At 47.2% G+C, this 488,137-nt stretch overlaps 1 protein-coding gene, 1 long non-coding RNA gene and 1 pseudogene across 5 annotated transcripts; 1 reads left to right on the forward strand and 2 right to left on the reverse strand.

Moving 5' to 3' along the window:
* Positions 1–28,556: 28,556 nt before the first annotated feature.
* On the reverse strand, positions 28,557–267,207 carry DopEcR (G-protein coupled receptor DopEcR). 4 transcript variants are annotated; one of them, XM_075677577.1, is made up of 5 exons: positions 266,794–267,207; positions 116,328–116,395; positions 73,249–73,373; positions 64,622–64,984; positions 28,557–29,345 (listed from the first exon to the last, which is right to left on the reverse strand). In XM_075677577.1, the coding sequence occupies exons 2-5, from the start codon at positions 116,361–116,363 to the stop codon at positions 28,763–28,765; spliced, it is 1,107 nt and encodes a 368-aa protein (XP_075533692.1). In that variant the 5' UTR covers positions 116,364–116,395; positions 266,794–267,207; the 3' UTR covers positions 28,557–28,762. The 4 variants fall into 4 exon arrangements, with proteins under 4 accessions (XP_075533692.1, XP_075533693.1, XP_075533694.1 ...); XM_075677578.1 differs by lacking the exon at positions 73,249–73,373; XM_075677579.1 differs by lacking the exons at positions 73,249–73,373; positions 266,794–267,207 and adding an exon at positions 258,310–258,459.
* LOC142566703 (uncharacterized) lies at positions 106,570–112,532 on the forward strand. Its single transcript, XR_012825108.1, has 3 exons — positions 106,570–107,064; positions 108,851–109,013; positions 112,389–112,532. It is a non-coding gene; the product is annotated as an uncharacterized LOC142566703 (long non-coding RNA).
* On the reverse strand, positions 143,347–144,537 carry LOC142566616 (uncharacterized; annotated as a pseudogene).
* Positions 267,208–488,137: the final 220,930 nt, after the last annotated feature.

Below are 488,137 nucleotides of genomic sequence, written 5' to 3' on the forward strand. Positions count from 1 at the left end.
TTCCGAGCCATTCCTTCTTGCCCTCGACTCCGAGAGTATAAAAGCAGCTGCCCCCGGACGCCAAGAGAGAAGCTTCGATTTATTCAGTCGAGTAACCTGGTCTCCCGTTTCTCCACTTCGGTCGACCTGACGGGCCGGTCTTTTGCGATGCTAGAATAAACAAGTTGTTGTTAGCAGTCGACTCATCCTTTGCCAGGACCTTCGGATGCTTCTATCTGTGCCCCAGGCCTCCAGGATAACGCTACCCTTGGGGCTTGCGACCCATTTGCAACAGCACGCGTCTTCACATTAGGCGTGCCATGCACTTATTATTTGCGGTACCATGGCGGCTTTTCACATGCACTTCGTGGGGTAGTTATGTTTACAGCATCGACTACATCCAACCTTTGCGGTATTAGCCACCACCACCACTGAAAGCCTTGGCGGCGGTGTGGAACATCTTTCGTGCTGCTGCGCCACCTCTGCTTAAACTTTTTAGTTGAGCGCAACAGGTTAAAAAACCTGCACATGCTAACTGAAGGCATCTATGCTGCAGGTATCGAGACAATGGCTTTATAATGAACGAGAAAGAAAGAAACCGAGGGGCTCACATTTCATTAGTCATGTCATGAGAAGCAAAAAAAAAACAATTACACCATGGCCATCATAGGGGGAATTTGTTGTAGATTTCAATTGATTTAAAGAAACCAGAAACAAATGGAGGTAATGGTGGATGAAGAAAGAAATTGCTGCAGGTCGGATACGAACATGCGTCTTCACATTAGGCGTACGATGCACTCAAAATTTGCGGTACCGCGGCGCCCTTTTCACATCCACTTTGTGGGGTAGTTATGATTGCAGCATCGATGACATCCAACCTTAGCGGTATTAGCCAGAAGCCCCACTCCCAGCCTGGGCGGCGGGTGTGGAAGATCTCTCCTGCTGCTGGTGCCACCTCTGCTTAGACCTTTAGGTTGAACATAACTGGTTAACAAACGTACACACGCAAACTGAAGGCATCTAGGCTGCAGGTATTGAGACAATGGCTTTATAATGAACGAGAAAGAAAGAAACCGAGGGGCTCACATTTCATTAGTCATGTCATGAGAAGCAAAAAAAAAAAAACAATTACACCATGGCCATCATAGGGGGAATTTGTTGTAGATTTCAATTGATTTAAAGAAACCAGAAACAAATGGAGGTAATGGTGGATGAAGAAAGAAATTGCTGCAGGTCGGATACGAACATGCGTCTTCACATTAGGCGTACGATGCACTCAAAATTTGCGGTACCGCGGCGCCCTTTTCACATCCACTTTGCGGCGTAGTTATGTTTACAGCATCGGTGACATCCAACCTTTGGGGTATTAGCTAGCACCAGCCCTCCCAGCCTGGGCGGTGGGTGTGGAAGATCTCTCCTGCTGCTGGTGCCACCTCTGCTTAGACCTTTTGGTTGAACGCAACTGGTTAACAAAACTACACACGCTAAGTGAAGGCATCTACGCTGCAGGTATCGAGACAATGGCTTTATAATGAACGAGAAAGAAAGAAAGCGAGGGGCTCACATTTTATTAGCCATGTCATAAGAAACAAACAAACGATGACACCAAGGACATTATAAGGGGAATTCCTTGTAAGTTTCAATTTATATAAACGAACGAAAAACAATGGAGATAAAGGCCGATGAAAAAACAACTTGCTATAGGTCGGATACGAACACGCGTCTTCGCATTAGGCGTGCGACACACTCATTATTTGTGGTACCGCGGCGCTCTTTTCACATCCACTTCGTGGGGTAGCTATGTTTACAACATCGACTACATCCAACCTTTGAGGTATTAGCCAGCACCACCTCTCACAGCCGTGGCGGCGGGTGTGGAACATCTTTCGTGCTGCTGGCACCACCTCTGCTTGAACTTTTTCGTTGAACGCAACTGTTTAAGAAACCCACACGTGCTAACTGAAGGCATCTATGCTGCAGGAATCGAGCCGATGGCTTTATAATGAACGAGAAAAAAGCAAACCAAGTCGTCCAGTTTTAATTAGTGTTGTCATAACAATCCAACTATGACACCAAGAACATTATAGGGGACGTTCCTTGCAGTTTTCAATTGATTTAAAGAAACGAGGAACAGATGGCGGTAAAGGAGGATGAAGGAACAACTTGCTGCAGGTCGGACACGCGTCTTTGCATCAGGCGTGCGATGCACTTATTATTTGCGGTACCGAGGCGCCCTTTTCACATTTACTTTCTGGGTTATTTATGTTTACAGCATCAACTACATCTAACTTTTGAGGTATTAGCCTACACCACCACTCACATCCTTTGCGGCGTGTGTGGAACATCTTTCCTGCTATTGGCGCCACCTCTGCTTGAACATTTTGGTTGAATGCAAATGGTCAACAAACTCACACTTGCTAACTGATGGCAGCTATGCTGCAAGAATCGAGAAATTCGCTGAGTAATGAAAGAGGAAAAAAGAAACTGAGGGGCCCAGTTTTAGTTAATCATGTCATAAGAAGCCAACAAACTAAGACACCAAGAACAGAAACGCCACTATTTTATACAGGGAGCGCGATCACAGTTTCTCACTGCGCCCTCTACGTCCCTCGTCGTTGTCGCGCCTTCACTTCAGATCCTGAATGAGCACTGCGTGTGCATGTTTTAAAGGGTGGAATGTTAAGTGGGAAGAAATTCAAAGCCTCTCAGCCCAGCTCACATCTCTTGGATTCGTTCCAAAGCCCTTCGCGACCGCTTTCGTCTCGCTCTTGGCTAGCGTGTCGATGGTTGACTGTCATTCTTTATTTCGTGCGCGGTTGTCTCAGTTATTTCTAAATAATATAATTATTCCAGACACTTCAGTAACTCAACTTGTGACTAAGTTTTTGTTCTGATATCATATCTGTAATGAAACCAATTAATTATTACTATACTGTTTTCGTCGATGTTTTCTGATTTGAGTTTCGTCCGCGGTCGTCTGAGTGATTTCTAATTATTTCTAATTATTCCAGACATATCAGTAACTCAACTTGTGACTAACCTAGCGCTCTGACATCATATCTAGAAGAAACCCATAAATGTTGTACTGCACTATTTGTCTATTTTTTGTAGCTTGATTTTAAATTTCCTCCCCAGGCCGTCTAATGAGGTGAACTAGAAGTGCCACGCAAGAAACAATGCTCGTGCCGCTAAATACAACTGGCCGCAGCTTAGATACGCTCTCACATTTTCGCATAACGCTTGCGATACTAGTACCCATCGAGCTAACGCGGCGCTCTTTTCCCGTCCATTTTGTGGGGTACTTATGCTTCCTGTATCCCCAACCACTCCCCGCTTTGGCGGCGGATTACCTTCACCAGTACTTTAAATTTTTTGGTAAAGGCAACTGGTCAATAAATTCATACATGCTACCTGAACGCATCAGTGCTGCAGGGTTCGAGACCCTCACTATGTAATGAACGAGAAGAAAGGAAACCGAGGGGCCCAAATTTTATTAGTCATGTCATGAAAAGCCAACAATCAATGACACCAAGGGCAGCATAGGGGAAATAACTTGTAGTTTTGAATTGAAACACTGAAACGATAAATAAATAGAAATGAAAGTGGATGAACGAATCACCGCCCAAGCACTCCGTACAGTTGATCAAACAGCGAAGCTGAAACGTGTGGCCCTGATGTTTATCACTGGGTTAACGAACCGCCACGGTTCATTAAGCGACGGCTCGGCAGGCTGCCGGATCCTCGGCACGCAGTTGCTGCTTGCGCTCGGCTGCTCGAGCCTGTTCTTGTGCCCGGGCCGCAGCATGGGCACGACGTAGACGAGCTCGTTCCCGGTTCTGCTCACGGCGTTGCTCATCGAAAGGTGCCTGCTCTTAAGGAGTGCGTATGACCGTTGGCCGGCCATTTCGGAGCCGGAGAGAAACTGCTGCGCGCGCGCTCCACTGCGGCGAAGAGCAACGACGTCATTACTGGCGCAGCTAATCCAGCACCACCCAGATAGGACAAGGCATTTTCACCCGGATCAATGACGTCATGTTACCTGGCCCGACTGCTAAACAATCTAATTGGGATGCTCCCGAATAGGCAACAGTCATTTTGATGTCATAGCCTTTATCACGCAAGCCTTGCCAACGGAAATTTCAGGCCAGGTAGCGTGACGTCATGGATTGGAGTGAACAGGCTGGTGCAAGCTAGAAGGTATCGGCTAATCGCGCGCCTTGCTTTCCCTCTTTTGTTTTTTCGCGAATGCAAACAGGGCTGCGCCGGAAGAGTTTTCGGTTCCCAGGCGACCGGCAGACAGACGAATCGGCTCGCCAAGCACAGCTTTCTGCAAAACATCTGGCCGCAGGTGGGATGCAAACCCACGTTTTGGCATTACGCGTGCACGCTCTTACGATTTGAGCTACCGCCAAGACTTGGTCACATCAACTTTGTGCAAGATTTATATTTGCAGTATCTACTACAACTAACCCTGGGAGTGTCAGCCAGCGCTGCCGCTCTCAGCGTTGACAGCGCATGTGGAACATCCTTCCTCGCACAGGCCTCGCATGCACGTAAAATTTTTGGGTGAACCAAACTGGTGAATAAACCCACACATGCAACCTGAAGGCTTCAACGTGGCATGATTCGACAACCCCGCTATGTAATGAACGAGAAGAAGGGAAACCGAGGAGCCTAATTTTCATTAATCATATCATAAGAAGCCAGTAAAGAATGACACCACGGACTGCTCAGGGGAAATTACTTGTACTTTTTAATTGAAATTACGGAGCGAGAAATAAACTGAAATGAAAGGGGATGAGAAAAAATGGTAGGCAACACTTATCTTTGACCTACGTTTGTCTTTGTGGCACTCGCACCTCGGCATTGGTGTTTAGATTCACTTTAGGTGAACGCTACGCACGGACCGAACTGGGAGTCAACTGCCTTCCATTTATTAGCTGGTTAAATATCATGCCACCTCCTTGTGTGTGAAGTCATTAGTGACGTCAGTGCTTCCACTTTCTACTTCCGGGTTTGTGGAAATTTACCAAAGCTGTGTTCACGTGGCGGCATTCTAGTATCTACGATTCTGTGCTTTGGTTTGCGGTAATCAGTGATTTACAATCATTCCTGATTATTCGAGACGCTTCAGTAACTCAACTTGTAACTAAATTTATGCTCTCATATCAAGTCTATAACGAAACCCATGAATTCTATAGTGTGATATTTTTCTTGATTTATTTTGGGTTTCATTCCCTGTCGTCTCAGTAATTTCTGATTAATTCTACTCATTCCAGACACTTCAGTAACTCAACTTGTAACGAAACTTATGCGTTGGTATAATATCTATAACGAATGCCATGAATTTGGTACTGTACTATTTTTTTTCTTTTTTTTTATTTATTTCGAATTCCGTCCACGGTCGTCTCTATGATTTCTAATTAATTATGATCATGCCTGAAACTTCAATAACTCAACTTGTAACTAAACTTATCCTCTTATATCATATCTATAATAAAACCCATGAATTTTCTACTGTTTTATTTTTTTCTACTATTGCTGTTTTATTTTGGATTTAGTCATCAGTCGTCTCAGTGATTTCTGATCAATTCTAATTATGCTAGACACTTCAGTAACTCAACTTGTAACTAAACTTATGCTCTGATACCATATCTATAACGAAACCCATGAATTTGGTAGTGCACTATTTTTTTTCATTTTTTCTGATCCATGTTGAATTCCGCCTCCCCTCGTCTGAATGATTTCTAATCAATTCTAATTGTGCCATACATTTCAGTAACTGAACTTACGGCTGAAGTTCTGATATTATATTTGTGATGAAATGCATACATATTGTGCTGCACTAATTCTAACTTATTATTATTTATTTTGAGTTTCGTCCCCGCTCGTCTCAGGAGGTAAACAGGAAGTGCTGCGCAAGAAGCTAGAGTGCCGCTCGATGCTCGTGCTACTGAATAGAACTGGCCGCAGGTTAGATAAGATCCCACGTTCTCGCATTACGCATGCGATGCTCTTACCAACTGAGCTACCGCGGCGCCGATTTTCGATCCATTTTCTGGGGTATTATGTTTAGAGTCTCACCTGGGAATAGCCCTGCGAGTGTAAGCCATCGCCACCACTCACACTCTTGACATTGGATGTGGAACGTTCTTCCTGCCGTAGGCGTCACCTGCATGTAAACTTTTTGGGTGAACGCAACTGGTCAATAAAACCATGCAGACTATCTGAAGGAATCAACGCTGCCGGATCCTTGATCCTCGCCATGTAGTGAACGAGAAAAAGGAAACTGAGCTGTCTAATTTGCTCATGTCACAAGACAGCAAGAAACAATCACACGAAGGACGGCATAGGGGAAATTACTTAGTCTTTGTAATTGAACTCCCGAAATGTTGAATAGGTGGATATGAAAGGTTATGAAACAATTGGCCGCACTTGGGATGCGAACGCAAGTCTTCGCGAAGGCTGTGAGTGATGGCGCTAGCTAACATTCCCAAGGACAGTTCTAGTAGGAAAAATTAAACACCCCGGAAAGTGGATTGGAAAATGGCAGCGGGTTACCTCAGTTGGTAAAGCATCGCACGCGTTATTAGCAGACGTGGGTTCGTATCCCGTGTGCGGCTAGTTGATTTTTCATTTAATGTTATGCCCAGTTATTTATCGTTTATTTTATTCGACTAAAAACTGCAAGTAATTAACCGTATGCTTACCTTGGTGTCATTGTTTGTTGGCTTTTTATGATTGTTCACATGCAGCAGGTCCCATTGTATGCTAATGCATTTTTCTCAAACATTCGCCCTGGCAAGAAGAAATATCCCGGGTGCGCAGTCCTTTTTTCTCGACAAGTCGGGAGGTGCAGCAAAGAAGGCAGAGCATTAACGAAAGGTACTTGCCGTCAATGTGGCGCTCCAATTTTTCAGACAATTCGTGAGCGGTACATCAATTTTCCCAGTATTTGGCGTGGACTCACGGAAATGCGCATTGCAGTTTTTTTTATTGCTCTGCGTTGTTCACATGTGCACATCTATTTTAGTGACTGAATGATTGACATTCCCTATTATTATAAATAAACCCTAAGACACAGCGCATAATGTTCACTGCACTTTTGCGAACGTCTGCCGATAAATAGGGGTGTTCTGTGCTAAGTTATAACACATGTAATTATTCATTTGTTTCGTAATGTCGTCAGAATCATACGATAGTGTAAACGCCTTGCCACGCACCAGTGCTGCGAATAAAAGTTGGCTTGAAAGGCATTATAGTAAAGGACGTCTACAAGGTCGATTGAAACCAGAACGACCACGTTTCGCCATGCTCGATTATCACGCTCGATTCCACTCCAGTATTCTTTGCATGGAGCTCTAGAATGGATGCAAAGCCGACGCTTTGCTTTAGGTCGCAGATAACTGCTAAATAAGTGCACTTACTGCCAGAAGAGGCGCGCCACCGTGCCTCGCACTATGCCGGAACACACGTGACAGTCGTTCGGCTGCTGATAAAGGTGAGTGCAGTATGATAGCTATGCAGACAAGTTGTTGACCCAGAACCATTTATTATTCATATGCTTCACATCGTTGTCAGGGTCGCGGAACACACATGATTCACATTGAGAGCAGTTTCAGAGACATGCAAGGTGCACAAACATGACATGTACTTTGCTCATTTGGCCGCCGGACATCATAATAAATGGTTTTATATGCGCTATACAAGACATTTTCTCGTGATTCTTTAGTCCAGGTCACATCAACCCTGAAACGCAAAAACGAGCGCCTATGTCCCAAGGCCAGGCAGAAGCTTGCAAAGGCTGTACTTATGCAATGGCTGCCGGCATCTCGAGCAAAGCTCCCTTTCCTGAAACGGTTGGCACCTGAGGTCGCACAGCTTGGAGGCGCCTGTCCAGCCGTCGTCATGGCGTCACAGAGAGAACCTGGGTCGACGCACACCCGTGGACGCGCACAAGTAATATAAACAATATCGGATGTACCACCGACGTACACCGTGAAATATCGAAACAAAAAAGGGGCAGGAAATCACAAGGTATGCCATTGACCGGCGGTCGGTTCTACTTTCAAGCAAGTGTTCAAATTAAAAAAAAAACGAACGATGCGATTGTATCAATTTTAAAGCGACTTCGTTTCCGTCGTTCAGAAACAATTACGACACCCTTATACCCTTGTTACACGGGCGACCTGAACTGCGGTTAAACTTAACGGCGGCTACTCACTTAACCAAGTTACCCCCAATGACAGTCCGCCTGAGTTACAAGGGCATTGATATTTATGGTTGACGGTCGCCATGAATAAGGCATGCCATTAGTTTCAATTTTCACTGGAATTACAACACAGTGCGGCACATAATTAATAAATCAAGTTTCAAGATTAACGCTTGTTTTGACGCCACATCAGTACAGCGTGGACAGCGAGGCGGCCGTTAGAGACGGCACGCTTGACAACTCGTCCTCTTTGCAATCGAAGCGACCGACGCGACCGGCACTTCTGCTCAGAACGCTGAGGGAGATGCATCGACACATAATTAAGGCAGGCACTCGTACACATAATTCGTCGTGCACGTTTCTAAACTGCCTTACGCACATAATTCAAATCTTGTGGGAAGTTATCAGTATTACTCGCTCATATTGTCAAGATTCAGCTGCTCTTCTTCCTTTTTGTACGGTCCTTTTTCGGCGGGAGGATTGCCGTCGCGCGTCGCATCATCTCGGCGGACAGAGCGCGTATTCCACCTATTGCCGCGGCCACGTTGTCTTCCCAAATGATTATCGTGGCCTCCGTAGACGCGAGCGCTGTGCTGTGCCTTTCCCGCTTTCTGCCGTCTTGCGCTGCCCCTCCACGGAGTGAGCGCGGGCTGTCTCAAAGGGCCTGCGAAGGACGCGCACTGCACGCCACCTCGAGCGTTCGGGAAGCGCCGGCCGAGGCCGCCAAGCAGTCAGCCGCGGTTAGTGACCGCACCGCCGTTTTGCCTGCTGTGTAACTTCGCTAACCACGTTTTGCGATATCCACGGCCACAGTAACCGCGATTCAGGCCGCCCGTGTAACAACCCAAATAAAACGGTGGCCTTCGACAACAGCAGCTTATTTTCAGCCATATCTGGTGGACATCCATTGTAGCATACGTCATGAGAAGGAAGATGACACAAGAAAGACCCTTGAAATCTTTCTTCACTGTGTGGGACGCCAGGAAGGAGAATAAAAACAAATCCTTCAAAGAAAGACAGGCTGGTGGCTGACACGTAAATCAACACCTCGTTTGATACAGAACAAGGGAGTGCTGATAAGCACACTAAAAGCCAGATAACAAGAAAAACTAGCACCAAATACAAGTAGCACGTAAGATAAATGTTGCAAAAAAAAGTATAAAGCACGCACGAGGAAGGATGCGCATAAAATAAAATGCTATTCCAGGAGACCGCTATTCCTTCATCAGATGCTTGGGGTAATAAAATGCATCTAACATAACAAAGGGCGTCTTATTGCATGCGCTACAGCAAACTGCTTTAATACACGTGATTCCATCTCATGACTTTTGTAACACATGGTACGACAGTGGAAAGCTAGAATTTGCTCACGACGCTATGTTCATCTTCCTTAACTAAGAGAAATGGTCAGTGTAGTTAATGGAGCTACCTTCACTACAGCCAACGCGTGCGTCAGCACTCTGGCCGTTTCCCTTAGACACCAGGTGTATCGTCGACAAGCGCTGTGCATCAGCAAGCTCGCAATGTCGCCCTGGCCATTCACTCCCGATGAAACCTCCGCGCTCTGCATGACTGGCTTGTTTTCCACCACGTATCGCTTATTTAGAGCGAAGCTGTGTAAGGTTAGGGTTTCATGTGTTGTTCGTGCGCCAACAATAGAAAAGGCGAGCATGGGCTGATCCCCTAGATACAGGGCCGACCTGCGGCGCAGGCGAAGCAGCCTGCGAGCACTCCGCCCCTAATATTAATAACAGTAATAATAATAAATGAAATAAATAAATCAAGATGCATTGTTTCGAGCCGATGGAAATACTGGAATCGTTCTGCACACCACATGGACTCAAGTGCAGGAGGCGTTGCCATATACGCAAAGGACAAAATGTACGCATACAACTCTTGACTCGCAAGAACGAATGAATGTGTTGTCTAGTGGCACAGACTCTTGCTGCAAGAGGACAAGGCCAGCGACTGTGGGGATGTCTGTGCCGTCCAAACGAAAAATGGAATTGTGATATCTAGGCACACCCCAGTGTGACATCGAGAATGACCATGCACTTTGCCGTGATGACACTGTCCCTGTGATCGTCGTTGAAGACTTAAATGTGGCAAAACCAAACAAGAAATGGTACACTGAGTTTGTGCTAGAAGAGTTTGGTTTCTAGTGCCGCACCAATCCAAGCCACTCAACTACTCAACAACGGTCGTGTATAGACTGCGTTTGGCCATGAATCTGTCTAGGATTGCAACCGACCCAATCTGCGTCTGTCACAGTAATCAAAAGCTGTCGTCCTACCATTACCAAATGATTAAAATTAATACATGCACCCTTGTCTAACCCTATTTGATGTGCTACCGCTTCGCTGGTCATTCACCTTCACATAGTGGCAAGGCTCCTCATTTTTTTTTATTTCCGTATTGCCCAAATTTTTTCACTGGCACGTAATTGTGAACCACTGTTAACTTGCTTCGAAAGACTTGCGCACTGTGTACCGACGATGTTGGAACAAATCAGCAAACAGCTGCCTTTTAACAGAATTCACAGCGAAATATTCACGAAATAAAGTAAATGCAGCGCCGCCGCTGTGCAGCGCCGTGTTTATCTCCTCCTCTTTCTGGTCCTGTCGTCTAGCGCTGTTTGAATTTTATTGTCACCATGGAACACCAACTCGCCCGATCCGCTTCCCTTCTGCAGTTAACTTCTACAAGCTGCACGCCACCAAGGTTAAGAAAAAAAATCAAGATTCTTAGGAGGATGTAGAAAGGAAAAGTTGGCATACACGCGGCCATTGTGGCAAATCTAGAAAGCGATATCTTACAACGGCAACAACATAACCGCGATATCCTCCCGCTGAGTTAACCAGGGTATGAGCCTTTGGTGGTGGAGAGTAAATTCATGAAAAATTTGACAAGACCTGAAACATCGGGACTACTCGAAGTATTTAGTACTTCATATATTTCTGAAGCATAGCAACCTCCAATGTTTCTCTGCGCGCGTCAACGTAAGGAATGCCCCATTATAAGCAACCTTATATTCAAGCAAACAGTTAAGCTCTTTGTTTACAACTTGGCCATAGAAAAACTGCTAGGTAACCTATAAAACTAAGATACGCTTTGAAAATGTTTATCAACACTGAGCATCGTACCTAAGAGTAGGCCTATAAGTGGACGGAAAATGGTGGACAGTTTGAGCATGCAGCGATGTTACTCTACCTATTCGGTTTTCAACCCGTATCGTTTGCCGAAGAAAAAAATGTCAAGAGCTAGTGAGGGGTAACATGCTCGACCTAAGAGATTAAAGTGGCATGTTCTACATACTTGAGTCGACAGGCGTTGTCAGCATTCAGCTACTACAGTGCTTCTGGCCTTTCATGAGCCGCCTTACAGTCGCAAAGTCTCCATTCAGAACTCAAGATAAAAAGGGTTCTCACCTAACTGCTTCTAGGGTCTGACATAACGTTAGGAAGAGTTCCATTAAGCATGTGTATCCTGGTACATTCTGCACATGCCATTTACTCGAAGAGATCGGCAACAAAGCAGTAGAAAATGGACAGTAAGCTACCCTGTTAAAAACAATAGGGAGCGACGCACACGAGAAAGAAAAGCTGTATCATTGTGAAATTATGAAGGAAAGCTGTTTTTATAGGCCAAACACACGAAGAAAGTGACACGGCAAGTGCACGCCCAGCGCGCACTTCTGCTCGCCCCACTTCTGCGGCGCTTGTGTGGGTGCCATGTCTGTCATGGTGGCGCGACTTCGTGCAGATAGTAAGTACTTTGAACATGGCCTCCTACGTTACAGAATGTGTACCTAACTGCGTTTCAGGTGCGTTCGGAACATAATGGACACGAAACTAGAGCGCTTGTCGGGAAAAAGACAGATAGACGCGCAGTCAGGGTCAGATGTATATATACCTTTTTCAGTTCTACTACACTGTATCGGAGACTGTGGACCATCGCACTGTTACAACAGGAAAACCATCAGGCTCAAAGCATACGCAGAAGTTCTTCACGCGTTGGTTAACTTTGCACGCTCCCTCGCCGAGCAGCTAACGGATATGTCGAGTGCCACCCTATGACGCAACGGTGACGTCAATAACTGTGTCCCACAAACAGAGGATTTTAATAAGCTTAACGGTCAAGCAGACCACCGCCAGATGAGCACCAGTCGAGGTAGGGTGCCCGCAGTAGTCAAAACCACTCAGTCACTTCTAGCTGGTGGTTCTTGGTAGAGACAGACTCATACAAGTGGATTCCCGAGAAACATTTTCAAAATGCCACAAGAGTATATTTGTTACCTTATTACTATTAGGTGCGTTTTGACTGCTTGTCTGCCTCGCTGAGAAACATCTAGCTTCCTCGAATGGCAGGTGCGCATTTACTCAGTATTTTACTGCAGGCGTCATGGTGCCGCAGGAAAGAGTGATACATGCTTTCGACAACGCATCATCCGCAGCGGCCGATGCGAGGATGCATATAACAGAGAATAATGAAATGAATGCCCCAGTGTAAAGAGCATGTGAGGTACGGCACCTGTAAATGAAGAAATAAATAATCCCATAACTGCGACGTTTTGGGGCCTCGCAGACTTGAAGTCAGCCACAGCGCAAAGCATGCGCTTATCCATAGCGCCAGTTTGAAAAAATGCATATTCAAAATTTACGGCGAATTGCATTTCTGATTCAGCTGGATATTTCTTTTTGTTTTCACGCATCGTAGGAATAAAGTTCCTGGAATGCAATGACAACAGGGGCGCTATCACGTAAAACTACTCCAATATATTTTTATTCCAATCTCCTGACGTCAAATTTGCGCAACCGACGACGCAATCATCGGGCGGTCACCCGCAGAACAGACCAATCTGAATAGACCAATCAAATGCTCTCCTCGTTCACAGGTCACATTTGTTTGCTTGAAAAACGAATAACGTTGCTTGCACTGAGCGGCTTGTCTTATCTAATTGGCTGACAAGAGGAGAGGAGCACGCTCAAGTCGAGAGGGAATCGATGGGGCCGAGTCACTGCACTGAATATCGATAACCGGATGAAGAGGGTGGTGCCGGCGTCTGCGATTGGTGCGCCTTTCCTTACTTAGCTTGCGGTGGCTGGTGGAAAATCGCGGCGGCATGCAACGCAAGCTTAAGAATGGCGCTAAAACGGATCCTCCGCAAAGAATAGTTGGCAGAACGAGGTCGTAAACGTGCCGAAATGCTCGAAAACGTTACACGGCCACGCAAAAAGCTTTACCACACGCAAATAAACCCATGCTCTCCGGGCAGGTGTGAGTAGCCAGTGCATGAGCGATAGGCGGCAGCCATCTTTTACGCCTTCCGGAATGGGGCAGCCTGCGGATATTCAGAAGAAAATTCACTTTTGTTGGGCATATTTTTTTTGTTCGTTCAAATGATGCATAATCAGTGTGGACACGTAATATCAGATGGGGAGCTATCGCGGTTTTCGTGACGTCGCGTGACAGACAGGTGAAGTGGGGGTGGTCCAATAAAGTTTTTGACCAATCGCGGAGGGGTGATTGCATAATTGGAATAAAAAAGTTTGGAATAATTTGACGTTATAGCGCCCCAGGCCTCGTAAACTTGTGAAAGTTTATTATCAATCTTTTGTTAATCTATCCAGCAGCGCTTATATTGTGGCCAGCAAAAATTGTTTAACGTTCCCTTCGTCCCATTTTAATCACTTCTCTACTTCCTCGGTGCATCGAATAGTTGCCAGCTCATTGAGACTCGTAAGCCACCATTCCCTGCCCGCTGATAAGGCGGACGCGCTCTCACTACTGACGAAGGAATGATAGGGGAATTGTTACATCACCCTGATATCCATCACTCGTGTTTGCGTGCTTCACCCATGCGGCGCGTCTCGCAGCATGTCAATGAGGAAGACCACGTGTCTATGCTTCATACTGAAGCTGTTGCTGCTAACTTTCCTACAGCTGATTCATCTTTAAGTTATTCTGTAGTAATGTTTAGCACCACCAGGCTTCAAGTACAACAATTCTGCCGTTTTCAGAATAGCCAGAAACAATATTGATCACGATAGCAAAAATACCGCATTTATAGAATGTTGCTGTACAAGTATATTCCTAATTTGGCGACATACGTATGCTAAGCAATTGTTACTCCTTTCCTTGGAAACGACATCTGAAATTTACTAACGCGAAAGTCTTCACTCAGGGGAAATGTGCCAGGCACAGCACACGCAGTTCCGCCTCAGAAAAATCACAAATTATGACAAATCAGACAAATTATGCCACAATCCGCGTACTACACCAATAGCTCCCGTTCCAGCGTGGAGCCAGATTTTCCTCTTGTTACATCATCCTGGAAAACCGTGATCGGTTAGCAAGTGGACCCAAGCTAGTCCACCCTATGTTCTATTCATTTTGCTAAATGATTTCACTCAGCTTGTGAATTGCTAAACAAGACAGTGAACTTCAGAGGCACGCTTTTTGAATGAAACAGAAGCCCGAAACTCATCAATAGAGACGTGTTAATTACCAAATTTCTGCCTTTGCAGGTTGCAACTTGCCTTCATGTTTAGAGACCAAACAGGCCTGCAGCGTATGAGGGCTCCAGCATTTCGGTCACGCCGCAATCACGCTATTTCTGAATGAAAAAAAAAGAGACTGGAACCTCTGCTACCCACACACAATGCCGTGCACTCTCTGCAGCATTGAAATACACAGGTGAATGTGCCAGATCTCATACAATTTGCTTGAGGTCGCGAGAATGTTTCAGGTGTAAGCGGAAGTGCAACCCTGTTTCAATTGTTCAAAAACAACAGGAAGTTCGATTGGAATTCAACAATGCGGACTCATCGGATGTTTCTGGCCGTGTTCGGAAAAGTAAGCAACGTTCTTCTATTGGTTGACGGCCCGTCAAGCTCGATATAGCTTTTACTCTCGGCCCTTTCATCCTTTCATCTTAGTTGCACAATGCAGTAAGCTGTGTACCGCAAAGGCTTACAAAATTTAGAATCTAACTGAGGGTCCTACTAGCTGCACAATTCCATGCCCGACAAGTGGAGATGAGCCTTCGTTACAGAAGAAATATCATTGCCCTTTAAAATGGGGCAGTATAAATTGACACATAGAAACTCTTTTATGTGCGGGTTACGCAGCACTACACTGCAATGCAGGGTGTTAAGTTACTCTCTCATGGCATTATAATTGTGCTTCCTGCAGCAGTCGGTGCCTCCAAGCTTAACCTTTTTCTATTTTTGCAATCCGCGTGACAGTCGTCTTAGCACCAGAGACGCACGATGTAGCCATCAAAGCACATCCAAGAGCCCCAAAAGAAAACAGGATTGCCGGGCAAAAGCAGTCCTTACATTTTACAAGCACATGGATGACGCTATTGGCTACTACTGATGGAAAGAACTCATAAACAGGATGAAGAAGGTGCTTTTTCTTCCTTGAACCTGTAAGTTCGTTCAGGGTGGACGTTGTGGCAAATTTATATGACAGGTACTAAAACAAATCGTTTCGCTCTTTGAGGGTACGGTGGGCGACTATATATTGCACGCCGCCCGCTCGTAGATCCTTGTACCTTGCAAGGTTGGTTACAATTCTGAGGCATGACACGACTTGGCGTTTGATATGACGGCGCATTGGGTTAAAAACAGCTTCTATGACTTGTCGTCATAGCGAAACAAGCGCTGCAGTGTTCCTCGAAGGAAAACTCATTATATGCCAACAACCAAAGTACGCTTACGTTAGCGGTAAACATTGCACACTTCCACGTGCTATGGAAAAATTCGTTAGGCGACTCAAAATGAAGTGGACGACAGTGCGGAACGCCTTTTCACTGACACCGTCAAGGTCTACGTCTTATCACTGGCCATCGACTCTCCGTCGACCAAATTAGTCGAATGTAACCTGGTCTACGGGGAGTCGTGCTGTGATGCCACCGACAATTTGCACCGTGAGTCTCAATATGAACTAATGACTGGAGCAAACTAGATAGAGTCCGAAAGACAGCTTTTTGGTTGAACGTTTTGAAGCTTTGGAATGTCTTTATTACCCAAAACAACGTGTTACCTTCTGGTATTCGTTTCACTTCCTGAAACATTAGGGCTCCCGAATGCTTTTAGTTTATCTAAGTTTTGCAAGGTTACTGAAACGAACTTTTTCAGGGCGAACTCGATGGCGTCAAGGCCCCCCGAAATCGACAACATGTGAGTGCAACGCCGATAAAGACGGTGCCTTTCTCGACAGCTGTCTTTCGTAAAGTTGTGTATCACATAGCTCTTCTCAACCTCCATTGTACGTCCGTTGTTCGGACCTCGTTTGTACACACAGTTTACTGTTGGTGTCACAACCAGAGAAGTGAACATTGTAGGCGTACAAAGTTCCAAGAAAAAAACGAGACGATTGTGGCTGCAGCGAGTGTCACAGTCTTGAATGTCCTTTGCTCTCACAGTGCAGGATATACAGATATCACCCGCACAGCAATTTCCCAGACATGCCACACGCATTCAAAAACAGTCAATTAAAAATGGAAATCATCATCATCATCAGCCTACTTTATGTCCACTGCATAAAATACACCATTCTATTCACTTGCAATACTAATACACCTTCATAAGGTGCTATGCTCATACCGGGCTTTTTTTTTTTTTTGCTACACTGTCCCGGGATAACACACACATACAGACATACACACACACACGTGGTTTGCGCAAGAAGAAGGTTTTGCAACATTTTAGCCCCTGTTGCGAACGAGAACCAGAGGATTATGTTTAAAACACCAAGTTTTCGATGACGGCGAGTCAGGTAGCAAAAATCTATGCAGAGATCCAGCGGAAATGCGACATTCTCGCTGCCTTGTTCACATGTAAACCCTGGAAAACGCGGCTCGCTCGGCCTCACCGAAACGCTGACCTGTCGCCTGCTCCCTCACTTCAAGGAGCAGGAACAAGGTTCAAGACTAACTCCCACTCGTGACCCCGCAGCTTTCTTTAGAATGTCACATACGCATATATTGTGCAAGTCCCGAAAGAATAAAACAAAGGCCTTCAGCTCTCCAGGTAAACTCAAAAGTGTGGCATCGAATGTATAATATACGTATTATTTAGCATGCATATTATTATAATAGTGCCCTCACTGCCCGAAAATTGCACCGCAAAGGCTCCTTTCATAAGTTTTACTTGCATATAAGAAGCTCTTGCTCTCATTGTTGTTTAGGGAAAAAAAACGGTCCACTAGAATGTCCTCACAAGGTGAAGCACCACTCACACAACCGATGCAACGCCTAAACGCAGGAGAGAAAGCAATTACCCACCGGCAGTTGAAGTCCGTAGTGTCCAAATAAGGGGAACCAACAAACGATTTAGGCTCTGTTAATTTTACTCCATTCCGGTTTGAAGAAATGAAACAAGTAAGGGTCTCTCAACAAACCGCCTCGGAGCAGTGATCTCGGTCTCCGTCACCTTCTGCAGTGTCAAACTGAAAGCAGACAAGGCACAGCGCAAGTTTTCATGCTCATGCTACCGTTTTGAAGCATTTTGTTCCAACCAGCATGATGTAGATGAGAAATGTCAACGCAAAAGTTCTGGTGAACCCAGTGTTAGTGCGCGCTAAGTCTAACGGCAAGATCGAAACGGTAGCGTCATTCCTTATCATGCATGTTTTGTTGCCCCTGTCTAGGCTTTTTCGTTTATTCCTTAAGACTGTTCATCTGAAACCACTGGCCCGTTAGCCTCACAGCATGGACTTTGAGGAAATGAAAGAAAAGCATTCCTTCCTTGACTTTCAAGCCTCTTAACTACGCAAATGGGCCGGGTGGAATGATGTGCGCGAATCCCTCTTACTACCCGTGCATACACGAGCTGCCCATCACGCAGTGGCCACAAAGGGCACCTGTTGAGGCCGCCTCATTCAGTGACAAAAGAAGCATGCTAGTGAGAAGCGAATGAGCGTCGCCATTACTTGCGCTGCGGGCGAGCTCCTGCTATAAAGCACTGGCAAGAGCCTACGCGAAGCAGTTCACAAAACACGTGCTTTGACGTCCTAATGTTAGCCATGGCAATGCCTATAGGAAGCGAGCGTTGCAACCACCATTATTCGCGTGACGATTGCCTATGGTCCGTGAAATTTCGCCCCCTCCCGCATCACCGCTCCCCTTCATGATCTTCATTCTCCTAGCAAGTACGTGCTCCAGATTTCATAATGTCATTCAGCGCACTCCACGCTTTGAACCTATGGCATTTGCTTTTTATTTTATTAGCGCCTGCCTATTGTCGGCTAACAATGTGCCTCTAATGAGCCTCTTTGGGGCATGCTCTAAACGCGCTGAGCAGCATGACCGGAGACTGATTGGTTGCGCTGAGGTGCCGAGACACATATATGTGCTAAATTGTAGTTTATAAGCTCTTCTTCCATCGCCTACTTGGTTCAGATAAAAATGATTCATAGTAGGGTGAACTAGGAAAAGACGGGAATAATGAAACCTGCGGGACTACTTGGACCTAATTTTCTATAATGCTTTTGTAATGCCTTGTATATTATCACAGCTCCGGCTGGCAAATGAAACAGTTGCCGATCACAAAATATGTCTGTCAGTCCCGTGTGGCACGATGTGATCATGCACTTCCCTTAGACGCTCGAATGTAGTAAACAAGGGCACCTCTGAGTGCGCCGAAGTACCTGCAACACGTGCGTGAACATTCCAGTAATCGAGAACTACGAACCACTGAGATGACATCACTGGACCTGGAGAGGAAGAACGCAGATCATAAAATGTAAGGAGCGCTCCACACTGCACAAGTATGGAGGTGTGGGCAAGTGTCTAATAAACAGAAGTGTGTGCTTTGGCGAATAAAAGGTACACCTTCTGTTCCAGCCGAAAATTTAACGAGATTGTCCGCCAGTCATACAGCAATATCCACGTCTCGCTCAAACGGGCTTTTGGCTTCATGCAGTATACTTCCCTCAATTTGCGCACGGGTGTGATAGCTGTGATGATTGTGTCACAACTCGATGTGTTGCATTGAATGCAAAAGATAGCCGCCCCGAGGTGAAAGAAAGTTCATTTCCCAAGATGTCGGGTATGCTCCGTGCCAGCTAATTCTGATGCTACGCTGTTTTTTGGTTATATTCTATATACCTTAGGTAGGTAAATGCAACGGTAGCAACTTAGTGACGCTGCTTTTAGTCATTTGGTGATTTACAATTCCTGATAGTGTATATGGGTAAATAACAGAAAACATAATATCTTTGTTATTTTCGACAATGTTTTAAATATCATATTACCCCAGTGTCACGAGCAAGGGCGACACGGAATCGCATGCAACACCCGAGCGACGTGCTGCGCGTTCGGAAGAGCGGCCAAGCCTGGAAAACAGCGTGACCCTCGTTGGCCGAGGAATAATGCATGCTGATACACGTGAACAGGAGCGCCTCTAACGCTCAACATTACGAAAACGTGGATAGCGTATTAGACCGAATCTGCATCCAGTATTGATTCACCTTGAACCACTACTATCGAGGCTCTACGCTTTTACGCAGCGAAATGAATTACAGCCTGCTAGTCCATCCGCTCGCACTTAACTTGCCCGCCTGACAGGGCTATAGGAGCGAACGACGCCCCTCGTCGTGAACCGCGCTGACACCGCCGCGGTACACTTCCACTCGGTTCTAGCTACAACGTCAACGAAATACTTTCGAGAAAGTGTAAACAGAGTGAACAGTGAGGAGACGAAGGCGAGAGAGTAAACGCTGACGCGTGTGTCCCTTGCATTGGAATGTGCAAGTACTTGCTTGCTTGAGGCAACGTGAGCAGCGATGTCGTTGTTATATTCTTCTCTTGCATGAACGCCAACTCGTCCGGTGCCAGCACAGGAGCGGCTAGTAGCGATACTGAGGTTTCTTTGTGGCTCGCAGCTGCCAACATGGTTCCCTTTGAGTCGCTTCTCGTTCACTGTAGCGCAGAGCATTGGGCAGGACGGAAAGCAGACGGCACACTATTATGTCGTCCTGTCGGCCTTCATAAGCTGTACGCTACAGCAATCACGCGTCCGGCGCTGTCTCAGATGGAACTGTTCTGGACCATTCTTGATTGACAGTCACTCGCTTCACCTCGATAGCCCCCCCCCCCCCCACCCCTGGGGCCTTATAACGTAAAACTGTTATCAATGTGCTTTTATTCCAATTTCGTCAAGTCAAATTTACGTAACCACTGACGCGAGCATCGGGTGATCACCCACAGCTTGTTTCAAAAGCTCCATCAAACGTGCTTCTCACTTATCTAATGTCACTTTCTTTTGCTTACAATGTCAATACCATTGCCTACATTGACAAGTTTTTCTTATCTAATTGGCTTAGAAGAGGCGAAGAGCACGCTCAAGTGGAGAGAGTTCCCATGGGCCGAGCTAGCACCGTGAAAATATATAACCGGATGAAGAGCGTGATGCCGGCATCTGCGATTGGTCCGCTTCCCTTACTTAGCTTGCGGTGGCTGGTGAAAATTCGCTCCGGCGTGCAACGGAAGGTTACAAATGTTGTTAAAACGGATCCTCATCGCAGTTGGCAGAGCGATATCGTAGACGTGCGGAAAGGTGTTGATAACCTTATACTACCCCGCAAAACGCTTTATTATTCGCGAATAAATGCATGCTTCCCGGCAGCTCCGAGCGGCCAGTGCCACAACGATCGGCGGGCAGCCATCTTCTATTCCTTCTGGAACGGGGCAGTCTCGGGCTATTCATAAAAACTTTCAGTTTTCTTCGGCATATTAATGTGTCTTTGACGCGTACACGTCACTCTGACGTGTGAGTTTTCGTGGTTTTGTGGGCGTAACCAGAAAACCTTTGACAAATAGCAATTCGTCAAACGACGCCCTTTTTCGCTAATGGTGAAAAAGGCGTCGAATCAGAAATTATTATTTTTCTTTCGTTCACTCTAATCATGCATAAACAGTATGCACATATCATATCAGGTGGGGCGTTTTCGCGCTTTTGGTGATGTCGTGTGACAGACAGGCGTAGTGGGTGGCGGTTCGAAAATTTTTTTTTACCTATCGTGGAGTGCTGATGGCACAATTGGAATAGAACAGTTTGGAAACGCTATAGCGCCTCTGCTTTGTTAACGCTCAATCAATAGTTAGTCCAATGATTGTTGAGGTGTATGACTAAACAGACATCGAACGGAAACAGTTCGTGATGAATTGTCTCTCATTGCCTCGATCTCACTGCAAATATATTACACACTTTGTTTATAGTTATACACCTCATTATTTGCCCATACTTTTACCATCATTTAAGTGCCAAATACTGCATGTGTAGTCCGGGTGTACAATTTTACTGTTACTGTAATAAATACCACACAAGAGAAAAATGTACCAGAGTTAAATGGAACATTTTTTAGAGACGGCTCCGAAAATAAGGGGCTGACTGCATTTTTTTCATGCATACTTCTACATATTCCATGATCGTCATTTTTGCAGCGTGACGTGAGGTTCTGTCAATGGAATTGAACGGTTCACAAACTGGTACCCGAAAACCATGAATATTGGCGAAATATCACCTCTCCTTGCTTCTGTTAACCTAAAAACCTATGGTAGCGTGAAATATTGTATTAATAATGTGCCTTATGCTGAAATATCTACAATTTAGCCTGCATGACTATGGTGCCTAAAAGTGCTGGCCTTTGCAGACACGTTCCGTAAAGATGCCTTCTTCCAGTCTGTACGATGTCCTAAGAGTCCGGTAAGTTCGTAATTACCACTTAATTAGTCGCACTTATTTTTTTCTTCGCGCAATCTAGCCAGACTTCGTAAACACGGTGAGCACAGTGCTTTTTCTGTAAACAACAAAAGCTAGACTGGAGCCCTAGTACTATGCGCAACGCTGGTCGGGTGTGTTCGATCGCGCAATCAAATTAAGAGTCTAACGTACTCAGAACATAGCACAGCGTTAGTCATTTTTCGCAAGTGATATTGTGGGGCGATGTACGAACTAGTGCGTTTTTTTTTCCTTGTTTAGTGATCGTTGCTTACAATTGCGCCGTGCGTTAAAAACTCCGGTCCATGTTGGTGCCCAGACGATTGCTCCAAGACCAATAAGAAGCTGCGAAATGTAGGGCTCCCCTTCGTGGTGGCGCGTGGCCCACATTGGTATGTTTCTTCTTAAATATTCAGTGCGGCAACTTTTATGTATTTTTGACTGTGGAATATATAAAATCGAGTAAACTACGTATTTCTCCAGCTCATTACACAGAACAACGTAGTTGCGAAAGAATACATTGACTAATCGCATGTGTTGTGGGAAAAAGCAGCGAATGCGTGTCAAATAAACCAAACAGCTCGTAAGCCATTCATTAGGTTTCTTTCTTTATCAAAAAATTTTCTTTCTCAAAATTGAAATTGGCCCAACAGGAAGGACCACGCGAAAGTGTTCCTTTTTTTCTCACAGGAACTCACGCTATTGTCGTGCTCGTATATCTCTACTGTAACTGCTCCATGTGCCACAGGAATGGTTTTCGCGAAAACCCATCGAAAAACGTACGGTAGGAGATTTAGATGCACCATTTGACAGTTAGAAATCAATGTACTGTCTATTCTGCCAGCCTACTCTACTGCATGTAAGTGAGAGCCACGTTTCTTGGAGACAGTCATATTATATTTATAAAGTAAAAAAGTCCGCGTGATGTATGTTAGCACGGGTGTGCAAATATTCGAAACATTTAAATAACGAATAGAATATTCTCCCACTCGGACCTCGCACCGAGTAGTCACTGTTAGAAAATTCGAATATTTTTTCGAATATTTTTCGAATACTTCACGCCGTTGACTGTGCAAAATCAAACATGATAATGAAGCAAAAATCTCGCGAATTGCATCCCCTCCACAGTGGACATAAGCGTATACAATACTCGCGGACAAATCTCTGCGGCTGTGAAGGGAAAGCTGCGGAGGCAAAGCACGCACAAGTGAGGGCGTTTCTGAAAAGAGCCCCGCGTTTTAATGCACGTTATTTTAGGCTGGGGAAGCGAAAACATAAACACCTTATTAGAGACAGTTTAATAAGACAGAACACACCACTGAGTGCAATGGTTTCCTTATTTTTGCGGCTTTTACCGTCCGCGTCTGGGGAAACGCGAAACCGGGGCACGTGGAAGCTGCGTCGATTCAGCGTCTGTTCCGAGCAACAAAAGCGCTGTCAAACGCTGCCAAACTACTTGGCGCTGTAACACGTGTGCAGCAGCCACGCGCCCGTACCTTTCCCTACCGAAACTTGTGCGCGAGTATAGAGCACCGCTTCGGTCCTCAGGGAGCCACACTTTTACTGCTAAACACCATTAACCCGCAATAACATTTTTAGACCTGGCAGTCAGCAGTGCGTATTTTGCGGTACTATTTAGACGAGCATCCGTCTGTGCCCTGTCGTCCAATTAAACCTGAATATGTTTCATCGCAACATCGTTGACACAACATTGGCGCCATCTGCCTCCATCATTGGAACTAAGTGCATTTTTTTCGCTCTGCCATTTCCGTACACGACACGCATTCCTAGTGTGGTCATACAAATCTACACAGATAGTGATTATCCCACAAGGCTGCCTTTATAAACTTTATGTGCTAATGCATGACCACGTAAAATCCACGAGACTGCTGGAAAGCTGCTCACTTGTCCGCAAACTTTCTTTTGTGCTTTGAATAAAACGTGCTTATAATGCGCACTACAATGGCAGATACTTTTAAATGTTGTGAATACCAAGAGGTTAATGATAAGAAGGGTCTACATAAAACGAAAAAACACGCTATATTTGATTTGCGCTTTGTTAATTGCTGGCTGACCATTACGTGCACCGCTTCAATCTCCTTCTGAGCGCGTGAGAGAGTCGTGCGCATTCTCGTGGGAAGCATTCATAAAAGAGGCTCGTGAGGACATACCGCTTAGACCGCGCGTATGTTTACTTCCGGCTAATTGCTTAGTTACGGAGCCGACGGCGCTGCCGCCGCTTGGGTCTAATCAGTAAAATCAGTCTGAGCGTTTGCGAATGTCCAACCTTGAGCGCAGGACACTTCGTTTGGCCACTGCAGAATCACTTAAGTTCCGATCCCGCCGCACCAAGTGCCAATTTTTCAGCTGTACCGATAGTGCCTTCTTTCAAGTGGTCACTGTTCAACCCCATGACCACCAATACATATCTAAATGCACATTTGGAAGAATGCTTTTCAATGGCACCCGCAGCTTACAAAAAATAATCTTTGTGCAGGAATTCTTCGCGAATAAACCTCTCTGATGAAACAAAACAACTATCAAAAATGAAACTTTGCACCCTGCCAGGCTCCCACTCAAACTTTTAAAATGCCTCAGTTACCTAAGCAGAACACCGTCGACCAATGCCAAAATTTTATATACACACAAATGCAACAGTGGCGATCGGAACTATGACGTCAACAGACATGGTAAATATTACTGCCGTTCGCATACGCTCAAATATTACTCAATGTTAAAACACAGGGTGACGATATGAAGGAATTTCCAATTCGTTTAAAACATATTTGCGCCAATCTAAAAGTTACCTGTATTGCAGAGTTTGTCTTTGTTTCTTGTGACCTACTAGTGATCCACAGACTCACTCCTTCATTTTCTTTGACAAACAATAGGGGAACGTCATCATTCTGTTCGTGTTCTGAACGGCCGCTGACCGTCTTCCACACTGCATGTAGGCAGGCCGAGAAGTCACTTCGTTACGAGATTGGTGTGCGCCAGTACAGTAGTGTGGATGTAGAAAAGCTAAAAAGCCTCCTTTTAGTGAAGCACAAATCTTTCTGCAGGCTGCCCTTGAGTTCATTTAGTGGGTGTCAAGAGTTGAAGGGAGCCGAGTAGTTTGCGTCCCCATGCGTGCTGCCTCACTGTTGCCGAATGTGTAGTTTTTAGGTTCTTACACGTAGCAGTAACGACTTTAAAACAACCTTACTTTTTTCTTGCAACAAGAAAACAGTGTCTTTTAATAAAGCCTTCTTATTTTTTTCTTATGATTTACTTTGTTACGCAGCCTTCCAGTAGTTGGTAGTGAAAATGCCTCGCTATGACAGGCTAACAGTGATCACAAAAGCCAGAACGACTTCGTTTGAAATGAAGTGAAACCAAAAACATATTTACGATCAATTTAGGAAGTACCTATGGCAGAGTAAAGATGGCGTCTCCTAATAAACTTTGCAGTCTTCCTTCCTCCTCTCAACGAATGCAGCCATCGCAGTCACAGTGCAAGCAGCACCGTGTCATTGACCACTGAAAGCGCCGATTCTGCGTCGACTAGGAAGTTATCGAATGCTATGGCTTCAGGCGCGTGGCAACGACGCCGGACCAAGGGTGGCGGGGCCCGTCGCTAAACGCGGCGAGGGCCTGAACAGGACGAGCGCAACGCGCAGGGCCAGAACGACATTGTGGGGCGCCCCGATGTCACCGCGACGCAACAGCGGATTTCTGCTAAAGCGGAGACCGGATAGTGGCTGGAAGAAGTGTTTCGAAAGGCAGCCTCGATTCAGGTCTAAACAGAGAAACCAGTGCTGTAGTCTCGTCGCCAGGAGTTAGACGCAAGGCAGTGTGCCAATCGCGATGTTCAGACGGAACATACATCACATCAGCGATTGATCCATTTAGGCGTTGGGCCGTTCTTTAAAGGCTAGTACGCAATTGGACGCTTAACCTTTCTGAAATAAGACTAAAGTATGTCTTTGCAGCAGCGAAGCGTGTCAGCAAGAATCTGGCGGCTAGCGGTGCGATGTAAAATTATGCCTAGCATAAGCAACTCGGTGACTTCCGCTGCGCAGCTGCTCGGACTCCGTTTGTCATGCATAGCTGTTGGAATCACCTGGACTAATCTATTCCAGAACTCGATAGGGCGAAAGAGCCGAGGAGAAAAAGCCAACACGGCATACGCGAACACACTAAGGTGGCCAGCAGTGGGAACGCAGTCGCCCGAGAGAGGATGACGTTCAGCAGCTGCTGGAGATTCTAGGGATATGAGGAGGAAAATGCTAAGCGTGCAGGTACTTCTCGTAAGGGCCTATCACGCCGTGGCTGGCGAAGAATGCGGCGGAGAGCGATAAAATAGAGTAAAAATGTTTCGACATCCAGGGGGTACCAGGAGACAAACAGTCGGCGTCCTGGTGTTATATGCTAGACAGTGTAAGTGAGTTCTTAGAAATGTAGGGTCCAGTGACTCAGGCAACCTCTGATGTTTTCGGAATCGCAAGCCAAAAAAAAGCTTTGTGATCGGGTGGACCGAGTAAGCTGGGAATATCCAGACGAGTGCAGACACATGCGTTGCGCAATTGAAAACTGCGTTCGGCTGTGGAAAGGGTCCAGCTATAGGATACGCACCAACTCGCTCCTTGTTACGGTGACACTGGGTTAAAACGGCGCCATTTTCGTAGCCACAAACAACAATGCGGATAGTGGTTTAGCAGACGCGTCAAAATTGTGGAAAACCAACGTAGAGGCGCTATAACGTAAAGCTATTCCAAACTTTTCCATTCCAATTCTGCAATCAGCCTACCAAGATTGGTCAAAAACGTTTTTGGACCACCCCCACTTCACCTGTCTGTCACGCAACGTCAGGAAAACCGCGATAGCTGGCCATCTGATATGACGTGCACACAACGATTATGCGTAATTTGACCGAGCAAATCAAAAATTGTTATTTCTGATTCCACGCCTTTTTGCCATAAGCCCTCGGCTATTGGTCAAAAGTTTTCGGGCCGCCCCCACTTCACCTGCCTCTCACGCGACGTCACAAAACCGCAAAAACATACCACGTCAAAGTGACGCGTACACGTTAAAGATGCATTATTATGCCGAACAAAACTGAATTTTCTACTGAATAGGCGCAGGCTGCCCCGTTCCGAAAGGAATAAAAGATGCCTGCCGCCGATCGCTCCGGCACGGCCTACTCGCTCTTGCTGGAGAGCATGGGTGTATTTGCGTGTAATAAAACTTTGTGCGTGGCCGTGTAACGTCTTCCAGAAATTTCGGCACGTTTACGACCTCGTTCTGCCAACTCTTCTTTGCTGAGGATCTGTTTTAGCGTCATTCTTAAGCTTCCGTTGTATGACGCCGCGATAGTCGACGAGCCACCGCAAGCTAAATAAGAGAAAGCGGACCAATCGCAGGCGCCGGCACCACACTCTTCATCCCGCTATCGATATTTAGTGCAGTGGCTCGGCCCCATCGAATCCCTCTCCACTTGAGCATGCTCCTCGCCTCTTGTGAGCCAATTAGATAAGACAAGCCGCTCACTGCAGGCAATGTTATTCGTTTTTCAAGCAAACAAAAGTGACCTCCTATGAACACGGGGAGCATTTGATTGGTCGGTTCAAACAACCCTGCGGGTGACCTCCCGATGTTTGCGTAAGCGGTTACGCAAATTTGACGTCAGGAGATTGGAATAAAAACATATTGGAATAGTTTTGCGCTACACGGCCCCAGTAGTGATACAGGTGATATTAGGCCCTTTCTCTGGCGCTCTGATCGAGCGCCAGAGAAAGCGAATCAGCCTCGTCTGTACGTGTGCTATGCTTTAGAAGCGAGGTTTCGCCCATGCGACGACAGTTAATGTATGACAAACGACGGCGTCCAGCAGGCGAGTCTCCCGGAAGTCAATGTCACGATGCTGGGAGCGTTGCGAGGAGGAACGCACGGTTTCGAGTCTAGGCTATCCTCAATCTTTACTGTCGCATTATGCTTTGTTGGCAGTTTCTGAATGAACCTTTATTTATCGTTGAACAATGTAGCAATATGTGAGCGACCTGTTTGTCAGACACCGATGCGCTATTCTGCTTATTATTACTGAAGCCAGCAGCTTAGGTTATGTAGAAAAAGAAAGCCTGGTACCGACGGAGATGCGCACGTTGTCTGACGATACTGAACGCGGGAATCCTCCCCAACGGCGGAGCGCGTGTGCTTTCTGCAATGCACGCACGTTTCGGCAGGCAACGGGACATCGCGAATAGAGCTTTTGCTCGCTTATCTATGCAGGCGCAGCAAGGACCATCGTCTATAGGTAAACCCACAACCCCAAATTTTGTGTCTATATCTGGCCATCAATGTCTGGTGAATCACTTAACAAATTGTCTCCGATAATAAATACCGCCCTTTTGGTCTTTCCTCAAGCCCTGTTTTTCTTCAGCGGGGTGTTTTCAAATACTAAAGAACAGCTCAAACCATCATTCAAATCAGCCTAGCAACTTACACTTTTGCCTCAAGCTTCTACGGTGCTTCTCGACACTTCTGAAGTGGCAGCATCAGAAGGAATCATGAGTGCAAATATGTAGGCATTCCTTGATCTTTCGGATGGGACAAACGGCGCAATGCGCAATTATTTCTCAAAAGTTGGAGAATGTGACTGTCTGGTGAGACACAATTTAATCTTTTTCCAAGTACCTGTAGCAGCAACCTTTCCGGGGCGGAATAAAACAGATGTGCTAACAAGAGCTAACGCCGAGTGAGCGGCAGATGTTGAGTCATCTTTTTCTATCGCATTTTGCGAAGTACTCCAATAACACGAAAGGTGACACCGAAGAAGACGCGCGCAAATGCGACTCTGCGCCCCCTAGACCACGAGTTGCTGCGGCGCCTTGTGGCGGCAGCACACGGACACGAACAGCAGCTGCACGCCGAGCCGGAATTTCGGGCTCATGGCCACGTAGATGAGCGGCTTCCACAAGCAGTCCAGGACGCCCAGCCAGAGAAGGCCGAAATGTAACGCGTGAAACCTGAGTTTGACGCCACCAAGTTTTTCGTAGACCTGTAGGCCTATCCACGGCATCCACGAGACCCAAAAGAGCACAATGATGACGAAGGACATGACGTGGTCGGGATTTGACAGGTGCTCGCCAATGGCGGTGGCGTACTCTTTTTCCTCCTTGCTGAGGCACCGGCGCATTTTGCGCATCGTGTTGAAGATGAAGTAGTAGGTGTACACGACGGTGAGTACGCTGGGAAGCAGGACCAGCAGCGCCAGTGTGAGTGTGTACGGAAGGATGCTGGAAAGGTCCAGCATGCAGATGTACGCATCCCGGTAGAAGTGTCCGCTAGAGAAGCCGAACAGCGGCGGGCAGTACATGAACATGGACGTCATCCACGTGAACAGCATCCAGCACTGGCACCGTGTCCGCGTCTGGATGGCGTCGTACCTGGGAAATCGAAACAAGCATCTTTCAACAATAAGCACTTTGAACAGCTCGGAAAACAATTGTTGCGCGGAAAGCAGCGCGCAGAGGCTGTCAACAGAATGCATGTACTGAGCAGAGAAAATCCCAGTACCTTGATTGTCAGCGAATACGAAGCGTTGCTTGCATAGCGTTGAATAGAACTAGCTAGCTGAGCTGTGGACCATAATGAGAGCAGCATTTGCAACTCTATGGATCAATTTTGTTTTGTATTCTCATTGCCTAATTAGTCTACAAATTTAACCAATTCGACACATGTTACGTTTTGCAAAAGCTTGCAAAGTTTACAGCTCTCGCGAGAATTTCCGATTCAGTAACCCTTTAATATGCTATAACTTCTGCTGTGTCATAAAGAAAGCCCGCGAAATACGTAAATACAAGTTGCGCGCCGCGATCGCTGTTCGCTCAAAGCTACAAATGAGCAGCAACCGCAACCCTTTCTAGCGGCGATGTAGGGCTGCATCAAACGCCGTTGCCATTTTCAACGGCATTCACGGGCCGCACAATCGCATGGTTGCATTTCTCCGGCTACCTCTCTCACACAGAATTATTGCCCAATATATAGACAGGTCGATGTTGCTCGATTTAAAAATTCCTAGAATGCTATAGAACTTTCGAATTGAAATTTTATTCCGAAATCTAATATGCATTTCGAACATTTATTCCTCTGTCTTTTTTATATGCAGTTGGACAAAACATGCTGCGATTTGCTTCGTGCAATTGGATGCGTCATGTGTAGCGCGTAAGAAAATTTTACACGCTGGCTCAGGCCAGCAGGACACCCTGTCGCAATAGCTTTGTGCATACAAATCTATACGCATCCTAGGCTGACGAGAGGCGGATCTTTGTTCTTTCTTTACCCTTTGCCTCCTGAGACCATCTGTAGGCAGACGCTTTGCAGCGAGCAGTCAGTGCAACTGGAACGCCACACGGGGCCAGGAATTTGCTTTGGTCAATGGGTGTCTGTGCGGTTTATGTTGCCACTGGCACTCTTGCTTACAACTGCCTGAGTTACAACGGCGCTTTCGCAAAAAAATAAAAAAATAGAAAGTTACAGAAATACGAATAGCCTCGTCATTGTTTGTAAAAAGTATGGCGTCGTCGTACGGAAGGCGAAGTAATGACAACGCTAGGAAGGTTGCGCGTGAAGTCCTCGAACAGTGGCACAGGCTACACGTGGGCGCGATGCAAGGTAAATGCTGGTTGGCAGCACCCTACCCGGCCATGTGATGAGGAGCATCGATGGTGCACGAGAGCGACGGGAAAGTCGGCGCCCAGGGATAGCTGGGGCCGTATAACGTAAAACTGAGCCGTATAACGTAAAACTATTCCAATATGTTTTTATTCCAATATCGTGACGTCAAACTTGAGTAACCTCCGACGCAAGTACCGGGCGGTCACCCACAGGGTTGTCTGAAGAGACCAATTAAACGCTCTCCTCGTTCATAGGAGGTCAGTTTTGCTTGCCTGAAAAACGAATAACATTGCCTGTACCGAGCGGCTTGTCTTGTCTAATTGGCTCACAAGAGGCGTGGAGCATGCTCAAGTGGAGAAGGATTCGATGGGGCCGAGCCACTGCACTGAATATCGATACCCGCATGAAGAGGGTGGTGCCGGCGTCTGCGATCGGTCCGCTTTCTCTTACTTAGCTTGCGATGGCTCGTCGACAATCGGGGCGGCATGCAACAGAAGCTTAAGAATGACGCTAAAACGGATCTTCAGTAAAGAAGAGTTGGCAGAACGAGGTCGTAAAAGTGCCAAAAGTTCTCGAAAACGTTACATGGTCACGCAAAAAGTTTTATTACACGCAAGTAAACCCATGCTCTCTGGCAGGGGCGAGTAGCCAGTGCTGGAGCGACCGGCGGCAGCCATCTTTCATTCCTTTAGGAACGGGGCAGCCTGCGGCTATCCAGAAGAAAATTCACCTGTGTTCGGCATATTAACGCATCTTTAACGCGTACGCGACACTTTGACACGGTAAATTTTTGCGGTTATGTGACGTCGCGTTAGAGGCAGGTGAAATGGCTGCAGCGAACGCCACCTAGACTATGAAGGCCCACGCATTCCTCCTCTGCCGCGGTCTGACGTCACTTCACCCTGCCCGAGGAGCCAACGCCACCTGTAGAGAAATGCGAGCCTCCGCGGTTAGGCGATCCGCGTCAGATGGCGCTAGTTGCAACGTTAACGGTTTGTTTATATTTTATGGCGAATGGACGTGCTTTTCGGGGCCCCGTGGCGGCGACGAAATCATAACTTTTTGTGCACGCTTTGAGCTCGCTTCTGTTTTTGATTTGCTGATTTTTTGCCTTTAAATAGTAATTGGGTGGTTTTCTTTTTCTTTCGTTTGTTTGTCTCTCGTATTTCGGGTGCGCGGGTGTGCTTCGTGTACATTTGGTTTTGCAGGATGGTTAGAGCGTCCTTGCGTGCAACGTGCCCCAACACGTGCAGCCGGGTGGGACGTTGAGTATTTGCAGTCTTTGAATGGTAGCTTGGAGGTGGCAAGACACATAGCTATTAGTGGTTTTACTGAGCGTGTTTTGGTATGAAAGTGAGAGCGTGGCCGCGTGATTGAGCGCGTGCGAGAGCGTGCCATACCTTCGGTCTCCGCGGCATTGATTGCTTTTGAAACAGTGGTGACAGTTGCTTTGCGACATTTTGAGGATTTGGAGCCTGTGCGTATCGGTTTTTGCTAAAAGGCACGCGCTCTGCATTGATATAGTATTATAGTATTTGCATAAGTAGTAGCATTATTATAGTATTGTAGTATTTGCAAAAAGCCGTGCAATACATGGCGAGAAAGACGGGAAACCAAGCAGTGCGCGGGGGGTCCCTCAAGGCAGATGAGGAGACGGATGAGAACGGAGAGGGTATCGAATCGACCGGCGCACAATGTGATGTCGATACTAGACTGCAGAAAATGGAGGCTTTCCAGGAAGAGCTTCTCAAACATGTGCAAGAGCTCAAAAATGAGCTAACCAGGGAGCGTGATGCATGGAAGGTAGTTGAAAAGAGACTTGAAGCAGCCGAGGAAAAGCTGAACAGGGCCGCCATTGTAAACGAGTATGTGCGTGACAAGATAGAACGAAGAACCCCAAAGCGATAGGCGAGGGAGTGTCAGCGAAGTACGTGGAATGCACGCACCATGACGAAGGCTTAGCTGGAAAGAGCGGCACCTACCTAGAGGCTGCCACGCGGAAAAAGCAGGAGCCCAGGGGACAATGCCCCTTGTCGAGTCCCAATCACGCAGAAAAGGACAAAGGGAAGCAGGACGAGGTAGCAGAGAGTGAAAGGGTAATTATCGCCCGCGACTCAAACCTGATTGGGTGCACAAAAGCAATTGTGGAAAGGGTGAAGGGCGACAAAAGATTGGCGGTAGGGACATTTCCAGGACGGACACTGAGTTCTGTCATGGAGCGAGCAAAAGAAAAGCTCGCAGAAAATGCCCAAGTGCACAACCTTGTCATAGTAGCAGGTAAGCTAAATGACGTCCTAAACAGGAAAGGCACTGGACTAGCCCAGCGCTTGGCGAAAGGGGTGGACGACTTGCGCGAGCTATCCCCTCTGGTGCAGATCGTGGTGTGCACGGTGCCTGTACGTGACAGTCAGCTACAAAGAGCCGTAGTGGCTCCTAATGAGGCAATATGGAAAATGAGCCGCGAGAAAGGCTTCGAGATTGTTGAAGTAAACAGGGAAGTGAGAAGTTGTGATGGCTTTAAACGAGACGAGATCCCCTTCAATTGCAGCCTGGCACGAGAAATGGCCGGCGACTTGGTGGTCGCGCTGTTGCTTTTTCATTGGGCCCGCGGGCACTGATGAGGCCAGAGTAGATAGCAATGAAGAAGGTCCCCTAGGGGAACCTCAGAAGAGCATCGCCGTCGATAACAGAAAAAGGAGGAAAGCAAGAAAAAGAGCTCGCCATGCAATAGGCTACATAAACATGCAGGGCGGCAGAAGAAAGGAAAAGTGGGCAGAGATTGAGGAGCAGTTACCTAGAGAACAAATACGGGTGTATGCGGTTACAGAAACGCACCTTAGAGACTCAGAAGAGCCGCCAGTTATTGAAAATTATGTTTGGGAAGGGTGCAACACAACTAAGTCGGAAAGAAAGGGAGGAGGAGTCGGAATGCTCATCCATCAGGGAGCCAAATGGAAAAGAGTAAATTCAAAATTTCAAAAGCATCTTTGGTTATCAGGTACAATGAGTGGGGAAAAAACTTGGCTGGGGTTACGTATTTGTGGGCAGGAAATAATTGCACAGAGAAGAACAAAGGGTTAGTGGAATGCATAAGCGCTGATATTAAGGGTTTCGGGAATGGTGCTGAAATTGTCCTATTAGGTGACATGAATGCCCATGTACAGGATTTAGGTGGCTATACTGACAACAACGGGAAGTCAATGCTAGACCTTTGTGAGCAACATAACCTCGTTATCGTGAATACAGGACCTAAGTGTGAAGGACAGATCACGTGGGAATTGGGAAACCGGCAATCAACCATTGATTACTGTCTGATGACAGAAGCAATTCATGATAAGTTGAGAGAAATGGTCATTGATGAGGAAGGGTATAGCAACATAGGTAGTGACAATAAACGCATCATTTTGAAAATGGGATATGTAGTTGGGAAAGAGAGCAAGGAGCAAAATATGGCCAGTCCACATTTGAACGCTGAACAAATAGCAAATATAGTCACTAGAGTCGAGGAAGAACTTGGCAAATGGCCAAGTAAAGAGTGGGAATATGGTGCGCTTCTAAGTGTAATAACGACAGAAATACGGAAAGAGAAAGAACATGTTAGTTGGAAAGGAAGAAAGAAACCGAAAAGCCGGTGGAACAGGGAGATATGAGAAGCGATCGCCGAACGACAGAAAGCATATCGAGAGCACAGGCAGGCAAAGAATGCGCAGTTGCCGCACGTTGAAGTAACCAGTAAATCGGAAATATACTGGCAGAAAAAGTCTATGGTTCAAATACTGGCGCAAGCAAAATTAAAAGGTGAAAGTGAAAGTTGGTAGTCAGAAATACGCGAGAAAAAGAAGGCCGCACCTACAACATTTTCGAACCACATAATACTATTACGCAGGAAGTCAACAACAATATATCCTAGACGAAGATGAAAACAGACTGGAAGGAGAAGCGGCAATAAATTACATCCGAAAAATTACAGCCGAATCTTTCCAAGCCTATGACGAGGTTGAATTCGTAGAAAAAAGGAGCATGAAAAAGAGCCAAGTGGAAAAGGAGCTGGGGCTGAGAAATTGAAACTGGAAGAAAGCGGAAGAAAAAATTCCTAAGCGCACAGCCACGAGGCTAGAAGAGGTTCCCGTTAGGCTGATTAATGAACTAGGACCAAAAAGTAAGGAAGTTCAGGTGAAAGCAGTGGAAAAAAGTTTAAAAGATAGGCGAATACCAGACAGTTGGCGACAAAGTAGAATGAATTTAATTTATAAAGGTAAGGGGGAGAAAGATAGAATTCACTCGTATAGACCGTTGCCCATTACATCGGTAATATACAGGGTAGCAATGCAGGCAATCAAACTAAAGCTTCATGCATGGGCAGAGAATAATGGCATTTTGGCAGAACTTCAGAATGGCTTCAGAATAGGTAGGCGTTTAGATGATAACTTATTTGTTCTTACTAAGTGTATTGAAATATCAAAAGTAGAAAGCAGACCGTTATATGTGGCCTTTTTAGACATTACAGGAGCCTATGACAACGTAGACCGCAACATTTTGTGGGATATTCTGGAAGGGAAAGGCTTAGGTGACGATTGTCTGCAGCTTTTGAGAGAGACTTACCTAGAAAATACCGTTTGCGTTGAATGGGAACGGATGAGGAGCGAGGATAAAGTTCATATCAACAAGGGACTGAGGCAGTGGCACCCTTCATCACCGCTGCTGTTTACGATGTACATGGTGAGGATGGAAAGGGCGCTAGAAGGAAGTAATATCGGCTTTAATCTCTCATACAAACAGGCGGGTACAGTAATAGAGCAGCAGCTCCCAGGTTTATTTTATGCTGACGACATTGTGTTGCTAGCTAGCAAGCCAAGTGATTTGCAACGCCTGGCTTCATGGGGCCCGCGGGCACTGATGAGGCCAGAGTAGATAGTAATGGGTTAGAAATTTAGTGGTAGAAAATCGGGTGTTATGTTATTCAATGAAAACAGTGAACAGACAGTGGAGATACAGGGCCAGGAAATACCACGGGTAACAGAATATAAATATCTTGGTATATGGGTAAACGAAGGCAAGAGATATATGGAAACACATGAAAAAATAACAGCGAAGGGGAAGAGAAATGCAGCCATAATGAAGCACCGAGCGCTATGGGGATACATTAGGTACGATGTCATCCGAGGTATGTGGAAAGGTGTGATGGTTCCAGGACTTATTTTCGGAAATGCGGTTGTTTGCTTTAAATCAGGGGTACAATCAGGAATCGACAGGAACCAAAAGTCAGTGAGTCGCCTCGCATTGGGCGCTCACGGGAAGACTACAAATGAAGCTGTGCAGGGTGATATGGGCTGGACTAGTTCTGAAGTCAGGGAAGCTCGCCGTAAAATTGAGTATGAACGGCTGAGGAGTATGGAAGAAAGTAAATGAGCTGGGAGACTGTTCAGGTATCTGTACAGGAAAAACATTGATTCAAAGTGGAGGAAAAAAACTAGGAAGCTTACCAGCAAGTATGCGGCTTGTAAGGTGGGCAACACAGCAACAAAGAAGATCACGGGGAAAGTCAGAGAGGCTGAAAGAATCTCATGGGTGGCGGTAATGGAAAAGAAACCTGCCATGAGTAACTACTTAAGAGGAAAAAACGAAATCAGGAAAGAAACAATTTACGATAACTCAAGGGGAAGCTCATTACTTTTCGAAGCGAGATCGGGATACCTTAGAACACGCAGCTATAATGCGAGATATAAGACGCAAGAAGAAGCATTTGCTTGCTGCGGTAAAGCTAGGGAGACTATGGAGCATGTTTTATTAGAATTCCACTGCTCTCGCTGAACCCTTGGGTTCAGCGAGAGCACTGGAAAAGTAATTATGTCCGCAATAGGCATTAGTAAGAGCCGATTAGAGGATTGGTGGAAGAAAAGTAGGGAAACGACAAAAAACGGAGACGTAGAAAAGTACAGTTCGAAATAGGGGATCAGAAAATTTGGGTGGGGTAGTTCATAGTGTTTTTTTTTCTTTTTTATTGTTTAACCCAAGCAGGATATTAGGCAGTATAATAGCAAGGGCTTGGTGGCGCAACCCACCGCCCCGTTCCAAAGGGGACGCTCATAACATGCATCCATCCATCCATCCATCCATCCATCCACGGCATGCTTAGGCACGCTCGTGGCTGCTTCGTCTCCACGTTTCTGAGCTGAGGCACAGGTGCCATTCTTCGCTGCTGCTGTTCATCTTGTGCCAAACATCGCTGTTTTTCGTGATGGTGTACCACCGATGCAGAAGAATGGGACTTTGCTGTGTACCGAATTGCAAATGAAATTACGACAATGAGCTAAAAGTACGACTGTTTGAGTTCCTCTGCGACCCTCAGCGGAGATAAAAATGGCAGGGTACTGTGCAGCGCGACGACATCGACGTCGCAATGCTTAAGAATCAAGTGGCAAGTGTTAGTTTTTGCGTTGGTCACCTGTAAATATTTGTTTGCAGGAGATGACAAAGTTTCTTTGTGTATTATTTATATATAACTCTTTGCAAACTTCTGGTACATAGAAGGCTTTGTCGACATGTGAGGCGAGAGCTTGTGAGCACGCTTTTCGACATGTAGCCTAAGAAAGTACTTGCTAATTTACCTGTTTTATATGAACGTAGCTGCCTCTCATATCGGTATTTCTTGCCTACTAGAGCCACGAATTTTACCTGAGCAAGCATAAGCGGCATTGCAGCATTTTCTATTTCCTGTGCCCGCAGGCATCAGCGCAATTTTCTTTTTCCAAGTGCAGTGCTTTGCTGCAGCCCCTTTAGCTACAGAATTTGCTGCGATAGGACGCCACCCTTTTACGTAGTGGCACGTGAATTGACCTATTGTATTTTTTCCATGTGCTTTTCGTTGCTACTTTTATTACAGGTGCACATATTGACCACAATTCACATTTCAACCAAGTGGATTTTATCTGTATTTTGTGCAGGTATGCGAACGTCACTTGAAAGAAGAATATCTCCGCACGACGACAAAATATACAGATCGTGACGGTCGCACCATCGAAGTTAAAATGAATCTGACGCAACTCACGCACGATGCTCTGCCAACAATTTTTCCGGACAGCCCTGGCTACCTCCTGGACACTCACCAGTCGAGAGAGGAACCGCAAATGAAGAAAAAACGCAGGGAAGATGAACTACTTCAGAAAGCGATTGAAGAGTCCATGCTGGCCCACGAGAAAGAGCTACACGAAAACAAGTTGACCTGCCTTGACGACATCAAGCCTCGCCTACACCTGCTACAATCAAAGAAATATCGGTCCCCTGTGAATTCATACAACCACGTGATCTTTGCTCACATCGAGGCAGCAATGGAAGCCCCGAAGCTTCTCTCTTCTGTGGTCATATCATCAGATATGTCTGTGGGCGTGTTTTTGGGAGGTGCGCGCCTCACTTCCGGCGAACGGCCTACAATTCCAGAAGAAATTCACGACCTCTGTGTGCTGGTGCAACTCCTGGACAGCGTGGAAGATTATTGTCGTAGAAGTGAACTTGGACAGTATGACAAAGTGAATGGTGTGTTAAAGCTTGTGGTTTCTTTCCTCAATGGCATTCCAGTGGAGACCTGCTGGATGATAACAGAGTGAGAGAAATAATGTTTCTCAGTGAACAGTGCCAGCTCCTGATGAAAAGGAGCAAAAGGTATTCCGCTGAACTATTAGTTCTGTCAAGTGTATTTTACACTATTTCACCCCATGGGTATAACTTTTGGCGAAGCAGTGGTAACATAGCATTTCCTCACACTTCGACAATCAAATGTGTATGTGCCGCTCATGATGTGAGTCCTTTGAAGTAACAAAATGAAAAAGGGTTCCTAAGGTACATGACAAGACGGGCCAGCCTATTGAAGCAGCGTGAAAAAAATGTCACGTTAATGCTTGATGAAATACACTTGCAACAATTATTTGACTATAAGGCAGGCAGATTAACAGGAGCTTCTGTTAACAGCACTGAACCAGCTAAAACAGCCGATGTTTTTATGGTTCAGAGCTTATTGTCATCATTCACAGATGTAATACATATGTTACCAGTGTCGAAAATCACAGCGGAAGAACTACATAAGGTCCTCAAAAAAGTAATAATCTGTCTTGAAGATGCTAACCTTCACGTCGTGGCAGTAATAACAGATAATAATTCAATTAACAGAAAGGTAATCTCACTGTTTGCAGGAGGCAACAACCTCGAAATTGTGTATCCTCATGCGGAAAATCCGCAGAAACCTTTATTTCATATTGTCGACACAGTACATTTACTGAAATGCATTCGAAATAACTGAGTTAACCAGAAAAATTCTGACAAATGCCTGTATTACCCTCATTTTGACTCTTATGACGAGCGGAACAAAAGGTTGGAGGGTGCATCATTCACTACGCTACGAAAACTGCATGACGCTGAACAAAATAGGATCATGAAAGTTGCTCATGGGCTGACCTACAAGGCACGCAACCCAAGCAACCTAGAGCACCAAAATGTTGAGTTCGCTCTCAAGATTTTTAACACCTTTGTGTCTTCTACTTTAAGAATTCAAGGTGAAACTTTACATTTAGACCTGGCTGACGGGACAGCAAATTTCATTGATTTAATTGTAAAATGGTGGAGCATCGTGAATGTGAAAACTCCTCAGAAAGGCTGCAGGCTGAAGGATGTCTGGCAACAGCCAGTGCGCAACATCACCAGCGAACAGCTGCAGTACCTGGACAAGTTTGTTAGCTGGCTTGATGCCTGGAAGGACAGGTGCGTGCAAATAGGCGCTCTGAAAAAAGAGACCCCCACTGCTTTACGGCTAACTACATATGCCCTGATCGAGGTGACTAGGTATTGTTTGGAGGAACTTGGCTTTAGATACGTACTCCTCGGCAAATTCCAAACCGACTCACTTGAGGCTCGCTTTGGAAGGTATAGGCGGGTATGTGGTTCGCATTATAACGTATCGATAACACAAGTATTGGAGACTGAGGGAAAGATACGCCTGCAAAACACATTGATTCTGTCAGACATGCCTGAATCATCCAATCAGGATGAATCTGAGCCTAATGCTGAGGAGATAGTCAAGAAGTATGACGTCCGCTTGACCTGTACTGAATTAAACAAGCCCCGGCAGGACATGGCAGCACTGGTCTACATTGGCGGTACTGTGCAAATGTAGCTCTTAAGCGGAAACCATGCGATGATTGCTGCGATTTATTGACTGTCACGGAACGAGGGCTAGAAGAAAGTGACTACGTGCTGATTGAGAGCATCACTCGAGGTGGAATGAAGTTCCCACAGCCAGCTGCTATTCACGCAGTCCTCTGGGCGAAGGTTGTTTTCGACTGTGTCACTAGCAAAGAGCATTAGCACCTGTTTCCTGCTGAAACTAACCCGCGAGCGATGCTACTTGAGGTGCCTATGTATTTGCTGAGCGATAGCTAAGAATTTGACGCCTGTGGAGTTGGCCACACTCCAGATTCCATAATGAAAAATCTTTTGCGTTCAGCAATAAACATCCTGCTTAAGAACTATGCTGCTTTGAGAAATGACGTACTAAACAAAAAGAAATCGGATGGAACGAAGAAAAAGTTACTTACTCTGAAATGATGTCTTTGTATTTGTGTATTTGTATATAAGCATTGGTATTTGTTTGTGCTTATGTTTTGTTTGTATATATAAGCTGACATGTATTCAATCATTCAGTCCGGCAATAAAATCTTTCTTGTTCTGAATATATTTGCCCGTTGGTATCACTCTGCTTAAAAATGTAGATAGTGTATACATTTGAAAAATAGTGATAACAAACTCCTCCTAGCTGCAGTATTTATGTTTCGTAAATTGGTGCACCCTCGGGCAACGAGAAACAGCAAATCATAACGCATATTCCGCCCGGTAAACTCACCTGTTCAGTGACCTCAAGCAGGACAAAAGATTACAAAACTGACAGTTGAAAGAAATGCGTGACGTTCGTAGCATTTGACGACAACCACCAGCTGTCATGTTCTCCACACCGGCAACAAAAGAAAGAAAAAAAACACGACAGCACGCACTACAAATATATGTGCGAAATATAAGGTCAAAACAAAACGCAAATTTAGCGCGCCATGCCCCTTAAAACATGTAGGGTATTGCTTTACCCCCCATGGCCACCTTATTGACTTCTCTTATGTTCATTAAAGCTACTTCTAAGTTTTCTTCACGTCGGAAAAAATAATTATGCGTAGCTAAAGCGGCCGCAAAGTCATATGCTAAACGATCGCGAAGGGCTGCGTACGGGCTCAGTTTGCTGACGTCACGGAGGAGTGCACAGGCCTTCTTAGTCTAGGTGGCGTTGGTGCAGCCCGAAAACTACAATAGCCGAGGGCTAATGGCAAAAAGGCGTGGAATCAGAAATAACTATTTTTGTTTTGTTCGGTCAAATTATGGATAATCGGTGTCTACATGTCATATCAGTTGGGGAGTTCGTGACTTCTTGTGACAGACTGGTGAAGTGGGGGTGATCGAAAAAGATTTTTGACCAATCGCGGTGGGCTGATTGCAGAATTGGAATAGAACAGTTTGGAATAGTTCTACGTTATAGCGCCCCTGGACTGTTTGTTCTGCTCAGAAGCACACTCAGCAGCAACGCTAGTGTAAGTGGGCGTGTCCACAACGCCATGCCACCAGCGGAAACACTGTTGTCCACCGAGCCGTTTGTGCGTACGGCTTCGTGGCGGAACGCATTTTCGCGTCTCAAAAGACGCTCCGCGTTCAACCGGCGCACGCGTCATCGATGGAGGGACAGCACGGCGGCACGCCTTGAGCGCCCGTGCAATTGTTATCGCAGTAGAACAACGATAGGCTCATCGCACGTCTGGTGTGCTTCTTCGAAGCAGACGGGCTTCTGCGGAATCAAAGCTGCCTCCTCATGATTTGAATACACGTCCAAACTGACAATCTACAGCAAGCAATCCCATCACGTCCAGAGTCTAGATGTCTGATTAACCTCTCACGTCGAAAAAGACAGGAGATATCAGCGATTCCGTCCGCTCTCGACTCATTCTGTATAGGGTTCGTGCGTGCGGCCTTGACTCATTCTGTGGACCGCACCGTGTCAGTAAAGCGGCAGTCGCTCGCTAAAACTTTCGCAGCAGCTGTAATAGTCAGAGCTGTGACGCCTATGCCACGGTTTCCAGTGGATTCCGACCAAGGTGCGTTCAGGCCAGAGGGACAGAGCGAGTCGTTAACTTAAGGCGTTTATTCTCCTTACATACACCAACGGCAACAAAAAAATTAACTGACGATTACGATGCTCCCTCATGCGAAATTTGAGCGCAGCTCTAACGTGTTTTCATTTTGCGGAGTCAATATTTTGCATCATGATTATATAGACACACGGTTTATATTGGGAAGAGAAGGCTGTGAGTAGCGTGGCTGGCGCGGACAATCTGTGTCGTACGGCACGTTGCAAATGGAACGAAGAGTGGCGCAACTGCCTCGCTAATCGGGAGATCGCGAGAGGCGTTGGTGACGCGTGGGCGTGATTCACAGCAGCCGCCGTAGATAGACCTCGTCTCATGCCGCGCTTTGTTCCCATACGTCTTACCCACACTACTCTGGCGCCATCTCATAGGTATCGTCGCCGCAGAGCCCGTTTTGCGCGGCCCTACGCTTTTCTTCTCACGCTTTCGCCATACCCTCCGCTTTCCGCCTCAGGGTTCCGCCACACCATCCTCGTCCGCTTTCCAATTTGGGTTCTCTTTGGTATTGCCATCTTTTATCACCCGCTGTGCTCTGAATTCGCTCTTCCATCCTTCGCTATGCTCATTCGCTCAGTTACAAGGAACGCCTGCCGACGCTCAACGCCGGAACAAGCGCCCAAGGGCTGCGCTCTCAAAACCACACCGACTGAGCATTCCGGACGGCTGAGTTGAAAACCACACAATGAGGGAAACATACCGGAGGCTGATAAAGGTTCAGTTCACCTAGCATGGATGCAGGCTCGGGCCCTGCGGCTGTCACTCGCTCACGAAGGCGGGGCTCTGCAGGGGGACGGCGCGCGGTGTCCCATCGGCTGAGTTGGGTTTCGGTCAGTCGCAAACTCGTCAGAGCGAAGACGAAAATGCTTCCGGGGAACGGCGTTTCTATCTGCCATGGTTGCTTAGTGGCTACGGTGCTGGGATGCCAAGCACGAGGTCGCGGGATCGACGACCGGCCACGGCGGCCGCATCTCGATGGGGGTGAAATGGGAAAACACCCGTGGCACCTAAATCTACGTTTGTGTTAAAGAACCCCTGGTGATTCAAATTATTCCGGAGTCTCACACTGCGGCGTGCCTCCTAATCAAATCATGGTTTTGGAAGGTAAAACCACAGCATTTATTTTTTATTGACTGAGTTTTTTCCGAGTGTTGCAGAGGGATCCTCCCCGGTGCCTCGGCCGCAACGTCACATCAAGGCTCGACAGGCAGCGGCGAACGATGCCTCTGAACCCTCCGCGAGCGCACGCGTGATCACGTGACAACCGCGCGCGCCCACTCTGAAGATATCGGAATGCGCCTGTATTACCGCATCCCCTCCCATTTGAGCCGCGAAGAGGCCGCCGTCTCCTGAGGCTTTTCCTAGAGGGACATGTTGCTCCGTCATCAACACGGTTGAGTACATGTCCGTGAGGGAGCAGCTCAAACACACACCACCGTTGGCGCCGTGAAGGTCGTCGCGAGCCAGGCCGGAACAATGACTGACGGTGCAGAGGAGCGTAATAGTTTGTAAGGGTGACAAGAAGGCCGCTGTTTTCGGGTCACCTCGGTTCTACGTGGCGTCGCCTGCTTAGTCGGACGTGCTGGGTCCGTGGTGCTAAAAGAGGCGCTAAGACGCGTCTATTCATGCTCATTCCGACGTACATTTCTCTCTCGTTCCTCTTCTGCTGCTCTCGGGGTTTTCGGCAAGGAAGACCAGCAAAGACCCGCCCTGGACGGTGGCTTACGACTTGTTGCGCAGCAGGATTCCACTCTGCTCTTTCGGTTGAAATATTCTTGGCAACGGTGCTAGGTGCGTGATTGCAGATTTCTCAACTCATTCCCTGGGTTATGTTACTGTCTCAGGAATTCTTCTTTCCCGCGAACATTTCGGAGCTGAAGGTCTCTTACTGCTTTTTGTTTTTTTTTCTTGATTCGTTGTGGCTGCTAAAGCGTTCCTTTCTATCGCCGCCTGTTGCTTGGAATGTGTTGCTGGCGTGGTGGATACAAACGTGCAGGCTGTAAACAGCCAGCACCGCATTCCAAGTCACAGGAAGCGACAGAAAGGAAAACTCAAAAGCCACAACGAGGCAAGAAAGAAAACAAAAGAATTCACGCAGAAATTTCTCTGGTAGTTTCCCAAATATGCGTGAGCACTGTGCCACTTGCTAACCTCGACGCAGCCCGGTGTGTTTATCAATGTTATGAAACTTGGTCCAACCAACATAAACTCCATCGCTGCGGCGAGAACTGCTGCGGACGGCGGCGCCAGGTGAATTGATGAGGCCAGAAAACTACGGCAGGTGGCGGCGCCAGGTCCTCTGAAGACGTTCTGATCATTATCAGCTGTGATCGCTCTTTAGCTCCTATCGCTCCTATCTTCATAGCGATCTGTGATGGGGAGGCAGTGCGGCAGGTGCTAATACGTTCGTGCGCACTGTATTCTCGCGGCTTAGATCTCGGTGAAGCGAGCGACAGCACGAAGGTCTATTCGCTCGCTGCTGCGGGCCCTATCTTGAAAGCGATCGTCTTACGTGACGGACAGACGGACGTTTTTGGTGGCACGAGCATCGAGTGACTCTATTGTTTCTTGGCAGCATTTCCGGTTCAACTCCTCAGACGAGCGGGGACGCAACTCGAAATAAATCAGAATGAAATAGAAAAAAATAGTACAATACAAAATTCATGGATTTTATTGTAGATATAATAAAATATCAGTTTAGTGACTAGTTCAGTTACTCAAGTTACTCATGAATTAATTAGAAATCACTTATTAACGCATACCAAAGCACAGAATTATAGACTTTGGAGATCCGTCCCATGAGCAAGACTTTGGCTAAATTCCTGGAAGCTCGGGAGTAGAAAGCAGAAGAAATGACGTCACTAATGACGTCGCACACACAAGTGGCGTGATATTTAACCACTTCATTAATGGAAAACGGTTGCCAGACATAGACTAAATATATCCCTAATAGAGCGGATGTGACGTCACGCCCTCCTCTTGAGCTTCTGATCTCCCTGCGCACAGCTGCTCGCTCGTTCGCAGCAGCTGCGCACGCGCGCTTGTTGCATGCTATGACGCCAACACGGGAGAGGGCGCGACAGGTGCAGTTCGTGCCCCGCGAGGTGACGCGCCCTGTCCTTTCTCCTCGCCCTCCCTCGTTGCCGCATATCGTGCCAGGGGAAAGACGTTCGCTCTCCAAACAAAAAGAACACCAACGCCGATGTGCGAGGGCCACTAAGAGACACCTAAGTAAAAGATTAGGGTCGCCTATTATTTTGCCTCCTTGGGTAGGCATAGAAATGCTACGCATTTCAAAAGCAGTAGAAGAGCTTTCGGTCCGAAATGGCAGCGGGGAAGAATTGCCAGAAGCGCAGTACAACCCTGCGATCGAGTTGCGAGCACTACATCCACGCAGCTACCTCTGTGGCCGCGAAGCAGACTTCAACCAAAAGAGCGGAACCGAAGGACCCTGCTGTGCAAGAACTTCAAGACACCATCCAGGGCGGGACGGCGCGCCTTTGCTATTATTCCGTGGCGAAAACCCCGAGAGCAACAGAAGAGCAACGACAGAGAAATCTCCGTCAGGATGAGCATGAAGAGACGCGTCTTAGCACCCCTTTTACTACCACGGACCCAACACGTCCGATAAAGCAGGCGACGCCACGTAGAACTGAGGTGACCCGACGACAGCGGCCTTCTTGGCTCTATTACAAACTATTAAGCTCCTCTGCACCCTCATTCATTGTTCGGCCTGGCTCGCGACGACCTCCAACGCGGCAAGGGCAGTGTGTGTCTCGAGCTGCTCCTATATCTTTTCATTCCTGGCACAAGACTACCTTTGTCAAGGCTGTCAACCCCAGTTATTAGGTCGTCCACGTAAACATGCTTGCGCAGGATACCCGCAGTCTCAGCACATTGTTCCGGCAGGCTTTCAAGATGATGTCGCAACGTTGCAGCCAAGAGAAATGGGCTCGACGTGACACTGAACGGCACGCGAGTCACCCGATAGGTAACCACAGCAAGAAGTTCTTCCCCTTTCATTGGCGTCATAGCGTACCAGAGGAACTGCACAGCGTTGCGATCGCCCTCTGATAGGGATATTTGGAGAAATTCCTTTTCAATATCCGCAAGCATGGCAATGTTGTAAGTGAGGAAATTCATCAGAAGTTCAATGACCTCTGGGTTTAGGTTTGGGCCACTGTCCAAAACATTGTTCAGTGAGGGGTGATTTTCGGCACTTGATGACGCATCGAATACTACCCTCAGTTTTGTCGTCTGGCTTTCGTGACGAACAACTGTTTGATGAGGCATATAGTACACCGAACCTTCCTACGTGCAGTAATCCTTGCTGGCTGGCTCTACGTAGCCCTTTTCTATGTAGTCTCTTAGACAGGCGTCGTATTCCCTAATCAACCAATCTCATTTCAAGAGGCGCGTTGTCTGTGCTTTAAAACGCCTTGCTGCGTACTCGTAGCTGTCGCCAAGCTCGTAAACCATCCAATTACAAGGGAACGACATCTTATAGCGGCCATTCTCAATGTTGACGGCTTCTTTATAGTGCTGAAGGACCGCGTCCTGGTGACGAACTGGCTCATGTTCCTTGATACCTATGTGCTCGATCTTCCAGAAAGGCTTTAGCTGCACAAATGCTTCATCAGGTCGCACATTACACTCCACAGTTCAAAGCGATTCCGAAATAAGCCCCACTGTAAAGCTGCCAAAGCTAGAAATCAACCAATTATGGAGTCTTTTTTGTGCGCTCGAAGTGAACGGACGTCTGTCATTTTTCCATAAGTTAAAGTTCTCCTCTCTTATTCCACAACATTTCGGTGCCAGAACCCAGGAATAGGGACGTCAAAAGATGGATATCGACAGAATTAAGCGAAGAAGGGCCGTGAAGCGACCGATACAGCTGCGGCATCTATTAGAGATTGTGGAGCAATGCGTTCAATAATAGTTCGCTCATCCGGGGGAGGTTGTTGCATATCCTGCATTCTGGAGCCAAAGCTCCCCCGCGCTGGGGGCCGCCGACGATGGGGCGAGGAGGACTCCCCCACCTAAAACGGCACTGCTGAGGTCGCTACGGCAGAAGCGCTGGACACTTGACACCCCTCAAACTGCGTGTAAATTACTTGCGGGCACGTTGAACGAACAGCGACCGACAGTGCGGTGATGCCTTTCAGGTTTCGAGCAGCTTGGTTGTAAATGTTCGGACCACGGCCCTTCTTCGCTTGATTCTGTCGATATCCATCTTCTGACGTCCCTATTCCCGGGTTCCGGCACCAAAAGGTTTGCTTAATTCTGGCGGTCTTCTACATGCGGCCTTTCAAGCGGTCATCCCCCCAGGTGCACCAAGGTGTCGTTTCCTTGAAATTCAACGGAGAGCTTCGAGAGTGGCAAGAGTTCTGGAGTCAGTTTGAGTCGACTATCAACGCTAACCAGAACCTTTCAAACGTAGACATATTCAAGTACCTCAACAGCTACTTGACAAGAAAGGCGGCGGCTGCGGTAGCAGGGCTTGACTTGTCGGAAGGCAACTACGAAGTTGCTCTCTCGCTATTAAAGGAGAGGTTCGGCAGAAAGGAAGTAATTATAGAAGACCACATGTCACGGCTACTTAACATCAAGCCATTGCAAGACTAACGGAATCTCGGTCAACTGCTCAACTGCGCAGCCTCGTCGACGAAGTAGAGACAGGTGCACGCAGCCTCACTTCTCTAGGCGTGAGTGTCGGCAATTATGGGACTTTGTTACTGACCGTAATAAAGAAAGCGGTGCCTGCCGGCCTTCGTTAGGAATACCAACGAAAAAACGAGGCTACGAAAGTGGGAAGTGAGCTGGAGGTGCTCCTGCGTTTTTTTAGAAAAGAGGTTGCGACGCAGGAGACCATACAGCGAGCCGAAGCACCGACAGACAACAGTGCCGAAATGGTAAAGGAAAGGTGCAACAGCAACATTAAAGCGGCGAACATGCCTACTGTAGCGGCACTGCACACCACGATCAAGGACAGCACATGATGTCTAGTTTGTAATTCGAACGGCCATGAGACCGACAACTGTAACGCAAACATATCTGTGGTGGATAAGAGAGACGTGCTAAAGCGTGACAATCGGTGTTTCCGGTGCACAACATGGGGGCACGTGCCAAGAGAATGCCGTAAAGCTAAGTGGCTCAGGTGTGCGCATTGCAACGGAAGACACTTAACGACAATGTGCGACAATGCATCTTCGTCACCGTTGATTGAGCAAGCACGGTGTTGAAGCCCTCCTTAGGCACGGGAGATAACTTGATGTGCACTGAAGAGTAGCAGTTCCTCCTACAGACAGCGCGAGCGCGAGCTTGGACAGAGGGTCCACATGAACGTACACCTGTCAGGCTTCTCCTCGATGGAGGCTCTCCGCTAACCTTCATCCATCGCAACCTATCCGAAAAGCTGCAGTTAAAGGTGCTTGGGGAAGAGGAGCTTAAAGTATTTTCCTTTGGTGACCAATCAGCCCTGCGGGAAAGCGAATTGTGGTGGAGAGGACCCCGTTGGCTTCTGGAGGATGACACGCACTGGCCAACGACAAGTGAGCCGAGCTCGAAGGTTGGGGAGTGCCAAATGGAAGAGCGAAAGGCGACGGTGATGCCCATAGTGTCATCCTCATCCATGGCAATCCTCAATGTTGAGAATTAACGATCGGCCCATTACGAGCTGAAGTAATCGGCGCCGAAAGATACTGGTTGGCTAACGCTCAAGGAGATGCGCTCAGTGACATTTCAAACGTGAAGAATCGAAGACCACTGCACAAGAGCTCTCCTGTTCTGCCTTTCAATCCGTACTTCGACAAAGAGGGCCTCATGCCAGTTGGTCGACGCTTGCAATTCAGTGATAACAACGAAGAGACTAAGCATCTCATCGTTCTCCCTGGCAATCACCCCCTCACGTCACTGTTCATACGGAAAAAAAAATATTTGAGAATGCTGCACGTGGGCGTACGCAATACTCTAGCACAGCTGCGAAAATCATATTGGATTATCATAGGACGTCAGGCCGTAAAGAAATTTATCAAGCAGTGCCTCGTCTGTCTCAAACAAAGTTGCCCTCCAGCTACGGAACCAGTAGCACCCCTTCCAGCTGACAGAGTGACAAAAGGAAAGCCGTTCGACATCGTTGGCATTGATTTTGCAGGGCTCTTGATTTGTCAACAGTCACGCGACAGCAAAAAAATTCTACATAGCTATTTTCACCTGTGCTGGGACACGTGCCGTCCACCTTGAGCTCGTACGTGACCTGTCGGCTACAGCCTTCCTCTTGGCCTTTAAACGCTTTGTGGCACGCCGTGGAATCTACTCGACGGTGTATTCGGACAACGCGCTCACATTCAAGCGCGCAGCCAGGGATCTAACGGCCATGTTCAGGCTGTTGCAAGCCGAGGAATTGCAGTCATATTTCGCCGGAAACTAGGACAGATGCAAGTTTATTGTTGAACGGGCAGCTTGATGGGGCGGATTCTGGGACCGGATGGCGCGATCTGTGAAAGTAGCATTGCGAAAGGTGTTAGGTCGGAGCAGCTTGAGTTCCGAAGAACTGCCCACCGTTGTTTATGATTTGGAGGACGTGATGAACTAACGCCCTTTGACTTTCATATATGATGATGCTCAAGAGCCAGAACCACTGTCACTGGCGCACTTCCTTGTCGGAAGAAAGTTGACGACCCTTCCTCCACACCTGCTGCCGGACGAAATTCCTGGCGCTGGCATGCATCTCTCTCGACGCTGGAAGTACCAGACTTCCATGGCCGATGGCTTATGGAGGCGGTGGCGGAAAGAGTACTTACTGCAGCTCAGGTCGGCCCATATGTGCCGACCAACAACATGACTGATCTGAAGAAAGATGCCTTGGCGCTCCTGGGGGAAGACCGCTTGAAACGAGAAATGTGGAAGACCGCCAGAATTAAGAAAACATTTTCGTGCCGGAACCCGGGAATAGGGACGTCAAAAGATGGATATCGACAGAATCAAGCGAAGAAGGGCCGTGGTGCGAACATCTACAACCAAGCTGCTCAACGAAGATTCCATCATGGACGGCAGCGCAGCAATCGGTGAGGTGGAAGAAAAAATAAATCTTCTTTCTCTTAAAGTAGATCGCGAGATAGAAAAAGGCGTTGAAGATGAAGCTTTTGAAGAGGAATTTGCATGCTCCGAAATGTAGAGAGAAAATATCAGCGTGGCGAAAACAAAGGTACAATGCATGCGACGCGACTTAAGCTGCACAAATGCTTCATTAGATTGCACAATAAACTCCTCAGGTCAAAGAGAATCTAGCGCAAACGATTCGCAAATACGTCCCACCGTAAAGCTGCCAAAGCTCGAAATCACAAATTCTGCAGTCTTCTTGATGCGCTCGAAGCGAACGGACATCTGTTATTTTTCCACAACTTATCCGTCTCTTATTCCACAACAGCTCCCACACGGACTCAACCCCTGTTGATGACGGAGCAGCATGTCCCTCTCGGAAAAGCCTCAGGTGACGGCGGCCTCTTCGCAGCTCAAAGGAGGGGAGGTGCGGTAATGCACGTGCATTCAGACATCTTCAGTGTATCCCGTGATGATCACACTCGCGCAGGGTTGAGTGGCACCTTTCGCCGCTGCCTGTCGAGCCTTGCTGCGACATTGCGGCCGAGGCACCCTTTTACCTCCCCTTATGTCGCACCGGGGAGAATCCGTCGGGAGAAACGTGGTTCCCCCGAAGATTTTTGTCTTTGCGCTCACGACGCCGCAACTGGACGCAAGTTAACTAAGCCGCTAAGACCACCGCACGCCGTCTCCCAGCAGCGTCCAGCCTTCGTGAGCCACTGACGGCACCATGACCAGAGCACGGATCCACCTTTGTGTATTTCCCCGATTGTGAGATTTTCGCCTCAATCGTGCTGAACGCTCCGCCGCTGTGGTTTTGCCCGTTGTTTCCATTGTTGGTGCAACTGAGGTCAATAACGCCTTACGTTAATGACTAACCTCCTCCCTTTGGCTTGAAACCACCGTGGTCGCAACTCACTGCAAACCAAGGGTTAGGAGTCACAGCGCTGACTGTTATGGCTCCGGCGAAGGTGCTAGAGAGCGCCTGCCGCTCCGCTGGGGCTGTGTTATCTAGAGGAGGGTCAGGTGCGCACGCGCGAGCTTGAGTAAAACCCCTAAACTGCAACAGCAGCATTCTCTCACAGTGAAGGCCAGCGTCTTATTTTCGGTTGCCTGCTTCCTCTTCAAATATTTCCGTCTACTCATACGGGGACAAGGGCGCAGCGTTTACAAGGCTGTTTGTTTGTTGGGGAAGAGAGGTACCGTCGCATCAAAAAATTATGATTAACCGGAATTGGAAAAAAATTTATTAAAATAGTTAAACGTTAGCTATAATTATGCGATAGTAAAGAAACAACGGTGTGAATTATATAGATAAGTTCCAACTTTTTCTCGGTGTGATGTACGCAACTTTCTTTCTGTATGACATAGTAATGCGTGTTGGGTAAAGTGAACCACATATACATGGACATACTTTAAGACTCTCAGTAGCCCACTGTCTCAGTGAGCGAGATTTCTTTAGTTGAAATTTTCAGCTTTATGGGACCTTTTATTTGCAGCTGATTGGCCACAAGTTTAGGCTAATCTTTTTTTTTATTTGAGACTGCTCCAGATTTTACTATTAAACATATTTGATTCAAATAATGTCGATGGATATTGTTTATTTTCTGTGTTTTGTGTAAAACAGCTACATTTCTCTGTTTCCAGCGCCCTGTAGGACAACATCCAAGCACCTAGCTCTCCAACTTGACTGCAGCATGACATTTGAGCTGACCTTCGAAATTAAGGCATATGTCCCCCTTTTTTTTCAGTTTAGTTTTCTTGCGATAGCAGTTATATGGACACTGGAGGCACATTTCTGCCGTTGCGGTCGCCGTCTACGTAATATTTTGAATCAAATCCAACGGCGATAATACCGTGGCCATGGGCCCTACGCTGTGTTTTCGGCTGAAAGCGTGGCAAGGGAGCAGACGATCGTAGCTCAATCTCGCCCGTGCGAAAGGGAGGAAAGCGGGGAAGAAGCGCGCCGTCTCCTGTCGCGCGCGAGGCACCCACCGTTCCGAGGCACCGTGGGGAGGGAAGATGGCGGCGTCCTACCCCGGGTGCAACTGCGTCCGTGGCGGATACGCGGTGTCGCTTGGCCTTATCTTGAGAGCGATCTGCCTTGGGGGAATCTAAGTGCGAGGACGGCTCCCACCTTCGAGCGTGCTGTGTGCTCTCGGCACTCAGTTTGCGTTGAAGCGACAGCACGAATCTCACTTCGCTCGCGACTGCAGCCGCGCTTCCTAACGCCAGCGTTTTGACAGCGAATCGCCACACTCATCGAGTGTGATGTGTTCATGTTTGCTGTGCGCGCTGACATCATGCTAGTTAATTTAGTTAGCAAGCGAATGTTTAGAAGTTGATATGGCCGGAAGAAGTACTATCCTTACATCGTATAGTTGCCTGTCAATTCGCTATCACAATCGATGCTTCGCCTTTCAAGCGAAAGTACAACTTTTTCTAAGTAAGGAGGCAATTGCTGTCTTAAAGGCCTCATTTATTGTTTTCAGGTTTGATTGCTCGTTTCGAAGTTCCCGCCTCGGCATTAAGCAACTCTGAGGCCAAAACTTCAAATGATGTCCCGAGCAGAATGACTCACAGTCGGCTAGTAGATCTGGGCGATTTGTTTTTCCTGTTGATTTTAAGCGCTGATATATAAGGAGGGAAAATAGGACTGGCAGAACTTTCCAAATTAATCAACAAGCTTAAGACAGCTGACATGAGGAAGTATAATATGGACAGAATTGAACATGCTCTCAGGAAAGGAGGAAGCCTAAAAGCAGTGAAGAAGAAACTAGGAATAGGCAAGAATCAGATGTATGCGGTAAGAGACAAAGCCGGCAATATCATTACTAATATGGATGAGATAGCTGAAGCGGCTGAGGAGTTCTATAGAGATTTATACAGTACCAGTGGCACCCACGACGATAATGGAAGAGAGAATAGTCTAGAGGAATTTGAAATCCCACAAGTAACGCCGGAAGAAGTAAAAAAAGCCTTGGGAGCTATGCAAAGGGGGAAGGCAGCTGGGGAAGATGAGGTAAGAGCAGATTTGTTGAAGGATGTTGGGCAGATTGCTCTAGAAAAACTGGCCACCCTGTACACGCAATGCCTCATGACTTCGAGCGTACCGGAATCTTGGAATATCGCTAACATATTCCTAATCCATAAGAAAGGGGACGCCAAAGACTTGAAAAATTATAGACCGTTCAGCTTACTGTCCGTTGCCTACAAAGTATTTAATAAGGTAATCGCAACTAGAATCAGGAACACCTTAGACTTCTGTCAACCAAAGGACGAAGCAGGATTCCGCAAAGGCTACTCAACAATAGACCATATCCACACTATCAATCAGGTGATACAGAAATGTGCAGAATATAACCAACCCTTAAATATAGCTTTCATTGATTACGAGAAAGCGTTTGATTCTGTCGAAACCACAGCAGTCATGGAGGCATTACGGAATCAGGGTGTAGACGAGCCGTATGTAAAAATGCTGAAAGATATCTATAGCCGGTTAAGAGACAAAGCCGGCAATATCATTACTAATATGGATGAGATAGTTCAAGTGGCTGAGGAGTTCTATAGAGATTTATACAGTACCAGTGGCACCCACGACGATAATGGAAGAGAAAATAGTCTAGAGGAATTCGAAATCCCGAAGGTAACGCCGGAAGAAGTAAAGAAAGCCTTAGGAGATATGCAAAGGGGGAAGGCAGCTGGGGAGGATCGGGTAACAGCAGATTTGTTGAAGGATGGTGGACAGATTGTTCCAGAGAAACTGGCCACCCTGTATACGCAATGCCTCATGACCTCGAGCGTACCGGAATCTTGGAAGAACGCTAACATAATCCTAATCCATAAGAAAGGGGACGCCAAAGACTTGAAAAATTATAGACCGATCAGCTTACTGTCTGTTGCCTACAAAGTATTTACTAAGGTAATTCCAAATAGAATCAGGAACACCTTAGACTTCTGTCAACCAAAGGACCAGGCAGGATTCCGTAAAGGCTACTCAACAATAGACCATATTCACACTATCAATCAAGTGATAGAGAAATGTGCAGAATATAACCAACCCTTATATATAGCTTTCATTAATTACGAGAAAGCGTTTGATTCAGTCGAAACCTCAGCAGTCATGGAGGCATTACGGAATCAGGGTGTAGATGAGCCATATGTAAAAATACTGGAAGATATCTACAGCGGCTCCACAGCCACCGTAGTCCTCCATAAAGCAAGCAACAAAATCCCAATAAAGAAAGGCGTCAGGCAGGGAGATACGATATCTCCAATGCTATTCACAGCGTGTTTACAGGAGGTATTCAGAGACCTGGATTGGGAAGAATTGAGGAAAAAAGTTAATGGAGAATACCTTAGTAACTTGCGATTCGCTGATGATATTGCCTTGCTTAGTAACTCAGGGGACCAATTGCAATGCATGCTCACTGACCTGGAGAGGCAAAGCAGAAGAGTGGGTCTAAAAATTAATATGCAGAAAACTAAAGTAATGCTTAACAGTCTCGGGAGAGAACAGCAATTTACAATAGGCAGCGAGGCACTGGAAGTCGTAAGGGAAACATCTACTTAGGGCAGGTAGTGACGGCGGATCCTGATCATGAGATGGAAATAATCAGAAGAATAACAATGGGCTGGAGTGCGTTTGGCAGGCATTCCCAAATCATGAACAGCAGGTTGCCGTTATCCCTCAAGAGAAAAGTATATAATAGCTGTGTCTTACTAGTACTCACCTATGGGGCAGAAACCTGAAGGCTTACGAAAAGGGTTCTACTCAAATTGAGGACGACACAACGAGCTATGGAAAGAAGAATCATAGGTGTAACGTTAAGGGATAAGAAAAGAGCAGATTGGGTGAGGGAACAAACGCGAGTTAATGACATCTTAGTTGATATCAAGAAAATAATAATAATATTTGGGGTTTTACGTGCCAAAACCACTTTCTGATTATGAGGCACGCCGTAGTGGAGGTCTCCGGAAATTTTGACCACCTGGGGTTCTTTAACGTGCACCTAAATCTAAGCACACGGGTGTTTTCGCATTTCGCCCCCATCGAAATGAGGCCGCCGTGGCCGGGATTCGATCCCGCGACCTCGTGCTCAGCAGCCCAACACCATAGCCACTGAGCAACCACGGCGGGTTGAAATCAAGAAAAAGAAATGGGCATGGGCAGGACATGTAATGAGGAGGGAAGATAACCGATGGTCATTAAGGGTTACGGATTGGATCCCAAGGGAAGGGAGGCGTAGCAGGGGGCGGCAGAAAGTTAGGTGGGCGGATGAGATTAGGAAGTTTGCAGGGACGGCATGGCCACAATTAGTACATGACCGGGGTTGTTGGAGAAATATGGGAGAGGCCTTTGCCCTGCAGTGGGCGTAACCAGGCTGATGATGATGATGATGATCTATAGCGGCTCCACAGCCACAGTAGTCCTCCATAAAGAAAGCAACAAAATCCCAATAAAGAAATGCGCCAGGCAGGGAGCTACGATCTCTCCAACGCTATTCACAACGCGTTTACAGGAGGTATTCAGAGACCTGGATTGGGAAGAATTGGGGATAAGAGTTAATGGAGAATACCTTAGTAACTTGCGAGTTGCCGATGATATTGCCTTGCTTAGTAACTCCGGGGACCAACTACAATGCATGCTCACTGACCTGGAGAGGCAAAGCAGAAGGGTGGGTCTAAAAATTAATCTGCAGAAAACTAAAGTAATGTTTAACAGTCTCGGAAGAGAACAGCAGTTTACGATAGGTAGCGAGGTACTGGAAGTGGTAAGGGATTACATCTACTTAGGACAGGAAGTGAGCGCGGATACGGATCAAGAGTGAAATAATTAGAAGAATAAGAATGGGCTGGGGTGCGTTTGGCAGGCGTTCTCAGATCACGAACAGCAGGTTGCCATTACCCCTCAAGAGAAAAGTGTATAACAGCTAAGTCTTACCAGTACTCATGTAAGGGGCAGAAACCTGGAGGCTTACGAAAAGGGTTCTACTTAAATTGAGAACGAGGCAACGAGCTATGAAAAGAAGAATGATGGGTGTAACGTTAAGGGATAAGAAAAGAGCAGATTGGGTGAGGGAAGAAACACGAGTTAATGGCATCTTAGTTGATATCAAGAAAAATATATGGGCATGGGCAGGACATGTAATGAGGAAGGAAAATAACCGATGGTCATTAAGGGTTACGGACTGGATTCCAAGGGAAGGGAAGCGTAGCAGGGGGCGGCAGAAAGTTAGGTGGGCGGATGAGATTAGGAAGTTAGCAGGGACAACATGGTCAGACTTTGTACATGACCGGGGAGAAGTAAGGAAGAGTCCTTTGCCCTGCAGTTGACGTAACCCGGATGATGATGATGATTATGATGATGATGATGATGATGATGATGTAGGGAGGGAACTTGACGGCTGTGAGCTGCTGTGCAAACTACGTGGCGTTGTCGGTGCTACATCACTGTTGGCAATTACAGTGGTTTCAACATTCCTTTCTATCAACCACCATATTGTCAGCGTATACCCTTTTCCAAGCATGATTACAATGACCATTGTCATGTGTGCCTCTTTTGTGCGACTACTCCATGCATACAGATCACTCATTAAGCCGGAAACGGAACTCGCATGCACCATCTCGGATCCACATATTGAACACAACATTAATCAACGGGAAATTATTTGCCGGGAAGCAGTCGGGTTTATCTTTTCCAATTACCGTATAACTGACTCACCAACAACTATCATGCATCTTCATGGTATAGACATAACAACTACGGCAGAAAATTTTAAGGATTAAATTTCTTTTTCTCCTAAAAAATAGTACACTCTCTATCCATCCTGCCCCATATGCCCGCTCATTAACCACAAGACAAACCAGACATCACCACTCTGAATCCTTATCTCCCTATCAAATAAGAACTAACGCATAGAAATTTTCATTTTCCCCGTACTAGTAAACAACGAAACACACTACCATTATCGTTGTTAAACAGCACTGACTCAATTGACCTGAGTAATTTTTATCTGTTAATTTCGCAGCAGAGATGTAAGCGTTTTCTTTGTTTTCTTCTGAATAAATGTATGATTATTTTTTTTTAATTTTACCACTCCTCTTTCGGCCAGCATGGTTCTGCAGTATTTTGTAAATAAATAAAATAAATAAATCAAACCAAGCGCTGTCTATAAACTAGTTTGAAAAATTAATCAGAGGTGTCTAGTAAAGTTCACGGAATCCCAATTTTTATTTCGCAGGAAAAATTCATTGTACACTAAACGAAATATCTCTTCAATTCCCTGGGTCACGTGCTTTCTTTTAGGAGATTTTAGCTTTCGACTATCGGCTGGTCGCATCCTTCGCTTTTTCTAATCTAGTATCTGCAGAAGCTATAAACTACCTTAACATTTGCTCAGACCTTAACAGTTCATGACTAATTATCAACCCACACGTACCACCTCTACATATTCCTGACTTGAGTATATTAAGAGAAGCCAACAAACAAAGAAACCATGCAAAACACAGGGGAAATTACTTGTACTTGCTAACTGAGTTAAAGAAAATGATAAATTAATGCCAATGAAAATGGATGAAAAAACAACTTGGCGCAGGTGGGGAACGATCCCACGTCTTCACAATAAGCATGAGATACTCTAACCAATTGAGCTAACGCGGCGCGGTTTCACTATCAACTTTCTTGGTTATTTATGTGCTAATACTAGAACTATCCTGGGGGGTGTTAGTCAGCGCCACCACTCACAAATCTTGGCGGCGGATGTGGAACATCCTTTGTCCCGCAGGCGTCACGAGTACGTGATCTTTCTGGGTGAAGGCAACTGTTGAATGAACCCCACACATGCTACCTGAAGGCATCAATGCTGCCGGATTCGAGAGAATCGTTACGTACGAACGAGAAGAAAGGGGGTTAACCGAGGGGCCCGATTTTTATAATTCGTATCATGAGACGGCCAACAAAGACACCGATTGAAACAGGAAAAATTGCTTGTACTTTCGATTTGAATTAGATAAAATGATGGATTAATGGCAATGAAAGTGGATGAAAAAACAACTTGCCGCAGGTGGGGAACGATCCCCCGCGTGATGCTGTAACTAATTGAGCTACCGCGGCGCGGTTTCACCATCCACTTTCTTGGGTATTTATATGCTACTACTAGAACTAACCTTGGGAGTGTTAGCCAGCGCCACCACTCACAAACTTTGGCGGCAGATGTGGAACATCCTCTCTCATGCAGGCGTCACGAGTACATGATCTTTCTGGGTGAAGGCAACTGTTCAATGAACCCCACACATGTTACCTGAAGGCATCAATGCTGCCGGATTCGAGAGCATCGTTATGTAAGAACGAGAAGAAAGGGGGTAAACCGAGGGGCCCAATTTTTGTTAATCGTATCATGAAACGCCAACAAAGAGATCAATGAAAACATAAGGGAAATTACTTCTACTTGCGAATTCAATTAAAGAAAATGATAAATTAATAGCAATGAAAATGAATGAAAAACAACTTGCCACAGGTGGGGAACGATCCCACGCGTGATGCTGTAACTAATTGAGCTTCTGCGGTGCGGTTTCACCATCCACTTTCTTGGGTATTTATATGCTACTACTAGAACTAACCTCGGGAGTGTTAGCCAGCGCCACCACTTACAAACTTTGGCGGTAGATGTGGAACATACTTTGTCCCGCAGGCGTCACAAGTACGTGATCTTTCTGGGTGAAGGCAACTGTTCAATGAACCCCACACATGCTACCTGAAGGCATCAATGCTGCCGGATTCGAGAGCATCGTTATGTAAGAACGAGAAGAAAGGGGGTAAACCGAGGGGCCCAATTTTTATTAATCGTATCATGAAACGCCAACAAAGAGATCAATGAAAACATAAGGGAAATTACTTCTACTTGCGAATTCAATTAAAGAAAATGATAAATTAATAGCAATGAAAATGAATGAAAAACAACTTGCCACAGGTGGGGAACGATCCCACGCGTGATGCTGTAACTAATTGAGCTTCTGCGGTGCGGTTTCACCATCCACTTTCTTGGGTATTTATATGCTACTACTAGAACTAACCTCGGGAGTGTTAGCCAGCGCCACCACTTACAAACTTTGGCGGTAGATGTGGAACATACTTTGTCCCGCAGGCGTCACGAGTACGTGATCTTTCTGGGTGAAGGCAACTGTACAATGAACCCCACACATGCTACCTGAAGGCATCAATGTTGCCAGATTCGAGAGCATCGTTATGTAAGAACGAGAAGAAAGGGAGTTAACCGAGGGGCCCCACTTTTATTAATCGTACCATGAGACGCCAACAAAGACACCGATGAAAACATAGGGAAAATTGCTTGTACTTGCGATTTGAATTAGAGAAAATGATGAATTAATGGCAATGAAAGTGGATGAAAAAACAACTTGCCCCATGTGGGGAACAATCCCACGTCTTCGCATTACGCGAAAATAACACAAACCGCTGACAGAAGCGAGTGTATACATCCGATGCCAGAGCATGTAGCAGCCCTTTAAATGTACACGCTCAGCTTATTTAACTCGACCATACCATATCTAATTAAAACTATCCCAACACGATACTCGAACATCAGCAAATGTAGCAAAGATAACACTATACGTATTAGCAGCGATTCAAGTGGTCAAGTAGAACATTGTTTGTGAGCTTCTGTACTGAACACGTCGTTCAATCATTCTTCAGAGCAATAATTAGCGAATACGCCACCTTTTTCTTTCTTCAACTTTCTGATACTCGACCGCAATACCTTAGAACAATGAGGTAGAATTTCCATGCTAAAGCGGTTATTGTCACCTGGCACTGATGGTATCAATTCTAAGTTTCTCCAACACCCGTAGCTCCGCCATACTTACCTTTAATTTTACTAGACCACTTAACAAGATTATTTTACCCCATGACACAATAAACGGTAAGGTGGTTCCGTTTATTATATCAGCATGCTTGCATGATCTATCCAATCACAGGCTCTTTCACTAACCTCGATACCTTGCCAAATTTTTGAACACTTCATTTTCACTCGCCTTGCAAATTTCCTGGAATCAAACAATTTTCTAGTTGCTCTAAACGCCTGTTCAGAATTTCGTTTTGTAAACCACAGCCCTTCAAATTTCCTAATGACTAGCATGCGTTTTCGAACTATGATAATGCAACGTGATAATGCAACTTAGAGAAAAGCGTAAGGCAGGGAGATACGATCTCTCTAATGCTACTCTTAGCGTGTTTACCGGAGGTATTCAGAGACCTTAATTGGGAAGAATTGGGGATAAGAGTTAATGGAGAATACCTTAGTAACTTGCGATTCGCTGCTGATATTGTATTGGTTATTAACTCAGGGGACCAATTGCAATGCATGCTCACTGACCTGGAGAGGCAAAGCAGAAAGGTGCGTCTAAAAATTGATCTGCAGAAAACTAAAGTAATGTTTAACAGTCTCGGAAGAGAACGGCAGTATACGGTAGGTAGCGAGGCACTGGAAGTGGTAAGGGAATACATCTACTTAGGACAGGTAGTGACCGCGGATTCGGATCATGAGACTGAAATAATCAGAAGAATAAGAATGGGCTGGGATGCGTTTGGCAGGCATTCTCAGATCATGAACTGTAGGTTGCCATTATCCCTCAAGAGAAAAGTGTATAACCGCTGTGCCTTACCAGTGCTCACGTACGGGGCAGAAACCTGGTGGCTTACGAAAAGGCATCTACTTAAATTGAGGACGAGGCAACGAGCTATGAAAAGAATAATGATGGCTGTAACGTTAAGGGATAAGAAAAGAGCAGATTGGGTGAGGGAACAAAAGCGAGTTAATGACATCTTAGTTGAAATCAAGAAAAATAAATGGGGGGCATGGGCAGGACATGTAAGGTGGAGGGAAGATAACCGATGGTCATTAAGGGTTACGGAGTGGATTCCAAGGGAAGGGAAGCGTAGCAGGGGTCGGCAGAAAGTTAGGTGGGCGGATGAGATTAAGAAGTTCGCAGGGACAACATGGCCACAATTAGTACATGACCGGGGTAGTTGGAGAAGTATGGGAGAGGCCTTTGCCCTGCAGTGGGCGTAACCATGCTGATGATGCTGATGATGAACGCAATGTACTGTATTTTTAGAGTTATCTAAAGCCTTTTTTTTTTAAATAATTCACCATTTACGTACCTATAAGGTCAGCCTTCTGTACATTGACTATTTATTATTCAGATGCATCTGTAACCCTCTGTCTAATTATACTCATTATGAAAACGACTCACCCGAGATACTAGTAGGCGTAACTCTGTGTTATCGCTTTTACGTTTCCTCTTCTACATTACCGACATGCCTAATGAAATCGCAGTTCTTTTTGCCTATTTGCCTATGACTGCGCAATTAACCGGAGCCGATGAGTCCGATGTGGTTACATCAGAATCAGATCTAGATATTGTTACTGCCTGGCTGATGCTATCCCGCTGAAACATGAATTTAACATCAAAAATGTAATGTCGTGAAAATCTGACGCAGTCAAGTATTTTTCGTAATTGCCATATTAACCACCACTCACTTGAATCAGTATCATGCACATTATAATCAGTAAAGTGCACATTATAAATAATTCCTCAACAAAACGACATATTGAACACAATACGTTCATAGCTAATCGCATGCTGGTTTACACGAATTGCCATATTCCTCTAGTATGCCGTTATCTATTTGGCCCTGACGGGAATGTATAGAGAAGCAGTTACGCTTTCTCCTGTTTAGCTCTGTTTACGGTAGTTCCTTTGCACTGCCTTCCTAATCTACACGTAGTCTGGTAAAGTTTCTCCTTGACGTCTTCCAAGGTGATAATCGGCGTTGACGAAGGATGAGGCATGTTGGAGGTAACAAAACTTGGAGATATATTAAAGCGAAAATATTTACACCGTAAAATTCAGAGTTTCCAGAACACTCATGAAAAACACGCATAAATAGCGCCTTACTCTTTCCCAAGGCTACGACAACTGCTGCTACATACGACCGACCGAGTCTCACTGTTCGACCACGAAGTGGTTGCGACCCAGACTAGCCTTGCATCGCACGGTGTCTTACTAATCTATCAGTTTAGCTATTACAGCCTCGACTGAAAAAATGGGTTCCAGACATACTGTAAATACACTTCAGTAAACACTAAAAAAGGGGAGGTCGCAACTGCTCGCCCGCCTCAACATTCCACTAACCAATGCAGTTATAGCTGAAGTTAAACCACCTAATGAATCGTGCCTAATCTCGTTAGCAGAGTTGTGAGACTTTAGGCAAGCGTTTTTCACTCTTTGCTATTATGGCTCTCTCTTTTTATCTCACGCTGCATGTGTGCCTCTAATTTCTGCGCAATTTGTCCGCAGACGTGCTCTCACCAGAAGTTACACGCGCATCGGCAATTAACTACGCTGTCCTCTATCAGCTTTCGACGACTGCGCTGTTGTTGAATTGGAGAATATTTGGCACCGTCTCTGCGCAGGTCATATACCGCGTAAAAGGTGCTTGCCATTGCGGGTCCTTTGTTGGATGCATTTAAACCTGACAAAAGGCCGTGTGACATCATCGCCCCATATCTTTGGTGATGGTATCAAGGCTCCCACATTTAGTAGGTAGTTACCCCCCCCCCCCAATCGAGCGCTTCATGCACAGTCAATTGCCATGCTGAGAAAGAGCCGAAAAACTGCTTGTATAGTTGGTGCACCAGGCTGCCTATTCTGCATGCTTGAGAGATGAACGGGTTAACAGATCTGTTTTGTATTACGCTTTCTTTTGTTATCATTATGTGCTGATCGCCTCACTTTAAAATGCATTATGTTCTTGCATTGCACCCTTCTGTTAAGCAAATTTCACTTATATTGGATTATTATGCAGGTTTTCTCTTTTCTGTGTATATTCCCTCAATTTATTTTTTCTATCATGCGCTTATTGTTGCAATCAAACTTGTATTACGCATATTTACACTGTACCATGCATTAATATGTCGTTATTATTCAGGCGCCCTTTTTAATATTCAAACTCCTCTACAACGAACACTTCCACAGCGAAATGACTTCCATAACGGAGGTTCTATTCTGTCCTGGTCAAATTTATATCTTTTACCTGTATTACGAATGCCTCTACAACGAAGACCACTATAACGAGTTTACCTGTACAACGAAGGAATATAAGGCAGACTTGTTGCTTAACAACGAGTGCCACGTAATGCTGTCACCAGTACCCTTCACAGGCGTCACCACGGTGGGGTCCGCGCTAGCGCTAACGGCGTCTTTAGTGACGCGCTTGACGAGCGGCCGGATGTCACAAGTCCTGTTGCACTGCTCCAGAAATTGCTTAAGTCGTACTCTGCTTGTTGGGACACACCAGCAGGAGCAATGACTGACCAGTATGTCGCAGTTGAAGACGTGATGATGTAATCGTAACTGACGACTGGGGGTGTGTTCAAATGTATTTTATGCGGCAGGACGCAAATGTCTACGAAGGCAACTGACATGAAGACCCTGCAAACGAACCGAGAATTTTTACGGCAAGGTAGGCGTGGTTGCTTTCAACGATCTGCAGTTTACTCGGCGTAGCGCCGCAGAGCATGCTGGGAGACTCGGTGCAATAAGTTTGGCTGCAGTCGCACATTCTTACAAAGTGTGCACACAAACAAATTAGCGACTTATTCCCCTAAGTTGCCCTTGAATTCATGTGAAATAAAGTTTTTTTTCTCATTGCTGCTGCTGTACGTGCTTAGCCTCCTCGGTTATGAGCGGCGGAGTGCACGACCTAAAAAGCGAAGGAATTGGGAGGTCCCGAGCCCTTCCTTATCAAGGTGCTTATTTGTAGTTATGTGTACATATTAGTCCCTCCGCTCTGCAATGTTTGACTGTAAGTTTTGACGGCACTATAAATAAATAAATAATCATAAAAAATCAGCAGTTTCACCCAGAAAGGCGAAGCATCGATTGCAATAGAAAATTGGTGGACAGCTATGCGAAGTGAGAATAGCAGTTTTATCGGCCGTGTAAACTTGTAAATATAGGCACACTAACTAAATTAACAAGCATGGCGTCACGCGCGCACAAGCAAACTTAAACACATCAGACTAGATGACAGAGGAAAAACGCTGGCGTGAGGAAACGCGGCAGCAGCAGCGAGCGAAGTGACATTCCTGGCTGCCTATCACTGCAACGCAAATTTAGTGCCGAGAAGACATAGCACGCACAAAGCTACAAGCCGCTGAAGCACCTGGACTCCGCCCCAAACGCAGATTGCTCTTAAAATACGGTCGCTCGACCACGCGCAGCCGACACATCCATAGTCGCAGCCAGAGTAGACCACCCCCTCTATCCCCTCGCCCGGAGCCTCGCAAGCTTGGGTGTCTCGCATACGACGATAGACGGCACGCTTTCGTTTCCTTCGCGCGGGCGAGATCAACCCGCAATCGTGGGCTCCCCTCGCACGTCTTCACTCGCACATACAGCGTCGGGCACGCGGCGACGGTGTTATAGCCCTTGTACTTTATAGGGAACCTCACGGCGACTACAGAAATGGGATTAGAGTGTCCGTATAATTGCTATCGCAATAATTAAGCCTGAAACCAGGTAAAGTAAGCGCCGCAGTTTCATTTTCATCATGCACACGTAGGTAGAAACCAATGATAGGCACCTTGAACAACCAATAATGTAGGACCAAAGTTGGAAGGACAAGGTTAAAGTGGTACCTGAGCGGCTTGCGTATGGCCAGGTATCTGTCTACAGAGAGCCACATGAAGCTGTAGATGGAGACGCTCCAGAGCGTCAGGGCCACGTAGCCACTAAGGCGGCACACGAAGTCCCCGTAGACCCAGTCCTGGACGATGGCCGGGTACACCGATAGCGGCACCACAAGCACACCGCACAGCAGGTCTGCCACGGCCAGCGAGAGCAGGTAGTAGTCCAGCACCTGGCGCGTGCTGTGCAACAGGGTGGCGATCACGAGCACGTTGGCCGCCACCACGCTCACACAGATCACCAGTAGCACGAGCGCCTCGGCCAGCCGTGCCGCGCTGGGCAGCGGGTCGTCGGAGTCCGCCGGGAGCATCACCCTGCACCGGTGCCCAGCCACGCTTACCGCACTGCCTTTCGCCAGCGAGGCTGGCAATAATTAAGAAATGCCACAGAGAATTCTCACAATTGTCATTCCTCAGCATTCTTTCTGCTACTTGGGTTGTGCATACTGATTTAGACAGCTTATGCATGTCTACCCACCGCTATCAATCATCGACTATTGCACTGTTATAACGACTACACGTGTTAACTTGACCAATGATGCATTTCGTTTACAGATGGCGCCACGGAACGGACAGATTCTGCTGGGGTACTGGCCAAACAATGCTTGCATATTGAATGAGTCTATGAGTCTCCTGTTCTGTCACACTGGGGAGTGAGGCTATATCTTGTGAACAATATGAATGTTCTGTACACTGCAGAATGATGGTGATATGTTGGCAATGCGCTGTGCTTCTGCTTGTACTCCCTCGCAGCATGAAATTGCGCGTGGCAATATTTCCATCATCCCAGGTGTTTGCGCCGACGAAGGCTCGCACGCCAGCCTAAACATTTGGAAACCAGGCTTTTCGTACGTGCGTCCGTCACTCCCCTTGTGTGCAACGAATGTGTTTTCTTTACGTTAACAGAATTTTCGAAAAATCTCTGGTGGCGCATAGCACAAATTGAATTGAACTGGATTACTCTAAAAGGCGAACGTCACTGGACATAAAAATGCATAATTGGCTACGTAACATAATTTCACGAATCAATATTTTAACTAATTACATTAGCTCAGATATTACATTATGAGAAATGAAGCCAGTGATTTGACAGAGTACATCCACTCGGAACGAATTTCGAAACTCGCAACACTTTTCAGATAAGCGCTGTCCAACTTGCGGTGAACATTCCGTGTTGTTTCACGTAGGATTTTTTTTTTCTTTTACGAAACGCATTTTTATCCACTGAAGCTTCAAAATTACTGGAACAACAAAGCATTGCGTCGCAAACTTTGAGAACGTATTTTAAAAACTGGTGTCTTCATGACAATTTACTGCAAGTGGATATGACTTGCGTCTACACCGGCTACACTTCACGGGCTACAATCCGTAAGTTGCACTATGTGCCATAAAGTAATTAGCCTAAACATTAATTAGCAAAATTGGAGTAAACTATTTAATTTGATTTCTTGCGAAAATAATGGCCGCCTCCTGGAGTAATCAAGCTCAAGAAGAAGAAAATTGGTGCATATTAACGGGCGATTTCTAAAATATATGTGAACTACAAAAAAGCGCCTTAAGAAACTAGGCACTGCATTACTGCGCAATATATGTGAGTCATTGCTTTAAGCTCGAGTTTGTGAACGTATACGTGGGGTTAACTGATGGAAAGTTTCCTGCTAAACATCTCTCATTGCGTGTAACGCATTGATTAGATGTTGAGTGCGCTGTTGTCTGATACTCTATTTTGAGCGCTGACCGGATCTGAGAACATTGCGTCGGAGGCCGACATGGCTGAAACATGACGTCGACTTTTTGGTTTTGTTGCTAATTGTGATTATTTTTAAATAATTTTTTTCTTGGATTTGACAAGCCGCTGGTAATGATATGTCACACATGGACTATAAGGCGCATTTCTTCATTCCAATGTATGAAATAGCCTGATTTATGCAAATTTAGGAGAACACGTGCGGTCGCTATATTGCACGGAGAGGTCAGACGGTATTCTACCCATCAACCGCCGGTTATACTCGATTAATCTCCGGAAGAGATTGGTGTAAAGGCCGGTCTGTGAGACATAAAAGCCACAGCAGCTCAAATGAACTACACTTGTGCGGCACTTGACCAAGTTAGCATAATTTACCTTCTCGTTCTATCTGTGCAGGTTCTTTTCCTACTCTAAACTCCCTTTACGTGCCACCAGCTTCGTTGAGCCTGCAGGACGTGCAGTCTTCGGAACCCCGCCCCCTGCAGGCGTCTGAGACATCACGTCAGAGATAAACACTGGGCGTACTCCGAGGGTACCGGAATGTGCCATTTGGGCGATTGGCACGCGCTAAAATACCTGGTCGATCAATACAGGGCTTAGGAACGCACCACGGTGATTAGACATAGGAAAGGCCAGTTAAAAAACACAGCAAAGCACAATCGAAGGCAGTGATGCATTGCTACAAATATTGCCTAACTACCTCGGCACTGTTCAGTCATCGAATGCCGGCTTTCCTATTGATGCATTGACGGTGTTGGTCATGAAAAAATGCCAACTCATTGCCCCTCGCCTTTCCTACGCTCTAAAGATATTTCAGCTCACTCATAAGAGGATGTTTTTTCAGCGACAGACAAAAAATAAAATCAGCAGACTTCAGCGACTTCTGTGTAACTAGAGCCGGCCTAGACAACACTCGTGACGCCGATATTAGCTAAATTAATTGCTCGGTTGATATTCTATGTACTTTGATTTAGAGTTAACCATGTTTTCAAGTCTGCTGTATTCCCTTGTGTGCTTAAAGCACGAAAACATCGCCTGCGCAACACAAGCGACCGTTCTTTTAATGTTCATCCCACATGCTCTCGGCACACCCTAAAGTCCTTTGGTGTAAACCCCTTTCCTTTGCGATGAAGAATCCCTTACCAAAAGAAGCCTTGCCCCTGCCACACGCTACTATGTGTTTGGCTAAAGGTACGTTCAACGTTGTCACCCTTCAACTTTTCTTACAGATAGGTTAGTCAGAACCAACGGTGTTTCTATGTACGTCCGACGTATTTCCTTGCTCTGTTGCTTGTTTCCCGTTGGTATACTTCCGGGCCCGCTCAACAGGTAAATACACGCCGTCCTCGATTCAGCGCTTGTTGTGCGTGTATGCCGGTGCAGCGTGCCTGAGTCGGCGCTGGCAGCGCAGACAGCGGGCTCATCCCTGCTGCCACCGCATCCTGTTACGCGGCGTGGATAAGGCCGCTTTCACAGCAATAAAGCGTGTTCCGTTCCTTCGACTGGATAATATGACAACGCGTGTTCCTCTAAAATAGACCAATGATGCAATGGCGCATTGCTCCACTAAGGCGTTGGGCGCGCATGCGTCCGTGTTGGAGAATTTCGCAATTACGAAGAGGTCAAGACGCCGATCCACCGATTCAGAGAAACGTTGACAGAAGCATAGAAGCGCAGATCTTCTCCCAACAGTTGGCTCCACCACAGACCGCTCTTCAAGTCACTTTTAGTTCGCAGACGAGTGCGGGTGACGTACAGATTGCTTTTTCTCTGAAAGCAGTTCATTATCGACGCTTCCTAGGGAGACTTTTTTCAAACATGCCACCACGCAGCCTCTAATAAGAACGTACACATTGGTACCGCGAGTTGTGGCGCCGTATGAGACTTCGAAGTTCTGCATACGCGTGAAAAGCATTTGTGTCCGTGTGCTGCTAGCTCGATGCGGTTACGTAAAGCAGCGAATTCTGCCTCGATGGGTTACGGCGCAGACTCGACGAACAGCACACGTGCTCCCTTCGATGGCATCCGCTGCCGACGTGCCTGAGGGCTCGGTTTCCTGCCGAAACGGGTCTCCAATGCGTCATAGACGGGGGTCTGGTGTGAATCGTGGGAAGCGCACGAGAGCTCGTATTTACATACACTTAAATTACAGGTGGCATTCATTGGTTATTTATTTATTTATTCATTCATTTATTTATTTAGTGCCCACAGGCGCCAAACAGCGTTACAGTGCGGGAGAAGATTTTACAAACACTTAGGAGCGTTCTCTCTGGGTGCAAGACCACCAACAATTTAATTACACTTACACTCGGTAACTCGTTAATACAGCCAGTTTCGCATTTCAAATACGTTGGAGCTATTTTTGATAGTGATTTACATTGGAGAGAACTAATTAACAGCGTATCCAAGAAATTAGTCATTGGTTGCCACACGTTCTTTAAGGCGAGATATTTTCCGTACGATGTACGACGCTCCCTCTACTATGCTTTCTGTCATTCAAATATCAGTTACTGTTGTGAATCTTGGGGGCAGACATATAAAACCTACTTATTGCCTCTACTTCGTCTGCATTGACCGCGACAACTACTAATTCGGGTCATTTCGGTATCATCGTTTTTCATGATAATCGTGCACTATCCTCTTGGTGCTTGCGCATATATAAAACTTCGCTCTTGATCAACACTATAATAAACACTAATTCTACCCTTCCGTTAAGCCTCTCCTTCGTTTCACCTTCTCGTAGTACAAGGCAAGCATCCAATTGCAATTTTAACCAGCCTAAATATAACAATGTATATGGTGAACGCCTGATCGAGTTCAGTGGAGTCAAAATATAGAACGTACTACCGTTAGAGGTTAAAGCAGCGAGACATATCAAAATGACCACTAAACTGCATTACAAGTGTAATGAAACTCTGTCTGAAACTCTTGTTATGTGAATTTTCTTTTTGTGTCATATTTTTCTCTTGGATTCTATGTGTGTATTTGGTAAACATTTTCTATTACAGCTGTATAATATGGTGTTGTAGACATCTAAATTGTTCTTCAGCCCTTCACACTCTGCGGCTGAATTGCTTGTAATTTTTCTATTGGAACGGCCACTAGCCTTTGCAGCTATCGGTCAAAACAGTGTTTTGTACATAATTCGTGTTTTATTGAATAAAGGTTCACATAAAAAAAGAGTTTTCCTACACAATGTGTGAGCAAGATAAGAAAATAACAACAAAAGTTCGACAAAACTTACAGCCGTTGCAAAACACGTTAAGTTACATATGGACAATACAATAGAAATGTCAAAGAAACGGGAAAGTGTCACTTCAAGAGGTAAAAAAAAAAATGCATCATTTCACACAGTCTTGGCCACGCCAGCAGGCAACTTGTTTCATTCTTGTATAGTTTTTTTATTTTAAAAAATGTTTTCATAAGCAGTTTTGTCTTGCACGGAACTTCTAGTAACTTTAGTTCATTATCCACGCGTTGTGACCGGCAATGAGGCAGCATTACATTCTTGTCCCTTCGTATACTGATTATACCGTAGTATTGGAATGAAAAGGCTTCAGACGCAGCTTTCTACGTCGTCCTTCTAAGGCATCCAGTTTAAATTCCTCCTTAGCACTCGCAGCGTTGAACTTAACTGTGTGTCGACCTTACAGGTACCGCACACCTAGATTCTGCACCCTCTCAAGTTTACCAATGTTATGTTCCGTCGGAGGGTCTTACACTGCACAGGCGTAGTCGAGGACGGACCCAGCGTACGTTTTGTATAGCCGCTCTTGTGAAGACTGGCTGAATGCTCTGGAGTTCCTACGAAGAAAACATAGCATTTTACCTGCCTTAGCAGTTACGTAGTTAACCTGTTTCTGCATTGAGAATTCTGGGGTGTACCAAGAACTCAGGTATTTACAATGTGTTACTTTAGCTATTGCATTGTTGTTCAAGGCCTAAGTGAAATGTGAGGAGTTCTTCTTTCGAGTGAATGTCATGTTGACTGTTTTGGTTAGGTTTAGCTGCATGCACCACGTTGTGCACCACTCACTAATTAGATTGAGGTGTTGCTGAACCGGGCTGGCATCATCCATGCCACTAGACACCCTGCAAAGCACGCAGTCATCGGCAAACAGCCCTAACTGCGATGTCAGACTTTCGCCAATATCACTTATGTAGAATGAATAAAGCCTTTATTTTAAGGAAGGGGATGGCTCTAGGCCGCTGTTGGGGGATTAGGAGGGAAAGGAATGTGGGTTCCCGGATTGTTGGCTGAAGCACATCTTCATCTCAGTCTTTGATCTTCCCCTTTATGCAAACTCAGGTCCATGTTCAGTGCTCTATTAACCGCAATAAGAAACGGCATGGGCTGGTCGACTACTTCTACACTACTCGAAACAAGCCACTTTGTCTGCCATATTTAGCAATGGCTTTCTGTGTTTAAGGGTTATTTTGTATTCCAATTCCTATGGAGAATAAAAACAGCAAAGGCCCATGTCTATTACGAACACGCATACCATCGCAAGTCGGCGGTTTTGTTAGCATTGTGATAAAATCTACAATTACTGTGCTGAGTACCTGGGTTAGATACCAATACACTATAGTTTTCTTAGTTCTTTTTTTTTGTTTTTTGACTGCTGCATTTTTTCCAAACGGGCCACGCGTATACTTGGGTTTATTGTCCCATTATTCTATGAGCTGCAGTGCTCGTGTAAGAAGAGCGGCATAAACGTAGTGCATAAAGAGCGCAATAGGCGTTCTCACACGCGTGATCGGGGAGGTCAGGTCAGGCCGTGGGGACGCGCACCTTGCTGGCATTGGCCGTTGCCGCATATAAGCGGCGAAAACGTTTTCGCAACGTCAGAGAGGCTGTTGATGAGAAAACAACTAAGACGAAAATTAAGGCACGACCTGGAATTGAACCTGGGACTGCAATATGGCAAGTCCGAGGTGCCACCGCTAAGCCCCCGCCAACATTTCTTTTATTGCACGCAATTACGAGAGATGTTATCGGGAAATTATTTAGATTTTAGACACAGGAGACAAAAAACAAACAAACTCATATGCTACGCTGTCCAATGAAAGTTCTCAAGCAAGGAGAAGCGTCCAGAACGCAAATCCTCTCGGCAACGGCATCAAAGGTTTCAACCACACTACGCACTTGAGCGACCCCTTCTCAAAAGACCGGCCTTGTCGAGCGAGGTGGCTCGGCATGTCTGTCAATTATGCGGCTTCTCCATACTGAATAGAGTCGTAATAACAAAAACGAATCATATGGTGTATTACTGAGTGTTTTTTTTTTCAAAGGAAAGAACAAGATACCCTAGGACATGAGAGGAAGTTCTTTTCTGCTAGTTCTTTGTAAAATGTCCCAAAAACTAACATGCCTCGCGAGAAAGAACAGTGTTCTATTGTCTCAGGTTGGTTGCGAAGGCTGCAATTTGAATTCTAGGGCACATATACTCCTTTTTCAGGAAGTCATGTAGTAATTGGCAAGGAGGAAATGTGCAGATGAAAGAGAAATGTTTTCGCTACTGGCGTTATACACATTCTGCGCACACGGCAAAGAACTTGTTGACTAAATCGAAACAAACACAGCTTTTCATAGATGGGTTAAGGGAGGAGGTTATGTTGAAGTTGTACATTTAGGGACATTCGATCGACGCTAAACAAATATTGAGTGAATCTGGCTTATAACAATGAAATTGTGTCGACAAGATCTATTAGGAAGCCTATTATTTATTAGTGGCAATTCATGAGCCACATTTCTCGTTACAAAAAGAAAAGGTAGGTGTGAAGGAAGACGTGCTCTATTAACCGCAATATGAAGCGGTTGACGGACGTATTTCAAGATACAATAATAGCATGACAAGTTGTCGCACAAACAAATGCACAAGACTTCCCTTATCACGTGGAAGAAAAAGGCAGTCCCTTTTCATGGCTTCCGTCGATGAACGACAAATAAAACATATTCTATGCATGTCAATGCTATGTAAAACGGAAAAAAATTACGTAATTTTCCCTTTCGCATGGTCAGTGCCAAGCAATTACCTAACGCTACCTGCATTACGCCGTTTTAAAATGAGCGACGCTTGCTCCAGGCCAGTGTTGCCCAGTCGGCGTCGCGCCCCTTTTGCCGCCGGTCGGACGCGAAGCGCCGCCGAGAGGAATGCGCCACGGAAGCGTCGAGTGAAACCATTGAGCGACGAAGGCCAATGTGACGCTATAAGAAAATATGCGGTTTTACATGCCAATACCAGGATGTGATAATGAGGAACGTCACAGTGATGGACTCCGCAAATTTGGACCACCTGGGGTTTTTTAACGTGCATCTAAGCACATGGGTGTTTTCGCCCCCACTGAAATGCCGTGGGCGGGTTTCGATCCCGCAGCCTCGTGCTTAGCAGCCAAACACCATAGCGACTAAGCAACCACGGCGGGTAATAATATGACGCTATGGAGGCGACGTAGCTTTAGACACTTGGTATGTTTCCAGTGTGCAACAAAGGAAAACACATGGTAGTGCTTCATTATACTGAAACTTAAAGACGCTAAAAAGCCCCTGTGCATGGTCAATGCCATGTAAAGAATGCAATTAAGCAGCGCTAACTGGATTTCACTTTAAAATGTCTACGATGGCTTCGTACTATAATGTGCTGCAGTAGTAAAAGTTAATTGTCATATAAATTGCGTTACTACCAAGTATAATATAGCTTTTCAAAGCACCAACATTTTATATACAGCCACACTTTGTTTCGTCAAGATGCCTTTTGCTGAAGAACGGCACAACAAGTCACCCCTTCAGACCCACAAAGGATTTCATATGTCTGCCTTTCCATACCCTTACCAAAACGCAGACACTCCTTTGTCGTCCCGCGCGGTAGATGCTCTCGTGTTGCGCGTGGTGCGGAGCGTCGGCGAAATGCCGCGAAGGCGACGGAGAAGACAAAAGGGCCGCAACGCTGCTGGCGTCTGGCGAAGAGAATTGAAAGAAGGAAACAGGAAATAACGAAGGAAAACACTCGGCCAATAGCCAAATTACGCGCGAAGGGGAAGGAAAAGAGAAAACAAATGCTGGCAGAAGCTCCTGCAGCAGCACTGAACCGAGCCCACTGCGACGTGCAGGTATACGTATACGCTGATGTTGTCGCATTTGTTTCCACGTCAAATGATATACGTATCTTATATAAAAAAAATTTACAGTCGCATTTTAATCATATTGAAATGTGGCTTTAAGGACTACAAATGTCGCTAAATGTGAACGACAGAAGAGTGCAATCATTTTCCCCCTTAATTTTCCCTGTCCGAATAGCACAGACACACGGTCAGGAGATAGTTCCGCAGGTACAATCATTATAATATCTGGTAATGATTTACACAGAAAACCTTAATTGGTGGACATACATTAAGTACATCGCATCTAAAGGAGCACGTGCTCTCGGACGAAGGGTCAGCAGCAGTGGTTTCGGAATGCGCAGGGACACTCTCCTGATGGGTCACTGTTTCTGTCCACCCAAATTTACAGTTTGGTTACGTGTTATTTTCTGGATGTCCCACTCATAACTTACGGCCTCTCGTATTTTCCAAGATGAATCATTACATTTAGGTCTCGACCTTCCAAAATTTGTAGTGAATAACATTCTTTATCACGAAGCTCACTTGAGGCGGAACCGCATGGCGTGATTTCAGGCGCGATTGACGCGCGGGTGGTGGGACGCGCGCGTCAGTTTGACGCGTGCCCAGCATGATCCGTCACGAAATCGCGCAGCCGCGTGCTGCTGCTCGGGGTAGTAAAAAAACGTGTCGCGCGGCGCGTCCACCAATCAGAGTTCAGCTAAGTTACGTGGCATTTGGTCACGTGGTATTTTGGTTCTTTTTTTGCCACCACATGGCCCTGCTCTATGCGCATCTTGACGGAACCTCCTTGGCGGAATTTTTTTTTTCTCAGCAGAACTGGCGCGCGCGTCAAGGAAAACGTGTGCTACCGTGATTTCGTTCGCTCATCGTGTTGGTTCGCGCATCGTCTTCACCTAAAATGAACAAATCAACCTTCAACGAGGCCCTAATAACTAAAGTGGAGAAGCGTCGCGTCTCATCGCTAATACTGCCAAGACAATTTGCTAATAATATTACCAGTGTATGGTGCTCGCTCTCTTCTCAACCAGGCAGGCCGCACCCACATGTACCTCCTGGCCCGCATTTTTTCTTGCTTCAGTATCAGCATCCCCCTTAATAGTAGAAATCGCCTCTTCTGCTCGGTAGTAAGCGGCCGACCATCCTTTTTATATGTGAAGTTGTAAACAACCAGCGGCTTCTCAGCATGCGGAAGGTACATAGTCGCAGTTTCGCACACAATATTGCTGCTTGAAATTAAGCTTGATAAATACACTTCGGAAAGAAATGTCGCTGTCTAATTACACTCAGATTATTTTTATTGTAGTGTTCTGTAAGTTTAAGGGCATATTATATATGCGGTAACAGAGACAATACATGTCGTTGAGAGTTATGTTGTCTGGCAACCCGGAAAACGCGGCGCGAAAGCGCCGCTCCTTCTTTTCGTACGGGTGCTCGCGCGTCGGCGGCAACGCGGGCGTTTGCCGCCCATCGCATTTTTCGCTCGCGAAAAACGCGCCATGCGGTTCCAGCTTTACCTTCTCTTCAAACTCGATTTTGGATACTAAGAGTTGAAACACTATTGAACATCTATGCATGTCCACAAAAACGCTCCTACTATATATTCTTTTGAGAGCCGATTGCATTTTTTGAGAAACAACGGTCTCGACTACATTGTCCCCAGGTGATTTCTTGTGCAGAACCTATTAGAACCATTACCGTGATGTGGTTTTCCCAAATTTACTTACTGCCGCATGAAGCGTTCAATTCAATAATATATTTCCTGAAAACACTAAGCTTCGCCTATAAGACACCTAAAAGGTTTCTTAGATGACAAGCTTGAGAACCTACAAACATAAAAATTACGCCAGAACGTATCTCACGATGACTTTCGAGGCTATTGCGAATAGCAATGGTGCAACGCCGCGGCCCTCGAGCCGGGTAGCCGTACCTGCCCGGTGTCAGGGCGTGGACAGCCGACGTTCCCCTGCAAATCTACGTACCGTGAGCGCAGCGCCGCGTGACAGTGCACGCGATGGTCGACTATTGAGTGAAGACATATGCTACCGAACCACATCGCGTGTGCACGGACGGTTGGGCTAGGGCACGGAGTAAGACATATAGGAGGTGAAACTCCCGTCAGCGCGAGCGAGCGCGGGCGACCAGATAAAGTCACAATTGTTGCATGCGCCGACGCTACCGTATACAGTGGCGGCAGCATGCGGCGCGTCGTAGAAGCCGCAGCGGAAAAAAAAAAAAAGCAGCGCCCGGCAGGCGGCTCGGCGGCTCCGGCAGCTCCGGCCACTCCGTGGTAGAAGTCAGGCACGCGCGGCCGAACGGGAGCACCACGCTCAACCGGTTGCCCTGGCAACTGAAACGGCGGTAATTTCTTCCCATGCCGCCAGGTGCCGCCAGCATGAAAACATATCTAAAGCCCCTCAATCTCCCAAAGTAGCGCCATTCACTTCCCTCCTCCTCCGCTCGGCGCGGCCTCGACGGTGGCGCCGCCGGTGGTGGGCCTGCCGTAGCAGACGACAGATAACACGCTACGGGAGGAAATTTGCAGAAAAGTTCGTGCGAGCCCTGCGGAGCAGTTTTTTCAATCGAGATGTTTCTTCGTCAGTCGGTAACTGGCCTTTAGAATTTCGTGTTGGAATTGCGGAAGAAATAGAGAAAAGGACCATTATTCAAGGCGTATTTAAGGCGTAAAGCGCGTGACGTTGAGAGTTCGCGCGTTGCTGAAACACGACGCAAGCACGCGGTGTATTCAAACACGCGCGTAATTATCAAAATTTCAGGTGTTGTCAGCGCAGAAGTATGTGTACGTGGTTTCGTAGGTTCATTTACGTACCTGCAGGATACTTTTGTTTGGCCGGTCCGTGAAAGATTCCGGCTGTGTGCGGTCAGCAATGCCTGGCAACAGGGCCGTTTTTTTCATTGCGGGGTGCTTTGGTAATCGTGACGATATACAGTTTTTTTTACAAGTACAGCTCTTGGAGGGCACATGTAATGGCTAACGGAGGCCTCTGAAGAGCACGTGACATTACAATAATGCAGGCGTCGCAGGGAGTGTTCGCATACAAAATTGGCTGTCCGCGATCTTATACCCTCTTGGCATGCACACGCTTCGGCGAGCTCCATCCAGCCCTGGTTCTAGCTTTGGTGTTCCCGTTGCCGCTTTGGTGCCCTGGAGGCGCCGTCAATAATACGAAATAATGAGAAGTTGTTACAACTAGCAAATAAAATTTATTGGAGAAATACAATCGCGCGAGGCACCAACTTCTAAAGCAGCGCTAGCGCGCCCGCGCGGGTATTATGAAACGCCAACGAGGAATTTACCGGCCCACGTACGACTCTACGATCAAAGTGCACGTTAAACATCCCCAGGCGAGCTAGATAAAGTTATCCGGAGCCATCCACTAGGACCTCCATCCTAGCTTTAGTGGCTTGGGAACGTTAAAAACGTCAACCACCACAAACCAAATCAATACATGCGGGTGTACATTAGAAGCTGAAAGACTGCATCGTAAGTCATATTGAGCCTTGCAAAAGCGTCGAGAATGTGCTAACTTCTGGTGGAGCTCAAAACACACCCTGAATAATGTCGCTTTTATGTCACAGGCCAGCTGCAGATGCGTGCATTTCACCGCAAGACGAAACTACATGAAACAATGAGAGCACATTCGAAAAAAAAAAGTCGAACAACGCGCTAAAAACAACGCAGAGCATGAACAGACACTTTTTCGAAGCGGTAGGCTGTGAGTAGGCGTGGCCCTTACTTCACTAAGCCGTGCGCTCTTTGCCACTTCCTCGAAGTCAGCCCGCCCGATCCTGCGAATCCACACTTCTTTTTGCCTTGCGCCCGCCGGACAGCAAACCAAAAAGCTTTTTACCCTCACTGTGTCTGTTGCGGTAACCGAAGGCGCAGCAGCATGGCACCGCAATTAAGTTCTCGGCCCTACACATTCTATTACCCTAACGCACTCCGTCAGTCCGCCTGCCGTACTTTCGTCGCGCAGGCCCAACAATGGAGGTCGGCGCGCGCTGGAAAGAAAAAATATACAAAAGCGCGGCGCCTGCTCCGCACTGGAAAGAAAAAATATACAAAAGCGCGGCGCCTGCTTGCACGTGACACAGATTGGCCAATGGGGGAGCGGAGGAGGCTGGGGCGACATGAAGCGTGGAGGAGGAGGCGCCAGGGTGAGCGCGGTGGCGGAAAGATCTAAGAATGGCGCTACTTTTGAAAAATTGAGGGGCTTTAAACATATCCGCGGGCTTGTGACCTTTACTGGTCGCCGCAAACAGCGGAGTTTCCACTCCTAAATATTTCTTGCTCCGTGGGCTAGGGCAATGGAGCCTTCTCTTATATATGCTCACGCGTATTGTTTTGTTGTGTGTGCCGTATAACCTGAACGAGATAAAGGCAATGTCTGTGCTCCACGCTCTCCTCACTGTGTGTTGAGCCCCTGGGCTCACGAACCCTTTTCGATGTTAAATACAGTGCTTATGTATACGGCTACTTTCACTTGACACGTCTTTACATTTAAATATAGTTAGCGAAAAATACAAACGGCCTCGTTCCCCTCGACAACGAAAGTTATGTCTCAGTTGCTGTGATTTCTCGGACCTTTCCTTACGGAGCTCCTCTGTTCCAAAAGCCTTTAAGTGCCCCTGTGTCGTCAGGGGTATTACCGTTTTAATGGGGCACGAAACGAAAGTATTAGGTCAATCTAGATTGAAAGGTATTTGTAAAAAAAAATTGGTGATTCGTAGCGAGAACGTAGCTTTCGTAGCCGAGAAAATTACAAAAACGTAAAAGCGGAGTGGCGCTCCTTGCTGTGGATTATGGAACCTGTCGCGTGATGTCAGCACTGGCTCATCCAAAAGTGCCCGGAATGGGAGTCACATGGAGATTACGTCAACTCGCCCTTTCTGGCGCGGGTGGTTCAGCTTGAGGCGCCGCAGCTGCACTTCTAGAGTGTACACAACGTGGTTATATATTGGCATTTCGAAAGCTACAAGATACTTCTAGACGAAAAAGCTATCGATCTAGCTCGACCTTACATTTTCTTTTGTCGTCCCTTTAGGCAAAGTTATTGAAAAAGTTACTGCCGTTCGCTAACGAGAATATCGGAATACATTTAGCATTCATTCCTCCTCTCAATTTGGGGTTCGCGAGGTGTGCACAACTTTTTAGAGCGCCGCCCTTAGTTGCCCGTTCCTGCAGCGGCCGTCGTAACCGAGCTGACGAGCACAGCGACAGTCGAGAGCGAACACGCCGCGCGACAGGGGATGAAAAAAGAAAGCGTCGAGAGCGAAGAAAGCGTGAGGAGGAAAGCGGAGGAGGAGGGTGTGGTGAAAGCGTAACAACAATATGCCGATCACAAGCGCTGTGGAAATCGATGTAAGCGAAGCTTTGTATGCTGTATGCTTTAATTGACGATAAGCAGCGGTGGTGTTGGCGGCGAATGTCTCATTTCTTCAGCGTTTAGTCTGATAAGAGGGTTGTGAGGACATCCGTCGCGGTTACTTCGTGACTTTGGTGTTGCGCTGCTAAGCACGAGGCCGCGGGACCAAATTCCGGCCCCGGCGGCCGCATTTCGATGCGGGCCAAATGCAAGAACACCCGTGTACTTAGATTTAGGTGCACGTTAAGGAACCCCAGATGGTCAAATTTATTCCGGAGGCCCCCACTACCGCTCTCGTCTTAATCAGATCGTGGTCTTCCTACGCAAATAAAACCCCATAATTTAGTTTGAGAGTGGTGAGTTGATGTTAAACGTTTCCTTGCGAGCACCACTGCTGTTTGTATGCGTAGTCGACAGAACACACAGGGAGGCGTGTTTGAGTCATTGTTGTGCGCCATTGTTTCTAATCTCTGAGAGGGTTGAGGATGGCATGAGAGGACTCACATGGCATCGTGGCATGAGTTTTAAACTTTAATAGAGGGCCCTATAACGTAAAACTATTCAAATATGTTTTTATTCCAATCTCCTGACGTCAAATTTGCTTAACCGCCGACGCAAGGATCGGGAGGTCACCCGCAGCGTTGTCTGAACAGACCAAACGCTCTCCTCCTTTATAGGAGGTCACTTTTGTTTGCTTTAAAAACGAATAACATTGCGTGCACTGAGTTCCTTGCCTTATCTAATTGGCTGACAAGAGGCGCGGAGCATGCTCAAGTGGAAAGGGATTCGATGGGGCCGAGCCAGTGCACTGAAGATCGATAACCCGATCAAGAGGGTGGTGCCGGCGTCTGCGGTTGGTCCGCTTTGCCTTATACTTAGCTTGCGGTGACTCGTCCAAAATCGCGGCGGCATGCACCGGAAACTTAAAAATGACGCTGAAACGGATCCTTAGCAAAGAAGATTTGGCTGAACGAGGTCGTAAACGTGCTGAAAGTGCTCGATAACGTTACACGGCCACGCAAAAAGCTTTATTATACGCAATAAAACCCATGCTCTCCGGCAGGTGCGAGTCACCAGTGCCTGAGTGGTCGGTGGCAGCCATCTTTTATTGCTTTCGGAACGGGGCAACCTGCGGCTATTCAGAAAAAAAGACAGTTTTGTTCGGCATATTAATGCATCTTTATCGCGTACAAGTCACTTTGAAGAGTGAGTTTTTGTGGTTTTGTGACGTCGCGTGACAGGCAAGTGAAGTGGGTGCAGCCCGAAAACTTTTGACTAATAGCCCAGGGCTAATGGCGAAAAGGAGTCGAATCAGAGCTAACAATTTTTCTTTTGTTCGACCAAATTATGCATGATCAGTGTGTACACGTCATATCAGATGGGAAGCTATCACGGTTTTTGTGAAGTCGCGCGACCGACAGGTTAAGTGGGGGTGGTCAAAAAAAGTTTTGACCAATCGTGGAAGGCTGATTGCAGAATTGGAATAGAAAAGTTTGGGTGCTATGCAGGATGCACCGAGTTTGGCGAAACTCGGGATTTTCACGAGCTCTGGCAACACCCCAAGTTGAAAGCACAAATGGTACCGAGACGCAGTTTATCTTTCGACAAGGCTCCAGTTTCATTGGTTTATCTAGATTCACTCTGGGTGGCTATCATTCCTTGGGCGTTGCCTTCTGGGCGGTCGACAAACTGGGGCTCACGTGATCATACCGTCGGTGCACGGTCGTGCTTTCTTTCACAGGTTTGTCGTTCCACCGAGTGCATTACATGCACAAGCGAGTTATAAAACAAATGCATTTAGTACAATATTATTAGTTAGCTTAACGTGGTTTAAAAGCATTTTAACGCTTACAAGATGTACACTGAATGTGCATTAGACTAATATGTAATTTAGTACGCTTCGCATTATACCACGAGGGAACGCTATGGTGGCGTCATCACATACATTCACTGGGCGAGCATGACTAAACATCGAAGAGGCCCAGTGCAAACAAACTCGTACGACGAGCTTGCAGTGCGCGACCTAGTGATCAGGCTCGACGTTGACCACCATTTTTTTTATAGTTCTGTTCCTCCGTGAGCAATCTTTCCATGGACCCCGAAAGACTGCCAATAGCTTCGGCGATTTTACAGATCGCAACGCGCACCTACTGTTCACGGCGCGATCCTGAACAAACAACTTATCCGGTGCTGCGTCTGTGAGTGCGCTGAGTTCCTCCACTCTGCGTGACTGCAAGCGTCACGAATATTACATAGTGTGTGCAAAAGGAAGACAGCCTATATAGCTACGATGCGACAAGGAGGTGGTGCCGACGATGGATCTCGCAACCAACACAGTGAAGGAGACATCGACAAACTGCAGATAAGTATAGTTCTACTGCTTCATATTTAGCATAATAATAGTGCACGGATTAAGTCACTTTCGTAGTAACGAACTGAATGTCCAGCAGTTTAAAAAAGGCATTGAGAACCAATGAGTGTTCGTGCTTTTACATGCAAGTGGGCCCGCGAAAATATGGAAAAGATGAAGGTAACCTTCACTAACTTGGTGAGAAAACAGAAATTCATGAGTGACATTCAGCCCGCAGAATCTATGGAAGAGTCTCTTTATCCAGGTGACATATCAATAGCAGGTACTGATATAAAGCACAAACTTATACAAAAATTTCATGGGTTGAACAGCACATGGGAGGCATTACCGAATCGTGATCGCCACCTTACCGATATCCTTGAAGAATGTTTAGAATCATTGCATTCTACCGGTTATGCAATATGGGACATAAACCTGGAGGTTAACAAAGAAACTTGAGAAGTCGAGGACTGTGAAGAAAGCGAAGTAACAAAAATTGTTGGAGATAGCATTAAGGCAGGAAGACAGTGGCGTAGTAACCGTGGCAACTGATATGCCAGTTGAGATTAACAAAAAAAATGGAATCGGCGGGCAGGCCATGCACGTCTTCAATCACTTGTTGTCAATTCATAGCAGGTGATTACATAAGCGTGACAGAATGGATGTCAAGGGGAGAGAACTTCAGCCGAGGATGGTAGAAAATTGCGTAATGGGACAAAAATATGATGTTTGTACGCATAGGATGCAATAAGCTCGCATAAGACGCGATTGTAGGGAGCGGAATTGGTTTTGCAGTTAACAAAAATAGGTTCGTGGTGCTGACAGTAGAGACTCGTGAAGGTGCGAGGACACCTCAGGTGCTGGTAGACTAACAAACATGATTTGGCTCTGAAAAAAACAACCCCAGTTATGAAAAATAAAACGTTGTCCCGACACATTGTTTTATTATGCATACCCCAAAGGCTTCCACATATTGCGTTTCGCCTGCGACACGCGGTTTTGCCGGCGCGACTGCGGCGGGGCGGCAGACATTTTGGCCCGTTCGGCGTCGCCGCAACGCTCCCCGCCAGGCGTTTCCAGGCGTTTCCAGGCATGTTCCGATGCCACGTGTCTTCATGTGCGTGTGTGAGTGTATGTGCCATTGTGCCCGAACCAGGCGATGCGACAGCAGGGGTCACCCTCTCCTTCCAGTCATTGTGCCCGAACCAGGCGATGCGACAGCAGGGGGTCACCCTCTCCTTCCAGTCATTGTGCCCGAACCAGGCGATGCGACAGCAGGGGGTCACCCTCTCCTTCCAGTCTTTGTGCCCGACCGGCGGCAGTGTGCGTCACCTTAGCCCATTGTACAATCACGTGCTCGTCTATTGAGGGGTTCCTTCTTGCCCTCAACTGCGAGAGTATAAAAACAGCTGCCCCCGGACGCCAAAGGGAGGGCTCCGATTTCTTCTGTTGAGTAAAGTGCTCTCCCGTCTCTCTACTTCGGTCAACCTGACCGCCAACTCTTTGCGATGTTAAAATAAACAAGTTGTTTTGTTGTTACCAGTCGACTCATGCTTTGCCGGGACCTTCGGATGCTTCCAGTTGTACCCCAGGCCGCCAGGCCAACGCTACCCTTGGGGCTTGCGACCCAGGTACAACCACGGGCGTCAGCGCCGAGTTCCCAACAAATCGTACCAGCGGGTACGACCACAACAACTCGTACCAGCGGTGCGATTCAAACAACTGGTTGGCAGCGGTGAGATCACCTCCGACTTCAAACAACTGTCTGCCAGCGGTGAGATCGCGACAACGGAGGACAGCGGCGAAGAGATGCAGTTGACTGTATGCTGAGCAGCTCAACAACGATCCGGGAGCAGTGCAACGAGCCCTGTGTGATGACTGGTTGCCTGCAGCGGAACGACTGCGCTGGACTCTTGGCTGCGAGGTTTGGTGAGTGCGGGACTTTCTTCTTCTGAGCTTTGCCAGGCTTTTGTTAGTGTCAGAAACAGAGCTGGTAATTGTGGTTGTCGTCGCTGCCGGGTTAGTTTGCGGCAAGACAATAGTAAGCAGTAGAGAAAGCAGCATTCAGAGCAGCCATGGATTTGAAGTCGTTGCGCAAACCGAAATTGGTGGAGCTTGCAAGAGAGTTGGGTCTGGATGTCTCAGACAAACTAAGAAAACCTGAACTGCTAAAGGCTATTCTTGAGTTAGAAGCTGAGGATGACGAGCTGTCGGAATGCCTTGAGACCATTGAAGAGAGGGAGACTGCAAAAAGACAGGAGCGCGAACTTAAAGAGCAAAAAGAAAAAGAAGAGCGCGAACTTAAAGAACAGAAAGAAAAAGAAGAGCGTGAACGTAAAGAACAGAAAGAAAAAGAAGAGCGTGAACGTAAAGAACAGAAAGAGCGAGAGCAACAAGAGCGTGACCGTCAACACGCTTTGGAAATGAAGCGTCTTGAGGTAGAGATGGAACGCGCTCGTAATGGAAGTCAGGCACACGGTGCAGGGGAACGCGTATTGTTCAAAATGACTGACCTGATGCGGCCGTTTAAGCTTGGAGAGGACATTGGTTTGTTCCTGGTTAACTTTGAGCGAACGTGCGAGAAGCAGGGGTTCTCTCGGGAAACGTGGCCACAGCGCTTGCTCACTTTGTTACCCGGCGAGGCGGCCGACGTAGTCGCTCGCTTGAATAGAGAGGAGGCAGAGGATTTCGACAAAGTGAAATCGAGTCTGCTAAAAAAGTACCGGCTGTCTGCGGAGGCGTTCCGTCGGAAGTTTCGGGAAAATGAGAAAGGCAGAAGTGAGTCATATACAGAGTTTGCGTATAGGCTTATGTCAAACATGCAGGAGTGGCTCAAAGAAGAGAAAGCGTTCGGTGACCACGATAAAGTTCTGCAGTGTTTTGGGCTAGAACAGTTTTATAGTCGGTTACCGGAGAACGTACGATACTGGGTCTTGGATAGGCCAGACGTTTGTACGGTGGCTAAAGCCGCTGAGCTAGCCGAGGAGTTTGTGACGCGTCGGGCTCGCGGAGCTAAGGACGGTCAAAAGGGTGAATTTGGCTCGAAGTTTGAGAGGCCGAAGTTCACACCCATGAGAGCAAAGGGGAACACGCGTAGTGCGGATGCGAGTGGAAGCAGTGTGACCGAACCTAAGGAAACGGCGGCAGCCGAAGCCGAACGCAGAAAGCGGTTCGAGATGAGGCAAGCGCGCGTTTGTTATACGTGCCAGAAGCCGGGTCACTTTTCGGCGCAGTGTCCGGAAACAACACCAAAAGTTGTGTTTTTTTCAATAGGCAGCACTGGCGAGAACATGAAGCTTCTCGAGCCTTACATGCGAGACCTCCTCGTGAACGGGAAAGAGTGCCGAGTGCTTCGCGATTCCGCAGCTACGATGGATGTAGTTCACCCGTCTTACGTAGAACCCCATATGTTCACGGGCGAGTGCGCATGGATCAAGCAAGCTGTGGAAGCTCATAGCGTGTGTCTGCCGGTAGCAAAAGTGCTTATTGAAGGACCTTTCGGAGCGCTTGAGACGGAGGCCGCAGTGTCATCTATGCTGCCACCTCAGTACCCGTACCTATTTTCAAACAGGTCCGATCACCTCCTGCGCGAGAAGGGGCTTTTGTTTGGTGAAGCTAGTGTTCAGGCCTTAACCAGATCGAAGGTTCGGGAGCTCGCTGCAAAGGCGGTAGTTGCGGGGCCGATGTTATCAAACAACGAAAAAGGGTCAGAGGCGCAGCAAGCCGATATTCAGAGCACGCCCGAACTGAATAAAATTGAGCCTGTAGCGTTGAAGGCGCCAGATACTGGAGAGGAAATGCCCGACACGGGAAAGTTAGAAGAGCTATCTACTGATTTGCTCATCGCGCCTACGTCAGACGGACTTGATAGGTTGCTAAAAGTCAGCCGGTCGGCTTTGATAGCCGAGCAAAAGAAGGATGGTAGCCTAGAAAACATACGCTGCAATGTCAAAGAAGGTATCGCCAGGAAAACTGCGCGTTTTGTGGAAAGAGGTGGAGTCCTGTACCGGAAGTATCTAGACCGCAGAGGAGTGGAGTTCGATCAGCTGATCGTGCCTCAATGCTATCGTCAGGATCTGTTGCGCTTGACGCATGGGGGTTCGTGGTCCGGACACCTAGGAGTTAAGAAAACTAAGGACCGTCTCTTGCAAGAGTACTATTGGCCAGGGTGTTTTCGGGATGCAGACCACTTCGTGAGGTCATGTGACACCTGTCAGCGGGTGGGCAAACCAGGGGACAAATCGAGGGCGCCGTTGAAATTGGTACCTATCATTACGGAGCCTTTTAGACGGCTCGTTATTGATACAGTGGGACCTCTGCCGGTAACAGCCACGGGGTACAGACACATTTTGACTGTGATCTGCCCAGCGACAAAGTTCCCCGAAGCAGTGCCGCTTAAAGAACTCAGCGCAGTTGAGATAGTCAATGCACTACTGTCCATATTTGCGCGAGTTGGTTTGCCTGCGGAAATCCAATCAGATCAGGGCACAGTGTTTACTAGCGCTTTGACGACAACTTTTCTCGAAAGGTGTGGGGTAAAGCTGCTACACAGCTCAGTGTACCACCCACAGTCGAATTCCGTTGAGAAGCTCCACTCCGTCATGAAGCGAGTGTTGAGAGCCTTGTGTTTTGAACATCAAACTGACTGGGAGCTGTGTCTGCCTGGGGTGATGTTTGCGTTAAGAACCGCGCCGCATGCAGCTACGGGGTTTTCGCCAGCTGAACTGGTGTACGGTCGCTCGCTTCGGTCTCCGCTTCGCATGCTTCGAGAATCGTGGGAAGGTAGGGGCGACGACCCAGTCGTGGTGGAGTACGTACTTAAGCTCCTCGAACGCTTAAGAAGGGCACAGGAGTTGTCAGGTGAAGCAATGACAAAGGCCCAGCAGAGGGCCAAGGTTTATTATGATCGGACAGCCAGGGCCCGTCGTTTTGAGGTGGGCGATGAGGTCATGATATTGCGCACATCGCTAAACAACAAACTAGACGTGCAGTGGGAGGGCCCAGCACGAATTGTTCAGAAACTGTCGGACGTTAACTACGTGGTAACTTTGCCAGGAAAGCGGAAAGCACAGCAAGTTTACCACTGTAATCTGCTCAAACCTTATAGACAAAGGGAAGCAGTGGTGTGCATGATGGTAAACGTTCCTGAAGAGCTTCCGGTCGAGCTTCCGGGACTAGGCTCAGTGACGAACAGGGAAGACACCGGTCAAGTCATTAGTGACCTTATCAGTAAAGCACCGCTGTCGCCCGAGCAGAAAACCGAACTACACCGGCTATTACAAGAGTTTCAAGGTCTGTTCTCTGAGAGGCCTGGTAGGACTTCTGTACTTACTCATGATATAGAACTTACCTCCCCAGAGCCAGTACGATCCAAGGCGTATCGGGTGTCACCCCGCCAGAGCGATATTATGGAGGCTGAGGTAAAGAAAATGCTACAGCTCGGTGTTATTGAGGCAGGTGAGAGTGATTATACCTCCCCTTTGATTTTAGTTGAGGTACCGGGCAAGGAACCTCGTCCTTGCGTCGACTACCGCAGGCTTAATTCCATCACTAAGGATCAAATTTATCCGATCCCTAACATCGAGGAGCGCCTTGAGAAAGTTAGTAGCGCTCAGTTTATTTCCACCCTAGATCTTGTCAGGGGTTATTGGCAGGTTCCACTTACAGAAGAGGCTAGTAGGTATGCGGCGTTCATTTCACCAATGGGAACATTCCGTCCTAAAGTATTGAGTTTTGGTTTGAGGAACGCGCCATACTGTTTTTCAAGCCTCATGGATAAAGTGTTGCGGGGACAGCAAGAATTCGCTTTACCGTATCTAGACGACGTAGCGATATTCTCCGCATCCTGGTCTGAGCATATGGCACACTTGCGGGCAGTGCTAACCCGCCTGCGCGAAGCGGGCTTGACAGTAAAGGCTCCTAAGTGCCAGTTAGCACAGGCCGAGGTTGTCTACCTCGGTCACGTGATTGGTCAGGGTCGTCGCCGCCCCTCTGAAATAAAGGTGGCCGCTGTGCGAGACTTCCCGCAACCGCGCACGAAGACCGATATTCGGTCGTTCTTAGGTGTCGCCGGCTACTATCAGAGGTACATCCCCAGGTACTCTGATATCGCGGCTCCCCTGACGGATGCTCTAAGAAAAACAGAGCCTCAAACAGTCGTCTGGGACGAGACAAAGGAAAGAGCTTTTAGCGCCCTAAAGAGTGCCCTAACAAGCCAGCCTGTGCTACGATCGCCAGACTATACAAAAGGGTTCATTGTTCAGTGCGATGCTAGTGAGCGAGGCATGGGCGTTGTACTGTGCCAACGGGAAAAGGGAGAAGTAGAACACCCCGTCCTGTATGCTAGTCGTAAGCTGACCAGTCGTGAGCAGGCGTATAGCGCCACCGAGAAAGAGTGTGCATGTCTCGTGTGGGCCGTTCAGAAATTGTCATGCTATCTAGCCGGCTCGAGGTTTATCATTGAGACGGATCACTGCCCTCTCCAATGGCTGCAGACCATCTCTCCCAAAAATGGCCGCCTCCTGCGCTGGAGCCTCGCTTTACAACAATATTCCTTTGAGGTGCGTTACAAAAGGGGGAGTCTCAACGGTAACGCCGATGGCTTAAGTCGAAGCCCCTAACGTAGGAATCAGCCTCAAAATTGTTGGTTACTGATGTTTTTCTTCCTGAGGCAGGATTTTTTTTAACATATTGCTTTTGTTTAGTGTTTCAAAGTGATGATATGCTTTCTAGTGCAATTTTCCAATTTGTGGACGCGTTCTGAGTGATGCTAGACTATTGTAAGGAACTAGGCAGTGGTATAAAAAGGGGAAAGAGCCTGGCAGGGCTTAGTGAGGGTTGTGCCGTGCTTGCTGACTGAGCGGTTGAGTTTCAGCGTAGTTCTAACGCTTGCCGGGAACGAGAACAAAAATGTGAACTCTCCCGAAGTCACTTTGCAGTGTCCCGTGCGAACCTGAACGAGAGAACGAGGCCTTCTCTGTGCGCTGCGCTCAAGAAACGTCGAGGGACGCCCGACTTCGGTTATGAGCATCATCGAGCGACATCCCTCCGGACATCGGATGCAGTCCCCTGTCCATCGGGATCTCCTTCCCCCGGCGGGGCGGTCTGTTGCGTTTCGCCTGCGACACGCGGTTTTGCCGGCGCGACTGCGGCGGGGCGGCAGACATTTTGGCCCGTTCGGCGTCGCCGCAACGCTCCCCGCCAGGCGTTTCCAGGCATGTTCCGATGCCACGTGTCTTCATGTGCGTGTGTGAGTGTATGTGCCATTGTGCCCGAACCAGGCGATGCGACAGCAGGGGTCACCCTCTCCTTTCAGTCATTGTGCCCGAACCAGGCGATGCGACAGCAGGGGGTCACCCTCTCCTTCCAGTCATTGTGCCCGAACCAGGCGATGCGACAGCAGGGGGTCACCCTCTCCTTCCAGTCTTTGTGCCCGACCGGCGGCAGTGTGCGTCACCTTAGCCCATTGTACAATCACGTGCTCGTCTATTGAGGGGTTCCTTCTTGCCCTCAACTGCGAGAGTATAAAAACAGCTGCCCCCGGACGCCAAAGGGAGGGCTCCGATTTCTTCTGTTGAGTAAAGTGCTCTCCCGTCTCTCTACTTCGGTCAACCTGACCGCCAACTCTTTGCGATGTTAAAATAAACAAGTTGTTTTGTTGTTACCAGTCGACTCATGCTTTGCCGGGACCTTCGGATGCTTCCAGTTGTACCCCAGGCCGCCAGGCCAACGCTACCCTTGGGGCTTGCGACCCAGGTACAACCACGGGCGTCAGCGCCGAGTTCCCAACAAATCGTACCAGCGGGTACGACCACAACAACTCGTACCAGCGGTGCGATTCAAACACACAGTTAAGGGCACTTAGTACCCATAGTGCAATGGGCATTTTTCTTTGTAAATAATGGTTTATATGCGGTTGATTCATTCCAAAATGCCACTTTTTTTGCTCTCGTTCGCTCTTCTAGACCCAGTGCAATGGCATCTCTTCATCACAAGCACTGCGCACTCAGTCGTTCCAACAAATTCCTCAGTTCGAAGTCTCATTTCATAACTGCATACAAGAGCCCTCACCTGCCAAAATGCGATTGCTGCGGTGTCGTTACGATATCCATCTGCGATCGCTGCTGGCTCCAGCAGATGCAATCCGCAAGCACCTTGGACTGCACAACACACTCAAATACTGCGTACATGCGCTCAGAGGCACTTTCACTGGACAAGCGATGACAAGCGATGATTTGTGTAGCTGGGAAGCACGCACTTCTTCGCAAATGCATCGCTGAGGCTTCGCGCACAAAGATAAACTGGTACATTTTCACCGAACTGCGTCACTACGGACACTACGGACCGCGATTTTGCAGCTATAGCCGCTGCTGCCGTATCTGTGACTAGTGTGTCGTTTTTATGTGGTAAAGCGGGGGCCTTAAAGCGCCTGCAATGAAGAGCCGTACCGCGGCGCTGCGTTTCTATTCCCCTAATAGAGAAAGAGTGGTGATGACTGACTTTATTGAGAATAGCACTGTAGCGCCCTTACGCGACTTCTCACCGTATCAACTGCCTCGTGCGTGCCTCGTCGTGCGAACCAACGTTTATAAACGTTGGTGCGAACAATGCCTCCTTTACTAGATGTCCGCCGCGTTGCTCGCTTTCCCATTGTAGCGGCGGTTCCCTTAGTTAAAGTTAGTGTGGCATAAATTCCGTGAGGCAGCTGTCGTTGCCTTTTCAACTTCCGGCGGATGTGGCAGCGGCGGCTGAAACCATGCGCCGGCGCGTTATATGCGCGGGCATAGAGTTAGTAGAACAACTCTACAGGAAAAGCTGGGTCGGAAAAGTGGGAACCTCTAGGGCGCCGCCCTGTTGCTACTGGTCGATGTGGCCAGCGCAATTACTATTGAAAGAGCTGAAAACAAGTACAGGTCACCTTATGCTTTGTCATCTAAAAACGCATACCTAATGGTTTTATGAAGGTGATGCGTTAATATTAAGTTTACAGAAAGCGATCTTTACGTCCGTGACTTATGTAAATCACGATGTACGCATTCATGGAATAAAGGAGGACGCGAAATTCGGTTTCGAATCTGTTTTTTCGATGCGTAGTAGTTTCGTACAGTCCAGGTTTGACATGCAATCAAGTTGGTTCTTTATTCTATGTGCGATCGCGCGTCGACATCGGACGCTATGGCACACTCGTGCCTTATGCGCCACCGAAGCCCCGAAGTGCTCTGGCATATACCTTCCCATATAAGTAAACGAATGTATCTCCTTGTTGAGAATATCCCGCGGGTAGGCAGCTCTTGTGGTGCATCATAATCGTTTCAGAAGCGTCACAGTAGAGCATTTTTCTACATGCGGAGCGGTGTTTTTATGTGCAGGTCTCCCTTCAGTAGGAAATTGCTGGACAGGCGGACCAACGCACCGGAATTGTACTAGCGAATCCACAAGCAACTCGAAGAATCAGTTTAATTGTTGCGCTTTGAACAATCATGCTTCTACAAAGGCCACAGCAGAAAAACAGCCTGATGCCGAGTATTTCTGTGCCACGAAGTAATCATGAGGCGAGTGCCTAATGCGGACGAAATCGAGTGCATCGAGACTTAGAACGACAGAAAGCTGAGCTAGTTGGTAAGAATTCATTATGCAATACAGAGGTGAGGCGTGCAGACAGGACACAAGACTAGAGAAGTGGGCGGCGCTCGTGTTGTTTGCTTGTAAATACTCTACTCTTGTGTCCTGTCTGCACGCCTCACCTCCGTTTTGCATAACGAGTGCATCAACCCACATATTAATAGCGTACGCGTTTTATTAACTGTGCAATATTTTCAACACTCCCTTGCAAGTCATTTCATGTGGAATATATTTTCTTGTCACAAATTTCTGCAGCGAATCTATTTGCATGATCGACTGCGGGCCTGTGGGACCGTTCACTTGCACTTGATGCTGAGTCTTTTACATGTATCCATAAACTGCAGATATGCACATCAGATCCCTGCGAGCATTTTCAAAATTCAATTATTTTAAACAACAGGCACATATGCAATACTGACATAATCTCAAGTACCACTAACCAGCTGGAACACATTTTTGTTGAGCATACTTGCAGGTGAAATAAGTAGATCATGTAGACAGCTCCAGCTCATTTTCCTTAAATCAGTGTGCACAAGGGGTATGCGAAAATAATTTTTTTCTCGCGCACCGGTTATTTTGCTGTATAAGCAAGAGAGACCACCACGTTAGTGTAATGTATCTTGTACATCACACTAATATGTGCTTTAATTTACCAAGTGAGATGAGTTACTTTTATGGCTCATTCAGTCATATCACACTGCAAGCTGCATTCATAAATCTTCAAATGGATTTTGCAAATGTTTAATGAAACATGTTTCCCTGTTATGCAGATATGCAATGGCAAGCCCTTCCGTGTGTTCGAAAGGTAAAATTTAAGCCTTAAATTAAAGAAGACATTGCTAGTCAGAAACAAGCAAAAATGGTGAATGCAAATCATCAGAAGGCCAAGGTACAGAAATTATGAGAAGTGTCGAATGATCTTAAGGAAAAAGTCGTATTTCAATATGCAAGACTCTTTAGTGTAGGTAAAGCAAGTCAATATAGGTAGAATACTCTGCAAAATTATGCGAGTGAGGGGATGTCAAACAATGGGTCAGGAAATGCGTTGTTTTTCTGCGAAACAAAAGCTGATTGCCATTATAAGTCACTTTAGCATCATGAGACTGCTGCTTGATAAATTCAGAAATAAACCAAAACACAAGACACGCAAAAATAAAAAAGGAATTAATTGATGCTCTCTCCACACTGGCATAAATAAAAACAAACACATCACATCTAATGTGGACATATCAGACGCCTTGTGAAACACTAAAAGAAAAATTCAGTTTCGAGCTATGGCACTTGCCGCATAGATGTGGGGGGCCTTGCACCAATAGTGATAGTTACCACTGCATTTAGAAATTGAAAGCATTCATGCAGACAAGGATGCTTCTTTATATTTTTGGCTACCACTTCAAATGCCTCCACAAAGTGTTACAATGCTGCACGCAGCCATACTAAGGATCTCGCAGCAACACCTGCAGGTAAAAAGCAGAAGCAGTCAAAGTGCTGGTGTGTACTGGACACTGTTTGAAAACATTTAGCCAAGAAGAGTGCAAGAAGCAGACAGAACAACTGCACTTATTTACATAATTCTCCATTTGAAGGGCCTTTTTGCTTAGACAATGCCTACGCCTAGCCACAGTAGCTCCCTCATGCAGACTCCACAAGCCAAGAGGCCATGGAGGTAAATGCAGGCAAGAGGCCAGAAGCAGTAGCACCGGTATTGACATTCATCTAATTTCTTTCTTTTTCTTACATTTAGGCAGCCAGCACACCTCGAACCGCCACCTTGACTGCGGGTGTGTCACCCTAGTCGCCACGGAAACATTTGAGGGAAAGCGACAGGCAGTGTGAACAGCCACTTCTCTATGTAAACGATACTCTTTCTCTCGGATGACTCCTACGCCTCGCCACGCAAGCACACTTGTGCACAAAGATGCCGCGGAGGCACGTGCAGGTCAGAAGCAAGAAGCAGTGGCACTGGTGTCGACATTCACCCAATTTCTTTTTCTTACACTGAGGCAGCCAGCACACCTCGAACAGCCACCTTGACTGCGGGTGTGTCAGTAGATTCCTGTTGTACATATGCTCATAATAAACTTCAGTAAACTTGAACTTGATAATAAACTTGAAGGCAAATGGGACATTGATGCACTGTTTTTTTAATATTTATTGTACACATAAAATATATGTTATACTTAGCAGTGTTACAGAGCGTATTTTGAAGCTTCCCCCTACGTTTTGCACCTTTAATTACGTATGTGTTGTGTGGCCCTCAATGCAGTTCATGTTGTAGCAGCTGCTTTGTCTGTGTATCGCACATTGGCTTAAGCTCGTGATATCCACATACTTCTCTCACATATACAAAATAGAGTTCTATGTAGTCCTCAGTGTTACTACAAAAAATGAAAGTAAACAATCCGATCGTGGAATTGTGTTTGTTACAGTGATTCCTATCACAGTTACTGACAAGTTGACAACTTGAACTGGTCAATCCGTCCATAGCTTCCTCTATTTTTCAAAAATAAAGGAGGCTATGATCCGTCATGGCAAGGAATTGTATGTATACATAAAAAAGGGGGGTATGTGTGTGTGTGTTTGTAGTGGGGGTATAGGATTAGGGCGGTACGAAAAAAATGTACCAATACCGTCCTCTAGACCCATTCCGTTAAGGCACCGTAACAAAGCGTATTATGCATAAAGTTCATACAACCAACTCTTATATTACTACACACGCCAGACGACGCGAGCTACATTTGCCATGAAGCATTCGCGACCGCACCGGATGCCCTCCATATTATTCTCGATAATCGTGCTCACTGCACCGAGGCAAACGAAAGATCATGGGCGCATGTGCCTTTAATGTATGTCGACCTTGCGAGGCACCGCTGCGCGTGCCAGGGGACCTGTCTGTGCGAACACTCCCTGGCACACACCTGCCTCGGCGGCCCCAACCTACGTACCTTTCTGCTTCGAGCTTTGATCCCCCCACTGTCCCTTGGGTGCCCTGTTGTTGCTGCGCTGCCTGCTTTTTATAATCTCAGGTGCACTCCTGAGACTTCCGTTGGTCGGTTACATGTGCCCTACAGCTGGATCAGTACTTATAATAATAAAAATACCCGATCTATCGTCGCGACGATAGATCGCGAAAGCGGCTTTTGCAACATACCGCGCCCGTGCGAAGGGAATTACGGAACGCCAACGAGGAATCTGAACACAGCTTTGAGCTCGTAACCTCGTCGAGTGACACTCCTGCAACAGGCGTGACCGCTGAAAACCGCATACCGCCGGAAACTTCAACAGGATCATCCCTCGGTTGCATAACTGCCACCTGTACGGCCAACATAGACCACACCGTCCCGCAACATAGAATAAAGAACCAACTTATAAAGTCCAAACACACGGCTGCACGCACACATCACGACGCTACAAGCGAGACGCCATGCTGCTACGCTGCTACGGTTGCCGGATTAAAACTGACTACTGTCACCAAGTCTAGCAAGCGTCTCAGGAGCTGGCAACCTCGGCGCGTAGCAACATGGCGGCGCTCTTGCGGTTCCCGATTTCAATGCATGGGCCCTATGGGTAGCTTGTCCTCTAGATCAGTATAGTAACTCTATGGTGCAAACTGCCTCACGAACCGCTTCAATGTGTCCGCTTCTAAGCTTTCGCCTCACTGTCGCCACTCGCGGCAAGAAGTGCAAAATTTCTAGCATTCTAGCATTCAATTTCTAGCATTCAAAACGAGAAACAGACACTTAAAGAAAAGAAAGTTTTCGTTATTTAATTTGTTGTATGTTAACGTATTCGTTTGAACGAAAGTCTAGGTGCAAGAATGTGCCGCATGTACCTTGTTCGCATTCGTACCCTGTTCGAAAGAGGAGGCACGCCCTTGACGCGCCCGGGAAAGGCGTGCAAGCAGCTCACGGCAAGTGTGCAGACAAACAGCGGGACAGTCACGGTATCGCTAAGTTACGATAATCCGTTGATAACAATACGCGCCGCTGGCGCGTTTCGTTGTGGAGCCGTCTGCGCTTGAAACGTGGAAGCAGCGTGCCGCGCCGGGTGCGCTCATGTTGTCATACGCGGCTTTTTGTCTACAATATTTTTTTGCCTGCAGCCTTTGCACGTCTCACGCTGTCTCCGTTCACTGACTGCCGTCCAGCAAACTCGGGTAAAACTCGGGTGAACGAGAAACTCGGCGCATCCTGCATAGGCAGGTTGCGAACGTAGTTCGCGCGCCTACAAGGGCGCTCCTCGCGGCGGCGAGCGCGGAACCGGCAGGATACGACCGGCCCGCTTGCGTTCGGAAAGCCTGTCTGCGCACTGTTGCGCGCGTAGCTGTTGCCTTTTCTGAGCAATGCCGAAGTGCAACCCGAGCTGCTGAGAAGTGGGCTGCAACAGCACGTACACCAACTCACGAGGAACAAAGTTTTACAGGTTTCCAAGCCGACCGTATGAAGCAGAACGGCGTCAACACTGGATAGCGCTCGTCCGACGGCATAAGCTGTTTTATGTTCCGGCGTTATGCCAAGTGCGTTATAACGCTGAATTCTTAGCTTTTCCAGCCATGATGGCAGCAACGGGACACCTGCAGTCAGTGGCGTAGCTAGGTCGTCAGGCACCCGAGGCCCATAGGTCTTCTGTCACCCCCCTCCCCCTGGTTTATTCGAGGAAGGCGAGGATATCAACAATTTCCGTGTGTCTTCAGACGTATATGACACCCCCCCCCCCCCACTGGCCCCTTGCACCCGGGGCCCACGGCGCCTCCCCCCTCCCGTTGCTACGCCACTGCCTGCAGTGCGCACCAGGATATGCAGCAAACAAAGTAGTTTGTTCCCACACTGTACCGCAGTAAAGCTGTGGAACTCTTCCCAATCCTCTCCCATTCAAACAGCGCTAGGGCTTGCTGAGAGATTTGAGGAGGGGTTGCAGCCGGCTGAGCTGGCATACACCCTTCTGCGCCCAGCATATCAACTAAGGGGCAGTTGAGATCACCAAAATTTTTGACAACGTGGTTTATTGGAACCTCCTTTGCACGCACTGAAAAATCGCAACACAAAAGTATCGCACTTCCAGTAACTTGGGCGAATATATTTTCCCAGTGTAGTCTAACACAACTGGTAAGTTCATCCCCTTTTTTCTGTTTTGGGGAGAGCAACGTTAGAATACCTCTGGTAGGTCTTACGAGTCGTTCGTACGCCCCACGTCCTTGGATGAGATGTTTTGCATTTGTATTTGCCGTCCTGTATGTACAGGGAAACTACCGCGGCGTCCTTGCACTTCCCTGCGATGCCAGCACGGCAATCGCAGCTCCCCGCTAGGATTTGTCTGCTGTCGCCGATCTTCAAGAATCAATGTCGCCTATAATTTCATGCGTCCACACCGTAGATAACGAAGTAACTTACGCTGAGCTTCACGCATCTCACTGGTGCATTATTTTTCGTTTGCGGAATAAACCTAGCAGTCACTTCCGATCAGTGCGAGTTCAACACTTTCCTCACGTCGTACCCACTTCAAATATACGACTTCCTTTCTCTAAATTCTTTTCACGAAAAAAGCTCTGAATATCTTGTAATCCCCGAAACCCGGTTAAAATTAATATCGGCACGCTGTTTCGCGCCATCGCTACCGTTTGACAGGGCGCCAAACACGCAGCGCGAGCTGCTGACGCCGTGAGTAATCCTACCACATTCGTGCAACTATTCGTCAGATGGCGCTAGGGGTCGGAAAGAGAGGGCGCCGCCTAGCACTTGCAACGTGCCCATAGCACCCTTGGAATGTTTTTACGTTATAGCGCCCAGAATTATGGGCTGTATGTAATTAAATTAGTTATAATCATTGTATGTATACATTGTATACATACGTAGCAACCGGCTCTCGCTGTGATTTGTCTCTCGCTTCTGTGCAATTCAGTTACCTCGCCTGGCCTGCACGTATGGGTCATTGCCCCCTGCTCTTCCTTGGGATGTGAGGTGGCTGCCCGACAGGGGCGCCACTACTGCCACACGACAAACCTGTTCTAAAGCCATCATAAAGCCAGCGACTCTTCGTGCTCTACCTGTCAAGAGGTGTATTACTTGCCTCCGCTAAACCGAGCTCCCAACAAGTGGTGACACAGGACATTTACGTTTTTTTTTAACGAACACTGCCACGGACGACGCTGCTCCTATTCCTGCTGACAGAAAAGACGCCACGATTAGGTCTCCTGTCATCGCCGCCGACCTTCAGCTTCCCAGCTTTCGGCACAAGAATCCTTGAGTCTGGTTCACTTAAGTAGAGGCCCGTTTCGAACTCTGGCGCATCACCTCACAGACTGCCAGGTACCTGCACGTCGTCGCCGCGCTACCCTCCGACATTGCCGATGCCATAGACGACTTGCTATCGGGTACGCCTTCGGCCGCAGCATACGACGACCTAAAACGCACGGTCCTGCAGCGCCTCGAGTCATCGCAACAGAGTAGGCTTCAATAGCTAACTCGGCGACCAACGACCGTCACAACGTCCGTCGCAAATGACACTCAGCTTCCAACTTTGCGCGAGCTGTTTTTGCAGCGCTTCCCACAGTCCGCACGCATGGTGCTCACGGTTTCCGACGAGACGAGTCTCGATCGGTTAGCTGCACTCGCTGACCGCATATGCGACTGCTCGTCTGCGTCACAGCTACCTATCGCCGCTGCGAGAGCCAGGAGACCGACTCTCGCGCCTGGAGGAAACAGTCGACCGTTTTACCAGTGCACTGGAGAAGCTGACGACGGGTGGCAACATTAGCGAGCAGCTTCGGCGGAACAATTCGCCTTCACAGTCTCGCAGCGCACCCAGCGACTTGCCGCGCCATTGGTACCACCGTCGCTTTCGCGAACAAGCGAGTCGCAGCACGCAGCCCTGTTCGTGGACGGGAAACGCACGGGCCAGTCGCTAATGGCGGCATGCGACAACGGCCCTCGCGCAAGCTGCCTATTCTTCGTAGTCGACCGCATCACCAGCGTCCGCCTCCTCACCGACACCGGAGCCGAGCTTTCTATGTTCCCGCCATGGCCGCAGACCGCCAACGCGGCAAGTCCACACCCACGCTCCACGCGGTGAATAACACTGCCATCGCGACGTACGGGTTTCGGTCAATAACGCTAGACATCGGACTCCGGCGCTTGCGCTGGTGGTTGTTTGTGATCGCCCACGTCAGCTTTGCCATATTGGGAACGGACTTCATCAGCCATTTCAACCCAGGTGTGAGTGTTCGCGATCAGCGCCTAAGGGATAACTTCACAACCCTCGCAGCACTTGGCCTGCAGTCCAACCTCACCTCATCTGGCATCCGTACGTTTCGGCCGGTCTCAACGTACGACAAGGTACTTGCTCAGCATCCGAAACTCATGAAGCCCCGAAACGATGCGCTGCCCGTGAAACACAAGGTGACGCGTCATATCACCACGACCGGCCTACCTGTCACCGTGCGGTCAAGAAGGCTCGCTGGACGGAGGTCGGAAGTCGCCCGCGTGAGTTGGAAAACATGGTTCAGCTAGGCGTTATTCGTCCTTCCTCCAGCAATTGGTCTTCTCCTCTCCACCTGGTTCCAAAGCAGGACAGTGGCGACTGGCGGCCTTGCGGTGATTACCCAACTTTGAATGCCTCACTACGACGGATCAATATCCCCTTCCCCACACATGACTTCGGCGCTCACCCCGCAGGAACCGAAATATATCGGTTCCTGCGGTTTAATGAGCCCATACCGCCAAATTCCTGTCCAATGCAGCGACATTCCGAAGACAGAAATCTATACTCCGTTTGGCCTGTTGGAGTTTCTCCGTATGCCTTACAGTTTGAAGAATGCGGCACAAACTTTTCAAAGGTCCATGGAATTGAATTGAATTATGGGGTTTTACGAGCCAAAACCACTTTCTGATTGAGGCACGCCGTAGTGGAGGACTCCGGAAATTTCGACCACCTGGGGTTCTTTAACGTACACCTAAATCTAAATACACGGGTGTTTTCGCATTTCGCCCCCATCGAAATGGGGCCGCCGCAGCCGGGATTCGATCACGCGACCTCGTACTCAGCAGCGTAACACCACAGCCACTGAGCAACCACGCCGGGTCAAGGTCTATGGACGAGGTTATGCGCGGACTCGCGTTCATTTTCGTCTACCTTGACAACATTCTCGTTGCAAGTCGCACAGACAAAGAGCATCTTCGCCTTCTATTTGAGTAATTGGATGAACACGGCCTTATCACAAAGCCTCAGAAATGCATTTTCGGTGTTCAAGCCTTGGATTTTCTCGGCCATCGCAGTTCACCCCAAGGCATCAAGCCACTGGAATCACGTGTTCGTGCAATCGAGGACTTCCCCTCTCCAACCTCCTTCCGAAAGTTGCACGAGTTTCTGGGGCTCATAAATTTTCATAGGCGCTTCATACCATCATGAACGCAAATTCTTCAGCCGCTTACCGACCTGCTGCATCATTACTCTAAAGAACCGCCTACCTTCCACTGGTCCTCGGAACACGAACACTCCTTCCAGGAAGCCAAACCGTGGTTGGCTACTGCAGTGTTGCTGATTCATCCGTTGCCCGACGCCCCAACTGGCCTTCCGGTAGACGCGTCGACCACGGCAGCAGGTGCAGTACTACAGCAGCACGATGGCACAGACTGGAGGCCGCTGGGTTTCTTCTCAAAGCGCCTAAAACCCACAGAATCTCGCTACAGCACCCTCGAGAGGGAGATGTTGGCCATCTATTGCACCGTAAAGCATTTAGGTTTTTTTCTTTCTTGAAGGCTATAGCTTTTACATTCCGACCGACCACAAGCTCTTAATCTTCGTTTTCAAGTATAAAAGTTTCTCGTATTAAGAACGTGAGCTTCGGCAATTTTCCTTTGTGTACAAATTTTCTAGGAACATCCGCCATTTCTCTGAGTCGGAAAAGTAGGCAGCTGATGGACTGTCGCGGATTGCTAGCCTCCGCCCAGCAAAACGACCCCAACTGCGGGAAAAAGGCTCGTCGCTCCAGCTTGCGGAGGTGCCGCTTCCCTACACAACGACATTGGTCACGTGCGACACATCGCAGGCTCGCTCGTTCGTGTCCCACTGTTGAATGGTTCTGAGTCATCAAGAAGAAACGTCACTTCTGGCGTCCCTCAGGGCTAAGTTCTGGGTGCATTTTTGCGTCTTTTAACTATTAATGGAATCAGTGATACGAACATAGAGCCGCGCGAGGACTTCCCAGCCGCGCTCTACTGCAGACCCCTCGTCTCCTCCTAAGGCGTTTAACGATCAACTTCAGTCATATAATGAGCTCCCCAAGCGCTTCTATTGAGGACGTGGGAAATTCTCTCTTCCAAACAAGGAACTTAACACGGCGCAGTCAGTCACCCTTCGCTTGCTACGGACGAACTCGTACTCCAATTCTTGGCGTATGAGCCGGATCGACCCGGACTACGACGGATCAATCAATTTGTTCGTTTCAATTTGTCGGTTTGTCCGCAGACGCGGGTGAAAGTGCGTTCGAACTAAAGCAAAAAGTTATCGATACATTTACTGAAAAGCTTAGCATCACCTGCGAATTAATTGGAAGAATTCACCGAGTTGGAAAACCTGGAAAGCAAAGGCCAGTAACAATATTCTTCCAAAACTGCAATGAAAAACAGGAAATTATGAAAAACGCTTACAAACTTAATGAAACGGACTTATCGGTTCAACACGATTACTCAAGCGAGACACTTCGCAAATGAAAGCTTCTTTGGGCTAGTGCCAAACGGGAGAGAAAAGGTGGAAGAAAAATAATGCCCATAAATGATAAGCTGAAAGTGTGCAGTGAAATTTACTCTTGGGACGACGCCACGTGTGCGAGAGTCAAACTGCCCCGCCGTCGGTGCAGTTCAGGCAGTGAGTGACGTCAGGCTTCCAGCGATAAGGAGCTACGCCTACTGAACCTTAATGCCAGTAGTATAGCTAATAAAAGCGACCAACTTGAAGCTCTAATCTTAGATTATAATCCGCATGTTGTAGCAACCGCCGAAACTTGGCTCAATGATGAAATAAATGACGATGACGTTTTTCCTCCGTTGTATAACGCGTTTCATTTCGATAGACAATCGAGGGGTGGTGGTGTAGCTGTGTTGGTGAAGCAGGGTTTCCAAGCTTTTGTTTTACTGCATCTTATTCATCGCGAGAGCATCTCTTTAAAGCTGTGCTGCTGGGGCCGGTTTTGCTTTTATTTGCGGTTTACCGACCACCTGATTCACCACAAACGTTTTTTCCCGACTTGGCTGATCACATGTCTAAGTACATTAATGATAAAATAATTCTTCCTGGCGATTTCAGCCGGCCTGGATTGGATTTGAATCGTCCTGTTTCTGGTTCTGCCCCTGGCACGCATTACACTTTCGATATTATGTTACAACATAACCTTCAACAGGTAGTTACACAACCCACGCGTGTCCACACTGTAAAAAATTTCCGTCATGATACGGAGGATTTCCGTCATTACACGGAGAACTGCAGTTAAAAATACGGAAACTATGTCATATTTCAAAAATACGGCAAAATCTGCCGTTAATATACAGAAAGTGCTCTCCGTTTTAAGCTTTACGGACATTTTCACTGTAATCATAGAACGGCTATACACTGTTTTGGACGAAACAAACAGAATTCCGTATTTTTGTTATGCGAATATCCGTATTATTGTGAGAAAATTTAAGCTGTCTCAATGAGCGCTCGTACTCATAAAGTTTCAGCTAACAATATTTTATTGAACACGCGAACTGTACGCAATATGAGGATGCGTACAAAATGTGAGAGCTAGCCTTCTACCAAAAGCTGCAATAACAGATCGTATAAATATACGCATCTTCTGTTGCGGTCGCAGTTTGCCGCGCATATGGGCCTTGCAACGCTGATCCTATGCGCAAATATATGCGTGTTCTCGCAATGTTCTCAAATTAAGCGCTTTGTAGTTAATAACACAGCATATATGTTTAAGTGAATGAAGAGCCGTGGACATACGTGCATACGTAAACAAGCTTGCAGCATTCAGGTGCTGGTGCACTGGGAATAACATTGGTGCTCTATACGCCAAAAATTGTGCGCACTCTAAATGAGTACCGAAACGCAGGGAGTGGTATAATGACCGTAGCTGCGTTTACATTTTGCAACAAATGGTCTCGAAAGGGACTGGCGGCCTATAGATCCGAGTACAACGGTCGGATGAAATTTTCGAATGCGGCAAGCAATTAGCCCAAGTGTCAAAGCGCATTGCTGAACTGCAATGTAGTTGGTTTAACTCATTCCCATAATATTTACAAAATATCTCGTCTCTGACAATAACTGCCCATTCATTGACACAAATCGATTACGCATAATCTTCACTGTTCAGGTGTTCATTCTTGCGATAAGCTGTAATCGCAAACATTTGGCGCTTCATCTTGAAACAAGACCGGTAAGCGCGCTCGTTCTTGTACGGTAGAATAAAGAACGCGAACATGCACCGACATGTGTGTAAACTACTGGAATGTGACTGAAGATGAAGGACCTATTACCGTGCTAGTACTGTGTGTACTGTCAAAAAGAAGAAAAAAATAATACGGAAAGAAAGAATGCCCAGTGCCGAGATGTAACGATTCAAGCTTTATTTCTTTTTGACCTAGAATGCAACACCATTAGTTCCATGTGCTTTATATATGGGTAATGTTATGGCACAACTCATTATTTATCCGTTCATTACATGTACCAACGAGCCCAAATTATCACTATACTAGAGCTTATGGACGCATCGCAGTGCATTGCTTTGCACTTCATTGCAGCACAGGGGTTTGCTATCCCCAGTAGCGAACGCTTTGGTTGACCTCCCTGCCTTTCTGCTTCTTGCATTCTCTCTCCCTTTGTATAAAACGCACTAACTTGTGGGAGAGAAAGCGTTCTCTCCTTTTAGAATTCAATTAATTGTCAAGCAATTATATTGCAGTTCCAGTAACTAGAGCACAAATGCGAAAACGAAACCGATTCTGTTCTGTTCTCAGCGCTCACAGAGTGCAGCACCAGGGGGCAGGGCGCGCTGCGCGTCCGTTAGGAGTGGCAGACGGAGCTGCACATGTGTAGTCAGCCGGAATTTTTGGTGTCGTGTTGTAAAAGTTGTTAATTTGCCGTAAATATCTCTTGATTTGTACTCAAGAGTGGAGCAAGACCCCAAGGAAGAGAGATTGACGCATTGGGAGCGAAGAACAGAAACGATGGATGGTTACGCTGCTTGGGTCTCGGCACGTTCGAATTGGCAAAGTTCCGAATTTGTCGCTGTGTTGTGTACGCTTGTGCGCTCGTCATTTGCCGTCATCGCGCGGAGATATTCGCGCTGGATGTCTTTCACTTCGTGTACAAAACTCTGCACGCTGCGGCATCGAAGAAGTTGTCCTGTGTTTGGGTGCACGTATGCGCTTGGACACGGATAGCCTGCTTGCTCTCAACGAGTGTTCAAGAGTCTACGCGCGCTCGTAACTTGCTGATGAGGTAAGCCCATTTTAATCTTATTTGGTTTTTATAACGTAGGTGTTAAAATGATGTGTGGTAAGCCGGTGTCGCGAACAGAAATATTGTTTCGAAAGACCACTATGCAACGTGTTAAGGCAAAAATGACGCATGAATGGGGAAAGGGATCACCCTATCTTTTCAGATCAATTCCAGTCGTATCGCAATCGGCTCGATCGCAATTTCCGTGAGGTACTTGTAACCTTTTGCTCACTCGCGTTAAAAGCGTAGAATAAAACTGCGTTCAGTTGCGCACTTGTATTGACGCTTGTATTGGCTTGAGAGCATACTGTATCCGGTACAAGAACTTCTGTTAAAATACGGAAATAAAGGTTCGAGACAATAGCAGTCGCTCACTACCTGTGATCGTTACTTTCTTGCTTGGGTGCACGTTTTAATTGTGACCAGAAAAAAAAGTTCTTTGCTCTGGCTGCTCTGCTGTGTTTCCTTGGTGCAACTTTTTGCGGTGCAGCAAGACGTGTTGCTTCGAATGATATCTGGGCAGTCAAGGCATTCGTGTCAGTAAGCAAGCAGTAAACCGGGTATCAGTGCGAAAAAAAATGGGACATACAAGAGAAGCGAATGGTATCATCATAGACTCTTTTATTTTACGAATAATTCAGTTGTATTACTAAAGCGGAGAGTGGATATGCATGAAAATCAGATTGTATTGATACTCAGAAAAAACAAGGTAACTTATCATTACTAATCAATCCTTTTCTTTTACTGAAAGGCCAGTTGCTGTTGTGCTGGAGCTGAGAAGAGGTCTGCTGCCTGCAATGGGTCCATCTCTCTCAAGTTATCGCAGTATTGTAGAGTGGATTTTTTTTTCTCTTAGCTATTTGCCACCTGAATCATGACCATCTACTTAGCTGTGTATATGATCACTGTTAGTGACATTGGAGTGCTTGTGGACAAGCACTCCTTTATGATTGCCACGCATATGACAGAGCGCAGCTGTGGCAGTATGCGAAGGTGTTAATCTATAAGCCAAATTAGGTTCTTTGAGGTAATATGTTAATATATTGATGACATTGGATTGTGGTCTAGCAGCCAAAAATGCTAAACAAGGAGAAGTAATTTTAATTAACACGTGGTAAGGTGTGCAAGCAAGTCAAGCTGTTACACATGAAATGGGACATTTGCAGATGTCTTCTACAATGCTGCAGTCCTGAATAGCCTCAGAGTTAAGTGATACCACTATAATTTCTCTGTGAAGCATGCAGCACAGTTTAGCATTGCGGGAGGCTGGCATCAACAGGCATCTACTTACTGTGAAGTTCAAATGAGGTGTTACTGTTAGGGTGACTATATATAATTTGTGGTTTAATTCTAATCTTGTATGAGGCAGACATAGTTTACCCACTTGGTTAAACAATAGAGATGTAATATATATGTATGCAAGTATTACCCATTCATTTATGCCATTTGGACAATGGCAGAAATGCATGAGTAATACTTGTGTACATAGACATTGCATCACTATTGTTTAACCAAGGGTGCCCCTGCATGCTAAATTTTACAGGGCTATTATTAGTTAATGTCAACTTTTGTTGTAACATTAAGGCACCTTTTATATTATTACAGATTACCACCATTGTGTACCATCATAGAGTGACATTTACACTAAATGTATTTGACTTTGCTATAAAACCCTGCACAGTGGTGCATCATGAAATCTTTTTCTATAGTTTCTGGGCTCAGAATGCACTTCACGCTATATTCTTGTTTGCAACAAGACTATAATGCAGGTTTCTCTCCTTATATTTTGTGGCACTTCAAACTGCGGCGAGCTAAACCACTGGGCAGCAATACTGGAATCGCTACTGCCTGTGGAGCTGTCTTCAAACACACACAAGGAATACATAATTGCCTTTTTAGTGCAAAACAACGGACACAAGAAAGACGACCAGAACAAGGCGCCACTCTCAACTTACATCACTTTATTGCGTCCCTCCATTGTAGACAGCAGAATCTAGAAGAACATGCGCTGTGAACACCATGTGCAGGAACCACCAACATCTGATCACAAGAGCACACTCATGTGACAGAATAAAAAAAACCATATTGAGCACTGTACAAGGTTAAAGAAAGCACACTAATACACTGTGACCCCAATGACTGTATGAAAAAAGCTTCCGATAACTCTCGGGCGGTGGTATCATAGCACTTTTTCAAAATCGTAGTATCACAAAACATGGGTTTGCACTTCCATATTTTACAATGTTGAGCCAAATGGGAACCTGTGCCTGTTGGTATGGATCGCTTATGTTCGAAATGTTTCGTGATAGTACGATTTTGAAAAAGAGCCGTGATACCACCACTTGAGAGTTATCGGAAGCTTTCTTCATAGTCATTGGGGTCACAGTGCATTAGTGTGCCTTCTTTAACCTTGTGCAGTGCTCAATATGGTTTTTTTGGATCCCGTCGCATGAGTGCGCTCTTGTGATCGGTTGTTGATGGTTCCTGCACATGGTGCTCACTGCGCATGTTCTTTTAGATTCTACCGTCTATAAAGGAGTGACGCAATAAAGTGATGTCAGTTGAGAGTAGCGCCTTGTGCTGGGGGGTCCTTTCTTGTGCCCATTGTTTTGCGCTTAACAAAGTATTTATGGATTCACACCAACTAGCCCGCCAACACATTGTGTTTCGGGCACTTCTGAAGTACTGTCTGTCCAATAACCTTGGTGGCATGGAAGTGCCGTCCACTTCAATGCGTTGCTTTCTGTTTCATTGTGGCATCACATCACATTATAATCATAATGTGTATGTACTTTTTCCAAGAGACCCATATTCGTATCCTTGTGTTATATTTGCTGTCGCATTATTTATGTGCAAATGACCAGTGCTCCAAGTTTCATTGTATCGCAAAGTAAACTACTGGTACCTAAACAGTTCTGCATATCAGAAAACCAAAGCCGAACTGCCGAACAGTACCAAGCAGCAGCCTTAGTGCAGTGTCAAGTAGTCAGATTTTATTGGTCATGCGGAGGCGCACAGCGTACCTCTTTATTACTTGCTGAGCAATTAAGCTGTGTGAAAAGTGAGTATTTATGTAGCTTCAACCACATGCTATTGGCCATTGCTCCTGCCCTCAGCAAATGTGGAAGGTTATCATGGCATTTCTTTTTCTAACTCTTTTTCCTTATTACAGTGGGATTACTGCATGTGTAAGTAGGAAACGGATCACATACCATAAACGATTGACAATTAACTTTTAATTTACACTGGGCTACAGCATACAGCAAGCATACTGTATGCTCATACGGTGTCACATATATTTAAATTTTAGTGTAGCTTTCCATTGTATGCTTCTGTTGTTGCATTCTGTCAGAGGAATGGTAATATTTCGCATGTCTAGCAACTAGACTTTCTATATACATTAGTAAAAACGTGCGAACTGTGTTTTTAATGATTTGATATAATGCGTAGAAAAATAAAGCCATACAATCAATGCACAGTGATGTGACTTTCTCTGCACATGTTGCAGGTTCAAAAAAGTATGGTGGAAGCTGTTGCTAAGGTTCCGACCAGAAAAGACAGCCAGTATAAAATGGTCCACACCAGTGATCTCTACTACAGGGGATGGACACCACATCGAGCACCCTCGACTGAAGCCAACCTTGTCCCGGAAGTTGGTGCTTCACAACTTTGCGGCAGCACTTCGTTCGCACGGGTGTGTGGCATTTCTTCCCCTAACATGCCTGCCTAATGTGCCATAAACTACCCAAGCAGTGTTTCGAGGTGTCCAAAATTTTTCCATTGCAGTGTCTACAGTGTCGCTAACATAAGTGGCATGCAATGGAAACACTGGCAAATGAGAAAAAAACTTGATGTAAGAGAACACAATCGTATACGGGCTCAGATTGTCATAAAAGCGCTTACTAGAAATGTAGAGACCTCCTAAAATGTGAAAAACCACAAAGTTTTTCGGCAGCAATATTATCTGATCGCACACAACTAGTTAGTCCACCATATGCCCTGCTTCCAAGACAAGCGCCTGCATGACACCGCATTTCCACTGGCTTCACCTGCATCCGGTGCGGTGTGCTGCATCCAGCTAAACATATTAGAAATCAGTGGTGCACAGTGTTTTCTGTCCCCTTTCTCGACGCCTACTGAACACATGGTAAACTGTTTCCAAAGCAGAAAAACAGAGGGAAAGGGCTCTGAACACGTTGCATTTTAATGTGGCTGGTACTGGATAACGCAAGTACTGTGGCATAGTAGATTTGCACCAGGCAACCTGGGCGCCCAAAAAGGCTGCTGTTTACTTGCAAATGGCCAACGTATTGTGAGCATGTTGAAGTTCTTTTTTTATTCTCATCGCTTATTTAGCTAGTGGAGACAGCTTTCACAACTGGAGCATGAAACACTTCACAAAACCAGCTTCAATATATCATGTCTGCATCACAATTTCATGGCTGCATGAGTGAACCCTCTGGTTAACATGTAAGAGTGTTCATGATGTTTGCCATGCATTATCCACTTTATTTACAGGTCAACCCTATCTTGAGATGTAAGCTGATGTTGCGTTTAGAGAAATTATGGCCGAGAGCCAGCTTTTGAGAATACAGATTGAGCTTGACAGATTAAACGCCAGAACAAGTCGTCGAGGATTTCAGATCAAGAATCTTCAAAGGCCAGTTTATTTAGTGGTGTTAATATTCTGCTCAAAGTTGTTGATTGTTACGTTCATATGGTGCCCAAGCATTGCGATAACAAGTTCACTTGGAGTACATAGCGAGGGTGTATTCGACGTTAAGCTGCTGGCTTTTTTCTGTATTTTCAAAAAATGGTTTCTTGTTCAGTTCGAATTTTGAAATTTTGCATTGTTTATTAGGTGTTGTGTCCTGTTTCTTTTTCCTGCAGCTTCTTAGTTAAACATCTGAATAGTGCACACAACTTGACCTTTTGCTTGATTTTCCAGATTACACGCCCTCGATGCAAAACTGCTTGTACCGTACTGGAAGAATAACTTGAAGCAGCCATAGCCACCAATAACACGCAAGAGATGGTTATGAAAATTGTAATATTGTTTTTTGATCTACAGGGTGTCTTAACTATCGTGCACCAAGATTAAGAAATATGTAAATGCGATGTAACTAGACAAAATGAAGGTAATGTTGTTTGCCATCGCTTGGAGATACTCGGACCATTTTTTGCATTCTACCTAATTACATAATTCTTAAGCAGTCAATAAACATATCAAATAATTAAATGAAAACTGTCAATGAAAAGTTGTAGAGCAATATGAAAGCCTCCCGATACACTTTTCTGTTGCTGTTGCCCATTGTGTGCTACATAAAAGTGTTTTTCCAAGGAATAAGCCTGCGAATACACGTAAGGTGTCTTGAGTGGCCAGTCACGTGTCCATTTTGTGGTGCAAAGCCACGAATGCAACTTAAATGGGTTCTTTTAAGAAAAAGGTTCAGCTCAGAAAATTATCCTTCTTTATGCAGCCTGTGGAGAACAAGGTTTCTTAGACATGGCCATGGCCCTCAAGGAAGATGCCGAGGCCACGGGCAGTTCCTCCAGTGATCGTGAAAAGGTCCCCTGAGGCACAAGTCTAATTGGGCACCCCCACCTTTCTCCTGCAGCTTTTCCGTCTACTTAGCTAACCAGGTGGGTCAAAGATGGCAAAGGGAAAAAAGAATCAACAGCTTCAAACATAGAACTTGCTCAAGCGCAAGCATTTCGTTCCAATGCCATAATTTTAAATCACCCCAAATAATTCTTGTGTTTGATAGTCTATGCACATCGAGTGACAGTGCTTCTTGATGCTTGCTTATTGCTGACATCATTCTTATGCTGCATAATTCACCTGTTTAAATTCCCTATTTCTCCCGTTCAAGCAACTTTACATGCATAATAAGAAACCTTGCAGATGAGTTCCAGAAACTTGCTGATGAGATTAGAGGGCGGCGTGCACCCCAGGCTTAGATATGCATTCAGGAGCTTCGTATCTTGCAAATGTTAGAAATACTCCTGCTAAGCAAGTTCTAGGTGTCATACAAGGTTATTTGTGAATACGAATTTGCCTAAATTTAGAAAACAGTGAATCTAAAACATGTCAAGCGATATCGCTGACAATACACACACATTCCAACTGAACTAAATACAAATAAATATAGCACCAAATGCAGAATCATTGGCATTATGCCATTTTTTCAGTGGAATAAAATCTGTCCTGCGTTGAAAATCTGGAATCCTTTATAATCCAGACTAAATACCTCATGACGGTTGTGACGTAAAATATGCATGTATTTATTCCTCGTTTTTTTTTTACTTTAAGACCCGATAATGCTTAAACAGCAGTGAAAGAACTGAGATCACAGTACTTAATACTTTATATTGGTCCAGAAATCCGTTTCTCTGCCGATCGCAGCATTTGACAGTAACAATTTTTGACAGAATGTGAGACAGAAGGCACATAACACTTAGGGTGGTGCTGTTCACTTTGATTGTTTGAGAACGAAACCCATAATGTACATGCTATGGCCCTATGTGTCATTACCTTTGAGCAACAAAAAGTAGGGGGTTTGCGTTTTGCAAAACTGCATGGAGGTTTTTACTGTGTGCAATTAAAATTAGAAACGTTCACAGCTGATACCAAATGCATTCTCCACAGCTTTAGGTTATACAGGTGCACTACTTTACACAGAACACACTCTTTTACCGCGTCACTGCCCACACTTTTAGGCAAAGTTACACCCACTGGAGTGCCCCTTCTGCCACACAACGATAATCGTCATCTGCCTTGATGCGTTTCCTTTCTTTAACGCTGCAAGCCCTGTACTTTCCAGTAACGAACGGCATGCGCGTCATCAGCATGATAGCATTCCCGACAGGAACGTAGCGGGCGTGGCGTTTTCAAGAAAGGAAACGCATCACGGCAGATAACGATTATTGTTGTGTGGCAGAAGGGGCACCCCAAAGGGTGTAACTGTCTAAGAGTGCAGGTGGTGATTCAGATTCTTCAAAGGTGTTTCATTGTATGGGATGGCACATCGCTCTTCACTTATTTGCAGAATATTGCATTCCAATTGTCTCATATGAGATAAATCCATTAGAGAGCTTTAACTTGCCCTAAATTTATTACAGCTGTGTACTGGTAAACTGGCAGCAGCTTACAGTGCTTGTGGAAAAACAATTGTAACTGCCACATTATATGTAACTGTTAGTGCACAGGCATCGGCAGCAGCAATGGTTAGGGTACACTTGTTTCTTCTATTCTGGGGTATGCATCCTCCACCAGAAAGTAGTTTTTTTCGTCTTCCTCTTCTACCACATTGGAATGTGAAATGGGGTGTAATTTGTAGGGTATACTCTTGCATAAACTTCATGAGCATTTATTGCTACGACTGTAAAAGCATGGTGCCTGTTTACAGCATCCGTCGGGAACAATCTGTGAATCTTTAACGAACAGTAAGGATAATGAATAACTGAATAATTTTTAGTAATTTTCAACAAATTTAGCACTCTTTGCTTTCCACTGTGGTGTTTTTCAAACTCTAATGTTGACACAAGGTTTGACTGCAGGATGTCATTTTGTATGAAAAAGTGCACTTGTGCGCATAACACCTCATCGTCAACATTCTGCTGCACAGAATGTCATTAGCTTTCGTATGCATTGGTCACTATCGGCTGCTCCTTTGTAGTTGGAATGTAGCATTTATGTAAAGCACATTTGATGTTCTAACAAAAAGCATTGTGCCCTCTTTTCCCCTAATTCTCCTACTTGATGCCTAGCATTATAATAGCATGGTTGACACCATGAGAGTCAATGTGGTGTATAATTGTGCCTGGTGGGGTGGGGGTGTACATTAACTTAAGCAACTTTTCCAGACGACTTGGATCAGTATTGTGGAATGCTGGTTTTTTTTCAATCACTGTTACCAAGTTTCACTTTGGTTGTGGCAACAAGTATAATGTAGTTTGCTAGCACTCCTGCCAACACATAAAATGTGCAGGCATCTGTGTTGAAAAAAGGACCAGCTTATGGTTTGCCAGGAGCTAAGGTCCATTTAGACCATTAATTTTTGAGCTTACACCGGTGGAAATAACTGGTGAATGAAAGCACACCCAGGAGAACTGACAATATTCTGTTTCATTATAATAATGCTGAAGCTTGGAACTGCATTTGAACTGACTTGTTTAAAGAATGACCCATTTCCTTGTTCAAGTAAGACAAAGATTCCACAGAAAGACAGAAACTTGAAGCCGTCAACAGCAGCATGAATATAAACAGCGCTCGACGTTTTGCAATCTTGCACCTGGTTATCATATTGTCCATCCCATTTTTTTCCACAGGCTGCTCTTTACTGTTTTATGGTCATACCCAGTTTAATTTTAATGTCCCTATTTTTTATTATTTGGTTGATACATCTTTGCTTCATCGGCTTTCAACAAAATATATATTCATAATGTGCCTTCATTTACCATTTACAGTGATCTTAACTAGATGCATCTTGATACAAAATTTATTTTCCTTAATTCTTCGTTTTCCTTTTCCAAAAGTGCAAACTGTTTATCTTGATACCTATTTTGTCTTCTAGGAAGATTAGGTCTACTGGATTAATGACTGCTTACATGTGTACAACGTTTTCTGTTTTGGTCACCCCTACTCTTAGCAAGTACTGACAGCAGTGCACATGCCCGCTCCATCACAATCACCATTGCTAAGCACACCCTTCCTTCCTTTATTTTAACACTTAGGCTTCTCTTGACCTATTATATGCACCAGTTTCTTCTCCCCCAATGAGGCTAGGGGCCAGTGAGCTATGCACAATCCAAAACAACAAAGCCAAGCAAAACATTTGCTACCCTAATGACAAGCACCTATGTTGAAATGTTGGCTACAGCAACATCCCTTGTTGGTCTACTTACATGTTTTTCTAACACAGAAGTTACTGCTTTGTCGTGTTCTGTGGTTATACTTTTCTGCCGCTTTCTTTTGGATGGATATTCACGAATACTATTTGTTTCTCCTAACAGCAGCAAGTTTATCCTTGCAAGCGTTTGGGGTCAAGAACAACTTTCACCAGGAAGAAGTGCAAGACGAGTGATTGAAGAAAATAAAGTTGCTTCTGTGATCTAAGAACTTGAGGACTGAAATGTTGCACCTTTTTGTATATATGCTATGCAGTGCATTCATATCACAAGGTGCAAAGTGTTTTATCTCTGCAGCCATGTCAGTGTGTTGGCAAGACAGTTTTCTCAATGGTGACCTGCTGCTTTGGCTATGAGCTGCCTTCATGAGATTTGCATTAAAGGATATGTACTATCGTGGACAAAAGTACCCTGGAAGTGCGAGCGTTGACCAAATTGCATTTCTGTTCAAGACCGCTGAAAACAGTGGGTCACGTATGCACATTCCGAACGTAGATGGTAGCAGGGCTGATCCCAGCAAATAGTGCACCATAAAATTCGGTCGACTCTCGCACGTCCTGGGCAATTTTGTCCCTGATGGCACATTCTTCGAACAATGGATATGCTCTGCAAGATGAAATGCGAGAAGCACCTGTACTTTAACGGATATAGTACAGATTTAGCATACGGAGTCTTTCGTTTTCTGAATACGGCAAGCATCTGTATTTTAACGGTTATAGTACAAATTCAGCATACAGTTTGTTCCGTTTTCTGAATACGAGAAGCACCGTACCTTAACGGTTATAGTACACATTCGGAATACAGAGTCTTCCGTTTTCTAGATACAGAAGCACTCGTATCTTGTATTACGGTCTCTCTTTTACAGTTGTCCGTTCTACGGAAATGACCGTTCTTAATTTACGGAAGAGTGTTCGGTCACAAATTACCAGCAAATTTTCTGTAAAGTAAGGCAAATTTTTTTTATAGTGCAGGGTACTTGTGCTTCCATAGTTGACCTGGTGTTTAGCAGCCGATCGATTGAAAATTTTCGTGCCTCGGTGGAAAACGGCCTTTCCGATCACTATATGGTGTATTTTTCATGCAACATCCAAAATCCCTCCACCTACAAAGCCTGTCTGTGTAAGAGACTTTTCGCCTGGAAGGGACGAAAGCGTGCTTGATTACCTTGATCTATGCCTGAGCGATTTTAAAGGAAATGATATGCATATACTATGGGATAAGTTTAAAGAAATCTCCACGTACTACATAAAACATTTTATTCCCAATAGAACGAAGAAAACGCGCAATAGAAATCCCTGGATCACGCGTAGGGTCTTGCATTTAAAACGAAAACTAAAGCGATTAAAGCGTACACGTGTCTGCCGAAAGGCTATAGCAACTGCACAACTTGCAATGCGTCAAGCTGTGAGCCAATCAAAACGTCATTACTTTGAACACACGCTGCCGAGCTTTATTCAAAACGCTCCGCAGAAGTTTTGGAGATACTTGTCCAAGAAAAACAAGCCTATCGACCAAATTATGCAAAATGACGTTCTTCTCACCGATAAAGGAAGCATTGCTGAACACTTTAATGCATAATTTACAGTGTTTTCTTTAGAAATCCAACTCCCAAATACGACAAACAGCTCCATCATGTCCTCCCGAACCAAGCATTGTATCTTCTGCAGGCGTGCTATCCATGTTGTTAAATTTGAAAACAAAAGTGTCTCCTGGTCCTGACGGGATTCCAAATATGTTCTTGCAGCGTTATAGTGAAATGATATGCAAATTTCTTGTCATAATTTTCCGTGCAAGCCTACCAACTAGCCGTGTTCCTTCGGATTGGAGAGTTGCGCGGATTTTACCAATACTTAAGAAAGGTACAGCATCATCTGTTACAAATTTTCGTCCAATATCGCTTACATCTTCTTCTTGTAAACTTCTTGAGCACATTGTAGCCACTTACATAACTACCTTTCTAAGTGACAGAGACATTCTATCTCCGTTTCAACACGGATTTAGAAAGGGACTTTCAACAGTAACCCAACTAACATCTGTAGTTCATAGTTTTGCTGATACACTAAACGGGTCCGGGCAGATTGACGTTATTTTTCTAGATTTTAAGAAAGCGTTTGACCTTGTTGCACATGACAAACTAATACATAAGCTTGAATCTACTGGGCTTCCTTCTTTCATAATTAACTGGGTGTCTGCTTGCCTTTTTAACCGCACACAGTTCGTCAGTATTGATTCTCATTTTTCCAGCCACCTTCCAGTCACTTCTCGCGTACCGCAGGTAAGTGTGCTGAGACCATCACTCTTCCTAATATACATAAATGAGATTGTTGATATGATCAATGAACCAGTGCAGATTGGGCTTTTCGCCAACGACTGTGTATTGTTTAATGATATTAGGTCTTCTGAAGAGCAAGTCATCCTTAACTCTAACCTTCGGAACATTCATTCTTGGTGCAATCGATGAGACATGTAGCTTAACAATAACAAAACAGTGTTCATGAAAGTTACCGATAAAAAAAGTCGCCTATCATTTTCATATAACCTTCCATGACACGCGCTCGAGGAAGTTAATGAATACACTTACATAGGTGTTACTTTAATCAATAATCTTAGTTGGAATAAACATGTATCAAACATATGCACGTCAGCTTTTAAGAAACTTTGCCTGCTCCTCAGGCACAAATTAAAAACTGCCCTTACTAGCGCAAAGCTCTTAGCCTACACCTCCATCATTAGACCTAAATTCGAGTACGCATGCACAGTCTGGGACCTTTACACAAAACATAACATTGAGGCGTTGGAAATGATCCAGATAAACCTGTTCGATTTATCTTTAACAAATACCTCTCTATTGACTCCCCCACCACTCTCATGGCACAACATAACATACAGACACTGGAAATACGAAGAAAAATTCAAAGATTGAAGTTACTTTTTTTAATCAAAAATAATAAACTCTCCATGAGTCTTGCTCCATTTATTAAGTCCACCACAACACGCCTAAATAGAAATCATCACGCGGAATCCCTAACACCGTACAACGCTAGATTCAATGTTTTTAAGTACTCTTTCTTTCCGCGCACAATAACGCAATGGAATTCACTCCTGACTGATCAGTACTAACCAGTACTGATGCCTTTGGCAAAATTACTTATTGACAGTTGCAGAGTTATTGTTTTCTGTTCCTGCTATGTGTCATTGTTTATATATTCTTTACTGCAATGATTTTTGCTGTGCTTTTTTGCAGTTGTTATTGTCATTCTCTTTTTGTTTCGCCCCTCCTGCTAGGACCCATCTAGGGTCTGCAGTATGCTGTAAATAAATAAATAAAATAAAATTGTGCACAGTGTAGTGGACATGCGAACTTGGGACGTATGTTGTGGGGATGCGCGATGCATGCCTTCTATCTGGAGGACAAGAACAAGTGGGACGGCGTCCTTAGGAGCACCGAGCTACAACACGAACTCTGGGCTGTCCAGAACGCCCGCGAAGCGGCGAAGAACCCAGGGCTCCCCCTCCCGACGTGGGAGGGCCCTCTACGCCTTGACGAACAGTCAGGTGTCCTTCAGGATCCTTTTCAGAAATAAAGTTTCACCACCACCGCCAGTGAGTGCATCTTGTCACATCTGAGATTGTACGCTGATGATTGCGCTTTGTGCAAGCCTACTAGTTCTGAAGACTATTACCGAATTTTACAGTGTGATCTCAGCATGAGTTGGAATCCAGCTAAGACAGTTTTCATGTCACTTAGCAAGAAAAAAAAACCATAAAAAAAACCATCCGCCTTCTGGACGTCTTGCCGACTTGCTGTGCGATGCGTTGCAAATCAGGCAACGCCGCAAAAAAAAAAAAAAAGAAGAGCAACGAATGCCACGGCATTTTCCTTCGCTCTATGGCAAGGCTGAGAAAGTTGCCTGACTACGGCCACCGTAGGCGGAGAGGGCCGGTGCGCAGAGCAAACTCAGTTTCAAGCTGCTGTCGCAGTAAATAGAGTTGCGAGGAAGCCGAAATGGCTAAACTAATTACCTAGTTAGGAAAGCAGCAACTTACGTCATTCATGTGGAGTCCTCCAGGGACGGGGCGCATTTACGCAACTGAAGTGATGCCATTAATTCCACCTGCAATATACGCAAAACAAAAGCGTGGCTCAAATGCAGATCTCTGAGCCGAGTTAACGAATGTGCAGGTAGCAGAAATGCGAGTTTTAAGGGCCAACAGTTAGAGATGCCGCCATTTCCTTTAGCACCAGCAGCGGCTAAGCAAGGCACGGTTGCGATGCCCGCCGACTGCAGTGCAAAGCAGTGAGGTGACACACTGAGGCAAACTAACTTCGAGCGCTACTGCTGAAGTACTTATGTCGAACAATCAAGCAGCACTGACGCGACTTTTTTTAATGAATCAAGAGAGCGAAAGCGAAGTTTGAGCCCGGCTCAATAAATGTAGTAGGCTGGTTCATTGGGTGCCCGAAAAAAAAAGGTACGTTTAAAATTATCGAAGAGGAACGCTTGTGGTATTGGTGTATAGAGTGCCAACGGAATAACATTTTGGGGTACCGAATACGCAAAAACTTAAATCACTCTGATGTTCGGCTCTTCCTGGAATTGTGGTGGGCAGGGAAGCTCTGTATGAGGAGGTCATCCAATGCACATTTCGATTCGACGGCGTACGCTTGCACCGTAACGCATCATTTCGTTTTATTTATTTATTTATTTATTTATTGGTAGAGCCCAGTACTTGGTCAACTTATACAGTCGGTGGAACATTATTTTGGCAGCACGTTCTTCTGGCCCGTTGTGATCCAAATGACAGCCATGACCCACCACGCACGAGATAATTTTATGGTAGCTCCATATAAAAGCAAGCGCATGAAGTAGAAATGATTGCTACACTGATGAATTCCCGAAGGAGAGTCATCTCTGCCGATGTCGAATGCTCCGTCACATTAGCCTTTAGTCAATACGTACCAGTTAAAACAGCGGCACAATGCGCAATGAATGCTCAAACTTTCGGCGACGGCGCCAACCCAACCTGCAGAGACTTTATGAAACTCCTGCTCGAAAAGGCTGCTGGGCTCTCTAACAATTTGTCCTCGAAATGCAGAGTTTTCAGCGTAGCTTGAAATTTTTATATGACTCCAAGTAAGCCCTGGGAAACCACAGAATACTTACAAATTATGCCAAACCGTTACCACTGAACCTGAGGACATACGATATGCCTCAAACCAATACCTCTGTTTTTTTCCTAAACTACTTCAGCATACATTTCGAAATAGAGGCCGATCGTTTTCGCGTATAACTTTCGTTTATAGCCAGCGCCATAAAAATGGGAGCCTCAGATCGCCAAAGTACTGCGTTCGTCGGAGGCCGATTATCTGTCGCCGAAGACTGAAAGTGGTCACGGCTGCACACGCATTGGCGCTAGTAAGTACACTGGAATGCGTCCACACCGAATATGCTGCAACTGAGACGGCTGTCGTCGAGGTTGAAACAAGGCTGCCACCCTCAAGACCACTTTGCAAACTGAGATGCACCATTCTGAGCAAGAATCGCAGCGGTGAAGGCGTATAATGGCACGCAAGACTTGCTTATGGATCTCCAAGTTATTTATATTACCCTGGTCGCATACGCCAGTCACACGGGGAATATTGCGATCTATACGAAGTGGGGTCACATTTCTGGATCGCGAATGGCTCCGTTGCACAAGCGGTGGAAGGGAGCCAATCGCGGTCGAGAAATCTCATCCCGATCGGGTTCAATCGCGATCGAAAGTGCACCGTGTCACCGAGGTAGAACACTGAGTCTGCAGTAATTTTTTTTCAGCATGAGTGATGTAAAACAAAGAAAGCTGGATATCACGCTCAAGTGCACTATCAAAACCTATTCGATCCGAGTGTAAAACTTCCATCAACGTAAAGTAAAAACAGAACAAATACTAACACATCGACATCGATCAAACTGCGCAAGTAAACTAAACAATAACGTCTATTGCGAGATCACAGAGCATGGCGCTGATATGACACAAGAAAATGATACAAGTAAATTTGATACCACAAGTGATCATGGAGAGCACATAAAGATGTTCTGACTTTAGACAAAATTGTTAAGTCTTCCAGAAGCACATTACACGCCATGATAGTTACGCGCAAGTCATCAAGCTGACATGTACTCAAACTCCTAGTGAAAACAAATTTTAGAGACAGGATTAAAGCACTTGCACGAAACAATGTACACAAATTGCAGCACATAACAGGTCCCCCCTCCCCCGGGGCAAGAGGGTCATGAATAAGATTCATGAAAAAAAAAAAAGTCGATTAGAAGGCACCCGAGCGTTAGCCACTGATGTGAAACAACAAAAAGGGGCAGTTTCGGCCTAAAGGCGAATCATTTATTGGGAAAACGAACTGTCAGTCAGATATACAAATTAAGGTCAGTAGTCTTATCGGCCATACAAACTGCAGTAAACATTCGCATAGTCCCGGCGGCCCGTCTCGCCACTCTGGGGATCTGCCGTTTGAGCGAGAGTGTCTGCCAATGCAGCCTCCTCACATCCGACGCCTATGCATTGGGCGACACTTCAGTATCAGTTCCGTCTCGTTCGGAAAGGCTGCCTCGATGCCTGAGGCAGGCAGACGAGACCGTGAGCTGTTTGGTATACCTCCGTCCATACGCGACTAGTTAAGTCCCGGTAAGCGCTGAAAGTTTTTCTTTCACTGATTTTTGTTTTTGTTTTCTCACACTACATTTAGGTGCTGTTCAAATTCGCCAAAAATATATCGTGTGTCTAGCCGCATTCATGGCCGCATGCGTACGGCAGACTCCGAAACCACGCCGTTAGAACCATCGAGAAGTACTACGTCGTGCCAGCTGCCGCGATGAGAAACCCGTATACCGTGGATAATTCAAGCATGCTTTCAGGCATGTAGGATAGTCTGGGCTGGAATTCTCCGACATAAGGTGGCCTGAGAGCCCGCAGGGTTATCTGACTGAGTAGATTGGATGACTGATTGCCACAGTAAGAAGTTCGAATCCTCGCGTTCTTTTTTCCCCTCACGGTGGGGAACTCTAACTCCCCTCCCCCAGTACACTATATTTCCAGGCTTGGAGCGGCGCCTGACACCTGCAAAAACGCCGACAGCAAGTGGGGCTATACTATACAGATGCAACCAAATCAGGAAGACCCACTAAGCTTCAACAAGACACTCCCTCCCTAGAATAGAAGTTGGCCTCTATGGTGCAGTATTCGGCCACTCCCTCCCCCAAATGACTCGTTTAATTACCCAATGGCCCTGAGTCCACAGCAGCTGCGGAGCATTTGACCAAGGCTGCGGTCAGACCTGTAAAGCCACAGAGAGCGCTAAGAATCTCTGGACCCGGACAGGCCGCCAATGGAAACTGACCCTTGCAACGTTTAGCACCCGAACCCTCTCGAGTGAAGCTAGCCTAGCAGGACTCTTACAGAAACTATCAGGCATTGGTTGGGATATCATTGGCCTTAGTGAGGTTAGAACTGGCAAGGCCTATACAGGGCTGACAAATGGCCACGTCCTCTGCTATAGAGGACGTGGACGTCCTCTGTATACGAACTGTCTCTCGACTTCAAAGGTCCCAAAGAACTGGAAGAATGCAAACATTGAAAGGGAGACGTCAAAGAATGGAAAAATTATAGCCCCATTAGCTTACTTCCAATATTATATAAAATATTCACAAAGATAATATCCAATAGAACAAAGGCAAGACTGGACATTAGTGAACCATGAGCAGAGGCAATTTCAGGAAGGGATACTCTACAATGGATCACCTCCACGGCATCAATCAGGTAATCGAGAAATCCGCACCGTACAATCAGCCTCTCTATATGGCTTTCATAGACTACAAAAAGGTATTTGATTCAGTCGAGATACCAGCAGTTATACAGGCATTACGTAATCAAGGAGTGCAGAGCGCTTACGTAATTATCTTGGAAAGTATCTCCAGAGATTCCACAGTTGCCTTAATCCTACACAAGAAATGTAGGAAGATACCTATAAATAAAGGGGTCAGACAACGAGACACAATTTCTCTAATGCTTTTCAATGCGTGTTTGGAAGAAGTATTTAAGCTATTAAACTGGGAAGGCTTGGGATTAATGATCAACTGTGAATATCTCAGCTACCTTCGGTTTGCAGATGAGAGTGTCCTGTTCAGCAACACTGGAGACGAGTTACAACAAATGATTGAGGACCTTAACAGGGAGTATAAGAGTGGGGCTGAAGATTAATATGCAGAAGACAAAGATAATGATCAAGAGCCGGGCAAGGGGACAATATTTCAGGATCGCCAGTCAGCCCCTAGAGTTTGTGAAGGAGTACGTTCACCAAGGTCCATTACTCACAGGCGACCCTCATCATGCGAAGTAAATTTACAGAAGAATAAAAATGGGTTGGAGAGCATTCAGCAGGCATTGTGAGATCCCGACTGGAATCTTACCATTATCATTAAAAATAAAAGTGTACAATCAACGCACTCTCCCGGTGCTAACGTATAGGGCAGAAACTTGGAGACTGACAAAGAAGCTCGAAAACAAGTTAAGGAGCGAGAAAAGAGCGATGGAATTAAGAATGTTAGGTATTACGTTAAGAGACAGGAAGAGAGTGGTGTGCATCAGAGAGCAAACAGGGATAGCCGTTATTTTAATTGATATTAAGAAATGGAGCTGGGCAGGTCATGTAATGCGTAAGTTTGATAACCCGTGGACCATAAGGGTTACAGAATGGGATGGGTGCCAAGAGAAGGGAAGCGCCGTCGAGGACGGCAGAAGACTAGTTGGAGTAATGAAACGAAAAAATTCGCAGGCGCTAGCTGCAATCGGTTGGCGCAGGACAGGGATAATTGGAGAGCGCAGGGAGAAGCCTTCGTCCTGCAGTGGACACAATATAGGCTTCATCATGATTCGCTTACTAACTAAATAAACACGCATGGTGTCACGCATGCACAAGCAAGCATAAACAGATTTCACTCGATGACCGCGGACACCCACTGTAAGGACGCTGACGTAATGAGCCGCAGCAGCGGCGAGCGAACGCTTTCTGCTCCCTCTAGCTTCAACGCGTCTTCGAAACTTTAGATTGCACGACATGCAACAATAGGCTCGCAAGAACATAGCGCACACGAAGCCTTTGTGCCCATTTTCAAGATAAAAGCTGAACACATAATGTCGGCTCACAGGCCCGCATAAAGCACATCGGTCTATCAGTGGAATGGCGAATTATAATTAAGGTATTCCTTGATATACATTGCATTTTTAATTTAGCCATTCGATGTGTGCCGCTGGTGGTGCGGTCGTTCTCGGCCCATCCTTCAGGATGTCCCACTGTGATACCAGAGGTACAAAGTTCCTAAAAGCTGCTTTATACGTGTCTCAAATTTCCGTACTATACACCTGTCATCATCATTCATCGAATGACAAGCATCATACTGTCACGTAGTAGTGACGCAGATATGACACGATAGTGACGGTCTAGGACACAGTAAGAAAACTGTGAATAGTGAAACTAACTTCATTGGGCGAACTTCTGTCCGGAAAAAGAGGCTAAACTGAAAAGCTCAACAAAAGCGGCGAACACAGTTGCCGATCGTCGAAAGCCTCATCTGCGGAGCAAGCACGTCGACTTTTATACATCACTTGTCGAAAGTTCTAGAGTAATCGCCGGTGCCCGCGTGCCTTCCAGAAGGTACTACACAATTCACATTCACTTTCAATTCACAATTCACACAATTCACAAGGTTCAGTGACAAGAGCCCACGGATAGAACCATCCATAACATTCTAGAAACTTCCGGTACATGCAGGTGCGTCCTGCACTGAGCGATAATGTTTGACATTTGTTAGTCGGTGAAAAGCGGTCACCCAAGAAAGATAAACAACTACCCGTGTCAATATAGTGGCTTTTTGTACTTTTGTTTTCGTAATATACTGAACGTAATATACTGCACGTGGTTTGGGCGTGTAACCGGCGCAGCTATGCCATTGCGTTACACAGAATTTTTTCTGCTTACGCAGGTTATCAGTGGCTTTGCCGATGCACCGCTTCTCGTCGACCACAAAGGGATCGCTCTACTACCAGCATCAACCATTCCCGACAGCGGTGAACTTCTATTCAACGTTTTCATCGACGGAAAATGTGCTCCAGCTGAGTTTGACAAGCGTCCACTGCCATCCTACGAACATTGGGAGCCGCATCGACATGTATGCAGCCTACAAGAATGCGGAACCGTTATCAGTGGCTTTGCCGATGCACCGCTTCTCGTCGACCACAAAGGGATCGCTCTGCTACCAGCATCAACCATTCCCGACAGCGGTGAACTTCTATTCAACGTTTTCATCGACGGAACATGTGCTCCAGCTGAGTTTGACAAGCGTCCACTGCCATCCTACGAACATTGGGAGCCGCATCGACATGTATGCAGCCTACAAGAATGCGGAACCGTTATCAGTGGCTTTGCCGATGCACCGCTTCTCGTTGACCACAAAGGAATCGTTCTGCTACCAGTATCATCCATTCCCGACAGCGGTGAACTTCTATTCAACGTGTTCATCGACGGAAAATGTGCTCCATCTGAGTTTGACAAGTGTCCACTGCCATCCTACGAACATTGGCAGTCGCATCGACACGTGTGCAGCCTACAAGAAGGCGGAACCGTCAGTGTCAACTTGGGGCGTGTAACCGCCGCAGCTATGCCGTTGCGTTACATGGAATTTTTTCTCCTTACGCAGGTTGGTGATTGTTTTAAGGATTCGTGTCACATTGATCTGCATGTTTTGCCGGTTCCGCCCCAGATTGTGTTTGCAAGCGCTCAGTCGCGATGTGTCAAGCGTTCTGAGCGGCGACGCTTTGTCCTATTGCGTAGCTTTGCTTTTTATTTTCTCTTGTTACTTTTGTGTGGGGACGTCGAGTTGAATCCAGACCCAGTATGCAAGGTACATTAGACATGCTTCTTGAAGGACAGAATGAAATTAAATCGAAATTAGAAGCTATTGAAGCAAAGCAGGAGGAGGGTATGACTGCATTACATGACCTAAAGAAGCAAATCGAGAGCTTAGAAGAAACTATCGAACAGTTTCAGGGTATTAAATCGACCTTAACCACATGCAGGAAACAATGCGAAGACAGCCAAACTGTGGTGAAGAACTTATTGAAGAAAGTCGATGATCTGGAAAACAGAAGTCGACGTTCTAATTTGCTATTTTACGGAATTTCTGATACAGAGACTCATGAGCTTCCCGAGACGTCTAAAAGACACGTCATGGAAATAGTGTCTGACCTTGGTGTACGCACCATGCACATTGAAGTAGCGCACAGACTGGGGAAACACCATGAAGGAAGGAAACGACCTATCATTGCTAAATTAGATTTTTTGAAAGAAAAACAAAGCGTCTTAGCCAACGCGAAGAAGCTGAAAGGGAAAACTGTTAGTATCTCGGAAGATTTCTCTGAGGCTATACGTCGCAAAAGCAAATACCTGTGGGATTTTTCGAAGCTGCATAAGAGTGAAGGCACTCGTGTAAAACTGAAGTATGATGTTCTGCACGTAAATGATACAAAATATGTGTATGACGAAGGTCTAGGGCAAGTTGTTGAGAGTGCATGATACAAGCCGGTATCAGTATCTAACATTTCTTTTTTGGTTGTGAACTGCTGAAGCATCAGAAATAAGGCGGAAAATTTGGAAAACCTACTGCGCATGACAGAGCCCTCCGTGGTTCTGGGCACAGAATCATGGCTCCATTCTGATATCGGAGATAGTGAAGTTTTTCCAGCTGATTACACATGCTACAGGAAAGAAAGGAACAGTCACGGAGGGGGTGTCTTTATATTAGTTCATCATACTATATCTTGCTCCCGTCTTGAAGTGCCAGTTGGGTCATGCGAAGCTGTCTGGTGCCGGATTAGGTTGCCAAACGGGAAATGTTTATCTGTTTGCTCCTTCTATAGGCCTTCTGGAAGCTCGTTTGATATAATGCGAGAATTGTACAAAACAGTAGAAATGATACAAGCAGAGTGCCTTGTGATAGGAGGAGACTTCAACTTACCAGAGCTCTGTTTTAATCAACAATCTAGCTCGTGCGGAGCTGCCTCTGGTGCAGGAAAAGAATTCGTAAACATCATGCATGACTTCGCATTGACCCAGATGGTGACCCAAGCAACTCGACTGACCAATATATTAGATTTAGTACTGACAAATCGGCCAGCTTGGGTTTCGTCCACTTTAGTCCTGCCAGGAATCAGTGATCATGAATCAGTTTTTTGTCAAATGCAGGTGTCTTATGAAAAACCAAAATCGAATGCAGCAAGAAAGATATATAATTACTCGAAAGCTAATACTACAGAAATAGATGTAGCATTAGAAGCTTACTTTCCGCTTTACGAGGCCTTGTCAGAAACTTGCAGTGTTAATGATCTGTGGCTTAGTTTCAGAAACAAAATGTTAGATTTACAGGAAAGGTTTGTTCCTTCATGGGTGCAGTCGCCAAGGCGTTGGAACAATAAGCCATGGTTCAATGCTGATTTACGACGCCTTCATAACAAACGCCAAAGAGCGTTTAAAAGATATAAGAAGAATCGAAACCCCTTGACGAAAACAAACTTAGAGGCGGCTAACAATGCTCTACAGATGGCTGTTGCAAAAGCTAAAAAGGGCTTCCTTGACTCCTTCTCGTCAAGGTTCCAAAAGAACCCAAAGGAATTTTGGCTATACGGCAAACGCAATGGTAAAGATAATGTAGGCATTCCAACCATAGCGCACAATGGCCACATGAAAAAGCAAACTCCTTCAATGATTTTTTTCAGTTCGGTATTTCGGCCCAGCACAACTTGTGACATTCCTTGTCAGCCAATTCAACCCATAGAAATAGATGAAAGGGGAATTACTGCATTACTTGAACGACTAGATGTGTCCAAAGCTGCACGCCCTGATGGTTTGTCCAATGGCCTTTTAAAGTTGTGTGCCGAATCTGTATCTCCTTTTCTAGCTCTCCTATTCAAGAAATCTTTGCTCACTAGTTCTCTTCCTGCAGATTGGAAGATTGCCTGCGTGGTCCCTATTCATAAGACAGGGCCTCGGGAATTGGTCTCTAATTACCGTCCTATATCCTTAATAAGTCATGTCTGTAAAACTCTAGAGCACATCCTATATACGAACATACTGAATCATCTCAATCCCTTATTAAATCCAAATCAGCACGGCTTCCGGCAAGGGACATCCTGTGTTACAAAACTAACCGAGTTTGTTCATGAGGTATGCGCAGCTATGGATCGTTGTAACATCATCAGCCTGGTTATGCCCACTGCAGGGCAAAGGCCTCTCCCATACTTCAACTATCCCGGTCATGTGCTAATTGTGGCCATGTTGTCCCTGCAAACTTCTTAATCTCATCCGCCCACCTAACTTTCTGCCGCCCTCTGCTACGCTTTCCTTCCCTTGGAATCCATTCCGTAACTCTTAATGACCATCGGTTATCTTCCCTCCTCATTACGTGTCCTGCCCATTTCTTTTTCTTGATTTCAACTAAGATATCATTAACTCGCGCTTGTTCCCTCACCCAATCTGCTCTTTTCTTATCCCTTAACGTTACACCTATCATTCTTCTTTCCATAGCTCGTTTCGTCGTCCTCAATTTAAGTATTTGTGTTCATATTGGAGGTTGTGGCCAAGTACTGCACCAGGGTGGCCAATCCTGCTCTGGTGAGGGAGTGCGTTACCGGTTCTGGTCACCGGGATCAGGCCACACTCCAGGCCTGTTTATGCAATTTTATCGACACGCGGATTTTTTTTTAATCTGGTGGAAAATTGCGCGGCACCGGTATTCGAACCACGGACCTCTTGCACGCGAGGCGGGTGTTCTACCTCTACGCCACCGCTGCAGCGTTGTAGCATCATTGACTGCATATTCATTGATTTTAAAAAGGCTTTTGACGTAGTAGATCATAGTCTCTTAGTCCACAAGTTGCGCTGTTTAAATGTGAATGAGAAGGTTGTTGAATGTATTAGGGAATATTTAAGTTTAAGGTGTCAGTATGCCACAATAAACGGAGCCAAATCAAATGTAACTTCCGTCACGTCAGGCGTCCCACAAGGGTCAGTTTTGGGACCGTTGCTTTTTCTTGCGTTCATTAATGACATATCAGAGAATATTACTTCCCACATGCGACTCTTCGCTGATGACTGTGTAGTCTACAGATTAGTGAGCAATTCCCAGGATTCGCTTGCTTTACACGAAGACCTAAATACATTGCACCGGAGGTGCGAACAGTGGCACATGAATATAAGTTTGCAAAAAACAGTGCACGTGTGTTTCACGCGGAAAAAGAATGTACCTAATTACGTCTATAACATAAACGGCCACTTATTGGAAACTGTTCTCGAATATAAGTATTTAGGTGTGTACATCACCTCAAAACTACGTTGGCATCGACATGTTGATTATGTTGCTGGGAAAGCTTGCAAAATGTTGGGCGTTTTGCGCCGTAGCACGAGAATGTTTCCGCAAGACTCTAGGGATTTACTATTTAAAACGTATATTAGGTCCGCGTTAGAATATGCTTGTACTGTATGGGACCCGCCGACAAAGACCGACAGACAAAAATTAGAAAGAATCCAGAACTTAGCGGCCCGCTATGTTTCTCGGAATTATAGTAGATACATTAGTGGGTCTGGCATAAAACAGGAATTAGAATGGGAACCTCTTGAAGTAAGAAGAAAGCTAAGGCTTAAATTTTTTCATAACATATATTACGATAAGATTGCTATTCCTAGGGAGAAGTACATTTTTCATCCACACTACAGATCCGAGCGGGTTGCTCATAACCATAAAGTGCGTGAATTCAGGTCAAGAACCGATATGCTCAAGATGTTTTTTCCTTACACTGTTCGACAATGGAATGCTTTATCTTCATTTCTTGTTAATATTACTGACAATGAAGTGTTTGCATTTTCATTGTGACTGCCCTTGTAATGTTTCTTTTTTCTTTTGTACAACCCCCCCCCCCCCCCCCCCACTGTAATGCCACTGTCGCGCTGTGGGTAAATAAATAAATAAATAAATAAACTGTAGACAGTACTGCATATGCCTCCACCGTAAACATACTGGTTTCGGTGTGCAGAAAATCGGATTGAGAGAAAGTTGGTCTCAGTGCTACATAAGACATGCCAGAATGAGACCGTGATGCGTCAGTGTAATACACCGGGCATGAGTATATCGCCTGAAATACCACAAAATTAATCTTGATAAGCGTCTCAGGAGAACGCTTAGTGACCTGAATTAACAATGGGTCACAATCAACCCGCTGCCACGGCCGTAAGCGCTTCGCTGGAGGCATCAGACGATGTTCCAGATGAGATACACTCATTTCTTCACTCAGCTTCCTAACACGAAGTGAGAAGGGCTCTCTCATTAAACGTCGATAATAAAACAGCGTGGCACACGTTGTGTCATTCACAGTTTTCTAACAAGGTTGTTCAGGGTTCGAATGCACTTTGAGAAAATATGTAAAACTGGAATATGTCCTGCGCAGATTCAGAGACCACTCATTAGACTCTACGTAAAGGTTGGGTAAAAGACATGTTCGGAAGGCACCGTTTTCGAGGTGGATGCCTTAAATTGTCAACAGGATCCACCATATTCAGTGAACTCGGTGATAGCAGACTCATACAATATGGTGCCGTAGGCTAAACGTGTACACATAAGGATCTTGTACAGGTTCGGAGGCACTTTTTGTTTCTACCCCATGTTGTGGGCGACAATACCTTAAGAACCTTCATTGTCGTTTATGCATTTGCCCTAAGGTATTTGATATGGGCAATAAAGTTTTCATGAAGTATAATATCAAAAAAGTTGTGTGTTTTAGTAACGGTTATGTGTCGTCCGTGTAGTTCGATAACTCGCTCTAGGAGGAGGCTTCTATTCCTTGTAAAAAGAACAGAAACACTTTTTGTTGGGTTTAACTTTAAAGCCATGTTGTTCTGCCGAACTTGACGCTTTATTGAGACTAAGCTGCGCTTGTCGTTCACACATGGTGTGGTTCCAGGATTTGTAGCCACTCTCTACATCGATCGTCCACGTACACAGAATAAAAATTGCTGGATGTAAGGATGTTCGCAGTGAGTTCATCTTAACGATAAAAAACGTGCAGCTGAGCATGCCTCCCTGTGGTACTCCCGTTTCTTGTGCGAATCGACGCGATAGCCCACCGCCCATGTTGAAACGGAAAGTACGATTATGCAAGTAGATTTCTATAGCGCGTATCATGTTCCTGTGGATGCCAGTCACCGACAGCTCTCGTAGGATTCCGTAAAGCCACGTTGTGTCGCACGCCTTTTCCATATCGAGAAATGCGGATAGTAAACACTTAAGTATAAACGCATCACGAATATTTGCTTCGATGCGCACGAGGTGGTCGGTTGTAGATCGCCCCTCTCTAAAGACACATAGACATGGACCAATAATTTTGTTTGACTCAAGGAAGTGGAAAATGCGGCAGTGTGCCATTTTATCAGAGAGTTTGGGCAGCCTGAGTGAGGGCTATTGGGCGCTGACTTGTTACTATTGAGGGATCTTTACCATGTTCTAAAATCGGAACGGCACTGGCTCATTTCCATTTAAATTGGAAGTACCCGAAAGCCCATATAGCATTGAAAAGGACCAGTAGTGTCATTTTAGTGTCATTGTCAAGGCTTTTAATCATGTCACCCATGGTTCTGTGACGACCCGGTACAGAGCTATGACGTGTAAGTCAAGGAAGCTCTCAGCTGAGGGATGTTCAAAGGACGGTTATAAGGTTAGTTCTGTGTGCGTTTGCAGTCAATTGCTTTGCGTTCTGCTACTTCTTTATTCATGTTTTAGGAATGCCTCGGAATAATTCTTGGAAAAGGATATGCGCTCGAAGGTTTCGCCAAGAGCGTCAGCGTGGTCTTCAAAGCTATTCGCTTCATAATTCACAAAGGACAACGGATCGATTTTTTGTCCCTTTAGCCTTCTCAGCACGTTCCATACATTCATTTCCTGAGTGTATCAAATTATACCGGAAATAAACATCTCCCAGCTTGCCCTCCTTGCCTGTCTTCGCGTCCTGCGAAGTATCTTGTGATGCATGAGGTACCCAATGTTCGGGGAATGCACTTCTCAGCACCGTCAATGATAAAGGCGGTGAAATATGATACAACATGATCTATAATGAAATTAGTTATGAAGTTTTGTTCTAAGTAGGTGGATTTCCTTAATAGAATTCCAATCAGCCGAAGCTGGTTTCCAGCGAGGGACATACGGAGGGGAGCCATGTTAATTGGGTTACTAGGTTTCGACTTACTGGGAAGCGGTCACTTCGAAATGAATTTCTGCATGCATGCCATTCTAAGTAAGGAAAAATAGAAACAGCGCCAATTGACAGGTATATCGATGAATATGAGTCATGATGAAGGTTGTAATAGCTTAGCACCATTTTATTGAAGAGGCACGCCCCAGAGCTTACAAGCAAGTTTTCTACGAGTCAGCCTCTTGCGTCGCATTGCGAGTCTCCGGACAACTTTTTGTGAGTGCTATATTAATCCCCCCACAGGTACGTAGGGTTCCAGAATCTGATGGAACAAGTTATAAAAGTAAGTTTTACCGAGACGATAATTGGGGTGTATATATATAGAGTATTGTGTATAATACTAGGAATATAACCAGGAAAATGTCATGAACAATTTCAATGATATAGCAGAAGTAGCAGAAGTTTATACTGACCTCTACAGTACACACAGCAGCCACGCAACCTTTAGTGGAAGTACTAGTGGGCAGGATACAAAGGACCCTTCTATCACTAATGATGAATTTAGAAGGACCTTGCAAGACATATCTCCGGAAGAAGCGACAAAAGACGGAATAACAGTCGATTTAATCAAAGATGCAAGAGGTATTAAATTGAAAAGCTTGCGGCACTTTATACGCTATGCTTAATTATTTTAAGCGCACTGGAGAGCTCGAAGAATGTCGACATTATGCTAATGCATAAGAAGGGAGACGTTAAAGAATTCAATAATTATAAGCCTGTTAGCTTGCTTTCAGTATTGTATAAAATACTCTAACCGATAATTTCCAATGGAATCAGGGCAATACTTGGCTTCAATAAACCAAAAAAGTAGGCTGGCTTCAGGAAGGGATACTCTATAATGAATCACATTCATGTCATCAATCAGGTAATTGAGAAATTTGCGGATTAAGATCAACCTTTCTATACGTGTTTCATAGACTATGAAAAACGAGAATAAAGGGGGTTAATCGAGTGGCCCGATTTTTTTAACTCTCATGAGAAGCTAACAAACAAAGACACCATGATAACATAGGGGAAATTACTTGTACTTGCTGATTGAATTAAAGAAAATGATAAATTAATGGCAATGAAATCGGATGAAAAAACAACTTGCCACAGGTGTGGAACGATCCCACGTCTTCGCATTACGCGTGCGATGCTCTACCCAATTGAGCTTCCATGGCGCGGTTACCCCATCCACTTTCTCGGGTGTTTACATGTTACTACTAGAACTCGCCTTGGGAGTGATAGCCAACGCCACCACTCGCAAACCTTAGCGGCGGATGTGGAGCATCCTTTCTGCCACAGGCGTCACGCGTACGTGATCTTTCTGGGTGAAGGCAACTGGTCAAAAAACCCGCACATGCCACCTGAAGGCACCAATGTTGCCGGATTCGAGACCCTCGTTATGTAAGAACGAGAAGAAAGGGTATTAACGGAGGGGCCCAATATTTATTAATCATATCATGAAAAGCCTACAAACAAACACACCAAGGAAAACATAGCGGAAATCACTTGTACTTACTAATTGAATTAAAGAAAATGATAAATTAATGGCAATAAAAGTGGATGCAAAAACCACTTGCCCAGGTTGCCAAGATATCTTAGGTTGCCAACTAACACTCGCAATATTAGTAACACATAAATACCCAAGAAGGTGGATGGGGAAAACGCGCCGCGGTAGCTCGACTGGTTAGAGCATCGCACGTGTAATGCGAAAACATGGGATGGTTCCCCATCTGCGGCAAGTTGTTTTTTCATCCACGTTCATTGCTATTAATTTATCATTTTCTTGAAGGCAATTAGTAACTACAAGTAATTTCCCCTATGTTTCCCTTGCTGTTTTTGTTGGCTTCTCATGACAGACTATGAAAAGGCATTTGATTTAGTAGAGATACGAGCAGTCAAACACGCACTGCGTAATTAAGTACAGGAGGCATAAATGAATATAGTGGGAAATATCGGCAAAGATTCTCCAGCTATCTTGGTTCTCCACAAGTAGAAAATTAGCTATCGTGAAAGGGGATAGGCAAGGAGACACATTCTCTCCAATTCATGCTTAGAAGTATTCAAGCCATTAGACTGCGAATGTTTAGGAGTGAGGATCAACGCCAAATACCTTGGCAATCTGCGGTTTGCAGATTACATTGTCCTGGTCAGCAATACTGGAGATGAATTGCACCAAATGATTGAGGACCGGCACAGAGAAAGTGAAAGGGTGTGGTTGAAGATCAATTTGCAGGATATAAAACTAATGTTCAATAGCCACCCGTCATGGTTGTTTAGTAGCTATGGTGTTAAGCTGCTAAGCACGAGGCCGCAGGATCGTCCTGCAGTGGACATAAAAATAGATTAATGAAGATGATGATATGGAACATACAGCGACAATTTACTAAAACAACTTGCCGGAATTGATACTGAATCAAGCGCCATCATGTCGACAAGCTACACAATTGTCTGCGACTATTGTTACGCCGCCGGACGAGCCACCAGCGTGGTCACGATCGTTTCGGAAGATGGTGCATTGACGAAAGAAGTTTGTTTTTGTCGCTTTCAGGTGTGTCCCTTGAACACATAGCAACTTTGGATTATGCTTGTGTAGGAGTTCTCCAATGTCATCGAGGTCATGAAGGAGTCCTCGGCTGTAGTATTTGTGCCTCCATAACGCGAAAATTGTTCGTGCTGTGTGTTTAAGAGGCGATGATCAGCTTACGGGGCACATTCCAGGCGCCGTGACGCCAGGTTTGTCTTCCTCTTTTTGCAGCGGTCGAGAAAATACCACCACTCATTAGGCGTTGACTGCGCCGTCCATGTGGGAGTTCATCGCCTCTTGTAGAGCGCTGGACACGTGCATTTGTGCGCGATGTGTTCACATTCTTAGCCTCGCCTCGAGCCCTGGTGCGCACCAACCCGGAGGTAGATGGGCGCTCCATCACGGACAACGAAGCAGCGCTACTGTCGCCAAGGGTGGCCCAGCCACACACTATGTGAGCGGGCCGATGTACACTGCGGCATTGCCCCCTTACGGGCCGCATCAGCTCACCATGGAAAACCGAAACACGCTTTCACGACTCTTGAAACCCTATATGTTTTCTTTTATCTTCAATTTTTAATGTGATTATGTGTTTCTCTCTTTCCACGTGGGGCAAGTTCGACAGTGTGCTTCGTGTACCTCATCGCATTTGGAACAGTGGGGCGTGCCACTACAGTTGTCGGAGGCGTGTTTGTGTTAGCGACATTTCGCACAAGTGCGTCGGCCTCGGCAGCTTTGCGAACCGTGTCTATATCGGTGATACCTGAAACCTCTTCGGGGATTCGGAATGTAAGTTCTGACTCGAATGTTGGTGTATCCTTTTGCTAGGGTGTCCAGTAGCACACTCTACGCAGAGGTGGGGATCAAATGTTTAGTTGTAATATCCCGGTTATTCCGCTTGATCTTTATCTTTTGTACTTAAATGACATTATCTTCTTTCCAGCCCTCCAGGAGTTCATACTTGCTCAGGCTCAAGAGATTGTCATCGGAGATAATACCTTTACCAGTGTTAAGTAATCGATATGAGGTCACATTGACTGGCACGTTACCAAATCCTACGAGCTTTAACAGTTTACTGCATTGTTGAGTCTTACGAATCAGTGAGACATTTAGCCACAGTGAAAGGAGAATTCTCCTGATGGTCTTTTCAGGATGTGGACTATGCATAAAATGGAAGGGCGGGAAAGTTTGTTTGCGCTGCCTGAACAGTTGGAAACTTTCTTCGGTGCGTCCTCTTTTGCAAATAGAATGATCAAAAATTAAAGGTAACGACATCACAGCCGCATAGAATTGATTTGATTTCGGCAGCTACGCCAGCTGCCCACCACCGAACCAAACAAGGGAGAGCTACGAGACCTAAAGGAGGTGCCGACACCCCCCCCCCCCCCAGCTATACGTAGCTACTATAATCTAATGTAAAAATTGCAGCAGATCCAACAAGTTGGATGTATAGCAAAGCTTTGTGTGTGTGCACAAAGAGTCTAAACATGACTACACGCACACACTACGTACGAACGCGAGCGCACACAAATTATACGGAGCCTTTTGTTAAGCGGAGCTGCCGAGTGCTAGCGAGTACGATGGACGCCTTGAACGCATCATGGTTCCAGAGGCTGCAAGCGCGTACGCAGACAGTGCAATTGGAATTCACTCTATCCGCAAGAAAAGTTTACTTCCTCGTTATCGTGCAGCCGCGAATGCGCGAAGGTGAGCTTTCTGCTTGTTTTCCCCTCATGCCGGCTGCCGCGGTTATGATGATTATTATTATTTATTAGCATCCCCTTTGAAACGAGACGGTCACAAACAGCCATCTAGCCGGCTTGATTTACTAAGGTATGCGTTTTTAATTGTAGCATTTTTGTATACACCTCCATAATCATTCTTATTTTTTCTAAAAACTTTTCCACCATGTTTTGCTACTTATGACTGTAACGCATTCGGTCGTATCAATTTCTTCCCTGCTTTTTTTACGCCAATGCTCGACTGCCAATCTCGACTGCTGAACTTTTGATGCGTTCGTCCACTTTAGATCCAAACGCTTCTGAAAGGTGTACGTTACCTCCAGGTCTCATTGGGTGAATTCGTTCGGATCCAATTATGATGCGCTGAGTGATCTCCGGATTTCTGCTGCAGCATACACATGCCTCATGTTGCGAATATTTGCTCCGGTGTGGTTTTATCCTTCGACAATCAGCTCGAGCCTCAAATAGCAAGGCCTTTACCTCGTCGTAGAGATTCTCCCAAGGTTCTAAGTTCTTTAATCTCATTCTTCTAAAGCAATATGGTCTTTTTTATTTCCGTTGATTGCATCCTGTTCGCAGTCTATGCTTCCCTCACTTTCTAGCTGATGGCTGCTGGTTGTCCATTTACACTTTGAATTAATCTGCACTTCGTAGCCAACATTGTTGACCTCCATTCTGTATCCACGATATTCAAGTACTCCCACTTGTGCATGTCAGCCGGCCATTTATTTTGATTCAAGTTCCATATTCTTTGTTCAAAACTAATTTTGCTCTGCGCGTCTATGAGTTCAAAACAAGGCCCAACCCATGTCACCCTGCACTGCCTCATTTATGGTTTTACCGTCGGCACCCAAAGCAAACCGGCGCACCGACCCTTGGACAGCCTCCAACCACAACGAGATATGCGATTCACAGAATGGCATTTGCGAATGTAAGCGCTGGCACCATTACTCATTTGCAGATTCCGCGCACCACCTCATATTTATTGTGGCCCCAAAGTACTCCATGTTCCGTTATTAGTGCATTCCGCTGTCCCTTTATTTTCACGTTATCTTGGTGCATGCTTAAGTGTTTGCTTCGTTTATGTATACGCCGATGTATTTACATTGCTTGACTATGGGTATGACTTGCTGTTGAATGGACACCAGGCTATTACTCGTGTCTTCAGTAAACATCATAATTTCCGATTTCTCTGTGCTAAACTTCAGGCCTAGATTTGTCGCTGCATTGCCACACATATTCGCAACTGTCTGTCTCTTTTATTGTCTGCTATAAGCACTATGTCGTCCGCATAAACAGTCAAAGGAGGTTCTGTTGCACCATTTGTCCATTACGCATGTAGGATAAATCAAACCCTAATTCGCTATTTTCTAGTCGTCTTTCTATGACTTTAACATAAAGCCTCAACAACAATGGACACAGAGGACATACTTGTTTCAGTCATTGGTGCTTGAAGGAAGCCACTATTTTTGTATTCTGCCTAATTGCACAATCGGTTAAGAATGTTTACCAACTTCTATTCAGTTTAGGACACCTGTCGTGGTGACCGAGTGGTTGGCGGTGTGTGGGAGACCCCGGTGTGTGGGAGACCCCGGCGCGCCTCATAATCATATCCTGGTTCTGTACATAGAGCCCTACAATTAAATTTTTTGTAATACTTTTTTCAGCAATTTTTTTTCTAGTGCATCCAAGCTTTGTTCCTTCCTGCACACGAAAGTATACAACGGCCCACTGCCTGAAGCCGTCAAGCTGTAGCTTTTTTTTCCATCACATCCGTCATCAAGTAGTAAAAGTTTCTTCTGTGGTCTAATCGATCATATAGAAAAGCTGGCAGCAGTGCCATGGCATTAACAAAACAGAGGTGCCTTGGGTAATCATCGGCTTCAATCGCGCTTTTTCTCTATAAATATCATATTAAAATGAAACAATAACTAGAATAGTGACTAATCTGGAGAATAAAAATTATCGTAATATTTTTAGCGTCTCCTAGAGCAAATGTGTCACCGTAAAAACAACCTCTTCACCTCTTCAGAATAACCTTTATTAATGAATTGGACTTTACTCGCTGATAAACAATGTCAAAGGAATATCGAAAATTCTATCTTGCTCGCCTATACTATCACCACAGGTCGCGTATTTTTGGTCGCCGTAGTCCCGTATCAACGAGAGTAAAAGAAGTTTATGCACGATAATGTCGCTTAAAGGACAGAGAGATTTCTTTTACACGGTTAACATCACTGTGTTTATTACACTGCGTTGACTAGCCCATTTATTTTAATTATTTTTCACCTGGGCCCGCAATCGCAAAACTTGCTTACGCTAAAAGCGTTCGCGCCAGCCAGTAGTGATGCAGGACATGTTATTAGCGAAGGCGATCAGCCAATGATAAACACAACGCACGAAGCAAAAGCTTTGTGAATTCAGGCCCTGGTTCGTGCTTATTCTATTTGTTCGAGTGAATATTAGTATTCCTTAGATCTTCAAGAGAACAAATGCAACCCCTGTGGAAGAAAATACAATATAATAAACGCGTTCATTCGGTGCTTACAGTGGCCCTGCCATATGATAACCTAAAAAGGATACGAAAGGCATACATGCATCGTGGACATTCTTGCGGTCTTCGAGAAAGTTTTCCTGCCGCTGGGTCGCCGGTTCGATCCTCTACCCCAGAGCGCTCACACCGATGAGGCGGAATGCAAAAACGCTCGTGCTCTAAGCTTTAGGCACACGTTGAAATATGATTGAAGATCCGGATCCACCAACCGGTTTCACACTCTACGGCATCTCTCACCGCCAAGCCTTGGCCGCTAAAGAGACGGTAGATCGTTCACCCACATAAGCCTAGTGTCATCCATGTAGTGCACTGCTTTCGTTGGCGCTAACTCCTCAAGTTTCTTATGGAAAAACTTGCGGTTTCAAGCCTGCATTCATAAGATCATGACTCTTCTCTGTGCGAGCGTTGGTAAGTGTGTATGTACATGCTTCCGCGCAACGACAGCTGCAACATCGTTGGTTTTGGGACATCGAGAAGGGGGCCACATCACGGCAGAACAGATTACCGAAATTGATTGAAATATATTTGATTGTTGACGAGAAAGATCTCGTAGCAAAGAAAACAACAAAAACAAGAAAGGTCGTCAGCGTCCGTAAAAGGGTTTTAAGGCGCACCACGTGCACCACTTCAGATCGTGCGCGGCGCCGCTGTGAATGCGAAATGCCGTCTGGCACGACCTCATAGCCCAGAGCGCCAATACCTCGGGTGACCTTGTAGGGTCCGAAATAGCGTCGGAGTAGTTTCTCACTGATTCCTTGTCGGCTTATCGGGGTCCATAGCAAAACACGGTCGCCGGGCTGGTACTCGACGAAGCGTCGTCGGAGGTTGTAGTGTCGGCTGTCGGTCCTCTGCTGGTTCTTGATCCGCAGCCAGGCGAGCTGTCGGGCTTTTTCGGCGCGCTGGAGATAGGTAGCGACGTCAAGATTTTCCTCGTCAGTCACGTCCGGCAGCATGGCGTCAAGCGTCGTCGTCGGGTTCTTGCCGTAAACCAGCTTAAATGGCGTGATCTGTATTGTTTCTTGCACCGCCGTGTTGTAAGCGAATGTTACGTACGGCAGGACCGCATCCGACGTCTTGTGCTCGACGTCGACGTACATTGCAAACATGTCGGCGAGGGTCTTGTTCAGGCGCTCCGTAAGACCATTCGTCTGCGGGTGGTAGGCAGTTGTCCTCCTGTGAGTTGTCTGGCTGTATTGCAGAATGGATTGCGTGAGCTCTGCTGTAAAAGCCGTTCCTCTGTCCGTGATGAGGACTTCTGGAGCACCATCTCGCAGCAGGATGTTCTCGACGAAAAATTTTGCCACTGCGGCTGCGCTGCTTTTCGGTAGAGCTTTAGTTTCAGCGAAGCGGGTGAGATAGTCCTTCGCACGACGATCCACTTATTTCCGGAAGTTGATATCGGAAACGGTCCCAACAAGTCCATCCCTCTCTGCTGAAAAGGTCGGTAAGGAGGCTTAATCGGCTGTAGTAATCCAGCTGGCCTTGTCGGTGGTGTCTTGCGTCGCCGACAGTCTCGGCATGTCCTGACATAACGGGCGACATCGGCGGTTAGGTGCGGCTAGTACTAATACCTTTCTTGTATCCTCGATAGCGTCCGGGAGAAACCGAGGTGCCCAGCGGTCGGATCGTCATGTAGGGCGTGCAGTACTTCTGGACGGAGCGCCGACGGAACAACAAGAAGGTAGTTGGCGCGGACTGGTGAGAAGTTCTTCTTCACGAGTAGATTGTTTTCAAGCGGGAAGGAAGATATTCCGCGCTTAAATGCCCTGGGGACAACGTCGGTGTGCCCTTACAAATATTCGACGAGGCCTTTTAGCTCCGGGTCTGCCCGTTGCTGTTCGGCGAAGTCTTCCGCGCTTATTATTCCATAGAAGGCGTCGTCATCCTCGTCATCTTGCGGCGGCGGGTCAATGGGGGCGCGTGATAGGCAATCGGCATCTGAGTGTTTTCGTCCGGACTTGTATATTACAGTGGTGTCGTATTCTTGTAGTCTGAGGTACCACCGTGCCAGCCGTCCTGAAGGATCCTTTAAATTCGCCAGCCAACACAAGGTGTGATGCTCGCTGACGACTTTGAATGGCCTGTCATAAAGGTAAGGGCGAAATTTCGCTGTAGCCCAAACGATTGCGAGGCATTCCTTTTCGGTTGTAGAATAATTGCCTTCCGCTTTTGACAACGACCGGCTAGCGTAAGCTATCACGTGTTCATGTCCGTCTTTTCTCTGGACTAGGACGGCACCGATGCCTGGGATACTGGCGTCAGTGTGGATTTCGGTATCGGCGTGCTCGTCGAAGTGCGCAAGTACGGGCGGTGACTGCATGCGTCGTTTGAGTTCTTGAAATGCGTCGGCCTGCGGCGTTTCCCACTTGAACTCGACGTTACATTTAGTTAGCTGTGTCAGCGGCTCAGCGCTGCGTGAAAAGTCCTTGACAAGTCGCCTGTAGTAGGCACACATGCAAGAAATCTACGCACTGCCTTCTTGTCGATGGGCTGCGGGAACATTGCGATGGCAGCTGTCTTCTGCGGGTCGGGGCGGACTCCAGACTTGCTGATAACGTGGCCTAGGAACAGAAGCTCATCGTAAGCGAAGCGGCAGTTTTGTGGCTTCAGAGTGAGCCCTGATGACCTGATGGCCTCAAGTACTGTTGCAAGCCGCCTAAGGTGATCGTCGAAATTTCCGACGTCATCCAAGTAAACGAGACAGGTCTGCCACTTCAATCCTGCTAAAGCCATGTCCATCACGCGCTGGAACGTTGCAAGCGCCAAGCACAGTCCAAATGGCATAACCTTTAACTTGTAGAGGCCGTCTGGGGTGATGAAGGCGGTCTTTTCGCGATCTCTTTCGTCGACTTCTATTTGCCAATAGCCAGGCTTGAGGTCCATCGACGAGAAGTATTTAGAGTTGCAGAGCCGATCTAATGCGTTGTCTATCCGTGGGAGGGGGTGTACGTCCTTCTTCGTGATCTTGTTCAGATGACGATAATCGACGCAGAAACGTAGGGTTCCGTCCGTTTTCTTTACGAGGACAACAGGCGATGCCCACGGGCTTTTCGACGGCTGGATGATGTCGTCACGCAGCATTTCGTCGACGTGTTCTCTTATAGCTTCACGTTTTCGCGGCGAAACTCGGTAAGGGCTCTGGCGGAGTGGTCGAGCGCACTCCTCGGTGATTATGCGATGCTTGGCGACTGGTGTTTGTCGAATCCTCGATGACGTCAAAAAGCAGCCTTTGTATCGTCGGAGCAGACTTCTGAGCTGCTGTTGCTTAATTACGGAGAGATTTGGATTAATGTCGTAGTCTGGTTCGGGAACCATGGTCGTCGGGGTAGATGCGGCGGAATCCGAGAGGACAAACGCATTATTTGTTTCCAGAATTTCCTCGATGTACGCGATCGTCGTGCCCTTGTTGATGTGCTTGAACTTCTGGCTGAAGTTTGTCAGCAACGCTTCAGTTTTCCCTCCATGCAGTCGAGCGATCCCTCTTGCGACGCAAATTTCACGGTCTAGCAGTAGACCTTGGTCGCCTTCGATGACGCCTTCTACGTCAGCGGGTGTTTCGGTGCCGACAGAAATAACAATGCTGGAGCGAGGCGGGATACTCACTATCTTCGAGCACACTCAAGGTGTGGTGACTACGAGGCCTCTCCGGCAGTATCGCTTTATCTTCCGACAGCATTATTGACTTCGACTTCAGGTCGATGATTGCGCCGTGTTGGTTCAGGAAGTCCTTGCCGAGAATGACGTCTCGTGATCACTGTTGGAGAATAACGAAGGTGGCAGGGTAAGTCCGGTCATGAATAGTCATTCTTGCCGTGCACATTCCAGTCGGCGTGATGAGGTGTCCTCCGGCGGTCCGAATTTGAGGGCCTTCCCATGCGGTCTTAACTTCCTTCAACTGGGCGGCGATGTGTCCAATCATGACGGAGTAATCAGCCCCTGTGTCCACTAAGGCGGTAACTGCGTGACCGTCGAGAAGCACGTCGAGGTCGGTGATTCTTTGTCTGGCATTGCAGTTAGGTCTTGGCGTCGGATCGCGGCTGCGTCGTGCTGAACTGAAGCTGGAACGTCGCGGGGTCAAGTCGTCTTTCATCGGTGCAGTCTTGGCTTCCTGAATTCGTCGGGACGGCGGCGTGTCGTTATGTCATCGAGATGGTCTCTTCGTCGTCTTCGTCGGCGGCGGAGGATCTTCGTCAGTTCGACGAACAGCAACCGCACCTCCATCGGTTGCTGCTTTTAGTTTTCCGGATACGAGCTCGCAGAGCGGCCCCGGGCTGGGCCGGTGTATGGTCGGCACTGCGGCGACAGGTAGCCGCCTGGTGACGGCGAACGGCACGGTCGTCGAGGGCTCCACTGAGTGGCGGCCAGGTAGACGGCGATATCGCGAGGACGTTCGCCGATCTGTGGTCGCGGCGCGTTTATGGCGAACCCTCGGAGTCCCATCTCCCTGTATGGGCATCAGCGGTAGATGTGCCCGGCTTCTCCACAGTGATAGCAAAGCGGGCGGTGGTCGGGGGCGCACCAAACGTCAGTCTTCCTTGGAACGCCGCGTGAGGTGACGGCTTGGCGTGCTGGCGGCGGCGGTGGTGGTGGTGGGCCCTAGCGTGGGCGCGGAGGGGGAACGTGAAGGCGGGCTACAGCGGCCTAAGTCATCGCTTGCGGCTGAGATCGTGGCGATTCAGGGCGTACTGCGAGTTGTTGTTGGAGCTCCTCACGTACGGCGTCGGCAATCGAAGCCACTTGAGGCTGCGATGAAGGCAACAGCTTCTGGAGTTCCTCCCGCACGACCACTCGGATAGTCTCGCGCAGGTCGTCGGTGGCCAGTGACGCAACTCCGGCGTAGTTTGTCGAGTTCGTGCGGAGGTTGAATTGCCGGTTCCGCATTTCCAGTGTCTTCTCGATGCTAGTGGCCTCGTGAAGAAACTCGTCGACGGTCTTCGGGGGGCTTCGTAACATTCTGGCGAAAAGTTCCTCCTTTACACCACGCATCAGTAGGCGGACTTTCTTCTCCTCGGACCTTTCCGGGTCGGCGTGGCGGAATAGGCGGCTCATTTCTTCTGTAAAGATCGCGGTTGTTTCATGAGGTAGCTGCAGCCGGGTTTCTAACAGCGCTTGGGCTCGTTCTCGGCGTACGATGCTTGCGAATCTTTGCAAGAAGCCGCTTCGGAACAGCTCCCAGGTCGTTAAGTTGGCTTCTCGGTTCTCAAACCACGTCCTGGCAGCATCTTCCAATGAGAAGAAGACATGCCGCAGTTTTAACAACTGTTCGAGGAGTTAAAAGCAGCGACCCTCTCGTATGTCTCAAGCCAGCTTTCCAGGTCCTCGAACGTTGAACCGCGGAAAGTCGGAGGCTCCCGTCGGAACGTCGGAACGATGGGGGACACTGGGGCTGCCATTGGGGTGGACTTGGTGGCGATCTTCCTGGTCGTCTCAGGCAAAAGTCCGTGCTCCGGGGGCAGTTGTTGAAGACGGCGGCTTGCTCGATGGTCCGGGACTACGTTTGTGTTCTCTTTGCGGTCCGGGCTTGGATCATGGCTTGTCGGGGGCGTCCGGTACATCAACGAAAAGCACCTCGACTAGATGTCACGTGGTGGTGACGTTGAAGAACACAGTAGCCATACTGTGAAAGATAAAACTAACTTTTATTGGGCGAACCAGTGCCCACAAGAACAGGCTACACTTATAGCACAACGATAGCGGCGAACACGGTCGGCGATCGTCGAAAATCTGATCAGCGGGTCAAGCGCGTCGGCTTTTATAGATCAGTCATCGAATGTTCCAGAATAACTGCTGGGACCCGCGTGTCTTCCACAAAGTTCTACACTATTTGCGTCGCGCATACATGCAATCAGATTACACAAGTTGCGGTGAAAGACAGTGGACGGAACCATCGATAACATTCCAGAAACTTCTTTTACATGCAGGCGCGTCCTGCGCTGTGCGATAACATTTGTTACGCGGCGAAATGTGGTCGCTAGATAAAGATAAGTACACGTGTCAGCAGTGTTCGTGAGCTGCTCAGATTGTGATCGTCTTGTCCACAGTCAACGCGTCCCTGTATTTCGCGCTATTCAACTTTTTCAGGGTTATCCTGCAACGTAGGCCGAGATCGGAAGGACGTCCTGCATCTTCGACAGAATCTCGCTGCTTACAGCAACGTTAGTTGGGATGAAATGCTTCTCTACCTGCTTGCGTACACATTGTGCTGGTCAGTGGAAATAGTGGGTAAAGTCCTCTGCAGGCGCAGCTTGTTTTTGACTTCATAAATCTCCCTGATGGAAACGTGATACTGCGCACCTGCCAGTTGCCTATTATACTTTGCAAACTGATCTTCTAGGCAGTCGGTTTTTACCTTCCCAAAAAGAACATACGACATCCCAAGCTCTTAGAAGCTGTAATAAGCGACCTCAACAAGCGCATGGGTAATGTGTTCGAGAGCAGCGTGAGTTTCCTTTGTCACAAGTACCCTTGTCAGGGCGTTTGTTTTTCCACTCATAAAGCCATTTTAAAAGCACGAGCAAGAAGTCGATTTTCTCATCGCTATCAACAGAAAACACTGCTGGTTGGAACTGGTCTCTCAGCCTTTTTCTCTTCCATGGAGTTTTCACGTTCACAACTTTCCACCACTTGAGTATGATCTCGATGAATGTAGCAGTGGCCTCAAAAGAGAATACGTTGTGCTTTGCTCCAAGAGCACGTAACGCCTCAGGTAAGAAATCATAGAAGATTTGTAAGACAAGCTCTACGTTCTGCCCTTCAATATTCGAAGGGTAGAGGGCTTTTCTCGACAGCTCATAGCCACGTTTCTACAGCTGGTCACACTCTTTGCTGTAAAAGTCCTCGATTGTCGCAAATGACGCTGTTTGCATGCGCTCTGGGAAGCAGAAACGAACTTGGTTATTCTTCTGGTTGATCTAGTTATTTCGTATGAAGTGTAATATGTATACCGGGTCTACAACGACCCGGCCTTGCAGGGTCCGACGAGTGTTGGTACACAATTATGTTAGGAGGAGGCGATTCGAACAGGGACATCGATTTTCTGTTAACAGACTTGTCGCTCACGGCGCACACAGCGCGGTACCCGATCTTTTCCAGCCCGCAAATCACATCTTTAAGTGTCTTGTGCAGGCACTCCGCCTCTACTCTGTGCACTGGCCCGATGTGTACAACTTCTTTGAATTTGCATGTCAGGCTGCGCACCATGGAAATGAGCGCACAGTTTGCAGCTTCGTTTGTGTTAAGCGCAGCGCCGGTAACATTGTCCCCCTTGTAGTCAAAGTAGGGTTTTATATGCATTTCGTCTACCATAACTCTAACAAAGCGCTGGTTATCTTTCAGATCAGAAATTCTTCTTGCCATGTAGCTGAGGAATGCTTCGCTCTGATGCTCTTGCTGAGGGCTCATACCGTAAGACGAGCACACTGATCTGATCATCATAGGATGCGGCAAGGTGATGCTTCCATGGCTGCGTATGTAAGCGTACGCATGGGGCGATACAGTGAAAAGAATGCAGCAGAACACCACGAAATCCGCAGAGTAGCGTCTGCCCTGTTTTTTCTATAGGTACAAGGTGACTTGCTCTTTCAGAAATGGAATGCAGTCGACCTCGTCTTCTGCTTGGGACGTGGAAAACTTATCCAGCAGTAAACAAACAGCCTCGCAAATTTCCGCGACTGAGTTGAACATCAGGTCACCGTCCCACTTCTCGATGCCTTCGAGGAGTTCCACAATACCCCTTTTACAGTTAGCAATTTTGGGAGCGCACAGATTTGCGCCTAGCTTTTTTACGGCCGTTTTTATTACATATAGCGTCACGCTTAAGTCTAATTTCACGCAAACAGACTATTTCAGCCCGGGTGTTTCATCTTCGACGATGTGAATGAGAAGAAGCTTTTAATTTTTTTCGATTACGTCCCAGAACTTCTCTTGATTCCTCAAGTGGTTGGTAGGCTCTCTCAAAGAATTGGCTTTATCCTCCTCGCGTGCTCTGTTCAAGGCCTCGTTGTAGTCAGCGACGGCTTTCTGAAGGGCAGCATGCTCTATGCATGCGCGCGTGCCTGGAGTCAGGGTCTTCCCTTTTCGCAGCTTTCCTCGACATGTAGCTCGCATAGTTCGGGAACTTCGAAGGTGCAGCGTCCGGGCGAAGGTGTACATGAGATAGCGGCACTAAGATGATGGTGCGGCCCGGTACTAGATCGGTATGCGAGGCTACTCGGAGAATGGCCTCCTCCGTGAAGTTCGCATACCTAGAAATAAATTTTACTTCCCCTGAGCAACGCCATGGGTGCTTGACAGAAAAAAGTGCGGCTTGTGAGCCATTTACACGTGCATATATTTCAGTGAACTTGTAGCAGCACCAACGAGGCAACGCACCTAAATATGGGACAACGCTACCGTCGACGCCGTCCGCGTTCACGCGGAACGCGCGCAATTTACGAGATGCCATTGCATAAGCACAAGTAAACACAAGCAAGCACAGATCTGCAACAGGAACTTGTATCAGAAACGTTGCGCGATGGAGAAGAGGCAGCGACTTCCGACGCTACACGACGAGCGAGCCCAACTCGACTGTTGAAACTTGCCGAGCAGCCGTCAGAGACGCTGGCTGAAGTTACGGGGACGCGCCGATGGACGCGCCACTGGTGGCGGCCTTGCGCAGAAAATCCGGGAAAGGAACCAGCGGTGCGCCGTAGTTTTCTGCATCGTTGATCATGCTTCTCTGTCTTATTCACGTTTTCAGAGCAAAATAAGTGACACCCCTCGCACGTGCGAGGTAGCCAAAGCTGCGAGTAATGTCGATGAAGAATTGTTGCAGGGCGGGGGCTCAAATACCGGCGAAAATGTGCCGGCGATACGGGTCTAATTGTTCCCCACAAAGCCTCATCAGCGGGAGCAACGGTAGCAATGGATCACCGCCGTTCGGCTGGAAATTCCTCGTTCTCATCCTTTCCCTTGTCGTGTCGGTGTTTTTTCCACTCGATCATATTTAGACGGGTAAGCTACGACGTTGGTATGCAGTACAGCATGCGGTTTAAAGGCATTTCGCTGAAGTTCCGAATGCCGTTTGCCGCTTCTTTACCGCGTTGCGCTAGTTAGGCAGCGCAACTGCACGAGCACATTGTGTTGTTTGTTAAAGCTAATGAAGCTTGCAACAACTGAAATTGTTGGTTTTATGCGGCCCGGTAAATCCTGTCACGCACGTCATGTTTTTGCATCGATTTTTATGTGTGCCTTCACGCACGTTGAACTGTTGCTAGTTGCTTCATGCATGACTGTTGTTGATTTTTTTGAGGTGCGAGGATTTAACCATGCCGCGTTTGTAAAGGGTCCAAATCACGCTGTGTGTTATCGGAATGATACAAGCAACTGCTTCTTTAACAGCTTTTTCTTTTTTTTCTTTTTTGCCCGAGGGCATCTCAGATATTGTGGTTTTTTGGGATATGTGTGTACAAAATAGGTAGTTCAAGGGGAAAATTGCGAATAGTTGCTGCATATGGTATTTTTGTTCCATTTTCGGTGAAATGTTCACGTCACATTTAGGAAGTCATCACAGCTCGATGCTGTCTGAATACTTACCATGCCCAGTGATTTGTTTGTTTTACAACGAGTCACTTTTTGCATGTGAATTTTTTACTCAACTGAATTCTTTCTTATTATGCTTACGCAGGAGAGGACTAAACCCGGCCTTGCCGCCAGCGCTCACTACTTTGACTGGCGCTGCTCTGCCTTTCCATATATCATGTGGCATCTCTCTCTGATAATATTTTAAAAAACTACTGAAAAGTTGGTTAGACTTTAGCTTTGCACACTTCCAAGCTGCTCCCTTGGGGAAATTAAAATTGTAAAAACTGCAGCGGGAGCGGCAGTTGATCGGCGTATGCAGCAGAATTGCATCGGCGGTACAACGATAACACGCGCTCTTACTAACCCGTGCGTTTGGCGAATTTGTTGACAAGTGTGCGCGTTCCCATAAATAAATTCGCAATTACTCTTCTTGAGGCGACTTTGACTGCACTTATTCGACGATGCCACATGCATTCATCGGCAGAAAGATCACAACGGCGTGTGCAGACATCGCACCGTACAGATTTGTTTGAGATATAAGTCTGCACTAACGACGCGTGCTCATGATTGAGGTACAGAAGCAGCATTACGGCAAGAGTAAAATTAAAAAAAGCAATCGAGACATCGCTTTACTCGCTTTACAAAATTTAGCGGCTTGTTAACATGACCTCCACTTCATTAAATGGAGTTCATGACGTTTGTCTGCGGAACGCACCTCGCACGTATGTGCACCGGGTTGTCCCAAACACCAGTAATATCGTGTTCATGCCCGCTCCCACAGAGGCCAGCATCTTCCCTTCAGCTCTCACCGCAGAAGACTCAGTCTCGCACCCGAACAACGGAGAAATCGCAACCGCGAACTTCGGCCATCCTTGCTGCAAAGGTTGTCGTCTGCTACTACTCCCGAGCGTACTGTTGCAAGCGCCCGCTAGGTGGCTATCAGTGGCCCCTCTATGCAGAAAAAAGCAGAGTTTCTCACTATAGCACCTAGAGGGAAATCTGGCACCACCGTCTATGGGAGTTTCCTAAGGAGCGCTGTGACGTCATGCGAATGAGGGTATGTGTGTCTGCGAGGCTTGTGTTGGCTGGTGTTGTAAGAGGCTTCGTCTAAAATGTGGATTTGCCTACACAAATAACGCATGTTTAATATAAATGCTTCACAAAATGTTTTCATTCACGCATATTACATCTTCCAGTGAAGTTTACTCACCTACAATGCATAACCAAGCTAAGAAACGCAAGAACAGACGACAAACTGTTACAAAGCAAGCACCAATCTGTCCTCGTCGTCTGTCCTCCAACTTTAGCGGCCCGCTGATACTTTTTACGTTTCATATAATTGTACAAGCAATAAGAAGTTCTCAAAGTTAAACAAAACATGTTTTTGAGTATTGATAAAGCTAAAACAGCTTTTTACGTGCTGTTTTAGAGGAAAAGTAATCATTGTGACAGACGGAAGGGTGCTTGCCTGGCTCTCTGAGAACGATGCGAATCCGAAGTCACAATATACCGGCATTCGCATGCATACCACAGCGTAGCAGCGCCAGATTTCCCTTTAGGTAATATAGTGAGAAACTCTATGGAAGAAAGGAAAAGTGGGCATAGATTGAGGAGCAGTTAAATAGAGAACAAATAGGGGTGTATGCGGTTACAGAAACGCACCTTAGAGACTCGGAAGAGCCGACAGTGATTGAGAATTATGTTTCAGAAGGGTGCAACAGAACTAAGTCGGAAAGAAAGGGAGGAGGAGTCGGAATGCTCATCCATCAGGTAGCCAAATGGAAAAGAGTAAATTCAAAATGTCAGCAGTATCTTTGGTTATCAGGTACAATGGGCGGAAAAAAATTTGGCTAGGCGTCACGTATTTGTAGACCGGAAATAATTGCACAGAGAAGAATACAGATTCAGTGGAATGCACAAGTACCAATATTAAGGGTCTCCAGAATGATGACGAAATTATCCTGTTGGGTGACTTGAATGCCCACATACAGGGGCCGTATTCTGAAACGTTCGCCTTCCGCGAAAGCCACATTCAATAAACCAAGCGACTGTTTACCCGTGACGTCAGCGTGCACTACTAACGCACGTTCTCGAACGCTTCACATCGCATGAGAGATCGCGCCCGGCGATTGCAGCCACAGCAAGATCCGCCACACCAACATCAGCCACCTGGCCACAGCAACATTCGGGAGAGCACGGTGCAGATAACGCAGAGCAACTAAACACGGAGACCAACGAAAATCTGCCCGCACGGCGCGTTCGCCACGGTACGAAACCTACGGAGCAACACGTGTGAGCGCACAGAACCAAAACAAAGCCGCCAGTGGGGCCCGAAAGGCGCCAAAGAAAAGGCGGCTACGGCAAAGAAATAAAAAATGAGCAGAAAAGAGGAGAACCTACTACGTCATTTCCTCCACTTTTCTCCTAGAGTTCGGAGGGGGTAGGGGCTCTACTCAGTTTCCTTCCTTCATGGCTACCGGCAAAAAACGGCCATATTGGATTTTGCTCTAAAAAAGCACTTCCGCTTCCGGATTGAGCAGCGTCATCTGGCATCCACCTAAGTAAGTTCCATGCGCTGTCGCTGCTTATTTTCGTACCACTGCGGATGGTACGATTTCCCTTCTCTATTCTATGGCTCAGTTTCGCGCGTCCTGTATGGATGCCAAAACTTGTCGCGGTAAGATCCAGTACGCGCGAAACTGCGTCACACAGCTGAGGTGCTTTTCGCTAAGTGCGTCAGAAAGCCGCGTGCAGCGAGCGTGCGCAAAAACTACCGAAATAAGTTATAATAATGTTGGCGCTCATAGAGGGCGTCGCAAACATCTCCCAATACGAGTCATTACCTCAACTTAACTACACCAGGACGGCCGAGCTGTTTTTCGCTAACTGCGTCACAAGTTTCGGTTCCGTGCCGTAAAAGCCAATATTACTTGAAATGCATCGCAGACTGTTAAACAAGATGTCTCACCTTGCCGTAGTCCAATAGCACAGTGGTGCCGTGTCGAAGTGCAGAAGGAACGCAAGAATACGCCGGGAGTCCGACAAACAAGCTACATCCTCAGTTGATAGTCCAGCCCTTGTGGTGTGAACATCTCTGACTGTTCTTTGTCTATTGTGACTGCTTTTCTCTTTGAACTATGTACCAATTGGGCCCGGATGTCAACCCTTGTGCCGTTAGCTTGTTGCTAGGTAACGCAAGAAAAATAAGTCGCCAAGTATAAATTCATTTATACGCAAAACTTTTTAGTTTTATCGGGAAAGAATAAAATACATAAAACGTTGTCTGCAAGCTCATTTCACATTCTTTTTTTTTCCGATACTCGCATCAACTAACGGATGTGATTAACACTAGACGTAACGTGTTTCCGGTTGCCATTTTTGGCCTAGTGTCCCCTCTTGTTCAATTTCTTTCACAATGGCTCTTGTGTTGAAGCGATAGACCGCACGAACATCACTTCGCTCGCTGATGGTGCCGCGTTTGCTCACCCCAGCGTTTTGACAGTGAGTATCCGCACTGATCGAGTGGGATCAGTTCATGTTTGCTTGTGGGCGCCGACACCATCCTTGTTAATTCAGTTAGCAAGCGAATGTTTGCATGTTTATAAGGCCGATACAACTACTATCCTTACTTGCATAGCTGTTTGCTTCGGCTTTCGTGCGAAACAGCGACTTTTTTTTTTTTTTTTCCACGCGGGCTGACGCGAGGGAGGCACCGGCTCGCGCGTTCGTTTTCTTCTTTACCTTTGTGTCCCCTTCCTTCCCCTCCCGTCTCACATGGCTTTTTCATCTGTGCGAGCCTAAGGTCCCTGAATAAAACTAAACGGTAGCGACTTCCTCTGAACTTTGCCGCTTTCTCTGTCGCCTGCCGCACCTCCGGAGAATCGATCCTCCCATTGGTCGAAGCGCCGTGGTCACGCGCTTTCTTGGTTCGTAGCAGACGCCGGCGCGATTCGCGGGTATCGAAATCGCGCTTTGGTTCCTTTCTGGCGGCTGAGTTTTGGCGGAGAGCGTATCGCTAGCGCCGGCGCCGTTTGCGTATTGCGGCGTTGCCTAGCCTATGTTGCGCTTATGGGTGCAACAAGCGAGGGAGCTAGGGGAAAAATACTTTTCGTCGTTCCATCCGGAAGAAGCAACGCGGCTCGCCGAAAGATTTGGCTGCACAGGATCGGCCGGGCAAGCATTGAAAATGCGCGGACCCGAGCTTTTGCGAGGAAAGTGGCCGTTCATCAGAAGTCACTCGTATTTTTTCGGAAGATTTGGTGAGAAGCGCGAGCGCCTGCAGCCTTTCTCCGCATTAAATAACGTTCGGCACGGTTTTAGTTGGAAACGTTCACTCGCTGCTACGGAAGCAGCGCTTCATGTTGTCTGAGCCTCGACGTTCCTGCTTCTGGTTCGGCAGGCTTTATGATGATGTCGCGCACATTGCATGGCGCACTCGTTTCGCTGTAGTTGCAACCGTTGCTGGGCTCAGGCACGAAAGTTGCGCTTCATATGTTAATTCGGCCAGGCTGTTCACGCTGCTTGCTGTGCAGGTCTATCTCTGAAGTGATGCGTATTGCTAGACGCATTTTTTTTTAGTTGGATTCTGCTGATGAACTCTAGACTAAAACGGCGGTTGTCGTCGTTTGAGCCCCCGCTGTTCGTGCTACTCGCGGTGCAGGTCAAGCGTTTATGTAGCGCGGATTTGCTGTGCGTAATTGTATTTGCGGGGTTGTTAATAAAGCCGGCAGTTACTGTGCCTATGCACAGTAACGGCAGCTATATCATGAGTACGCCATATCTGCGCGCATAATAAATCAGAATGCACACATCCGCTAAACACAGCTGAAAATATATTGGCTTCAAAGATGTCGTGCAAACCTAAGCTGGTTGAAACATATTTAACGCGGATAGATCTGGTAAAAGAAACCTCTAACGAAGAGGCGCGCAATTGTGACCCACACCATTTTAAACGTTCGACGTTGATAAAATTGTTATGGCCAATCACACGGCGGGCTGACATATCAACAGTTGTCATTTTCGTAATTATTTGTCAAATGTCGCGGCGTACATTCTTTTCGTGCCTTGCAGCATTTCTCAAAAAGTTGTGCCACACAAAATCTTAGTTTATTCATCTTAGTATCACTTCACCGAAGACCAATTTGAAAGCCAAATACATCCTCCAGAATGACGGCATCAAGAAATAAAGGCCCGATGCATTACCAAGGGCTTTTGTAGTATAAGCAAACGCGCCTTCGACAGATTATGCAAGTAGTACACCACCATCGGTTCTTTTAGAGCCTAGACCCCACGCCTGTGTTTTAAAAAAAAGTAAAAGGTAAATATCTACATACAAAGCGTATGTTGTTGCAATTTCTTTCCGGCGTTGAAGTTGAAGCTGATCAAAGGCGCCTATCGAGAAGACACTCCGTTAGCTCGTTTGACCACCTCCGCCACAGAAGTCGAGAGAGAGGAAATCAAGTTTTATTGAGCCCTTAGTAAAGGTTGGTGCGCGCTGGCACCAGACAGGGTGGAACCTTCTTCTCAGGTCTCATATGCGTCCAGCAGTTCCTGGCCCCTAGCCGCCAGCGCGAGCTGGGTCGGTAGGTCGGGGCTGGACAACAAGGTCTCCCATCGCTCGGGGGGAAGTGTGGGGGGTTTTTGAGCTTAGTGCACTCTGCAAGGATGTGTGCTAGAGTGCCTTCTGAACGTCTGCAAAACGGGCATGAAGTGTCATGCTCTGTTGGAAACATCTCGTGCAAGAGCACGGGATGCGCTAGCGACCCCGCTTGCGTGCGTCGCACGATCGTTTGCTGCCTTCAGCAGTCGAAGTGATCGCAGTGGAAGGAGCTTCGATAAAGCAGTGCAACGGCAGTTATTGGAGTAACTTACTTATAAACCCCTCCTGTCCTAAACGCAACAGCCAAATCCTTCAGGCGCGCAGTGCACTCCGCGCCAAAGAGGGGAACGTTGGGAGCGTGCTCTAGCCGAGGAGGATATATATACCGAAGTGCCGCCACCGTCGGCGCCCGGGAGGAGCCGCGACAAGCAGCGCCGGCATAGGAGGAGGAGAGAGTGTCGCTACTTTTAGATCATTTAGGGGTTTCACGCGAGCCATGTTGCTGCCGCCGTCTATCGTGCGCCCACGTTGGTGCGACACGAGCTGTTTACCAACGATTCGCGAGATGACGCTGCGGTTTTCTCGCGCGAAATTCGAACGCTCCGCTGCGTTGGCCGGCGCGCAGCTGGGCTTGAGCGGCATTTACTTGATAGTAGGTGCCACCCATCGAGCATGGCGCAACGCACGCCGCTTCTTCCGCATCGCCACAGGTGGCGCTGCGCTCTCCGGCGCTCGGGCGTTTTGAGAGAGATTTACCAAGAAAATACCGTTTGCTTTGAGTGGGAAGGGATGAGGAGCGAGGAGAAAGTTCATATCAACAAAAGACTGAGGCAGGGATGCCCTTTATCCCCGCTGCTGTTTATGATGTACATGGTGAGGCTGGAGAGGGCGCTAGAAGGAAGTAATATCGGGTTTAATCTCTCATACAAGCAGGCGGGTACAGTAATAGAGCAGCAGCTCCCAGGTTTATTTTATGCTGACGACCTTGTGTTGCTAGCTACCAAGCAAAGTGATTTGCAACGTCTGGCTAGTATCCTCGGGTAGGAAGGCAACAATTTAGGTTAGAAATTTAGTGTTAGAAAATCAGGTGTTATAGTATTCAATGAAAACAGTCAACAGACAGTGGAGATACAGGGCCAAGAAATACCTCGGGTAACAGAATATAAATACCTTGGTATATGGATAAACGAAGGCAATAGATATATGCAAACACAGGAAAAAATCATAACAGTGAAATGGCAACGAAATGTAGCCATAATGAAGCACAGAGCGCTATGGGGATGTGGAAAGGGGTACTGGTTCCAGGACTTACTTTTGGAAATGTGGTTGTATGCTTTAAATCAGGAGTACAATCAGGACTCGATGGGAACCAAAGGTCAGTGGGTCGCCTCGCATTGGGCGCTCACGGGAAGACTACAAATGAAGCTGTGCAGGGTGATATGGGCTGGACTAGTTTTGAAGTGAGGGAAGCTCGCAGTAAAATAGAGTGTGAATAACGGCTGAGGAATATGGCAGAAAGTAAGTGGGCTGCGAGAGTGTTCAGGTATCTGTACAGGAAAAACATTGATTCACAGTGGAGGAAAAGAACTAGGAAGCTTACCAGCAAGTATGCGGCCTGTAGGGTGGGCAACAAAGAAGGTCAAGCGGAAAGTCGGAGAGGCTGAAATAATCTCATGGGTGGCGGCAGTGGAAAAGAAAGCTGCCATGAGTAACTACTTAAGGGGAAAAAACAAAACCAGGACAGAAACCATTTATGATAACTCAAAGAAAAGCTCATTACCTTTCGAAGCGAGATCGGGATGCCTTAGAACACGCACCTGTAAAGCGAGATATAAGAAGGAAGTAGAAGCATGTGCGTGCTGCGGTAAAGCTAGGGAAAGGATGGAGCATGTTTTATTGGAATGTGAAGACGTCTACCCAGCGGTCGATTTAGGCACCACTGGCCTCCTTGAAGCCCTTGAGTTCAGCGGGAGCAGTGGTAAAGCAAACATGTCCGCAATAGGCATTAGTAAGGGGCAGGGGCGTAACAGGCGGGGGGGGGGGGGAGGGGCTTATGGGGCTTCAGCCCCCCCCCCCGAAAGTTGTTCGTGCTGTCATGCACCGTCGACCAAAACAACCCGCGGCGCCGAAAATCATGTTCGATTTTGTGTAGAATGTACTTTTCACGCTCGAAAAGACACTTGAGCGCGAACATTGCGAAATCGGGCTGGAAATTGCGGCAACGCCCATGCACCGGGAGTCAGATATCGTAACGCCAAGGACCTCCATCCGAGCACAAAGTTTCAAAGGCGTTTGGATGGCGAGCGGGCTCGTCGCTGCATCTCGCGGAGGCCGCGGAATCTAGGGAGCGCTTGGATTTCAATTCTGAAACTTTATGGGTAATAGTTCTCAAATTTTGATGCGAAAGGTGCATTGACCTTTCGAAAGTCGTGCATTAGCTTTTCAGTGCCGGAACTATGTCGGCCTAATGTTCTTACAGACATTTGACGCCAAAGATGCATTGACTTTTCTAAAGTCGTACATCGGACCATACAAAGAGACAAGCCAAATCAAAGCACTGTCGGACAAGTTGACAAAGCGCGCAGCGAGGTCCGATGAGGCGAAGCGTTGCGGTGGTTCATTTGTGCGGTCATGTCATAAAACAAATGTCAACTTTTTTTTTTCACCTGCGCCAAAGCATCCATGTCAAGACGCTAAAGCCAGCAAATTTAACTACGTTCTTATTTATTGTTGTACTTGGACTTCTATTCGCGAGGTCACACTGTGCCTCTTCCTTTTCTTTTTCGTTCTCGGTACCCGCGGGCTGCCAAAGCAGTCAGAGCGCATGCGTTTTTCTCGTGCTGCCTCGACCACCGCGCGGCGCACTTCGATGAGCGTTCGTTTTTCTCTGGCCGAGTGGATTTTCGCCTGGCAGAGTTTTGCACGCTTTCTGGCTAGCAGATGAGAAAAAGAAACAATGCATGGTCGTTCGCCGACATCACTACGAGGACTCGACGGATTGCAACGCGTTCAGTTGAGCGCAACTTCTCCCGAAAATTTTGTCTCCCCAGTGTAGAATACCGAGCAGTATGCGTCTCTGTGGACCACGCGTGTCACGTTTTCTTCGATATTCCTTCGGTAGCCATACTAGGTGCACAAAGTATCCATTCTATTGTAGCCAACACGCTTTCCTTTGCGTTATTTCATCTTCAGCGCCTACCACCCAACAACAAAAGAAAAAGAAATTGTTGCGCGGCAGCGAATTGTCGCATGGTGAAAGTTCGATTTTATTACTTCTTTTTAGCGGAAAGCAATGGGTCACGGGACGCTTCAGTTGCCGGATACTCTTATTATATTATTGCGACAGAAGTTATATGGACACTCCTGGCGCATGTTTGCCGTCGCTGTCGCCCTCATGTTCCGTATAAAGTCCAGGGGCGGCAAGGACCGCGCGCCGCATGCTGTATGTGCAAGTGAAACCGTAAGGGGGGGGGGGCAGGGCTAAGCCGACGATCGAGGCCCAGTCTTGAGTGCGCAAGGGAGAAAAGCGGGGAGGAAGCGCGCCACCTTTCGTCGCGCGCGATGCATGTTGGGAGCGGAGGGAGGGGGGGGGAGCTGTGATCTGTGAATCTGTGGTTGCGCAACATGTTTATTTGCCTTGTTTGACGTATCAGATCTAGCGACTTTTTCTTAGATACGTAGATTTATTGGAGGCTTATACGTATATTTAAATATCTTGTTGTGAGGTTTTGTGTATATGTGCAGTGAACTTTGTTTCCAGTGACACTTCTTGCCCTTTATCAAGCCGTAACTTCGCATTTATATTTTCCATTGTATCTTCGCATTTATAATGTACGAAGGCGAGTCAAATTAAAATGAGCCAACAAACCATGCGCAATAATGGTTCTGTTCATTATCTGCTAGGCATTCAAGTGGCACAGAGGCATCTCTTATATACAAAAGTGACACGCAGGTGTGAGGATCAAGGTTGTTTAATGTTCTCACACACTGGGGTAAACATGGTTGTGTGACATAATAGACAATACAAAAGTTGAACAGCGTGGTGTCGTGAGGTTTTTGACAGATGAAGATGTTTCCCCAAAAGAAATAACTAGCCGTATGGCTGGAGTGTACGGTGAACATTGCATTTCATTGGCCACTGTGAAGCCTTGGAGCAAACAGTTCAAAGAGGGACGTGAAAGTTACAAAGACGATCCAAGACTAGGCCAAAGCCACCGTGCAGTCACCCCCAACACAATTCCAAAGGCTGGTTAGACAAGAACGGAGGATAAGCATCGATGAATTGGCAGGGCGTGTGAACATGAGTCACGGTTCCGACCACACCATAATTCATGAGCAACTCGGTTATTGGCTCTTGTGTGCGCAATGGGATGCCCAAAATTTTAACCCCCGCCAGAAGACGGAGAGTTTCGGCGCTGCCTTGACTCATCTAATCCGCTATCACAATGAGGGTGAGGGGTACGAATCATGGTGCCACTACTACGAGCCTGAAACACGACGGCAAAGCTTACAGTGGAAACACTTGAATTCACAACCCCCAAGAAAATCAAAGGCCGTCAATTCTGCCGGAAAGGTGTTGACTTTTTTTTCGATCGTCAGGGGCCATTATTGATCGAATTGGCTAAACCAAGAGAGACTATCAATCGTTTCCGATAGTGTGAAACGTCGGATCGGCTGCGTGTCGCAATCAAGAACAAACGACGTGAAAATTTCAGGAATGGGGTCATCTTGCTGCGCGACCATGGCCGTCCCCACGTCGCTGATGTGGTTAATACGCAACTGGCAAAGTTCAAGTGGGAAACGCTGCAACATCCGCCATACAGGCCAGACCTGTCGCCTTGCGACTTCCACATTTTGGAGCATTTGAAGAAATACCTCAAGGGAACCAGATTCGTGTCGGACGATGACGTGAAAGAGTCAGTTACAGGTTTTTGGAGCAGCAACCCAAGGATTTTTATGGGACGGGAATCACGCGACTCGTTAGTAAGTGGGACAAATGTCTAAATGCTCGTGGAGACTACTTTTAAATAACGTACCCCGTTCGTCATATATTCGCATTAGCTCACTTTCATTTGACTCGCCCTTGTATATGTTGCAGAACTCCTGCTTTTTATATGTGCTTTCTATTGCGACTATAATTTAGGAGCAATTACTCACAATACATGACCGGTGACAGCTGCTCCTGGGCGATACGTCCTAACAAAGGACAGCGTCATTTAGATTTTTCTCTGGTCATTGCATATGTACAAAACAGTAGACAAGGTTCTTCAATGACAGAGAGAGAGAGAGATGCAAATGAGAGAAAAGCAGGGAGACTAAGAAAGTTTTAATAAAATATTTGTCCTCAACTTGTTCATTTGATGGCCTTTACATTTTTCATATCAGCCGCATGCACTTCTTTCCTGGTTTCAAACTGATATAGTTCTAAAGTTTGTTTGTTGTTAAATATACAGAAAACACGGAAGCATTGATATCAGTCATTTTAGACACAATTTTTGAGACATTCGAGTATATTATGTTATTTAAAAACATATATGTTACTTCTCTTGGCAAGTGCGTAGCATTCAAGAATTTGTTCAGCATCTTTGGACATGGCAACGCAGTTATTAATAATGTGTAATGTATTTTATCCCTCGAAAAATTCTATAAGGAGGAGGCCGAGCTACAAAGTGAGCCCCCCCTCCCCCCCCCCCCCCGAACGAAATTTCTGGCTACGCCACTGGTAAGAGGCGATTGGAGGATTGGTGGAAGGAAAGTAGGGAAACTACAAGAGACGGAGACGTACAAAAGCACAGTTCGCAATAGCGGATCAGAAAATTTGGGTGTGGTAGTTCATAGTGTTTCTTTTTTTCTTTTTCGTTAACCAAGGTAGGACAATGGGCAGTATAACAGCAAGAGCTTGGTGGCACAACCCACCACCACGTTCCAAAGTGGACGCTCATAACATCCATCCATCCATCTTCGGGCGTTCCGCATCCGCGCTCGAGGGAGTGGGGCGAGCGGCTCCGGAGGCGCATGTTTTGCAGTGCGACGCACGACGACGAAAAACACTGTGTCGGCGCTGCGATCGAAGTGCATAGGCCGCACCATGGTCGCGCCGTTGGAAACTGCTGGCGATACTTCTCGGTAGGATCATTCGTACTAGTTCGCTGCTGCATGCGTTCTGACTGTTCAAACGGTCTTCATATTTGCATATGGCATGTATTTATGCCTTAGGAATAGATGTCTTTCTTTCTGTTCTTTATTTCGTTTATTTTAATGCCATTCCCTGAATGTGCGTGCATCGCGGCCGCAATATCGGCTTTCATTCTGTGTGCTGCATTCTGTGTACCGCTTCCTTTGAAGCAGAAATATTTTCTTGTTTTTCAAGCAGCATATATCTCTCGTTTGTGTTCTTGCGCGTGTAGTTTTCCATTAGTAGTTCTTGCGAAACGCAGACGGGAAAAAATGTATGTAAACTTCTGCTTGCCGTTTCAAGCAAATAAAATATATATGGCCCATCTGCCGCCCTATACGCAGATTTACAGGAGGTATACTTACAGAAAAAAAGCAACTGTAGTGCAACATTCCATTCATGTTTCGGTCTTCCTCGCGTGACAGAATGCGGAGTAATTGGTACGGGTTCTTTTATTGCGGTCGGACCTAGGGCGCCGAAAACAGTTTTGGTGTAGCCATTATATACATAGAGGCATTGCGTAATCAAGGAGTACACACTGCTTACGTAAATACCTTGGAACAGTTTTGGGTAGCCATTACATACATAGAGGCATTGCGTAATCAAGGAGTACAGACTGCTTACGTAAATACCTTGGAAAATATCTACAGATATTCCACAACCCCCTTAATTCTACAGAAGAAAAAGTAGGAAGATACCTATAAAAACAGGAGTCAGATAAGGAGACACAATCTCTGCAATGCTATTCACTGCGTGCTTCGAAGAAATATTCAAGCTATTAAACTGGGAAGGTTTAGGACTAAAGATCGACGGCGAATACCACAGCAACCTTCGGTTTGCCGATGACATTGTTCTATTGAGCAACACTTCAGACGAGTTATAACAAATGATTGAGGACCTTAACAAAGAGAGTGTAAGAGTGGGGCTGAAGATTAATATGCAGAAGACAAAGATGATGAATAACCGAGCAAGGAAACAAGAGTTCAAGATCTCAAGCCAGCCTCTAGAGCATGTGAAGGAGTACGTTTACTTAGGTCAACTAATCGTAGGAAACCATGACCATGTGAAGAAAATTCATAGAAGAATAAAATGGGTTCGATCGCATAGGGCACACATTAGAGAGTTTTAGTGTAGCGTAAAGCAGCAAACGCAAAGAGTTAGCGTTAGCGTTAGTGTTGCGTGCACCACACTGTGCATGCGCTGTACGTAAACGCTGCTGGAGCTCTTACGTACGTACGCTATTTTTCAGGATTTAGCGTTGAACGCTAACGCACGCAAGGGGAGCCTTACGTACGGCAAGATGGCGGCCCCAGTCGAAGTGAGAGCAGCCCGCTTCGGGTCTATCGAGTCGTCGGCCTGCACTGTTCGGCTCATTCGTTCCCCACTAATGCTCGTGTTTGCTTTAGATTTGTGTGATGATGCTTCGACAGTGGCGCACAAGTGACCAATGGCCGTTGTTTACGATATACGTTCTCGATTAGCAGCGCAGTAGGCTTAACGAGAGGGTTTGCTAATGTTTGCTCATGTTTGCTGTATCCGCCTCGAGATGGCGCCCAAGTGTATTTCGCTCGTTCGCTTGGTGTAAAGCCGCATGTCAAGCCGATGCATGTCACGTTTTCCGCGGCAAAACACAGGAGTGTGGTCGGTGCTGTGGTCACAATGCGCGTGCGTTTTACCGACGCCGACGATATGAACCTCCTGATGGAGCTTTTCTTCTTGAACCCATTCGGACGGACGTCAAGATGGGCGTCCGTTGCAAAAAAGTGGAAAGAAGTGGGAAATCGGATTTCTGGAAGCGAAATTGCCGGCGAAACGTCCCCTCCGGAATAGCTTCGATGTTGAGTGGATGTTGAGGACACGTAGAACCTGCGCGGTCGCTCTCGTTCCCGAAGCATGAGGGTGTCGATGTCCCAACTTAAAAAGGACACGTAATATGGGTCCCACAGAACACTCGATCGCGGCATGCTCAGAATAATCGGTGCGTTTCGCGACTCTCGACAAAACAACACTCAAACCAAACACCTACACGCGTAATTAACGCATCGACTGTGGCTTTCGATAAGCTTGACTTAGGGACACACTTGCGGATTCGGCATTGGATAAGCTCGGCATTTCGTGTGGATTTGGCTTTCCAGTACTTTGTGTTTTTACATCTAGATGGCGCTGTATTCGTTTGCGTTAACGTTAACGCTTTTCTCCGTTCCTCTATTCTAAAACACTACCTTGTGCCGCGCAGTGCAGTCTTTCTTTGCGTTAGCGTTGCGTCGCACGCTAACGCAAGCATTTTACGCTATACTAAAGCTGTCTATTGTCAGCTCCTAACTGGAAGCTTACCGTTATCATTGAAAAGGAAGATGCACAATCAGTGCATTATACCAGCCCTGACATATGGGGCAAAGATTTGGAGATTGACAAAGAGCGCTCCAAGAGGCCCTAAACATGACGCACAGCTGGTGTGCTCAGATAGGCCTTGACATTTCCAAGGACAAGACGACGTACATGTCAGTAGCGAACAAGTATGGGCGCCGTCTACTGGCACTCCGGCCTTTTCAGTTCACTCTGGATCAGCAACCATTACACGAGGCTTCAACTCTCCGTGTACTCGGCCTTGAAATGGATTCCTCTGGATCTGGGGGACCATGGCTCAAGAATGAAAAGCAACAGGTCGCAGCAACGATACAGTTGATACGTCGAATTGCAAAGAAATCTGGCGGAGCGAGCACCAACGTGGCACGTCTTCTTGTCCGTTCTGTAATGCAACCACGACTCGTCTACTGAGCCCAGTTTCATCATCTCACGAAGGCACGATGGGCTCGCCTTGAGGCCATTAATAACGAAGCCATGCGGGCCATAACGGGACTACCGCGTCTCACTCCGTTGCCAACCCTACAGGCCGAGTCCCAACACAACACTATCGACGAACTCGAGAACCAACGTCGATGCGTGCGCGCCCTAAAGCCATCAAATTTCTCCTCGGCTGCTTCACTGGCCCGGTACATGGGACACGAAATAGACAGTCCAGCATCTACGAGACCCGATGTAGCTCCGTGGAAGAGGGTACAATTAAGTGACAATAAGCCTCTCGGTCGTCTGTACAGCCCGGTTCCTCGCCAGGCGAATGCCCAAGTTTCCCGCCTTCATCGCACCGATGATAATCAAGACGATGCGACTCTTGTTGCATACACTGATGCCAGTGTTAATGGCACAATGATTCACACAGCTCGCGAGTGTCCATTGATACCAGAGGCAGGCCAGACGTGCTCGTATGTTGCCGATCCTGCACCACCGGCCTATCTTGCCGAGCTTGCTGCCATACGAGAGGGCTTGCCATACGAGCTTGCTGCCATACGAGACGGCATCATTCGCACAGACTCTACTCAAGCCATCCACGACATACGTAGGGTATCTCGGTCCACTCTATTCTCATATAGCATTCACCGTCTTGCTGCCACTACGAATATCCTCATACGCGTCGAGTGGGTGCCTCGAGCAGCCCTGCCGGTTCTCCTTGAAGCAGATATGGCAAACCACCCACAGATTACAACATACCCACTTCCACATTTTCCTGAAGACGCCTGTGGACGACTGATCCGGGAAAAAGAAAACCTCCGACGCAGCACACGAGCTCTCATACCTCCGTGTGGGTCAGACCTCCCTGGTGGGTGAATCCGCCGAGAGGAGGTTACGTTAAGGAGGCTACGTGTCGGGGTCACGCTCACCACGTCTGTGACCACTCTGTGGCCAAAACAGTAACATGGTCCTTACGGCTCATCGTGCCCATTTTGTAATACAGAAATCCAAAATGTGACAGTGACGCACCTAGTATGGACGTGCCCAGGACTTCATCTAAGCCGTCTCCACCACCTCCGGGCACCAGGCCTTCGGCCTGGCCGCCCACCCGACCTTGAACGTTGGATTCATGGACCACATCATTGTTCACTCCTAGATGTTTTGTACGAGTCGAATTTGTTCGTGCACTTTTAACATCCTTTGTGTTATGCCTAAGGCCATGCTTTCGAATTTAAAAAAAACGTTGGACCATTAGGGTGACAGAATGGATACCAAAAGCAGTAGAGGACGGCAGAAGACTAGGTGGTGCGACGAAATTAGGCAATTTGCGGGTGCTAGTCGGAATCGGTTGGCGCAGGACAGGGGCAATTGGAGATCGCGGGGAGAGGCCTTCGTCCTGCAGTGGACATAAAATAGGCTGACGATGATTATTATTATTATTATATATGCTAATCTTTGGCCCGTAAGCCGTGTCAATCTTTTTGTCCAGTCAATGCTTAACAAAAAAAAACGCAACGAGGTAGCCTAATTAGTGCCTGCATAGTGGATATGGCGTTGCGCTGCTAAACTGGAGCGCACGGGTTCAAAGCAGATGGCGGAATTCGATGGGCACGAAATGGAAAAACACTCGTGTATTCGTGTTTAGGTGCGCATTAAAGAACGCCAGGCGTTGAGAACTGAACTGGGTGCCTCACAATCATATCACAAGATGTAAACGCCAGAATTCCTTTAATAAGAATATTAATAATGTTAATATTAATAATAATAATAATAATAATAATAATAAAGCTGGCTGCGTCCATCAGCGTTTTTCTCGGGGTGTAAACGAAAGAAATTATTCTCGAGTCTCATTTTTTAGAAAAACATGTTATGTGTTATGCTTATCTTATATTTCATACCAAAATGTAATGCCCTTCCCAACTGTACGTCCGCTCAACGAAGCAGCTTCTGTATTATAAACTGCTGCTTTCAGTTATTCAGTGCACTATCATAATCTCACGTAGTAGTGATGGTGAAGAAAGCATCAAAACTGTGAATCACGAAACTATCGTTCTATTGGCGAATCTGTAGCCTCAAAAACAGGCTACCCTCAAAGAACCACGATAGCGGCGAACTTAGTGGGTGATCGTTGAAAATCTGATCTGCTGGTCAAGCGGATCGGCTTTTATACATGAAATCAACATAGAAGCGAACAGAGCCACGCTTCTTTTTAACAAGAACGACCGGCGAGGCCCACGGACGGTGAGAGGGCTGAGCAGCGTCGACATGCTCACTAATCACACGGCGCTCCACAGGAGACACGCGGTATGGTCGTTGCCGCAGTGGTGAATGAGAGCCGGTGCCGATGTGGTGCCCCAAAGTTGACGCGTGTCGAACAGAAGGCTGAACAGCGTTGAAAGAACAACGAAAATTGCGAAGGACGGCGATACGCTCCGAAAGATGACTTGGTGTGAAGCCGTCAGTGATGGATGGGCCAAAGATATCGGAGCGAAACTTGTCCGAAGCAGGAAGAGCGCCGCTGCTCGTATGGTCGTCGAGAGAAGTAGCCTCTGGCACGTCGACGATGCGCAGGGACGGCATGGCTTGGACATGGGCGAGACATTGGCCACGAAGCAATGCGAGTGGTGCGGACAAAATCATGTATGCAAAAATATGACTCAACCCAGCCGAGAGATCGGTGGTCGCAAAGGGAAACAGTAAAGTATTTTTCACGATAAATGTCTCAGAAGGGACAAACAAAACAGTGGCGCCAGAGATTCTTCCGCAGGACACAGCTGAAATAACAGCGGCGTGCGGAGGAATGTCGGTCTCTGTAGCGACGACTAATTTAGGGTGATATTCGGGACAATCGTCTCAACGGAGGTCGCATAAAGGAGAAAACTTGACTTGTGCTCACTCGCAGCTGATGATGGGGTTGCTTCGTGAGAGGAAATCTAAGAATTACGTCGTGAGAGCTTGGAATGCAGCACAATCAACTCAATGAGGTACAAAACATTCCTACTCGGACCGTACAAGGTGCCGTGAGTTGAACGTGCTGCGCTGTTGTTGTACACAGAGCTGGGCCAGCAGCTGGCGTCGTCACTTTCCTGATGGAGCGAAAAAGCCTTTCATTCTTAACGCAAACGGCGGCTGCAGTGTGCACAAGGGCAACAGTTGAGACACCTCGACAGAAATTGCAAGGACGTTCGACGGACAAAAGTGAGGACTTGGACGCTTTGACGGCGACGCAGATCTTGCCTCATGAACTGCGGCGTTTAGTTTTCTTCTTCTGTAGCATGGGACGACAACGTGTTGGGGACAGAGGGCGCCCACGTCGTGACAGAGAGCGTTGACCGAAGGAGGCCTGACGATCAGGTGTTCCTGGAGAGCAGCTGATCGGCATTGCGAGTAATCCATTAGTATCCATTAGAGTAATCCATTAGACAGACAGCGGCATGCAGCGGCGACAGTAGCCGGTGATATGTCCGGGGCGGCAACAGGCAGAGCAAATTCTTTGTCGTCCAAGGGTTTGCGGCTACGGGGCCGGTCCAAGGGGTGCGGGGAGGAGTCGGCGTCTGCATTGGTTGTCGCACTGTGAAAGCAGTTCGGGGCCTAGTGACGACGTTGGCGTCCGTGAGAGGAGCAGCTACAAGATGCGGTTGATGGGACACTGGCACAGCGTCGGCAATTTCTTCGTCAATCGCCTGCCGAATAGCGGGTGATAGGGCACGGCTGAGCAAACGGCACCAGTGAGAGATGCTTCCTCGCGTATGAGCGCCTTCACGTGCGGCAGCCGTGTGGACTGGTCCGACATGACGACCAAGGCCCACGAACCTCTCGTCGTTTGCAATTAGGCGACGAGTCAAGGCCCGCTGTTTCCCGAGTTCGTCGCAGCTCTGACACAACTTGATGAGATCCGCTACGCTGCTGGTTTTTTTCTTTTTTTGCAAGGAGAATCTGAAAGACGTCAGCGTCAATGCTTTCATCCATTCTAATAAGTAATTTTCTTCAGTCTAATAAGTACAGTTTTGCTGTCACCACTGTCACAAACTGCGATGATTTTGTTCGTTACTGCGCTCATTAGAAATAAGTAGGGATTTTTCGTGCGGCTCAGGCAGTAGCAAATTTTTTATATTGTGCACAAAAAGACACCCACTAAAGAAATAACAATGATCTTGCGTTAATTACGCTCTCGAAACTACACATTGGAGCTTATCTCTAAATACTTCCACTCACGCACTACGCGATACTCAAAACGCTGCCGTCTTATAAATACACGTTCGAGACACGTCCCAACGCTTGGCTTCTTTGTGTCCGCGCAAGAGACGCTTTAAAAGACGGGTACAAACCTTTCAAAAATTGTGCCCGTTTAACAACGCCTCCTCCAAATAACGTGCTTTACTTTCGAAGAAAAATCTCCCGAACACTTCGAAAAGTGAAGTGATACTCAAGCGCGCCACTACAGGCTTCTAACGAATAACCTGGACTTGACCCTGCAAGCGTATTTCGCACAAAAGAAGCCTATCTGTTTAAAAAAGAACGACACATCGATGAAACAAAGTTTCAAAAAGAGCGCTCACGAAACTATCGCTTTCAGAATATCGATGACCTGAAATAAACAATCTCATCAAAGCTCAAAGCTTGCTTATCGCCACAATCTCTAGATCTCAATACGTCTAACCCAACATTAAAAATAAAGAAACGAACAAACTGTATCCACGAAATCTGTATACAGCTGTTCATACTCAATAGCCTACGCTTGCGTCATATCGTTAGGCCTTACTCAAGCTGGGCGCGGTCTGGAAACTCTTCTTGTCAACTAGGGAATACAAAGGGCACGTAGGCTTATTCACCTCGCTGCAGACCCCCGATACCCTACGTACTGTCAACCTTCCTTTTAGGCATATCACTACGAATTGGCTGCCTTGTACAGCCACATCACGTCGCCTTACTGCCTCGCTCTCCTGCGTCATGCACAGTACACCTCGAAAAGAACCCAACGAGGGCGAACATAATTGTCCCCTGGCTTCTGTCCACCTTTGTACCGAACGTCTCTTTCTTTTTTTCCTCGTCGGACGGCTCGGACGCGCTCTGACTGGAAACATTCCAAGCGACAAAGCGCCTTTCTACGTCTTTCAATGCGCTCCCAACACGGTTTAATGCCTTTCGCTTTAGTCGGCCGTGTTTCCTTTTCTGCCGCATTCCTGCGCGACGCCTCTCTCTTAGCACGCTTTCAGGTGGTTATTTCCGTGTGCCTTTTTTTTTCGTTGGCGGTTCATCAGCCTTACCCTCTTCCTCATTTTCTGACGCTGAAATCGGAAAGAATTCCCCCTCCGGCTTAACTACGTCTCCGGAGCTAACTGTTTCATCCTCTTTTTTTCCCACTTTGTTCATCGTTGTAACTTAGCTGCTGAGCTAGTTCGCGTGCTTTTGACCTCGTCAAAGCTATGACCTGTGCTTCGGCAAATGTGCCCCCCTTTTGTTAAGTAGCGACTCCGAGCTGTTCGAGAAAAGGTAAGAGTAGCCTTCCGGTATTCCATTGGAGACAGCTGTCACTGCCTCGATATCTCCAAAAGGTCCCTCAACCTGTACCTTTGCCATAGGTAGGCACACGGAGTCTTTGCTGACTGCCTGCCTTACCTACGTGCATTCGGACACGTAGTCTTCACTTTTCTCATACTTCGGATAGACAACGTTCATGGTGGCCGCGGAGTCCCTACTCTGTTTGCCATTTACAATAAATCCGTCATGTATGGCTTCAGGAGTTTGAGGTTACTCGGATGATTGCTTATACAAGTGAATGCTGGCCTTTTCTTTGGGCAGTTTCGGGCAAGTGACCCGTTTCCTTGCATTTATAACATGCCACCTGAACTGACGATTCCAGCTCTTCCGAATCATTTCCGGGTTCCTTTCAACACCTTTCTTCCGCTATGCCTTCAGTGCCCGCCAAACTGCGACTAGCGTCGCCTCGTTCTTCTTTTGTGGTTTCCTGCCCTCGAGGGTAACATTTTGGCCGTGGGTAAGGCTTCTGATAGCGCTACTGCTCTGTGGTGTGAAGCCACGGCTTGGCACATGCTCTTCGGCCAGCTGTGCTGCACTTTTTACAGACGCACATTCCTGCCTGTCCTTGAAGGGACACTAAAGCGAAACAATAAATCAGTTTAGACTAATCAAGCATTCTTTGAGAACCCTGCAGACAACCATTTAAAAAAATAGTTTGGTTATTAGATGGGAAAATGAAGGTCCAAGTATCAGTATTTGAATTTCGCGCCAAAATCAAAGCGCCGGTACGTCAGTGTGACGTCAGGGATTCCAAAGTATGTTTTCGCATTTGGGCCGCGTTGGTTGAATAAAAATTCCCGAAACTTGCCATTTTTAATATTTGGTTCCCTTTGAACACAATGTAGTCAATCTGTACCGCTATATATATTTAGTAGGCTCTAGAAGATGCCATCAAAATCCAAGACGTCACAGCCCCCAGGTGTGGGTACTTAAGTAGGCGTCGCCCCCCGTATTTCGTTCTTGCGCTTTTCCTGGCTTACCAAACGTCTTATCGTTGTAAGAGTGGTGTTACTGGTGTTGTAGAACGGTAATTTACTGATGCAGAAGAAATCATTTTTCACTTTAGTGTCCTTTTAAGCCAAAGGCAGACGTTATCCGTCAGGATCTCGCAAAACTGCTCTAAGCAGATTAAACTTATTGACGTTGTCTGTCCCTGTTCCTTTCACTCTGAAAAATTATCCTACAGCCAACACGCAAACTCAACTAAGCTTTCATTAGGCTTCTTCTTTTCTGTCAAAATCTGGTGCGAAATTCCTCTGTGGGAAGCTTGCATTTGGCGAGCAAACTCGACTTCCCTTAACTGTACACGCCTGCCTCGGTTTCGCTCAATCAGGCCACGACTTGCGACGCTTCTCCCGGCAGCAACGAAACCAACCGCTTCGGCCAAGTGTCCTGGTGAAATGATCGCTTCTCACAAATCCGTTCAAAATTAATCAGGTAGAGACCGATGTCATCGCCTGGTTTGTACGGCTGAAGCAAACTCGTCTGTTTCACAATTTCTGTCTGTGTCGGCGCCGCATCCGCACTGCGCGCTAATCTCGCTTGCTCTGGTTTTATTTTCTCGAGCTCAATTTCTGCCTGCCTTCGTTCGCTCTTTTCCTGCTTCTCTTCCGTCCTTTCTTTCCTCTCACGACATATCTTTTCCTAGGCATCCATGAGCTCGTCCTCCTAGAAACTCACTTATCGTTATTATCCATACTGAGCTCTGTTGCCAACAGCAGCAGCTCCTCTTTCTGTAACACTATGATAGCCATTCTTTTGTGAGAGCCGACTACAACTTCCCTTCTATTGCCGCACACCTGGTGTTGATCAATCACAGCTAATTGCCCGATAGAACTTCGTCCTCATCTTCCGGCAAAACGTAGTCGCTCCTGCACTCACGCAACCTCGAGCTTGCGAAGGTAGTCTCGCCCACAGCTACGTTCTCAGGTCCAACTATGCCAGATGGTCAGGACTGCCTTCTGCTGCTCTTCCCTTCAAGTTTCCTCGAGTCATCCAAGCCTTCACGCCGTTAATGCCACGGCTGTGCCTCGCCGAGCCACCAAGAGGAGCTCTGCTGATGCTAGATACACAGAAGTCGCTTTTCCGTCCACAGTTTTCCACAAGCCTCTTGATCTCACCGGTTCCAACCAGTTTGTTGTGGCTCGTGTTAGCGTTTAGGCCAGGAATCCTCAAGACACAAGGATGAGTACGTCCGGGTATAGGAGCGGTAAAAAAGGTTGATTTTGTATATTTACGCTGGCTGCAGCTATTGAAGCCCATTCTATATATGAGCACTTTCAATGTCTGGGCTCACTACATGTCTCAGCACACATCAGGACACGTTAGCGCACAGCGCACCAAAGTCCCCTTTTTAAAATAGTCGTCTTCACTAGCTGACTAGACTAGGAAATCTTATGGCTCTGTCTCGGCCAATCAAAATCGTGAAAGCGTTCGCAATATCCCTCCCATGACGTCGCGCCAATCCGCCGGACTCCGCGTCCAATGTTGCGCGATCGCCCCCTCATTCGAGGCAACCACGTGGGAATCTGGGAACCTGGTGTACACGCCGTTCCCACCGAAGACGTTGGCCCCTTGCATCAATTAGTGGGCTCTGCGTGACGGTCAGCTTGTAGCGACGTGGGAAGCCTGGTCTTCACGGCTGTTACCGCGTCTACAAAATCCGGTGGTCGTTGTTCCCTAGAGAGGAGCTTATTTGTTGACCCGTCAACAGTCGGCGCAAGGGCTGCGTCGATGTCTGCGTGCGCGCTGATGAAGAGGGAGAGGTGCCTAATGGGAAGCACCTAAGAAATGCCCTTTGCCGCGTTGAGATGTAACAACATTTACGATCCAGTGCCTTACGTCTTGCTGCTTGTTTGCGTTTGAGGTATGATTCCGAATTACGGATGGCACTAGACAAACGTTCGCAGTACTCCTCGAAGGCATTGCCCTGGTCTTTCAGGTTATGCCCCAACCACTGGCACGCGTCGGCAAGCTTCGGCGCGCGCCGACAAGCGAACGCTTCGCTTCGCGTTGGTCGGCGGAAGAGGGCACGCAAACACTGGACAGAAGCTCTGACGCGCGCCGAACTCGCTCCTCTGCTGCGGCGCACTGTTGCTGGACTATTTTGTCTTCATCCGTCAAAGTCCGGCCTAAAACAGCTTGCTGTAAACTAAGCTTGAAAAAATAGGTTAGTGATCTGTATGCGCTTTTAGATATAAGAAACACGTTTGAATAATGAATATATGCCTGCCGCAACAGTTTGTTTTTATTTTTGAAGTAACAATAGTGCACAAAATATCGACATCAGCGCTCGCGCGTCGTCTATCTGCAAGATCGCTTTGCAAACATCTACACGACGATTTATTTTATTTTTTTATTTAACAATACTGTTGGCCGAAGGCCGTTACAGGGTGGTTTCAAGACAAACAATACAAGATAGCAGCACTGCCGCAGTGTAGAGCAAACAAGATAAGGCATACACACAGGCAAATGCACAATGCAAATCAAGAAGCAGCAAAAACAAATTGCAGTAGGGTGGTATTAATTGTACCACTGCCGCTGGAATTATTGTGTGTATTACAACCAGGAACATACGACAAAGTACCATTATTAAAGCAGTAGTTATGTACTTCTAACCGAAGTAAAGAATTTTGTTAGTGTGGTTTCAAATTTATTTACATTGTCTAGTGTTAGTAATTCAGGTGGTAGCGCGTTCCATTCCTGTATTGTTCTTGGGAAAAACGAGTACTTATGTGTATCTATTCGTGCTGGAATGGGTTGAATTTGCTCTAGGTTGCTGCTTCGTACTGTTCCAGACAGACGCTGTTTTATGTACTGCTGTGTATTAAGGTTAAACCAGTTATGGCGAATCGGTAAAGAAATTTCAGTCTAGCTATCCTTCTGCGTTCGAAAAGTGGCGGTAGGTTGAGCTTCCTGAGCATTTCAGTTGCGGAGTCCGTTGAACGATATTTTGACAAGATGAATCTTGCCGCTCTTCTTTGAAGTTTTTCAATTTTATCTACCAGGTTTTTTTTTAACGGATCCCACACGACGCTTGCGTACTCTAATGTAGGACGAACAAGCGTTATATATGCAGCTAGTTTAGTTTGCTGAGGAGCAAGTTTTAACTTTCGCCTCAAGTACCAGAGCTTTTTTTCAGCTGATGAGCATATGTTCTTTATGTGTGCTTTCCAGTTGAGGTCACTGGATATGGTAATTCCGAGGTACTTAATGTGATTTTCGCGGCTTACGACCTTACCATCTATCTCATAATCGAAGGAGTGTATATTTTTTATCTTCTTGGTTACCCTTATATACTTAGTCTTGCTGTAGCTTATTTTCATTTTCCACTTATTACACCAGTCACTAATTCTTTTTAATACGGAATTTAAGACGGTCTGGTCATTGCGGCTGGATACTGCGGTATACATTAAGCAGTCATCTGCAAAAAGTCGAACTTTGATAACGGGGTTAATCTGGTCTGCAATGTCATTTATATAACTGAGAAAAAGGACAGGGCCCGGCACCGATCCCTGAGGGACTCCTGACGTCACAGGCAACACTCCGGATGTCGCACCATTCACTTCCACAAACTGTGTTCTTACTAAATATGATTGAATCCATTTGACAATGTTTATGTTAACGCCGAGACTAAGCAGTTTATCAAGAAGTTCTGGGTGTGGAACGCGGTCGAACGCTTTTGAAAAATCGAGGCAAACAGCATCTAACTGACCTTTCTCGTTAAGTACGCTTGAAAAATCGTGTATGGTTTCGGTGAGTTGGGTAACCGTTGACAATTTTTGCCTAAAACCATGTTGGTTAGGAAGAAGGATATTAGCATTTTCCAAATATTTGAACAAGCTTTTTGATATTACATGCTCCATGATCTTGCAGCATGTGGAGGTAATTGAAATGGGCCTATAATTTTCGATGCTGTGTCTGTTGCCGGATTTATAGATGGGGACAACTCTAGCTGTCAGCTAGTCAGGCGGTAATTTGTGCTGCTCCAGGGACGCCTTAAAAATTATACAGAGATACTTAGATATCCATTCCGCGTATCGTTTTAGAAATTCATTTGGGATACCATCAGGACCGGCTGATTTTTTTGTGTCTATGTTAAGGAGTAGTGCATATATCCCCTCTTCAGAGAAAACGATGTCTGGCATAGGCAACCTACCCTCGGTGCGATTCTCATCAAGGTCAGTGGAAGATGGCTCCGGTGGAGCGAACACAGAATGGAAATATTCATTATATTTTTCAGCAATTTGAGCACAGTTGTTAATTATGTTGCCATCAATGCAGACATATTGTATTTGTTCGTGCGACGGGGCAAGATGACGCCAAAAACGCTGTGGTGAATCTCTCATGAAATTGGGTAGCGTCTGCGAGTAAAAGTGTTCTTTTGCCGTTACGAGCATGTGCTTAAGGGTCTGGGAAAGCTGCGAAATCTCCATTTTGTTCCTCTCTTTATTCCTACTTCTGCGTCTTATTCTTCGTTTAAGCTGTATTATATTGCGGTTAATCCAAGGATTGCGCTTCTTTACTACCTTCATTCGTTTTGGCACGAACTTTTCCAGACAGTAGATCACCGTATTCTTAAACATATTCCACAAGATGTTGACGTCAGTCGCCCCATCGAACGAGTACAGTGACATTTCAAGACAGTCCAAGATGCTAACATCGTCGGCGTTGCTATAATCTCTTATACAGATAGTTGGCCTCTTTGAATGCTTCGTCGGGACGGCCTCCTTTACACAAAGCAAAACCATTTTATGATCAGAAATTCCGTATTTGACGGAAACACTACAATCTGGTACATTGCTTGAAATAAGCACAAGATCAAGTAAGGATTCCGAGGTCTGTGTAACCCTAGTACTTTCAGGAACTATTTGCTTGAGGTCGTAACTGAAACGATGCCATATCATATCAAAAACTGTTGTACCGTTTCATTCTTTGGTAGCTCATTGCACAGCCAACTATGTAAGAATTAGGCTTGCAAAGTATCACAGCAAAAATCTGTGTTGGAAATATTGTAACGTAGTAGTGACGGTAAAAAATTATGCAGACTCAATCGCAACGATAGCGGCGAGCAATGTCGGCAATCGTCGAAAATCTGATCTGCGGGTCAAGCGCGTCGGTTTGCATACATCAGTCGTCGAAAGTTACAGCCTCTTCGCTGGTGCCCGCGCGCCTTCCAGAAACTGCTACACAACTCGCGTCGCGTATGCAATCAGATTAACAAGGTTCGTTGACAACAGACAGAACCATCGATAACATTCGCGAAATTTCCGATACCTTCAGGCGCATCCTGAACCGAGCCATAACGTTTAACATGTTTAGCCGGTGAAATACGGTCACCGGATACAGATAAATCATCCATGTCAATATAATTATGCTTGTTGGTGCATGAAAGAAACGTGAAAAAGTGGGTTCTGAGAAAATCAGCAAAAAAGAATTGAAACTCCTGCAGCACTCACAAAAAAATCTAGAATAGCTAAAATTTATGTAATTCGTAGCTTGTCTCCCCCCAGATTCTTGATTATGTCAAATCTAGCCCACGGAGCACCTCTATTATTATAGGTTGTTTTGATGCATCAACACCGCATCCGGAGGCCTTCACATTGAGTGTATTGCTACAAAACATTTTCGCAGTGTAAGGACCATGTTCTATTGTAATTGGTTTCCACGTGTCAAGTTTGTCCTTCTTTACATACCGACACACCATGGCATACCGTCAGATAATACAAGCTTGAGAATTGGAGGGTTTTAATGGGGGTCTTTCGTTGCCCTTTGCCAAGTCGTACTATTGAAGCGTTTATCCGAATGTATGGGAGCAGCTGATCAACATAATATAAGAAATATATCAACAGGTTATTTTCACAATTGATACACTTCGTCACCACAAAAAAATGCAATTTATTGTTTTCAGCCTGCTATGATGTTTTGACTGAGAAAGATATATTCAGTTTGTTCTGCGAGGCACGCAATAATTGCTGTGGCATATTATTTTATTGCACAACATTGGATACAGTAGCCAGCCATTATTAAAACTCAGAAGAAATTAATAGCACAATGCATATGATCAGGCACATAGCGTATTATTATTGCACTTTCTTAATTCATGCCTTTTTTTAATTGCACAAAAGCTACTGCACTGAAATAGTATACTAGTACATACTTAAAAATCACCATTTTATACTACGATAATAATCAATCATTCAAATGTTTATTGTAGTGCCCAGGAACAGCTAGAGCGCCTTTGTACTGGTGCACTTAACGAGCACTATGCGAGACAAAATGTGCAGAAAACATGAATGTGGTGGACAAAAATATTCAAGATAGAGAAACAAACACGGAAAAAAGGAAACGAGGAAAAGTAAAAGGGAGTTAATCGTACGTGATTATCTACAGATACAAAAAACACAGGAAATGAACTCTGAAGTATTTTTTTGGAGTCGAGTCTTATAGCCCAATCTTTCAACAAGGCCAGGCAACGAATGTGGAATGCTACCTGGCATACTGTTGCGGCACGAACAAATGCATATGATCAAGAAGCTTTAGGGAATGTATAATGTCATGGACCACCTTATACAGTAATAAAAGGTGTGATTAATTAAGTCTTGAATCTAGAGGTGCGAGTTGAAGTATATTTGAGAACGCTCAACTGTGGTCGCCACAATGGCAAAAGTGGTACATTAAGATAGATATCAATTTGTTCTGGATGCGTTCAAGGAGGTCAGAATTAGATTTGCTCGTTGCACCCCCTCCTACAGAGGCATAGTCTAGTAGTGTGAGGCACACAGCAGAATTTCAGAAACACAACAGGTGAGTGGAAATCATGCAATATGCGGCATGCAATTCCAAGAGCGTGAAGGGCATGCTGTGTAATTATCTATGAAGAGAAGCTTAGCATTTTGTCGAAGTACACGCCAAGATCTTTCACTTCATCGACCCTAAGGAGTGGAGCATCAGGTAGGGTGTATCAAAATTTCACCATGGTGCGTTTTCTGCATATAACTTAATGCCATAGTATTGGAACCACTTAAGAGTACTTATTGTTTCTGCAGCAGTTTGAGAGTGAAAAAATGTCTTTTTGGAAGTCGATGTAGTGGTGAACACTGCTGACAGTCTCAAATAGTTTTAAGTCGTCGGCACACAAGTCATGCTGTTAATTTTTATTAAAATGCTCTTAGCACTAACAGAAAGCAAGGAATCCAATATCGATTCAAACACTTTTGACGCACTGCAGCGGATAGATATAGGTCGGCAGTTAGTAATTGCACATCTAGCACCTGATTTGTGCATGGGCAATGTCCGTGCTACCTTCCGAGTGCTAGAAAACGTACTACACATTAGGGAACTATTGAAGATGCTTGTGGGAACAGGGAACAAATATGCTTCCATACGTCTGAACTCTTTCAGGTGCCACTTTATCCCGTTGATTGAAAAGTTGCTTTCACCACATCTCTTGCATCTTCAGAATCATAGAAAGCGCACAGCTGCAGAAAAGATTAAGAATTTTCAATTGTTTAGCGACTTTTGTCAAATTTACAAAATTTCGACTCCATGCGAAAAGTCACTACAGGAACACAAAATATGAGAACATATACTATTTCGTGTTTTGAAATGCTTGAAAAGCACTTATCCAGCCGCTTGAAAATTATGCCTGGTGCATGACAATGTAAAAAGCAATGAAAGAAGTGAACCCTCTACATACATCATACTGACACACAGTAAAAGCACCCAGATGTCTACCTTCCCACTCATTTTGCTAAAACATTCTGCATGTTATTCAATATTGCAGCACAGATCCAATAATAAGTGTTTCAAGATATATGAAACACATTTTAAATACCATTACTTTGATCAGTGCTTTTGCAATTGATGCACTCTCCTGCTGTGCACAATTTTGTAGACAGCGTCTGAAAGGGTTAAGTTCCGTGGAAGAAATACCATCAACTCCACAAGAAAAGGAAGGTTTAAGGCACTTCATACACTTGAAAAAAAGATTTTCATTGACTGATAGCGTACACACTGTGCCAGACTGAGAAGGAAAGTTATTTGAAGCATATTTCAGACCATATAGCAAGCAGAAATGTTCTGCAAAGGCATCAGCAGTATTGGAGACAACACCACTATTTTCATGAAGAAGACGTACATCTTTGGCACTCTTTTTAGAAGAGTGAGAGTGCACAAAGCTCCAGAAATATTTTGAATTATATGTCACGCTGGCTTCAACACAATCAATTGGTCGTAGTGATGATTCTAATAATAATAATGATAATAGTAATAATAATAACAATCTTAGTGGTAACTTGGCACTCTAGACTAAAAAGGCAGATGTCTGTATGTTAGAGCGTCTGATAACCAGCCATCTAAGCAGAAATTTGCAGGATGCAGACGACACCTCCTTCCCTTCCACGTGCACACACACGCACGCACGCACACACACTTGCTCAATAACACAGCGTAGCACACACGCACACATTCGACGGGTGCACAACACACAGGAGTGCCAATTCAGTGTGGTTATAAGGAAGGAGAATCCAAATGGCCAAGGGGGTGGAGAGAAAGCTCTGTCTGCCACATCATGGAGTTGTGTCGGGCCATAGACGCGCGATGAGGGCTCAGGCTGTGCTGACCACTTGTTCAGACGAACTGAAGAAATATTAGTGATGTCCAGAGAGCCGTCAAGCACCCCGCAGCATAGACTAGTGCAATGTTGCGCTGGTATTTCAGGGTGTGCTACTTGAGGGGTTTGAGGCAGTCCTCGTAGGCTGGCATGAGCTTCCGACAATCGAAAAGACGGGAGTAGAGGGTGCGTGCTGTCCAGCGCTGAACAAGTTTAAGTTTGTTAGCGTCGCGAGTTTGGTGCGGGAACCATACTGATGAGCAGTACTCAAGTCGCGACACAATGATAGAAGCGTAGAGTGCTCGGAAAACCTTACGTCATCACGGAAGGGAGACACGGGACACAAACCCAAGAATGGGCCGATGCTTAGATACAGTGCTGGTGACATATGCGGAAAAGTTGAGAGAAGAGCTAAATGTTACCCAGAATGGGAAGGGCCCGAACAGCCTTTATAGAGGTGCCTCCAAGGTAGTAAGTTGGACGTGCAGCAGTTTTGTTGTAGCTGATACGCATGGCAGCACTTTTTGCAGTACTACTTGTAGGCCCAGTCGTTCACCTTTACGGAATGTATTTATTGCAAGCATATATGCTGTGCATCGGCATATTGTTGTTCCGGAAGTGTTAACTTGTTAATCAAACACATTCTGCGAAGATGCATTAGTAACTTGGTTCTTAGTAGATTTTTGTCCTGACTACAATTTATAGTATCGCAGCAAGAAACATTTTAGTAGAAACTGAAGGGATTCCAGCAGTTTAAGCATACCGACTGCACAAAACATTGATGACACGTTTTCACCGTCCCCACAATGCACTCATACCATCTATACTTTTCATAAACAAAAAGTGAGATAAAAAATCAATTCCTTACTCGGACGAAAGCTTAATAAAGAACGTACATGAGTTTCTGCAGTGCCACGCTCACAGCCTAAGAATTATCATCATGGGGGACTTTCACCTTCCGGAAATTAACTGGAAAATGCAATACTAATCACGTACTTCAGAAGCGCTAATTCATTTATTGCTCCACTTCAACCTACAAGTAGTTGATCAACCAACATACTCACATCGTACTGCAAGTAATATACTCGATCTAATACTACTCTCTGATCACTTCTTTGTAAACAAAATACATACTAGTATTGTTGAAGGCATATCTGACCACGACATTCCATTACGTCACCTACCTCTGTCGTTTAGTATAGAAAAAGGGTCTTTAGAAAGTACCGTCATCAACTTTTAGAAATCGGACGACGCCAATGTTTTGACGTACACGGCACATGAATTCACAGATTTTGCGGAAATGGCTTGCAATCCTTCGGCAGACGCAAATGCCCTCTGGATTCAGTTTAAGACATTAATACATGACTGCATTGAACGATTAATACCGTTCGAAACAAGAAAATCGCGGAAATACAGCCCATAGGTAACGCGTGATGTATTTCATGCCAAAAGAAAAGTGAAAGGATTACGTCGGTCTTTGAAGACTAAAATTCAATCACTCCAGACATCACAGTTCATTACCGCCAAGGCAGAACTTAAAATCAGACTAAGCCACTCCAGAAAATAATTCTTTAATACTACCCTGCCTAACTTCGTAAATGGTAATCCACAGAGATTTTGGAATCACTTCCGTCCACGCAAAGTAATCACGCCAGAACGACCCCACGATGAAAAAGTTTCTGAAGCTAATGCATACAACAAGTACTTCCAATCGGTATTTACTGCAGATAACGGGTTTGTCCGCCCAATAATTCCAATTCCTACAGGTTTCACCATCAACTCACTAAACATAACTGACTAAGGAATGTTTAACCGTCTACTCGGATGAGACACGAAAAAATCTAGTGGCCCTGACGACGACCCGAACGAATTCTTAAAGCGATACGCAGAATGGTGCAGCAGGTATCTTGGCATTATCTATCGCATGTCACTTTCAACCGGACCTGTGCCAGATGACTGGAAAAAAGCAAAGATAATACCAATTCATAAATCAGGTGACACAAACTCTCCGTCCCAACTACAGACTGATATCACTAACTAGTAGATCATGCAAGATACTAGAGCATATAATTTCAAAACACCTAACAACATATTTTGAAGAGAATGGATTTCGGCGCGGGATCTCAACAGTAACACAGTTGACTGAAGTTATACATGACCTAGCACAGACTATTGACAACCGCGGTCAAACAGACATAATATTTCTAGACTTCAGCAAAGCATTCGACTGTGTGTGTCACAACAAGGTAATTGCAAAATTGGAGTCAATGATTGGAAACGGAAGCATTACAGCCTGGACTAGGGATTTTTTATCACAACGTTCACAGTTCGTTTTCCATGATCAAGCATCATCTGATACAGTTCCTGTCACATCTGTCACATCACAACGTCCTCCCGTACCTGATGGCGAGTACGTCGTATCGCCGCTTACTGACGTGGTTTTGTCACGCATATTGTCCTACCGAGCGCCTTAATCCGCATCCCCGAAAACTGCGCTCGCGTCCCCATCCTCAATTTTGGATTTTCGTGGCATGTGCTGCCACACGGTATCGCCATAGCGCATGTCACTCCTTTGGAAGAATTTGAGATTTCTTCTTTGACCTCCGAATCCTCCCTCAGTACCAACCGAACTTTGTCACCCACTCCTTCGTACTCGACGCCTGTGGACGATGTTTGTAAGATAATTGCCCCTGACCTTCCTTCCGAGCAAACAACAACTCTTCGTCACCTCCTCCCATCTTATCGGAACATCTTTGATTTGGACGACCCTCTACTGGGCCACGCATCTGTTGTCACGCATCGCGTCAACAACGGTGATGCCAGCCCCATTCATAGTGGGCCATATCGTGTCTCCACAACAAGAACGGCGATCATACAGAAGTAGGTAGACCGGACGATGGAAAACGACAGCATTGAACCTTCCAGTAGCCCGTGGGCATCACCGGTTGTCTTAGTAAAGAAAAAAGACAACTCGTGGCGCTTCTGCGTTTACTACCGTCAGCTCAACGGGATAACAAAGGATGCTCATCCCCTGCCTCGCATTGATGACGCTCTTGACTGCCTTCACGGATCCCAATATTTTCATCAATTGACCTCCGCTCCGGCTATTGGCAGATTAGCGTAGATGAGATGGACCGCGAGAAAACCACCTTCGTCATACTGGATGGTCTGTACCAATCTGAAGTCATGCACTTTGGAATATGCAATGCAACGGCTACATTCGAGAGCATGATGGACTCTCTCTTGCGCGGCTTGAAGTGGTGTACATGCCTCTGGTACCTCGAAGATGTGATTGTGTTTTCGCCGAACTTTGAGAGCCACCTGCAGCGCCTCACAACCATACTCTCCGTGTTTCGCAGGGCTGGCCTTCAGCTAAACTCCTCCTAGTGTCATTTTGAACGCCGTGAAATTAACAAGCTCGGCCATCTCGTAAAAGCTCCTGGAATCCAACCTGACCCACAGAAAGCTCACGCCACACAAAATTTTCCTGTGCCTTGTTCAGCAAACGATGTCCGTAGTTTTCTGGGTTTATGCTCTTATTTCGGGCGATTTGTGAAAAATTTTGCCGACCTCACTCACCCTCTCACTGACCTTCTTAAGAAAGATGTCACTTTCGCTTGGGGACCACTGCAGGAGAAAGCCTTCTCTACCCTGATTGAGTAGCTTACAACTTTCCCGATTCTGTCACACTTTGACCCTTCTGCGCCCATTGAAGTACCAACTGACGCGAGTGGTCATGGCATCGGCTCTGTCCTCGCTCAGCGTCAACAGGGCCAAGACCGTGTCATCGTTTACGCCAGCCGCCTTTCTTCCACGCCCGAGCGAAATTACTCCATTAGTTAGAGGGAATGTCTGGCGCTCGCATGGACGGTCACGAAATTTCGACCGTGCCTTCTCGGTCGGAGCTTCTGCGTCGTAACCGATCATCACACCGTCTGCTGGCTCTCCGCTCTGAAGGACCCAACGGTACGACTTGCACGTTCGGCATTGCGTCTACAAGAATATACACTTTCTGCATAAAGACGCTGACTTCCTCTCCCGCAATCCAGTGGATCAACCGGATAATACCGATGCAGACTCGGATTATCCATTGTGTTCAGTATTCTTATTCAGTTTTCTTATTGTTGTATTCAGTATTATTGACATCAGTATTCTATCCCTCTCCGGCTTCCTCCATATTGGCGACGAGCAAGGCCAAGATCCTGTTCTTCGAACACTAATGGAACGCCTAAGTTCCTCGCCCAATGACCCATCCCTCCGGATGTCCACCTTGCGCGATGGAACTTTATACCGTCGTAGCGTTCGTCCTGATGGCCCGAAGCTCCTCCTCGTCGTTCCCAAGCGCCTTCGACTGGCCGTGCTTAAGCAACTTCACGACGCTCCTACTGCTGGACATCTGGGCATCACTCGTACTTACGACCGTCTGCGGCGCCGCTTATTCTGGCCCGGCACTTATCCTTCTGTGCGCCGTTATGTCGCTTCTTACGACCTGTGTCAGCGCCGGAAGACGCCTGCTATGCCTCCTGCTGGTTTGCTTTAACCAAATGATACCCCTACAAAACCCTTCTTCCGTGTGGGCCTCGACCTCTTTGGCCCCTTTCCAATTTCCATCAAAAGGAACAATTGAATTGCTGTAGCAACAGATTATGCCAAAACATATGCCATCGCACGAGCGATGCCAATCATCTGCGCTACTAGACGTCGCCGTCTTCTTACTATACGACGTCATCCTGCACCACGGCGCCCTTCGCCAGCTACTCACGGATCGCGGCCGCTACTTTCTATCGAAGGTCGTCGATGATCTGCTCCGCTCCTGTTCTACAGAACACCCAAATACAGAACACCCGTACCAGCCTCAAACGAGCAGCCTCCCCGAGCGACTCAACCACACACTAACTGGTATGCTGGCCATGTACGTTGCCGACGATCACCGCGAGTGGGACGTCGCTTTACCATACATTACTTTCGCATACAAGACGTCCCGTCACGACGTTGCCGCATTTTCACCATTTCACCATTTGTAAAATGGTGAAAATTTCACCTTTTGTAAACTATTCCAATAAGTTTTTATTCCAATCTCCTGATGTAAAATTTGCGTAACCGCCAACGTAAGCATGTGGCGGTGACCCGCAGGGTTGTCTGAACAGACCAATCAAACGCTCTCCTCGTTCATAGGAGATCACTTTTGTTTGCCTGATAAACGAATAACATTTCCTACACTGTGCGGCTTGTCTTATCTAATTAGCTGACAATAGACGAGGAGCATGCTCAAGTGGAGAGGGATTCGATGGGGCCGAGGCAGTGCACTGAAAATCGATAACCGGATGAAGAGGGTGGTGCCAGCGTCTGCGATTGATCCACTTTCCCTGATTTAGCTTGCTGTGGCTGGTGGAAAATCGCGGCGGCATGCAACGGAAGCTTAAGAATGACGGTGAAATGGATCCTTAGCAAAGAAGAGTTGGAAGGACGAGGTCGTAAACGTGCCGGAAGTGCTTGAAAACGTTACACGGCCACGCAGAAAGTTTCATAATGCGCAACTAAACCCATGCTTTCCGCCTGGTGCGAGTAGCCAGTGCCTGAGCGATCGGCGGCAGCCATCTTTTATTCCTTTCGGAACGGGGCAGCCGTCGGCTATTCAGAAAAAAATTCACTTTTGTTCGGCATATTAATGCATCTTTAACGCGTACAAGTCACTTTGACGCGGGGAGTATTCGAGGTCTTGTGACGTAGCGTGACAGGCAGGTGAAGTGGAAGCAGCCCGGAAATTTTTGACCTATAGCCAAGGGCTACTCTCGAATAGGCGTCGAGTCAGAAATAACTATTTTTCTTTTGTTCAGTCAAATCATGCATAATAAATGTGTACACGTCATATCAGATGCGGTTCTATAGCGGCTTTTGTGACGTCGCGTGACAGACAGGTGAAGTGGAGGTGGTCGAAAAAAGTCTTTGACCAATCGCGGAGGGCTGATTGCAGAATTGGAATAGAACAGTTTGGAATAGTTTTACGTTATAGCGCCCCTGGTTACACTCACGATACTATTGCCTTAGCCGCCCAGGCCCGAGAGGTCGCCCGTCATCGCCTCACAGTCTAGCAAGCTTCTCAAAAGCGACGCTACGACCTCGGAACCGAGACCCCAATTTTTCACCTGGTTCCTTTGTCCTTCTCTGGACGCCTTCACGTCGCGTCGGCTTGTCGGAAGAACTACTTTCCCGTTATACTGGTCCGTGCCAGATCTTACGTCAACTCTCCGACGTAACATACGAGATCGCCCCAGTCGCTCTGCCTTAAGTGCCTCCCAACCTCACCAGCGATGTTGTTCACGTAGCCATGCTCAAGCCTTATGTCCCCCATTAAGTGAGGCTCTATAACTTGCACCGTGGCGGAGCTAACCCCGCCGTCAGGGTGATGTTACGGTGAAGGGAAAGAAGAAGGTGCCATGAACTAGAGGAAGACGAATACTGACCGTTGCCTGAACGCCATATACACCAGTTGTAAATATACATTATTTTACACTCGTGGGCCTGCTTTCTTCCTGCAACAATATTTATTGGCAACTGTAGAAAGACCGACATTCTAAAGTGTTGATAGCGTGATTGCGCACTGAAGGCGCTTGGTCTTATTTCGCAAATGCCCTCCTCACGTGATGGCCTTGAGCTTTATATTTGTTACGACAGAAAATTAACACAATATACCATAAGAAGAAATGCGAAGAACCATAAGCCTTCGAAATCGCGCGGTGGATCACCGCGCATTCCGTCAGAGGATTTGCCGTTCTCAATTGGACGGCGGGAATTTCTCAATTGCTGTTTAACCATGGTGTCAGGGAGCACGACACCGTCCTCGCTGACAGGGAGGTCAGCGAGGCCTTGTGGGCCAAAGGCCCTACGGCCTAAACCCGCCCAATCTGCCCTCCCTTCCGCACTCCACCTATGTGATCTGATTCGCCTTGCGCATGGCTGGACGGACGTTTTGACAAACGTTCGCAACTTTTCGACCCGTATGCCTGCTCGTCTCTCATTGGCTTGTCCGAGACGAATCGGGTGTGACGTCTTCACGGCAAGCAGGGTGCTTGCTCAAAGTAAAGCGGGGACGCGAGGCCTAAGCTGTAGCAACGTCAGAAACAGTTTATTCTTCTCGTTCTTGTTATTTTTACCAGACTTATTCGGCACGGAGATAGCCATCGAAGGCAGCAAGCCCTTGTGTACCCTCCGAGATCAGCGACAGGGAGAGACGGAGCGCAAGAAGAGTGTGCTGTGTTTACGTCAGCGTCAGAAGAAATATTTGAAACCGTCGACTTGGTAATTTTTTGTGCCGTTCTTCGCGTGTACATTGCAAATGAATGAATCTTTATTTCATCTTGAGAGCCTATCCCATAAACGCTGCGACGAGGTTTACTGTCGTTCACAACGGTGTGGAACGCTAGATAAATCTAGGCACTGCAAGGGCTGTCCGTAGCACGGGGCTCGCTCGCGATCACGGCACGGCGCTTCGTCTTCCTCTTCAGACGGCACATACACAGGGGGCGTCTGCTTCATTACAATGCCCCGGGAGCGAAGCGTAGCCATCTTGGCGACTCAGGGCGCGGGAAAGATGAGCGGGTCGTAATACGGTTTCAGGCGGTTGACATGTACTGTCTCTCGCCCACGACGACGCAGGTCTGGTGACACGGTGAGCGGCTCGACGATGTAGTTTAGCGGTGAAGTGGCCTCGATGATACGGTACGGACCGTGATAACGGGCCAGGAGTTTGGAAGAAAGGCCAGGAATGTGGGCTGGTGTCCAAAGCCACACAAGCAAACCAGGCGCAATGTTGTGCGGTGGTTGATGATCACGGTCATGTCTTGTCTTTTGACGTTCTTGAGTTTCACTAGTCAGGGCACGTGCCAGCTGACGGCAATCTTCAGCATATTTGGCGACTTCGGAAAGCGGAGTATACTCTGTAGCGTCAGGTTGGTACGGCAGTATGGTGTCCAAAGGGCATGAAGGCTCACGGCCATACACAAGGAAAAAGGGGGAAAAGCCTGTGGTCACTTGCGTCGCGGTGTTGTACGCGAACGTAACAAAGGGAAGTACGGTGTCCCAGTTGGAGTGGTCGGATGAAATATACATCCGCAACATGTCGCCAAGTGTGCGATTGAAGCGCTCGGTCAGACCGTTGGTCTGGGGATGGTACGCGGTCGATTTGCGATGAATTATCCTGCACTCAGCGAGAAGGGCTTGGATGCCCTCCGACAGGAAGACACGGCCCCTATCACTCAATAATTTTAGGGGAGCACCATGGCGAAGAACAAAATTGCGAAGAAAGAAAAAACCAACGTCACGGGCGGTCGCTGCTGGCAGAGCTGCAGTCTCAGCGTAGCGAGTAAGGTGATCTACGCCGACAATAATCCACCGGTTTCCACGCCCGCTGCATGGAAACGGGCCGTAGAGGTCGATGCTGACGCGGTCGAACGGACGAGACGGGCATGGTAGCGGCTGCAACGGTCCTGTGAAACGCTGGGTAGGTGTCTTGCCTTGTTGGCATGTAGTGCAAGACTGAATGAACTTTTTCACAAAGTTGTACATGCCTCTCCAATAATAACGCTGACGCAACCTTGTGTAAGTTTTCAGGACGCCGGCATGGGCGATTAGGGGATCAGAGTGAAAAGACGTGCAGACGTCAGAGCGCATATGACGAGGTATAGCGAGGAGCCATTTGCGTCCGTCGGGCATGTAGTTGCGATGATATAGAATCTTGTCCCGCACGGAAAAGTGGGTTGCTTGGCGACGCAGTGCTCGTGTCGAAAGGACCTCAGACGGACGGCAAGGTAGTCAAGTAACATTACAAAGGTTGGGTCCTTGCGCTGCTCTGTGAGCATGTCAGTGATGGTGAACGGTGACAGGTTGGACGAAGGAAGCTGACAAAGACGCCAAATCAGGCGTCAGTGGGGAGCGAGAGAGCGCATCAGCGTCGGAGTGCTTGCGACCGGAGCGGTACATGACGCGGATGCCGTACTCTTGCAAGGGAAGCGCCCAACGTCCCAAGCGTCCAGTCGGGTCATTCAAGGAAGAAAGCCAACAAAGGGCATGGTGGTCAGTAACAACGGCGAAAGAACGGCCGTAAAGGTATGGGCGAAAATTGCTTAGTGCCCAGATGATCGCTAGGCACTCCTTTTCTGTGACGGAGTAATTTAATTCTGCTTTCTTTAGAGTACGGCTCGCATAAGCGACGACGTATTCATCAAAGCCAGCTTTCCGTTGCGCTAAGACAGCGCCAAGGCCAACTCCGCTGGCGTCAGTATGGACTTCCGTAGGAGCATCAGGGTGATAGTGGCGAAGAATCGGTGGTGAGGTCGACAAGTGGCGCAACTGCCGAAACGCTGCATCACATTCAGGTGACCACGCTGCCGTGCCGTTACTGGCGGAAAGTAAACTTGTCAAAGGTGCCATGATGGATGCGAAATTGCGTACGAAGCGACGAAAATAGGAACATAATCCAATAAAACTTCTGAGGGTTTTGATAGACGAGGGCGCTGGGAAGTCGGCAACGGCGCGGAGCTTGTCTGGGTCCAAAGGACGCCGTCTTTTGAGATAACGTGACCGAATATGCCAATATGGTTAGTTTTCTTGCAGCAAAACGGCACTTCTTGAGGTTAAGCTGTAGGCCGGCAGATGCGAGACAGGTCAGAATGTCATGCAAGCGAGCGAGGTGTGCCGGAAAATCGGTTGAGAAAACGACGATGTCGTCTAGGTAACATAAACAGGTCTTCCATTTGTGGCCGCGAAGGATGGTGTTGATCATACGCTCAAAAGTAGCAGGTGCGTTGCACAACCCGAAGGGCATGACGTTAAACTCGTAGAGGCCATCGGGTGTAACGAATGCGGTTTTCGGACGGTCAGGCTCGGCCATTGGAACTTGCCAGTACCCGGAGCGCAGATCCAAGGAACTGAAGTATTCTGCGCCTTGTAAACAATCGAGAGCGTCATCAATTCGAGGCAGTGGATAAACGTCTTTTCTCGTTATCTTGTTTAGGCGTCTGTAGTCGACACAAAAGCGAATGGAGCTATCTTCTTTTCTCACCAATACGACAGGTGAAGACCAAGGACTTTGAGAGGGGCGGATGACTCTACGTTTGAGCATGTCGTCCACTTGCTCCGTGATGAGTCGGCGCTCTTCGGCGGAGACACGATACGGGCGCTGTCGCAAGGGGGAGTGGGAACCGGTTTCGATGGTGTGAGAAACGCCGGTGGCACGGCCCAGTCACGTCCGATTACAGTCGAAGGAATTGACAAACTGGTGAAGGAGAGCGAGAAGTTGGCGGCGATGAGGTGGGGGAAGAGCAGGGTCGATGGCGTTGTCAAAAACCACTGAAGGTGATGAGCCGGAGACCGAAGCGATGGCGTCAACATGACGGAGGGAGTCGGTAAGAACATCGAGGTCGTCGACGTAGTCGACCGCCTGGAAGTATCCCACGGTCTCTCCACGCAGTAGGCTGATCGGGTACTGGTAGTAGTTGGTGACCAGCATCATAGTTGACCCAGATGTTACAGTAAGCACGGCAAACGGAAGAACAATGCCCTTGCGTTGAGCAAACACATCGGACAGCGTGAACACTACAGTGGCGTCAGATGTGGCATCAGACGATAAGACAACAGCCATCGACGACTCAGGAGGTATGGTTGTGTCGGCATCAACAGTGAGTTTGTCGGCAAAGTGAGGAGAGCTGGTCATCAGTGATTCACATAGTGGTAAAAGCGACACTTCTGCACGCGAACAGTCAATGACAGCATGATGGCGTGCCAGGAAATCCCGACCAAGGATGAGGTCGTGAGAGCAAGATGGTAGCACGAAACACTCGATTATGTACAGAACGTCGTTGATTACGACACGGGCCGTGCATACAGCTGAAGGGTGAATTCGCTGCGCGCTGGCAGTGGCGAGCACCAGGCCAGAGCGAACTGTAGTCACTTTTCGTAACTTGCGGCAAAGGCTCTCGTGAATGACGGAAACGGCTGCTCCGGTATCGACTAGTGCAACTGCGGGTACTTCCTCTACAAAAACGCTAATAACGTTTTGCGGCGAAGATTGAGGTCTTGAGAACGTCCATGTATTTTCAGTTCTTGCCTCAGGAACTGCAGCAGTCAGTTTCCCTCTTCAGCAGGAACTCGACGACGCAGAGGCGAAATCGAACGCCGACGAGGTGAAGGAGAGCGCCGAGTTTCCGACTGGCGATCATTGTCGAGACGTCGCGATGAAAATTGAGGTGGGGCGGCGTATTGTGGCGCGTAGCTGGACGTATCAAAGCTGGTACGCTCAGTTGGGGCGCGGCGGCGACAGAAGCGCGCTACATGACCAGCAATGCCGCAGGCGAAGCAGATAGGCTGGTTGTCTTGAGTGCGCCACGTCTCGGTGGGACGCAAAAAGTGTGGGGACGGTCGGGCAACTGGAAATGAAGCCGGATGTATGGGCAATGAAAAGGAAGCTGTCTGCGCAGGTGGCATAACTGAGCGGCAGCGACGTAGGGTGAGTGGCAAAGTTGGTATGGGCCAGCGGCACACTCACAGGATTGGGTAGGGGTGTTGTAGGAGCTGCAGGAAGCGCTTCAGATATCTGAGTTCGGATGGCTTGCTGCAGCGTTGGAGGGAAAGCTGCCGTAGGTGCGTCGCTGTGAGGGAGCAGCGAGAGCTGCCTGGCCACCTCTTCACGAATAAAATCTTTAATATGCTGCGAGAGGGTCGAGTTGGTTATTTCGATAGAAACCGCAATGCTCGAGAAGGAATCGGCGTGCTGAATGTTCTGGCGGGCGATGGAACGTTGGCGGCGCAGCTCGTCAAAGCTCTGGCAGAGGTTAATGAGGACTGATACGCTAGTTGGGCTTTTGGCGAGCAACATCTGGGATGCGCTGTTCTCGATGCCCTTGAGGATGTGTTTAATCTTGTCATCCTCTGACATGCTGGGATTTACCCGCTTGCAGAAATTGAGAACATCCTCGATGTAGCTGGGGAATGTCTCTCCAGGCTGCTGTGCGCGCTGGCGTAGACGCTGTTCAGGGCGTAGCTTAGGCACAGCTGGGCGATCAAAGACTTCAGCAAACAGAGTTTTAAACGCGGACCAGCTCGTAAAGTCTGATTCGTGGTTGAAAAACCAAAGTTTGGCTACGTCGGCTGGGTAGAAAGGCACGTGGGTCAGCTTAGACTGGTCATCCCATCTGATATGGGCACTTACACGTTCGTACGATGACAGCCAGTCTTCCACGTCGTGTTCGGCGGTCCCACTGAAAATGGGTGGGTCGCGTTGACGAGGGACGCCGGCGCAGATGACAGTGGCAGCCGGGGGTGCAGGCAACGAGGTGGCGGGATCAGGCATTGTGCTGGGCGATCTTGTTGGCAGGGTTCGAGTGCGGAGCTCAAGGACGAGGCGAAGGATCTCAGCAACCTCCACCAAATGCGACGAGGTTTATTGTCGTTCACAACGGTGTGGAACGCTAGATAAATCTAGCACCTGCAAAGGCTGTCCGTAGCACGGGGCTCGCTCGCGATCACGGCACGGCCCTTCGTCTTCCTCTTCAGACGGCACATACACAGGGGGCGTCTGCTTCATTACAACGCGCATTCTAAGCCCGACACATGTTCAGGGCGTGGAGAAATGAAAAGTTTCCGATCGGCGCACCGAGCTTACGCGACTTGTGTGTGTTCTGTGTATATACGGTTCTCTGTCGTGAAGTGGCGAACGTCAGTCCGTTACAACTTTCACAAGTGGTGACACCATCGATAGCGATCAGTTTCATTGCCTCCTAATGGCTGTTATTCCTTATGTGCTGTACTGCGCGTGAGCCGTTTTGCCAGCTGCGATGCGCTGTGGTGGCCGCGATGTCCGAGCTCTGGCGTCCTTGCTGTTTGTGATGTGTGGTGCGCGACATGGTGCGGTGATCGGGACGGCCAGCAGCAGACGAGAGTGCACGCGCGCCGAGGTGGAAGAAGGAAAACAACGACGCCGAAGAGCGTCCGGCACGAGATCGCGCGGCGCATGAAAAACAACAAAAAGAAGGAAAGCAACCAATTAGAAAAGACCACGGGGCGTCAGGCAGCCAATCCGAGAATGCCAAATCGGCCAGACCAGAAGAAAAAGCGTGGTGCGCTGGCAGAAAGGGAGGACACGCAAGGAGACGCAGGGGAGACGCCAGGAGAGTTCCAGGAAGCAACGGCAGGAGGAGGTCAACCACCGGAGCGGGCGTTGAAGAAGCGCCGCCGGGTTCCCGACCCGAGCCACCAGGGCTTCACCCGACCGGGGCCTCCTGCCAACCTGTTCCTGTGCGTCGCCCGTCTACCTGAGGGGGCCACCAGCTGCTCAAGGCCGGTGAGCTTCTGCGCCCGTGGGCGAGACGAGAACACTCGGGCTTCGGGCCCGAGTTCTACGCGAGCTGCCCGGCCAGAACGCCACCCCCGTCTGTCGTGCCGCCTGCTGCCCGAGGCCGGCGTTCGAGCTTCTGTGCCCGTGGGCAAGAGAGAGCAGTCGGGCTACGGGCCCGAACTCTACACCCAGCTGCCCGGCCAGAACGCCGCCGCCGTCTGCTCGTGCCACCAAGCCGCCTGGTTTACTTCTCCGAGACAGAGCTCGCCAACTCCTGTCGCCCGGTCAACCAACGCACACCACGACCTTTGGTGAGACCGGCGCCACTCCTTTCGTCAGCTTGTCGCCGCGTCGCCGCGTCGAGACTGTTTTGTGTCCCTGCCGTCGTGGCAAGCCCGGACTCGTGCACTACTTAGCTCCATACTAGCCCCAAATGTGTGTCTTGATGTGTATTTGAGTGTTTCTTTTTCTTCTATTTATTTTTAGCCTTCTTTAGTTCCATTAAACGTTTGTGTGTGTGTTCGAAACGAACGGCTTTGTCCTCAATTGGTTTCTCGGAGGCTCCGCCTAAAAGAACCATCAGAACCTTTTGAGTACACGAACCTTTGTCCCCATATTAGGGTCATCACACTGTTAGAAGTGCCCCGTGAAGAAAAGTGAAATGCGTCTTAAAACCAAGTTCGTCGAGTTTTGTAAGCAATAAGACCTCGCAAGCTTGCCCGGGACATACCTAACTGCAGAGGGAACACCTTGAGGGTGTTTTTCATAGCCAAGACAAAAAGCCAGAAGTTCCGTTTAGGACAATTGGTTAGTAAAGAAGGATCGTGGCAAAAGTGTGTTAGCCAGTTTTTGTTAAGAAGCTCAAGACGCTTGCTGTGAACGACCCATTTCTTGCAATAAAAATCAGCCGCAGTAGTACACTTTTTAGAGAGAAATGATGATGTTGGTTGCGGTTTTTCGGTAGACATGCAGGACTCGCTTTTTTCGGTTCCGCAGAATCAACTGATGGTGTGTGTCCAAGAATGCATTTAAGATAGCGGTGATGTATCCTTCCAGAAGACCATCGGTTTGTACGTTGATAATTTTCTATCTTTATTGCAGTTTTATTTAAACTCTACTTTTATTGCATTTCGCGAGCAGCCGTTCTTGCCGCGCGATGGAATCTGCATAGGGTCTTGCGTAGTACCTATTCTTTGTGACATTTTTCGGGACAAGGTGGACAACGCACTGGAATAGGTGTTTATTGGGGGGCCACTTTAAAAAACATTTAGGTATTTGACAATTTTGAGTGCTTTTAAAAATGCAGCCCACCTTCACGTGCCCCTCTACAGTAGGCGAAGTTTTATCTATTTTTAGCAAAAATGGACGTGGGTTGCGTTTCACCCATGAACTCCCGGACCTTTAAGTTTTACCGTTTTTAGACCTAAAAATCACGTTCTGCAATGGAAACATTTGCTGCGGCAACTACCCACGGGCTAGAAAGGTGTTGCTGTTCTTTGACTCGGCACACTCCAAGACAATTAAGAGACGAATAGTGGTATTGTGTATGGAATCGGCTCTCCAAAATCCGTGCCCACATCAGATTGAGTCCACTTTTGAAAATCAGGTAAGCCGTCTTTTGGCTGCAGGGTTCCCCGTCTCAGTCTTGACTGTTGTTTCAGAAACCCTCCTTGAAACATTCAAGCGTGGATCGGGAAGTACAACGGCTGATCGATCAACGGAAGGCACCAAGCTTGAGGTGGTCCCTTACATCCATAACCTTTCCAACAATCTGAGGAAGGTGGCAAGTAGGCACGGCGTGCCAATTTGTTTCTCTGCCCCAAATAAGCTGGGAAAGTTGCGTCCACGTATCTGTAACGCCAGAAAACGTGGATACCAGAAGAACGACCAACCGCCGTTAGTTCCAGGAGAGTGGTATATTGCATTCCCATATCATGCGAGATGTTTTACATAGGCGGAAGTGGTCGCTTTGTCAATGACCGTTTAGGGGAACACGCTCAGAAACTGAAAAAACTAGATGATAAATACGCATATTTAGTTGCGCAGGTTAGCAAGTGTACGGATTGTGTGGCCCTGTTGAAAGAGACGGCGATTCTAGGAAATAGCAGTGACAACACTGCGCGCACCAGTTTAGAAGACTACCACCCTAGAAAATTTCGTAGTAAGTGCTTTAGCACCCCTGCCCTTGCTCCCTTTGATGCTTAATTTGATCTTCTGCCTGCGGCTATCGGGAGTTCAGATTGCAAAGCAAAAGGAAAATAATCGCGTTTTGTTGCGCTTGGTTGGCTGTATTTCGCTTGCGTTGTTGGCACGCTATGACCCCTGACATGTTTTTCTCCTTCATTTTCCTTACTTCACTCTGGCATATATAAGGTGGGCTATCCTAGTCAGCGCTTGTGTGTACGTGTCTCCCTTCTTGTGGTAATCTGTTTGTGCTGTTACCCATACGTTTCATGTTAGAAGTGTCTTCGGAAGATATAAACCGTGATGTATGCAGGGCGCATTCTTTATTTCCGCCAAATTTTTTGTATTTCCTGTAGTAGTAGATAGTACAATTCCAACCCATGATCCAAATTACCTCACGAGGCGGCCATTACTTATACGAGAAATCTAAACTGTTAACTGAATAATTAGCATATTTAGACTAATAAGCTTGTTACTGAATTATTTTATGGCACATATTTCGATGTACGAACTGGTTAGTTGGTTAGTTCGCAGAGCTGGTTAGTTCGCAGAGCGTATCCACTTATAACGAGTTCTCAGGACTGCACCAGTTTCGAGATATTAATTTTTAAAGTGTCCGAGAAAATACCTTGGCATTGTAGTCTACTTTCTACAGCAAAGCTGTATATGGCTAGCCGGCTCGTCCGTCTGTAGCCTGTATGCCGAAAAGTCCTTCGGCGCAACCCCATGCTTATGCGCAAAAAAAAGAGAGAAAAAGAGGCGCGCGATTGGCTGCACAGGTAGTGACGTCGTTGCGCTTCGTCGCAGCCGAGCGCGCGCAGCAGTTTCTCTCCTGCTCCGAAATGGGTAGGCCAAGCGTCATAGGTACTCCTGAGGAGCAGGCAGCTTTCGATCAGAAACGCCGCGAGCAAAACTGGGAACGAGCACGTCTACGCCGTGCCGATGCTGTAGGCCGGGCACAAGAACAGGCTCGCACAGCCAAGTGCAAGCAGCAACTGCGTGCCGAAGATCCGGCAGCCTACCGAGCCGTCGCTTAATGAACCGTCGGGATTGACCCAGTGATAAATACCGGGGCCACACGTTTCAGCTTCGCTAGTTAACCATCTGTACGGAATGCTTGGGCGGCGATTTTTTTGAAGAAAACACTGTTTTATGCTTTCACAGAAGTAACTCGCACACCGATGCATTTCGTCAGAGGTTTTGAAAAATGAATATCTCGAAAGCGGTGCAGTCCTGGGGATTCGTTCCAAGTGGATACGCCTCGCGAACTCACGTGCTATAATTCGTAGATTGAAAATTGTGCCTAAATAATTAATTTAGAATCTCATTAGCATAATTATGTTAATTATTCAACTGAGCATGTTGACTGCTGGTAAAAGTAATGACTGCGTGATCGAGTACTGTTTTTATTTTTCTATCCCCGATATTCTTGGCCATAAGGCCATTACCGAGTGGGTTTTAAGGCATCACAAATTCAAAATTGGGTGTTACAACAATAAGTTATCAAAACTACAAATTATGTGTTACAACAGTAAATTACATCACAACGAAATGTCAGTCATAGAAAACTCGTCGACTAGTAATTTGTACAGTAGAACAACACTTCGGCAATTAATGTATAATTTACATCAATAAGGTGACAGCCATATAAAAGAGGTGAACTAATAATTTTAACAGTAGCGTGGCACTTCGGTAATCAATTTTCTAACTTCTAATTCGTAAAAACCACGTGCATTCCTAAAACGGACCATACGTGGTATATGGTACTATCTGATAAAAAAAACATGTACAATATGCACAACAATGGAAGCAAACGAACATTCAGGTGTGTAATGACGTCATTTTGCATTTTTCCAAGGTTTCAGCTGAGGTGCACTGCATAACCTATGATGGGAGGCCGTTCCAAACTCTTATAGTTTGATGTAGGAATCAATTTTCATATGCACCGATATGTAGCTGTGGCACAACGAACATTGAGTGATGCTTTTTCCTGACAGTTCACTTTTTTGGGGGGAGTTAAGTAAGCTGCAATGTCGATGTTAAAATGGTGTTCAAAAAGCAAAAATAGGAATTTTATTCTTGCCACCAGGCCCCGCTGCGATAGAGGTAGTACTTGAAGCAGGTTTAACATGTCTGTTACAGAGTCTGCACAAGAATACTTGCACAATATAAACCGTGCAGCCCTTCTTTGTACACTGTCGAGTTCGTTTATTCGACCTACTTGGAAATCCTCCATAACGCTTGCCTACTCTAACGTTGGCCTCACATAAGTTAGAAACGCGGTCCGCTTGGTTGATTGAGGCGCAAGCTTCAATCACCTGCGCAGAAGCGAAAGTTTATTTTTCGGCAGCGCTCTCGATATTCGTGATATGCTTTTTTCCAGCGTAGGTCCTTTGTGATAGTTATCCCTAGTATTCGGGAGTTGTCGAAGTATTTGTAATCCACCACATTCTTTATCTTGTCTGATGCCCTGAATACAACTGTTTTTGTTCGTTTATCTTCAAGTTACAGTTCCTAAACCACATTTAAATGGCAACAAGAGCGTCACTCAGCGATGTTTTATAATTGACGTTATTAATTTCAAGTTAAATTCGACATTCATCTGCGTACAAACGCATGGTGATGACTTTACTAATACCGGAACTGATATATCACGGTGTTGAACGGTTATTGTGTTCGACTGTTATCATTTATATATTAACGCTTAGAATTGTGCTATCTGCCACAAGCGATTTTCAGAAACTTCGTGAAGCTAAGAAAATGACCTCTCTCAGCGATGTGTCGCAGCGGCGGTAGGCGCAAAAGTGCTCGTTTTGTGCGATGTACTTGTGCTCAGAAGTGAATTTTGCATGACCGTTGCCGAGGGTGTTTTCTGATGCAGTACCCCGATAGAGAATCCGGCCCTTTCTACGTCACACATGTATCATTTGTTTCAATAGTTGTTACCGCACATTCAACATAGTTCTATCAGTGAAGGGAATCTAGGGAACATCATAAATGTTACAGAAATCAATACGTAAAGCGCTGTCATGAAGCGTGGACATGCCTGAGATGAATGCAACTTTCGGACAGCCTTCATTTTTATCTTATGGACATTGGTGTGAAGAACAGGAGTTTAAAGACTGCACAAAGTAAAAGCCCTTATATTTTGGGATGCAAGCGGCTTACATACCCAAGAAACCTAACTGCTTGGTTTGTGCTGGTAACCAAGCACACAGGCTGTTTGTGCAGGCACAAGTGGCATGGTAGACGAGTATATTATAGATGGGAACTGGAGGCTTCCTTTTGATGCGGCATCAATTTGCATTTTCTGATAAAAAGCACTGCGTATGTAAAAATAAACACGTAAGACTGAACAGAGGTATAGTCATATATGATATTCTGCTAGCAGCCAAGAGAATCACATGAAATAAATTTCCGACAGTTATTCCTCACTGGCTTGCCATGGTCACGCTACGAATACAGGCATTGTAAGCTAAAGGAAAGTTTATTCATCAGTACAGTTTATTTTGTTTTCACTCTACCCATCGCCGATTCCACGTCTTCATAGAAGCTTTCGACTTCCTGGTCATCATGACTGGATGTAGGTGCGTAGAGCTGTACAACCTTCATTTTGTACCTCTTATTAAGTTTCACAACAAGAGCTGCCACTCTCTCGTTAATGATATAGAATTTCTGTATGTTAACAGTTATATTCTTATTAATCAGGAATCCGACTCCTAGTTCTCGTCTCTCCGCTAAGTCCCGGTAGCACAGGACGTTCCCGCTTTTTAGGACTGTATATGCTTCTTTTGGCCTCCTAACTTCACTGAGCCCTATTATATCCCATTTACTGCCCTCAAATAGCACTGCTAGACTCGCCTCACTAGATAACGTTCTAGCGTTAAACGTTGCCAGGTTCAGGTACCAATGGCGGCCTTTCCGGACCCAGAGATTCTTAGCACCCTCTGCTGCGTCGCAGGTCTGACCGCCGCCGTGGTCAGTTGCTTCGCAGCAGCTGGGGTCTAAGGGCCGGTGTTTCATTGTTGTGTTCGTATAGGAGGTTGTGGCCAAGTACTGCACCAGGGTGGCCAATCCTGCTCTGGTGAGGGAGTGCGTTACCGGTCCTGGTCACCGGGATCAGCCCACACTCCAGGCCTGTTTATGCAATTTTATCAACGCGAGTTTTTTTTTAATCCGGTGGAAAATTGCGCGGCACCGGTATTCGAACCACGGACCTCTTTCCGTGAGGCAAGAGGACGAGAAGATTGTTTTGAAGCGTGAAGGAAGATAGTCCGCGCTTAAATGCCCTGGGGACAACGTCGGTGTGCCCTTTCAAATATTCGACGAGGCCTTTTAGCTACGGGTCTGCCCGTTGCTGTTCAGCGAATTCTTCCGCGCTTATTATTCCAAGGAAGGCGTCGTCATCCTCGTCATTTTGCGGCGGCGGGTCAATGGGTGCGCGTGATAGGCAATCGGCATCGGAGTGTTTTCGTCCGGACTTGTGGGTTACAGTGATGTCGTATTCTTGTAGTCTGAGGCTCCACCGCGCCAGTCGTCCTGAAGGATCCTTTATATTCGCTAGCCAACACAACGCGTGATGGTCACTGACGATTTTGAATGGCCTGCCATAAAGACAAGGGCGAAATTTAGCTGTAGCCCAAACGATGGCGAGGCATTCCTTTTCCGTCGTAGAATAGTTGCCTTCCTTTTTTGACAGCGGTCGGCTAGCGTAAGCTATCACCTGTTCGACTCCGTTTCTTCTCTGGACTAGAACGGCACCGAGGCCTAGGCTACTGGCATCAGTATGGATTTCTGTATCGGCGTACTCGTCGAAGTGCGCAAGTATCGGCGGTGACTGCATGCGTCGTTTGAGTTCTTCAAATGCGTCGGCCTGCGGCGTTTCCCACTTGAAGTCAACATCACATTTAGTTCACAAAAGTTCAGAAAAGTTCTTGACAAAGCGCCTGTAGTAGGCACACATGCCAAGGAATCTACGCACTGCCTTCTTGTTGATGGGTTGCAGGAACTGTGCGATGGCAGCTGTCTTTTGCGGGTCTGGACGGACACCAGATTTGCTGATTACGTGGCCTAGGAACAGAAGCTCATCGTAAGCGAAGCGCCATTTTTCCGGCTTCAGAGTAAGCCCTGACGACTTGATGGCCTCTAGTACTGTCGCAAGCCGCCTGAGGTGATCGTCGAAATTTCCGGCGAACACGACGACGTCATCCAAATAAACGAGACAGGTCTGCCACTTCAATCCTGTTAACACCGTGTCCATGACGCGCTGGAACGTTGCAGGCGCCGAGCACAGTCCGAATGGCATAACCTTGAACTCGTAGAGGCCGTCTGGAGTGATGAAGGCCGTCTTTTCGCGATCTCTTTCGTCGACTTCTATTTGCCAATAGCCAGACTTGAGGTCCATCGACCAGAAGTATTTAGCGTTGCAGAGCCGATCCAATGCGTCGTCTATTCGTGGGAGGGGGTATACGTCCTTCTTCGTGATCTTGTTCAGACGACGATAATCGACGCAGAAACGTAGGGTTCCGTCCTTTTTCTTTACCAGGACAACAGGGGATGCCCACGGGCTTTTCGACGGCTGGATGATGTCGTTGCGCAGCATTTCGTCGACTTGTTCTCTTATAGCTGCACGTTCTCGCGGCGAAACTCGGTAAGGGCTCTGGCGGAGTGGTCGAGCGCACTCCTCGGTGATTATGCGGTGCTTGGCGACTGGTGTTTGTCGAATCCTCGATGACATCGAAAAGCAGCCTTTGTATCGTCGGAGCAGACTTCTGAGCTGCTGTTGCTTACTCACGGGGAGACTTGGATTAATGTCGTAGTCTGGTTTGGGAACCATGGTCGTCGGGGTAGATGCGGTGGAATCCGAGAGGACAAACGCTTTACTGGTTTCCAGAATTTCCTCGATGTACGCGATCGTCGTGCCCTTGTTGATGTGCTTGAACTCTTGGCTGAAGTTTGTCAGCAACACTTCAGTTTTCCCTCCATGCAGTCGAGCGATCCCTCTTGCGACGCAAATTTCACGGTCTAGCAGTAGACCTTGGTCGCCTTCGATGACGCCTTCTACGTCAGCGGGTGTTTCGGTGCCGACCGAAATAACAACGCTCGAGCGAGGCGGGATGCTCACTTGATCCTCGAGAACACTCAAGGCGTGGTGACTGAGAAAGCTCTCCGTCGGTATCGCTTGATCTTTCGACAGCGTTATCGATTTTGACTTCAGGTCTATGATTGCGCCGTGATGGTTCAGGAAGTCCATGTCGAGAATGACGTCTCGTGAACACTGTTGGAGGATAACGAAGGTAGCAGGGTAAGTCCGGTCATGAACAGTTATTCTTGCCGTGCAGATTTCAGTGGGCGTAATGAGGTGTCCTCCAGCGGTCCGAATTTGGGGGCCCTCCCATTCAGTCTTAACCTTCTTCAACTGGGCGGCGATGTGTCCACTCATTACGGAGTAATCGGCCCCTGTGTCGACTAAGGCAGTGACTGCGTGGCCGTCGAGAAGTACGTCGAGGTCGGTGGTTCTTTGTCTGGCGTTGCAGTTGGGTCTTGGCGTCGGATCACGACTGCGTCGTGTTGAACTGAAGCTGGAACGTCGCGTCGTCAAGCCGTCTTTCGTCGGTGTAGTCATGGCTTCCTGACTTCGTCGGGATGACGGCGTTTTGTCATTAGGCCGTCGAGATGGTTTCTTTGTCGTCTTCGTCGGCGGCGGAGGATCTTCGTCAGTTCGACGAACAGCAACCGCACCTCCATCGGTTGGTGCTTTTAGTTTTCCGGATATGGGCTCGCTGACCGGCCCCGGGCTGGGCCAGTGTATGGTCGGCGCTGCGGCGACAGGTAGCGACCTGGTGATGGCGAACGCGACGGTCGTCGAGAGCTCCACTGAGTAGCGGCGAGGTAGTCGGCGATATCGCGAGGGCGTTCACCTTGCTGCGGGCGCGGAGCGTTGACGGCGAAACCTCGCAGTCCCATCTCCCGGTATGGGCATCGGCGATACACATGGCCGGCTTCTCCGCAGTGATAGCAGAGCGGGCGGTGGTCGGGTGCTCGCCAAATATCCGTCTTCCTCGCGTAGGTGCGCTGGGCAACGGGTAGGCGTGCTGGCGGCGGCGGCGGCGGCGGCGGCGGCGGCGGCGGCGGACGACGAAATTGCGTCGTTGCAGGGCCCTGGCGTGGTCGCGGAGAGGGACCTTGACGGCGTGCGACGGCGGCATAGGTCATCGCTTGCTGCTCAGGCTGCGGCGATTCAGGGGCCACTCCAAGTTGTTGTTGGAGCTCCTCACGCATGGCGTCGGCAATCGAAGCCACTTGAGGCTGTGATGATGGGAACAGCTTTCGTAGCTCCTCCCGCACGACAGCTCGAATAGTCTCGCGTAGGTCGTCGGTGGCCAGTGACTGAACTCCGGCGTAGTTTCTCGAGTTCGTGCGGCGGTCGAATTGCCGGTTTCGCATCTCGAGTGTCTTCTCGATGCTGGTGGCCTCGCGAAGAAACTCGTCGACGGTCTTCGGTGGGCTTCGTACCATTCCGGCAAAAAATTCCTCCTTCACACCACGCATCAGCAGGCGGACTTTCTTCTCCTCGGACATTTCTGGGTCGGCGTGGCGGAAAAGACGGCTTGTTTCCTCAGTGAAGATCGCAATCGTCTCATTCGGCAGCTGTGCTCTGGTCTCCAGTAGAGCTTGGGCTCGCTCTTTTCGCACGACGCTTGTAAATGTTTGCAGAAAGCCGCTACGGAAAAGTTCCCAGGTCGTTAAGGTGGCTTCTCGGTTCTCGAACCACGTCCTGGCCGCGTCTTCCAATGCGAAGAAGACATATCGGAGTTTGTCGTCGCTGTTCCAGTTGTTAAACGTAGCGACTCTCTCGTACGTCTCAAGCCAGCTTTCCGGGTCCTCGAAAGTTGAACCGCGGAACGTCGGAGGCTCCCTGGGCTGCTGCAGCACGACGGGGGACGCTGGGGCTGCCATTGGGGTGGACTTGGTGGCCATCTTCCTAGTCGTCTCAGGCAAAAGTCCGTGCTCCGGGGGCAGTCCTTGCAGCCTGCGGCTACCTCGCTGGTTCTTGGCGACGTTGGTGTCTTCCGCGTGAGGGCTTGAGTCACGGCTTTGTGGGGGCGTCCTGTACATGAACGCAAAGCACCTCCACCAGATGTCACGTGGTCGTGATGTCAAAGAACACAGTAGCAATACTGTGAAAGGCAAAACTAGCTTTTATTGGGCGAACCTGTGCCCACAAAACAGGCTACACTTAAAGCACAACGAGAGCAGCGAACACAGTCGGCGATCGTCGAAAATCTGATCAGCGGGTCAAGCGCGTCGGCTTTTATACAGCAGTCATCGAGTCTTCCAGACTAATCGTTGGGACCCGCATGCCTTCCGCAAAGTTCTACAACATTCGAGTCACGCGATGAAATCACATAACACAAGGTTCGGCGACAACAGACAGCGGATAGAAGCATCGATAACTTTCCAGAAACTTCGGATACATGCAGACGCGTCCCGCGCTGTGCGATAACATTTGTTAGGCGGCGAAGCGTGGTCGCCCGTTAAATATAAGTACACGTGTCAATACGATAGGTGTAGGAATAGTGAATGCGACTCCTACCCACAGCCGACACAGCAGTGTTGCGTCACGTCGTGAAAGGTTTGCTGGTAATTTAAGTTTCAGTGATGGGTCGAGGTTGTATAAACGACACAGAGTTCAGTGGTGTATGCCAGCAAGTTAACGTGATGGTACGAGCGAGACTGCGAGGCTCTCTTGCAGCGTCTACACTCGATAAAGGTATAAGGAGGCACTCGCCCGCAACAAGAACGCCATCCCCTCTGTGGTGCATGAAAAACCTTCCTGTGTAGCTTGCTGTTCCAGGAATAGTGAAGAAAGCTAGCCTGACCACCGAGGCTCTCAAGCAGATCACATTGGAACTTTTGCACTGTTCGTACGCTAACCGAATCCATGTATACATGGACGGTTCCGTCTCGGAAAATTCGCCGGGCGCCAGAGTTATACCATCTCAATCGGTCGTCAACAAGTTCAAGACATCGTACACAACGACATCTACAGGTTCCGAACTGGACGCTCTTCGGGCTGCTGTTGAATACATTGAAAAAGAACCGCCTAACAAATGGGCAATATTTTGTGATTCGAAAGCAGCCCACCAGAGCTCGCGAGGTTTACGACGTGGCACTTATGCACAGCTGGTGTCCAAAATAAACGAAACTTGCCATTATGCTTTTGAACGAAGACATGATATCATCCTTCAGTGGCTGCCGGGACATTGTGACAGCTTTGGTAATCACCTCACCGATGACGCTACCCGACATGCCCAGGCTGGCGCACCGACACACTTGGGTATATAACATGCAGTACACCCGCATCCTTTAAAAAAGGTGAGGTTGATTTAACATCAAATAGAGGGTCGTTGCTAAGGAACATTTCTGGATGTCATGGAGCCTGTTGATGTTGTGGCAGAACGGAAGGGCTTTTCTTTTCCTTTTTCCTGAGAGCCTCTAATTCCCAACATATCAGCAACACGTGAAGGACAGTCAGCCGCTCGCCACATTTGCCACAGGCGGGTGGCTCATCGAATTAGATGTATGCAAGAATATAGAGAAAATATATGTATTGTGTACCCGAACAAATCAAACTGGGTAGGTGTCTATGACGCTGCCGCGTTTCAAAGGCGATGCTAATAAATCAACATCATCTTCATCATTAGCATCGTATCGTGCCACTTGCCTTGCGATTCGAAAAAAAAAATATTGGGGTTTTACGAGCCAAAACCACAATCTGGTTATGAGGCATGCCGTGGTGGGGTACTCCGGAAATTTTTACCACCCGGGGTTCTTTAACGTGCAACTAAATCTAAGTTCACGGGTGTTTTCGCATTTCGCCCCCAATCGAAATGCGGCCGCCGTCCCGGGATTCGATTCCGCGACCTCGTGCTAAGCAGCCCAACACCATTAAGGAACCGCGGCGAGTAACTGGCAATTAGAGTTACTGTATATGGTTACCGCAGGGAGTCAGAGTGGCGCATAGCTCCGGCACTTTTCTGCAGTGAAACAGCCCTCGTTCGTGCAGGGGCTACGTTCAAGGCCGTCCTCTCGTCAATCTTATATATTGCTACATTTTCGAGCGCAGCCCTCAGACGCCCGATCGCCCGTCGTCGCCTCCTCTTTCAATGCCAGCCAGATGCGGTCGATCCAACCATTCACCACCCTCTCCTACCGTCCTTTCCCGTTCGCGCCTGCTTTACGGTCGTCGAGCGGAGCACCCTCTGCGCCTTACGACGGCAGTCGAAGGAAGGAATTTTTAACTTGTGCATTTATCCGTGGAGCGGCGCTCTGTAAACCTCATGATTAAAATCCCTCGATAATTTGAAAGTACCGCCACTCTCTGAACTCTGCTGCCGGCGCGGGACCAGCTCGCTTCCTCCTCGCCCCTTGCGCGTCCCCTGCGCGGGAATGAGTTTTGCGCCCGTTCGTCCCCTTGCGTTGCCTTGGAAACGCACGGATCTTGCTTTTTGCTTGTTTTTCGTTGGCGCCGTTATTCTCCTCGGCTCGGCGACCGTTGCACGGTGGTTTCCTGCGGTGTTGTGCCAGAGCTATGCCGTGCTGTATAACTGCAGCAAGAAGCCTGCAGATGGTTATGCAGCCGTTTATGATAAAGCGTGCCTGCTTGCGCAGGAAGAAGGGGCTGCACAACACTGGCCGAAATAACTTTGTTCCGACAACGAACAGTGTTGTTGGCGAGGTAAGACGCCTTTGTTATTTCTCGTATCAAAGCATCCTCTAATGCATCGTTTTTTTTAATTGTTCCGACCTGCTCATCAGCGTCTTTGCCGCGACTATTTGCACGTTGCATAAAAACAGGGTTGCCCTCAGTATGCTGAATATTCTCCATCACCTCGTACGTCGTCAACTGTTAGTCGTTCGGAGAAGCAGCCCTATAGGTTTCCGTTGTGGACAAATATATAAGAAGATACCGTTTCGATCGCACTTTTCGTGATTGTTACGATCCGTTGCCTGTTTTACTGAAAACGGAAATAGCGGCTTGTAGAGGAGCGTTCTTTCCAGCTGACTTCGATGTGTGCCTCAGTCACTAGATATAATAAATGCAGGCCCTCAAAAAATTACGGGCAAGTATACCCGTGGCATTGCGGTTGATGAGCGCTAGCTAGTCCACATTGCACTTTGAATACGTAAGCACTCTGGCGAGTCCCCCATCCGCGTCACGCGGAAAATGTAATGCCTGCTATCTGCACAAAAATGCGTAGCTGTAAAACTTAAAACATTCAAGCGTTATAATAGTGTCAATGTAGATGATTGGTAGCTTTATAAATGATAAGGGACATAAACACCCCAAAAAATAAATAAAAAGAGAATACTCACAGAGATACATAGGGCTCCTGAGAAAATGCATGGGGAAACTTATAGTAGGGGTGGGTAAACGTGCAATTCGGGGTTGAGTCAAATGAAATTTGGGGGTGGGAAAACTTGAAATTTGGGGATGGGCCAACCTATATTTGAGGATAAGCCAAGTTGAAATCTGGGGGGTGAGCCAGCTTGAAATTTGGGTGTGGAACAACTTATATAAACTTGGGGATAAGCCATTCTGAAATCTGGTGGTGGAACAACTTAAATTTCGGAGTGGGCGAAGTTGGTTTGAGGGTGGGCTATCTGAAATTTGGACCTGGGCCAACTTGAAATTTAGGCGTGTGCCAACTTGAAATTCGGGCATGGGCCAGCTGAAGCGTGAGAGTGGGCAAACTTAAATTTAGTAGTGCGCCAACAGAAATTTGGGGATATGCTTACACATACACAGACAACTTCAGTGTAGGTTCTGCATTATTTTTTTCACTTCTTGAATTCGCTTTCATTTGGGTTACAACGCACGCATGAGTGGGTGACAATTATTAGGGTGGTTGCTTGGGCTAGTTGGTAATTCATGATCAAAAATAACGTACAGCGCGAAGGACAAGGACTGCGAGAGACGACATACACAGGGCTGACTTCCAACATTATTTAGTGCGTTGCCACAACGATGTGGCAACGCAATAAAACATTGTTGGAAGTCAGCGCTGTGTACGTTGTCTCTCGCAGTCCTTGTCCTTCGCGCTGTACGTTATTTTTGACGATTATTATTTGGTTTTCTCACGGACACAGGCAATGTGCAGGGAGTGTTGACATGATCGCAACCGCTTGCTCGCACTGAAACCGTCCTATTCACCCCAGTGCAAGAGGTAATTTCACACTAAGAAGGCAAACACATCGGTGCACTAGCGATTAATTCGTTATAAGATGGCACGCTGAATACCTGCTGTGCACATGCACGCACAGGCAACACAAGAATCCAAACACGGCCGGATGCGCCACAAGCAATACTGCATCATATACACAGAGTGAAGCATCTCATTATCATGTGGCAGAAACAAATGTGTGGAGTATAGAACTCGCCTCAAAGGTCCTCTTGCATCCATATGCCACATTCCTACGGCTTTAAGAAGAAGAAACCAATCTCCTCATTAAAGTTACTTTCAACGTTCTCGATGCTGTTATCACCATAATGAATAAATTTATACACCACTGGGAGCGCCCAACTGGCACAAAATCATGCGCCTCCATCGAGTGATCCGTCCGTGGGAGCAAATGAGAAAAAGGGTGCCGTGCGCAGCGCGCGCGAGGAGAATCGAGGAGGAAAGCAGCGCCGCTGGGAGGAGAGTGTCGCTATTTTCAAATTATCAAGGGGTACCCGCCGTGGTTGCTCAGTGGCTATGGTGTTGGGCTGCTGAGCACGAGGTCGCGGGATCGAATCCCGGCCACGGTGGCCGCATTTCGATGGGGGCGAAATGCGAAAACACCCGTGTGCTTAGATTTAGGTGCACGTTAAAGAACCCCAGGTGGTCAAAATTTCCGGAGTCCTCCACTACGGCGTGCCTCATAATCAGAAAGTGGTTTTGGCACGTAAAACCCCAAATATTATTAAATTATCAAGGGGTTTTGGCGCGCTCCTTCGCGCGGCGCGCGATTCTGTTCCCCTCCAGGCGGCTTCGAACATTCGCCGATTGCGCTAGCTGGGCAGCAGTGTTGCGGAGTCACCGCTCCGGAATTGGAATGACCCCAGAATCATTCCACATTTTCGCCAACCCAGAATGGGAATGGAACGGCGACAATGCTTGGAGGAATGGAATTAAGCGCCTTTTTGCGGACCGCAATGGGAATGGAATTATGTCTTTTCCCGAAAATATAGCGCTTTTTCGTCTACGCACTCTTTTTCGTCAAAATATGCCGAAGAACCTATGAGCCCACGGTCAAACATTAGTAAGTCAGAGCCTCCAATTTAACAATAAAGCAGTATTTTTAAAATGGCTTGCCTGATTACAAGCACGGTACATTTATAAGCAACGCGCTTACTACAATTCTGTCCTTATAGACTGAGTTGCTCCGATGTTTGTCTCGATTCTTTGCGTAAACGCGCCTCTATGCCGTTGGTATCCGTCGTGCGGAACTACGGCGACAGCATACCCCCTCCCCCTTTTTTTGCCTCGGCGGCGCCTTCGCCCCGGCCGCCTGCTGTCTCCCCAACCTTCACTTCTTTGTTTTTGCTTCTGTCGCCATCGACGCATATTCGAAAAAGCGCTTGTCTAAGTTGCGATGCGCAGTGGGGCTGCCGTTTTCGCATACGAGCTTGCGCGCCGTCTCACCTCGTACAACCCCACCCCCCCAGCCCTTTTGGAATACTGTCCCTCCTGTCTAGACAAACGGACGCCTTTGTCCGAAACTCCGTCGACGGAGGTCTGCAGGTCAGCGCAGCCGACATTCGTACACTATGAAATGCGCGCCGCCCTCTCCCTCCACCACAGAGAGAGCTAGAGAAACTTTCGCACGCATTGGTTCGGGACGCCAGCCGAAGCAGGAGAGCGCACGTAAATGCGGCCACGGCGGCGCCTCCCCGACTCGACGATTCGTGCCGAAGAAAACCCACGTTCCCTCTGTCCTAGTGTGTTCGGTTCGACTGCAAATAAAAAGCGCTTCCAAACGCACTGCCACACTGGCTCCTGCGCCCAGCGGCTCACGCACGCAGTAAGTCCGCCAACATAGCACATTGGAAACATTTTTTTGAAATTACCCGGGGAGAAAACAAACAAGCTGCACCATCCAAGCTTTGCTCCGAAACTATACATGCTCGAGTCGGAGTTTCATGTAATTTGATTAGGCACCCAAAAAGAAAGCACGAACAAAAGTCACAAGCAACAAGAGAAAGGGCTGGCAAGCCAGCCGAAGATAACGTCGGCCTTCTGCGATAGGTGCAGTTCTGTGCCTCTTAATCGAACGGCTGCTCTTGACGACTCCATAATCAACGTGCTTTGCACTGACATGAAGCCCTTTCGTGTGGTCGAGAGGGAGTGATTCAAACAATTCGTAACGGTCAGTTTGACAACACTGTGACACGCTGACGAAGATGTTTTAATTATCGTGGGAAGAAGACGATATTCTGGTCTTCGCGCGCTGTCTACCATCTTGTCAGCGGCTATTATTATTGTAAATATTCTGTAAATACACGTCTGACTGTTTCTAACCCCGTAACATTTTTGGTGGAGCTTGCGGGATCATTACCAAGACGGATTTACGCAGCGGGCGCTCCTTGACTGCATCTACAATGCCAGCACAAGGCGAGGATGCTTCGGGCCCGTCGGCACCCACGCCCACCGTCATTCTAGCACAACCCCGCGACCCAGGAACGTTTTCTGGCACCGACGACACTCATGTTAAGACTGGCTTCAACTATATGAGCGGGTGAGCGCCAGCAACCACTGGGACCAGACCATCATGCTCGCGAATCGGATATTTTACCTCGTGGGCACGGCACGCGTCTGGTTTCAGACCCACGAGGAGGAACTTACCAGCTGGGATATTTGTAAACAGCAACTCAAAGATTTGTTTGGCAAGGCTGTTGGGCGTCAGCACGCAGCCCAAAAAGACCTCGCTTCGCGTGTCCAGACGCGCACAGAATTTTATCTCACGTACATCCGACGTGCTCGCTCTGCGCCGCAAAGTGAATCCGAAGATTTCCGAACCTGATAAGGTTGCACATGTCATTAAGGGCACAGCAGATGATGCCTTCCATCTCCTTGTCTTCAAGAATTCTTCGACTTTGCAAGCCATCATTACCGAATGCCGGCGGTTTGAAGAAGCCAAGAGTCGCCGCATTGCCCAGCCATTTCCCCGCCTTCCCAACACGGCTGCTACGTCCACCTGCGAAGACCTCCGCAGTCCGCCCACACCCAATCGCTCTGATGACATCCTCCATGTCATCCGACGTGAAATAGAAGCCGCATCTCCTGTCACGACCCCAATCCATGGCCCCGACAATTGCCAGGCGACCGTCTCATTCATACAGTCCATCATGCACCAAGAATTGGCCAACGTTGGCTTGACCAACGTCTGCTCAGTTAATCGGCCTGACAACACTCCGTCCAGCACTGTCATACGCACCCGCAGCCTGAATGCCCCAACGCGGTATCGCAACCCAGCCGAATGGCGCACTCCAGACGACAGGCCTATATGCTTCACTTGTGGCCGTATCGGCCATATTTCATGTCACTGCCGGTCTTCGTGGAATCCGACCCCCTGGTCCTACCACCCTTCCCACGGCCCTCATGCTACTCCCCGGTTCGCCCCGCAAACGCAGCTAGCAAATTCTGGCGACACTTCTCCTCCTACCCACTCTAGCCGCTCTCCTTCGCCACGTCGCCGCTTCTCCCGATCGCCCCCATCTCGCCGATCACCGTCCCCTGGCTCCTTTAGGCGCACCCTTCCGGAAAACTAACGGGTGCAGCACCTGCAGGTGATGCTGCCAAACCGACCCTACGCAAAAATCCTCTTTTGACCTTGCCCACACATCGGAACCTCATTAACGTGAACGTAGATGGTGTACTTGTTACAGCTCTGATTGACACTGGCGCGCACGTATCTGCGATGAATGCTCAGCTTCGGAATCGTCTCAAGAAAGTGCTCACTCCTGCCCCCTCGCCTGTGGTCTAAGTCGCCGACGGTGGAACACGAGCCGTTATTGGCATGTGTCCGGCTCGCGTGAGTGTCGCCGGACATCATACTTGTTTTATTCTATGTACTAGAGCACTGGCCCTCACGACATCATCCTGGGCCTTGGCTTTCTGTCTTGTCTACACATTCCGCTTTAATAGACCGTTCTGCTGGTGTTGTGCAACTCGCTCTACGTGCTGCTATTAACCCTCCCGATAATGCTCCGATACGGCTATGTTCTACAGAGCATATTCGCCTCCCTCATCGTACCGTTACCTACATAGGTGTCTCCCCCGTTCCACCTGTACCAGACGGTGAATACATCGTATCTCCTAATCCGGATGTCATGTCCTGCTCTCGCATAACGTCGCTTTTCCTCACACCGTCGTTACCATTTCGGACAACACGTCCGGCCTTCCGCTTGTGAACTTTGGAGTCTGTACAAAAGTACTCCCGCGCGGAATATCCCTGGCGCAAATAACGCCAGCCAGAGACTACCACATTTCGGCTTTAACTTGTGACAGCTCCTCGTGATCAACTCTGGCTTAGCCCCCTGTCCCCTCAGACTTGAATGCCCGAACAAAAATGATTGCTCCCGATCTTCCTCCCCAGCGTGCTCAAGAACTACGTTGCCTCCTTGCCTCACACTGGGACATATTCGACCTTGGAGAACGCCCCCTAGGACAAACATCTGTCGTAAAACATCGAATAAACACCGGTGATGCGAGCCCGATCCATCGGCGAACCTACCGCGTCTCGCCTACTGAGCGACATATCATCCAACACGAAGTTGACAAGATGCTTTCTCGAGACATCATCGAACCTTCTTGCAGTCCATGGGCATCCCCTGTTGTACTTGTTAAAAAGAAGGACAACAGTTGGCGATTTTGCGTCGATTATCGACACCTCAACAGGGTAACAAAGAAAGACGTCTATGCGCTACCACGCATTGACGATGCCCTGGATTGCCTGCATGGAGCACAATATTTTTCGTCCATCGACCTTCGCTCCGGTTACTGGCAAATTGCCGTCGATGACATGGACCGCGAGAAGACAGCTTTTATTACTCCCGATGGCCTGTATCAGTTCAAAGTGATGCCTTTCGGTTTATGTAATACCCCGGCCACATTTTAACGATTGATGGACGCCCTCCTACACGGTTTCAAGTGGTCCATCTGTCTCTGTTACCTGGACGACGTGATCGTTTTTTTCTCCGACTTTTGCGACACACCTCGAACGCCTATCGACGATCCTATCTGTTTTCCGTCAGGCGGTGCTACAACTAAATTCGTCCAGTGCCACTTCGGTCGTCGTGCAATTTCTGTGCTTGGGCATCTCGCTGATTCTTCTGGTGTAAGCCCTGATCACGATAAAATACGGGCAGTCAAAGACTTTCCCGTGCACCCGCCGTGGTTGCTCAGTGGCTAGGGTGTTAGGCTGCTGAGCACAAGGTCGCGGGATCAAATCCCAGCCACGGCGGCCGCATTTCGATGGGGGCGAAATGCGAAAACACCTGTGTACTTATATTTAGGTGCACGTTAAAGAACTACAGGTGGTCGAAATTTCCGGAGTCATCTACTACGGCGTGCCTCATAATCAGAAAGTGGTTTTGGCACGTAAGACCCCATAATTTAATTTTTTTTAACTTTCCCGTGCCAACACGTGCCAAGGAGGTTCACAGCTTCTTGGGCCTTTGCTCCTACTTCCGTTGGTTTGTCCAAAATTTTGCAAACGTTGCGCGCCCTCTCAATCAGCTCCTCAAGAAAGACGCTGCATTCATTTGGGGCCCTGAGCAAGGTGGTGCTTTCACCGAGTTGATTGGGCTGCTTACGTTCCCACCCATTCTCGCTCACTTTGATGCGCCAGCTCCAAGAGAAGTCCGTACCGATGCCAGTGGCCACGGTATTGGCGCTACCTTGGCACAGAAACAACAAGGGCAAGAACGTGTTATTCCCTACGCCAGCCGCCTTCTTTCATCTGCGGAGAGCAATTTTTCTATCACCGAACGCGAGTGTCTGTCTCTCGTTTGGGCGGTGGGTAAATTCCGCCCCTATTTGTACGGCCGCCAATTCACAGTCATCACTGATCAACACACTCTGTGTTGGCTTTCGTCCCTCAAAGATCCTTCAGGGCGCCTTGGCCGCTGGGCTCTGCGCCTCCAAGAATACAACTATTCAGTTGTATACATGACCGACCGGTTACATCAAGATGCGGACTGTTTTTCGCGCCATCCTGTCGACCCTCCTGACGTTTCTGAGGCCGGCATAACTGTCAGCGTTCTCTCCCTGGATGCTTTTCGCGATATTGGAGCCGAACAACGTCGGGACGCCTCCTTGCAAGACCTTATTCAACGGCTCATTTCAACCACGCCCGATCCTTCCCTTCGCATGTTTGAACTCCAAGATGGTATATTGTACCGCTCTAACATGCGCCCGGACGGCCCTGCCCGACTCTTTGTTGTGCCTGAGCATCTGCGTCAGACTGTTCTCCCCCATCTTCATGATGTACCGACTGCAGGTCCCCTTGGAGTGTCACGGACTTGTGACCACGTTCGTCGGCGCTTCTTTTGGCCTGGTCTATACCGTGACGTCTGCCATTATGCCGCTGCGTGTGATCTTTGCCAACGACGCAAAAAGCCGACCACACTCCCTGCTGGTCGCCTTCAACCACTTGACGCACCATCAGAACCATTCTTCCGTGTAGGTGTTGATCTTTTAGGCCCTTTTCCTACGTCTGCTTCGGAAAACAAGTGGATTGCTGTAGCAACAGACTACGCCACCCGATATGCAATTACACGGGCTCTTCCGACGAGCTGTGCAACCGATGTCGCCGACTTCCTCCTAGACAACGTCATCCTTCCCCACGGCGCCCCCTCGACAGCTCCTCACCGACCGAGGCCACTACTTTCTTTCTAAATTTCTCAATGACACTCTAGGGCGCTATAACGTAAAACTATTTGAAACATTTCTATTCCAATTCTGCAATCAGCCCGCCACGATTGGTCAAAAACATTTTGGACCACCCCCACTTAACCTGTCTGTCACGAGACGTCACGAAAACCGCGATAGCTCCCCATCTGATAAGACATGTACACAGCCTATTATGCATAACTTTACCGAACAAAACAAAAATAGCTATTTCTGATTCGACGCCTCTTTGATATTAGCCCCCGGCTATTGGTCAAAAGTTTTCGGACTGCACCCACTTCACCTGCCTCTCACGCGACGTCGCAAAACCGCAAGGACATACCACGTCAAAGTGACGCGTATGCGTTAAAGATGGAATAATATGCCGAACAAAAGTGAATTTTCTTCTCAATAGCCGCAGTCTGCCCCGTTCCGAAAGGAATCAAAGATGGCTGCCGCCTATCGCTCAGGCACTGGCTACTCTCACCTACCGGAGAGCATGGGTTTATTTGCGTGTAATAAAACATTTTGCGCGGCTGTGTAACGTTATCGAGTACTTTCGGCCCGTTTACGACCTCGTTCTGCCAACTCTTCTTTGCTGAGGATCCGTTTTAACGTCATTCTTAAGCTTCCGTTGCGTGCTGCCGCGATTGTCGACGAGCCATCGCAAGCTATCTAAGAGAAAGCGGACCAATCGCAGACGCCAGCACCACCCTCTTCATCCGGTTATCAATATTCAGTGCAGTGGCTCGGCCCTATCGAATCCCTCTCCACTTGTGCATGCTCGTCTCCTCTTGTGAGCAAATTAGATAAGACAAGCCGCTCAGTGCAGACAAATTTTATTCGTTTTTCAAGCAAACAAAAGTTACCTCCTATGAACGAGGGGAGCATCTGATTGGTTTGTTCAGACAACACTGCGGGTGACCGCCCGTTGCTTGCGTCGGCGGTTACGCGAATTTGACGTCATGAGATTGGAATAAAAACATATTGGAATAGTTTTACGTTATACGGCCCCTACACTCGTGCGCGACTAAACACAAACTTGCTAATGCTTACCATCCACAAACGAACGGTCTAACCTAGCGCCTTAACCGCACCCTTACTGACATGCTGTCCATGTATGTCTCCGATGACCATCGCGACTGGGACGTTGCGCTGCCGTTCGTTACTTTCGCCTATAATTCGTCTCGCCATGATACCGCAGGCTTCTCTCCATTCTTCATCTTGTTTGGCCGCGACCCTACGTTACCTTTCGACACCATTCTGCCTGCTAGTCTGAATTCCACATCTGAGTACGCCCGTGAAGCCATTCTCAAAGCACAAGAAGCACGCCATATTGCTCGATGTCGACTTGTGGAGTCGCAGGACAATCAGCGGCGCTTATATCACGCCCGCCATCGTGACGTCCATTACATACCGGGCGCCCTGGTTCTCCTTTGGTCGCCGTCGCGACGCATTGGCCTCTCGGAGAAGTTACTTTCACGCTATTCCGGCCCTTACCGCGTCTTGCGTCAAGTAACTGATGTCACGTAGGAAATCGCCCCCCTTGAGCCAACCGTGGCTCAGCATCGCTCCGACGTGGTCCACGTCGCGTGTCTTAAGTTGTATCACTCGCCTGCCTAGGACCTAACCAGCACTGAGCCGGTGCTTTAGCCGCCGGGGGTCATGTGACACGCTGACCAAGAAGATGTTTCAATCATCGTGGGAAGAAGACGATGTTCTGGTCTTCGCGCGTTGTCGACCATCTTGTCAGCGGCTGTAATTATTGTAAATGTTCTGTAAATACACGTGTGACTGTTTTTAACCCCGTAACAATATTATAAGCCGCCTTTCATCAAAGTAAATGCTTTGTATTCTTTCAGATTCAGGTTGCCGTCCCGGGCTACAAGTTCCCATAGCGGGATGACCTCAATGAGAAGTTCCTGGCCGGGAAAGTATCAGCGCTGCAGACCAAGATATCGTCATCTTTGGCGGGAGTGGAGTACGCCTGTAGCGCTCCAGACGTGTGGACGTCTGCGGAGGGCTCCCCCGCTGTCGAAGCAACAGGCGTGGATAGCGACGTCACGGCTCTCACTTCGCTCCTCAGTTTCACTCGCCTGACGGGGAGTCACACAGCTGTCTGAATCCGCTCCGAGTATGACGCAGCGTTGCTGCAGTGGAACATCACTGACAAGGTGAAATATATATTTTCGTACAATTTAGCCCCCGTTAACTGTTTTTATTTCATTTTCCAGGTCCTTCGCGTGGTTAGAGGTAACGCTTCATCACTGATAAAGGCATTTGCATTTACCGGTTGGGAGACTGAAGACGATACCGGCGATTTTCTCGTAACTTTGTTGCTGAGAGACTAAATATATCCAGGGAATGAGACTCATTCATAAGTAATCCGCAGTTCGCAAGCACAAGCTACAGGTGAAATGGATGCCCAAATCTTCGAGCGTCGATGAAGCGCCGGGTGTAAGCATCGAAGCTCACGTTGGAGTCTTACGAGCCAGCGATCTGGCGACATCTTCGACCCGTTAGCCACTATGAAAGAAACGCGGCTGTATCAATATATGATCCCGAAACTGCGCAGCAGTCTCTGCAGTGGTGGCACCCGGGTTACCCGCGACCGCGGACCAGAAATCAGCCGGGAAGGTTATGTGTTAAATTTTTTGGTATAAAGAAAATTTAATACTGATCGACTATCTCTAGCAGGCTTAAACAGTGAACGCAGAGCGCTGATGCAAAATACTGTTTCATTTAAAAGATGTTGGAAGCTGTTGCGACTGGGGGTCCGAAGATGTGGCAATGTACTGTGCTCGTGGAGGAGCAAGGGAACGTGAGGCTGGGCCCGATATTCAGGACGTTTTACAAAGAGGTTTACACTTGCATATTTACAAGAAAATTCAAAAAAATTCAGAAAAAGTTCATGATGAAGTTGTGCTAGCCCATGACTCCTGCTGTACGTTGCCTCCTTTTATGCCCTGCACGGTCATTGTTCAGTCATTTCTCCCAATCCGGTGTCAGGATACCGATGACATCAAGCCCCACCAATCCGGAGGTCTGTCGTCCTTTCCCTCCGAAGGGACCTTTGTCGGAAGCGCACGTACATCACTGGGCATAAACAGGGGAAGGGGGATCGTACACTGACTCCGCTTGTCCATTGTCTCCGATCGTACAATGACCCCGTCCCCGGCGTGGACATGCCAAGTTGGGCGGCTGACAGATGAAGGCCGTATCCTTGCTAATTGCCCAAACTTCTCCTGACCGAAGTACTCCCGCGCTGGTCATAAATCATCCGTTTTCAGAACGATTTTGACGAGGCCATGTGAGAGGCCGTTATCGCGCGAGCGGTGAACGGATGGCGTCGCGGGGTGAACGGCCAATCACAACAAGGCACGGCTGCCGCGAAACCGTCGCGCACCTCTCGCGGAGGCGCGCGCTCATTGCTGCACTGATTGGACGCCGCTCGCCACAGCTGCTCCGGCGAGGACTGCAAATGTGCCTCGACTATAAAAGGTGAACGCTGCCTACGGAACGTCTCGCTCACAAACCACTATGCTATAATACTTCGCATTTCGATTGAGGATGTTTCGGCCGCCTAGAGTGCCTTGTCGACGGGACCTTGCTCGTGTGAAGATGTAAGGCACCACACAGACAGCTGAATTGTTTGACCATCCTGTTCGTGGTGCTTCGCACAACATGTTTAATTCTTAATATCAACGAGCATAGTCCATTATCACGTCGTTTTGTAGTTCTTCGGTTCAGTGACGACTGATTAGTGTCACCGCACGTTTTCACCGTATTCTACATTTCTTCATCTCTCTTAACTCAAAAGAACACCTCTCATTGTTAATTTTTTGGTTATTTGCACGTCAACGTTCCTTCATCTTTTCGAAACCTGCTTATTGTCATTTGACCACGCAGCAGACGCGCAAATTTCAAGAAAGCGAGTCTCGCGTGAAAAATACTTTTCTTTATTCCGGGACGATTTCGATATCTAAGCGATCCGCGCTCATCAGGCTTCCAGAAATGCTTCTTAACATAAAACCTCTGCGATTTACTTGTGGTTTTAGGCATCAGATGATCCCATAAATAGAGTCAGACGGTTTCACTGCGCCATTTTTAACAAACGTGCCCGTCTAACCTCAGCAACTTTGCTCGTTTAAGCCAAACTTTAGACGTGCGTAAAGTGCGTTATAGTGATTACGAAAGATCAGTGACTTGGGCACATGAAGGCGCATATCTATTATATAAATTTCCCAACATATCACAATCGTATTTGAATGGTAGAATAAATTCGCTGTCCAACCTAGAAATAATACCTGCATAATAACAAACTCAGTACATGGCAAGGAAATTACCTAGAGATTATACACGTGAAGTGCCTTGAGTAAATAAGAGAGCGTTGCTCTGGAATCAATATTTAAAAGACGTTTCCCATCAAGCGACGCGTCCGCACAGCACGTGCCGCCCGCAGACCTGGTCGACCTCCGTTTGATAACATTGCGTGCTTAAAAAATCTCGTGTGGGTTGGAAGTTAACCAATGGTCAGTAATAGGCTTCGGGGGTAAAACCACAAGTGCAGGGTAACATGGGTTGGGCCTCCGTTGAAGTCCGAGCAAACTTAGTCTTGAAGAAAGACTCAGGAACACTGATGAAAATATATAGGCGGCTAAAGTGTACTGTAGCTCAAAAGCGTGGACACGGAATGGAAGAAGAGGTGACACGAAACTTGGCAAAAAAGTACATTGAAAGTGTAAGCGGAAAGCGAGGCGCCATGAAAAAGGAAGCAACAGAAATAGAGACAGTGAATTGGATGCAAATAATGGAAACATAAAAGACCATGGAGATTTACAATTATGGCAAATGATAAATCAGAAAGGAAAATATGTAAAATAACACAAAGGGCAGTGGCCTTGCAGTTTGAAGCCCGAGCTGGTTGCCTAAGGACAAAAACATACCAGAGAAAATATTCGCCTCACGATGAGGCATGCGTATGCTGCATCTTAGCACATCCTGATGGAATATGAAGGTATTCACCCAGCGAGACCCCTAGGTAACGTCCAGCTTCAAGGAGCGCTGGGATTCAAAGCAGGTGGAGGCATTAACTGGTCAGCAGTTGAGAAAAGCAAGACATGTTTAGAATATTGGTGGGAAAATGGCAGGGAAGAAATCGACGGAACCGGAGCCGCTACAGGCAACATTACATATTGGTTTTACTGAAGAGAGCGAAGATCGACGAGACTGCAATAGACGCCGTCAAGGCTTAGTAGCTCAAGCAGGATAGCTGACTATTTGCAGCCATTTCAAGATAGATGCCATTATACATCATCAATAGAATGTCCTACGTGTCATATCCTATACGTTCCATGTTGACTCACATATGAGAAAATGAGCCGCCAGTAAATATTTGGGGAGAGGCGGGAGAAACGGGACAGCGTTCACGTTTGAATATATTGTTCATTTATCGCATAGACATAAGATTATTTGCTGTAAATACACAACCGACATTACCCTAAAAAACAGGAGATCTTCCTTGCAGGATGTGCAGGAAGCTTTGAAGAAAATTGCGAACAACGAGATGTATCCCCCACCAACTTTCTTTTTTATTTGGAGGAGTGGTACATGCAGTAGGAGAAAAAGCAAACATGACATATGTGACGCTAAGGTTTCGCCTCGTCTAGGCTACACGAGGCCAGGTCAGTGCTGAACAAGAAACTTGCTTGTCGCCCTCGCTCGACGCTGCACATACGTCGGCGGCAGCGAAGTCCATGTTTCTCCTTTCACCACTTTCACATCCACGCCATTACTCATAAGTGCTCTTCACTTTGTCTTTAAAGAAACACGTTTTCCTTGCTAAAATATATACGCATGCTATACAGAACACAACCTTGTTTTAACGTTCCCGAGGGCCCTTGAAAGTCGACTGCTGGCGGGCTCTGCGGATCCTCCATTGTTTAAAATAGTTAAATCACTGTCATCTCGGTTTCTCCCGACGTCAAGAAAATGGACTTGTTACTCGATGTGCTCGCTAATTTTTGAACAACCGCATGTATCTGTGACGCCTTTCAATGCCAAGAATACCAACTAGTTCGGTTATACCGCACTACACGTCATAAGATGTGGTAATCGTATTACAAAACGGATATAGCAGAAAGGTACAAATTTTCGAAAAGAAAGCCAATTATAGAGGGTAAGAATATGATTAAAAATTAGGAAAGAAAAGCATGGAGCGCTGCCAGAAAGCATGTAACAGTGTCCCCAGTGCTCCCTCCCCAGGACAAATGAGAGAGTAAAATCATATGGAAGGCAGTCAGTAGGCTTAAAAGAACAATGGCACAAAGCGCTCCTAAATGCGCGTTGCTAAGATGTTTCTCACAAGCATAATCTGCCGTTCCTGTTTTGCCTTGAGAGTGGTAACAACAAACAGCTATTTGGCTACATTTTGTAGTAGAAATGCCTATTTTCTTTTCACGCATACTTCTAGACAAAGCGGCTGCAGATTACGACGGAAACGGTATGTACAGTGGTGCTACCTGTGACAGGCTTCCTGAACTGCGTAGCTCCGGCGGTGCTGAAAATGTTTCAACTGTCCCATCTTGCCATGCACCTCTCCTCTATGTTAGCGGTGTGGAAACCAGTACAAGCAAGTGTGCTAAACATGAAGTAACATGTGCAGGCATAAGGCTACATCAAACAGCAATGATCAAAAGCGAAAAGCTGACGAAAGTAGGCGCAGCCACACGCTGTGCTTGCAATCGCATACCCGTGCATCACAGGACTGCATAAAGGACCCTTCCTGACAAACCCCAGCAGTTTTGGCAGCAGTTGCGACATACGTACAATCAGCACGACCTAAACGGCGCCCCTGTGCTCCGTTTTCTGCAGCTTAGTGTAAAAGTTTGGAAAGATTTGTTTTTTTTTTCTTTTTTCCACGTCGCCGCTGGCCGCTAAGGAATCGGAAAAACTAAAGGACGAAATTCGAGCCGACATGAGTAAAATCAAGGAGGAACTACGCCGCGATCTATGGGCATTGCGTGAAGGTGTGGAATGCACTTTAGGAAACATTTGAGAAGTACAGAACAAAAAGATTTGCTTTCAAGCATGGAATGCATGCAAAAATTTGTTGCATATTAGTAATTACTTTCGCTAGACAGCCAAATAACTGAGGATGTCCAACTGGCCAAAGATAACCGCGAACTCCACGCGACGTGTGACGCCATGAAAAATAAAATCTCAGATCCTGAGAAGCGGCTTGCTCATGCAGAGCAATACTTGCGTAACGCCAACCTCCAAGTAGGAGGAGTTGTAGAACTTGAGAACGATTAGCGTTCTCGGAATACTCACTGCACTGGGAAATGCTATTTATTGATGAACACATCAGTGAATCAGACATTCAAACCTGCAATCGCGTGCCAACCCGCAATAAAGAAAAGCGTAACATCGTCGTGCAGTTAAAGTCCCGTGTCAAGAGAGACTTAAAGCTGCAAAAGTCCATAAAGAAACAGCTCACGAACAAGGACTTAGGCGTCGACAGCTCAGCTTCGATATTTATAAATGATCACTTAAAGGGGCCCTGAACAACGCCTCGGGCTGGGCGAAGGAACATAGTGCGCGCGTAGCATACGCTGCTCTGAACATCTCTGCCAAGTATCGCAAGTGGGTGCGTGGAGCCACCGTTCTCTCAAACGCTCTCTTTTCAACAGAAACCTGCCTCCTTACTCTCTCAAAGAGGCAGGCTTACGTATGGAGGAAGGAAAATACAAGGAGGGAGGGTCACGTGACCATGTTGAAGCCTACTCATAAAAAATTTAGAGGAATCGGATGATGGGAAATAGGCCCTCACGTGATAGGAAAGCGGTAGCTTTAGTAGGCTCGCTTTGGTCGCGTCGGCTACGGGGCTTTTGGAATATGCACACATAGTCGGCGTTGACAACGCACGCCGAGGTTGAGTGACGAAATCCAAGTGTGTGAAGCAGTCGATGTTAGGTCAGCCAGGTAAACCACGGAAGCACCAGATGGCCCGCCGCTTCAGCAAGCAGCAGACAGGTGCCAATGGAGTAGCGAACGAAGGCGTCGGCATTATGCCCAACAACCCGCCACGACCACCTCAAGGAAGACTGGTCGCGTTTCGGGGCGGTTTAAGGAAACAAGGAAACCTTTCGCCCTCCAAACGTGTGAAGGCAACCAAGCCGCCCTTCCGACGGCGATTCGTCGCATTAGGAGGCATCTTCTGGGTAACAATATGATGTATTTCGCCCCTGCAAACATGTGCAGGCGCTCAAGCGAGCGTCCGAGGTCCACAGCGACTTATTTTCCGTGTAAAAAAAATTCGCCCCTTGTTGTATCCAACGATGGCCAGACGAGCGGGGGACTCCGGCCATATTTGAGGCTGTGCCGGCCCACTGTTATGGCAGACGGTCCCAGTCGACGCTGTCGTTCAGCTCAATGCCTCTCAATCATCCGACGAGAACTAATAGCCACTTCTCAACAGCGTAAGAACGTCGCAGCACACAATCTTACAAAATAAGGCACGTAAATCTCAAGAAGGGGCGACGACTTCGACGTTTAAATTGCAGGGTAATGCTATTTATCTATTTCACAACGAAAGACGCAAAGCAGAACCTTTTACTAAGCAAACACGCGGCAAATGGAAAGCATACGTCGCCTTGAAGAAGACAAGTCCACTTCTCGAAACGTTGGCCCCTGCTTTCACCTTGTACTCGTTTTACTCATCGTCTTGATTTTCCATCTCCCGCATTCCCCAGACGGAAGATGAAGGAACAAGGTGAGCGCCCTCTGCTTTCCTTGCCACGCGTAGCACTAATTGGATAGAAGAACCCCGCCTGTATATACTGTGGCGAGGAAAGCATATGTCGCCTTGAACAAGAAACGTTGGCTCCTGCTTTCACCTTGTTCTCGTTTTGCTCATCATCCCGCGGAAAGGTGCTAGACAGCGGCAAATACGTTCCCGGAGCTAATCATTTCATGCCTTTCGGCAGGTGCTGCACGCGGTCATCGGACGCTTCACTCAGACACGGGCAGTGCAGCCGCTGGCATCGGTGAGCCTGGATCTGCGCAGGCTCTGCGCAGACAGCGGGTTTCCGTCTGCTATTTTCGTCCGCAAGCTGTCACCCTCTCGTCGGCACATCACCTAGCCTCCGCCCCAGACGCTTGGGAATGCCTACTTAAGGAACAGCATCGTTCGGCTTTTTTGCAGTCAGCGGCAAATACGCTCCCGGAGCTAATCATTTCATGCCTTTCGGCAGGTGACCCTTTTGCTCTTACTTATTTTATCATTGTAATTTTTTGCCGCTGACTGCACAGAAATGCCTTCTGATTGTGCTGCTTGCTCTAAGCCGTTACCTTTGGATGCGAAATTTTTAACATGTTCGGCTTGCCAAGAAGGTTTCCACCTTGGAAAACGGTGCTCTACAGTAGTTGAAAACAGCTACGCAAAAATGAGTACAGTTAAACGCGAAACCTGGCTGTGCCAAACATGCCGACCGGAAGAAAGCACACAAGGAGACTTGACACAGACAGCAAAAGAAGAATCGTTTGCACAGCAATTTATTGCTGTAAATGAAAAGCTAGACCGACTTGCATCTAGTGTAGAAATACTCGCCACGAAGGTACAGTACAACGCGTGGGTTCTTACATTTAAGGAGTCGGTTGGAAAGATCGAGAACGCGATACAGGAAGTGCAGATTTCAATAGAATTTCTTTCCACAAAATATGACTCGGTATTGGAGACAGTCAACAAAAATCAGACGGATGTGACGGAATTACGTTCCAAGGTTGACTCGCTGTCTTCTACTGTCGAGTTCCAGTCAGACCTGATTGACAAAATAAGTGAGCAAATGAATGAAATGGAGCAGTACAGTAGGAGAAAAAATTTCGAGATCCACGGGCTTCCCAGTAAGCCAAAGGAGAACTTGCAATCCTTCCGCATTGATCTTGCGCAAAAACTTGAGGTACCTAACTTTGCAGCAACTCAAGTCTGTGCTATCCACCGTCTACCCAGTAGGGACAATACTGCACCAGCTATTCTTGTCCAGATGTGCTCCGTTGAAGCGAAGGAACAATGGCTTCAGTCAGGTAAAAACTTGCCAGGATTAGTTCAGAATGATTTTCCACGGTTGTATTTCAATGACAACTATACCCGGGTTAATCGTGAACTGTTCTGGCTAGCTAGCACTAAAGCAAAGGAAATGTGCTTCAAGTACGTCTGGACAAGAAATGACAAGGTGTTTGCAAGGAAAACAGACGGCGCTCCACTCGTTCGAATTAATAGAAAATTGGACATTGAGAGGCTTATCTAGTCATGGGTAGTGCTTTCAAGGTTTGCAATCACCTTTTAGAGGTTTCTCAGTTTTTTTATTATCCGGGTCATGACGCTTTCCATGTTACTCACGTAAACATCAGAAGCATTCGTAAGCACTGGGACCATTTAGTAGCCATTCTATCTTCTGTTCCACTGCTTTTTGATGCCATCGTACTCACCGAGATAAATATCTCGCCAGGTCCATTTTCTAGTTTCGCGCTACCGGGCTATCAGTCATTCTTCTTTTATCGTCCAGTCCGGAAGGGTGGAGGCGTGGCTGCCTTCGTAAAAAACACTTGGTCAGTCTCCGACCCCAAGTTGCCTTTCGACCATGCCGAAACTGTTACTCTCCGCTTATCTAATCCTCGATTTTCATTGGCCTTGCTTTGTGTATATCGTGCCCCATGTGGTAACAGGCGTCTTTTTTTGGCTGAGCTCGACTCTGCGTTATCACGTCTAGGAACCGATGAATGTATTTGCCTCACAGGTGACATTAATATAGATACGTTACGTCCAACAGTAGGAATAGTTGCTGATTATTTAGATACACTATCTAAATGGGGAATTGAAATGACAATCCATGCAGCAACTCGCGAGGAATTCCTATTTCAACGTCTTGTTTCATCCTGCATTGATCATGTAAATGTTAGAGCCCAGTATCTGGAAGCAAAATCTGCCATTGCACAAATTAAGCTTTCTGACCACTACTTCGTCTGCTGTTCGCTGAAACAGACTGTGAATCCTTTGTTATCAGAGGCTATTAACTCTATCAAACAAATTTGTATAATTGATCCAAGGCTTTTCGATAAACTAGTCCAGAAAAATGACTGGGATAATTTTTTATGTACTGTGTCACCGGAAAACATGTACCGCGAATTTGTAGCTGCGTTTGATGCTTCTAGGCAGGCGGCAACACGCGTTGTCAAAATCAGGCAACGTAACCTGAGCCAGAAACGGATGAAAAGCGAAATCCTAGCAGCTATAAAGGAAAGAGACTTGTTGTGGACTAAGGCCAAGCGGCCGTCAAACTGCAATGACACGCGTTGAAGATATAAATGTGCCAGAAACAACGTGAATGCAATGATCACACTTGCGAAGCGCGTTTATTTTAGAGAGAAATTTTAAGAAGCTCGATCTGACATAAAGAAAACATGGTCCCTAATCAATAATCTTGGAGGCGACAACATTTGAACGCCTAAACAGCGCCTTTCGTTTTATTTTTCTGCAGACGACGAAACTGTGGCAAACTTATTTAATCAGTACTTTTCAAGTGTCTCGGGATCGAGGACACGGCGACCATCGGTGTGTACTTTAACAGATAGCTTGCTAGATTCCGCATATCTTCCTTTACTATCGCTTCAAGAATTAAGGTCCATTCTCTTCAACCTTAAGAGGAACAAATCACCTGGCTTCGACAAAATCTCTGTCAGTGAACTCCAGAGAAATTTTGACGCAATTAAACATGCATTGTTATCTCTTTTAAACTTTGTTTTGGATGGCGGTGTGCTTCCAGTTGATATGAAAACCGCAATTGCAATTCTGCTTCATAAGCAAGGTGCACGCAATAGTATTGAAAATTACAGACCTATTTCGATAATTCCCTGTATAGCTGAAATATGAGAAAAACATGTGGCTCTTACGGTAACACAGTTTCTAGATAAGCATAGTGTACTAACATCACATCAGTATGGATTTGTACAGGGGAAGGGTACACAAACACTGTTAGAAGCTTTCTCTGATCTTTTAAACTTAACACTAGACCGTAACCGGGTAGCATGTGCCCTCTTTATGGATGCCTCTAGGGCATTTGACAGTGTTTGTTATGACATTTTGTTACAGAAACTGTCTCTCCTAGGCCTTCGTGGATCATTCTTGAATTTATTAACTAACTTTCTGCAGGATAGACGACAGTGTGTAAAGGTGGGAAATAGTTTAAGTGTTTGTACCAGTATTCATTCTGGAGTCCCTCAGGGCTCAATATTAAGCCCCCTGCTTTTTAACATTTATGTGAATGATTTGTCCAGTGTACTAATTATATATATATATCAATATGCCGATGATACTGTTCTTGTATCCTGTGCAACTAATTACTCTGATGCAATCAGCTCCTTACAGAATGAGGCAACTAAAGCTATGGACTGGCTTGCGGCTAATTTAATAAGCATCAGCCCTTCTAAAACGCGACTTGTCTGTTTCCATAAGCCCATGAAAAAAATCCTGCCTACATTATTATTCTAACACACATTGGACTGTTATGAATGTACATTTCAACCTGCTAAAAATGCATCTCCTGTTAAGTATCTTGGATTGCTTTTTGACTGTGACATATTATGGAACTCGCAATTATCCCACGTCTGTAAAAGGCTGCGCGGTCTCCTGTGTATTATACAACATACGATGTCTTATGCCAATCTCCGTTCGAAAAATTATTGTCCATGCTTTAGTCTACAGTGTGCTACGTTATGTCTTAACTGTTATGGCCATTGTACTCTTAGGTGGAGCTCAAGAATTAATTCAATTTTCCGTTCACTGCTGTCAACAGTGGCTTACGATTTGTGTCCAAAGCAAGCTGCAGATGTCTTTAGTTTGTTGAATTTGCGAAACTTCACTTCCCTGATTGTCGAAAGTGTTGTAATTAAACACTTCTGGAATAATGATTTTAAAACACGATATACGCCTGTCTGCCCCTTAAGACCGAAGGAACCCTACGTCATCCCCAGGACTGCGACAAAGTACGGAAGGAGAACGCGGCAATACTATGTTCCAGCCATATTTAATAAATTGCCAACGCCTGTGCTAGAAGCAATCACAAGACGCGGGATTAAGAAACTACTTAGAATTGTCGATGTTTAATGTAACATTTTGTATAACTGTTCAACATTTTGCTCCGACCCACTAATAGCTAACTCCGGTATTAACCCTGTGCAATTTTCTGCGACCTGACTGTCAGGCACTGCCAGTCAAGCCCTCTGAGGCTTTGGTAGGGCTTCTATATGTACTTTGTTTTCTTTATGCACAATAAAGATTGTATTGTATTGTAATAAAATACGCACCGGAGTTTCAGGCACACAACAGCTGATTTGACGAAACGATAGACCAGGCCGACATACTGCGCACGCTTTTCGCGATGAGAGCGCCGACTAACTGCGGTGGTAAGCACAAGTGATTCTGTGAAACTTGTGTGGCCACGGGTCTGGCTCCCCAGTCTTTCTCCACGTTTCAACGCAACGCGTTTGAAGCGAAGAACGACGCCCGTTGTAGCAGAAACCCACGCGTTGTACTTCCTACGCGCCTAACCAAGAACCCCTGCGTACTTGGAATGCCTTCAACCATCTTACAACTGGCACAGAAGAGTCGACCCGGCAACACAATACCGCTCAGCGTTCAAACGCCTGGAATAAGCTGTTAACCCACCAGGCCTCCTATCAAGATTTCAATGCAAGTCACTCAACTGGGAAACCCCAAATTTTGCCACAAAATTTTGTGCCGCCAAAGCGAGCGTTCACGTTCCTCTTGAGTTCGACCAAACCCGACCGTCGCGCTGCACAAGAGCAAAGGTTTACGCAGAATTAAACCGAAGGCTCTCAAACACCACTACCCAAACATAACTTAAGCAGCCTAACTTCGCGAACAGCCCGTTCTTATCCTATCACAATGGCGTACTTATTTCATGTACTGCTGCCACTGAACCGTCCGGCCAACTACACAGGTACGTAAATACAATCGCGCTGGCTTTGTGGTCCCTATTCGGAACACGTGCTTGTATCATACACAAAGTTTTTATCACGCTTACTCACATTTGTTCCTTTAGTCCACACAGGACGCGTTCCTTAAACAAACAACCAAACTTGCGTAACTTACGCAACACCAAGGAACCTTCAAACAAATGTGTCTTCTAGTTACTCGTTCCCTGCACGCTCACTAGCGAAGTCAGAATACGGCTGCCCTCGACACACACGAGCAGCCCAGTCATAAACCTTCTGCTGCCTTCTGGTACGTTCACACTGAGGAATCCGGCGTCTGCAGCGAATGGAATTCTCTTGCCGCCGAAAATCGCGTAGTTCACACTGCTTGCGGACCGCGCCGCCGGAAAGACATACAGCGCCATCTGCCCCATAAAGTGCTAACCTCCAATCAAGCGCGGGATATCCCGGATGTTCTCACGGCTCGAAATTGCGCAGTTGTCTCCGCTCGCGTCGAGTTCGTGTGTTTATGTTGCGCGTCTCTACCATTACTTGAAACGACAATGATGAACCCCGAGCAAGAAGAGGCAGTACTGCTCGGCCGCTTGGCAAGCACCTTTCCGGCGATGCATGACGCGCAGAAGCATTCGCCGAAGCTCGCGACCGACCTTGTGCCACAAGTCGTCCTTCAGCACGTTGTCTTTGTGCTTCAAGTGGCGCTTATCGTAGAGGACTGGGTGGTTGCGCACCAGTTCGATGAGCATTTCGGATGTGGATGTCGCGGCGGACTTTGATGACTGCGACGACTGCGACATGACTTGAGACTCGGCCGCCATCTTTGGAAGTTCTGTTTCGCGCTCCCCGATTGGTCAGCGCCGCGCGGCGGCGAGGCAATCCGGCGGCAGCTGCCGCAAAAATCGGTACGGGAGCGATCGGCGCGGAAGGGGCTATTCCGGCGGATCTCGCCGCCGCCGAACTGGGTTCCGCCGAACTGGGCGCCGCTCCAGACGCCGAATGTCTCAGTGTGAACGGGGCATTCCGTCAGCACAGGACACGCGCTAATGGACCTAAGAGCTCTTTTCAGTGCAAATGATGCACTAACTGAAAACATACACGGTTAACCTTAGAAAATAAAAAAAACACAAAAAAGGTTAACTAAAACACACGCGCGTTACCATAGGCCTATCAATGATAACCTTTACTCAGGTTACTCGCACACACAAAAAAAGAAAGCCTATCTACTTATTAATGAACACCTCGCGATACTACATGTTTACAAAAAACTCATCTTTCTAATCTCGGAGCTTCTAGAACAAAACATAAACAGAGCTCATACCTTACATGTTGAAAGAAATTCTTAGTGTCAAATCGCGAAAATTTCCAAAATTTTCAAAAATAAAACAACACCTTTCACTTCTACGGAAGCTCCCTTGGCCTCCCTTTCCAAGCATTTACAACTGACTCATACTTTTGAGTCGTACTCGAGGTGGTCGCGGTTTGAAAGCTATTCTGCCTACCGAGGAAGAACAAAAGGGTTGACTCACTATCAGCTCCCCCAAGACGTTACAGTCTCCTGCCAATTTGCGTCCGGGCGCCCCTCTTTCCTCACGAACTCGATTGACCGAATCGCTACTCCCCACCTGGTCACCACTTGCCACCTTGCGCTTCTTTGTACTACACGCTGAGCTTCGAAGAGAACGACGGAACGACGAGGAATTTAACTGCCCCGTGCCCTTTGTCCGCGTCCGTGCAGAACATGCTTCGCGGTTCCCCTTTGACCGGTGGCTCGAACGTGTTTGATGCGTCAACATCGTCAGTGACGACCGCACCTTTCCTTTCCTCGCGCCCTGCTCTTTTGGGTCTCTCGCCGTCTTTAGCGGCGCTACATTAGTCACCGCATTCCTATCTTTAGGGCGCTTCTTTCTGCGGCGTTTTTTCTTTGAACTCTCTATCATGTCGCCTTCTCGCGCCTCGTGCTGGTCGGTACACATTTCGTCGGTCCGGATCGGTATCTTACCCGCACAGTCTGAATGATTATCATTTAAATCGACTCTATCTTTGCCTCGACTGGCGGACAGCTCAACCGACTCTGGCACAATGCAGCAGGCTTTACTTGAGTTATGCAACTCGCACTCTTGCGAACTGCCCTCCACTGCATTGCCCAGCCCACGCTGTGCATCGACACACAGCCCGTCCGTCTCGATCGCTGTCTCAGGCGCACAGTCCGAATCATTCCTAATTAAATCATCCATCTCTAGGCTACCTAGACTGGCGGAGAGCCGCACCGATCACTGAACAATGCAGTTGTTCTCTCGCGAGCTACGGAGCTCGCCATCCCGAGAACTACTCTCAACTGCATCGCTCAGCTCGCACATCACTTCGGCACGCAGATCTGACTCGACATGGGTGCTCGTGTCCATTCAAGTCCGTAGTATTCTGTACCTCGCTAGCGACCTCGCTACCATGCGATGCGACGCACACGCGCAGTAACTGTGCCAATTCGTTCGCAGCTGGCCTAGCTGACTCTATAGTCCTCTGTTGGCACAGCACCTCGTCGCTCTCACTCTGGCCTTTAACGGCCTTTGTTGCTACTAAGGCATCGTTAGCTGCTAGCACTTCGAGTTCACCTGTGAACGTGCTGCTACTCTCACAGGTACTACTACTTTTCTCGGCTTTGGACGAAAATCTGCAATCTACTTCCTCACACTTTCGCTGCGTCCAGCCTACAGATTTCTCAAGCAGCTGTTGACTTCCTGCTTTTAGCTGCTGCAAATCCTGTATCTGTTTCTTTACTGCTGCAATTTCTTTTTCAACCTCCTGTCGTTTTTGCTCACGCTCATGGCGTTTTCGCTCGCGCTCTTGGCATTCTTGCTTAATTGATTCCTATTCCTGTCTTTTTCTTAGAATTCGGTTACCTAGGTTGTCGATTAGTTTCAAATCATTGCTACTTGCGACAATGGTTTTCCGAATTTCTGATTCCGTCAAGTCCTTCTCTACGTATACCTCGAGCTCTTCACACAACCACAACAGGTCAGCTCCCGTCAAACACATTAGGACCATGGTCGCTACCTTAAGCATTGGCTCTGCTGTCACACAATACTTGTTGCGATACCCACGCAAATCAAAATACAAGTAAAAGATCCCCAGCGAATCAAATCAAAAACACAGAGAAATTGAAGCCTTTTAAATCTTACAGCCAAAACCAAACGCTTACCCACTAAAGCAGCGCCATATAACCAGTCCTTCCCTGCCGTATCCAGTTAGTTGCAAGAGGTGGTCAATCCCAAGTCGCCTCCAACTTGATCAGGATGCCGGTAGGTCACCATGTGCCAACGTCCGTCAGTTGCCGTTGCTGTCTCCCGAGTCGTCGGCCGATTTACGAGCCGTAGACCGATCTCACCGCTGCCATTCAGTTGTAGGAATTGGCAGTCGTAGCTGTAGGAAGGAGCTTGGCTCTTCGTCGGGACTTAGGAGAGCAGGATTTACTGGCAGTATTTACATCTTGAACAAGACATACATCGGCAGTCTAGCGCGACTCCCATATGGAGCCCGCAAGACTAACATACAGCAAACAGCTTACGAGCACACAGCTCACGAGTACATTTCTAGCATGACAACGAGCACTCAGCTCACTAGGACGAGCACGCTCTAGCAGCCGATAATCGCTGCTTATAAGCCCTTGGTCCCCCCTTGAGTCCCAGTGGACGGAAACGTTCGTCCAGTCATCGTTCGACGTTACCGTAGATGACCCGCCCTTTTGGAGGAGGGCGAGGGCTCTTGGAGGAGGAGGATGACTCACATACACGTGCCGCACATACACACAGGTGAAAAGGGCCGGAGCCGACGTCGGAGGGCTTCGTAGAACTCTGGTTTGTCCCGGGTAGCGCGACCGAGTACCACATTCCTGAGCTGACCGCGCACCACGTGGCTGCCGGTCATCCGCAGTTCTCTGAAGGGCGCCCCGTCTGGTGGGATTGGAACACGTGCAGCGGGCTGAAAGCTGGCACGTTGCCACCCCGTACGGCCATTCCTAACAATGCGTAGTAGTTTCGTACAGTTTAGGTTTGACATGCGATCGCGCGTCAACATCGGACGCTATGGCACATTCGTGCCTTTTGTGCCACCCAAGGCCCGAAGTGCACCGGCATATGTGTGTAAACGAATGTGTCCTTGTTCAGAACACCACGCGTGTAGACAGCTCTTGTGATGCATCACAATCGTTTGAGAAGCGTCACAGTAGAGCATTTTTTTTTTTACATGCGGAGCGGTGTTTTTATTTGCAGGTTTCCGTTCAGTAGGGAATTGCTGGATAGGTGGACCAGCGCACCGGAATTGTACTGGCGAATCTACAAGCAAGTCACAGAATCTGCTTTATTGTTGCACTTTGGACAAGCATGCTTCTAAAAAGACCACAGCAGAAAAACAGCCTGATGCCGAGTATTTCTGTGCCACGAAGCAATCAAGAGGCGAGTGCCTAATACGAACGAAATCGAGTGCATGAACCCAAATATTATTAGCGTAGGCGTTCTATTAACTGTGCAATATTTTCAACACTTGCTTGCATGTCATTTCGTGTGGCATATCTTTTCTGGTCACAAATGTGTGCAGCGAATCTATTTGCATGATCGACTCCAGGTCTGTGAGACCGTTCACTTGCACTTGATGCTGAGTCTTTTTACATGTATCCATGAACTGCAGATACGGACATCAGATCCCTACGAGAATTTTCAAAATTCAGTTATTTTAGACAACACGCACCCCATATGCAATACTAACACAATCTCAAATACCACTAAGCAGCTGGGACACATTTTTGTTGAGGATACTCGCAGGTAAAAGAAGTAGATCATGTGGACACGTCCAGCTCATTTTCCTTAAATCAGTGTGTACAAGGGGTATGCAAAAATAATTTTTTCTCGCGCACCGATTATTTTGCTGTATAAGCAAGAGAACCCACCGCTTTAGTGTAACATATGTTGCACATGGCACTAATATGTGCTTTAATTTACCAAGTGACAGTTACTTTTATGGCTAATTCAGTCAAATCACACTGCAAGCTGCAGTCATCAATTTTCTATTGGGTTTTGCAGATGTTTAATGAAACATGTTTCCTTGTTATGCAGATATCCAATGGAAACCCGTTCTGTGTGTTCCAAAGGTAAAACTTCAGCTCTAAATTAAAGAAGGCATTTCTAGTCAGAAACAACTAGCAAAAATAGTGAATGCATTGTATCAGAAGATCAATGTACAGAAATTATGTGAAGTGTCGAATGATTTTAAGGAAAGAATGGTATTTGAAAATGCAAGACGCTTTAGTGGAGGTCAAGCAAGTCAATATAGGTAGAATACTCTGCAAAATTATGCGAGTAATAAAGAGAAACAGGTCACATCTAATATGGACATATGAGACACCTTGTGAAACACTGAAGGAAAAATTCAGTGGCACTTCAATGACACTTCAAATTCAATGGCACTTGCCGCATAGATGTGGGGGGCCTTGTACCAATAGTGATAGTTACCACTGCATTTAGGAATTGCAAGCATTCATGCCGACAAGGATGATTCTTTATATTTTTGGCTACAACTTCAAATGCCTCCACCAAGTGTTACAATGCTGCACACAGCCATACTAAGGATCTCACAGCAATACCTGCTGGTAAAAAGCAAAAGCAGTCAATGTGCTGGTGCATTCTAGACACTATAATTGAAAACTTTTCGGCAAGAACAGTGCAAAAATTTTTGCATACATAAGAACTGCATTTATCTGCATAATTCCCCATTTGAATGGCCTTTTCTTTTTGCTTAGACAATGCCTACACCTAGCCACAGCAGCTCCCTCATGCAGACTCCGCAAGCCAAGAGGCCGTGGAGGCAAATGCAGGTAAGAGGCAAAAAGCAATAGCACTCGTATTGGCATTAATCTAATTTCTTTCCTTTTCTTACGTTTAGGCAGCCTGCACACCTGGAACAGCCACCTTGACTGCAGGTGTGTCACCCTAGTTGGTAAGGAAGCATTTGAGGGAAAGTGACACACAATGTGAACAGCCACTTCTCTATGTAAACGATACGCTTTCTCTCCGATGACTCCTACGCCTCACCACGCCAGCTCACCTGTGCAGACTCCACAACAAAGATGCCGCGGAGGCACGTGCAGGTCAGAGGCAAGAAGCAGTGGCACTGGTGTTGACATTCACCCAATTTCTTTCTTTTTCCTACGCTGAGGCAGTCAACACACTTCGAACAGGCACCTTGACTGCGGGTGTGTCAGCAGATTCCTGTTGTACTCATAATGAACTTCTGTAAACTTGAACTTTGTAATAAACTTGAAGGCGAATGGGACATTGATGCATTGCTTTATTGAACATTTTGTGTACACGTACAATATATGTTCTACTTTGCAGTGCTACAGAGCGTCTTTTGAAGCTTCCCTCTATATTTTCGCCTTTAATTACGTATGTGTTGTGTGGCCCTCAATGCCGCAGTTCATCTTGTAGCAGCTGCTTTGTCTGTGTACTGCAAACTGGATTAAGCTTGTGATGTCCACATGTGCAAAAGGCCTATACTTCTCTCCCATACACAAAATAAGGTTCTATGTACTCTTCAGGGTTACAACAAAAAAAGTTAATCCGATCGTGGAATTGAGGTTATTACAGTAATTCCTGTGACAGTCATTGACAAGTTGACAACTTGAACTGATCAATCCGTCATGGGAAGGAAATGTATGTATACATATAAAAAAGGGGTTATAAGTGTGTGTGTTTCTAGGGGGGTATAGGATTAGGGCGGTACGAAAAAACCTAACACCGTCCTCAAGACCCATCCCTTTAGAGTAACGTAACAAAGCGTATTATGCATAAAGTCCATACAACTAATTCTGATATTACTACATACGCCCGGCGACGCGAGCTACATATACCATGACTCGCGTTTGCGACTGCACCGGATGCCCTCCATATTATTCTGGTTAATAGTGCGCAATGCAATGAGGGAAAAGAAAGATCATGGGCGGAGATGCCTTTAAAATATCTCGACCTTGCGAGACACAGCTGCGCGTGCCAGGGGAGCTCTCCGTGCGAACACTCTGTTGTGTACTCCAGGAAAGCGTATCGTACTGCTGCCGAGTAGTAGCGACGCCTGCCTATTGAAGCTCGACCGACGTTACTATCGGGTAGCATGGCGCGTAGTCGGCGCACTGCAGGCATCCAGTAGACCATGGCGACCCGGCAAGGACGAGACGATTTCTAGTGCGAAACTTGCACGGTTTATTCAAAGGTTGATGAAAGAAGATGAGAAGAGAATGGAGTGAACAAAAGTACATTTCGGAGCCCCTTAAATAGGCTCTCTACAATAGTGGGAGGGATCTTGCTTCCGTCGACGTCACGTGACCGGCACAGAACGAGGCCTCCTCCTCCTCCGGTTATACCGAGTCTGCTTCAAGGAGGAGGTCGTCCCGCCTCCTGGAAATGTAGACGCTTCTCCCTCTTTTGCGCGTTGCTGGTTCTAGGAAGTTCTGTAGAGTTTCGCCGTTCGAGGAAAGTGTCCCTCTAAAGCCGCACACACACACACACACACACACACACACACACACACACAAGAGGCCTGTAAACGCTACGGCGCTTTCGCCAGACCGGCAGACACTCGAAATGGTCATGGCGAATTAGGAAGTCACGCTTCATTTCGACAAGGCCTGGTGGGTGAGAGAAAGTCCTTTTTGCACGAGGTGCCGGACGCCAACCGTGGCAGGAGAAGACACGCCTCATTTCGTGAAAGAAGGTCGTGTGAGAGAAAGTCCTTTCTGCACGAGGTGCGGGACACCAACCGTAGCAGAAGTCACGCCTCATTTCGACGAGGCATGGCGAGAGAAGATCGGGTGAAATTCCTTTCTGCACTTGGTGCGAGACGCCAACCGTAACAGCATCTCCGGCGGGGGAGGAAGATCCCGACGCGTAGGGACCAGCAGCCGCTGTGCGAGGGATCGGCGTTTCAGTAGCAGAATTCCCCTTAGAGGGGACGAACCATTATTTCGTAGCTGATAGATTCCTGGGAGTTGTGATCAGTCCTCGTGGCGCTCTTGTGACTTTTCTCCCTGGTCCGGTCCGGTGAAATTGGTCTTGCAAGCAGGTCTCGCAACTATTCGTCTCCTGCGTGGGCAAGCAATCACCCCAGAACCGTGCCGGATCCACAACCACAAAGCAGCGAGCACAAGGCCACCCTCCTCCAAGACACACGCGGCTTTAAAAAAAAAAGAGAAAACCCGCTACACCTTTCCCATTCCTTATGCGCGTCTTCCCCCCCCCCCCGCCTGAACACTAAAAACAGCCATTTCTTGCAAGCGTTAAGACGTGGTTAGTAAAGTCAGCTAACAATAGACTACACTTCGAAAAAAAGCGTATAACCGAACGTAAAAATGGCGCGGAAACCTGCATGAGCATGAGGCTTTCGTTACTCCAGGGGCAACGACTCACACCGTCGGCATTGCCGTTAAGCTTACACTTCTTGTAGCGAATATCCAAGCTGTACTGTTGAATAGCCAAGCTTCAGCGCAAAAGACGACCGTTTTTCGTAGACATGGACTGCAGCCATGTGAGGGGACAGTGGTCGGTCTCTATGGTGAACCTTGAACCGGCGATATAGCAAGCTAGCTTCTGCACCGCCCATACTACGCAGGCGCATTCCTTTTCTGATGCACTGTATGCTCCCTCACGAACTGAAAACTTTCTACTGGCGTACAGTACAGGGTGTTCGTTCTCGTCATCTCTCTTTTGACAGAGCACCACCCCCATACCCCTTTCGCTGGCATCACACTGAATAATTAATGGCTTAGAGTAGTCGGGCGCGTCCAACACTGGATGACTCGTTAGTGCTGTCTTCAGCATACTAAAAGCCTTTTCTTACGCGTCATCCCACTTTACCGTTTGTGGTTCTGTTTTTCTGAGAGCATCCGTTAAAGAACTCGCAATCTCGGAATACCGCGGGATATATCTTTGGTAATAACCCGCCAAGCCAAGGAATGACCTGATGTCCCGCTTGGTGCATGGTTGCGGGAAGTTGTCTATTGCGGTCAGTTTAACCTCGGAATGCCGACAATGGCCTTGCCCTATTACATGACCTAGATAAGCTACCTCCGCGCGCCCCAATTGGCATTTGGGAGCCGTAACAGTTAACTTGGCCTCTCGCAGACGACACAGCTCGGTTCGCAGGTGTGGCATATTGTCACGTGGTGGTGACGTTGAAGAACACAGTAGCAGTACTGTGAACGACAAAACTAACTTTTATTGGGCGAACCTGTGCCCACAAAACAGGCTACACTTATAGCACAACGATAGCGCCGAACACGGTCGGCGATCGTCGAAAATCTGATCAGCGGGTCAAGCGTGTCGGCTTTTATAGATCGGTCGTCGAATGTTCCAGATTAACCGCTGGGACCCGCGTGTCTTCCACAAAGTTCTACACTATTCGCGTCGCGCGTAGATGCAATCAGATTACACAAGTTGCGGTGAAAGACAGTGGACGGAACCATCGATAACATTCCAGAAACTTCTTTTACATGCAGGCGCGTCCTGCGCTGTGCGATAACATTTGTTAGGCGGCGAAACATGGTCGCCCAATAAAGTTAAGTACACGTGTCAATATGGTCCGCCCATGATGAAGAAAAGGTTGCTATGTCATCGAGATAAGGAAGTGCAAAATCCTCCATTCCTCGTAGCACCTGGTCCACAAGGCTAGAGAAGCAATATGGCGCATTCTTCAATTGAAAGCTCAGGACTTTCGGACGAAAGGTTTCCATCGGGGAAATAAACGCTGCAAGCCTGCTTGCCCTCTCAGGCAACGGAACTTGCCAGTACCCTCTGACTAAATCGAGCGTACAGATGAAATTAGCACTGCTCCTTTTCTCAAGTCTTTCCTCGATGTGCGGCATTGAATAAGTCTGGTCTTCGTGATTAAATTGAGCCTGCGATAGTCGATACATGGTCGCCGCTCTTTTCCTGGGACCTCAACTAAGATAAGCGGCGAAGTATAATCACTCTCTCCTGGCTAGATTACACCTAGCTCTAACATCTTGTTTATTTCAGCGGCCATGACTTCCCGCTGACGAGGTGAAACGTGATAAGCTTTCGAACAAACTGGGCCCGATGAGGTTAACTCAATATCGTGAACGATCGCAGTCGTCCTGCCCGGTGTGTATGAAAATACGCCTTTAAATTCAAACATGAGCTCCTTCAGTTCGGCCCTTTGATTGGGATTAAACTCCGCCTGTTCTACTAACTTGTCAATGGGCTCGTGAATGTCTTATACCTCCGTTACTGCTGCTAACTCCGCAAGGTCGACAGACATCTCCTCAGGTTCTTTAAGGGACATGTTCACAATGGCTTCCCTCTGCCGGTAGGGTTTAAGTAGATTGCTATGGTACACTTAAGGTGTCCTTCGTTTTCCCGGTACCGTGATTACGTAGTTTGTTTCAGATAATTTCTGAATTATGTCAACCGGTCCTTCCCAATGAACGTGTAGCTTGTTTTTCAATTAGGGTTTCAGGATCATTACCTTTTTGCTAACTTCAAAGCGTCGCGTGCGAGCCGTCCTGCCATAGTAAAGCTCAGCATTGTTTTGTGCCTTACGCATTTCCTGCTCAGCAATCATTGTGGCAGGGCTTACGTTCAATAACTTTCTCCTGCATTCTGCCTCTCGAGACATTTCAGGCTCCGGCGCTTGCCTGACTTCTTCCTTAGCTGGTGCACTTTCCGCTTTATCCCCTATAGGGCTGTCCTGTTTGGTGCTGGTTGATGAATCCTCTTTCAAACCTCTTTCCTCCACCACTGGACCTTCGTACCATGCCTTGGCCGCCAGCTCCCTTGCCTTGGAACGAGTTAGGGCTTGCACTGTTCCCTCACTAAACCCGATTCCCTTGCGTGGGAGCAAACATTCTGATTTCTTAGAAAACAAATACGGATACTGCGGCGGGAGATGTGCCGAGACGGCGGCTTCAATGTCCAGTACTCCAAAAGAACTCGAATGAGCCTAGACCTGAGGAGGGAACGGAAGAAACTGGTACATAAGAAGTGGATCAATGAGTTAGCGGTAAGAGGGACAATAGAGGAATTCCAGATCAAGCTACAGAACAGGTATTCGGCTTTAACTCAGGAAGAGGACCTTAGCGTTGAAGCAATAAACGACAATCTTGTGGGCATCATTAAGGAGTGTGCAATAGAAGTCGGTGGTAACTCCGTTAGACAGGATACCAGCAAGCTATCGCAGGAGACGAAAGATCTGATCAAGAAGCGCCAATGTACGAAAGCCTCTAACCCTACAGCTAGAGTAGAACTGGCAGAACTTTCGAAGTTAATCAACAAGAGTAAGACAGCTGACATAAGGAAGTATAATATGGATAGAATTGAACATGCTCTCAGGAACGGAGGAAGCCTAAAAGCGGTGAAGAAAGAATTAAGAATTGGCAAGAATCAGATGTATGCGTTAAGAGACAAAGCCGGCAATATCATTACTAATATGAATGAGATAGTTCAAGTGGCTGAGGAGTTTTATAGAAACTTATACAGTACCAGTGGCACCCACGATGATAATCGAAGAGAGAATAGTCTAGAGGAATTCGAACTCCCACAAGTAACGCCGGAAGAAGTAAAGAAAGCCTTGGGAGCTATGCAAAGAGGGAGGGCAGCTGGGGAGGATCAGGTAACAGCAGATTTGTTAAAGGATGGTGGGCAGATTGTTCTAGAGAAATTGGCCACCCTGTATACGCAATGCCTCATGACTTCGAGCGTACCGGAATCTTGGAAGAAAGGTAACAATCCTAATCGATAAGAAAGGGGACGCCAAAGACTTGAAAAATTATAGACCGATTATCTTACTGTCCGTTGCCTGTAAAGTATTTGCTAAGGTAATCGCAAATAGAATCAGGAACACCTTAGGCTTCTGTCAACCAAAGGACCAGGCAGGAATCCGTAAAGGCTACTCAACAAGAGACCATATTCACACTATCAATAAGGTGATAGAGCGATGTGCGGAATATAACCAACCTTTATATATAGCTTTCATTGAATACGAGAAAGCATTTGATTCAGTCGAAACCTCAGCAGTCATGGAGGCACTGCGGAATCAGGGTGTAGACGAGCCGTATGTAAAAATACTGAAAGATATCTATAGCGGCTCCACAGCCACCGTAGTCCTCCATAATGAAAGCAACAAAATCCCAATAAATAAAGGCGTCAGACAGGGAGATACGATCTCTCCAATGCTATTCACAGCGTGTTTACAGAAGGTATGTCCGGTGAGAGAAAGTCCTTTCTGCACGAGGTGCGGGACGCCAACCGTAGCAGAAGTCACGCCTTATTTCGACGAGGTATGGTGAGAGAAGGTCGGGTGAAATTCCTTTCTGCACGTGGTGCCAGACGCCAACCGTAACAACTCCTTGGCACATACCTGCCTAGGCGGCCCCAACCTACGTACCGTTCTGCTTCGAGCTTTGATTCCCCCACTGTCCCTTCGGCGTCCTGGAGTTCCTGCGCCGCCTAATTTCTTATAATCTCAGGTGCTCTCCTCAGACTTCCGTATGTCGGTTACATGTGCCATACGGCTGGATCAGTACTTGTAAAAAAACCCGATCTATCATCGCGACGAGAAAAGCACCCCGCAACGAAAAAAGCGTCTAGCGGCTACTGCAACATACCGCGCCAGTGTGAAAAGAATTACGGAAGGCCAACGAGGAATCTTACCACAGCTTCGAGCTCCTAACTCGCAACCTCTTCGACTGACACTCCTGCAACAGGAGTGACCGCTGAAAACCGCATCCGGCCGGCAACTTCAACAGGCTCATCCCTCGGTTGCATAACTCCCACCTGCACGGCCAACATCGACCACACCCACACGATCACGCAATATAGAATAAACAACCAACTTATAAAGGTCAAACATAAGTCAAACAAGGCCAAAGGTCGAACAAGGCCGCCGATCTCTATCACCACGACATGCCAGTCCTCGTCCCCTGCACGGCCTGGCATCTAAGCTCCGGAAAACTAAGCCGTGCAGCTCCCGGATGTGACGCTGCATGAGGGACCCGGCATAAAAATCATCTGTTGACTGTACCTACACCCCGAAACCTTCTGGACATTCAAGTAAATGACGTTACCGTTATGGCCCTCGTAGACACCGCAGCGCAGATTTCAATAATGAGCGCTGCTCTCCATAGTCAGCTCAGCAAAGTTACTACGCCTGCTATTGAGAACACAGTACGGGTCACTGACGGCAGCACGTCTGCTGTTCACTGAATGTCGACTGCCCGAGTGTGCATTGCTAGCCATGCGACTACTGTTTTGTTTGCCGTGCTTGCGCAGTGTCCTCACGGCGTGATCCTCGGCCTAGACTTTCTGTCGACGCATTCTGCCCTTATCAGCTGCTCCTCAGGTGTGCTTCAACTGAAACTCCGTTTTGATGCCCACGTAATATCCGACACTTCCAGCCGCTTATGTTCTGTGAAGTTCCTTCATTTGTCACCGCAAGCCGCTACGTACGTCCCATTTCGCCCCTCTCAGCCTGTGCGCGGTGGTGAATACGTTGTCTCCCCGCTTTTCGAAGTGGTCCTGACGCACTCTGTCGTCCTCCCGCACACTGTGGTCACCGTGCCCGAAAACAAAACCTGCCTGCCTCTCTCGAACTTTGGTCTTTCTACCGATGTGCTACCTGCCGGTATCGCGCTTGCCCCCGTGTCGTCGTTGCAGGAATGCAATGTTTGGTGTCAGCCGTCGACGGTCCTCGCAGTGTTTCCGGCTATCTCACAGCCATCGTGTTGCCATGTGCCAATTTCGAAAAAATGATATCTGCAGATCTCCCGTTTAAGCAAGCAGACAAAAGCAGACGATCTTCGCCGGATCTTCCTGTAGTGTGCCGATATCTTTGATCTCGAAAATCGCTTTTTAAGCCAAACATAAGTGGTCCACCACATCATCCACACTGGCCGATGCTAAACCGGTTCACCGGCACCCTTATCACGTTTCGGCTGCGGAACGCGCCATAATCAAAAATAGGTCGACAAAATACTGGCCAAGGGTATCATCGAACCGTGCTCTAGTCCGTGGGCTCTGCTCCTGCAGTGCTGGTCAAGAAGGACAACAGCTAGCGATTTTGCGTTGATTATCAACACCTCAACAAGATAAGGAAGGACACTGGGGGCCTTTCCAGCGCTCGTGCCGCTCGGACGTGTTTTTCCGTAGCTCCGGATTTTCGCCCAGTTTGGTGGTTTTTTTCCCCCGCTACTGGAACTCTGTTGTTTATGGACCGCTTTGGCGATTCGAAATTACTACTGGCGCCTATCTACAAGGTCCGTCGTCATCTACACCCTCCTGCTGCGTCGTCCAACTCGAGTTCTTGCGCGGCTTCGCGAGTGCGAGTGCCCCCGCGGCACTCGCCGCGTCGGCGCGGAGCATCCAAGCTGATGTCCACTGCGTCGAAAGAGCGGAACATTACCGATGCAACTACCATCCAAGTCAGGAGCGCCTCCTTCGTGGGGACAAGTGCAACGTGCGAAGGCGGTACCCTGAGCATGGATACCACCAACATGGAGCAGAACCTCGGCGAACAGAGCGAAGGAAGCTACTGGCCTTCCATCGGATGAAAATGTAGCTCCAGCAGCCCCGAAAAGACCTCGATCATCACAAGGCCTGCCCGCACGACCGACACGCACGTCTCCGGAGTCGCCAACGACATCGTGGTATAAACTGGTTATCAAGCCTCGTGCTAGATATGACATGGCCACTCTGCACAACCGTATCATTCAAGCGGCCCTGGACGCCTGCCTCGAGACTTCCCGATTTCAAAGTTTTGCTCCACACAAACCCACTAATACGGTCTCAGTATGGGTGTCTGCTATGGTACTAGTTTATAAACTCGAAGAACTGCAACAAATACAAGTCTCGGAAGAATGTGTCCTTCCAGTCCAGGCGTACCTTGCCAGTGGTACCGATTTAAGACGCTACGTGGTTAATGGCGTTGACCTAGACGACGAACCCGAGAGGCTAGGAACTATCGGGTCCCACACACAAGGTCGTGGCTGCTCGCTACCTAGGCAGCGGTCGTACATGCCTAATCACGCTTCAAGGTCCTAATTCCCCACCTGCACGCATCCTGTATAACGGCTGCGTACTGCGCTCACGTCCCTTCAAGCCTTCCGTTGTGTACTGCTACTCTTACTTTAGACAGGGACACATGAAATCATCCTGCCCCTACCCACCCAAGGACGACACCACGGAGCCTGAACCGTCAGCATCGTTTAGGTGCGGCCTATGCCAAACAAACGATCATGGCATCACTTGCACGAGGTGTCCTACGAAGCTGAAAGCCACTAAGAAGGCTCGACAACGCCATTCTCGACAGCCAGCAAGGAGACCTCGAGATCCATCAATGAAACAAGTCCCGGTGTACAACAGCTACGCCGTTCTGGCCTCGCCGGAAAAGGACGCTAGCCAGGTGACAATAGCAAGTACAGCGACAAGTGATGCTGTCACTCGTACCTATAGCGCAGCTGTTAGGCCGTCCACTTCACGACCGCAACGGGCACCACAATCGATAGAAGACACGCCGCTTCCTTTGGCAGACGAAGCGTTCGAGATCGACGCTCGCCTGGCCAATTTTGAAAAGGAAATCCAACGTCTCAAGGACCACCGTACAGTGCTCCGGCTTCGTCATGACGGAGCGCGGCCATCGCATTCGCCGTCGACGTCTAGTCCTGCTCAAATGACTAGCCCGGCATCTGTGTCGAAACCTCTTTCACCCCAAGAACTCCTGCGCTTTGTTGAGCAACAGCTCCAGCATCTCACCACGGTTCTACTGGCCAATCTTAATCTATGATGGCTGCTACGTCTTCAAGTGTGCCAGAAGGCATCTTACAGTGGAACTGTCGCGGCATCGCGGGGAAGGTCGGAGAACTGCGTCAGCGTCTCAGATATGGGAAGCTGCGTGTTTGGGCTCTACTGCTTCAAGAATCCAACGGCCTGCCACCCATTCCAGGATTTGTGGCATACTCATCGCCTTCAATGTTGTATCGTAGGAGTGCTACGCCCGATGTCCCTCCAGGAAAGGCTGAAGCGTATGTAAGATGCACTCTTCATCAGACTCGCGTGGATCTTTCACGGTGGTGTACTCTATGGCAAGAAGTCGTGGCTGTATTGGTTCGTCTCCAACGCACGGACGTTATCATCGTTTCGTACTATGCCCGCCCCTACAGCGGTCGTGCGGCTCGGTTGTGTCTCGGCTTGCTGGCGCACCTACGACAGAAACATCCTGGTTGCCCCATTATGGTCGCAGGAGATTTTAACGCGCCCCACATGACCAGGGGATACGCTATTTCCAGTGCGCGTGGTACATGTGTGCTGGGGCCCTATAACGTAAAACTATTCCAATATGTTTCTATTCCAATCTCCTGACGTCAAATTTGCGTAACCACCAAAGCAAGCACCGGGCGGTCACCCGCAGGGTTGTCTGAACAGACCAATCAAACGCTCTCCTCGTTCATAGGAGGTCACTTTTGTTTGCTTGAAAAACGAATAACATTGCCTACACTGAGCGGCTTGTCGTATCTAATTGGCTGACAAGAGGCGAGGAGAACGCTCAAGTGGAGAAGGATTCGATGGGCCGAGCCACTGCACTGAAAGTCGATAACCGGATGAAGAGGGTGGTGCCGGCGTCTACGATTGGTCGACTTTCCCTTCTTAGCTTGCGGCGGCTGGTCGAAAATCGCGGCGGCATGCAACGGAAGCTCAAGAATGACGCTAAAACGGACCCTCAGCAAAGAAGAGTTGGCAGAATGAGGGGGTAAACGTGCCGAAAGTGCTCGAAAACGTTACACGGCCACGCAATAAGTTTTATTATACGCAAATACACCCATGCCCTCCGGCAGGTGCCAGTAGCCAGCGTCTGAGCGATCGGCGGCAGCCATCTTTTATTCCTTTCGGAACGGCGAAGCCTGCGGCTATTCCGAAGAAAATTCAGTTCTGTTCGGCATATTAATGCATCTTTATCGCGTACACGTCACTTTGACGCGGTGAGTTCTTGGGGTTTTGTGACGTCCCGTGACAGGCAGGTGAAGTGGGTGCAGCCCGATAACTTTTTACCAATAGCTGAGGGCTAATGGCGAAAAGGGGTCGAATCAGAAGTAACTGTTTTTCTTTTTTCTGCCAAATCGTGCATAATCAGTGTGTACACATCATATCAGATGGGGAGGTATCGCGGTTTTCGTGACGTCGCGTGATAGACAAGTGAAGTTGGGGTTGTCGAAAAAAGTTTTTGACCAATCCTGGAGGGCTGATAGCAGAATTGGAATAGAAAAGTTTGGAATAGTTTTACGTTATAGCGCCGCTGGACACATTTATGGACGCCCAATTCACTCTGCTTAATAATGTGTCAGTGCCTACTCGTCGGCGTGACCATCCTCGCACGTCGCCACACTCACCGGACTTATCTTGGTGGCTAGGAAGGACGACCGTCTCGCGGTCATGTGAACCCGACTACTGGGGTAGCGACCGTCATCCGGTTCACCTTGGCTTACCTTCGGGCGGAACAGGCCGCCTCCGCCCACTATGTCGAGTGGTGGACTAGGATCGATAGAGGGCGGTATCAGAAAGCAATGTATCCAACTTCATGATGGACCCGTCCCATTGTCTTAAGACGGCATTAGTTGAGGCGACACGTACGTCGTGAGTTGATGAATCGCGAACCGCTCCTGATTTGCAACTTCTGTGTCTCTGGGCGTTGCGCCGCCAAGCAGAACTTGCATCAGAACGTGACCCTGCATCAAATACCCTTCGCTTAGAGGCCCGACGCCTTACTGCAGTAGTTCGGCGCCATGAACACCGCTTAGAACGTGGCCGCTGGATGGACTGGTGCTCTTCTCTGGGACCTTCGTCGTCCAATGCCTCCATTTGGCGCACCTTCCGAGTAATGGAATGTGGTCGGCGCCCTCCAGAGCCCGCAGCCTGCGCCCTGTTAGCATTCGGCCAGACACCAGCAGTATTCGCAGAAACTGTCGCTCACACCTTTTTCCGGCTTTGGACACAGCATCGCCTCCCTTCGTTGTTCAAAACTGCCTTCCCGCGGACGCAGGCACGCCACCTACGCTCTCCGACATCGAGGGTATACAAGCTGTCTTCACTATGGCGGAATTTTTAGCGGCAATAGACCTGTCGAAGCCATGCAAGGCACCAGGACCGGATGGCATACCGTATGAACTTTATAAAAACACGGAAGGCAAGGCTCTCGAAGTGCTGTTGGGGGCCATAAACGAAGCTTGGGCTACAGGAGTCATTCCCGATTCTTGGCGGCATGCAGAAATGGTCCCTATTCCCAAACCCGGAAAACCCCAAGACAATATCGCTCACATGCGCCCAATAGCACTAACCTCAACGTTAGGCAAGCTGATGGAGCGTATGCTCGCGACACGTATTACATGGTGGCTCCAGCGGTACTCATGGTATCATCCTGGCCAAATCGGATTCCGTGCTCATCTAGGCGCAGAGGATGGCCTTGCGTACCTATCTTCTATGGTTCTCATCGGGGGCTGCTCCCGAAGAATTCGCACCATTCTGGCAATGGATATTCGTAAAGCGTACGACTATGTGAGTCACGAAGCAATTGTCGGAATTCTCCATTGGCTTCAGTTCCCTAGCCGTGTCTGCACATTCCTCGAAACCTTCTTGTGCACTCGCACCTTTTCCATTCGCCTGGCTGGCCAAGCAGCCGGTCAGATCATCGCAAATCGGGGTGCCCCACAAGGATCTGTGCTCGCACCAGTCCTTTTCAATATTGCTCTCCTTCCACTAGCTTGGAAGCTAGCCACGATACATAACGCACAGTACATAATGTACGCAGATGACATCACTGTCTGGTCAGTTGATCCTGAAATCTGCCACCAAGAACAAGCGCTCCAAGAGGCCCTAAACATGACGCACAACTGGTGCGCTCAGATAGGCCTTGACATTTTCAAGGACAAGACGACGTACATGTCAATAGCGAACAAGTATGGGCGCCGTCTACTGGCACTCCGGCCTCTTCAGTTAACTCTGGATCAGCAACCATTACACGAGGCTTCAACTCTCCGTGTCCTCAGCCTTGAAATGGATTCCTCCGCATCTGCGGGACAATGGGTCAAGAATGCAAAGCAACAGGTCGCAGAAACGATACAGTTGATACGTCGGATTGCGAAGAAATCTGGCGGAGCGAACACCAACATGGCATGCCTTCTTGTCCGTTCTGTAATGCAACCACGACTCGTCTACTGAGCCCAATTTCATCATCTCACGAAGGCACAATGGGCTCGCCTTGAGGCCATTAATAACGAAGACATGCGGGCCCTAACGGGACTACCACGTCTCACTCCGTTGCCAACCCTACAGGCCGAGTCCCAACTTAACACTATCGACGAACTCGTACACCAACGTCAATGCGCTCGCACCCTAAAGCCATCATATTTCCGCTCGGCTGCTTCACTGGCCCGGCACATGGGACACGAAATAGACAATCCAGCATCTACGAGACACGATGTAGCTCCGTGGAAAACGGTACAATGAAGTGACACTAAGCCTCTTGGTCGCCTGTATAGCCCGGTTCCTCGTCAGGCGAATGCCCATGTTTCCCGCCTTCATCGCGCCGATGACACTCAAGACGATGCGACTCTTGTAGCATGCACTGATGTCAGTGTTAATGGCACCATGATTCACACTGCTCTCGTGTGTCCATTGATACCAGAAGCAGGTCAGACGTGCTCGTATGTTGCTGATCCTGCACCACCGGCCGAGCTTGCCGAGCTTGCTGTCATACGAGACGGCTTGGCCGCGTTGCTACCTACTGTTCAAGATCCTCGATACTCTCAACTCATCATTCGCACAGACTCTACTCAAGCCATCCACGACAAACGTAGGGTATCTCGGGCCACTCTATTCTCAGATAGCATTCACCGTCTTGCTGCCACTACGAATATCCTTATACGCGTCCAGTGGGTGCCTCGAGCAGCCCTGCCGGGTCTCCTTGAAGCAGATATGGCAACCCACCCACAGGTTGCAACATACCCACTTCCACATTTTCCTGAGGACGCCTGGGGACAACTGATCCGGGAAAACGAAAACCTCCGACGTACCACACGAGCTCTCATACTTCCGTGTGGGTCAGACCTCCCTGGTGGGTTAACCCGCCGAGAGGAGGTTACGTTAAGGAGGATACGTGTCGGGGTCGCGCTCACCCCGTCTGTGACCGCTCTCTGGCCACAACAGTACCATGGTCCTTACGGCTCATCGTGCCCATTTTGCAACACAGAAATCCAAAATCTGACAGTGACACACCTATTACGCACGTGCCCAGGACTTCATCTAAGCCGTCTCCGCCACCTCCGGGCAACAGGCCTTCGTCCTGGGCGCCCACCCGACCTTGAACGTTGGCTTCATGGACCACTAGACTCCTAGATTTTTTGCACGAGTCGAATGTGCTCGTGTATTTTTAACATCTTTTGTATTATGCCTAAGGGCATGCTTTCGAATTGAAAAAAAAGAAGGACATTGATCCCTTGCTCCGTACAGAAAACACACTCGACTATATTCACAGCGCCCAATATTTCTCGTCTATTGACCTTCGCTCAGGTGATTGGCAGATTGCTGTAGACCCATTGGACCGCCAAAAAGCGCATTCGTAACTCCAGATGGGCTCTAACACTTCAAAGTCATGCCGTTCGGTCTTTTCAATGCGCCGGCCACATTCGAGCGCACGATAGATTTGCTTCTTCGTGGCTTGAAATGTTCAACCAGCTTGTGCTACCTTCACGATGCCATCGTTTTTTCGCCAACATTTCACAGCCATCTTCAGCGGCTCTCCCCGGTTCTCGAGGTATTCCACTATGCCGGCCTCCAGCTCAACGCATCAAAATGCCGTTTCGGAAGCCGTGAAATAACATTACTTGGCCATCTGATCTACGCGGCGGGTGTCCAGCCCGATGGGGAAAAAGTTCGCGCCGTGAAGAATTCGGCTAAAGACGTGCGAAGCTTCATTGCACTTTGCTCTTATTTCCGCCGTTTCATCTGTAATTTCGCCGACATTGCGCGTCCACTTACTGCGCTCCTCAAAAAAGACGTTGATTTTACATGCGGCTCACCCTGAGCTGCTCCCTTTTCGCGCTTATCGGTGCCATCACGACTTCTATTTTAGCGCATTTTGATCCGATTGCGCCAACAGAACTTCGCACATATGCCAGCTGCCATGGAAGAGTGCCGTCCTCGCTGCGCGTCAGGGCGGACACGAATGCGTTATTGCTTACGCCAGCCGCCTTCTGTCTAGAACTACTCAATCAGAGAAAGAGAGAGCCTTGCTTTTGTCTGGGCTGTCGGCAAATATCGTCCCTACCTGTTTGGCCTCACCTTTACCGCCATATCTGATCATCATGCCCTCTGTTGGCTTTCTTCGCTCAAAGACCCTACAGGCCGGCTTGGTCGTTGGTCTCTTGGCCTGCAAGAATACTCGTTTTCGGTATTACACAAGTCCTGTCAGCTTCATCAAGATGCCGATTGCCTGCAACGGCATCCCGTGGATTTCCCTGATGTCCCCGAGCAAGACAGCGACGCCTGCGTCTCGTCTATCTCGGAACTCGTTATTATACGGGACGAACAACGCCGCGACACGACTTTACGTTCTATCATAGACAGTCTCATGTCTGCCACACCCAACCCTTCACTGCACTTGTTCTGCCTTCACGACGGCACCGTATACCGCCACAATATGCATCCTGACGGCTCTGAAAGCCTCCTCATCGTGCCTGCCCATTTGCAGTCAGCTGTCTACGGCCAGCTTCACGATGAGCCCACTGCTGGCCACCTTGGTGTCACCCGCACTTATGATCGCCTCATGCGCAGTTTCTTCCGACCTGGCCGTTGCCCCTCCGTGCAACGATATGCCACTAGCTGCGACGAATGCGAGCCCTGCAAGCGATGAGCTATGCTACCTGCCGGTCTGCTTCATCCTATCGACATTCCCGCCGAACCGTTCTTTCGCGTTGGGCTCGACCTTCTTGCCCTTTTACAACGTCGACATCAGGGAACAAGTGGCCCGCCATCGCGACCGACTACACGACGCGATACGCCATTACCCGCGCCATCCCAACCAGCTGCGCTACGGATGTCGCCCGCTTTCTTCTTGATAACATCACCTTGCATCACGGTGCTCTTCGACAGCTTCTGACTGATCCAGGCCGGTACTTTCTGTCTCGCGTCATCGAGGATATCCTTAGTTCATGCTGTACCCGCCACAAGCTCACAACTGCTTATCACCCGCAAACGAATGAAGCTCACAGAGCGGCTGAACCGAACTCTGACCGATATGCTTTCAACGTACGTCTCCGCCGACCACCGCGATTGGGACGCTACTTTACCGTACGTTACTTTCGCCTACAACTCGTCCAGGCAGGACACGACTGGTTACTCATCGTTTTATATTCTTTATAGACGCGAATATTCTCTGCCTCTCGGTGCTTCCCGCTGCTCTAAGCTCATCCACTACGAGTGTTCCCGATGATATAGCGCGGGCCGACACAGCTTCCCAGATCACTCGCGGACTGCTCAGTGTCGAAGCTTCCCAAAAAGCTTTGTATGACAGTCCCCAGAGAGACGTTTGTTACTCCACAGGGTGCCCTCGTGCTACTGTAGTCTCCGTCCCGCCGCATCAGTCTATCCGAAAAGCTATTGTGCCGTACAGGGTGCTACGTCAAGTCACCGACGTTACATGCGAAATCGAACCTGTCGTCGAGCCACTGCCGTCTAGGCCACCGCCCTCTGCTGTCGTGCACGTAGCGAGACTTAAGCCGTACGTAACGGGCCCCTCTGGTCCGTCATAACAAGCACCGGGTCGGCGCTCTCGCCCCGGAACAGTGAACGGGCTGTTGGTCTCGGTCGGACGGGGACGATGACGACGAAATGCTCAGAGGCACGCGCGAACGCATTGCATCAGTCGCCGCTGCTTGTGGCTGTTGTAACCTTGTGTATATTAATAACTTGGAAATATACGTTATCCCCGTAACGATATCAATGAGGCTTATTGACTTCATATCATCGAGACTCGTTGACTTTAACGCAATACGTGTAAGTTCAGTGATCACATATACAAAGTTATGATTCAAGTAACAGAACTGCACTTGACCCATTGTAGCATATTAATATTAGGGTCACCACATATGAGGAATTTCAAGTTATTGTCATTGGCATAGCCCAGCACACTTTCAAGAAAAGAACGTAAGTTGTCTGTTTCCATCTAGCGGGCACACAATTTCCGCTTCGAAAACGCATACGGCGTCATAGTCCACACAACCGCAGCTGCAGCTTATTTGCAGGCACTTTATTTCGCACAAGCCGCGCCTGTTTACTGTTTAGGAAAAAAAGCTCGACTGTGCTGGCAAGCGGAGTGCGTCATGCTCAGACGAGTACCAACCATGTTTTGGTCAACATGCCAACCTGAAATTTCGACTGAAAGGTTAAATGAAATACTGTTACGTCGTCATGTTTATTTCTAGTCAGATTGCGCATTAAAATGAATAAAACAAACAGGCGTGATGACCAACCATCGGAAAAAAATTATCTTTTGGTTTGATCATAGCAACATTGAAAACAACATGCAACAACCAAAATATAGTTTCCTTGAACTACACAACGCACACTCTACTGAAATAAAGTGGCGATGAACGTGAGAGGTAATCAAAACAACTACGAAATAAAAAAGTCAGTTTCGTCCGAACGGCGAAGTATCCATTTGGATAGTAAATATTAGGCGAATTAACGTACGGCGTTTTATCATTTGAATAATGTGGTTTAAACATTCACTTGTTATAACTAAATTAACAAGGACGTTATCATTTGTGCAAAAGCAAACACGAAGACATATCCCTCGATGACCACGGACACTCGCTGTCAGAACCCTGAGGGGATCAAGAGCGGCGAGCGAATTCCCCTTCGTGCTGCATCCAGCGCGAACTGGGCGCGCGAGAACACAGCGTATACGAAGCCATCAGCTTCACCGGAGCCATCAGCTTCACTTCCAAGGAGCTAACATTCCCTCTCGAAAAGCCACGAGCAAGGAAAATTACATTTCTTAGACTTGCAACTTCATTTCGCGACCCAGCAGGTATGTTGCATGTAGAACCCCAGAACGAAGAAACGCCTTATTCCTTTTGACAGTGCTCCTCGAAGTTGTTTAAAGGAGGGTTAGCTGCAACGTGTCTTCAGGCCGCGCTGTTAATTCGTGTAACCATAAAATAGATGTTAGCTTTAAAAAAGCTGACCATGCGTCTAAATAATGCTGGTTACCCTTAGACCTTTGTGGCGAACGTTTGTGAAAACCTCCTGCAGAAAGGGAAAGAAAAAAATTGCTGCAAGCCCGATTGGACCGTAACAGAACGCACGTGATCCCGGACCTTCAATCCATTGCCCATAATGTAAAAACAGGTTGCTGGGAGATATAACGCAAACGCCGTGTTTTCTGTCCCGTTCAAGCTGGCAAAGTTATGCGCTTTGTTGACAAAGAAAGGCGCACGCATGGGTTGCTCTAAGACGCATGTAAAACGTTTCACCTACTGTGACGCGCTTGACGAGATTCCGCTGAGCCTTTCTCATATTGGGCAGACAGTCCGTTATTTCGCCGACAGAGCACGCGAGCACCGTCTGGGAGTAGGCAGCAATACGGGCGGCCATATGGGTGACCATTACAAAAGATTCGGGCGTAAGGCAGTACTGGTGAAAACAAAGTTGCCGAAGCACAGATAAAACAGAGAGTATAGAGGCTTACTACATAACTAAACCAAAGCGAAAATGCATCAGCACGCGTTCACTGTCACTGCTTGACAATGAGATAAAATTTTGAGGTGGTTTCCTTTAGCCTATGCAACGTTGTAATATTGCAGAGATTGTATGACTGTTAAGTCCTCGTGGGTTTTTGTTAAAGCTATGATATTAATACTGCTTGGACGCTCAACATAAACAGTTGGAAGTCAGCGCTCGTCTGTGCTTCTTTGTGTTCCTCGCGTTTTCTTCCCGCTTGTAAATGTTTTGCTATACAGGGTGTTTTTTTAGCAACATCAAATTTTTTAATGATTGCGTATGGCAAATAACACAATTCTAACCTTTGTTCTAAATAATCGATGAGGCGACCATTACTCATACGAGAAATCCAAATGTTAATTTGCATAAATAACATAATTAAGCTAATTATCATTATAATTAATCATCTTACTGAGTATATTTCAATTTACGAATTATAGTAGGTGAGCTCGCAAGGCGTGTCCACTTGGAACGAATTCTCTCCAGTTCGGAGATATTAATTTTCAGCGTTCGATGAAATGCTTTGGCGTTCCAGTTACTTTTTGAATAAACCGCCGTTTAATGCCGTGAAGCATGAAAGTAACTGGAATGCATTTATTTCGACTGACACTTCGAGAATTAAAATGTCGGAACTGGTGCTGTCCAGACAATTCGTTCCAAGTGGATACGCTGTGCAAACTCAGCGGCTATAATTTGTGGACTGAAATATGTGGCGTAATCAATTTAAATGCTAATTAGCGTCATTATGTTAATTATTTAATTGAACATTGTGATTTCTCGTCGAAGTAATGGCCGCGTCATCGAGTAATTTATATCAACGGTCAGAATTATGCTATCTGCCATTGGCAATCTTTAAAAAAATTGGTGTGATAAAAAAACACACACACACTGTACACGTATGCTATGCATCTTTTCTCACGGTGATTTGTAGCGTTCAGGGTGCAGTCGAACGCCTTTATAAGAAATGCATGGGACCTCGGAAATTATTTGTTATCAGCTGACTTGGTTGTAATGATCGCGCACTCTATGAAGTATGTTCAGCACAGGAACCCTTTATTTAACATGAGTTCCAGTGATCGTCGCCTAAAGAAGACGTCAGTTCATTCTGCGACCGAAGCGCACAGCACACTGCGTGGACACACGCAGGAGCAGCGCAAGGCGCAGCTGCAGATTGTCACTACTGCTTTCTTCGTGAAATTCCCCGTTCATTTGCCGGCTTCGCTGTCAACTCGGTCGACATCCTCAAACGCGATGCAGTTCGAACGCCGCCACACGTGAGCGATTCCCGGCGCTGTGCAGCAGGACCGGAATGTTCGTTGCCAACGGGAAGCTCATCGAGTGCGTCTCAGTAGTGCTGACCGCAATGGCGGCTGTGGTGGGCAGTAGTCGTTACGTGCGTTCGTTGTAAGTCAGCCGTCTGGAGCGCCCTCGTTGTACAAGAAAATTCGTTGTAGTGGTCTTCGCTGTAGAGGCGCTCACAATACATGGGAAAGGTAAGAATTTAGGCCGCACATACGGAATCCTTCGTTATACAGGTCAATTCGTTGTAGATGAGTTCAGTGTAAAGGCGTTTGCACATTTATTATTTAAGAACATTGCGTTTTCAGATCTGAATGACTTCGATGCAATGTACAGTCTCACTTGGTGGACGCCGAATGTTGTTCTAACCCCTCCTACTGTAATGACCTAGGGCGATGTGTAGGTAACGAATAAATAATAACAATAATTAAAACCCATTCTAACAGACGGCAATGTTGTGTTAACTCGTATTGATGATAACCAAACACTCCAAACACAGAGAGCACCTACTCGGCTCAATTTTCTTAGCAGGATGCTGGGCGAGACTTATGTATAAAATACTAGCAGTGGGTCATACTGACAGTAACAGCGATCGTCATTATTTGTTAGACGTGTACTATATGATCAATCGGCTTCAGTTTCACGTGAACAAAAGGTCAATGACGTTCTCACGAATTGGTTTTTAATTATCTTTGCAATGCATAATGGAATTGCAGAAGGGAACTCTGGCAGTACTCAAAGCGTGCCCGGGTATCTAGAGCGTAGAACCAGTTTGTAGATGTACGCGTAGAGCGATGAAAGCGCCGCTGGTGGCGCCTTTGCACTCGGGAGAGGAGGCAGCCGTACACGTAGTTTTCGGCGTCGTTTCTGGTGCGTCTCCGTTTGGTTCCCGCTTTGAAAGTGAAAACACCCCTCACGTGTGTGCGGTGGCCGAAGCTTGAACACGTCGACGAACAATTGTTGTGGGGTGCCCACGCAAAGTAGCGACGACAAGGTTCCATTAATTCCCCGCGAGGTCTGATGTGCCGAAGTGACCGCAGCCATGGATCGCCGCCCCTCGGCGAGAAACTTGTTCTCACGCTTTCTTTATGCCGAGTGACAATGCATTGTGCTTAGTGCAACACACACAAAAGGCAACACATACGCGACGACACAGGCGGAGACTGCCTATCGCATGTGTGTTTCATTTGCCTGTTGTGCTTTTTTGCGGCACTTATGTCACTCAGCAAGAACCAACTAGGGCAAGAGCAAGTTCTATTGAAGCACATTTATGCCAGCCAGCTGTTTGTCGCACTCGATCATGTTTACGCGGGCAAATGACCAAGTTCGCCACGGCTCACCCATGTTTCGGTTCGGTCTGTAGGCCGTGCAGCATGCGCGTCAAACGTATTTCGCTTAGGGTTCGAACGCTACTTTTACCATCTGCCACTTCGCTCTAACTACGACCAGGGACAATTGTTTTCTTTTGCTGGATAAAGGATGTCTATCCCTTTTTATCGGTTATAGGTTATCGGTTTCCGCTTGCGTGAAAAACAAATGTGCTTATATTTGACGTATTTAGTGACATAAGTCAATTTTTGCACCAGGAATGTGTAAAATTAAGGTATGTTTGTAGCGCCTTCCTTGTGCGATTCATCCTCAAGTTCTCTGTATAATAGACCCAATAATCTGCGTAAACCCTAATTTCATAAGTCATGTTTTAACTAATGCCACTAAGGAAAACTAAAGATCCTAGCCTTCAACCACTCTAGCCGGATTTTCCTGTAGGTGTATCTTGTATTTTAGGATATAGGCTACTTCCATGGGTGTATTAGAAATAGATACTTGCCAAATGTATCAACTCAGCGCATTATCTCAGATACATATATCTTAAACCAGTCGAGGCCACGATGCCCACAATCTCGCTACCATAGCCATCGCGCACAGTATTTTAGACAGTTGAATACCTCAGATGCATTTTACACCTCCGTTGACAACGGCTTTCACGCTTTTGAAAACTAAACCGCGAAGCTAAAACATTCGGTTGTAGCATAGATGCACGCGGTTGTATATTCCAAGTGTTTAATGCTTTTCCTTCCGATGGTCCAACTGCAACCTTTTATGAGACGTGGCACGGCAGCCTCACCGCCCTCGACGACTAGTGAATGTGCAGTGTATTGCAAGTGCCACCTGATGATGCATCAGTCGACGATGTCCACCATGTGATGTTGAACATGTATTTAAGTGATTGGGGAAGCACAAGCAGCTTTTGGCTAAACAAACTGGAGAAACTTGCGTTTTGTCTACATACGCAGAGGTGTTGATGTGAACGTGTGCTCGTGCCATCTCTGACCGAGCACGTAATTTTATGAAAATCGTAAGAGACCGCTCATCAAGAATTGACTTTAAATGACATTTTGTGACTAGGATTTTGCTGGGTCTGTTGAGAAAATGGCCAAATTTTCCATTACTTGCACTCCGGAGGATTTCGGCCCAAAGTTTTACAACCGGAGAAATCAGCGCTGCTGTCCACACGGCGTTCTCAGCAGGAGCACGTGACGACGGCTGGTCCCGTCGATGGTAACCTCTGTCGCAAAGCTGCACTGTCACAGCGCTTTCTTTATGTCATCGATTACATGTGCTTACGACTACTGCAACCAATATAATTGTCCCACTACCGCTGCCACTCCGAACGCGTCCAACAGCGTCCAAGCAACAAGGTGCGCAATAGCGGTATTTCACAGAAACATTCTGAAGAGCTAAAATTATGCAAATGTCTGACTGAATTCTTCTAAGGTATGATTTTTTATGCTTCTGTTCGTGTATCTTCCCTATATTTTCGCATCTTGTTATGCTCTTTAGTAGGAGGCCGAAGCAATGCTTCAATACGGTTCTTTCAAAGGAGTTTCCAGGCCAGGTTGAATTCCAACTTGTTTATGATGCCTATTGCTTCTGCAGTGTGCGATTAGTTCAAGAAGTCGTACAATCCAAAGTGGAGCTTTGGCAAGCTCGCCTTCAGCTGTCCTTTCACAAATCACGCTAGTGAGGCAGTCACTGGCACTTGGCGTCGTTCCACGTCACTCCAGCAGGTCTTTCGAAGTCCTTCCAGATATGCACCGTCATCCTTGTTCAAATCTTCATAAATAAGTCCTGCTGACAACTCTTTTCACAGGTAGCTTCAGCAGTGTCGAAGTTACATTTGGTCTAATAGTCAACAAGTTTGTTGGTTGTTTGTCGGATTCGAGTGAAATAAACTACCTTTAGTGCTTCATTCCTGAAAGGTTTGCACATTACCTCTCACAGGAATGCGACAACAGCTTTAAAGACGCCCAGTTTAGGACACCAGCCTATTTCCGGTGCCTCCAGTCCATGCACCCTTGTCAACACTGTTCTTTGCAATGTTTATCGTCATCAAATATAGAATAAGTGTTTCGGGGGCCTCATTGTTTGAAGTGAACAGGAACACATGGGAAAATAGGATAACGGGAACATCGAGTTTTCTACTGTAACAAATAAGAAATAATAACAATAAGAAAATAAATTATACACAAACTTTCATTTCGTTGTCAACGAAAGCAGCATTACGTTACAACTTCGGGCAAGCCTCTTAGCAAAACAAAGTAGGAACGAAATTGTGTTTGCATTAAAATAAAATAACGAGGGTTCTAAAGGAAAATTTTGAAACGAAGTTTCTTCTTCTTTTAGAGAAGAAGAAAGGTTCGATGTGGCGTCATAACCATATTGTATTTTTGTGGGCACAAATAAGAAGATGTATTTCGTCCTGCTGCTTTTAGGAACTGAATGACTGCGCAGAAACTATGCCTTATAACAGTCGCCTGATGCTGCAGAAACACGAGGACGACGTCTTGAGCCGGTTAGTGTTTGCTTAACGACATATATTGTGTAGAGAATGAGTGTGTAGAGAATATATTGTGTAGAGAATTTTGTAGAGAATGAATATGGTCGCTGTATGTTCAACTCGCTTCACATTGCTTTGCATGCTCTTTCGACCCTGCAAGAAAACTTGGGGGACGCTAATGCTTTCAAGAGTGGAACGCGATAGCGTTATCGGGCCCCGTTCGCATCGCCGAGCAGCGAGACGGTTACGTCGCCTTTCCTCCAAAATCCAATTTTTATGCGATACAAACGCATGCGTTTGTTGAAGTACAATCAACTATCACAATCGGCGTTAATTTCGCACAATCACCTCATTCATAACGAGGATGTTCATAATTAGCTATGTACGCATCAGTGCATGTCTCTAACACACTTCATTAAGTTAAAGGAAAGAGTCTGTCGAATTCAATAACACCTTCATATACGGATGCGGGAACCTTATAAACCATGCACGTAAAATTTCGGGGGGGATTTTTCACTTAGCGTAAGCCTGCCTCCTTGAGAGAGTACGGAGGCAGGCTTCTGTTGAAAAGAGAGCGTTTGAGAGAACGGTGGCTTCGCGAGCTCCCCGCACCCCACGTGCGATACTTGGCAGAGATGGCAGCGTATTTTACCCGCGCACTATGTTATTTCGCCCAGCCCGAGGCGTTGTTCAGAGCCCCTTTAAGGCGAACCTTAAGCGTACTGCAAGTTGTTCTCAAACGGACAATGCCGCCGACACCAGATTTTCTGCAACACGGCGCCCTTGATCTGCTGACTTCGGCAGAGCATTTTATAAACGGCGAGCGCCATGCTCGCGAATGATATGTGTCAGTAGTGCTTCTCTTTGCAGTAGGCAATCCTAACAACTCATGAAAAAAAATCTCTGTAATTATTTTCAACATTTATTAGGGTTAGAAACATAGCCGCTTGCACGCAGAGGTCATAAATATATATAATTTACTCAATAACCGAAATGAAACCGCATTCACTCGAAATCACAATCAATAGCAGTCATGCCCAGCAGCGCTTATACTCAGACACGTGATAAAGAAACAAAGAACAAGGTTTTGCCCAAAAGGTGAACCGGTATTAGTGATGGCGAAGAATAAGATAAAAGGCAATCCTTCCAAGTCAACAATTCTGTGAGGTCACACGAAGTTTGTTCAGGTGCAACTGTTAGCAAAGTAAAGACGGGGAATGCGGGAGATGGAAATTCAAGACGATGAGCAAAACGTGAAGAAGGTGAATGCAGGAGCCAACGTTTCAACAAGTGGACTTGTCTTCTTCAAGGCCTTGAAGAAGACAAGTCCACTTGTCGAAAGGTCGGCTCCTGCATTCACCTTGTTCACGTTTTGTTAGCAAAGTAGAACGTTATTGAAGGCTTTCCAGCTTTCCCAGCTTTTTTTACCAGCGTTCCAAGCCACACACACAACCGCAGGTATATATATATATGTATATGTGTATGTGTGTATATGGTATATGTGTGTATGTGGTATATGTGTGTGTGAAAGAGAAGAAAGGTGATAGAGAGCCGATTTTCTTTCAGTCCTATCATTCATATCTTGGCAGCAGTGGCTTTGCATGAGCCACATCTTTAAAAGTTCCTCGTTTACGCAGATACCCTGACCGGACACTTTTCACCCACCCCCCTCTGTCTCAAACGGCGATCTTTGTGGTGACCCGTCGACATACTGCCCTCCCGGGCGCTGAATCATCACCACGTGGTGAAGCTGCGACTGCGTGAATACATCGCGGGCCTGCTGACAACATCAACGAGATAAGCACTGGAGGTCGCTGCCCGGAGCACCATCCCTTTAAATGAGCACGCACCGACGCCCACCCTTCACTGGCAGCAGTGGCATTGCATAAGCCACATCTTTAAAAGTTCCTCGTTTACGCAGGCATTCTTAGTAACTCTTATTTTTCTTTTTCCATACAACTGCTGCTGCTGCCACCAACGGTGTTCTCCTCCTTCTTGGGTTCGAGTTTGTATTTTAGTTTTATGCCATGCACCCCCCCCCCCCAGCTAATGCTGAACTCTCAAAAAATATCGAGGATCTAGAGGCTAAACCTAACAGTTTAGCTAAAGACACCTGTGATAAGGTGTTCGGCAGAAGAACTTCTGCCGAACACCTTCTTGGTTCTTGCTAAAAATGAATGATTGCGGCATTGATGTTGCGGAGTTAAGGAGGTATGGTAGGGTAAATGGTACATGTTAGTTTTAACGTAATATTTTGGAAACGGCTGCAGATATTCGCATCAAATTTCATACGCTTACAAAAGATGTTCTTGGGTACAACACAGAACACTCTGTTTGTGTCTAAATGGTTTGCCTTTCCTGTGGCCCTCTCCCAAAATTTCAGGTGTGTTTAATTATTTGGTGTACCTTTTCTCTGCGACCACGCAGAGAAATGTGATGATATTACACATTGTTATTCTAAATACCCATAGGTTATATCTTAACTAAAGAGATATCATATCCACTTTGGAGTTCGCATCCAAAAATAAATATCTCTGCTTGCACAAAGCCACAAGGGGCGTTTCTTGCAGTGTAAACTATTACAGTGTTATCATTCTTATCATCGGAGATTTTTTTAGTTCAGAATATTTATGATTGGTTGTAGTACATGTGTACAAAGTTTCATTGGAATAGGATGAATACTTTCAGAGAAAAGGTACATTGAATTTGAAAAATTCATAAGAAATGAAATGTGAGAAAAATTAAGTTTTATGTTCGAATACTGCTTGTGGGTGCTCAAAATGCCCCAGGAGAATATATTTAACTGCTGACTTTCTTGCAGGTGTCTCCAAAACCCTTCTTAGTGTTCTTTTCTTTATCCGGTGTCCTACCTTGCTCTCGGCAGAGTCATAGAATTCTGCCCTGTCAACACGCTCTTTGTCCATCCTGTCGAGGGCACTATTACAATACAGATCTGGAACAATTCCAAGGGCCTCCAGAACAGCTTCTCGTGCAGAATTTCCGTCATTGTAGTAGGCTACAGAATTGTTAGTTGCTGTGTTCAATGTGTAAGCGCTGACAAATTTTTCTTAGGGCAGTGACACCAGATGAGTTGGTTGAACGACTCATTGGTGTTCTGTGTTCGTCCATGAATACATTTGCTCAGAAGACCGATTACCTTTGAAATTTCTCTCTCTGCTGCATTTGCTGGACGATCATGCCATCTTCTGGGCAAGTAATACGTTTGAATCTCTAAACAGAGACAACCACGTAAGCAAAAGCAAGAGTTTGACGTAATAGTTCTTTTCTACAAAGGACTATTATGTCAAACTCTTGCTTTGAGTTGTTAACAAATTCGACTTCGCCCTGCCGTCTGCTAGCCGCCTGGTTAGCTCAGATGGCAGAGCGGCTGCCCCAGAAAGGCGGTAGACTCGGGTTCGAGCCCCGGACCAGGACGAATTTTTCAACTGCAATGCTTTCCTTTCGAGGAACCTGTATAAGATTCCTTTGTGGCAATCGCTACATTGTGTGGATGTCTCATTTTCTTTCAATGAATATATGATTTTTAGTACAAATCACTAACTTTCTGCACACACACAAGCAAAAAAAGAAACCATGCCATAACAAAGAAAACTGTGAACGACAACAATAAACAAACCACCTCTGCCCGCCATTTTTAAATGCCAGGGCGCGCAGCACACTTCGGCGCGACATATCAACTGCTTTGAGCGGGCGCTCGAGGTTGCGCTTCCACAGGTTTGTTCCTCATAGTGCAGTCGATTTTTTTGTGGTGAAATTGAAAATCCGATTTTTGTGGTGGTTTACCCTATCATACCCCCTTAAAGAAGGAAGTTGACTCCCTTCAATCAAGTGCACAACACTTGAATCAACTTGTCGAGGACTTACGTGGCTAAAATACCTCATAGGTAAAAGAGAATAATATAAAATTATAATATATATAATAATATAATATGAAATATTAATATATAATATAATATGAAATTGTATAACATATGACATGACTCACTGTTTGCCACGATCCTACTATCCCCTTTTCATGTTTTGTTAGGAGGTCCCCCCGACAGTTGTTACTTCGGGACCTCCGAATGTGTACTTATACCAATCTTGTATTTGATTTTGTCAAAAATAAATATTGATTGATTGAAAAAAAAAACTAAAATCTCAAAACTCTTTACTCACTCGTGAGGTCGAAGAACTTGAGCAATATTCACGCCTCAGCAACGTTGAGATCAAGGGCGTTCCGTGTTCCCAAGGGGAGGACTGTGTCGCCATCATGGAAATGCTAAGGCAGAAAGCTGAGTGTCCCATATCGTCTAATGATGTCGACATTGTTCATCGCGTGCCTACACGGTCTACTGACAAAAAAAAACATCATTGTACGTTTCTGCTCTCGAACTAAAAATCTGAACTAAGAAATCTGAGAGTAAAGCACGTAAGGCTAAGCTTTGTGTCAGTGATCTAGGCTTCTCTAGCATTTCTAACGCACCTATCTTCGTAAACGATCATCTGACCCCGTGTAACAAGTCCGTGTTTTCCAAAGCGCTAACACTGAAGAAAGAAAAGAAGTGGATGTTTCTTTGGACTGACAACTGTCAAATCAAGGCTAGAAAGACTACTAACAGCAAAGTTTTGCGCATCCGTGATCATTCCGACTTGACTAGAATGGATTAATACCATAGCAACCACTGTTCATTGTCTCACCACTTATCATATCAATAATGGGCTCTTTCCTGGAACCTAATCAAGTTAACTTTTTCATACGTGGATTTCATTCCGTCATTCATTTCAATGCTAGAAGTCTTCGCAAACACTTTGATGAGATTGATCATTTCATTTTATCATCTTCTAGCTCATTCTCATTAAGTGCCTTGACTTAAACTTGGTTATCAGACGACGACAAAAATCATTATTGCTTCCACAACTACAATTCAGAATATTGTAACAGATTAACTAGCAGTCATGGTGGTGCGGCAATATATATCTCTCCTGATCTTACTTATCGCAGACGACATGATCTACACTTACCTCTGTCTCAATCCATCTGAATTGAAATAGTTAATTGTTCTCCCTCTAATGACAACAGAGATTTCATATCTGGTTGCATTTATCGTTCCCCTTCATCATCAGTCGATTATTTTTTTATAATCTTGATCATACTATACATACCCTTTCACTAGAAAATAAAAATGTCATTATAATGCGTGATATTAACACTACCCTACTCAATGACACATTACCAACAGTTATTGCTTACACCAGTCTACTTCAAAGCTACGGATATGAATGTTTAATTGATGTTCCTACACGACAGGTTCCTAATCGCAAAGGGACGCTAACTGATCACGCCCTCTCTAACTTAATAACTTCACCAGAGATGAAAGTTCTTGATATAGACATAACAGATCATTACCCATTGCTTCTACATTTTAAATATAACTTGAGTCCTTGCGCTCTTCCATACTCTAAATACGTTCTGGACAGAGCTTCATAACTGCCATTACTAATATAGACTGGTCTGAAATAAAAACTTTTAATGATCCTCAAAAAGCATTTTCTAAATTTCTTACTGAAATTATATCACTTATTCATAAATTCACTTGTAAAAGGAAATGTAAAAAAACCATTGCATTCTCTCACAATCCATGGATGTCTAAAAAGTTATTAGCAGCTTTGCGCAAACGCGATAACCTGTACAAAGAAACTAAAAACCGGCCTTTTAATACCAAATTAATTGCCCGATATAAAAGGCTACGTAACTATAAACAGCCAGTTAAAAACGGAAAACGATTACATCTTGAATAAAAAATCTTACAAGCCGGCAATAACAGCAAATTCAAATGGAACATCGTGAACTCCTTTCTAAACAGGAATTCTAAACCAGAACAGGTATCAAAAATTATATACAATAATTGAGAGTATAACTCCCCTATCCATATAGCCAACGCCTTCAGCTCCTATTTTCAACCCTCTCCTTCGGAACTCAACTTAATCGTCTCCTTCACTCATTTTTTTTTCTTTTCCCCACAACGCCAGAAGAAATGTATAACGTTATATGTCACCTAAAACCCACCAGTGGTGGAATAGATGAAGTTCTACCTGCTACCATTAAAATGATTGGCCGCCTGATTTCTGATCTCATGCCTTAGATTACTAATTCGATATTCAAGACTGGTGTGTTTCCTAACGATCTTAAGCGCGGTAAAGTCATTCCAGTTCTAAAAAAAGATGACAGCACATTTATACACAACTACCGCCCTATTTGTATTTTACCTTTCTTTCGGCAAAGTTCTGGAGAAATTAATCGCATTGCGTCTAACCAAATATCTCACTAAATTTAATATTCTCTCTTCATGCCAATTTGGCTTTCGTAATGGATACTCCACAGATTGGGCACTCATACATCTAACTGACCAATTAAAAAAATAATTGACGATGGTCTATTTGCAGGTTCAGTTTTCATTGATCTAACAAAGGCATTCGATTGCTTAAACCATATTATCCTTTTTGCTAAGCTTGAGGCTATCGGTGTTCGTGGTCCGGCACTCTCACTATTAAAAAGTTACTTATCAAACAGATAGTGTCTGTGTCTAATATCTATTCCAGAGAACAAACCACTAACATTGGCGTCCCTCAAAGATCCAACTTAGGACCACTACTGTTTTTGATTTATATCAATGACCTACCTAACTATTTGTCGTCTACTAAGTGCATTCTGTACGCTGATGATACTACCATATTTGCCTCTGATAAGAACATGCCACTTCTTATTAACAAGCTAAATACTGATCTAGAAAATGTTTTAAGTTGCTGTAATGCTAACCTATTATCGATTAATGCCACCAAGACTAAATTTCTTGTATTTTTTTCACATCAGCAATATTCGGCATCCTCCCCTTCTTTAACTTTTGGCTCACACTCTATCTCTCCCAGTCCATGCTATGGCGCTCTTTGGCCACACCTGGCCCTTGCGCCATTAAACACCACATATCATCATCAACCAGTCCATGCTCATCTTTTCTTTGTATTTCTCTTGACTGCAGCTTGAAATATAAAGATCACATTTCTCACATCAAAAAGAAAATAGCATACGGTATTCGAGTTCTAATTAAAACTCGTCCCCACGTTACACATAATACATTAATCTCGCTACACCACTCATTCATTCACTCATATTAAATACGGCATAATATGCTGGGGTAACACTTATAACACTCACTTGGCATCCCTCCAGGTAATTCAGAACCAATCCATAACAATTATTAGAAGCAGTTCAGGCTTTGCAAATAGAAAATCCCTACTACATGAAAACAACATCCTAACCATTTCAGAACTCACAAAATATAATCTAGGGATTTTATTCTACAAATATATGAATAAGGAACTAGCATCAATCTGCTTCTCACCTTGTGACCTGATAGCTCATAGCCACACTAGATTTGCACTCAGTAATAATTTCCGTCTACCTAAAGTGCGAACTAACAATGGTAAACAGACTGCCGAATTCTCCTCGATATCGCTTTGTAATACTTTACCACCTATAATCAAAAATGGAAAAAATTTATACCAATTTAAAAGAGAACTAAAATCATTCATCATAAATACTTACTGAAACTGTCCATCTTCTAAAATATTATTCTGTTTTTTTTCTTATATTGTCATGCTGTTAACAATTGTTCTTATTACTCATATGCTATAAACATGTTTTGATATTACTCTTAGCTCTCATCTGTACTACTGTTGCTTTAAACATTGTATAACATCACAAGTGTCTTTAACAGGAGGTCCAGATACAGTCTTTGACTACGGGACCTCCTTATGTATACTACGCGCATGTAATTATCTGTATTTTTACTAATAAATAAATTATGAATTAAAATTATGAATATCATAAGAAGCATACCAACAAAGACACTAAGGAGAAGATAGGGGAATTCCTTCTACGTATTAACTGAATTAAAGAAATGATAAATTAATGGCAATGAAAATGGATGAAAAAAAACAACTGGCCGCAGGTGTAATACGAACCCACGTCTGTATATTACGCGTTTGATACTCTTGCCGATTGAGATACCGCGGCGCCGATTCCCCGTCCACTTTCTGGGGTATTCATGTTTTATCTACTACAACTAACCCTGGGAGTGTTGGCCAGCGCCACCACTTAAATGCCTTGGCGGCAAATATGGATAAATATATATCACATGTATATATATGACATGTATATATGACATATATATATATATAGCACATGACTGGGGTAGTTGGAGAAGTATGGGAGAGGCCTTTTGCCTGCAGTGGGCGTTAATTGCCTACGATAGTTTATTTCCAACGTTTCGACCGACCGGGCTCCGGCCTTTTATATATATATATATATATATATATATATATATATATATATATATATATCTGTGTGGGTCCACGCTGTCCCAACTACCATGCGGAAAAACTTAAATATATGCAAATGCCACCTGGTTAGACAGAACAAAAATTATGTTATTGGCCGTTGCTTGGAGACACTTAGATTATTTTTACATTCCGACAAATTACATAATTAGCCTGAATTCTTTAGTCAAGTTCTCAAATATTATAACTTCATGAAAGTAATAATAATAATAATATTTGGGGTTTTACGTGTCAAAACCACTTTCTGATTATGAGGCACGCCGTAGTGGAGGACTCCGGAAATTTTGACCACCTGGGGTTCTTTAACGTGCACCTAAATCTAAGCACACGGGCGTTTTCGCATTTCGCCCCCATCGAAATGCGGCCGCCGTGGCCGGGATTCGATCCCGCGACCTCGTGCTCAGCAGCCCAACACCATAGCCACTGAGCAACCACGGCGGGTTAACTTCATGAAAGTGTCTATAAGAATTTCTAGAGAAACATGAAAAACTCCCGATACAGCTTTTTGTTGCTCGATACGTGCTACATAATGGGAGACCAAGACACCAGATATTCACTGGCCCTCACTATCGTATCCCAGTTCGTTAAGTAGGGAACTAATTACCTTTTCTTTATTTTTTGGGCTTACACAAGTAGTTGATGGCGCAACAAGACAGAAAGCGCTTCTTGACCTGGCGTTTATTAGTTCAGACCTAATTGAGTCCGAGTGTGAAATTACTGATGGAATCTCAGATCACCAGGCAGTGTTTAAACGGCACCGTCTGTAAACCGCGGAATTCAAGCTTTTTTCGACTTCAATCGCTCTGACGACACATCGATCCTTGGAAGATTTATCAGAAGGTTTCGAATCATTTTGCACACTGAGAAAAGACTGTGCCGTGAATACACTAGTTCGCCAATTTGAAAACATTAGAAAACTGTGTATTCAACGCTTTATTCCGTTAAAAAGTAAGGAAAAAGTCGTGCCATCCCTTGGATGACTAGAGAAATTTTGCAACTATCGCGCCGCGATAGAAGACTGAGACGCTCACAACGCAGTAATGACCCAAAGAGGAACTAAATTTTAAAAAGAATGAGGCCAAAGGTATTTTCTTTCATCTCGAGCGGCCAGAATTGCTAAGAAATAATCCTCGGAAGTGCTGTTGTTTTGTCATGCCTACTACTGATTCCTCATCTTCATTTACTATCACAGATGAAAGTGTAAACGATCCTGCACGCATCTCCAATGCGTTCAATGAACATTTCCATTTTGTGTACGCAAACGATTCGCATGTCTACCCTGCTTTTGATAATGATTCAGATTTTTCTATTTCCGACATGAAAGTTAATGTTAATGGCGTCCTTAATTTGATTTTAAATTTAGACAGAAAAAAAGCTAGTGGCCCTGATGGTATTCCAAACCCTTTTTTACTTCGCCCTGCACAATGGGGATCGCGCTATATTGAAATTATATTCAAGTCTCTAGAAATAAGAATCGTCCCTTCCTCGTGGAAACGTTCAAGAGTAATGCCCTTGTATAAAACAGGTAACAAAACAGACGTCACGAACTACATACCAAGTGGCTTCCCACTCGTGATACATGCCGGAACATATTATTTATAAACATATAATACATTTTCTTGAGTCGAACAACATTCAAACTAATGTTCAGCATGCCTTTGGACGTGGTTTCAGCCGTTATCACGCCCGTTTCAGCAGTTAGGAACCATCACACAGTTAACAGACTTCACTCATGACACTGCTTATCAATTAGATCTCGATAAACAGATTGACGCTATCTTCATTGATTTTTCTAAAGCTTTCGATTCATTACATCATTCCAACCTCTTGCCGAAGATTGAATGCGGCACCAAAATATTCCCGTCTGGTCGATTGGATTGCTAGTTTCCTTTCTAACCAGTCCCAGTACGTTGACTTTAGTTCTGCAAGGTCATCCAGTCTTGAAGTAACCGCTAGGGTTCCTCAAGGATGAGTTCTGGGTCTTTTATTCTTTTTAACTTACGTCAATGACGTCCTAAAAATGTTTCTTCAGGCACTCATTAAGCTGACGATCGCGTCTTACACGACGTAATTCGCTCTGCGACTAGTCATAAACGATTAAACGATTCCTTTGTTTCTTTCGGTGCTTCGTGTGAAAATTGGGAAGTGAACGTTAATTGAAAAAACAAACGGTTGTTTTGTTCTTCACTAAAAGAGCGGCACATGTAATTGAGAAATACTCTTTGAATGGATCATCTTTAACCAGAGTTCGACAGTATAAATACCTTGGCGTAACATTTACTCACAATGTCTCATGGACTACACGCATTGACCAAAAATGTTCAAAGGCCTTAAAACAACTTGGATGCCTAGGTCGTACTATGCAGAAGGGTCCGAAGGCAACTACACTCTCAATGTATAAAATTCCTGTTCACCCGTTATCGATTATGCCGCAACAGTGTGCTCTTCACATAACCAGAATAACATAATCGAACTACAAGCAGTTCAGAAAAAGGCCGTCCGCTTCATTTTTCACGGGTATGACCGCTACTTGTCACCCTCGTCTGCTCTTCCTACGCTGAAACTAACATTACTTACAGTACGTCGCGATGTGGAATCATTAAATTTTTTTCACAATATAATTAACGTGCCCTATCATGCTTCAACCACAACTTGTATATTTTTTACCAAGCCTTCTTGCACGGGTAATTTCGACGAGCTTCATCTTAACCCCTTTCTATGCCCGCACAAATACTTTCAAGTACAGTTTCTTTCCCCGCACTATAGAATTATGCAAATCCTTACCTGGCTCACTCCCTATCGTGTTCACTCCCGATAAGCGAATTCGAAAGTGCTCTCTGTGAAAACCAGTATGGGTAACTGCTTAAATTAGGTTTAGTTTATGCTTTATGTGCACACATTTCACGGTTTCGCTGCTTTTAAGAATCGAAGAAAACGATTTCCAGTTCTTTGACTGTCGTACAAATACAATTGCAAATGTAGTAAAGTAATTGTTGATTTCACTTTATTTTTTTTTTCAACCACTGTATTAACCCACTACTGCAATAGCCATCCTACGAGGCTGCAGTATGTACAAATAAATTAAATAAATGTGTTTTTCCAAGCGTGAAAGGAGCGCGCGAATACACGCAAAGTGCCTTGAGCGGCCAGTCACCTGACACAACTCTGGTAATGAGACTTTTGGGGCGGGGGCGAGTAGGCTACTGCATGCCTTCCCCCCCTCCCCCCCCTCCGTGTAGTCGTCGCCTGCTACTCGCACACTGTCTCCAAGCACGTTCTGTGTGGCTCCTCCTCCGGGAGCACAGCTGCCTACCGCTATCGGCTAGCGAATGTTTTCACAAACCGTTCTATCGAACGAACTGTTTTGTGAAGGCTGGCCCAGAGGTCAGAGGCCAGATTCAGAAAGCATTTCGTTCGCAACGGCTTCTCATTCACGGGCTGATAATAACACAGTAAGAGAATTTGCCGGGGCCTACCCTTACGGAAGTCTGTAGCCTACGTACGAGAATACGAGCCCAGGTTATGATCACCTTACAACACAATTATTACAGAAGCGTGACCGAGCCTACCCCAGGGCTATGTATAGTGCGTGCCTGTTAAGCGTCCTTTTGGCAAGCTTTCCTCACCACGCGTATTCTTGATTTCATGCATTTGATAGCATCTGCTGTCCCGACAGTCCGAGTACGAGGATAATGCTCTCGAAACGTGGTAATGACAGAACCAGCGTTTGATACGATCATCTCAAAGAGAGAAAGACGTTCGTCCGGCGATGACGCAGCTGTAGAGTCGCCCGTAAACGAGTGCAGTGATGAGAGCGCTACAAATTGACCACTGCTCGCGGCCCCAGGATTTGCGCGCGGGGTCAAGGACGCCGGGCTCGCTCGCCATTACATCGCGCTCTCTGCAATCACTCTGCACCCCAGTATTTCTCACAGAATCGGGAAAGACTCGATTACCGCTCTTTCATACCGTTCGTTTGTGCGTGCGTGCGCGCGCGCACGCGAGTGTCTTCCGTCTCGACTGCTTCCCTCCCTCCTTGTTTCCCTTCGTCTAGCTTTTTTTTTTTTTTTCAACAGCAAGTGCGAACGCCTATGCGCTCTCTGATTAAACATGACTCCTAGTTCTCTACTACAGGTGACACGTACGGGGGAAACTAGAAAAGGGCTCGCGCTAAACGTCGCGAAGAGACGCAACGCACTGCAGAGAGCAGCGCGCTGTCTCTCGGAGACGTTCACGCAACAAGCTAGCGAAAGGGGAGAGTACCTTTGCACAGACTTGCGTCACCGGTGCCGTGATCGAGGCCGCCGCAAAAACTCGGATTCCGCTTGTTGCGCATGGAAACGATCCTAGGGGCGTCGGAGGCTGGCTCTCCGCGCCGCTGCGAGGGGCGCGCCATCGAACGGACGGGAGAAGCTGCTCCGTTCATTGCGCATCCCCGCAGCGTTCGGGCACACACCTCGGCTGCGTAGTACAGCGTCGACTAGCACAACCAGAACAAAGACGACGGCCGGAGCACGAACCCGCAACCACCACAAGGCTAACAGTGCCGCGTTCCAACCGCACCAGTCATCCAGCACAGGAGGGACAGCAGACGACGGGTGAAAAAAGTAATCATTCTGCCCAGGTGGCGCGAAGAGCGCCGCTCGCCTCGCCAGCCGCGGCCTGCTGGCGGCGCTGGCTACCCCGCGCACTGAAATGCGAGGTCGTGGAGGGAATGCGCGCAGCATCACGCCGCACTGACGTGGAGGTCGGCGCAAAATAAGCCGACCCCGTTTCGAGCCTCCCGATTGGTGGATGCGCGCTATGGCGTCATTCCTTGCTCTCTCTCTCTCAGTGAAGAGCATGGGACGCGGTTGTTTCAGTGTTTTGTTTTATTCACGCTTCCCTGCCGGAAGACGAAATGCGCGATGGTGTCAACAAGAGGCTCGAGTGGTTCGCGTTCAGTGCTTTCCCATCTTCTGGGCGAGCGCAACGACGGGAATTTTTTCCCATTCTCTTTTTGCTAACAAGCGTTATAGTTAGTTCATTCGCCCGCACACGATTTAGTTGTCTTTACTAAGCGACGTTAAAATGCCGCCCAATCCCTCTGTACGCCGGAAGAGAAACCGCCACAGTTCGCAAAAATTAAGTCCATCCGTATTACGTGTGCTCTCTTCTACGTTCATAATGCACTTGTTGGCTTTAGTTCGCACTTGCGCACGTTTCTTTCTTTTTTTTCTTTCGTATTCCACGCTAAATTTGCGTTTCATTAAGGTGTTATTGCCATGAAGAAGAATAAGTTGTCATACCGAAGCACACTCAGATCACCGCAAGATAGCTGCACTTTCCAAAACCTTCTAAACCTAAAGTACACAAGTATTTTGAACGAAGGAATAGATCATGCGCACATGATTGCCATTCATAAAGTGGCTTTAGTTGCACCTACAGAGACAGAGCTTCATGATTATGGTTATGATAACAAAACAAGCTCCTCACTCTCGGTTTATTTGTAGATTTCAATAAAGCGTTCGATTATATTACGCACAATATTCTTTTTCATAAGCTCAATCGTTGTGAGTTAGAGGACTTCCTCTTGAAGCCTTCGTATGTTCAAACTAGACGCCAATCTTTAAAGATAAATAACTTCAGGTCCCAAGAAAGATTTATACTTTCTGGAGTGCCTCACGGCAGCATTCTGGGTCCTTTGCTTTTTAATCTTTATGTTAAAGATATTGTAAATATTTCTTTTCAATGTAAAATTTTTCATTGACGCAGACGACACCAGCATATTTCTAATATCATGTTCTTACACCGAGCTTATCACAATATCAAATGAAAGGCTCCTGAAACTTAATACATGGTCTAAGCAAAACTGTTTATGTGTCAATCCAACCAAAACTAAAGCTATAATTTTTTGTCCCAAAGGAAGCACCTCCCCTTTACTACATGGCATAGCCTATAATAATGCTCAGATTGAAGTTTCAGAAAGCATCAAAGTCCTAGGTGTGCATTTTTCTTCATCGCTGCTATGAAATGGCCATGTAAACTTTGTAACGCAAAAAGCGAGTCAGATAACAGGTATAATAAGCCGAAACCGTTACCTTCTTCCTACATCAGTTAAAGTACTATGATATAACGCCTTAATTGCCTCTCATGCCAATTATTGTGACCTCGTATGGGGCACTACAACTGATACGAATTTAAACAAATTATTTTTATTACAGAAAAGGACAGTACGCGTCCTCGGAATGTTCTGTACGATACGCACACTAAGCATTTATTTGACAAGTTCAAAATTATCACAGGGCACGAAATTCGTAGGCGTCGACTTTTGCAGAAGTTTTATAACGTGAACAGGAAAAGCGATCTCTCCCTTGTTAAATTATCATGTTTAGAAGAACGTGTTCCCTCACGTTTCACGAGAAATACAGTACCCTGGACAGTGCACCGCTTTAGAACTAATTACAGCTCACAAATGTTCAAAGAAGCTTACCAGGGTTAAATGCTTACACCAAATCTGGAATTAATATATGTGGAATTGATATATCTGCCCTTACCCCATCATAATATTCTGAACTTAATCAGCAGGACTAATATTCATGTTTATACGGTCAGCTATTTCAGGAGTGCAGAATATTTGAGTGTACAGCTTCTTTATTAGACGTATATAGATGTTTGTATAAATATGTAGTTTTTCCCCTCTGTGATGTGTGAAAGGTTGTGTAACTTCTCTACGCGCAACTACTCAGTTTGCGCTTAGTGCTTCTCATGCATTCTTGCACAACTATCTATTTTTGTATTGTCAAAAACACGCGGCAGCTCCGCGCTGCCCATGTCTTGTGGTCACAGGGCGCTGGTTGTTTTTTCAAGCTGCACTTGCAGCTCTTCTTCCCTATCTCCCCAAATGCGTTGGAAATAAAGATATATTCAATAGTTTATTTGTAACGCTGAGGTATCACGTATACCGCAATAGAACTGGAGACGCATGTTCCGGTGGTGTTTAGAAGTGGTCTAGGAACGGCGAGCATGACCGAGTCACCTGGTGTCGAGGCTTTGCTGTGTAAATTATGTTTTTTTTTTTTGTTCCCTGCGTTTCATCATACGCGTCATATATACCCGTGTGGCCCACCAGGATGAAGTGCAGCAGTTTTGGAGTACTTGAGCGAATATATAACTTCACAAACTGCGCGGGACGTATAATTTGTCCTTTGTGGTGATTTTAACTAACCAGCCTTCACTCACTGCAGGAATCACTGATTTCTGTAATAACTAAAACAGCTTGTTGAATTGCGTTTCGTTTCGATTTGCTGCAGTAAGTTGACGATCAAACATTCAGGGCAACGCTGTGTCATGTTTACAGCTTGTTTCCGTGATAAATAGGATTGCGAGCGAAATATAATGCGACATTTGGGGTCTTATTTCTGATCGTTATTCTGGCTTAGTTCAGTTATGCATAAAGAAAACAAAGAAAATGTGGGACATGACACAGGTGCTAAATTTCTCTTCCGCTGATGACATTGCAATCTTAGAATAGCATATATCACCAGCTTATGAGCAACCATGTTACAGTGTTCAGAATAATTCCTGCGACCTTAATGCGATGTGCTTAAAATACTGTAAATGCGTATATTCATCTTTTTGTTCCATTAAACAAAGAAAAATGTCAACGCTTCCAGTATGTGCATTACTCGACGAATTATCCATTTCAAAGAGAAATCAATCGTCTGAAAATGAACAAGGATACTTGTAAATTGAACTTATGTGAACAAGTCTGTGCGCTCTCCCACCATCACAAAAATAAAAAACGAAGAAACCTTTATCAAGTTCCGTTTAAGCAGTCCAATAAAAAATTACTCAAGCAATTTTCACAGGCTATGACTCCAACGGCACCAAGTATTGACACCTTCCTTAGAAACAGCATGAGCACTTGGAATTACATTATGAGTTGTAATAATTTCTGAGCCTTTTGAGTCTGCATTAACTTGTCATGATAGCGCAAGACCAAATTTTTTTAAGTGTAAAGCACTCCCTCTTATTAAGAAAAACGAAACCTCCGAGGCCGACACCGGTGATGAGAAATGAATGAGCGCAAGTCCGCTCGAGCAGAGGACACAAATCTGTCACTGGTATGTAGAGAGAGCCTCGTCATCTTTAATGAATCTCTGACTGGACGACTGGACACACTATAAAGTCGGCATTGAAACAAGGAGGCAACAGAAGTCATCCAACCATCGTGCAATATTTTTGCCGTGTACATGGCTTGATATTTCTGGAGCACATTATTTATAACCACATTACAATGCTCAGACAAAAGTTCAATTTCGTCCCTGCCTCAGGATGGCTTTACAATCGTTTCGGTATTTTCTACCGTGCAAGTTTGTTAGTTTTCGCCAAAGCATTCGATGCGATTTCTCATTCCGAACTGCTTCTAAAGCAATGGCATACGTTACAGAGCTCTGCCTATAAATTGCCTCACTCAACGGCAACAATATGTCTTTTAAACATACCGGTTCAAAAATGATACGCGTGGTTCCAGGCGTATGACATGGCTCTGTGCTCGAGTGGGTATTGTCCCTGCTTTGTATAAGTTATATTGCCAATCACATACCTTTATATGGCCCTATGTAGATGGTTTGCCGATGTTTGCGTCGTGTATTCAGAGATAAATTCCGTTTATCATCAGCAAAAGCTCCAATTTGAAGCATATAAATTTGTCATAATGTGCTGGTATATCAGCGACCAATAAGAAAGCAGATTTGACTGTATCTTACAGAGCCAATGGAAACGTGCTACCTCGTGTTTTATAAATTGCACATTTGTGCCCATCTCAGATGGGATCCGAATATTATTCATATCTTCAATAAGGCTGTACCTCCGCTCGGATATCAAGTGGCGCTAACATCAGCGAATCAAGAAAGAAAACAAAAGTATACAGATACCAGGCAGTGATGCACGCTATGCAAAGCACCGTTTCCTTCTGGTAGTCGCCAGATGGACCAACATGTTTGTGCGAAGCAAGCCTCTGTGTTTGACGCGAACCTGGGCGTACAATGTGGCTGACCGCCGTCTAGTACGAGCACTGAAGGATGCGAGCCTGTCACGAAGCCGGCGCTGCAACGTGGCACCCGTTCGTGCCCCCGCTCATGCCCGCGCCAGTCGTCTCAAGCAGTGGCAGTGCACAAAGCATGCACTGGCCTAGCTCTGCCGCTGGCAAACGAAGGCTGTGCCCTTGTTTCAATCACGCCGAGTATACGCCACCTGCTATGGCTCAGCCCTGATTCTAGGAGTTCCTCGACAGAATCCGCTAGTTGCCCTCTGCGAATTTGCTAGAGAGACCGGCAATATTAGAATGATTGGGTGGTTCTTATTTTTCTTCCACACCGCTTTCCCACGTAAGCCTACGAGCCACCCTGATTTGAAATAAATTGATGAACATCAATTTCCGCAAAATTGCCTCTATGTCCTTCTGGACACGTACTACACAACTGCGTCTTCCTTATTATTTCAATGGTATTCCTCTAGAAAACGTTTCTGAATATAAGTATCTTGGCATTCTATGCACACACAATTTAATCATCATCAGCCTGGGTACGCCCACTGCAGGGCAAAGGCCTCTCCCATACTTCTCCAACAACCCTGGTCATGTACTAATTGTGGCCATGTCGTCCCTGCAAACTTCTTTATCTCATCCGCCCACCTAACTTTCTGCCGCCCCCTGCTACGCTTCCCTTCCCTTGGAATCCAGTCCGTAACCCTTAATGACCATCGGTTATCTACCCTCCGCATTACATGTCCGGCCCATGTCCATTTCTTTTTCTTGATATCAACTAAGATGTCATTAACTCGCGTGTGTTCCCTAACCCAATCTGCTCTTTTCTTGTCCCTTAACGTTACACTCATCATTCTTCTTTCCATAGCTCGATGCGTCGTCCTCAATTTGAGTAGAACCCTTTTCGTAAGCCTCCAAGTTTCTGCCCCGTACGTGAGTACTGGTAAGACACAGCTATTATATACTTTTCTCTTGAGGGATAATGGTAACCTGCTGTTCATGATCTTAGAACGCCTGCCAAACGCACCCCAGCCCATTCTTATTCTTCTGATTATTTCCGTCTCATGATCCGGATCCACCGTCACTACCTGCCCTAAGTGGACGTATGCCCTTACCACTTCCAGTGCCTCCCTACCTATTGCAAATTGGCGTTCTCGTCCAAGACTGGTAAACATTACTTTTGTTTTCTGCAGATTAATTTTTAGACCCACTTGCAGGCTAATTTAGACCCACAATTTTAGACCCAATTGGTCCCCTGAGTTGCTAAGCAAGTCAATATCATCAGCGAATCGCAAGTTACTTCCCAATCCAGGTCTCTGAATACCTCCTGTAAACACGCTGTGAATAGCATTGGAGAGATCGTATCTCCCTGCCTGACGCCTTTCATTATTGGGATTTTGTTGCTTTCTGTATGGAGGACTACGATGGCTGTGGGGCCGCTATAGATATCTTTCAGTATTTTTACATACGGCTCGTCTACACCCTGATTCCGTAATGCCTCCATGACCGCTGAGGTTTCTACTGAATTAAACGCTTTCTGGTAATCAGTGGCAGCTATATATAAGGGTTGGTTATATTCCGCACATTTCTCTATCACCTTATTGATAGTGTGAATATGGTCTATTGTTGAGTAGCCTTTACGGATTCCTGCCTGGTCCTTTGGTTGACAGAAGCCTAAGGTGTTCCTGATTCTATTTGCGATTACCTTAGTAAATACTTTACAGGCAACGGACACTAAGATATATGGTCTATAATTTTTCAAGTCTTTGGCGTCCCCTTTCTTATCGATTAGGATTATGTTACCTTTCTTCCAAGATTCCGGTACGTTCGAAGTCATGAGGCATTGCGTATAAAGGGTGGCCAGTTTTTCGAGAACAATCTGCCCACCATCCTTCAACAAATATACTGTTACCTGATCCTGCCCAGCTGCCTTACCCCTTTGCATAGCTCCTTAGGCTTTATTTACTTCTTCCGGCGTCACATGTGGGATTTCTAATTCCTCTAGACTATTCTCTCTCACGTTATCGTCGTGGGTGCTACTGGTACTGTATAAATCTCTATAGAACTCCTCAGCCACTTGAACTATCTCATCCATATTAGAAATGATATTGTCGGCTTTGTCTCTTAACGCATACATCTGATTCTTGCCTATTCCGAGTGTCTTCTTCACTGCTTTTAGGCTTCCTCCGTTCCCGAGAGCATGTTCAATTCTATCCATATTATACTTCCCTATGTCAGCTGTCTTACGCTAGTTGATTAACTTCGAAAGTTCCTCCTGTTCTATTCTAGCTGTAGGGTTAGAGGCTTTCATACATTGGCGTTTGTTGATCAGATCTTTCGTCTCCTGCGATAGCTTACTGGTACCCTGTCTAACGGAGTTACCACCGACTTCTATTGCACACTCTTTAATGATGCCCATAAGATGGTCGTTCATTGCTTCAACACTAAGGTCCTCTTCCTGAGTTAAAGCCGAATACCTGTTGTGTAGCTTGACCCGGAATTCCTCTAGTTTCCCTCTTACCGCTAAATCATTGATTAGCTTCTTATGTACCAGTTTCCCTCCTCAGGTCTAGGCTAATTCGAGTTCTTACCATCCTATGGTCACTGCACCTTGCCGAGCACGTCCGCATCTTGTATGATTCCAGGGTTAGCGCACAGTATGAAGTCTATTTCATTTCTAGTCTCGACCTTCGTGCTCCTCCACGTCCATTTTCCTCTGTCCCGCTTGCGGAAGAAGGTATTCATTATCAGCATATTATTCTGTTCTGCAAACTCTACTAATAATTCTCCCCTGCTATTCCTAGAGCCTATGTCATAGTCCCCCACTGACTTGTCTCCAGTCTGCTTCTTGCCTACCCTGGCATTGAGGTCGCCCATCAGTATAGTGTATTTTGTTTTCACTCTACCCATCGCCGATTCCACGTCTTCATAGAAGCTTTCGACTTCCTGGTCATCATGACTGGATGTAGGGGCGTAGAGCTGTACAACCTTCATTTTGTACCTCTTATTAAGTTTCACAACAAGAGCTGCCACTCTCTCGTTAATGATATAGAATTCCTGTATGTTAACAGTTATATTCTTATTAATCAGGAATCCGACTCCTAGTTCTCGTCTCTCCGCTAAGCCCCGGTAGCACAGGACGTGCCCGCTTTTTAGGACTGTATATGCTTCTTTTGGCCTCCTAACTTTACTGAGGCCTATTATATCCCATTTACTGCCCTCAAATAGCACTGCTAGACTCGCCTCACTAGATAACGTTCGAGCGTTAAACGTTGCCAGGTTCATATTCCAATGGCGGCCTGTCCGAAGCCAGGGATTCTAGCACCCTCTGCTTCGTCGCGGGTCTGACCGACGCCGTGGTCAGTTGGTTTGCAGCTGCTTGGGACTGAGGGCCGGGGTTTGATTGTTGGGTTCATATAGGAGGATGTGGCCAAGTACTGCAGCAGGGTGGCCAATCCTGCTCTGATGAGGGAGTGCGTTACCGGTTCTGGTCACCGGGATCAGGCCACACTCCAGGCCTGTTTATGCAATTTAATCAACACGCGGATTATTCTAATCCGGTGGAAAATTGTGCGGCACAGGGATTCGAACCACGGACCTCTTGCAGGCGAGACGGGTGTTCTACCTCTACGCCACCGCTGCACCGCTGCCCTTCTAGTTGTACACAATTTTTCCTGGTCCAAACATATTGAAGCAACCTGTTCTAAAGCTTTAGCACATGTAGGCTACCTAAGGCGTTCTCTGCGCTCAGCCCCCAAAGAAACCAAATTGCTCACTTATACATCCCTAGTGCGGCCCATCTTGGATTACAGGTGTGCTACCTGGAATCCATACCTGAAATGCTACACAAAAAAACTCGAATCCGTCCAACAAAAGCTATTCGATTTATATACCAGCATTACGACGAGGACATCTCCCCCTGTTCTAACCTTCCCTGTTTCAACCTCTCTTCGCTAGAAGAGCGGCGTAATGTAGAAAGTCTTAAACTGTTTTACCCCACTGTTAACTCTGAACGTTGCTCATCCTTGGAATGCATTAAGTTTGCTAAAGCGTCTAACACACGGAATTTTCACCCACTAAATATAACACTCCTGTACGCCCGCACTGACAAATTTAAATATAGGTATTTTCCCCGACCCATTGAATTGTGGAATCAGCTTTCCCCTTACATACGAAAACTGACACCTAATAATTTTGTTAAATCAATCACTGGTTTATGCCCATGATTCCAAGGACCATGTATTATATACCATGTTTATATGCACATATGTATGTATTCAGACAATTCTTTTTCTTTTTCATATTTCGTTCACTAGTGGTTTGCCGTGGGCCTTGTACCTTTGACTTGTGTACCCCCTTTTGCTGTGTGTGTGGCAACTTAGATTTTGTACCCCACTCCTGCGATAACCCTCTTTGGGTTTCAGTATGTATAACTAAAAAAATATAGTTGTACCATTTAAGCAGCGCGTTAACATTCCAGCCTTCTAGCCCGGCCATCTCTATATGCAAAAAAAAAAATACCGAATACATTGATTTCACACAGGGCAGTGAAAGGTGTCAGCTTAACCGACTCCCAGAGCACTGTTGTGTGTCAGTCACACTACACGTGCGGTGCTGCAAAGAGAGCTTGGAAGATGGAGAACACAAAGGAGGGAAACCTTAGTTCGCTGCCAATCTGCCTACAAGGGCCATGTGTTCTTCAGGGTGTACTGACAAACAAATCCCATCTTCAAAAAAAGAATTTCACTGAGGAGTCTACATTCTAGCTCTCTTCTATTTTTCCATTATTAAACTACATTTCACTTCAAACTTTCACATACAAGCCGTATCATTGCGTTTGTTAGTGGTATGCTATGTATTGCTTCGATTCTTGTGGACTGTGTCATTGTTCATTTTACAAGCACAAGATAAATCCCATTCATATGACAACAATCAACATTTCTTTATTAGAATAATTTATTGTAGAAGTACCACTGTAAGGCTACAGGTCACATTCTATAACTGATATAAGATTACTTCAGAGTTTGAAATTCCTTAGTACCATTCACAAACGTACCAGTTTTCATTTGATACTTTTCTGCTTACGTCTGCAACACCTAACCCGCGCCAAGTGCAGCTGCAAAGCAGGCGGAGCAAGAGCAAGTATGCTGAACTGGCAGAAGTCCTGGCTGATCATAAAAAAGATGCAGAGTTGCTCCAAGAAAACTCAACGATGATCTTCAACCATCATCGCAATTACTACAAGAAGAACGAGACAACATGCGCTAAATGATGCCCAGGATAAGTAATTCTTTCCTCCAAGGCACAGAAACAATTCTGTCACAGCTGTTGAGTAACCAAACACGGACTGTGTTTACTATCCCCGCTCAAGGAACTTTTCATGTAGCGCCTAGGCAAGTAAACTCTAGTGGTGCCCGCAGGACTCACCCGTCAACCTGAACACAATAAGGAAAATAATGTCCATAGAGCTTTCAAAGTGGTTTCTTGTCAGTTACATCAGGCACATTACTGTGACCTGAAAAATTTTATATTGAGAAAGCATAGACAGCTTTTTGTTCATTTCGTACTGAGTGAGTGTTGTGGCAGAAAATGTCATCGTATTTGATTTTTCCAAAGACTATTATAGTGCCTTGTGACTTTTAACGGGATGTAGCTTGCAGCTGGGAACCGTGTGATCTTTCCATCTAATTTTCTAGTCGTCTAGCAGCTGTCCTGCAACAGCTTAGGTGCCTGTTTCCCCTAAATGCTGTACAAAGAAAGTGCAGGAAGATTTATGTTGCTTGTCAATCTCTAGAACACCGTACGAGTCATACTCAGACTTCAGCTTTGCCCTGCCCCTCCAAAAAAAAAAAACACGAGGAGGTTTTTGTCTTTCACTCTACAAACTCTGCACAAAGTGGGCTGCAGGGGTTGTGTCCTTGCCTTGTGTTATGCTGGGAAGACATAGACACCTTTTGGTATTTTACGTGACATTCCCTTTACAAGTGTGGTACCTCAAGTTGTGTACAAGTATGTGCACATCGTCCTTGTTTTCAGGTTTACCTTTGCAGCTAGCAAATATGTGCACATGTTGCGAATGACGGTATATGTCACAAGCATTCCTTCAAGAGCATTCAGCAGCCTCGCAGTTTAATGTTCGTAGAAATTGGTAGCAATAAGTTGTGCTCCCAATGTTCAATAAGGTTTTTATTTTGCAATCCTAATTTCATTCTTATGGACTCATGAATACATTGCTCGTACTTTTGAGTGCATGCCTCATAATTTCTGTTGCAGCACACGTCAGGGACACTGCGTGCTAGGTAGTATCTGCGGTTAGACTTTTTTTTTCAGCCTGTGGTTTATTCAGAGCAAAAGTAAGCTTTGGCCAGGTTTTAGTGGTTGGAAAACGATGTCTGCCCTCACTGTCACCACGATTCTGAACGCAAAGGGAACTATTGTGCGGGGCAGTCCTTCAGGAAGTCTCTGACAGTGTTCACTGCGTTTGTGTCAGCTGGGGTACTTGCTGGCTGCACGTGGATGTTGTGTGTTCAAAGTCACTCACATAACAAATCCACTGATCCGCAACGATTTCGTTCCTCTCTTCACAGAAGTCGTGCAGTATGCATGCTGCTGCAATAACGGGAGCCATAAACTTGTAGTTGATATCCGCTCTCTTCAAGGTTATCGGCTACCTTCCTTTTAGTCTCCCAAAGGCATGCTCCACAATCTTACGGCCTGAACTGTAGTACACATTGAACGACTCTTGTTCAGCTGTGAGTGCTCCAGTGCAGCCTTTCGAAATCCACGGCAAGCGTGGACAAGCGGGGTCACCAAGCAGCATGAAGGGTAAGGAATGTCTTCTCCCCACATGGCAAGACGTCTTCACTTCTGCGGTACAGAGAGGACACTTTTAGGACCGATGAGTCATGTGCAGACCTAGGGATGGTGCACGTGATGCAGCGAAATCTGCAAAAATGCAAATGAACTCACTTCAACATACGTATATATGCCATTTCATGCGTTCACAGACAATCTCTCTAGAGCCAAAGTTCTGCTGCATGGAATTCTTGCAGCAGAAGTTTCACACTTCTGTACAGTTGTATTCATCTGTTCTCAATTAAAGGAAATAATAGTGATGAGAGGATGTACCAATTACTAAGCTCCAATTAGAAAAAATTGCCCCAAATGAATACACTTACAGGGCACGATCATCTACCACAGCCAGTATGTTGTAAGAAGTCCACATCTTCCTGCTTATGAAACCACGATACCCCTTCTTGGGGGCTGTAATTGGGATGTGTGTCCTGTCTATAACCCCAAAAATTCTAGGAATGTCACACTTTGCTTCAAATCTTGCAGCAATGGCGGCAGCTTCCTGTGCAAATGGCAGCTATATTAAGGTCTTCATGTGGTACTTCACCAAGTTGCCAGGAAACATGTAGACGTAATTTTTCACTGTGTTTTTGTGCACTCCGAATTGATTGCCTACAACCCGGTACACGGAACAGCTGGCAAACTTATATAGGGCTATTGCAACTCTCTGGTCTATAAGCACAAGTGGCCTAACACCGCCTCGTTTGGGTAACATGGAAGGCTCCATAAGAGCCACTAGCTTGTAGAATGAGGCCGTTGTCTTTCGAAAATTCCCTCTTCATTCTTCATCAGTGAATTTCGTAAGCACTATGCGATTCTACCAATCAGAAGATCGTGATTTCGACCCCATGGTGCGTTTCTTCACTGGTGAAAAACCTGTAAAACAAATATGCTTCACTTACAAACATCAGCATACCACTGTATAAGAAAGGGGAAAGCAACCGTAAGCGAGCAAGGTAAGTACGTAGAGTCGGAAGCAGCAAGTTTTAAATCGCCTGTACGATAACACGTGCCTTTTCATGGCGTCAACTAAAACTGCTATTACGCATATCTTGATCTACTATTGTATGACCGTCTGTTTCTAGAAGCCCCGGCTTGTACCTGCTTACCGCGCGAGGACTTTCAAGGGCGTTTTGACAAATAGCGATAATGGCCTGCCTAGCATTTGACAAGTGTACTTATATTTATCGGGCGACCACGTTTCGCCACCTAACAAACCTTATCGCACAGCGCGGGACGCGCCTGCATGTATCCGAAGTTTCTGGAAAATTATCGATGCTTCTATCCGCTGTCTGTTGTCGCAGAACCTTGTGTTATCTGATTTCATCGCGTGACGCGAATTGTGCAGAACTTTGTGGAAGGCACGAGGGTCCCAACGATTAGTCTGGAAAATTCGATGACTGCTGTATAAAAGCCGACGCGCTGGACCCACTGATCACATTTTCGGCGATCGCCGACCGTGTTCGCCGCTATCGTTGTGCTATAAGTATAGCCTGTTTTTGTGGGCACAGGTTCGCCAAATAAAAGTTATTTTTGTCGTTCACAGTATTGCTACTGTGTTCTTCAACGTCACCACCATGTGACAATATCGTCAACCTAGAATTTGTTCTTATAAGGTACAGTCAATAGCAATAAGTTTCAAGACCATGGCATCAGCAAAATATATCAGTTCCTTCTACGGCAGCTTCGCAGCCTATAATTAATCATCATCATCGTCATCATCAGCCTGAATTACTAATTTCCATACCATACCCCTCCGTACCATACTTCTCCCATACTTCTCCAAATACCGCGGCCATGTTCTAATTGTGGCTATGTTGTCCCTGCAAACTTCTTAATCTCATCCGCCCACCTAACTTTCTGCCTTCCCCTGCTACGCTTCCTTTCCCGTGGAATCCAGTCCGTAACCCTTAATGACCATCGGTTAACTTCCCTCCTCATTACATGTCCTGCCCATGCCCATTTCATTTGCTTGATTTCAACTAAGATCTCATTAACTCGCGTTTGTTCCCTCACACAATCTGCTCTTTTCTTATCCCTTAACGTTACACCTATCATTCTTCTTACCATAGCTCGTTGCGTCGTCCTCAATTTAAGTAGAATCCTTTTCGTAAGAATCCAGGCTTCTGCCCCGTACGTGAGTACTGGTAAGACACAGCTGTTAAACACTTTTCTCTTGAGGAATAATGGCAACCTGCTGTTCATGATCTGAGAATGCCTGCCAAACGCACGCCAGCCCATTCTTATTCTTCTGATTATTTCCGGATCTGCGGTCACTACCTGTCCTAAGTAGATGTATTCCCTTACCACTTCCAATGCCTTGCTGTCTATCGTAAACTGCTGTTTTCTTCTGAGACTGTTAAACATTAGTTTTCAGCAGATTAATTTTTAGACCCACCCTTCTACTTTGTTTCCCCAGGTCAGTGAGCTTGCATTGCAATTGGTCCGCTGAGTTACTAAGCAAGTCAATATCATCAGCGAATCGCAAGTGACTAAGTATTCCCCATTAACTTTTATCTCCAATTCATGTCTCCGTCTACCTCCTGTAAACACGCGGTGAATAGCATTGGAGAGATCGTATCTCCCTGCCTGACGCCTTTCATTATTGGGATTTTGTTGCTTTCTGTATGGAGGACTACTATGGCTGTGGGGCCGCTATAGATATATTTCAGTATTTTTACATACAGCTCGTCTACACCCTGATTCCGTAATGCCTCCATGACCGCTGAGGTTTCTACTGAATTAAACGCTTTCTGGTAATCAGTGGAAGCTATATATAAGGGTTGGTTATATTCCGCACATTGCTCTATCACCTTATTGATAGTGTGAATATGGTCTATTGTTGAGTAGCCTTTACGGATTCCTGCCTGGTCCTTTGGTTGACAGAAGCCTAAGGTGTTCCTGATTCTATTTGCGATTACCTTAGTAAACACTTTACAGGCAACGGACAGTAAGATAATCGGTCTATAATTTTTCAAGTCTTTGGCGTCCCCTTTCTTATCGATTAGGATTATGTTACCTTTCTTCCAAGATTCCGGTACGCTCGAGGTCATGAGGCATTGCGTATAAAGGGTGGCCAGTTTTTCTAGAACAATCTGCCCACCATCCTTCAACAAATCTGCTGTTACCTGATCTTGCCCAGCTGCCATACCCCTTTGCATAGCTCCTTAGGCTTTATTTACTTCTTCCGGCGTCACATGTGGGATTTCTAATTCCTCTAGACTATTCTCTCTCACGTTATCGTCGTGGGTGCTACTGGTACTGTATAAATCTCTATAGAACTCCTCAGCCACTTGAACTATCTCATCCATATTAGAAATGATATTGTCGGCTTTGTCTCTTAACGCATACATCTGATTCTTGCCTATTCCGGGTGTCTTCTTCACTGCTTTTAGGCTTCCTCCGTTCCCGAGAGCATGTTCAATTCTATCCATATTATACTTCCTTATGTCAGCTGTCTTACGCTAGTTGATTAACTTCGAAAGTTCCTCCAGTTCTATTCTAGCTGTAGGGTTAGAGGCTTTCGTACATTGGCGTTTCTTGATCAGATCTTTCGTCTCCTGCGATAGCTTACTGGTATCCTGTCTAACAGAGTTGCCACCGACTTCTATTGCACACTCCTTAATGATGCCCATAAGATTGTCGTTCATATTTTAAACACTAAAGTCCTCTTCCTGAATTAAAGTCGAATACCTGTTCTTTAGCTTGATCCGGAATTCCTCTATTTTCCCTCTTACAGCTAACTCATTGATCGGCTGCTTCTGTACCAGTTTCTTGCGTTCCCTCCTCAAGTCTAGGCTAATTCGAGTTCTTAGCATCCTATGGTCACTGCAGCGCACTTTGCCCAGCACGTCCACATCATGTATGATGCCAGGGTTAGCGCAATGTATAAAGTCTATTTCATTTCTAGTCTCGCCATTCGGGCTCCTCCACGTCCATTTTGGGCTATCCCGCTTGCTGAAGAAGGTAATAATTATTCGCATATTATTCTGTTCTGCAAACTCTACTAATAATTCTCCCCTGCTATTCCTAGAGCCTATGTCATAGTCCCCCACTGACTTGTCTCCAGTCTGCTTCTTGCCTACCCTGGCATTGAAGTCGCCCATTAGTATAATGTATTACCCATAGCCGATTCCACGTCTTCATAGAAGCTTTCGAATTCCTGGTCATCATGACTGGATGTAGGGGCATAGACCTGTACGATCTTCAATTTGTACCTCTTATTAAGTTTCGCAACAAGAACTGCCACCCTCTCATTAATGCTATAGAATTCCTGTATGTTACCTGCTATATCCTTAGTAATCGGGAATCCGACTCCTGGTTCTCGTCTCTTCACTAAGCCCCGGTAGCACAGTACATGTCCGCTTTTTAGCACTGTATATGCTTCTTTTGTCCCCCTAATCTCACTGAGCCCTGTTATATCACATTTACTACCCTCTAATTCCTCCAATAACACTGTTAGACTCGGCTCACTAGATAACGTTCTAACGTTATACGTTGCCAGGTTCAGATTCCAATGGCGGCCTGTCCGGAGCCAGGGATTCTTACCACGCTCTGCTGCGCCGCAGGTCTGACCACCGCCGTGGTCACTTGCTTCTCAACTGATGGGAACTGAGGGCCGGGGTTTGATTGTTGTATTCATATAGGAGGTTGTGGCCAAGTACTGCACGAGGGTGGCCAATCCTGCTCTGGTGAGGGAGTGAGTTACCTGTTCTGGTCAATCGGGATGAGGCCTCACTCCAGGCCTGTTTATACAATTTTATCAATACGCGGATTTTCTTTTTTAACCCGGTGGAAAATTGCGCGGCCCTGTGATTCCAAGCACGGTCCTCTTGCACGCGAGGCGGATGCTCTACCTCTACGCCACCGCTGCATCTGCCGCATTTCGATGGGGGCAAAATGCGAAAACACCCATGTACTTAAATTTACGTGGATGTTAAGGAACCCCAGGTGGTCGAAATTTCCGGAGTTTTCCACTACGGCGTGCCTCATAATCAGAAAATGCTTCTGGCGCGTAAAACCCCACAAGAAAATCCTACCCGATATTGCTTCTTATCCGGGAGACCTGTATACCAGAGGACATAGCCGTTATTCAGCAATGTGTAAGCCTCACCATTTCTTTTAATCTCACTAAGGCTGATATTACCCCAAACAATGTTTGATAGTTCCTCGAAGAGTCCTGCTAAGCTAGCTTCACTCGAGAGGGTTCGGGTGTTAAACGTAGCAAGGGTCAGTTTCCATTGGCCGCCTGTCCGGACGCAGAGATTCTTTTCCACGCTCTGCTGCGTTACAAGTCTGACCGCCGCCTTGGTCAGGTGCTCCGCAGCCGCTGGGGACTGACGGCCATAGGTTAATTGAAGATATCATAAGGGAGGTTGTGGCCGAATGCTGCACCAGTGAGGCCAATTCATGTTCTGGTGAGGGAGAAACTATAAGTAAGTACAATAGATTGAATAAACATGCGTACGTAGGCTGTACCACGTAACTTCTGAAGGCATGCCTAGGCTACGAGGAGCACGAAAACTTCGCGGCACCACGTGTTTTAATGCTATTGCTCGCGAACGAACAATTTGCGCTACTATACTGGAGGTCCGCTGCTGCATTGGAGTTGGAATGGCAGTGCATGTACTTAGCCGCAAATAAAGGTTGCGGGCTCGCGAGCGTATTCTCTACCATCGCGAAGCTCGCAGGACAAAAAAAAAGATCATGTTCTTACCTGCCATTAGCATCCATTCTGCCGGCGTCAGCAGCTGCGCTGGCTGCCCCTAACGCCGTTTTACGGTACAAGGACTGGATGAGGCGGCAACGTTCCCGGTAGCGCACATGTGCAGCCACGTGAAAGAGAATGTGGATATTTGCACACGCTGACACAAGCAAAAGGACCCCGAAGCGATAACGAGCAGTCATGTTTGACAGGCGCCATGCACTTTACGCGCGTTTGGCGCCCGCCAACGGAAATTGAGTACCGGAAGTTGGCTTGTCTTTTCCAAATTTGACACTACATGGTGCCCGTCTTGCAGGCTGCTTGATGCGCATACATGTAAACGGTGACGCATTCGGAAAATGCGATGTGCTAAGGCAATTCGATACGCTTCTCTCTCATTCATGTAAACAAAGCTTGGGACGCGCTCGCCGTTCCGTGGGCCTTCGAGTTTGTTCGAAAAAATTCTCATCTTTCGGCGGCCACGCTGAAAACGTCCGGCGTTACCCATAGCGGCCTTAAGGCCGCCCCACATTAAGCGTTTTACCAGCGTTTTCTGGCGTTGCTTCTCTCGGCACATCGCATGAACGCTGCCAGAGTGAGCGTCCAGCCACACGAGCGGCAAGCGGACCAGGGCTGATTGGTATGCGATCATCGAGCCGCTTCCACCGGTGGGGCGAGATATGGTGTCTCTTGAGCGTGCCACCCTCAGCGTCGACGCCTGGTGACGAAACGCCGGGACAACGCTGAATATGTGTGTGTGGCGGGGGGGGGGGGGAAGAGGCGGGAGGGCTTTAGAGGTCGCTCTCCGCGACAACGTTGGCATACCTTTCAGTGAGCAGAGCATGAGTTACGTCGATCATTCACTCAATATGCAGCCATCGCTTGTCTAGTCTGCAGTTTTAATCGCCACATTCATTCTGGATGTCGATGACGCACTCGATTTTTTGTCCTGTGAATATTGCGATTCCGAGAGGCGGCGCAGGTTTCAATTGAATTTTACTTCCTCTGGTTGACATATATTCTCGCAATCCGAAGCGGAATAATGTGCACCGGAATTGCTGCGTAACAGGCTGTCACGCCACAGTGTCGAAGGAGACGCAGGTGCAGTACGACGGCTTCCCGTAGAGACCGCGAGAAAAACTCGCCGGAATGTATCCATCACAAGCTGTCCGAGCACTCTTGACAGACTGGTGGGTTCCACTTTCTTAGGAGATGGGCTGTGCGTTAAGGGTGTGTGGCCAATTCCCAGACGGCAGAAGACCACCTCGTCGAACCACTCCCAGTGTCTGGCTCTCCGTCACTCGCTCAGAATGGGTTTAGTGCTGTGAAGTTTATTATGGAGCTCATAGTCCCATTCAGTTTGCTATAAACATTTCATTTATATTTGCAAGGATGATGTCTAGTGTCTGCAGGCCTTATTTTCAGTGGTAAGTTTATAGGTAATGTTTCGAGTAATGGGTTGGTTTGGGTGTTCAAGAAGGGCTCGAAGCTTTAGAAGAGAATGTCCACGAAAGAAACACCTGCACTAACACAGAGACTGATCATTTGATTCCGCACAGACTTCGAACACTACACCTTCGGAGAGCTGCCGTTGCCAGTAGTAATCCCTGAGGGTGAACTGCATCTAAACTCTTAGTGTTGTCATCCTTCTCCTTTGTTCAATCTACACAATCTATGTAGCCGTAACAATTTAAGGCGGTGCTGTTCTTTTAACATTAAGGCAACTGCAGTTTTTCGCTCGATTTGTCCAAAACCGATATCTTCATTAACAGACTCGGCAGTAGGCCTCATCCAAGGACGATGTCACCCAACCCAAGTGAATGCCCTTACATATCAAGAAGCCATCGCATACTTACAAGATTACTCTGCGTCGGAAATGCATAATATCGCCGCTAGTTACGCATCTTTTACGCGAGCACAGCAACCTGGCGAGAACCTGGAAAAAGTCATTGAAGAGATTCGGCGGCTGGCCGAGCAATGCAACTTTGGGATCTCTGTGCAGCGCTTGCTACGGGATTGAATCATCTGCAGGGCGGCAAATGAAGACGTTCGGAGTCATCTACTCACAGGACGTAACGTGACTTTGTCGGAGGCGGAAGACTTCGCCGTTTCAGCGCAGAATGCAAGCAAGAACGCCAGAAACATGCAGACCTCGAAACAGGGGGGGGGGGGGGGGGGGGGGTTCACTATACGAGAATGTCTTCTCGGGAAGGACGCCCTCCGAAGCGTGTCCGATGGTGCCAGCGATGCGGCGACGCACACGAAGAAGTGGCATCACCAACAAGCCGTCTGTCGGCGCGGCCACTTCGCCCGGGTGTGCCATTCTGGAACGCGAGGTCGCGGCAGCTGCGCCATGTTGGCGTAGCTGTGGCAAAATAAGCCCGACAGAGACTACACATCATCCTTGCGAATATAAATGAAATGTTTATAGCAAAATGAATGACTCTGAGCTCCATAATAAACTCCACAGCATTAAACCCAGCTTGAGCAAATGGCGGAGATCCTGACACTAGGAATGGTTCTGCGAGGTGGTCTTGTGCCATCCGGGAATTGGCCACACACACTTAACCCAAAGACCATCTCTTAAGAAAGGGGAACCCACCGGTCTGCAAAGATTGCTCGGACAGCTTATCATCGGTGCATTTCGGTGAGTTTTTTACACGGTCTCTGGGGGAAGCCGTCATTTCTCACCTGGGTGTGCTTCGCCACTGTGGCTTTGCAGACTGTTACGCAGCAATTAGGTCGCATATTCTTCCCCTTCGGATTGCAAAAATATATGTCAACCAGAGGAAGCAAAATTCAATGGAAACCTGCCCCGACTCGCGGAATTGCAAGCTTCGGGGGACAAAAAATCGAGTGCGTCATCGAGATCACGGACCAATGTGGCGATTAAAACTGCAGACTAGACAAGCGACGGCTGCCAATTCCGTGAGGGATCGAACTCACTCCTGCTCTGGTCACTGAAAGGTATGCCAACATTGTCGCTGAGAGGGCTGTGGGTAACGCCGGAGGTATTCAGCGCGGCCGCTGGAGAAAGACAAAGATCAGAATTTTGTTCAACCAAGTCGAAGGCCCGCATGACAAATGGCGCGGGGACAGACAGTCGGGAAAGGCTCGAGCTCTTTCAAAGGACAAGGGGGAGAGAGAAGCAACTTACGGCGAATTCCAATGGCAGAATCGGAGCACTTCCGGTAGTAGTGTTTTCTGTTCCTTATGGAGCAAGTTCTTTGTGGAGTTATTGAGTGCGGCTCCCGTATCTTCCATTGGAGGATTGGGAGCCGCTCCGCCGCTAGATCCATTCCACGGAACAGCGCTTTCTACTCTGCAAGAATTGACTGAGTTTGATGTCAGGCCACCCACAGCCAACCTACGGCTATAGCGCGAATAGCGGTCTCTCGGAAGCAATGAGTGGTGCTTCGGATTGTAAACCTGCGCTTTCACTGCTTGCGGAGACTGATGCTTCATCTAGCTCAAGTTACGAATCGACCAGCGGAGACTCAAGCGACGAAGCTCCGGAAGCCAGTGTGTTCAAGCAAGCTTTCGACATCATGTTTCGACCGCCAGCGACGAGACCGAAAGTTGCGCGTTTCGTCGACGACGTCGCTTCCCAGTATATGGATGAAGAGGTAACACGGGCTGCTTTTCGGAAGTTCACATTTGAACAGCTTTTACTTTTGTTGATGAAATGCAGTTCCGAAGACACTTCAGGCTGTGTCGATGTCTTGCCACCGAACTGCGTCTCCGATGTTTTCGACACACAATAACGGGGACAAGAAGACTTGCATGCGGTGTGATTTCTATTAGAGCAAAGGAGGCTAAAAAGAAACACCAAACTTCTAAACACAACGCGAGCGCGAGCCGGAAACTGCCTAGAACGCGCGGAGTGCTGGACGTTTTCGGAAGCGGATGTGCGCTAGCGCCCCCTGCCTCCGGCTGGAGTGTTTCCATCGCACATATCATTCTGCTGCCCTCCGCCGGAACGGAGTGCTCCGGCGCAGAATTCGTCCTAGTTTCAGTTCGCACCTAGTTTCAGTTCGCAGGTCGCTCGTCTGAGGGCGGCAGGGTATCCTAGCAACCATCCTGTCTCAGTCGCGGACAAGTTGAGTAGTGAGCTGCGCAATGATCCTCACAGCATTAAGCCTTAGGTAGGTACATGATCGAAGAAACAAAACGGCCGTTACCCATACGTCCATGGGATCTCCCACAAACTTAAGAAAATAGGACAAATAGCAGGTATAGATGTTGTTTTCTCTGCTCCCACAAAAAACTTGCACAGCTTAGCGCCAGAACTAATCATGTTGCTAAGGAACGTAGGCGTTGCAGTATTCATCATAGCAAAAAGTATATAGGTTGTTCGGAAGCTGTGGTGTACAAGTTACCCCTGAAACGTGGTAGGTCTTATATAGGACAGACAGGTAGATGTCTCAATGTTAGATTGCAAGAACATAGCAATAAAGAGTGCGAAAGGCGGGAAGGGTTTCTAGGTGTCCATTGAGCACAATGCGGCTGTATTGGGCTGTTTCAAGAAAACAGTATCTTAGCCAGGCATCCTAATGAAAACACTAGACTTAGAAAACTAGAAAACACTAGATCTTTGAGGCAGCAGCGATCGCTGAAAGTGACTAGGTTAGTAAGCCGTCAATTGCATCAGGAGATAAAGAACTTGCTTTTCTAAGGTCACACATGCGCGCCCGTTCATCTTAAGGAGGTGGTCATGGTTCCTTTGAATTTTGAATGCATACTCATAGCGGTTTTGGGCTTCGGAGGGGGTACTTTGGTCGTGGTGTCTAGGTATATATGCTTGTTATTCAATATAAAAATCCGTTGGAAGTCAGCACTTGTCCATTCTTTTTGGTCCTTGTCTCTGTACGCGCTGTAAGTGACCTTTGCAATCGACTCGCTCACTTTTCGATCCCCTCCAACATGCACATTAAGTTCTCATAATAAGGAGACCATATCGGAGATTCGAACTAGAGCTGCGAACGGACAAAAGTCAGGGAGGCTAATTTGCGGGTGTTAGACGGGGATTTACGTAGGCTGCGACGAATGTACCCTAATGTTTTTGAAGCATTAGAGCATATTTGTGCCATATGAGATGCCCAGGAAAGATTTGCTGCGAGATTGCGCCTATATGATTGTAGAGTGAAGCTTCAGATACTAGATCCGCATTTATCTGACAAGAAAAACTTTAGTCAAAATATTTGCATGCGGAAGTCATTACATTAAAATTCATTAAGCGTCTTTTGCCAGGATTTGCACCTTGAAGGTCACCTTAAAAATTAAGGTGGTCCTCAAAGCTGTTAATTGGTCGGTATATTATACAATCATAGGCGAAAATTCGAGCGCAAGAAGACATGTTATTGGGCAGGTCGTTCATGTAAATTAGAAAAAAAAACGAGGTCCTAATCCACTGCTATCCGGTACATCGGATGTTTGGTAGGTGAGGGGTGACGTAAAATTGTTCACAAATGTAAATTGCTGACAAATAGTTAGGAAGCTACAGATTCAAAATAGCGTTAAACAGTCTAATTTAAGTGTGAATTATTTGGAAGTAAAAAGGAAGTAAGCTACATGGCTGAAAGCCTTAGAAAATCCGAGAAATATGCAATCTGTTTTGAAGGTTATGGTCCATGTGAGAATGTACGTAAGTAGTTAACCCTAGTAACTGTCTTGCATGATAAACCTTTCCTGAAGCCAAGCTGATTAGAAAAGAAAAAAATATTTGATTCCTAATGTTCATAGATACAAGAGGCTATAATATTGCCGCGACAAACTTGAGGACGTTCAAGTTGGGCGCCCTTCGTATTGGACACTGTGCCCGCCGTACTGTGGTGTTGTTCAGCAACAACAGGCAGTGATCTTCGTGGCACGGGCAGCCACTTGGACCCGGCTCGCATGCGCCACGCACACGAGGTGTCACGCGAGGAGAAAGAGGAAGACGGTTCGAGGCCAGGCTGAATTTCTAGCTGTAGTTCTAGCCTTACGCAAGCTAAATTCGTCAATATCGGCGGTAGTAATAATAACATATTCTTTATCTTTATGTTCGTCGCTCAAAACAAATGGTGTCACTATCATTTTACGTACGTTTCATTTTCTAGTGCCTGCCCACATAAATTTAATTAGATTGCTTTGGGGGCCTGGACATAAAAAATTAGTCATGAACGAAATGGCTGACAGTCTCGCGAGAGTGGCCCTCAGTGGCCCTGTATTACCGTTACTTCCTACAATAGCTTACCTAACGACTACTAGATTCAGGAGATATACAATTATTCGACTTCTTGAACTCAGCTGTCGCTAATTTTTCAGAATATCGAGACCTCCTATTCCCTTGGCCCAAAAATTCCTTTCACACCAGAAAAACTGAAGTCATCTTTACCCGATTACGTTGTCGAATACCAAAATTAAACTTCTATCGTCGCAGGGCTGGTCTGCTGCCCTCCGCTCTGTGCCCAGTCTGTGGAGAAGATGAAACAATAGATAATTTTTTCATATTCTGCCGCCATTTTACTGCTTTAAGAAAAAAATATTCCAGAATCAAGATTTACACAGCTTGGTTTAAGCTTTTCAATTATAAATATCATTTTTCTAGGAGCCTCCTCTCTTGGAAAGTGCCACAGGGATATTTGCTCAACCGTGGCGGAATTTATAATTGCTACAAAGAGACTGTCTTGCATTCTTAAACATTTTATTTTTGTTCATTTCCTTCAGTTAGCTTTACCAATTTTAGTATTTAATAAAGATTGCCTAATTTCACCCAAACCTTGGCCAATACCTCACAGTGAGTGTGCGCCGTCGCATAAGGAACAGCATACCATACCATGCCAGTTTTGAGAACGCGACCGTCGGGGATTTCTTCACGACCACCGTGACTTTTATTTGTGGGCACAAGTTCGCCCCTAATAAATATCATTGTTTTATTAAAATCGTTACATTTCTGGTGGAGGTGCAGGGTATGAGTCGAAGCCCCACGACCGAAAGTCAGCGTAGCCCCGACAACCAGCGAGTCCATCCCGTGGAACTGACACCTGTACACCAGCGGACCAGCCGCCGTCTTCGAGGCGACTGGCCCGAATTCGACCCTCTTCTCTTCATGTCAAAAGAAACTCAGGCAACGGACGCCGCCACAATGACTAGCCAGGTAACAGCGGCACAGCTAGTCGTAAGCCAACCTCGCAAGCCGCCAACATTCCATGGTGACTCGTTCGAAGACGTGGAAGATTGGTTGGAACTGTTCGAGAGAGTGGCGAGCTTTAATGAATGAAATGAGAGACAGAAGCTCCGTAAAGTATATTTCGCTTTGGAGGACTTCGCAAAAACGTGGTATGAAAACCACGAACCCTCTTTTTCCTCTTGGGAGGAATTTCGGCGACAACTGCTAGCAACGTACGCCAGCACGGATCGTAAAGAAAAGGCGGAAATTGCACTTCAAGCCAGGAACCAGCTCACAAACGAGAACATCGCCGACATGTCCCGCCTGTTCAAGCGTGCTGATCCAACCATGAGTGAAGATAAGAAGCTGCGCCATCTCATGCGTGGAGTAAAGCAGGAACTCTTCGCAGTTCTCGTCCGCAACCCACCGCGCACGGTCGAAGAGTTCAGATGGGACGCAACGACCACCGAAAAGACGCTGGAACAGCGGGCTCGGCAATACAACCGTGAGACAAGCTATGCACCTGCCCATGTCTTCCCTGGAGGTCTGCCAAACGACCTGGAAGCCCTGCAGGAGCTCGTCCGGTCAGTGATCAGGGAAGAGCTCAAGTTGCAGACACATCAGGCTCCAACTGCACTATCTATCGTCGACGTTGTCCGGGACGAACTGAGGAACTTCATACGGGATCCAGAGCGTGAGCCACAGCCGACGCGGCGCACCCCAACGTACGCCGACGTACCCAGGCAATCCGCGGTACACAGTAATGAAGCAATTGCGACGACCGCTCCCTACCCGCCGACAGTACGCAGTGCACCTCGTCTCCTGGAACCGGCTGCCTATCAGCCTTCAGCACGTAGTGCACCTCGTTTTGTGGAGCAAAGGCCCCGGAAAAGTGACGTCTGGCGTGACCCCGAACGCAGACCTCTGTGTTGTCACTGCGGAGAAGCGGGTCACCTGTATAGGTTCTGCCCGTACCGTCAAGCTGGATGAAGGGGTCTTCCATTAAGTGCACCATGCCCCAGAAACGGTGAACGGCCAGCAGAGATCGAAGAATACTTGTCCACGCGCCAAAGCCCGACTGCTTCTCGCCAACATCAACCACGATCACCGTCGCCCATGCGCTACCGATCGCCTAGCACACGCGCGACTTCAAGATTGCCTAGGCGTCGTTCACCAAGCCCACACCAGGAAAACTGAATAAGCGACCTGTGGAGGTGAGGCCGCTGATAACCAGAGTTACGAAGATCCTCCAACGCGGTTCCAGTGCGATGACGAGATAATTCCAGTAAACAGGTGCAGGAAGAAACGATTACATCAGACTTGCGGTTGATAACAGATGGATGCGAGATGAATGCCTTAGTCGACACCCGCGCTGATTATTCGGTAATTAGCTTCAAGATGGCGAAACACCGGAAAAAAGTTGTGACACAGTAGACTGTAGCGCAGATACGCACGGCAGGCGGTCATCTTATTACGCCCCTTGGCCGATGCACCGCAAGACTTACGATAAAAGGCTTCACTTACGTTTCTGGCTATATTGTACTGCCAGAATGTTCACGGGAACTTATATTGGGAACGGATTTTCTACAAGCTAACGGCGCCATAATTAACATACGTAGGTCCAGTGTGTCTTTCTCCACAGAACAAGCTATACCTGTGGAAGCATCGGAGGACCGACGTCTTGCTGCACTGCGCTTCGTTGATGATGATGTAACTGTGCCACCACGCTGCAGTGTAATGGTTCCTGTGGAGAATGAAACATTTTACTACCGCGAAGGCATAGAGGATGGAAACATAGAGCTCCTCTTCAACAAAGGTATTTGCGTGGCTCGGGTGCTTGTTCACTAAAGAGATGGCCCTGCAAGTGTCACACTTAAGAATTTCGGAAATGTTTTCCAATACATCGCAAAAGCAACAGCTATTGCCTATTTTCACGAGTTCTGTGTAGCGACCGAATCATGCAGCCTAATGACAACGCCAATTGGCCTTCCATGGACCTGCAGTGCCGACAGATCAATTACCGTCAACCCGAGACTCCCGGAAGCCCAAAAGAAACAGATATATGCCCTGATCAAGAATTTTTCTGACTGCTTCTCCACTTCCTCGAAGGTACGGCGCACGTCTGTTGCAAAGCACAGAATTATAACAGAGGACGCCCCCAGACCGCTATGCCAGCACCTGTATCGAGTTTCACCAAAAGAAAGGGAGATCATCAAGAAGCAAGCAGTGGAGATGCTTTCTGATGACGTTATTCAGCCTTCCAGCAGTCCATGGGCGTCTCCCGTAGTGCTCGTTAAAAAAAATATAACACACTTCGATTCTGCGTCGATTACCGTAAATTGAACAGCGTAACCGAGCGGGATGTGTACCCCTTTCCGCGTATCAAACGATGCGTTAGATCGGCTCCGATGTGCAAAGTTTTTCTCCTCACTGGATCTCAAGAGTGGATATTGGCAAATAGAGGTGGATGAACGGGACCGTGAAAACACAGCATTCGTAACCCCTGATGGCCTCTATGAACTTAAAGCCCATTCGCCCTCTGTTCCGCGCCCGCAACGTTCCAGCGAATGATGGACTCTGTGCTCGCAGGATTGAAATAGCAGTCGTACTTATTGTATTTGGATGATGTGGTCGTATTTTCCACCACATTTGACCAACATCTAGAGCGCCTGCGACTAGTATTAGAAGCTATTCACGCAGCAGACTTGACAATTAAGCCGGAAAAATGTCAATTCCGCTTCGATGAACTTCGGTTTCTTGGAAACGTCATCAGTGCTGAAGGCGTTCGAGCAGATCCCGAAAAGACAGCTGCTGTTGCGAGGTTCCCGACACCCACAGACAAAAAGCCAGTGCGACGTTCAGGCACGTACCCAAGGGGGGGGCTGGGGGGGCCCGGGCCCCCCCACTCCCCGCTCACGCCACCATTTCTCACACATTCCTAAGGCGCCGAGAAATCAAAGTGGCAACTTGACAGTTATTCGGCGGTCAACATTTTGCTGCCTTTTTCACTCCTTTTGGATGGCGGTAGTTATCGGCGTCTCCTGGGATGTGATGGCCAGTTTTCTCATCAATTCGGTGCCTGCGCGATTCACTCGAGATGCATTCAGTTGGTACCGTCTATTCAACGGTCACACCCATCGTTGTTGCTTCGTAAGTTCAACCTTCTTCGTGTAGACTGATCTAGGGACCAGGAAAGGGATTCAGTTCGTGGTCAGCTGGTCTGTATGCACGTGGAACAAGTTGCGGCCAGAGAAAACGCCAATTGCGTTTAACTTTTCTTTTTGTTTCAATATTTCCTCGACTGACAGCTCGCCGCGACGCTGACAGGTTCTCGGAACCATATACCCGTGATATGGGTTAGATAAGGTGGAAAATAAAATAATACGGGATAGCATTCATCATCAAGCCCTGTAATAATCTTGAAACTTATGGGCAAATTAATATGACTGTCACCTGTTAACTCGTCTGGTTTTTCCCTAATTGTACAGCTCTTTTCGTGCAAAATTGCCAACTGGAAACGAGAGTCGCAAGGACTTGAGAAATTAAGTGATGTACTAAGGGAGATAGCCAAGGCAACAGCCAAACAGGAAGGAAAAGCGAAAATTAACAGATGCAACCGTTGTTTATGAAAATATTCATGGATCAGCATCTTTTTATTTAAAAAGGGAGTAGAGAAAACGCCGCCGGAAGTGGAGGACAATTCCGTGTGTTCTGAATGACGCTTCTACAGTTATCATTCGAGCCGCTTAACGTTGCCACTTCCCTGCTGTGCTTGTGCAGGTGTTTTTCCAACCTTCGGTGGTGGGCGCAGTACGTGCAGAGTCGCAGCTTCCTGTGCCATACGCGGTTGTACGCGACTGGCGGCCACGCATCGTTAATAATATTTGGGGTTTTACGTGCCAAAACCACTTTCTGATTATGAGGCACGCCGTAGTGGAGGACTCCGGACCACGCATCGTTACGTAACTTCCCAAATAACCATAAGAGTCGGTTGTGGCTCTTAACTTATCAGAGCAGTAAACGAGGGATCGAAAAGAACTGTGACTGTTCTGCAAATATATATTTCTGTATATTTCTTCCAGAGATAATTCAAAAAACGCTGCTATGGTGGGGTACAATTTAAGAGGAAGCTTTAGCTCGGGGCTAACTCTGAGGCGTCCCATTCAAATACACGTAAAACTCAAAAACGTTTTTCTGAGATAACCCCTGGACCGATTTTAATGAAATTTGTTGCATTTGAGAGACACAGTTAAATTCAAGTGACTGCTTGAAAAGGAATTTCGAATTATTTCCTGAATTTTGTTAAAAAGATTTTCAAATATTCGACAGTTTGAAAAAAATAGAAGCACGAAATTTACAAATCCATAGCTCTGCGTCAAGAACAGATGTCGCAGTTCTGTAAACAGAATCGATTAGACCATTCAAAGCGGACAAATTCGATATGTCGTTTTACATCTTATGTGAATTTGTTACGTTGTTTACAAGGGTTCTGCAAAAGGTGTATTTCCATATTGCTAAATTTTTTGAGATTCATATGTAACATATCACTTTTGTCCGCTTTAAATGTACTACTAGATGCAATTCACAGAATTGCGATATCATTTTTCGTTGCCGAAAGACAGGGTTGTAAACTTGATAGTCTCGTTATCTAAAAATTTTTGATTTTGATAATTTTTAATGAAAATTGACAATATAAAGCGAAAATTCGAAACCAACAGTCACTAGAGTTTAAGTTTTTCTTTTAAATGCAACAAAACTCGTCACATTTGGTGCAGTTGTTGCTGAGAAAAACAAATTCTCCTTTTACATGTATTTAGATAGGAGCACCCGAGCTAAAGCTTCCTCTTAAGTCTGCAATGAAGCCCTGGGCCGCTATTTTGTAGGGATGCCTTATGCCTCATTCTATGCTATTCTTATCATCCACCACACACGGCCGCCTGATCCCGTTGATAATGTGGGTAGACCGTCGCTCTGAGCACTGGCCAAGCGCGAAAAGTCTGAAAAAGCATAGAATCGGAAAAGGCATCGCTACAAAATACCGGCTCTGCCCGCGCCCTCATAGGCGCCAGCCACTGTTCCTCCGCGAGGCTGCAATAATTCGTGCTTAAACCTCTTCTGTTACCCAAATAAGGCGGTAACTACAAAAATAAAATTTTAGCGTGTAATTTTATACCTTTCTCCTCACCTATTATAGTTGAATGGCGAATGCCTAATTCCTTATTGAACTGAAATAACATGCTTGCTTCGCTACAACTATTTGTTGTGAAGTTTCACTTCAGTTGGCAGTGAAGTTTCATGAGTAAAACGGGTTCAGCAGTGACATGAACTGCACAGCAGACTTTTGAATAGTGAAATGCTCAGAGGCGATACATTTTGTCCATGCCTGTTGCACACCTCATCGTTTCCGCCGGTGAAAAGACTTTTGAAGAACAGCAGACGCTCCGGAGGTATCAAGTACGACGTCATGTTGAAAAGGCCGCATGACGACGATTTTTTTTTTGCTTCTGTCATTGGCTGGCGGAGTAACACAACTCCGCGCGGTCCGTGTGCCTTTGTTTCCAACTACTGTTTTTACAGTTCTATTCTACTAAAGTAATCTTTATTTTACAGTTTCTCTTCGTTACTTGTTCTTGGCAGTGTTGTTCCTGCGCTTCTTTCCTGCGCAAGTCCATTTGGCGTGGTGCTTTGTTTGCCAAGTAAAGGAGAGGCGTATCGCACAGGCGTACCTGTAAAATACACCTTATTTCTTTTCTTTTTTGTGGGTTTACACGTTTTTATGGCGAATGGTGGGCGTTATTCACATTTGTACTAGTAAAGGTACCCCCCCTCATTTGCATAGAAAAGTTACCTTGGGTTGCCCCCCCCCCCCCGAAAAAAAATCTTGGGTACGTGCCTGGCGACGTTTCTTCGGTTTATGCGCGTACTACAGAAGATTTGTGAGAAACTTTTCAAAGATTGCTGAGCTCCTTACAATACTGACAAGAGAAGATCAACCTTTCATGTGGAAAAGCGAACAACAAAACGCCTTTGCCCGGTTAAGGAAACGCCTGCAGGCTTCTCCAATCCTTGCTCATTTTGATGAGACAGCCGACACTGAAGTTCCTACCGATACGAGTAACATCGGCCTCGGTGCCATACTAGTGCAGTGGAATAACAGCCAGGAGAAAGTAATTGCTTATGCCAGCCGTAAGCTCTCGAAAGCAGAGGCAAACTACTCCGCAACCGAGAAAGAGTGCCTTGCAGTCATTTGGGCAATATGTAAATTTCGGCCCTACCTATATGGTAGACCATTCAGAGAAGTCAGTGATCACCATTCGCTTTGCTGGCTGGCGAATCTCAAGGATCCACCCGGACGACTAGCAAGATGGAGCCTTAGGCTTCAAGAGTATGACATTACTGTCGTATACCGATCCGGGAGGAAACACAGCGATGCCGACTGCTTGTCACGCGCACCCGTCGAGACAACTGTGTCAGAAGAAGAGGATTGCCCGTTCCTTGGCATTGTTGACGCGTCACAAATTGCTCAACAACAACGAGATGACCCGGAATTGCCTCCACTTATACAGCGCCTGGAGGAACTCGATGTTCAACTCCCGCGTATGTTCTCTAGAGGGCTATCCTCGTTGTGTCTGCGAGGAAGTGTCCGCTACAAGAGAAACCTCGAGAACAGCAATACAAAGTTTTTATTTGTCGCACCCACATCTATGCGAGAAGAAATTTTGCATACATCTCACGATGAACCGACGTCTGGACGCATGGGCATGAGCCATACAGTCGGCACGATTCGTCTGAAATACTACTGGCCCAAGTTATTAGCATAAGTGCAGCACTATGTCAAGACTTGTCGCGAGTGTCAAACGCGTCCCTAAAACCGGCAGGCCAACTCCCAGCCAATAGAGCCACCAAAACCCCATTCCAACAAGTCTGTATGGACCTCCTTGGACCCTTCCCAACATCATCTTCAGGCAAAAAGTGGATAGTTGTGGCCACGGACTATCTGACCCGTTACGTAGAAACTGATTCCCTGTACAATGCAAAGGCTGTCGAAGTTGCCAAATTCTTTGTCCACAATATCGTGCTCAGGCATGGCGCTCCCACAGTTGTTATTACCGATCGTGGAACGGCCTGTACTGCAGACCTAATGAAATGTTTCTTGCAAATGACGTATACTGATCATAGGAGCATTACGGCATACCAACCTGAGACAAACGGTTTAACTGAACGCCTCAACAGAACGCTGACTGACAGGCTTTCGTTGTATGTCGATGTTGAACATAGGCTGTGGGACGAAATTTTGCCGTACATTACCTTCGCATATAATACGGCCGTTCAAGAAACAACACGAGTCGCCCCGTTTGAACTTGTATTCGGCCGAACAGTAACCACAACTTTGGATGCTATGTTGCCCTTAGATGAAGGAAACAATAACTCATCTGACCTAGATGATTTCTTGCAAAGAGCCGAGGAGGCACGACAGATGGCAAGGTACCGAATACACCGCCAACAACGCATCGACTCCAGCCGGTACAACCAGCGCCGCAGTGAAGCTCATTACCAGCCCGGTGACAAGGTGTGGGTATGGACCAAAGTGCGACACCGTGGACTGTCTGAAAAGCTTCTGTGCCGATACTTCGGCCCTTACGAAATACTTCGTCGCATAAGCGACGTCACTTACGAAGTGAAATCCGCTGGACACGAGAGCCCAAGACGGCGCAACTCCACGGAAGTTGTGCTTGTTCTCCGCATGAAACCCTACCAGGAGACGTCATGAACAAAAAAAAAAGAAAAGTGAGAGCCCACAGGAACCCCTACTTCCTCTCACGCATCGGGCCGATGCGGTAAGCAGGGGATAATGCCGCGACAAACTTGGTGACATTCAAGTTGCGCGCCCTTTATATTAGACACTGTGCATGCCGTACCATGGTGTTGTTCAGCAACAACAGGCAGTGATCTTCATGGCACGGGCAGCCAGTTGGACCCGGCTCGCGTGAGCCCCGCGCACGAGGAGTCACGCGAGGATGAAGAGGAAGACGGTTCGAGGCCAGTTTGGGAGTGAGTGAGTGAGTGAGTGAAAAACTTTATCAGCTCTAGATTCGCTGGTCTTCTGCGGTCTTCAGATGGAATCGTCCATATTCTAGCACAACGGTCGGTTGCCCTTAGTTCAGGGCTCCGCTGGATGCTGCTGCCAGTTGTGCTCGCCGAATCAGACCTTCTTGGTCGACCTGGCGATCGCTGGAGAGCACTCCCTCCCATTGCTCCGCACTCGGGTTTGGTATAACGGGTACCACGTCTATCTTCTGGCATGCCCACGTTATGTGATACAGCGTGGGTGTTTCGTGGCACCAGGGGCATTTGTCATTGTATTGTGTGGGATAAATTTTGCTGAGTACGTTTAGGTTCGGGTACGAGCCCGTTTGTAGCTGCCTCCACGCGACAGAGTCCTCTCTGCTAAGGGAGTTGTGCGGTGGTGGATACCGCTTTCTGCAGCCCTTGTAGTAATTGAGTATCGCCGAATAGTCTTGGGGTACAGGTTCGGTCTCCTCGAGGTCGCCTACGTTTGATGCTCGGTAATAAGTGTACCCTCGAGCTATCGTGTCCGCCTCTTGGTTCCCTGCCACTCCCGTGTGTCCCGGCGTCCATACTATCGTATGCCTAATTGGTTCTTCTTTTGTTTGTCGTTGTGTTATGTGGTCTCCGGAGCGGAGTATGCGGAGCACTCCGTGCCCTATTCTGCCGCGTAGGTAGTTGCGGCACGCTGTTTGTGAGTCTGTAAGGATTGTTAGAGATCGTTTAGACCGATATCCCTCCGCTGCCGCTAGAGCGACGGCCGCTTCTTCAGCCTCGACTATCGTACAGCCTTGTAGTGATGCGCTGGTGATCTCGCGTAGGTTCGAATCAATCACCGTTGCTACCGCGTTGCTGTTGCTCTGCCCCGCTGCTCTGGCGTACGCGGCTGCGTCCACGTATACTGTCGTTTCTTGGGGTGCTAGTGTCTTTTGTAGGTATTCAGCCCTCGCTTCTCTGCGTGCTTTGTGTAGGTTGGGATCCATGTTCCGGGGTATGGATGCTACTTTTAGTGTGTTGCGATACTCGTCCGGAATTGTTTCGGTCCTCTGTATCTCTTGAAGTTGATCGGCGCAGCCTAGTTGCTTCAGGAGCTCCCTGCCAGATGGGGTCTGCTGTAGTCTGCGTTGTTGGGAGATTAGTTGCGCCTCTTTCAATTCGTCGAAGGTGTTGTGTAGTCCTAAGGCTAGGAGCTTTTCGGTTGAGGTGTTGTGGGGAAGGTGGAGTGCGGTTTTGTAGGCTTTGCGTAGAATCGCGTCCGCCTGTTGTACCTCACTCTTGATGGGATTGTAGTATGGAAGGGTGTATGCCACTCGGCTGACGACCAAGCTTCTTACCAGCTTGAGTGTGTCCTCCTCTCGCATGCCGTGGCGTCTGTGTGAGATGCGCGTGATCATGCGGGCCCCTTGTAGGGTGGATGCCTTGAGTAAGGCGAGGGTGTGGGTGCAGCGTTGGTTTGACTGTATCCACATCTCCAGGATTCTGATGAGCGTCTTTTCCGGTATCGGCTTCCCCTCGAGGTAGACGTTGAGCTTTAACTCGTCGCTGGTGGGGACTGTGCGGTTTTACTTTCCTCTCCAAACTCTCAGCAGCTCGGACTTCGCAGTGGAGCAGGCTAGCCCTCTTGCTCTGACGTAGTCCTCTACGCAGGTGGCTGCCTCTTGTAACTTCTCTTCTTTCTGTCTGAGCGAGCCTGTGTTAACCCAGATGGTGATGTCGTCGGCATACGTGGCATGGTGTATGCCGTCGATTTCTTTTAACTGTTTTGCCAAGCCAATCATTGCTATGTTGAAAAGCGTGGGGGAGATGACCGACCCTTGAGGCGTCCCTTTGTTTGGAGTAAGGAACTTCTCTGATCGGAGCCCTCCGAGGCCAATCGTTGCCGTTCTGTTTGAAAGGAAGGCTTTGACGTACCCGTAGACTCTCCTCCCGCAGTTCAGGTCGTTCATGCCCGTGAGGATAGCTTCGTGGCTTACATTGTCAAAAGCCCCCTTGATATCCAATGCCATTATTTTGTTCTCCCCGCTCCTGGGGACGTTCCCAAGTACTTCTTCTTTGATTTGAAGCAGTACGTCATGGGTCTATAATTTTGCTCTGAATCCAAACATGCTGTGGGGATACAGTTCGTTGTCCTCCATGTACAGTTGTAGTCTCAGCGTCACCACTCGTTCGTACAGTTTTCCCAGGCACGATGTGAGCGAGATCGGTCTGAGGTTCTCAATTTGCAGTTTCTTGCCCGGTTTAGGAATCATCACTACCTCTGCATGCTTCCACTCCTCGGGAACCGTCTCAGCTTCCCAGTGTTTGTTGAGAAAGTCGGTTAATTCTGCGACTAACTCTTCACTGAGGTTGCGGATGAGTGCGTTATTTATCTTGTCTGCACCCGCGGCTGTGTTTCTGGTTGTGTTTCGAATCGCTGCGTAGACCTCTTCTCGCGTGATGGGTCTGTCCAGGTTAACGTTTTCTCTTCCGCGGTAGCGCTCTGCGTAAGCTGCTGGGTTTGTGTCCCCGAAGCATTTAACGCGTACCTTCTCCAGGAGTTCCGAGTCTGGTCCCTCGAACTGGTGGATGAACCGGTAGGTGGTTTTGTTGTTTTCTGCCTTGGTCTTGGTCGGATCTATGAGAGCCTTGAGAATATGCCACGTCCTCGCTGTGTTCAAAGTTCCGTTGAGGGAGTCGCTGAATTGCTGCCAATTTTGCCTTGCCGATTGCGCCGCGTACTCCTCTGCTTTCGCTGTGACTTCTGCGATCTTTATCTTTAGCTTCCTGTTGTATTTTTGTTTCTTCCACCTCTTGGTGAGCCCGCGTCTAGCTTCCCACAGCTTGAGCAGTCTGGCGTCTACCTCGGGCGTCTGCGTCGTTCGCGCGATTTCTTTGGTGTACTTGCGCTGTTTTTCAATGAGCATTTTCCCCCACTCTTCTATCGATTGGATCCCGTTCTCGGCGGGATTCCTATCGCATGCCTCTCGAAAAGCGCTCCAATCCGTAATTTTTGCCGATCCCAGCTGACGCCTTAGCCTGTCTGAAGTTACTTGCGTCTTGAGTATGTAGTGGTCACTACCCAGGTTGTCTAACAGGTTCTCCCACACTGCTTGTTCCGCTCCTCGTATGAAGGTGAGGTCGGGGCAGGTGTCGGTACTAACGCTGTTTCCGATTCTGGTTGGAGTGTCTGGGTCTGTGAGGAGGTTGCAGTCGGTGTTCTCTGCTGCCTCCGCTAGCGTTTTGCCTTTTGGGTTTGCTGCTTGGTATCCCCAGCTTTTGTCGATGGCGTTAAAGTCTCCGAGGATGATTAGCGTGCTGTCTTTCGCTAGTTTGCGTGCGCCATGGAAAAGCTCGTAGAATTTTGCCCTCCTCTGTTTCGGGGGACTGTATGCATTTACAATAAATATACTGCCCCTCTTTCTTTTCTTCTTTGGTATAATTTCTACAATCACGTGCTCTACGTCGGTGTCGGCTATCCTGTCATGGCTTATGGCGATGAGTGCCTTGCTGACTAGGGTTGCCGTTCTTCCTTTCTCTTGAGTCTCGTAACACGTGTATCCTGCGAGTGTTGGTGTCGTGCCCGTCTCTTGAAGCGATATGATGGGGGGCGGTGTTTGTTGTGTGTGAATGTATTGTTGGAGGAGGCCCTGCTTCTTACGGTAGCCTCTGCAGTTCCATTGCCATATATCTAAGGTTTCTTGCTTGCTTAAAGTTGTACTGGCCATGTTTAAGCCTCGGTGTTGTTTGCGGATGTGTCGGCGAGGGATGCCAGCACGGGGCGGTGGTAGGCCTTCTCTCTAATGTTCTCGGTAAACTTCTGCTTGCGGATGCTGCTCCGGAGCTCTGTTACTTGTAATTGCACTTGCTGCATTTGTTGCTGCTGTTGCTGCATCATCTGCTGCATCATTTGCTGAATCTCTGCTTTAAACGTGGCGAAATCCTCGTTGCCTGCTTGCCATGGTGCTTGGGTTTGTACGGTCTGTGGCTGCGCAGAGCTGTTCGACCTAAGGTCTCGCACTGCCTTCGTTAGCTCTGCTATTTGGCGTTCTAGCTCTTTCTGCCTAGAGCGTGATAGCTCTAATTTGCGTCTCAGTGCTATTTTCTCTGCGTCCTCCTGTCTAGGCTGTTCGCGGTTGCTGTTTGTGTTGTTCTTTTCGTTACCTACCCCACCCGAGTGCGGAGCAAATCAAGGGTTTTCGGCTCCCCAGCTCACCTTGACGCCGCCGCTCTTTCGGGTAGGCTCGTTCTTCGTCTTCTTCTTCTGCTGCTGCTGCTGCAGCTGGCTCCCTCCCTTAATGGCCAGGGGCGGCAGGGGCGGGAAGGACCGTGACCGGCTCCGTGAACGGCTCCGCGACGCCCGGGATCTCGAACGGCTCCGCGAAGTCTTCCTCTCCGAGCTGAACCATCTCGGCTTCTTGCCGCGGTCGTCCCGGCTGCGACGTCTGCTCTCGCGTCCACCGCCGTTGTTGCCACCGTTGGCCTTGCCTCGCAGGTCCCTGGCTTTCTTTAGTCGGTCTTGGCACTCCCGCGATCCGGTAGCGTGGTTGCCTCCGCAGATCAGGCATGTCGGGGTACACTGGTGATCCTTTGGCGGGTTCTGCATCCCGCACTGTTTGCAAGCCTGGGCGTCCGGTGTGGGGCACACGTCGGAGCGGTGACCTTGTTGGCAGCAAACGTAGCAGATTTGTCTTGTGGGCCGGTACGGGTAGCACTTGTACTCGGCTCCGCAGTAGATGACGTGTTTCGGTGTGATGGGTCCATCAAAGGTGATGACGGCCGTCTTGGTCTTGCTTAGTGTTCGGGCGCTGTGGATGGTGACACCCTGTGTGCGCGTCCACAAGTCGGTTTTCAGTTCCTCCGGTCCCGAGTGCGGAGCATTGGGAGAGCCGGCTCGTCAGCTGCGAACTCGCCGTCCAAAGAAGGATGGTGGAGCACGCTAGGGACGCGGCCAAACTCAGTGGAGCCCTGGACTGAGGGACCACCCGTGCTGAAGAGGCTTCCCTTCTACGAGAAGGCAGCGTGCAGAAGAGAAGACCTCGATCCGCGAGAATTCCATTTTACAATTCAATAAATCATTTTCTCTCTCTCTCTCCCCCGGTGTCGCTCCGGGGTCCACTCCGTGTGTCACGCCACGCCGGGTGTTTTCCGGTGCGGCCACGTAAGCGTTCACGTCATATGAGCGTACCTCGATAGTGAGGCTAGTGATGCGCCTCGCGAGCTGGGCGGCCTCCTCGTTCGGCGTGCTCACGATTATTATGTTGGACCCTGTGCGGAGTCTCGTGATCAGGTCTCTTCCCTCGAACTTGTTGCTGCATGCCGCGGCTACGGCCCGGGCCACTTGAAATTGCTGCAGCGACTTGACTACGAGTCCCTTCGGTCGCAAAATAATCTTGAAGTCGTCTCTGGGGAGCGGGGGCAGCCTCTGCCTAGGCTGCCGCTGCGCTCCTTTCCCGTCTTTTTTCAGCGCGCCGGAAGCTGGCGCGCCAGTTGGCGGTGGGGCCGGGGAATTGCCGGCGCTGGCGGCGTTTCGTCCGTTCTTCCTCTGTCGATTCTTTTGGCGTTTGGTCATAACCAATTCCCAATTTGCTTCGTCTTCTTTGTGAGTGTCTTGCTGCTTCAGCATGGCGGAGTCCTCGATCTCCCCGTCCGCCGAATTCTCGGAGTCGGAGGCACCGAGGTGGTCGTCATCCATCTGTTGTGCTTCTAGCAAATTCTGGGCTAGTCTACTCGTCGATGGCTCAAAATTCGGATATTTCGTGGAGCGGGAGTCGGGTCCAGGCTGCATCGCTATCGCTGAGCGGGCCTGGCTGCCCGCAAACGCCCGTAGTCGTGCTAAACCTCGGTAGGCTTAGCGACGAGCGTTTCCCGTCAAAGTCCGGTAATATGCCAAAAAATGGTCCTACCGTCTTGAAATCGGTGTCCGGGTGATCCAGCTTGTGAGCTCGCTCAGATCCAAACCAAAAGTTGGTGGCCCGGTGGGTCGAGATAGTCGGTGAGGGTCGGAATCTACGGAGCCCATGCGACGAACGTCCGCCCAGTTTTGAGAACGCGACTGCCGGGGATTTCTTCACAACCGCAGTGACTTTTATTTGTGGGCACAAGTTCGCCCTTAATAAATATCGTTGTTTTATTAACATCGTTACAATATGCTCGTTAATGAATTTGACGGTAGCTATCAGGGCAATTTAGGCTGCCACTTTTGTACAAAGCTACCACTTTAGCAATCTTCCAATCAGAGGGTAGCTAGCCTGATGATAATGACTGGCGGAAAATATGGTACAATGTTTTGCTAGATATCGAAGTTGTATTTTCTTAAACATTAGAGTTATGGTTATCGACGCCTAAAGAGCTAGATATTTTAGGGTTATGAAGGAGACATGCGATACTTCCTTCAGTTGTATCGATGGGTTCCATTAACTGGCAGTCGAAATCAGTGACTTCAGGAATGAGTGAGACGTCTTCATTTGTGAGTATGGATAAAAAAAGGCATTGAAGACCGCGGGACTTTCACTATCACTAAACATGAAGCTCAAGAGCACCGACTTTTGGGCGAGTTGGTTACGCATAGTATAGATCACGGTCAAGCACGCACAAACAAGCACACACTGAGGAGTAGATAACACAAGCGATTTGCGCTCACTCTGTCCTTGTTTGTGCGTACTTGACCGTGATCACTATCACTAAGCGGGACTTCATTCTCACCATCTCACAACATATGGTACTGACACGTGTAGCCGTTACCTTTCTCGGATGATGGCATTTTTCAATGGCTAACAAAGGTTAAACGTTATTGCTCAGCGCAGGTCGCACCTGCACGCATTGGAAGTTTCTCAAATGTTGTCGATGGTTCTATGCATTGTCTGTTGTCACCGAACCTTGTGTAATCTGCACTGTAAAAATTTCCGTCACTATACGGATGAATTGCACGTAAAAAATACGGAAAATATGTCGTATTTATAAAATACGGTAAAAGCATCCGTTAATATACGAAAACTGCTCCCCGTTTTAAGTTTTGCGGACATTTCACTGTAATAATACAGTGGCTACACTGTTTTGCACGAAAAAGACAGAATTCCGTATTTTTATTATGCGAACATCCGTATTTTTACGAGGAAAACTATACACGCTGTCTGAATGAACGCTTGTACTCGCAAGGTTTCATCTATTGAACAGGGAAACTGTACGTATTATGAAGATACGTACAATATGTGAGAGGTAGCCTTCTACCAAAAGCTGCAATAAAAGATCGTATAAATACATATACGCATCCTCTATTCCTGTCGCAGTTTGCCGCGCATACGGGCCTTGTAACGCTGATCGTATGCGCAAATACATGCGTGCGTTTGCAATATTCTCAAATTAAGTTCATTGCAGTTAATAACACAGGATATATGTTTAAGCGAACGAAGAGCGGTAGGCATACGTGCATACGTAAACAAGCTTGCGGCACTGAGGTGCTGGTGCACTGGAAATGACATTGGTGCTCTACGCCAAAAATTGTGCGCGCTATAAATCAACATCGAAACGCAGAAAGTGGCATAATGACTGTAACTGCGTTTACATTTAGCACCAAATGGTCTGGAAGAGAACTGGCGGCCCATTGATCCAACTGCAACGACCGGATGAAATGTTCCATGCGGGAAGCAATTAACCCAAGAGTGAAACGGCTTTGCTCAACTGTAAAGTAGTGTTCAACCCCTTCCCATAATATTTCCAAAATATCTCGTCTCTGTCAATAACTGTCCATTCATTGACACAAAATGATAACGCATAATCTTCACTGTTCATGTGTTGTCAATTTTTGCGGTAAGATCTAATTACAAACATTTGGCGCTTCATCTAGAAACAAGACCGGTGAACGCGCGTTCTTGTATGGCAGAATAAATATTGCGAACATGCACCGACAAGTCTGCAAACTACGGAAAGGTGACTGAAGATGAAGAACCTAGTAGCCTGCTAGTACTCTGTGTACTGTCAAAAAGAAAAACAAAGAGAAGTAACAAAAGAACGTGCCTAGTTGTAACGATTCAAGCTTTATTTCTTTTCGACCCGGAATGCAACACCATTTGTGTCATGTGCTTTATCAATGGGTAAATGTTACGACACAACTCATTATTTACCCGTTCATTACATGCACCAACCAGTCCAAATTAGCATTATACTAGAGCTTATTGACGCATCGCAGTGCACTGCTTTGCACTGCATTGCAAGAGAGTGGGGATTGCTATCCCCAGTAGCAAACGGTTTGGTTGACCTCCCTGCCTTCTTTCTTCTTGCTGTCTCTCTCTCTCTCTTTGTACAAAATGCACTACCCTGTGGTAGAGAAAGCATTCTTCTCTTTCAGAATTCAATTATTTGTCAAGCAATTATTTTACTGTTAAATAGAGCACAAATGCGAAAACAAAACCGATCGTGTTTTATTCTCGGCGCTCACAGAGTGTGGCGCCAGGGGGCAGCGAGCGCTGCGCTTCCGATCTAAGGAGCAGTAAAGCTGCACATGTGTAGTCAGCCGGCTTTTATTGTTTATGTTGTAAGAATTGTTATTTCACCGTAAATATATCTTTGTGTGTACTCAAGAGTGGAGCAAGGCTCCAAGGAAGAGAGATGGACGCATCGGGAGCGAAGAACAGAAACGATGGATGGTTACGCTGCTCGAGTCTCGGCACGTTCGAATCGCAAAGTTCCGAATTTGTCGCTGTGTGGTGCACGCTTGTGTGCTCGTCATGTGCCGTCATGGCCGGGCATATTTCCGCTCAATGTGTTTCACTTCGTCTACAAAACTCTGCACGCTGCGGCATCGAAGAAGTTGTCCTGTGTTCGGGTACCCGTATGCGCTTGGACACGCGATAGCTTGCTCTCAACTGTTGTTCAACAGTCTACGCGCGCTCGTAACTTGCACATGAGGTAAGCCCATTTTAATGTTATTTGGTTTGCATAACGTAGGTGTTAAAATGATGTGTGGTAAGCCGGCGTCGCGAACAGAAATATTGTTTCAAAAGGCCAGTAAGCAGCGTCTTAGGGCAAAAATAACGCATGAATGGGGAAAAGGATCAGCTATCTTTTCAGATCGGTTTCAATGGTAGCGCGATCGGCTAGATCGCGATCGCAATTTTCGGTGTGGCACTTATAACCTCTTGCTCACTTGCGTTAAAAGCGTAGACTAAAACTGCATTCAGTTGCGCACTTGTGTTGGCGCTTGTAGCGGCTTGAAAGCATACTGTATCCGATACGGCAACAACTGTAAACGGAAGTCTACTACGGAAGTAAACGTTCAAGTTAATACCAGTGGGTCACTACGTGTGATCGCTACTTTCTTGCTTGCGTGTACGTTTTTATTCTAGCTACCAAAAAAAAGTTTTTCGCTCTGACTGCTCTGCTGTTTGTTTGCTTGGTGTATACTGCTTGCGGTGCAGCAAGACGTTGTGCTTCGAATAATGTCTGGGCAGGCAGGGCATTCGTGTTAGTAAGCAAGCTGTAAATGTTGTATCAGTTGAAAAAAAATTTCGACATGCAAGACTCAAGACATCATAAACTGTATTTTACGAGTAATTCAGTCGTATTACTAAAGCGGAAGGTAGATATGCATGGAAATCAGATTGTATTGATACTCAGCAGGAACAAGGTAACTTATCATCACTAGTTAATTATCTTATTTTACTGAAAGACTAGTTGCGGTTGTGCTGCTGCTGCTGAGAAGAGGTCTGCTGCCTGCAAGGGTCCATCTCTCCGAATTCTCGCAGTATTGTTGCTCTCAAAGTGAGTGGATTGTTTTTCACCCAGGTTTTTGCTACCTGAACCATGTCCATCTACTTAGCTGTGTAGTTGACCAATGTTTGTGACATAGGAGTGCTTGTGGACAAGCACCCCTTCATTATTGCAACACATATGACAGAGTGCAGCTGTGGCAGTATGCAAAGGTGTTAATATACAAGCGAATTTAGGTTCTTTGAGTTAATCTGTTAAAATATTTATGTCATTCGATTGTGGTCTAGCAGGTGAAAATGCTAAAGATGGAGAAGTAACTTCAATTTGCGCTTGGTAAGTTGTGCAAGCAAATCAGTTAAGCTCTTACACATGAAATGGGACATTTGTAGATGTGTTCTACAATGCTACAGTCCTGAATAGCTTGAGAGTTAAGTGAGACCACTATACTTTCTTCGTAAAGTATGAAGCCAGGTTCAGTGTTGTAGGAGGCTGGCATCAACCGAGGTCTAGTTACTGTGAAGTTCAAATGAGGTGTGCCTGTTAGGGTAACAGTATAAAATTTATGCTTTTGTTCTAATCTTCTATGAGGCAGATTTAGACGGAAAACTTACTTTATTTAGACAATGACAGAAGTGCATGCGTAATACTTGTATACATAAAAATTACATTGCTATTGTTTAACCAAGTTAGCCCCTACATGCTAATGTTTACAGAGCGCTGATTCAATAATGTCAGCTTTTGTTGTAACATTAAGGCAATACATTTTATTTATGAGAGATTACCATTATTGCATACCATTTTAGTGTGATATTTGCACTAAATGGATTTGACTTTGTGTATAAAACCCTGCTCACTGGTGCACCGTGAAAATTTGTCATGTGAAACATGTCATGCAGCTTACCAATATGCATGAATGTAATGCAAGATTTTTTTTTCGATAGTTTCTGGCCTCAGAATGCACTTCACTTTATATTCTTGTTTGCGACGACTGTAATGCAGTTTTCTCTCTTTATATTTTCTGGCACTTCAAACTGCGACGAGCTAAACCACTGGGCAGCAATACTGGAATCGCTACCGGGCGTGGAGCCGTGTTCAAACACACACAAGGAAACACGGATTTCCCTTGTTTGACTAAGTCGCGGGCACTTCTGAAGTACAGCCTGTCCAATAACCTTGGTGGCATGGAAGCGCCGTCAACTTCTGTGCGTTGCTTTCTGTTTCATTGTGGCATCATATCACATTATAATCGTATTATCTGTGTTCTTTTTCTAGATACCCATATTCCTATCCTTGTGTTATATTTGCTGTCGCATTATTTATGTGCAAATTACTAGTGCTCCAAGTTCCATTTTATCGTAAAGTAAGCTACTAGTACATAAAAAAATGCTGTATAGCAGAAAACAAAAGTCGAACTGGCCGAACAGTACCAAGCAGCAGCCTCAGTACAGTCTCAAGTAGACAGATTTGCTGAACGTTTCTTTTGTGTTTCTTGATCAGCGCATTTACATAGCGCGCAGTCTGGGAACATGAACATGTTAGCATGTGAATAAGAACGAAAAGTTGAGCAAAATAAAGAGGGCTTTAATATACCAAAGTATATTAGAAACTGTCCCTCGCGTTCTTCTGAGGCATACATTTCTGACGCGCGGATTCTGGCCAGAAGCAGAAATACGAAAGCTATGGAATTAATGGAGCATTTTATATCAGTAAGAAAGCTAGCTAGTGTGCTAGTGAAACGTCGTTATCATTGTATAAGTCAGAGAAAAAGTTTGTTGAAAAAGCCTTATCTTACGGTACTATATGCTTGAGAGTGCGATTACATCTTGCCGTTGGGCGCGGCAGTTGGCCGACGTTGAGGAGTATATTGAGAACTGAAGGTTTAGTTACATAATTTACAGTAATAGCAGAAAGTAATGAACAGTCATAAAGTCATCGACAGCCGGCAGTAAATCGGACGCTGCGACCCGTGGCAAGAACGAAAAAAAAAACTATTCTTCCTGTCTCGTTTTTAACCCCTTCGGTCTCTCGGGTAACGTTGTTCGGCCAATCGTCGAGCCAGCTCAGGTGTCGTCATTTTCCTCCAATGGTAGGCGCCTGTGCAAGTTTCGTCACATTCGGCCAATGGGGACGCTCCAAGGGGTCCATTGTCCGAGGATTCACTTGCCTCCGGCGTCGCCTCCTCGCCTGGAAGCGCTCAGCTGGAGGAGACACGTTGTTCTCAAACGACCTTCCAGTGCCGCAAAACAGCTTTGCTCGGGACCAAGATCAACTACCTGGAACCGTGCCAGCCTTCCGATGCACTTTCGGGAAGAGTCAAGCAGGGGGGAAGACAATAGCTCGACGTGCGGCGCATGAGGTAGGGGTCGCCAACCTGTCTGACGGGTCCCGTAACGTGGTAGAGCGCTCCGGCGCACCATAATTGGGATGCGACGGTGATTGGATGTGGTCGGCGGACTTGAGTGATGCCAGGAAAAGGGTCCTTATCCAACAGCTCCTCCTCGCCCCGGAAGTACAGAAGGGCCAGTGAACCCGATTCGCTGGCCATGAGGAACGCTGATGGAACATGCACTGTACTGGTGATGAGCCTCGTGTGACGAATTTCTGGATCCCGGGTCCTGGAGAACGTACGTAAAGAAACGAAACAACATAGCGCTGCACCACGTGCAAGCGCAGGCTCTTCACCCTGACTCGCCAAGCTATTACTATGCCAAAATCAACCCTGGTTTTTTTTCTTTTTCCAATTTTGATAAAGCAGTTCCAACCACCTTTCTAAACAGCTTTCTATATCTTCCCGAATGCCGACAAGGCCAGAGTGATATTGTCGTTGCAAAAGAAGCCGTAGAAAGTTTAGCAATGAATGAAAACAACTTTTGTAACTACACACGAGCAAAGTTTTGAAACTGCAAGCATGACTTCCAGCCCATAATAACACCTCCTACCTCGTTAGTCACAGGAAGGAAGGCAAAACTTCGGTGTACCGAAACAATCGGCTCAAACCACCGCGTTCCCACTTAACTTGCCCATTTTGTGAAGGACTGTGAAGTTATATTCCTGGAGAATTAGACTTCATCTGAGCAAGGGTTCGTTCTTACGGGACATGTGTCTGAGCCAAGTCAGAGGACAGTGGTTGGCCTCGAAAGTTAATTTCGCTCCGTACAGATGAGATAATTTCTAGACCGCCCAAACTAAGCCGGCGCATTCTTTTTCGGAAGCGCTGTACGCCTCCTCTTTGCACGTTAGATTTCGGCTAGCATACAGTACCGAATGCTCCTCCGCGTCTTCGCCCACCTGGCTGAGGACGACTTCGAACCTTCTGTCACTAGCGTCCCACTGCACGACAAATTCCTTAGAATAATCGGGGGTCCGAAGCACTGGTCCTGAGCTCAGAACCTCTTTCAGGTGTTGAAATGCGCTTTCTTTGGCCTCATTCCATCGAAATTTTTCGGCCTTACCCTTTAGGAGTGTGTCTGTCAAGGGGCTTGCTAGCTGTGAGAAATTTGGAATGTACCGCTGGTCATATACCACGAGCCCCAAAAGGGCTCTGACATCCGTCTTAGGTCGCGGTTCAGGAAAGTTATTGATAGGCCCTATCTTTAGCTCGGAGGGCCGCCGCATTCCTTGTCTTACGACATGCCCTATGTAGGTAACTGGCGAACACCCGAAGTTGCACTTTCCGGCCTTCACCGTGAGACCCGCGTCTCGTAGACGTGCAGCACCTTCCTTAAGTGTTCCATGTGATCGTTCCAGCTGTTAGAAAAGATGCCCACATCATCTAAGTAGGGGATCGCGTAATCTTATAGGTCTTTCAAAACAATATCCATCAGCTTGAAAAGCTAAACGGTGCGTTCTTAATAGGAAGCTTTAGCTCGGGCCCAAATCCGACGGCGCCTATTCAAATACATATAAAACGCAAAAACGTTTTTTCTGAGATAACCCCTGGACCGATTTTAATGAAATTTGTTGCATCTTAGAGAGAAAGTTTAATTATGGTGACTGTTGGAAGCGGAATTTCGATTTAGGACCTGAATTTTGTTAAAAATATTTTAAAATATTAGACCGTGTGAAAAAAATAGAAGCGCGAAGTTTACAAATTCATAGATCTGCATCATGAACAGATATCGCGGTTCTGTAAACGGCATCCATTAGATCATTCAAAGTGGACAAATTTGATATGTCATTTTACATCTTACCTGAATTTTTTACGTTGGTTACACGGGTTCTGCAAAAGCTGTATTTCCATATTAATTTTTTTATATTCATGTGTAACATATCAGTTTCGTCCGCTTTAGATGTACTATTAAATGCAATGCACAGAATTGTATTATCATTTTTCATTATTGAGTTACAGAGTTGTAAGCTTCATAGTTTCGTTTTTGAAAATTTTTGATATTTGCCGATTTTTAATAAAAAATTGACGACCTAACTCAAAAATTCGAAACCAACAGTCATTGGATCCTAAATTTTTCTTTTAAATGCAACAAACTTCGTCAAATTTGGTGCAGTGGTTGCCGAGAAAAACGAATTTTCCTTTTACATGTATTTAGATAGGAGCACTGAAGCTAAAGCTTCCTCTTAAGAGGAAGCTTTAGCTCAAGTGCTCCTATCTAAATACATGTAAAAGGAGAATTCGTTTTTCTCGGCAACCACTGCACCAAATTTGACGAGGTTTGTTGCATTTAAACGACAAACTTAAAATCTAGTGACTGTTGGTTTCGAATTTTTGAGTTAGTTTGTCAATTTTTTGTTAAAAATTGGCAAAAATCGATAATTTTCAGAAAACGAAACTATCAAGTTTACAACTCTGTAACTTAACCAATAAAAATGATAATACAATTCTGTGAATTGCATCTAATAGTACATCTAAAGCGGACAAAATTGATATGTTACACATGAATATAAAAATATTTAATAATAGAGAAATACAACTTTTGCAAAACCGTTGTAACCAACGTAACAAATTCACGTAAGATGTAAAATGACATACTGAATTTGTCCGCTTTGAATGATCTAATGGATGCCGTTTACAGAACCGCGATATCGGTTCTTGATGCAGAGCTATGAATTTATAAACTTCATGCTTCTATTTTTTTCAAACGGTCAAATATTTGAAAATCGTTTTAAGAAAATTCAAGCCCTAAATCGAAATTCCGCTTCCAACAGTCACTAGAATTTAACTTTCTCTTTCAAATGCAACAAATTTCATCAAAATCGGTGCAGGGGTTATCTCAGAAAAACGTTTTTGCGTTTTACATGTATTTGAATAGGCCGCGTCGGAGTTGGGCCCGAGCTAAAGCTTCCTCTTAAGCCCGAAACTTCACATTCGTGGTCGAAACGTGCCAAGCGGGGAAGTGCCCCCTAACTAAGTCGATTGTTGAAATGTACTGTGCTCCGCCCACCCGTTCAACTCGTGGTTCTATGTTAGGTATAAGTTAAAGTGATCGCGTTCAATTTCCTATAGTTCACACATGAACGCGGCTCTTTCCTACTCGCCTCTACGAGAATCATCGGGCAAGTGTAATCACTGTCTGCTGGCTCAATGATTCCCAACTCAACCATTCATCTGATCTCTACTTCCACTATTTCTCGCTGACAAAGTGAGACCCGGTACTGTTTGGATTGGACGGGCTTGTCTAGGTGTCAACTCAATCTCATGAGTAATGAGCATCGTTCTTCCCGGCCGGCTATTGAATTGGCGAAATTCCTCAAAGAGTTTCCAGAGGTCGCTTCCTTGATCGTCCTCGAGAGCCAGTCAGTTTACAGATTCAGGTTGTCCTCTATGGAGCGTTCCGCATCTGTCACTGTCGCTAAAACTGGAAGTTCTACCGCTACTTCTTCAGACGCGTTTACCACCATGTTCACAACCTCTTCCCTTCCACAATAAGGTATCATTAAATTACCGTGGTAAATGATTCCTTTATTCCTTTTTCCGGGAACTTCTAGGGTGTAATTAGTCTCCGATATCTTCTGAGTAACCTTTACGGGTCCGTCCCACTGTACCTCGTTTGTTTTTTCGTTAAGGCCTTAGGATCATGACCCTGTCGCCTACCTTAAATATTACCCAACGCGCATTTCTGTCGTAGTACGCCTTCGCGGTTTCCTGGGTCTCTTTTACGCTTTTTTCAACCAGTTCTCGCGAGACACTTAAGCGATCCAGCAATTTTAAAACGTAATCACCACCATCTGGCTTTGACCTGTTCCTTCCCACATTTCTCTTAACATTCTGAGGGGGAAACGGATCGTCCGACCGTACACCAGCTCGGAAGGAGTGAACCCCGTTCCCTTATGTGGGACCGTTCTCAACGCGAACAGGGTTGCGGGTTAACAGTCCTCCCACTCTGCTTTGCGTTCATGCACAATGCACGTAATACTCTCTTAAGCACCGAGTACATCTTCTTAACGCGGTTTGATTGTGGATGGTACACAGAGCTGTGTATCCGCCGCACACAAAACCTTTCTAGGAACGTCGTGGTTAAAGCACTTGTAAATACCGTCCCCTGGTCAGCCTGAATCCCTGCAGGAAAACCTATTAGCGCAAACGCGGACAACAGAGCGTCGACTATCTAGGTGGAGCTCAGTTCTTTCAAAGGAATCGCTTCAGGGAACTTTGTCGCGAGACAGAGCATGGTCAAAAGGTAATTGCACCCTGATCGGCTCGGCGGCACAGGGCCGACTGTGTCGATCACCAGCCGACGGATTGGCTCCGTGATTAAGGGAACCAACTTTGAAGGTACCTTGCCGTTTATCTTCCGGCTTCCCAACTCCGCTGACATGCGTCACAGAACCTTACATAATATTCCACATCCTTAAAGCATTCTGGCCAGTAATATTCTAACAAGAGCGTCTCCTTCGTTTTGCTGATTCCTAGATGGCCCGACGAGCCATTTCCGTGACACAAAGTCGGTAGATCCGCCCGATACCTCTCCGGAACGATTAACTGATCGACGATACCGCCCCTACGATCTCGGCAATGTCTATACAGAAGTCCTCCCTTTTCGTGGATGGTAACGTTGCACCTAGCTATGCCCTCTTTCGCGTTGTAGTGTAAACGTGTCAGAGTCTGGTCCCTGTCTTGCTACGCGCTGAGCGACTCCCTGTCCACCTGGAGACGCCTGTCAAAGCCCCCAGAGGCAGGTGAAAGTATGGAGCTGCGCTCCCTTTCCGTTACTTCCACTGACGACCTTTCGTCGCTACGCGAGTTTTCTACGGGGACCATTTTAATTGGCACCTCTGCTGTTACGCTGTTTCCTTTTTCCTCCGTTGTCCGACATTCTACAAGGGAATGCGCTTCCTCGCGTTCTGCCACCGCTGCGCTGGGATCCTCGGTCAGCTGAGCGGCGATTTGTAGTGCTCGCGAGCGGGTTCATGCCTGCACCCTTCCTTCTCCGAACTCCTGACCGCGCTCCCGTAACAAACGCTCCGAGTGGTTTGAAAACAGATGCGGGTATTCCATTGGTAGCGCCTTCGAAACGCCTGCCTCTGTCTCTAGTTCTCTGAAAGGACCGGAAATTGTCACTCGTGCTATTGGCAAACACAAGCTGTGTTACTCTAGCACTCACTTAATCCAAATTACTTTCCCTGTGTAGTCCTCGGCGTTTACAAAAGAGCGGTGAACTAGGTCCATGGTTGTTCCAGTGTCCCTTAATACTTTACAGGTTTTCCGCTAATCCGTAGCTCCTGGAGGTGTGGACGGAGAAGCTCCAAGCTTTCGTCGCTTTCGCCCACGTAGGAAAGCACTACCGGCTTTTTTTTTCACTCCGAGGCATAGTGACCTAGACCCTGGCACTGATAACGTCGGACCGGTGGCCTCTTCTCGAACCCTCGCGTATCAACCTTCTTTGTCCCCTCTTCCGGAGGGCTGCTAGCTCCTATACCGTTGTTCCCTTGCTGAGTTATTTTCGCCCTCTAGGCAGCTTTTACCTGTGTCTGTTTTTGTGGTGGATATACCTTCTCGCACTATCCCTTCCATTTGAACGCTCGTCGTCGGTAGTGAGTTTTCGTCGCATCACGTACTCCTCAGCTAGCCGAGCCGTCTTATCTACCGTGCCTACGGCATTTCTATCTTGCACCCAAAACCTCACTGACTGTGGAATGCTGCGGTTGAATTGTTCGAGACAAATACACTCTATAATTTTGTCTCTACTTTCGTAGACTTCGGCACCCTTAAGCCAGTCAACATGGTTTGTTTTCAAACCGTACACAAACTCTGAGTAGCCCTCGTAGCTCTTTTTGCTCGCTTCTTTAAACCACTGCCTAAATGCTTCCGGGGAAGTTCGGTACCTCCTCAACGCGCTGCCTTTACTTTGCCGTAGTCTTCAGCGTCATTCGCCGTTAATCTTGCGATTACGTTCGCTGCCTCACAAGGCAACAAAGTCACCTACCGCTGTGACCAGGTACTTTGAGAGAAATTACACCTTTCACAAGTTCTCTCGAAATGAACCAAGAATAAGGCAATGTCCTCTCCAACCTTGTACGGTTTCATCCACCGGTCCATTCGACATGGCTGGACCTCTCTTGATCTGCTACGGTTGTCCCCTTCACTGCCCGCCGCTGGACGCGATTTGTTAATTTCAACCTGTAGCTCTGCCATCTCTTTCTCGTGCTTTTCCCGTTCTCACTTGCGCTCACGCTCACTATCACGTTCTTGACGCTCACGCTCCCATGTTTCTTGTATCACCTCCCAAGCAATCTAAATGCTTTCATCATCATTGCCACTATCTTGAATTGCCTTTTGGATAACTGGCTTTTTCATATTTTCGTCCGCCTCAACTACCAACTCGTCGCACAATAACAAGTCTGACCTCGTCAACCTTCTAAGATCCATGGCAGCTGCCACGACTGATGGTGAGAACTGTCTTCCTTAAATAATTTGTGCAAAGAGAAAATATGCAACAAATTCTCGATTCCTAGAACCATCACAATAAACATGGAAAACTTGAAGTCTGGTGAATCTAAAAGAAAAAAACCACGCGCTCACTCACTGATGCAGCACCACGCCATCCGGTTCATCGGTAAGCTGTTCCCGGCTTCTCAGGACTCCCTGGGTTGAAGGGCCTTTCTTCGCTGCTCCCAGTTCTTCAGGACTTCTTTGGCTGAAGCTTCATCCTTACCGCGGCCACCAGTTATTAGATCTTGCCGTTAAGTGCGGGAGTTGGTCGACGTTGAGGAGTATTTTGAGAACTGAAGGTTTATTTACACTATTTACAGTAGTAACACAAAGTAATGAACAGTCAGAAAGTCATCGATGGCCGTTAGCAAATCGGACGCTGCGGCCCGTGGCAAGAAGAACAAAAAAAAAGGCTCTTCTCCCTGTCTCTCGCTTCAACCCTTCGGTCTCTCGGGGTCACGTCATGTTCGGCCAATCGTCGAGCCAGCTCAGGTGTCGTCATTTTCCTCCAATGGTAGGCCCCCGCGCAAGTGCCGCCACATTCGGCCATTGGGGACGCTCCAAGGGCTCCATTGTCCGAGAGTTGACTTGCCTCTAGCGTCGCCTCCTCGCCTGGAAGCGCTCAGCTGGAGGAGACGCGTTGTTCTCGAACGACCTTCCAGTGCCGCAAAACAGCTTTGCTCGGGACCAAGATCAACTACCTGGAACCATGCCAGCCTCCCGATGCGGGAAGAGTCAAGCAGGGGGGAAGACAATAGCTCGACGTGCGGCGCATGAGGTAGGGGTCGCCAACCTGTCTGACGGGTCCCGTAACGTGGTAGACGCGCTCCGACGCACCATAATTGGGATGCGACGGTGATTGGATGTGGTCGGCGGACTTGAGTGATGCCAGGAAAAGGGTCCGTATCCAACAGTGCCTTTTGCGCAGGCGCTGACTGGGGGTGTATATGTATGTGTCTTCTGTGAAAATTAAGTAGTTGCGAGTGGCGCTCTGTCCTGTTGTCTTCTCTTGTGTGGTGCCTTTTGGCGCCTTTAATATACGTTTAATGAATCAATACCAACTTGCCCAGCAAGAAGTTCTCTGAAGAAAGTGTCACAATTGTACTGAAGCGAATGATTTTCAACATTTCATAGGAAAGTATCAAGTAATGCAGTCAATTCGTTACTTACGGCAGTAATGTTAGCGTTTTTGCAAACATGTATAGTTCTTTGATTTCATTTGGTTTGGGAGATAAAGTGTTCATTGAAAATACAAGTAGGCAGTGATCGCTTATACCAGGTAGGTGTGTAATCTCCGAGATTGTATCAGGGTGGGATGTAAAAACCAGGTCAGGGGTGCATGCGGCATCAGAAGCTACACGTGTAGGTTGTGTTACTAGTGACAATGAAAAAACTGAGCAAAAGTCGGTGGAAAGAAGACGAAGTGCCTTTCAGGCAGAACACCGAGTCTTCCAGCTCTACTCATTTTGTGAATTTCCTAGACTTTGCCAGTGAACTGTTGTTTCCTTCTTCATTCACTGCGATGGAGATGGAATCTCACGCGCCTCCGCCGGACATGGCAGTGCCCGTGGCGGCTGCCTCCAGGAAGCGAAACGGCACCGAGAGCGACACTGACAGCGACGACACCATGCAGTACTATGTCAGCAGTGAAGAATCTGGTGACGACACCTTCGAGCTGGTGCGGAGTCGTAAAACAAAACGAAGATTCATCAGCGCATCATTGAATTCGAGTGAGTCTACCGTGAGATCTTCGCGCAGTACCGAGGAGCTCACCATCCTGTTCGCGCCAGTTCTCGGCACTGACAACCTGAGATGCCTCAACAGACAAGCCGTGTCTTCCCATCTAGAGGGGCTTGCGCCGAATGAAACCAAAAACATCAGAGTGAACACCCGTAAGAACGTGCTAGCGATTGACGTAGAACACGTGGCTGCGTTGGATTCTTTGCGCAAAGTCACGGAACTTGACGGGATGAAAGTCCGCCCTCACATTCCGCTGGGCAAACACCTCAGTACTGGCGTAATTTACGATGTTGACGAGACCATTGTCTACTCCGATCTGTCTTTCTCAATCAAGCTGGCTACAGAAAACACCATCATCACAAACGCGTTTCGTCTCGGCACGTCACGGTGTGTTAAGATCATGCTTAAGGGCGAATGCCTCCCATGTCATGTAAAAGTGGGCCACTTCCGACACGCAGTTCGCCCGTTTATACCAAAACCGCTACAGTGCTGGAAGTGCATGAAGCTTGGCTATGTGAGTAGTGCGTGCAGTAACACTACCGTCTGTTCTCGCTGCGCTGGGCCCCACACCACTAACACGTGCGGGGCCAATGTGTTGATGTACACAAACTGCAGCGGCCCTCACGATGCATCCTCGAAGGAATGCCCTTTGATTCGAAAGGAATTGGCAGTACTGAAGGAAATGGTTAGAGACAACTTGTCTCACCGAGATGCAGCAACATCTATTAGGCGACGACGATCGCATCGCCGACGTGGATCAAGAACCTCCAAAGCCTCTGCAGAACGCCAGCCACGTACATTACCACCCACTCTTCCGCCCAGCCCAAACGCAGTCAGCTGAAAAGACAAAGGTGCATCGAACAGAACGGCTGCTGATGCTTGGCCTGCACTCCCGAGGCTACATGCCCCTACTGAGCGAAATCAGAGTTCTACAGCAAGCGGCACTTCCTCTGTTCCTGACAAGTTGTCGGACCAAGATCAACAAATTGTTGTCATGATCAGCTCTCTGATGAATACTATTCATGTTCTTCTGGACAAGCTACAGACACCAACAGCTCGAAGTGCGTTGCAAGTACTGGATGCCATCAATCTGGTTCTAGCGAGCCTTGAGCTGTACAGTGCTTGAGAACTTCTGCAGCAGAACCATGGCTCATCGACAACAACAGCGATCGTTCCGGAATGATGTCAGAAGTGCCTCCACATTCCAATGTCATGCAAGAGGCCTGAGGTCACGTATTTTGGATTTTCGCCAGTTCATGTTTGACAACCACTTTCCTATACTGGTGATCTGTGAACCGAACTTATCAGCTTCCATAAGACTATCAGGATATGAACCGTTTGTTTCAGCCACGTGTGTCTGTAGCAGTAAGGTTCTGGTTTACATTCGAAAGGAGCTTACGTATTTTTCCCAACCCGTAGCGCCACACGACGGAAACCAATACGTCTCTGTTACTGTGAAAAAGAAGAGACTGTCTTTTACTCTTATTGGCGGCTACATTTCTCCAACAAATCAGTTTGACAGCAAAAGACTAGAAGATATTATGGCTGCTGCTCCCGGTCCTTGGATAATAACAGGGGACTTCAACGCTCACCACCACCATATGGGGAAGCTCCAGGATAAATTCGAGGGGCGGGTCACTAATATCCTTTGCATCAGGCCACAACCTGTCTCTTCTAAATGGCGGAAGCCCGACATTTCTGCGAGGAACAACGTACAGCAGGTGCCTTGACTTGACTTTGGTGTCGCATTGCCTGACTTCGAGCGTGCAGTGGTCCACTGATATTGAAACCCATGGAAGTGATCATATTCCGACCTTTGTGAGAATCGATGGACTAGATGCCGCATTGCCGGTTGTATCTCGCCAAATCGACTGGTCAGTCTTTCAAGATCATGTAGAAGACACATGCAAGAAACATATCGCACGCAAATTAGAAGACATAATTGCAGACGCAATGCAAGATTGCACGCGCTGCTTCACAGATTCATCAAAGCGAACAGAGAATGACATTGAGTTGGAAAGGCTTCGTGCACTACGTCGCCGAGCCGAAAGGAAGCACAGGCGCACGAAGTCAATTCTTGACCTCAGAGAAGCTCGGCGCATGCAAAAGAAGATAAAGCGCCGAATGGATAAGCTAGCGGCTCGAAGATGGAAATGCTTTTGTACGTACCCTACGGGGTCTTTGCTCAAGTACCCAGCAACGACGCCCTTTCAACGCCCTTGCTCTATATCAAAACCGCCGGGAGATAGAAGTCGCGGAGGAATTTTGTGCGAAAGTCGCCGGCGGCACAGTTTTAGTCTCTGACATGACTTTAGGCGACATCCCCGGTCCACGAGATACAAGTATGGACGCTCCATTCTCCATGGAAGAGTTACAAACTGCTATGGCGCTCTGTAGGTGTTCGTCTTCACCAGGGCCCGTTGGCATAACATATACTTCTTAGAGCCGCCTAGGTCAAGAAGCACGAAGAGAACTCCTCAGCCTTTTTAATAGTTCATGGCGAGATAGTGTCGTCCTACAGGAATGGAAACGCAGCCGCCTGGTACCGCTGCTAAAAACTGGAAAGTCACCGCTCGAACTGGCATCGTATCGGCCTATAGCACTTGCCAGCTACGTCGGGAAGCTCATGGAACGTATGATCCTCATGCGTCTCGAATGGTACTTTAAACACAAAGTTTGCCTTGACTCTACGGCGGGATTTCTACGAGGCCGTTCATCGATTGACAATGTCATCGATCTGGTATCATCTGTAGAACAGCAAAAATTTTGGAAGCGATTATCAGTAGCACTCTTCTTGACGTGAAAGGCGTTTACGACAACGTTTCCCATCAAGCCATTCTAGACGCACTTTTTACAGTTGAACTAGGAGGACGAGTATATCGATGGATCAGCAACTACTTGACACAAAGGTCCTTGTTCGTACGTACGGAAGATGGTCCGACTACCTACCAGTACACATGCCGAGGCGTTCCCCATGGCGGTGTTCTAAGCCCTATTCTTTTCAACCTCGCGCTTCTTGGGCTGGCCGAATGCCTACCGGAAACAGTGAGTGTTTCAATCTGCGCCGACGACATCTGCATCCGGACATCAGCGGTCACTCGCCTGCAGGTTCGCGCAAGGCTACAAAAAGCAGCAACACAGGCATCTGACTATCTTCACACACAAGGCAGGTTCACGTCCATCTAAACAGAAAAATGTGCGTTAGTCGCTTTTACGCGCAAAGCGATGTCTTGTTATCCAGTATTCATCAATGGCCAGCCTATCTGCTACAAGAGAAATCATCGGTTTTTGGGTGTCATCGTTGACCGGCACCTCTCTTGGAGCCCTCAGGTTGCCCACTTGAAGAAGAAGCTCACATCTATTGTTCACGTCTTCAAGTTCATCGCCGGCAAAACATGGGGATCGTCAGTGGGCTCCATGCTGTTGTTATATCGAGCACTTTTTTATTGGATTCCTACGCTATAGCTCTCCCGTGCTTGCTAAAACATACAAGTCAAATCTTCTAGAACCTCACTGCGTGCAAGCACAGGCACTACGTGTTTGCCTAGGCCTTCCGCGGAGCGCCTCAACAGCAGGAACCAGTATAATGGCTCAAGACCATCCGATCACGACTCACATTAGCACTGACACGCTTAGGGCCCATGTTCGTCATGTTTCACGGATTCAATCAAGCTCTCTTGCCTGCCTAACGACGACCACAGGCGTCCTTCTCCAACGAGGTCAACATCCATCGTGCCTCCCTACCATCGGACTTCACACCCTCAGCACGTTCAACCTCAGCTTTGTAGTGTTTAAAACAACCTGAAGTGCATCTTATGGTTCCAGGGATAAGAAACAAGACCGACCCGCCTACCTTGGCCTTGAAGCAAGCAGCTCTGGATTGTTTGCACACTTTCTAATTTGACCGGGTCCACATATATACGGATGGCTCTTCCACTCAGACCAGCTCCACCGGCGCAGTGGTTATACCATCAAGATCACTAAGCATCCGATAAAAGATTTCTCACTTGACAACATCGACCGGTTCGCAGCTTCTTGCCCTCCGAGGTACCCTTGACTATATGACTATATTAACAACCAACCGGCTAATCGGTGGGCAATATTCTGCGATTCGAAGGCGGCCTTACAATGTCTGCTGTCATCTCTTCGTTGCGGGTCCTGTGAACAACTCGTGTCCGAGATACGAGAAATGCACCATCACATAGTCGCGAAAGGACATGACGTCGTGTTTCAGTGGATGCCTGGCCAATGCGATATCTCCGGCAAAGACCTCGCTGACGAAGTTGCTAGGAAAGCACACGAAGGAGCAACCCTTGTTTCTGTACCTTTATCGCGGACTGACGCAGCCCAACGCTTAAGCAAGCTAGCCCACCGTATGACATTGGAGAAGTGGCACACACCTGAATTCACCCAACATCGATTGCATTCCCTCGATCCATCTATGCAACAGCGGCTGTTACCAGGGCTTCCGCGTAATGAGGAAACAATGCTGTGCCGCTTACGCTTGGGCGTCGTATTCACGAATGCATATACGTTTTTGATTGTAATGGTCGATAGCGCCGAGTGCAATGCCTGCGGTGTTAAGGAAACTATAGAACATCTACTGTGCTAGTGCCCATCTTTTGAAAATGAGAGACATGACCTCTGCGCAGCTCTCAACCAGTTAGACAGAAAAGCGTTCACCTTGAACGAGATCTTGGGACCATGGCCTCGCATATCGCAGCTACAAAAGGTCACAAAAGCGCTGCTGTGATATTTGAAAGCTACCGGATTGAGTCAGCGTCTGTGATCCGGACTGAGTGACCGAATGATATCCCCACTGGACTTCCTCTTCTTCTTTTAATCTTTCCGTCCTCTTTTCCCTTTCCCCAGTCTGGGTTGCCAACCGGGCTCAGTCCTGGTTAACTTCCCGACGTTTCATTTATCATATGCTCTCTCTCTCTCTGAGCACAAGTCTAAATACTTCTTAGCTTGTGCCGAAAAGGGAGAGTCAAGATGTTTAATCGTTCCAGGTTATGTTCGGAAGATTGAAATCGCCCAGAAGTAGAATGGGAGATGAAGGAAATTGCATGCGAATAAGCGTTATACTGTCGTGCAGGTCATGGAAAAACGTAGGTTGTGCAGAGGGGGAGCGATAACACTAGCCTATGAAGAATTTTTTTTTTTTTACCAAGAGTTACGAAGACCCAGACACCCTCTAGATCGTCGCTCGTACAGACAAGACGGCATGTTATTTGAAATTGCTAGAAGGGCGCCTGCTCCTCTGCGAGCAGTACGATCGCAGCGATAAACAGAAAATTGCGCAGCACCGTGAAATAATTCTACGTCAGTGACATACCCGGGCAACCACGTTTCAGCAAGCGCAATTATTTTTGCATAACATGTGTCAATTGCTGAAGATAAAGAATGGTATTCGTTGGTGATGCTTATAACGTTAGAATATAAATATAAAACAAACTTGAGGAAATCAAGAAATTGAACCACTGCCATCGCGCTTTCCTAGATCGGAGGACGTGGCGGAACAGGATATGCATGCGGTACATTACCACTACGTTGCTGAAGTTCTTCAATTTTAGCTGAATTGGCGTTTTACACGCATGGTTTTCCGTTCAGGTTTAACTTAATATATCCCAACTTGAAAGGTTCACAAGAGGCTTGGCTCTTACACAGTGCTATCAGTTTTCTTCGCGTAGTTCGTGCAGCAACGGAAAAATCCTGACTTAGATTGATGTTGTTACGCTTGAATTGGCAGCGCAGAGACAGCAGCTTCTCCTTGATTTTGAAGTTTGTGAACTACACAACAGCATGGGATTTATTAGGCGCATACGAACCTAGGCGGTGCGCACGTTGAATTGCGTCTGCAGGGAGTATCGGTAATACTGCCAATTAATGCGGTTATATCGCATTCTGTTGCCATGTCCCATGGGACATGGTCTCAGGGAGACCATGCAAAATTAAATTATCGCGGCGCGACCGATCTTCCAATTCATTTAAACGAGATTCAGAAAGATGATTCCGAGTACTAATTTCATCAATTTTCGTTATGCTGGAAACTCAGGCTAACATTATCAGCGTTTTGCGACTTTTCCTCTAGTGCGCCTAGCCTTTTCATAATACCGAAACTTTTGATTCAAGTGATTTTTGTCCACTTCTTTTGGTCCCAAGCGGTTTCACAGAAAACTCTTGGGCACGGGATCAGAAACAAATATCGGTCATCGCTTTTCTTGGCCTACAAAGAAAAGGAAGCACAAACTTGAGAAGTGAAAACACAATGGTTAAGAGCCATGCCAACGGTACTGCTCCCGTGCTCACTCACAAGACAAGACGTGCTCGGACACTCCGACAAGACATGCCGGCACTGCCGCAAGGCCGGCGCTGAAATGGCGGAGTCTAAAAAAGTCGGGTATGTCTTATAAGGCGTCGCCGATGACGCCTTCGATTTGATAATTTATACGAACTGTACTTTGGCTAATGACATTATCACGGAGTACAAGTGTTTCGTGGAGGTGAAAAGCAGTCGTAGTTATCAGTCATTTGCACGACTTCCATGATGTTGCAGTCGTATTTACTGCAACATCATGTTGTGAAGACCGACAGGACTCTCCTCCGCGGTAGTAGCAGCCTTCAGAGCAGCTGACAACGATCGTGCACAGTGAGCTGGAAGCCATGTGTCCCGCGGCTCTGTGCCCACCTGTCAACGATACATGCGCTCTCATCGTTCCGCTTGTTCAGGCTATTGTGCGCGAACAACTCGCCAACGACGGCTTGCACTCAGTTTCCACCGTGGCCAGTTCCCTGCCAACCGAACGTCTTTCGCTCGTGCATACTCAAAATCCCTCGAGCTTCACTCACCATGGCGGAGTGCCGAACACCGGAAAATGGACCTATGTGCTTCAATTGTCGCCGCATTGGTCACGTCGCCCGATACTGTTGCAACCGCTGGTCCTTGATGCCGTTCTCGAAGAGCCCTCGTTCAGATGGCGGTTTTCGCCACATGAAGTCGCAAGCCGATCCGAACATGCACGCCACTGATGGTATAACCGCATGGCGCCGTCGATCACCGTCGCCGCGCAGTCACCAGTCTAGTTCACCGCAGTCGCCACCCGTCGTCCAGGTCACCTCAGTCCCGTCGCCAGTCGCCGTCATTCCGACCTGGGCGCATGACTTCGCAAAACTAAAAGATGCAGCTCGCGAAGGTGACGCTGCGTTGTCAGCGTCTCCGCGAAAGCCTTTCACCCTGTCGAACAGACGCAATAGAGCCGATGTAAAAGTTGACGGTGTATTTGTCGCAGCGGTTGTTGATACTGCAGCCCATATATCGGTGATGAGCAACCGTCTTCGTTGCTGCTGGAAGAAAGTCCTTACACCTGCAGCATCTCGTGCTATCCGGGACGGTAAATGAGCAACGCCCATTATCCTTAGCATGTGTACTGCCCGAATAACTGTTGCTGGTTTCAACACTTCCATTTTATTTGATATTCTGGAATGGTCTTTCCATGACTTGATCTTCGGCCTCGACTTTTTATGGCGTCATTCAGAATTGATTGGCTGCGCTGCTGGGCTCCTCCAACTCGATCTGCCTGTTCATTGCTGTGCTACAACATCAGCTGAGCCTCGTTTATGTTCTATAGACTCCGTACGGTTGCCGCTCAAGCCTCCATGTATATGCCTTTGACGTGCTTCCCATCTGCTCTTGACGTTGACTATGTGCCGACACCTAATGTCAATGTACTGCTGCACACAGTTGCTCTTCGTTGCTCATACCATTGTGACTATCGCCTACAACCGCGTATTTCTTCCTGTTTTATGTTTTGGTTTAATTACGCAAGTTATCCCGAAAGGCATGTCGCTCGGCAACGCTTCTCCAATCGACAATTCTGCCATCTCTGTATTAGATGCTCCGTGCTTGTCTGCATCCACCTGCACCTGCTATTCAATCAGTTCCGTAACGTCCGATCTCGGCATATATTCGAAGACGATCGCTCAAAATGCTCCCTGAACAAGCTGCGGATCTTTATTGCGTCCTCGTGTGTTATCGCGGCGTCTATGACATTGAGGATCGCTCGCTGGGACAGACTTCCGTTGTGACTCATAATATTTCGGTGTATGAACTCGACCGCAAGAAGACCGCTTTTGTTACACCGGATGGCCTTTACTATTTTAGGGTTATGTATTTCGAATTTTGTAATGCCCCAGTAACTTTCGAAAGAATAATGGACTCTTTCCTTCCGGGCTGTAAGTGGTCCACCTTCTTGTGTTATCTGGACGATGTCATCGTATTTTTCTCTACATTTGACAGCCACTTCAGTCACTTGGCCGCTATTCTTGAAGTCTTTAGGGAGGCTGGCCTTGAGCTTAACTCTTCTAAGTCCCATTTTGGACACCGCGAACTCAAAGTTCTTGGCCAGCTTGTCAGTACTGCCAGTATGCATCCTGATCCTGATAAGATTCACACAGTCAAGAACTTTCCTGTATGCTGCTCAGCAAAAGATGTACGCAGCTTCATGGGCTTATGCTCCTATTTTCGTCGGTTTGTTAAAAATTTTGCGGATATCGCCCGGCCACTGACAGACCTTTTCAAGGACACGGAGTTCTTTCGGGGTCGGGAACAAGCCTACGCCTTCGAAACAATGTTGTGAATTGTTTGATGTGAGGATATGGAATAGAATCACCGTCTTCTTTTCCGATGAAGTTAGTCAGCTGGAAAATAATTTTGACAGCTACGCCTTTTGCATATTCGCCTTAGCATCTTGTAGTTAATTGTTTGAGCAGCCTCGCATCATAACATCATATTGTTGCTACGGGGAGGATGGCGTCCTAAACACCTTTTTTTACTATTCACAGAAATGTTTCCATAATTCCCCTTGTTGCTAAATCACAAGTAGACGTGTTGACTTTTTAGTTACTTTGTCGTTTATTTTGATTAGATATGAGTATTATACACTACCAACTCCGTGCAGGTATGAAGCCATTTGATGTATTCATGGAGAATCCTGACCAATCCCTGTAATAGGTGTTTCATAATGTGCCATATTTCGCAGGCAACACTCACTATATTCTTCTTGTGGTAAGGCTGTATCCCAAAGCCCATTTTGGATGCTTGCAGAGCAGTTGAGGGTTATAGACATCAATACCAGCTCACAAAGCACCTCATACGACAATTAGCCAGCCGCCTCCATAGATGGGGAATCCTGCAGCTTCTAATATTGTTTCTGTTATCCTTGACAGAGGTTTGTTTGCTAGGCACTTTAAGGTTGTCGACCCAAGCACCAGAGTTCACAGCGGGATTAAATTGTAGGACCATAAAAATAATGTGATGACAATGGCCATATGGATGAAACAGATTACACGAGTAGCATTAACTCAAGCCTTGCTAAACGTATGTACTACGTAAAATTCATTGGAGTGCTGGTCATCATACGCTATAGCTTCTATGTGTATTGAGCTCACAACTGACTTGTTGGCAACATCACCCAGTAGTTCCCACTCCAAACACTCTGTTGAGTCCACTTCGACAGTGTCTGCTTTAGTCTATTTAATTGCATATCAGTAAAGATGGGTCCAATTCACTAAATATGCACTACGCTGCATGCGAAAGGAACTAAATACTCAGTCTAGCAAGTTTCGAGAACCTTTACTTGGATAAAATTACAAAATAAAATTTCTTAGAAATCGGTGACGCCACGCTGGTGAGGTTCGAGCATGAAGCTCAGGATGGTTGGCTTTCATTTCCTCTAGTAATAACAAACCTGCCAAATACACAAGGTTCTTGAACGAATGCTTCACTGCGCACAATCGTTGTTGACCTATATTGTTCCTATAGGAACAGTGCACAACAAAAATACTGTGGCTTCCTGTTGCCGCAATACGCCATAATTGGCTTATATATGTGGCCGTTTGCTATTCATCAGTGAATATTTACATAAGATTTAGATTTATATAAGTGTTCCTCGTACTTACATGTAAAAGAGTACTGAGATTAAAGTTTTGTGCTTCATTCTTTATGTTAATCTGGTTGCACATTCCAGCTTTTCAGACCACATCATGCCACTGAAGGCTGGGTGCGCTTCGAGGGATTCTAAACGTGTGCGAAGATCAGCTTCACTAAAGAGAATATTTCTTTCGAACGTTCTCAAATGTCAAATTAAAATTATTTTAATTCTGCTGTTCTATAAGTTACCACGACGATACGATTACGAGGCATGCCACAGTTACGGACTCCAGGGTAACTTTGATCATTTGAGGTTTTTAATGTGCACCTACTCCCAGTACACAAGCGCTCTTGTATTCTGCCGCAGCCAATATCGAACCCCCGACCTCAGCAGCACAATACTTCTCAGATATTTCATTCAGCACAAAATGAGTCTGCATTTTTCTACTGCCACTTCTCAGTGAACATACAGCCAAGTCAGAAAGGCCGGAGTTGTGGCGCAGAGGCCTTAGCATGCTCGGTTTTCAATGACCAATACCGTATAGACTCGTGTAAGGGCCGCACTGCTTTTTTACAATTTTGATGAGGTGCGGCCCTTACACGGGACCGCACCTATCAGTCAAAATGGTGCCGGTGCAGCCAGCAACTTGTAGACACCCCGGGTCTCGCCATCTAGTAGCTGCATGCCCCGCACGAAAATTTAACGATGGGCGCGCGTAGCAAGGGGCACCAAGCGCCATTGCTTCTCAGTTGGAATTTTTTATTCCAAATCGGGCTACCAAGTTGGAGGGGCCGCTCTTGCACGAATCTGCGAGGTAATGGCATCGCTTACATAGCTTAAATAAATTCTGGAATTAACGTGCCAAAACCACGATTCGATTATGAGGCACACCGTAGCGGGGGACTTCGGATTAATTTCGACCAGCTGGGGCTCTTTAACGTGCACCAAAAGCACGTTACACAGGCATTTCCCCCCCCATCGAAATGCAGCAGCCGCGGCCGGGATTGCATACCGCGACCTCGTGCTTAGCAGTGCAACACCATAGCCACTAAACAACCACAGTGGGTCGGCTTGTATAGCTTACGCACAAATGACTGGAGCATGCATCATTTGCTTTTGATCTATTACGCCATGCTTGAATACACCAGGTCACGGATCCACGATGCCTTTGGCACACTTTCAAATGTTTGCCTTAAGGATAATACATTTGTTGTGCCCAGAAATTTCATAGTGAAATTAAGTGATTGACAGCTACATACGCATAAGAAAAAAATTGTGCCAGTACAACTTAAGCGCCGCCGTTGAAATGAGCTTAACCCATTCGTGCGATGTTACACATTTCGGATGACTGCGGGTCACTCATTACAGTTATGCCAGCTTTCATACTTTTTAGATGTGCAATGTTTGCCCTGGTTTTACACAGCGATCATAGGTAGCCACAACACACCATGTCGGCAGAATAATTCAGAAGTGAATTTTAGTAAAATAGGATTGCTCCATGTTGAGGTACAAAACCATGGCATTGCAAATGGATGCCAGAAGCAGCAGCATTTGAAGGTATTTTGTCGAACCATGCAAAGTCCAACTATGCTACCCCGCTATACTCTTGCTCGTAAAACTTGCTTGTGAAGCAGTGCGAGTGGCTTTCGAAGTAAGCTGTCCTGTTCCCTGTTCCTGAAATACTGCCCGAAGCGACCATCTGTTCTTCCTACAGGACCAAATGTCCCTAGCCAGGAGTGCGCCACAATTAGAGAAATAGCTGTCGATTGTGCAAGTCAAGATCTAGACATGAATTATCAGCAGCAGCAGCAGCAGCCTATTTGATGTCCACTGCTGGACGAAGGCCTCTCCCTGCGATGTACAGTTATTCCTGTCCTGCGCCAACCAATTCCAACCAGCGCCTCCCAATTTCCTCACTTCATCGCTCCGCCCAGTCTTCTGCCGTCCGCGATCGCATTTCCCTTCTCTTGGTACCCATTCTGTAACCCTAATGGTCCAACGGTTAGATAACCATTGGACCTGCGCATTACGTCACCTGCCCAGTTCTATTTTTTTCGCTTAATATCATTAGAATATCGCTATACCCGTTTGCTCTCTGATCCAAACCACTCTCTTTCTGTCTCTTATCGTTATGCCTAGCATTCTTCGTTCCATCGCTCTTTGCGCGGTCCTTAACTTGGTGTCACGCTTCTTTGTCAATCTCCTAGTCTCTGCCCCATTTGTCAGCACCGGCAAAATGAAGTGATTGTACACCTTCCTTTTCAATGATAACGGTAAGCTTCTAGTCAGGAGCTGACAATGTGTGGCCTATGCGATCCAATCCATTTTTATTCTTCTATGAAGTTCGTTCTCATGAACAGGGTTCCCTGTGATTAGTTGACCCTGGTAAACGTACTCCTTCACAGACTCCAGAGGCTGACCGGCGCTCCTGAACCCTTCTTCCCTTGCCGATCTATTCATCATTATCCTTGTCTTCTCCGTATTGATCTTCAACCCAACTCTTACACTCTCTGCTGAGGCCCTCAATCATTTGTTGTAGCTCGTGTGCAGCGTTGCTGAATAGAACAATGTCATCGGCAAACCGATGGTTGCTGAAATATTCGCCGTCGATCCTTACTCCCAAGCCTTCACAGTTTAATAGCTTCAATACTTCTTCCGAGCACGCAGTGAATAGCATTGGAGAGATTGTGCCTCCCTGTCTGACCCCTTTCTTCATAGGTATGTTCCTACTTTTCTTGTGTAGAATTAAGGTAGCTGTGGAATCTCTGTAAATATTTTCCAAGGTATTTGCGTAAGCGGTTTGTACTTCTTCATTACATAATGTCTCTATGGCTGCTGGTATTTCTTCTAAATTGAATGCGTTTTCGTAATCTATGAAAGCCATATAGCGAGGCTTAGTGTACTCGGCGGATTGCTCGATTCCTTCATTGATGACACCGATGTGATCCATTGTAGAGTATCCCTTCCTGAAGCCAGCCTGTTCCCTTGGTTGACCTAAGTCTACTGTTGTCCTTATTCTATTGGAGATTATCTTTGTTAATATTTCATATAATAATGGAAGTAAGCTAATGGGCCTGTAATTTTTCAATTCTATAACGTCTCCTTTTTGTGGATTAGTATAATGTTTGTATTCTTCCAGTTTTCTGGGACCCTTGCAGTCGATAGACACTTAGTATATAGAGCCGCCAGTTTTTCAAGCATTATGTCTCCTCCATCTTTGATTAAATCGACTGTTTATCCTTCATCTCATGCGCCCTTCCTCGTTTCATGTCTTGCGACGCCCTTCTGACCTCAGCTCTAGTTAAAGAAGGAGTTCCTGTTGATTACTTGTTCTAATGGAGGTATCCTGACTCCTCTGGGTACTGTACAAGTCAGTATGAAATTCTTCCGCTGCTTTTACTATACCTTCGAGATTGCTGATGATATTACCCTGCTTCACTTTCAGTGCATACATCTTGGTTTGTCCAATGCGAAGTTTCCTTCTCACTGATTTCAGGCTGCCTCCATTTTTACGGCTTCTTCAGTCTTTCTCACGACATAGTTTCGAATGTCACTTATTTTCGCCTTGTCGATCTGTTTATCTCTTGAGTTGGACACTTTCATTCTTTGTCGTTTCTTTATTAGGTCTGTTCTTAGTTGGAAGAGCTTCCCTACTGGTGGCCTTGGTGCCTTGCCTGCCACTTCAATTGCCGCCTATGAAGCCAGCCTAGCTATGCTTTCATTCATTACCTCTATATCATCTTCATCTCTCTGTTCTAAGGCTGCATAAATGTTTGCAAGTACGAGCCTAAATTTGTCTGCTTTTAGCCTTACTGACTCTAAGTTGACCTGTTTCTTCTTGACCAATTTTACTCTTTCGCTGCTCAAATCGAGGGGAATGCTAGCCCTCACTAGCCTATGGTCATTGCACTTTACCCTACCTATCACTTCCATATCCTGCATTAGGCTGGGATCGGCAGAAAGTATGAAATCAATTTCATTTCTTGTTTCACCATTAGGGCTTTTCCAGGTCCACTTTCTGTTACTACGCTTCCTGAAAAAGGTGTTCATTATTCGAAGCTTATTCCTTTCTGGCAATTCTACCAGCATCTCTCCTGTAGCCTACCTAGAATTGACGCCGTAGTTGCCAATCACTTGTTCACCAGCTTGCATTTTTCTTGCTGAAGTGACTTCAGCATGGAATACCAACTAGCCCGGTGTCACAGCCTGCCTTTTCCCCACGTTTAGATTGAAGTCGCCCAATAGTACAGTATACTGAGTTTGCACTTTTCTGATCGCTAATTCAACATCTTTATAGAAGTGATCTACTTCCTTACCATCGTGACTGGATTTTGGAGCGTAGGCTTGTACTACCTTTATTCTATACCTGTTATTAAGTTTGATTAGAACCACTGCTACCCTCTTATTAATGCTGCAGAATTTGTCAATGTTGCCCGCTATGTCGTTGTGCATTAGGAATCCCACTCGGTATTGCTTCTTATATGGTAGACCTCTATAGCAGAGGACATGGCCGTTATTCAGCAATATATAAGCCTCTCCAGTTCTTCTAATCTCACTAAGGGCGATGATATCCCGAACAATGCATGATAGTTCCTCAAAGAGTCCTGCTTTGCTAGCCTCACTCGACAGAGCCCGGCTGTTAAACGTCGACAGGTTCAGTGTCCATCGGCGGCCTGTGCGGAACCAGATTTTCGTAGCACCCTCTGCTACATTACAGGTCTGACCGCCGCCTTGGTCAGGTTCTCCGCAGCTGCTGGGGACTGAGGCCCATGGGCTAATTGTAGGAATCATCAGCGAGATCAATTGTAGCTTAGCTCTGAGGTTGAAAAACAACAATGCTGTAGAAAGCAGTGCGATGAAAGCTGTTTTAGGGCTCTACCAAGGCATAGCCATCACTGTATGCACATACTATGCAAATGCAAGAGGCTTTAGCAGCAATACCTAAAATAAATTGCATTTGGGCAAGTTTATTCTGATTTTAACACTGCCACGTGTTAAAATCTCCGAGAAAATGTCGGCCTCTTTAGTTTAATTGGTACATACAGAAATATTTTTGTGTGCGTGGAAGAGGTCAAGGCTTGTTTATCAAGACAAAATGCTTGCTAGCATGATAAAGCGAAGCCTGGTGCATTTCAGTCTGCAGTCAATAAATGCGCTTTCAAAAGCACAATCAGAACAGAGAGCACAGGAAAACACACAAGCAGTAGACTCAGCAATTTATTTAAAACAAATGCAGCTTTATTTTACAGAGTGACCACGTTCCCAAAAAGCAGCCACATGATATCCACATATTAGAGCTAACTTACGAAATTGGACAGCTGTTAATGTGTCCTGCCTTTATATGTACAAATGTTTCAAGTCTGAAAGTGTGCCCCTGCTTTGTAACTCGCCCGTTTGTTTGGACAATGGATAACTTCAACAAATACTAAATTTAGCATCATTGCCACATAGATAGAAAAAAAACTACATATTAAAATGACAACTCCTTGCTCAACGGAACAGTGTATACAATGGACTTCCGTTCGAACTCCGGCTAACTTTATTTTTCGGTTAATTCGATCCTGACCGAAGGTCCCGGACGGTGCCCATGCATTTCTATGGGCCTAAACATTTATTATTTCGATCCTAAAATTGGCAGTTGTCAGATAATCCGAACTTGACCAGACCGCAGGCATGCACCTGACCCCAATAACGATGCCTTTTAGAGGCAACGTCTGTCCCAGCAGAGTTTAGGGGACAGTGAAGGCGTCAAGCAAACGTCATCTCCCGTGAGAACCGCCTATTTTCGACCCGACCTAGGAAGATTTTCAAGCAATAGCGGTAGTGCACCATGTCTTATTATGACATTTATCTGATTCTAACGGGCACATTTTGTTTTCAAGGGAAATTGAGCCGGAAGTTGCCTGCATTATGCAATAGAGTGCGAAACTAAAACCGCGTTTGCGGCATTCATACGCTTTACCACACAGCATGACTGTGTAGCGCCGGAGCTGACTTTAAAAAATCGGCTGCCATTCTAAAGAATCAGGTACGCGTTAAGTTTTAAGTCATTTCTAGCCATTGCCTCTTCTACTGTACAGCTGCTCAGCAATCAGAATCCTATCCTCCCTCTTCCCTTTACATCACCACCTAACTCGGCCTGGCTCGTCGATATGCTCGGCCTGTAATTTTGGGCTGACTAAGAGCCTTATATTACTACTACTAGTAGTTTCATACTTTGGACTAATAGATGTTGGCGCTCGTTTGCTTCGGCGGCATGTTAAACTCAAACACATACTGCCAAATGAATGAGTGATGTTTTAGCATTTTCTTGCATCGTGTTTAATTCGACGCGCCGGATAATTGGATAAATTTTGTTGTTCTCGTCAGGGTAGAATTAACGCAAATCTATTGTAGAAGATCCATGATGAAACACCAGGAAAGTTCCTATGCTGCCTAACTGCTTGTAGTCTGGCTCAGGTAGGGAAAAAAAAAGCATTGGAAAAGTGGCTCACACAACGTCCACAACTTAATGTTGCACAGCCAGTCATCCATCTTCCCCAGTTTTTACAGTGTTACTACATCATCATTTATTTGCTTAGCCTCGTATGCCCAAAAATGTCATTGCCATAAAATAAAATTATCTGATTCAGCTGTTTTGCCATTCATGCAGTGTTTATGATGAATTATTATTGCTTTCTTTAAGCTCACCTGTACGTAAACACCATGTTAGCGTGTATGTTAACATTGAGCTATATAGCAAGCTTACCGAAAGGTAAAAAGAATACTGGACATTAATTACTGTTTCTTAGACGTAAAAAGTTGGGTGCCTAAAAACGAGCCGCGTTTGCGGAACGCTTGCAAAAACAGTATGTTACGTTGTCTTTCACAAAACTAGATATAAGCGTCAATGCGACAGCCACCGCCTCCTTGCCTGTGAGAAGGATGCTGTGGATCTATTCATTGCGGATCCTGTCATAAAACAAAGAGGGCAGGCGAAAATGAACTTTTCTATATCATGCATACTTACACTCAATTCGCATGCCTGTATGATGCTAGCTGCAAGAGTTTTAAAGAGAACACCATCACAGAAAAACTCCATCGAATTTCCTCACATGACACGAAAACGGTACCTGTTGACCTGAACTTCCATGAACTTACCAGGAACGAGATAAAGAGCAGCCAAACATTAAGATTGGACACAACACGCTAGAATTCGTAATTATTGCGAAAGAGTGATGCGACATAGCATTTGTCTTACGTTGGGTTGTCACAAACATGGTTACACACCGTAGTTGTGTCTGAAAACACAAGCAAATGCAGGCAACTGCAGTATGTTTCCCATTGTGCTGAAGTTGACCAGCTTGATCACAGAGAAGAAAAAGGAACGACATATTCCATCCTACCCCCTTGCAAAAGGCCAATTCTTTCCTACCAGATCAATCTTATATGTATTTTAATTAATATAAATACTACAATCACTATGGTTCTTCTATCGGAAAGCTAGAGAAGTAAGACTTAGTAAGGAATACACGCAACCTGTTTGACTTACAAAACAAAAGAAACTGACCACAAGTAAGTAGTAGTTTTATTTTGTGTCTAACAAATTCACTCCTAAAAAGTTCCCCACTCTATGAAGGTGCATACAGTCAAATATTTATTTAATTTCGTGCAATACTGCGCACTATAGTCCAACAATATTTGGACGCACTTGAGATATCATCTCGCCCAATGAACTTCCAGTGGCAACCTGTCTGGATCTGGTGATTCCTGACACCCTCCAATATACACCATGTCTGACTGCTACAGTCATCATGTGCTCTGCAGCTGCGGGAAACCGAGGAATAAGGGTTGGTTTACGAGATTCACGGCAGCTCCAGGTTTTTAGCTTAGTACCTCCTCTATTCGAGGTCGACGCTATGCCACTAGATCACTTCTGTTCTGCAGTCTCCACCATATTAATTACTCATCGTACACACAAACTATACAGCTGGGCTTGTTGGTAAAGATGCGCAGAATGCCAACTCAAATGACCACCGTGCGTGTCTGCTATTCCGTGTTCTCATGCTGTGGCCCAGCCTTGAATGCATGTGTAGTTTCAATACTGTCCAATATAGTTTAACTAGTAATATAATTGTTAACTTCACCTTACAGCGAAAGAGTGTACCTCATAGTACATTCTGAACATTTGCACAGTGTAGCGGGATTTCTGTCTAACTTACTGACCTCAACCATCAAATGCCTGAGAAATTTAATAAGGTATGTAGATCCCACACACAGGGGGATTTATGTTACATGAAGCATTTTAAAGGTAAATGGCTATGTAGCATTGGTTGGGGTTCTACCAAGCATTGCAGCGTTGACCAACGTGTTTGCGTATGGTAAACATGGAGGAAGTAAACAAGAGGGAGGAGCATACCGCAACGCAATTGGAGCCGGGATCTGCTGGGCCAGTGGTGGCCCAACACGTCATTGCACGTCAAAGTGCGTGGTTTGTTTTAGTGTTCCCATTTTGCAGGCAAAGCCACGGTAGGGCAGCTGAACAAGGGCGCACCTAATAAAAACTACTGACACAGATACTGGGAACCAAACGCCTCAGAAAATCTAAATTCTTGCTCCATGACCTCGGCGCAAGAGGTCACATGTTGGGCCACCACTGTGGCTTCACGGCGGGTTCGCTTGCCCAAGGCTGGGCGCGTGACGTAATGCTCCCTCCTATATTTTCCTTCCTCTATGATGGCAAGTCATTGCATGTATGACACAAACCACCCCTCTTGCTGCTGCTCTTTTGCACTTGTGTTTTCGCCAGTTTTTCAACTTGTGGATTCGCGAATGTCGAAATGAAGCTTCTAATATCGGGATTTAATCTCAGTGCTTTTAAATCAGAAGTTACGAGCATGGATGCTAGCCTTAACGTACTTAATGGCATTGTTGAAGCAGCCTGTGACCAGCAGAAAGAGCATTGTTCTGATAACAAAGCTTTGAAAAATGAGAATGAGGCTCTAAGAAAGAAGGTGGCTGACCTCGAGCAGCAAAGTCGACTCAACAATGTTGAGCTTAAATGTGTCTCCTCTACGCAAGGGGAGGTCAGTGCTGCCATAATTCAGTCCACTGGCAACAACAATAACTGTCCTGTATCAAAAACTGGTCTCGTTGTTGTTCACCGGATGTTAAAAAAGTCCGGGCAACAAAACATTCTGGCTCGTTTCTCTTCCTGTGAGAAAAAGATTGACTTTGTTAGGAAGGCACGTAAAGCTCACCTTAACTCCCGTTCCATGTGATTTCCTGGGCAAAATACCTAGGCTGTCCTTGTCTAACATCACCTTTCGCCAGACAAGAAGCTTTTCGCTGAAGCCCTTGCACTCAGAAACGAGAAACCGTGGTCGTTTCTCTGGACAGAGAACTGTCAGATAAAAGCAAGGAAGTCTGCTGACAGCAGTGTATTTCGCATAAAACCGGAGGTCGACCTATCTATCTTCTCTTAGATATACAGTGGACTCTCGTTAAACGGAACCTCAAGGGACCGGGAAAATATCTTCCGTTTATCAGGAGTTTCGTTTAGGGAGAGAAGGTTCAGGATTTCGCAATCCGTTCCAGACTGCTTGGTCCCGACGAGGCAGGCGTGCGCGCAATCGGCAGTCTCCGCTGAAGCAGATCTCAGATGCAAAATCTGGGTATTAAAGAGGACGGTACGCTATGGGCACAAACTTTATTGAACAAAAGCGGTAAGCAATAAACTTTTTTTCAGAGCACTACTAAAATTTAAAAAAAATCTCAAGAGTACACTTATTCCGCGGAAATCAGTGGGAACTGCGATTTATTGGCTTGTGAAAAAGGACTTTATGCTTGCTTGTTTGAGCTATCGCAACCGTTTTCTTTGAATGGCACCACTCATACATTCTCCATCCATCTTCCTTTCCAACGTAAGGGCATTGTGAGGTCGCTTCTGCGCTGCCATCAGCTGCTGACTTCGCGACGAAATGTCGCAGACGACGCTAAACAGCGGATGTAAGGCTTAAGCCTAACAACAGCAAGCTCACCGTGACAGAAAGCAAGCGATGCGGTTACAGTGTGCGAGAAAGAAGTAGTGGGGAGACAGTGATGCGTACCGCGATGGGGCTCTGCGTGAACGTCAAGTTGCGGTTCCGAGTCTATTTTCGGTTCCGTTTATGCGGTGGTCTGAAAATTCGAGTTCCGATTAACGGGATTTTTTTCACATTGCCTTAATACAAAACCAACCAACTGCAAGGCGTTTGTTCCGTTTAACCGATTTCCGTTTATCGAGATTCTACTGTATTTACAACCCAGCTTCTGTAGCGTCTATCGGATCATACGATGGCTTATACTTCAACTTCTGATCTTGCTTCGCGGCTGTCTTTCGTCCGTAGGTCGTTCGTCCATTTTAATGTTCGAATTCTATGAAGAAACTCTGATAATATTACAAAATTTTTGTCGTCGATTGGTCACCATTTTTCCAATATACGTATTAGTGAACCGGCTACATGAAAGTGATGATGGCCTATTCACGTTTCCTTCTTATGTTTCGGAATATTGTCACCGAAATTGTGGTGCTCATGGTTGTGCAGCTGTTTTTATATCAATATGCTTGCAGTATCACAGGCGACCAGATTTGGCGTTAAATGTTCGCAAACATGAATCCGTCTGGACAGAACTTCATGAACCGCACTTTTCGCAAGCCAATGAAAATTTCGTTGTTGCCAGCATCTTTCGCCCGTCGTCATCATCTACCACAGAGTTCTGCTTTGCTTTAGGGGATGTGATGACTGCTCTATCACTAGAAGGAAAAAGCGTTCTTATTTAGGTGGTATGAACATCAACCTCCGTGATAGTACAAACGCAAAGGTTGCTGAACACATTACTTGTTTTGGTGGGTATGTTTATGAATGCCTGATATGAATGCCTCAAGCCATCCCAGCGTCGCTGCAGGAGAATCCGAAGTTCCTTTCGGAGTGAGGCCAGCGCCGGAGCAACACCAGGCCCGCCGGACAGTGGCCTCGAAAGCAGGAGGATCGCTTCGGAGACGATTTTAATTTCCTCACGCTCCTCGTGCGCTTGACGCTTGCCCCAAGACCTGAAGCACTCATGCCACTATAACCTTCACGTCATCCCATTATGTGCCACTTAGATTTGCTTTGTTGTGAAGTGATCGAAAGAGAACGGGTGATACCTCTGCGGTTGCCTGACTGTCTTTTAGGAGACGTGGATTTAAGCGCCACCGTCTCTTCCCTTGCGACACTATGCTAGAATCGGTGAACCGCAGAATTAGGAAGCTGTGGTCGCTAAGAGCAGAAGGAATCAACGAAGAAGAAAGCATACTGGGAGCAAGTGACGACGAGATGCAAAAACGATCTATGCGGCTCTGCAAGCCCCTTCCTGTCCAAGTCATTCCTGACTGTCCAGGACGAAGCACGCACCAAGCATCGACCAGTCGCAGCCCATCTACGAGCTCTCGCAGTATAGTATTTCCACGCTTATCTTTAACTTTTGGAGTCCCTCTACAGGAGACGCGATCAACCTATTCTAACACACAGTTGAAGTCGCCTACAAGGATTAGCCGAGAGCGACCTACCAAGTAAGGTTCTAATGCAGCGAAAAACTCTCTCTTATCTCTAGACTGGTTTGGAGCATAAACATTAACAATTTGAATGCCACAATCAAGATAAACCGACAAGATACGGCCCTCGGCATCCCTGGCATGACGAAGAACAAGGCCGTCGAAATTCAGCATCAAATCGATGGCCGTACCCCGGCTGCCCGACTCGCCATAACTCCAGAAAGACCTGGTGCGACAAATCCTGTCAAAGTGGCTGATCTGGCCCAGCCTATGGATATAAGTTTGTTGCAGTGCGAGAATATCTACCTTTTTTGTATTTAGCCAAGTTGACAACTTCTAACACTCCAGCAACTCACGTGACCAACCGGTCCGGCGACCTCGGGAGCAATGGGGAGCCCTCTTCCCGATCGCCGTGCAAGCGGCGTTGGGGCTGCGGCGGCAATGGCGGCCAACTCGAGAGGGGCGCGGGCACGCACTTTGTGACACAACGTGTCTCAAGGACGACGTCGAAAGAAATAGACACATAGAGACAGCAATGTCTTTGTGTGTCTGCTTCTTTCTACGTCCTTGTTCCGTCGCGCTTGCACATTCTATCATGGATTCAAACGAACTAGCCCACCAACGCGTTTTATCTAAATTAACCAGCACGGTATCAAGCTCGCACAAGTAAACATGAACACATCTCGCTCGATGCGAGCGGAAACTCGCTGTCAAAGTGAGGAATCGCGGCAGCAGCAAGCGGATGGACCTTCATGCATCTCTCACTTCAACGCGAACGAAACATCGAAAGCACAACGCAAACGTAGCTACCGCAACTACCCGCATTCTGCAAATATCGCAGACCGCTTTGAAGGTGAGGCCCGCGCGGGAGCGTACTTTGGCCACGTCGCAGATTGCTTTTAAGACACACGAGCGCCGACTACGCGTCCCTACGGCGTCCGCCAAAGGCATCTGCTAAGGCGTCCGCCATTCGCGTGCCCAACGCCGTAGTGGACGCCGCGGTTGTCACCACTATGTACGGAGCGGCGGGCAAGGAGGACATCGCTGCACCCTAGGAGCCGCCGGTGAAGAACATCCCTCCTCCCTCGCTTTACCGCCCTGCCTCGTGCGTGACAGGAGAGGACACGCATCCGGGCAGCGTTCCTCGCTCGTGCACGCGATAATGAACCGCGTTCGCTGGCTCACCCTCACACGCTTTCACTCATAGGGAACCTCACGGCGACGGGGATGCCGACGGCAGAAATGCGCCTGAAGTGTCCATATAATTGCTATCGCAATAAAAGCTGAAAAGAATGTATTCACTTCTGTGTTACATGGTTGTGAGTCTATCCGAGTATCAAGTGGTTCTTTCTAACACGAGGGCCAGGACGGCCCTTAAATAACCCCTGGCGGTCTCGTGGTCGACGATGTCTTCTTGCAAAACTTGGGGAACTTATGGAAGTGTCAGCGCCTTTGTCAGGTTGTGAAGTCGACGACCTCTTCGCCTTCGTGTTTTCTCCTCAGGCCGTAGAGGAGTGACGCTTCTTCTGGGAACACGGAAATTACCTCTATACTGGAACGCCCGCTTGAATGTTTCCCACATTTGAGAGGTCGAAGCCCAGGCTGATCAAAACCGCCTTTTTTGGGGATGAGGGAAATCGTCTCGACATGGGAACGGCTTGAATCTTTCCCAGACTTGAGAAGTCAAAGTCCAGGCTGATAATAACAGCCTTTTCTGGGACGAGGCAAATGATCTCGCCATGAGAAAGCACAACTGAATGTTTCCCTCACTTGAGAGGTCAATCATAACAACCCGTCTGCCGCCACAGGAGGTCTCGAAGGGGCTGCAGCATCCAAGCACCTCGAAGAGACCGGTAGATACCGCGCCTCTGCTTCGTTTCGCCACTCGTTCCAAGGCGGGCCAGGTAACACCTTTTGGAAATAAACCACGCCAAGCCCAAGGCATAACACAGAGAGAGCACCCAAGTAACTTTGAGAACTGCCAGGTTCGCGCGTTGTTCACATAAAATCCTATCAGAATCGTACATGCAGTTCTCGGTCGAGATACAGATAAGTAACAAAGGAGAAAACCAGACTTCAGTGCGTATTTCAAGCAACCTAATGCCTAACGTTTTTTGTTTCTCTTTCCCGAGAAAGCCACGGTTATCGAAGGAGTGAGAGCGCATAGAAGTTGTTCAAACGGGTAAAAAAAAGCCGCGTGGTAAGTTACTCGTTCGGTCAATGCTACCTTCCACTACCACGCCTATAATGCAAAACGTAATGGGCTCTGCTAACCGCTTCAACTCTAAATTAAATTGATTCATAAACTGGCATTGAAAACGTAAAAAAGTACTACCTACGAGCAAAAACAAAACAAATATTGCTTCTCCAAACGCGATTCAGCGAATGAAACTTCTACAATTGGTGACCGATAAACGCATTTACTCTGTAAGCATTGAATTAAACAAAAATTTTTGTTTCTACAAACCTCCAATGTGAACGCTTATCTGCAAAAATTAGCGCGACCACGAGCCATCATTGTCGCAAAACCGGCTGTGCACTTTTGTAACTGCCTCGTACAACAAACAATACAAAGAAACTCTGAGCGTAACGCGAAACCTTTGAAATTAAAACTAATAAGTTATTAATAACTAACAAACGAAAAAATGCATTGTGCTCTATTTATTTATTTGATGAATACGACGAGTAACTTGTTGAATGTACAATTCCTTATTGATGCGCAGATTGTCATGATATATTAAATACATATATTTCAACCTATCACGATGACGTCTTAGTTGAAGTGTTTCTAAATTAGCTTTTTCTAGCAGCTGAATCGGAGATGTGTGCCAGCTGTTATACAAACAACAAAGTTACGGATGCGCCCAATTTGACAATTACTATATCCTAATGAGCCCTTGCTTGGGTCGCAGACTAAAAGCTTTTGGGCCTCGCCGAGGGCAACAAATGCCGCCAGACACACACTGCCCTCTACCGTTGCCTGTCGCTTTGTGTGCCCTCGCCCTTTTGTCCCTGAAGCGAACGCCGTAAACGCGGGAAGAATAGCCATCCTCCCTTTGTCCTCACTCGCGCATTCCACTGCAGTGACTGCCTGACTGGCCCTGTCCGTACGTGCATGTCTCAGCCAGGTTGAACCTTTCAGCAACACCCCTACTAGCAGAGATGCGTCCTGTTTGTTGTTAGGCGAAGGCTCCGTTTTCTACACCGCCACAACAAACCTTTTGATGTTCTGCGCGATGGCCTATTCCCTTGCCCAATGGGCTGAGCTGTGGCTCCTTTGTCAATTTCTCGCTGCGCCGAATACTTTGCTCGTTTTAACCTAAACCGTCTGAAAATTTTTGTCCATGCCAGGCGGTCACCGAATGTGCCTTTGAAATTGCCGAGCGTCGGGTTCCTGCCCTTCTGGACCGCCATGGCCTTCTCTCCTTTTGACAATTCTGGAACGTCGCTCAAGTGCCGAGGTACGAGGGAGTTTTTCAGCGCCTCCTTGACCCTTTTAGGGCTAATTAAACAGGCCTCGTCTCCGCAAGGAACGTCCTCCGTTTCTATTTTCGCAACGTAATTGTTCTTTTCTTCCGCCGCGATTCTTTCTTTAACAACCTTAAGTACGTCTGAAGAGCTTTCCGAATGTGGCAGCACCCAAAGTAGTCCCTAATTCCTATGCTAGCCCTTGCTGCGGTATTCTCACTGACGCGGAAGCCTCCTCGCTAGCGCATTTTCCACAGCTTTCACTATGTGCTGCTCTTCCTGAGTGTCTATGCCACGAAGCATATTCGCTCCGTTACTGTGCTTTATCTCCGCCGCGATCTCCTCAGCCTTGGAACGCGGGAGAGCTTGGACCATATGGTCGCCAAAACGCACACCTTTTTTCTTAAGCAGCATTTCCGAGAGATTCGAAAATAAGTAGGGATAATGTTTCGACAGATTTGGCGATACTGCGGCTTCAGTCAGCGATAGTCCAACGGGGCCCTGATTCTTCATGGTGGCTATGAACAAGCAAACACTATCCACCTCAACCACCTGCCGAATCCACGCACATTCCCCTGTGAAATACCCAGGTTTCACATAGGCAGGGTGGACAATATTCATTGTCGCCAGCTTAGTCTTCAACTACCTTGCACGAAATTCCATTCACTGCTAGGTCGCGAAGCTGGGATTCTAAGAGAATCAAGTTGTCGTCGTCGCCATTCACAAAGGAAAAATACAATTCTAGGCTTCCGACAGCCGATCGCAAAGTGTCCAGGCTCTTGGCAACCAAAACTGACGACCGGTTGTCTAGCCTCACACGCGTTTCTTTTTTTTCGTGTTTCACTGCGCCGTTAATCTTTCCTAAATCATCGCTCTGCACGTCTTTTGTCCCACCTCCAGATTTTTCGCTGTGAATAGGGCGCCTGTTTCCCTCTTGGCTGAATTTAGTGAACGGCCTGACGTGTGTTTTCTCGGATTCGCGACGTGCGGCGAATTCGTCTGCCAGCACTGCAGCACGTTCCAACCCTTCTTCGCCCGATCTATTTTGAATCCACAGGCGCATCTCTTCACTCAAGGACCCGTAGAACTGCTCCATGTAGATTAATTGAACAACACTGTCGCAACAGCCGAATGCATCTTCCCCCTTCAGTCAATTAATTAAATTGGCTTTGATCTTGTAAGCAAAATCTTGAAAAAACTCGCCCGGTGTTCTAACAGCCTCCAAAAAACGACGGCAGATAGTCTCGGCTGAGAGCCGATATTCCCTTAGCAACGCAGCTTTTACTTTCTGATAGTCATCTGCGTCGTCTCTCGTTAGCCTTGTAATTATTTCGGTTGCTTCGCCAGGAAGATCGGTCAGAATCTGTTCTGGCCATCTTTGTAGTGCCAGCCAGTTTTTCTCGCAGCTTCGTTCAAAAGTAACGACAAACAATCCCATGTCATCGTTCACAATGTACGACGCCATGAGGTCCCTTATTTTTAATCCTGCTTCACCTTAACGTTTTTTTTTTCATTTATTGAGAGGTTATTTGCTGATTTCCTGGTCAGATCCCGCTGCACTTCAAGTTCTTTTAGCTTTACTTTGTGAGCTCTCTATTCCTCTCGTTCCTTTCTTTCTGCAGCGTTTTGTTCAGCTTTCTCAGCTCTCTGCCTTTCTCCTGCAGCGTTTTGTTCAGCCAGCCCAGATAGCCCCCCTATGAGACCACGCATGCGGCTCATTCATACAGGTCCGTCAGGTAAAGAGCTTCGCTGTAAAAAAGGACTCAGGAAAAGACGCTGTGACTGAGACAACACTGGACGCATCTGGACAGTTCTTTTGAGGTCATCTGATACCCGAGTTTTTAGGAATAATTTGTGTTTGTGTGACCGCTGCAGCAAGCCCACACAAATACTGTTAACGTTTGGTACGGGCGAATCCATACAATGGATTTTTGGGTCTGTGACCACTGAAACAAGTATGCTGCAAGCGCTTAGTGAATTGTGTAGTCGCCAACGTACGTGTGACGACGTCGCCAGCAGCATTTGGCTGCGACCACGGAAAGGCCTCATCCAGCCTCTGTTAATATGCTTCATCATCATCATCAGCCTGGTTGCGCCCACTGCAGTGCAAAGGCCTCTCCCATACTTCTCCAACTACCCCGGTCATGTACTAATTGTGGCCATGCTGTCCCTGCAAACTTCTTAATGTCATCCGCCCACCTAACTTTCTGCCGCCCCCTGCTACGCATCCCTTCCCTTGGAATCCAGTCCGTAACCCTTAGTGACCATCGGTTATCTTCCCTCCTCATTATATGTCCGGCCCATGCCCATTTCTTTTTCTTGATTTCAACTAAGATGTCGTTTACCCGCGTTTGTTGCCTCACCCAATCTGCTCTTTTCTTATCCCTTAATGTCACACCCATCATTCTTCTTTCCATAGCTCGTTGCGTCGTCCTCAATTTAAGCAGAACCCTTTTCGTAAGCCTCCAGGTTTCTGCCCCATTCGTGAGTACTGGTAAGACACAGCTGTTATACACTTTTCTCTTGAGGGATAGTGGCAACCTGCTGTTCATGATTTGAGAATGCCTGCCAAACGCACCCCAGCCCATTCTTATTCTTCTGGTTATTTCAGTCTCATGATCCGGATCCATGGTCACTACCTGCCCTAAGTAGATGCATTCCCTTACCACTTCCAGTGCCTCGCTATCTATCGTAAACTGCTGTTCTCTTCCAAGACTGTTAAACATTACTTTAGTTTTCTGCAGATTAATTTTCAGACCCACCCTTCTGTTTTGCCTCTCCAGGTCAGTCAGCATGCATTGCAATTGGTCTCCTGAGTTACTAAGCAAGGCAATATCATCAGCGAAACGCAAGTTGCTGAGGTATTCTCCATCAACTTTTATCCCAAATTCTTCCCACTCCAGGTCTCTGAATACCTCCTGTAAACACGCTGTGAATAGCATCGGAGAGATCGTATCTCCCTGTCTGACGCCTTTCTTTATTGGGATTTTGTTGCTTTCTTTATGGAGGACTACGGTGGCTGTGGAGCCGCTATAGATATTTTTCAGTATTTTTACATATGGCTCGTCTACACCCTGATTCCGTAATGCCTCCATGATTGCTGAGGTTTCGACTGAATCAAATGCTTTTTCGTAATCAATGAAAGCTATATATAAAAGTTGGTTATATTCCGCACATTTCTCTATCACCTCATTGATAGTGTGAATATGTTCTATTGTTGAGTAGCCTTTACGGAATCCTGCTTGGTCCTTTGGTTGACAGAAGTCTAAGGTGTTCCTGATTCTATTTGCCATTAACTTAGTAAATACTTTGTAGGCAACGGACAGTAAGCTGATCGGTCTATAGTGTTTCAGGTCTTCGGCGTCCCCTTTCTTATGGATCAGGATTATGATAGCGTTCTTCCAAATTCCGGTACGCTCGAGGTCATGAGGCATTGTGTATATAGGGTGGCCAGTCTTTCTAGGACATGTTGCCACCATCCTTCAACAAATCTGCTCTTACCTGATCCTCCCCAGCTGCCTTGCCCCTTTCCACAGCTCCCAAGGCGTTCTTTACTTCTTCCGGCGTTACTTGTGGGATTTGAAGTTCCTCTAGACTATTCTCTCTCACGTTATCGTCGTGGGCGCTACTGGTACTGTATAAATCTCTATAGAACTCCTCAGCCACTTGAAGTTTCTCATTCATATTAGTAAGATATTGCCGGCTTTGTCTCTTAACGCATACATCTGATTCTTGCCTATTCCTAGTTTCTTCTTCACTGCTTTTAGGCTTCCTGAGATCATGTTCAAATCTATCCATATTATAGTTCCTTATGTCAGCTGTCTTCCGCTTGTTGATTAGCTTAGAAAATTCTGCCAGTTCTATTCTAGCTGTAGGGTTAGAGGCTTTCATACATTGGCGTTTCTTGATCAGATCTTTCGTCTCCTGCGATGGCTTACTGGTACCCTGTCTAACTGAGTTACCACCGACTTCTATTGCACACTCTTTAATGATGCCCATAAGATTGTCTTTCGTTGCTTCAACACTAAGGTCTTCTTCCTGAGTTAAAGCCGAATACCTGTTCTGTAGCTTGATCCGGAATTCCTCTAGTTTCCCTCTTACCGCTAAATCATTGATTAGCTTCTTATGTACCAGTTTCTTCCGTTCCCTCCTCAGGTCTAGGCTAATTCGAGTTCTAACCATCCTATGGTCACTGCAGCGCACCTTGCCCAGCACGTCCACATCTTGTGTGATGTCAGGGTTAGCGCACAGTATGAAGTCTATTTCATTTCTAGTCTCGTCATTCCGGCTCCTCCACGTCCACTTTCGGCTAACCCGCTTGCGGAAGAAGGTATTCATTATCCGCATGTTATTCTGTTCTGCAAATTGTACTAATAACTCTCCACTGCTATTCCTAGAGCCCATGCCATATTTCCCCACTGACTTGTCTCCAGCCTGCTTCTTGCCTACCTTGGAATTGAAGTCGCCCATCGGTACAGTGTATTTTGTTTTGGCTTTACCCATCGTCGATTTCACGTCTTCATAAAAGCTTTCGACTTCCTGGTCATCATGATGGATGTAGGGGCGTAGACCTGTACTCCCTTCAATTTTTATCTCTTATTAAGTTTCACAACAAGACCTGCCACCCTCTCGTTAATGCTATAGAATTACTGTATGTTACCAGCTATATCCTTATTAATCAAGAATCCGACTCCTGGTTATCGTCTCTTCACTAAGCCCCGGTAGCACAGCACGTGCCCGTTTTTTAGCACTGTATATGCTTCTTTTGTCCTCCTAACCTCACTGAGCCCTATTATAACACATTTACTACCCAATAATTCCTCCAATAACACTGCTAGACTCGCCTCACTAGATAACGTTCTAACGTTATACGTTGCCAGGTTCAGATTCCAATGGCGGCCTGTCCGGAGCCATGGATTCTTAGCACCCTCTGCTGCGTCACAGATCTGACCGCCGCCGTGGTCAGTTGCTTCGCGGCTGCTGGGGACTGAGGGCCGGGGTTTGATTGTTGTATTCATATAGGAGGTTGTGGCCAAGTACTGCACCAGGGTGGCCAATTCTGCTCTGGTGAGAGAGTGCGTTACCGGTTCTGGTTACCGGGATCAGGCCGCACTCCAGGCATGTTTGTTCAATTTTCTTAACACACGTTTTTTTTTGCGGTGGAAAATTGCGCGGCTCCGGGATTCGAACCGCGGTCCGCTTGCAAGCGAGGCGGATACTCTACCGCCACCGCCGGGGTTGTATGGCTCATTTAACCTATAGTGGTGCCTTTATGATCAGTCAAGGTGGACCAATCTGAGGTCGGTTAAACCGCACAGATGGCCCTCAACTACAGAAACCTGGTATTTCTGACCTGCACATGTGGGTCATACATAATCAAGAAGATTTTTTTTAAAGGGTCCCCCGCACAGCGATAAACTAAATGAAAAGACCTGCTAAAAAGGGGGGAAGGAAAAAAAGAAGGAAAACAAAAAAAAGGAAGAGAACAGGGGATTTGAACTCGTGACGCCTGGATGTTGCCCGGAGAGATAGCTCAGTCGGTTGGTCCGTCAGGCCCCAGGTTACATTGAAGCACCATTGCTCCTGTCCAGAGCCTGATACTTACGTGGAAAGAGACTGATGATGTCCGCGATGGTCGATTTTAGTTTAGTTTGGCCAGTTTAGTTTGAATCGAGCGAACTCGAGTGGCTCTAGTGAGTAGGAAAAGCTTAAAGAGGTGCAAGCGCGGCACGCTTAGCGTGGGAAGGTAGCCCGAGTAACTATCTCAAGGACTACTGCTCACGAGAGCGAAATACCTCTGTGTAATTATAACAACCCTAATAAGACTACTTTCGAAAAGAGAACGGCCCTGTGGGCCGTACTACGAGTGCCATGACTGATAATTATATATATATATATATATATATATATATAATCTGTGGGATCGAATGCGACCGCTGTTGCTTTGTTTCTGCGTGTAGTAGTTAATAGAGCGAGTTTAATGGAGGAGAAGAAAAAAAATGAAAGGAAGATTTCTGAAGCATAATTGCAGCGCCGTGGTTTTAAAGCGCACCCGCCGTCAAGCCTGCGAACTTTTGAGGTGAATTTACATATGTGACCCGCCGACAGCCGACACTACAACCTCCGACTACGCTGCGTCGAGTACCAACCCGGAGGTCGTGTTTGGGTTTGCACCCCGATACGCAGACGCGTGAGGAACTATTACGCCGCCCTCTTGGTGCGCAATTTCTCTTGAAGGAGGCTGTCTCTCTGGGGAAGGAGGAGGAGGAGCGGGGGAGGGTTAATAAAGTTACTTTCGCCATTCACAGTTTAGTTACTGTCTCCTCGATCGTCACTACCACGTGGCAATATTCATGGCATGACCTATCATTTATGTTCGTCATACACTCTTGTAGTGCTATGCCAATTGTGGTATATACCAAGTTAATGAACCGCATGAGAGCACCAAGGTGTAGGCGGCTGTTTGATCACTTACATGACACAGATTTCATGATAGTCATGGCATGACCTATCATTTATATTCTTCATACACTTTTGTTATACTATGCCGATTTTGGTACACACCAATTTCAGGAAACGACATGAGAGCACTAAGATGCAGGCGGCTGTTTTATGACCCTACATGACACAAATTTCATGATATTCATGGAATGACCTACAATTAATGTTCCTCATACACTCTTGTCATCCTATGCCAATTTTGGTGCCTACGAAATAAGTGAAACGACACGAAAGCAAGACGTAGACGGCTGTTTCATGACCTACATGACAGATTTCGTGATATTCATGGTATCATTTATGTTCATCATACACTGTTGCCATACTATGCCAATTTTGGCACATACCAAGTTAATGAAACGACATGAAGAGCACCAAGGCGTCGGCGGCTAGGTAGATGCATGCTGTCAGAGTGGCAAATGTTCGCCAAGAAATGCATTCAAAAGTCTGTAGAATGAGAACGCACATGCAGGTGAGATTTCTGCTAGAATTGCTCGTCTCCTACATTCCGTTAAAGCTGATCAAGGCTGAGCCGCGCAATCTCTGACGCCACGGTGAAGAGGAGTTGCGGTCTGCGCCACCACCTAATGCGAAGAGTGCCGTTGCATCTGCCATTCGTCATGCTAAATTAGCTGAAGGGTCACTGAGCTAATCCAATCCAGTGCGTTCTCGCGCATGTAAGCTGTTCGCCATTATAAAGGCCTGTGTGTGCCATAATAACGGGTTGCGCGAAGTTTAGTATGAGGTTCTGTCGGGCCTAGTACTGCGTGTTCGGTACATTATGCTTTATTGGCATGTCCCGCATTCGTACTGGGGACGTGGCCTTGGTTCCTCAACCGGAGACACGCACTTCGCGCGTTAGACACGGCAGCTGTGACATTGTGCACTCAGCAAACTGAAACACGCTCCCTGGCTTGTTATCAGCTGCTTTGTTGTGTTGCAGCTATCTGTGCGTGCTCATAAAGCAGCGGACTTGCAGCTCGGCCATTTTACTAGCTAAACGACTTTAGGAGGAAAATAAAATTGCTCAATTGGCTATTTTGCATGCCACGTGACTGTATGGCTGTGAGTTTTTTGTGCCTTTATGTGGCTCGCTTTACCGCTCAGAATGCGCACTATTTTCTATTTCTATTGCGCTGGTTAGCTAAGTGTGGCCGCGTGATCGTTGTAATTTGTTCGTGAGTGTTCGGGTACGTGGATTATTTTCCTCGAGAATAATAGCAATGGTGCGTGCCGGTAGCATGGAACCATTCTTAATGCGCAGGAATAGTGTCCGGCCGATGAGCATTCAAAATGATTGTTGAAGCGGTGGAACAGCTGCGCCAACCTGCGCCGAGAGCGAGCGTTTGTGCCGTCCTGCGCCAAAACCGCATTTTAGCCGAACATTGCGCCGAGCCTGCGCCAAAGCATTCATCAAACCGAAACCATCTTTCCGTCGATGCTTCACAGCTAGTAAAACTGAAATCTAAACCAAAACACGCTATCATAATTATGATAGAAGGATGTAGAAGCCCGTCCATAGAGTTTCGCGCTCTATAGTGAGCAACAGGCCCATCACAGTCGTCCGGTTCCTCATTCGTGCATTTTTCTCCGACGTATGTACAATGTAGTGCCGCTGTATCGTCTTGCTGGCGTTTTATTTTGGTGTTAAATTATGGGGTTTTACGCGCCAAACCCCCGGTCTGATTATGAGGCACACCGTTGTGGGGGACTCCGGAAACTTGAACCACGTGGAGTTCTCTAAAAGGACAATAAAGGGAAATACTAAATCCAACTAAAGTGATAGATTAGTGCTCCAGAATCCCTACGGCGTCGATATTATACCGAACAAGGCCATAATTATCGAGAAATCGAGGAAAATGCAGGACATGATTAGAGACTCCCCCGGTACATTCCAGCACTTGCCCCAACACGAAAGCACTGCTCAGTGAAATTCTGTCAATAGTACTCAACTACTCGTTGCAAAAAACATTCGTATTGCATTATAATATGAAATAAAATGCTTGTTGTGCAGTCCCATTTCATGTTTAGCAAAAAGAACTCATTGAAATTATCGTTGCCAACGACGCCGGTGGTCGAAAGGTTATCGCTCTACTCTGCGCCGCCCACGTTTTCGCGTTTCAGTACTTTCCTGATCGCGTAGTGCTGCACTGGTTTTGCTGGCTCGCGAAACTCGCACAAACTGCAAGTAGCAGAGAATTCAACTTCCATGTAATGTCGCGGGATGCCCGAACGGTCTACGGCTCTTGACCAAAAAGAAGCTACAGCGGCGCCGCTCTGTCTTGGCTCGGTTCCGCCGTCTGTCGGGCGCCGTTTTACTCAGCAGCGAGAGTCCAATCAGTCGGCCGAAGTGAACGTACGTGTCGTCGGCGCGCTCCGCAACCACTGAGACTACGCGACCTTCACCGACCGCCCTTGACCGCCCTTGCCCGGGCCGCTTTCGCCGGGAGTCATATGGGAAGCGGCTTTCTCGCTGTTTCCCACCGACCGCCTTTTCTTCCCGCGACTTTTTTTGCCGCTCCCCGCGCCTCTACAGCTCTCAAGCAGTTCCAACGCGGCTGCCGATGCCGTGACCATAGCTGCCTTGGCGTGTTTTCTACACCATGAACCAAGAGCGCCAAGAGACCAGCTCTTCCGAGGCCCATGTTCTAAACGGGCGTGCAAAGGGCCTTCGGCCAATTCACCGCTCTGTTTCCATGGAGCATTTATCCACCGCAACGTCATTTTCCAACGAGCAGAAGACGCAATCGGCGACGGAGAACGCCGCCGCGCGTTCCTCGACAACAACGAAGACGCCCGAGGTGGATACCGCGGGAGTGGCCGCCGATCCCATCGTCGCCAATTTTCCCTCCCAACAACGAGAGGTGGACACTCCGACCAGGGAAAGGATGGAGGAAGATGCTGCCCCGAACATTTACGACGACAAAATTGACGACGACAAAGGTGGCTGTTGGAAGACAGTCATATATAAGCGACGCATCCGTCAAACACGCTCTAAGACGCAACCCTCCGAGAACATCTCGGGCATTCCGGACGCCTCCCAGCCTACCGTACGCAAGCGCATTCGGAATCAGAACCTGCCTCAACTTCCTTTGCACGATGAAAAGATAATTCTGCGGCCTCACGGAGGACTTTGCCTCGATAAGTGGACGCGCCCAGAACTCGCCAGTGCTCTATGAAGTGCAGCCGGCTTGACCACCGAGGATCGTCAGGACATCATATTCCGACTTCGACCTCAGCAGAACTTGGCAATCATCAGCACACCCCAGTCACACGTAGCCGACGCATTGTACAAGGTGCGGGAGCTGAACCTTGGTCGGCGGGTCTATCCCATCACAACATATTTTGCGGCCCCAGACAACTTATGCAAGGGAATTGTTCCTGGTCTTTTGCCCGGTACACCGTCTTCCAAGCTTGTGGATGAGCTTTTGGCTCCTGGAACTCAAATACTTCAAGCACGAATGGTGGGTCAAACCAACGTTGCGTTGGTAACATTTGAAGGACTTAAAGTGCCTCGCTACGTTCGTTTCTATGGTGCAGAACTCCGCATCTACCCCCATCGACACCGCCAACTGGTTCGCAAGATATGTCACAAGCTCGGCCATTGGGCCCATTACTGTCCTACGCCGCATGTGGTCATTTGCGCGACGTGTGGGACTGACAACTCCACCCCGTCACATCCGTGCACCCCACACTGCAGATCCTGTGACAGGAACCACCCTACAGCGGATCCAAACTGCCCGCTGCGTGCTAGGCAGACACTGAACAAAGCTTCGGTGCGAAAAGCTCTCGAGAAAGAGCAGCGTGAACTCCAACCCTCCAGCGAACCGACCACTACCCCAGATACGGCGCAGACCCGAACGCCGCGCGCCCCAGCGAAGGAGACCAGACAAGTCCGGTCGGAGACCCGTTCGAGATCCCGTCGCAAGTTCCGGACCCGCTCCAACTCTCGGTCCCGATCCCGCGAGGCATCGGTGCACCTCCCAGAGAAGCGCCCTCCTTCCCCATCTTCCCAACAACCCTACAAGAAGGCCCTGCACACCAACGCCCCGGCCAAGGTGACCCTAGTCCCTTCAGGGGGGCAGCGGACTCCGGAGAAGAAAACAGCAATGGAGGCGCCTCGGGAGGTAGATCGGGCGGAGGGTCCCCCACAGCTCCCTCCGCCCGGAAATCGCTCCTTACCCCTTCCCCTATTACCAATTCGTTATCAAATCCCGATCCTCTAATAGAAATAGCCCGCCTACGTCGTGACATGGAGGCGCGCTTTGAGCGCCTGCAAAAACAAATGGACGCGCTGGTGGCAGACATGAGCACTAGTATGCAGGCGGCTCTGGACAGGATAGACCGCCAAATGGAGGCCCTTCAAATAGGCACTACGGAGCAATCGAAATCATGTATAGAGTGCACTTTCGCACGCATGCAAGTTCCTGAGCTTAGCGGTAACAACAAAAGCGCGCTTTCCGACCAAGGCTCTCAGCCGCAACCTTCAAATGTGGGCACCCGGCGCCCGCATTCCTATGCACGACCACCTGCTTCCTCTCGCGATGATGATGGCGCAGCGTAACGCGGAGCAGCTAGTGGTGTGGCAGTGGAATTGTAGGGGATTCCACCGAAAACAAGGTTCCCTACAGCAGTATATCGCCACATCCACGAACCCTCCCGATGTCATCCTCTTACACGAAGTCAATTGCACCCCTTCTTTATCCGGCTACAGCACGCTCTCGGGTGGCTCTCCTCTTGTGGGAGCCTTAGTTTCGAAACATATTACATGTCGCATGCATACCACTAACATTGACATTCCTCATCAAATATTGGAAATAACTACGCAAGGTAAACGCAGCGAGAGTCTGTTTATACTCAATGCATACAGTTCCCCCCGTTCGCGAACGCACTGTTTTCAGCACCTACTAACAGAATTTGGTAGGTTTGGACGGGTTTGTGTGGTGGCCGGCGATTTTAACGCTCCGCATACTGCATGGGGTTACGCTAAATCGCAGGCTAAAGGGACCCGCTTATGGAACGCCATCTGTAACATGAGATTCAGACTGCTTACCGACCCAGAGCACCCCACTCCGATGGGCAACAACGTATCTCGTGACACCTGCCTTGACCTTACCTTCGTGCGCAATACTGGCCCAGGCGTTGCGCACGGGCCTTTAGAGGAGCACCTTGGTAGTGACCACTACATTGTGGCGACCACCTTGTCATTACGGGGTGCGCGCAGGCCCGAGCGAAATGTGCGTATAACGGATTGGGCGAAATTCAGAGAACGTGGCCAGGACCCACCGGAGCGCCAAGGGTACGAACGCTGGCTTGACTCTCTCGCACAAGATCTAGAGACCACCACGAGCACACTGCGCATCACAACCGAGACACCAGACATAGACCCGCATTTACTTCATCTTTGGAACGCCCCCAGAGGGTTGACACGAAGATGGAAACGACAACGCCTCAACCACAAACTTAGGAAACGTATAGATCAAATTACACGCGAATCTCAGGAGTATGCAGAGATCCTTACGAGTAATAACTGGCGAGGATTTTGCGATCGCCTCTCAGGCACATTGAGCACAGCAAAAACGTGGTCGATTCTACGCTCACTCACAGATCTCACCACAACAACAGGAAAAACATTTCAACAGCTGTACATCCTAATCCACGCGTACAGGGACGATGTCTCGACACTCCTCAGAGAGCGAGAGAAGCATTTGATACCCACAGGCCCGGCGCCGCAGTACCCTTACTATCCTTATGTAGGCGAGGCGAACGAATTGCTCGATGCATACATCACATCTGACGAGGTGCGGGTGGTCCTACAAGACCTACGCCGCAACACGGCACCGGGAGCCGACCACATCCGATTCGCCACCCCTCGTAACCTCAGTGACGCGTATATTAACCACATCTCCCATCTCTTCAATGATTGCTGGCGCAAGGGCATGCTTCCCCAAGCATGGCGACACGCCGACATCACACTGATCCCCAAACCGGGCAAGCCTGTTAAAGTTGAAAACTTACGACCCATCTCCCTAACATCCTGCATTGGTAAGCTCATGGAGCATGTACTCTTGCGGCGTCTGCAGCACTTCCTCGAAGAAAAATCATTCTTTTCTAACTCTCTATTCGGATATCGGGCTCATCTGTCTGCCAAAGATGTGCTTTTACAATTGCGGGAGGAAGTCATAGGACCTCCGTCGTCCGCCCAAACGAGAGCACTCATCGCATTAGACCTAAAAGGGCATTCGATAATGTTCAACATGACCTCATCCTTCGCGATGTTGCACATTCACACTGTGGAACTCGCATGTACAAATATATCCGCGCATTTCTTCAAGATCGCACAGCCAACGTAGAAATGATACCGCATCGATCCGGCACGATTCGCCTTGTAGGACGTGGGACACCCCAGGGCTCAGTTCTTTCCCCTACTCTATTCAATATCGCGCTCGCAGGGCTCCCCCGGCTACTCGACCAGCTTCCTGATGTTGCCCACGCTATTTATGCGGACTACATTACTATCTGGTCGACACGGGGTTCCGACGGAGCCGTCCAGGACCGCCTGCAGTAAGCACTCGATATAGTTTCCGAGTACGGGAGAACATGCCGCTTAAGATGTGCTCCAGAAAAGTCGGAGCTCAGAATCATTCGCCCCCGGAGCCGTTCCTCTACTCCCCCTATCACTGTGCACGTAGATGGCACACCGATACCACAGGTTAATCGTGCTCGTATCCTCGGCCTACACGTCCAAGCAGATGGCAGGTCAAACTACACTGTTTCCCTTCTATCCAGACAGATTGATCAAATTCTCGCCATGATCCGGATGGTCTCCAACAGGCGCTCGGGTCTTCGAGAAGAGGACCTGCTGCGCTTGGTGGAGGCATGCGTGATCAGCCGCCTTACATATCATCTCCCATTTCAGCGGTTGACCCAAGCGCAACAACTTCGCATAGACGCAATTATTCGCAAAGCGACGAAGCTGGCCCATGGCCTCCCGAAGTATACTTCCACACGCCGTCTCCTTAACTTAGGAACACATAACACACTAGGCGAGCTGGTAGAGGTACATTGGGTCAGCCATCGCCAGCGCCTCCTACTCACTCCTACTGGCCGCCATCTTCTCACATGGCTAGGATACTCTGTCCCACCCTTTGACTCTGACACCCGTCCAACGACCTTGTCGTCAGCGATACGCCAAGCACTAAGTATTCATCCATTGCCACGTAATATGCACCCCGAGCATGACAAAGGGCGGCGCAAAGCCCGTGTACGATACATTGGCCGCATGCTTGCAAACATCCCGGAAACACATACTTTATACACGGACACATCACGCACTCAAGAGGGCTATACCTCGGTAGTTTTTGATGGCACCGAATCCCTGAGAGACTCTGCTGCAATGCGCGGAACAAATGCCGCTTACGGAGAAATTCTCGGTGTTGCTCTTGCAATTCGATACGCCATCCGTGTTCCTGAGGAAGTGTATATATTGACGGACTCGCAACAGGCATGCCGGGCGTTCCTATCAGGAGATGGCCTCCCGAGAGCGGCGCACCAAATTCTCAAACAGATCCCGCAAAATACACCAACCACACCTCCCCGCATCCACTTACTCTGGACCCCTGGTCACACCTCGCTGCCGGGTAACGAACGCGCACATGCGGTTGCCCGAGAAATTTCCCTCCGGGCGACTCGGTGTGGTGAGGCGACTAGTTCAGAGTGGGGGGATCCCTTGCTGCGTTACAAAGACATACTCCGTCATTATACACGCATTCATCGCACCCACGCCGCACCACCGCCGTCCTTCTCGCGGGAGGAAACAGTAGCATTACGCCAGTAACAAGCCGCAACTTTTCCAAATCTTGTCTCTCTCAATAAATTCTACCCACACTGTTATGCAGATCGTTGCCCTGGCTGTGGCAGCTCGCCCACAATCTTCCACGTCATGATTGAGTGCGCTGCAAACCTCTTTCCTCCCTTGCCAACTCTCCTTTACCCCCTACGCAACAAAGAGCTGTGGGACGATGCCCTCTGCGACGGACCTGCCGAGGTCCTCCGAGCTGTGATACAACGGGCTCGAAACATCGCCGGAATCATCTTAGGGACCCTGGACTGAGGGTTCCTCCCACACTGATCTCGCCATTCAAATATTATTAATAAAGATGTTTTACTCTCTCTCTCTCTCACCAACGGCAGCAAAGGGCGGGGATGGCGCATGCTAAAGCGCCTGAAACTTCGTGAAGTAGTGCCATGCTTTGAGGAATGCCGCCTCCTCCTCGCGCGCTCTGGCCGAGGCCGACGCCTCGTCGCTATTGGCCTAATAGCATCACGTGGGCCCTCGCGCCGTGCATCAGCGCCATTTTTGCTCGAGAAGCGTCTACGGAGTAGGGCAGAGCGCATGTTGGCGCCGTTGCTCGAGCAGTGTAGGCGGCGCCACGGTTGGGAAGGGAGCTTGAAAGGGAGGAGAAACGAGGAGGAGCGAAGGCGTAGGAGGAGAGTGTCGCTACTTTACGAAGTTTAAGGGGCTTTAGCGTATGCAACGTCACCACTCCCCCGGTTGGGTGGCGGCAGATTCCAAATTCGAATAAGGTATTCGGACCTTTCAGATACAATGTTCTCGGAAACGAAGTCTTGGCACAAAACAAGCGTTGCGAGGTTTCTGGAAAGGTATTTCAACAGTCCACGTCGACTTAGTATTTGCCTTTCATCATCATCATCATCATAATTAGCCTGGCTACGCCCACTGAAAGGCAAAAGCCTCTCCCATACTTCTCCTACTACCCCAGTCATGTGCTAATTGCGGCCATGTTGTCCCTGCAATAGGCAATAGGCTAGGAATAGGCAAGAATTAGATGTATGAGTTAAGAGACAAAGCCGGCAATATCATTCCTAATACGGATGAGATCGATCAAGTGGCTGAGGAGTTCTATAGAGATTTATACAGTACCAGTGGTACCCACGACGATAATGTAAGAGAGAATAGTCTAGAGGAATTTGAAATCCCACAACTAACGCCGGAAGGAGTAAAGAAAGCCTTGGGAGCTAGGCAAAGGGGGAAGGCTGCTGGGGAGGATCAGGTAACAGCAGATTTGTTGGAGGATGGTGGGCATATTGTTCTAGAAAAACTGGCCACCCTGTATACGCAATGCCTCATGACTTCGAGCGTACCGGAATCTTGGAAAAACGCTATTATAATCCTAATCCATAAGAAAGGGGACGCCAAAGACTTGAAAAATTATAGACCGATTAGCTTACTGTCCATTGCCTACAAAGTATTTACTAAGGTCATGTTCCTATGGGTGGACAGCGCAACCCGGACGAAGGACGAGAGGAAGTGCACAACACGAACGCAGTGTTGTGTACTTCTGCTGACCTGGAGACGCAAAGCAGAAGGGTGGGTCTAAAAATTAATCTGCGCTCGTGTTGTGTACTTCCTCTCCTCCTTCGTCCGGGTTGCGCTGCCCACCCATAGGAACATGTTCAATCACCAACTCGCCCAGCTTGCCGTCTTAATTCAATGTACTAAGGTAATTGCAAATAGAATCAGGAACACCTTTGACTTCCGTCAACCAAAGGACCAGGCAGGATTCCGTAAAGGCTACTCCACAATAGACAATATTCACACTATCAATCAGGTGATAGAGAAATGTGCAGAATATAACCAACCCTTGTATATAGCTTTCATTGATTAAGAGAAAGCGTTTGATTCAGTCGAAACCTCAGCAGTCATGGAGGCATTACGGAATCAGGGTGTAGACGAGCCGTATGTAAAAATACTGAAAGATATCTATAGCGGCTCCACAGCCACCGTAGTCCTCCATAAAGAAAGCAACAAAATCCCAATAAAGAACCGCGTCAGGCAGGGAGATACGATCTCTCCAATGCTATTCACAGCGTGTTTACAGGAGGTATTCAGAGACCTGGATTGGGAAGAATTGGGGATAAGAGTTAATGGAGAATACCTGAATAACTTGCGATTCGCTGATGATATTGCCTTGCTTATTAACTCAGGGGACCAACTGCAATGCATGCTCACTGACCTGGAGACGCAAAGCAGAAGGGTGGGTCTAAAAATTAATCTGCAGAAAACTAAAGTAATGTTTAACACTCTCGGAAGAGAACAGCAGCTTACGATAGGTAGTGAGGCACTGGAAGTGGTAAGGGAATACATCTACTTAGGACAGGTAGTGATTGCGGATCGGGATCATCAGATTGAAATAATCAGAAGAATAAGAATGGGCTGGGGTGCGTTTGGCAGGCATTCTGAGATCATGAACAGCAGGTTGCCATTATCCCTCAAGAGAAAAGTACATAACAGCTGTGTCTTACCCGTACTCACGTAAAGGGCAGAAACCTGGAGGCTTACGAAAAGGGTTCTACTTAAATTGAGGACAACGCAACGAGCTATGGAAAGAAGAATGATAGGTGTAACGTTAAGGGATAAGAAAAGAGCAGATTGGGTGAGGGAACAAACGCGAGTTAATGATATCTTAGTTGAAATAAAGAAAAAGAAATGGGGGGGGGGCATGGGCAGGACATGTAATGAGGAGGGAAGATCACCGATGGTCATTAAGGATTACGGACTGGATTCCAAGGGAAGGGAAACGTAGCAGAGGGCGGCAGAAAGTTAGGTGGGCGGATGAGATTAAGAAGTTTGCAGGGACAACATGGCCACAATTAGTACATGACCGGGGTAGTTGGAGAAGTATGGGAGAGGCATTTACCCTGCAGTGGGCGTAATCAGACTGATGATGATGATGTCCCTGCAAACTTAATCTCACCCGCCCACCTAGCTTTTTGCCGCCCCCTGCTACGCTGCCCTTCCCTTGGAATCAAGTCCGTAACCATTAATGACCATCGGATATCTTCCTTTCTCATTACATGTCCTGTCACTCCCATTTCTTTTTTTTGATTTCAACTAAGATGTCATTAACTCGCGTTTGTTCCCTCATCCAATCTGCTCTCTTCTTATCCCCTTAACGTTAGACCCATCATTCTTATTTCCATATCTCATTGCATTGTCCTCAATTTAATAGAACCCTTTTCGTAAGCCTCCAGGTTTCTGCCCCGTAGGTGAGTACTGGTAAGGCACAGCTGTTATGCACTTTTCTCTTTAGCGATAATGGCAGCCTGCTGTTCATGGCGCCGAGAGAATGCCTGCCAAACGCACGTATTTGCCTTTAGTGACCCTTCAACGTGCACCTAACTATAAGCACACGGGTATTTTGGCATTTCGCCGCTATCAAAATGCGGCCGCCGGTGCCAGGGATCCGATCCCGCGGCCTCGTGCTTAGAAGCTCAACACCATAGCCAATAAGCAACCACGGCGGGTTTTCCTTTCGGTGTTCATCGAACCCGTGCGCTAACGCAGAGTTTGCCGAAGGAGCATGTCACATGCTAGGATTAAAGATAATCTTTTTCCATGTTTATGGGTGAAAGTGGGGCTTTACAAAAGAGCCACTAGGATCAGAATCCCACGTGGTGCATAGTTGAGAATAGTATTAGGGAATGTGGCACACGGCGAGAGCTGCCACTTCGATGGGTGCCGCCTGGGCGTAGACGCAAAACTTTTGCGTCGAGTTTTTGTCGCTCTGCTATTTCGCCAAACTGGTGTCACCGGCGCCAAACCGTATTTGCGTCTCGCGCATGCATAGTGGCGCTGATGTTTTTTTGCGACCCCAATTCGAAAATTCCCTAATGTACATAGCATGACATGAGTGTATTGAATGAAGTCATGTTCAGTGCAGGCGTGCGTACTCGATCGGTCTTACGGTGAGCCCTTGCCTACAAGCCGTTACTGTAGCAGTGCGTTGCATCCTGGGTTATAAATGCAGCCAACTTATAGCGATCATCATCATCAGCCTATTTTATGCCCACTGTAGGACGAAGCGATCTCCAATGCGATCTCCAATGGGCCTATCGCGACGCCGAACTGCGCATGTGCAGTGCCCTAGCGGCTGAGGACCGAAGTGATTTGTCAGGCGCACGAGCGGGCGCCCGTGGCAGGCGCTGCATTTGTCAGCTGCGCTATTCTCGCTACCGCGCGCACTCTAACACGCACGCCTCGCTGCCGCACGCCTTTCTATAATATTGGCATCGAAATTTGGCGCGATGCCAATGTTGTGTGTCGCGTACGGCTGCACCTCACGTGACCGTCCCAGCAGGACAGTGCGGTTTTTCCGATTTGGGATCGACAGCGCCGTGAAGCCTGGATTAGGGCTGTGAAGCGGCAAGATGCGCAAGGACGTCCATGGCAGCCGTCAGCAGCATCTCGACTCTGCGGGAAGCACTTTGTGACAGGTACGCATTCACCATATGTAATTTACTTCTCTGTTTTTGTCGTTACTGACTCATACGAATAATCTCGAGAAAAACGCCTATGTGTGTTTGAGCTAGCGAAACGAACGATCTCTTTCTCGCGCAAACCGGCCGAGTGAAACGTGGTGTTTTCTTTTTTTTTTTTTTTTGCTGTCATCTCTGTGCGGCTTCCTCTGTAACGCCGTCATTTAGCAACTTCACACCGTGCACACTTTTACTACTTCATAAGCGCTCAGCGAATGCTCGTGATGTCGGCGTAGTTATGCGTCGGAGCCAAGCGCGTCTGCACTGCCGGGCAGAATTGGAAACGGCGTGCACTGTGGAAGTAGCTGAGGGTGCTATTTAACAATCGCTGCTAGTTGTTGTTTCGTCATTCTTGTCGTCACTGAGTATAGTAATATTTACTTGAAGAAAGCTTATGTTCGTTTAGCGAATCGCGATGTAGTACAGTTTGTACTAAGGCTCCTTTTCCCGTTCTGCGCTTTCTGGAGTCGAGTGGCGCGTCTTATTGCGTAACTGACACATTTCAGGGGCGCCTTCGCTGTCACCCAGACATCCAGACTTCATACCGACGCTGTTTGTGTATACAGACCAGTTCAGAAAAAAGGGCGCGGTCGACCGCCATCTTCGTACCGCGGCGCGTTCCAAGAGCAAAACAGGTGCTCCAGCAACAGCAAGTATCACCGGTTCTGGGCATTCTCACCATTTTTTGGCATTTTTGTAGGTGTACATATACTTTGTGTGGGCAAATAATGTATGCAAACCGACATTCTGTTGGCCTCCCCATTGCCTGTGTATGTACGCAAAACACTATGGCACACTATAAAGGAAGATACGCAGTGGTGAAACGTTATATTCGCCCTGAGAACTACACTTCAGGTCCTATCCGAGCCATGCGTTTTTGTTTGTACTTATACTATTTTATAACTTATTCACTTTACGCCACAGGTACAGAGGTTTCGGGTCAAGGAGAAACTTGTAAAGGTCACAGTGATGGGGAAGCAGACACATCCTGTGTTCAGGGTGAGCAGTGGCTTTTGAACTAATGGCAGGCACACTGTCACATTATGCAGCTGGAAATGTTTTCTGAGGCTCACCTTATGCTGCTCATTGCGAGTCTTGCATGTTTGCAACATATGAATTATCCATAATTTGCTTTCAGGTAACCAGGTCATTAGGGTAATACACTCCGCACAAAGTGTGAATGCTCAGAGTAAATGACAGTGTTCAGTGAATTGTGTCTACAAGCAATAGTGTCACTTTAGTGCATCTGTTGATGCAAATGCAGGTGCAGACTCTTCATTCGGAGCAGCTGATGCACTCTTGATGCTTGCAACATCCCCGATGCCCACTGGGCCACAGGAGGTCCTAGAGCCAACGTCCTTAAGCAGAGAGGGGAACAATGACCACCTATTAACTGAAAATGCGGCATTAGAACGGAAAGTCAGGGAGCTAGAACTGCAATGTAGAAAGCTAAAATGCTGCACTTTTCCTGTGGATACTATTTACAAATCGTCTTTTAATTTTATATGGGGCTGCAAAGTAAGGAACAGTTTGAAGCACTTTTCAAGCACATTGAAAAAATGCAGAACACATGCTTTATTGGGATGGAGGAAAAACGCAAGCAAAGGAAAGACAGCTCTCCAAGCGCGAATAACTTTTCATGGTCCTGTATAGGCTCAGGGCTGGTGTTGGCGCCAAAGTGGCTCGAATGTTTGGAATTTCTCAGTCATGCCTTAGTCGCATCTTTGGTACATGGGTAATTTTTCTCGATAGAGCTTTCAGCATTGACAAGTTTTCCCACATTAGCAGGCACATGCCAACGGCATTCAGTGAATTCTCAAACACTAGAGTCATCCTTGATTTCACAGAGGTGAGAATCCAGAGACCTTCAAAACTACAGGCGCAGAGGCCTACCTTCTCCTCGTACGAGCATTATAACACGTTCAAAGCATTTGTTGGGGTAACACCAGATGGCTATGTTTCATTTGTGCCATATTTTTGGGGTGGGCATGTTAGTGATAGCGAAGTTGTCGAAAAATGGGGCCTACTGTGTTTATTAGATGCGGGGGACGGTGTGATGGTCGACAGAGGCTTTAGGTTGGAGGGCGTTTTGCCACCATCTATTCAAATCCACATGCCACCATTTAAAATGGCGAATCGATTGCCAGCTAGTGATGTGATTGCCACCCGAAAAATAGCTGGCGCTAGGATCCATGTTGAGCGAGTCATAAGACGTATCAAAGGATCTCATTTTTTAGGCAAATCACTGCCAATCAACATGCTCGACATTGCTGACAGTGTTTTTAGGAATTGTGCCTTTTTGTGCAATTTTCTACAGCCAATCATTTCAGTCCATCATGAGAACAATTAGCCAGCTGACACATCTCTACTTCAAATGAGCGTCCTTTACTATGCTTATGACCAGAAGAGACCAGACTGTGTAACAACAGTATACTCTCATACTATATCACGTGTGCTTACGACGCTGTCTACTGTGCTACCTTCCGAGGCAATTTGTATCTTCCATCTCTATGAATAAATGATACTGCTTTTCCAGTTATCTTCCATGTACACTGCACATATTCTATTTTGTTATGTCTATAGACATAACGGATACAGTAATCACCAGTGCTACACAATTTGCTTAGCCCACGCTATTTCTTTTCGTTTTGCCATTGCTGCTGGCTGTTTGCGTGAATGAAGCTGGTATGAGTGGTTAAGCATTAGCCTCAACATCTAGGTGTGGCCATTGTTTTGTCCCACCTCCTTGACAATGATGTCTTTCTCTTTGTGGTGCACATATTTCTGTAGCAGGGGGCTCCTGCTTTCTGCAGGTTTTCAGATTTCTTTTGGCCGTGCCAACATACCTGGCTGAACTATACAGGGGAAGCCCTCTTCTAATTCGCTGGGTCAACTCCTCAGCTAGTACAGCATTCCTATAAAAATGCAGTAGTGCTGGCAATATTTCCTGAGACCACATGGCCTCATCAAAGAAAATCCTTTCGACGTGTGCGGATGCAATGGATGCTGCATTAGTCCACACAACGAAGTCGCACCAGCGAAGTCCTGTCACTGCCATTTGGCCCTGCGACTGATAATAGTATTCATGCTCCCTTTTCAATGTAATTTCATTATCTGTTGCCCTACAGCAAAACTTTGGAGACGCTGCAGCTTCTCCGATTCTTTTTCCTTTGAAGGAAAACGGCCATTTAACTTCTAGCAGGCCCATGTCACTGCCCTCAAATACCAGTCTATCTGGGGATGCAGCAATAAACGGATGCTCAGCATTCACGTGCAGGCCTGTATACCCTACGGTTATGGCCTTATCCATGCAAGCCATTAGCTGTTCATATGCCTGAACGGCATCTGGCTCGTGCACCTTTCCATAATGCATGGCTTCGCTTTTATAGCTCCGCTGGTAAAGTATCTCTTTAACAATACTGTCAGGTTTCCGGCCCCGCACAATTCTTTTAAGCATTGAGGCCGACCAATCTGCTCTATGTGCCAGGTTGGATTTGTGGCCTGTCCAATCGTTGACTCAACAACAACAGCTCAGCTGTCCACCGAGAGGGCCTGTATAGCTGCATAAAAATTTTTGTTAATTCATGGGTTTAGAATCCGTTTTACAAGTCGTACAGCAAGCATTACATAGTATTAAAGCAATGAGAAGTAGCATGACGTCAACAAAGCATCACTTGTCATGGCAATGTTGAGCGATTTGGCGGGGATTCATCGTGGAAGGAAGTAAGGAGATCAAACACGGACACAAGAGAACCAGACAACACAAATGCTGCAGATAGGAGCTAAGCGTACTAGAAATGAAGCTTAAAATGAGAGAAAGTTCAGCTAGTTGGTAGGGAATCACAGTAAAAGAAAGTAACGCATGCTAACATGGATACAAGAGAACCAAACTACACAAATTCCATGTTGTCTAGTTGTCTTGTTGGTGTTTGCACGCCTTACTTTCTTTTATGATGAATCACTTGTCAGAAACTTAATAGCATTATGTTAGCTTTTATTCACTTCCACGAAGAAACCCCTACAGGCCTACACAAAGAGGCTAAAGTACTTAGGTTGTGTCAAATGACGCAACTGGCATATTGCAACGATTAAAATGTAGGTAGATACCAATCTCCTACAAAATTGTGCAACTTACTTTCACAGTAACATAATAATTTTTCCGCAGCTTGTAACTTGCATGTGCTCATTATGCCGTTTTATTTATTTTTTCACTAATAATGCTGGTCAACATAGCTAAACCGTAGAGTTGGTTGAGTATTGCAAGTATTTAAACATGCCTAAAAACAAAAAGAGCAAGACGCATGTTGTGCATGCTTTCGTCTCCATGCTCTGCTAAAACACAGTCAACATATATATATATATATACATCTATATATATATATATATATATATATATATATATATATATATATATATATATATATATATATGGCAAATGCCGTGCATGGATCCAGGTGATGGACTCACGCTAAGGAATACCCATTATATGTTTACACAGTGCTTCACAAACATGCCATAGATAAAGCAGGTATGTTTGAGGACCCTGTGGGTGGTCACACACATCCATTTATGCGACAGCCCTGCAAAAGTTAGAGAAATGACAAGACACTAAGTCTAAAAGTGACTGTTGCATTATCTGCTGCTCAGTGGGATACTTATGAAGGTGACACCCAGAGACATAGGTGGGCATTTTTATATAAATGAGACAGCCTCAGAATGACACATGCCAAGACAATTTGAGAAAAAAGTAATAAACAATGAAGTGGACTTTCTTACCATCATACCTCTCTTGTATGAGTCTTTGACAGGTCTCACTGTGGATGTCTTCAATGTCTGAGATCAGTGGAGTGTCTGAAGCTTCTGGTGTCACTTTACTGGGACTGTGTTCATCCTGGAATATAGTGCTTTGCATTAGACAGTGCAGATAACATGCAAATGTTAGCTTAGTGACTACCTTGAATAGTAGTGCAGCTTGAAACATACGAAGCAGCATAGTAAAGATTTGAGGATATTGTGAACAGGTCTTTGACAGCATCCTATTGCTACAGTGGTGAGAAGCGCAAAAAATAGGTTCATATTGTGGTCTCATACTTGGCAAGCCTTATTGCGCATGGTTGTTATACAAGCAAACTCAGTATTGTACTTCTAAATCATTTTTCACATTTTATTTATTCGTACTCTAAATGCCTTCTTACAGGGTGAGCAAAGAACAGTTTTGAAAGTAAGCAAACTACAAACTTATTAGCATAAGAAAATAAAAGAAACATTTCGATGCAGTGACATGAACTCGTGCTAACATGTGCTGTAAATCAAGAGCAAATGTAAATATGAAAGTGCAATAATGTGTATGTTGCAGAAGGGGATCGAAAAAACTCAAGCCGTACGTGGAGGTAAACAGTAATCAATGCACATCAGATATGCCAACGCAAGATTTAATTTTTTTAATTAGGTTCAGCAGCTCTGTGTAGAGAAGTTATTCCATTCAGCTATAAAGCATGGTATGAAAAACCAAGGGGCACCTAATACACGTAACTAATGAAACTATGTACAGATAATTTAATAAGACTCGCCCAGCATGCCATAGTCGCATGCTTTACTGCATAAGTTGCTGGTAATTGCACAGTCTTGCATGATAATTATGTGAATCACATGCGGCTATAAAAATTTATGAAGCAGGCACTGGGGAGTTCTCCATCACCGACTTGATACCTACAGTATTACAGGAGGCGTCAAAGGTCTTGTCTTTTGTAAAGGCACACAGCATTCGAAAGCCCTTAAATGTATCACACTTTGTAATTAACAGTCCCTTACTGCTGTCATGGACAAGACAAGCGATAGAATGGAAGTTGAATAGATGTTTGTGTCAGTTTAACAGTGCGTATGTGCGTGATTGCTCTCGCGTTATTTCAGTCATCACGAAATGGGTTCTACCATAATTTTTAAAACAACTTTGGCTTTAAAGAGGTTTAGTTGCATCAATTAACCAAGACTTACATCTAAGGTTTGCTGCATCATCATCTCATTGCTAAGCTTGAAGATTGGTTAGAGAGATAAAAAATGCCACCATATATAAACAATACTGATATTAGTGTTATACTGATTCAAACTGTACTTCGCATAAAAGCACAGTAAAATGGGCTCTCAAACTGTTCCTGTCTGTCGTCACATGCTAACGAACATGCTAATGGAACACTGCTAACCCTTATTTTAACAGATCACAAGCATGCAGTATGAAGTGTAGCACTTACAAGTGATTTTCCTGAGTTTTCTTTGCTCATATATCGGAGAAGCAGGCAGTTGGCTGCCATCTTTTAGGAGATCGGCAGCAAGCAGAGATGGGCCACTCCGTGAGTGGGTCAAACCGCCGCCTTTTTGCACCTTCACGTTTCCTTGAGTGAAAAGCGATGTCTTGCAGAGGCAGAGGTGGCTCAGGCTTTCTGGCTGAAAAAAAAAAGTTTTGTTTGTACAAGTACTATAACGAAATTTTAAGTGCTTCTTGTGATGTTTAGTTAACGACCACATCCAATGTAAGCAAATTAAATGTTGAAATTTTGGATTATTTTTCTCAATGCAAGTCTTGTAGTTAAGAATTTATGAAGCGACACCAATATGTGTTCTTAATTAAAGCCAGTAGCCTATATTTGTCCACATAGCAATACTCGTGTACGCTGAAAACAATGTAGCTGTGTGAATGATTTGATAGTCAAAAGCTGGTACCACGAATGCAAACAATCCTACAACACGTTAAAGGGTCAACACGGTGCCACAAAGAACCCTTTGCAGAAAGGGGCCGGAAGTGTGATCACAGATTTTGGAGGCACTTTTGCCGCCTCCTATGTTAATTAATGTTTGCTAAGCAGCTGCATTCTTACCTTGGGCAGGAACAATCCAAGCAGATGGAACTTCCGTGCACGTTGCTGCATCCTTTTGCGCCAAGTGAATGGCATGAAGGATTAACCCAACAAAATGTTGGCATTCAGGCTGCAAGAATAAAAAGGAAGAGATGAGTTTTCATGCTCAACAGATATTCATCAAGGGAAGGATGGAATCAGGTGTTTACGAATTCAAAAGAATGGGTTTAATTTCATGTCACTCAACGTGAAATACATGCGCCAATTTCAGACATGAGCCGCACACCACCACTCGCGCGTCGGCCTTGTAACACCATGTCCACACATTAACAGCATCATTGAAAAATGCGATGCGGCTTATCATACAGCTATGCCGGCACCAAGTTACGTACATCTAGCGGTTTTACAGTAAACATCCAAACTTGGAAGTCATTTTTGTTATATGCCTCTAGTGTACTGTATGATACCGGCAGTCCAAGGCTGTGTACGGTCGCAGACAAGAGTAAATTGGTATGCTACGCGACCGTGTCGATCGGTATACATGCAAATGCGCAAAAACAAGAACTCCCCGCCTTCTTCATTTACAGCATGCGTATTTTTTCAACATTTAAGCAACCGTACCTTAATATAAGCAAGCAGCTAGCCCACAACGGCAGGGCCGGTATAGTAACGAATTCCGAAACTCAACCCATCAGACATAAATTTCCTGCACGTGGTTAATGCAGGTCGCGTTCCAGATGTAGAATAGAAAGTTTGCTCACCCTGCGGGGCAGAAGCAATGACCAGCCAAGATGGAGCCCGACGCCTTGGAAATCACGGCGTGCACGATGTAATAGCCGCCTTTCATTGACGGAAGGCAGATACTACGCAAAAGTGCGCAGGTGGATTCTGCTGACACGTCGTTGTACATCAGGTTGCGCACGTATTCTTCTTCTTGGAACATCGCTGCTTTCATTCGCTGTCGCGCGAAGCGCGCTCCGCTCGACACCATGTGTTCCTCGAGCTGCGCTTCCGTGGGTATTTTGACGCTGCCGAAGCGCTTTTTCCAGCCGTTCGTCACGGTGAACAAACCTCCAGGTACAAACCAGTCACATGCGGGCTCCATGGCTAGAAGACACGCTCTCACACGCTGCTTGCTTGCACACGAGTCTCGCGCGCGGCGGCTGTCTGTCGAGGCAAGCAGCGGCGCCTGCCAAATTGTTTCTCGTGGCCACCGCAAGGTGGCGGCACAATGCATCGCAAAAGGCCCTTACCCCTGTCCAACGCCAACCGATTCCAGCTAGCGCCTGCGAATTTCCTAATTTCATCCCCCCACTTAGTCTTCTGCCATCCTCGACTACACTTTCATTCTCTTGGCACCCAATGGGCAAACGTAATGGTCCACCGGTTACATTACATTACGGTTACATTACGGTTACATTACATGAACTGCTCGGCTCCATTTCTTTCTCTTAATGTCAATTAGAATATCAGCTATCCCTGTTTGCTCTCTGATCCACACCGCTCTCTTCATGTTTCTTAACGTTACGCCTAAAATTCTTCGTTCCATCACTCTTTGCGCGATTCTTAACTTGTTTTCGAGCTTCTTTGTCAGTCTCCAAGTTTCTGCCCCATATGTCAGCACCGGTAGAATGCATTGATTGTACACCTTTCTTTTTAATGATAATGGTAAGCGTCCAGTCAGGATCTGACAATGTCTGCCAAGTGCGCCCCAACCCATTTTTTATCCCCTGTAAAGTTCCTTCTCATGATCAGGGTCCCCTGTGAGTAATTTACCTAGGTAAACGTACTCCTTCACAGACTCTAGAGGCTGATTGGCGATCCTCCCAACTTATGTTCCATTGCCTGGCTTTTGATCACTACCTTTGTCTTATTCATATTATTCTTCAGCCCCACTCTTATGCCCTCTCGGTTAAGTTCCTCAATCATTTGTTGTAACTCGTCCCCAGTATTGCTGAAGATCACAATGTTATCTGCAAACTGAAGGTTGCTGAGATATTCGCCGTTGATCCTTACTCCTAAGCCTTTCAAGTTTAATAGTTTTAATGCTTCTTCTAAGCACGCAGTGAAGAGCATTGGAGAGATTGTCTCCTTGTCTGACCCCTTTCTTTATATGTATCTTTCTACTTTTCTTGTAGAGAATTAAGATATATGTGAAATCACTGTAGATATTTTCCAAGACATTTACGTAAGTGGTCTGTACTCCTTGATTACGTAATGTCTCAATGACTGCTGGTATCGCTACTGAATCAAATGCTTTTAGTAATCTATGAAAACCGTTTAAAGAGGCTAATTGTACTGTGAGGATTTGTCTCAGTACTGAACTGAAATAATGCCAACATACTCTGAGTATGTTAGCATTCTTTCAGTTCTCTCAGACCCTTGAAATGATAGACAGTTCGTATAAAGGGCCGCTAGTTTTGCAAGCGTCATGGCTCCACCATCTTTGATTAAATCGACTGGCAGTCCATCTCCAGCCGCTTTTCCACGTTTCATGTCTTGCAAGGCCCTTCTAACTTCATCGCTAGTTATACAAGCAGCCTGTGTAACCTGTTCATTACTACTTCGAGTAGAGGTATCCTGGCGGCTTTGGGTACTGCGCAGGTCTATATAGAATTCTTCCACTGCTTCTACTGTATCTTCGAGATTGCTGATGATATTACCCTGCCTATCTTTCAGTTCATACATCTTGGTTTGTCCGATAGCTAGTTTCCTTCTCACCAGGCTTTCAGGTTGCGTCCATTTTTTACTGCTTCCTCAGTCTTTCTCACGTTATAATTTCGATGATCCCTTATGTTCTCCTTGTTGATTAGTTTTGACAGTTCCGGGAATTCTATATGATCTCTTGAGTTGGACACTTTAATTCTTTGTCGTACCTTTATTAGGTCCTTTGTTACTTGGGAGAGCTTACCTACTAGTTGCCTTATTGCCTTACCTCCCACTTCCATTGCTGCTTCTGAAGCCAGCCTAGTTATGGTTTCATTCATTGCATCTATGTCATCTTCATCTCTCTGTTCTAAGGCTGCAAATTTGTTTGAAAGTGCCAACCTGAATTGGTCTGCTTTTACCCTTGCTGCGTCTAGGTTGGCCCATTTCTTATTGACCAATTTTATCCTTTCTCTCCTCAAAGTAAGGTGAATCCTAGCCGTCACTAACCTATGATCACTGCACTTTACCCTACCTGACACTTCTACATCCTGCACTATGCTGGGATCGGCAGAAAGTATGAAATCAATTTCATTTCTTGTTTGACCATTAGGGCTTTTCCAGGTCCACTTTTTGCCGCAGCACTTCCCGAAGGTGTTCGTTATTCGCAGCTTATTCCTTTCCGCGAATTCTACGAACACCTCTCCTCGAGTGTTATTAGAATCCGCGCCGTGGTTGCCAACTGCTTGTTCACCAGCCTGCTTTTACCCCACTTTTGCATTGAAGTCGTCCATGACTACCGTATGCACTTTTCGCATCGCTAATTGAACATCTTCATAAAACTGTTCTATTTCTTCATCACCGTGACTGGAGGTTGGAGCGTAGGTTTGTACTACACACGTCCTCTTTATCTTTGTTACGACTACTGCTACCCACTCATTATTGCTGTAGAATTCGTCAGTGTTGCCCGCTATGTCGTCATGGATTAGGAATCCTACTCCGAACTGCTTCTTATCTAGTAGTCCTCTATAGTAGAGGACGTAGCCATTTGTCAGCACTGTATAAGCCTCACCAGTTGTTCTAACATCACTAAGGCCAATCATATTCGAAGCAATGCCTGATAGTTCCTCAAAGGGTCCTGTTAGGCTAGCTTCACTCGAAAGGGTTCGAGTGTTAAACGTTCCAAGGGTCAGTTTCCATTCTGCTGCGTTGCAGGTCTGACCGCCGCCTTGGTTAGGTGCTTCGCAGCTGCTGGGGATTGACGGCCATTGGTTAATCTAATGTGTCATTTGTCAGGTAGTGGCCGAATACTGCACCAGGGAGACCAATTCCTGTTCTGGTGAGGGAGTGTCTTTGTTGAAGCTTAGTGGGTCTTCCTAATTTGGTTGTACCTAGATTAGTATAGCCCCACTTGCTCTCGGCGTTTTTGCCGGTGTCAGACGCCACTGCAATCCAGGAGATGTAGTGTGCTGTAGATGTAATGTCGCGCGCGACCCTGCCTTTACCCTTCATCGACACGGCCTTCATGATCGCGGCGCTCGCAGTTTTCAGAATCCTCGATATCATAGACTGCAGGAGCTCGTGCTTTGAGTCCTCCAAAATTTGCAGCTTCGTCTCAAGCGACACAGCTTCGCGCTTTGTAGGCGCACCTACCGTTTATTCCGCGGCGCATTTCCGCGTTCGCTGAGACAGGGACGCGCAGGCACGGTGCGCTTCTGGCTGGCTCCTCTTTCTCTTTTTTCTCTCCGCAAGCTTGCCGGCGTCGCGCCGCCGGCGATCTGGCGTCATCTTTTGGCACATTGGGCCAACTTGCGATGGCCTCCGCGGCTTTCGCAATCGGCTCGCGCGCGGGACGCGCTGCGGGCTAATGCCGGCAGGTACGAACTAGCGTAGGCACACTTTTCACCCCGTCTCGGTTAAGGGGAGCTTAGCAACGCACATTTAACGATTATTCTGCATAGAAAACGCTGCCAGAAACGCTGTCAGAAAAGACAGAATTTCGATCGTTATATCCGATATGCAGTGAATGACATATCGTCAATGGGGTTTTTTCTCGTCACCATATTGCATAAGTGGATGCTCTCAAGTCGGCTCATGGTTATAACCAATACATCGTTTATATGTGGTATCATTATAAGTAGCTGCACTTAAACGCGCGCTTGTTGGCGATTTGTATGCGGTGCCTTCTATCATAGAGTTTCTCACTATAACACCTAGAGGGAAATCTGGCGCCACCGTCTGTGGGAGTTTCTCAAGGGGCGCCGTGCCGTCATGGGAATGACGGTATATGTGTCTGCAAGCTTGTGTTGGCTGTTGTTGTAAGAGGCTTCGTCTAAAACCTGGATATGGCTAAACAAATAACGCATTCGTAAAGTAAATCTTCATAAAATGGTTCCATTCACGCAAATTGCATCTTTATTCACCTATAATGCAGGACGAAGGGAAGAAAACCAAGAACAGACGACAAACTGTTTCAAAGCGAGCGCGAATCTTGTCGTCTGTACTCCAACTTTAGCGGCCCACTGATACTTTTTACGTATCATATAATTGTACACGCAATAACAAGTTCTTATGGTTAAACAAAACATGTTTTTGTGTAATAATAAAGCTAAAACAGCTTTTTACGTGCAGCTCCAGTAGAATATGAATCACTGTGACAGACGAAACGGCGCTTGCCTGGCTCTCCGAGAACGATGCCAATCCGAAGTCACAATATACCGGCATTCCCATGCATACCACAGCGCAGCAGCGCCAGATTTCCCTGTAGGTAATATAGCGAGAAACTCTATGCCTTCTCTGCTCCACATCGACGAACCCGGCCGTAGCGCCCTTTGTGCCTCACGGTGTGGAGGAGCATGGCGGCCTTTCCTGACTGCGCTTGCAGAATAAGCCTCGCTCCAAACCCGTCTCCACAACATATCGACTACATGAGTTAATACTTGCAGGCTATATGGTAAGCACATGCGCGTTGGACCATGCGCCAAATCCGCTTTTTGCCAGCGCGAGGACCTGCGCCGAGAGGTGAAATGGCTGCTCCACCACTGCCATTATTGACTGCTACAAAATCAGTTACAAAGCTCTTGGCCATTCCCACCACTACACACAGGAAGCAGCTAAATAACGCAATGGTTTGAAGCAGTGATAACTGGCCCATTGCGCTTGTCCACGTTTAGTCCCAAATTAATTGAATGTGCTGTTACCGGTAAGCTGAACCTATTGCTACGTAGGTTGATCTTACCACTGAGGTAAGATCAACCTGTCGTCGGCAGGAGGAGTTGCCAGTGTACAGTCAACGAGCGACTTTCCGAATTCCCGATAATTTGGACGGCTTCGCGGCCCCGCCACGTACCCCATAGAGTCAACGTATGAGAACGTGTGAAATTTTCGACGCAAGAACTATTTGCCGTCCGATTTTCCGGACGTTTTGCCGTGATCGCAGGTCCGAAACGGCAATAATCAAAGGCACCACCGCTGCCGTTTTGATTACTTCGCCTCCTCGAACCGGCACTCTCGCACGCAGATCCGCTGGCACCCGTTGCCACCACTGCGGCAACGCTAGGCCTAGCTGCTTCGATGTTCGCTATGAAGCTTCTTGCCGTTGGGTGCCGAGTTTTTTTATTGAAAGAATTAGCTGCTGTCAGCAATGGCGCGGACTCCACCTTTGTGGTCCTCGCGATTGGCTTAGAAACTTGGGAAACACGGTGCGTTGCATAATACCGGCTCCTGAAAGTCAGCTTCGCCTCTGTACAGAAATGTTACTTGGTAAAGCTTACGGAAAAGTATTGCAGTGAAGCGTAACAAGCGTGGGAAGGGGCTATTGCCACGGAGCACAGTATGTATTCCTTAATTATACACGTGGGCACCTGGTATTTCCTGTCACAGTACGAGCACCGGTATGCCTAATGTGTGTACCGACAGGCCTTCAGAGCGTTTTCGAAAGTGCCTGTGGTGGTTTGAGCCCCTAAGGGCAGTAAATGACACGCATTTATTTTTTTCCAACTGGCCGATTTTTTGGACGTTTTCGCGGCCCCTAGGGAGCTCGAAAAATCGGTCGTGGACTGTGCAACTGATCAAGTTGCTTCAAATGGTCCTTGGGGCGAACGAGTGACGGAAGGCGGACAAGAACAGAAGTGACCTACGCATTGAGGAATAAACGAGAAAGGAAGCTTGCTGCCGCCGTTTTGAGGAGCTTGAGCTCAAAAAATAAAGTTTTGGCTGATGCCGCGATGCAGGTGTCCCTCATCCAAACCAAAATGAACGCTTTAAAGCAGTGAAACAACACTCGGGCGTGGTGCGCGGGCTGGGAGTATGTCAGGACTGTTGAGGTTGACTTACGAGCTGTTGGGAGAGAATTTCAATTGTAACAGAGTTCAGGCCTCATCCCACTGAGGTTGCTATCAGTTGATAGAAATATCTCATATTAGAAAATATTTGCTTCTATATGCATCTGCTTTTCATTCGTATTTGATAATGTCCGACCCCACTTGCAATTTTTTTCGAAGATACTTTATTTGCTGTGCATTTTACTAACCCCTGCGTTCTATTCTCTTTTTGAATAACATAAACACTGCTCCTTAGTATTCAAATTGGATTAAGTCGCTTTTTCTTATTTTTTTCATGTGCTTACCAGAGTGACAGCATCAGGCGATATGGTTTCAGCCCGTCTTGACATAAAACATTGTTCTGCATCACTCAGGGAAATTTGCAATTGCACTCAGGGAAAACCTGGAAAACTCAGGGAATTTGGAAATGTCAACTTGGTAGACACCTTGATTACAAGAAACGAAAGGACGCCGATCAAACGGTGTTAAGAAGAATTACAGGTTCAAGCATCCTGCGCAAGGGTTGTTCACAAGAACTGCTTGAAATGAAGGCATTCTGCGTAGGCAGGCGGAAAATTGCCATCGTTGCAACTCAGCTTTCTTATGTGGTCTGGATAGCAAGGGAGTCATATATCGCCTTAAAATCCCGTTTCCTTGGCCATGACGGGAGCCTTGTCTCGGTCAATGGCATATTAAGACTGCCACGTGCACCGCGATAGCATTGAAAACGACATTATTTTTTTCACTTCTGATTCATTTCTAATTCTTTTCTTTGACATCATACATTTGTTCCTTGAAGCGCTTTTCAAGTTACTCCTTTCGCCGATGTCGCGCAGGGTATTCTGTATACAGCGCTTGACAACATCTCTGCCTGCGTACCGCCACACCTACCAGTTCATGCTCAACTAGTGGGCTGAAACGTGGGCTGCATTGTCTTCATTGCATTTTAGAACATCTGCCAAGGTCTCGCTCACTCAATGGACGTAGGAAAAGGTGACGCCAGCTTGAGGGCACGTGGCCTGCGATGTGGCAGGCCTCAACGATATTCCTTGGAACGAATGGAAATTTCGGATTATGCTCACTCGAACGTAATCTGCGTAGGTCACTGTCTGAGATCTGGTGGCCAGTATTAAAGCAAGAATATTACAACGAGCCCCGAAAAATTGCTCTAATCAGGACAGTCAGAGTACGACGCAAACATTCTGAGTGCGGTTACCCCGGAAGTTTTGTTCGTTGCGTAAAACATCGTTCAGGCAGGTCATTAACCTCGCTTGGCCGTGCGTCCTTGAGTTAACGCTGTCATTCAATATGTCCCGAAAATAAGGACTTGGCACGTGTTCTGAAAACTTATGAAGTCAACACGGCGCACACATGTTCCTGCCTGCACGTTGCAGCATGAACTGGTACATGTGAAGGATATGCTGTAGAGTGTTTTTTTTTTCGGCATGGTATAGGCATACCCTACGCAAACTGCGACTACGTTAACATCAACAAACGATGCAATTTCGGCTTGAAGCAGCATGTGTATGATGTGAAAACGAAAACGTCGCTTGTGATGTACTTGCGAAGGGCGTGGCAGCCTCTCACCTTGACTTTCTTGGAAGAGGCCTGCGTCATGGCCAAGGAAGAATCCGGATTTCAAGGCAGTATCACAGGTGCTGCTATCCAGACTACACAAAAGGTTGAATCGCAGCGATGGCATTATTCCGCCTACATACGCAAGATGCCTAAGTAGGATTTCTAACAGTTGCTGTTTGCAAATAAGGCTTCCGTACAAATGAGTGGGAGCTCTTATCAGTCATGTGCAATAAAATCTCTTCACAGTGAAGTTAAAGGGGGAGCAGAAGTTACTTCATTATGTTCTTACCGTCCTTCGCGGCAATGCATGCGTAATGTAGCGCATAAATTTGAACTTTCATAGACGAAGACGTCCTTGTGGTCAGCAGAACCGTCACATGTCCATGTGCGCGCTGAACAGTAAGCAGCGAAAGAAATTGCGGCGTCTCTAAACACACGACGACTTAGCATCTGACACGATTGCGCACGATAATCTTTCGTTTCCGCTTTCAGTTGGCTCTTCTCTAGCATCGCGAAACTGGCGAAATGGCGACGCGGTTGAATAGGTTGAACGCTGCGACGCCAACAATGTCGTGTTCGAGCAGTACGTGCTACACAGAAGGAGGCATGGCCTCTAAAATTGCATCGGTGCAATCTTCGAGACCATGCCTAGCTGCACTAAACTGCAGGGTGCCGCAGTGAGAGAAATTGCGATGGCGACAATGAGCCTCTGCTTATGCGTAGCTACGCGCCGTGGTGAGAACGACCAGTGTTCGACGGCGCATTCACTGAAAATTCAGAAAAGTTTTGAATATCTGCATTGAATGTGTGCTCAACCCCGCGGAAGGTGATGTTTGAGCTTGCAAGGGTCAAACATCTTATTTTTCTTGTTTGTTTCTTGTTTCGGAGGCTAATGAAGTTCTAATGAAATCTGTTGCGAATGAAATCTATTGGCAGAATAATTTTACGTTGTTCAAACAAGGTCTTTAAAATGTGTATACTATGTACATTTTAAGAAAAATTTCCCTTTGTCACTTCCAATAATTCGTTATATCCAGTTTCCTTATAAGGAAGTTTCACTGTAACGTGTACTGGAGAAGAACGAGCAGCAGGCACTGCTTTGAGAAAGACGACGACAACGAGTGGTTGGAAGCCTTGTGCCTGTGTTGCCGCAGCTCTGTGTCCTCTCGCTGCAGTGCCCTGCTATCTGAGCGTTTCATCAATTGAACTATAACGCCTCTTGACATGTGGTGGTTGTGCTGGGCCCTTCACAAACCTGGAACTCCGCAGCCGGACGCTCCCTACAGTTTCTGCCAAGCCTCAGGACGCCGCGCAGCCCGATCCTCCCCGGGCATCGCCTGTCGTCTGCTCCGGTGCCCTATGCTAACGAGATCCTCCGGTCTTCAGCGGCAACGACGACCATGACGTGGAGGATTGGCTCTCGTCATACGATCACGTAAGTGCGCATAACAAATGGGATGACAAAGCTAAACTGACTAACATCATCTTCTATCTTTCTGGAGTCGCTAATCTCTGGTTCCGGAATCATGAATCCAACCTTTCTACCTGACAGCATTCACCCATTGTTTCAAAGAAGTCTTCGGTCGCCCTGCTGTGCGCAAGCTTCACGCACAACAACGCTTGCGTGGTCGCGTCAGCAAAAGAGTGAAAACTTCACCAGCTACATTGAAGACGTAGTTGACACTTGCCGGCGCATTAATCCCGCCATGCCCGACTCTGAAAAGATCAAGAATGTCATGAAGGGCATAGAGGATGACGCCTTCCAAATACTCTTGGCGAAAAATCCTCAAACTATTGACGAGGTCATCACACTGTGCCAGAGCTACGATGAGCTCCGCAAACAACGCCTTACTACGCCCCGGGCTTCCGCGCCGGACGACACAGTTTCGGCTTTAAGCGACAGTTCCAGTGCTGCTCCCGCCCACTCTTCATTCCTCGATCAAATCAAGCAATTCGTTCGCGAAGAAGTCGCGCGTCAACTGTCACTGCTGCCTGCTACCCAGTCGTCTGAGTCCTCTTTGTCCCCGGAACTCCGACACGTCATACATGAACAAGTCAGCGATGCACTGCCTCTCACTAATCAGCCACCTTCGGCGCCGGTTCCGTTCACGTACGCTGTCATCGTCGCCAGGCCAAGACCTCCGCCTGAAGTTGCGCACTACACGCCCACAAGCGACTTCTACGCCTCGCCTTCTGCAGCTGCGAACTACTTACCCAGAAGCGGCTTCTGCGCGCCTCCGCAGCCCCTACGCCCAGCTCAGAACCGCTACCTAGGCCCCCTGTTGATAATCTGGGGCGTACCCAAGACAACCCGCCGATCTGCTTCGCGTGTGGCTTTGTTGGCCACGTGGCACGGTTCTGCTGCTGGCGGGGTTTGTATCCGCCTGATACTGCGAGACTTTGCGAGGCATTTGTTACGCCTGACGGCTTATATGAATTTACCGTGATGCCCTTTGGCTTCTGTAATGCGCCTGCAACGTTTGAAAGAATGATCGATAACATCCGGGGCCTCAAATGGCAGACAAGCCTTTGTTATCTCGATGACATTGTCAAGTTTCCCGCGGACTTTTCTTCTCACCTGTTCCGACTCAAACGCGTGCTCATTTGCCTTGCCGATGCTGGACTCCAGCTCAACTTAAAGAAGTGTCGCTTCGCCGCCCGGCAGCTAGTGATCCTTGGCCACGTTGTTTCGAAAGATGGTGTGCTCCAGGATCCAAACAAACTCCAAGCCGTTGCCGAATTCCCACGACCAAAGACCACAAAAGAACTCCGCAGCTTCATCGGATTATGCTCCTATTTTCGTCGTTTCATCCGCAACTTCGCCACTATAATAGCGCCTCTTTGACGCAGCTTCAAGTGGGTAACCACGACCTCTTGGTCTGGCCGCCAGTTTGCGATACCGTATTCACGACACTGCGTCGTCTTCTAACCTCACCCCCCATACTCCAACATTCTGACCCAAGCGCACCGACAGAAATACACACGGACGCCAGTGGCGTCGGCATTGGCGCTGTTCTTGTACAACGAAAGACTGGCTTCGATGAATACGTTGTTGCCTTCGCTAGCCGCGCACTCACAAAAGCGGAAGCAAAGTATTCCGTTACAGAAAAAGAATGCCTGGCTATCATTTCGGCCATAACTAAGTTTCGTCCTTACCTCTACGGCCACCCGTTCGACGTCATCACGGACCACCATGCACTCTGCTGATTGTCGTCCTTGAAAGATCCTTCAGGTCGCTTCGCTCGATGGGCGCTTCGCCTCCAAGAGTATGATATTCGAGTGCTGTACCGCTCTGGCCGTAAACATTCGTACGCGGATGCCTTGTCTCGCTGCCCAGTGTCAGGCCAGCCCAATTATCAGAAAGTACGAATATGCGAGCCCTCCCTCACCGCCACGGATATGCTTTCGGAGCAGCAGAAGGTTCCATGGGTTGTTGCTATGCTGGCTTTTCTGTCAGACCCATCAGCGCCTTCTACTGGCCGTGCATTGCGCCGTCAAGCACACCACTTCGCTGTTCGTTACGGGCTCTTATACCAGCGTAACTACCTCTCGAACGGGCGCAAATGTTTACTCGTGGTTCCTCGACATCTACGTTTGGACATATGTGCAGTGTTTCACGATGACCCGTAATGCGCACATGCAGGAGGACTAACAACATACGCGCGCCTGCGAATTCGTTGTTACTGGCGCGGGATGTACCGATTCGTCGGCCAATATGTCCGCTCCTGCCTGGCTTGCCAACGCCACAAGAATACCCCTCATGCCTTAGCTGCTCCGCTGCAACCATTGCCTTGTCCAGGACGGGCCTTTGACCTGGTCGGAGTTGATCTTTATGGGCCCCTTCCGAGCACTTAATACGTTACTTCACAGGACCCCTATTTTCTCAGGAATTACGGAAATAGAAATAGATGGCCGCATTGTTAAAGATCTGGAGCTTGCAGGAAAATTTAACCACTTTCTCATAAACGTTGTACAGCCAACGCAACCTTTACAGCCAACGGTAACTCGTGCAGAGACTACAGAAAGGAACAGCATCTTTTTCGCACCAACCGACGATCAAGAAATAGCCTTAACGTTCTCTACGCTAAAAAACACCAGCGCGCGTGACATAGACGGTTTTCAGATATCTCCGATCAAGCATATAATCCATATTATAGCTCCTGTGCTCACTCACATTTATAACCTGTTTTTATCGACAGGCTGTTTTCCAAAACAAATGCAAACGTCTGTTGTCACTGTGCTACATAGAAAAGGAGACAAAAATGACCTTGCGAACTATGGACCCATTTCTATATTACCGATATTTTCAAAAGGCTTTGAAAAAAATTATTTTTAGAAGAGTTATAAATTTTTGCACCAAATTTCACATAATAACAAAATCACAATACGGTTTCATGAAGGGCAGGTCGACTGAGACTGCTTTACTAGCCCAAAAAGAAATAATTCTAAAATCTTTTGAAGATAAGAAACACTGCATTGGAATCTTCATAGATTTTCCAGGGCCTGTGATCGTCTCTGTCATTACACTTTAATTGAAAAACTAGAAATGTATGGTATTCGTGGCATCCCACTTTCACTCTTGAAATCATACCTTAAGTGCCGATCGCAATGTGTAAAAATTAACAATTACTGCTCTTCTCTTCAGCCGATAATCACTGGGGCACCACAAGGTAGCATTTTAGGGCCGCTGCTTTTTAACTTATACATCAACGACATTGTAAAAATTAGTGATAAACCTAAATATATAATCGATGCCGACGACACTAGCATTTTCTTCACTGGTAACGATATGGGTACATTGACTACACTTATCAACACTACATTAGAGAGCCTATATGCATGGAGTGAGCAAAATTCATTAGTCATTAACGCATCAAAAACAAAAGCTGTCATTTTTCAATCGCGGATGCAGCTTACTTCTCCACGCGATGCCTTACGCTTAGGTAGTGCGACGATTGAATTTGTAGAGACGGTTAAAACTTTAGGAGTGCTATTTAATTGTATAATGTCGTGGGAACCACAAATTAATACGCTAATAACTAATATTTCCAAATGTGTAGGTATACTTGCACGACTGCGTTCCTTGCTTCCAGTTTCCGTTAAAATAACACTTTATAACAGCTTGTTTTTATCGCATGTCAGTTATTGTTTTTTGGTATGGGGAAGTGCAAGAGCAACGAACATTAATAGACTATGCAAACTACAGAAAAACGCGATTAGGCACATTGCTAATGTTGACTATTATGCACACACGGGAGAATTATTTAAGCGATTTAACATTATCCCAATTCATCAGCTTTACGAGTGTTACCTAGCAATAAGATATAAAACATCCCTGCTCAACAGCAATCGAGCTTTCTTGGATATTTTTCAACTTGAACCATACGCTACCATACCCTACTCGTCACCAACAACACTGGATCATTCCATTGTGGAGAACACACTTTGGCCGACAGATACTTCGCTTCACTGTTCCGGTTTTATTAAACAAATTAATAAAAAAAGATAATAATTTAAGAATGTGGCATACGTGTTATTAGGGAAGCCCTTTCATCATGAAATCAACGCAATATTATTTATCACTAACTAAACTTTCAGTGTATATTGGAATTTGTCTTCATGTATTATACTGTATAATTTAACCGTAAAGGAATCTGTGTATCTATATTTTCAGTTCATGATGAATCTATGTGTATTACGACTTGTAAAATATTAACCCCTTCGTGCTATAAACAAATTTTGTTCGTCTGTCCTCAATGCATTCCATGTATCAAAGAGGCTCGCGTTCCCCTTAACTGACTCATGTCACTTTTATTGCGAGCGTGCCCTCATCCTTGAGATGAAAAAATAAACTGATTTGATTTGATTTTGATTTGATTTGATGACAACCGGTGGGTGATTGTGGCGATAGACCATCTCACGCGCTACGCGTAAACTTCGCCTCTGCCCAACGCATCTGCGCGGGATGTTGCCGGGTTCCTTCTGCGTAACATCATACTTCGCCATGGAGCCCCCAGAGAGTTGCTGAGCGACAGCGGCCGCGTCTTTCTGTCTGATGTTATAGAAGCCCTGCTCAAGGAATGCAACGTGATTAACCGTACCACTACTGCGTACCACCCGCAAACTAATGGCATGAGTGAACGCTTTAACCGCACTCTGGGCGATATGTTAGCCACGTACGTCGCATCTGACCAAACCAATTGGGACCGAATTCTACCTTTCGTGACGTACGCTTAAAATACCGCCACACGGACCACTAAAGGATTTTCTCCATTCTTTCTTCTCTACGGAAGCGAGCCTTCCTGCACAATGGACACCATCCTTCCGTATCGCCCTGACACAACGGAGGCTGCTACCCTGTCCGAAGCTGCTGCACACGCGGAAGAGTGCCGAAAGCTCGCCCACACATTTACTTCCGAATATCAGCAGCGACAGAAACATCTTCGGGATATTCCCTCGTCTCCGGCACCGTATGCCCCTGACTCACTAGTCTGGCTTTGGGTTCCCGCTACCAGCCCTGGACTTTCACCCAAGCTTGTTTCCAAGTACCAAGGTCCCTACGTATCGTCAGTCAAACGTCTCCTGCGAACTATTTAGTAGAACCCCTCGAGCCACCTTCCGATAAGCGCCGCCGAGGGCACGAAATTGTGCACGTTCAGCGGCTCAAGGCGTACTTTGATACACATGTGCTATCTTGCCCGTATCTCGCCGAGACGGCTCCTCTTCTCCGGAGAGGTAATTGTACTGGAAAAGAAGGAGCAGCAGGCACTGCTTCGAGAGAGACAACGACAGCGAGTGGTTGGAAGCCTTGTGCCTGTGTTTCCGAAGCTCGTGTCCTCTCGCTGCGGTGCTCTGCTATCTGAGCGTTTCATCAATTGAACTATAACGCCTTTTGACACATGTAATAATACCTTTTTTTCACCTTCAAATTACAGGTACGAAATCTTAAGTAAAGCTTCATTAGTAACAAGCTGAATTGTCTGTGGTTACATCAGCCTGTGGAACTGTCTAAGCCAGCCGCGCAGGGGCGTCTGCGTGAGCCGGTGTTTGTGTGTTACGACACCACGTACCCGAGCAGACGAAGCTTGGACCTTCACGCGTCTAACCGTGCTTAGCCGTGTCCGGGGAAAAGGGGATCCTGGGGGTTGAGCCAGTGCCGAGTCTTTGGGCCTTTACGGCCCCTCGGCGGCGGCAACACACCTCTTTGACCTCGGCTTCACGTAGACGGCACTCCCGGACTGACCTACCCGGCGGAAGTCGGTAGTTGCCTTTTCCTTTCTCTCTTTCCCTCCAACCTTCGTCTTTCTCTAACTTTCCATCTCTCCTGTCTCCTTCTCCTTCCTTTATTATTTCCGAACTTCCTGGCCAGCAAGGATTAACCTTGTGTGAGTAACCAACCTAGGTTATATCATAAGAAGCCGACAAACACCAAGGACAACATAGGGGAAATTAGTTGTGCTTAATAAATGAAATAAACAAACAATAAATTAATGGAACTGAAAGTGGGTAAAAAACAACTTGCCGCAGGTGGGGAACGATCTCACAACCTTCGCATTTCGGGTGCGATGCTCTACCTATTGAGCTACCGCGGCACCGTTTCCCCATCCAATTTCTTGGGTATTTGTTTCCTAGTAAAACCCTGGAAGTGTTAGCCAGCGCCACCACTCGTAGACCTTGGCCGCGGATGTGGAACATCCTTTCTGCCGCAGGCGTCACGAGAACGTGATCTTTTTGGGTTAAGGCGACCGGTCGACCTAGGTTATGTCATATTTGGTTATAGTGACGGCGTACGGCTGGCGTCATGCAGGCTTGTACACAAGCTCTGTCGCGTCCCCTGGTTGGGCTCCGTGGTGGCCTGTCGGCGCTGTTTCCGAACATACACATTTTCCTATGGCAGCGCAAATTTCTATCGCCTACGATCGACGTCTGAAAAGATGCCGCACCGAAGCACAGTTCCAGTTCTCTTTCGGAGCAACGCTCTATCTTTCCCGAAGTACTATGTAGTCCACAGCGAAAACAACATGCCAGTAAGAAAGCTCTCTCCATTCCTCGTGGCCAGGTGCCTGCAAGACAAAATTGAACCGACATGCAAAGCCTCAAAAATGTCTAGCGGGGACCTCCTCCTAGAACTAAATGACAAAGATCAAGCGCAAAATCTCTCGGAACTTACCAGCATTGGCGACGCGACAGTGACAGTTTGCCAACACAGATCACCAAATATAAGCCGGGGGGTAATATCAGACGAAGACCTTATAGGCCTGAACGATGAGGAACTGCTGGAAAATTTCCAGGAACAAAATGTTACCAAAGTACAAAGAATTGTCATCCGCAGAAACGACCAAGAAATCCCGACAAAACGTTATACTTAACCTTTGGAACAAGTGTAATGCCTACCTCGCAGGATGCAGGGTGTGTAAATGTAAACGTGAGACCATATATCCCGAATCCCAGACGATGTTTCAAGTGCCGCAAGTTTGGAAATGCGTCGCATGCATGCTGAGGCTAAACAACCTGTGCTAAATGCAGGTCCAACGATCATCAATCTGACAAGTGCACTTTTTCCCCACATTGCATTACCTGCAGAGGAGATCAGCCAGTTTACTCTTGGCCTTACCCTTGCTGGAAAAAAGAAAAAGAGGTAATTGCACTAACTGTTAAAGAAAAAAATCTCGTTCTTTGCGGCAAGAAAGCGATTGTCACACCTATTGCGAAGAAGTTATGCCAATGTGACGCAGGCGGGGGCAGCGTCACAAAGGCCTCCGGAGTCCTCCGAGCCCACGCGCAGTGGTGCCGCAGTGACCCTTCCCACGCCCGTGGTGGAAGCAGCCAATACTGCTCCATCCTCTTCGAAGGCCTTGCAGACACCAGTCCCAGAGGGCCCTAAAATCAAACGAACCTCAAGGCCCGAGACACGTGTCTCGGCGCCCAACTCTCGGTCCTCCAGCGCCTCAGAGAGAGCGATGGAGGTAGACACAAAAACCCCAGCGTCATCGACGCCGAAGGACAAGCGCTCTCTCGAGCGCGGAAAGGGGCACACAGTCCCAATAACCACTTTAAATAAGAAAGCGATAACAGAAAGGTTATCGCTCCTTCGTTTCAGCCTTCTTTAGATCTGTGTCACCTAACATCTTTCTTATTCTAATTCACTTTTAATTCCATTTTCTTACATTTCAGTTTCAAAATGGCTTTTATTGTCCACTGGAATTGTAGAGGGCTCTTACACAACTTAGGTGACATCAAAGACATGTTAAGTAACTTCTCTCCTGTGGCCTTGTGCTTACAGGAAACAAACTTAGGCGAAAAGCACAAAAACATTTTAAAAGGCTTCGCTGTTGTACGGCGCGACCGTACTCAGGCGAATCGGCTCTCGGGTGATGTAGCTATTGTTTTGCACAGGGGTATTGCAGCTAGAGAAGTTGCCATTAACAGACACATAGAAGCCGTTGCTGTCACTGTCTTAGCACACAAAACCATCACCATATGCTCGATATACATTCTACCACATTCACATTTTACTGTAAGAGATCTCGAGTTAATTTTAAACCAGCGACTTGGACTTTTCTTAAGAGCGGGTAATTTTAACACACATATTTCTTCAAGTATTTCTTCAATGAAACGAACTCTTAACTTACCTGATCTTTCGTCACGCCGCAAATCTTCCCGTCTCTCCCTTTTTCACAAAGTTTTTCACTTGAACACCCTTTTAAAAGAGACCCTTCTTGCCCCTCCGTCTTATATTTCTGCCCGCACTGACCACAGCCTTAAAATCGGGGTGCCATTGTGCCGTACTAACCGGTACAGTGACTCATTCATCCCCAGGACAAGCACGGACTGGAATCGCCTTCCCGCCTCAATCGCACTCATCACCGACCCTACTAACTTCAAGACCGCCATTCAGAATGCCTTTTGTTAGTATTTTTTGTTAATACGTTTTTGTTTGTATTTTTAACTGCATTACTTCTTGTTTTGACTCCACTCATTTCTGTAACGCCTTCGGGCCTTGAAAGTACGTGAAATAAATAAATAAATAAATAAATAACACGTTATGGGGTAGCATGACAAGTGACACCAGGAGACAAACACTTGAAGATTTTATACTAGCAAATGACATATGCCTTCTAAACACTGGTGCGCAACTTACTGCTCCCCAAGCACAGGAGCTATGAACTGTCTAGATCTGGCGCTGCGCTCTACATCTCTCCTTATCGATTTTAAATGGGGTGTTATCGGCAATCCCTATGGTCGTGAGCATATACATGGCATCATTAAAAAATTATCTCCTTTCCAGACAATACCCTCGAGATGACCTCGTTGGAAACTTCACCTAGCAGACTGGCCTCCCTTCAGCGAAAAGGCCAGTCTGGATGACATATCTACTGATGTAAAAATAGATGAAATGAACGAAAAGATTACTGCCTCCATACTTGCTGCAGCAGAACAGAGGATCCTGCAATCCTCAATCTTCTTGGGGAAAAAATTAGAAGCCTGGTGAACAGGCGAATGTACCAAAACTAAAAAATTACAAAATAAAGCGTGGGGTATCTTTCGGTGACACCCAACACAAGATAATCTACTGTCTTTCAAAAAAGCAAAGGCGAAAGCCAGGTACACACGTAGACAAGCCGAAAGACGGTAATGGAAAAACTATGTATCGTCAATAAATAGCTCGACAACATCTAAAAGAATGTGGGATCATCTTCGTAAGTTTAGAGGCGACTACGGTGCTTACACTATCCCCATACTCTCACCTCCAGGCATGCAAACAAATTTAGAAGAACAAGCGGACATATTAGGGCAGCTTTTTCATGACATATCAAGCTCAGTAAACTATTCCCCTACATTCCTAAAATATTAGCAATCAGCAGAAAAGCTAAAGCTTCCGACCGCAGGAAGTTCAGAGAGATCGTACAATGCCCCCATAGCACTACCGGATATCAACAGAGTACTCACCACTGACAAAAAAACAGCACCTGGTCCGGACAGAGTACATTACGCAATGCTCGCTCATCTATCCCCTAATGCAGTTGAAACCTTGCTTCCGGTTTTTTATATAATCTGGGAAACGGGAAAAGTACCGAATTTGTGGAAGAAAGCCATCGTAGTTCCTTTCTTGAAAGCTGGAAAACCTCCCCCAACAGCCACCAGCTACAGACCTATAGCACTCACAAGTTGTCCCGCAAAGTCTTATGAAGCCATTATAAACCTAAGTTTAACATACGTCCTTGAAACGGAGAACCTGCCATGTAACCAGCAGTGTGGGTACAAGACAGGTTGCTCTACAACAGATCACCTAGTTCGGCTAGAACACGAGCTACGTGCGGCCTTTCTACACAAACAATATTGTCTCGCTGTTTTCTTTGATCTAAAAAAGGCGTGCGACACAACATGGAGTTTTGGTATTTTAAGGGACTTAGCAGATCTAGGAATCCGCGGTAGAATGCTCAGATGTCTAGCCGACTTCATGTCGAACCGAACATTCCAAGTGCGTTTAGGAACGAACGGTGCTGTCACGGGCATTCATTCAGGAAAATGGTGTGCCATAAGGATGCTTATTAAGCACAACATTGTTGGTGGTGAAAATGAACTCTGTCAATAATGTAATTCCATCCTCTGTAATCCATTCATTATATGTGGATGATCTACAAATTGCATGTCGTGCATCGAACATGGCAACCTGCGAACAGGAAATTCGAATTACTTTAAACAAATTAACACAATGGGCATCTGAAAACGGTGTTCACCTCTCAAATGGAAAAAAAACTATTAGTGTTGTCTTTACACAAAAAAGAGGCCTACAACCAGATACCATCCTTAAGCTACAGGAAGCCACAGTACCGGTAAAACAAGAACACAGGTTACTGGGTGTCCTGTTTGATAAAAAAGTTGAACTTTCTCGTGCACATAAATAGCCTTAAAATTAAAGCGAACAATGCACTTAAAATTCTCAAATTCCTGTTCCGGAAGCGCTGGGAGTCTGACCGTAAATGCCTGCTACGCATCTACCGCACTTTGGTGCGTAGCATACTACACTATGGTAGCATCATATATGGTTCAGCCAGGCAGTCTTACATACGACGACTTGATCCAGTTCATAACCTCAATTGGACTACGACAGGTAAGTGGTGTTTACAGAACATCGCCTGTCCAGAGCTTATACGTTGACTGTAATGAACCTCTTTTACAGCAGCGCAGAGTGCTACTAACTTTTTCTTATGTACTCAGAATTCAGACCTCACCACAACACATATGTTTCAACATTGTCACACAGTGCAACTCACGCTTACACTATACAAACAAACCGGCCATTATTAAGCTGCTTGTCCTGCGATATGAGGAATATGTTCGGAATTATGACATTCCTCACGAAGTCCTCCAGTTTGCCAGAAAGCCACAGCGTTTGGCCCTGTGGTACGATTTTGAACCGTTATGTGACTGGACGTTGACATATTTAAAGAAGAAAGACACCCCACACGAATACATTATAGAAGAATTCGGCGCTCTTCCGGACAAATACCAAAATTACATGGCATTTTACACCGATGGCTCTAAAACAAAAAAAAACGTGGATGTGGGGGCCATAACAGAACATTCGCAAATAAGTATTCGATTACCACAACATGCCTCTGTCTACACAGCCGTAGTCTACGCAATATGGACTGTAGTTAAAAAGTGCATCGCTGACAAACACGAAAACGCAGTAATATACACTGATCCATTAAGCCCACTGAAGGCTCTACACTAGAAATCCGAGTGTGAACCCCTCATAGGGGATATTTGAAATATGCTAGCATTAAACGAATACGGCTGGTCAATTAGGTTTTGCTGGGTAGCAAGCCATGTTGGTGTACCGGGTAATGAAGCAGCGGATAGGTGTGCATCAATGGCAGCGCGCAAATACATAACAAACACGGCGCTTCCATATCGGGATAGTATCACGGCGATCAGGAAGGCCTTAACGTCAAAATGGCAACAGGACTGGGACCATTGCATAAGCAACAAGCTACATCTTACTAAACCCGTAATTGGTGAGTGGAAGTCGAGTACTCAACGGTGCTATGAGGTGATCCTGTGTCGACTTCCCCAGGTAGCACAAAAGAGATACGTAACGTTTTCGTAGCGTTTATCCAAGACGATAAAAACGGGTTAAAGAAGACACGAATGAGAGAACTTCGGCGGGAAAACGTCGGATATCTCTGCTAATGTCCGGCTTAATTACTTTCTTGAGACGATCTAGAACAGGTCTGCAAGACGTATTCGAAAAGCTGGTCTAGAAATAGGATTGGGAAAGACACAAGTAATCCCTTTGCCAAAACTATTCGTAACCAATTTCTAAACGTTTTTAGAACGTTATCAAAAAGCTGGTCTAGAAGCGGTCTTGAAAGGTTTACGATCATCTGAAGCTAATTTTCGCGGGTGACGGGCGCGATGAGACATCGTTGTTCAAAACACGCGTTTTGTTTCGCCTCACGCGACTGGCCTATGCCGCGCAGACGTCGTCAGCCGCACCCGTTGGCACGGCCTAGGCCAATCGCGTGAGGTGAAACTGATCGGGCGTTTCGAACAACGATCTCCAATCGCGCCCCAGATGAGAAGGGTCGGTGTTGACTGTAAGAGCCATGGCGCAGTGCCAAGCACTGTTCCCTGCATGGCCGGCGCATCGTCTACCAAGTCGCACGAAAATGAGCCTGTTAGGAATAATAAATCCTTTATACCGCCTTTAGTAAGCTACGATGCTTACAACCACAATGGGAATGACATCCTGCAAAGAACAAATGGCCACGTCTTGGCAGGTGGCCAGACCAAGCCCTTCATGCCAAGAGTGCATGAAATGAGAACACTGTGACAAAGCAAGAACACTTTATTAAAATGTAATGCTTATGCAAGGTTCGAACAAACTGTGTGAGAAATGCAAATAGAAATAAAAGTACATCAACAATGACAAAAGTCGCAGAAAGGATTCGTAATGAACTCGAAAGTGAACATTCACTAGCACATAAACAAAATTCCAAGTACACATACAAAAATGAACAGAAAAACCTGGAGTGTACTAAAGTGTCTAATTTATCATAGTAAAGTGCGCGTGCTATTAGATGGACTAGAGTTATGCAGAAGTGACATCGGAGCGAATGGAAGAAGTAGACTGAAAAATGCAAGAGTATGAATTGGATGGTAACTGCCTCCAAGCAATGTTACCAATCATCTAGAAGCTTGAAAAGAGCACAAAAAGAAATACCACCGCATACCATCATAAAACAATCCTGTGACAGAAATGAAAAAAAATGGGAACAATGCAAAATTGGAAATATTGCCTTTAGGATATATCAAAGAAGGTAATGGCGAGAAAAAATAACCATACAACGAAAAAGCAATAAAGTGAAATTAGTACAGAATACTTAAACGGGGGATTCAGTGTAACAAGTGAACACTACTGTGGTACAGCGAACGATGAGACAGTAATGCTGCATCTTGCCACTCCAGAACGTGAGAAATGAATATGCAAGCCTCATATTAGAAACTTACATAAACATGGAAATAAACTGGAATGCACTGGAAGCTGCATTTGTGTAACAAAGGAAGCAATGGTCATAATAAATAGTAAGTGTTTTATCTAAAAAGCCCTTTACAAGAGGCAAAGTTGTACCTCTCTGGAAAAAATAAAGTTGCAACGAATAATTTGCAAACCAGCAAATACATTAATTAGCACACTGACATGTCACACTTTGCGCACATCGCCAGTCTCCTAAAGTAAAAAAAAAGCACTCTGAATGAGAAAAACGTTTAACACATGTAGCCCAGAGCAAATTCTTTGCCAGTTCACTCACACTTTCACATCCAAAAACATTTGCCACAAAGTCCAGGCACAGTTCCACTGATGTTTACCAATTCACCCCCACTTTCACGTCCAAAAATATTTGGCACACAGTCCAGGCAGAGCTTCATAGATAAACAGCTTGAGAGCACCCTACTGATTATTGTGCAGTCCCGCTGCTGGAAATAGAACTGCCGCACATGCTAGTAGTGGTTTCAATCTAGACACACTTGCTGCCCTGGACAGGTATGTTCAGATATCTGCACTGGTGCTCTATTTTGTCGAAGTAGACACAGTGATGCACTACGCTGGTAATTGAAATGTTTTGAATGCACAAGTATTGGCTTCACCAGAAAGACTTGCCCACATACTACCACTGGCATATATATGCACTTGCTCTTCACTCAGTAGCATTGAACTTAAAGTGTTCCCTATGTGGGAGCCATGTGTAAAACCGGTGTCACACGACCACTCTCGATCGCGATCAAGCACGATCCGGATCGAAATTATCGATGCGACTGGCTCACTCTCGTAGCTTGCGCAGAGGAGCCATCACGACCGAGAAATTCGATTTGTAACGGACTGGATAGCGGCTAAATGAGCCCCGTGTGAAACCGGTACCAAATAATGCACAGACGTACGCTAGGAAAATGTGTTGCACAAGGACAAAGAACTGCGACATGCCCTGTTGTGCGAAGCGCGCGAACAGAACACATGTATATATATATTAAAAAAAACTGCGAGAGCGCTTCGCGAACTCCATGCGCACACATGGCACCCGCACGAACTCGGCAGGCCGCCGTAAAGCGCGAAGGGCGCACAGCGTACATTCCGACACATGTCCCAAACTGCAAACAATCGTAATACCTAAAGCATACAAGTTATTTTATACCAAGGGCATACTCGACTCACGTATGCAGTATGCACAAGCGAGTTATGCAGCGTACATGCTGTATCCATTCGCCAAATAGTAAAATTGATAACAAGCACAAAGCTACAAGGGACTCAATACATTACTACCATTTGAGGCGTCAAATAAAATCGAATTTGGCCGTTTCATATATTGGACACAATATATGGACACATGTGGTACACGGTAATACCATGAAATACCCATCACGTGGGTAAAGGGGGCGAAAACACAATCGAGAACCTGAAGCGCAAACGATAAAAGCACGGTATGGCGCACGCAAAATTCTGTCAGTGCGCTGTAGCGCGAGGGAAGAAAATAGGGTGAGCACTTGACCTCACCTTTTGGGATACCGCACTAGTAGTGAATCATTAAAAAAAAAGCCTGTTTGAACCAGTTTTCTTGTCTGCAACACTCTTGCTAAACGGGAGACTAAAATACCACGATGATGGCTCTATTGCGGAGATCGGCGAGGTGCGCACAGACAGAAATTTTGCCGCCTTTCTTCGCATTCTGCAAAATGCTTTCTTGTTAGGATCACGCATAGCGGCCGACTGCGACGCTAGGGACACACAGGCACGATTTCGTCCCTCTAACTTTCGTCCCTATACTGCCCTTAACGCCTTAATTACAGCGTCAGTGAAAAGGCGCCTCACATAACATGACAATGAACTTGAAGAGGTGATTAGTGCCCTCCACTCCGCGCCCTCCAATTGAAAACACTACTGATTTCCAAATTAAACTACACAAACAGATCGCATAACCCAAACTAATCACAGAACGCCGTTTTCTTGACGGCAAAACCCTGCAACACTTACATGACAAAGGGCAGCGGCAGCACATTCAGAACAGCCGCTATCATACCACAGCGCAATGCAAGTGCGATAACGTTATTATGCCCGGCTCAAACAGATCGCACAACCCAAACTAATCACAGAATGTCGTTTTCTTGACAGCAAAGCACTGCAGCACTTACATGACAAAGGGCAGCGGCAGCACATTCAGAACAGTCGCAAACAGACCATAGTGCCATGCGAGTGCGATAACGTAACTATGCCCGGCTTCACGAATAACATGGCCGCCTTGATCACATAACAATTGAAAAGACTACTGATTTCCAAATTAAAACCACACAAACATATCGCACAACCCAAACTGATCACAGAATATCGTTTTCTTGACAGCAAAACACTGCAACACTTACATAGCAAAGGGCAGCGGCAGCACGTTCAGAACAGCCGCAAACACACCACAGCGCAATGCGAGTGCGGTGACGTGACGACGCCATGACGACGCGACTATGCCCCGGCTGCGTATTTGGAATATCCAGAAAGTACAACGCATGGCAACCGCAGCACCACGCTATTGGCTTACGAGCCTGCGGGACGCCGTGATGTCACCCCTAGCAACGGCGCCAAGCGATAACTCTCGTTCCCGGTGCTCTCCGTATAAAAATCCCCTCACGTGACCTGATCATAGGTGCCTAGGGACAGGATCGTTTAGGGATTTTTGAGAAGGCATGATGGTGGCCGAACGGCGCCGTGGTGTGTTCGTTCTCGGCGTGATCGTTCGCCGGCTCGCGCGGACGGTGCGTTGTTCAACGTTGCTTATGTGATCGTGCTTGCGTTGCTTGTGTGTTGGTGTTAGGTTCTGTGTTACTTGGCGGAAAGCCGCGCGTAGTGGTGGTGCGGCAGTGCGACTTTCGCCTCGGTGAGCTCTGGCAGTACAGAATCTGCGTTGTGTGACCCGTGCTTCCTTGACAATTGAAATGTCGAACTGGCCTAGCGCCTCGGCAGCGAAGTTCTACGAACCGCGTTGTGGCGTCGCCGTGTCCGACTTTGCTTAACGGACATCGAGGGATGTGCTGCTCGCTACAAGTCATGTAAATGCGACTGCGTCGACCGCCCATGCACTGTTCAGCGCTGAATGTGTGTTAGGTGTGCTGTGCTTGATACGAGTGGTGCAGCCGTGCAGCGGGGGGTGGTGGAAGAACAGAATGGCTTAGGGGTCTCCATTTGCACGTTCACAGATATGTGCTCCCGTTTTGGTCTCATTAGCGGCTGTCGCGGGATTGTGGTGTGCTCCTTGCCTAGTATGAAGTTTACGATGCTAACACACAGCATGTTCACGTTTTTCCGTGCTATATGTCATTTGCATGACGACCGAGTTGAAAACAAGGCATATGTCTGTGTTGTTCGCATTTGTGTGTTGTAAATTACTTCCTACTGTGGAAGTTCTGGCAGTCTTATTACGCAAGGAGTGCGAACGTAAACATATAAACATATTTCTGTGTGTCTGAAATTTTGAATTTCCTATAATAGCCTTTACGACTGATAAGCGGGCTACACAGCCTGTGTGAATCAGCTACCTTTTGTTGCGACCCTCTTCCATGTGGTAGACTGATGCATGGTGCGCGTTTATTTCTGTACTGTTGTAAAAACCATTTTTTTATTCACCCAATACAAATGTACTGCTTCTTCGCCGCAGTACATTTTAGTTACGCGCTGAAGGATACTAAAAGTGGGAGGGGACCGCTATCACCCAGCATAGTATGTCCACTCAGGCGACCTGAGAGGCGGTGGTTGCGCGAGTGTATAATTAAAGAACTCTTTTTATGTCCAGTGACAGTGGCCCCTTTCCACTTTTAGTATGCTTCACCGCAGTACACAGGTGTATTGCGAAAAAGGTAATCTTAAAAAGCTCAATTATGCAACGTTTCTTTCGTAGCTTGCTACACTGCAATACAGGGGTGTAACATCGTGCAGTAAAGCATACTAAGAGTGGAAAGGGCACATAGGTTTACTCATTATTTTCAATTGTGATATAATTTGCAAGTGCATCTGTGCTCTTGGTAAGCTTTATTGACAATTCTTTGTACATTACAAATTCATATTGCCGGGAAGCTTACTAAGGCACATTCGCCATTTTGTAATGCATTATTCACCTTCAATGCAGGAGCACAATGCGGATTCATGCCTATGCTTCTGGCTGGACTGCATGTGCTCTTTGAGAATTGATTCGTTGTTCATAAGTGCACTGGTACTTACTCTAAACTGGAGGGCTGAAGTTGATACGGAAGCACAATTTTTATTAAGGGGACAAGATGTTGCCAAGGTGGTTGTAGCACAGTTTTTTTCTTCCAGGTACCTTTTCTATTAGAAGCTTCCATTGCAGTGTTTCGAGCCTCTTTGAGCCAGCACATAGTGTATATAAAAATCGGACACCGATTGGGAACATCACCTATGCTCTCTGCAGTAAGCTGCGCACAGGATAAGTTCATGCCTATCTATAGAAAAAAATGTAGCATGACCAGACAAAATAAAAGGGGGTGGGCTGCAGCAATACTAAGTGTTAAATGGTGCCTTATCCTTTCTGTTGAGTTTTCTGTTTTGTGCTTTTTATTATGGATCCTCCACAGTAACCATTAGATTGCCGAACGTGAGCTTGTCGGTCTCAGATCTCATGGTTGTTACTAACAAAACAGTGTGATAAATAAACAAGGGCTTGGAGGCATCCTGTCACCTTGCCTATCTCATGGTGTTGCTTCATGAGCACCCTGAGCCTCCAGACCAACTAGGAAGGGAAATTTGTTGCAATCACTTCAGAACTGTATTGCAACCAAACGAACAGTGCTCTCAATGACAACTTTTGGACAGTAGAATGCTTGCACCCAGCAAAGTCTAAGAAGAAAGCATTCAGGATGTGCAAGTGGGCCTTTTGAAGCTGGCATCATTGCTGAAGGGGCTTTGCCTGCTGCCCTCTTTGTGGATACACAAAGATGATTTCCTCTTTGAGAGGGATTGTTTCAGATGTCGTTACATGGCAACAATGCTGGGTGTATAGTAGCAGAGAAGCTTGTCTTTGCCCACTGTCAATAATATGTTCCTTTTCCAGTGCCCCTGTGGAAGTGCCTACTTTTTGGACACAAAGTGCTCTCCATGCATGCATTTTTAGCTTGTAAAGATGTCTATTATCCTTTGCCTCAAGCTGGTCCTTGATGTCACCCAAGAAGGCATTGCGGAGTATGGCAATGCGCACTTACATATCAGTGTTAATGCCAGTGAAACCAGATTAATAGAGCTGCCGTTTATTTCTGTCCACTCCATCTTCATCCAGTTACAATGAACAGTTCTTTGTCCAAACAGAAGGCATATGTAGTTGGTCTTGCATAGCCTGCGCACTAAGACTTGTTGGCGTGCCTGAGAACTTTAGCAGTGTCTATATGCAAAAACATTCTGATATGTTGATGACTTTCTTCTCTTTATCACACTTTGCCTGATGAAGCCAGCAACTTGGTCAATTAGATGTTCAACAGGCTTCCCATTAGTTTTCCCAGCGTCTCCTTTACCAGGGTGTTGCTCATAGATATGTTTTCTTGACCTTGCACTGCACTTAAACCATGGCCACACCTGCTGAACCCATAGTATGCAAACAGAAAAGTGCTATACATCACGTTGCTCCAAACTCATGACATGTGCTACAAGGCCTTGAGGAACACCCTCATTAATTTCCGCCCTCATCATACTGTATGAAGCTTCGCATGACAAGTGTGACATTTAACATCTGCTGGTTTTTCAGTGCTATTCCTGTCCAGCTTGCTAAAAGCTATCCCGAGTGTTTCAAAAGCAGGACTGCTGCCGGACAAGAAATGCATGAAGCAAGGGCAGCTATAACCATATATGTCACACAACATGAAGAAGGCCACTGAGTGTACAGGCGGTTTAATTCTTATCCAACAAGCTTGGTTCTCCCTTTGCAAGTGAGTAAACCCAACTTGCCCCAAAGACATGGCCTGTGACAAACTATGTGCCAGATGCTGTGTCCCCTGCAAAGCCGAAGATGTGTACAACATCCTGACACCCGCAGTGGCTTCTACACTGGGCAAACAGGCTACTATAAGAACGACCGCCTCTGCTAATATGCTAATAACATGAAAACGTGCAGAAATTTGGCTATTCATTGGGCCCAACTGCAGGTGCAAGCCACTCTTCCACCATATGTGTGTTGTTCACAGGAACTGGAGCTATACAAATGCAGACAAAAACAATGATGTTTGAAAGTATTTGAGTTGAACTATATTCTGCACAAACAGTGCTACTTGCAGCGCTGGTACCGTGTAGCTACAATTCATGGCTGTCCCACCATGCAAAGGCACTATTCTTGAATTATTAACTTCTATTTATATTTATGGTGGCCATATATTGCAAGTACATATCCACATTGTGTGCAATATGGTTAAATGATGTCAACTATGATAGCCATTCCTAATCTGAGATGCAACAAAAGAACTAATATAGGCAACAAATTGTAATCCAAAAAGACAACCTGTGCACAGGATAAGTGACAGACTTCCTTTTATTGAACAAAAGTCACATGTGTCACACGTCACCAGCAGTGGGTAGCGAACTTGCAAGCTTGGGTGACAGAGGCAAAACTTAGCAAAATGCTACACTTATACTCAAATGTAAAACGGCCTATGACACAATAAACGACATTATATTGTACTGAATGAAAGGGCACGACTCCATCCAAGAACACATTATGGCACCACATAATTGACATGGTGTAAAAGATGTTAACATGCCCTCCCCATAAAAAAAGAAAAACTGAAAACATGCCTTAAAAGGCAATGTGCAGCGTCTGAAAGCAAGAAAAAACAACCCAAAAAAGGTTTAGCTAAGTCTTTCAATGATTAAAATTGTCAAACTGTCTTGTCACTTCCTTATGAATCTGCATTGCGTACTAGGGTGTTCTGATAAGGCAGTTTCAGCAAGTGTATTGGAAAGCAGTGTTCCCAGTCTGTGTCCAATATTTCGAATTTAAAGAGGGTCAGGCTGCCTTTCAAACATGTACATTTTAGTTTATAAAACAGAAAAAGGCAAGCAAAATTGCTGTGCTTTAGAAATTCACTTAAAGCAGTGCTCTTAAATTAAAGTATTAGCTTGCACAATGCCATTATAACAGCTTTCCACCTCTAACATTATTTATCCCAGTTGTAAAAAGATGGGAATTTCTTTTTGAACAGAGCTTTTTAAACTATATTTAACAGACGAACCAAATACATCATAAAAGTGGCATTTCGCATCTGCAACAACTTCAATGTACTTGAAATTCAGCATATTGGGACATGGAGGAAGCCATAAAAATGCAATAACGGCCAGAGAGAGTTCTCTGCAATTAGGTGAAGAAATTGGCACATACATGCAACATTTATTGATATCTAGAGTGAACTTTAACTTCCAACACAATATAGGCTCTTTCGGGACTGTTTATAACGTTTTGTGCCAGCGCACGTACTTTAAAAAACTATTCAGTGCTTTCACGCCGTGTCGATGTATGCCGAATTGCATTAACAGGACGTGAGCAGCACAGTAATCGCAAGGGCGTTTTGTTTCCACTTGAGGGCATCGCGCTGCGTATCATTAGTAGTAGTGGTGGAATACGACTCCATCTCACAGGTTCCGATCTTGTCGGCATGGGTTTCGCCCAGCGATCCTCGCAGCGTAAACTGTCGCACCGGCGTAGGTCCCGATTCCTATCAATTGGCAGGGCGGAGAGGGCGCTTCGATGGTTGGGACGGAAAGTCGCGTCACCCTCGGCTCGCGACCGCGCCAGCACACAGTTACGCCAGTTTCACGTAGCCGCGTCTGCGTGCCAGCCACGACAAAACGTTGGCCACGGCGTTGGCCACGACCCACAACAAGCTACGCGAAACCGCTGGTGATGAGAGTACGTTGTTAGGCATGACGCCACGGCGCGTCCCCGCAGGCGGCAGCCAATAGCGTGGCGATGCGGTTGCCATGCGTTGTCCCTTCTGGATGTTTCAAATACGCGCCCCGGCTCGCCCGGCTGCCCGGCATCACGAATCACGTGGCCACCTTGGTCACATGATTTGACGACGGTATCACCACCTTGCGCTAGGTTGGATCGCGTTGATGGGTTGTTGAATATTGTAGAAGCCGCTAAAGAGGCTGACGCGCCGTAGCGTGGCGGTGGCGTTTTGAGTCGTTTGCAGAACGTATTCAGCCCTCGTTTTTAAGCTGTCTGGCTTCCAACATTATCAAAACGTATTCACCCCTTGTTTTTAAGCTATCTTGTTTGGAACGTCTTTGATGCGTCGATTTTGGTCAAAAATCCGTTTCAGACGTTGAACCCCTTAATACGACGTTTTCAAGACTTTGTGTGCTACCTGGGTCGGTAGGACTCACACATCTAACACACAACTTTCTCCCTCGAAAAGAAAACCCGCCGGCTTGCGAAAAACGCAATGAACCTCTTACAGTAATACATATCCTTATAACATGTCCACACTTTGAAACACAGCGACGGAAGCTTTTACACAGCCTATATAATTTATATATACCTTTACACCCTGCCCTATTACTGGCAGATGACCCCCTAGTGCCATTTACTAACCTGTTCACTTTTTAGAGAATTATAATGTAATGCAGGTTTACCTGCTCTAACGTTGCGTTTCCTTTTGTCTTGTGACTGGCACAGCATGGCCTTAGATGCCTCTGTGCCATTAAGCCTAAATTAACAAACAAACTAACTGTCTAACCCAGCTCCCTGAATCGTGAAGTGACCAACGTGTGATAAAACACAGTTACAAACTGAAACTCTATATAATATGTGGTTTTACGTGCCAAAACCACTTTTTGATTATGAAACACGCCGTAGTGGAGGACTCCGGCAATTTCGACCACCTGGGGTTCTTTAACGTGCACCTAAATCTAAGCACACGGGTGTTTTAGCATTTCGCCCCCATCGAAATGCGGCCGCCGTGGCCGGGATTCTATCCCGCGACCTCGTGCTCAGCAGCCCAACACCATAGCTACTGAGCAACCACGGCGGGTACAAAGTAAAACTCTAGAAGGTGCATTAGAAACATGTGGCTTATTTGGCTTAAACACCTCCGTAGTGCCTAGGCAGAGTTCTATAATCAAGAAGCAAAAGTCCCCAAATTTTCTCCCTCTAACCCACTTTTACTAAAGCATGCGCGCAAACGTCCGGCATCTCCGCAAGTGCCGCGCCCCGCTGTACCTAATACACCTCCCGGTTGGGTGGCGCGAGATTGCAATTACGAAAAAGGTGTTTGGACCCTCCCGGTGCAAGTTTCTCGTACACTAAGTCTTTTCTTCCTCGCAGGGGCGTCTGCGTCAGCAGGCGTTTGGTGTATTGCGACACCACGTACCCGAGCACACGAGGGTTGGACCCTCCCGCGTCTAACCGCGCGCGGCTTAGCCGTGTCTGGGGAAAGGGGGATCCTGGAGGTTGAGCCGATGCCGGGTGTTCGGACCTTTAAGGCCCCCTGGCGGAGGCAACACACCTCTTTGGCCTGTGCTTCACGTAGGCGGCACTCCCAGACTCACCCACCCGGCGGAAGTCGGTAGTTGCCTTTTCCTTTCTCTCTTTCGCTCCAACCTTCGTCTTTCTCTAACTTTCCATCTTTCCTGTCTTCTACTGCCTTCACTTCCAATTTTTCCAGGCAGCAAGGGTTAACCTTGTGTGAGTAGCCAACCTAGGTTATTTCATATTTGGTTATAGTGGTAATGTACAGCTGGCGTTTGCAGGCCATGTTTCACAGGTCCTGCAGCGTCCCCTTGTAGGACTCCGCGGTAAGTGGCTGGCGTTACTGCCGAAATTACACTCTCTTATAGCTGCTTCCTGCCCCACTACCTGATCGCGCCCTGAAGAGGGGGAGCACCGATGATGTCTTCAAGTTGTTTGCCCGTCAAAAAGGAAACTTTCCCTCGTTTCCATGTAATACACTCTGAACAACCAGACAAACCCGTGCGAACAATCTCACCATTCCTCGTATAAGTCTCTCAACCAAGTTTTTGGTACAGGTTACAAAGCATCCAGGATGGCAAGCGGTGATCTCCTCTTGGAGCTCCGCAACTAGAAACAGTATGAAAAGCTACCCAATCTAGTATCATTTGGGGACGCCAAAGTAACAGTAACTCCGCATCTTAGTATGAATAGCACCCGTGGCGTAGTATCTGATGATGATCTCTTGGAGCTGACTGAGGCTGAGCTCTTGGAGGGCTTCAGTGAGCAGAACGTCATCAACGTTAAACGAAATAAAATGAGGCGTGATAATCAGGAAATACAGACCATACACCTGATATTTACTTTTGGCACAAGTGTTCTGCCCGAGTCCATCGAGGCCGGGTATATCAAGCTTCAAGTTCGGCCATACGTTCCTAATCCCCTGCGATATTTCAAATGCCAGCGTTTCGGTCACAGTTCACAGAGCCGCCGAGGCCGCCTAACCTGCGCGAAATGCAGTGCTCATGAGCACACCTCTGAATCTTCTGAAAACTCTCTCCCCTGTGTAAACTGTGATGGGGAGCCCGCTGCATACTCGCGGTCGTGCCCATCTTGGAAGAAAGAAAAGGAAATTGTTCCAATTAAAGTAAAACAAAAACATAAGTTTCAAGGAGGCACGCAGGCGGGTATCCTTCCTGCCAAAGAACACCTTTGCCGATGTGACGCGTCAGGGGGCAGCGACACAACGGCTTCCGGCGGCTGTCCGACCCACAAGCAGTGAGTCGGCAGTTACGCCATCTGCCCCCGCGGCAGAAGGGGCCATCCACCTCCGGGTCGGTGGCCTCAAAGGTCTCGTCCAATGTTCCGAGACCTTCACGTCCAACGAAGCGCTCGGAAGAGCGCGTGTGCCGCGCCTCGCAAGAAGCGATGGACACAACCACCAGCAAGACGGCGCCACCAGCGCCTAAGGAGCGGCGAGGCTCTCTCGATCGCTCCAAAAAAGACAAAAACTCGCGTCACGGCGCCTCCAAAGGGCCCGTCAACTAATGTCAATCTCTTAAACACACAGCACCCAACGCATTTATCATACACAAATACTACAGTGGAATGTACGAGGACATCTACATAACTTCGACGACATTAGAGAACTACTACACAAGCATAATCCAAGGTTGCTGTGTGTTCAAGAGACACATCTGAAACCCACACAGACAAAACTTTCTAAGCCAGTACATAATCTATCGTAAAGATCGCAACGAGGCTAATGCCTCCGGCGGTGTTGCAATAGTTGCGGACAAGTCTGTAGCTTGTCAACAGATCGCCGTCCAGACGCCCCTTGAGGCAGTGTCAGTTCGGGCAATCCTTTTTAACAAACTGGTTACTGTGTGTTCTATATACATACCGCCTAACAATCATCTGAGAAAAACCGATTTCTATAACCTAATTAATCAGCTTCGTGACCCCTACATACTCGTGGGAGATGTTAATGCCGACAACACGATGTGGGGAGATTCGCGATTCGACGCGAGAGGTCGATTGATTGAAAATTTTCTTCTGACCTCTAGTGCCTGCCTGTTTATTAAGAAGGAGCCGACGTATTACAGTGTCCAACACAACACATATTCAGCGATAGATCTAGCAATCGTTTCTTCTCTTCTGCCTCGCCTAGAATGGTCCGTGATCAATAAACTGTATGGAAGTGACCACTTTGCTGTAACTTTAAACCTAATAAATCTGCATGAGAACCCTCCGCATATTCCTCGATGGAAATTAGCATCGGCGGATTGGGAGCATTTTAAAGAATCATCTTATTTACCACGAGATTTTATAAATGATTTTACTCTAAATGATGCTGTTGCATATTTGACCGCTTTTATTATTGATGCAGCTGAAAAGTTTATCCCGCAGACGTATGGTCATTCACTTACAAGACGTCTTCCCTGGTGGACCGAAGACTGTAGAGAGGCGCGAAAGAGACAGAACAAGCCGTGGAGCGTATTGCGCAGATCGCCTAATGCCAAAAATCTGAGTTTAAACAAAGTAAATCACAGGGGAGGCGCACACGACGTCAGGCAAAGAGAGAAAGTTGGGTGAGCTTCCTCTCCGGCATTATTTCATACACACAGGAGGCAAAAGTGTGGAATGGCTTAGGAAAGCTAAGAGAGAGAACTAAACTTTTATTTTCTGAAACGGCAAACCGAGTCAGAACTAAAACGGCAACAAATCCATCCGTTGCCTCTGGTGAGCGACGAAGGGAATACCTTGCAAGACCAAGCAGAATCTCTTGGGAAACACTTTGAGCGTGTGTCGAGCTCAATCCACTATTCTCAATCTTTCTTTAGATACAAAGAAATAGAAGAACTTAAGCCATTCGTACGTAAATGCAAACACGACGAAACGTATAACCGGCCATTCAGTATTCCCGAATTAAGAGCTGCCTTGATCTCATGCAAGAACACTGCACCGGGACCTGACCGAGTCATGTATGACATGATCAAAAACTTGCACTCTGACACAAAAGTTACACTACTCGCACTCTTCAACACTATTTGGGCTGCTGGATACCTTCCACACACATGGAAAGAAGAGATTGTGGTCCCTGTTTTGAAGCAGGGGAAAGACCCATCCCTGGCGGCAAGCTACCGCCCGATAGCTCTTACAAGTTGCCTGTGTAAGCTTTTTGAAAAAATTATTATCGCAGACTCATACATTTTCTTTAACTCAACAATATACATGATCCCTATCAGTGTGGCTTCAAAGTAGGGCGGTCGACAACAGATCATCTAGTGCGCAATGAACGATATATCCGCGATGCATTTGTACATAAACAGCTTTTCTTATCGATGTTCCTCGATATGGAGAAGGTGTATGACACAACATGGCGTTACGGAATCTTGAGAGACTTGTCGGGAATGGGCATCTGTGGAAATATCCTGAAAATAATTGAAAGCTATTCGTTAAATCGTATCTTCCGCGTGAAAATGGGCAACGTATTCTCGCGACCTTTCACACAAGAAACAGGTGTACCCCAAGGAGGCGTGCTTAGTTGCACGCTGTTTATCGTGAAGATGAACACGTTTCGTGCTTCATTACCGCGTGCCATTTTTTTTTATTCTGTCTACGTGGACGACATTCAAATCGGCTTCAAATCCTGTAACCTCGCAGTATGCGAGAGACAGGTACAGCACGGCTTGAACAACGTGTCCAAGTGGGCACACAAAAACGGATTTAAAATCAACCCTCACAAACATTGTGTTCTTTTTACAAGAAAGAGAGGCCTGGTTCCAGATTCTTGTGTTCAACTGTGTGGACATCAAATACCTATCAACAAAGAACAAATATCTATGTATTATACTTGACTACAGGCTCACTTTCATTCCACCCATTAAGTATCGTAAAGAAAATGTCTAAGGGCAATGAACTTACTTAAAATTCTATCCCGCACAACATGGGGTAGCGACAGAAAGTGTCTGATGAACTTTTATAAGAGCCTAATTCGATCATGATTGGACTACGGTGCCGTCGTATATAACTCTGCCGCTCCGAGCGCACTAAAGATTCTAGATCCTGTCCACCATCTAGGTATTCGCGTAGCCACTGGCGCTTTCAGGACAAGCCCCATTGAAAGCTTGTATGCAGAATCAAATGAGTGGTCACTGCATCTGCAGCAAACTTACATCAGCCTCACATATTTCCTGAAAATAAACTCCAATCATCAACATCCATGTTTTGATACCGTTACCGATATGACGTGTGCTAGACTTTTCCGTAATCGTCCCTCTGTAAGACATCCTTTCTCGCTGCGTGTGAGAGAGCTTAGTAATGAAATCCATGTCCCACTCCTCGAGCGTCGCTTGATGCATCCAACCAAGCTTTTACAACCTTGGGAGTGGCAGGTGGTAGAATGTGGCATATCCTTTCCAGAAGTTACAAAGCACGCACCAGAGATCGAAATCAGAATGCATTTCCTAGAACTCCAGCACAAGCACTCCTGCACAGTGTTCTACACAGACGCTTCGAAGTCAAATGTCGGGGTGTCCTATGCAGTCGTCGGCCCATCCTTCTCGGAATCCGATGTACTATATCCGGAAGCAAGTATCTTCACGGCCGAGGCCCTACGCACTATTGTCCGCTGTGAAGCATATAAGAAAGTCAAAACTTCTGAAAGCAGCTATATATACAGACTCCCTAAGCGTCGTGAAGGCCTTGATGTCACTCTGTACACACAAAAATCCAGTATTTAATGAACTCCATTCAGTCTTGTGTACAGCGTACATATCCAACCAGCATATCACTTAGAATTGAGGTGAAACAGCGCGAAAAGGACGAGGACACAAGGAAACAAATACCACAGACAAGCGCTGACTGCCAACTGGAAGTTTATTTGAAATTCACCGGACATTTATACCTTCTTCAGCATAGGCATGCGCACATCAGTCGCAAAAACGTCAGCAAATCAACATTTTAATCTTTCTTCCAAAAATCTCAAAGACTCTCAAAGACTACTCAAAGACTTGCACCTAGACTCGGTATGGCAGCTTGTGAAAAAATCGGAGACGGAGTTCCTTGATGTTTTCTTCACTTGCAAGACACACCAGCCTGAATACCCTTTCAGGGTTATTGTGTCCGAGAAGACATCATGGCAATGTCATGTAGGAAAAGTTCTGCAAGGCCATCTGAAGATGTGGCAGATAAACGACCCTTTCCTGGTAAGAAGCTCGGAAGAAGTTATCTCGTCCATAAATGAAGACGAGGGAACCGCACTAACCGCATTTTCAGTAGATGTAGAGGACTTATATTATTCTGTGCCGCGAGATGGTTTGATGTGCGCTGTGCGCGATAGGATAGATTTCGGGGAAGTTAATTTTCAGAATTCTGTATGTGTCAACAGCGACAATTTTTTAGCGCTTTTAGACTTTTATCTTCATTCAACTGCTGTTAATTATGATGGCCAATTCTAGATCCAACGCACTGGCATCTGTATAGGATCAGCCATCGCCCCCATTTTATGTGACATTTTTTTATCCTCGGTTGACAATGTAATTTTTGCTAAGTTGGTAGACATGCCTGTAACGCGAGTGTTTAGATATGTTGACGACTACTTAATTGTTATGAAGAAAGATTCCTGTATGCATTTTCATGACGCGGTCGAAGAAATTTTGAACTTGTTCATCAACTCATCGGGAGGATTTAAGTTCACGTATGAATTGCTAATTAACAACCGTATTCAGTTTCTAGATATTAACCTCTGTTTTTCTTTGGACGAGCACGTATGCTGGGGATATCATCCCAGATCTAAGAAAACCTTGTTTCGTTACGACAGCGCACACTCTAAATTGATTAAGAGAGGCATAGCAACAACGTGCATTAAGGCAGCACTTAGTAAGTCATGTGAGCATGAGTGCGATCATAGTTTTTTAAATCAGATATCGCGACTACAGAACGCAGGCTTTCCCAGTTCTGTGATCACTTTAGTATGCGAAGCCATTTTGCAGAAAGAGAAAAGAAGTTCCGATGCTTCCCAAGAAGAAAACAAAGACAAAAGGCAAGCGCACGTGGTGCCATACCTACACAAGTTGTCTCACAATCTGAAGAAAGTTTCCAATAGACATAATATTAAATTGGTTTTCAGTGCCCCATGTAAGTTGTGCTCGATATGCAATCGCACGAACAAGCGCGAAAGGCACCTGTGCACCACTAATCATAAAACTCGTTTCACTGAGTGCAGGCGCAATGTCATCTATCAAATACCACTCAGCTGTGGGAAATCTTATATAGGTCAAACGGGACAGTGCTTCAATGAAAGAGCTCGTCAGCACAGCACTAACCTAAAGAATGGCTATGGGAGTCATTTAGCTGGACACTGTAACAAGTGTCAATGCCATATTTGAAAAGACAAAATTCATAGGGAAAGGAAATAGTAAGAAGGAAAGGGAAATAGTAGAGGCCTTTCATATAAGAAAGGAAGGCGATAAATGTGTAAGCACTCCCTCTCTTGCCTTGTCGGGAAAAGAAATCACATTTTTGGAAAAAAAGATTAAAATGTTGATTTGCAGATGTTTTTGCGACTGATGTGCGCATGTCTATGCTGAAGAAGATATAAATGTACAGTGAAATTCAAATAAACTTCCAGTTGGCAGTCAGCGCTTGTCTGTGGTATTTGTTTCCTTGTGTCCTCGTCTTTTTCGCGCTGTTTCACCTCAGTTCTAAGTATGAACCAACTAGCCCTCATCAAGATCTTACTAAAGCATATCACTATATGCTGGGTGCCTGGCTATAGGGGCATCAAGGGTAACGTTCTGGCGGACGAGATGGCCACGTCCATCGCATCGCAAGCTGTTAATCCTACCGCTGCAGTCCCTGTCACAGATTTAAAACCCTTCTTACGAAGGAAACTGTGAAACCACTGGCAACGAATGTGGGACGCAGAAATGAATAATAAACTGTACTGTATAAAGCCACACTTAGATTTTTGGCCCTCCGCAACAAAATCACGGCGAACAGATGTCCTATTTTGTCGTCTCATAATAGGACACACCTATGACACTTATAATTTTCTACTTACTGGAAATGAACCTCCAACTTGTGGTAGATGCTGGGAGAGGCTGACCGTCCTCCACGTCCTCCTGGAGTGTCGGGAGGCCGAAGCTGAGAGAAACATTTTCCTCCGGCATACCGTTATTACATCCCTCTTCATCCCGCTATGTTTCTTGGCCATGAACCGCTTTTTAACACCGAAGCCGTCCTCGGTTTCTTAAATGATGTTATTTTACATGTTATAAGTCCATTAAATTCGTAGAGCATCCTCGTTCCAGAGGATACCGCTGCGATAATTGTTTTGCATAGCACATGCCTCCAGGCCCTTGCGTTTCAAGGGCTCTAAGGAGGCAGTAGTGCTGTAGCCAATTTTAGAATCTGATATATTTTATACATCGTATCATTCTTTTGAAATGCATCTTTATGTTCATAGTACACGTCATATGTAATCGCCATAATCTTAATATGCAGGTTTTACGCACTTTAGAGCGACTATTTTTAAGGCTCCTTTACAACCACGTCACATCAACTTCACAGAACTCATAACTACACTGCGAACTCATTACCAGGGGCATGGCTCTCTTTGGCCTTACTTGGCCCTTGCGCCATTAAACATCAAACCTTCAAGTCTTCTCTTGTCACGAAACAAGCATTACGAGGTTTTTGTAATGGTATTTAAACAGTCCACGACGACTTAGTATATACTATAAAGCAGGTTTATTGGGGTTCGTAGCGAACGCCGGTTCTACGATGCACCGAGCACAGTCCCCGAGCTCGAGCCTCTGCTGCGCGCTTGATGCTGCCGATGCTGCTGACTGCGCGCACGTTCGTCATCTTCCTTACAATGGCCCCGCGGAAATAAAGGAGCCATCCTGGCGACTTAGTTTTCTGGAAGGACGGTAGAATTGTGCTACGGCTTGAGACGCTGAACGTGAACGACTTCGCGGTTACGACGTCGCATGTCGGACGGCGGCGTTAGCGGCTCAACCAGGTAATTAACGGGTGATGATGTCTCGAGAACGCGGTATGGACCGTCGTACTTCGGAAGGAGTTTTGAAGCGAGCCCAGGCGTGCAGTGTGGCACTAACAACCAGACGAGAGCACCCGGGAGAAAAGTGGGAGTCGAGTTCTGGGCATCGTGAACGGCTTTTTGGCGGTTGTGGTCGTCCGAAGGTGAATCGGCGGGCATGCTGGCGACATTCCTCTGCTTGTCTGGCGGCTTCCGAGATCGGCAGGCATTCGTATGGGTCCGGCCGGTAGGACAGAATGGTGTCGATGGTGTGCGAAGGATGACGGCCGTAAAGAAGGTAAAACGGTGAGAATCTGGTAGTGGCCTGAGTAGCGGTGTTGTAGGTGTAGGTGACAAACGGAAGAACTAGGTCCCAATTAGAGTGATCCGGTGAGACATACATGGCGAGCTTGTCACCAAGAGTTCGATTAAAGCGTTCCGTGGTACGGTTAATCTGTGGCTGATAAGCAGTGCATTTACGATGAACAATAGCGCATTCAGCAAGCAGTTGTTCGATGGCTTCAGATAAGATGGCGCGGCTCCTATCGCTTCAAAGTTCACGTGGACCTCCATGACGAAGGAGAAAACGGCGAAGTAGGAAATTGGCGACCTCCTGCGCTGTAGGATTTGGTAGAGCAGCAGTCTCCGAATAACGGGTTAAGTGGTCTACCGCAACGATTATCCACCTGTTGCCGGCAGGAGTCAACGGAAGTGGCCCGTAGAGATCTATGCCCATGCGATCAAAGAGTTGGGATGGGCATTGTAAAGGCTGGAGTTCACCGGCGGAGTTGTGCGGAGGCGTTTCCGGCGTTGGCACTCATGACAAGAGCGGACGAACTTTCGAACGAAATTATACATTCCCCGCCAGTAATAGCGGTGTCGAAGTCTTTCGCAGGTCTTGAAGACTCCCGCATGGCCACACTGAGGGTCGACGTGGAACGAGGAGCAGAGCTCTGATCGCAAGATTCTCGGAATGACGAGTAACCAGGTGCGTCCCTCTGGGGCATAGTTGCGTCGATATAGTAGCTGGTCGCGAATCGCAAAATGAGGCACTTGGCGCCGAAGCGTACGTGACGCTGGAACTTTCGACGTATCCGAGAGAAGGTCGAGCAGAGATGCAGTCGAGGGATCATTACGCTGTGCAGCAGCGATAGTGTCAACGTCCAGAGAGGATAATGTGCACTCGCAGAGGGAGTCGTGACTGGCCTTCGGGGGAAGCGGTGATCGGGATAGCGCGTCAGCGTCGGAGTGCTTTCGCCCGGAAAGGTACACCACGCGGATGTCGTATTCTTGGGTTCGCAATGCCCAGCGGGCAAGGCGGCCCGATGGATCTTTGAGCGTCGACAGCCAACATAGTGCGTGGTGGTCGGTCACTACGTCAAAAGATCGGCCGTATAAATATGGGCGAAACTTGCCAAGTGCCCACACAATGGCCAAACACTCCTTTTCTGTAACGCTGTAATTGGTATCCGCCTTGGTTAACGTGCGACTCGCGTATGCGACGACGTATTCTGGGTGGCCAGGTTGACGCTGTGCCAACACAGCGCCAAGGCCTACACCGCTTGCATCGGTATGGATTTCGGTTGGCGCTTGTGGGTCAAAATGGCGAAGAATGGGTGGCGTCGTGAGAAGACGGCGCAAGGTTGTGAAGGCGTCGTCACACTCTGGAGACCATCATGAGAGATCTCTAGCGCCACCAAGGAGCTGCGTGAGAGGTGATATAATTGACGCAATGTTTCGAACGAATCGCCGGAAGTAAGAGCAGAGGCCGATAAAACTGCGTAGCTCTTTCATAGTAGTAGGTTTTGGGAACGCAGTAACCGCACGTAGCTTCTCGGGATCCGGGCGAATGCCCTCCTTTGACACGGCCTAAATTGTTAGCTGACGAACAGCAAATCGACACTTCTTCAAGTTAAGTTGCAACCCGGCGTTGGTCAAGCAAATGAGTACGTGCTGGAGGCGGAGCAGGTGTGTTGGGAAATCAAGGGCGAACACCACAATGTCGTCAAGATAGCACAGACATATTTTCCATTTGAGGCCACGCAGAACATTATACATCATTCTTTCGAACGTAGCAGGTGCGTTGCAAAGTCCGAAAGGCATGACGGTGAATTCATACAAGCCGCCTCGTGTAACAAAGGCAGTTTTCGGGCGATCGGCCTCTGCCATCGGAACCTGCCAGTAGCCTGACCGCAAATCCAGCGAAGAAAAGAACTCGGCTCCCTGCAAACAGTTCAGAGCATCATCGATGCGTGGTAATGGGTAGACGTCCTTCAGCATGATCTTGTTCAACCGTCGAAAGTCAACACAGAAGCGGATGGAACCGTCTTTCTTTGTGACGAGGACCACGGGAGAGGCCCATGGGCTTTCGGAAGGTTGAATGACGCCTCGACGGAGCATGTCATCGACCTGGTCTGCAATGACGCGACGTTCCGTAGCGGACACGCGATATGGTCTTTGTCGCAGGGGTGAGTGAGTGCCAGTGTCGATGTAATGCTTGACTGTCGATGCACGGCCAAGAGAGGTTTGCGCAGCGTCGAAAGAAAGGCGGAAGTGCTGAAGGATTGCGGCAAGTTGAGATCGCTGTGAAGGCGTCAGATCTTCGGCGATGAATGGGCTGAACACACCAGTCGATGTTGAGTCTGGTACGGAGAGGGCACTCAGTTCATGGGCGGCAGTAGAAGACACTTCGTCGAGGACGGAGACGAATTCGTGTTGAATCGACCGACTCGACGTAACCAAGGCATTCGCGGCGGAGCAGTGATAGCGGCGATGAAAGATGATTGTAAATGGGCATCGTGCTCACACCGGCGGCAAGGTCAAGAGCTGCAAAGGGCAAAGGAAGTGCTTTTCGGGTAACAAAGTGATGAGAGGGCATGAAGAAGACTGTCCCGTCGAATATGGTACTACAGAAGACTGGTACGAATGCTGAAGAGTACGGGGGGATACAGGTGCCTTCTTTCACGACAATTTTAGCGGCAGGATGAGCATCGACCGAGGCCAGGTCACCAAGGTGGAAAAGTTCAATCTCAGCCCGAGCGCAATTGATGATGGCATTGTGGCGTGAGAGAAAATCCCATCCTAGAATAACGGCGTGGGAGCACGATGAACGAACTATGAATTCAATCATGTACAAAACGTCCTGTATGATCACACGGGCAGTACAAGCAGCGGTAGGGCGAATGGGTTGAGCACTCGCCGTTCGGAACGACAATCCAGACAGAGACGTCGTCACTTTACGAAGCGAACGGCAAAACCTGGCATCCATAACTGAAATAGCAGCACCGGTATCGACTAAGGCGACTGTAGCGACATCTTCGATAAACACATCAATGACATTGGCAGGTAAAGGAGGAGGACTTCCGCATGTCGACACTTGCGCAGTTCTTGCCCCAGGAACTGCGTCGTCTGGTTTCCCTCTTCGTTAGAGACGGGTCGTCGACGCATAGGGGAAAGCGATCGACGACGTGGGGAGGGTGACCGGAGGCGTTCGAAGCGAGGACGGCGATCAGTCTGGGAGCGAGCTGGTGATGGGTCGAAGGGTTCGTAAGGCGCATTTGCATCAGGCGGCACATAAGGCGCTCGGCGATCGTCATCGAACGCCTGCGATCGGCGGCGGCAGAACCTTGCGACATGACCGGGATACCTACATGCGAAGCATATAGGGCGATTGTCCGTGATAGGGCGATAGCTGTCGTGCGACTTCATCGCCGACGAAATCCTTGATTTGCGATATCAGGGAGGCTTGTTCTGGGCCGGTAGTAAGGCTGCAGAGTGATGCCGCATTTGGTGTGGGATGGCGCCTTGTCAGAGCTCGCTGCTTACGCAATTCATCATAGCTCTGGCACAAGCTGATGACGTCGCCAACAGTGCGCGGGTCCTTGGCCAGAAGTGTTTGGAACGCGTCATCGTCGATTCCCTTCATGACGTGCTTGATCTTTTCCGCTTCCGTCATGGCAGCGTTCACGCGCCTGCACAAATCGAGAACGTCTTCTATATAGCTGGTAAATGTCTCACCCGTGTCCTGTGCGCGTATACACAAACGCTGCTCGGCTCGGAGTTTCCTGATGGCGGGTCGGTCAAATACTTCTGTAATCGAAGTCTTGAGCGCCGACCACGTTCGGATATCCCTTTCATGATTTCTGAACCATAGACTGGCCACGCCCGCGAGGTAGAATGATACGTATGCCAGCTTGTCCGAGTCATTCCATTTGTTGTGAACGCTAACCCGTTCGTAGGACGACAGCCACTCTTCGACGTCGTTGTCGTCGGTTCCGCTGAAGATGGGAGGCTCCCGCTGGCGAGCGGTGCCAGCGCAAGGGACGGGTGGCGATGGAAGACTCTGCTGGTCGGCGTCCGGCATGGCAGCGGGTAGCGTCCGAGAACGGAGTTCCAGGATGGTAGAGTGGAACGTTACCCCGCACGGCTCCACCACTTATAAAGGAGGTTTGTTGGGGTTCGTAGCGACCGCCGGTTCTACGATACACCGAGCACAGTCGCCGAGCTCGAGCCCCTGCTGCGCGCTTGATGCTGCCGATGCTGCTGACTGCGCGCACGTTCGTCATCTTCCTTACAATACCTTTATCATGAGAAGCCAACAAACACTGACACCAAGGACAACATAGGGGAAATTACTTGTGCTGAATAAATAAAATACAGAAATGATCAATTCGTGGAAATTAAAGTGGATGAAAAAACAAATTGCCGCAAGTTGTTTTTTCATCTACTTTAATTTCCACTAATTGATCATTTCTTTATTTCATTTATTCAGCACAAGTAATTTCCCCTATGTTGTCCTTGGTGTCAGTGTTTTGTTGGCTTCTCATGATATGACTAATAAAAATCGGGCCCCTCGGTTAACCCCCCCCCCCTCTTCTCGTTTATTGCAATGCATTTAGTGTCGCTTCAACTGTATAGACGCGCGCACGGCTCGTTTCAGTATTCCGCGCTGCTACGCCAAGAATATTTTTTAAAAGTATTTCACGGGGGCACCTTGTATGTAGACTTCGTAGGAGTCACCATTGCCTATTCGCTTCTTTATTAATTTTTCTTTAGCGGCTCCCTTTAGGGGCCACCGAAGTGATGCATTGGCAGGGTTCGTGCCATGTTCTCCGGCCGTGATCCAAGGGGCACGGCTGTGGCGCCCAAAAAGCAGCTTAACGTGCAACTCTGGCGTTTTTTCGGTGTCAACGGATGTCGAGGAAATTCGCTGGGTATGGTCCTCTGAGCACTTCCGACATGTCCTCAAAAAAGCAGGTGTGAGAGTTCCATAGAATTTTTTGCAAATGAATTTATTTATTGCCTCGAACACTCTAGCTTACCTCCTCAGTTACAGGTCACATTATGTATGACGTCAGGAGTTTTCCGTGCACAGCATGCCGGCATAATGCAAACAAGAGCGTCAAGGAGTCGACGATCGTGAGCTAGTGCATGGCGTGATAAGTTGCTTTCGCGAGAAGTTGTGTTTTCTGTCGGCGGGCTAAAGATTAGAGGGGGGGGGAGGAGGGGTAAGTGGTGTTGCGTTGTTGACCGCACCAACTTCAGCCCTCGCCATCCGCGCACACAGTTTGAGTCGTGCCGATCGCGTTCAGCCGAGGTTAAGCGTACGTCACATTCGCGGAGTTCGTGCGTCTACTGCTGGAAGACCTGCGCGACTGCCCTGAAGCTAATTAAGCCTTTAGGATGAAACGAACTGCTACTGTATAGTTCAGTTTTGACCATACGAATTTGAAACAAACTATTCCTTATTTCGTACAGTGCACACACAAACAGCGAGAACAGACGACATGGAGAAGTATCGACATCGGTCCGTTTCGGTTTCTGACGAAAATCTGCAAGCTTAACTCGCCGGCACTACCTCAATTAAATGCGACTGCGAACACGCGTGTATTTTTACATATTGTCATACAGACTCATTATGTATCTCCCGATGTGCACTGCTTGCCTCGTATCCCAAATGGGCAGCAAGAGTAGGCACCTTCGATACAGCAGCGTGAACAATCATCTCGTTCAGCTGCCAACGGTGTCAATATACTGGCGTCGGCGTTTCCGCGAGACAACTCCGCGTTCTCTAAATGAACGATCTACGCGCAAAGTCCTCATCCGTGTCTACATTACGGAACATATTGTGGGCTTGAAGAGAATACAAAGAATGATAAGTAGGCAGCATAACAACGCTCCCGTACTATGGTCTCCCACTGGCTCTTTTCGAAGGTGTGTGGTCGCTCATATCAGGGCGATTCAGAGTGATGCAACGGAGCTTACATGCACACAATCTCCCTGTTTTGATATGTTCTGGCATTAATTGACGTCACAGATGAGCGCCTAGCATTATATCTCAACGAATGGTCGCTGTACCTGGCCATGTAAAATGCATTGTCGGTGCTTTGGACTGCCAGCGGCGTTCTGGTGGCATAGAAAATGCGGAAAGTCGTGCTCCACATCTTACAGTGAGCATGCGAAGCGCTTCCCTAAGAAGGGGTCATCATCATCATCATCATCATCATCAGCCTGGTTACGCCCACTGCAGGACAAATGCCTCTCCCATACTTCTTCAACAACCCCGGTCATGTACTACTTGTGGCCATGCCATGCCTGCAAACTTCTTAATCTCATCCGCCCACCTAACTTTCTGCCGCCCCCTGCTACGCTTCCCTTCCCTTGGGATCCAGTCCGTAACCCTTAATGACCATCGGTTATCTTCCCTCCTCATTGCATGTCCTGCCCATGCCCATTTCTTTTTCTTGATTTCAACTAAGATGTCATTAACTCGCGTTCGTTCCCTCACCCAATCTGCTCTTTTCTTATCCCTTAACGTTACACCTATCATTCTTCTTTCCATAGCTCGTTGCGTCGTCCTCAATTTGAGTAGAACCCTTTTCGTAAGCCTCCAGGTTTCTGCCCCGTAGGTGAGTACTGGTAAGACACAGCTATTATATACTTTTCTCTTGAGGGATAATGGCAACCTGCTGTTCATGATCTGAGAATGCCTGCCAAACGCACCCCAGCCCATTCTTATTCTTCTGATTATTTCCGTCTCATGATCCGGGTCCGCCGTCACTACCTGCCCTAAGTAGATGTATTCCCTTACGACTTCCAGTGCCTCGCTGCCTACTGTAAATTGTTGTTCTCTTCCGAGACTGTTAAGCATTACTTTAGTTTTCTGCAGATTAATTTTTAGACCCACTCTTCTGCTTTGCCTCTCCAGGTCAGTGAGCATGCATTGCAATTGGTCCCCTGGGTTACTAAGCAAGGAAATATCATCAGCGAATCGCAAGTTACTAAGGTATTCTCCATTAACTTTTATCCCCAATTCTTCCCAATCCAGGTCTCTGAATACCTCCTGTAAACACGCTGTGAATAGGATTGGAGATATCGTATCTCCCTGCCTGACGCCTTTCTTTATTGGGATTTTGTTGCTTGCTTTATTGAGGACTACGGTGGCTGTGGAGCCGCTATAGATATCTTTCAGTATTTTTACATACGGCTCGTCTACACCCTGATTCCGTAATGCCTCTATGACTGCTGAGGTTTCGACAGAATCAAACGCTTTCTCGTAATCAATGAAAGCTATATATAAGGGTTGGTTATATTCCGCACATTTCTCTATCACCTGATTGATAGTGTGAATATGATCTATTGTTGAGTAGCCTTTACGGAATCCTGCCGGGTCCTTTGCTTGACAGAAGTCTAAGGTGTTCCTGATTCTATTTGCGATTACCTTAGTAAATAGTTTGTAGGCAATGGACAGTAAGCTGATCGGTCTATAATTTTTCAAGTCTTTGGCGTCCCCTTTCTTATGGATTAGGATTATGTTAGCGTTCTTCCAAGATTCCGGTACGCTCGAGGTCATGAGGCATTGCGTATACAGGGTGGCCAGTTTCTCTACAACAATCTGTCCACCATCCTTCAACAAATCTGTTGTTACCTGATCCTCCCCAGCTGCCTTCCCTCTTTGCATATCTCCCAAGGCTTTCTTTACTTCTTCCGGCGTTACCTTTGGGATTTCGAATTCCTCTGGACTAATTTCTCTTCCATTATCGTCGTGGTTGCCACTGGTACTGTATAGATCTCTATAGAAATCCTCAGCCACTTGAACTATCTCATCCATATTAGTAATGATATTGCCGGCTTTGTCTCTTAACGCATACATCTGATTCTTGCCAATTCCTAGTTTCTTCTTCACTGTTTTTAGGCTTCCTCCGTTCCTGAGAGCATGTTCAATTCTATCCATATTATACTTCCTTATGTCAGCTGTCTTACGCTTGTTGATTAACTTCGAAAGTTCTGCCAGTTCTATTCTAGCTGTAGGGTTAGATGCTTTCATACATTGGCGTTTCTTGATCAGATCTTTCGTCTCCTGCGATAGTTTGCTGGTATCCTGCCTAACGGAGTTACCACCGACTTCCATTGCACACTCCTTAATGATGCCCACAAGATTGTCGTTCATTGCTTCAACACTAAGGTCCTCTTCCGGAGTTAAAGCCGAATACCTGTGCTGTAGCTTGATCTGGAATTCCTCTATTTTCCCTCTTACCGCTAACTCATTAATCGGCTTCTTATGTACCAGTTTCTTCCGTTCCCTCCTCAGGTCTAGGCTAATTCGAGTTCTTACCATCCTGTGGTCACTGCAGCGCACCTTGCCGAGCACGTCCACATCTTGTATGATGCCAGGGTTAGCGCAGAGTATGAAGTCTATTTCATTTATAGTCTCGCCGTTCGGGCTCCTCCAGGTCCACTTTCGGCTGTCCCGCTTGCGGAAGAAGGTATTCATTATCCTCATATTATTCTGTTCCGCAAACTCTACTAATAACTATTCCCTGCTATTCCTAGTGCCTATGCCATATTCCCCCACTGCCTTGTCTCCAGCCTGATTCTTGCCTACCTTGACATTAAAGTCGCCCATTAGTATAGTGTATTTAGTTTTCACTCTACCCATCGCCGATTCCACGTCTTCATAGAAGCTTTCGACTTCCTGGTCATCATGACTGGATGTAGGGGCGTAGACCTGTACAATCTTCATTTTGTACCTCTTATTAAGTTTCACAACAAGACCTGCCACCCTCTCGTTAATGCTATAGAATTCCTGTATGTTACCAGCTATGTTCTTATTAACCAGGAATCCGACTCCTAGTTCTCTTCTCTCCGCTAAGCCCCGGTAGCACAGGACGTGCCCGCTTTTTAGCACTGTATAAGCTTCTTTCGGCCTCCTAACTTCACTGAGCCCTATTATATCCCATTTACTGCCCTCTAATTCCTCCAATAGCACTGCTAGACTCGCCTCACTAGATAACACCTAACACCTAAAATCGCAAGCAGCACGTATAAAATCAGTGGTTAAGGCTACCCTCGGTCTTCATGTTGCAGCACGATATGTAATCGCATGCATGGGCACTGGCTCTCATGGTGGCGGGTCGAATGCGAACGGCGATTTGTGGCTATTGGATTCGTCAGGACCATAACTGTCAATATTTGACAGATCCGAAGAGCTGGTCTAGCTGACATTGTCACCCGAAGGTCCGGCACGGTCACGAATCACCTGAGCGTCTGCTCTTCACTGGTTTCGTTCGCCCAGCGGGCGATACCGGCATGCCCTGCGAGCCTTTTCTGCTGGGGACGCTCGTGAAATCACACCCGCGGTGGGAAACTCCCCGGCTTCGGTGGCAGAGGTAATTGGCGCCATCTATCAAGAGGGCGAGGACGAAAATCTGTTTCCCTTGCGTGGCCTCGTAGATCGTCGCGCGCAAGCGCGCCGATCCAGGTGGCCGAGCCCTTCCCCCCAACTCCTCTCCCCTCGCCCTCCCTCGTAACTCCCTCGCAATTCCCTGACCTTCGACTGTCTCCGCGTGCGCGCCGTGCGGCCCCGCCGGCCCGGCGCCAGCTTACGCTGCATGACGTTTCATGTTTCGTTATCTGCTGTTATCGGGAGAGTGCGCTGCTGGGCGTTGACCGGCGTGGGTAGTTTAGTCAGTTTCGTGGTCCTCGGTAGCTGTGTGCTTCTGTTCCGCGATAGTTCACCCGTTTCACGACTCGAACCGCTCGTGCATCGTGCAGTGCATGGTGCACAAATACCTCAAAAACAAGCCCTGCAAGGTTGTTCCGGGTGCCTAAAGACAACAGTTGAGCGCGCACACCCAAGGACATCAGAAGGCGCATGTACACGAACACAGCCCTGTGGGTGTGTGTGCTCCATGAGCCTCCGGACGTCGTTGCGCGTTGATTGTACTACACTTCCCTCTTGCCGGTAGAGAAAGCTGACAAATAGATGTTCCTTCTCACTGTCACCTGGTCTATGACTTGTGTTTTTCTGTGCCAAGTCTCATTCTGCAACTTCAGTAACTTGCTCAGCTTTCCCTAACGCCCTCAGTGCTTTCTCTGTGTGTCACATTGTACAAACGTACTAACAGCTGAAAAATTACTGTTCGTGTTTGTGTATTATCTCAGTAATCGCCGATGGGAAAACCGCGCGAACAACCTTCATGTGTAGACATGATACGCTTTTTCTTCTTCTGGAAAGCATGAGCATTGCAAGTGCCCTACATGCAGATTTTTGCAGTTCGTGTTTATTATACAAAATAGTGCCCAGTAGGTACGACTTAGTGCCTTAAGTAACGTAATTTTATGGCTAAGCATTGCATTCGGGGCGAAAGAAAAGTCGTGTTGTTGGCTTATTTTACCTCGTCTTTCATTGAGGAATAGGCCTTTCTGCGAATGTTTTCTATGTGCTGCTGCAAAAGCCGACTACCTTCTGTTCCCCTTGCCACCGTTACTTACATTGTGGCCAAGTGCAAAATAATGTGATAATGTATATTTCAGTTTTTAGTGCAATGTTATTTTTGTTCTACCATGTCTTTTTCAATTTCTTCAGTAATAATGAACATGTCACGCATTTCATATACTTTCGTGCAGGTTTATATGTAAGCTTTTTTTTGGTATGGCTGTCAATCAAACAATGTTAGCATTTTATTCTATATTTAGGTGTTTTTAGGTATCATCGCCATAATGCAATCTGGCAGCACCGACGGCACGTGCAGCATATTCGTGCTGCACGACGGCATCCTCTGCCGCCGCAATATCAACCCTCACGGCCCTGAGTTGCTCCTTGTCCTTGCTCGTCATCTGCGATCCTTCATTCTCGAACAACTTCGCGATGCACCGACGGCGGGACACCTTCGAGGTTTGCGTACATATGACCGCGTACGACGCCAGTTCTTCTGGCCGGCTCTCTACCGCTCTGTGCGTCGTTATGTCGCAACTTCCGAATTGTGTCGGCCCCGGAAGAAACCTCCCCTGCCACCTGTCGGACGACTCCATCCAATTGAAGTTCCCTCTGAAACGCTCTTTTGCGTAGGCCTTCACCTGCTTGGCCCTTTTCCGACGAAGACTACAGGGAATAAGTGGATCGCCGTTGCTACTGATTACACGACACGCTACGCGATAACAAAGGCGTTGCTGACTATTGTGTAACAGACATCGCCGATTTTCTCCTCCACGACGTCATTCTCCACCACGGTGCACCTTGACAGTTACTTACAGACCCTCCTTCTTGTCTCGCGTTGTCGACGACCTCCTCCGCTCTTGTGCCACTGAGCACAAGCTCTGCACCGCCTACCACCCACAAACGAACGGTGTTACGGAACGTCTCAACCGAACACTCAGATGCTGTCGATGTACGTCTCCAACGATCACCACGACTGGGACGCCACGCTGGCCTACGCGACATTCGCGTATAACTCGCCCAGACTTGACACAACATGATATTCACCCTTTTCTCTTTTGTATGGTCCCAACCCCACATTGCTGTATGACACCATCGTACCTTCTGTGCCACGTGTTGCAACTGAGTACGCTCGTGAAGTCGTTGATCGCGCTCACATGGCGCGTCAAGTCGGCCGATATCGTTTATTAGCCTCGCAGCATATACAAAAAGCGTTACGATTTGTGCCATCGCGATGTTAAGTTCGCCCCAGGTGCTTCAGTGCTCCTTTGATCACCATGTCGTCGGGTTGGCCTCTCCCAGAAGTTTCTCCCTTGCTACACAGGGCCTTAAGAAGTCCTACGTCAAGTTAACCACGTCAATTACGAGATTTCACTGTTGCACTTTGATCCATCCTGAAGTCAACGCCTGTTGATATCGTGCACGTTTCGTGGCTGAAGCAAAATTTCGCTCCTTACATGTGCCGAGACGGCTCTTCAGCACCCGGGGGTTCTGTTACGGAAGGATAAAAGAAGCAGAAAGGAAGAAGATTGCCAGACGCTGGCTGCTGCGTGTTGTTGCTGGTCAGCCATCTTAACCACATTGACTCTGCTTGTATATATATTCTAAATACATTCTGTCTGTACGCCTAACATCCCCGTTACATTATTTCTCGTTCATTGTACACGAATACGTCTAATTAGCTAAATTTCTACATTTTCCTAATCGATGAGATGTCAATGAAAAATTGGTGGATGACGTGGACCAGTGACCGATGACAGCATGTAAAACAACCTAAGATTCGTGAAGACTGTTTTTAACGTCGAAGAAAGCCCGCGAAGTAAATAAAAAAAATTAAAACAGCTGTGACCATGACAACACATCTGCGTACCACAAATTGTACCAACGTTTACGCAAACCTTGTCAAATAGGAGAACTGGGAACGAGCGGCCGCGCTTTCTCGCCCCGTCAGCAGTTCTTAGTACGCATCTTCGGTCAAACGCAAAGTAGCGAGATCCTGTAAAGATACGCTTTCTAAATTGTTTCAAGACCTTAACCCAGGTTTGCACGTGCGTAATATACACGGTGCACTGCTGACCATTATGTCTGAGGCCTGTTAGGCAGTTTTAGTACTGCGCCATGACGATACGTACGCAGCACGCAAGCGCTTTGCGGAACGTAGCAGCGCGTGTCACGTCAGGGCTTTTCTTTCTAGGCATGGCTAGGATCTGGCGGATCGCGTCCGCGCCGTAAACCAGGCAATGTTTCATACGTAAGCCGATCCCGAAGTCAGTGAAACGCAGCAAGGCCGACCCGCGGATTACGCCTCGCGCGTCGGAACCGCCGCGTCCGCCAACGGATCATACCCTTCGTCGAACTGTTGTTCTCGCCAACGTGACGTAGAGTCTGCGCGCTTTCACGCTGCGTCAAACTATATTTGGGCCTTTAAAAGACGCTGCATTTAATACGGATGCAATACACGAATCGTATCGAGAAAAATAAAAACTGACTACTCACTTTCTGAGGCTGGCACGATCATTTGCGTCGAACTGCGCCAACAGCGCATGTGAACACTTTCTCAAAAAACAAAGTTCATATTTTTTGCCATCGATTCCCACCATGCAGGATCCTGGAATCGGTTCTGCGCGTTCACATCACGCAGCAAATCGTAAGCTATTGAAAAGTAGACGGCTGGTCGTCTTCGACGGCGCCATCTTACTAAACTCTTTTTGTCTCGCGCTCTCATCTAACAAACAAGAACCACGAGAGCAGCACGCAAGGCTGCCCACGTACTTGAGCAAGGATCCGAGCGTGCGTAGGCGACGGCCGCGTACACATCACGTTCCTTTTGCGTTGTCCACATGCGCACACTGCAGAACGTAGCGATCTTACGTACGCAACGGCGTTGCGTACGCAGCGTACGTAGTACTGCAACTGTCTAATAGGCAGTTTACTGGTGACAATTAGACAACAAATAGACAATTCATGGTGCGGGGACGCGTCACATGGCTAGGATGCCCGCCGTAAAACAAATATATTTCATACGTGAGCGGACCCCCAAGCTAGTGAAATACCGGGCCGAACCACGACGGAGGTAAAGCAGGCGTTAAGCACTTCCCTTACTTGAGCCGATCCCGAAGATTGTGCAATACTGCGCCGAACCACGGCCTAGATGAAGCAGGCGTTAAGCACTCCCCATATGTGGACCGCTCCCGAAGTAGGGCAATGCCGGGCCGACCCGCGGCGTAGATGAAGCAGGCGCTAAGCACTCCCTATACGTGAGCCGCTCCCTAAGATAGTGAAATACTGGGCCGACCAGCCGCGGAGATGAATCAGGCCTTAAGCACTCCCGATACGTGCGCCAATCCCGAAGATGCTGCAATACCCGGCCGACCCGCGTGTAGGTGAAGCAAAAAAAAAAATTACGGGGTTTTACGTGCCAAAACCACTTTCACATTATGAGGCACGCCGTAGTGGGGGACTCCGGAAATTTCGACCACCTGGGGTTCTTTAACGTGCACCTAAATCTAAGCACACGGGTGTTTTCGCCCCTATCGAAATGCGGCCGTCGTGGCCGGGATTCGATCCCGCGACCTCGTGCTCAGCAGCCCAACACCACAGCCACTGAGCAACCACGGCGGGTTAGGTGAAGCAGGCGTTAAGCACTCCCCATACGTGACCCAATCCAGAAGATGGTGCAATACCGGGCCCGCCCGCGGCGTAGGTGAAGTAGGCGTAGTAAAGCACTACCCATACGTGGGCCACTCCCGAAGATAAGGTAATGCCGGGCCCATCCGCGGCGTAGGTGAACCAGGCGTTAAAGGGACACTAAAGCAAAACAATAAATCAGTTTAGACAAATGGAGCATTGCCTGAAAGCCCTGCAGGCAGTCATTTCAAAAGAATAGTTTGGTTATTAGATGAGAAAATGAAGGTCCAAGTATCAGTATTTGAATTTCGCGCCGAAACCCCAGCGCCGCTACGTCAGCGTGACGTCAGGGATTCCAAAGTATGTTTTCGCATTTGGGTCGCGTTGGCTGAATAACGGTTCCTGAAAATTACCATGTTTAATATTTGGTTCCTTTAGAACACAATGTAGTCAATCTCTACCGCTATATATAATTAGTAGGCCATAGAAGATACCATCAAAATTCAAGACGTCACAGCCCCTAGGTGCGGGAACTCAAGTAGGGGTCGCCACCCTTATTTCGTTTTTGCGTTTTTTCTGGCTTACCAAACGTCTTATCGTTGTAAGAGTGGTCTTTTTGGTGTTGTAGAACGGTAATTTACAGATGCAGAAGAAATCATTTTTCACTTTAGTGTCCCTTTAAGCAGTCCCCATACGTGAGCCCATCCTGAAGTTGGTGCAATACCGGGCCGACCCGCGGCGGAGGTAAAGCAGGCGTTAAACACTCCCCACACGTGGGCCGCTCCTGAAGGTAGGCTATTGCCGGGGCGACCTGCGGCGGAGGTGATGCAAGCGTTAAGCGTTAAGGTCAATACGTTAGCCGATCCCAAAGATGGTGCAATACCTGGCCGACCCGTGGCGTAGAAAAAGCAGGTGTTAAGCAAGCCCCACAGGAGGGTTCCCGAAGCTAGGCCATGCCGGGCGACCCGCGGCAGAGGTGAAGCAGGCGTTAAGCACACCCAAACGTGTGCCGCTTCCGAAAATAGGTCAACACCGGGTCGACCAGCGGCGGAGCTGAAACAGGCGTTAAGCTATCCCCATATATAGGCCGCGCCCGAAAATAGGTCAACACCGGGTCGACCAGCGGCGGAGCTGAAGCAGCCGTTAATCCCTCCCCATGCGTGGGCCGCTCCCGAAAATAGGTCAACACCGGGTCGACCAGCGGCGGAGCTGAAGCAGCCGTTAATCCCTCCCGATGCGTGGGCCGCTCCCGAAAATAGGTCAACACCGGGTCGACCAGCGGCGGAGCTGAAACAGGCGTTAAGCTATCCCCATACATAGGCCGCGCCCGAAAATAGGTCAACACCGGGTCGACCAGCGGCGGAGCTGAAGCAGCCGTTAATCCCTCCCGATGCATGGGCCGCGCCCGAAAATAGGCCAACACCGGGTCGACCAGCGGCGGAGCTGAAACAGGCGTTAAGCGCTCCCGATACGTGGGCCGCTCCTGAAAATAGGTCAACACCGGGTCGACCAGCGGCGGAGCTGAAGCAACCGTTAATACCTCCCGATACGTGGGCCGTTCCCGAAAATAGGTCAACACCGGGTCAACCAGCGGCGGAGCTGAAGCAGCTGTTAATTCCTCCCCATAAGTGGGCCGCCCCCGAAAATAGGTCAACATCGGGTCGACCAGCGGCGGAGCTGAAGCAGCCGTTAATACCTCCCGATACGTGGGCCGCTCCTGAAAATAGGTCAACACCGGGTCAACCAGCAGCGGAGCTGAAGCAGCCGTTAATCCCTCCCGATACATGGGCCGCTCCCGAAAATAGGTCAACACCGGGTAGACCAGCGGCGGAGCTGAAGCAGCTGTTAATTCCTCCCCATACGTGGGCCGCCCCCGAAAATAGGTCAACACCGGGTTGACCAGCGGCGGAGCTGAATCAGCCGTTAATCCCTCCCCATACGTGGGCCGCTCCCGCAAATAGGTTAACACCGGTCGACCAGCGACGGAGCTGAATCAGCCATTAATTCCTCCCCATACGTGGGCCGCTCCCGAAAATAGGTCAACACTGGGTCGACCAGCGGCGGAGTTGAAGCAGGCGTTAAGCGCTCCCCATACATGGGCCGCTCCCGAAAATAAACTACATAAAAATTATAATGGGCGTATGTTATCGCGCTCCTACTGACGTTGCCTCCTTTGCTAACGAATTACAAGACACAATCAATATCGTCGTAACACGTTTTCCTTCCTTACCCTTGTTTCTACTGGGTGACTTTAACATTCCAAACATAGTCTGGCATAGTGAACCTATCGTGATACACCCGTTCCCCGCGTTAGCAAAAGATTTTCTCGACTTGTGCGCACTGTTCTCTTTCAATCAACTGATAACCCAGTCCACCAGAATCGCACCACAAGTCGCTAACACCCTTGACCTTTTGTTAACAACACGACCCGATTTTATTTCGAACATCACTTACTTACCATCCTTAAGCGATCACTCCCTTATCCAGTTCAACATCAACATTTCACGTCCGAAATCGGAAAAAAAAGATCAAGACAATTCACGACTATAAGAAAGCTGACTTTGAATCAATTAACCACGAGCTCTGTATATTCCTTGATACTTTCCTGACTGATTTCGATAACCGCAGTGTTCAATTGAACTGGAATATGTTTGTTACTAAAATTCGTGAATTAACAGGAAAATTTATCCCTACCTACACTCTTTCCTGTAACGATAACGCTCCCTGGTACAACACCCACATTAAGCGCCTTTCAAACAAAAAGAAACGTTCGTACAGACTAGCTAAAACATCTGGAAACGCTCAAAAATGGACAGCTTACAAACGCGCGACATATAACTACATAACAGCGCTTAAACAAGCTAAAGATAACTTTTTAAATAACACATTGCCATCCATGCTAACTACTGATACAAAAAAGTTCTGGCGCACTATTAACCCAAAACATGACGACGCCATAACCCTTGTTGATAGCACCGATACCGCAATTCCCCCTGCCGATTGCGCATCTGTATTAAATGACGTTTTTGCGCGTAACTTTTCTAAACACGCTCATGTAACACGCCCAACTACACTATCTTACGACTACGCCGCAATGCACCCTTTAATAATCGAACCCGTTGGCATAGAAAAAATAATCGCCTCATTGAAACTCTCATCCGCTCCTGGCTGTGACTTAATTAATGCTAAGTTTCTAAAAAACACTAGCACATATTGTTCCATTATTCTTGCAAAGATTTTCCAGCAATCACTTGACAAAGGTTCACTGCCTGCTGATTGGAAGGTGGGGAAGGTGATTCCACTCTACAAATCGGGTACTAAACATTCCCCACTGAACTATCGGCCTATTTCCTTAACCAGTATACCATGCAAAATTATCGAGCATGTTCTGTCTTCTCATATTGCCAACTTCTTAGAAGAAAACTCCTTTTTTTCTGAGTTTCAACACGGCTTCCGCAAAACATATTCATGTGACACCCAACTAGTATCATTCACGCATAAACTAAACCTATTGCTTGACCACTCTTCAGTTGCAGATCTAATTTTTTTGGACTTTGCAAAAGCGTTCGATAAAGTGTGCCACAGCTTATTAATCTACAAACTGCAGCAACTAAACCTTGACCCTAAAATTCTGTACTGGCTGGAGGTTTTCCTCACTAACCGTTCACAGTTCGTTTCAGCTAACGAAGTAACATCTAATCTGAGTCCTGTTTATTCAGGTGTACCACAAGGCTCCGTGCTTGGACCCCTCCTATTTCTCATATATATTAACGACTTACCTTCCTGTGTTTCATCTCAAATTCACCTATTTGCTGACGACTGCGTAATTTACACCGAAATAACTCGCGACGAGGATGTTACCAGGCTTCAAGCTGACCTTAACGCCGTTTCTGCATGGTGCAATTCATGGTTAATGGAATTAAATGTCAACAAGTGTAAATTCATGCGTGTATCTCGAACTACCAGTGAACCACCTGTGTACTCCCTTTATAACGCTCCATTAGAATTGGTAACAACTTACAAGTACCTTGGCCTTCACATCACCTCTGATCTTACTTGGAATACCCACATCACCCATATAATAAGTAACGCTAACAGAATGCTAGGTTACTTACGACGCAACTTTTCCAAAGCACCTTCTTCCTTAAAATTAATCCTCTATAAAACTCTAATACGACCTAAACTTGAGTATGCGGCTTCAATCTGGGATCCAGGTCAAGTAAACCTAATGCACTCACTGGAAATGGTTCAGAAGAACTCAACTCGTTTCATTCTTTCTAACTATAATAGAACCGCGAGTATCAGTGCCATGAAATCTAGCCTTAACCTACCGTCCTTGTCATCACGTCGAAAATTGTTCCGTTTGTGCCTTTTTCATAAATTATTTCATCACCCACTGCTACGCAACAAACTTATTTCTCCGTCTCCGTATGTATCGCCCAGACTAGACCACATTCATAAGGTCGGCATTTCATTTTGCAGATCCAACGCTTTTTTTCAGTCATTTGTACCACGCACTTCCAATGAGTGGAATCACCTCCCCGCCTCGATAGCCACTATCGCAGATCACCTATTATTCAAGAATGCCATAGCTAGCACTGTATAACTAGGAACCTTTTTTCATATTGTTCAACCTGTACTCACAAACGACTTAGCTAACATTGTATATCTAGGTGCCATTTGTTAAATAGTTTTGTTTATACATATTTATATACATAATTTTCTGCTCTAGTAACTCCTGTTTGTTGAATTTACCCGTTTTGCTTGTAACCACTCCCCTCTATAATGCCGTAATGGCCCTGAGGGTATGATAAATAAATAAATAAATAAATAAATAAATAGAGCAATACCGGGTCAACCAGCGGCAGAGGTGGAGCAGGCGTTAAGGACTCCCTATACCTGAGCCGATCGCGAGTAAATCAGCTTTATTAATATTTGAATGGCGAAGATCATGCAAAGCCGTGCCGACCCGCGCTGGAGGTCAAGCAGGCGTTAAGCACTTCCAATACGTGGGCCGCTCCCGACGATAGGACAATGCCAGAGCGACCAGCGACGGAGGTGAAGCAGTCGTTTATTACTCCCTATACCTGGGCAGCTCCCGAAGTTAGGGCAATGCCGGGCCGACTCTCGGCGGAGGTGATGCAAGCGTTGAGCATTTCTTATACGTGATCCGATCCCGAAGATGGCGAAATACCGGGCCGACCCGCGGCGTAGGTGAAGCAGGTGTTAAGCACTCGCCATACGTGGGCCACTCTCGAAGATAGGGCAATGTCGGGCCGACGCGCGGCGTAGATGAAGCAGGTGTTAAGCACTCCCCATACATGGTTCGCTCCCGAAAATTGGAGAAGGCTTGCGTGCTACGGAATAAATCCTGGAAGTTCAACTGCCCCTGCCATCCTAGGGCTATATTTGGATGTCGGATCTCAAAGCAATCTTGTTGCTGTGCCAAGGCCTCTAGCAATCGCTTAATTTTCAATTCTTGTTGCACGGCGGCTGAATCAAGATCGCCTTGAGTATATGTTAGTGCTCATTTGGCGAAGCGCAGTTGCAATGAAACTCCCAATGTCTACCAATTTTCTGCCGGACTCGGGCTCATTGTTGTGTCAATGTTTTTCAAGATTTCTGAAAACAGCTACTGCGAGGAGGACGAGGGTGTTCTTTCAGCTCAACCTAAGGCACTCGCTAACCTCAGAAGAGCGACTGAGGGGGCACCTAGCTACGCGAGTGCTGCTTTTACGGAAGCGCCCTCTAAAAGCAGTGAAGAAGCAAGTGATGTGCTTGAGTCAAGTATAGTTTACTATGTTTGTGGATATTTGATACACACTTTCGTAAAGAAAAGGCAGAGCAGCTCGTGCCACGACCTCCTGAACGAAAGTAGCCAGGACGTCGCAATACCTAGCCAGCAAGGATTGCATTTATGATGTTTAAAGCTGCTGAAATAAAGAGAAAAGCCCTCGGCCATTTAACTGCGCCATCTGGGGCAGCGTATGAAGATGACGTGACACTGGAGGACAAATTTGCACATGCAACAGATGCTACTGCACACCACCAAGGCGTTACAGGTGAATTGTTCTTCATGGTGACAGAGGAGACTAGCGATGCCACGTAGCCCGCCGCGGTTGTTCAGTGGCTATGGTGTGGGGCTGCTGAGCACGAGGTCGCGGGATCGAATCCCGGCCACGGCGGCCGTATTTCGATGTGGGCGGAATGCGAAAACACCCGTATACTTAGATTTAGGTGCACGTTAAAGAGCCCCAGGTGGTCGAAATTACCGGAGTCTTCCACTATGGCGTGCGTCATAATGGGATCGTGGTTTTGGCACGAAAATTCCAGGATTTATTTTTGGCGATGCCCCATTTTGCTGTGCAGACTGCAAGCCGCGATTTCTGCAGTTCTACGTCCACCTTCGACTCGTTTGGCATTTGCGGTTAAAAACCGCGATTTAAGATTGGTAATAGCGCCTAAAGTTGCTGACAAAAGAAAGCTGAAGAAGGCACACTAGGTAGCTGTCCTAGTTTCTTGCAAAAATAAGAATACTTGCTTTCTTCGTTTGCTTCAAAGAATCATACTTTTCAGTTTCCTTTCCTTATTCAGCTTCCTCGACTTGTCAAATTATTCCATCAGTGTCTTCAAGTATGTAACATATATTTCTTTCAATGCAAGCTTTTTCATTCCCTATTTTTGTTCAAGATCATTCTTCCTCCTCCTCCAAACACAAAGTCAACCTATTCTTTGGTCATCCTTAAAGGGCCCCCCCTCCAGGTCTGGCCATTTTGAGCTGACAAGCGCCGTGCAGGCAATGCCCGCTAACCATTCTGTTAAGTATTGCATTGCTACGCGCCGCGGAAGCGCTGGAATTTCAAGGCGAACGCCGCCCTTCTCTTCGCCGCGCTCCCAGCCGGAGAGTCGAGTGCGTGCATGGCAGTGCTGCGACGTCGCTCACAGTGGCACGTGATTTGGAGAATTATTCGAGGCAACATCTGTTATTAGTGTAACCTGCTGCTTCAACAGACGAATTAAAGTTCAGAGATGTAATAAAACAAAAAATCCGAATGTCTGCGCGTTTACTTCGCACCGCAGCAAGACAGATGTACAGGGCCCAGTGACCGCGCCCGGAGCAGCCGCTATCGCAGCGCTGCCATCAACGGCGCTCGCCGGTCATGAAGGAGAGGGAATATCGTTCTCGCTGTCATGCTGTGCTGCGACAAGAACTAGTGAACCGCATGCTCCAAGTCCTGCCCTCACTGAGGGCGCTCCGCGCGTTAGAGAGCAGGGATCCTGGGCGCTTCGCCAGGAGCGTTTTCTCGATGGTGCGAGTGGGCTAGGTTGCAGCGGCACCATGTTTAATCGCTGCTTGTTCTTCATGCAGTTCTTCGGCTTCCTTGCTGTACCCCCGCTTTGCGGCATCACATGGCTTGGAACTGCTTCGTCTGACTTGGCTCCCTTTGCGGTCGAGCAAGTGGATGTCATTGAGTGGTTGCCCAGGAACTGCTCTATCGCTTCCATATGCGATTGCCTCGGCGCGTCCCTCTTCAAGCTACAGCATGCCAGTCACCTCGAGGTCCCGTCCTTTGATCAGCCAATCATCGACAACTCTCGGTCTGTGACGTCAGCAGCCGACGGTATAAATGTCCAGCGCGTGGATCGACTCTTCAGTGGGCTAGGCTGCACCGGCACCGGCACCATATTTAATCGCTGATTGTTCTTCATGCAGGTATGTTACTATTCTGATGCCGAGTGTTTCCGATCTGATGATCGCTTTCTGCTGCTGCTCCCTTGCCCACAAAGTCTTGTATCCTGCTGCTCGCATGCATTGTATTGCGCAAGTTGTCTCCTCTTGAGCGGAGATGTGGAAATCAACCCTGTGGCCCGGGCCCTCGGTCTAGGTTTAGGCGTGGATCCGGTTCCGCTCTCGATGAGAATGATGATGCTCGCCCTTCCTTTGATAGCCATGACAACAACGGCCCTTCGGAGATTAGATTAGATTATGGGGTTTTACGTGCCAAAACCACGTTCTGATTATGAGGCACGCCGTAGTGGTGGACTCCGGAAATTTCGACCACCTGGGGTTCTTCATCGTGCACCTGAATCTAAGTACACGGGTGTTTTCGCATTTCGCCCCCATCGAAATGCGGCCGCCGTGGCCGGGATTCGATCCCGCGACCTCGTGCTCAGCAGCCTAACGCCATAGCCACTGAGCAACCACGGCGGGTAACGGCCCTTCGGTACCCGAAATGTTCTCTTAATTATTGGAGGGGCACACTCAGTTGGCACGAGATGTTGCGGAAGTTAAGTCATTTCAACAGTCAGTTGCGCGTCGCTTTGATGTTTTAGTCACGTGTTCATGCACTAGAATCCACTTGTATGTCAAAAGACTCTAGTTTACTGTGTGATTTACTTGCTGAAATAAATTCCTTGACTGCTAAGGTAACGGACTTGGTCTTAAAAAATGACAGTCTTGAAAATCATTCTCGTAGAAACAATCTGATAATACACGGCATTTCTGAAGTCCTGGATGAAAACGCTACTACCCTGATGACTGCAGTTTCATATGTATTTACTGAGCATCTGAAGACTAGCTGCCCTCATATTGAGCGCTGCCACAGGCTCGGTAGAGCACGCACTGGTTACATTCGTCCCGTCATTCTAAAACTTTCTAACTTCAGCGACAGAACCGAGGTTCTTAGGAACGTCGCAAAACTCAAGGGCTCAAATTTCGTCATTAAAGAAGATTTCTCTTTTAGGGCTCGGTTAATTCGGGAAAAAATCTGGGACGCATCAGCCTCTTTTCGGGACAGCGGTTCTGTTGTCAAGTTGAGATATGATCACACTTTCATTGACAAGGTTCGTTATAACTGGGATGACAGTTCAAACTCATTAGTAATGGCACCCGCTCAAGTTTCTTCTGAGCCTGGCCATTTGACTTCCGTTCCATCCACTTCCTGAATACATCCTGGCCGTTTCGAGAACCTTGTTGTCTTGAATATAAACGCTCGTAGTATTGTTAAAAAGTTTCCCGATTTATTGTCCCTTATATCTGTTCATTCCCCCCACGTTATCGGCATCAAAGACTTGGCTGCACAATGGTATTTACGAATCTGAGTTCACTCCACCCGGTTTTGTTGCCGTGCTCTTAGACAGAAATTGTACTGCTTATCCAGTCGGACCTACGATTCTCAGTCTTGCCTTCTCCTCCGGAAACAGAATCCGTGTGGTGTAAAATTTACCTACATAATCGGTGTGTTGTGATTAGTGTTATATATCGTTCCCCCGGCTCTACTCTTGATGTCCTTCATGCTGTCGCAAATTACATGAGCGATATTAACATTGCTTCGTCGAGTTTTATCTGTTAGGGTGACTTCAACGCCCCTGGCATCCACTGGCCATCACTGTCTGCAGTCGGTCGCGACACAGCTATCTGTAAAGAACTAATAAACATTTCCTTGTCCTTTGGTCTCACCCAGGTTGCTCCTAATGCAACCAGGTTAAATTCCGTCCTCGACTTAGTTTTTCTAAGCGCTAACCTAGCCGAACATGACTTTTCTTGCGAGGTAATTGATGGTATTTCAGACCATAACGGCGTTTTAGTGTCACTCTCTTGTCCAATTTCTAAATCCCCCTACACGTTTACTAGTTTCCCTGATTTCACTCGTGCGGACGACAACTCCATTACTTATGTCTTATCTGATCATTTCGATCGTTTAGTGCACTTTCATATAACCAGGACATCAACTGCTTTGCTAACTACTTTGAGCGTCTTGTCAAATCATGTATCGAACGTTTTGTGCCCAATAAAACTAAGAAAAGCAATTCTAACATTCCATGGATGACTTGTGATATCTTGTATTTGTCCCGTCGCGTTCGAAGGTTCAGGCGTTCCAAAAGAGACAGTGATCCCATGGCGTTGGATAGATTCGTGAAGGCAAAAAAAGAACTCAATCTTAAGTTGCAAAAGGCGAAGAATTTCTTTTTTCGCGTTCGCCTGCACAATTTGTTAAGAACTAACCCACGAAAATTTTGGTCTTATATTTTACCTCGCGATACTTCATCCACTTCTTTCAGAATAGATAATGACGTCATCAACGACCCGGCAGTGATATCCGATGCTTTCAGCAAGTATTTCCAGTCCGTGTTTGTTTCCGATAACAACTTTATCCCGACACTTACCAATATAGTTTCTTCTGAAGCAATCGGTGACGTTGAGATAAACTGCGAAGGCATCCTCAACCTTATATTAAACCTGGATGTTAAGAAATGCACCGGTCCGGACGGGATACGCAACACGTTCCTTGTTCGTTATTCGTTGTGGTCATCGAAATATCTGTCAGTCATATTCAGAAAGTCCTTATCCGCTACTGTACCTTCTTCATGAAAGTTAGCCAAAGTGCTCCCTCTTTATAAATCTGGAGATAAGCAATGTTTGTCGAACTACAGGCCAATCTCACTGACGTCACAGTCATGCAAAACGCTGGAACACGTCATTCATAAGCACATCACGCTTTTTCTGGAATCAAATAATTTACTGTCTAACATGCAATATGGGTTTAGGCGCGGTTTTAGCACGTTAACGCAGCTAGCTGAGTTCACGAATGACATTTCATTTAACCTTGATGTAGGCAACCAGGTTGATGTCATTTTTATAGATTTCTCGAAGGCATTTGACACCGTTTTGCATTCTAAACTTATTGCTAAACTTAATGCTGTACTGAATTATCCTCATTTAGTTAACTGGATTTTAAGCTTTCTCTCATTTCGCTCCCAGTTCGTCTCTTACAGTTCGACTGACTTCGCTACTGTTGATGTGACATCAGGTGTGTCCCAAGGCTCCGTCCTTGGGCCGCTTCTTTTTTTATTATATATTGCCGCTAGGTGTCACGAGCCAGCGCTGAAAAAAAAGAAGTTGGGACTGGAATACGCGCTCAGCAAGAAACGGGCACTGAAGTAGAAGAGGTGGAAGCCGAGGACGCCGGCTTGAATTATTGCACGCCATCTTGTACCACTGCCTCCCTCGCCGACGCTGGGTACATCGTCCATTGTCTTTTCGTGACAAAACTGGTGGAGGTGCGTGGTACGGTTTATCCGATGCCACAAACCCCTCCTGGTAGCAGGAGTACCAGCCCTATCCTAGTGGACACCCCTGTTCACCGGGCAAGTAGGAGAATCCGAGGATTGCCTCCGGAGCTTGATCCTCTCTCCGCAACAACATCGACGCCCCCACACACGGGTATGGAAGGAACGTCGACGTCCCTACCGACCATTAGGCAAGGTACGGCCACAACGGCAACGCAGTATCTGCTGCAGAACCTACGAGTGCCGAAAGTGTTCCACGGAGATATCTTCAAGGATGCAGAAGATCTTCTGCATCCTTGAAGATATCTCCGTGGAACACTTTCAGCACTCGGAGGTTCTGCAGCAGATACTGCGTTGCCGTTGTGGCCGTACCTTGCCTAATGGTCGGTAGGGACGTCGACGTTCCTTCCATACCCGTGTGTGGGGGCGTCGATGTTGTTGCGGAGAGAGGATCAAGCTCCGGAGGCAATCCTCGGATTCTCCTACTTGCCCGGTGAACTGGGGTGTCCACTAGGATAGGGCTGGTACTCCTGCTACCAGGAGGGGTTTGTGGCATCGGATAAACCGTACCACGCACCTCCACCAGTTTTGTCACGAAAAGACAATGGACGATGTACCCAGCGTCGGCGAGGGAGGCAGTGGTACAAGATGGCGTGCAATAATTCAAGCCGGCGTCCTCGGCTTCCACCTCTTCTACTTCAGTGCCCGTTTCTTGCTGAGCGCGTATTCCAGTCCCAACTTCTTTTTTTTCAGCGCTGGCTCGTGACACCTAGCGGCAATATATAATAAAAAAAGAAGCGGCCCAAGGACGGAGCCTTGGGACGCACCTGATGTCACATCAACAGTAGCGAAGTCAGTCGAACTGTAAGAGACGAACTGGGAGCGAAATGAGAGAAAGCTTAAAATCCAGTTAACTAAATGAGGATAATTCAGTACAGCATTAAGTTTAGCAATAAGGACTGGTTAGTCCAGTTTGAGCGCGTTGCCGAGATAAATGAATGGAGCGACGCGGCGAAGTTAAGGAACGTCTACTTCAGCTTGGAGGACGGTGCCCGTACTTGGTACGAGAACCGAGAAGCGCTCATCAAATCGTGGCTCGAGCTCCGTCTAATGCTACGCCAATGTTCCGTCTCCTACGCCAATGCTGATTGCCGCGAACGAGCCGAACGGGCGCTCCAATCCCGCATTCATCTGCCGAACGAGAGCGTGACGTCGTACGTCGAGGATATGACGCGCCTCTTCCGTCAGGTGGACCCAACCATGTCCAAGGAAAAGAAGCTGCGCCATCTAATGCGGGGAGTTAAGGAACAGCTATTTGCTGGCCTTGTTCGAAGCCCGCCGAAGACCGTGGCTGAATTCTTAACCGAAGCCACCACGATGGAAAAGACGTTACACCAGCGCTCAACTTTCCATGAAAGGCAATTGAACCCAACTTGACCTTCGGACCAGCGCTCAGCTCCGTATGACAGGCACGCGAACGCTGCTTCACTGACGGACGCGATTGCCTTTGGAAACGTGGACGTTCTCCGAGATCTTATCCGCTCTGTCGTGCGTGATGAGCTTCAACGGCTCACCTGCCCGCCTCAGCCCACGCTAGGTTCCATTTCTGCCCTTGTGAGGAACGAAGTACAGCAAACGATCCAATGTCCCGTTCCAAGCAACAATGCCCCGCCTGTGACAGCACAGTTGCAGCGGCCGTCGTATGCGGAAGTTTTGAGGCGAGTCCCTGTCCCCGCTCCGACCCATTTCGACCCCGTCACGTCTTACGCCACGTCATACGTCCCGCCGCTCCCATCTGTGCAACCAATCGAACGTATGGAGGATCGTCGCCTGCTCTAAAGGAAATCTGACGTCTGGCGTACCCCGGACAGAAGGCCTCTGTGCTATCATTGTGGAGAAGCCGGTCACGTATACCGCGAGGACCCATACCGCCGCCTCGGACTGCAAGGTTTTGCCGCGGATTCACCAAGGCACAGATATGGCGAAAGGCCTAGGGCACGGAGTAAGACATTTAGGAGGTGAAACTCCCGTCAGCGCGAGCGAGCGCGGGCAACCAGATAAGGTCACAATTGTTGTATGCGCCGACGGGACCGTATACAGTGGCGGCGCCATGCGGCGCGTCGTAGAAGCCGCAGAGAAAAAAAAATGCAGCGCCCGGACAGGCGGCTTCGGCGCTCTCTCAACGGCGGTAATTTCTTTCCAGGCCGCCAGCACGATAACGGCTCCGCGGGCATGTGACTTTTTCTGGTCGCCGCAAACAGCGGAGTTTCCACTCCTAAATGTTTCTTGCTCCGTGGCCTGGGGCGATCGAAGAATACTTGACCCAGCAGAGTATGCCACTGTTCCCGCGGCGGCAGTCGCGCTCGCCGTCCCCCAGGCGTTCTTGCCCCGCTCCTAAAGCCCTCCAATGGCAGCGCAGGGACGATCGCCAAGCCCTCGCCGAGAAAACTAAGAACAGCGACCTTCGGGGGCGAGGCCGCTGATAATCGCCCTTCCGAAGACCTCCCATCGACGCGAGCACGGTCTATTCAGCACGATTCAACGACGACAGCAGCCGAACTCAGCGACAGACTCTTGCTTAACATACCCGTCGTGCTCGACGGCCGCCACGTTAGTGTTTTATTGGACACGGGGGCCGACTACTCAATCTTGTGCGGAAAACTAGCGACGGAACTTAGAAAAGTTATCGCGCCTTGGTCTGGAACGCAAATTCGTACTGCTGGCGGGCATGTCGTAACACCGCTGGGCATGTGCACGGTCAGAGTACAAATTCGTGGGTTCACGTTTCCAGCCAGCTGCCTTATACTCCGCGATTGCTCTCCGGACCTTATCTTGGGCGTCGACTTTCTGCGAGAGTATGGTGCCATTATAGACCTCCGGGAGCGCACAGTGACTTTTTCGACAGAAAGAGCAGCGAACAACCGCGACAATTGCCGACGTAACGCGCTTCGAGTTTACGCCGACAGCGTAACTGTACCAGCACGCGCAAGTGTCCTGGTAATGGTCGTATGCGACGATCTGCGTGACGGCGAAGCTGTTGCAGAGGGCGATTTCTCCCATATGCTGACTCATGGTGTATGTGCAGCCCGCAGTCTGATTATGCTTCGAGGTGGACTTTCGGCGCTCCTCGTGACGAATTTCAGCCAGGACCATCGGCACCTATTTCGTCGTACTACTATAGCTTTCGCTGAGCCCATAGCAGACGTTGCTGAATGCTTTGAGGCTGTGACGAAGGAGAACCCAGCTCAGACACCCAGCAATATCGACATCAATTCAGACCTTTCGTAGGAAAAGCAGAAAGCGCTGCGCGAGTTGCTCCTTCGGTTCAAGGAGTGCTTCGCATCTTCTTCTAAGGTACGCCAGACGCCCATCACGAGACACCGAATAATCACGTATGACGATGCTCGTCCCATACGACAACTGCCTTATCGCGTATCGGCGAAAGAGCGCAACGTGATTAATGCACAAGTGAAAGAAATGCTTGACGATGACGTCATACAACCATCCCAAAGCCCCTGGTCATCGCCGGTGGTCCTCGTCAAAAAGAAAGACGGAACGCTTAGGTTCTGCGTTGACTATAGAAAGTTGAATAACGTCACAAAAAAAGACGTTTATCCGCTTCCGCGGATCGATGATTCGTTAGATCCACTCCGGCGAACCAGGTATTTTTCATCCATAGATCTGAAGAGCGGATATTGGCAAATCGAAGTTGACGAACGAGATGGCGAAAAAACTGTCTTTGTTACCCCGGATGGACTGTACAAATTTAAAGTACTTCAATTTGGCCTGTGTTCTGCACCGGCCACATTTTGGCGAATGATGGACACTGTTCTGACGGGTCTGAAGTGGCAGCTGCTTAGTATACTTAGATGACGTCGTCGTGTTTGCGGCGACCTTCGAAGAACATCTGAAGCGTTTAGAGGCGGTACTTGAGGCGCTCCGCTCCGCTAATCTCACACTAAAACCAGAAAAGTGTCACTTCGGTTACGAAGAGCTGAAGTTCCTCGGGCATGTCGTGAACGCCGACGGCGTCCAGCCTGACCCAGACAAAACATCTGCTGTTGCTGCTTTTCCGACTCCTCGTGACAAGAAAGCATTACGCCGCTTTCTCGGTCTGTGTGCGTACTATCGTCGCTTCATCGCCAATTTCTCGCGCATTGCTGAACCACTCATACGCCTCACGCGAGAAGACACACTCTTTGTTTGGGCGGATGAGCAGGACGTAGCTTTCAGCGAGTTACGGCAACGCCTGCAGGAATCACCCGTCCTCGCTCACTTTGACGAGGACGCTGACACCCAGGTGCATACCGATGCAAGCAACATCGGTCTTGGCGCTGTACTCGTTCAACACCAGGAAGGCGTCGAGCGAGTCATCGCTTACGCCAGTCGCACCCTTTCACGCGCCGAAATCAACTACTCCACCTCTGAGAAAGAGTGTCTAGCGGTTGTGTGGGCCATCATGAAATTTCGGCCTTATCTCTACGGTCGCCCTTTCAAGTTAGTGACAGACCACCATTCCCTGTGTTGGTTAGCCAACTTACGAGACCCGTCCGGGCGACTTGCTCGATGGTGTCTCCGTCTGCAGGAGTTCGATGTTACCATCGTCTACAAATCGGGCCGAAAACACGAAGATGCCGACGCGTTGTCGCGCGCTCCCGTCAAAACTTGCGATAAGGACATGGACGAAGACAGCGCATTCCTTGGGGCCCTCACCGCATCTGACTTGATCATACGGCAGCGCGAGGACGCCGAAATACGCCCTCTCATCGATCACCTAGAAGGCAAGAATGCTACAATCTGACGACACACTCCTCGCAGTCTCTCGACCTTCTGCCTGCGAAAGGGTGTCCCCTACAAGAAAAACTCGAGTGCCAGCGACAAAGGGTATCTATTGGTAGTACCTGCCGCCCTTCGTGATGACATTCTCCTAGCCTGCCATGGTGAGTCCACGTCTGGACACTTGGGATTTTCACGCACTCTTGCACGAGTATGCCAGACGTACTACTGGCCCAGACTTTCTACCACGGTGAAGCGTTACGTGCAAAGCTGCCGTCAGTGTCAATGCAGGAAGCCGCCGTCTTTGAAGCCCGGGGGGTTACTCCAACCGATCGCACCACCTAGCGCGCCGTTTGATCAAATCGGCATGGATATTCTGGGACCCTTTCCCTTGTCAGCCAGCGGAAACAAGTGGATTATAGTCGCCACGGACTATCTAACACGCTACGCCGAGACGAAAGCTGTACAACGTGCCACGGCCTACGAAGTTGCCCAGTTCTTTATCGACCACATAGTCCTCAGACATGGTGCCCCCTCACATATTCATTTCATTTCATTTCATTTCATTTATTATCACCTTGAAGGCCCGAAGGCATTACACAAGGGGGGGCAATACAAACACGTGTAAGAGTGGTTTCTTGCAAAACACCGAAAAAAAGAAAAATAACACATCGCTGATTTTGTACGACTTTAAACAATCAAAGAAAAAATTCGAATTGAAAGAAGTAACACGGCAATACATTAGCAATAAAAGAAACAAAAGAAAAAGAGTAGGTGGAAGGGTTGACAAGGGTAGACTATTCCGATAGGTTTATGATGGGTTCATGAACGATGTACACTGGGAACAGAAAGTTATTCAAAGCGATTTGTTAGGTATTCACGAAATTTTTTGCGGTCAGTACAGGTAACGAAGTTGTCAGGGAGCGCATTCCAATAAACGATTGCATCAGGAAAGAAGGAAGATGAGCGGCTGGGTAAACGTGCTATGGCAGAGCTGTGACTTATGCGAGAGGAAGTTCGTAATGGTGGTTTAAGAAGGTGGTGCCTTGAGCGTGGATTGTAAAAAAAAGAGTGCAGCAAGCAAAGACGTGATATGATGCGGCGAGACTTCAGTGTTGGCAGACCTATCGTTTGTTTCAAAGAAGTGACACTAGTGTACCGTGAATAATGTGAAGTGATGAAGCGGGCGGCTCGGTGTTGAACGGATTCCAATGATGCGGCTAGGTAATCTTGAGATGGATGCCAGACAGCAGAAGCAAATTCAAGTTGTGGACGGACAAATGTCAAGTATGCCAACTTCTTTACCTCTGGGGATGCCTTCTTTAGATTTCTTTGTAGATACCCGAGTGAGCGCGCAGCTTTGCGACGTATTGTTTCGATATGTGTTATCCAAGAGAGTGATGACGTCAAAATAAGACCCAGGTACTTGTAAGATGAAGTGGCGCTGATGTTGACAGAGCTAATGCGATAAGTGGACTGAAAAGGACTGCGTTTTCGGGTAAAAGACAGATTTGCATTTCGATAAGTTCAGAGGCATGTGCCATTTTTCGCACCATGACGAGATGGCATCGAGACATATCGAGACATATCATGACATATCATCCCCGACAGAGGCACTGCCTTTACAGCCCAACTTATAGAGGACATATTCGAGCTGAGCTGCACGCAGCATCGCAAGGCGACTGCCTATCATCCGCAGACCAACGGACTCACGGAACGGCTAAACAAAACCATTGCTGACATGCTGTCTATGTATGTGGACGTGCAGCATAAAACATGGGATCAAGTCCTGCCGTACGTTACATTCGCGTACAACACCGCCATTGAGGAAACCACACGCTTCACACCGTTCCGTCTTGTCTACGGGCGCGAGGTCCAGACCACGCTAGACGCTATGCTCCCGCACGACACCGACGCATCACTTACTGCCGACGCCGAGCAACTTACTCAACACGCAGAGGAAGCTCGTCAACTTGCGCGCATACACATCGCGAAGCAGCAGAGCACAGACGCACGACGCTACAACCTTCGACATCGGCAAGTCGAGTACCAGCCAGGTGATCAAGTCTGGGTGTGGACTCCAGTCCGTCGCCAGGGGTTGTCTGAGAAGCTCCTTAGTAGATACTTTGGACCCTACAAAGTAATACGCCGCGTTAGTGAAGTGAACTATGAGGTCGTTTCCGACGGTGCCGCATCACCTCGGCGTCTACAGCACCGCTCAGAGATAGTGCATGTTATTCGCCTCAAGCCGTATTTCGCGCGTTAAGGCGACGCCAATCCGATATCATACGACTTCCACACTTCCTCTTTCTAGTTTAGTAAGCATCGGGTCGATGCCTTTCTTTTGGCGGGGGAATAATGCCGCTAGGTGTCACGAGCCAGCGCTGAAAAAAAAAGTTGGGACTGGAACACGCGCTCAGCAAGAGACGGGCGCTGAAGTAGAAGCTGAGGACGTCGGCTTGAATTATTGCACGTCATCTTGTACAACTGCCTCCCTCGCCGACGCCGGGTACATCGTCCATTATCCTTTCGTGACAATATAAACCATTTGCCACTTCACTGCTCTTCTAACATCCGTCTTCATGCTGATGACTGCGTTCGATATGAAGTGATTAACTCTTCTAGTGATCATTATAGCCTTCAAGAGTCGTTTTCTAGGTTTTGCGATTGGTGTAACACTTGGCAAATGAACATTAATTTCAATAAAACCGTTCTGATGTCTTTCTGCAACAAATCTTCCCCCTACCTTTTTAGTTACTCGTTCAATGGCCGTGCTGTAGATAAAATTTCTGAGTATAAGTATCTTGATGTCATTTTTACGCATAACATGTCATGGTCTAAACACATTGATTACATAAGCAGTAAAGCACTAAAAAATTAGGTTACTTGAGGCGAACGCTAACCCGATCTCCTAAAGACACAAAGTTACTAATGTATAAATCTCTAATCCACCCTGTTCTTGATTATGTATCTGTAGTTTGGAGCCCGCATAATCAGTTAGAGATTAATAAGCTAGAAGCAATACAGAAAAAAGCTGTGCGATTTATATGTCATCGTTACGATCGCGACTTTTCGCCCTCTTCAACGCTTTCTTCCTTGAACCTAAAAACGCTCTCTTCTCGTCGCCGTGTCGAATCATTAAAATTCTTGCATTGCATTGTCAATTCTTTGGTTAGGCGCTCAAATGATAATTACATTAACTTCGCGCCAGGATCTTCAACGAGAAGACATCATGACCTAAACTTGATACCCTACTACGCACGTAGTAACATGTTCAAATTCAGCTTTTTTCCCCGCTCAATCGAAGACTGGAATTCATTACCAGGGTCCATTCGCTCATGCTCATCCCGAATTTTTGCAACCGCCATCTTAGATGCATAATCGTGCTCACCCATGCCCGGCAGTATTTGTATAACTTCTTGTGTATTTTCCTTTCATCAGTGCTCTTTTGTAAAAGTGTTCACTTGTGCTTACCGCTGTATACTCCAATGCATTTTCTGTACCTTTTCTCAACCCACTCCTGCTATAGCGCAAATTGCGCTGCAGTATGTATGTATGTGTAAATAAATAAATAAATAAATAAATAAATATGTGCTTCCGACGGCGCATATGCGTCGCCCAGCCCACGTCTTGGGTTCGAGCATATATGAACAGAGAATTTCGATGCCTAGTGATTCGGTAAACAAAATTTAAATTTTGGGTGTTTAACGCACCAAAGCTACACCTGTGCTACGAGGCGCGCTGTAGTGGAGGGCTACGGATTCAAATATCCGAGTATCCAGAGGATCTTTAATGTGTGCAGAAACCTCGGCACACGGGCGTTTTCGTTTTTCGCCTCCATGAGAAAAACAGCCGTCGCAACAGTGATTGGACCCACGTCCTTGGGCTTAGCGTCACAATACCATAATTAGCCAGTCAGCCACCCCGGTGGGTGATTCGGCAAACAAATCCCCGCACGTTGAAGCTAACGAAAAAAATTAATCCGGGCCACCACTAACCCACACGCGACGGGAACAGGCAGACCAACACAAACGCTGAGGTTGGTTCCCACTAAAGTTGCTATCGCGTTTTAAACCCAAGGCTTTACCTCGCGAGAACACCCCGGTCGTGCGGTTAAGCTTCGCGATTTTAAACAGTAAGCTACGGGGCACCGCGGCATCACCATGGCGGCAGCTCTTTCTAGCTCTTTCTTGTCCGCAGCGCATTCGCGTGGCGGCAGCACGAAAGGTAACAAGCGCAGCTGAGTGCCACACTAGCTGACGGGCCACTTCATGATCACTGAGCGTACGACAGCGATAAAGCGAGAGCGACGTTCCTCCTCGCTCTTTTATCCCTGCAACCAGCGAGACGTTATCCCTGCAACCAGCGTCAAGAGACGTTAATTTGAGGGATCGCCAGCCGTTTGTGCGCAAGCGCGAGAGAGAAAATATGGGGGTTTTTGCTCCTTGAATATGTAGGTTTGTTCGATTCAGAAAAAGTGCAAGTGGTGCCAATACACGGTGCAGAAGTTCTTGGCACCTTGTGTGAGGTTGCAAGATGGAACCTGTCCGCAGCGCCACCGCTAAAATGTCAGTCGAATGTGTAGGCGCAGGCCTGTCGTATGCTGCGTCTACGAAAACGCGGGTAAGCCTGGCGAGACGACCGCAACGACGGCACGCGTGTCCAAAGAAGCCGTTTTATTTATCCTGTTCGTCCACAAACCTGCTGACTTGGACAACGAAATGGATGACCTGCACGTTGTTATGGAACTCATAGAATCTGAGAGCGAAGACGAGGAACTCCATGCAGTGTTGTGCCAAGTCGGTGCTGAACTGGTCCGCAACGATCGCAACCGGATTCCTAGATATTACGAGGAAGTTGTGGCCAGGAATTTTGATCACGAGTTCAAGCGCCTCTTTCGGCTCTCCAGAGGCACATTTCAGACCCTTGCGGAGCGTTCCAAAGCATCTGTATTTTTTTTCCAACCCCTCGGGGAGGTCGCCCGCAAATACCCGCGGAGAAAACGTGCCTAATTGCTTTGTCTTATTTAGGTACTCAGAACAGTATGTACAGAATTGCTGATACCTTCGACGTGTCAGAGTCATCAGTGTCTCTGTGCCTTAAAAGGTTTCTGGACTTCTTATTCAGTATTATACAAAGAAGTGATTGCTTGGCCTAGCGATGAAGAGCGGGCGAATATCAAAGCACGCTTTCTTGCTAGAAGCAACGGCAAAGGACCAAAAAACACTACTGGGTGTGTTGACGGCTGTCACATTGAAATTCCTTACCAGAAAGAGTCCCCTACATCCTACTACATATAACAGGAAAAAATTCTCTTCGATCGCTCTGCAAGGAATCTGCCATTAAGCAGCCGTTTCATGGACATTTTCTTTGGATATCCTGGCTGCACACACGACGCGCGCGTGCTGATAGAAAGCCCCATCTACGGTGTAGCCGGGACCAAGTGCGCTAACGACTACTTGCTGGGCGACGCAGCGTATCCGCTTCTCCCATGGCTGATGCCTCCATATAGGGACAATAGGGCGACGTTTGAGCGTTACAAGCGGAATTTCAATAAGGTTCACAGCCAACAACGTGTGGCAATTGAGCACGCATTCGGCATTCTGAAACAGCGTTTCAGGAGACTGTATCTTGTAGACGCAGATTCAATTGACCAGTATTGCCTTATTGTACTTGGTGCATGTGTGCTACATAATTTGTGTAGCAGTAGCATGGACTTATTGACTGCGAGGACACCCCCCCCCCCCCCAGGGAGGATAACATCGAAAATGAAAACGATGGTGCAATCACCAGCACTGCAGCTGTTAAGCAGATGTGCGAGCTAAGGCGCAATGATACTGCGGAAACACAGTGCCGAATATTCACTGTTGCAGCCTCCTTTTTTCTAAAAAATGCACTTTGCTTTCTTATTTGTTCAGGCCACTAATTTTGTTTTGAATGCTTCGCACTGTTCCCAGCCTCGTACCTTCTGTTTCGTGTCTCGGTTGAATAAATGCCAGAAAACATGATTTGATGAAAACAAGGTGTTTATTTTTTCGCTTCATAGGCGCTCATGAAGCGCTCCAGCAGGGTCGTCATCTCTGTGTGCCGACTTGCCCTATTTTTTTCAATCTCATCTAGTTTTTGAAGGAGCTGCAATAAGGGCGGGTCCTTCATTGGTTTGTGTAGCTCCACTTGTGCAGTTTGGCTGTCCGCCACTTCTTGGGCCTGCAGTTGCAGTTCCCTGCAGCAAATGTATTGTTCATTAGTAGAACTTTACACTTCTTTAGAGAGGCTTGACTGGCGACATGCCTAGCATATTGCTCAAGATTGCTATGATGAAAAATGCAATGTGCACAGCGCATGACGGAAACCTCAACAATCAACGGACTGAAGTATCTCAATGAGACTCGTGTCCTGTGCCTTCATTGCCACAACACACGCAGGGAGTGTTAGTCAATGGGCCAAGAAAGTGATAGCTGAAAAGATGTCAGTCAATGAATGTTCAATGTGGAAATTGAAGCTCTTTCTAAAATGAACAGCTTGTAAGCACAGATAAAGTGCACTATATCATAATGTATGTTGCACACAAGGCACCAGTGTTGACAATATTCAATTTATTTTAAATTAGAGATGTTTATTATCTGTGACATTTAGTCAAATGCGGTGTAGGCGTGCCCGGTAGTGCACCCTAAAGCCACACGGCATGACAAACTAGCTTATAGGATTGCAAGTGCAAATAGGTCAGTACTAGCTTCTGTTCCCGAGTCTGACAGAACACCAAGCCCATGCAGACAGCATGCAGGATGCAACACAAAACATAAGAGTTGCCACCTTTATACTATGACGCTCACCTCTCCATGTCGTCGGGCACCATTTTACGTCCATGTGCGTATGTAACAACAGGACTCGCGTGGTGTTGCTTTTCCATAAAGTCCTGCAGGTGCCTAAAAAATTAAATGCAAGTAGCACCATAACTTTAGTACACCAGCAAAGTTGGTGCATTTGCACAGGAAAAACTTGGAACATTGTAGCAAAACAGAGAAAGGAAGTTTCTGCTCTTTAATTGGTTTGTATGCACTTATACATATCCCATTGCCAAAAGGGACCAGGCAGGAGTTAGAAACATTGGCGTCGAACAAATCACTTAGCCAGATTGCACACATGGCTTGCGGAAAGCATACCTGCATACGACAGTGGTACAATTTCCTATTCGCAACTCCAGCACTTCATGCGACACCTAGCGGCAGTAGGGAGAAACCCCATACAGAGGTCCAGTCGCCGTGTGTGCCGTAGAGGCTGCTGTCGCGGACGGAAGAATGGAACTGCTAGCAAAGAAAAAGCTAACCGCCAAGCAGTTCTGCTGTGTTCCTCGGTGCGTGTCAGCGAGATGGAAGGACAGCGATATTTTCGTTCACGCATTTCCCTCCGAGTCGAAAGGCTGAAGCCGCAGAACCAGGTGGATCGCTAACCTCCGCATCGGCAAGGCTGTGACGCTGACAATGACTGTTTGCTCACGGCATTTTGCACGAGATAATTTCTCCTTACCAGGTGAGACACTATTGTGAACTTGTGAACTCGAACCTAATGCATGACCACTGTGCATGGGCATTATACATGTCGCTGTGTCACCTTATGTAAACACGTTTCACATTGCGAGGACTGGCGATTGGGCTATGCATTATTTGCTGCATATGTTAGCCGCAACGCGAAATTCGAGCACAGGTTCGAGACCTGTCACAGCGGTTTCTCCGAGGAACGTCTCCTCTGCACTCGTTAACCACATTGGCTGTAATTAGAGCTCATGTTCGACGCTTCACAGCGGTTTCAGCGAGGAACGTCACCTCTGCACTCGTTGGCTACACCCGGCTGTAACTCGGGAGGCTTTTGACGCCCAGCACGTCTCGCGCAACTTATACGGGCGTCGGAGATTCAAATGCTTACGAATGATGTACTAGCAAGTTCGGGAAGTGTTGAGTGTAAACGTGCCACGTATGTGGCATGCTAAAGCGGAATAAATATCATGCGTGGCGCGGATGAACTTGCAGCACAGGCGCACTGCACACGGGCACTTCCCAGCGCGACTGATTACGAATTTGCCACTTGCACTTGAGAATCTCCGACGCGCTCAAGAGTGCCCATATGACACTGGCATTTCGCACCGACGGCGAGCCTATCACGTTCATTGCAGAAGTTTGCCACTTATGCGACAGCCACATGTCAATTTTACACGCGTTTGCTAGTTGCGAGGAAAATTTATGGCGTCCGCCGTCTACTGACGTGTCCCATATATATGTGCAGTATTAGTACCTAAACTAGCTTTATCTGTATTATTAATTCATCCCCAAGTCAGTGGCAAAACTACTCCGGTCATGTGGTGGTGTTTGCACCTGTGTACTTTGTGTTATGAGCAGCTTTCAACTACATTTTTGCAGATGCTACATTCGGTGTACAACGTTGCATAGCCTTGCACACTTAAACCGTGCTTCATTTCCTTGCAAATGCTTTTTTATAAATATTGTGGCCTTGTTTCTGAGGTAAAAAGAAAAAAATTCTGGGTGCAGCCCATATTTAGGCACAATAAAGCATAAACAATTCATTTATTTTTTTCAGATGTAGCATGCCAAAGACGGCGGCTGAAAAAAATGCAATACCAACTGAAAACCTGCCAAGGACTTCCTGTTATGATGAGAACAAGGATGCTCATATGAAAGAGCTTTCACTGACAAGACTTCGCCGACGTGAGTATCGGTCAGCCAGAGTAAGTTAATTTGACTGCATGGTCCAGCACTTATATGCTTATGGTATATACACCATGGCTACAAGCATGCAATAAATGTCAACACCTTTTAATGCATTACAGAATGAATCAAGCAAAGAAACTGCTGCCTCCCCATTAGAAGCAAAGGTGTTGCCCCATGCACCTGTCAGCACGACCACCATGGTAAATTGGCTGCCTGCAACTTGTGCACACATTGCTTCACCACTAATTCCTTGGGATTAAACTCTGACATTGCAGGACGATCTCCCATCCTCTGACAGCAACAGCATGGACCAAATAAGTCACAAAGAAAATATGGCAATTTCTTTTTGCATATGTATGTGTTGTGGTAGCTGTCTTTACCTAGGCGGTGGCATGCTTTCTGGATTTACATCGTAAAAGCATTGTAGCACGTGGTGTGTGATGGGTGAACATTAACTGCAACTTGCGCACACATTGCTTAACCACTGGTTCCTTGGACTGAACTCTATCTGACATTGCAGGACGATTTCCCATCCCCTAATAGCATGGACCAAAGCCTTGCAAACACCATAAGTGACAAGGACATAGCAAATATGGCAATTTATTTTTTCTATATATTTGTGATGGTGGTAGCTGTCTTAACCTAGCCGGCAGCGTGTTTTCTGGATTAACTTCGTGAAAGGATTGTGGTGTGTGATGGGTGCAAATTAACTGATGCAAAAACCTTGGCTTTCCTACTGCCAACATTGAATTTAACACATTGACGTGCATTATTGGAATGACAAAAAAGAAGCTGCATCTCGCGTCAGATATGTCAGACATTATAACTCTTTCTTTTGTTTTGTGACAGGAATGTGCTTGCCAACCTGGCCCCCGGACATTAATGGCAGAGTACACAAAAAAAGAAAAAGACGTGGCGAATTTCCTACTAGAAATGGCTTCAGGGACAAGGCTTACAGAAAGCAAGGCTGTCCAAGTGGCATCGGGTACTTTTCCACAGTAGTTTGTGAACACGATAAATAGTAGCAACGTAAATACATTCACAGGCCTGCCATCATTCGATGTTCTGAATGCTCGTGTGACGTGCTACACAAAAATTCATCCACTTTCAGGACGGCACCAGTTATGTGTAAAAACAATTGCATTGACATTGGTGAAATTGAAGCATAATATTTCCACTGCATTCTTGAGTCACCTTTTTAACAGTTCTCTAACTACATGTAGCAACATAATTGCAGAGACTGCTCAGTTGATGTCTGAAATTTTAAAAGTAACTGTGGCTGTGCCACCAGAAGAAGATGTTGAACATTTGCCTGTCTGTTTTAAACACTTCAATAATGTGCGTGTCATTGTAGATTGCACCGTAATTCCTATTAGCCAGCCCAACTGTTTGCGATGTGCATTACAGACCTACCCCTTCTATAAGAAAGGTTCCGCGGTTAAATATATGGTGACTGTTACACCAAGTGGTCTTAGTGCCCACATAAGCCAAGGATATGGAGGCCGCACCTCAGACAAGGCCCTGTTTGAGCAAAGCTGCCTCATCAAGCAACTATACCCGATATCAGATGCCATAATGGCGGACCGTGGCTTTCTTATTGATGACATTTGTGCGGACAACTTAATTGAGTTAATCAGGCCTCCATTCAGAAAACAAAAGCAGATGTCAAAGGGTGATTCACTTAGGACACAAAAGATAGCATCAGCAAGAGTTTATGTAGAGCGTGCTATACAGCGAATGAAAATATTCAGTGTTGTCAACAAGAATCCCATGGAGCATGGTGGGATTACTTGACGACAATCTCATAATAGCTGCAGGCATCACAAACCTTTCATCGCCGATTTTAGCAACACATCGATTTTTGTGAGTCCTGCATCAATACATTTCCCAAACGTATTATGTGCATCGTAAAAGTGGTTCGTGCTTTCCATGCAAGGAAGTTTTAAAAACTTTACAGGAGTGGAAGCGCAATGTTCCTTACCAGCAGAGATGAAGCCAGCGCTTGCCCTTATTTTACATTTGAAACAGACCTTCGTTGGGTTGTCCTCTTACAGATCAACTGGTTTGGCTCAGGTAATGTAATTGCGTGGCTAATAAGAAACTAAAAGCATGTTGTTCCTGTCAGAAGTATTATCTTCCTCTGAGTATTGATTACGTTATTTCTGAAACAATTTACCAAGAATTTCAGGCTTCATCTTAAAACCAGTAACACTAAGATACACGTCAGCCAGTCTCTGTATGGCAAAATAAGTCACGTTAGTGGGGTTGCGACATCAAATTTTTGGCTTGCGCGTTCTTTGTTTCAAACGTTTCTTATTGCTCCAGGAAGCATGGTGCACACTCGGATACTCTTATATTCTCAGTAAATAAGTTAATATGGCATTATTTATGTGAACGATTTTCAGTTTCGGTTTGTGGGCGCAGAGTTGGACAGTGATGTCAATGTCTAGGAAGCTTGGTCACATGGGCCCACCAAGCTGTGACGCACACACTGCTGCTTCATTTGGTCTCGCACACACATTCTGTACCAGTGCAGGCAAACAAAAGCACGCCGAAAGTTGTCTTGGCCAGCTGCGGCAGCTCCAGTTATGACTCTACGCCTGACGCGGCTCATTGCCCTCGAGCCTCTCTAGGCTTGCCCGGTGCTGTGGGTCACCACTCATTCACTCTAATGTGGTACGACGTCACTAAAGCTTTCGTTGTGCGTCCAACACAGTGACATCGGTGTCAATCGCGGTAGCGATGGGTTTCGATCACGAGAACGAGCATTTAGGCGCTCTTTGGAAGAGAATTAAAATATACTTTAAACTTTTCTGTGTCCAGCACTTCATGTTGAGTGTCTTTGCATACAGAGGAAACCTACAGTATGCTTTTTATAGCCTCAAAATTTGGCGTGTCAACCCCTATAAACTAGTGGCAAGTGTGAGGAAAGCACTTCTTTTCCGTCATTGAAATGTAATCTTTTATAGTGCCCCTCCTAAAATGGTGGTGTTGGTTCACTTTTGTCACATAAATTGCCCTCCAACAATTTTTTTATATTCCTTGTTTCCATTGTGTACTTCCTTACTATAGTCTGTTCTAATGTTTTGTTTGCTTTTTTTACATCTCCACAATCTTGTATATTGTTGCAGTCCATTTGAACTTAACATGTGTTGCTGCGTTGCCTGAGTATTTTTCTTTGTTCGGAAAACTTAATTGTGCGTGGCCTCGTAAGGGCCCCTCACCAGGCCCTATTGGAAATTTTGGTTATACACTGGTATATGTAAGGTGTCGTCTAGAAAGCCTTTTTTTCGAAGATTTTCAAATTAATTCACCCGATGTCACTTGGACAACCTTGGTTTCTGTAAGCCAAGTACCTGAAGTCATTTCTAACAGGAAATTTGCCACATCTTGGGAAATGGAAGAACCTGTCCTGTTACAATGCTGCCAGAAGGCAAGCGTTACTACCAGCAGACATTTTGTCTCTGCCTCGACTAGGGTGCGCAAGTGTTCTTTCCCTGCCTTCTCCAATACCAAAGCGAAGAGACCATGTCACATGAACGTCTCGTACCCTGCATTTTTTTAAATTCTTCACAATTCCAGTGGCACGTTTGCATATTCGGCATTAGGTGACTCACCTGAAGTTATGTGCCATGGCTGGCGACATTGCAAGTAGCCTGTATTGCATAGAGGTATTTGTGCGTGTGACCTTGGCTCCGTCAAAGCGTGGCGGCCTTGAGAGTAAGGGCATGCGGTCTTCTGTTTGGAAATCCAGCATTTTTTATGCCACTCAGCCATTTCATACTTTCCAGACACGATCGTTGCCATGTGATCTACATGCTGCACTTGTTTGCATTGGCCAAACCTGCAGACTTCAACTTCAACACACTTTTTGTAAATTAGCAATGCACATTCTTTTGCAACTTGTATTCTTCATTGAAGTGCTGATTTACGCTACGCATTCTGATGCAAGTTTTCATCTTATGGTATTCCGAGATATTTGCAGTTCATTTATGATCTGTGTACATAAAGTTGTGGTTATTCTTCAATGGCTATTTGTTGTCTCTTGCCTTACTTGTATTTTTTTACAAAATAAACCACATGCACTCAATTTTTTTTTTCACTGTACTCAGTGTCAAGTGACTCAGCGACGTTTTACTCAAGCCCATTTTTGTTGCACTTTTTAGCATATGAGGGTATATCTTGCCAAACAGAACATGAGAAGTAACATGGAACAGTGTCAAACCTGCATACGATGAGTATTTAAAAAGTTTGGCCACCAGAGTGGAGTACCCTGAAAGAATGGTTTGATTCAAATGACCCCAGCTGGTATATGTACCATAATTTATGCTTCTCAATTTGTTGAATACAGTGCAAATGGCTGTCCTGGGAAGCGTAACTAAACCACCGGTAATACAAGATGGGGAGACACTTGTGCAGACTTAACATCAGTGAATGATAATTATTGACCTCCAGAGAGCATATAGAGCTGTCCTTACTATCAACATACCAATAAATGGAAAGTAAGTGACCTAAAAGTTTAACATGCACTTAAAGCACGTAACAAACACTTAAAGGGGCACTGAAACACTTCCGACTGATCATAGTGACCTCACTACAAAAGGATATCGCCTGCTGCAAAAAATTTTCGAATCATTGAAGTGTAAGCGGAATTAGTAGTTATTGCACCGATGCATTGCTTTCTCCTTTCGTCTCAGCTAGTGTGCTCCAAGCTACACGGTGCATGGCAAGGGAGCTAGGTCCTGCTCAAGTTTCTTTTCTTTTTTTGACACATTGCTACTTGTGGTTCAGGCACGCGTGGCACTCTCTAAACGCGAGATGGACGCCTGCAGCTACCTCACTTACAGAGACCAACCAATACACACGGCTGTCTGATCGTCCTGCGAACAGGGCTTGTGGTGGTCGTGGTATCTATATTATGCAGCATGCCAGTTTCAGGGCCCCTTTAAGAAGGGCACAAACAAAGACAACAAAAGTTGGTTTCCTGAGTTCTGCCTGAGTCGCCACTGATATCACGCAGTTGCTCGTGCACAACTTGTAAACAATAATGTATGAGCCATAGGAAACGAACAGTCATGTCGGCAAAAAAAACAACAAAAATCAAAAACAACAGGATATGTATTCTGATAGGTAACCTCAAGCGCCACAGCACAAGTTGAAGCTAAGTTGCAGTTTGGCACATAATAGGATCTCTTCTGCTTACAACGGTGCACGCACATGAACATTTCACTTTATACAATCTTTGCAATATGAACAGCATTGAAACGCAATGTAGAGATGAAACATTAAAGGGGCTGACAACTACACCAAATGTGCCAGGATAAGGTGCCAGGAGAAACAGCCGAGATGTGCTTGCACTATTGCGACAATCCAGCAGTGCACTAGCACTTTGCCTCCAAGATCGATGGGTCCCGGAATGCGTCGGTGATTCTCACCACAATCTCGTGCGGGTCCGCTGTCACGCCGGAGGTTTGCACACACGCGCGACCACTTCTACTTTATTACTCACAGTACCACTGGTACCGACTAAAATGAGGTGCTCAGCGTCCACTACTCGTTCTCCCTCCAAAAAACAGCGCGAATGAACATCGCACTGCAAGAAACTTAATATTTTCACCAAGGACAGCGTACGCGGGGACCTCCGTAAAGCCGTCATGCTGCACAGTGTAGCCAGACCGGGCCAGGCTTCGCAGCGCCCCCTATTGTTGATTTGAGTTGCGAATAAGTTGAATGATGGACAAGGATGCACTACTAGAATAAGCTATTCTCTGAAGCTGGCACTTGTTAACATTGCATGCTCAGTCATTTTTGAATTCTTTAGCATAAAGTATTTCAGCAATTTGCTATAGGTCTAGAAACAGCCAGTTTTGTTACTAATTTCATGTACACGCTGTGAATAAGACGTTAGGAACGTCTTAGCTGAACTATGCAATGGCATAAGAGACCACGAATAAAATAAAAGCAGCACTGCGAACACTTACCCCTCAAAACTACACTCGGCAGCTGCACTGCCAGATTTATTATTGTTTGTCCGCACTCTCTTATAAGCCCTCTCAAGTGATTTCCATTTATTGGTCACTTGAACGACGGTTAGGCAGCACCCGAATTCTTCATTGAGGGCGTCCGTTAAAAACAGCATCAGCTGCTTTTTGGTCCTGCGTGCAGAACAATACAAAATGCAACGCAAATACAAACGCATCGAATACTAAGCCTCACCTTAGTCCCTCCTTTTGCCCGATGCGGCCTAAGTGTTCATTGTAGCTTTCTATAAGGAATCTTGTCCTTCGGCCGATCCACAAAACTTCTTCAGCGTCGTGTTGCCGAGACGGCATGGCTGGCGCGTCCACGGCAGCAGCTTCAGTGGTCCGCGGCATGGCGTCTCCGCAACGCGAAGTTGCGGCTCCTGGCCGCTCTGTGTGCGCGGAATGGGCGGCAAAACCGCCCGGTGTGCAAATTACCCGCACCCTTCTTCCATCTGCAAAAATAAGGGAAGAAATCTAGCCACTTCGCACGTATACAAACCGTGCTATTATGTTTACAGAGTATAATGGCAAATTTACCTGCTGTAGTGTAAAGCTCGGCGTCTCCGTCAAAGGCAATCACGCCAAACTCTTCATGAATCGGGAACAGCTCTGTCGGGTTGCCATCAATTTCATCAAGCACAAACATTATTTGCCGTCGTCTAGCTGCAATCAGTCTGCTATGGCGGTAGGTTCGCGCGGCTGCACCTCTTCCCAGCAAGGTTCAGAGGTGCACTCCACCGCGGCGACACCTAACCTCGCACCCCGTGCAATCGAGGACGAGGGTGCAGGGGGCGCCTCTGCACCTCGGGGGAATCGAGGGTTTAGGTGCAGCGCACCGTGAATGAGTGCAGAAAGTACGGAGAACCCAAGCTGAATCGAATAGACCTTATGACTCTGCCTAGGCACTGCGGAGGAGGTTTCTTAGCGCGTGTTGTAGCTGTTTGTCCCTGCCGGCATTGCGGAGTGGAGTCGAGTTTGTTTACGCTCGGACGCTGGCTGCCGGCGCGGTAAAATAGGTGAAGCAGCGGGCGCTGACGCCCGATTTGGCGACCGCTGTGTTGGACAGGTTGTCTCGCACCTGCGGCGCTCGTGCTAAGTCAGTAGTGGCGGATGATAGTTTTCTCGCGCGTTACGGCGATGTACCTTGTGAATAACATCACAGATGTTGTTGTGGGAGCAGTAGCGACCGTAGTAGAGCACGGGCCGCATATATTGAAGATCTAGAAGGCAGAGCGGCTTAGCAGCTGCGGTTGAACGCAAGTGGCTGAAAGGCCGCCGGTGACGATGATTGACTTAGCACCAACACCGCAGGCGCGAGAAAGTCTGTCCGACGTACCTCCGAGGCAAAGATTTGACTGGTGTTGCAGAAGTGGTGGGGCGCGGTAGTTCTAAACTTTGCGTCACAAGTCAGCGGCTGGACGTAACCTATATTTATTCAATCGTGTTTTTTACTAATTGTAACAACGTGTCATTATTTCGCATTATTGGCGGCGCCTGCAGGACACCAAAGCGGCAACGGTGACACCAAAGCTAGAACCCGGACTGGTCCGTGGGTTGTGCCTCGCCGAGGCCTGCGCGTGCCAGGAGGTGTTGGCATAAAAAATTGGCTGTCTGCTATCGCGGACAGCCGATCTTATACACCCCCGGCACCGACATACCGCTCTGCTTCCAGTTTTGACCCCCCCCCCTACCCCTTGGGTTCCCTGGAGATCCTGCGCCGCCTGCTTTACTATAAACTCAGGTGCTCTCCTAAGGCCTCCGTTTGCCGGTTGCATGTGCCCTCCTGGAGCAGTGCTGTTAAAAAATGCAATCTATCGTCACGACGGAAAAATTAAACGACCCGCGACTTATACAACACCAGTCAGAACCTTGCCCCTTCAGACACAGCGATCACCAAACGGGGCGTCCGTGCCCACTGCCTCAACGCGTGGACAGCGGGCCTCTTCGATTTTCGGAGTTCTGGCAGCCCGCTGACAGCCAGATGGCAGCCAGCTAGTTCCGGTCCTGATAGGAAGTCACGTGGGCTGGGTATCCAAGACAACCAGAAGCTGCCCAAAGTTTGCAAAATCGAACGCCGGGACAACTGGCCAAATGTAAACATGCCACCAGCATGGCGGCACCCGGTGAGGCCGGCCCGCGCTCGGCGCAGTCGGCCCATTTATGCGTTGCCAGCTTGAAAATATATAGTTGCATTCAGGGATAGGATAACTTTCGCGCGACTGGCCGCAAGACACGCACTGCGCCAACCTCACCTTGCGCAGCGCAACAGATGGCCTCCGACGCGACGGATGACAAGACGCGAAATCGCGCGTGATTGTATCCTCGAAAGCGAGAGCTCGAGGATCGCTGCTCGCAGCGACCATGTCGCCCACCGGCGACACTGATGAGTTGGTGTTGTGTCCTCAGAAGACGTGAAAAAGCAGGTTATCGGGTACGTCTCATACCCATAAAATTTCGTGCCGACCTGCTTGGGCTTCGATTTCAGAAAGTTTGTTGTGGCTAATTGTGCTTCTCATTTTGACCCTAAGGAGCTGGGGACGCGGCTGGCGCATGAAAATGCACGCCTGTGACCAGCGAAACGTTTCACACGAAAAACAATTAACATTGGTCGCGATCACGAGAGCAATAAGCCAATGTACGTGAGTCTAATGTACCGAGTGCAATCAGTGCATTCTTAGGTCAACGGCCTGCAGTCGAACACACATCGGTTTCGAGCTGCCACCTAAGCATACGACGGAGAGACGGAGCGAACACGGGCTAGCTGCAAAGCCTTCGGTAACTGCAGAAAAAGGAGATATATACATACGCGAGATATCTGAAAACGAACGCCACCAGAGAAAGACGAACCCAAAATGTACCTCAATGTGTGGATGAGCGTCTACAAGTTCAGTAGAACACAACACAGATAACATGCACGCATGAGAGCAGGGTGCGCTGATCATCGCCGCGAAGAAGCCTTCAGGGAACACAAACACACACACACGCACGCACGCACACACACACACACACACACACACACACACACACACACACACACACACACACACACACACACACAAAAGCTTCAAGCGGTTCACCAGTACTGCTCGTATCGCACAGCTTCGCAATGCGGAACGGAGAGTTAGCACCTAAAAAGATAACGCTAGAAGTAAGGAAATCCGAAGATGACCGTAGACAGTTGGCTGAACGAGGTAAATTTATGTCCTCAAGCGCCCGCGTTGCAATCCGTGAAGTCCCCGCAAAGATGGCGGCGAGCGCCCATCGCCTCTTTTAGTCGTCTGCTAGCCAGGGGGTGCGATCGCAGATGGTTGTTCGGCGCGTTCGTTCGGTTACCGGCGCGTGCGATTGGCCTACTCCGCGCCGACGTCGCCAGCCCCGGGGTACGGCCACGTTTTTGGTGACGTCAAAATGACGACACGCTGCTGTCAATCATCCTCCCACCGAGCATTTCGTCTGCTAGGCGCCGAACCCGACGGGAGCTGGGAAGTTTGGAGCGATCATACGGCTTCGCATGGCGCGTCTGGTGGATTGGATTGGATCCAACAGGCGGCTGCGGCATGGCATGTTTGAATCCAATTCATAGTTTAATTCGAGAAATGGCGCTTCCGTTGGGAACTTAGGTTGTTGCGCTGGCGTTTCTAGAGGAAGGAGGAGAGCGGGTGGCGGTGCGAAACGCGCTTGAAGAAATGGCAGAAAGTGAATTCCGGCGTCGTTTTTGTTTCTCGAAACAAATAATTCGTTGGTTGTACAGAGAAATCGACCCCATCATCGGTGCCAGCGAGCCACTGGAATGTTGTCGCTGCCTCTTGAAAAGTGCGTCCCTTTTCCCGTCGTGCTTTTTTTGTTTTTTCTTCTCGCTGCGCGCGGCACCACCTAGGCACGAAGCAAAGAAAGTAATAGTTATAAATTGCAGTAGTTACACGTACTACTATTTGAAAACGTGTTTGGGCTTGAGAAGAAAAAATACATTTTTTTAGATAAAGATTTCATTCATTCGGAAGAAAAACATTTCGTTTTGTAGTATACTGTCTGCAAGCAAACGACAAACGATGGAAGTAAACTTCCGGGGAGGTCACCGCTTCCTGATTGGCTGCTCTCTCCGCCCCGCTGTCACAATTTTTGCATACTGCAACTTTGTGACGTTGCAGCAACTGAACAGAACTCGTTTCGAACAAAATATCACCGATCGCGCCCCAGAGAACTTCCAGAGAACAGCCAGGCCAAAATCGTCCTGGCAGGTTCTGGCTAAAGCCCCTACATCCACGCACCACCGCCGCTTTCTTAAGTAGCGACAACCTTTGTTGTGCGCCGACTTTTCCCCTCACACCAAATCCGGTTCCGGTATTTCCGGTTCCGGCATTTCCGGTTCCGGCGTTTCCGCTTCCTGGAGTTGCGCTGCGGGAATTTCCGCGTTAACTGCCGTTGGACGATGGTGAGACTAAAAACCCCTACATCCACGCGCCACCGCCGCTTTCTTAAGTAGCGACAACCTTTGTTGTGCGCCGCCTTTCCCCTCACACCAAATCCGGTTCCGGTATTTCCGGTTTAAAAATTTCCGGCTCCGGCGTTTCCGCTTCCTGGAGTTGCGCTGCGGGAATTTCCGCGTTGACTGCCGTTGGACGATGGTGAGACGCCCGCGCGTGCTTAGCAGAGCTGTGGCAGTCACCATAAGAAGAATGCAAAGGGGACAAGCTGTGTATTCCACTCAAGTAGTAGTTCGCGGTCGCTGTTCTCCAAATGCACGAAAAACGGCAGTGGTCTCCAAGCGCCTAGGCACTACATTCCACTGTACGTTGTCGCTCGTGCCACAACCCGTTGCAGGTTGACGCGAAGTAGCGAACACGAGCAGATCGCTGGTTACAGTAGGCGATGGTTCTTGGATGGAATCGCATTCACAGTTTCAACCGCAGCTCGTGCAATTAAAGCCTTTCCAGCGAAGCGAAAGTAAACAACGCTAAAAAACAAAGCGTCACTTCCACTCGTAACAGGAAGCTGCAGCTACGTAAGTTCCGCTTGCCGCCGGAAGCTAAGGGGGTGAGTGAGAGAGGATCGTGGAGGAGGAGGGCAGGTTGGCGGTACTTAACCTGGTCGGCGGAAACTTGTATGGTGGGGCTTTAGTTCTGGCAGCCCGTGGGTGGCCAGAACCGTCCAGATCGAGGAAAACGAACGCCCGGTAGAAGTGCGTAGCGAGGTGGGCGGAGCAACCCGAGAAAAACGAAGACGCTCTGGCTGGCTCTGGTGGCCCGCGGGTAGCCAGAAGTGGACAATCGAAGATATCGAAGCCCAATGGCGGAGCGTAAACGAGCTCGACCGCACTCCGTAATGGACGACCGCACGCCAAGTTTCATCCAAGGAGGTTATATAAAAACCGCTGGAGTGAAGGTCTCCTATACCGGCCAATGGGCTCAGGTGAAGCCGGCGGCGGCCATCTTGCGGGGGGCAAGAAGCGGCTTGCCAAGCGCTTCGCAGCGCTGTTCTCCGCCTTTTCCAGCGGTTATTTGTTTAACGGATTTTAAAGTTCCAATGAAACACTGTGGGCTATGAGGCGAGCTGTATTGGAGGTCTGGGGATCGATTTCGACCACCTTGATTTTTTTAACGCTCACTAATATCCGAGTATAAGGGCGTATTTCCATTTCATCGGCGCCAATATGGGGCTGCTGCAACCGGGATAGAGCCCATGACCTGGGGATCAGGAGATGTCTTAGCCAAGACCCACTGCAGCATGTTTTACAGGCCGTAAAGTAAAAATGAATTCGTAGAGTAATTGGCGTTTATTCATCTTCTTTATGCACTCTCTTGAAATGTAGAAATTGAACAATCTTGAAAGTTTTCATAAAGAAATGCAATTCAAAGCACAAGAAATAGCAACGCATGCAACAAATCTTCAGATCTGGTTCGCACAAGATTCTCTAGAAAAGAGAATGCTTCAGCTGTGAAGCCCGGTCGTCCATCAACGGATCTATACCACTCGCGGAGTGTGCGTTGCGATGGTAGAGCATTATTGAACTTTGATCGGACGTATTCGTAAGCTGCTGGTGAGTAAAAATGCAGTGTAAGGGCAAATGTGCGCAATGCTGGAGGGAATTTCCCTTTCTTTTCGACTCCTGCTCTGTACAGGAGTTGTTGTATGTCACTCGAGAATGCGGCGCCAAATACTTCAGCCCCTTCATCAGATAGAAGTTTTCTTTCTTTGATTGTTCTTATAATTTCCAGGGCTGTCTCATTTCTTTTCTGTAATCTTCGTTTGGTTTGCTGCAGAACTTTGATCTTTTTCTTTAGGTGCACTGTTTCTTCTTCAGAGGCATATAATCTACCCTTAAACCATTCCTTGCATGGCGAAGGTAGAGCAGCCTCTTCATCATCATCAAGTGCTGCCGGTTCTTTCTCATGCTCATTGCATGGAGGGTCTCAGGACTTTGGTGGTGGATGTTTCCTTTTAACCTGGAATATGAAATGTCGCTTTATTCTAGTTCAAGGCAATGCAAATCTGCAGCCTTGTTAAATGCAATCGGAGTTAAATGGGAAGGATAGTGCTAACATGCAGTGTCACTGACAAGTACCTTGTAGGCAATGACTACATAAACAAAACAGTTTTACTGTGATGCCAGCAGAAATCACATTCTGAAACCTTAAGCTCTCGAGTCGATACACTGCTTCTGAAGCGTATTCAGAAGTTGGTCAGTAACTGCTTGCGATGCAGCATATGCCTCTGAAGAACTATTTGCACTTTCATGTACAAACGTTTCCACGATTGGGGCAATGCAGGTCAGTGAAAAGCACTGAATCACGAGGGAACATGCAATCTCTATTCACTGGAAAAATATCGGCTGACTGACTAGGGACGCAACGCAGAAATATTCTTTTTTCGCGAATCCGCATCCGCAAACTTTTATCTACGACTGTACAGCCGCGGCCACGTCTGTGTAGAGCGCGCGAGCAGACGGCCTTGCTCTGCGGGGCGACACCGTGCGGCAGTTGCGGGATCTGACGCACTGTGCCCAGTAGCATGCACGGCCTAATATACATGCAGAACTGTATTGCACGAGTGACAACGTTGGAACGGGCAGTTGTTTCAACGAATATGTACGCTTCCTCAGGGCGCTCTCGGTATCGCCATGCCAAAAGATGACGCGTTTCAGCTGATAACATGCGCCCGACTCTCACAACAAACTATGTGTGCTTTCTGGCCATTCCGATCACGCGGTGATACGAAAAAAATGATAACGCCAACAACAGCGTAAAAAGAAAATCGAAGCGTTAATTTTTCGATGCCGTCTTCTGCCTGCTCTTGGCGCTCTTAGATAATGCGTTATTTTGTATTTTGGCTCAACATTATTTATTACAGGAAGTGGCGTGTTCAGCCATTGCCGAAGAAGAGAAGCCTCAGCCTACGGACAGTGTTTCCACAAGGGGTTTTGTGGTTAAAACTTTGCCTCCTTCCTGATGTTCCCCTTGTTAGGCCGCTGCGGACTACTTGGAATCCATGTCTTTCTGTGGCTCCCTTGTCGTTCTTTTGAGAAAACTGCATTATGCTCAATACCATAGCCATTAGAGCAGCAATGACCGCTTCGTTAGATCATTAGGTTACACGACGACTTCCACTTTTTAAAAATAAACATGGAAACACTAAAGAACAACTTTTATTTATGCGAAAATATGCAACGAGAAATGGCGGGTATATTCTAATAGAAAATGGGTCCTCCGCGATTCTGTTTCACAGTTTCGATCCTCTTGGGAAGCGAGTCATACAGCGGATTCACAAGGTCTGGCAGCTGTCGGAGACGGTCCCACTCCTCTTTAATAGCTAACCAAAGCTCGTCAGCGGTGGCTGCGGCTAGACCTGCTTTTTTGGCTAGATTTGACTTCATCATTCCCCATACATTTTCTATGATATTTAAATCGGGGCTTCTCGCAGGCCATTTTAGCCTTGTCACACCCAAATTGTCCAGCGTCTTCTGCACTGCCTTTGATGTGTGGATGGGTGTGTTGTCCTGTTGTAGCCAGTAAAGTCCATCCGGGAAGGGGCCGTCGAGAACATACGGAATAAGCACTGTCTCCAAAACGTCCATGTACGTTTCAGAGGTCATCTTCCCTGAAAATCGATGCAATGGTCCCAAACCTGTGTGGCTGACCGCGCCCCACACGTGAACAGTGGTGCGCCCGCTTGAGCAAGTACCCAAGACATAGCGCTCCTCGTACCTGCAGGAGATGTGTCATCGACATATGAATTAAACTAACAGCTATTGCGTTGACATGTTTTGGTAATGTGTCATCGACATATGAATTAAAGTAACAGCTATTGCGTTGACATATTTTGGTAAGCCAGCATGGACCACGTTACAAAAAAAACGAAATGAAAGTGCTTGATGTCAATTAAAACTTTGCTGAGTAACGTTAACTCCGAAACCACGCAGGAAGAAAAAAAGTATTAGTTGCAATGCTGAATTTAAATATCGTATTACATGTCGCAACTGCTTAGAAGCTTGAGACTACACAAAAGGCGTTTTCATTGTCAAGCAACGCTGTTCCTGAAAGAAGTAGGGAACTACCCAGCGCTCGCAGCCAGTAACAACGGTATAGGAATACGTGACATACCGGCAGTTGCGCGGACGCCACACCCTCCTCTGCTGGTCCCAACGGGTGCAGAACGAGGCCTCATCCGTGAACACAACCACGCGCCAGTTGTTCGGGCACCAAGACTCCACCGCAGACGCAAATTCATGTCGCTCATTGCGGTGTCTTTCATCCAGCATCACTTTTTGTGCTGACACTCTGCTTCTTACACCGGCTTCGTGAAGCCGTCTCTTGATTGTCCTATAAGGCTGATGTTTCCGAGCCCAACTTCGTCCCTTATTTCTCTGGCGCTGAGATAAGGATCGGTCACAGCTCCAGCCACGATTGAGCGGTCCTCATCTTCTGATGTCACCCGCTGTCGACTTGCACGAGGAGCATCACTAATCCGTCCTTCATAATAAGCAGCCTGAAGTACCCTGTTAACTGTGCGCATAGGGCGCCGGGTGGCTGCGCATATCGCTCTTTGGGACATTGTGCGCCCCATAATAGCAATTGCGCGTCGCTCATCCGCTGTGAGTCGGGGAGCCATTGCGAATAAATTCTGCGAAAAGGTTTGACTTCTATGTCTAATATAGGCAGCACGCATGCGATGTTGTGATTTCATTGGCCGATAACATTATCTGAGATTGGTGAAGACACAGTTTTTCATATCAAGTGCCCTGATAGAATCGCACACGCTATCACTCACGTGCGCAATTTCCTTGTCATCGCGCGTAGTGAGATGGCGCCCTCGGGTAATGCGCACAACCGGCAAAACACGTGCGTTTACCAACATAATTTCTTGTTTAAAGCAGCGTGCGCCGACCTGCATGTATATTAGGCCGCTCATGCTCCTGGGCACAGTGCGTCAGATCCCGCAACTGCCACACGGTGTCGCCCCGCAGAGCAAGGCCGTCTGCTCGCGCGCTCTACACAGACGTGGCCGCGGCTGTAGTGCTTGCACATCAACTTTTTGAGAAACACCCGCACGCTAACATACCTTGGCATCAGTAGCACCATGCACGGCAAGACACAATGACCTGAAACACATAGGCTAACGACACTGAACAACATGTGGTTCAAAAATAAATATGCCTGATATATGCTGTATTGGCTTGCTAGTCTTGAGATACATGTCATTTGTTTGCAGCAGATATGAATGTTTGTTCATGTTTATGGTTCAGTATAATTGGTTCGAACATAAAAGAAAACACACATGAGTTTGGCTAATCTGTGCTGTATCTTATGTGTCACCGTTCTGCCCCAACAGAGTCCATGCCAAGCATATCTTGGTCGTCACAGGAGCTCCTATCCACACCAACAGAAAGGGTCTGGAGCCGAATTTGCAAGGCTTTTACACCACGAACGAAGAAGCACATGCAGAAGAATTTGCATGAGATATCAAGTCTGCAGAGCACTGTGTCAAGACTGAAAAGAGCTTCAGCCACCATTCCACCAGCACGGACAAATTGGCTGAGTCATCCAGGTAACTCAAAAAGGGCTTCCTAGAAATTCTTCGTCTTCAGATGCACCTGCAACTTCTGATCAAGTAAGGACGTCGCTGGCCAAAAGAGTTTTGTCAGTCTGCCCTTAATTAGCTTCCTGGCCATGTCAATTCTATTTGTGCCAAGTGTAATTTTTCTTCTATAAATGCAAGCTATTTCATTGCCCATTCTCGTTAGAGATCATTCATCCTCATCCAAACATAAAGGTCAACCGATTCTTCGATGATACTTAATACCAGTCACTGTCTAGTAGCATAACATATCTGTAGCAGTACCTTTTAGTGTATGTTGTCAAGCACAATTGCTCTCCTGAAACAGCTGATGCAACATCGACATGTGTCTTGCATTAACCTACGCACCGTTTGCTATTCACCATCTTACTTTTCTTAATGTTTTTGGCCTTCAATGCTTGCAGAGCAGAGTGGCTTATCTCTTGAATGCAAGCTTTCTCATTTCCCATATTCCTAGTCTCGTTGATGATTGCTCTTCTTCCTCGATAGCCTGAGTCTTTGCGCAAGCTACACTGAATAATTTATTGCAGAATCTGGTTTTGCTGCCCCACTTGGTTGTGGTCGACGTGTTACATTTCTCGGATGTGGGGGCCTGGTCAGTTGCATTGGTAAGCAATCTCTCAATGTAAGCATTTGCTCCTGCAGTCCGCACAGCGACATAGACTCCCAGTATACACGCACCGTAACTGGTGCTCCCGTTCGTGCTTTCCTGCTGCAGCCATGGGAAAATTGTACTTGTGGCCTACCTCGGCCATGATTTGCTCAGAACGGAGACCAGCATATGTGCTTACGGTTCGAAGTGTATGAAGTTGATAGCCGTATGGCTGGAAAGGCACGCAAAAATGGCTCCCGAAGGTGATGCCCACGAAAGCGACTTGTCCATATTGAGACAAAGTGGGACACCAAATGTGAGCCACACATTAGCAGCCCTCGACAGAAAAGAAATGTGCAGGTTGGAAAGGAGTTAATGCTAAAATGCCGGATAGTCCATTTCGCTGGGTTGGTTGCGGCAGCAGGTGCCTGCGTCACCTGATTGCTTCGCAATGGAAGTTGCTCATCTTCAACGGCAACTGTCGGTTCAAACAGGTGCGATGCTCTGTCCAATCTGTTTCTACTGCTGGTTGTCGCCTGCTATCAGACCACCACATGCGACGAAGGCAAGCATTATGCCTGTAAGTAGGCGGCTGAATGTATCCTAAGAGACCCGTGTATGTGAATGCTCACTGTTGCCATATGGTTCGTAGCCAATGTATAATGTATTCTCTGAACCTCATGCATTGATTGATTGCTGTTTAATTTCGCTGTTATCTTACTTGGTTACGGTCGCCGTGTTATGTTTTTTCGAATATGGCGGCCAGGTCAGTTGCATTGGGAAGCAGTCTCTCGAAGCAAGCATTTGATCCTCCAGTCCACACAGCGACAGTGGCTCCCAATTTACACACACCGTGATTTGTGCTCCCCGTTCAGCCTTTCCTGCTGCAGCCATGGACAAATTGTGCCTGTGGCCTTTCCCAGCTGCGATTGAGCACGAACGGAGACTAACACACGCGTTTACATGGTCCGACGTGTATGAAGTTAGGTGGAAAGGCCCGCAAAAGTGGCTGATGAAGGTGATGCCCGCGAAAGCGACTTGTCAATATTGAGACAATGTGGGACACCAAGTGTGAGCCACACATTAGCAGCCCCCGAAAGAAAAGTAACGAGCAGGTTGGAAAGGAGTTAAGGCTAAAATGCCGGGTAGTCCATGTCGCTGTGTTGGCTGCGGCAGCAGATGCCTGGTTCACCCGATTGCATCGCAATATAAGTTGCTTATCTTTAACGGCGACTGCCGCTGCAAACAGGCGGGACACTCTGTCCAATCTGCTTGCGCCGCTGGTTGTCGCTCGTTACTAGACCGCCATGTGCGACGACGACGGTGAGCCGTTTACGAGCTCGCGTCAAAGATTCCAGCGTATCTCGACATACAAATTTTATTTCTGCTATTGCACGAGATTGTACACTGCTTGTCTTCTGCCAATAAAGTCGAACGTTCTGTTCACTCACTTGTGGCTTGTTTGTATGGGCATCAGTAGAGGTTCTTTGGTCTCCTGGCAATTAGAACGCACCGGCTACGCGGCAGCCGAGGCATGCCGCATAGCCGGCGGGGCGAGTACGGCGCGTACGATCGGATACAAGCGTACACGACCGCCGAATAACGGCCATATTAGATAACGCTCTAAAAAAAATGCGCATTTCCGCTTTCTTAGAGTTACTGTACATGCTACCAAAGGTAGCAGAGTTGCGCGTAAGTCCGCCATCTTGCCTGGGAAGCAACCAAATCTATGCGGCGAAGCCGCACTTCGTTATTGCAGGCGACATGCCTACCGTATCGTCGATCGACCGTGGGCGCTTTTGCATCGCTTGTGGACTGCTTTTCCGCCTAATCGCAAACAAAGCCCATCGAAACAACTGATCGTCAGCATAAAGAAACAGCATAAGATCGTCAAGAAAAAGGCGCCGAGATCGGTCCCCACCGAAGCTTAGGCCTAGCGTATCCGCCGAGTCCGTCTGCAAGCTCTCGACGCGCCTAGGCTCAGGAATCAAGAAGTCTAACAAGGATAAATCACTCTATATTTCAGCTTTCGCATCGGTGTTCTTAAATAAACCATTTTTTCATGTTTACAGTGCCAGCACAAGTAGCGATGAGCGCCGATGTAACGCGTCATAAACACAGGTATATATATATATATATATATATATGCTGTCGCCGAAGGCTCCCGGCTCTAGCCTGCGCTTCTCTGACGAAGGTATATGACTAGACAGACGTGTCGACTGAAAGGCATCACTGAACTAAGAAAACGTTGCATATCCTTCGCGTGAAGAACAAGAAACAGCTATCCAAATCAGTGGTAACAGCCCATACAGCGTCCCAGGTCGGCGGTTCATTTAGGAATCTTTTTCGAAGTTAAAATGCCAGTCGCAAGTGAAAATCGATGTTGTGGCACTTCCGAGCATGCTACTGAATACAGACAGCACAATTTTCTTTGGTGTACAGGTGTCCGTTTTAGTTGGTGGGCGATAGCGCATCTACCATGACTGAGCGAGACGCATCTTTGTGAAACTAAAACTGCTTGTTGATCCTTGACATGGCAAATTATCCGCTCAAATTCGCCTCTCGGCGGGGCGTATTGGTAAAGTACCGGGCTTGGGATCTGTAGGTCCGACGATAGAATCCTGGTCGGAGCTTTTTTATTTGTTTTTTATTGCACCAAAACGCTGTTACTTTCTGTATTCCAAAAAAATATATATACGGTGTCCAGGCGCCGCGTATTTAACGCACTAGGGCTATTTTTCTCACCAGTACCCAGCGCCTCCGAGTACTCCGCGCCTTCCCAGCGCGCGGCACTCGGCCCATAAGCCGGCGCTGCACTGAACACTGGATACTGGGTTTTGATTTAGGGATACCTGCTTATGTGCCAAAGCTCTCAACGTGTAGGCAGTCTAAAATATTACTGGTGACTCAATGACCAACCATTGGTATTTCGACACTGGTACCCGATTAGACTTGCTGTAGAAACGTACCCACCTACTAGCAGGCACTGGATATCAGCCACACCTGCAAGTGACACTTCATTATGTGCCTTTTCACTGCAGGGATTCCAAAAGTAACCTTCTGTGGGAGTGTAGTGAAAGTTTCTCTCACAGGATTGACATAGCTACATCGACATAGCTACATAGCTAGCTCTCTGCAGCTAGTCCGCACGCGAACAGCGAACGCCAAGATCGACCGGATTCTCTGTGAATTTGACTGGCAATAACTAGTGTCAGTCCAGTTCGCTGCAGCGGCGACGTCGGGAAATACAAAAATTGGCCCGAGCATCTGCTTTTCCGCAAAGCACGGTTGCTTGTCTACCACGTGATGACGCTCTGCCAATAGATGCGCTAGCGGCGTGATAAAACAGACGCGCAACTCTGCTACCTTTGGTAGTGTTTGGATCGGACCGCTGGTACGATCTGTTGGGAACTCGGCGCTGACGCCCGTGGTTGTACCTGGGTCGCAAGCCCCAAGGGTAGCGTTGGCCTGGCGGCCTGGGGTACAACTGCAAGCATCTGAAGGTCCCGGCAAAGCATGAGTCGACTGGTAACAACGAAACAACTTGTTTATTTTAACATCGCAAAGAGTTGGCGGTCAGGTTTGACCGAAGTAGAGAGACGGGAGAGCACTTCACTCAACAGAAGAAATCGGAGCCCTCCTTTTGGCGTCCGGGGGCAGCTGTTTTTATACTCTCGCAGTTGAGGGCAAGAAGGAACCCCTCAAAAGACGAGCACGTGAATGTACAATGGGCTAATGGTGACGCACACTGTCGTAGCGATGCCGTAGCACCATGTCGAGCACGATCTCGTAGCACCCTGTCGTGGCGCTGCCGGTCGGACACAATGACTGTAATGAGAGGATGGTCCCTGCTTTGGCATCGCCTGTTTCGGGCACAATGACTGGAACGAGATCCCTGCTTTGGCATCGCCTGTTTCGGGCACAATGACTGGAATGAGATCCCTGCTTTGGCATCGCCTGTTTCGGGCACAATGACTGGAATGCGAGGATGATCCCTAGGCGGTCGCATCGCCGCAGTCGCGCCTGGAAACACCTGGCGATGAGTGTTGCGGCGACGACGATCGGGCCAAAATGTCTGCCGCCCCGCCGCAGTCGCGCCGGCAAAACCACGTGTCGCAGGCGAAACGCAACAGACCGCCCCGCCGGGGGAAGGAGATCCCGATGGACAGGGGACTGCATCCGCTGTCCGGAGGGATGTCGCTCGATGATGCTCATAACCGAAGTCGGGCGTCCCTCGACGTTTCTTGAGCGCAGCGCACAGAGAAGGCCTCGTTCTCTTGTTCAGGTTCGCACGGGACACTGCAAAGTGACTTCGGGAGAATTCACATTTTTGTTCTCGTTCCCGGCAAGCGTTAGAACTACGCTGAAACTCAACCGCTCAGTCAGCAAGCACGGCACAACCCTCACTAAGCCCTGCCAGGCTCTTTCCCCTTTTTATACCACTGCCTAGTTCCTTACAGTAGTCTAGCATCACTCAGAACGCGTCCACAAATTGAAAAATTGCACTAGAAAGCATATCATCACTTTGAAACACTAAACAAAAGCAATATGTTAAAAAAAAATCCTGCCTCAGGAAGAAAAACATCAGTAACAAACAATTTTGAGGCTGATTCCTACGTTAGGGGCTTCGACTTAAGCCATCGGCGTTACCGTTGAGACTCCCCTTTTTGTAACGCACCTCAAAGGAATATTGTTGTAAAGCGAGGCTCCAGCGCAGGAGGCGGCCATTTTTGGGAGAGATGGTCTGCAGCCATTGGAGAGGGCAGTGATCCGTCTCAATGATAAACCTCGAGCCGGCTAGATAGCATGACAATTTCTGAACGGCCCACACGAGACACGCACACTCTTTCTCGGTGGCGCTATACGCCTGCTCACGACTGGTCAGCTTACGACTAGCATACAGGACGGGGTGTTCTACTTCTCCATTTTCCCGTTGGCACAGTACAACGCCCATGCCTCGCTCACTAGCATCGCACTGAACAATGAACCCTTTTGTATAGTCTGGCGATCGTAGCACAGGCTGGCTTGTTAGGGCACTCTTTAGGGCGCTAAAAGCTCTTTCCTTGGTCTCGTCCCAGACGACTGTTTGAGGCTCTGTCTTTCTTAGAGCATCCGTCAGGGGAGCCGCGATATCAGAGTACCTAGGGATGTACCTCTGATAGTAGCCGGCGACACCCAAGAACGACCGAATATCGGTCTTCGTGCGCGGTTGCGGAAAGTCTCGCACAGCGGCCACTTTTATTTCAGAGGGGCGGCGACGACCCTGACCAATCACGTGACCGAGGTAGACAACCTCGGCCTGTGCTAACTGGCACTTAGGAGCCTTGACTGTCAAGCCCGCTTCGCGCAGGCGGGTTAGCACTGCCCGCAAGTGTGTCATATGCTCAGACCAGGATGCGGAGAATATCGCTACGTCGTCTAGATACGGTAAAGCGAATTCTTGCTGTCCCCGCAACACTTTATCCATGAGGCTTGAAAAACAGTATGGCGCGTTCTTCAAACCAAAACTCAACACTTTAGGACGGAATGTTCCCATTGGTGAAATGAACGCCGCATACCTACTAGCCTCTTCTGTAAGTGGAACCTGCCAATAACCCCTGACAAGATCTAGGGTGGAAATAAACTGAGCGCTACTAACTTTCTCAAGGCGCTCCTCGATGTTAGGGATCGGATAAATTTGATCCTTAGTGATGGAATTAAGCCTGCGGTAGTCGACGCAAGGACGAGGTTCCTTGCCCGGTACCTCAACTAAAATCAAAGGGGAGGTATAGTCACTCTCACCTGCCTCAATAACACCGAGCTGTAGCATTTTCTTTACCTCAGCCTCCATAATATCGCTCTGGCGGGGTGACACCCGATACGCCTTGGATCGTACTGGCTCTGTGGAGGTAAGTTCTATATCATGAGTAAGTACAGAAGTCCTACCAGGCCTCTCAGAGAACAGACCTTGAAACTCTTGTAATAGCTGGTGTAGTTCGGTTTTCTGCTCGGGCGACAGCGGTGCTTTACTGATAAGGTCACTAATGACTTGACCGGTGTCTTCCCTGTTCGTCACTGAGCCTAGTCCCGGAAGCTCGACCGGAAGCTCTTCAGGAACGTTTACCATCATGCACACCACTGCTTCCCTTTGTCTATAAGGTTTGAGCAGATTACAGTGGTAAACTTGCTGTGCTTTCCGCTTTCCTGGCAGACTTACCACGTAGTTAACGTCCGACAGTTTCTGAACAATTCGTGCTGGGCCCTCCCACTGCACGTCTAGTTTGTTGTTTAGCGATGTGCGCAATATCATGACCTCATCTCCAACCTCAAAACGACGGGCCCTGGCTGTCCGATCATAATAAACCTTGGCCCTCTGCTGGGCCTTTGCCATTGCTTCACCTGACAACTCCTGTGCCCTTCTTAAGCGTTCGAGGAGCTTAAGCACGTACTCCACCACGACTGGGTCGTCGCCCCTACCTTCCCATGATTCTCGAAGCATGCGAAGCGGAGATCGAAGCGAGCGACCGTACACCAGTTCAGCTGGCGAAAACCCCGTAGCCGCATGCGGCGCGGTCCTTAAAGCAAACATCACCCCAGGCAGACACAGCTCCCAGTCAGTTTGATGTTCAAAACACAAGGCTCTCAACACGCGCTTCATGACGGAGTGGAGCTTCTCAACGGAATTCGACTGTGGGTGGTACACTGAGCTGTGTAACAGCTTTACCCCACACCTTTCGAGAAAAGTTGTCGTCAAAGCGCTAGTAAACACTGTGCCCTGATCTGATTGAATTTCTGCAGGAAAACCAACTCGCGCAAATATGGACAGTAGTGCATTAACTATCTCAACTGAGCTGAGTTCTTTAAGCGGCACTGCTTCAGGGAACTTTGTCGCTGGGCAGATCACAGTCAAAATGTGTCTGTACCCCGTGGCTGTTACCGGCAGAGGTCCCACAGTATCAATAACGAGCCGTCTAAAAGGCTCCGTAATGATAGGTACCAATTTCAACGGCGCCCTCGATTTGTCCCCTGGTTTGCCTACCCACTGACAGGTGTCACATGTCCTCACGAAATGGTCTGCGTCCCGAAAACACCCTGGCCAATAGTACTCTTGCAAGAGACGGTCCTTAGTTTTCTTAACTCCTAGGTGTCCGGACCACGAACCCCCATGCGTCAAGCGCAACAGATCCTGACGATAGCATTGAGGCACGATCAGCTGATCGAACTCCACTCCTCTGCGGTCTAGATACTTCCGGTACAGGACTCCACCTCTTTCCACAAAACGCGCATTTTTCCTGGCGATACCTTCCTTGACATTGCAGCGTATGTTTTCTAGGCTACCATCCTTCTTTTGCTCGGCTATCAAAGCCAACCGGCTGACTTTTAGCAACCTATCAAGTCCGTCTGACGTAGGCGCGATGAGCAAATCAGTAGATAGCTCTTCTAACTTTCCCGCGTCGGGAACTTCCTCTCCAGTATCTGGTGCCTTTAACGTTACAGACTCAATTTTATTCAGTTCAGGCGTGCTCTGAATATCAGCTTGCTGCGCCTCTGACCCTTTTTCATTGTTGGACAACGTCGGCCCCGCAACTACCGCCTTTGCAGCGAGCTCCCGAACCTTCGATCTGGTTAAGGCCTGAACGCTAGCCTCACCAAACAAAAGCCCCTTCTCGCGCAGGAGGTGATCGGACCTGTTTGAAAATAGGTACGGGTACTGGGGGGGCAGCATAGATGACACTGCCGCCTCCGTCTCAAGCGCTCCGAAAGGTCCTTCAATAAGCACTTTTGCTACCGGCAGACACACGCTATGAGCTTCCACGGCTTGCTTGATCCACGCGCACTCGCCCGTGAACATATGGGGTTCTACGTAAGACGGGTGAACTACATCCATCGTAGCTGCGGAATCGCGAAGCACTCGGCACTCTTTCCCGTTCACGAGGAGGTCTCGCATGTAAGGCTCGAGAAGCTTCATGTTCTCGTCAGTGCTGCCTATTGAAAAAAACACAACTTTTGGTGTTGTTTCCGGACACTGCGCCGAAAAGTGACCCGGCTTCTGGCACGTATAACAAACGCCCGCTCGCCTCATCTCGAACCGCTTTCTGCGTTTGGCTGCCGCCGTCTCTTTACGTTTGGTCGGACTGCTTTCACTCGCATCCTCCCTACGCGTGTCCCCCTTTAATCTCATGGGCGTGAACTTTGGCCTCTCAAACTTCGAGCCAAATTCACCCTTTTGACCGTCCTTAGCTCCGCGAGCCCGACGCGTCACAAACTCTTCGGCTAGCTCAGCGGCTTTAGCCACCGTACAAACGTCTGGCCTATCCAAGACCCAGTATCGCACGTTCTCAGGTAACCGACTATAAAACTGTTCTAGCCCGAAACACTGCAGAACTTTATCGTGGTCACCAAACGCTTTCTCTTCTTTGAGCCACTCCTGCATGTTCGACATAAGCCTATACGCAAACTCTGTATATGACTCACTTCTGCCTTTCTCATTTTCCCGAAACTTCCGACGGAACGCCTCCGCAGACAGCCGGTACTTTTTTAGCAGACTCGATTTTACTTTGTCGAAATCCTCTGCTTCCTCTCTATCCAAGCGAGCGACTACGTCGGCCGCCTCGCCGGGTAACAAAGTGAGCAAGCGCTGTGGCCACGTTTCCCGAGAGAACCCCTGCTTCTCGCACGTTCGCTCAAAGTTAACCAGGAACAAACCAATGTCCTCTCCAAGCTTAAACGGCCGCATCAGGTCCGTCATTTTGAACAATACGCGTTCTCCTGCACCGTGTGCCTGACTTCCATTACGAGCGCGTTCCATCTCTACCTCAAGACGCTTCATTTCCAAAGCGTGTTGACGGTCACGCTCTTGTTGCTCTCGCTCTTTCTGTTCTTTACGTTCACGCTCTTCTTTTTCTTTCTGTTCTTTACGTTCACGCTCTTCTTTTTCTTTCTGTTCTTTAAGTTCGCGCTCTTCTTTTTCTTTTTGCTCTTTAAGTTCGCGCTCCTGTCTTTTTGCAGTCTCTCTCTCTTCAATGGTCTCAAGGCATTCCGACAGCTCGTCATCCTCAGCCTCTAACTCAAGAATAGCCTTTATCAGTTCCGGTTTTCTTAGTTTGTCTGAGACATCCAGACCCAACTCTCTTGCAAGCTCCAACAATTTCGGTTTGCGCAACGACTTCAAATCCATGGCTGCTCTGAATGCTGCTTTCTCTACTGCTTACTATTGTCTTGCCGCAAACTAACCCGGCAGCAACGACAACCACAATTACCAGCTCTGTTTCTGACACTAACAAAAAGCCTGGCAAAGCTCAGAAGAAGAAAGTCCCGCACTCACCAAACCTCGCAGGCAGGAATTCCGCGCAGTCGTTCCGCTGCAGGCAACCAGTCGTCACACAGGGCTCGTTGCACTGCTCCCGGATCGTCGTTGAGCTGCTCAGCATACAGTCAACTGCATCTCTTCGCTGCTGGCCTCCGTTGTCGCGATCTCACCGCTGGCAGACAGTTGTTTGAAGTCGGAGGCGATCTCACCGCTGGCAACCAGATGTTTGGAATCGGACTGCTGGTACGATCTGTTGGGAACTCGGCGCTGACGCCCGTGGTTGTACCTGGGTCGCAAGCCCCAAGGGTAGCGTTGGCCTGGCGGCCTGGGGTACAACTGCAAGCATCTGAAGGTCCCGGCAAAGCATGAGTCGACTGGTAACAACGAAACAACTTGTTTATTTTAACATCGCAAAGAGTTGGCGGTCAGGTTTGACCGAAGTAGAGAGACGGGAGAGCACTTCACTCAACAGAAGAAATCGGAGCCCTCCTTTTGGCGTCCGGGGGCAGCTGTTTTTATACTCTCGCAGTTGAGGGCAAGAAGGAACCCCTCAAAAGACGAGCACGTGAATGTACAATGGGCTAATGGTGACGCACACTGTCGTAGCGATGCCGTAGCACCATGTCGAGCACGATCTCGTAGCACCCTGTCGTGGCGCTGCCGGTCGGACACAATGACTGTAATGAGAGGATGGTCCCTGCTTTGGCATCGCCTGTTTCGGGCACAATGACTGGAACGAGATCCCTGCTTTGGCATCGCCTGTTTCGGGCACAATGACTGGAATGAGATCCCTGCTTTGGCATCGCCTGTTTCGGGCACAATGACTGGAATGCGAGGATGATCCCTAGGCGGTCGCATCGCCGCAGTCGCGCCTGGAAACACCTGGCGATGAGTGTTGCGGCGACGACGATCGGGCCAAAATGTCTGCCGCCCCGCCGCAGTCGCGCCGGCAAAACCACGTGTCGCAGGCGAAACGCAACAGTAGCATATACAGTAACTCTAGTTTTATCACGCCGCTAGCGCCTCTATTGGCAGAACGTCATCACGTGGTAGCCAAGCAACCGTGCACTGCGGAGAAGCAGATGTTCGGGCCAATTTTTGTATTTCCCGACGCCGCCGCTGCAGCGAACTGGATTGACACAAGTTATCGCCAGTCAAATTCAAATCCAATCCGGCCGATCTTGCCGTTCGCCGTCCACGTGCGTGCTAGCTGCGTAGCAACAACGCAACGTGCGCAGCGCATCTCACGTTTGTTTCGTCGGCCTGCCTCGTGACACTTTACCTGCCTCGTGACACCTTACTACAGTAATTGTTTTTCTTCCTTTGTAAAACTAGTGAAGGGTGTTCAGGTAAAGACACCTGAACAAACATATATTCAGTCAACTGCCTATTGCGTCAAGTGTGTATGAGATGAAATTGCTTGACTAACAGCTACGTGCTTTTTGGGCTGTGCTAAAAAATTCAGAGCTGGAATATTAAAAGCTACTGCAAGTCTGGATTTTTTTTAAATAATGGAAGCACGTAGAGTTATACAGAAGATTTAGCTGGAATTACCAGTTTTCTGCATGTGATGCACCACACTGCTTTCACAGAAGTGTCGTAAGAAAGCCAGCTCACATTTTCATGATTATGCACTGCTTGGGTTGTTTCTGAATATGAAAGAGGTTACTACTAAGTAAAGATATTTAATCTACTACAGCTTATGTGATGTAGGATGCAAGAGGAATGAATGTCGTCATTTAACATACGGTAAGGGCCTAACTGTGTTTTGAATTATTCCCTATATTGTAGCTATGTCAATTCTGCGAGATAAACTTTCGCTACACTCCCACAGAAGGCTACTTTTGGAATCCGTGCAGTGAAAAGGCACATAATGAAATCACACTTGCAGGTGTAGCTGATATCCATTGCTTGCTGGTAGATGGATATGTTCCTACACAAGATCTAATGGGGCACCAGAGTCGAAATATCAATGGTTGGTCATTGATTCAACAGTAATATTTTAGACTGGTTACATGTTGAGAGCTATGGCACATAAGCAAGTATGGACCTCATTATATTTAGTACAGTTCCCTTTGTAAAAGAGCACCACTTGATAAAGCTCACTATATCAAAATATTTGCACGCGCATACATTAGTGTTTTTGTTTTTTTTTTCTCTCTGAAATTCACATTGTGATTTTATTGCCAAAAAAGAGGTAGTTGCGGCTCGGTGCTTTTTGTTACTGTTTACATGCTAATAGAGCACTGCACTGCTCTTAGTAGCGTATTTATCTCTGTTGAAACAAAACCTGAGTACCAAGCAGTATTCAAGCGAAGGAAAGTTATTAAAGTATCTGATTGTTTACCTCAATTACTAAAGTTCGTCCAGTTTTTAATACGCTATGTTATTTCGAACCTTATACTACCTTGTGAAGTAGCTTTCTCGCACGAAACTTTTTGTAGGATTTCCGGAATCTATAATATAACATCACCATATTCCCTAAGTTTATTCGGTGCGATCTAATCGTTACCGTCGCGGTTCACGAATGCTGCATCTGGTCGGCGTATATAGAATACACAATCTATTCTAGATACGCGAGTGCCCATACGTTATTAGGGCGGAGAAAGTGCACAGGTGAATGCAAGTCCAAAAAAAAAAAACTAATATACGCGCTGCATCTTACGCCGCGCGCTAAAAAATGGCAGCGCCTTTTTATTCACAATCTAATCCAGTCAGCTGTTTCGATGCGCTTTGTTTGCGATTAGGCAGAAAAGCGGAGCACAAGCAATGCAAAAGCGCCCACGGTCGATCGACGATACGCTAGGCATGTCACCTGCAAAAACGGAGTGTGGCTTCGCCGCATAGACTTGGTTGCTTCTCAGGCACGATGGCGGACCTACGCGCAACTCTGCTACCTACGGTAGCATATACAGTGACACTAGATAAAACAGGCGCGCAACTCTGCTACCTGCGGTAGCACATACAGTAACTCTACCCGAAAGCAGTCGGCGAAAATTTAAGTTGAGCTCCGAAGGAGTCGCACTCGAGCGCACTCGAGCGTGCTCCTTTGGAGTTCGGAGCGCGCTAACTTAACGCGCCTAATGCAACGAGGCATGCTGCAACTACAGCAGTGCAAGCACGGCGCGTACCAGCGCATACTACCGGTAAAAAGTGGCCATATTAGATTTTGCTTTAAATCATGTTATTTCTACGGATGAATGGATGGAAGGTAGGAGCGTCCCCTTTGAAACGGGGTGATGGCAGTTGCCACCATGCTCAGCTTTCTATTTTCGTTTAACTGTGTTGCAAGTTATTAAAATTCGCTATTTTCTTTAAATACGTCTTCCTACACTTTTAACCTTATGTCACCACTCTGTTTTTGAGCCTCCAATCTTCCAATCGTCCTTTTTTGGCTAATTTCCACCGCATATTTATTTACATGACTATTGTTGCCTCTAAACCCTAGGGCCTCAGGAAGCCTGACTGTGCCCCGCATCGACATCGGGATGAATGCCATCACATTTCTATATGAGGTGTTCTATTGTTTCTACAGATTTACCACACACAGTACATGTGTCTTCTTCTTCGTTAAACTTCTTTTTATAACTCCGCGTTCTAAGACATCCTGATCTAGCTTCAAAGAGTAGGGCACTGCCTCTTGAGTTATCATAAAACGCTTCCTTCCTGATCTGCTGTTTCCAGTATCGATATAGTTCTACACTATGCTTCTTTTCCATTGAATTTATCCAATTTTTACCTTCCGCATTTTTAACCTGTCGTTTAATGCTCTGTCCTTTTTCGTCCTCGTGTCTGGCATACTTACTGGTTAGCTTCCTAGTTCTTTTCCGCCATTGTGAGTCAACGCTCTTTCTGTATAGGTATTTAAACACCTTAGCTGCCCACCTGTTATCATCCAATTTCCTCAGACGTTTTTCGTATAGGATTTTACTCTGAGCTTCCCGTGCTTCGAATGATGCCCAGCCCATATCTCCTTGTACTGCTTCGTTTGTGGTTTTCCCGTGGGCACCTAGTGCTAACCTTCCCACAGCTCTCTGATTTACTTCTAGTCTCGACTGAACCTCTGCCCTTAAACACAGGACCGCATTCCCGAAAGTAAGCCCCGGCACCATTACTCCCTTCCAAATGCCTCTCAGTACCTCATACCTGTTGTAACCCCACAATGCCTTATGTTTCATTATCCCGGCATCTCTTCGCCTTTTGCTATTAGAGACTGTTCGTGCTTTTCCGTGTACATCTGCCCTTTGTTTATCCATACCCCGAGATACTTCTATTCGGCCACTCGGGGTATTTCGTGGCCTTGTATTGTAAGCTCCTGATCAGTTGTATCGTTGAAAAACATCCCACCGGACTTAGCTGCACTAAAACTGAAACCTAAACTGTCTCCTTCGTCCCCACAGTAATTAACCAGAGTTTGCAAATCTTCCTGGCTATCTGCTAACAGCACAATATCATCCGCATACGTTAAACCCGGTAGTCGTTGCTCAACAACCTTTTCGCCTAATCTGTACGACAGATTATACCCTAGATTGCTTCGTTGTAACCTTCTTTCCATGCTTATCATATAAAGCATGAACAGCAGCGGTGATAGAGGACAACCTTGCCTTAATCCTTTGTGAACCTCGACAGTTGTCGTACTCTTGATTCCTTCCCATGTTATTTCCACATTATTCTCTCGATATAGTTCCTGTAGAAAATCAATTACCTCATTACCGATACCTTCAGCTTTTAATATGTTCCACAGGAGTTCCCTGTTCACATTGTCGTATGCACCACTTATGTCCAGGAAGGCTAAATACAGAGGTCTATTTTCCGCCTTAGCTATTTCTATGCACTGGGTAAGCACGAACAGGCTATCATCTAAGCGCCTACCACTTCTGAACCCGTTCTGAAGTTCTCCAAGTATTCTATTACTTTCTACCCATGACTGCATTTTTAATTTCACCGCCTGCATCGCCAGCCTATATATAACTGATGTTATCGTAATTGGTCGGAAAGATTTTATGTTCTTCTTATCACCTTTCCCTTTATAAATCAAATTCATTTTACTCTGTTTCCAGCTGTGCGGAATTTGCTTATTTGTTATGACTGCCTCCAATGCTTTTATCAGCGTTTCCTTGCTTCTTGGGCCAAGTTCATTAATTAACTTGATGGTAATTTCGTCTATCCCTGCGGACATGCATTTTGGAACATTTACTTCCGCCTTTTTCCAGTTAAGATTGGTCAGCTCTAAGCTGTTTTCTATTATGCTATCCTGTGTTGCTCCCTCGTTTGGGGCGATTACCCTATAGTCTTTCTTAAATGACGCAGCTATAACTGAACCAATGTAGTTCACAGCATCATCTCCCTCTAAACATTTTCCCTATGCATCGTGTATCTGTTTCTGCTTTCTGTGATTCGCTTTACCCAGCCAGCTTATATGGTTCCAGAATTTTCTTGACCCCCCTTTAGTTGCATCGCGAAGTTCAGCAAGCCAGCGATCAGAGGACTCCTTTATTTTAGCCTGGACGAGAACCTGCACTTGTTGTTTCTTTTGTCAATAAGATTCCCATTTTTGGCCTATTTCCTCTTCAGATAACTGCGCCAAGCGTCGTTGTTCGATGGCCTCCCCAATTTCCTTATTCCACCAACTTCGTGGCTTCCTCTTTCTTCTCCAGCGGTTTACTTCTTTTACTTCTTTCATTTTTGTACTAATGAGTAGTTCTAACACATTATAATCCCACTTTTCTATGGGATGTTTCTCTATTGCTTCCGCTATGCCGGCCGCTATTTGCGCTATTTGTTCATTTAATTTTGCGTACTCTTTTTGACTTCCCTGTATTTCTCTTTTGAGCAGGGCTCCCAGCTGTAGACTAATACGCTTATGATCACTTCCGATGCTGTACTTCCAGTCTTCGTCTATTTCCATTATTGCGAGCTTGCTACACATCCCCTGCTACATTAAGCAGTAATCAATGGTCGTTTGGCTGTTACGGGATTTCGACGTGATTTGTCCCTCACACTTAGTTTCTCTATTTACTATAACTAGGTTGTTTCGCTCACAGAAGTCTAGCATCAACTTCCAGTTACAATCTGTGTATCCATCCAGATCCTCGATGTGTCACCCATGTCATTCATGTCACCCAGCAGAATAATATCGGCACCTTCTCCAAACTGCTTTATATCGTCATTGAGACACTTCACTACATCCTTGTTCTCTTGCCTGCATTTGTCCCCTGTCCCTAAATAAGCTTCTCCTAGCCATGTTTTTTACCGGCAATTGTACCTGATACCCAAACATGTTCTTTGCAAGTTCACTTTATTCTTTGCCAATCTGTTCCCTGATGTATCAGCATACCTACTCCTCCTCCCTTCCTCTCCTTTGTTGTTCTGTTGCTCCCTTCCCAGACCTAGCCCTCAATAAACGGTGGATCGTCTAGATCCTCGAGATGTGTTTCGCATAGCGCGTATACACCTACTTCATCGTCCGTTAACTGCTGTTCTATTTCTAACCACTTCGCTCTCTTTCTATCGCCTTGCATGTTTATGTTTGTTTTGTAGTTTTCTTCCTGGACCTCTTAGGGGCCATTTTATTGGCGTCAGCCTCTATTGTTGCACTTTCTACATTGTTTCTACCCACCCCTACGTCCTGAGCCGCAGTGGACCCCCTAAAAAAGCTACTGCCCGGCCTGCCAAGCACCAGCCGATCTCGGCTCCTAGCCTTCCATTAATGTGGATGCCATCTCGTGTAAAGCCTCCGCCAAAGCCTGCTCTATGCACTGCTCTGTTTGTCTGCCACTTCAAAGCCTTTCTCCTAGCTTAGCTTTCTTATCCCCCGATTAAAAGCCCAACGTTCTTGGTAATTTCTCCGTTGCGTCCTTGCACCACCGGCACTGTGCACACCACGATCTGGACTTGCTGTGCTATCGCCCTTAAATCGTCAACTCCCTCCCCAAATATTTCCACTACTTTTGCGGCTTCACCATTCAGGACGTCATTTCAGCACCGCCGCTACCACTACCAAACTGCGCTCTGCAATATTAAAACGTTCGCTTTTTGTCTCTCGCAGTACTGCGTCCATTGTCCTGCCTGGGAACGCCCCGACTGCTACCCGCTTATCACCCCTTACACGCTCCATTATAGTTCTTTTGCGCCTACTCTTATTCGAGTCACCACCGATGAGCACTAGGGTATTCCCTTCCTCCCTCCTAACTTCCAGATTATGCTGCCTCTTATCATCGACTGTGACCTCATGCCTTGGGGTTAGCTTGTTCCCCTCCTCTCCATCGCCTTCTGGCTTCCTAGTTGCCACGTGTGCGTAGCTATTCCTGTTTGAACTTGCCTGACCTTCTTTCCTATCGCTGTGCATGCCAGTGCAGGCTCCATCCACGTGACTGGCGCTGGAAAGTCCGCCAATGTGACTTCGCATGGCGGTGCCAACCATTTCTTCGTCCAAGAATTCACTAAGCTGCTCTTGGAGTTTGCGCTTCTCTGCCCTCTCTACCTGTAGCTCCTTTTCTAGAGCATCCGTACGTAACGCTAGGATGGTGTTCGATTCGTCAGCCCTGTCCAGGCGCGCACTTAATACGCAGAAATTGCACATGAAATCAGCGCCTTCAGCCTCCTCTACAGATTCGAACCGTGTTCCCTTCCAATTCACCGACGCCTCACTCCTTGCATTTAACCTTCAGTTGCTTGACCACATTAGCAGCACTCTCTCATCGCTACCACAAAAGCTAGAAAAAAACCGCTTGCAACCACGTGCTCAACCCGCTGTGGTTGCTCAGTGGCTATGGTGTTGGGCTGCTGAGCGCGAGGTCGCGGGATCGAATCCCGGCCACGGCGGCCGCATTTCGATGGGGGCGAAAACACCAGTGTACTTAGATTTAGGTGCACGTTAAAGAACCCCACGTGGTCGAAATTTCCGGAGTCCTTCACTACGGCGTGCCTCATAATTTTTTAACCACGTGCTCAAACAAAATTCTGCCTACCGCAAAAAGCTGATCACCTAGAAAAGAAATACTAACTACCTGTCTAAACTAGTTAACTCACAAATGAGCCCTGCAAATCTATAGCTGCCGGCCGTTATGTCACTGACCTGCTCTTTCGCGAGCAATTCACCTGAATAGCCTAAATTCTCAAAATATTAAAGAACTCATCGATTTGTCGCAGTCACAGCACTATCGCAGTCGTGCGTCCGTCCAGTCCTGGTCACCACGCGTAATCCGAAGAGCACCGAAACAAGCGTCCGCAGCGCCACCTGTCATATTCTGTAGTAAGTTCCACGCGCTTCCACAGCTTATTTTTGTACCATTGTGGAAGATACAATTCCCCTTCTCTGAGGTTTATTCTTCTATGGAAATGCGGATTCTCCATCTCGTACGCCTGTTTGGCGCATTTGATACGATACGCCCTTTTAGAGAATTGCCTCGTTTACACGAGATGCGCTTCGAAAAAATCACCGACTCTTTCAGTCCGTTGGTTGAACAGCGAAGCTTTGTTAGTTACACCGAGTGTTACACCTTGCAAGTCAAACTTCGCAAGCAGTCTATATCGTAATATTTTGTTTCACCATTCACCTCATTTAATTATGGGGTTTTAGGTGCCAAAACCACTTTACAAATATGAGGCACGCCGTAGTGGAGGACTTGGGAAATTTTTACCATGTGGTTCTTTAACGTGCACCTAAATCTAAGCACACGGGTGTTCTCGCCCCGACCGTGGCCGGGTTTCGGTCCCGCGACTTCGTGCTCAGCCGCCCAACACCAAGGCCACTGAGCAACCACGGCGGGTGTCACCTCATTTTCGCTCACGCGTGGTGAGCATGCTTTAGGAACGCTGACGTTTAAACTCGGCGTCTCTGGCGCTCGGTCCTACGAGGACGAGCCAACTATCGCTGACGCTCGCACTAGGCACCTTTTTCCTCAGCCGCACGCACTACTCGTGGTCTTCCCACAGTTGTAGCTGGAATGGAATTTGCGGAACCACTAATCCTCCGTATATTGGGCGCAAGGCCCACCACTGGAGATGCGGGCTCTGCAATCGTTTTGACGATTGGTTGGATTGCTTTGACGATTGACTTGGCTGCCGGCGCTCGCGCCAGCAAGAAGTGCCGGCAACCACGCGCTCCGGTTTGCGGCCAACTGTTAGTTGGCCGCAAACAGACAGCATACCATGTTTCTTTCGCGGCAGGGTGGAATCAATCGTCGAGAAATTCTATGCCCACTGACTCGATCGCCGAAAATGTACCATGTGACAACCGTATAAGACTTGCGTATTATAAGATAGCATTCTCACAGGGGGAAATTTAAGGTATCACTCCAACCCCTTTTCCCCGGTCGAGCTCTTTTCCTCTACCGCTAGGTCACGTGGCCCCTTTTCAGCGAAGCCCGACAACGATAGCACAGGGTCCGCATAAACAGCTTCGCTGTAAAAAATTAATTATGGGGTTTTACGTGCCAAAACCACGATGTGATTATGAGGCACGCCGTCGGGGAGACTCCGGAAATTTGGACCGCCTGGGGTTCTTTAACGTGCACATAAATCTAAGCACAAGGATGTTTTCGCATTTCGCCCCCATCGAAATGCGGCCGCCGTGGCCAGGATTCGATCCCGCTACCTCGTGCTTAGCAGCCTAACACCACAGCCACTAAGTAACAACGGCGGGTCGTTGATACGATAAGCTTGTGTCACATTCGTGTAAACCCAGCAATACAGCCACACATTCACATCCACCCAATCAAAAGCCACATCCAAGGAATCAGATCCACTACATAGAGACTGGGATACATAGCGCAAAAAATGACGCAGGGACAAGCAGAAACACAGGACGAGCGCTAACTTTCAACCGGTTGAAAGTTAGCGCTCGTCCTGTGTTCCTGCTTGTCCCTGTGTCATTTTTTGCGCTATGTATCCCAGTCTGTATGTATCCCACCAACACGCCCAAACTTATTCCCTGCTAAAGTCCACTACATAGGACTGGTACCTAAAGGTCCTTGTGTACAGAAAGCCTGACTGTTGATTCTGCTACCTAAAGCTGTCTGGCCATCATTGGCTTTCTTTAGGATTTCTAGTCGTGATGGCCTCTACCTGCTGGTCAGGCTCAACTGTCTGAATGACATCGCGTGTCACAGCTGAGAGCCAATAAAAGCCATGGGCTCTCTTCTCACCCTGAAAACGAGATTTTGCCACATTCAAGAAGGTGGTAGTTCAAAGTTATTGTGGCCAGTGTCTAAGGTGACTAGGATGGCACGTCGTTTCTCCTGTGCTGGGCTACCCTCGAATAAAAGTGATAAGGACTGATGATTGTGCATTTGGCCGAAGCCTGACCTAGAGTGATCTTGCAAAGCTACAAAAGTTCAGAAAGATAAAAAAAATCGTGAGCAATTCCATTGACTCTGTGAAAGTGGATGATCAGCGAAGCTGTTTAGCGTATACAACACAGAGGTGACACACAATTTTGAAGATATGTAAGGACTCAATCACCGCGAATTTTATGTACATTCGCGTGGACAACGGGACCGCCGCCCGAGGAGCTGGAGGTGACCAGACACGCGTGACATTTCGACGGGAGCGCCACCACGGGAGAGCGGAAAGTAGTTACGCAAGCGCTTACAGAGAGAGAGTAAAACATCTTTATTAATAATATTTGAATGGCGAGAGCAGTGTGGGAGGAACCCTCAGTCCAGGGTCCCTAAGATGATTCCGGCGATGTTTCGAGCCCGTTGTATCACTGGTCGGAGGACCTCGGGAGGTCCGTCGCGGAGGGCATCGTCCCACAGCTCTTTGTTGCGTAGGGGGTAAAGGAGAGTTGGCAAGGGAGGAAAGAGGTTTGCAGTGCACTCAATCCTGACGTGGAAGATTGTGGGCTAGCTGCCACAGCCAGGGCAACGATCTGCATAACAGTGTGGGTAGAATTTATTGAGACAAGATTTGGAAAAGTTGCGGCTTGTAACTGGCGTAATGCTACTGTTTCCTCCCGCGAGAAGGACGGCGGTGGTGCGGCGTGGGTGCGATGAATGCGTGTATAATGACGGAGTATGTCTTTGTAACGGAGCAAGGGATCCCCCCACTCTGAACTAGCCGCCTCAGCACGCCGAGTCGCCCGGAGGGAAATTTCTCGGGCAACCGCATGTGCGCGTTCGTTACCCGGCAGCGAGGTATGACCAGGGGTCCAGAGTAAGTGGATGCGGGGAGATGTGGTTGGTGTATTTTGCGGGATCTGTTTGAGAATTTGGTGCGCCGCTCTCGCGATGCCATGTCCTGATAGGAACGCCCGGCATGCCTGTTGCGAGTCCGTCAATATATACACTTCCTCAGGAACACGAATGGCGTATCGAATTGCAAGAGCAACACCGAGAATTTCTCCGTAAGCGGCATTTGTTCCGCGCATTGCAGCAGAGTCTCTCAGGTATTCGGTGCCATCCAAAACTACCGAGGTATAGCCCTCTTGAGTGCGTGATGTGTCCGTGTATAAAGTATGTGTTTCCGGGATGTTTGCAAGCATGCGGCCAATGTATCGTACACGGGCTTTGCGCCGCCCTTTGTCATGCTCGAGGTGCATATTACGTGGCAATGGATGAATACTTAGTGCTTGGCGTATCGCTGACGACAAGATCGTTGGACGGGTTTCAGACTCAAGGGGTGGGACAGAGTATCCTAGCCGTGTGAGAAGATGGCGGCCAGTAGGAGTGAGCAGGAGGCGCTGGCGATGGCTGACCCAATGTGCCTCTAGCAGCTGGCCTAGTGTGTTGTGTGTTCCTAAGGAGACGCTGTGTAGAAGTGTAGTTGGGGAGGCCATGGGCCAGCTTCGTCACTTTGCGAATAATTGAGTCTATGCGAAGTTGTTGCGCTTGGGTCAACCGCTGAAATGGGAGATGGTATGTAAGGCTGCTGATCACGCATGCCTCCACCAAGCGCAGCAGGTCCTCTTATCGAAGGCCCGAGCGCCTGTTGGAGACCCTCCGAATCATGGCCAGAATTTGCTCAATCTGTCCGGATAGAAGGGAAACAGTGTAGTTTGACCTGCCATCCGCTTGGACGTGTAGGCCGAGGATACGAGCACGATTAACATGTGGTATCGGTGTGCCATCCACGTGCACAGTGATAGGGGGAGTAGAGGAACGGATCCGGGGGCGAATGATTATGAGCTCCGACTTTTCCGGAGCACATTTTAAGCCGCCTTTTCTCGCGTACTCGGAAACTGTATCGACTGCTTGCTGCAGTCGGTCCTGGATGGCTCCGTCGGAACCCCGTTTCGACCAGATAGTAATGTCGTCCGCATAAATAGCGTGGGCGACATCAGGGATCTGGTCGAGTAGCCGGGGGAGCCCTGCGAGCGCGATATTGAATAGAGTAGGGGAAAGAACTGAGCCCTGGGGTGTCCCACGTCCTACAAGGCGAATCG

This window comes from Dermacentor variabilis, unplaced genomic scaffold (genome assembly GCF_050947875.1).
Source record: "Dermacentor variabilis isolate Ectoservices unplaced genomic scaffold, ASM5094787v1 scaffold_13, whole genome shotgun sequence".
Lineage (NCBI taxonomy): Eukaryota > Metazoa > Arthropoda > Arachnida > Ixodida > Ixodidae > Dermacentor > Dermacentor variabilis.

What these genes read in the sequence shown, in the direction of transcription:
- DopEcR (XM_075677577.1), bottom strand. Translation starts at nt 116,363, where the DNA reads ATGCGCCCCGTCCCTGGAGGACTCCACATGAATGAC. An exon ending in GAGGACTCCACATGAATGAC is followed by an intron (nt 73,374 to 116,327) that starts GTAAGTTGCTGC and finishes TCTCTTCGCCAG; the next exon opens with ACGCCAGCAGCGTTGCGGCC. An exon ending in GCCATACGCAAGCCGCTCAG is followed by an intron (nt 29,346 to 64,621) that starts GTACCACTTTAA and finishes TCGATTTCCCAG; the next exon opens with GTACGACGCCATCCAGACGC.